The 503,932-nt window shown below is 39.2% G+C and overlaps 5 protein-coding genes and 3 long non-coding RNA genes across 11 annotated transcripts; 5 read left to right on the top strand and 3 right to left on the bottom strand.

The window, feature by feature from the left end:
* Positions 1-51,464: 51,464 nt before the first annotated feature.
* LOC309492219 lies at positions 51,465-95,199 on the bottom strand. Its single transcript, XR_014203474.1, has 2 exons — positions 94,728-95,199; positions 51,465-51,563 (listed from the first exon to the last, which is right to left on the bottom strand). It is a non-coding gene; the product is annotated as an uncharacterized lncRNA (long non-coding RNA).
* Positions 95,200-252,406: 157,207 nt separating this feature from the next.
* cdh15 (cadherin 15, type 1, M-cadherin (myotubule)) lies at positions 252,407-284,777 on the top strand. Its single transcript, XM_082160934.1, has 14 exons — positions 252,407-252,557; positions 264,699-264,830; positions 265,898-266,053; positions 267,335-267,479; positions 269,265-269,446; positions 270,096-270,224; positions 271,037-271,222; positions 273,712-273,950; positions 275,812-275,954; positions 276,034-276,267; positions 278,823-279,062; positions 279,623-279,768; positions 280,527-280,721; positions 281,630-284,777. Exons 1-14 carry the CDS (start codon positions 252,507-252,509, stop codon positions 281,828-281,830), a joined length of 2,379 nt encoding a protein of 792 aa, XP_082017060.1. The 5' UTR covers positions 252,407-252,506; the 3' UTR covers positions 281,831-284,777.
* Positions 284,778-285,483: 706 nt separating this feature from the next.
* spg7 (SPG7 matrix AAA peptidase subunit, paraplegin) lies at positions 285,484-308,396 on the bottom strand. Its single transcript, XM_082160935.1, has 17 exons — positions 307,891-308,396; positions 306,919-307,018; positions 306,687-306,770; positions 303,818-304,059; positions 303,580-303,719; positions 301,959-302,061; positions 301,749-301,874; positions 300,585-300,747; positions 299,174-299,347; positions 297,612-297,736; positions 295,761-295,863; positions 293,585-293,695; positions 293,379-293,494; positions 291,829-291,985; positions 288,608-288,768; positions 287,277-287,354; positions 285,484-286,171 (listed from the first exon to the last, which is right to left on the bottom strand). The coding sequence occupies exons 1-17, from the start codon at positions 308,062-308,064 to the stop codon at positions 285,956-285,958; spliced, it is 2,373 nt and encodes a 790-aa protein (XP_082017061.1). The 5' UTR covers positions 308,065-308,396; the 3' UTR covers positions 285,484-285,955.
* A 934-nt stretch (positions 308,397-309,330) lies between these two features.
* Positions 309,331-466,477, top strand: ankrd11 (ankyrin repeat domain 11). Of its 2 annotated transcripts, none has more exons than XM_082160878.1 (13): positions 309,331-309,740; positions 358,400-358,481; positions 432,406-432,551; positions 439,095-439,233; positions 449,768-449,941; positions 451,796-451,996; positions 452,510-452,652; positions 452,876-453,023; positions 453,117-460,132; positions 461,338-461,436; positions 461,786-461,929; positions 462,028-462,120; positions 462,741-466,477. In XM_082160878.1, exons 3-13 carry the CDS (start codon positions 432,465-432,467, stop codon positions 462,924-462,926), a joined length of 8,430 nt encoding a protein of 2,809 aa, XP_082017004.1. In that variant the 5' UTR covers positions 309,331-309,740; positions 358,400-358,481; positions 432,406-432,464; the 3' UTR covers positions 462,927-466,477. The 2 variants fall into 2 exon arrangements, with proteins under 2 accessions (XP_082017004.1, XP_082017005.1); XM_082160879.1 differs by having other exon boundaries at positions 453,120-460,132.
* LOC309492215 lies at positions 404,540-414,047 on the bottom strand. The gene is made up of 2 exons (XR_014203470.1): positions 412,217-414,047; positions 404,540-410,917 (listed from the first exon to the last, which is right to left on the bottom strand). It is a non-coding gene; the product is annotated as an uncharacterized lncRNA (long non-coding RNA).
* LOC309492225 lies at positions 439,240-442,402 on the top strand. Its single transcript, XR_014203482.1, has 2 exons — positions 439,240-440,773; positions 440,946-442,402. It is a non-coding gene; the product is annotated as an uncharacterized lncRNA (long non-coding RNA).
* Positions 466,478-467,309: 832 nt separating the features above from the next.
* Positions 467,310-487,171, top strand: slc22a31 (solute carrier family 22 member 31). 2 transcript variants are annotated; one of them, XM_082160967.1, is made up of 12 exons: positions 467,310-468,416; positions 471,304-471,407; positions 473,638-473,792; positions 476,842-477,010; positions 477,458-477,603; positions 479,118-479,226; positions 480,453-480,667; positions 483,202-483,313; positions 484,701-485,909; positions 485,955-486,322; positions 486,429-486,498; positions 486,892-487,171. In XM_082160967.1, exons 1-9 carry the CDS (start codon positions 468,027-468,029, stop codon positions 485,149-485,151), a joined length of 1,851 nt encoding a protein of 616 aa, XP_082017093.1. In that variant the 5' UTR covers positions 467,310-468,026; the 3' UTR covers positions 485,152-485,909; positions 485,955-486,322; positions 486,429-486,498; positions 486,892-487,171. The 2 variants fall into 2 exon arrangements, with proteins under 2 accessions (XP_082017093.1, XP_082017092.1); XM_082160966.1 differs by lacking the exon at positions 486,429-486,498 and having other exon boundaries at positions 484,701-486,322.
* A 2,913-nt stretch (positions 487,172-490,084) lies between these two features.
* Positions 490,085-500,988, top strand: ist1 (IST1 factor associated with ESCRT-III). 2 transcript variants are annotated; one of them, XM_082161023.1, is made up of 10 exons: positions 490,085-490,232; positions 490,964-491,061; positions 491,162-491,342; positions 494,722-494,809; positions 494,892-494,975; positions 495,454-495,564; positions 495,672-495,866; positions 496,834-496,944; positions 499,608-499,656; positions 499,743-500,988. In XM_082161023.1, the coding sequence occupies exons 2-10, from the start codon at positions 490,974-490,976 to the stop codon at positions 499,907-499,909; spliced, it is 1,074 nt and encodes a 357-aa protein (XP_082017149.1). In that variant the 5' UTR covers positions 490,085-490,232; positions 490,964-490,973; the 3' UTR covers positions 499,910-500,988. The 2 variants fall into 2 exon arrangements, with proteins under 2 accessions (XP_082017149.1, XP_082017150.1); XM_082161024.1 differs by lacking the exon at positions 499,608-499,656 and having other exon boundaries at positions 496,834-496,954.
* The last annotated feature ends 2,944 nt before the right edge of the window (positions 500,989-503,932 follow it).

Here is a 503,932-nt window from a genome sequence, read left to right on the forward strand (position 1 = left end):
AAAGTGAGTTGCCACAAACACTAACAGCTGAACTGCAACTTCAGATATGGGGTATTTTAATCAGTAGTAGACTACAAGTTAAACAAAAAGTTAAGCAAAGCAAAATGGTGCAGGCAATGACAGAGAAGGTATAGAGCCATGATGGAAGCTGGAATCAGAACGCTCCACATCTGGAGGACGGATACTGCAATCAGCTCCTCTGGCACATCAACAGACAACATGAGTATGGTTACTGACACACAAAAATCAGGGGACGTCACACACCCTACATGAGAGAAAGATGACAAGGTTAAAAAATACTGGTACAATACATTCAGTATGGCCTGTCTTGGTTAAAAGCCCACTCACCACGCCAAGGTGCAGGCCATGAGTGAGAACATATAACACGGGACAAACATACGAGACACTACAAAACGACAGGTACAAGACATGGAAAAAATAGAAAACATACAACACTGGAAAAGCAATATACAATGGTGAAAACTAAGGGATAGGAACAACCTTAAATATTAACATTTTGCCCAGCTGTAATGAAAACAGCAATCAGGCCAAAAAAAAATCACATGACAATCAATATAAATAAAAATGAGATTTAAAGCTATTTTTTTATAACATAACTTAAAATACTGTATTAATGTATTACTGTAACACTTCAATAACGCAATATATATGATATAAAACCAAACTAACCATGGATGTTAACTTTTTGAAGCTGGCAACTTAACATGAGAGAATACTTTTTTTTAAATATATACATTTTTTGTAAATATGTCATGAACTGATCCTTGAATTCCAGAAACTATCTACATAAATATTGACCAGGGAGGTTGCATATGTATTTCACATAATAAATGGCAAACAGATCAATATTCATGCGAACTCTTAAGAGATATTGAACAGTCCTTAATGTGACATGGGAAAGCCCACACAAACTATAAGTTTAATCAGCGGTATGTGTTGGTTAAGGAAGGCACTATGTATAAAGGCTCTATGTATAACTTACAACTGTGTCAATATTGCATGTTACTGTAGCATCGCAGCATGTGATTTGTAAGAGTTGGGCCCCGTTCATGCAGACTCCAACTGAAAATCATCCTGGTATTGGTGGGGTTCGCAGTAAGGTACATCTGACATTGAGGTTAATTTGAGACAACACATGTATGTACGTACTTCTTTTAAAGCAGACATTGAATGTTACTTAGTTCATGCAGGCTCCAAGTAACATTTACAATGTTTTGGAGACTCTGAAATATAGTAGCAGTGATCACTCAAAGAACCAAAGTGTGATTGTTTTCCACTCCGATTTGTGTGTTGAACGCTGCTACCCAAACCATAATCCTCACACACATTCACTGTCAGAGCAATGTCATCATGCACAACATCTTGAGCAACAAAGGCCTGTTCAGATGTGTCTTCCATCATCATGACATTGCTCTGATTGACAGCATAGCTGTTGGCACTACTCATATTGTCTACATATGCAACCTCCTCATTACTATTTACAGATGAAATAGGGATGCCACTTACCACCTCATCAATACTTACCAAGCGTGTTATTTTTGGCTGTTGTTCTTTGCCCTTGGAGAAAGAGAAAATGGTTGGCACAGCAGTGTCCTTCAGACATGTACTTCCCTAATAAAAATTACAGGAAGCATACAAAATATAACATTATTGGTCATATTGGCTGTAAATGGCTGTTATTCATAACAGAGATGTATGCGTTTATGTTTCATTATTCGGTCTAACACTAGTATGAATGTACAGATTACATTTAAAAATTATTATTGCTATTAAACAAATATGTAACTGTTCGCAATAACTGTCACAACGGAATCATTCTGTGTTCCGCTGTCTCGCTTGGAGAATCATTTTTCAAACACGAATTTCACAGAGATAATTTTTTTATTTTATCGTATTTGCATAAAAGGTAAGGCTGCACAATATATCGAAATATCGCAAATGTATATTTTGCGATATGCATACCACCACAGCTTGCAATAACTGGGGTCATGAAAAAAAGACAAAGAGAAAATAACTCGCAAAAAAAACATTTTGTAGCTTTAACAAGAATCAGTGTATATCTAATTCATACAGTGAAAACTAAGCAGTGTTTTATTTTTACATTTGATTATTCCATTTCTGTTGATAAATAAACCTAATGTAGGATAACCTAAAACTCTAAACCCAGTGGTTTACACTGATGTTAAAATAACACTTCTTAAGGCCTCATTATACTTCTGCGTCGGACCTACGCCGGAGCCTATACGCCGTAGGGAACGTGTTGGTTTTAATTTATACTTCTGCGTTGTTGTCCGCGTTGACGCGCACCTAGGGAGCATGTGAAACCCCGAGGGAGGGGTTCTGGCAGACCAATCACAGCGCTTGCGTCCGCGTAGAATTGACGCGTTGTTACATTTTTGGAGAGGTGCACGTCAGGGTACGCCGAAGGGTACGCGCGCTACACACAGCCTACGACGTAGCTACGGCGGCAGTTCGACGCAGAAGTATAAATAGGCCTTTATGCTACAGTAAAACACTGATGTTCACTTTCAGAAGTTGTAGGGATGTTTTCTTGTCAAAAAAAAGAATGTGAAACGCATGTAGGTTATATAATTTTAAAGATATTTTAAAGATCATTTAAATGTATTTTACACACTTTAAGCATTATCGTATCGCATATAGAATATCACATTATGTAATGAGTTATCGCATTTTTCTTCAATATCGTGCAGCCCTAAAAGCACTGAAATGTAAAGGTTGGCAAAAAGTGGTCATGTTGCTTGATTTTTGCATGGAAAATCCTAAATTTAACTGGTGTGTCACTAATTTCACCTTAACAGTGACCTAATCAAATATTTAGTAATGTAATGTAAATGAATGTATGATGGTCAATTTTTCGCCAATTTCAACCAATATGTTGCTTGACTCTTTGTAAGGTATGAAACGAGGTGTCTGTACCCTGGAGTCAGTAGTGAAGTGATGACTCTCGAAATGTTCACTGCACAGACGAGAATACTTGTTAGGAGTCCAATTCTGTCGTTTCACGTTGAGCATCCACTGGTCCAGATGTTCTGGATCACCTAGAGGAAAACTTTACACAAACAAATAGATAGTTACCTCCTTCACAGACTACTGTCAAGTAATAGAACTTAAATTACTACAGTGTCCAAAAGGTTGTAACGTTAATAAATGTATTTTAGCTTAAGAATTTGTGGCGGACATCACCGCTAGTGCTAGTCCTCATTCTGTTTCGTTGTACTGTCTATTGAGTAATTACAGGCTAATTTCCTACACATATCTTTGAGGACATGTCAAAAAATACTTCCAATATAGTCAGTGTTAGTAATGTTACGCTAAATTATGAAATGCAGGCGTAACATTATATGACAACGTCTAATCACAGTCTGTTGGATCTTGGAGTGTAATAAAGTTTTAAATGCAATTATAATTAATAAATAAATTATTCGAAATAAAATTAATAAATGAAATTATATTAGAATTTCACTCACCGGAAAAAATGTAGTCCAGGCTTCTTCTGGGACGATCTGTTAATACAATTAACCCCACAGCAAGTCATTATGACAGTGAAATAATCTCGACACGGCAGAAATGCTAAGATTAGTAGCTGGAATTTATTTATTTTTACGATAAATTACCTGAGGTAACGTGACGGCTAACAGACAGCAGACAAATGGCTAATGACCACAGCAGCGGGAATCCACCTGTCACTCAAATGTGGACACACCCTTAATTATGCAGAACTTTAAGGATTAATCAACTAAACGGATGAGTTATAAAAAAATTCACCCCCCTCACAGTTGTCATGAAGGGCAAACTTAGCTGTATAGACCAAAACCACATACTGACACCAGGCTGTAAAAAGTTTTTTTTCTGCTGTAAAATTTGGCATTTTAACATGGGGGAGATACAGATTTGACTCACTTTTGGCACCAGCCTCAAGCGGCCAGTCAACGAATTGCAGTTTAACTCACTTCCGTGTTGGTTTCAAGAGAGAGACGGGGAGGTTGCCGCTTGGTCTCAACGTCAACCAATAGTGCATGTAAGCTGTGCTTTGACCTGTAATTGCATCTATGGATATATAGACATACTTCCTTTCCTTACCTTTTTTCTTTTAGGCATATAAGGTTTTTCTTTGCCTACTCTCTGGGTTTCTTCTGTTTCTTGTTCTGGTTCTCATGACGGTATCTTATTTCCAAACATTTTTAGGTGAGGATCGATACCTGGAACCAGTCGTGAAGGAGGATCTTAATAGACTTAGAAGTTAGAGATGCACCGATTGATCGGCTGGTGACCGGAATTGGCCGATTTTCACGTGATCGGCCGTGTCTGACAAATGTCGATTTTATGCCGGTCAAATGCACTCGGGCGCCGCATGATTAACATCGCGCAACATCAGCATCACACGTGCACACGCAACACACATATAAGGAAACCTCGTGAATTACGTCCGTACAGACCGCAAGCGCGTATTTTTTTTCGGCGTGCATTCACAACTAGTGATGGGAAGTCCGGTTCTTTTCCGCGAACCGGTTCTTTCGGACAGTTCGTTTCAATGAACCGGTTCAAAAAACCGGTTCACCAGTTCTTTTACGTCATCACGTAATGACGTCAATTCTATCATCCCGGCGGATAAATATACATTCAATTAAAGGCATTTGTAATCATAACTTCAGTTAAATAATAGTGCTCATCGTCATAATCATCTTGGATAGGTTTCTTACATTTACGTTTTGAAAATTAACCCTGTAGTAGGCCTAAGGCGATGCGCAAACGCGGATGTTTTACATGTCTTAAAGTGAAAAAACTTCATCATTTTCATTTTATTTGTAATTAAATAAACTTACATTTCGCCGAATTCGGCCCCTCATTCAAGTCCTTGGTTCACCCGTGCTCATGTATCAGCACAGCGCATAGACAGTAACACAGCATCAGTTGGCCAAAAGAAAGTTCGGTTCAGAGACGGTGTTGTTATCACGCATGCGCAGTCTCTCCAGCTCGTCGGTTCTCCGTATCGAACGTGTCCGAAAGAAACAGTTCTCGGTTCTGTACTGGTGGTCCGAGAACCGCTGTACCTGTACGTTCGGTAGTGCGCGCATGCTCAGTATCAACTGCTCGTGCTCATCACTTAGTTCAGTGAACTGTTGGATTTACTGGAGTAACATATATGCCTACTTCGGGATATTCGATAACTGGTTCGACCAGTTCACTAAAAAGAACCGGTTCAAAAGAACGATTCGTTCACGAACCGGACATCACTACTTCACTGCTCGCGACGCTCCTGCTTGACGCTCACGCGCTGCTCCTGCTCCCGTTGTGAATAGTGATGTCCGGTTCGTGAACGAATCGTTCTTTTGAACCGGTTCTTTTTAGTGAACTGGTCGAACCAGTTATCGAATATCCCGAAGTAGGCATATATGTTACTCCAGTAAATCCAACAGTTCACTGAACTAAGTGATGAGCACGAGCAGTTGATACTGAGCATGCGCGCACTACCGAACGTACAGGTACAGCGGTTCTCGGACCACCAGTACAGAACCGAGAACTGTTTCTTTCGGACACGTTCGATACGGAGAACCGATGAGCTGATGAGCTGAGCATGCGTGCAATTTTTTCAGAGGGACGAAATGCATGCAAATCTGAAGTATTTTACTGAACATCAATAAGTCTAACAAAATAAAACATGTTAGAAACATTTTTATCACATAGGCTACTGCCTTTTCACTGTATTATTTTAAAGATTGGAAACACAATGAATGGATTGTAAAACTAAACATTTATTATTATACTAAAACATTATTTTCTGGAACAGATCATTTAATTTCTAAGAAAGTTGATATACATTTTTGACGTAAACTCTTGCCAAGGTTTTAAAGGGTGCAAAGTAAATGTTTATAATGTGTTAATCAAAACATAACGTATTAAACATAGATATGCATCAAGTTTTTTGTTTTGTCGACTGAATAAGGCTATAGCCTAGTAAGGTTTCAGTAGTTCTCAGCTCACACACAGGCGGTTCTCGAGTCAAGAACTGGTTGTTGCAGCAGTTCTCGCATCACCAGTACAGAACCGAGAACTGTTTCTTTCGGACACGTTCGATACGGAGAACCGACGAGCTGGAGAGACTGCGCATGCGTGATAACAACACCGTCTCTGAACCGAACTTTCTTTTGGCCAACTGATGCTGTGTTACTGTCTATGCGCTGTGCTGATACATGAGCACGGGTGAACCAAGGACTTGAATGAGGGGCCGAATTCGGCGAAATGTAAGTTTATTTAATTACAAATAAAATAAAAATGATGAAGTTTATTCACTTTAAGACATGTAAAACATCCGCGTTTGTGCATCGCCTTAGGCCTACTACAGGGTTAATTTTCAAAACGTAAATGTAAGAAACCTATCCAAGATGATTATGACGATGAGCACTATTATTTAACTGAAGTTATGATTACAAATGCCTTTATTTGAATGTATATTTATCCGCCGGGATGATAGAATTGACGTCATTACGTGATGACGTAAAAGAACTGGTGAACCGGTTTTTTGAACCGGTTCATTGAAACGAACTGTCCGAAAGAACCGGTTCGCGGAAAAGAACCGGACTTCCCATCACTACAGTGAAGCGCGTGTTTCGGCGCCGAGTCTATTTGCTGCACTGCTCACGCTCAATTAAAGGGAAAGCACACTTTTGATGGACAAAATATCCTAAATAGGGTTTCACAAAAAAAGTGCCCAAAATGCACAGAATTTGCGTCTTTTAACAAGAACTGGAGTAGGCTATGTCAGAAAAGAAAACGAAGACTAATATTTATAGAAAATGTACCCATTTAAACTTGTTTTATTATTCAGTTTGTACAAGTGATTGCAATAGGCCTGTGTGTGTGTGCTTTGAGAAATATCTTTATACTGCAAGGCTATATTTATTTTATTTTTTATTTATATATTATTTTATTGCCATTCCCTGTTTTCATACAGACTTTAGTTTGCTAAATACATGTATAAAAAAATTATTGGATATTGAATGTGAAAAGGAAATGGTTCTTCCATAACACTGCACTTTAGATGTGTGTGAATTACCCACACCTGGAGTCATTTATATAGTTCTATTTTATAGCGTTTATCTGTTCAAAAAAATATGTACTATGCAAATTGTAAAATGTTCTATTACAGAAAAGATATAAAATAAATATTTGTGTGTGCTGTAAAGTGGTTAGAAAAAATTTTATCGGAATCGGCTAAAATCGGTATCGGCAGGTCAAACTTAATGAAAAATCGGAAATCGGAATCGGCCCAGAAAATTGTAATCGGTGCATCTCTATTAGAAGTCTATTAATTTGACCTGCAAGGTGTTTTGGTTGATGAGCAGGTTTTCCAGCTTGATGTCGCTGTGGTGGACGCCCCTCTCACTGCATATTCTTGCAGCTGTATATATATATATATATATATATATATATAATTTGTTACATTTATATAGCGCTTTTTCTGAGACCTCAAAGCGCTTACATATACTTCCTTTCCTTACCTTTTTTCTTTTGGGCACATAAGGTTTTTTCTTTACCTACTCTCTGGGTTTCTTTTGTTTCTCGTTCTTCCTCTCATGACGGTATCTTATTTCCAAACATTTTTAGGTGAGGATCGATACCTGGAACCAGTCGTGGAGGAGGATCTTTTCCATATCAATCCGCTTGGCTGGATCACTTTCCATGCATGAATAGATCAGATCCCTGCATTCTGTGAAGAGGGGAGAGATGTCCGGTTATTATTGTAAGTGTTATACTTTGTGTAACTGATCACATTATTTTAAGCAGTAATAAAAGTTCCTGTATGACCCGTCCACATGCTCTCACCTTTGGAAATGTCTTCTGTGTAGGAGGGCTCACCAAACATCTGAGGGATGTACTCGCCAGGATACTTCCCAGACAGCATCTTATACATCAGTACGCCTAAAGAATACACTGTTGCAGGCTTGCCATGATACTTTCCATGCCTGACCCACTCAGGGGGAGCATAAACTCTTGTGCCTGGAAGAAAGAACAAGATTTGGTCCATTGAAATGAATTTGTATTTCCATAGCTTTTTGTCGATATATTCACCATAGATTTGTGGAATAATACGTACCACTGAATCTGGAATAAGAAGACTTCTTCAAGCGTTTGCTACAACCGAAGTCTATTAATTTGACCTGCAAGGTGTTTGGGTTGATGAGCAGGTTTTCCAGCTTGATGTCGCTGTGGTGGACGCCCCTCTCACTGCATATTCTTGCAGCAGTGACAACCTGACGCATCACAGCTCGTGCCGTCGGTTCCTTGAGTATGTCACCATTTTGCAGTAAAAACAGCCTCATATCTACACATGGCGTGGGCCGCTCTAAGACCAGTAGATATTCCTCTGGTGTCTCGTACCAGTCCAGCAGCTTTATTATTTGAGGAACACTGGGATTTTTGTTCACAAGAGCCATCATAGCGACCTCACTTGGAAGGGATTTGCCGAATAGACCCTACAGGAGAGATAATAGTTATACAAAAGTGAGATAATTAGGGGACATGGTTTAATTTAAATGAATTACTACAGAATTATGTCCTGCATTTGGGTAAGTATAGGTTTGAAGAGTTAAGTAATTGAAATACTGGAAATAGTTACTAAAGTTTCGGTCACTTTTACTGTCGACCGGCAAAAATTTTCAGGGCAAAATTGTGTCATTTTAATGGGAATTTTTGCGTGAGGGTAAAGTCACGCGAATGAACTGTGCTGACTAACAGAAAGCTGCTTGGTACGGAAGTTCATACGCTATTGACAATGGTCCTTTTGTGACTGCAAAATTTGGTTAAAATGTCCTATTATTAATGTGACTGTGTACTCTGAGAGTAATAAAACCAAGAGAGGAATTGCCTACTTACAATACGGACATTTTCCATGGCTTCTGTCTTCAGCACATGTTTGAGTGCCACCTGTTCTCCAAGGGAAAGAAAAAAGAAGATTTTTTTTGTAAGAATGTTTTACAATGAATTAACTATATGTGCAGAGGTCACATGATTCCAGTAATTAACCTTGATGTAACTTTTAATGAATTTAAATTCCAACTTCCAAGAGTGCAAAAAAACTACCTTTCGTGAATCAGACAAACGGATCCCGTCGTAGACGCATCCATATGATCCTCTACCCAGCATTTTCATAGTTTCATAGTCCTGCGAGACTTCCCCTGTTAAAAAAAAGAGGGACATACAAAATTTACAGTATAAACATTCAGATTAAAAATAGCTGTAGAATGGACACATTATTGTGGTGCCTCACACAACCAAAATCCATCCTCAGTTCACATTTTCATTTGGATAATAAAGACAATGTCCAGAAAAACATGTTAAAATGTAGGTACTTTTTGCACATTTTATGAGTCATGTTGGGGCTTGTTATATAAACTGACCTGTCTTTCCCTTTGAACTTATATGGATAATTTCATCCTCATTCTTCCAAGAAATGTCATCCGATGTCGAAGCGGAGTTGTTGCTCTCCTCAGTCATAGATGGCACAGGCAGAGAAGGATTGCTGTTGTGTGAGCTGATGTCCCTTTGCTCTTGCCTGGTAATGTCTTTATCATCATCCGGCACACTGGTGGGAGAAGACACACTGGTGGGAGAAGACACACTGGTGGGAGAAGACACACTGGTGGGAGAAGACACACTGGTGGGAGAAGACACACTGGTGGGAGAAGACACACTGGTGGGAGAAGACACACTGGTGGGAGAAGACACACAGCTGTGCTTGCTGTACACTGAGTTGTGTTCAGCTTCCCCATCAGAGCATCTCTCAGGCTGTTGGCTGCTCTGACTCTGTTGGGCTTTGGTGGAAGTTTTCTTGAATTTCCGAGACAAAACCCATCTAAGGAACTTCCCTTTCTGCTTCTTCTCTACTTTCTCTGGGACAGGCCTTGGTGACACAGATGCAGCAGCATCTTCCTTTACAATGTAACTGTGAGATTTGCACTGACCCATTGCTCCAGATGTCTCTCTGATGTTCTGTCACTAACTTATCACAAGTTCACTGAACGTAAATTGCACAGATCGAAATAGAAATACTAAAAATCATGAGATATAACACAGATCGATAGATATAAAACAATTAGAGCAATTTTTCACCACAGATGTAACAGAAATACTAGTCAGATCGCTTGTAGAAATCAACTGAACTGCTTGAAAACCAGAGAAGAGTTCTATGGGCGACTCTGCCTGTGACGTCACGAGTAGTGACGCGCGTCGGCCGGTTGCCAAGGGATTTTTTCGAATGTTTTTTTTCGAATGAAACTTGCAAAAATAACTGCTATTGTTTTGACAGAAAATGTATATCTTTATAAACTTAAATGTAAGGGATAATCCACGGCTTGCTGTGCAATAATTTCCCCGCCAAAATTAATCAAATGTGCCCATCTCAAACAAATATCAGTGATAATATTGTGGTCAATAAAACAAAATCAATTTGATTATAATTAACATGATAACGTACGTTCAAAACTAAAGTAGCCTAAATTCACCTTTATTTTTATGTATCTGTCAGTCTGAGACTTCGTTGCCATAACGCAATATGTCACTTGCGTGTGTCTTGCTTCGGACTTGACTGACGGATCTAAATAGTCTAACGGCAGGCTTAACCGTAGCTAAATGTATGCGTTTTAAAACGAAAATGCACTACTAGTGTAAACGTAGATGTTCTACAGTCTGCTCGGGAACCGATGCTCTCGATACAAATATGGTTCTTTCATTGAGTAGTCGACGGCAGGAAGAAATCAAACCAAACAATTTCTAAACTTTTTTTTTCAATGATCAAAGGTAGTGTGTCGATTCAATTAAAAATACACATATCACATATTTTAAAATATATCATACCGTAATTCATTGTTCATCATGTTTGTTCGACTTTCAGGAGATCTCTCCTGCCAGGCTGTTGTCGAAAATAAGATATTGTTCTTAAGTGACTTGCCTGGATACATAAAGGTTAATTAATTAATTGCAATTTATATGCTACAGTTTTTTGAGTCCAGGAACACATAAAGACTAAAAACTGAGCTAAAAACAGCGCGCGCTGTCAAAGCACGTTAAGACGCTGCTCCGCCAATCTCCAGCAGGGGGCGCTCAGTATTAGCGGCGATAGAAAACACCAGTCCGCATGGAGTGAGTGAGTGTAGCAAACAGACTCATGCATGCTTTCCTCACGTTTGATGTGTGCGTATAGTACCAACTTGATTTATGTACTTCAGCTCATGTTAACTGTTTGATGAAGTCAATTTATTATGTTGGTTGATATTCCTTGTTTAAGGAAGCTTTACATAGAAGTAGTGATTGATTTGTGTTCATGTATTCAAACGATGTTGCTTATTGTTCATGAAAGTGTTTCTGCTACATCTCATTGTATGCATCTGTTTAGTTAGCCTATTGAATTGTGTTTCTGTTATGTTATATATTGATTTATATTATTATATGCGTTGCTTTAGACCACACACCCATGAAAACACATGTAGGCCTACTCATTTGTGCTTATGTGCTGAACCTTTATTGAAGCTGTGTGGAATTAATGAGGAGAAAATAAAGAATCAAAGAACTTTCATGCTGCACTGTAAACAATTATGCACTGTTAACTTAGTTAAAATAAGTTCATATACTTAGGCTAATTGTTTGTGCTCTGTTGACATTACTAATTTAGCCAACTCCAAATGTTTTATTTGAATCCAATTTGTGTGTGAATAAAATCTGTTAAATAAACTTATTTCAAACTAACCACTGTACCTGAAAATATAAAACGATCTGTAATCATTACTTCTGTAATCCAAAAGGATGGGAAAATTGATAACACAATAGATGCACTACTTATTTGGGACACAAGCTGCAAGATTGTCACACTATCTCACAAACATAAAAACAAACATTTAACTTTAATATAAAGAACATTTTTCCTTGCCCTCCATCTATCCTTTCAATCCCATCTCTCCATGTATCCTAACTATCCACCCTTCTATACTGTCCTGTCTCGTCTTCTCACACGAAAGAACAAAACACTTGCTTCCTGTACTTATTCACCAGGATAAACTCCTGGCAAATGTTTTCCTTTCTGACTTTATCCAGTATTTCTTTGTGAATGTGACAGACTGATACACTGTTAACATTGTGCTTCTCAGCCAGGTCTTCATCCTCCTCGGAGCACCGAAGCTCCTCTCCTCTTCAGCAGAGGCAGGAACAACCACAAGAAGTCGTACAAGTGCTTCTACTTGGTTGAAAAGGCCACGAAGTTCAGGCAACTGATTCCTCAGAATAGTTGCGGCCTCTGAACTGGTTGGGTATGTGTTTTGGAGCTTAAACATGTTCAGCTGCACCTTCAGTGACCTTTGGTTTAAATTCAGGATACTGGTCCACCACAGCAGTGTTTTCAGACCAACCTGATCAAACCTCTCCTTCAGTATCCAGCACCTTGAAGCTGATGACGGTCCAGTGCTAATGTAAGTGCTTTTAAGTAGTGTTACACAGTTATAACGTTAGTCTATCTGTGTGGTAAAAAAAAAAAAATGTTGTCAGTTCTGTGATCGTGCTTTTGAATCGTTGTCAGAATTTTGCTAGCACAAGAAAATCCATGTTCCTAATGTTGTTTTTAAATGTAGGCTAGTATTCCTGATTGCCATGCCATGGTCCTACAACTACTCCCACCATTCAAAGAGAAGTTAGACGGTGTTATCCTTAAATCAGATAAGTAGAGATTATTCAACAAATCTCATTAATCTGTAATGTTTTATGTTTTGGTTCTTTTGATCATGGTTGTGCTGTCCTTTTTAAAAATTGTTTCAGGAATTTGCAACGCTGATGTCCTGCAATCTACATTTACCAGTGGAGTCCACACTTTATATTGCTTGGTATGTAAACATTGCAGGGCTCGCAAAATCGCCTGCCCGACGTCCCTGGGCTATATTGTTTTCCATTCGGGCTACCAAAATGCATAACCGGCCTGCCCGACGGGCTATCTGAAATACTGTTCGTTTCAGTCTTGTTATAATCAGATTCAGCGCGTTCTTCATCTTCAATCCGCAGTGGCTCCGAGCAGAGCGCACGTCAGAAACAGAGGACAGGGGGCCTGTACCATGAAGGTAGCTGAACAAACTCGGGGTTACAGGATTAGTTTTGAGTTGACAAAACCAAACCGATGCAATCAGGCTTTATTGGTACCATGATGCAGCTCATCAACTTTCTCTGTCAACTCAGGCTTTGATCCTTAAGCTATGATTACTCCACGCGCGCGTGCACATAAAAGAGTGACGTCGACACTGAACAACCAATCGCGGGTAGAGCGTGAGCGATATATTTTCCCGCAGAGGAGCAAGAGATAATCATTCAGAATTACGATGAATTTAAATATGTATTTCAAGCTCGAAACAATACGGTCTCTGCTGCCAAAGCAAGAGAAGACTGTTGGAGAAAGATTGCTGATTGTTAATGTGTAAGTTAAACAATTATACGTTCTATATTTATGTAAAATTATGTATGTATGTGTAGCCTATATGTGTAATATAGCCTATAGCCTATTTTTATAATATATAAAAAATTATACATGCACATTTTTTATATATTATAAAAATAGGCTATAGGCTATATTACACATAGGCTACACATACATATAGCCTACATCATTTTACATAAATATAGAACGTATTTGTACTACTAAGAAAGCTAGGGAATCCTATCATAAGATTAACAGAATAATAATAAAGATTTAAAATAATTCTTAACATGTATTAGGCTATATTGTATAGTACATTTGTGCAATTTGCTTTTTGAAAAAAATGAAATAAAATGTGTTCATGTGATGTCACCCTATCAATATATCTTACCGGCAATTTTATAAAAGCCCTCTTTTATGGACATGGCCGATAAATGTCCGGGGAACACTATTAATGAAACTATCCATGTACTCCTGCAGAGCGAGGACCACCTTACGAATGGTTCGACAAACCGTGTTTTCCCCTATAGCTTCTGTGCGTCACCCACCGTGCAGGAATGTACCACTTGCAACAACAAAAAAACGCAACGCAATATTTGCGGTACAGTAAGTGCATGAATTCGACGTGTTAAATTCTTTATGTGCGGCTCAAGAAGTTCGCAAAGATAAGACATTCCTTCCGCGGAAAATCTGTATCTTTCATAAGTAACTATCAGGAAAGGCCATGGGATTTTGTCTGGCTAAAAACTCTTTCTCTACGAAGTGCTCGTCAAACAATTTGCGCTGAGATGTCACAGGATTTGGAAGAAAAGGTGAAGTCATTGCAACAGACACTGGGAATAAGTTACGTCACCTATATGTTTCTTTGCTCTCAGCTGATTGGTCAAACTTCAGTCTGAGATCTTGAATCCAGAACATAACCTGCCCCGGAGCAGGTTAGCTGTGCAGCGTAAGATACCATGGCGACGAACACCGAATAAAGCCAAGCTACTTTCATAGTACCTAAAACCCAGGGTTGGCGGAAACTAAACTGAAACATAGCTGGCTAGCCACCTAAACCGGCTTCATGGTACAGGCCCAGGGTGTGTGTGTGTGTGTGTGTGTGTTCATCTGAGTCTCATTGGTCTGTCAATGTCAGAATATTTGAGATGACCAATCAAATCAAAGTAGGCGGGCTTTATATACACAGAAGCTTCTGAGCGCGAATTTGAGCAGAGCGACTCGCTTCAGTTTACGGTCAAGTGCGAGATAAGATGTAAGTAGCTAAACTAAACATTTCATATTTGACAGTTTTTTAGGTCATAAATGTGAAACGAATGACAAAAATGATCAGACAAACGAATATACTTTTGTCGAATTTCGCCATTTTGAACTGAAAATAGGCCTATGTAACGTGACTAATAATTAGTTTGCTGTCATTGTGAGGGGACATTAACAGAGCATTAACAAAGCCGTTTTCATGTTGGGCACAAGATTAATAATGAATGTGTACATGTTGAGAATTAATATACAATTTGTAGCCTTCAGTAAATTAAAAAAGTTCAGCTTTAGGAGGGGAAGAGACAGGGCAAGATGAGACTGAGAGAAAAAGAAAGAGTGATGGATAAGAAGTGAGAGCAGGTATTGACAAATAATCTACTGCCCACTGACGTTGTTTTAAAGCTATTTCTTATCCTTTTTTGGCCTTAAAATGTCTTGAAATGGACATATCAGAGAAATAAAAAAAATGAACCCCCTAATAACCTTAAATGCAGGACCTCTTTGATTATAAAGCCCTGTCTACGGCCCTGTATTAGGAATAAGATCAATAATGAATGTGTACCTAGCTTTCCTAGTAGCTTTCAGTAAATTAATGCGTCTGAGAAAATGATTCATAAATCAACCTATCAGATGACCCTATGCTTCACTGACAGACAAAAATGAAAAGCCTATATCAGTCAAAGCTCAGCTTTAGGAGGGGAAGACAAAGAGAATAGGAGTGTGACGCTGATGAGGAGAGAAAAATAATCAGCTGGCCACTTACATCCATGTTTTTTGGCCTTCAAAACATCTTAAAATGCACATATGTAGATCAGAGAAATCTAAATTTTCTCGGGGGTGCCCCCGAACCCCCCTGACTGAGTATGAGTGAGTATTAGACCCAGATTAGACCCTAAACTAAAGTGTTACTTTTTTTTAGTTTTTTTATCATACCCTCATTGGGGGCTGAGCCACAGACATGACTGATTCATGTTCCATACTTGTCACACACATTTCAGTTCAGTTAGAACCAGATGCATATTTGTTGATATTTTGTGTTTTGAAAAAGTTTTTGATTCATTGTTTTGACTCCTAACCAATTTTCTACATTGAAAATTGTTTTTTTATCTGGGCTAGTAAAATTCATTTCGGGCTACCAAAATCTGAAGAGTGCCTGCCCGAAGGGCTACCAGCGATTTTGAAATTTTGCGAGCCCTGCATTGGGTAGTTTTAACCTAAAATGAAAAGCCATCATTTACTCACCCCACTGCAAAATATGTTTTTCTTAATTAGTGTTTTTTTCTTGTTTCCAGTCCAGAAATCTAAAATTCTTACATGAAGAAGCATTTAATAGACAAGTAAAAATTGGCTTGTTTTCTGAAAGAATAAGTCAAAATTAAGTGAGTTTATGCTTAAAACAAGCAAAATAATATGCCAGTGCGTTTTAACGTTCTAACCCTAATCAATTTTAATGTTTAGGTGAAAAATGTTATTCATACAACTATGAATAGACAACTACATCGAACCACAGTGAAACCCACAATAGTTATTTTAATTATTAATATTATTATTTTTTATTACAGGTCAATCTCTAAGCGACCAGTGCTGGACATTACGTTTGGAAGGTCAAGGTGTGTGTGAAAGGATCACAGCCTAACTTCATCACTGGCCTGGCAGCGCTGTTTGCCTCCTCCTATGAGTTCAGCTTGCAGTACCAGGAAGAGGCAGTACCAGGAAGAGGCAGTACCAGGAAGAGGCAGCACCAGGAAGAGGCAGCACCAGGAAGAGGCAGTACCAGGAAGAGGCAGTACCAGGAAGAGGCAGCACCAGGAAGAGGCAGCACCAGGAAGAGGCAGTACCAGGAAGAGGCAGCACCAGGAAGAGGCAGTACCAGGAAGAGGCAGCACCAGGAAGAGGCAGCACCAGGAAGAGGCAGTACCAGGAAGAGGCAGTACCAGGAAGAGGCAGCACCAGGAAGAGGCAGTACCAGGAAGAGGCAGCACCAGGAAGAGGCAGCACCAGGAAGAGGGAGCACCAGGAAGAGGCAGCACCAGGAAGAGGCAGTACCAGGAAGAGGCAGTACCAGGAAGAGGCAGCACCAGGAAGAGGCAGCACCCGGAAGAGGCAGCACCAGGAAGAGGCAGCACCAGGAAGAGGCAATACCAGGAAGAGGCAGCACCAGGAAGAGGCAATACCAGGAAGAGGCAGCACCAGGAAGAGGCAGTATCAGGAAGAGGCAGCACCAGGAAGAGGCAGCACCAGGAAGAGGCAGCACCAGGAAGAGGCAGCACCAGGAAGAGGCAGCACCAGGAAGAGGCAGCACCAGGAAGAGGCAGTACCAGGAAGAGGCAGCACCAGGAAGAGGCAATACCAGGAAGAGGCAGTACCAGGAAGAGGCAGTACCAGGAAGAGGCAGCACCAGGAAGAGGCAGCACCAGGAAGAGGCAGCACCAGGAAGAGGCAGCAGCACCAGGAAGAGGCAGTACCAGGAAGAGGCAGCACCAGGAAGAGGCAGCACCAGGAAGAGGCAGCACCTTGAGTTTGTTCAGAGGTTAGTCATTGGCATATTTGCCATTCATATAAATATTAGACTGAATTGTGACTTGTCTTGACAGTATTTATTAAGCTGACTACTGGTATAAACAATATGGCCATGGTTTCCATACTGGGCTTACCTTAAGCCGGGTCTAGGCCTTAATAAAATTAGGGTATTTAAGCTGCTTTTATAAAAATGTCTAATAAAAAAATAAAAAAAACATTACTGGTGTGCATCTCGAGACAAAACAGTGGCAGTCACATATTTTAAGATATGTCAGTGCAAGTTGTTTTCAGTTAAATGATTAGTGAAAATTCTGTCATTAATTACTCTCCCTCATGTCGTTCCAAACCTGTAAGACCTTTGTTCATCTTCAGAACACAAATTAAGATATTTTTTATGAAATCTGAGAGGTTTCTGAACCACCCATAGACAGCAACGTCTTTGCAACTTTCAAGGTAGTCAAAACATCGTTTATATAATCCATGTAACTACAGTGGTGCAAATCTTAATATTATGAAGCGATGAGAATTCCTTTTGTGCACAAAAACAAAATAACGACATTATTCAACAATCTCTACTCTTTCACGTCATTCTCCTACGCTGTTGACGTAGTGTAAACAGTGTCAAGTCACCTTCATTTATATAGCGCTTTTAACAATATAGATTGTTTCAAAGCAGCTTTACAGTGATAATAGGAAAGTACAGTAACATAGATTGTTTAGGCTTTACAGCAGCTCTAGAATCAATTTATTAGATCCACTATTTTTGACCGTCAAAATGCCGGCGGACACAGCTTCAGTGAGTTGTTCAAAATCTTTCTTTTTAGTAAACTCTGTGTACACAAACAATGTTCTCCATGCTGGAGTTCATGTGTAGAGCCTCTGGTGATACTGAGAGCACAGTTTCATGTTGTGTCGAGCCTTCTTAGTGTTTTAAATATAGCGATTTTTGATGCTATCATAGTCGTGCCCCAAACACTCCCATTCACAAGGCAATTTGACCGAAAACGAAAATACGGTCAAACTTAAAAGTGACGTTTCCATCCTAATGATGCTTTTAAACGAAAGTTTGCCTCGGGTAGATTAACAAAAAGAGGTTGCATTTTGGCAAGAGTTATCCTTTAACGCTCTCTGGCCCACTCATCTGCACAAAACAGTGCCTGGTGGCTCGAGAACGCAAACCCTGTTATAGATTTCAAGGTGCAAGCCTTGAAAAAAAGCCAGTGCAGCGCTTCTGGGTTCTACGTCAGAACGTAGGCTTATTATTGGCCGACTCTGGTCGTGTGTGATGACCCAGGAGCTAGCCAATAGTGAGCCTGTGTTCTGATGTAGAACCCATAAGCGCTGCACTGTTTACACTACGTCAACAGTGTAGGAGAATGACATGGAAAAGAAGAGATTATTCAACAATGTCGTTATTTTGGGGTTATTTTGCGCACAAAAAGTAATCTAGTCACTTCATAATATTAAGGTTGAACCACTGTAGTTATATGTACTATTTACTGATGTTTTTACCACCTTTCTGGGCTTTGACAGTTGCAATGACATTGATGTCAATGGAGGGACAGAAACCTCTCAGATTTCATTAAAAATAGCTTCATTTGTGTCCCGAAGATGAACGAAAGTCTTGAGGGTGAGTAATAATGACAGAATTTTCATTTATTGGTGCAAACATGCATTTTAGTCTGGTGGTAAATGTCATGTTTAACATTATCATGTAGTCATGTATGCAATTCACATTGCAAGGCTTGCAATTAAGTTAAATTATTTCTGTCACAAAGGTTTGGGCTGGATTCTGGCAATGTGTGCTCTATATAAACTGAGTCTATGACTGCCTTTCCACTGATACTCTGATGGGACCTGGGGCCTGTTTCAGAAAGGAGGTTAAGTGAAAACTCTGAGTATGTTAACCCTGAAATGAGGGAAACTCTGAGTTTTCTGTTTCAGAATGGGAGGTATGTTAAACCTGAGAAAGCAGAGTAAGTCAAGCCTGTTTCTGAAAGAGAGGTAACTTATACTCAGAGTCAGTTACCATGGTGTAACTAAGTCCACTGAAGCAAGCGTATGTAGAACCCAAATGCAGTTTAATGATAATCAGACATAGAAACAAAAACCATGGCAAGGCATGGCGAAACCAATCTCAGGAACATGAACTTACTATGTGGTTACATCAGCAATACAAGACCCAGACACATGGCAAACATGAGGGCTTAAATACACACAAGACTAATGACTAGACAAGGGACACCTGTGAACAATGATCAAACAATCAGACAATAAACTCATGACAAGACACATGGCAGGATCACATGACTACAAGGAAGCAAACATGACAAGAACAAAACCATACCAAAACCGTGACACATGGTAACTTACTCTGTGAACCTAACCTGGTCGGGAGCAGGTTTTCTTCTGTAAACCCAGCGTTTCTATCGGTCTCCTCCCCTTTTTTAAAGGGGAAGCGGTGTTTAAACACCTCATTCATTCTTTCAGTAAATTTTTATTAATAAAATTAATATTTTATTAATAAATAAAATATTGCTATTTTTACTGCAGTTTTTTTCTATTTTTTTTTAATAAGATGAAGTCTATATAACTCCTTTACAACTGAAAATACAGTAGTAGATTAGAGTTACATAATGTAGTTCTGAACAAATTCTACAGAATTAAACTGTGGCATTTACTGGAAATCACTGAACTGTGGTAATCTTTGCACCAGAAGTGGATGGACCGTCCTCCTGCTGTTCTTCCACACTCTGGGGGCGGAGGGAGAGATAAGAATACCCGTTTATACTTAGATTTAAACTTAGATTATCCACATAAAAATTTGAAACAATCTGAATGGGTAGATTGTTTGATGTGTAGACACATAATATTAACATTACCTCTGTAGGCCTCTCTGTGGCAGCAGAAACTATTTATCCCCATCGTCCTGTGAAGATGAGCATTTGTTTGAGGACACTTTATAACACTATTTAATTTCTGGTGTATTGAGTAGCGACTTACAACTGCCTGGGGTTCTGTTGGGACAGGAGGCTCCAAAAGACAGATATAACCATCAGAATCTGTTGGGACCAACAAAAAACCCAACCTCAAAGTAAAATAAATGGAAATATCAAAAAATAGCCTAAAAAATAACACATATGTAAACCTCTTACATTTTATGAAGGCCCTTGGATCTTTGGGAGTGACTGGCTCTGAAGTCCCTCCTGGAATTCCCTCAGCCAAAAATACTGCTGCACTGCTAGACACTGGATGCTATTAGTCATTTAATTTGTCAAATGTATAGTCAGGTAGCCTACACCCATGATATGCTCAAGCCTTACCTGATTGAATTATGTTTTTATATTTAATTTTCAGCTGCTGCCATGGTCTTTTAATGCCTGCAGGATTGCTCCACATGAAAATTAAAATTAGGTTGAATAACTTAGGCCTACTGTTCTTCCAGTTTCACCTCTGATATTATAACAGTTGGGTAAGTTACTCTAAAATAGTTATCAATGTTATCTTGAACAGTGTAATTAGATTCATGTAATAATTACTATCTTTAGAAAGTTTTGGTCTACTTATTACTAATTACTAAATCCCATGTCAACCTCAACCACTTGAACAATACAAGGAGAGACAAGAAACTGCACTTTTAATGCTTTCAAATAAACAATATACAATTGCATGAACTATTCTTGATTTGACCAAAGTGTGTAGAGGGAGAAGGTTACATAAAAAATATACCTTTTAAAAATGTATGTTAAATCCACTATTGTTTTATACAGAATTGTTCTCTATAGTCTATGCAGTAGCCTATTTAATGTAATTACATCAGATTTTATTTTAAATTACAGAAGAATTAAGAGTTATCCCTTTAATTAAATCACAATATTTAGATTACTTGGTAATTAATTACACCCATCACTGTATAACAGTAATTCCTCTTTTTGTTTGGCGCTGTTGCCATGGTGACTCGTAATATCTGCGCTCCATTGATAATGGCTTTTTATAGTTGTGGTGCACGCGCTAAACTCAGAGTTGATTGAACTAACTTATTTCAGCTGTTCTGTAACCGAAAACTCAGAGTTTCCCATCTCAGGGTAAGTCAACTCAGAGTTCAAGTTTTGAACAGAGTTCATACCTTTCCTTTATAAGCAGAGTTCAACTCAGAGTTGGTTGAACCTCCTTATTGAAACAGGCCCCTGATGAGGGGATGATATTGTTAATGAGCTGGGTGATGACAAAAGTTGTAGAATAAAACTTTAAATCTGGCAACCCCACTTCCAAAAGTTTAGTTAGTTGACAGTGCGCTTGTAAACAGACACATTGAGTTGATGTATTTTAACCAGGGCAGAAGAAATATCAGTTATTGATCACAACATCAGTAGTGTTTTATCCATTAGTGTTTATAGTGGATAATTAGTTTTATCCAAACAAATTAGTCGTTAAAACCGATATCTGGTTTTTATTTACACATCTTTTGTGCTGTCTCTCTCTGTCAAAATATATAAACTCAGTCCATAATATTTCATTGTTTTTTTTCTCTTTTAGACGCTTTCTTGACATCAATCCTGAACGTGGATCAAAAACAAAGAAAGGACAAGTAACTTCAAAGAAACTGGCCAAGTTATGCAAAACAAGAACACCACTGTAAGCCTACAGGTTTCCTCACTTCTGCGAAAACTTGCAGACTTTGAATGGGATTTCGTTTGCACTTTTATGGACTTCAGAACAGAAACAGCACTTCACTGCCATTATAAAGCTTGGAAGAGCCAGGACATTTATTAAAATAACTCCGATTGTATTCGTCTGAAAGAAGAATGTCATATAGACCTAGGATGACTTGAGGGAGAGTAAATCATGTGCTAATTAAATTTTTTTGGGTGAACTATCACTTTAATTAAGCGCTTAGTGTTACCTGTTTGTTGTTAAAGTGTTAAAATTGCATTTTATGTTTTAAAAAATTCAGCCAACATGTTCACAGAAGGCAATTTTCTGATCTTTGCTTTTAACCAAATGTTGTTTTCTTTTTCCTAGTGTGACTACTCTTATGAAACCTTAACATATAATATTTTAATTATGTAATTATAAAAGCAGCATTCCCTGTAAAATACAATTTATTGCTGTAGACAAGTTTAATATTGTAAAAGTATGTGGTATATACTGTATTTGGTAATTACAGTGGAGTACTGTAAATGCTTTTTACTGTACTAGTGCTGTAAAAATACAGTATGTGAGGAAACTACACACTAGAAGCCTATTAGGCCATGGCATTGTTTCTTTTGTTGCTAAAAAAAAAAGACATGTTCAATAAAAATATAATTGGATCAGTGTAATGTTGCAGTTGTATGTGTGTATTTTACATGGCTCTATTGATTGAAAGATTTTTTGAGTTTCAGGAACTAAAAGTTAATTTGGGCCCATTAGAATATATAATTTAGTTGAATTGGTAATGGAGTAATGCTTACTTAACAAGCTGAGTTAAATAAATGGGTGGGGAATGATTGTTTAAACTAAGTATCTTCAGTTACTGTAACTCGGTTATAAGTACATTCAACTTAAATGTTCTATTCCATTCCATTATGGGCTTAAGTACATTGAACGTAGTCCACTTGTCTTATTCAACTAATGCTTCATTACTTAAAAAATTTAAGGCAACGAGTTACCTTGGTTTTTTTAAGTAGATTCTACTTATCCGGGTTTACAGTGTATAGTACCTTGTGTGTAAGCAAGTAAGGTGAGAAATAATGTGGTATAGTTAAAATCTATATGACTTGAGCTTTATTGTCCCTTGCATAATTTGAATAGTTTATTTCTTCTATTTTTGAGTTCCAAAGAGTTGCTGCTAAAAATGTACAGCAGGAGATTTTTGTCTCTGGACATCCATAATTCGTGTTTCATGGATATCTTCAAATCCATAAAGGGATAGCCTGGCCAAAGACAAAGTTTTCTTGCAACAGGTTAATAAATACATGGAAATGCATTTAAAATACAAATACAAAATACTGTGTGAACATTTTTATTTAAATACAAATACAGTATTTTATATTTTGAAAATACACAGAATACATGTGAAATTGGCCATCCAGTGCAGGTATAGGTCACAGTAGTCTCAGCCTCAGACGTCACGCCCACGGAACGTTGGCTAAACGTCTGATGCATATGGTACACTAAACTGGAAACACTTCAGGAATGTCGAAGTCGTCATCTGATTGGTTGAATTTTATCGGATTTCCGGGGGGCGCGAGTGTCGCGTTTATTTTCGGTCCGCCGGGAAACAAATGTCATGATGCCAAAACCCCTCGTGGAAGAAGAAAGCCGTTGTTTTTACAACTGAGACAATGAGCGCTTACCACGATCAACTAAACGCTGTATTTTCAAAAGTATGTGAAGTTCGCGGCTCCATTGATGCTGTAAACTTGCACAAGGTTCTTGAATGAATAATTTATTAGATGCCAGTGTTGTGCCAGTTCACAGCTTTTCTGAACTAGTTCAAGTTCAGTTCATACATGCTCAAAGTGAACAGTTCACGTTCAAAGTTCACAATTTTAATTCTGAACTAGTTCAAAGTTCAGTTCATTTTACTTTTTTCGTGAGATATTCAAATAAATACTTTTTTTCACACTACGAGCTAGAAATCACTATACGTTCTTTGAAGCTGCTCATTGTAGACATTTGCTCATGACACTGCAATTGTGGGTTTCTTACCAGGTGATGAAACTTGCAGCAGTACAGACAAGGTAGACCAGTTCTATACTTAGTGCAATGAAATCTACCAGCATTTAATTAAAAAAAGAATATATAATATGAAATATGTATATATTATTTTATATATATGATATTATATATACATATGTGTGTGTATGAAATGAGCAAAACTCTTGAATGAAGGTAATGAAGGCAAAAAACTTTATTTTTAAGGAAACTCTCGTCGTTGCCTGCTACGCGGCGTTGCTATGCCTACCCCGCTCTGCTGCAATTCATCACGGGTAACGTTGTGCGGAAGCCAGTATGCTATTCAACTATTCTCAGCCGGACACTACGTTGCCCGCAATGCATTGCGCACACAATGTCAAAACCATTTCTGTCTGGTGATACATGATTTAAGCGGCACCAGCGAGAATACAGGAGGGAGGAACTTTCTCTCGTTGCGTTTCAAAAGAGAAAACAGATGTCACTCAGTTTTCAATGGAAAACAAATTCCAACGTTCATTTACAGTGATGTCTGCCGTTCATGACACATAATGTGAACTAATTCACGTTCAAGTTCTTTATTAAAAAATGTGTTGCGTTCAGTTCAACGTTCACGAAAAAATGAGCGTGTTCAATGAACGCGTTCTTTTGAACTCGTTCACGCACAACACTGTTAGATGCACACCGGTCTGTTATTGTAGGGACATCAGCATTATATTGTCACGCCCCTAAATATGACGCGGTACAAAACAAACTGTGATTGGTTGTGTTACATGTCAGTCAAACGTCCTCTTGGGCGGTCCTTGGCCAAGAAATGCTGCGATAGAGTCCAGACCTTCTGCCGTCAGTCTGAAGGTCTGGCTACGCGAGACTAAGGTCACAGTGAATGAAGAAACTACATAGGCCTACTGACTTTTCATTCCTAACTCTGCCCTTTCTTTCTTTCCATTTTTTTCATTGATCACATCCATCCATCATCCCAGAAAATTGTCAATACTGATGGCCATTCGGGTGAAATACTTGATAGCTGTTAACATAAACTGCCAACATTAAGGCCCGTACACACCGGGAGGAATATCGGCGCGCGTTATTCGCCAGCGTTTTTTGTGTTCACACCCAAGCGATTTTCGCTGACAATGAGCCGAGTGAACATGCAAAATCATTCCCTGACATTAGATGGCGCTTAATGTAAAACAGAAATACAATACCACTCCATAACAGTCTATACTCTGCAATACCACTCCATAACAGTCTATACTCTGCAATACCACTCCATAACAGTTCTCTTTTATCAAGATTTTTGTAGTCGCTGTCGCGTTTGTCATATAGTTCTTTATGTTCCGACACCAACGAGACCAGCAGCTCTACATTCATCTTGCCTTGCCTCTTCCTCGTCTTATTTCTTCCCGGCAGTGTCTGTCTATGGGCAGTGTAGACGCTACTTGGCGTATATCTTCTTCGCTGTTACGTATGTGTGCTCGGCAAGACCGTTTTGTGTTTGAGCGCCCCCAAGTTGTGTTTTACTGTAACTTCAGAAGCTCCAGACACGTGAGCAAAAGCGCCAATCTCATTGGTCGGATAGTTTTTGACGCGGCGCGTCAAACCAAAAAAACGAACCCGAGGCGTTTAAAAAAAAATTACGCTTTTACGCGTGGCGTTTTTCGCGTCGGTGTGCACACTCACATTGGCGCCCTTTGTTTAGTCACGAGGCGTTAAACGTCGGCGAATATCGCGCGCGAAATTCGTCCCGGTGTGTACGGGCCTTAAAGTTGGCTAAATCTCAAAAACCCGTCAAGAACACCAGGGGCCCGTTCTTCGGACGTTGCTTAAAACATCCAAGACCAAATGAGACATCCAAGATGATATCATCGTGCTAATCATGATCCGGATAAGTGGGTTCTTCGAACACACCTGTTGTTTATGATTAGTATCGCTGGATTGAGTTATCTCAGAGCCCGTCTACGGAGAGCCTTGGCACTTCCTATTAGCCCCATTGTATCGATCTTGGTTGCAGTTCCATTACAATTCCACTGGAGGTGATCGCGGGCGAGTGCAGACTGAATGGGGTCTATGGGGCTAGACGGCTAAATTTGTCTCTTTCACCCGATTGCCGTTGAGAAATCTCAGATTTGATTGTAGGTTTTGCAAGTTCAACATGGGTTATAGGTCGAAAATTGAATGAACGAGTACTTATGTCCTTTCGATTTCTTACAGGTTGAGTTGTTGTTGCCCATAACACGCTAGCATTCTGCTAATGAACGATGCCGCTTGATGGCATCGTGGCATCCGAAGTGGGACCAGAAACAAACAAAACAAAAACTCTTCTAGCACGTGTATTTACCTGTGTCAGCTGTGTTGTGTTTACCTGTGTCAGCTGTGTTGTGTGTTTACCTGTGTCAGCTGTGTTGTGTATTTCCCTGTGTCAGCTGTGTTGTGTGTTTACCTGTGTCAGCTGTGTTGTGTGTTTACCTGTGTCAGCTGTGTTGTGTGTTTACCTGTGTCAGCTGTGTTGTGTGTTTACCTGTGTCAGCTGTGTTGTGTGTTTACCTGTGTCAGCTGTGTTGTCGATGCCTCGAGAGAAAAGAAAGTGCAGAGCGCGAAAGCACCAAAGTGAATGACGTCATTGACATTTTAAAATACTTTTTTAAAGCAAATAAGTGACTCTAAAAAATCTAACACCCAGCAATGTGTAATTTCTTTGCATATCCTTTTGAATACAACATTCAAATTACTAGACAAAAAATTATATCCTGAGAAAAGTGGAATTTGATGGGTATAGCGCCATAGACCTCCGCATGGACATAGACGTGTTACTGCAGCCAGTCCAGAAACCGGAAGTAACCAGAGAGTGCCAATTCTCTTCCTATTAGACATTCTCTGGTTATCTGAGATAATTGCGCGTTCTTGTGTTGGTTTAAAAGGGGATATGTATCAATAGTAGAAACAATGATCAGCAACGCTGCTATTGGCTGTTCAGCATGGCCAAAGAATGTGCCCAGTTTTTCTCCCAAGCAGAACAAGAGCTTTTAATGGAAGGTGGGACGGCCCGAGTGGTGGCCGCACAAGAGCGGTAATGTAGTTGTAACCACACACACACACACACGAATAATCTTTATTTAAACTTATTTTGTTATTCACATTCATTTCAGTATAATAATGGATCATAACCACACCAAACAAACAATATTAATCGCTTCTTTATTGGGTTTTCATGTTTACATTTACAGCACATTTTTATATACATAGTTACTGATTTGAAGTGCACACAAATTAGTTACGTTGTATATGTTACTTATATTTGTTTCTACTTTGAGTTTAAGTTTGCTGTCCGTGATGAACTTCAGGCATGGTCTGCTGCAGCCGCATCCTGGCGTGACGAGGATTAGAGTCCGGGCAGGAACAGAATTTAAGTATTATTGGTTACGCCCGGACCTACCATTTGCTGGGAATTGCCCGGGGGAGGAAGAAACGCTACTGTCTTCATAAGTTGATTTATTTAGTTGTATATTTACGATATTTGATTACATTTTTGCTTTATTTAAGGTTATATGTTGAATGTAAAGTTAAATTGTTTCCCCTCTTAATTTGTAATGGGCCCATCCTTTCCTTTATAAGCTGTTGCATTGTTCATTTGAGCAGGTCAGTTTTAGTTTGTTTCGTTGGTTTTTGTCTAACTGTTTTTGAGCTCATTTTCTGTCTGTTTGTTTTATTTTATTGTAAGAAATTTATGAGTTTGTAAAATATTTTTTTTTTCTTGGGTTCAAATAAAGACCCTTTTTTTTTTTTTTTTTTTAAAGCTTGTGTTCCTTGTTCTTGTCTTCTCGGTCCCTCACAGAAGGTTATGCCGAATTTGAGTCTTTAATTAAAATGACAGGGAACACCTCAAAGTCTGCAAAAGCCAGGAGAGAGGGCTGGCAAAAAGTAGCAGACAAATGAAATGCGCAAGTGCTGTCCATGGTCCATGTTTCTATCACTTTCTACAGTATGTAGTTTTGCATTTTAATAATTACTTTGTTCTTTTATGTCAGAGCCACCACGGGACCCACTAGAACATGGGGACAAGTAAAAGTGAAGTACAAGAATATTCTACTAAATCTTAGCCTTTAATTCTTATACTGTCTTTATTTTAAAAAGCCACTTTTTCCCCCTCTTTTTAAAAGCCACTGTTAAATAATGTGTTTGTCTGTTTATAACAACCACCAAGAAAAAGGCTGAAAAAATCAATAAAACAGGTGGTGGTCCTGCACCACCACAATATACCCCAGCAGAGGAGCTGGCCCTTGGGTTGAATGAAAACCGAACCATTGTGGAGATGGGCATCCCCGGGGGCAGCTCTTCCTCAGACCCAAAGCCAGGGACCAGTAGCAGCAACACCTTCATTACTGGTAGGCTAAATGAGCTTTCAATTCTCTTAGTACACTGTCAAATGATTTGTTGCTGCATTAAATGAAGTATAATCCAAATGGCTGGTACAGTCATTTCAACCGTTTGTGAAAGTGAAAACTTCTAAACTTTTAGTTAATATAAAATATGTTGCCATGAGTTCTTGATCACATAATATTTTTTACAGTGTAGTTAATTGTAATGACATTTTTTTTCCCTCTTTTGTGCAGTTTTACATAATACACCAACACTTTTACCTGTTCCCAAGCAAGTGGTGGCTGAAGCATATGCAGTAAGTTGTGTACTTTTTCTAACTTGCATAAAGGGAAGAAAGTGCAACACTTTGTAATGCCCATTTATTTCCATTGCACAGGACAGTGAAGAAACCCTCTCAGATGACTGTCCTTTGGAGGAAGAACCTGTAAGTGCATAAATAACTTTACACTCATTTGTATATACTTGTGTACCTATTCTTTCTGTCTGCAATATGAGTTGCAGGAGTCCACACCTAGAGAAAGGCTTGCAGAAGAGTCTGCACAAAAGAACTGATACAGAGGTGGACAGTGTTGTACTTTTACTTTTTACTTTTGTTGCATGAGGCATGTTTTGGCCCCTTTTTTTTTTTTTTTTACAAAATGACACAGGGTGACATCCATTCCCTATATAAACGGCATCTTCAACAAAAAATCAAGCATTTTGACCTGAAAAAACACAAATTAAGAGGAGAAATTGAACTCGACAACTTGAAAAAGAGAAAAATTGCACTAGAGATTGAGTTGCTTCAAAAGGACCTTCAGAGTAAGTGCTAATACACCATTTGACACATAGTAGTATCGCTGACTTTACATAACTATCTCTTATTGCAGGCAAAAGATGACTTGCTGGCTTTTCTTTATAAAGAATTGTTTAAATAAAACTCCAGGAACTAAGCATATTTGTCTTGTCTTTTATTACACATTCAAAAATGGTGCTCCACAATTCTGTCCCGTGCAGCTCTGCCACTAGGTTGGTCCAAGTGCACTGGCTGGAGGTCGTCGTCATCAGGCTGCACCCCCACCACAGGGCTCCTCTCCTTTCTGATAGTGGCAATGTTATGCAATATGGCACATGGAACAATTATGCAGTGCCGCTGCTAGCCATTTTGGTGCCCTAAGCATAATTCCTTTATGATGCCCCCCACCCCGAGAAAAAAAAAAAAACGTTTGTTTTTGCCAGTTTAACTTTTTATTACCAAACATATAACTCAATACCAATAACACAGCAGCATCACACTATAAAACTTAAGAACACTAAAAAGATAGTAAGTAAAATCTTCACAGCTTTGCTGACTTTGTAAACATATGTAGAATAGCCAACACACACACATTTGAAAGTGCAAACTTTTCTTCAGTAAACAGAATAGCAAAATAAAAAAAATATCAAAATAATCCAGACATGTTTTTCCCAAATTCAATGTCACTTTGAATAAATTACATTTATTAGACAAAATATTCAAACAAAGAATCTCATACCGGAAAAAATTATAAACATTTAAAACTGAAAGCATGGCAGCCAAGGAGTTCTCCCCCTTTATTCCTTATTTATCAACTATTTGATAAATCTAATATAATATAATATAAAAGCATAATAGAATGAGGTGCAATAATGCACACAATTAAACAGTATTGTTTGCTTTATATCATTCATAATGACATTTTATATTTTTTATATATTTAACAGGAATTGTTTGCCTACCATGTGCACTGCACTGACTGCTAACGTTAACTGTTACTGAGAAAGTATTAACCACCTTCACGTCAAAATAAACCATAAACTACTGCTCAATATCTAAAGAAAGATAGTAAAGAAAGTAACAGCTAGCTGGCGTCAGTTATTTGTAAAATAGGTAATGTTTAACAGTAAAATCTCAATTTAGCTTGCACCGAAGTTATAATAACATAGTTTGCTAACATTAACGTCAGCAAGTTCGAGGCGCGTTACGATTAGCAGCAGCACATGCAGCACATTTCCCTTATAAGAATGATTAAACATGGACTTACCTGCAAGTGATGCACGGGCATCATCTCGCAGTTTCTTCTTCTTTCTTTTCTCAGATCCTAACTCCTGCTGTCTTTTAGGGGCCATTTCCAAAAAAGTTGCCTATACTGTCTAAGGCGCCCGCGCGAACAACCGGCACGGACCATCCAACGCGGGGGGCGGTACTTTCTAGACTAGAGCAATTAAATGATCTTGTTCCCCCTTTTTTGTTACATATACATGGCTAAAATGTGCCTAATAATATTTCTATAGGCTAATGAAATAATATCGGCATTATACATTTTTTTTTTCGTTAGGCTATTTTTGGTGCCCCCCAGCACTTGGTGCCCTACGCACAGCGCGTGATGCGCGTGGTGGGAGCGGCGGCGCTGCAATTATGTCACAGTCAGGTGATACCCTCAGACTTTTCAGACACTGTGAAATCTTTCCTTTAGTTGCCCAAAGGTTATTTCAATGCGTGCCCTTGTCCTGGCTAGAGCTGCATTGTAACGGGTTTGTAGTCCAGGGTTTGGGTCAGGGAAGGCCGTCATAAAATACTGCCTGCAGGCATAGCCCCTGTCTCCAAGCAGGATCCCGTCAAAATCCCCTGTATAATGGAAAAATGCAGTTTTGTTAGGCTCAGCATAAGTGTGTGTAATACTGTGAGCTTGACATTTATATGTTCCCTTACCACGTTCAAATAATGTGCATAAATGTGACTCTCTGAAAATTCTTGAGTCATGCACTGATCCTGGCCATTTTGCTTCCACATTTGTGATATGGAACATAGTCACACACCATCTAAGAGATTTTAGTCAGTGTTGAAAAGGCCAGCTATGCATATATTGAGACATTAGCGCCCCCTTGTGACTTTAAGACGCATTAATCTGATGACTCAGTAATTTTCCTTTTAACGGGAAGCAGTTCGGAGAGCTCGTATAGAGACTTTGCTAGTGTCCCGCTGTTACTGTTGTTGTTGCAGAGTGCGTTCATATACAAAACCACTCATTCTACGTTACTCCAAACTACTCTGTCATACCCTCTACTACTTGTACTGCAATTGTTCACTCAACTCAATTCTACGACTGTAAATGTCTCTACAAGCCTCAATCCATTAAAGTGTACTTCGTCTCTGACCGGACGACTTATGTCTGCTCAATATCCACCAGAACCACACTAGTCTACCCAATAAATGGTCCTTCGAGCCGGAGTTGAGGAGCTGTCATAAGAATGATGCATCAGAGTGATCCCGATCCTAGACCTGACCTTCCTGAGCCCACCGTCAGACCCAGACGATCGGTGTGGCTCCCTAGTTACCTGTCAGACTTCGAGCTCACTGATCATCAACAGAGGATACAGTCGAGACAGAGAGTAGATTCTTCCTCTGAGATGAGTGATGATTCAGAATTGCGAGGAGCGGCTGCACCCAAACTCACCGCCACCTCCCGTGAGTATAGAGCAAGTATGCAGCCATGGCAGCCTTTGAAAGAGTGGAGTCCCAGTAGAGAGTACGAACAACAGCGAGCACATACTTCCCCCCTCCCTGAGCTGTCTTCAGAAGTCTTAGTAGAGTTCCAGCAGTTGCGGAAGGAGACAGAGGAGTTGCGACGTCATTCCCATGAGCAGATAAAGAAACTTGAGGAGAGGAATGAGGCCCTGGAAGCACAGTTGAGTCTACTTACAGTGAGTGATCGTTCCAGTCGCCATACACAGAGTACATCTTCCCCTGTTCCTCAACCCCGTGTCCATACCCCGCAGATCAATACTATTGTCAGGCCCATCCCTCTGCCTAGATCTAAGCTACCTCAGAGACCAATTGACAACCCAGCGGAGTCATTCAGACAAGATCGCCTGCATGACTTAGAACAGCGGCTTCAGCAGCTGGAGAGGACGTCACAGCCTAATTACGCCCGACCCACACAGCGTCAGTCTTTTCCACAGACATCTTACGACAGAGTTGATTATAACTCAGAGTTGAATGACAAACATAAAACAGGACAAACTAACAAAAACAGTGTAACAACTGGAGAGCTCAACACCGAGGCAGCCATCCGCGGCGCCATCTTGGATATTATAGCCGAAGTGGTTACAGCTCAAACAGATTACGTATTCCTCCCAGTCAAGAGATTACCTATAGGGGACCAGCTCCCACCATCCCGAACTTCGTTAAGCCAGATCCTAGAGAGTTTTCTCGGCTGCGCATTGCTCTGGAGAACATTCTGCCAGCGGACGCTACAGAGAGGTTTAAGTACCAGATTCTTGTCGATCACCTGAAGTTTGAGGAATCACTACTGATTGCAGACTCATATTGCAACTCATAACGAAGTTTCCCTTTCTCAGAGACTATGGAGGCGCTTAATCAACAGTATGGACAGCCCCACCAGTTAGCACTTCAGCGAATAGCCGAGCTTATGGACGGTCCGAATGTCAGTCACGGAGATGTGAGAGCCTTCCGGATGTTCGCATTGAAAGTTCACTAGTGAGTATCCTTCAGCAATTGGGGAATAAAGGCTATGTGGAGCTAGAGTGTGGTTCCCATGTATCAAGACTGTTGTGTAAGCTTCCACATGATCTGCAGACAAGTTTTCGACGGTCTGTCCATCCCCAGCAAGTTCCTATACCCACTTTGCTGGATTTATCAACATGGTTAGAGTTTGAGCTGCAAGTTCAAGAAGACAGCACGAGGTTCTATCCTCTAGCAAGTAAATCTGTAACCATTCACAAAAGGACACACCAGCGAGACACGAGACAGCCATTCAAGGCCACGAGTATCTTCCTTGGCACGGAGAAAGACAACAGGGACATTCCAGTTAAAGTTCTTGACCCTATGCCCAGAGACAGGAAGACATTCTGCCCGTATTGCGACGCTCAAGACCACTACCTGAATGGGTGTGTTAGTTTCCAGAAACTAAACAGAGATCAGAAAGTACAGTGGATACAATCACACAAGAGATGTTGGCGTTGTGGACGAGCACATCAAGCTGCACAATGTAACCTCAAGACACTCTGTAAGATTTGTAATCGCAGACACTTATACGTCCTTCACGAGGTTAATGATAGATCCTTTGCTGAGAAACCTAAGATCGGACCTTCAGAGAGCTGTTTGGTGAACACGACTGCAGAGACACTGTACCTAGATCGGCCCACTGACAGCCGGCGTGTCTTGTTGAAGATTTGTAAAGTACTATTAAGAAATGGCAACCACTGCTTAAAGACTTATGCCCTCTTGGATGACGGGTCTGAGCGCACAATCCTCCTTCATTCAGCAGCACAGCAGCTCGGATTGACTGGTCGACCAGAAGAGTTTGTACTGCGTACAGTCCGACAAGACCTCCACATGCTACGAGGTGCTTCAGTGACATTCACAGTGTCACCAGTGTCCCAACCTAAGGCCACATTCAGGATTCATCAAGCCTTTACAGCAGAGACACTGGGATTAGCTGAGCATACTTATCCAGTAGATGAGTTACAGCGTAAATACGGCCATTTACAAGGTCTACAGTTGCCACATGTTGAATCCGTCCAACCTCTCCTCCTTATAGGGTCGGATTACCCTCACCTCATCACCCCAGTAGAGCCAGTCCGTCTAGGCCCACCTAATGGTCCTGCTGCCATCAAGACCCGACTAGGTTGGACCTTGCAAGGTCCCACTCAAGAGATCAAGCATCGCCTTCACAGCCAGCAGTGCCTCTTCACAGCTACTTCAGGCTCATATACTGATCTGTTCAGACAAGTTGAGAAATTGTGGCAACTAGACGTGCTCCCTTACCGCAGTGAGAAACTCATTACCCGTTCGAAGCAAGATCAAGATGCTATTTCACTGCTCGAGTCCAAGACTACCAGAGTGTCAAGTCAAGTCAAGTCAAGTCAAGTTTATTTGTATAGCGCTTTTCACAATACAGATTGCATCAAAGCAGCTTCACAGTATTAAATTAAAATAATACAACAAAGTTTGTTTCAAGAGAAATTTATTGATTGATAAATGAGAGTGTCAGTAGATGGAGTAGCCAGATACGCCACACCCTTATTAAGAGTGAAAAATATGCCTCTCCTGCGAGCCTCCCCAGAAAACACTCTACCTTGCCTCCGAGGAATAGAGAGGCGATTAGCCAGGGATCCAGCACAAGCAGCAACCTACCAGGTGGAGATGAACAAGTTGAAGGAGGCTGGATATGCCCAAGTGATACCTCCTGACCAAGTGGACCAAGCAGAAGAATCTTGGTATATTCCCCACCATATGACTCAACATAATGGCAAGAACAGAGTCGTCTTCAATTGTTAATTCGCGCATGGAGGGAAGAATCTCAACCAATTGCTCCTCCCTGGTCCCACACTAGGCCCTTCCCTGATGTCTGTACTCCTGAGGTTCCGTCAACATACTGTCGCCTTGAGTAGTGACATTAGGGGCATGTTTCATCAGGTGCGACTACTACCTGAAGACCGCCCACTGTTAAGATTCCTCTGGAGGGACCTCAACCGAGACAAGTCCCCGCAAGTATATGAGTGGCAAGTTCTTCCCTTTGGGACGACGTGCAGCCCGTGCTGTGCGACCTTCGCGCTCCAGAAGCATGTCATCGACCATAGTCAGCCAGGTGAAGATATCCTAGAATGTATAGAGAAGTCTTTCTATGTAGACAACTTCCTTCAGAGTTTTAGTTCCCATGAAGAAGCCAAGTCACTGGCGTCCAAGTTGCGAGATCTCCTTGCCACAGGAGGATTTGATCTGAGACAATGGGCCAGCAACGTCCCTCAAGTACTTGAACATATCCCATCAGACTCCAAGTCAAGTAGCCTGGTGTTGTGGCTGACTCAAGTGCAACCAGATGCGCAAGAGTCTGCACTCGGACTACACTGGCACTGTACCTCCGACACGCTGTCATACAAGCATCGTCCCATTGAATGCTCTGCCCCTACTATGCGTCATATATACAAGGTATTAGCCAGTCAATATGACCCCCTAGGGTACATTGTCCCTTACACCACAAGAGCTAAAGTTCTGGTCCAGCGTCTGTGGGACAAGAAAAGGGAATGGGATGACCCTCAACTTCCAGACGAGCTGCTCCAAGCCTGGCGGTTATGGGAGCAAGAGTTACCAGACATTCAGCGCATCTCACTTCCCAGATGTTACTCCACGGTAGGGTTGGATAACCCACAGAGTATTCGAGACATACACATCTTTTGTGACGCTTCCGAGCGAGCCTATGGCTCAGTAGCCTACCTCCGAACATTCAGTCCTCAAGGGTATGTAGAGATAGCTTTTTTTGACTGCTCGATCCAGAGTTTCACCAAAGAAACAACAGTCCATACCTCGTCTCGAGCTGTGTGCCGCTCTGACAGGAGCCCAACTAGCCAGATTATTGAAGTCTGAACTCAGTGTCCCTATATGTCAAGTCACACTCTGGTCGGATTCCACTACGGTGCTGGCATGGATCCAGGCTGACTCATGTCGGTTTAAAGTCTTCATCGGCACGAGGGTAGCAGAGATCCAGGAGTTGACTGACCCCAAGGACTGGCGTTACGTCGATTCTAAGTCGAATCCTGCCGATGATATCCAGAGGGGTAAAATGTTAGCCGAGTTAGCTAAGCCGAGCCGATTGAGTCAAGGCCCATCATTCCTCCTCCTGGCCTCAGATCAGTGGCCTCAAAGTCCTCTGCTACAGCTCCCTACTGAAGATGCAGAGCTGAAATCAGGCACATTTTGTGGACTTACAGTTCCTGTCACCAACCCAGCCTTACCTGATTGCAACCAGTTCACATCCTATAAACAACTGCTCACAGCTGGTGCCAGAGTCTTACACGGGCAGGCTAACCCTTCAGAAGCACTAACAGCTGAAGATTATCGAGAAGCCGAACTAGCCCTCCTTCAACAGGCACAGAGTCAAAGTTTTCCAGTCGAGATGACTCATCTTAAGTCAGGTAAACCTCTACCAATGAGTAGTCGTCTCCTGTGCCTTGCGCCAGAATATGATAGCACAACACACCTCATCAGAGTTGGTGGTCGTCTCAGGCGAACAGAGCAACTAGATGAATCCGCTATCCACCCCATAGTTTTGGACCCTAAGCATCCCCTGAGCAGACTGATTATCCAGGACTTCGATGAAACTCTACACCATCCAGGAGCAGAGAGGGTGTTTGCAGAAGTGCGTCGTAAGTATTGGATATTGAAAGGTAGAGAAGCTATTCGGCAGCACCAGAGAACATGCTTGGATTGTAGACAGTTGAGAGGCCAGCCCAGCATTCCCCGGATGGCTGATCTACCTCCTGCGAGATTACGTTTGCTGCAACCGGCCTTTTACTCCACTGGAGTGGATTGTTTTGGCCCTTACCTCATCAAGATTGGGCGCAGACATGAGAAAAGGTGGGGGGTCATATTTAAATGTCTGACAACGCGAGCTGTATACCTTGACCTGCTCTACCAGATGGACACAGATTCATTCTTAATGGCCCTCCGAAGATTCATCTCCCGCAGAGGCAAGCCATTTGAGATCATATCAGACCATGGTACAAATTTCAGAGGTGGTGAGAGAGCATTACAAGAGGATTTCGCTGAGCTCCATCCTTCCTTGCAGGAGCAATTAGCCAGCCACCAGATCAGTTTCAAGTTTAACCCCCCTGGTGCTCCCCATTTCAGAGGTTGTTGGGAAAGAGAGATAAGATCCCTGAAGTCTGCCCTCTGTTCTACTATAGGGGGACAAATTGTGACGGAAGAAGTCTTACGTACCGTGCTCGTTGAGATTGAAGGCATTCTCAATTCAAAGCCACTTGGATATACATCCTCAGACGTAGCAGACCCTGACCCAGTTACTCCCAACATGCTGCTCATGGGGCGGCCTGACGCATCTTTACCCCAAGTAATATATCCCGAATCAGAGTTGCTGAGCAAACGGAGGTGGAGACACAGTCAGCTTCTAGCAGACCACTTCTGGAGACGCTTCCTCCGTAACTATCTTCCAGAATTCCAAGTCCGCCAGAAGTGGTGCAAAGAGGCAGAGAACCTGCAGCCTGGCACTGTTGTAATGATTGTTGATCATCAATTACCCCGAGCTCTATGGCCAGTTGGACAAGTGACAAAAGTCTTTCCAGGAGAAGATGGGAGAACCCGAGCTGCCGAAGTGGAAGTCAAAGGGAAAACCTATCTACGTCCCATCACCCGTCTCATCAGCCTCCCAGCTCTACTGGACAGAGTACCCCTTGGTACTATCCCTTACCTGGTATACCTTTTCTGATTTACACATTTACACCGCAAATGTGGGGGCGGCTGTTGAAAAGGCCAGCTATGCATATATTGAGACATTAGCGCCCCCTTGTGACTTTAAGACGCATTAATCTGATGACTCAGTAATTTTCCTTTTAACGGGAAGCAGTTCGGAGAGCTCGTATAGAGACTTTGCTAGTGTCCCGCTGTTACTGTTGTTGTTGCAGAGTGCGTTCATATACAAAACCACTCATACTACGTTACTCCAAACTACTCTGTCATACCCTCTACTACTTGTACTGCAATTGTTCACTCAACTCAATTCTACGACTGTAAATGTCTCTACAAGCCTCAATCCATTAAAGTGTACTTCGTCTCTGACCGGACGACTTATGTCTGCTCAATATCCACCAGCACCACACTAGTCTACCCAACAGTCAGTCAACTGCATTCTTTTTTCTTTAATGTCATATATATTACTAATCTGGAATATTATAAATTGTAATAGTAACTTACCTGCACATTTACACTGTGAACCCCCTTTCGGTTCACAAAATCCCCTTCATTGGGGCCTGGTGGGGCCTTGATGGGGATGTGTGTGCAGTCTATGGCACCAATCACGTTAGGGAAGCCTGAAGGACACATACTGTTAGTCATACTTTTTGGCATGGTCATGATTGCATGTCATTAACAATTATAAATGTACCTGCAATAGCAAAAAAAATTCTGCTTTACAACCTGGGGTCTTAAGTGGCTTGGAAATACCACAAAAAACCCTAAAAACTGCTTGAGTGCCAGGTAAACTTTGCGAACGGCACGACAGACAGCACTTTTCACCAAGTTCTCTGCATCTCCAATAGTGTAAAGGAAAGTGCCACTCGCAAAGAATCTCAGGGCAATGCACACAGTCTGTGCAGTTGTCAAAGCCCGACTCCTCCGTGTTGAACACTTAATGTGTGGTTCCAACAAATTAATGATGTAAATAACACCCTCACGAGAAAAACGTGCTGCGCTAAAGGATCCTGTCTATCCCGCAATACGCGATTAATTCGAAAAGCTCTGCGAATTATTCTTGCACCTTCGGTATCGAAATCTGGAACCGACCAACGTCATTTTTCGATACTCGATAGTATCGAGGCAATTCGGTCGGTACCCTAAAAAGTATCGAACTCGGTAACCAGCCCTACCAATCAGAGCAGCTTTTCTTACCCGCTCCGTGTTGTCGTCACTCACAGCTGTTTTGTGAGGAAAGGAAAAAACGCACATTAATCTTTTCTGGTTTCTTTTAGTATGTTGTTTGTATTTGTGGTTTGTGTCTGTGTGTTATATTAATGTATAATAATTCTTTATAATAAACTTCAAGATACCAAAAACTTAATTCATACTTAACAACAATAGAGTTCGGGATCGTCACGTCGCATTGTGGGAATCACGGTACGGAAGTAGATGTACTGTATAGTAGCGTATAGTAGGCAGTAGGTAACGTTGGTCATTTGGTCATTAATTTAGGTTATTTTTTGGAAAATGGTTCAGTATTGCTTTATTGTGAACTGCTGTAATCGGTCTCGTTATCGACAGGGCAAACGCCTCATAAATCATATTAGTTTTCCCCATTTTCCTACTTGGAAAAAACACAAGGAGACTTGGTGTCTGAAATCCCAAAGAGGCGTCGGATGGCTTGGGTCGCCGCTGGTCGTCAATATTATAGCCTACTACCGGACGAAAACAGTGGATTATTGCACGTATGATAAATTACTCCTGAAGTGTAACAAACCCGCATAGACAAGCTTCATAGCTCACAGAATCTGACAAGTGTGTGTGTGTGTGTGTGTGTGTGTGTCACCACTGATGCTTGTTAACGGTACCTTAGTGCGAACGATTGTTTTCTCCGCGTTTACTTTGTAGATCTGCAGATCTTGCACTCATCCATTTGTGAACTGCAGGTGAGTATGGCAAGCCGTTTTAGCTTAAATTGTACCCAGCGTTACTCGTCGTAATTGCATTTTTACTAGTAAGAATTCAATTAGAGAGCTCTACAATTCAATTCTTACTAGTAGCAATTACAATTAGAGAGCTCTACAATTCAATTATTACTAGTAGCAATTACAATTAGAGAGCTCTACAATTCAATTATTACTAGTAAGAATTACAATTACAGAGCTCTCTAATTCAGTTCTTACTAGTAACAATTCCAATTAGAGAGCTCAACAAATGATTTTTTACAAGTCATATGTCTCCATTGACTTCCATTCATTTTTAATTACGGAGCTCTACAATTGAATTGTTACTTGTAAGAATGTAATTGCAGAGCTCTTTAATTCAATTACAGAGCTCTGCAATTATACATATCTTTAATTCATATTTTTACTAGTAAAAATTCAATTAGAGAGCTCTGTAATTGCATTCTTACTAGTAAGAATTTAATTAGAGAGCTCTCTAATTGTAATTGTTAATAGTAATAATTGAATTAGAGAGCTCTCTAATTGTAATTCTTACTAGTAACAATTCAATTGTAGAGCTCTCTAATTGTAATTCTTACCAGTAACAATTCAATTGTAGAGCTCCGTAATTAAAAATGAATGGAAGTCAATGGAGACATACGACTAGTAAAAATTCATTTGTAGAGCTCTCTAATTGTAATTGTTACTAGTAAGAATTGAATTAGAGAGCTCTGTAATTGTAATTCTTACTAGTAATAATTGAATTAGAGAGCTCTATAATTGTAATTCTGTCACGTAACGGATGAATATGAGACGAGGATTCAAATGCAGAGGAATTTATTGATGACATGCAGACAGGGTAACAAACTCAAAAAAAACACAGAGCTCCAGGAACACGCAACAAGGACAGGTAACTCGGACAACGAACCAGCACAAGACTACAAAAACAAGGAGGCTAAATAGGGGAACAAACAAAGGAGGGTAACGAGACAGACAGGTGGGACAAATTAACCAATAATCAGATAACAAGATGGGAGGGGCTAGACAATAGACACGAGCACATGGCCCAAAACAACAAAACACCCATGTGCCAGCACAAGACAGGACAGGCATGTGACATTACCCCCTCCCTACGGAGCGGCTACCAGACGCTCCATAAGACCAGGGCGGGACGGGCGGGACAGACCAGGGCGGGACAGGGGGACAGACCAGGGCGGGAAAAGGGGAATGGACCGTTCAGAAGGCCAGGGAGGCACACAAAGTTCGGGAGTCCAGGGCGGAGCAGACAGTCCATCGGGCGGCCAGGGCGGAGACGACAGTCCATCGGGCGGCTAGGGCGGAGACGACAGTCCATCGGGCGGCCAGGGCGGAGACGACAGTCCATCGGGCGGCCAGGGCGGAGACGACAGTCCATCGGGCGGCCAGGGCGGAGACGACAGTCCATCGGGCGGCCAGGGCGGAGACTTTCCCTCGGGCGGCGAAGACCCCTCGGGCGGCCAGGGCGTTGAAGACCCCTCGGGCGGCCAGGGCGGTGAAGACCCCTCGGGCGGCCAGGGCGGTGAAGACCCCTCGGGCGGCCAGGGCGGTGAAGACCCCTCGGGCGGCCAGGGCGGTGGCACTGGAACTGGCACCACCGACTCAGGCACTGGAACTGGCACCACCGACCCAGGCACTGGAACTGGCACCACCGACCCAGGCACTGGAACTGGCACCACCGACTCAGGCACTGGAACTGGCACCACCGACTCAGGCACTGGAACTGGCACCACCGACTCAGGCACTGGAACTGGCACCACCGACTCAGGCACTGGAACTGGCACCACCGACTCAGGCACTGGAACTGGCACCACCGACTCAGGCACTGGAACTGGCACCACCGGCTCAGGCACTGGAACTGGCACCACCGGCTCAGGCACTGGAACTGGCACCACCGGCTCAGGCACTGGAACTGGCACCACCGGCTCAGGCACTGGAACTGGCACCACCGGCTCAGGAACAGGCACCACCGGCTCGGGCTCAGGAACAGGCACCACCGGCTCGGGCTCAGGAACAGGCACCACCGGCTCGGGCTCAGGAACAGGCACCACCGGCTCGGGCTCAGGAACAGGCACCACCGGCTCGGGCTCAGGAACAGGCACCACCGGCTCGGGCTCAGGAACAGGCACCACCGGCTCGGGCTCAGGAACTGGCACCACCGGCTCGGGCTCAGGAACTGGAACAGACACCTCAGGCTCAGGAACAGACACCACCAGTTCAGGAACAGATACCACCGGCCCAGGAACAGACACCACCGGCCCAGGCTCAGGAACAGACCCAGGCTCGACTGCGGCCATCTTGTCAGGGGACGCAGGCTCGGCGAACATGACGTGTACACTCTCGGCGGTGGCCATCTTGTCCGAAGACCCAGGCTCGGCAGGCGTGAGGTGAACAGGCTCGGCGGCGGCCATCTTGTCTGAAGACACAGGCTCGGCAAACGTGACGTGAACACTCTCGGCGGCGGCCATCTTGTCCGAAGACCCAGGCTCGGCAGGCGTGACGTGAACAGGCTCGGCGGCGGCCATCTTGTCTGAAGACACAGGCTCGGCAGGCATGACGTGAACAGTCTCTGGCTGGGCAGACGTGACGTGAACAGTCTCTGGCTGGGCAGACGTGACCTGAACAGTCTCTGGCTGGGCAGACGTGACCTGAACAGTCTCTGGCTGGGCAGACGTGACCTGAACAGTCTCTGGCTGGGCAGACGTGACCTGAACAGTCTCTGGCTGGGCAGACGTGACCTGAACAGTCTCTGGCTGGGCAGACGTGACCTGAACAGTCTCTGGCTGGGCAGATGTGACGTGGACAGTTCTGGGAAACTCTAGGATCTTGTATAGTTTTTCGAAGTAATCCAACAGAGTCTCAGCTGCTCTGTCTATCTCAGACTGCACAGGGACCTCCGAGACTGGGACCACTGGAACTGGGATCACCGGACTTGGGATCACCGGAACTGGGACCACCGGAACAGGGACCACCGGAACAGGGACCACCGGAACAGGGACCACCGGAACAGGGACCACCGGAACTGGCATGGAGGAAGTCTTCCTTCTCCTCCTCCGTTTCGGGACAACCAGAACTGGGACCACCGGACTCGGGGCCACTGGAACTGGGACCACCAGACTCGGGACCACCGGAACTGGGACCACCGGAACTGGAACCACCGGACTCGGGATCACCGGAACTGGGACCACCGGAACAGTCACGGAGGGGTTCTTCCTTCCTCTCCTCCGTTTCGGGACCAGCGGTGAAGGCTTGCCTTTCTGCTGACCGTCATCTGCCATGGTCCTCTCCTCCTCCATAGTCCTTTGAGCACATTTGGCGAAATATTCAAACAAGGAAATTGAAGATCCCTTATCCTCACCAGAAAAAATTTCACTCCGCTGAATCCACATATTTGGCTGGTTCGTTCTGTCACATAACGGATGAATATGAGACGAGGATTCAAATGCAGAGGAATTTATTGATGACATGCAGACAGGGTAACAAACTCAAAAAAAACACAGAGCTCCAGGAACACGCAACAAGGACAGGTAACTCGGACAACGAACCAGCACGAGGCTAAATAGGGGAACAAACAAAGGAGGGTAACGAGACAGACAGGTGGGACAAATTAACCAATAATCAGATAACAAGATGGGAGGGGCTAGACAATAGACACGAGCACATGGCCCAAAACAACAAAACACCCATGTGCCAGCACAAGACAGGACAGGCATGTGACAAATTCTTACTAGTAATAATTGAATTGGAGAGCTCTCTAATTGTAATTGCTACTAGTAAGAATTGAATTGTAGAGCTCTCTAATTGAATTCTTACTAGTAAAAATGCAATTACGACGAGTAACGCTGGGTACAATTTAAGCTAAAACGGCTTGCCATAGTGAGCCTTCAGTGACAAGTTATTAAATGTTGTTGCCCAGGGCACATGAAATTGTTAATCTGGCCCTGGATCGGAGGTGTAAGCGCTCACTCCACAGACCAAGTAGGAGAAAATATCAGGGAAACTGAGGCTTGGTAAGCTTTCATAATTATTACTCCATGCTTTGTTCATAGGGATTGATTCCGCCTATAATCACAAAAAATGTAAGTAGCGTTGTTTGGCTTCCTTAAGTTTGTCAGTATACGGTAGGGCTGGGACGGTTACCGCAATACCGCGGTCACGTGACGCCTACCGCGGGTCTGAGCTCATCACCGCAAAAAAATAAATAAAAATAAACACTGGCCTTCACATGTGTTCACGTTGTGTCTAATGACATGGATTCATTGATTATAATGACATGGATTGTGTCTAATAACATTGTGTCTTACGTCTCTCCGCGCCGCTTCGCTAAATATAGGTGCCTAGTCTAGGGGGTTGAGGTTTAAAGCGGTTTACTGCTATACCGCGGTAATTTCTTGCTTTTCAAACGCGGTAAGAAAAAATCCATACCATCCCAGCCCTAGTATACTTTTTTTTGTCACGGTCCATAACTCTTTCTTTCTCGGTGCCGGTGGAGACCGGCCGGCTATGCTATTACCTTATTCCAAACCGGCTTTTGCGTTGCCTCTAAAATGGCCGCTGTTACCCACAATGCACCTTTCCATAACATCTACGCCCGAACTCTATCTGACGAACTGACGACAAACTACAAACAAACTTAAAGGAACACTCCACTGTTTTTTCATATTAAACTGTTATTCCCTTAACTAAGACGAGTTGATACATACCTCTCTCGTCTCAGTGTGAGCACTCAATCGCTCTGGCGCACGGCGACACTTTGATAGCACTTAGCTTAGCCCAGTTCATTCATTAGGGACCAAACAGAGATGAAGTTAGAAGCGACCAAAACACCTCCACGTTTTCCCTATTTAAATACAGTTACACGAGTAGTTACACGACCAAGTATGGTGACACAAAATAAAACGAGTCCCAAGTGCTATTCCGCCATACATTATAGTTATCCTTTTTACCCGCTTAGAAAGGCGCCACGTTTTATTTTGTGTAGCGGCTTGTCAATAGAGGGCGCTGGGGCGCCGCCCCCCTCAAAAGTCCAGAAATATACATGTATACAAAAATGATATAAAAATGAAATAAAAATAAAAAATAAAATAGTTTACTCATACAATGTAAGTAGTAAGAGCCTCAGCATTTAATAAAAACTGGCTTTAATCGGTCAAATATTTTCTTTATGTTTTTCAATAAGTTTCATGCGGTTTCATGTGAGAGGGACGCCGGACAAATGGATGTCTATGGAGTCTTTAAATTTTCGGGCAGCATGTGACCTGAAGCTGGTCTCTAATTGGTTTCTTAAAGATTCTCCTCCGGACGCAGGTCGCTGCGTCCCTGGCGAATCAGAATTGGATACATGTTATTTTATCCAATCTGATTGGTTCTCGTCACCTGCCATTCAACTCAACGCTCTTTGCCACTACTGCGAGTGCAAGTGTGCGCGGGCGACACCGTCACTCCGACTACGTCAAAACATCGCTAGGCTGATCATTTTCGTAGAGAGAATGGCAGAAGTTAAACCAAATTCTGTCATTGATTTACAAATAAAAACCTTTCACAAGTCCTTTAAGAAATAAAGGATGTCCGACCGGACCAACCCGATTTACAGGCCAGTGACAGGACGAAGCTAACGCTAACGCTACACCCGGAGCTTCACCCGCGCTTGTTATGAGAAACGGAGGTGGCTTTATTTGCTTATTTGTTAACTTATGCTGTTCAATTCATTGCATTTTAATGTTCATGTCATGTATTTGTACTCAATATATAATCTAACTGTACATATCTGTTCTGTTACAGTTAGTAACTGAAGTGTAGATCACATTTGTACTAATTATATGAAAAAAAGATGATTGAAATAAATGATAAACTCTAAAATTTCTAATCATAATGTAACATTATTTGAAAAAAACTAAATTTCAGTACAAAAAAACAAACATTTTTATTGTTAGAACTGTGATTTCATAATATTTAGATATGAATCCAACTGGAAAATCTTGTGAAAAGATATCTTTCAGTTAGTCAAATAGCATATTGTGGAGCTCTATAGCCATCTAGTAGCTAAAATGATAATTTTTTACTTTTAAAAACTACATTTTACAAAATATGGGCAAAAAGTTTACACTAAACCATGTAAAATTATCCATGTTATCCCCATGAATGAAAGTTAGAAATATGGGTCTTTTATAAAGTGAATTTTACATAAAATGCTGTTTTTTGTAAAAAGCCTATTTAAAGAAATATTTATTTATTTAAAGAAATTTTAAATATATCATAAATCTTCCAAAAACTGCACAAATGTTGAGTAAAAACATTAATAAACAGTGTAAAATTACATTAAAAAAATAAAAAAAATAAAAAACTACTATTCTGTTACAAAATTAAATGTTATTGTCTGGGGACCCCAAAGATAACTAGTGTCGTCCCAAATGAAGATAATCAGAGGGTTAAATATGAAATGTGTCGTTATCTTTTAGTGTTGAGTGACGTAATATCCCTTTCAAGTGGACGCGTGGAAGCAACGTGAGATTGAATGCATTGAAAAGCCTTTTCAACCTCATAGTACCATTATTTCTGTGACACAATAGTTCAAATGATCATAGTACTGGGATAAAAGTGCAAAGTTCAAATATAAACACTGATGTCTACGATAGCGATCAAAATAGAGTAAATCAGCATATAGAGTAACGCATTTATCGATTACATTGTTTCGCCACTAAGGGGCTGTTTACACCTTACCCGAAAGTGTTTGTAGTTAGTTACTTTCCACCTCTGTTAAATTATTATGAATATTAAAAATGAAGTTCCTAAATGTAATTTATGGAAGCATTAAGCCATGGAAGGTCATGTGTACTAGTGACTTAACCCTTTGTTTTAATACTGTTTATTTACAGTGTATTTTATTCTGCTTACCTGACTTGTGCAGAACTCCTGTCCATTTTGGCTGTGGTGCCTCCATCAGCGACTGGTCTTTGTATGGAGCCACCGTGAGAGGCCATCATTTTGCTATAGATCTTGTCTCTCATCTCACAAACTTCACTATCAGGTACTTTATTATTTTTTTTATCTACAGATTAAAGAATCTTGCAGTTCAAAAACGCTTCTGCTACGTCATACATGGATGTGCTTTTGTTGGTTTCAACCATGTAAGCATTAAGGTGATAATTTAATTATGATCCAACACTAGCCTTGAGTACCTTACTGCTTTTATAAAACAGTTACTACACAATACATTTATTAAAGCCGAAAAATATGTATCTGTGCAACTTTCATGAAGTAAAATCACTAAAAGCCTTCCTTCCGCTGGAAATAATAGTCCCTGACCACAAACAGCAACAGAAGTTACATACATTATTTCAGCAAAAAACTATCTTTTATGAGTGAGTCAGTCAGTAAAGAAAACTTAAACATTGAAATAGGGCTGGGCGATATGGCTGAAAACTGTATCACAATATAAGGGTTTCATATCGGTCGATATCGATAATTATTGATATTTTTTTATGATCTATTTAAAATAAGGACCAGGAGACAAATATATTACATTGAAACATTTTTTTATTTTAAACTTAACCTTCCTCTGATTATAATCCCCTCAGTTATAAAGGCAGAAATGTCAACACAACCATGGAAAACACTCAAATAATTAATGTAAACATAAGTTTAAAATCACAATGAACACTTAACAATTATCTCTTAACATTAAGGTGCAAAATTAAAGAATACGTAAGAAATGCTTAAAGTGTAATAAAATAGTGCAAAGTGTTAAATATAAACATAGAGAAACCGACAACGGTCTTGCATAATTTGCAGACAACATTGGTCTGACTACTATGGAAGATTGTTTCCGCCACAGAATAAAACATTTTAAAAGATAATTGCGACTTTTTATCTCACAATTGCGAGTTTACATCTCGCAATTCTGACTTTATTTCTCAGAATTGCGAGATATAAAGTCAGAATTGCGTGAAATAAAGTCGCAATTGCGTGTTATAAAGTCAGAATTGCGAGATATAAAGTCAGAATTGTGTGAAATAAAGTCGCAGTTGCGTATTATAAAGTCAGAATTGCGAGATATAAAGTCGCAATTGCGTCTTAAGTCAGAATTCTGACTTTTTTTCTCGCAATTGCGGCTTTATATAAAGTCGCAATTGCGTCTTAAGTCAGAATTCTGACTTTTTTTCTCGCAATTGCGACTTTATATCACGCAATTGCGACTTTATATCACGCAATTCTGACTTTATAATACGCAATTGGGAGATATAAAGTCAGAATTGCGTGATATAAAGTCAGAATTGCGAGATATAAAGTCGCAATTGCGTGTTATAAAGTCAGACTTGTGAGATATAAACTATTCTGAGGTAAAAAAAAAAAAAAAAAAATCCATCTTTTTTTCCCCCTTAGAATTGGACTTTATATTTTCACAATTAGAAAAAAAGTCAGAATTCTGACTTAAGACGCAATTGCGACTTTATATCTCGCAATTCTGACTTTATAACACGCAATTGCGACTTTATTTCACGCAATTCTGACTTTATATCTCGCAATTCTGACTTTATATCTCGCAATTCTGAGAAATAAAGTCAGAATTGCGAGATGTAAACTCGCAATTGTGAGATAAAAAGTCGCAATTATCTTTTAAAATGTTTTATTCTGTGGCGGAAACAAGCTTCCATAGTAGTCAGACCAATGTTGTCTGCAAATTATGCAAGACCGTTGTCGGTTTCTCTATGTTTATATTTAACACTTTGCACTATTTTATTACACTTTAAGCATTTCTTACGTATTCTTTAATTTTGCACCTTAATGTTAAGAGATAATTGTTAAGTGTTCATTGTGATTTTAAACTTATGTTTACATTAATTATTTGAGTGTTTTCCATGGTTGTGTTGACATTTCTGCCTTTATAACTGAGGGGATTATAATCAGAGGAAGGTTAAGTTTAAAATAAAAAAATGTTTCAATGTAAAATTTTCTCACAAAAACGACTCTAGAAGCCTTAATAGCGTTTAAGTATATATTTATATTTAAATCTAGTTCCTACATTATTTTTCTATACCTTGACTCACTGGGTAGTCTAACCTGCAAGATGCCCTTTAAGAGGAAATCATTTGTGACTCGATTGGTCGTGGCGGAGGTGTTGCAACCATTTATAGAGATATTCTAAATGTTACTCAGAAAACGGGTTATAAGTTTATTTCATTTGAAGTACTTGTACTAAATGTTACGCTCTTAGATGTTAGAAAAACATCCCTATTATCTCTAGCTTTGGCTACCGTATATAGACCGCCAGGGCCTTACGCTGATTTCCTAAAAGAGTTTGCAGATTTTCTCTCAGACCTATTAGTCAATGTCGATAAAGCATTAATTGTTGGAGATTTTAACATACACGTAGATAATCCAAATGATGCGTTAGGAGCTGCGTTTACAGATTTATTAAATTCATTTGGGGTCAAGCAAAACGTCACCCGACCAACACATCGTCTTAATCATACACTCGATTTAATTATATCACATGGAACCGATCCAACCGATATAGATATCATTCCACAAAGTGATGAAGTCACTGATCACTACATGGTAACTTGCATATTACGTACTGCTGTAATATGTCATGCGGCGTCGCGTTATCAACCAGGCAGAACAATCCTCCCATCCACCATAGATAATTTCTCAAATTGCTTATCTAATCTGTCTCAGCTGCCGCCTGAACACAAACAAACAGATGAACTAGAAGAACTAACTAGCACTATGAGCACCATTCTCTCTAGAACATTGGATGTGGTTGCACCTATTAAATTAAAAAAGGTCAGAGAGAAAAATAAAGCACCATGGTACAACAATACTACGCATGTTCTAAAGAGAGAAACCCGTATTTTAGAGCGTAAATGGAAACAAACTAATTTAGAGGTCTTTAGAATCGCGTGGAAAGACAGTATGTCACGTTATAAAAAGGCCCTAAAAGCGGCCAGGGCTGAGCACCTCACCAACAATCCAAGGTTTTTATTTAACACCGTGGCTAAACTAACAAATAAACAGACGTCACCCGAACAAAATATCCCGTTACAGTTCAGTAGTAATGATTTCATGAACTTCTTCACTGAGAAAATAGAAAGCATCAGAACCACAATTGTAAACGTTCAATCTTCAATCGCGCCTTATAATTCAGCTTCAACTATCACCCCGCAAGAACAATTACAGTGCTTTACAACTATAGAACAAAAAGAGTTAAATAAACGTATCACTTCATCTAAAACAACAACATGTTTATTAGATCCTATACCAACTAAACTACTGAAAGAAGTGTTACCTGTAGTGGAAGAGCCTCTCCTCAATATTATTAACTCGTCTTTATCTCTAGGTCATGTTCCAAGAACAGTTAAACTGGCAGTTATAAAACCTCTCATTAAGAAACCACAATTAGATCATAATAATCTAGCAAATTATAGACCCATTTCAAATCTTCCATTTATGTCTAAAATATTAGAAAAAGTGGTGTCCGCTCAACTGGGCTCTTTCTTGCAACAAAATGATATCTATGAAAAGTTTCAGTCTGGATTCAGACCGCATCATAGCACTGAAACTGCGCTCGTTAAAATCACAAATGATTTACTTTTAGCTTCTGACCAAGGCTGTATCTCAATACTAGTTTTACTTGATCTTAGTGCTGCGTTCAATACTATAGATCATACATTACTCTTAGATCGACTACAAAATTATACTGGTGTTCAAGGACAAGCACTAGGCTGGTTCAAATCATACCTATCTGACCGCTACCATTTTGTCTATTTAAATGGAGAAAAATCGATCATAACTCCAGTAAACTATGGAGTGCCGCTGGGATCTGTATTAGGCCCTCTGTTATTTTCAATATATATGATGCCACTTGGAAATATTATAAGGAAACATGGAATTAGTTTCCATTGTTATGCTGATGACACTCAAATATATATTTCATCAAGGCCGGATGAAAACGCAAAATTTTCCAAATTGACAGAGTGTGTTAAAGATATAAAAGATTGGATGACGCGTAATTTTCTTTTATTAAATCCAGACAAGACAGAGGTAATACTTATCGGTTCAAAAAAACCGCCCACAAAACCTCGCACAATACAACTTTAACATCATAGGATGTCCTGTTACTTTATCCTCTACAGTAAAAGACCTGGGTGTTATACTCGATTGCAACCTGTCTTTTGAAAATCATATTTCATATGTTACAAAAACAGCCTTTTTCCACCTTAGAAACATTGCTAAGCTACGTAATATGCTATCAGTTTCTGATGCAGAAAAGTTAGTTCATGCATTCATGACCTCGAGACTGGATTACTGTAATACTTTATTAGCTGGTTGTCCTGCATCCTCAATAAACAAGCTATAGCAGGGAACGGCAACTGGCGGCCCGCGGGCCAAAACTGGCCCGCCAGCAATATTTTCTGGCCCGCCGGATTATTTTGGTAGTCCTAAATGCTGCACAAAACTCTTCCACTACTTGAGAAAAGCCGTAGTCGCGCGGCGATTTCACCGCCGCATACTGTGTGAAACGCCCATAGGGAATCATGCGGCGCGGGATTACAATTTAAAGTATAACTGTGCGTTCACACCGGACGCGAATAGCGCGTCAAATTCCGCGCCTGCCGCGTCTAGTTATACGCTTGACCACTTTGTGTCCATTCGCGCGTCAAAAGACGTTAGCGGTCAGAACTCTGGTGTACTTTGGACGGAGCGGGCGGTCTGACTGACAATAGCCCACTCGCACTCCCGACATCTTTTGACAGCGCGTATCCGCACTTAATTCTGACCGCCTGTACATCTAGCTCTGAGGAGCTGTTTGGTACTGAAACCATTGTCAGTCAACAACATTCTTTTTTTGCAAGGATGTTTGAAATAGTTCGGCAGAAAATAGCCTACTTCATTTCGTCAGTAGGGCAATATGATTTTCGTTTATGTTGCTTAGAAATTTGAGTGATAGGCTTTGTCCTATTTAATTTATGTTATTTATATTTCTTTTTTTTTTTTTTTGTGGCATTTTTTTTCTCTGCTGACAGTACAATGTTAAAATAGCCTACTATTTATATTGACACGAACACAATTTTTGTATAGCATTTATAATTATTATAGGCTACTTCATCTCCTTCTTTCCGTTAGAGACATTTGAATGTGAGATTATGGAAACGAGATCTAAATTTTGTGGACCCGTCAGGTCGGGAAATAAAGCGGGTGAACACCGAGTATATTTTAAGCGGTTGCTGAATAGAACCTTGTGGGAGCGGGATGAAAAAAAAAAAACAGTCCCGCGCAGACCTCCTTAAACCTTAGGTGTGTATGTGTGTGTCCCCGAATAAATAATAATAAAAAAAAAGGAATAAAGTTCAAAAGTCGGACTGTACGGAATGAGGCATGATTGCTATTCACACCTTTATTAAAATGGCTGTAATCTGTTACCACAATAGTACTTGATCTGTTTAAAATGATTTCCTTGATATATGCATAAGGTGTTAAATTAAAATTTAAAAATCAAAATTAAAATTAGTCTAATCCAGTAATTCATTTTTTCTATTTTTGATCTGAGCACAATCAGAAAACCCATCCTTATTCGTTTTTTTCATTTCAGTTCAGGAAATAAATAATGGAAAAACAAGTCGTTTTTCATCTTTTTATTTTTGGTTTTAATAAAAAAAAAAAAAAAAAAGATTGAATGAATGATCCACGGATGGTGACGGACACATCATATTCCACAATTATAGGCCTATATAAGAGAATTTAATTTGTATCCATAGGCCTACTCCGTGTAGCTGGCCCGCCATCTACTGGCTAAAAACAATATTGGCCCGCGGCCAAAGTTACTTGCCGACCCCTGAGCTATAGTTAGTCCAAAATGCCGCCGCTAGAGTTCTTACGAGATCAAGAAAATATGATCATATAACACCGATTTTATCATCACTGCATTGGTTACCTATAAAGTTCCGTATTAATTACAAGGTATTGCTACTGACTTATAAAGCCCTAAACGGCTTAGCTCCAGTCTATTTAACGGATCTTCTATCGCCCTATAATCCATCGCGCTCTTTAAGATCACTAAATTCAAGGCTTTTGGTCATACCTAGGATATCCAGAACCACCAGAGGAGGGAGAGCATTTTCACATTTGGCTCCAAAACTCTGGAATAGTCTTCCTGATACTGTTCGTTGCTCAGACTCGCTCTCCCAGTTTAAAACTAGATTAAAGTCGCATCTCTTCGGCCAGGCATTCATATAATCCTACAGTTCAAACTACAATCCGGCCTCTAGCTCATAAATGCCAGAGGAGAACTGGCCCCCGACTGAGCCTGGGTTCTCCCAAGGTTTTTTTTTCTCCATTAGGTCACCTGATGGAGTTTTAGGACACCATTAGGTCACTTGATGGAGTTTTTCGGTTCCTTGCCACTATTGCCTTTGGCTTGCTCAGTTGGGGATATTTGGGGGATATTTAATTTAATTTTATCAATCAATAAATTCCTCTTGAAACAAACTTTGTTGTATTATTTTAATTTAATACTGTGAAGCTGCTTTGATACAATCTGTATTGTGAAAAGCGCTATACAAATAAACTTGACTTGACTTGACTTGAAGTATATATTTATATTTAAATCTAGTTCCTACATTATTTTTCTATACCTTGACTCACTGGGTAGTCTAACCTGCAAGATGCCCTTTAAAGGAGAACTTGGTAACTTTTTTAACTTAATAAAACTGTCTAGAATTCATTTGGATGGTTAAACAACCTGTTCTGGTGATATTGGTGACTTTCCCCGCTCCCCCCAGCGTTCCCAGGCGGAAAACCAACCTTGCAACTTGGGGACTACCGTCCCGGCAAGATAGAAATTGGAAGTCTCGTGAGAAGCGAGAACGAGAACGAGAACGAGCGCGAAACACGAATTGCTTTACGGCAATTCGACATAAACACACACGCATGTATGATGTATTACCAGATGACCCACCTCGGTAGACATAGTTCCACACGATACAGTTGGCTTGCTCCGATCAAAACAAACGCACATGAGCAGCGGTAGAGAGGGGGAGGAGGCCGCCGCAAGTGAGTTTTTTACGACCGTGTTGTGAAATATACGCCCCCCCACAGCTGTAGGGGGAGCTCGTGGGGAAAACATGCGACAACAAAAGGAAAAATCAGCGAAGAAGTGACTAGAGTTCGCTAGAGTTGCCGAGTTCTCCTTTAAGAGCAAATCATTTGTGACTCTAATGAGAGCTGTCTCAGTACTATGGTACGGTCTAAATCCTGACTGAAAATCCTCGCAGATATCATTTCTTTCTAAAAAGGAACATAGTTGTGAAGATACTGCCTTTTCTAGTATCTTTGACAGAAAAGGTAGATTCGAGATCAGCCTGTAATTGACTAATTTTGTAGGATCAAGTTGTGTTTTTTTTAACAAGCGGTTTAATCATAGCCAGCTTAAAGGTTTTTGGTACGTATCCTAGAGACAAAGATTAATTAATGATAGTAAGAAGAGAATCTATGACCTCTGGAAGCATCTCTTTCATTAGCTTAGTCGGTATAGGGTCTAACATACATGTCGGTTTAGATGATTTAATGAGTTTAGCGAATTCTTCCTCTCCTATAGCAATAAATGAATCAAATTTTTCCTTAGGGAGACTAAAATGCACTCCCTGATGCGATACTGTAGTCGACGGTTGCATAATTATAATTTTGTCCCTGATATTATCAATCTTATAAGTGAAGAAGTACATGAAGTCATTACTGCTGTGTTACTTGGACATTTCTGGGCTTGAAGCTTTCTTTTTCGTTAGTTTAGCCACTGTATAAAAAAAAATACCTATGGTTTTGTTTATTTTCTTCTAATAGGATTGAAAAATAAGCAGATCTAGCAGCTTTTAAGGCCTCTCTGTATGCAATCGTGCTCTCTTTCCATGAAATGCTGAAATTTTCTTCCAGTTGCACTCCATTTTTCTGGCTGCTCTCTTAAGGGCTGTAGGGGTAAAATCTTTGCGCGGCAGGGGGAGCTGCCACTCGACCAGTCACGAATATATGCGCCGGCCACTCGACCAGTCACGGATATATGCGCCGGCCACTCGACCAGTCACGAATATATGCGCCGGCCACTCGACCAGTCACGGATATATGCGCCGGCCACTCGACCAGTCACGGATATATGCGCCGGCCACTCGAACTTACACAATATGTAAGGTTTAAAAAAACAAACAAATGCAGCGCGCGTCTCGTGGCTCTATTAGCATCGCGCCGGCCACTACCAGCCACACGATCTCTCACTGTTTACATCTATCAGACACTCCTATTGATACACAAAAGCACACATACAGTGCAATACAGATCTTATTTACCTATTTCTCATCTTATCTGTTTTTTTATTCGCTCTTTTTACCCGTATATGGGAGTGCGCGCTCGTGGTTCTATTAGCATCGCGCCGGCCACTACCAGTCACACAATCTCTCACTGTTTACATCTTTCAGACACTCCTAATGATACACGAGAGCACACAGACACGTAGTTGGAACTACGGTGGTAGTCTGTAAGGTGCTATATAAATAAATAAACGAACGAACGATTATGTTTTCAGCTGTGACCCAGAGGTGCCGGTGGAAGGCTGGTGCCAATCCGGTGAAAATTAACAAGGCAAAAAATGTTGTTAACAGTGTTATGGCTACATTTGTTCGTAGCTTAAATGGTGCCATGATTGAGCACCCTCACATTAGACATGACAGTCCTGGGCTATTTTTGAAAGATGGAGTTCATTTCACACCTAGGGGAAATGATATGTTTTTAAATACAATAGCTAACTGCCTTAAAGGCCACATCCAAATGCAGTGAACTGCTTACAGTGGGCAGTGTTACTGCTTTTGAATTTTGCCTTTAGGGCCATTTTGTTAGGCCTAAATATAGCCCTGACCATCATGGCTAATGTTGAGTTTTTTATGTTAATTTAGAAACACCTGTAGCCATAACACTGTTACCTCTGCTCTTCCTCATCCCTACATTACCCCCCCCACCCCCTTCCCCACCACCACCATCCCATGGTCTCTGCAGCGACTCTGCTTAATCCTGACTGAAGAATTAAATAAATTCAATTCAATCTTTCACAGTTGTATGAGCAGTTTTTATGGAATGCATTGACTTTTCATTTCATTGCTTTATGAAGTAAATTTAGAATGATGTTTTGATTATTGTTTTAGTGTTTATCAAAAGTGAGTTGCCACAAACACTAACAGCTGAACTGCAACTTCAGATATGGGGTATTTTAATCAGTAGTAGACTACAAGTTAAACAAAAAGTTAAGCAAAGCAAAATGGTGCAGGCAATGACAGAGAAGGTATAGAGCCATGATGGAAGCTGGAATCAGAACGCTCCACATCTGGAGGACGGATACTGCAATCAGCTCCTCTGGCACATCAACAGACAACATGAGTATGGTTACTGACACACAAAAATCAGGGGACGTCACACACCCTACATGAGAGAAAGATGACAAGGTTAAAAAATACTGGTACAATACATTCAGTATGGCCTGTCTTGGTTAAAAGCCCACTCACCACAACAAGGTGCAGGCCATGAGTGAGAACATATAACACGGGACAAACATACGAGACACTACAAAACGACAGGTACAAGACATGGAAAAAATAGAAAACATACAACACTGGAAAAGCAATATACAATGGTGAAAACTAAGGGATAGGAACAACCTTAAATATTAACATTTTGCCCAGCTGTAATGAAAACAGCAATCAGGCCAAAAATAAAAATGAGATTTAAAGCTATTTTTTTATAACATAACTTAAAATACTGTATTAATGTATTACTGTAACACTTCAATAACGCAATATATATGATATAAAACCAAACTAACCATGGATGTTAACTTTTTGAAGCTGGCAACTTAACATGAGAGAATACTTTTTTTAAAATATATACATTTTTTGTAAATATGTCATGAACTGATCCTTGAATTCCAGAAACTATCTACATAAATATTGACCAGGGAGGTTGCATATGTATTTCACATAATAAATGGCAAACAGATCAATATTCATGCGAACTCTTAAGAGATATTGAACAGTCCTTAATGTGACATGGGAAAGCCCACACAAACTATAAGTTTAATCAGCGGTATATGTGTTGGTTAAGGAAGGCTCTATGTATAAAGGCTCTATGTATAACTTACAACTGTGTCAATATTGCATGTTACTGTAGCATCGCAGCATGTGATTTGTAAGAGTTGGGCCCCGTTCATGCAGACTCCAACTGAAAATCATCCTGGTATTGGTGGGGTTCGCAGTAAGGTACATCTGACATTGAGGTTAATTTGAGACAACACATGTATGTACGTACTTCTTTTAAAGCAGACATTGAATGTTACTTAGTTCATGCAGGCTCCAAGTAACATTTACAATGTTTTGGAGACTCTAAAATATAGTAGCAGTGATCACTCAAAGAACCAAAGTGTGATTGTTTTCCACTCCGATTTGTGTGTTGAACGCTGCTACCCAAACCATAATCCTCACACACATTCACTGTCAGAGCAATGTCATCATGCACAACATCTTGAGCAACAAAGGCCTGTTCAGATGTGTCTTCCATCATCATGACATTGCTCTGATTGACAGCATAGCTGTTGGCACTACTCATATTGTCTACATATGCAACCTCCTCATTACTATTTACAGATGAAATAGGGATGCCACTTACCACCTCATCAATACTTACCAAGCGTGTTATTTTTGGCTGTTGTTCTTTGCCCTTGGAGAAAGAGAAAATGGTTGGCACAGCAGTGTCCTTCAGACATGTCCTTCCCTAATAAAAATTACAGGAAGCATACAAAATATAACATTATTGGTCATATTGGCTGTAAATGGCTGTTATTCATAACAGAGATGTATGCGTTTATGTTTCATTATTCGGTCTAACACTAGTATGAATGTACAGATTACATTTAAAAATTATTATTGCTATTAAACAAATATGTAACTGTTCGCAATAACTGTCACAACGGAATCATTCTGTGTTCCGCTGTCTCGCTTGGAGAATCATTTTTCAAACACGAATTTCACAGAGATAATTTTTTTATTTTATCGTATTTGCATAAAAGGTAAGGCTGCACAATATATCGAAATATCGCAAATGTATATTTTGCGATATGCATACCACCACAGCTTGCAATAACTGGGGTCATGAAAAAAAGACAAAGAGAAAATAACTCGCAAAAAAAACATTTTGTAGCTTTAACAAGAATCAGTGTATATCTAATTCATACAGTGAAAACTAAGCAGTGTTTTATTTTTACATTTGATTATTCCATTTCTGTTGATAAATAAACCTAATGTAGGATAACCTAAAACTCTAAACCCAGTGGTTTACACTGATGTTAAAATAACACTTCTTAAGGCCTCATTATACTTCTGCGTCGGACCTACGCCGGAGCCTATACGCCGTAGGGAACGTGTTGGTTTTAATTTATACTTCTGCGTTGTTGTCCGCGTTGACGCGCACCTAGGGAGCATGTGAAACCCCGAGGGAGGGGTTCTGGCAGACCAATCACAGCGCTTGCGTCCGCGTAGAATTGACGCGTTGTTACATTTTTGGAGAGGTGCACGTCAGGGTACGCCGAAGGGTACGCGCGCTACACACAGCCTACGACGTAGCTACGGCGGCAGTTCGACGCAGAAGTATAAATAGGCCTTTATGCTACAGTAAAACACTGATGTTCACTTTCAGAAGTTGTAGGGATGTTTTCTTGTCAAAAAAAAGAATGTGAAACGCATGTAGGTTATATAATTTTTAATATATTTTAAAGATAATTTAAATGTATTTTACACACTTTAAGCATTATCGTATCGCATATAGAATATCACATTATGTAATGAGTTATCGCATTTTTCTTCAATATCGTGCAGCCCTAAAAGCACTGAAATGTAAAGGTTGGCAAAAAGTGGTCATGTTGCTTGATTTTTGCATGGAAAATCCTAAATTGAACTGGTGTGTCACTAATTTCACCTTAACAGTGACCTAATCAAATATTTAGTAATGTAATGTAAATGAATGTATGATGGTCAATTTTTCGCCAATTTCAACCAATATGTTGCTTGACTCTTTGTAAGGTATGAAACGAGGTGTCTGTACCCTGGAGTCAGTAGTGAAGTGATGACTCTCGAAATGTTCACTGCACAGACGAGAATACTTGTTAGGAGTCCAATTCTGTCGTTTCACGTTGAGCATCCACTGGTCCAGATGTTCTGGATCACCTAGAGGAAAACTTTACACAAACAAATAGATAGTTACCTCCTTCACAGACTACTGTCAAGTAATAGAACTTAAATTACTACAGTGTCCAAAAGGTTGTAACGTTAATAAATGTATTTTAGCTTAAGAATTTGTGGCGGACATCACCGCTAGTGCTAGTCCTCATTCTGTTTCGTTGTACTGTCTATTGAGTAATTACAGGCTAATTTCCTACACATATCTTTGAGGACATGTCAAAAAATACTTCCAATATAGTCAGTGTTAGTAATGTTACGCTAAATTATGAAATGCAGGCGTAACATTATATGACAACGTCTAATCACAGTCTGTTGGATCTTGGAGTGTAATAATGTTTTAAATGCAATTATAAATAATAAATAAATTATTTGAAATAAAATTAATAAATGAAATTATATTAGAATTTCACTCACCGGAAAAAATGTAGTCCAGGCTTCTTCTGGGACGATCTGTTAATACAATTAACCCCACAGCAAGTCATTATGACAGTGAAATAATCTCGACACGGCAAACACGGCAGAAATGCTAAGATTAGTAGCTGGAATTTATTTATTTTTACGATAAATTAGCTGAGGTAACGTGACGGCTAACAGACAGCAGACAAATGGCTAATGACCACAGCAGCGGGAATCCACCTGTCACTCAAATGTGGACACACCCTTAATTATGCAGAACTTTAAGGATTAATCAACTAAACGGATGAGTTATAAAAAAATTCACCCCCCTCACAGTTGTCATGAAGGGCAAACTTAGCTGTATAGACCAAAACCACATACTGACACCAGGCTGTAAAAAGGTCTTTTTCTGCTGTAAAATTTGGCATTTTAACATGGGGGAGATACAGATTTGACTCACTTTTGGCACCAGCCTCAAGCGGCCAGTCAACGAATTGCAGTTTAACTCACTTCCGTGTTGGTTTCAAGAGAGAGACGGGGAGGTTGCCGCTTGGTCTCAACGTCAACCAATAGTGCATGTAAGCTGTGCTTTGACCTGTAATTGCATCTATGGATATATAGACATACTTCCTTTCCTTACCTTTTTTCTTTTAGGCATATAAGGTTTTTCTTTGCCTACTCTCTGGGTTTCTTCTGTTTCTTGTTCTGGTTCTCATGACGGTATCTTATTTCCAAACATTTTTAGGTGAGGATCGATACCTGGAACCAGTCGTGAAGGAGGATCTTAATAGACTTAGAAGTTAGAGATGCACCGATTGATCGGCTGGTGACCGGAATTGGCCGATTTTCACGTGATCGGCCGTGTCTGACAAATGTCGATTTTATGCCGGTCAAATGCACTCGGGCGCCGCATGATTAACATCGCGCAACATCAGCATCACACGTGCACACGCAACACACATATAAGGAAACCTCGTGAATTACGTCCGTACAGACCGCAAGCGCGTATTTTTTTTCGGTGTGCATTCACAACGGGGCTGCGTTCCAGTCCAAAATTGTCATGCCCTTCACTTGCTAACTTCCCTCCGTCTCGTTCACTCGGATGTACGTCATTGCGAGTGCCCACTACTGGCGGAAACTGCAATGGGCTGAACTGGAACGTCCTAAGCCCTTGATCACTTGTGCTGCGTTCCAGTCCACTTTTAGACATGTACTTGCGAACTTCCCTAAGCACTTCCCCTCGGGGGAATCCCTGCCGCCATTTTGAAGTGCGTTCCACTTCGTGAAGTGGACGAGGGAAGTTTAGATGGACAGACCCTCGTTCCCTCAATTTTGACCGAGGGAGCGAGTCTACTTCATATGTACACTTCAGGCACCTATATGTCCCACAATGCAGTACGATTGTGACGTCACCACAGATCTCGTTTTATCACCACCACAACAGACAACTCTATGATATATTATACATATATATATTTATTTAAAACAACCCAAACACACATATAAACATTTGGATGCTGCATTAAACAAATTCTTAAAGGGAAAAAAATGTAAATAATAAATCAACTACAGCTGATTCCAAGTGATCAAGGGCTTAGGACGTTCCAATTCAGCCCATTGCAGTTTCCGCCAGTAGTGGGCACTCGCAATGACGTACATCCGAGTGAACGAGACGGAGGGAAGTTAGCAAGTGAAGGGCATGACAACTTTGGACTGGAACGCAGCCTTGGAATCAGCTGTGTAGTTGATTTATTATTTACATTTGTTTTCCCTTTAAGAATTTGTTTAATGCAGCATCCAAATGTATATATGGTGTTTGGGTTGTTTTCAATAAAAACAAATTTAAATAATATATCATAGAGTTGTTTGTTGTGGTGGTGATTAGACAAGATCTGTGGTGATGTCACAATCGTACTGCATTGTGGGACATATAGGTGCCTGAAGTGTACATTTGAAGTAGACTCGCTCCCTCTGTCAAAATCGAGGGAACGAGGGTCTGTCCATATAAACTTCCCTCGTCCACTTCACGAAGTGGAACACACTTCAAAATGGCGGCGGGGATTCCCTCAAGGGGAAGTGCTTAGGGAAGTTCGCAAGTGCGTGTCTAAAAGTGGACTGGAACGCAGCACAAGTGATCAAGGGCTTAGGACGTTCCAGTTCAGCCCATTGCAGTTTCCGCCAGTAGTGGGCACTCGCAATGACGTACATCCGAGTGAACGAGACGGAGGGAAGTTAGCAAGTGAAGGGCATGACAACTTTGGACTGGAACGCAGCCTTGGAATCAGCTGTGTAGTTGATTTATTATTTAAATTTGTTTTCCCTTTAAGAATTTGTTTAATGCAGCATCCAAATGTATATATGGTGTTTGGGTTGTTTTCAATAAAAAAAAATAGTTCTATTTTATAGCGTTTATCTGTTCAAAAAAAATATGTACTATGCAAATTGTAAAATGTTCTATTACAGAAAAGATATAAAATAAATATTTGTGTGTGCTGTAAAGTGGTTAGAAAAAATTAAATCGGAATCGGCTAAAATCGGTATCGGCAGGTCAAACTTAATGAAAAATCGGAAATCGGAATCGGCCCAGAAAATTGTAATCGGTGCATCTCTATTAGAAGTCTATTAATTTGACCTGCAAGGTGTTTTGGTTGATGAGCAGGTTTTCCAGCTTGATGTCGCTGTGGTGGACGCCTCTCTCACTGCATATTCTTGCAGCTGTATATATATATATATATATAATTCGTTACATTTATATAGCGCTTTTTCTGAGACCTCAAAGCGCTTACATATACTTCCTTTCCTTACCTTTTTTCTTTTGGGCACATAAGGTTTTTTCTTTACCTACTCTCTGGGTTTCTTTTGTTTCTCGTTCTTCCTCTCATGACGGTATCTTATTTCCAAACATTTTTAGGTGAGGATCGATACCTGGAACCAGTCGTGGAGGAGGATCTTTTCCATATCAATCCGCTTGGCTGGATCACTTTCCATGCATGAATAGATCAGATCCCTGCATTCTGTGAAGAGGGGAGAGATGTCCGGTTATTATTGTAAGTGTTATACTTTGTGTAACTGATCACATTATTTTAAGCAGTAATAAAAGTTCCTGTATGACCCGTCCACATGCTCTCACCTTTGGAAATGTCTTCTGTGTAGGAGGGCTCACCAAACATCTGAGGGATGTACTCGCCAGGATACTTCCCAGACAGCATCTTATACATCAGTACGCCTAAAGAATACACTGTTGCAGGCTTGCCATGATACTTTCCATGCCTGACCCACTCAGGGGGAGCATAAACTCTTGTGCCTGGAAGAAAGAACAAGATTTGGTCCATTGCAATGAATTTGTATTTCCATAGCTTTTTGTCGATTTATTCACCATAGATTTGTGGAATAATACGTACCACTGAATCTGGAATAAGAAGACTTCTTCAAGCGTTTGCTACAACCGAAGTCTATTAATTTGACCTGCAAGGTGTTTGGGTTGATGAGCAGGTTTTCCAGCTTGATGTCGCTGTGGTGGACGCCCCTCTCACTGCATATTCTTGCAGCAGTGACAACCTGACGCATCACAGCTCGTGCCGTCGATTCCTTGAGTATGTCACCATTTTGCAGTAAAAACAGCCTCATATCTACACATGGCGTGGGCCGCTCTAAGACCAGTAGATATTCCTCTGGTGTCTCGTACCAGTCCAGCAGCTTTATTATTTGAGGAACACTGGGATTTTTGTTCACAAGAGCCATCATAGCGACCTCACTTGGAAGGGATTTGCCGAATAGACCCTACAGGAGAGATAATAGTTATACAAAAGTGAGATAATTAGGGGACATGGTTTAATTTAAATGAATTACTACAGAATTATGTCCTGCATTTGGGTAAGTATAGGTTTGAAGAGTTAAGTAATTGAAATACTGGAAATAGTTACTAAAGTTTCGGTCACTTTTACTGTCGACCGGCAAAAATTTTCAGGGCAAAATTTTGTCATTTTAATGGGAATTTTTGCGTGAGGGTAAAGTCACGCGAATGAACTGTGCTGACTAACAGAAAGCTGCTTGGTACGAAAGTTCATACGCTATTGACAATGGTCCTTTTGTGACTGCAAAATTTGGTTAAAATGTCCTATTATTAATGTGACTGTGTACTCTGAGAGTAATAAAACCAAGAGAGGAATTGCCTACTTACAATACGGACATTTTCCATGGCTTCTGTCTTCAGCACATGTTTGAGTGCCACCTGTTCTCCAAGGGAAAGAAAAAAGAAGATTTTTTTTTGTAAGAATGTTTTACAATTAATTAACTATATGTGCAGAGGTCACATGATTCCAGTAATTAACCTTGATGTAACTTTTAATGAATTTAAATTCCAACTTCCAAGAGTGCAAAAAAACTACCTTTCGTGAATCAGACAAACGGATCCCGTCGTAGACGCATCCATATGATCCTCTACCCAGCATTTTCATAGTTTCATAGTCCTGCGAGACTTCCCCTGTTAAAAAAAAGAGGGACATACAAAATTTACAGTATAAACATTCAGATTAAAAATAGCTGTAGAATGGACACATTATTGTGGTGCCTCACACAACCAAAATCCATCCTCAGTTCACATTTTCATTTGGATAATAAAGACAATGTCCAGAAAAACATGTTAAAATGTAGGTACTTTTTGCACATTTTATGAGTCATGTTGGGGCTTGTTATATAAACTGACCTGTCTTTCCCTTTGAACTTATATGGATAATTTCATCCTCATTCTTCCAAGAAATGTCATCCGATGTCGAAGCGGAGTTGTTGCTCTCCTCAGTCATAGATGGCACAGGCAGAGAAGGATTGCTGTTGTGTGAGCTGATGTCCCTTTGCTCTTGCCTGGTAATGTCTTTATCACCATCCGGCACACTGGTGGGAGAAGACACACTGGTGGGAGAAGACACACTGGTGGGAGAAGACACACAGCTGTGCTTGCTGTACACTGAGTTGTGTTCAGCTTCCCCATCAGAGCATCTCTCAGGCTGTTGGCTGCTCTGACTCTGTTGGGCTTTGGTGGAAGTTTTCTTGAATTTCCGAGACAAAACCCATCTAAGGAACTTCCCTTTCTGCTTCTTCTCTACTTTCTCTGGGACAGGCCTTGGTGACACAGATGCAGCAGCATCTTCCTTTACAATGTAACTGTGAGATTTGCACTGACCCATTGCTCCAGATGTCTCTCTGATGTTCTGTCACTAACTTATCACAAGTTCACTGAACGTAAATTGCACAAATCGAAATGAAATACTAAAAATCATGAGATATAACACAGATCGAGAGATATAAAACAATTAGAGCAATTTTTCACCACAGATGTAACAGAAATACTAGTCAGATCGCTTGTAGAAATCGACTGAACTGCTTGAAAACCAGAGAAGAGTTCTATGGGCGACTCTGCCTGTGACGTCACGAGTAGTGACGCGCGTCGGCCGGTTGCCAAGGGATTTTTTCAAATGTTTTTTTTCGAATGAAACTTGCAAAAATAACTGCTATTGTTTTGACAGAAAATGTATATCTTTATAAACTTATATGTAAGGGATAATCCACGGCTTGCTGTGCAATAATTTCCCCCCCAAAATTAATCAAATGTGCCCATCTCAAACAAATATCAGTGATAATATTGTGGTCAATAAAACAAAATCAATTTGATTATAATTAACATGATAACGTACGTTCAAAACTAAAGTAGCCTAAATTCACCTTTATTTTTATGTATCTGTCAGTCTGAGACTTCGTTGCCATAACGCAATATGTCACTTGCGTGTGTCTTGCTTCGGACTTGACTGACGGGTCTAAATAGTCTAACGGCAGGCTTAACCGTAGCTAAATGTATGCGTTTTAAAACGAACATGCACTACTAGTGTAAACGTAGATGTTCCACAGTCTGCTCGATACAAATATGGTTCTTTCATTGAGTAGTCGACGGCAGGAAGAAATCAAACCAAACAATTTCTAAACTTTTTTTTTCAATGATCAAAGGTAGTGTGTCGATTCAATTAAAAATACACATATCACATATTTTAAAATATATCATACCGTAATTCATTGTTCATCATGTTTGTTCGACTTTCAGGAGATCTCTCCTGCCAGGCTGTTGTCGAAAATAAGATATTGTTCTTAAGTGACTTGCCTGGATACATAAAGGTTAATTAATTAATTGCAATTTATATGCTACAGTTTTTTGAGTCCAGGAACACATAAAGACTAAAAACTGAGCTAAAAACAGAGCGCGCTGTCAAAGCACGTTAAGACGCTGCTCCGCCAATCTCCAGCAGGGGGCGCTCAGTATTAGCGGCGATAGAAAACACCAGTCCGCATGGAGTGAGTGAGTGAGTGTAGCAAACAGACTCATGCATGCTTTCCTCACGTTTGATGTGTGCGTATAGTACCAACTTGATTTATGTACTTCAGCTCATGTTAACTGTTTGATGAAGTCAATTTATTATGTTGGTTGATATTCCTTGTTTAAGGAAGCTTTACATAGAAGTAGTGATTGATTTGTGTTCATGTATTCAAACGATGTTGCTTATTGTTCATGAAAGTGTTTCTGCTACATCTCATTGTGTGCATCTGTTTAGTTAGCCTATTGAATTGTGTTTCTGTTATGTTATATATTGATTTATATTATTATATGCGTTGCTTTAGACCACACACACCCATGAAAACACATGTAGGCCTACTCATTTGTGCTTATGTGCTGAACCTTTATTGAAGCTGTGTGGAATTAATGAGGAGAAAATAAAGAATCAAAGAACTTTCATGCTGCACTGTAAACAATTATGCACTGTTAACTTAGTTAAAATAAGTTCATATACTTAGGCTAATTGTTTGTGCTCTGTTGACATTACTAATTTAGCCAACTCCAAATGTTTTATTTGAATCCAATTTATGTGTGAATAAAATCTGTTAAATAAACTTATTTCAAACTAACCGCTGTACCTGAAAATATAAAACGATCTGTAATCATTACTTCTGTAATCCAAAAGGATGGGAAAATTGATAACACAATAGATGCACTACTTATTTGGGACACAAGCTGCAAGATTGTCACACTATCTCACAAACATAAAAACAAACATTTAACTTTAATATAAAGAACATTTTTCCTTGCCCTCCATCTATCCTTTCAATCCCATCTCTCCATGTATCCTAACTATCCACCCTTCTATACTGTCCTGTCTCGTCTTCTCACACGAAAGAACAAAACACTTGCTTCCTGTACTTATTCACCAGGATAAACTCCTGGCAAATGTTTTCCTTTCTGACTTTATCCAGTATTTCTTTGTGAATGTGACAGACTGATACACTGTTAACATTGTGCTTCTCAGCCAGGTCTTCAACCTCCTCGGAGCACCGAAGCTCCTCTCCTCTTCAGCAGAGGCAGGAACAACCACAAGAAGTCGTACAAGTGCTTCTACTTGGTTGAAAAGGCCACGAAGTTCAGGCAACTGATTCCTCAGAATAGTTGCGGCCTCTGAACTGGTTGGGTATGTGTTTCGGAGCTTAAACATGTTCAGCTGCACCTTCAGTGACCTTTGGTTTAAATTCAGGATACTGGTCCACCACAGCAGTGTTTTCAGACCAACCTGATCAAACCTCTCCTTCAGTATCCAGCACCTTGAAGCTGATGACGGTCCAGTGCTAATGTAAGTGCTTTTAAGTAGTGTTACACAGTTATAATGTTAGTCTATCTGTGTGGTAAAAAAAAAAAAATGTGTCAGTTCTGTGATCGTGCTTTTGAATCGTTGTCAGAATTTTGCTAGCACAAGAAAATCCATGTTCCTAATGTTGTTTTTAAATGTAGGCTAGTATTCCTGATTGCCATGCCATGGTCCTACAACTACTCCCACCATTCAAAGAGAAGTTAGACGGTGTTATCCTTAAATCAGATAAGTAGAGATTATTCAACAAATCTCATTAATCTGTAATGTTTTATGTTTTGGTTCTGTTGATCATGGTTGTGCTGTCCTTTTTAAAAATTGTTTCAGGAATTTGCAACGCTGATGTCCTGCAATCTACATTTGCCAGTGGAGTCCACACTTTATATTGCTTGGTATGTAAACATTGGGTAGTTTTAACCTATGACCCGTAGGCTTATTATTGGCCGACTCTGGTCGTGTGTGATGACCCAGGAGCTAGCCAATAGTGAGCCTGTGTTCTGATGTAGAACCCATAAGCGCTGCACTGTTTACACTACGTCAACAGTGTAGGAGAATGACATGGAAAAGAAGAGATTATTCAACAATGTCGTTATTTTGGGGTTATTTTGCGCACAAAAAGTAATCTCGTCACTTCATAATATTAAGGTTGAACCACTGTCGTTATATGTACTATTTACTGATGTTTTTACCACCTTTCTGGGCTTTGACAGTTGCAATGACATTGATGTCAATGGAGGGACAGAAACCTCTCAGATTTCATTAAAAATATCTTAATTTGTGTCCCGAAGATGAACGAAAGTCTTGAGGGTGAGTAATAATGACAGAATTTTCATTTATTGGTGCAAACATGCATTTTAGTCTGGTGGTAAATGTCATGTTTAACATTATCATGTAGTCATGTATGCAATTCACATTGCAAGGCTTGCAATTAAGTTAAATTATTTCTGTCACAAAGGTTTGGGCTGGATTCTGGCAATGTGTGCTCTATATAAACTGAGTCTATGACTGCCTTTCCACTGATACTCTGATGGACCTGATGAGGGGATGATATTGTTAATGAGCTGGGTGATGAGTAGACAAAAGTTGTAGAATAAAACTTTAAATCTGGCAACCCCACTTCCAAAAGTTTAGTTAGTTGACAGTGCGCTTGTAAACAGACACATTGAGTTGATGTATTTTAACCAGGGCAGAAGAAATATCAGTTATTGATCACAACATCAGTAGTGTTTTATCCATTAGTGTTTATAGTGGATAATTAGTTTTATCCAAACAAATTAGTCGTTAAAACCGATATCTGGTTTTTATTTACACATCTTTTGTGCTGTCTCTCTCTGTCAAAATATATAAACTCAGTCCATAATATTTCATTGTTTTTTTTCTCTTTCTTTTCTGCCTTTTAGACGCTTTCTTGACATCAATCCTGAACGTGGATCAAAAACAAAGAAAGGACAAGTAACTTCAAAGAAAACTGGCCAAGTTATGCAAAACAAGACCACCACTGTAAGCCTACAGGTTTCCTCACTTCTGCGAAAACTTGCAGACTTTGAATGGGATTTCGTTTGCACTTTTATGGACTTCAAAACAGAAACAGCACTTCACTGCCATTATAAAGCTTGGAAGAGCCGGGACATTTATTAAAATAACTCAGATTGTATTCGTCTGAAAGAAGAATGTCATATAGACCTAGGATGACTTGAGGGAGAGTAAATCATGTGCTAATTGAAATTTTTTGGGTGAACTATCCCTTTAATTAAGCGCTTAGTGTTACCTGTTTGTTGTTAAAGTGTTAAAATTGCATTTTATGTTTAAAAAAATTCAGCCAACATGTTCACAGAAGGCAATTTTCTGATCTTTGCTTTTAACCAAAATAAATGTTTTAAAACCCAGAAAATGTTGTTTTCTTTTTCCTAGTGTGACTACTCTTATGAAACCTTAACATAATATTTTAATTATGTAATTATAAAAGCAGCATTCCCTGTAAAATACAATTTATTGCTGTAGACAAGTTTAATATTGTAAAAGTATGTGGTATATACTTATTTGGTAATTACAGTGGAGTACTGTAAATGCTTTTTACTGTACTAGTGCTGTAAAAATACAGTATGTGAGGAAACTACACACTAGAAGCCTATTAGGCCATGGCATTGTTTCTTTTGTTGCTAAAAAAAAGACATGTTCAATAAAAATATAATTGGATCAGTGTAATGTTGCAGTTGTATGTGTGTATTTTACATGGCTCTATTGATTGAAAGATATTTTGAGTTTCAGGAGCTAAAAGTTAAGTTGGGCCCATTAGAATATATAATTTAGTTTAATTGGTAATGGAGTAATGCTTACTTAACAAGCTGAGTTAAATAAATGGGTGGGGAATGATTGTTTAAACTAAGTATCTTCAGTTACTGTAACTCGGTTATAAGTACATTCAACTTAAATGTTCTATTCCATTCCATTATGGGCTTAAGTACATTGAACGTAGTCCACTTGTCTTATTCAACTAATGCTTCATTACTTAAAAAATTGAAGGCAACGAGTTACCTTGTTTTTTTTAAGTAGATTCTACTTCTCCGGGTTTACAGTGTATAGTACCTTGTGTGTAAGCAAGTAAGGTGAGAAATAATGTGGTATAGTTAAAATCTATATGGCTTGAGCTTTATTGTCCCTTGCATAATTTGAATAGTTTATTTCTTCTATTTTTGAGTTCCAAAGAGTTGCTGCTAAAAATGTACAGCAGGAGATTTTTGTCTCTGGACATCCATAATTCGTGTTTCATGGAAATCTTCAAATCCATAAAGGGATAGCCTGACCAAATGTAATGCCAAACCAGCAGAGGGAGCCCTCACCTGAGTACTGACTGTGTTCCACTCCCTCTGCTTCTTCTGTACTCATTTCCTGTTTTGACTGCTATTTAACCAGAGACCATTCTTGTACTCATTGCGAAGTATTGCCAGTTTACCTGCCTTACCGAGCGTTATTTCCTGTTTATCCGGTCTGTCTACTGTGTATGATTCTGCCTGGTTCTCTGTTTTTCGATTTATTGGATTATCCCCTTTGTTTTGGTTGCCTGATTGGACTGATGTTTTTGCTTGGACCTATTGCCTGCCTACTCACTCTTGCCTTTTGGAATTCCCCTTTGTATGTTGAAAGATCTGACTGCTACCTTGGTTTTGACCCTCTGCCTGCCTCATCGTATTTGTTTGTGGAAACTGTCTTTAATAAACTTCTGCACATGGATTCTCACTCAGCCTCAGCGTCCTCGTTACAGAATACTTCGCCTCCCATGAATCCAGTGGAAGTTTCGAACCTGCAAGCAGCATTCGCTTATCAAAGCAATATGTTAAAGGAATACCAGGAACAACTAACCAAGCTCCAATCAGTCAACGAACATCTAACGCACTACATCCAATCACTTCCACAACCCACGCCTAAAACGGTAAGCTTTGCCCTTCCTGAAAAGTTTGATGGTACTGCTGAACAATGTAAAGGCTTCGTTTGTCAAATCAGACTGTACTTTGATCATCAAGGGGATAAATTTGAGTCAGAGGAAAAGAAATGTGCGTTCTTAATGACGCAGCAGTTTGGGACTCTGATTCACGGTTCAGATATTCAGTGGATTATTTCATCCAGCAACTCCGTGAAGTGTTTGAATACCCCGCCGGAGGCAAAGATGTGTCAACACAAATCATTAACATCACACAAGGTAACCGCACCGCTGCTGAATACGCTATTGAATTCAGAACACTTGCTGCACAGAGTGGTTGGAATGATATCGCTTTAAAGGCCATGTTTCACCGTAGTCTCAACACTGAACTGCTAACTGAACTAGCTTGTAAAGGAGAGAATTCCTCCTTTTCTGAATTTGTCACTCTGGCCATTAAAATTGATAACCTCATGAGACAGGCTCCGAAACGCAAGGGCAACAGGGGAAATCAGAGCAATTCACAGATTCCAGTCACGATCGAGGCACGCCCTCACGACGAACCTATGCAACTCAACGTCTCCCGACTCTCTGAAAGGGAAAGGGAGAGGCGTCGACAACATCAGTTATGCTTTTACTGTGGTGAAGCAGGCCATCGCAGTCTAGGATGTCCACACAAATCCCAAGCTGTTCCCAGGGTAAATATTGAACATTTCTCCTTACTCAGTAACAAATCATTCACCTTACCTATTACTCTCAGGACTGACACATTGTCTCTTGAATTAACAGCGATGATTGACTCTGGAGCCGCTCTGAATCTGATTAATAAGGACATTGTCACAAAGTATAACATCCCCTTCAACCATGCACCCCACCTATCAAAATCAAGGCCATCGATGACACACTCATTGGAGAGGGGATCACTCATCAAACAAAAATTCTCACACTTAATGTCGGTTTGCTGCATCAAGAGTCTATCACACTGTATATTGTTGACTCTCCCAAATTTGAGATCATCCTGGGACATCCCTGGCTATCTATTCACGACCCTGACATTTCCTGGTATCATGGTGAGTTGACTCATTGGTCCACATTTTGTCTAGATCACTGCCTTCCCACTAAACCCCAACCATGTCTCACAACCAGTATTGAAAGTCCAGATACCCTCAAGACAGTGAACATCCCCGCCTATTACTACAATCTTTCTGAAGTCTTTAGCAAAACCAAGGCCGCACAGCTACCACCACACCGACCCTGGGACTGTGCTATCGATCTGCTTCCCAATGCCATGCCTCCCAAAAGCAAAGTTTACCCTCTCTCCCGAACCGAAAGTCAAGCAATGGAAGAGTATATTGAAGAGGCTCTGAACTCAGGTTTTATTCGTCCATCTACATCGCCAGCAGCTGCAGGATTCTTCTTTGTTGAAAAGAAGGATGGAGGACTAAGACCCTGCATCGATTATAGAGGACTAAATAATGTGACTGTCAAATTTCGTTATCCCCTTCCTTTAGTACCCTCTGCCCTAGAACAGCTGCGGGAAGCCACCATTTTCACTAAACTGGACTTAAGAAGTGCCTACAACTTAATTAGGATAAAAGAAGGTGATGAGTGGAAAACTGCTTTTCTGACCACCAGGGGGCACTTTGAGTACCAAGTTATGCCATATGGGATGGCCAACTCACCCGCCATCTTCCAATCATTCATCAATGAAATCTTCAAGGACCTTCTCAACCAGTTTGTGGTAGCCTATATTGATGACATTCTCATCTACTCCAAGTCTGAGGCAGAGCATATCAACCATGTTAAAATAGTCCTCTCTCGATTACTCGAAAATCAGCTCTACGTCAAAGCAGAAAAATGTGAATTCCATGTTAATCAAACCTCGTTTCTAGGCTACCACATAAGTCACCATGGAGTAAAGATGGATGATTTAAAGGTTCAAGCAGTCACCGAATGGCCCCAACCCACAACAGTCAAGGAATTACAAAGATTCTTGGGCTTCGCAAACTTCTACAGACGCTTCATCCGCAACTACAGCACCATAGCATCCCCCCTAACATCACTTCTAAAAGGTAAACCCACAAAACTCAGCTGGAATAAAGAAGCCACCAATGCCTTTATCACCCTGAAGGAAAGATTCACGTCTGCCCCCATTCTGAAACACCCAAACCCCAGTTTACCTTTTATAGTAGAAGTGGATGCCTCCGACTGTGGAATCGGGGCAGTACTCTCACAGAGACACGGTCAACCAGGCAAACTACATCCATGCGCATTCTTTTCAAGGAAACTAACCGCCGCTGAACGGAATTATGATGTGGGGAACAAGGAACTGCTATCCATGAAGGCAGCCATCGAGGAGTGGCGACATTGGTTGGAGGGGGCGGCCCACCCATTTCAAATCATCACAGATCACAAAAATTTGGAGTATATCAAAAGCGCAAAACGTCTTAACCCACGTCAAGCTCGTTGGGCTCTATTCTTCACTCGCTTCCAGTTTACAGTAACCTATCGGCCCGGCAGTAAGAACTGTAAAGCAGATGCCCTCTCCAGACGATACGACCTTCCCACAAAACCTCTCACCCCAGAACCCATCCTTCCTTACTCTGTCATCCTCGCTCCAGTTTTCTGGGACATCATGGAGGAATTACAAGAAGAACAACAACATGAACCACCACCTGCTCACTGCCCTCATGACAAACAGTACGTACCACTATGTCTACGTCAACGTATCATGCAATGGATCCACACTTCCATTAGTGCAGGCCACCCCGGTATTTCTCGCACTATTCGTCTGCTACAAAATTCATTTTGGTGGCCTGCAATGGCCAAAGAGGTCACCGCTTATGTAAAGTCTTGTCAAGTCTGTGCCCAGTCCAAAACCCCTAAAGAGTTACCCTCCGGTCTCCTACAACCACTACCCATCCCACAACGCCCATGATCCCACCTATCCATAGACTTTGTCACTGATCTACCTCCCTCCGACAATTGTACCACTATTCTAGTCATTATAGACCGTTTCTCAAAATCCTGTCGCCTAATCCCATTAAAGGGACTACCTACTGCCATGGAAACAGCCCAAGCCCTGTTCCACCATGTCTTCAGAGTATATGGTCTCCCAGAAGATATTGTCAGTGATCGGGGCACAAAATTCACTTCTCAGGTCTGGAGAGCTTTCTGCAAACAATTGGATATTAACGTTAGTCTCACGTCAGGATATCATCCTCAAGCCAACGGCCAAGTTGAACGCCTCAATCAAGAAATTGGCAGATACCTACGAACCTACTGCAGTCGAGAGCAACATCGATGGTCTGAGTTTCTACCTTGGGCAGAATATGCTCAGAACTCTCTCACACACACATCCACTGGCCTGACCCCCTTTCAGTATGTTCTGGGGTTCCAACCTCCCTTGTTCCCGTGGTCTGGCGAACCTTCCTCAGTCCCAGCGGTGAACGACTGGATTCAACGTAGCGAGAGGGTGTGGGACAGTGCACACGTCCGTCTCCAGCGGGCCGTGAGAACACAGGAGTTCCAGGCCAACAGACGACGTCGCCCACATCCTCCCTACCAACCAGGACAATGGGTCTGGCTCTCGACAAAGAACATCAAGTTACGGCTACCAAGCAGGAAGCTCAGTCCAAGGTATGTTGGCCCTTTTAAGATTCTTAAGAGAATTAATGAGGTCACTTACCAATTGGAGCTTCCTGATAACTACCGAATCTCTCCCTCCTTCCATGTCTCCCTCCTTAAACCGGTCCACCCGAATGCTGACCCTGGCCATGAGGCCCCAGAACCACCACCTCCATTGGACATTGATGGAACTCCTGCTTATCAAGTGAATGAGTTACTAGACTCACGATGAAGAGAGGGTCGGCTCCAATATCTGGTGGACTGGGAGGGCTATGGACCTGAGAGCTCGTGGGTAGCTGCCCGGGACATTTTGGATCCATCTCTCATCGAGGAATTTCATCGAGCCAGACCCGACCGACCAGCGCCACGACCACGGGGACGCCCACGACGAGCTCCAGGAGTCGCTCCTAGAGGAGGGGGTTCTGTAATGCCAAACCAGCAGAGGGAGCCCTCACCTGAGTACTGACTGTGTTCCACTCCCTCTGCTTCTTCTGCACTCATTTCCTGTTTTGACTGCTATTTAACCAGAGACCATTCTTGTACTCATTGCGAAGTATTGCCAGTTTACCTGCCTTACCGAGCGTTATTTCCTGTTTATCCGGCCTGTCTACTGTGTATGATTCTGCCTGGTTCTCTGTTTTTCGATTTACTGGATTATCCCCTTTGTTTTGGTTGCCTGATCGGACTGATGTTTTTGCTTGGACCTATTGCCTGCCTACTCACTCTTGCCTTTTGGAATTCCCCTTTGTATGTTGAAAGATCTGACTGCTACCTTGGTTTTGACCCTCTGCCTGCCTCATCGTATTTGTTTGTGGAAACTGTCTTTAATAAACTTCTGCACATGGATTCTCACTCAGCCTCAGCGTCCTCGTTACACCAAAGACAAAGTTTTCTTGCAACAGGTTAATAAATACATGGAAATGCATTTAAAATACAAATACAAAATACTGTGTGAACTTTTTTATTTAAATACAAATACAGTATTTTATATTTTGAAAATACACAGAATACATGTGAAATTGGCCATCCAGTGCAGGTATAGGTCACAGTAGTCTCAGCCTCAGACGTCACGCCCACGGAACGTTGGCTAAACGTCTGATGCATATGGTACACTTAACTGGAAACACTTCAGGAATGTCGAAGTCGTCATCTGATTGGTTGAATTTTATCGGATTTCCGGGAAACAAATGTCATGACGCCAAAACCCCTCATGGAAGAAGAAAGCCGTTGTTTTTACAACTGAGACAATGAGCGCTTACACGATCAACTAAACGCTGTATTTTCAAAAGTATGTGAAGTTCGCGGCTCCATTGATGCAGTAAACTTGCACAAGGTTCTTGAATAATTTATTAGATGCACGCCGGTCTGTTATTGTAGGGACATCAACATTATATTGTCACGCCCCTAAATATGACGCGGTATAAAACAAACTGTGATTGGTTGTGTTACATGTCAGTCAAACGTCCTCTTGGGCGGTCCTTGGCCAAGAAATGCTGCGATAGAGTCCAGACCTTCTGCCGTCAGTCTGAAGGTCTGGCTACGCGAGACTAAGGTCACAGTGAATGAAGAAACTACATAGGCCTACTGACTTTTCATTCCTAACCACATCTCTGCCCTTTCTTTCTTTCCATTTTTTTCATTGATCACATCCATCCATCATCCCAGAAAATTGTCAATACTGATGGCCATTCGGGTGAAATACTTGATAGCTGTTAACATAAACTGCCAACATAAAGTTGGCTAAATCTCAAAAACCCGTCAAGAACACCAGGGGCCCGTTCTTCGTACGTTGCTTAAAACATCCGAGATCAAATGAGACATCCAAGATGATATCATCGTGCTAATCATGATCCGGATAAAAACACACCTGTTGTTTATGATTAGTATCGCTGGCTTGAGTTATCTCAGAGCCCGTCTACGGAGAGCCTTGGCACTTCCTATTAGCCCCATTGTATCGATCTTGGTTGCAGTTCCATTACAATTCCACTGGAGGTGATCGCGGGCGAGTGCAGACTGAATGGGAGTCTATGGAGCTAGACGGCTAAATTTGTCTCTTTCACCCGATTGCCGTTGAGAAATCTCAGATTTGATTGTAGGTTTTGCAAGTTCAACATGGGTTATAGGTCGAAAATTGAATGAACGAGTACTTATGTCCTTTCGATTTCTTACAGGTTGAGTTGTTGTTGCCCATAACACGCTAGCATTCTGCTAATGAACGATGCCGCTTGATGGCATCGTGGCATCCGGAGCGGGACCAGAAACAAACAAAACAAAAACTCTTCTAGCACGTGTATTTACCTGTGTCAGCTGTGTTGTGTGTTTACCTGTGTCAGCTGTGTTGTGTGTTTACCTGTGTCAGCTGTGTTGTGTGTTTACCTGTGTCAGCTGTGTTGTGTGTTTACCTGTGTCAGCTGTGTTGTGTTTACCTGTGTCAGCTGTGTTGTGTGTTTACCTGTGTCAGCTGTGTTGTGTGTTTACCTGTGTCGGCTGTGTTGTCGATGCCTCGAGAGAAAAGAAAGTGCAGAGCGCGAAAGCACCAAAGTGACTGAAGGATTGCCGTAAAGCACTATCACTGTGTATGACGTCATTGACATTTTAAAAGACTTTTTAAAGCAAATAAGTGACTCTAAAAAATCTAACACCCAGCAATGTGTAATTTCTTTGCATCTCCTTTCGGATACAACATTCAAATTACTAGACAAAAAATTATATCCTGAGAAAAGTGGAATTTGATTGGTATAGCGCCATAGACCTCCATTCATTCTGCACTCGCCTGTGAGCGCCCCCGCATGGACAGAGACGTGTTACTGCAGCCAGTCCAGAAACCGGAAGTAACCAGAGAGTGCCAATTCTCTTCCTATTAGACATTCTCTGGTTATCTGAGATAATTGCGCGTTCTTGTGTTGGTTTAAAAGGGGATATGTATCAATAGTAGAAACAATGATCAGCAACGCTGCTATTGGCTGTTCAGCATGGCCAAAGAATGTGCCCAGTTTTTCTCCCAAGCAGAACAAGAGCTTTTAATGGAAGGTGGGACGGCCCGAGTGGTGGCCGCACAAGAGCGGTAATGTAGTTGTAACCACACACACACACACACACACACGAATAATCTTTATTTTGTTATTCACATTCATTTCAGTATAATGATGGATCATAACCACACCAAACAAACAATATTAATCGCTTCTTTATTGGGTTTTCATGTTTACATTTACAGCACATTTTTATATACATAGTTACTGATTTGAAGTGCACACAAATTAGTTACGTTATATGTATATGTTACTTATATTTGTTTCTACTTTGAGTTTAAGTTTACTGTCCGTGATGAACTTCAGGCATGGTCCGCTGCAGCCGCATCCTGGCGTGACAAGGATTAGAGTCCGGGCAGGAACAGAATTGAAGTATTATTGGTTACGCCCGGACCTACCATTTGCTGGGAATTGCCCGGGGGAGGAAGAAACGCTACTGTCTTCATAAGTTGATTTATTTAGTTGTATATTTACGATATTTGATTACATTTTTGCTTTATTTAAGGTTATATGTTGAATGTAAAGTTAAATTGTTTCCCCTCTTAATTTGTAATGGGCCCATCCTTTCCTTTATAAGCTGTTGCTTTGTTCATTTGAGCAGGTCAGTTTTAGTTTGTTTCGTTGGTTTTTGTCTAACTGTTTTTGAGCTCATTTTCTGTCTGTTTGTTTTATTTTATTGTAAGAAATGTATGAGTTTGTAAAATTAAATTTTTTTCTTGGGTTCAAATAAAGACCCCTTTTTTTTTTTGTGCAAAGCTTGTGTTCCTTGTTCTTGTCTTCTCGGTCCCTCACAGAAGGTTATGCCGAATTTGAGTCTTTAATTAAAATGACAGGGAACATCTCAAAGTCTGCAAAAGCCAGGAGAGAGGGCTGGCAAAAAGTAGCAGACAAATTAAATGCGTAAGTGCTGTCCATGGTCCATGTTTCTATCACTTTCTACAGTATGTAGTTTTGCATTTTAATAATTTCATATTTACTTTGTTCTTTTATGTCAGAGCCACCACGGGACCCACTAGAACATGGGGACAAGTAAAAGTGAATAACAAGAATATTCTACAAAATGTTAGCCTTTAATTCTTATACTGTCTTTATTTTAAAAAGCCACTTTTTTCCCCTCTTTTTAAAAGCCACTGTTAAATAATGTGTTTGTCTGTTTATAACAACCACCAAGAAAAAGGCTGAAAAAATCAATAAAACAGGTGGTGGTCCTGCACCACCACAATATACCCCAGCAGAGGAGCTGGCCCTTGGGTTGAATGAAAACCGAACCATTGTGGAGATGGGCATCCCCGGGGGCAGCTCTTCCTCAGACCCAAAGCCAGGGACCAGTAGCAGCAACACCTTCATTACTGGTAGGCTAAATGAGCTTTCAATTCTCTTAGTACACTGTCAAATGATTTGTTGCTGCATTAAATGAAGTATAATCCAAATGGCTGGTACAGTCATTTCAACCGTTTGTGAAAGTGAAAACTTCTAAACTTTTAGTTAATATAAAATATGTTGCCATGAGTTCTTGATCACATTATATTTTTTACAGTGTAGTTAATTGTAATGACATTTTTTTTTCCCCTCTTTTGTGCAGTTTTACATAATACACCAACACTTTTACCTGTTCCCAAGCAAGTGGTGGCTGAAGCATATGCAGTAAGTTGTGTACTTTTTCTAACTTGCATAAAGGGAAGAAAGTGCAACACTTTGTAATGCCCATTTATTTCCATTGCACAGGACAGTGAAGAAACCCTCTCAGATGACTGTCCTTTGGAGGAAGAACCTGTAAGTGCATAAATAACTTTACACTAATTTGTATATACTTGTGTACCTATTCTTTCTGTCTGCAATATGAGTTGCAGGAGTCCACACCTAGAGAAAGGCTTGCAGAAGAGTCTGCACAAAAGAACTGATACAGAGGTGGACAGTGTTGTACTTTTACTTTTTACTTTTGTAGCATGAGGCATGTTTTGGCCCGTTTTTTTTTTTTTTTTTACAAAATGACACAGGGTGACATCCATTCCCTATATAAACGGCATCTTCAACAAAAAATCAAGCATTTTGACCTGAAAAAACACAAATTAAGAGGAGAAATTGAACTCGACAACTTGAAAAAGAGAAAAATTGCACTAGAGATTGAGTTGCTTCAAAAGGACCTTCAGAGTAAGTGCTAATACACCATTTGACACGTAGTATCGCTGACTTTACATAACTATCTCTTATTGCAGGCAAAAGATGACTTGCTGGCTTTTCTTTATAAAGAATTGTTTAAATAAAACTCCAGGAACTAAGCATATTTGTCTTGTCTTTTATTACACATTCAAAAATGGTGTTCCACAATTCTGTCCCGTGCAGCTCTGCCACTAGGTTGGTCCAAGTGCACTGGCTGGAGGTCGTCATCATCAGGCTGCACCCCCACCACAGGGCTCCTCTCCTTTCTGATAGTGGCAATGTTATGCAATATGGCACATGGAACAATTATGTCACAGTCAGGTGATACCCTCAGACTTTTCAGACACTGTGAAATCTTTCCTTTAGTTGCCCAAAGGTTATTTCAATGCGTGCCCTTGTCCTGGCTAGAGCTGCATTGTAACGGGTTTGTGGTCCAGGGTTTGGGTCAGGGAAGGCCGTCATAAAATACTGCCTGCAGGCATAGCCCCTGTCTCCAAGCAGGATCCCGTCAAAATCCCCTGTATAATGGAAAAATGCAGTTTTGTTAGGCTCAGCATAAGTGTGTGTAATACTGTGAGCTTGACATTTATATGTTCCCTTACCACGTTCAAATAATGTGCATAAATGTGACTCTCTGAAAATTCTTGAGTCATGCACTGATCCTGGCCATTTTGCTTCCACATTTGTGATATGGAACATAGTCACACACCATCTAAGAGATTTTAGTCAGTGTTGAAAAGGCCAGCTATGCATATATTGAGACATTAGCGCCCCCTTGTGACTTTAAGACGCATTACTCTGATGACTCAGTAATTTTCCTTTTAACGGGAAGCAGTTCGGAGAGCTCGTATAGAGACTTTGCTAGTGTCCCGCTGTTACTGTTGTTGTTGCAGAGTGCGTTCATATACAAAACCACTCATATTACGTTACTCCAAACTACTCTGTCATACCCTCTACTACTTGTACTGCAATTGTTCACTCAACTCAATTCTACGACTGTAAATGTCTCTACAAGCCTCAATCCATTAAAGTGTACTTCGTCTCTGACCGGACGACTTATGTCTGCTCAATATCCACCAGCACCACACTAGTCTACCCAACAGTCAGTCAACTGCATTCTTTTTTCTTTAATGTCATATATATTACTAATCTGGAATATTATAAATTGTAATAGTAACTTACCTGCACATTTACACTGTGAACCCCCTTTCGGTTCACAAAATCCCCTTCATTGGGGCCTGGTGGGGCCTTGATGGGGATGTGTGTGCAGTCTATGGCACCAATCACGTTAGGGAAGCCTGAAGGACACATACTGTTAGTCATACTTTTTGGCATGGTCATGATTGCATGTCATTAACAATTATAAATGTACCTGCAATAGCAAAAAAAATTCTGCTTTACAACCTGGGGTCTTAAGTGGCTTGGAAATACCACAAAAAACCCTAAAAACTGCTTGAGTGCCAGGTAAACTTTGCGAACGGCACGACAGACAGCACTTTTCACCAAGTTCTCTGCATCTCCAATAGTGTAAAGGAAAGTGCCACTCGCAAAGAATCTCAGGGCAATGCACACAGTCTGTGCAGTTGTCAAAGCCCGACTCCTCCGTGTTGAACACTTAATGTGTGGTTCCAACAAATTAATGATGTAAATAACACCCTCACGAGAAAAACGATATCTCTCAATAATTACACTGTCGCGCTGCGCTAAAGGATCCTGTCTATCCCGCAATACGCGATTAATTCGAAAAGCTCTGCAAATTATTCTTGCACCTTCGGTATCGAAATCTGGAACCGACCAACGTCATTTTTCGATACTCGATAGTAAATTAATATACTATATTAATATACTAAAATAAATGATAGCAACACAAACAGAAACAAAACATGAACTAAAAATCAGGCCTGTCCTCTCTCGATACTCGATAGTATCGAGGCAATTCGGTCGGTACCCTAAAAAGTATCGAACTCGGTAACCAGCCCTACCAATCAGAGCAGCTTTTCTTACCCGCTCCGTGTTGTCGTCACTCACAGCTGTTTTGTGAGGAAAGGAAAAAACGCACATTAATCTTTTCTGGTTTCTTTTAGTATGTTGTTTGTATTTGTGGTTTGTGTCTGTGTGTTATATTAATGTATAATAATTCTTTATAATAAACTTCAAGATACCAAAAACTTAATTCATACTTAACAACAATAGAGTTCGGGATCGTCACGTCGCATTGTGGGAATCACGGTACGGAAGTAGATGTACTGTATAGTAGCGTATAGTAGGCAGTAACGTTGGTCATTTGGTCATTAATTTAGGTTATTTTTTGGAAAATGGTTCAGTATTGCTTTATTGTGAACTGCTGTAATCGGTCTCATTATCGACAGGGCAAACGCCTCATAAATCATATTAGTTTTCCCCATTTTCCTACTTGGAAAAAACACAAGGAGACTTGGTGTCTGAAATCCCAAAGAGGCGTCGGATGGCTTGGGTCGCCGCTGGTCGTCAATATTATAGCCTACTACCGGACGAAAACAGTGGATTATTGCACGTATGATAAATTACTCCTGAAGTGTAACAAACCCGCATAGACAAGCTTCATAGCTCACAGAATCTGACAAGTGTGTGTGTGTGTGTGTGTGTGTGTGTCACCACTGATGCTTGTTAACGGTACCTTAGTGCGAACGATTGTTTTCTCCGCGTTTACTTTGTAGATCTGCAGATCTTGCACTCATCCATTTGTGAACTGCAGGTGAGTATGGCAAGCCGTTTTAGCTTAAATTGTACCCAGCGTTACTCGTCGTAATTGCATTTTTACTAGCAGTGCCGCTGCTAGCCATTTTGGTGCCCTAAGCATAATTCCTTTATGATGCCCCCCACCCCGACCCTGAAAAAAAAAAAAGTTTGTTTTTGCCAGTTTAACTTTTTATTACCAAACATAGAACTCAATACCAATAATAACACAATAGCAGCATCACAGTAGAAAACTTAAGAACACTAAACAGAGAAAGTAAAATCTTCACAGCTTTGCTGACTTTGTAAACATATGTAGAATAGCCAACACACACACATTTGAAAGTGCAAACTTTTCTTCAGTAAACAGAATAGCAAAATAAAAAAAAATTCAAAATAATCCAGACATGTTTTTCCCAAATGCAATGTCACTTTGAATAAATTACATTTATTAGACAAAATATTCAAACAAAGAATCTTATACCGGAAAAAAATTATAAACATTTAAAACTGAAAGCATGGCAGCCAAGGAGTTCTCCCCCTTTATTCCTTATTTATCAACTATTTGATAAATCCAATATAATATAATATAAAAGCATAATAGATTGAGGTGCAAAATGCACACAATTCAACAGTAATCTTTGCTTTATATCATTCATAATGACATTTTATATTTTTATATATATATTTAAGAGGAATTGTTAGCCTACCATGTGCACAGCACTGACTGCTAACGTTTACTGTTACTGAGAAAGTATTAACCACCGTCACGTCAAAATAAACCATAAACTACTGCTCAATATCTAAAGAAAGAAAGTAACAGCTAGCTGGCGTCAGTTATTTGTAAAATAGGTAATGTTTAACAGTAAAATCTCAATTTAGCTTGCACCGAAGTTATAAGTTATAATAATAACATAGTTTGCTAACATTAACGTCAGCAAGTTCGAGGCGCATTACGATTAGCAGCAGCACATGCAGCACATTTCCCGTATTTAAGAATGATTAAACATGGACTTACCTGCAAGTGATGCACGGGCATCATCTCGCAGTTTCTTTTTCTTTCTTTTCTCAGATCCTGACTCCTGCTGTCTTTTCGGGGCCATTTCCAAAAAAGTTGCCTACTGTCTGTCTGTCAAACTTCGTCAGGCGCCCGCGCGAACAACCGGCACGGACCATCCAACGGGGGGCGAGGGGGCGGTACTTTTTTTATACTAGAGCAATTAAATTATCTTGTTCCCCCTTTTTTGTTACGTGCGTTGCCAAAGTTTATGCCTAATAATATTTCTATACTGAAATAATATCGGCATTATAATTATTTATTTTTTTTATTAATTTTTGGTGCCCCCTCAGCACTTGGTGCCCTACGCACTGCGCGTGATGCGCGTGGTGGGAGCGGCGGCGCTGTTTACTAGTAAGAATTCAATTAGAGAGCTCTACAATTCAATTCTTACTAGTAGCAATTACAATTAGAGAGCTCTACAATTCAATTATTACTAGTAGCAATTACAATTAGAGAGCTCTACAATTCAATTATTACTAGTAAGAATTACAATTACAGAGCTCTCTAATTCAGTTCTTACTAGTAACAATTCCAATTAGAGAGCTCAACAAATGAATTTTTACAAGTCATATGTCTCCATTGACTTCCATTCATTTTTAATTACGGAGCTCTACAATTGAATTGTTACTTGTAAGAATGTAATTGCAGAGCTCTTTAATTCAATTACAGAGCTCTGCAATTATACATATCTTTAATTCATATTTTTACTAGTAAAAATTCAATTAGAGAGCTCTGTAATTGCATTCTTACTAGTAAGAATTTAATTAGAGAGCTCTCTAATTGTAATTGTTAATAGTAATAATTGAATTAGAGAGCTCTCTAATTGTAATTCTTACTAGTAACAATTCAATTGTAGAGCTCCGTAATTAAAAATGAATGGAAGTCAATGGAGACATACGACTAGTAAAAATTCATTTGTAGAGCTCTCTAATTGGAATTGTTACTAGTAATAATTGAATTAGAGAGCTCTATAATTGTAATTCTTACTAGTAATAATTGAATTGGAGAGCTCTCTAATTGTAATTGCTACTAGTAAGAATTGAATTGTAGAGCTCTCTAATTGAATTCTTACTAGTAAAAATGCAATTACGACGAGTAACGCTGGGTACAATTTAAGCTAAAACGGCTTGCCATAGTGAGCCTCCAGTGACAAGTTTTTAAATGTTGTTGCCCAGGGCACATGAAATTGTTAATCTGGCCCTGGATCCGAGGTGTAAGCGCTCACTCCACAGACCAAGTAGGAGAAAATATCAGGGAAACTGAGGCTTGGTAAGCTTTCATAATTATTACTCCATGCTTTGTTCATAGGGATTGATTCCGCCTATAATCACAAAAAATGTAAGTAGCGTTGTTTGGCTTCCTTAAGTTTGTCAGTATACAGTAGGGCGGGACGGTTACCGCAATACCGCGGTCACGTGACGCCTACCGCGGGTCTGAGCTCATCACCGCAAAAAAATAAATACAAATAAACACTGGCCTTCACATGTGTTCACGTTGTGTCTAATGACATGGATTCATTGATTATAATGACATGGATTGTGTCTAATAACATTGTGTCTTACGTCTCTCCGCGCCGCTTCGCTAAATATAGGTGCCTATAGTCTAGGGGGTTGAGGTTTAAAGCGGTTTACTGCTATACCGCGGTAATTTCTTGCTTTTCAACCGCGGTAAGAAAAAATCCATACCATCCCAGCCCTAGTATACTTTTTTTTGTCACGGTCCATAACTCTTTCTTTCTCGGTGCCGGTGGAGACCGGCCGGCTATGCTATTACCTTATTCCAAACCGGCTTTTGCGTTGCCTCTAAAATGGCCGCTGTTACCCACAATGCACCTTTCCATAACATCTACGCCCGAACTCTATCTGACGAACTGACGACAAACTACAAACAAACTTAAAGGAACACTCCACTGTTTTTTCATATTAAACTGTTATTCCCTTAACTAAGACGAGTTGATACATACCTCTCTCGTCTCAGTGTGAGCACTCAATCGCTCTGGCGCACGGCGACACTTTGATAGCACTTAGCTTAGCCCAGTTCATTCATTAGGGACCAAACAGAGATGAAGTTAGAAGCGACCAAAACACCTCCACGTTTTCCCTATTTAAATACAGTTACACGAGTAGTTACACGACCAAGTATGGTGACACAAAATAAAACGAGTCCCAAGTGCTATTCCGCCATACATTATAGTTATCCTTTTTACCCGCTTAGAAAGGCGCCACGTTTTATTTTGTGTAGCGGCTTGTCAATAGAGGGCGCTGGGGCGCCGCCCCCATCAAAAGTCCAGAAATATACATGTATACAAAAATGATATAAAAATGAAATAAAAATAAAAAATAAAATAGTTTACTCATACAATGTAAGTAGTAAGAGCCTCAGCATTTAATAAAAACTGGCTTTAATCGATCAAATATTTTCTTTATGTTTTTCAATAAGTTTCATGCAGTTTCATGTGAGAGGGACGCCGGACAAATGGATGTCTATGGAGTCTTTAAATTCTCGGGCAGAATGTGACCTGAAGCTGGTCTCTGATTGGTTTCTTAAAGATTCTCCTCCGGACGCAGGTCGCTGCGTCCCTGGCGAATCAGAATTGGATACATGTTATTTTATCCAATCTGATTGGTTCTCGTCACCTGCCATTCAACTCAACGCTCTTTGCCACTACTGCGAGTGCGAGTGTGCGCGGGCGACACCGTCACTCCGACTACGTCAAAACATCGCTAGGCTGATCATTTTCGTAGAGAGAATGGCAGAAGTTAAACCAAATTCTGTCATTGATTTACAAATAAAAACCTTTCACAAGTCCTTTAAGAAATAAAGGATGTCCGACCGGACCAACCCGATTTACAGGCCAGTGACAGGACGAAGCTAACGCTACACCCGGAGCTTCACCCGCGCTTGTTATGAGAAACGGAGGTGGCTTTATTTGCTTATTTGTTAACTTATGCTGTTCAATTCATTGCATTTTAATGTTCATGTCATGTATTTGTACTCAATATATAATCTAACTGTACATATCTGTTCTGTTACAGTTAGTAACTGAAGTGTAGATCACATTTGTACTAATTATATGAAAAAAAGATGATTGAAATAAATGATAAACTCTAAAATTTCAACTTTTATCCTTTTCAGGTTTGATTCTAATCATAATGTAACATTATTTGAAAAAAACTAAATTTCAGTACAAAAAAACAAACATTTTTATTGTTAGAATTGTGATTTCATAATATTTAGATATGAATCCAACTGGAAAATCTTGTGAAAAGATATCTTTCAGTTAGTCAAATAGCATATAGTGGAGCTCTATAGCCATCTAGTAGCTAAAATGATATTTTTTTACTTTTAAAACTACATTTTACAAAATATGGGCAAAAAGTTTACACTAAACCATGTAAAATTATCCATGTTATGCCCATGAATGAAAGTTAGAAATATGGGTCTTTTATAAAGTGAATTTTACATAAAATGCTGTTTTTTGTAAAAAGCCTATTTAAATAAATATTTATTTATTTAAAGAAATTTAAAATATATCATAAATCTTCCAAAAACTGCACAAATGTTGAGTAAAAACATTAATAAACAGTGTAAAATTACATAAAAAAAAACAAACTACTATTCTGTTACAAAATTAAATGTTATTGTCTGGGGACCCCAAAGATAACTAGTGTCGTCCCAAATGAAGATAATCAGAGGGTTAAATATGAAATGTGTCGTTATGTTTTAGTGTTGAGTGACGTAATATCCCTTTCAAGTGGACGCGTGGAAGCGACGTGAGATTGAATGCATTGAAAAGCCTTTTCAACCTCATAGTACCATTATTTCTGTGACACAATAGTTCAAATGATCATAGTACTGGGATAAAAGTGCAAAGTTCAAATATAAACACTGATGTCTACGATAGCGATCAAAATAGAGTAAATCAGCATATCAGCATATAGAGTAACGCATTTATCGATTACATTGTTTCGCCACTAAGGGGCTGTTTACACCTTACCCGAAAGTGTTTGTAGTTAGTTACTTTCCACCTCTGTTAAATTATTATGAATATTAAAAATGAAGTTCCTAAATGTAATTTATGGAAGCATTAAGCCATGGAAGGTCATGTGTACTAGTGACTTAACCCTTTGTTTTAATACTGTTTATTTACAGTGTATTTTATTCTGCTTACCTGACTCGTGCAGAACTCCTGTCCATTTTGGCTGTGGTGCCTCCATCAGCGACTGGTCTTTGTATGGAGCCACCGTGAGAGGCCATCATTTTGCTATAGATCTTGTCTCTCATCCCACAAACTTCACTATCAGGTACTTTATTATTTTTTTAATCTACAGATTAAAGAATCTTGCAGTTCAAAAACGCTTCTGCTACGTCATACATGGATGTGCTTTTGTTGGTTTCAACCATGTAAGCATTAAGGTGATAATTTAATTATGATCCAACACTAGCCTTGAGTACCTTACTGCTTTTATAAAACAGTTACTACACAATACATTTATTAAAGCCGAAAAATATGTATCTGTGCAACTTTCATGAAGTAAAATCACTAAAAGCCTTCCTTCCGCTGGAAATAATAGTCCCTGACCACAAACAGCAACAGAAGTTACATACATTATTTCAGCAAAAAACTATCTTTTATGAGTGAGTCAGTCAGTAAAGAAAACTTAAACATTGAAATAGGGCTGGGCGATATGGCTGAAAACTGTATCACAATATAAGGGTTTCATATCGGTCGATATCGATAATTATTGATATTTTTTTATGACCTATTTAAAATAAGGACCAGGAGACAAATATATTACATTGAAACATTTTTTTATTTTAAACTTAACCTTCCTCTGATTATAATCCCCTCAGTTATAAAGGCAGAAATGTCAACACAACCATGGAAAACACTCAAATAATTAATGTAAACATAAGTTTAAAATCACAATGAACACTTCAATTATCTCTTAACATTAAGGTGCAAAATTAAAGAATACGTAAGAAATGCTTAAAGTGTAATAAAATAGTGCAAAGTGTTAAATATAAACATAGAGAAACCGACAACGGTCTTGCATAATTTGCAGACGACATTGGTCTGACTACTATGGAAGCTTGTTTCCGCCACAGAATAAAACATTTTAAAAGATAATTGCGACTTTTTATCTCACAATTGCGAGATATAAAGTCAGAATTGCGTGAAATAAAGTCGCAATTGCGTGTTATAAAGTCAGAATTGCGAGATATAAAGTCAGAATTGTGTGAAATAAAGTCGCAGTTGCGTGTTATAATGTTAGAATTGCGTGATATAAAGTCAGAATTGCGAGATATAAAGTCGCAATTGCGTCTTAAGTCAGAATTCGGACTTTTTTTCTCGCAATTGCGACTTTATATCACGCAATTGCGACTTTATATCACGCAATTCTGACTTTGTAATACGCAATTGGGAGATATAAAGTCAGAATTGCATGATATAAAGTCGCAATTGCGTGTTATAAAGTCAGACTTGTGAGATATAAACTATTCTGAGGTAAAATAGTTGAGGCTATTGAGGCTATTCTTTTTTTCCCCCTTAGAATTGGACTTTATATTTTCACAATTAGAAAAAAATTCAGAATTCTGACTTAAGACGCAATTGCGACTTTATATCTCGCAATTCTGACTTTATAACACGCAATTGCGACTTTATTTCACGCAATTCTGACTTTATATCTCGCAATTCTGACTTTATATCTCGCAATTCTGAGAAATAAAGTCAGAATTGCGAGATGTAAACTCGCAATTGTGAGATAAAAAGTCGCAATTATCTTTTAAAATGTTTTATTCTGTGGCGGAAACAAGCTTCCATAGTAGTCAGACCAATGTCGTCTGCAAATTATGCAAGACCGTTGTCGGTTTCTCTATGTTTATATTTAACACTTTGCACTATTTTATTACACTTTAAGCATTTCTTACGTATTCTTTAATTTTGCACCTTAATGTTAAGAGATAATTGTTAAGTGTTCATTGTGATTTTAAACTTATGTTTACATTAATTATTTGAGTGTTTTCCATGGTTGTGTTGACATTTCTGCCTTTATAACTGAGGGGATTATAATCAGAGGAAGGTTAAGTTTAAAATAAAAAAATGTTTCAATGTAAAATTTTCTCACAAAAACGACTCTAGAAGCCTTAATAGCGTTTAAGTATATATTTATATTTAAATCTAGTTCCTACATTATTTTTCTATACCTTGACTCACTGGGTAGTCTAACCTGCAAGATGCCCTTTAAGAGGAAATCATTTGTGACTCGATTGGTCGTGGCGGAGGTGTTGCAACCATTTATAGAGATATTCTAAATGTTACTCAGAAAACGGGTTATAAGTTTATTTCATTTGAAGTACTTGTACTAAATGTTACGCTCTTAGATGTTAGAAAAACATCCCTATTATCTCTAGCTTTGGCTACCGTATATAGACCGCCAGGGCCTTACGCTGATTTCCTAAAAGAGTTTGCAGATTTTCTCTCAGACCTATTAGTCAATGTCGATAAAGCATTAATTGTTGGAGATTTTAACATACACGTAGATAATCCAAATGATGCGTTAGGAGCTGCGTTTACAGATTTATTAAATTCATTTGGGGTCAAGCAAAACGTCACCCGACCAACACATCGTCTTAATCATACACTCGATTTAATTATATCACATGGAACCGATCCAACCGATATAGATATCATTCCACAAAGTGATGAAGTCACTGATCACTACATGGTAACTTGCATATTACGTACTGCTGTAATATGTCATGCGGCGTCGCGTTATCAACCAGGCAGAACAATCCTCCCATCCACCATAGATAATTTCTCAAATTGCTTATCTAATCTGTCTCAGCTGCCGCCTGAACACAAACAAACAGATGAACTAGAAGAACTAACTAGCACTATGAGCACCATTCTCTCTAGAACATTGGATGTGGTTGCACCTATTAAATTAAAAAAGGTCAGAGAGAAAAATAAAGCACCATGGTACAACAATACTACGCATGTTCTAAAGAGAGAAACCCGTATTTTAGAGCGTAAATGGAAACAAACTAATTTAGAGGTCTTTAGAATCGCGTGGAAAGACAGTATGTCACGTTATAAAAAGGCCCTAAAAGCGGCCAGGGCTGAGCACCTCACCAACAATCCAAGGTTTTTATTTAACACCGTGGCTAAACTAACAAATAAACAGACGTCACCCGAACAAAATATCCCGTTACAGTTCAGTAGTAATGATTTCATGAACTTCTTCACTGAGAAAATAGAAAGCATCAGAACCACAATTGTAAACGTTCAATCTTCAATCGCGCCTTATAATTCAGCTTCAACTATCACCCCGCAAGAACAATTACAGTGCTTTACAACTATAGAACAAAAAGAGTTAAATAAACGTATCACTTCATCTAAAACAACAACATGTTTATTAGATCCTATACCAACTAAACTACTGAAAGAAGTGTTACCTGTAGTGGAAGAGCCTCTCCTCAATATTATTAACTCGTCTTTATCTCTAGGTCATGTTCCAAGAACATTTAAACTGGCAGTTATAAAACCTCTCATTAAGAAACCACAATTAGATCATAATAATCTAGCAAATTATAGACCCATTTCAAATCTTCCATTTATGTCTAAAATATTAGAAAAAGTGGTGTCCGCTCAACTGGGCTCTTTCTTGCAACAAAATGATATCTATGAAAAGTTTCAGTCTGGATTCAGACCGCATCATAGCACTGAAACTGCGCTCGTTAAAATCACAAATGATTTACTTTTAGCTTCTGACCAAGGCTGTATCTCAATACTAGTTTTACTTGATCTTAGTGCTGCGTTCAATACTATAGATCATACATTACTCTTAGATCGACTACAAAATTATACTGGTGTTCAAGGACAAGCACTAGGCTGGTTCAAATCATACCTATCTGACCGCTACCATTTTGTCTATTTAAATGGAGAAAAATCGATCATAACTCCAGTAAACTATGGAGTGCCGCTGGGATCTGTATTAGGCCCTCTGTTATTTTCAATATATATGATGCCACTTGGAAATATTATAAGGAAACATGGAATTAGTTTCCATTGTTATGCTGATGACACTCAAATATATATTTCATCAAGGCCGGATGAAAACGCAAAATTTTCCAAATTGACAGAGTGTGTTAAAGATATAAAAGATTGGATGAGGCGTAATTTTCTTTTATTAAATCCAGACAAGACAGAGGTAATACTTATCGGTTCAAAAAAACCGCCCACAAAACCTCGCACAATACAACTTTAACATCATAGGATGTCCTGTTACTTTATCCTCTACAGTAAAAGACCTGGGCCCGTATTCATAAAGATTCTAAGAATCCTCTCAGAAAACTCTTAATTTAGCTTAAAAAACTTTTACGTAGGAGTCTTAGCTTAAGAGCAATTCGGGACCGATCTGAGAGGAACTCTGAGTAAGGAAAAGACAAAAGGTGTGTTCGACATCGGCTGCGGCTGGATGTAACCGATCGGCGAGAGTAGCCGCGTGCAGGCGGGGAGGAGCTGCAAACGGAGACGTGAAGTCGGACACTTTCTGGTTCCCGTAGTGACCGCTCACGTGGTGTTCGCGTACTTTACCACAGCTGCAGTGAAATAAATGTAATATTGGCCAAATAATACACAGATGTTTCAGAGACATTTTCATTCAATATGCCTACTTTATGTACTGCTTCATACAGCGTCTGTTTGAACAAGAATAAAGTTCAACATAATTGCTACTATTAATGAAGTGGAGTCTATACGTTTTTTAATCAGTTTTATTTTGATAAACATGACACAATATAACATACGACATGAAAAGAGTGTTTACTGTTATAAAAAACTGATTTGTGAGCTTTAGAGTAACTAAAGGTGTTCGAATAAACACGAAACACACGTGATCGTTGTCATGCGGTGAATCCGGCCAATCGTGGGACAGCTGTGTCGTCATCAGCCCTCCTGCAGCCCAGTGCAGCCGCTCTTGAGAAGCTGCGCTGGCTGAGTTCTCCGGCTACTCTCGAAATGCTCTCGCGGTACTTTGATGGCATATGTCACAGTCACGTGGCGTCGGCGCTGTATCAAGTCGGACACAATTTCTAACCGGCATGCACTGCTTCAAGTCAGCCGCCGATCGGTCTGCGCAGAGCTGTATGAAGTCGAACAAGCCTAAAAACTTTCATCTTAGTAAGGAGGCGGGGCTGACCCCGTTGCTATGTATGACACAATCTTTTGAAGACTGTGATTGGTTGGTTGTCCAAGAAGAAAAAAAAAAAGTGATTTTAAGTATAGGGTCTATAGGCCTTCACTTTGAAATTACATGCGTCATTTTTCTTATTTGACCGTTCACACACACACACACACACACATTATATATGTGTATATAAATCCTTTTTATTTTTATTTACCATGGTATGGTAATAATGTATCATGCATGCTGTTAATTTCCTATAAGGTATTTGCTTGGCTTAGAATGATAAAAATTGTTCCACTCTTTCCAATTATTTTCCACTGATTGCTGGCATGTCTATTTAAGTGGCGGTTTTAATGTTGGTTTGAATGTTGGTTTTAATGTATCAAACATGGAATTTTCCCAGTTGTCAAATATCGTAATGTAGTGATTACTTTCATTTCTGGCGCTGTGGCATTTCTGCGCTGTATCGGAGATATTAGCGTGTCTCTAATAAGATCAGTCACAAACATGATCCCTGCACGATCTAATCTATAGCGTCTTATTAACTCACTCTTATTCATTGTGTGCAACACATTTCTTCTCCCTCTTCGTCTTTCTGCCATTTTCTCCTCTGCTAAAGAAACTCTTAAGCCTCTTAAAAGTCCTCGTCCGTGCTCCTAACAATTTTGACCTTAAGACCTCTTTTAAGGGTTAAGATGCTTTCTGAATTACTTTTTTCTTTACTAGGATTTTTTCTTTAACTTTAAGAGTAAACGCCCACATTTCTAAGAATTTTCTTAGAATTGTGTCACTAGGAGCTACTCTTTGCATTAAGATTCTTTATGAATACGGGCCCAGGGCCCGTATTCATAAAGATTCTAAGAATCCTCTAAGAAAACTCTTAATTTAGCTTAAAAACTTTTACGTAGGAGTCTTAGCTTAAAAGCGATTCGGGACCGATCTGAGAGCAACTCTGAGTAAGGAAAAGACAAAAACTTTCATCTTAGTAAGGAGGCGGGGTTGACCCCGTTGCTATGTATGACACAATCTTTTGAAGACTGTGATTGGTTGGTTGTCCAAGAAGAAAAAAAAAAAAAAGTGATTTTAAGTATAGGGTCTATTCTAAGCCTTCACTTTGAAATTACATGCGTAATTTTTCCTATTTGACCGTTCTCACACACACACACACACACATTTTTATATGTGTATATAAATCCTTTTTTTTTTTTTTTTTACCATGCTGTTAATTTCCTATAAGGTATTTGCTTGGCTTAGAATGATAAAAATTGTTCCACTCTTTCCAATTACACTGATTGCTGGCATGTCTATTTAAGTGGTGGTTTGAATGTTGGTTTTAATGTATCAAACATGGAATTTTCCCAGTTGCCAAATATCGTAATGTAGTGATTACTTTCATTTCTGGCGCTGTGCTGTATCAGAGATGTTAGCGTGTCTCCAATAAGATCAGTCACAAACATGATCCCTGCACGATCTAATCTATAGCGTCTTATTAACTCACTGTTATTCATTGTCTGCAACACATTTCTTCTCCCTCTTCGTCTTTCTGCCATTTTCTCCTCTGCTAAAGAAACTCTTAAGCCTCTTAAAAGTCCTCGTCCGTGCTCCTAACAATTTTGAGCTTAAGACCTCTTTTAAGGGTTAAGATGCTTTCTGAATTACTTTTTTCTTTACTAGGATTTTTTCTTTAATTTTAAGAGTAAACGCCCACATTTCTAAGAATTTTCTTAGAATTTTGTCACTAGGAGCTACTCTTTGCGTTAAGATTCTTTATGAATACGGGCCCTGGGTGTTATACTCGATTGCAACCTGTCTTTTGAAAATCATATTTCATATGTTACAAAAACAGCCTTTTTCCACCTTAGAAACATTGCTAAGCTACGTAATATGCTATCAGTTTCTGATGCAGAAAAGTTAGTTCATGCATTCATGACCTCGAGACTGGATTACTGTAATACTTTATTAGCTGGTTGTCCTGCATCCTCAATAAACAAGCTATAGCAGGGAACGGCAACTGGCGGCCCGCGGGCCAAAACTGGCCCGCCAGCAATATTTTCTGGCCCGCCGGATTATTTTGGTAGTCCTAAATGCTGCACAAAACTCTTCCACTACTTGAGAAAAGCCGTAGTCGCGCGGCGATTTCACCGCCGCATACTGTGTGAAACGCCCATAGGGAATCATGCGGCGCGGGATTACAATTTAAAGTATAACTGTGCGTTCACACCGGACGCGAATAGCGCGTCAAATTCGCGCCTGCCGCGTCTAGTTATACGCTTGACCACTTTGTGTCCATTCGCGCGTCAAAAGACGTTAGCGGTCAGAACTCTGGTGTACTTTGGACGGAGCGGGCGGTCTGACTGACAATAGCCCACTCGCACTCCCGACATCTTTTGACAGCGCGTATCCGCACTTAATTCTGACCGCCTGTACATCTAGCTCTGAGGAGCTGTTTGGTACTGAAACCATTGTCAGTCAACAACATTCTTTTTTTGCAAGGATGTTTGAAATAGTTCGGCAGAAAATAGCCTACTTCATTTCGTCAGTAGGGCAATATGATTTTCGTTTATGTTGCTTAGAAATTTGAGTGATAGGCTTTGTCCTATTTAATTTATGTTATTTATATTTCTTTTTTTTTTTTTTTGTGGCATTTTTTTTCTCTGCTGACAGTACAATGTTAAAATAGCCTACTATTTATATTGACACGAACACAATTTTTGTATAGCATTTATAATTATTATAGGCTACTTCATCTCCTTCTTTCCGTTAGAGACATTTGAATGTGAGATTATGGAAACAAGATCTAAATTTTGTGGACCCGTCAGGTCGGGAAATAAAGCGGGTGAACACCGAGTATATTTTAAGCGGTTGCTGAATAGAACCTTGTGGGAGCGGGATGAAAAAAAAAAAACAGTCCCGCGCAGACCTCCTTAAACCTTAGGTGTGTATGTGTGTGTCCCCGAATAAATAATAATAAAAAAAAAGGAATAAAGTTCAAAAGTCGGACTGTACGGAATGAGGCATGATTGCTATTCACACCTTTATTAAAATGGCTGTAATCTGTTACCACAATAGTACTTGATCTGTTTAAAATGATTTCCTTGATATATGCATAAGGTGTTAAATTAAAATTTTAAAATCAAAATTAAAATTAGTCTAATCCAGTAATTCATTTTTTCTATTTTTGATCTGAGCACAATCAGAAAACCCATCCTTATTCGTTTTTTTCATTTCAGTTCAGGAAATAAATAATGGAAAAACAAGTCGTTTTTCATCTTTTTATTTTTGGTTTTAATTTAAAAAAAAAAAAAAAAGATTGAATGAATGATCCACGGATGGTGACGGACACATCATATTCCACAATTATAGGCCTATATAAGAGTATTTAATTTGTATCCATAGGCCTACTCCGTGTAGCTGGCCCGCCATCTACTGGCTAAAAACAATATTGGCCCGCGGCCAAAGTTACTTGCCGACCCCTGAGCTATAGTTAGTCCAAAATGCCGCCGCTAGAGTTCTTACGAGATCAAGAAAATATGATCATATAACACCGATTTTATCATCACTGCATTGGTTACCTATAAAGTTCCGTATTAATTACAAGGTATTGCTACTGACTTATAAAGCCCTAAACGGCTTAGCTCCAGTCTATTTAACGGATCTTCTATCGCCCTATAATCCATCGCGCTCTTTAAGATCACTAAATTCAAGGCTTTTGGTCATACCTAGGATATCCAGAACCACCAGAGGAGGGAGAGCATTCTCACATTTGGCTCCAAAACTCTGGAATAGTCTTCCTGATACTGTTCGTTGCTCAGACTCGCTCTCCCAGTTTAAAACTAGATTAAAGTCGCATCTCTTCGGCCAGGCATTCATATAATCCTACAGTTCAAACTACAATCCGGCCTCTAGCTCATAAATGCCAGAGGAGAACTGGCCCCCGACTGAGCCTGGGTTCTCCCAAGGTTTTTTTTTCTCCATTAGGTCACCTGATGGAGTTTTAGGACACCATTAGGTCACTTGATGGAGTTTTTCGGTTCCTTGCCACTGTTGCCTTTGGCTTGCTCAGTTGGGGATATTTTGGGGATATTTAATTTAATTTTATCAATCAATAAATTCCTCTTGAAACAAACTTTGTTGTATTATTTTAATTTAATACTGTGAAGCTGCTTTGATACAATCTGTATTGTGAAAAGCGCTATACAAATAAACTTGACTTGACTTGACTTGAAGTATATATTTATATTTAAATCTAGTTCCTACATTATTTTTCTATACCTTGACTCACTGGGTAGTCTAACCTGCAAGATGCCCTTTAAAGGAGAACTTGGTAACTTTTTTAACTTAATAAAACTGTCTAGAATTCATTTGGATGGTTAAACAACCTGTTCTGGTGATATTGGTGACTTTCCCCGCTCCCCCCAGCGTTCCCAGGCGGAAAACCAACCTTGCAACTTGGGGACTACCGTCCCGGCAAGATAGAAATTGGAAGTCTCGTGAGAAGCGAGAACGAGAACGAGAACGAGCGCGAAACACGAATTGCTTTACGGCAATTCGACATAAACACACACGCATGTATGATGTATTACCAGATGACCCACCTCGGTAGACATAGCTCCACACGATACAGTTGGCTTGCTCCGATCAAAACAAACGCACATGAGCAGCGGTAGAGAGGGGAGGAGGCCGCCGCAAGTGAGTTTTTTACGACCGTGTTGTGAAATATACGCCCCCCCACAGCTGTAGGGGGAGCTCGTGGGGAAAACATGCGACAACAAAAGGAAAAATCAGCGAAGAAGTGACTAGAGTTCGCTAGAGTTGCCGAGTTCTCCTTTAAGAGCAAATCATTTGTGACTCTAATGAGAGCTGTCTCAGTACTATGGTACGGTCTAAATCCTGACTGAAAATCCTCGCAGATATCATTTCTTTCTAAAAAGGAACATAGTTGTGAAGATACTGCCTTTTCTAGTATCTTTGACAGAAAAGGTAGATTCGAGATCAGCCTGTAATTGACTAATTTTGTAGGATCAAGTTGTGTTTTTTTTAACAAGCGGTTTAATCATAGCCAGCTTAAAGGTTTTTGGTACGTATCCTAGAGACAAAGATTAATTAATGATAGTAAGAAGAGAATCTATGACCTCTGGAAGCATCTCTTTCATTAGCTTAGTCGGTATAGGGCAGGGCTCCAGACTAACCTTTTGCCTTGGTTGCACTGGTGCGCCTAACTTTTTTATTTAGGTGCACCAGCACAAAATTTGGGTGCACTGAACATTTTTCTCGGCTCGCGTCACCTTTAACGCCACAATTTCAAGCTCACCTTTTTATCACGCTCTATATACATTCATATTATGTAAATGATTTTAAACAAGAATAAGGTGTAGGTAGGTAAATAAAAATCCCAAAAAAAAAAAAATTTTTTTAAGTGCTTCACTGAGCTGCCAAACTAACTATTTTGAGTCTCTAGCTCAGGCGCGGTATAGGCTCTACCTCCGTCTCTGAGTCGGATGCCATCTCCGACGAAAGACCAGGGCTTGGCATCTTACCAGGGACTGGGGAGAATGGTGGCTGAAGTAGCTTCATGTCTGGGCTGTTGTCGGAGCATTGACCGGGGAGTAAAGGGTTTTAACGGTATTCCTACTCTTACCGATACTGCTTATCGATCCGGTACTTTAACTGTATTCTTATCGGTTCTTTTTGTTTTTATATATATATATATATATATATACATATATATATATATATATATACATATATATATATATATATATATAATATATATATATATATATATATTAGTCTAAAAAGAAATCTAATAAAGTAATCAAATGTAAAATAACACTGCATAATTTTTCATAAATAGATTAATGCTTAATAAAGCTGAAGTTATTCTTTCAAGAGCTTTGTAGTGATTTTTCTCTTGTTGTTTGATTCGCAGTAATGGCGCAATCGTCCGCATGTTTATTAGACTGCGGCCCCTTTAAGACCGAGTGCAGATCTGCTACTGATCTGATGCACCATATTCTCCCAACTATTTCCATAACTACGTCCATTTAAGAAATAAACTGTTTTTAGTGAATCTCCAAGCCGGTCATTTTGACATACTTTTGTGTACATTTGATCGTTTAGACACGCACATTAAACCCAAAGTAGGCTATAATTTGCTTGTCTCGGTTTCGGTTTCGGAGCGCGTGCCGCCTTGCGAACAACATCTCTTGCGCAGATTTTGTGCTTTTAATAGCTCTTTTCATTATTTAACGCGTCTCGCAAGTTAGCAACAGTAGCTAGACTGCATTTTACAACAATCACCGATCGTGCTGATTCTGTCGTTAGGTTTGAGTTTTAGGGAGAAATGACAGTGTAATGCTGCGAAGGGAAGAAGTTGCACTAGATAGAATGCGGCTATAGTTTTTAATGGTTTTACCTCAATATATTATTTTTTATAATCTTTGGAAGCCGAAATCTAAAATAAAATCAGACTAATATCACAGACCTTAAGTGTAACCAGGCTACGTTTGAATGTTTAATTCTGTCCTCCGTCATCACTCATTAAGCGTGAGAGAAGAGTGTGAGTTCCCATGAGTGTGTGAGTTCCGTCAAAGGAGAACAAACACTTAGTTCGTGGAGAGGCAGCGGATGCGAGGACGTTAGGTGCACCGGTGCGACCTAGGAAAAATTGTAGTCGCACCCTTACAAAATTTGGTCGCATGTGCGACCAAATTAGTCGCACTCTAGAGCCCTGTAGGGTCTAACATACATGTCGGTTTAGATGATTTAATGAGTTTAGCGAATTCTTCCTCTCCTATAGCAATAAATGAATCAAATTTTTCCTTAGGGAGACTAAAATGCACTCCCTGATGCGATACTGTAGTCGACGGTTGCATAATTATAATTTTGTCCCTGATATTATCAATCTTATAAGTGAAGAAGTACATGAAGTCATTACTGCTGTGTTACTTGGACATTTCTGGGCTTGAAGCTTTCTTTTTCGTTAGTTTAACCACTGTATAAAAAAAAATACCTATGGTTTTGTTTATTTTCTTCTAATAGGATTGAAAAATAAGCAGATCTAGCAGCTTTTAAGGCCTCTCTGTATGCAATCGTGCTCTCTTTCCATGAAATGCTGAAATTTTCTTCCAGTTGCACTCCATTTTTCTGGCTGCTCTCTTAAGGGCTGTAGTGGTAAAATCTTTGCGCGGCAGGGGGAGCTGCCACTCGACCAGTCACGAATATATGCGCCGGCCACTCGACCAGTCACGGATATATGCGCCGGCCACTCGAACTTACACAATATGTAAGGTTTAAAAAAACAAACAAATGCAGCGCGCGTCTCGTGGCTCTATTAGCATCGCGCCGGCCACTACCAGCCACACGATCTCTCACTGTTTACATCTATCAGACACTCCTATTGATACACAAAAGCACACATACAGTGCAATACAGATCTTATTTACCTATTTCTCATCTTATCTGTTTTTTTATTCGCTCTTTTTACCCGTATATGGGAGTGCGCGCTCGTGGTTCTATTAGCATCGCGCCGGCCACTACCAGTCACACAATCTCTCACTGTTTACATCTTTCAGACACTCCTAATGATACACGAGAGCACACGGACACGTAGTTGGAACTACGGTGGTAGTCTGTAAGGTGCTATATAAATAAATAAACGAACGAACGAACGAACGATTATGTTTTCAGCTGTGACCCAGAGGTGCCGGTGGAAGGCTGGTGCCAATCCGGTGAAAATTAACAAGGCAAAAAATGTTGTTAACAGTGTTATCGCTACATTTGTTCGTAGCTTAAATGGTGCCATGATTGAGCACCCTCACATTAGACATGACAGTCCTGGGCTATTTTTGAAAGATGGAGTTCATTTCACACCTAGGGGAAATGATATGTTTTTAAATACAATAGCTAACTGCCTTAAAGGCCACATCCAAATGCAGTGAACTGCTTACAGTGGGCAGTGTTACTGCTTTTGAATTTTGCCTTTAGGGACATTTTGTTAGGCCTAAATATAGCCCTGACCATCATGGCTAATGTTGAGTTTTTTATGTTAATTTAGAAACACCTGTAGCCATAACACTGTTACCTCTGCTCTTCCTCATCAAATCAGGGGACGTCACACACCCTACATGAGAGAAAGATGACAAGGTTAAAAAATACTGGTACAATACATTCAGTATGGCCTGTCTTGGTTAAAAGCCCACTCACCACGCCAAGGTGCAGGCCATGAGTGAGAACATATAACACGGGACAAACATACGAGACACTACAAAACGACAGGTACAAGACATGGAAAAAATAGAAAACATACAACACTGGAAAAGCAATATACAATGGTGAAAACTAAGGGATAGGAACAACCTTAAATATTAACATTTTGCCCAGCTGTAATGAAAACAGCAATCAGGCCAAAAAAAAATCACATGACAATCAATATAAATAAAAATGAGATTTAAAGCTATTTTTTTATAACATAACTTAAAATACTGTATTAATGTATTACTGTAACACTTCAATAACGCAATATATATGATATAAAACCAAACTAACCATGGATGTTAACTTTTTGAAGCTGGCAACTTAACATGAGAGAATACTTTTTTTTAAATATATACATTTTTTGTAAATATGTCATGAACTGATCCTTGAATTCCAGAAACTATCTACATAAATATTGACCAGGGAGGTTGCATATGTATTTCACATAATAAATGGCAAACAGATCAATATTCATGCGAACTCTAAGAGATATTGAACAGTCCTTAATGTGACATGGGAAAGCCCACACAAACTATAAGTTTAATCAGCGGTATATGTGTTGGTTAAGGAAGGCACTATGTATAAAGGCTCTATGTATAACTTACAACTGTGTCAATATTGCATGTTACTGTAGCATCGCAGCATGTGATTTGTAAGAGTTGGGCCCCGTTCATGCAGACTCCAACTGAAAATCATCCTGGTATTGGTGGGGTTCGCAGTAAGGTACATCTGACATTGAGGTTAATTTGAGACAACACATGTATGTACGTACTTCTTTTAAAGCAGACATTGAATGTTACTTAGTTCATGCAGGCTCCAAGTAACATTTACATTGTTTTGGAGACTCTGAAATATAGTAGCAGTGATCACTCAAAGAACCAAAGTGTGATTGTTTTCCACTCCGATTTGTGTGTTGAACGCTGCTACCCAAACCATAATCCTCACACACATTCACTGTCAGAGCAATGTCATCATGCACAACATCTTGAGCAACAAAGGCCTGTTCAGATGTGTCTTCCATCATCATGACATTGCTCTGATTGACAGCATAGCTGTTGGCACTACTCATATTGTCTACATATGCAACCTCCTCATTACTATTTACAGATGAAATAGGGATGCCACTTACCACCTCATCAATACTTACCAAGCGTGTTATTTTTGGCTGTTGTTCTTTGCCCTTGGAGAAAGAGAAAATGGTTGGCACAGCAGTGTCCTTCAGACATGTCCTTCCCTAATAAAAATTACAGGAAGCATACAAAATATAACATTATTGGTCATATTGGCTGTAAATGGCTGTTATTCATAACAGAGATGTATGCGTTTATGTTTCATTATTCGGTCTAACACTAGTATGAATGTACAGATTACATTTAAAAATTATTATTGCTATTAAACAAATATGTAACTGTTCGCAATAACTGTCACAACGGAATCATTCTGTGTTCCGCTGTCTCGCTTGGAGAATCATTTTTCAAACACGAATTTCACAGAGATAATTTTTTTTTTTATCGTATTTGCATAAAAGGTAAGGCTGCACAATATATCGAAATTATCGAAATATCGCAAATGTATATTTTGCGATATGCATACCACCACAGCTTGCAATAACTGGGGTCATGAAAAAAAGACAAAGAGAAAATAACTCGCAAAAAAAAATTTTGTAGCTTTAACAAGAATCAGTGTATATCTAATTCATACAGTGAAAACTAAGCAGTGTTTTATTTTTACATTTGATTATTCCATTTCTGTTGATAAATAAACCTAATGTAGGATAACCTAAAACTCTAAACCCAGTGGTTTACACTGATGTTAAAATAACACTTCTTAAGGCCTCATTATACTTCTGCGTCGGACCTACGCCGGAGCCTATACGCCGTAGGGAACGTGTTGGTTTTAATTTATACTTCTGCGTTGTTGTCCGCGTTGACGCGCACCTAGGGAGCATGTGAAACCCCGAGGGAGGGGTTCTGGCAGACCAATCACAGCGCTTGCGTCCGCGTAGAATTGACGCGTTGTTACATTTTTGGAGAGGTGCACGTCAGGGTACGCCGAAGGGTACGCGCGCTACACACAGCCTACGACGTAGCTACGGCGGCAGTTCGACGCAGAAGTATAAATAGGCCTTTATGCTACAGTAAAACACTGATGTTCACTTTCAGAAGTTGTAGGGATGTTTTCTTGTCAAAAAAAAGAATGTGAAACGCATGTAGGTTATATAATTTTAAAGATATTTTAAAGATCATTTAAATGTATTTTACACACTTTAAGCATTATCGTATCGCATATAGAATATCACATTATGTAATGAGTTATCGCATTTTTCTTCAATATCGTGCAGCCCTAAAAGCACTGAAATGTCAACATGACATCATGACTTTGCGTAAACATACACGCCACTTTCAAGTCAAGTGGCGTGTTATTTATACGCATTTTGAGCTATCCGCGTGTATGTCCACGCCGAAACGAACCGTCATCTTCCGCGTGTATGTCTACGCCGTTAAACGTCAGAGTGATTCCGCGTGTATGTGTACGCCGTTAAACGTCAGAGTGATTCCGCGTGTATGTGTACGCCGTTAAATGTCCGAGCGAAACTGAGCAAAATGTATATCTACATCTGGGGAGCAATATTTTTTTTCCTAGGATGGTAGGGGAACACTCATAAATGGTATTAACCCCAGTGACGGGTAGGTTTAGGGACGCGGTTGGGGTAGGTCATATATATTTATATATACAGTAATGTAACGTTAAGTCACCGGCGTTGATAAACACGCTGAAAATCAATTATGCGTGTTGATAACACGGCAAAAATGGAAATACGAATTGGCGTGTCATACATACGCCATTTCATGAGATCAGTCTGGAAATGTAAAGGTTGGCAAAAAGTGGTCATGTTGCTTGATTTTTGCATCAAAAATCCTAAATTTAACTGGTGTGTCACTAATTTCACCTTAACAGTGACCTAATCAAATATTTAGTAATGTAAATGAATGTATGATGGTCAATTTTTCGCCAATTTCAACCAATATGTTGCTTGACTCTTTGTAAGGTATGAAACGAGGTGTCTGTACCCTGGAGTCAGTAGTGAAGTGATGACTCTCGAAATGTTCACTGCACAGACGAGAATACTTGTTAGGAGTCCAATTCTGTCGTTTCACGTTGAGCATCCACTGGTCCAGATGTTCTGGATCACCTAGAGGAAAACTTTACACAAACAAATAGATAGTTACCTCCTTCACAGACTACTGTCAAGTAATAGAACTTAAATTACTACAGTGTCCAAAAGGTTGTAACGTTAATAAATGTATTTTAGCTTAAGAATTTGTGGCGGACATCACCGCTAGTGCTAGTCCTCATTCTGTTTCGTTGTACTGTCTATTGAGTAATTACAGGCTAATTTCCTACACATATCTTTGAGGACATGTCAAAAAATACTTCCAATATAGTCAGTGTTAGTAATGTTACGCTAAATTATGAAATGCAGGCGTAACATTATATGACAACGTCTAATCACAGTCTGTTGGATCTTGGAGTGTAATAAAGTTTTAAATGCAATTATAAATAATAAATAAATTATTCGAAATAAAATTAATAAATGAAATTATATTAGAATTTCACTCACCGGAAAAAATGTAGTCCAGGCTTCTTCTGGGACGATCTGTTAATACAATTAACCCCACAGCAAGTCATTATGACAGTGAAATAATCTCGACACGGCAAACACGGCAGAAATGCTAAGATTAGTAGCTGGAATTTATTTATTTTTACGATAAATTACCTGAGGTAACGTGACGGCTAACAGACAGCAGACAAATGGCTAATGACCACAGCAGCGGGAATCCACCTGTCACTCAAATGTGGACACACCCTTAATTATGCAGAACTTTAAGGATTAATCAACTAAACGGATGAGTTATAAAAAAATTCACCCCCCTCACAGTTGTCATGAAGGGCAAACTTAGCTGTATAGACCAAAACCACATACTGACACCAGGCTGTAAAAACGTTTTTTTCTGCTGTAAAATTTGGCATTTTAACATGGGGGAGATACAGATTTGACTCACTTTTGGCACCAGCCTCAAGCGGCCAGTCAACGAATTGCAGTTTAACTCACTTCCGTGTTGGTTTCAAGAGAGAGACGGGGAGGTTGCCGCTTGGTCTCAACGTCAACCAATAGTGCATGTAAGCTGTGCTTTGACCTGTAATTGCATCTATGGATATATAGACATACTTCCTTTCCTTACCTTTTTTCTTTTAGGCATATAAGGTTTTTCTTTGCCTACTCTCTGGGTTTCTTCTGTTTCTTGTTCTGGTTCTCATGACGGTATCTTATTTCCAAACATTTTTAGGTGAGGATCGATACCTGGAACCAGTCGTGAAGGAGGATCTTAATAGACTTAGAAGTTAGAGATGCACCGATTGATCGGCTGGTGACCGGAATTGGCCGATTTTCACGTGATCGGCCGTGTCTGACAAATGTCGATTTTATGCCGGTCAAATGCACTCGGGCGCCGCATGATTAACATCGCGCAACATCAGCATCACACGTGCACACGCAACACACATATAAGGAAACCTCGTGAATTACGTCCGTACAGACCGCAAGCGCGTATTTTTTTTCGGTGTGCATTCACAACGGGGCTGCGTTCCAGTCCAAAATTGTCATGCCCTTCACTTGCTAACTTCCCTCCGTCTCGTTCACTCGGATGTACGTCATTGCGAGTGCCCACTACTGGCGGAAACTGCAATGGGCTGAACTGGAACGTCCTAAGCCCTTGATCACTTGTGCTGCGTTCCAGTCCAAAATTGTCATGCCCTTCACTTGCTAACTTCCCTCCGTCTCGTTCACTCGGATGTACGTCATAGCCCTTGATCACTTGTGCTGCGTTCCAGTCCACTTTTAGACATGCACTTGCGAACTTCCCTAAGCACTTCCCCTCGGGGGAATCCCTGCCGCCATTTTGAAGTGCGTTCCACTTCGTGAAGTGGACGAGGGAAGTTTAGATGGACAGACCCTCGTTCCCTCAATTTTGACCGAGGGAGCGAGTCTACTTCATATGTACACTTCAGGCACCTATATGTCCCACAATGCAGTACAATTGTGACGTCACCACAGATCTCGTTTTATCACCACCACAACAGACAACTCTATGATATATTATATATATATATATTTATTTAAAACAACCCAAACACACATATAAACATTTGGATGCTGCATTAAACAAATTCTTAAAGGGAAAAAAATGTAAATAATAAATCAACTACAGCTGATTCCAAGTGATCAAGGGCTTAGGACGTTCCAGTTCAGCCCATTGCAGTTTCCGCCAGTAGTGGGCACTCGCAATGACGTACATCCGAGTGAACGAGACGGAGGGAAGTTAGCAAGTGAAGGGCATGACAACTTTGGACTGGAACGCAGCCTTGGAATCAGCTGTGTAGTTGATTTATTATTTACATTTGTTTTCCCTTTAAGAATTTGTTTAATGCAGCATCCAAATGTATATATGGTGTTTGGGTTGTTTTCAATAAAAACAAATTTAAATAATATATCATAGAGTTGTTTGTTGTGGTGGTGATTAGACAAGGTCTGTGGTGATGTCACAATCGTACTGCATTGTGGGACATATAGGTGCCTGAAGTGTACATATGAAGTAGACTCGCTCCCTCTGTCAAAATCGAGGGAACGAGGGTCTGTCCATATAAACTTCCCTCGTCCACTTCACGAAGTGGAACGCACTTCAAAATGGCGGCGGGGATTCCCTCAAGGGGAAGTGCTTAGGGAAGTTCGCAAGTGCGTGTCTAAAAGTGGACTGGAACGCAGCACGGGAGCAGGAGCAGCGCGTGAGCGTCAAGCAGGAGCGTCGCGAGCAGTGGAGCGCGTGTTTCGGCAGAAAAGATATAAAATAAATATTTGTGTGTGCTGTAAAGTGGTTAGAAAAAATTAAATCGGAATCGGCTAAAATCGGTATCGGCAGGTCAAACTTAATGAAAAATCGGAATCGGCCCAGAAAATTGTAATCGGTGCATCTCTATTAGAAGTCTATTAATTTGACCTGCAAGGTGTTTTGGTTGATGAGCAGGTTTTCCAGCTTGATGTCGCTGTGGTGGACGCCCCTCTCACTGCATATTCTTGCAGCTGTATATATATATATATATATAATTTGTTACATTTATATAGCGCTTTTTCTGAGACCTCAAAGCGCTTACATATACTTCCTTTCCTTACCTTTTTTCTTTTGGGCACATAAGGTTTTTTCTTTACCTACTCTCTGGGTTTCTTTTGTTTCTCGTTCTTCCTCTCATGACGGTATCTTATTTCCAAACATTTTTAGGTGAGGATCGATACCTGGAACCAGTCGTGGAGGAGGATCTTTTCCATATCAATCCGCTTGGCTGGATCACTTTCCATGCATGAATAGATCAGATCTCTGCATTCTGTGAAGAGGGGAGAGATGTCCGGTTATTATTGTAAGTGTTATACTTTGTGTAACTGATCACATTATTTTAAGCAGTAATAAAAGTTCCTGTATGACCCGTCCACATGCTCTCACCTTTGGAAATGTCTTCTGTGTAGGAGGGCTCACCAAACATCTGAGGGATGTACTCGCCAGGATACTTCCCAGACAGCATCTTATACATCAGTACGCCTAAAGAATACACTGTTGCAGGCTTGCCATGATACTTTCCATGCCTGACCCACTCAGGGGGAGCATAAACTCTTGTGCCTGGAAGAAAGAACAAGATTTGGTCCATTGCAATGAATTTGTATTTCCATAGCTTTTTGTCGATTTATTCACCATAGATTTGTGGAATAATACGTACCACTGAATCTGGAATAAGAAGACTTCTTCAAGCGTTTGCTACAACCGAAGTCTATTAATTTGACCTGCAAGGTGTTTGGGTTGATGAGCAGGTTTTCCAGCTTGATGTCGCTGTGGTGGACGCCCCTCTCACTGCATATTCTTGCAGCAGTGACAACCTGACGCATCACAGCTCGTGCCGTCGATTCCTTGAGGATGTCACCATTTTGCAGTAAAAACAGCCTCATATCTACACATGGCGTGGGCCGCTCTAAGACCAGTAGATATTCCTCTGGTGTCTCGTACCAGTCCAGCAGCTTTATTATTTGAGGAACACTGGGATTTTTGTTCACAAGAGCCATCATAGCGACCTCACTTGGAAGGGATTTGCCGAATAGACCCTACAGGAGAGATAATAGTTATACAAAAGTGAGATAATTAGGGGACATGGTTTAATTGAAATGAATTACTACAGAATTATGTCCTGCATTTGGGTAAGTATAGGTTTGAAGAGTTAAGTAATTGAAATACTGGAAATAGTTACTAAAGTTTCGGTCACTTTTACTGTCGACCGGCAAAAAATTTCAGGGCAAAATTGTGTCATTTTAATGGGAATTTTTGCGTGAGGGTAAAGTCACGCGAATGAACTGTGCTGACTAACAGAAAGCTGCTTGGTACGAAAGTTCATACGCTATTGACAATGGTCCTTTTGTGACTGCAAAATTTTGTTCAAATGTCCTATTATTAATGTGACTGTGTACTCTGAGAGTAATAAAACCAAGAGAGGAATTGCCTACTTACAATACGGACATTTTCCATGGCTTCTGTCTTCAGCACATGTTTGAGTGCCACCTGTTCTCCAAGGGAAAGAAAAAAGAAGATTTTTTTTTGTAAGAATGTTTTACAATGAATTAACTATATGTGCAGAGGTCACATGATTCCAGTAATTAACCTTGATGTAACTTTTAATGAATTTAAATTCCAACTTCCAAGAGTGCAAAAAAAACTACCTTTCGTGAATCAGACAAACGGATCCCGTCGTAGACGCATCCATATGATCCTCTACCCAGCATTTTCATAGTTTCATAGTCCTGCGAGACTTCCCCTGTTAAAAAAAAAGAGGGACATACAAAATTTACAGTATAAACATTCAGATTAAAAATAGCTGTAGAATGGACACATTATTGTGGTGCCTCACACAACCAAAATCCATCCTCAGTTCACATTTTCATTTGGATAATAAAGACAATGTCCAGAAAAACATGTTAAAATGTAGGTACTTTTTGCACATTTTATGAGTCATGTTGGGGATTGTTATATAAACTGACCTGTCTTTCCCTTTGAACTTATATGGATCATTTCATCCTCATTCTTCCAAGAAATGTCATCCGATGTCGAAGCGGAGTTGTTGCTCTCCTCAGTCATAGATGGCACAGGCAGAGAAGGATTGCTGTTGTGTGAGCTGATGTCCCTTTGCTCTTGCCTGGTAATGTCTTTATCATCATCCGGCACACTGGTGGGAGAAGACACACTGGTGGGAGAAGACACACTGGTGGGAGAAGACACACTGGTGGGAGAAGACACACTGGTGGGAGAAGACACACAGCTGTGCTTGCTGTACACTGAGTTGTGTTCAGCTTCCCCATCAGAGCATCTCTCAGGCTGTTGGCTGCTCTGACTCTGTTGGGCTTTGGTGGAAGTTTTCTTGAATTTCCGAGACAAAACCCATCTAAGGAACTTCCCTTTCTGCTTCTTCTCTACTTTCTCTGGGACAGGCCTTGGTGACACAGATGCAGCAGCATCTTCCTTTACAATGTAACTGTGAGATTTGCACTGACCCATTGCTCCAGATGTCTCTCTGATGTTCTGTCACTAACTTATCACAAGTTCACTGAACGTAAATTGCACAGATCGAAATAGAAATACTAAAAATCATGAGATATAACACAGATCGATAGATATAAAACAATTAGAGCAATTTTTCACCACAGATGTAACAGAAATACTAGTCAGATCGCTTGTACTACCAGACCAGAAATCAACTGAACTGCTTGAAAACCAGAGAAGAGTTCTATGGGCGACTCTGCCTGTGACGTCACGAGTAGTGACGCGTCGGCCGGTTGCCAAGGGATTTTTTCGAATGTTTTTTTTCGAATGAAACTTGCAAAAATAACTGCTATTGTTTTGACAGAAAATGTATATCTTTATAAACTTGTATGTAAGGGATAATCCACGGCTTGCTGTGCATTAATTTCCCCCCCCAAAATTAATCAAATGTGCCCATCTCAAACAAATATCAGTGATAATATTGTGGTCAATAAAACAAAATCAATTTGATTATAATTAACATGATAACGTACGTTCAAAACTAAAGTAGCCTAAATTCACCTTTATTTTTATGTATCTGTCAGTCTGAGACTTCGTTGCCATAACGCAATATGTCACTTGCGTGTGTCTTGCTTCGGACTTGACTGACGGGTCTAAATAGTCTAACGGCAGGCTTAACCGTAGCTAAATGTATGCGTTTTAAAACGAAAATGCACTACTAGTGTAAACGTAGATGTTCCACAGTCTGCTCGGGAACCGATGCTCTCGATACAAATATGGTTCTTTCATTGAGTAGTCGACGGCAGGAAGAAATCAAACCAAACAATTTCTAAACTTTTTTTTTCAATGATCAAAGGTAGTGTGTCGATTCAATTAAAAATACACATATCACATATTTTAAAATATATCATACCGTAATTCATTGTTCATCATGTTTGTTCGACTTTCAGGAGATCTCTCCTGCCAGGCTGTTGTCGAAAATAAGATATTGTTCTTAAGTGACTTGCCTGGATACATAAAGGTTAATTAATTAATTGCAATTTATATGCTACAGTTTTTTGAGTCCAGGAACACATAAAGACTAAAAACTGAGCTAAAAACAGCGCGCGCTGTCAAAGCACGTTAAGACGCTGCTCCGCCAATCTCCAGCAGGGGGCGCTCAGTATTAGCGGCGATAGAAAACACCAGTCCGCATGGAGTGAGTGAGTGAGTGTAGCAAACAGACTCATGCATGCTTTCCTCACGTTTGATGTGTGCGTATAGTACCAACTTGATTTATGTACTTCAGCTCATGTTAACTGTTTGATGAAGTCAATTTATTATGTTGGTTGATATTCCTTGTTTAAGGAAGCTTTACATAGAAGTAGTGATTGATTTGTGTTCATGTATTCAAACGATGTTGCTTATTGTTCATGAAAGTGTTTCTGCTACATCTCATTGTATGCATCTGTTTAGTTAACCTATTGAATTGTGTTTCTGTTATGTTATATATTGATTTATATTATTATATGCGTTGCTTTAGACCACACACCCATGAAAACACATGTAGGCCTACTCATTTGTGCTTATGTGCTGAACCTTTATTGAAGCTGTGTGGAATTAATGAGGAGAAAATAAAGAATCAAATAACTTTCATGCTGCACTGTAAACAATTATGCACTGTTAACTTAGTTAAAATAAGTTCATATACTTAGGCTAATTGTTTGTGCTCTGTTGACATTACTAATTTAGCCAACTCCAAATGTTTTATTTGAATCCAATTTGTGTGTGAATAAAATCTGTTAAATAAACGTATTTCAAACTAACCGCTGTACCTGAAAATATAAAACGATCTGTAATCATTACTTCTGTAATCCAAAAGGATGGGAAAATTGATAACACAATAGATGCACTACTTATTTGGGACACAAGCTGCAAGATTGTCACACTATCTCACAAACATAAAAACAAACATTTAACTTTAATATAAAGAACATTTTTCCTTGCCCTCCATCTATCCTTTCAATCCCATCTCTCCATGTATCCTAACTATCCACCCTTCTATACTGTCCTGTCTCGTCTTCTCACACGAAAGAACAAAACACTTGCTTCCTGTACTTATTCACCAGGATAAACTCCTGGCAAATGTTTTCCTTTCTGACTTTATCCAGTATTTCTTTGTGAATGTGACAGACTGATACACTGTTAACATTGTGCTTCTCAGCCAGGTCTTCATCCTCCTCGGAGCACCGAAGCTCCTCTCCTCTTCAGCAGAGGCAGGAACAACCACAAGAAGTCGTACAAGTGCTTCTACTTGGTTGAAAAGGCCACGAAGTTCAGGCAACTGATTCCTCAGAATAGTTGCGGCCTCTGAACTGGTTGGGTATGTGTTTTGGAGCTTAAACATGTTCAGCTGCACCTTCAGTGACCTTTGGTTTAAATTCAGGATACTGGTCCACCACAGCAGTGTTTTCAGACCAACCTGATCAAACCTCTCCTTCAGTATCCAGCACCTTGAAGCTGATGACGGTCCAGTGCTAATGTAAGTGCTTTTAAGTAGTGTTACACAGTTATAACGTTAGTCTATCTGTGTGGTAAAAAAAAATAAATGTTGTCAGTTCTGTGATCGTGCTTTTGAATCGTTGTCAGAATTTTGCTAGCACAAGAAAATCCATGTTCCTAATGTTGTTTTTAAATGTAGGCTAGTATTCCTGATTGCCATGCCATGGTCCTACAACTACTCCCACCATTCAAAGAGAAGTTAGACGGTGTTATCCTTAAATCAGATAAGTAGAGATTATTCAACAAATCTCATTAATCTGTAATGTTTTATGTTTTGGTTCTGTTGATCATGGTTGTGCTGTCCTTTTTAAAAATTGTTTCAGGAATTTGCAACGCTGATGTCCTGCAATCTACATTTACCAGTGGAGTCCACACTTTATATTGCTTGGTATGTAAACATTGCAGGGCTCGCAAAATCGCCTGCCCGACGTCCCGGGGCTATATTGTTTTCCATTCGGGCTACCAAAATGCATAACCGGCCTGCCCGACGGGCTATCTGAAATACTGTTCGTTTCAGTCTTGTTATAATCAGATTCAGCGCGTTCTTCATCTTCAATCCGCAGTGGCTCCGAGCAGAGCGCACGTCAGAAACAGAGGACAGGGGGCCTGTACCATGAAGGTAGCTGAACAAACTCGGGGTTACAGGATTAGTTTTGAGTTGACAAAACCAAACCGATGCAATCAGGCTTTATTGGTACCATGATGCAGCTCATCAACTTTCTCTGTCAACTCAGGCTTTGATCCTTAAGCTATGATTACTCCACGCGCGCGTGCACATAAAAGAGTGACGTCGACACTGAACAACCAATCGCGGGTAGAGCGTGAGCGATATATTTTCCCGCAGAGGAGCAAGAGATAATCATTCAGAATTACGATGAATTTAAATATGTATTTCAAGCTCGAAACAATACGGTCTCTGCTGCCAAAGCAAGAGAAGACTGTTGGAGAAAGATTGCTGATTGTTAATGTGTAAGTTAAACAATTATACGTTCTATATTTATGTAAAATTATGTATGTATGTGTAGCCTATATGTGTAATATAGCCTATAGCCTATTTTTATAATATATAAAAAATTATACATGCACATTTTTTATATATTATAAAAATAGGCTATAGGCTATATTACACATAGGCTACACATACATATAGCCTACATCATTTTACATAAATATAGAACGTATTTGTACTACTAAGAAAGCTAGGGAATCCTATCATAAGATTAACAGAATAATAATAAAGATTTAAAATAATTCTTAACATGTATTAGGCTATATTGTATAGTACATTTGTGCAATTTGCTTTTTGAAAAAAATGCAATAAAATGTGTTCATGTGATGTCACCCTATCAATATATCTTACCGGCAATTTTATAAAAGCCCTCTTTTATGGACATGGCCGATAAATGTCCGGGGAACACTATTAATGAAACTATCCATGTACTCCTGCAGAGCGAGGACCACCTTACGAATGGTTCGACAAACCGTGTTTTCCCCTATAGCTTCTGTGCGTCACCCACCGTGCAGGAATGTACCACTTGCAACAACAAAAAAACGCAACGCAATATTTGCGGTACAGTAAGTGCATGAATTCGACGTGTTAAATTCTTTATGTGCGGCTCAAGAAGTTCGCAAAGATAAGACATTCCTTCCGCGGAAAATCTGTATCTTTCATAAGTAACTATCAGGAAAGGCCATGGGATTTTGTCTGGCTAAAAACTCTTTCTCTACGAAGTGCTCGTCAAACAATTTGCGCTGAGATGTCACAGGATTTGGAAGAAAAGGTGAAGTCATTGCAACAGACACTGGGAATAAGTTACGTCACCTATATGTTTCTTTGCTCTCAGCTGATTGGTCAAACTTCAGTCTGAGATCTTGAATCCAGAACATAACCTGCCCCGGAGCAGGTTAGCTGTGCAGCGTAAGATACCATGGCGACGAACACCGAATAAAGCCAAGCTACTTTCATAGTACCTAAAACCCAGGGTTGGCGGAAACTAAACTGAAACATAGCTGGCTAGCCACCTAAACCGGCTTCATGGTACAGGCCCAGGTGTGTGTGTGTGTGTGTGTGTGTGTGTGTGTGTGTGTGTGTGTGTGTGTGTGTGTGTGTGTGTGTGTGTTCATCTGAGTCTCATTGGTCTGTCAATGTCAGAATATTTGAGATGACCAATCAAATCAAAGTAGGCGGGCTTTATATACACAGAAGCTTCTGAGCGTGAATTTGAGCAGAGCGACTCGCTTCAGTTTACGGTCAAGTGCGAGATAAGATGTAAGTAGCTAAACTAAACATTTCATATTTGACAGTTTTTTAGGTCATAAATGTGAAACGAATGACAAAAATGATCAGACAAACGAATATACTTTTGTCGAATTTCGCCATTTTGAACTGAAAATAGGCCTATGTAACGTGACTAATAATTAGTTTGCTGTCATTGTGAGGGGACATTAACAGAGCATTAACAAAGCCGTTTTCATGTTGGGCACAAGATTAATAATGAATGTGTACATGTTGAGAATTAATATACAATTTGTAGCCTTCAGTAAATTAAAAAAGTTCAGCTTTAGGAGGGGAAGAGACAGGGCAAGATGAGACTGAGAGAAAAAGAAAGAGTGATGGATAAGAAGTGAGAGCAGGTATTGACAAATAATCTACTGCCCACTGACGTTGTTTTAAAGCTATTTCTTATCCTTTTTTGGCCTTAAAATGTCTTGAAATGGACATATCAGAGAAATAAAAAAAATGAACCCCCTAATAACCTTAAATGCAGGACCTCTTTGATTATAAAGCCCTGTCTACGGCCCTGTATTAGGAATAAGATCAATAATGAATGTGTACCTAGCTTTCCTAGTAGCTTTCAGTAAATTAATGCGTCTGAGAAAATGATTCATAAATCAACCTATCAGATGACCCTATGCTTCACTGACAGACAAAAATGAAAAGCCTATATCAGTCAAAGCTCAGCTTTAGGAGGGGAAGACAAAGAGAATAGGAGTGTGACGCTGATGAGGAGAGAAAAATAATCAGCTGGCCACTTACATCCATTTTTTTTGGCCTTCAAAACATCTTAAAATGCACATATGTAGATCAGAGAAATCTAAATTTTCTCGGGGGTGCCCCCGAACCCCCCTGACTGAGTATGAGTGAGTATTAGACCCAGATTAGACCCTAAACTAAAGTGTTACTTTTTTTTAGTTTTTTTATCATACCCTCATTGGGGGCTGAGCCACAGACATGACTGATTCATGTTCCATACTTGTCACACACATTTCAGTTCAGTTAGAACCAGATGCATATTTGTTGATATTTTGTGTTTTGAAAAAGTTTTTGATTCATTGTTTTGACTCCTAACCAATTTTCTACATTGAAAATTGTTTTTTTATCTGGGCTAGTAAAATTCATTTCGGGCTACCAAAATCTGAAGAGTGCCTGCCCGAAGGGCTACCAGCGATTTTGAAATTTTGCGAGCCCTGCATTGGGTAGTTTTAACCTAAAATGAAAAGCCATCATTTACTCACCCCACTGCAAAATATGTTTTTCTTAATTAGTGTTTTTTTCTTGTTTCCAGTCCAGAAATCTAAAATTCTTACATGAAGAAGCATTTAATAGACAAGTAAAAATTGGCTTGTTTTCTGAAAGAATAAGTCAAAATTAAGTGAGTTTATGCTTAAAACAAGCAAAATAATATGCCAGTGCGTTTTAACGTTCTAACCCTAATCAATTTTAATGTTTAGGTGAAAAATGTTATTCATACAACTATGAATAGACAACTACATCGAACCACAGTGAAACCCACAATAGTTATTTTAATTATTAATATTATTATTTTTTATTACAGGTCAATCTCTAAGCGACCAGTGCTGGACATTACGTTTGGAAGGTCAAGGTGTGTGTGAAAGGATCACAGCCTAACTTCATCACTGGCCTGGCAGCGCTGTTTGCCTCCTCCTATGAGTTCAGCTTGCAGTACCAGGAAGAGGCAGTACCAGGAAGAGGCAGTACCAGGAAGAGGCAGCACCAGGAAGAGGCAGCACCAGGAAGAGGCAGTACCAGGAAGAGGCAGTACCAGGAAGAGGCAGCACCAGGAAGAGGCAGCACCAGGAAGAGGCAGTACCAGGAAGAGGCAGCACCAGGAAGAGGCAGCACCAGGAAGAGGCAGTACCAGGAAGAGGCAGCACCAGGAAGAGGCAGCACCAGGAAGAGGCAGTACCAGGAAGAGGCAGTACCAGGAAGAGGCAGCACCAGGAAGAGGCAGTACCAGGAAGAGGCAGCACCAGGAAGAGGCAGCACCAGGAAGAGGCAGCACCAGGAAGAGGGAGCACCAGGAAGAGGCAGCACCAGGAAGAGGCAGTACCAGGAAGAGGCAGTACCAGGAAGAGGCAGCACCAGGAAGAGGCAGCACCCGGAAGAGGCAGCACCAGGAAGAGGCAGCACCAGGAAGAGGCAATACCAGGAAGAGGCAGCACCAGGAAGAGGCAATACCAGGAAGAGGCAGCACCAGGAAGAGGCAGCATCAGGAAGAGGCAGCACCAGGAAGAGGCAGCACCAGGAAGAGGCAGCACCAGGAAGAGGCAGCACCAGGAAGAGGCAGCACCAGGAAGAGGCACCAGGAAGAGGCAGCACCAGGAAGAGGCAGTACCAGGAAGAGGCAGCACCAGGAAGAGGCAATACCAGGAAGAGGCAGTACCAGGAAGAGGCAGTACCAGGAAGAGGCAGCACCAGGAAGAGGCAGCACCAGGAAGAGGCAGCACCAGGAAGAGGCAGCAGCACCAGGAAGAGGCAGCACCAGGAAGAGGCAGCACCAGGAAGAGGCAGCACCTTGAGTTTGTTCAGAGGTTAGTCATTGGCATATTTGCCATTCATATAAATATTAGACTGAATTGTGACTTGTCTTGACAGTATTTATTAAGCTGACTACTGGTATAAACAATATGGCCATGGTTTCCATACTGGGCTTACCTTAAGCCGGGTCTAGGCCTTAATAAAATTAGGGTATTTAAGCTGCTTTTATAAAAATGTCTAATAAAAAAATAAAAAAAACATTATTGGTGTGCATCTCGAGACAAAACAGTGGCAGTCACATATTTTAAGATATGTCAGTGCAAGTTGTTTTCAGTTAAATGATTAGTGAAAATTCTGTCATTAATTACTCTCCCTCATGTCGTTCCAAACCTGTAAGACCTTTGTTCATCTTCAGAACACAAATTAAGATATTTTTTATGAAATCTGAGAGGTTTCTGAACCACCCATAGACAGCAACGTCTTTGCAACTTTCAAGGTAGTCAAAACATCGTTTATATAATCCATGTAACTACAGTGGTGCAAATCTTAATATTATGAAGCGATGAGAATTCCTTTTGTGCACAAAAACAAAATAACGACATTATTCAACAATCTCTACTCTTTCACGTCATTCTCCTACGCTGTTGACGTAGTGTAAACAGTGTCAAGTCACCTTCATTTATATAGCGCTTTTAACAATATAGATTGTTTCAAAGCAGCTTTACAGTGATAATAGGAAAGTACAGTAACATAGATTGTTTAGGCTTTACAGCAGCTCTAGAATCAATTTATTAGATCCACTATTTTTGACCGTCAAAATGCCGGCGGACACAGCTTCAGTGAGTTGTTCAAAATCTTTCTTTTTAGTAAACTCTGTGTACACAAACAATGTTCTCCATGCTGGAGTTCATGTGTAGAGCCCCTGGTGATACTGAGAGCACAGTTTCATGTTGTGTCGAGCCTTCTTAGTGTTTTAAATATAGCGATTTTTGATGCTATCATAGTCGTGCCCCAAACACTCCCATTCAAAAGGCAATTTGACCGAAAACGAAAATACGGTCAAACTTAAAAGTGACGTTTCCATCCTAATGATGCTTTTAAACGAAAGTTTGCCTCGGGTAGATTAACAAAAAGAGGTTGCATTTTGGCAAGAGTTATCCTTTAACGCTCTCTGGCCCACTCATCTGCACAAAACAGTGCCTGGTGGCTCGAGAACGCAAACCCTGTTATAGATTTCAAGGTGCAAGCCTTGAAAAAAAGCCAGTGCAGCGCTTCTGGGTTCTACGTCAGAACGTAGGCTTATTATTGGCCGACTCTGGTCATGTGTGATGACCCAGGAGCTAGCCAATAGTGAGCCTGTGTTCTGATGTAGAACCCATAAGCGCTGCACTGTTTACACTACGTCAACAGTGTAGGAGAATGACATGGAAAAGAAGAGATTATTCAACAATGTCGTTATTTTGGGGTTATTTTGCGCACAAAAAGTAATCTCGTCACTTCATAATATTAAGGTTGAACCAACGTAGTTATATGTACTATTTACTGATGTTTTTACCACCTTTCTGGGCTTTGACAGTTGCAATGACATTGATGTCAATGGAGGGACAGAAACCTCTCAGATTTCATTAAAAATAGCTTCATTTGTGTCCCGAAGATGAACGAAAGTCTTGAGGGTGAGTAATAATGACAGAATTTTCATTTATTGGTGCAAACATGCATTTTAGTCTGGTGGTAAATGTCATGTTTAACATTATCATGTAGTCATGTATGCAATTCACATTGCAAGGCTTGCAATTAAGTTAAATTATTTCTGTCACAAAGGTTTGGGCTGGATTCTGGCAATGTGTGCTCTATATAAACTGAGTCTATGACTGCCTTTCCACTGATACTCTGATGGGACCTGGGGCCTGTTTCAGAAAGGAGGTTAAGTGAAAACTCTGAGTATGTTAACCCTGAAATGAGGGAAACTCTGAGTTTTCTGTTTCAGAATGGGAGGTATGTTAAACCTGAGAAAGCAGAGTAAGTCAAGCCTGTTTCTGAAAGAGAGGTAACTTATACTCAGAGTCAGTTACCATGGTGTAACTAAGTCCACTGAAGCAAGCGTATGTAGAACCCAAATGCAGTTTAATGATAATCAGACATAGAAACAAAAACCATGGCAAGGCATGGCGAAACCAATCTCAGGAACATGAACTTACTATGTGGTTACATCAGCAATACAAGACCCAGACACATGGCAAACATGAGGGCTTAAATACACACAAGACTAATGACTAGACAAGGGACACCTGTGAACAATGATCAAACAATCAGACAATAAACTCATGACAAGACACATGGCAGGATCACATGACTACAAGGAAGCAAACATGACAAGAACAAAACCATACCAAAACCGTGACACATGGTAACTTACTCTGTGAACCTAACCTGGTCGGGAGCAGGTTTTCTTCTGTAAACCCAGCGTTTCTATCGGTCTCCTCCCCTTTTTTAAAGGGGAAGCGGTGTTTAAACACCTCATTCATTCTTTCAGTAAATTTTTATTAATAAAATTAATATTTTATTAATAAATAAAATATTGCTATTTTTACTGCAGTTTTTTTCTATTTTTTTTTAATAAGATGAAGTCTATATAACTCCTTTACAACTGAAAATACAGTAGTAGATTAGAGTTACATAATGTAGTTCTGAACAAATTCTACAGAATTAAACTGTGGCATTTACTGGAAATCACTGAACTGTGGTAATCTTTGCACCAGAAGTGGATGGACCGTCCTCCTGCTGTTCTTCCACACTCTGGGGGCGGAGGGAGAGATAAGAATACCCGTTTATACTTAGATTTAAACTTAGATTATCCACATAAAAATTTGAAACAATCTGAATGGGTAGATTGTTTGATGTGTAGACACATAATATTAACATTACCTCTGTAGGCCTCTCTGTGGCAGCAGAAACTATTTATCCCCATCGTCCTGTGAAGATGAGCATTTGTTTGAGGACACTTTATAACACTATTTAATTTCTGGTGTATTGAGTAGCGACTTACAACTGCCTGGGGTTCTGTTGGGACAGGAGGCTCCAAAAGACAGATATAACCATCAGAATCTGTTGGGACCAACAAAAAACCCAACCTCAAAGTAAAATAAATGGAAATATCAAAAAATAGCCTAAAAAATAACACATATGTAAACCTCTTACATTTTATGAAGGCCCTTGGATCTTTGGGAGTGACTGGCTCTGAAGTCCCTCCTGGAATTCCCTCAGCCAAAAATGCTGCTGCACTGCTAGACACTGGATGCTATTAGTCATTTAATTTGTCAAATGTATAGTCAGGTAGCCTACACCCATGATATGCTCAAGCCTTACCTGATTGAATTATGTTTTTATATTTAATTTTCAGCTGCTGCCATGGTCTTTTAATGCCTGCAGGATTGCTCCACATGAAAATTAAAATTAGGTTGAATAACTTAGGCCTACTGTTCTTCCAGTTTCACCTCTGATATTATAACAGTTGGGTAAGTTACTCTAAAATAGTTATCAATGTTATCTTGAACAGTGTAATTAGATTCATGTAATAATTACTATCTTTAGAAAGTTTTGGTCTACTTATTACTAATTACTAAATCCCATGTCAACCTCAACCACTTGAACAATACAAGGAGAGACAAGAAACTGCACTTTTAATGCTTTCAAATAAACAATATACAATTGCATGAACTATTCTTGATTTGACCAAAGTGTGTAGAGGGAGAAGGTTACATAAAAAATATACCTTTTAAAAATGTATGTTAAATCCACTATTGTTTTATACAGAATTGTTCTCTATAGTCTATGCAGTAGCCTATTTAATGTAATTACATCAGATTTTATTTTAAATTACAGAAGAATTAAGAGTTATCCCTTTAATTAAATCACAATATTTAGATTACTTGGTAATTAATTACACCCATCACTGTATAACAGTAATTCCTCTTTTTGTTTGGCGCTGTTGCCATGGTGACTCGTAATATCTGCGCTCCATTGATAATGGCTTTTTATAGTTGTGGTGCACGCGCTAAACTCAGAGTTGATTGAACTAACTTATTTCTGCTGTTCTGTAACCGAAAACTCAGAGTTTCCCATCTCAGGGTAAGTCAACTCAGAGTTCAAGTTTTGAACAGAGTTCATACCTTTCCTTTATAAGCAGAGTTCAACTCAGAGTTGGTTGAACCTCCTTATTGAAACAGGCCCCTGATGAGGGGATGATATTGTTAATGAGCTGGGTGATGACAAAAGTTGTAGAATAAAACTTTAAATCTGGCAACCCCACTTCCAAAAGTTTAGTTAGTTGACAGTGCGCTTGTAAACAGACACATTGAGTTGATGTATTTTAACCAGGGCAGAAGAAATATCAGTTATTGATCACAACATCAGTAGTGTTTTATCCATTAGTGTTTATAGTGGATAATTAGTTTTATCCAAACAAATTAGTCGTTAAAACCGATATCTGGTTTTTATTTACACATCTTTTGTGCTGTCTCTCTCTGTCAAAATATATAAACTCAGTCCATAATATTTCATTGTTTTTTTTCTCTTTTAGACGCTTTCTTGACATCAATCCTGAACGTGGATCAAAAACAAAGAAAGGACAAGTAACTTCAAAGAAACTGGCCAAGTTGTGCAAAACAAGAACACCACTGTAAGCCTAGAGGTTTCCTCACTTCTGCGAAAACTTGCAGACTTTGAATGGGATTTCGTTTGCACTTTTATGGACTTCAGAACAGAAACAGCACTTCACTGCCATTATAAAGCTTGGAAGAGCCAGGACATTTATTAAAATAACTCCGATTGTATTCGTCTGAAAGAAGAATGTCATATAGACCTAGGATGACTTGAGGGAGAGTAAATCATGTGCTAATTAAAATTTTTTGGGTGAACTATCACTTTAATTAAGCGCTTAGTGTTACCTGTTTGTTGTTAAAGTGTTAAAATTGCATTTTATGTTTTAAAAAATTCAGCCAACATGTTCACAGAAGGCAATTTTCTGATCTTTGCTTTTAACCAAATGTTGTTTTCTTTTTCCTAGTGTGACTACTCTTATGAAACCTTAACATATAATATTTTAATTATGTAATTATAAAAGCAGCATTCCCTGTAAAATACAATTTATTGCTGTAGACAAGTTTAATATTGTAAAAGTATGTGGTATATACTGTATTTGGTAATTACAGTGGAGTACTGTAAATGCTTTTTACTGTACTAGTGCTGTAAAAATACAGTATGTGAGGAAACTACACACTAGAAGCCTATTAGGCCATGGCATTGTTTCTTTTGTTGCTAAAAAAAAAAGACATGTTCAATAAAAATATAATTGGATCAGTGTAATGTTGCAGTTGTATGTGTGTATTTTACATGGCTCTATTGATTGAAAGATTTTTTGAGTTTCAGGAACTAAAAGTTAAGTTGGGCCCATTAGAATATAATTTAGTTGAATTGGTAATGGAGTAATGCTTACTTAACAAGCTGAGTTAAATAAATGGGTGGGGAATGATTGTTTAAACTAAGTATCTTCAGTTACTGTAACTCGGTTATAAGTACATTCAACTTAAATGTTCTATTCCATTCCATTATGGGCTTAAGTACATTGAACGTAGTCCACTTGTCTTATTCAACTAATGCTTCATTACTTAAAAAATTTAAGGCAACGAGTTACCTTGGTTTTTTTAAGTAGATTCTACTTATCCGGGTTTACAGTGTATAGTACCTTGTGTGTAAGCAAGTAAGGTGAGAAATAATGTGGTATAGTTAAAATCTATATGACTTGAGCTTTATTGTCCCTTGCATAATTTGAATAGTTTATTTCTTCTATTTTTGAGTTCCAAAGAGTTGCTGCTAAAAATGTACAGCAGGAGATTTTTGTCTCTGGACATCCATAATTCGTGTTTCATGGAAATCTTCAAATCCATAAAGGGATAGCCTGGCCAAAGACAAAGTTTTCTTGCAACAGGTTAATAAATACATGGAAATGCATTTAAAATACAAATACAAAATACTGTGTGAACATTTTTATTTAAATACAAATACAGTATTTTATATTTTGAAAATACACAGAATACATGTGAAATTGGCCATCCAGTGCAGGTATAGGTCACAGTAGTCTCAGCCTCAGACGTCACGCCCACGGAACGTTGGCTAAACGTCTGATGCATATGGTACACTAAACTGGAAACACTTCAGGAATGTCGAAGTCGTCATCTGATTGGTTGAATTTTATCGGATTTCCGGGGGGCGCGAGTGTCGCGTTTATTTTCGGTCCGCCGGGAAACAAATGTCATGATGCCAAAACCCCTCGTGGAAGAAGAAAGCCGTTGTTTTTACAACTGAGACAATGAGCGCTTACCACGATCAACTAAACGCTGTATTTTCAAAAGTATGTGAAGTTCGCGGTTCCATTGATGCTGTAAACTTGCACAAGGTTCTTGAATGAATAATTTATTAGATGCACACCGGTCTGTTATTGTAGGGACATCAGCATTATATTGTCACGCCCCTAAATATGACGCGGTACAAAACAAACTGTGATTGGTTGTGTTACATGTCAGTCAAACGTCCTCTTGGGCGGTCCTTGGCCAAGAAATGCTGCGATAGAGTCCAGACCTTCTGCCGTCAGTCTGAAGGTCTGGCTACGCGAGACTAAGGTCACAGTGAATGAAGAAACTACATAGGCCTACTGACTTTTCATTCCTAACTCTGCCCTTTCTTTCTTTCCATTTTTTTCATTGATCACATCCATCCATCATCCCAGAAAATTGTCAATACTGATGGCCATTCGGGTGAAATACTTGATAGCTGTTAACATAAACTGCCAACATTAAGGCCCGTACACACCGGGACGAATATCGGCGCGCGTTATTCGCCAGCGTTTTTTGTGTTCACACCCAAGCGATTTTCGCTGACAATGAGCCGAGTGAACATGCAAATTCATTCCCTGACATTAGATGGCGCTTAATGTAAAACAGAAATACAATACCACTCCATAACAGTCTATACTCTGCAATACCACTCCATAACAGTCTATACTCTGCAATACCACTCCATAACAGTTCTCTTTTATCAAGATTTTTGTAGTCGCTGTCGCGTTTGTCATATAGTTCTTTATGTTCCGACACCAACGAGACCAGCAGCTCTACATTCATCTTGCCTTGCCTCTTCCTCGTCTTATTTCTTCCCGGCAGTGTCTGTCTATGGGCAGTGTAGACGCTACTTGGCGTATATCTTCTTCGCTGTTACGTATGTGTGCTCGGCAAGACCGTTTTGTGTTTGAGCGCCCCCAAGTTGTGTTTTACTGTAACTTCAGAAGCTCCAGACACGTGAGCAAAAGCGCCAATCTCATTGGTCGGATAGTTTTTGACGCGGCGCGTCAAACCAAAAAAACGAACCCGAGGCGTTTAAAAAAAAATTACGCTTTTACGCGTGGCGTTTTTCGCGTCGGTGTGCACACTCACATTGGCGCCCTTTGTTTAGTCACGAGGCGTTAAACGTCGGCGAATATCGCGCGCGAAATTCGTCCCGGTGTGTACGGGCCTTAAAGTACGGGCCAAAAACCCGTCAAGAACACCAGGGGCCCGTTCTTCGGACGTTGCTTAAAACATCCAAGACCAAATGAGACATCCAAGATGATATCATCGTGCTAATCATGATCCGGATAAGTGGGTTCTTCGAACACACCTGTTGTTTATGATTAGTATCGCTGGATTGAGTTATCTCAGAGCCCGTCTACGGAGAGCCTTGGCACTTCCTATTAGCCCCATTGTATCGATCTTGGTTGCAGTTCCATTACAATTCCACTGGAGGTGATCGCGGGCGAGTGCAGACTGAATGGGGTCTATGGGGCTAGACGGCTAAATTTGTCTCTTTCACCCGATTGCCGTTGAGAAATCTCAGATTCGATTGTAGGTTTTGCAAGTTCAACATGGGTTATAGGTCGAAAATTGAATGAACGAGTACTTATGTCCTTTCGATTTCTTACAGGTTGAGTTGTTGTTGCCCATAACACGCTAGCATTCTGCTAATGAACGATGCCGCTTGATGGCATCGTGGCATCCGAAGCGGGACCAGAAACAAACAAAACAAAAACTCTTCTAGCACGTGTATTTACCTGTGTCAGCTGTGTTGTGTGTTTACCTGTGTCGGCTGTGTTGTGTTTACCTGTGTCAGCTGTGTTGTGTGTTTACCTGTGTCAGCTGTGTTGTGTGTTTTCCTGTGTCAGCTGTGTTGTGTGTTTACCTGTGTCAGCTGTGTTGTGTGTTTACCTGTGTCAGCTGTGTTGTGTGTTTTCCTGTGTCAGCTGTGTTGTGTGTTTACCTGTGTCAGCTGTGTTGTCGATGCCTCGAGAGAAAAGAAAGTGCAGAGCGCGAAAGCACCAAAGTGACTGAAGGATTGCCGTAAAGCACTATCACTGTGTATGACGTCATTGACATTTTAAAATACTTTTTTAAAGCAAATAAGTGACTCTAAAAAATCTAACACCCAGCAATGTGTAATTTCTTTGCATATCCTTTTGAATACAACATTCAAATTACTAGACAAAAAATTATATCCTGAGAAAAGTGGAATTTGATTGGTATAGCGCCATAGACCTCCATTCATTCTGCACTCGCCTGTGAGCGCCCCCGCATGGACAGAGACGTGTTACTGCAGCCAGTCCAGAAACCGGAAGTAACCAGAGAGTGCCAATTCTCTTCCTATTAGACATTCTCTGGTTATCTGAGATAATTGCGCGTTCTTGTGTTGGTTTAAAAGGGGATATGTATCAATAGTAGAAACAATGATCAGCAACGCTGCTATTGGCTGTTCAGCATGGCCAAAGAATGTGCCCAGTTTTTCTCCCAAGCAGAACAAGAGCTTTTAATGGAAGGTGGGACGGCCCGAGTGGTGGCCGCACAAGAGCGGTAATGTAGTTGTAACCACACACACAAACACACGAATAATCTTTATTTAAACTTATTTTGTTATTCACATTCATTTCAGTATAATAATGGATCATAACCACACCAAACAAACAATATTAATCGCTTCTTTATTGGGTTTTCATGTTTACATTTACAGCACATTTTTATATACATAGTTACTGATTTGAAGTGCACACAAATTAGTTACGTTGTATATGTTACTTATATTTGTTTCTACTTTGAGTTTAAGTTTACTGTCCGTGATGAACTTCAGGCATGGTCCGCTGCAGCCGCATCCTGGCGTGACAAGGATTAGAGTCCGGGCAGGAACAGAATTTAAGTATTATTGGTTACGCCCGGACCTACCATTTGCTGGGAATTGCCCGGGGGAGGAAGAAACGCTACTGTCTTCATAAGTTGATTTATTTAGTTGTATATTTACGATATTTGATTACATTTTTGCTTTATTTAAGGTTATATGTTGAATGTAAAGTTAAATTGTTTCCCCTCTTAATTTGTAATGGGCCCATCCTTTCCTTTATAAGCTGTTGCATTGTTCATTTGAGCAGGTCAGTTTTAGTTTGTTTCGTTGGTTTTTGTCTAACTGTTTTTGAGCTCATTTTCTGTCTGTTTGTTTTATTTTATTGTAAGAAATTTATGAGTTTGTAAAATATTTTTTTTTTCTTGGGTTCAAATAAAGACCCTTTTTTTTTTTTTTTTTGCAAAGCTTGTGTTCCTTGTTCTTGTCTTCTCGGTCCCTCACAGAAGGTTATGCCGAATTTGAGTCTTTAATTAAAATGACAGGGAACACCTCAAAGTCTGCAAAAGCCAGGAGAGAGGGCTGGCAAAAAGTAGCAGACAAATGAAATGCGTAAGTGCTGTCCATGGTCCATGTTTCTATCACTTTCTACAGTATGTAGTTTTGCATTTTAATAATTACTTTGTTCTTTTATGTCAGAGCCACCACGGGACCCACTAGAACATGGGGACAAGTAAAAGTGAAGTACAAGAATATTCTACTAAATCTTAGCCTTTAATTCTTATACTGTCTTTATTTTAAAAAGCCACTTTTTCCCCCTCTTTTTAAAAGCCACTGTTAAATAATGTGTTTGTCTGTTTATAACAACCACCAAGAAAAAGGCTGAAAAAATCAATAAAACAGGTGGTGGTCCTGCACCACCACAATATACCCCAGCAGAGGAGCTGGCCCTTGGGTTGAATGAAAACCGAACCATTGTGGAGATGGGCATCCCCGGGGGCAGCTCTTCCTCAGACCCAAAGCCAGGGACCAGTAGCAGCAACACCTTCATTACTGGTAGGCTAAATGAGCTTTCAATTCTCTTAGTACACTGTCAAATGATTTGTTGCTGCATTAAATTAAGTATAATCCAAATGGCTGGTACAGTCATTTCAACCGTTTGTGAAAGTGAAAACTTCTAAACTTTTAGTTAATATAAAATATGTTGCCATGAGTTCTTGATCACATAATATTTTTTACAGTGTAGTTAATTGTAATGACATTTTTTTTCCCCTCTTTTGTGCAGTTTTACATAATACACCAACACTTTTACCTGTTCCCAAGCAAGTGGTGGCTGAAGCATATGCAGTAAGTTGTGTACTTTTTCTAACTTGCATAAAGGGAAGAAAGTGCAACACTTTGTAATGCCCATTTATTTCCATTGCACAGGACAGTGAAGAAACCCTCTCAGATGACTGTCCTTTGGAGGAAGAACCTGTAAGTGCATAAATAACTTTACACTAATTTGTATATACTTGTGTACCTATTCTTTCTGTCTGCAATATGAGTCCACACCTAGAGAAAGGCTTGCAGAAGAGTCTGCACAAAAGAACTGATACAGAGGTGGACAGTGTTGTACTTTTACTTTTTACTTTTGTTGCATGAGGCATGTTTTGGCCCCTTTTTTTTCTTTTTTTTTACAAAATGACACAGGGTGACATCCATTCCCTATATAAACGGCATCTTCAACAAAAAATCAAGCATTTTGACCTGAAAAAACACAAATTAAGAGGAGAAATTGAACTCGACAACTTGAAAAAGAGAAAAATTGCACTAGAGATTGAGTTGCTTCAAAAGGACCTTCAGAGTAAGTGCTAATACACCATTTGACACATAGTAGTATCGCTGACTTTACATAACTATCTCTTATTGCAGGCAAAAGATGACTTGCTGGCTTTTCTTTATAAAGAATTGTTTAAATAAAACTCCAGGAACTAAGCATATTTGTCTTGTCTTTTATTACACATTCAAAAATGGTGCTCCACAATTCTGTCCCGTGCAGCTCTGCCACTAGGTTGGTCCAAGTGCACTGGCTGGAGGTCGTCGTCATCAGGCTGCACCCCCACCACAGGGCTCCTCTCCTTTCTGATAGTGGCAATGTTATGCAATATGGCACATGGAACAATTATGCAGTGCCGCTGCTAGCCATTTTGGTGCCCTAAGCATAATTCCTTTATGATGCCCCCCACCCCGAAAAAAAAAAAAAAACGTTTGTTTTTGCCAGTTTAACTTTTTATTACCAAACATATAACTCAATACCAATAACACAGCAGCATCACACTATAAAACTTAAGAACACTAAAAAGATAGTAAGTAAAATCTTCACAGCTTTGCTGACTTTGTAAACATATGTAGAATAGCCAACACACACACATTTGAAAGTGCAAACTTTTCTTCAGTAAACAGAATAGCAAAATAAAAAAAATATCAAAATAATCCAGACATGTTTTTCCCAAATTCAATGTCACTTTGAATAAATTACATTTATTAGACAAAATATTCAAACAAAGAATCTCATACCGGAAAAAATTATAAACATTTAAAACTGAAAGCATGGCAGCCAAGGAGTTCTCCCCCTTTATTCCTTATTTATCAACTATTTGATAAATCTAATATAATATAATATAAAAGCATAATAGAATGAGGTGCAATAATGCACACAATTAAACAGTATTGTTTGCTTTATATCATTCATAATGACATTTTATATTTTTTATATATTTAACAGGAATTGTTTGCCTACCATGTGCACAGCACTGACTGCTAACGTTAACTGTTACTGAGAAAGTATTAACCACCTTCACGTCAAAATAAACCATAAACTACTGCTCAATATCTAAAGAAAGATAGTAAAGAAAGTAACAGCTAGCTGGCGTCAGTTATTTGTAAAATAGGTAATGTTTAACAGTAAAATCTCAATTTAGCTTGCACCGAAGTTATAATAACATAGTTTGCTAACATTAACGTCAGCAAGTTCGAGGCGCGTTACGATTAGCAGCAGCACATGCAGCACATTTCCCTTATAAGAATGATTAAACATGGACTTACCTGCAAGTGATGCACGGGCATCATCTCGCAGTTTCTTCTTCTTTCTTTTCTCAGATCCTAACTCCTGCTGTCTTTTAGGGGCCATTTCCAAAAAAGTTGCCTATACTGTCTAAGGCGCCCGCGCGAACAACCGGCACGGACCATCCAACGCGGGGGGCGGTACTTTCTAGACTAGAGCAATTAAATGATCTTGTTCCCCTTTTTTGTTACATATACATGGCTAAAATGTGCCTAATAATATTTCTATAGGCTAATGAAATAATATCGGCATTATACATTTTTTTTTTCGTTAGGCTATTTTTGGTGCCCCCCAGCACTTGGTGCCCTACGCACAGCGCGTGATGCGCGTGGTGGGAGCGGCGGCGCTGCAATTATGTCACAGTCAGGTGATACCCTCAGACTTTTCAGACACTGTGAAATCTTTCCTTTAGTTGCCCAAAGGTTATTTCAATGCGTGCCCTTGTCCTGGCTAGAGCTGCATTGTAACGGGTTTGTAGTCCAGGGTTTGGGTCAGGGAAGGCCGTCATAAAATACTGCCTGCAGGCATAGCCCCTGTCTCCAAGCAGGATCCCGTCAAAATCCCCTGTATAATGGAAAAATGCAGTTTTGTTAGGCTCAGCATAAGTGTGTGTAATACTGTGAGCTTGACATTTATATGTTCCCTTACCACGTTCAAATAATGTGCATAAATGTGACTCTCTGAAAATTCTTGAGTCATGCACTGATCCTGGCCATTTTGCTTCCACATTTGTGATATGGAACATAGTCACACACCATCTAAGAGATTTTAGTCAGTGTTGAAAAGGCCAGCTATGCATATATTGAGACATTAGCGCCCCCTTGTGACTTTAAGACGCATTAATCTGATGACTCAGTAATTTTCCTTTTAACGGGAAGCAGTTCGGAGAGCTCGTATAGAGACTTTGCTAGTGTCCCGCTGTTACTGTTGTTGTTGCAGAGTGCGTTCATATACAAAACCACTCATTCTACGTTACTCCAAACTACTCTGTCATACCCTCTACTACTTGTACTGCAATTGTTCACTCAACTCAATTCTACGACTGTAAATGTCTCTACAAGCCTCAATCCATTAAAGTGTACTTCGTCTCTGACCGGACGACTTATGTCTGCTCAATATCCACCAGAACCACACTAGTCTACCCAATAAATGGTCCTTCGAGCCGGAGTTGAGGAGCTGTCATAAGAATGATGCATCAGAGTGATCCCGATCCTAGACCTGACCTTCCTGAGCCCACCGTCAGACCCAGACGATCGGTGTGGCTCCCTAGTTACCTGTCAGACTTCGAGCTCACTGATCATCAACAGAGGATACAGTCGAGACAGAGAGTAGATTCTTCCTCTGAGATGAGTGATGATTCAGAATTGCGAGGAGCGGCTGCACCCAAACTCACCGCCACCTCCCGTGAGTATAGAGCAAGTATGCAGCCATGGCAGCCTTTGAAAGAGTGGAGTCCCAGTAGAGAGTACGAACAACAGCGAGCACATACTTCCCCCCTCCCTGAGCTGTCTTCAGAAGTCTTAGTAGAGTTCCAGCAGTTGCGGAAGGAGACAGAGGAGTTGCGACGTCATTCCCATGAGCAGATAAAGAAACTTGAGGAGAGGAATGAGGCCCTGGAAGCACAGTTGAGTCTACTTACAGTGAGTGATCGTTCCAGTCGCCATACACAGAGTACATCTTCCCCTGTTCCTCAACCCCGTGTCCATACCCCGCAGATCAATACTATTGTCAGGCCCATCCCTCTGCCTAGATCTAAGCTACCTCAGAGACCAATTGACAACCCAGCGGAGTCATTCAGACAAGATCGCCTGCATGACTTAGAACAGCGGCTTCAGCAGCTGGAGAGGACGTCACAGCCTAATTACACCCGACCCACACAGCGTCAGTCTTTTCCACAGACATCTTACGACAGAGTTGATTATAGCCGAAGTGGTTACAGCTCAAACAGATTACGTATTCCTCCCAGTCAAGAGATTACCTATAGGGGACCAGCTCCCACCATCCCGAACTTCGTTAAGCCAGATCCTAGAGAGTTTTCTCGGCTGCGCATTGCTCTGGAGAACATTCTGCCAGCGGACGCTACAGAGAGGTTTAAGTACCAGATTCTTGTCGATCACCTGAAGTTTGAGGAATCACTACTGATTGCAGACTCATATTGCAACTCATTATTCCCTTTCTCAGAGACTATGGAGGCGCTTAATCAACAGTATGGACAGCCCCACCAGTTAGCACTTCAGCGAATAGCCGAGCTTATGGACGGTCCGAATGTCAGTCACGGAGATGTGAGAGCCTTCCGGATGTTCGCATTGAAAGTTCACTAGTGAGTATCCTTCAGCAATTGGGGAATAAAGGCTATGTGGAGCTAGAGTGTGGTTCCCATGTATCAAGACTGTTGTGTAAGCTTCCACATGATCTGCAGACAAGTTTTCGACGGTCTGTCCATCCCCAGCAAGTTCCTATACCCACTTTGCTGGATTTATCAACATGGTTAGAGTTTGAGCTGCAAGTTCAAGAAGACAGCACGAGGTTCTATCCTCTAGCAAGTAAATCTGTAACCATTCACAAAAGGACACACCAGCGAGACACGAGACAGCCATTCAAGGCCACGAGTATCTTCCTTGGCACGGAGAAAGACAACAGGGACATTCCAGTTAAAGTTATTGACCCTATGCCCAGAGACAGGAAGACATTCTGCCCGTATTGCGACGCTCAAGACCACTACCTGAATGGGTGTGTTAGTTTCCAGAAACTAAACAGAGATCAGAAAGTACAGTGGATACAATCACACAAGAGATGTTGGCGTTGTGGACGAGCACATCAAGCTGCACAATGTAACCTCAAGACACTCTGTAAGATTTGTAATCGCAGACACTTATACGTCCTTCACGAGGTTAATGATAGATCCTTTGCTGAGAAACCTAAGATCGGACCTTCAGAGAGCTGTTTGGTGAACACGACTGCAGAGACACTGTACCTAGATCGGCCCACTGACAGCCGGCGTGTCTTGTTGAAGATTTGTAAAGTACTATTAAGAAATGGCAACCACTGCTTAAAGACTTATGCCCTCTTGGATGACGGGTCTGAGCGCACAATCCTCCTTCATTCAGCAGCACAGCAGCTCGGATTGACTGGTCGACCAGAAGAGCTTGTACTGCGTACAGTCCGACAAGACCTCCACATGCTACGAGGTGCTTCAGTGACATTCACAGTGTCACCAGTGTCCCAACCTAAGGCCACATTCAGGATTCATCAAGCCTTTACAGCAGAGACACTGGGATTAGCTGAGCATACTTATCCAGTAGATGAGTTACAGCGTAAATACGGCCATTTACAAGGTCTACAGTTGCCACATGTTGAATCCGTCCAACCTCTCCTCCTTATAGGGTCGGATTACCCTCACCTCATCACCCCAGTAGAGCCAGTCCGTCTAGGCCCACCTAATGGTCCTGCTGCCATCAAGACCCGACTAGGTTGGACCTTGCAAGGTCCCACTCAAGAGATCAAGCATCGCCTTCACAGCCAGCAGTGCCTCTTCACAGCTACTTCAGGCTCATATACTGATCTGTTCAGACAAGTTGAGAAATTGTGGCAACTAGACGTGCTCCCTTACCGCAGTGAGAAACTCATTACCCGTTCGAAGCAAGATCAAGATGCTATTTCACTGCTCGAGTCCAAGACTACCAGAGTGTCAAGTCAAGTCAAGTCAAGTCAAGTTTATTTGTATAGCGCTTTTCACAATACAGATTGCATCAAAGCAGCTTCACAGTATTAAATTAAAATAATACAACAAAGTTTGTTTCAAGAGGAATTTATTGATTGATAAATGAGAGTGTCAGTAGATGGAGTAGCCAGATACGCCACACCCTTATTAAGAGTGAAAAATATGCCTCTCCTGCGAGCCTCCCCAGAAAACACTCTACCTTGCCTCCGAGGAATAGAGAGGCGATTAGCCAGGGATCCAGCACAAGCAGCAACCTACCAGGTGGAGATGAACAAGTTGAAGGAGGCTGGATATGCCCAAGTGATACCTCCTGACCAAGTGGACCAAGCAGAAGAATCTTGGTATATTCCCCACCATATGACTCAACATAATGGCAAGAACAGAGTCGTCTTCAATTGTTCATTCGCGCATGGAGGGAAGAATCTCAACCAATTGCTCCTCCCTGGTCCCACACTAGGCCCTTCCCTGATGTCTGTACTCCTGAGGTTCCGTCAACATACTGTCGCCTTGAGTAGTGACATTAGGGGCATGTTTCATCAGGTGCGACTACTACCTGAAGACCGCCCACTGTTAAGATTCCTCTGGAGGGACCTCAACCGAGACAAGTCCCCGCAAGTATATGAGTGGCAAGTTCTTCCCTTTGGGACGACGTGCAGCCCGTGCTGTGCGACCTTCGCGCTCCAGAAGCATGTCATCGACCATAGTCAGCCAGGTGAAGATATCCTAGAATGTATAGAGAAGTCTTTCTATGTAGACAACTTCCTTCAGAGTTTTAGTTCCCATGAAGAAGCCAAGGCACTGGCGTCCAAGTTGCGAGATCTCCTTGCCACAGGAGGATTTGATCTGAGACAATGGGCCAGCAACGTCCCTCAAGTACTTGAACATATCCCATCAGACTCCAAGTCAAGTAGCCTGGTGTTGTGGCTGACTCAAGTGCAACCAGATGCGCAAGAGTCTGCACTCGGACTACACTGGCACTGTACCTCCGACACGCTGTCATACAAGCATCGTCCCATTGAATGCTCTGCCCCTACTATGCGTCATATATACAAGGTATTAGCCAGTCAATATGACCCCCTAGGGTACATTGTCCCTTACACCACAAGAGCTAAAGTTCTGGTCCAGCGTCTGTGGGACAAGAAAAGGGAATGGGATGACCCTCAACTTCCAGACGAGCTGCTCCAAGCCTGGCGGTTATGGGAGCAAGAGTTACCAGACATTCAGCGCATCTCACTTCCCAGATGTTACTCCACGGTAGGGTTGGATAACCCACAGAGTATTCGAGACATACACATCTTTTGTGACGCTTCCGAGCGAGCCTATGGCTCAGTAGCCTACCTCCGAACATTCAGTCCTCAAGGGTATGTAGAGATAGCTTTTTTGACTGCTCGATCCAGAGTTTCACCAAAGAAACAACAGTCCATACCTCGTCTCGAGCTGTGTGCCGCTCTGACAGGAGCCCAACTAGCCAGATTATTGAAGTCTGAACTCAGTGTCCCTATATGTCAAGTCACACTCTGGTCGGATTCCACTACGGTGCTGGCATGGATCCAGGCTGACTCATGTCGGTTTAAAGTCTTCATCGGCACGAGGGTAGCAGAGATCCAGGAGTTGACTGACCCCAAGGACTGGCGTTACGTCGATTCTAAGTCGAATCCTGCCGATGATATCCAGAGGGGTAAAATGTTAGCCGAGTTAGCTAAGCCGAGCCGATTGAGTCAAGGCCCATCATTCCTCCTCCTGGCCTCAGATCAGTGGCCTCAAAGTCCTCTGCTACAGCTCCCTACTGAAGATGCAGAGCTGAAATCAGGCACATTTTGTGGACTTACAGTTCCTGTCACCAACCCAGCCTTACCTGATTGCAACCAGTTCACATCCTATAAACAACTGCTCACAGCTGGTGCCAGAGTCTTACACGGGCAGGCTAACCCTTCAGAAGCACTAACAGCTGAAGATTATCGAGAAGCCGAACTAGCCCTCCTTCAACAGGCACAAAGTCAAAGTTTTCCAGTCGAGATGACTCATCTTAAGTCAGGTAAACCTCTACCAATGAGTAGTCGTCTCCTGTGCCTTGCGCCAGAATATGATAGCACAACACACCTCATCAGAGTTGGTGGTCGTCTCAGGCGAACAGAGCAACTAGATGAATCCGCTATCCACCCCATAGTTTTGGACCCTAAGCATCCCCTGAGCAGACTGATTATCCAGGACTTCGATGAAACTCTACACCATCCAGGAGCAGAGAGGGTGTTTGCAGAAGTGCGTCGTAAGTATTGGATATTGAAAGGTAGAGAAGCTATTCGGCAGCACCAGAGAACATGCTTGGATTGTAGACAGTTGAGAGGCCAGCCCAGCATTCCCCGGATGGCTGATCTACCTCCTGCGAGATTACGTTTGCTGCAACCGGCCTTTTACTCCACTGGAGTGGATTGTTTTGGCCCTTACCTCATCAAGATTGGGCGCAGACATGAGAAAAGGTGGGGGGTCATATTTAAATGTCTGACAACGCGAGCTGTATACCTTGACCTGCTCTACCAGATGGACACAGATTCATTCTTAATGGCCCTCCGAAGATTCATCTCCCGCTGAGGCAAGCCATTTGAGATCATATCAGACCATGGTACAAATTTCAGAGGTGGTGAGAGAGCATTACAAGAGGATTTCGCTGAGCTCCATCCTTCCTTGCAGGAGCAATTAGCCAGCCACCAGATCAGTTTCAAGTTTAACCCCCCTGGTGCTCCCCATTTCAGAGGTTGTTGGGAAAGAGAGATAAGATCCCTGAAGTCTGCCCTCTGTTCTACTATAGGGGGACAAATTGTGACGGAAGAAGTCTTACGTACCGTGCTCGTTGAGATTGAAGGCATTCTCAATTCAAAGCCACTCGGATATACATCCTCAGACGTAGCAGACCCTGACCCAGTTACTCCCAACATGCTGCTCATGGGGCGGCCTGACGCATCTTTACCCCAAGTAATATATCCCGAATCAGAGTTGCTGAGCAAACGGAGGTGGAGACACAGTCAGCTTCTAGCAGACCACTTCTGGAGACGCTTCCTCCGTAACTATCTTCCAGAATTCCAAGTCCGCCAGAAGTGGTGCAAAGAGGCAGAGAACCTGCAGCCTGGCACTGTTGTAATGATTGTTGATCATCAATTACCCCGAGCTCTATGGCCAGTTGGACAAGTGACAAAAGTCTTTCCAGGAGAAGATGGGAGAACCCGAGCTGCCGAAGTGGAAGTCAAAGGGAAAACCTATCTACGTCCCATCACCCGTCTCATCAGCCTCCCAGCTCTACTGGACTGAGTACCCCTTGGTACTATCCCTTACCTGGTATACCTTTTCTGATTTACACATTTACACCGCAAATGTGGGGGCGGCTGTTGAAAAGGCCAGCTATGCATATATTGAGACATTAGCGCCCCCTTGTGACTTTAAGACGCATTAATCTGATGACTCAGTAATTTTCCTTTTAACGGGAAGCAGTTCGGAGAGCTCGTATAGAGACTTTGCTAGTGTCCCGCTGTTACTGTTGTTGTTGCAGAGTGCGTTCATATACAAAACCACTCATACTACGTTACTCCAAACTACTCTGTCATACCCTCTACTACTTGTACTGCAATTGTTCACTCAACTCAATTCTACGACTGTAAATGTCTCTACAAGCCTCAATCCATTAAAGTGTACTTCGTCTCTGACCGGACGACTTATGTCTGCTCAATATCCACCAGCACCACACTAGTCTACCCAACAGTCAGTCAACTGCATTCTTTTTTCTTTAATGTCATATATATTACTAATCTGGAATATTATAAATTGTAATAGTAACTTACCTGCACATTTACACTGTGAACCCCCTTTCGGTTCACAAAATCCCCTTCATTGGGGCCTGGTGGGGCCTTGATGGGGATGTGTGTGCAGTCTATGGCACCAATCACGTTAGGGAAGCCTGAAGGACACATACTGTTAGTCATACTTTTTGGCATGGTCATGATTGCATGTCATTAACAATTATAAATGTACCTGCAATAGCAAAAAAAATTCTGCTTTACAACCTGGGGTCTTAAGTGGCTTGGAAATACCACAAAAAACCCTAAAAACTGCTTGAGTGCCAGGTAAACTTTGCGAACGGCACGACAGACAGCACTTTTCACCAAGTTCTCTGCATCTCCAATAGTGTAAAGGAAAGTGCCACTCGCAAAGAATCTCAGGGCAATGCACACAGTCTGTGCAGTTGTCAAAGCCCGACTCCTCCGTGTTGAACACTTAATGTGTGGTTCCAACAAATTAATGATGTAAATAACACCCTCACGAGAAAAACGATATCTCTCAATAATTACACTGTCGCGCTGCGCTAAAGGATCCTGTCTATCCCGCAATACGCGATTAATTCGAAAAGCTCTGCAAATTATTCTTGCACCTTCGGTATCGAAATCTGGAACCGACCCACGTCATTTTTCGATACTCGATAGTATCGAGGCAATTCGGTCGGTACCCTAAAAAGTATCGAACTCGGTAACCAGCCCTACCAATCAGAGCAGCTTTTCTTACCCGCTCCGTGTTGTCGTCACTCACAGCTGTTTTGTGAGGAAAGGAAAAAACGCACATTAATCTTTTCTGGTTTCTTTTAGTATGTTGTTTGTATTTGTGGTTTGTGTCTGTGTGTTATATTAATGTATAATAATTCTTTATAATAAACTTCAAGATACCAAAAACTTAATTCATACTTAACAACAATAGAGTTCGGGATCGTCACGTCGCATTGTGGGAATACGGTACGGAAGTAGATGTACTGTATAGTAGCGTATAGTAGGCAGTAGGTAACGTTGGTCATTTGGTCATTCATTTAGGTTATTTTTTGGAAAATGGTTCAGTATTGCTTTATTGTGAACTGCTGTAATCGGTCTCGTTATCGACAGGGCAAACGCCTCATAAATCATATTAGTTTTCCCCATTTTCCTACTTGGAAAAAACACAAGGAGACTTGGTGTCTGAAATCCCAAAGAGGCGTCGGATGGCTTGGGTCGCCGCTGGTCGTCAATATTATAGCCTACTACCGGACGAAAACAGTGGATTATTGCACGTATGATAAATTACTCCTGAAGTGTAACAAACCCGCATAGACAAGCTTCATAGCTCACAGAATCTGACAAGTGTGTGTGTGTGTGTGTGTGTGTGTGTCACCACTGATGCTTGTTAACGGTACCTTAGTGCGAACGATTGTTTTCTCCGCGTTTACTTTGTAGATCTGCAGATCTTGCACTCATCCATTTGTGAACTGCAGGTGAGTATGGCAAGCCGTTTTAGCTTAAATTGTACCCAGCGTTACTCGTCGTAATTGCATTTTTACTAGTAAGAATTCAATTAGAGAGCTCTACAATTCAATTCTTACTAGTAGCAATTACAATTAGAGAGCTCTACAATTCAATTATTACTAGTAGCAATTACAATTAGAGAGCTCTACAATTCAATTATTACTAGTAAGAATTACAATTACAGAGCTCTCTAATTCAGTTCTTACCAGTAACAATTCCAATTAGAGAGCTCAACAAATTAATTTTTACAAGTCATATGTCTCCATTGACTTCCATTCATTTTTAATTACGGAGCTCTACAATTGAATTGTTACTTGTAAGAATGTAATTGCAGAGCTCTTTAATTCAATTACAGAGCTCTGCAATTATACATATCTTTAGTTCATATTTTTACTAGTAAAAATTCAATTAGAGAGCTCTCTAATTGTAATTCTTACTAGTAACAATTCAATTGTAGAGCTCCGTAATTAAAAATGAATGGAAGTCAATGGAGACATACGACTAGTAAAAATTCATTTGTAGAGCTCTCTAATTGTAATTGTTACTAGTAAGAATTGAATTAGAGAGCTCTGTAATTGTAATTCTTACTAGTAATAATTGAATTAGAGAGCTCTATAATTGTAATTCTTACTAGTAATAATTGAATTGGAGAGCTCTCTAATTGTAATTGCTACTAGTAAGAATTGAATTGTAGAGCTCTCTAATTGAATTCTTACTAGTAAAAATGCAATTACGACGAGTAACGCTGGGTACAATTTAAGCTAAAACGGCTTGCCATAGTGAGCCTCCAGTGACAAGTTTTTAAATGTTGTTGCCCAGGGCACATAAAATTGTTAATCTGGCCCTGGATCGGAGGTGTAAGCGCTCACTCCACAGACCAAGTAGGAGAAAATATCAGGGAAACTGAGGCTTGGTAAGCTTTCATAATTATTACTCCATGCTTTGTTCATAGGGATTGATTCCGCCTATAATCACAAAAAATGTAAGTAGCGTTGTTTGGCTTCCTTAAGTTTGTCAGTATACGGTAGGGCTGGGACGGTTACCGCAATACCGCGGTCACGTGACGCCTACCGCGGGTCTGAGCTCATCACCGCAAAAAAATAAATAAAAATAAACACTGGCCTTCACATGTGTTCACGTTGTGTCTAATGACATGGATTCATTGATTATAATGACATGGATTGTGTCTAATAACATTGTGTCTTACGTCTCTCCGCGCCGCTTCGCTAAATATAGGTGCCTATAGTCTAGGGGGTTGAGGTTTAAAGCGGTTTACTGCTATACCGCGGTAATTTCTTGCTTTTCAACCGCGGTAAGAAAAAATCCATACCATCCCAGCCCTAGTATACTTTTTTTTGTCACGGTCCATAACTCTTTCTTTCTCGGTGCCGGTGGAGACCGGCCGGCTATGCTATTACCTTATTCCAAACCGGCTTTTGCGTTGCCTCTAAAATGGCCGCTGTTACCCACAATGCACCTTTCCATAACATCTACGCCCGAACTCTATCTGACGAACTGACGACAAACTACAAACAAACTTAAAGGAACACTCCACTGTTTTTTCATATTAAACTGTTATTCCCTTAACTAAGACGAGTTGATACATACCTCTCTCGTCTCAGTGTGAGCACTCAATCGCTCTGGCGCACGGCGACACTTTGATAGCACTTAGCTTAGCCCAGTTCATTCATTAGGGACCAAACAGAGATGAAGTTAGAAGCGACCAAAACACCTCCACGGTTTCCCTATTTAAATACAGTTACACGAGTAGTTACACGACCAAGTATGGTGACACAAAATAAAACGAGTCCCAAGTGCTATTCCGCCATACATTATAGTTATCCTTTTTACCCGCTTAGAAAGGCGCCACGTTTTATTTTGTGTAGCGGCTTGTCAATAGAGGGCGCTGGGGCGCCGCCCCCATCAAAAGTCCAGAAATATACATGTATACAAAAATGATATAAAAATGAAATAAAAATAAAAAATAAAATAGTTTACTCATACAATGTAAGTAGTAAGAGCCTCAGCATTTAATAAAAACTGGCTTTAATCGGTCAAATATTTTCTTTATGTTTTTCAATAAGTTTCATGCGGTTTCATGTGAGAGGGACGCCGGACAAATGGATGTCTATGGAGTCTTTAAATTTTCGGGCAGCATGTGACCTGAAGCTGGTCTCTGATTGGTTTCTTAAAGATTCTCCTCCGGACGCAGGTCGCTGCGTCCCTGGCGAATCAGAATTGGATACATGTTATTTTATCCAATCTGATTGGTTCTCGTCACCTGCCATTCAACTCAACGCTCTTTGCCACTACTGCGAGTGCAAGTGCGCGGGCGACACCGTCTCTCCGACTACGTCAAAACATCGCTAGGCTGATCATTTTCGTAGAGAGAATGGCAGAAGTTAAACCAAATTCTGTCATTGATTTACAAATAAAAACCTTTCACAAGTCCTTTAAGAAATAAAGGATGTCCGACCGGACCAACCCGATTTACAGGCCAGTGACAGGACGAAGCTAACGCTACACCCGGAGCTTCACCCGCGCTTGTTATGAGAAACGGAGGTGGCTTTATTTGCTTATTTGTTAACTTATGCTGTTCAATTCATTGCATTTTAATGTTCATGTCATGTATTTGTACTCAATATATAATCTAACTGTACATATCTGTTCTGTTACAGTTAGTAACTGAAGTGTAGATCACATTTGTACTAATTATATGAAAAAAAGATGATTGAAATAAATGATAAACTCTAAAATTTCAACTTTTATCCTTTTCAGGTTTGATTCTAATCATAATGTAACATTATTTGAAAAAAACTAAATTTCAGTACAAAAAAACAAACATTTTTATTGTTAGAATTGTGATTTCATAATATTTAGATATGAATCCAACTGGAAAATCTTGTGAAAAGATATATTTCAGTTAGTCAAATAGCATATTGTGGAGCTCTATAGCCATCTAGTAGCTAAAATGATAATTTTTTACTTTTAAAACTACATTTTACAAAATATGGGCAAAAAGTTTACACTAAACCATGTAAAATTATCCATGTTATCCCCATGATTGAAAGTTAGAAATATGGGTCTTTTATAAAGTGAATTTTACATAAAATGCTGTTTTTTGTAAAAAGCCTATTTAAATAAATATTTATTTATTTAAAGAAATTTAAAATATATCATAAATCTTCCAAAAACTGCACAAATGTTGAGTAAAAACATTAATAAACAGTGTAAAATTACATTTTAAAAAAAAATAAAAAAAATAAAACTACTATTCTGTTACAAAATTAAATGTTATTGTCTGGGGACCCCAAAGATAACTAGTGTCGTCCCAAATGAAGATAATCAGAGGGTTAAATATGAAATGTGTCGTTATCTTTTAGTGTTGAGTGGCGTAATATCCCTTTCAAGTGGACGCGTGGAAGCGACGTGAGATTGAATGCATTGAAAAGCCTTTTCAACCTCATAGTACCATTATTTCTGTGACACAATAGTTCAAATGATCATAGTACTGGGATAAAAGTGCAAAGTTCAAATATAAACACTGATGTCTACGATAGCGATCAAAATAGAGTAAATCAGCATATAGAGTAACGCATTTATCGATTACATTGTTTCGCCACTAAGTGTAACGACAAACTGATAGGAAACAAGTGCGAGTGCACAATGTATTTATTGGGTAACAAATACTCAAGGTTAATGACAGACAACGTATTCTTCTTGATGCGATCGCCAGGAACACAGCAAACAGGAGAGCGTGACACAGGGGCTGAGACAGGCGATCCACAGTGAGAATGCAGGTGAAGAATCCGTGGTGAGATCGGCGGTGAATAATCCAGTCCAGTCCAGTGCAGTGCAGTGCAGTGCAGGCGAAACACGAGGGAATAAACAGGAGCAGGCACGCAGACAGGGATTCATCAAACAACGATCTGACAAACATAAGACGAAAGACAGGGCATTAAATAGACTGTGATAATTACAATCAGCTGCCGCTGATCAGGATGATCAGTGACAACGCCCACATGAAACAATGAATGAACTGAGACACACCCACACACTCACACACACACATGAACACACAGACTAGAATGAGACAGCGGATCTACCAACCGTGACAGTACCCTCCCCCCTAGGAACGCCTCCTGGCGTTCCCAGACGACCCTACCTGTCGATTGAAATCATCGATGAGGGAGTGATCCAGGATGTCTCGAGCAGGTACCCAACTCCTCTCCTCCGGACCGTAACCCTCCCAGTCCACCAAGTACTGGAACCCGCGTCCCCTCCGTCTCGAGTCCAGGATACGATGTACCGAATACGTAGGTTCCCCATCTACGAGTCGCGGCGGGGGAGGAACCGGGGCAGGCGGATTAAGATGAGAATGAAACACGGGTTTTATTTTGGACACATGAAAGGCGGGATGAATTCTCCTGTACGCTGGAGGAAGGTTGAGGCGGACTGTCACCGGACTAATAATCTTGGTGATAGTGAACGGGCCGATGAATTTAGGGGCAAGCTTATTAGACACGGAGCGGAGAGGAATGTTCTTAGTAGAAAGCCACACTTTTTGACCAGCGACGTATACGGGTGGCCTAGACCGGTGGCGATCGGCTTTAGCCTTGGTGCGCGCCCCCACTTGGAGCAGAGTCTCACGGGCTCTAGTCCATGTGCGGTGACACCTCTGGACGAAGGCGTGAGCGGAGGGGACCGCGACTTCGGGTTCCAGACTCGGAAAGATAGGTGGCTGGTATCCTAAGCTACACTTAAACGGAGAGAGGCCCGTGGATGACACTGGCAACGAGTTATGTGCGTACTCAACCATAGAGAGTTGATGACTCCAGGACGAAGGATTCTTATAGACCAAACATCGCAACATTCTCTCCAGGTCTTGGTTGGCTCGCTCAGATTGACCATTGCTCTGGGGATGATAACCCGAAGACAGACTGACTGTGGCCCCTAATAATCTACAAAACTCTTTCCAGAATTTGGACACAAACTGGGAACCTCTGTCAGAAACCACGTCCATCGGGAGGCCATGTAACCGAAAGACGTGATCAATGACCGTGACCGCTGTCTCCTTGGCTGAGGGTAGTTTGGGCAAGGGGATGAAATGTGCCGCCTTCGAGAACCGGTCCACTACGGTTAAAACAACCGTCATGCCATTAGAGGGCGGGAGGGCGGTGACAAAATCTAGCGCTATATGGGACCAGGGTCTAGAAGGGACAGACAGCGGTCGAAGTAACCCATCAGGAGGTCGGTTAGACGTCTTAGCGGTGGCACAAACTGAGCAAGCCAAAACAAAATCGTGAATGTCGCGAGCCATTAATGGCCACCAGAATCGTTGCTTAATTAAGTAGCTAGTGCGACTTACTCCTGGATGACAAGCCACGTTGGAGCAATGACCCCATCGAATAACGTCGGACCGTGACCCCTCCGGCACAAACAAACGATTCGGTGGGCAACCGGGCGGAGGCGTTACCCCTTCTAAGGCCGTCTTGACCTTCGACTCGACCTCCCATACGAGTGTGGAGATAACTACTTTCTCGGGTAAAATACACTCGGGAGTAACCGGGCGTTCGGATGGATCAAAAATACGAGATAATGAATCGGGTTTGATGTTCTTGGAACCCGGGCGGTACGAGAGAGTAAAGTCAAAACGTCCGAAAAAAAGTGCCCACCGAGCCTGTCTGGAGTTGAGTCTTTTGGCAGATCTAATATATTCAAGGTTCTTGTGATCGGTCCAAACGATAAAAGGTACCCCCGACCCTTCTAACCAATGACGCCACTCCTCCAACGCTAACTTGACGGCCAACAACTCTCTGTTACCAATGTCATAGTTTCGTTCGGCAGGTGATAAACGATGGGAGAAAAACGCGCAAGGATGCATCTTGTCATCTGAGGACGCGCGCTGAGATAGAACTGCTCCTACCCCCACCTCTGACGCGTCGACCTCCACCACGAACTGACGTGTGGAATCAGGGGCGACAAGGATGGGAGCCAAAACGAAGCGACTCTTGAGGTTGGAGAACACAGCCTCAGCTGTGTCCGACCACCTGAACGTCGTTCTGGGGGAGGTCAAGGCAGTCAGAGGTGCGGCTAGCTGGCTGAAATTGCGAATGAACCGCCGATAGAAATTGGCGAACCCCAGAAACCGCTGTAGGGCCTTACGGGAATCTGGACTTGGCCAATCCATCACAGCCTTAACCTTGTCAGGATCCATGCGCATTCCCTCAGAAGAGACGATGTATCCTAAAAAAGAGACAGACTGTGCGTGAAATTCGCATTTCTCCGCCTTGACAAAAAGCCCATTCTCTAGCAGCCTCTGAAGCACTCGTCTGACGTGCTGAACGTGTTCCTGGAGAGACGAAGAAAAAAATCAATATGTCATCCAGGTAGACATATATGAACTGATCAACCATGTCTCTCAACACGTCATTGACGAGTGCCTGAAAAACCGCTGGGGAGTTGGAAAGCCCAAAAGGCATAACCAAATATTCAAAGTGCCCCCTGGGGGTATTGAAAGCGGTTTTCCATTCATCCCCCTTCCTGATGCGAACCAAATGATAGGCATTACGTAAATCCAGTTTTGTGAAAATGGATGCTCCCTGCAACCTCTCGAAAGCTGAAGACATCAACGGCAAAGGGTAGGTGTTCTTTACCGTGATGTTGTTCAGCTCCCGGTAATCAATACAAGGTCGCAGAGAACCATCCTTCTTACCCACAAAAAAGAATCCCGCCCCCGCGGGAGAAGAGGAAGGTCGGATGAATCCGGCTGCTAAAGAATCAGAAATATATTTCTCCATGGCCTCCCTCTCTGGTACAGAAAGAGAGTAAAGTTTGCCTTTAGACGGAGACTTACCTGGCACTAGATCTATTGCACAGTCATAGGGACGATGCGGAGGGAGAGAAGCAGCCCGAGACTTACTGAACACTTCCTTCAGGTCCAGATACTCCGCAGGCACGTTTGATACATCCGCCGCCTTCTCCTGTAACACAGAAACAGACACAGACGGACAGGCAGAAACAAGACAGGACTCGTGACAGGACACGCTCCACATGGAAATAGTGTTGGAGCCCCAGTCCACACGAGGATTGTGTTTGACGAGCCAAGGGTGACCCAACACCACTGGGGCGACAGGGGAGTCCATAAGGAGGAAGGGGATAGTCTCAACGTGGTTGCCAGAGGTGATGAGGGTTATGGGACCAGTGGAGAGGGAGATGTTGGGGAGCTGTTGACCATTGAGAGCACTGACCGAGATCTGATGAGGAAGAGACGAGATGGGAAGGTGAAGTTTGTGTGCTAAGTGAATGTCCATGAAGTTTCCCTCGGCCCCGGAGTCCACAAGTGCCTGGCAGGTGTGCGTGCTGTTGGCCCATCTCAGCCTTACCGGAAGGAGAGTGGATGATGAGGACTTCCCGGCGGAGATCCCACCCGATAGTAGCCTCAACCTTACTATCGGGCTTGCTCTTTTACCGGGCACGAGTGTAGGAAGTGTCCACGGCCGCCGCAGTAAAGGCAGAGTCCTTGGGACCTCCGCCTCTCTCTCTCCTCCCGGGAAAGCCGGGCTCTCCCTACCTGCATGGGCTCGGGATCGTTGGTGGGTCCAACCGTGCTCTGCTCCAGGCTGTCCCTCGGCCCAACGCCGCCGTGGATGCGGATGGGATGAAGGTGTTGGTCCCGCTGGTTGATGCGAGCATCCACCCGCAGAGCCAGGTCGATGAGCCCGTTGAGCTGAGGAGGCAGGTCCAGCAGGTAGATCTCGCGTTGCACACGGTCGGACAGCCCATGCAGGAACATATCCCACTGTGCCTCCTCGTTCCACTTGCACTCCGCCGCCAGGGTCCGAAACTCAATCGAGTAATCCGCCACCGAGGAGCTTCCCTGCTTCAGGTCGGCTAGTTTTCTGGCCGCCTCCCGGCCGGCCACCGCACGGTCAAAGACCCTCTTCATCTCCGCGGAGAGTGCGTGGAACGAGGCGCAGCATTGGTCTTGGTTCTCCCACACCGCTGTTCCCCACAACGCCGCTCTCCCCTTCAGCAATGTGAGGACGAAGGCCACCTTGGACTTCTCGGTCTCGAACGTCTTTGGCTGTAGAGCAAAATGCATAGAACACTTTGTGAGAAATGCTCTGCAAAAGTTCGGCTCACCAGCATAGCTCTCAGGAACAGGTAGGCGTGGTTCTGGACGATCTCTGACGTCTGGCACGACGGGGGGAACAGGCGGTGTGGGCGGCACAGTGGGAGGGCTCAGCAGTTGGATTTGCTGAGTGAGCCCGGACACCTGTGTCACGAGCGCTTGAACCGCGCGTCCGGTGTTAGAGATACTCTCCTGCTGCTGATCCATCCTGGCGATACTGTGGTCCACAAAATCCTTGAAGGACTCCGCGCTCGCTGCTTCCATGTTGGGTCAGATCGTTCTGTAACGACAAACTGATAGGAAACAAGTGCGAGTGCACAATGTATTTATTGGGTAACAAATACTCAAGGTTAATGACAGACAACGTATTCTTCTTGATGCGATCGCCAGGAACACAGCAAACAGGAGAGCGTGACACAGGGGCTGAGACAGGCGATCCACAGTGAGAATGCAGGTGAAGAATCCGTGGTGAGATCGGCGGTGAATAATCCAGTCCAGTCCAGTGCAGTGCAGTGCAGTGCAGTGCAGGCGAAACACGAGGGAATAAACAGGAGCAGGCACACAGACAGGGATTCATCAAACAACGATCTGACAAACATAAGACGAAAGACAGGGCATTAAATAGACTGTGATAATTACAATCAGCTGCCGCTGATCAGGATGATCAGTGACAACGCCCACATGAAACAATGAATGAACTGAGACACACCCACACACTCACACACACACATGAACACACAGACTAGAATGAGACAGCGGATCTACCAACCGTGACACTAAGGGGCTGTTTACACCTTACCCGAAAGTGTTTGTAGTTAGTTACTTTCCACCTCTGTTAAATTATTATGAATATTAAAAATGAAGTTCCTAAATGTAATTTATGGAAGCATTAAGCCATGGAAGGTCATGTGTACTAGTGACTTAACCCTTTGTTTTAATACTGTTTATTTACAGTGTATTTTATTCTGCTTACCTGACTCGTGCAGAACTCCTGTCCATTTTGGCTGTGGTGCCTCCATCAGCGACTGGTCTTTGTATGGAGCCACCGTGAGAGGCCATCATTTTGCTATAGATCTTGTCTCTCATCTCACAAACTTCACTATCAGGTACTTTATTATTTTTTTAATCGACAGATTAAAGAATCTTGCAGTTCAAAAACGCTTCTGCTACGTCATACATGGATGTGCTTTTGTTGGTTTCAACCATGTAAGCATTAAGGTGATAATTTAATTATGATCCAACACTAGCCTTGAGTACCTTACTGCTTTTATAAAACAGTTACTACACAATACATTTATTAAAGCCGAAAAATATGTATCTGTGCAACTTTCATGAAGTAAAATCACTAAAAGCCTTCCTTCCGCTGGAAATAATAGTCCCTGACCACAAACAGCAACAGAAGTTACATACATTATTTCAGCAAAAAACTATCTTTTATGAGTGAGTCAGTCAGTAAAGAAAACTTAAACATTGAAATAGGGCTGGGCGATATGGCTGAAAACTGTATCACAATATAAGGGTTTCATATCGGTCGATATCGATAATTATTGATATTTTTTTATGATCTATTTAAAATAAGGACCAGGAGACAAATATATTACATTGAAACATTTTTTTATTTTAAACTTAACCTTCCTCTGATTATAATCCCCTCAGTTATAAAGGCAGAAATGTCAACACAACCATGGAAAACACTCAAATAATTAATGTAAACATAAGTTTAAAATCACAATGAACACTTAACAATTATCTCTTAACATTAAGGTGCAAAATTAAAGAATGCGTAAGAAATGCTTAAAGTGTAATAAAATAGTGCAAAGTGTTAAATATAAACATAGAGAAACCGACAACGGTCTTGCATAATTTGCAGACGACATTGGTCTGACTACTATGGAAGCTTGTTTCCGCCACAGAATAAAACATTTTAAAAGATAATTGCGACTTTTTATCTCACAATTGCGAGTTTACATCTCGCAATTCTGACTTTATTTCTCAGAATTGCGAGATATAAAGTCAGAATTGCGTGAAATAAAGTCGCAATTGCGTGTTATAAAGTCAGAATTGCGAGTTATAGTCAGAATTGTGTGAAATAAAGTCGCAGTTGCGTGTTATAAAGTCAGAATTGCGAGATATAAAGTCGCAATTGCGTCTTAAGTCAAAATTCTGACTTTTTTTCTCGCAATTGCGACTTTATATCACGCAATTGCGACTTTATATCACGCAATTCTGACTTTATAATACGCAATTGGGAGATATAAAGTCAGAATTGCATGATATAAAGTCGCAATTGAGTGTTATAAAGTCAGACTTGTGAGACATAAACTATACTATTCTGAGGTAAAAAAAAAAAAAAAAATCTTTTTCCCCCTTAGAATTGGACTTTATATCTCACAATTGTGAGTTTATATCTCACAATTCTGAGAAAATATGTCAGAATTGCGAGATATAAACTCGCAATTATATGTTATAAAGTCAGAATTGCGTGATATAAAGTCGCAATTGCGAGAAAAAAAGTCAGAATTCTGACTTTATAACACGCAATTGCGACTTTATTACACGCAATTCTGACTTTATATCTCGCAATTCTGACTTTATAACACGCAATTGCGACTTTATTTCACGCAATTCTGACTTTATATCTCGCAATTCTGACTTTATAACACGCAATTGCGACTTTATTTCACGCAATTCTGACTTTATATCTCGCAATTCTGAGAAATAGTCAGAATTGCGAGATATAAACTCGTAATTATGTGTTATAAAGTCAGAATTGCGTGATATAAAGTCGCAATTGCGAGAAAAAAAGTCAGAATTCTGACTTTATAACGCGCAATTGTGACTTTATATCACGCAATTCTGACTTTATATCTCGCAATTCTGACTTTATAACACGCAATTGCGACTTTATTTCACGCAATTCTGACTTTATATCTTGCAATTCTGAGAAATAGTCAGAATTGCGAGATGTAAACTCGCAATTGTGAGATAAAAAGTCGCAATTATCTTTTAAAATGTTTTATTATGTGGCGGAAACAAGCTTCCATACACGGGTTTCTTGTATACAAACAATACCGGATGCGCGCGCATCCAGGAGGCAAAAAAACGCTATCTGTTATGCCGAGTTCTGTAATAAAAGAATAAAAGAACATTGTAATTAACGTAGATTTCGCATTGTTTGTAATTTTTTGTTGACTCAATAATAAACTGCAATTTCAGAGTTGGATCTGTTTGTTTGTGTTTCATATTAATATAACATTATGTAAAAAGTCCAACTGTTTACGAATCAAAATCCGGACATACTGTGATGCATGTATGAATTATCATGTTAGACTAAGTTAGTAATGTAATAATCAATGTTAGCAGTGCAGCATCTATAGAGCCCGAATTTGCTTTTATATAAGTTAACCTTGTTTACGTTACTTTACGACCTGCAACATTTCATGACTGCACACATATAACGTATTACTGTAAATCAAAGATTTGACGATGGATTATGTGCTGTCATGAGCACATACTAGAGTTTAACTGCTCAACCAGTTATGAACAGTGAAAAAAATACATGTTTATTTTTTCAAACAGCTATTTAGATCGCAAATTTGACATTTAGTATACCAAGTGTGTAGTATACTACAAGAAAACATTCAAATAAATGCTGTTCTTTTGAATTTTCTATTCATCAAAGAATCCTAAATAAAATATGTCACAAAAATAAGAAGCAGCATAACTGTTTTCAACATTGATAATTATCAGAAATGTTTCTTGAGCATCAAATCATCATATTAGAATGATTTGTGAAGGATCATGTGACACTGAAGACTGGAGTAATGATGCTGAAAATTCAGCTTTAATAAATTACACGTTTTCTTTTTGAATGCATTTTAAAATGTATGTTCCAATAATATTTCATAATATTCCTGTTTTACAGAATTTTTGAGCACAAGAGACTGCTTTCAAAAACATAAAAATCTTACCAACCCCAAACTTTTGAACAGTAGTGTATACATGGATTTCGAATAAAATACTTATATATATCAGGCCATACAATTGCTGGCCACTTGTCATCCACAATCCAAAGATAGTCATGTATTGCGTAGGGATCCGGCAAGATCTCACCATTGCTGAGAGTAAGTTTTTTTATATTATCGCCACGTACATGTGTGAAGTCATGAAATGTTGCAGGTCGTAAAGTAACGTAAACAAGGTTAACTTATATAAAAGCAAATTCGGGCTCTATAGATGCTGCACTGCTAACATTGGCTGTTACATTACTAACATGATAATTAGCATTTTGACTTAGCGACAACACCACCATGCTACTAGCCTACCCTAAACCCTTTAACGTTACTCTGGTACGAGGGCCGCTGGTCTTTTCTGCCTCCTGGTTGCGTGCGCATGCAGTGATGACGTCGCCGAGAAATCCATGTATAGACTACGGTCAGACTTCTGAAATCCAAAAAACTGCCATACTGACTTCCTGTTTTATGAACAATCGCTGCGGCACTCACTTTCCACTTATCACTACACGGCGGTTGTTAAGGTCCTTTCACACTGGACCTGATTTTGACGCACGTATAATTCGCCCGATGGTTTTATTTTTTGATCAGCTGTTTGTGTAATGAGTGCTTCCACACCGAACGCAAATGTGCTGCGGCGAATAAACGACTTTTATTTTTTTCGCTTCAATGTCTTTTTATTATTATTATTATAAATTTTTTTTACTTTTGCGGCGAGAGAAAAGGCTTCAGCCAATCACATACTACAAGGACAACGATTGTGTGGCGTAGCATTGCCAATAGGGTTGGGCATCGTTTTGATTTGAACGATTCTGATTCCGATTCTTCTTTTCGATTTCGGTTCTTTTCGATTCTCGATTCCGATTCTTTGAAGGGTGGAGTCAAAACCTGTCACGGCCTCATTTCACAGAGGAAATTATTTTGATTCAATAATGAGTTTTAGTTTCGGGAGCTGCAGCCCATGTGGGAGAAACTTAGGAATGCCTCTGCACCAGACCAAAAAACAGATTTATATATGCAGACTTTGCACCCTGGTCTGGACTCTCTGTACATGTATAAACTAACTCAATGCATTAAAGCTCACTTTAAACATTCTCTATTCATATGAAAATACCCCTAATCGCATTGGTCCACGTGAGATGATTGACAGCTGTACAGTGAATGAGAGAGCGCTGATATCATAAACTGATGTAAATCAGGAAGAGCAGAGACAGAGCTTGATGTGTTCGCTGTTTGAGCTCTTCAGATCGCATAATGCAGTGGAAAATGAATAGAAATGTTTTCTGTATGACGAAATATTTTACAAACATGTGGTGATAAATCATTATTTCTCCAAATATGTGCACCATTGGACTATATTGCATGTATGTGAACACAAATAAACCGGAGAAGACGTGAATGACTGCTTTATGATAAATTATGAGAGATGATTTCTATTCAAAATAACAAACGTTACAGATTAATTATTTTGCACTCCTGGCAACGTTACTAATGTTGGTCGCGCAGGGTTGCCCGAGGAGGACGAGACTGTGGACCGCGCTGCATGTCAAACACGCTACACTCCTTGTTAATTTTGTACACCATGCAGGCGTAGGTGTTTAGTCATATTTGTAGTGCATCCGCCCATGCAAGAAATAAGTTTGTCACATGTGTTGCACTCAAGCGGCAACCTCCCCGTCTCTCTCTTGAAACCAACACGGAAGTGAGTTAAACTGCAATTCATTGACTGGCCGCTTGGGCTGGCTGCAGAAGTGAGTCAAATCTGTATCTCCCCCATGTTAAAATTACCAACTTTACAGCAGAAAAAAACATGTTTACAGCCTGGATCTCTATGTGGCTTTGGTCTATACAGCTAATTTTGCCATTTTCCTATTTATGTGTTGTGATCTGTATAGTGAGAATATAGTTCCCAGTATTTATACGATTAAAAATGGTCTCCGTCTCATATAGCCTTGTTATTTGTACACGCTGTGACTATACAGATCACAACACATAAATAGGAAAATGTTTGCATTATTTTGTCACTTAATGGGATTAGTATGCTACCTTATCCATTTACATCCAGTCTTTGTGCTAAGCTAGGCTAGCGGTGGGTGCGTCAAATAACACTTACAGAACGCACAGAAATGAAAAAGGTATGTATGGACTTATCTAACTCTGGGGGATACTGTGAATAAGCTAAAGTCCCAAAAAGTCGGAGTGTTCCTTTAAGGTTGATTAGCTTATGTTAGCTACTTACATGTTCCAAACAAATTTCAGATTAAATTGCTACATTGTCAAACACACAGCCCCCATCATATATCAATATCACCTACGCCTACATCTTCAGGTGTCGCCGCCATTCCGTCCACTGTGCAGTGTTAACTGAATGACTGAACTCCGTCAGATACTTTGACTCCGTGCTTCCTGTAATGAGAGCTGTCAATCAAGGTACAGGGATGTCCCTGTGGGTGTGATTACGATGAAAGTGACCAATCATAAGAGGGTCAGTGCCCTCCTTGGTTTCCGCCCCCAAATTGTCAAAAGTCATGTAGACTCGAGGGAGCAGAAATCAGCTGAGCGAGCAGAAATCCACTGCGCGAGCAAAACAGCACTCCGCGAGCAGAAGCCCGCTGTACAAGCAGAGTTAACCTATGAGAGTATGCCAGGCGCTCGCTTGCAGCTACCTGTACACCTCTCGGTTGTTGAATTTGTGCGCGAGTACTTTTATCATGCCAGCTGAAGGTTCATTTTTGCGCGTGTGAAATAACATATTGGGCCCTATCTTGCACCCAGCGCAAGTGACTTTGTACACCAACGCATGTATCATTCCTATTTTGCACCCGCGCAAAGCGGACTTTTCCCTCCACAGAAGCACGTCGGTTAACTAAGAAATACACTTGCGCTCCCGGGGGCGGTTCAGCGCAAAGAGGAGGCGTGTTCCGGCGCAAACGTTCCTTCTTGCTATTTTGCAGGTTTAGAAAACAATTGCGCCACTAACCAGGAAAAAATAGTTTAAAGTCAGTGGCGCGTTGCGCATGTTATTCATAGGCTATTTTAAGGGCGCATGCTTGGCCATAATCAATGTAGCGTGTGCACAACGCGCACTTTGATTCTCTCATCTACACAGAAGCAGCAGTTTTCATTTTTGCAAATCATACATTATTACGATAGATAGATAGATAGATAGATAGATAGATAGATAGATAGATAGATAGATAGATAAACAATTTATTATAAAAGCATACATCTAGCTTACACATTTACCCAAATTAACCGAAGTTAATTTGGGTGGGTTTCTCCATTTCAATGTAACTTCTCTCTTTTACGGCCGTGACGAGAGCGTTGCTCTCCTCGGCTGTGAACCGCTCCTGGCGCGCGCCTGGCAAATCCGCCGTTACAATAGCAATCCGCTATGGAAAAAGCGCATCTGCTCTTAAAGGGAATGTGAGATGACGCTCTGATTGGTTTATTTCACGTTACGCCCAAACCACACCTATGAATAATGAAGCTACTTCAGACCAACCCATTTTAGATTTGCGCCTGGCGCAAGAGTCATTTATCCCGCCGGGAAAATAGCAACAGCGCCGAGACCCGCCCACAAAGTTACTTGCGCTTTGCGCTTTGACACTTGCGTTTCAGATCGTTAAAATAGGGCCCAATGTGCTCGTGAGCATGTCTTACACGCTCATAACTTTTGACATAAAAATAACGCCATAGATCCGCCATGTTTTTTTATTTTGAAAATGTCTTATTTTACCCAGAATGCATTGCAGTGTAGTCCTACTTAAGATAGTCAGAGTCTTAAGTGCTTTGTGCAACGGTCTGATTTAGATGTCTATCTGAAGTCTGACTATCTACTATATCTAAGCCATAGTCAAAGTCTATCTTTGTGAAACCGGCCCCAGATTGTCATGTTTTATCTTTAAGACTATGAGCCAAATTACTGGAGAGAAGAGCAGCACCATCCTAGGAGGGATGAATACCATCTCTTTTCAACAGGTCAGGTCTGCCCCAAAAACTTTTCCAATTGTCTATGAATTCTATATTATTTTGCGGACACCACTTCGACAGCGAGCCATTGAGTGAACACAATCTACTAACTATCTCATCACTCCTGCGAACAGGAAGGGGGCCAGAGCAAATTACAGTGCCTGACATCGTACTGGAAAGTTCACACACCTCTTTAATATTAATTTTGGTGATCTCCGACTGGCGGAGTCAAACATAATTTGTGCCGACGTGAATAATAATCTTAGAGAATTTACGATTAGCATTAGCGAGCAGCACTTTTAAAATGTTGTTAACAGTGTTATGGCTACATTTGTTCGTAGCTTAAATGGTGCCATGATTGAGCACCCTCACATTAGACATGACAGTCCTGGGCTATTTTTGAAAGATGGAGTTCATTTCACACCTAGGGGAAATGGTATGTTTTTTAAATACAATAGCTAACTGCCTTAAAGGCCACATCCAAATGCAGTGAACTGCTTACAGTGGGCAGTGTTACTGCTTTTGAATTTTGCCTTTAGGGCCATTTTGTTAGGCCTAAATATAGCCCTGACCATCATGGCTAATGTTGAGTTTTTTATGTTAATTTAGAAACACCTGTAGCCATAACACTGTTACCTCTGCTCTTCCTCATCCCTACATTACCGCAATACCGCAATACTGCAATCAGCTCCTCTGGCACATCAACAGACAACATGAGTATGGTTACTGACACACAAAAATCAGGGGACGTCACACACCCTACATGAGAGAAAGATGACAAGGTTAAAAAATACTGGTACAATACATTCAGTATGGCCTGTCTTGGTTAAAAGCCCACTCACCACGCCAAGGTGCAGGCCATGAGTGAGAACATATAACACGGGACAAACATACGAGACACTCCAAACGACAGGTACAAGACATGGAAAAAATAGAAAACATACAACACTGGAAAAGCAATATACAATGGTGAAAACTAAGGGATAGGAACAACCTTAAATATTAACATTTTGCCCAGCTGTAATGAAAACAGCAATCAGGCCAAAAAAAAATCACATGACAATCAATATAAATAAAAATGAGATTTAAAGCTATTTTTTTATAACATAACTTAAAATACTGTATTAATGTATTACTGTAACACTTCAATAACGCAATATATATGATATAAAACCAAACTAACCATGGATGTTAACTTTTTGAAGTTGGCAACTTAACATGAGAGAATACTTTTTTTAAAATATATACATTTTTTGTAAATATGTCATGAACTGATCCTTGAATTCCAGAAACTATCTACATAAATATTGACCAGGGAGGTTGCATATGTATTTCACATAATAAATGGCAAACAGATCAATATTCATGCGAACTCTTAAGAGATATTGAACAGTCCTTAATGTGACATGGGAAAGCCCACACAAACTATAAGTTTAATCAGCGGTATATGTGTTGGTTAAGGAAGGCACTATGTATAAAGGCTCTATGTATAACTTACAACTGTGTCAATATTGCATGTTACTGTAGCATCGCAGCATGTGATTTGTAAGAGTTGGGCCCCGTTCATGCAGACTCCAACTGAAAATCATCCTGGTATTGGTGGGGTTCGCAGTAAGGTACATCTGACATTGAGGTTAATTTGAGACAACACATGTATGTACGTACTTCTTTTAAAGCAGACATTGAATGTTACTTAGTTCATGCAGGCTCCAAGTAACATTTACAATGTTTTGGAGACTCTGAAATATAGTAGCAGTGATCACTCAAAGAACCAAAGTGTGATTGTTTTCCACTCTGATTTGTGTGTTGAACGCTGCTACCCAAACCATAATCCTCACACACATTCACTGTCAGAGCAATGTCATCATGCACAACATCTTGAGCAACAAAGGCCTGTTCAGATGTGTCTTCCATCATCATGACATTGCTCTGATTGACAGCATAGCTGTTGGCACTACTCATATTGTCTACATATGCAACCTCCTCATTACTATTTACAGATGAAATAGGGATGCCACTTACCACCTCATCAATACTTACCAAGCGTGTTATTTTTGGCTGTTGTTCTTTGCCCTTGGAGAAAGAGAAAATGGTTGGCACAGCAGTGTCCTTCAGACATGTCCTTCCCTAATAAAAATTACAGGAAGCATACAAAATATAACATTATTGGTCATATTGGCTGTAAATGGCTGTTATTCATAACAGAGATGTATGCGTTTATGTTTCATTATTCGGTCTAACACTAGTATGAATGTACAGATTACATTTAAAAATTATTATTGCTATTAAACAAATATGTAACTGTTCGCAATAACTGTCACAACGGAATCATTCTGTGTTCCGCTGTCTCGCTTGGAGAATCATTTTTCAAACACGAATTTCACAGAGATAATTTTTTTATTTTATCGTATTTGCATAAAAGGTAAGGCTGCACAATATATCGAAATATCGCAAATGTATATTTCGCGATATGCATACCACCACAGCTTGCAATAACTGGGGTCATGAAAAAAAGACAAAGAGAAAATAACTCGCAAAAAAAACATTTAGTAGCTTTAACAAGAATCAGTGTATATCTAATTCATACAGTGAAAACTAAGCAGTGTTTTATTTTTACATTTGATTATTCCATTTCTGTTGATAAATAAACCTAATGTAGGATAACCTAAAACTCTAAACCCAGTGGTTTACACTGATGTTAAAATAACACTTCTTAAGGCCTCATTATACTTCTGCGTCGGACCTACGCCGGAGCCTATACGCCGTAGGGAACGTGTTGGTTTTAATTTATACTTCTGCGTTGTTGTCCGCGTTGACGCGCACCTAGGGAGCATGTGAAACCCCGAGGGAGGGGTTCTGGCAGACCAATCACAGCGCTTGCGTCCGCGTAGAATTGACGCGTTGTTACATTTTTGGAGAGGTGCACGTCAGGGTACGCCGAAGGGTACGCGCGCTACACACAGCCTACGACGTAGCTACGGCGGCAGTTCGACGCAGAAGTATAAATAGGCCTTTATGCTACAGTAAAACACTGATGTTCACTTTCAGAAGTTGTAGGGATGTTTTCTTGTCAAAAAAAAGAATGTGAAACGCATGTAGGTTATATCATTTTAAATATATTTTAAAGATAATTTAAATGTATTTTACACACTTTAAGCATTATCGTATCGCATATAGAATATCACATTATGTAATGAGTTATCGCATTTTTCTTCAATATCGTGCAGCCCTAAAAGCACTGAAATGTAAAGGTTGGCAAAAAGTGGTCATGTTGCTTGATTTTTGCATCGAAAATCCTAAATTGAACTGGTGTGTCACTAATTTCACCTTAACAGTGACCTAATCAAATATTTAGTAATGTAATGTAAATTAATGTATGATGGTCAATTTTTCGCCAATTTCAACCAATATGTTGCTTGACTCTTTGTAAGGTATGAAACGAGGTGTCTGTACCCTGGAGTCAGTAGTGAAGTGATGACTCTCGAAATGTTCACTGCACAGACGAGAATACTTGTTAGGAGTCCAATTCTGTCGTTTCACGTTGAGCATCCACTGGTCCAGATGTTCTGGATCACCTAGAGGAAAACTTTACACAAACAAATAGATAGTTACCTCCTTCACAGACTACTGTCAAGTAATAGAACTTAAATTACTACAGTGTCCAAAAGGTTGTAACGTTAATAAATGTATTTTAGCTTAAGAATTTGTGGCGGACATCACCGCTAGTGCTAGTCCTCATTCTGTTTCGTTGTACTGTCTATTGAGTAATTACAGGCTAATTTCCTACACATATCTTTGAGGACATGTCAAAAAATACTTCCAATATAGTCAGTGTTAGTAATGTTACGCTAAATTATGAAATGCAGGCGTAACATTATATGACAACGTCTAATCACAGTCTGTTGGATCTTGGAGTGTAATAAAGTTTTAAATGCAATTATAAATAATAAATAAATTATTCGAAATAAAATTAATAAATGAAATTATATTAGAATTTCACTCACCGGAAAAAATGTAGTCCAGGCTTCTTCTGGGACGATCTGTTAATACAATTAACCCCACAGCAAGTCATTATGACAGTGAAATAATCTCGACACGGCAAACACGGCAGAAATGCTAAGATTAGTAGCTGGAATTTATTTATTTTTACGATAAATTACCTGAGGTAACGTGACGGCTAACAGACAGCAGACAAATGGCTAATGACCACAGCAGCGGGAATCCACCTGTCACTCAAATGTGGACACACCCTTAATTATGCAGAACTTTAAGGATTAATCAACTAAACGGATGAGTTATAAAAAAATTCACCCCCCTCACAGTTGTCATGAAGGGCAAACTTAGCTGTATAGACCAAAACCACATACTGACACCAGGCTGTAAAAACGTTTTTTTCTGCTGTAAAATTTGGCATTTTAACATGGGGGAGATACAGATTTGACTCACTTTTGGCACCAGCCTCAAGCGGCCAGTCAACGAATTGCAGTTTAACTCACTTCCGTGTTGGTTTCAAGAGAGAGACGGGGAGGTTGCCGCTTGGTCTCAACGTCAACCAATAGTGCATGTAAGCTGTGCTTTGACCTGTAATTGCATCTATGGATATATAGACATACTTCCTTTCCTTACCTTTTTTCTTTTAGGCATATAAGGTTTTTCTTTGCCTACTCTCTGGGTTTCTTCTGTTTCTTGTTCTGGTTCTCATGACGGTATCTTATTTCCAAACATTTTTAGGTGAGGATCGATACCTGGAACCAGTCGTGAAGGAGGATCTTAATAGACTTAGAAGTTAGAGATGCACCGATTGATCGGCTGGTGACCGGAATTGGCCGATTTTCACGTGATCGGCCGTGTCTGACAAATGTCGATTTTATGCCGGTCAAATGCACTCGGGCGCCGCATGATTAACATCGCGCAACATCAGCATCACACGTGCACACGCAACACACATATAAGGAAACCTCGTGAATTACGTCCGTACAGACCGCAAGCGCGTATTTTTTTTCGGTGTGCATTCACAACGGGGCTGCGTTCCAGTCCAAAATTGTCATGCCCTTCACTTGCTAACTTCCCTCCGTCTCGTTCACTCGGATGTACGTCATTGCGAGTGCCCACTACTGGCGGAAACTGCAATGGGCTGAACTGGAACGTCCTAAGCCCTTGATCACTTGTGCTGCGTTCCAGTCCACTTTTAGACATGTACTTGCGAACTTCCCTAAGCACTTCCCCTCGGGGGAATCCCTGCCGCCATTTTGAAGTGCGTTCCACTTCGTGAAGTGGACGAGGGAAGTTTAGATGGACAGACCCTCGTTCCCTCAATTTTGACCGAGGGAGCGAGTCTACTTCATATGTACACTTCAGGCACCTATATGTCCCACAATGCAGTACGATTGTGACGTCACCACAGATCTCGTTTTATCACCACCACAACAGACAACTCTATGATATATTATATATATATATATTTATTTAAAACAACCCAAACACACATATAAACATTTGGATGCTGCATTAAACAAATTCTTAAAGGGAAAAAAATGTAAATAATAAATCAACTACAGCTGATTCCAAGTGATCAAGGGCTTAGGACGTTCCAATTCAGCCCATTGCAGTTTCCGCCAGTAGTGGGCACTCGCAATGACGTACATCCGAGTGAACGAGACGGAGGGAAGTTAGCAAGTGAAGGGCATGACAACTTTGGACTGGAACGCAGCCTTGGAATCAGCTGTGTAGTTGATTTATTATTTACATTTGTTTTCCCTTTAAGAATTTGTTTAATGCAGCATCCAAATGTATATATGGTGTTTGGGTTGTTTTCAATAAAAACAAATTTAAATAATATATCATAGAGTTGTTTGTTGTGGTGGTGATTAGACAAGGTCTGTGGTGATGTCACAATCGTACTGCATTGTGGGACATATAGGTGCCTGAAGTGTACATTTGAAGTAGACTCGCTCCCTCTGTCAAAATTGAGGGAACGAGGGTCTGTCCATATAAACTTCCCTCGTCCACTTCACGAAGTGGAACACACTTCAAAATGGCGGCGGGGATTCCCTCAAGGGGAAGTGCTTAGGGAAGTTCGCAAGTGCGTGTCTAAAAGTGGACTGGAACGCAGCACAAGTGATCAAGGGCTTAGGACGTTCCAGTTCAGCCCATTGCAGTTTCCGCCAGTAGTGGGCACTCGCAATGACGTACATCCGAGTGAACGAGACGGAGGGAAGTTAGCAAGTGAAGGGCATGACAACTTTGGACTGGAACGCAGCCTTGGAATCAGCTGTGTAGTTGATTTATTATTTAAATTTGTTTTCCCTTTAAGAATTTGTTTAATGCAGCATCCAAATGTATATATGGTGTTTGGGTTGTTTTCAATAAAAAAAAATAGTTCTATTTTATAGCGTTTATCTGTTCAAAAAAAATATGTACTATGCAAATTGTAAAATGTTCTATTACAGAAAAGATATAAAATAAATATTTGTGTGTGCTGTAAAGTGGTTAGAAAAAATTAAATCGGAATCGGCTAAAATCGGTATCGGCAGGTCAAACTTAATGAAAAATCGGAAATCGGAATCGGCCCAGAAAATTGTAATCGGTGCATCTCTATTAGAAGTCTATTAATTTGACCTGCAAGGTGTTTTGGTTGATGAGCAGGTTTTCCAGCTTGATGTCGCTGTGGTGGACGCCCCTCTCACTGCATATTCTTGCAGCTGTATATATATATATATATATATATATATATATAATTCGTTACATTTATATAGCGCTTTTTCTGAGACCTCAAAGCGCTTACATATACTTCCTTTCCTTACCTTTTTTCTTTTGGGCACATAAGGTTTTTTCTTTACCTACTCTCTGGGTTTCTTTTGTTTCTCGTTCTTCCTCTCATGACGGTATCTTATTTCCAAACATTTTTAGGTGAGGATCGATACCTGGAACCAGTCGTGGAGGAGGATCTTTTCCATATCAATCCGCTTGGCTGGATCACTTTCCATGCATGAATAGATCAGATCCCTGCATTCTGTGAAGAGGGGAGAGATGTCCGGTTATTATTGTAAGTGTTATACTTTGTGTAACTGATCACATTATTTTAAGCAGTAATAAAAGTTCCTGTATGACCCGTCCACATGCTCTCACCTTTGGAAATGTCTTCTGTGTAGGAGGGCTCACCAAACATCTGAGGGATGTACTCGCCAGGATACTTCCCAGACAGCATCTTATACATCAGTACGCCTAAAGAATACACTGTTGCAGGCTTGCCATGATACTTTCCATGCCTGACCCACTCAGGGGGAGCATAAACTCTTGTGCCTGGAAGAAAGAACAAGATTTGGTCCATTGCAATGAATTTGTATTTCCATAGCTTTTTGTCGATTTATTCACCATAGATTTGTGGAATAATACGTACCACTGAATCTGGAATAAGAAGACTTCTTCAAGCGTTTGCTACAACCGAAGTCTATTAATTTGACCTGCAAGGTGTTTGGGTTGATGAGCAGGTTTTCCAGCTTGATGTCGCTGTGGTGGACGCCCCTCTCACTGCATATTCTTGCAGCAGTGACAACCTGACGCATCACAGCTCGTGCCGTCGATTCCCTGAGTATGTCACCATTTTGCAGTAAAAACAGCCTCATATCTACACATGGCGTGGGCCGCTCTAAGACCAGTAGATATTCCTCTGGTGTCTCGTACCAGTCCAGCAGCTTTATTATTTGAGGAACACTGGGATTTTTGTTCACAAGAGCCATCATAGCGACCTCACTTGGAAGGGATTTGCCGAATAGACCCTACAGGAGAGATAATAGTTATACAAAAGTGAGATAATTAGGGGACATGGTTTAATTTAAATGAATTACTACAGAATTATGTCCTGCATTTGGGTAAGTATAGGTTTGAAGAGTTAAGTAATTGAAATACTGGAAATAGTTACTAAAGTTTCGGTCACTTTTACTGTCGACCGGCAAAAATTTTCAGGGCAAAATTGTGTCATTTTTATGGGAATTTTTGCGTGAGGGTAAAGTCACGCGAATGAACTGTGCTGACTAACAGAAAGCTGCTTGGTACGGAAGTTCATACGCCATTGACAATGGTCCTTTTGTGACTGCAAAATTTGGTTAAAATGTCCTATTATTAATGTGACTGTGTACTCTGAGAGTAATAAAACCAAGAGAGGAATTGCCTACTTACAATACGGACATTTTCCATGGCTTCTGTCTTCAGCACATGTTTGAGTGCCACCTGTTCTCCAAGGGAAAGAAAAAAGAAGATTTTTTTTGTAAGAATGTTTTACAATGAATTAACTATATGTGCAGAGGTCACATGATTCCAGTAATTAACCTTGATGTAACTTTTAATGAATTTAAATTCCAACTTCCAAGAGTGCAAAAAAACTACCTTTCGTGAATCAGACAAACGGATCCCGTCGTAGACGCATCCATATGATCCTCTACCCAGCATTTTCATAGTTTCATAGTCCTGCGAGACTTCCCCTGTTAAAAAAAAGAGGGACATACAAAATTTACAGTATAAACATTCAGATTAAAAATAGCTGTAGAATGGACACATTATTGTGGTGCCTCACACAACCAAAATCCATCCTCAGTTCACATTTTCATTTGGATAATAAAGACAATGTCCAGAAAAACATGTTAAAATGTAGGTACTTTTTGCACATTTTATGAGTCATGTTGGGGCTTGTTATATAAACTGACCTGTCTTTCCCTTTGAACTTATATGGATCATTTCATCCTCATTCTTCCAAGAAATGTCATCCGATGTCGAAGCGGAGTTGTTGCTCTCCTCAGTCATAGATGGCACAGGCAGAGAAGGATTGCTGTTGTGTGAGCTGATGTCCCTTTGCTCTTGCCTGGTAATGTCTTTATCATCATCCGGCACACTGGTGGGAGAAGACACACTGGTGGGAGAAGACACACTGGTGGGAGAAGACACACTGGTGGGAGAAGACACACTGGTGGGAGAAGACACACAGCTGTGCTTGCTGTACACTGAGTTGTGTTCAGCTTCCCCATCAGAGCATCTCTCAGGCTGTTGGCTGCTCTGACTCTGTTGGGCTTTGGTGGAAGTTTTCTTGAATTTCCGAGACAAAACCCATCTAAGGAACTTCCCTTTCTGCTTCTTCTCTACTTTCTCTGGGACAGGCCTTGGTGACACAGATGCAGCAGCATCTTCCTTTACAATGTAACTGTGAGATTTGCACTGACCCATTGCTCCAGATGTCTCTCTGATGTTCTGTCACTAACTTATCACAAGTTCACTGAACGTAAATTGCACAGATCGAAATAGAAATACTAAAAATCATGAGATATAACACAGATCGATAGATATAAAACAATTAGAGCAATTTTTCACCACAGATGTAACAGAAATACTAGTCAGATCGCTTGTAGAAATCAACTGAACTGCTTGAAAACCAGAGAAGAGTTCTATGGGCGACTCTCCTGTGACGTCACGAGTAGTGACGCGCGTCGGCCGGTTGCCAAGGGATTTTTTCGAATGTTTTTTTTCGAATGAAACTTGCAAAAATAACTGCTATTGTTTTGACAGAAAATGTATATCTTTATAAACTTAAATGTAAGGGATAATCCACGGCTTGCTGTGCAATAATTTCCCCGCCAAAATTAATCAAATGTGCCCATCTCAAACAAATATCAGTGATAATATTGTGGTCAATAAAACAAAATCAATTTGATTATAATTAACATGATAACGTACGTTCAAAACTAAAGTAGCCTAAATTCACCTTTATTTTTATGTATCTGTCAGTCTGAGACTTCGTTGCCATAACGCCATATGTCACTTGCGTGTGTCTTGCTTCGGACTTGACTGACGGGTCTAAATAGTCTAACGGCAGGCTTAACCGTAGCTAAATGTATGCGTTTTAAAACGAAAATGCACTACTAGTGTAAACGTAGATGTTCTACAGTCTGCTCGGGAACCGATGCTCTCGATACAAATATGGTTCTTTCATTGAGTAGTCGACGGCAGGAAGAAATCAAACCAAACAATTTCTAAACTTTTTTTTTCAATGATCAAAGGTAGTGTGTCGATTCAATTAAAAATACACATATCACATATTTTAAAATATATCATACCGTAATTCATTGTTCATCATGTTTGTTCGACTTTCAGGAGATCTCTCCTGCCAGGCTGTTGTCGAAAATAAGATATTGTTCTTAAGTGACTTGCCTGGATACATAAAGGTTAATTAATTAATTGCAATTTATATGCTACAGTTTTTTGAGTCCAGGAACACATAAAGACTAAAAACTGAGCTAAAAACAGAGCGCTCTGTCAAAGCACGTTAAGACGCTGCTCCGCCAATCTCCAGCAGGGGGCGCTCAGTATTAGCGGCGATAGAAAACACCAGTCCGCATGGAGTGAGTGAGTGAGTGTAGCAAACAGACTCATGCATGCTTTCCTCACGTTTGATGTGTGCGTATAGTACCAACTTGATTTATGTACTTCAGCTCATGTTAACTGTTTGATGAAGTCAATTTATTATGTTGGTTGATATTCCTTGTTTAAGGAAGCTTTACATAGAAGTAGTGATTGATTTGTGTTCATGTATTCAAACGATGTTGCTTATTGTTCATGAAAGTGTTTCTGCTACATCTCATTGTGTGCATCTGTTTAGTTAGCCTATTGAATTGTGTTTCTGTTATGTTATATATTGATTTATATTATTATATGCGTTGCTTTAGACCACACACCCATGAAAACACATGTAGGCCTACTCATTTGTGCTTATGTGCTGAACCTTTATTGAAGCTGTGTGGAATTAATGAGGAGAAAATAAAGAATCAAAGAACTTTCATGCTGCACTGTAAACAATTATGCACTGTTAACTTAGTTAAAATAAGTTCATATACTTAGGCTAATTGTTTGTGCTCTGTTTACATTACTAATTTAGCCAACTCCAAATGTTTTATTTGAATCCAATTTGTGTGTGAATAAAATCTGTTAAATAAACTTATTTCAAACTAACCGCTGTACCTGAAAATATAAAACGATCTGTAATCATTACTTCTGTAATCCAAAAGGATGGGAAAATTGATAACACAATAGATGCACTACTTATTTGGGACACAAGCTGCAAGATTGTCACACTATCTCACAAACATAAAAACAAACATTTAACTTTAATATAAAGAACATTTTTCCTTGCCCCCTCCATCTATCCTTTCAATCCCATCTCTCCATGTATCCTAACTATCCACCCTTCTATACTGTCCTGTCTCGTCTTCTCACACGAAAGAACAAAACACTTGCTTCCTGTACTTATTCACCAGGATAAACTCCTGGCAAATGTTTTCCTTTCTGACTTTATCCAGTATTTCTTTGTGAATGTGACAGACTGATACACTGTTAACATTGTGCTTCTCAGCCAGGTCTTCAACCTCCTCGGAGCACCGAAGCTCCTCTCCTCTTCAGCAGAGGCAGGAACAACCACAAGAAGTCGTACAAGTGCTTCTACTTGGTTGAAAAGGCCACGAAGTTCAGGCAACTGATTCCTCAGAATAGTTGCGGCCTCTGAACTGGTTGGGTATGTGTTTTGGAGCTTAAACATGTTCAGCTGCACCTTCAGTGACCTTTGGTTTAAATTCAGGATACTGGTCCACCACAGCAGTGTTTTCAGACCAACCTGATCAAACCTCTCCTTCAGTATCCAGCACCTTGAAGCTGATGACGGTCCAGTGCTAATGTAAGTGCTTTTAAGTAGTGTTACACAGTTATAACGTTAGTCTATCTGTGTGGTAAAAAAAAAAAAATGTTGTCAGTTCTGTGATCGTGCTTTTGAATCGTTGTCAGAATTTTGCTAGCACAAGAAAATCCATGTTCCTAATGTTGTTTTTAAATGTAGGCTATGTAAGAAAAAATGATGTGGACGTCGAAGATCTCAAAAATGAAGTTTATTACAGCAAAGTAGTAACAAAGTACAGGCAGCACTTCGGATTCAGCGGAGTCATACAGAATGAATCTCATCCTCTCAGCTCAAACATTTATCCTCTATTCCGTTTGTCTTCCCCCTCTACATGTAAATGAAGCTCTGTTTTTAAGTGTAATTTAAGAATAACAGATTCGTCTTCCCTCTCAACATGAGGCTGAAACTCTGTCTTAAATGTAAATTGAGGATCTTTCCTCTGTGCCCACATCTTTGATGTTCTGTGAAATCAGAACAGCAAAAGGTTAAGGTGATAAGATCTAGCTGTAGTGGTCACATCTTTGATCTTCTGTTAAAATAGAACAGGTTAAATGTTAAGGTGACAAGCTATTTGAAGTCCCTGTAATCAAGATGGTTATTGGTTGCCCTCTGTGATACTATTTACATATTACTGAGATTGGATGTAATTGTCTCTATATGATAATTAAGCTCTTTTAAGTGAAGGAACATTTTGATATATATATATATATTGGAGTGGAAGTTGTTGGGAACAGACCATAATTTCTTATAGACCCCCCTTTGATGCTCTTGGCCCAAAGTAGCATCACAACCACTCTCTTTCCGTAGATAACACCTCCCGAACCTGGTGGGCAGGTGCCCCAGTGGCGGCGTAGCCCTGTCTTAGGTTGTTCCCATCTATGGCCATCAGAGAATCTTACCCGTCTTCGGGATCTACGCCTCCTGCACACTGAGTTATGGCTCTACTTCACTTGAGCAAAGTTATCATAGTTTGTGATAATGAAATGTATTTTTTTTTTATTAATTTTTTTTTATACGAGGTAACCAAGAACCATCATATCCACTTGGAACATTCAATATTGATCATGGAATTATCTATAATCTTACGTTTCAGCATGGAACACATACAGCATAACATAATGCACTGACCGATAATAAGAAAGATACATACACATACAGCCGTTTTAAAGGTTACATTCCAAATTAAACTAGAATAGGCCATATCTCCATCATGCATTTGTTTTGCAAAAATCTTGTCTTTCTTCAAGGCCTTGTTGGGCTCTCACAGTGGTGTTCACATCAGTGATGTTAGCATATTGATTAGTTTTGATAACTCAAATAATCAACAATCAATAGACAATATAGTGTGTGTGTGTGTGTGTGTGTGTGTGTGTGTGTGTGTGTGTGTGTGTGTGTGTGTGTGTGTGTGTCATTTTGTGTCCATTTTCTCAGTGTGGACATCCTTTATCCACTTGTTTTCCCTCTATGTTGAAAAACTGCTGTCCATAGTCTCTGAAATGGTTTGTTTCTGAAATCTCCTCTTGTTTCACTTCTCATTGTCCATTTTTTTTTTTTCACTTGGAGCGCAAGTCCTTCTAGAAGAAGCAGTCACTGGTGTTGTTCAAGTCTGTGCCTCTTCATCAGTTCCTTCCATCCCATGGTGGGTCTCAGGGTTTCTAGGTCTTTTAGGCCTGGAGTTCTGGATCTTGCAGGTCTGGAAATCTCTATTCTTTTCTTTTTCTTGAGAAAATCCCCCTGGCTCCACTTCCTTCTCGTCCTTCAAACGACCAGATCACCTTTCTCCAGGAGGTTACAAATTTCAGGCAAACATCTCGATGCTTATATCTGAAACTATAATCAAAAGAAGAGGTTGCCCCCCCTTTCCCCCACAAGCATCTTTTCACATTCAAACATCAAAGTCACAGAAGTTTCATCTCAAAACATGTTAAAAATTATTTCTAAACATAATGTATTTAAAACATTTATTATACATTACAACTACATATCAATGCTAATAAAACATGTTTCATAAATCATAAAGAATCACCCCCCTTTTGATAGTAAACCTTTTTCTACAATGTGTTACTATCATAAAACTAATTCTAATTTGCATCAGCATTTGCTTGTGACTGAGCTACAGTCATGTTGCTGGTGCAGTGATATGTTTGACAAGGTGTGAATGACTTCTTTATTTCCTTCCAACAGTGCCAACTGGGTTTCTAAATTGCCTATTTTCTTAAGCAAACCACTATAGCCCATCTTTCTTTTGTGTGAAAAGTGACACTGTCTTGCCTTGTGTCCCATCTTTCCACAAGCAAAACAAACAACTTCCTGATCTTCCTTTCTTTTCTCCAAACAGTGCCTTGCAATGTGACCATCCTTTCCACATGCATGACAGACAAAGCTTTGAAGAGGTCTCTCACTGTCTTGACAATGTCTAGCAATGTGACCAGCTTTTCCACATGCATAGCAAAGAATAACACCTTCTGAATTTATTCTTGCAAATCTCCTTGGTCTATGATGGAAACCATTAGACAATGTAGAACATTCTCTCTCGCCAAAGGCAGCAACTGGATGTCTAGATTTGGCAGCTTTCATTTGACTATTTGCATTAGCATTATTGTTGTAAAACTGTGTCATTTTAGCAATAATGTCATTATATTCAGAGAGTGGTGTAACTAGCATTGTCACAGCAGACCGGGTGAGTGGGTCACATTTGTTAATCAAGGCAGACTTGAAAGTGACATCATTCTTAGTAATATCAGGATTGCCACTGAAAGTCTTAAATGTCTCCAATAATCGTTCTGAAAATGCTGCTGGGTGTTCCCCTTTTCTCATTTGCATCTCAGATATCCTATCCCAATTAACTGACATCACACCTAGGACATCCAGCAGTGCCTGTTTCCTCTCTGACTTAGTAGCAGTTCTGTTCTTCACTTTCTGAGTTAATGCTCCAGACAAAGTGTCAGGCAAACACATTCTTAGCAAAACGCACGCATCACCATCTGTTAAATTGTAAACTTCAGCATATTCCTCCAAGTTTTTTAGAAAATCTAATGGATCTTGTTTGGCAGGAACAAATTTCCCAATATTCTTGATCACAGCATCTAGTTCAGTTGGATTAAATCCTCGGACTATGGTAGAAGTCATTGGTTCTTCCCTTCCTTCTCTAGCAGGCGTAGTCGTAGTAGCATGGACTGGTGCCATCGGAAATCTAACTCTACAGTCAGAGTATTGGCTACTGAATGACTGATAATCTTTTTCCCAACCCTCAGCACTGTCTTCCTGCAAATCTGGCATTTCTGGAACTGGGTTACACAACGTGACACCTAACAATGTCTTACCAGGGTTTTTCTCAGTTGTGCCATTCTTTATCATAAACTGACAAGTCGCCTTCGCTTCCTCCAAATTTTTAGACAATGTTTCCACAGATGATTTAAGCATACTATTGTTAGTTCTAAGAAGTGAAATCTCATTCTGCATCTTGATCTTTTCTTCTTTCCATATCGTTTCACTTGCCAGGTAATTTTTTGTAGAAATTACCCCAACACTGAGTCGCTCATTTTCAGCCTCTAACTCATCTACTCTCCTCCTAGTTACTTTGTATGAAGCAAAAAGTGCTTGAAGCGCATTAGCAATTTTCCCATTTTTGTTCTTAGGCATTTTGAGATCATTTTCAAACTTAGAGATAGCCCACTTGTACGGTTTATCAACAATATTCTCTATTCCGTCAAACATTCCCTGAGAACCGTGTTTAGCGATGTATTTAACAATAATTTCTTCCATTTTCAAAAGTCTTATCAAGCTTTAAAATATCTCGTGATCTAATAGTTATTCACAAAGTCTGATTTAAATGACTACACGTTATCTAGTTCCTTTAAGATATCTGTTAGTCTAATTATTCACAGCTCCAGTACTTCGGACACAAATGATCAAAATAGCCACACTACCTGAGGCTTCTAAACTTAACCACAGCCACAATCCATTGGTCCTTAAATTTCGTTACGCAAAACAGTTAAGAAATGCAACACTGTCACAGTACGTCGGACAAATCCACACTATGTCTGGTTTTATGTTATATTCTTAAAACAACTTGGCCACAGTACGTCAGGCTTAAACAATATAAAAAAAATTAACACTGTCACAGTACGTCGGACACAACCACACTACGTCGGGTTTTTATGTTATTTTCTTAAAACAGTTTGCTTATCAGTACTTCGGGTTCAAACTATATGCCACAGTACGTCGGGCAAAGCCACACTGCTTCGGGTTCTTTGTTTTAAACTTCACAAAGTTACGGCACATCAGACTCACTAGTCTAGCCTATGCTATAACACACAATAGTTGTGAAATAATTCTGTGACCACACTGCGTCGGGTCTATTCAATTACTTTAGAATTTCCTCAGAATTATTAAAACTTCACAATCGGTTTCAAGTACATTAGAAACATACACATTTGTTTCAGTTACTTTAGAAACAACCAATCTGAAATAACTCTGTCACCACACTACTTCGGGTTTATTCAATTACTTTAGAATCTTAACAGAATTATAAGAGACCAACACCAAATTTCAGTTACTTTAGAAACTTTACACTTAAGCACTTTGTTTCAATTACTTTAGAAACAACAATTCCAATACAAGTCTGTCACCACACTGCTTCGGGCTTATTCAGTTACGTTAGAATCTTTAACAAAAATTTACGGAATAGGCTTAAAACTCCTCCTGCTAATACTGAATAAACCAAATTCGATCTCTTCTGTCCTTAATTTTTCTTTTCTAGATTTTTTTTTAAACCGAGGAATTCCTTGACAAAAACAGCATAAATGAAAGAAAACAGCTTTTTCTTACCTTTTCCCTTTTTTGTTGGAAATCCGTCGATTCCTGGGTCTGGCTCGCCAATGTAAGAAAAAATGATGTGGACGTCGAAGATCTCAAAAATTAAGTTTATTACAGCAAAGTAGTAACAAAGTACAGGCAGCACTTCGGATTCAGCGGAGTCATACAGAATGAATCTCATCCTCTCAGCTCAAACATTTATCCTCTATTCCGTTTGTCTTCCCCCTCTACATGTAAATGAAGCTCTGTTTTTAAGTGTAATTTAAGAATAACAGATTCGTCTTCCCTCTCAACATGAGGCTGAAACTCTGTCTTAAATGTAAATTGAGGATCTTTCCTCTGTGCCCACATCTTTGATGTTCTGTGAAATCAGAACAGCAAAAGGTTAAGGTGATAAGATCTATCTGTAGTGGTCACATCTTTGATCTTCTGTTAAAATAGAACAGGTTAAATGTTAAGGTGACAAGCTATTTGAAGTCCCTGTAATCAAGATGGTTATTGGTTGCCCTCTGTGATACTATTTACATATTACTGAGATTGGATGTAATTGTCTCTATATGATAATTAAGCTCTTTTAAGTGAAGGAACATTTTGATATATATATATATATTGGAGTGGAAGTTGTTGGGAACAGACCATAATTTCTTATAGCTAGTATTCCTGATTGCCATGCCATGGTCCTACAACTACTCCCACCATTCAAAGAGAAGTTAGACGGTGTTATCCTTAAATCAGATAAGTAGAGATTATTCAACAAATCTCATTAATCTGTAATGTTTTATGTTTTGGTTCTGTTGATCATGGTTGTGCTGTCCTTTTTAAAAATTGTTTCAGGAATTTGCAACGCTGATGTCCTGCAATCTACATTTACCAGTGGAGTCCACACTTTATATTGCTTGGTATGTAAACATTGGGTAGTTTTAACCTAAAATGAAAAGCCATCATTTACTCACCCCACTGCAAAATATGTTTTTCTTAATTAGTGTTTTTTTCTTGTTTCCAGTCCAGAAATCTAAAATTCTTACATGAAGAAGCATTTAATAGACAAGTAAAAATTGGCTTGTTTTCTGAAAGAATAAGTCAAAATTAAGTGAGTTTATGCTTAAAACAAGCAAAATAATATGCCAGTGCGTTTTAACGTTCTAACCCTAATCAATTTTAATGTTTAGGTGAAAAATGTTATTCATACAACTATGAATAGACAACTACATCGAACCACAGTGAAACCCACAATAGTTATTTTAATTATTAATATTATTATTTTTTATTACAGGTCAATCTCTAAGCGACCAGTGCTGGACATTACGTTTGGAAGGTCAAGGTGTGTGTGAAAGGATCACAGCCTAACTTCATCACTGGCCTGGCAGCGCTGTTTGCCTCCTCCTATGAGTTCAGCTTGCAGTACCAGGAAGAGGCAGTACCAGGAAGAGGCAGCACCAGGAAGAGGCAGCACCAGGAAGAGGCAGTACCAGGAAGAGGCAGTACCAGGAAGAGGCAGCACCAGGAAGAGGCAGCACCAGGAAGAGGCAGCACCAGGAAGAGGCAGTACCAGGAAGAGGCAGCACCAGGAAGAGGCAGCACCAGGAAGAGGCAGTACCAGGAAGAGGCAGCACCAGGAAGAGGCAGCACCAGGAAGAGGCAGCACCAGGAAGAGGCAGCACCAGGAAGAGGCAGTACCAGGAAGAGGCAGCACCAGGAAGAGGCAGCACCAGGAAGAGGCAGCACCAGGAAGAGGCAGTACCAGGAAGAGGCAGCACCAGGAAGAGGCAGCACCAGGAAGAGGCAGGAAGAGGCAGCACCAGGAAGAGGCAGTACCAGGAAGAGGCAGCACCAGGAAGAGGCAGCACCAGGAAGAGGCAGTACCAGGAAGAGGCAGCACCAGGAAGAGGCAGCACCAGGAAGAGGCAGTACCAGGAAGAGGCAGCACCAGGAAGAGGCAGTACCAGGAAGAGGCAGGTCATGTGTGATGACCCAGGAGCTAGCCAATAGTGAGCCTACGCTCTGATGTAGAGCCCATAAGCGCTGCACTGTTTTACACTACGTCAACAGTGTAGGAGAATGACATGGAAAAGAAGAGATTATTCAACAATGTTGTTATTTTGGGGTTATTTTGCGCACAAAAAGTAATCTCGTCACTTCATAATATTAAGGTTGAACCAACGTAGTTATATGTACTATTTACTGATGTTTTTACCACCTTTCTGGGCTTTGACAGTTGCAATGACATTGATGTCAATGGAGGGACAGAAACCTCTCAGATTTCATTAAAAATATCTTAATTTGTGTCCCGAAGATGAACGAAAGTCTTGAGGGTGAGTAATAATGACAGAATTTTCATTTTTGTGTGCAAACATGCATTTTAGTCTGGTGGTAAATGTCATGTTTAACATTATTGTGTAGTCATGTATGCAATTCACATTGCGAGGCTTGCAATTAAGGTTAAATTATTTCTGTCACAAAGGTTTGGGCTGGATTCTGGCAATGTGTGCTCTATATAAACTGAGTCTATGACTGCCTTTCCACTGATACTCTGATGGACCTGATGAGGGGATGATATTGTTAATGAGCTGGGTGATGAGTAGACAAAAGTTGTAGAATAAAACTTTAAATCTGGCAACCCCACTTCCAAAAGTTTAGTTAGTTGACAGTGCGCTTGTAAACGGACACATTGAGTTGATGTATTTTAACCAGGGCAGAAGAAATATCAGTTATTGATCACAACATCAGTAGTGTTTTATCCATTAGTGTTTATAGTGGATAATTAGTTTTATCCAAACAAATTAGTCGTTAAAACCGATATCTGGTTTTTATTTACACATCTTTTGTGCTGTTTCTCTCTGTCAAAATATATAAACTCAGTCCATAATATTTCATTGTTTTTTTTCTCTTTCTTTTCTGCCTTTTAGACGCTTTCTTGACATCAATCCTGAACGTGGATCAAAAACAAAGAAAGGACAATTAACTTCAAAGAAAACTGGCCAAGTTGTGCAAAAACAAGAACACCACTGTAAGCCTACAGGTTTCCTCACTTCTGCGAAAACTTGCAGACTTTGAATGGGATTTCGTTTGCACTTTTATGGACTTCAAAACAGAAACAGCACTTCACTGCCATTATAAAGCTTGGAAGAGCCAGGACATTTATTAAAATAACTCAGATTGTATTCGTCTGAAAGAAGAATGTCATATAGACCTAGGATGACTTGAGGGTGAGTAAATCATGTGCTAATTAAAATTTTTTGGGTGAACTATCCCTTTAATTAAGCGCTTAGTGTTACCTGTTTGTTGTTAAAGTGTTAAAATTGCATTTTATGTTTTAAAAAATTCAGCCAACATGTTCACAGAAGGCAATTTTCTGATCTTTGCTTTTAACCAAAATAAATGTTTTAAAACCCAGAAAATGTTGTTTTCTTTTTCCTAGTGTGACTACTCTTATGAAACCTTAACGTATAATATTTTAATTATGTAATTATAAAAGCAGCATTCCCTGTAAAATACAATTTATTGCTGTAGACAAGTTTAATATTGTAAAAGTATGTGGTATATACTGTATTTGGTAATTACAGTGGAGTACTGTAAATGCTTTTTACTGTACTAGTGCTGTAAAAATACAGTATGTGAGGAAACTACACACTAGAAGCCTATTAGGCCATGGCATTGTTTCTTTTGTTGCTAAAAAAAAAAAGACATGTTCAATAAAAATATAATTGGATCAGTGTAATGTTGCAGTTGTATGTGTGTATTTTACATGGCTCTATTGATTGAAAGATATTTTGAGTTTCAGGAACTAAAAGTTAAGTTGGGCCCATTAGAATATATAATTTAGTTGAATTGGTAATGGAGTAATGCTTACTTAACAAGCTGAGTTAAATAAATGGGTGGGGAATGATTGTTTAAACTAAGTATCTTCAGTTATTGTAACTCGGTTATAAGTACATTCAACTTAAATGTTCTATTCCATTCCATTATGGGCTTAAGTACATTGAACGTAGTCCACTTGTCTTATTCAACTAATGCTTCATTACTTAAAAAATTGAAGGCAACGAGTTACCTTGGTTTTTTTAAGTAGATTCTACTTATCCGGGTTAACAGTGTATAGAACCTTGTGTGTAAGCAAGTAAGGTGAGAAATAATGTGGTATAGTTAAAATCTATATGGCTTGAGCTTTATTGTCCCTTGCATAATTTGAATGGTTTATTTCTTCTATTTTTGAGTTCCAAAGAGTTGCTGCTAAAAATGTACAGCAGGAGATTTTTGTCTCTGGACATCCATAATTCGTGTTTCATGGAAATCTTCAAATCCATAAAGGGATAGCCTGGCCAAAGACAAAGTTTTCTTGCAACAGGTTAATAAATACATGGAAATGCATTTAAAATACAAATACAAAATACTGTGTGAACATTTTTATTTAAATACAAATACAGTATTTTATATTTTGAAAATACACAGAATACATGTGAAATTGGCCATCCAGTGCAGGTATAGGTCACAGTGAATGAAGAAACTACATAGGCCTACTGACTTTTCATTCCTAACCACATCTCTGCCCTTTCTTTCTTTCCATTTTTTTCATTGATCACATCCATCCATCATCCCAGAAAATTGTCAATACTGATGGCCATTCGGGTGAAATACTTGATAGCTGTTAACATAAACTGCCAACATAAAGTTGGCTAAATCTCAAAAACCCGTCAAGAACACCAGGGGCCCGTTCTTCGTACGTTGCTTAAAACATCCGAGATCATCGTGCTAATCATGATCCGGATAAGTGGGTTCTTCGAACACACCTGTTGTTTATGATTAGTATCGCTGGATTGAGTTATCTCAGAGCCCGTCTACGGAGAGCCTTGGCACTTCCTATTAGCCCCATTGTATCGATCTTGGTTGCAGTTCCATTACAATTTCACTGGAGGTGATCGCGGGTGAGTGCAGACTGAATGGGAGTCTATGGGGCTAGACGGCTAAATGTGTCTCTTTCACCCGATTGCCGTTGAGAAATCTCAGATTTTATTGTAGGTTTTGCAAGTTCAACATGGGTTATAGGTCGAAAATTGAATGAACGAGTACTTATGTCCTTTCGATTTCTTACAGGTTGAGTTGTTGTTGCCCATAACACGCTAGCATTCTGCTAATGAACGATGCCGCTTGATGGCATCGTGGCATCCGAAGCGGGACCAGAAACAAACAAAACAAAAACTCTTCTAGCACGTGTGTTTACCTGTGTCAGCTGTGTTGTGTGTTTACCTGTGTCAGCTGTATTGTGTAGTTACCTGTGTCAGCTGTGTTGTGTGTTTACCTGTGTCAGCTGTGTTGTGTGTTTACCCGTGTCAGCTGTGTTGTGTGTTTACCTGTGTCAGCTGTGTTGTGTTTCCCTGTGTCAGCTGTGTTGTGTGGTTACCTGTGTCAGCTGTGTTGTGTGGTTACCCGTGTCAGCTGTGTTGTGTGGTTACCCGTGTCAGCTGTGTTGTGTGGTTACCCGTGTCAGCTGTGTTGTGTGTTTACCTGTGTCAGCTGTGTTGTGTGTTTACCTGTGTCAGCTGTGTTGTGTAGTTACCTATGTCAGCTGTGTTGTGTATTTACCTGTGTCAGCTGTGTTGTGTGTTTACCTGTGTCAGCTGTGTTGTGTGTTTACCTGTGTCAGCTGTGTTGTGTAGTTACCTATGTCAGCTGTGTTGTGTGTTTACCTGTGTCAGCTGTGTTGTGTGTTTACCTGTGTCAGCTGTGTTGTGTATTTACCTGTGTCAGCTGTGTTGTGTAGTTACCCGTGTCAGCTGTGTTGTGTGTTTACCTGTGTCAGCTGTGTTGTCGATGCCTCGAGAGAAAAGAAAGTGCAGAGCGCGAAAGCACCAAAGTGACTGAAGGATTGCTGTAAAGCACTATCACTGTGTATGACGTCATTGACATTTTAAAAGACTTTTTAAAGCAAATAAGTGACTGTAAAAAATCTAACACCCAGCAATGTGTAATTTCTTTGCATCTCCTTTCAGATACAACATTCAAATTACTAGACAAAAAATTATATCCTGAGAAAAGTGGAATTTGATTGGTATAGCGCCATAGACCTCCATTCATTCTGCACTCGTCCTGTGAGCGCCCCCGCATGGACAGAGACGTGTTACTGCAGCCAGTCCAGAAACCGGAAGTAACCAGAGAGTGCCAATTCTCTTCCTATTAGACATTCTCTGGTTATCTGAGATAATTGCGCGTTCTTGTGTTGGTTTAAAAGGGGATATGTATCAATAGTAGAAACAATGATCAGCAACGCTGCTATTGGCTGTTCAGCATGGCCAAAGAATGTGCCCAGTTTTTCTCCCAAGCAGAACAAGAGCTTTTAATGGAAGGTGGGACGGCCCGAGTGGTGGCCGCACAAGAGCGGTAATGTGGTTGTAACCACACACACACACACACACACACACACACACACACACACACACACACACACACACACACACACACGAATAATCTTTATTTAAACTTATTTTGTTATTCACATTCATTTCAGTATAATAATGGATCATAACCACACCAAACAAACAATATTAATCGCTTCTTTATTGGGTTTTCATGTTTACATTTACAGCACATTTTTATATACATAGTTACTGTGAGCACTTAACCTTATATAAAAAAAAAAAAAAATTCCTTTCCCTTTGAAACATCACTTATCAGGCTTATGCTACTCTGAATAATACCTGAACTTCGTATTTTGAGCACTTCCTGCGTTGTTGTTGCTTTTGCCTCTTTATGATGACTCGCTGAATTTAGTCCTAATTTGTAAGTCGCTTTGGATAAAGGCGTCTGCTAAATGACTAAATGTAAATGTACTGATTTGAAGTGCACACAAATTAGTTACGTTGTATATGTTACTTATATTTGTTTCTACTTTGAGTTTAAGTTTACTGTCCGTGATGAACTTCAGGCATGGTCCGCTGCAGCCGCATCCTGGCGTGACAAGGATTAGAGTCCGGGCAGGAACAGAATTGAAGTATTATTGGTTACGCCCGGACCTACCATTTGCTGGGAATTGCCCGGGGGAGGAAGAAACGTTACTGTCTTCATAAGTTGATTTATTTAGTTGTATATTTACGATATTTGATTACATTTTGCCTTCCTTATCTTTATTTACTATATGATTTGTTTTATTTGTTTTTGATTTATTTAAGGTTATATGTTGAATGTAAAGTTAAATTGTTTCCCCTCTTAATTTGTAATGGGCCCATCCTTTCCTTTATAAGCTGTTGCTTTGTTCATTTGAGCAGGTCAGTTTTAGTTTGTTTTGTTGGTTTTTGTCTAACTGTTTTTGAGCTCATTTTCTGTCTGTTTGTTTTATTTTATTGTAAGAAATTTATGAGTTTGTAAAATAAAAAAAAATTCTTCCCCGGGGGCAGCTCTTCCTCAGACCCAAAGCCAGGGACCAGTAGCAGCAACACCTTCATTACTGGTAGGCTAAATGAGCTTTCAATTCTCTTAGTACACTGTCAAATGATTTGTTGCTGCATTAAATGAAGTATAATCCAAATGGCTGGTACAGTCATTTCAACCGTTTGTGAAAGTGAAAACTTCTAAACTTTTAGTTAATATAAAATATGTTGCCATGAGTTCTTGATCACATTATATTTTTTACAGTGTAGTTAATTGTAATGACAATTTTTTTTTTCCCTCTTTTGTGCAGTTTTACATAATACACCAACACTTTTACCTGTTCCCAAGCAAGTGGTGGCTGAAGCATATGCAGTAAGTTGTGTACTTTTTCTAACTTGCATAAAGGGAAGAAAGTGCAACACTTTGTAATGCCCATTTATTTCCATTGCACAGGACAGTGAAGAAACCCTCTCAGATGACTGTCCTTTGGAGGAAGAACCTGTAAGTGCATAAATAACTTTACACTCATTTGTATATACTTGTGTACCTATTCTTTCTGTCTGCAATATGAGTTGCAGGAGTCCACACCTAGAGAAAGGCTTGCAGAAGAGTCTGCACAAAAGAACTGATACAGAGGTGGACAGTGTTGTACTTTTACTTTTTACTTTTGTAGCATGAGGCATGTTTTGGCCCCTTTTTTTTTTTTTTTTACAAAATGACACAGGGTGACATCCATTCCCTATATAAACGGCATCTTCAACAAAAAATCAAGCATTTTGACCTGAAAAAACACAAATTAAGAGGAGAAATTGAACTCGACAACTTGAAAAAGAGAAAAATTGCACTAGAGATTGAGTTGCTTCAAAAGGACCTTCAGAGTAAGTGCTAATACACCATTTGACACATAGTAGTATCGCTGACTTTACATAACTATCTCTTATTGCAGGCAAAAGATGACTTGCTGGCTTTTCTTTATAAAGAATTGTTTAAATAAAACTCCAGGAACGAAGCATATTTGTCTTGTCTTTTATTACACATTCAAAAATGGTGCTCCACAATTCTGTCCCGTGCAGCTCTGCCACTAGGTTGGTCCAAGTGCACTGGCTGGAGGTCGTCATCATCATCAGGCTGCACCCCCACCACAGGGCTCCTCTCCTTTCTCATAGTGGCAATGTTATGCAATATGGCACATGGAACAATTATGTCACAGTCAGGTGATACCCTCAGACTTTTCAGACACTGTGAAATCTTTCCTTTAGTTGCCCAAAGGTCATTTCAATGCGTGCCCTTGTCCTGGCTAGAGCTGCATTGTAACGGGTTTGTAGTCCAGGGTTTGGGTCAGGGAAGGCCGTCATAAAATACTGCCTGCAGGCATAGCCCCTGTCTCCAAGCAGGATCCCGTCAAAATCCCCTGTATAATGGAAAAATGCAGTTTTGTTAGGCTCAGCATAAGTGTGTGTAATACTGTGAGCTTGACATTTATATGTTCCCTTACCACGTTCAAATAATGTGCATAAATGTGACTCTCTGAAAATTCTTGAGTCATGCACTGATCCTGGCCATTTTGCTTCCACATTTGTGATATGGAACATAGTCACACACCATCTAAGAGATTTTAGTCAGTCAACTGCATACTTTTTGATTCCATTCCTTTTTTTTTTTAATGTCATATATATATTACTAATCTGGAATATTATAAATTGTAATAGTAACTTACCTGCACATTTACACTGTGAACCCCCTTTCGGTTCACAAAATCCCCTTCATTGGGGCCTGGTGGGGCCTTGATGGGGATGTGTGTGCAGTCTATGGCACCAATCACGTTAGGGAAGCCTGAAGGACACATACTGTTAGTCATACTTTTTGGCATGGTCATGATTGCATGTCATTAACAATTATAAATGTACCTGCAATAGCAAAAAAATTATCTGCTTTACAACCTGGGGTCTTAAGTGGCTTGGAAATACCACAAAAAACCCTAAAAACTGCTTGAGTGCCAGGTAAACTTTGCGAACGGCACGACAGACAGCACTTTTCACTAAGTTCTCTGCATCTCCAATAGAGTAAAGGAAAGTGCCACTCGCAAAGAATCTCAGGGCAATGCACACAGTCTGTGCAGTTGTCAAAGCCCGACTCCTCCGTGTTTTACATTTACGCATTAGGCAGACGCTTTTATCCAAAGCGACTTACGGTGCACTTATTACAGGGACAATCCCCTGGAGCAACGTGGAGTAAAGTGTCTTGCTCACGAACCTGTGTCGCCTGTCGCGGTGTGAGAAGGCAGAATCACGACACATCCCTTCCAACTCCCAGAGTTATCCTTCCCGTCCAGATCCAATGCTACCACATCTTTACATTACTATTGGGCAGTTCCAGCGTAATGGACGTGACATTTGCAGTCAAAACTTGAAATATAAATTATCAGAAAATGTGTTTAATACTAATATATTGAAACATCTTAATTAAGGGAGTATGGATGTATAAACAGGAGTTCAGACGTTAGAAAAATATCAGTATACACATGCGTTTTATATTTAAAATGATGTGCAGTTGGCTGCAACAACAGCCGAAAGAGGAACCCCGAACTGGTATTTTATTCTATACCAAAAGAAAAGGATAGAAGAGAGAATCATTTATTTAAAAGACTTTAAAAGATATTGTCTTCGTCACATGCGCTTTAGATGTTATTTTGTGTAAGTAACGTTAGCTCTACAGACGATGCATAATCTCAGCCTTAAAAAGCATATTAAAGGACTAGTTCTTCCAAAAATGATTCATTCTGCCATCATTTACTCACCTTCATGTGCAAATCCTCAAGTTGACTTTCCATGGAAGACAAAGGGACATTTTTGAATATGTAGCCTAATGGAGACTCTTCTTGTCGATGTAATGAAAGTGAATGAGTAACGTTAGCCTACTGGGGGCTGTCACGCAAAAAATATTAATAATAAAAGACAAAAAAACATCACAAAAGTATCATAAAAGTGATCTAATACGACTCGTCCGTTATATAAATATCGTTATTTATTCATATGATAGCTTTATGTGACGAACAAACTGCAATTTAAGTCGTTATATTATAATCACTGATGAGCTTTACCTCTTGATAGCTTTTAATCGCAGCCGAATCGTGAGTGGATCATTGAAAAAGATTTGACTCGAAAGATTAATTCATTTCGATATAATCAGATGGTACCGTATTTGCTTTCGATTGAATTTTTTTCGTTGGTGGACAGACTTTATATAGATAGTTATATTTCTCATGTCTGTGAGGCTTGTCTATACACTGTTTTTCAGTTAATTTGAGACGCGCTCCAATTCACAGAGATCATGAACACGATTCCCTGTTCAATTTTCTTTTCTTTTACAAAAGCACAACGTTTTCTTGTTGTTGTGAGTTTACACAAATAAAAGTAGTTGCCTGGCCTGTCCTGCTCTCTTGGCTGCATAGCAGGCTCATAATTAACTTATATGGCTGAGGTCCGTCATACGAGTAAACATTTACAATTTCCTCAGCGTCCGAACTGTCATTTTGATCCATTGCTTTCCTATCGTTTACTTTGACCGCACTCCCTCCTGTTACGTCACTTCCGGCGGTTTTCAGATGCGGAAGTAAAATTTTCTCACAAAAACGACTCTAGAAGCCTTAATAGCGTTTAAGTATATATTTATATTTAAATCTAGTTCCTACATTATTTTTCTATACCTTGACTCACTGGGTAGTCTAACCTGCAAGATGCCCTTTAAGAGCAAATCATTTGTGACTCTAATGAGAGCTGTCTCAGTACTATGGTACGGTCTAAATCCTGACTGAAAATCCTCGCAGATATCATTTCTTTCTAAAAAGGAACATAGTTGTGAAGATACTGCCTTTTCTAGTATCTTTGACAGAAAAGGTAGATTCGAGATCAGCCTGTAATTGACTAATTTTGTAGGATCAAGTTGTGTTTTTTTTAACAAGCGGTTTAATCATAGCCAGCTTAAAGGTTTTTGGTACGTATCCTAGAGACAAAGATTAATTAATGATAGTAAGAAGAGAATCTATGACCTCTGGAAGCATCTCTTTCATTAGCTTAGTCGGTATATAGGGTCTAACATACATGTTGTCGGTTTAGATTTAATGAGTTTAGCGAATTCTTCCTCTCCTATAGCAATAAATGAATCAAATTTTTCCTTAGGGAGACTAAAATGCACTCCCTGATGCGATACTGTAGTCGACGGTTGCATAATTATAATTTTGTCCCTGATATTATCAATCTTATAAGTGAAGAAGTACATGAAGTCATTACTGCTGTGTTACTTGGACATTTCTGGGCTTGAAGCTTTCTTTTTCGTTAGTTTAGCCACTGTTTAAAAAAAATACCTATGGTTTTGTTTATTTTCTTCTAATAGGATTGAAAAATAAGCAGATCTAGCAGCTTTTAAGGCCTCTCTGTATGCAATCGTGCTCTCTTTCCATGAAATGCGGAAAAAAACACGTTCTGTTTTCTTCCAGTTGCACTCCATTTTTCTGGCTGCTCTCTTAAGGGCTGTAGGGGTAAAATCTTTGCGCGGCAGGGGGAGCTGCCACTCGACCAGTCACGGATATATGCGCCGGCCACTCGACCAGTCACGGATATATGCGCCGGCCACTCGAACTTACACAATACGTAAGGTTTAAAAAAACAAACAAATGCAGCGCCCGTCTCGTGGCTCTATTAGCATCGCGCCGGCACTACCAGCCACACAATCTCTCACTGTTTACATCTTTCAGACACTCCTAATGATACACGAGAGCACACAGACAGTGCAATACAGAGCTTATTTACCCATTTCTCATCTTATCTTGTTTTTTATTTGCTCTTTATATCCGTATATGGGAGTGCGCGCTCGTGGTTCTATTAGCATCGCGCCGGCCACTACCAGTCACACAATCTCTCACTGTTTACATCTATCAGACACTCCTAATGATACACAAGAGCACACAGACAGTGCAATACAGATCTTATTTACCTATTTCTCATCTAAATCTTATTTTTATTCGCTCTTTTTACCCGTATGAGAGCGCGCGTTTAGTTTAATAGGCTAGGCTACTTCTATATCAGCCTCTGCTGAACCACGGATTGATTGCAAAGTTAAAAACAGTTTTACTGCTGCTGTTCAAGTAATAACGTTAACTTTACATCGCGATGCTGAGCTACAGTGAAATGATAGAAAAGACAGATGCATTATCTGTGTTAGTCAATTCGCCTCATTCGCGTGAACTGGACGCGCCCGCGCCGCGCTAAACTCCTCGCGCCGCAGGACCTCTAGACGCTTCTTTACATTGAAATTTAAATCACTCGCGCCAGACACTCAAGAGTGAGTGGGTAATCAAAAAACCTTTGCTTTAGCCTCAATTGAGTGAAACACCGTGTGTAACTTCGGCCATTCTCAGTGGTGTGACTCATGACTGGGACACTAACTCTGCTTGTCATCATAGAAACATATAATCAGATTGTGATGTTTATTCCCGCTTCAGTAATATGCTGAATAAGATGCCTTCCTTTCGAAACACGAAACACTGCCCAGGGCTGCGTTTCCCAAAAGCATCGTAAGCCTAAGTTGATCGTAAAAACGATCGTACGACTGATCTTAATATTACGGTCTGTTTCCCAAAAGCATCGTAGCTTAAGTAGCACTTGAAAATCTTCGTAGATCTACGAGTGCTCTGGAGTAATCGTACATCCCCAAGTTCATCGTAAGAAGACAAATTTATGAGGACACCTGCAGGACAACCGGCAGATTACACCTTTAACTTTATTCAAATGCAATGTGATTATAATATAAGGTTTTGATTGTAGGCTACTTTATTGTACACTTTATTACTCTTTTTTTGTTGTTGGTTAAATTAATGTATAAATTAAATAATTAAAAAGGTCAGAAAACAAAACAAAAAAATTGAAGTAATTTGATCTAATAATTTTAATCAAAATTAAATGAATGATCCCCAAGTGCATCGTAAGAAGACAGATTTATGAGGTCACCTGCAGGACAACCGGCAGATTACACTTTTATCTAGATTTAACAGATTACGCTGCAAAGTGAGTACAAATATAAGGTTTTGATTGTACTTTTTTATTGTACACTTTATTGTACTTGTTTTTTGTTTAAATGAATGTATAAATTGAATAAGAAAAAAGGGAAGAAAAAAATACACATCTAAATTAAATGAATGAACAAAAAAAAAATCATAAAAGAACGAAGTAATGTGGGAAATATGCTTCAAAGACTGGGCAAAATATGGATGAATAAAAAATAAATAATCTGTCAATGACTTGCTGACGTGCACGAAAACCAGCCATGTATTGGGCATTTCTTGCAGACCACCTTCCCTGATCTTTGAACACACGCAGTTAGTTTGCAATGTCCACCCAGATGTTTTGTTTTTCCTTATGGTGTCCTTTAAATCTGTTAAAAATAACATCTTTGTTTCGCTCTATCTCCTCTAAAATAGGCCTACATTAATTTCATCTTTTTTGAAAGGTATCTTTTCTTGTTTGTTTTTTTGTTCATACATTTTGTCAGTAGGCTATCTCCGCCTGAATGTAGACTTTAGGCTTGTCTTGATTGCTAATCCACAGATGACGATTATTAGGTTAAACCTAATAAGGCTAAACGTTCAGAATACGATTCCATATAAGGTTATATTTCAGCACTTCGCGAATGGACAGCGACTCTTAAGTAGGACGTAAAACGCGTTCTCGCGCGTTCACGTTAAGTGCATTTTTGGGAAACGCTCGTGGAATTGCTGCGAGCGTTCGTAACCTTGCACGTAGAGAGCGCTCTTAAGAGCTAAGATACATCGTTATCGGGAAACCCGGCCCAGAGTGGTACAGAGAGGCTGCGGCAGCTATATCTAAGTAGCGCATTTTTAAATAAAATTGACTTTAATCAAACCACGGATCCGTGATAAGTTTTGTGATCCGTCTCGCCACTAGTGTAGTAGCACTGATCACTTTGAGGGGGGGATAAATTTATCCCCACCGCCCGGGGATAAACATAATTAAGCAGAGGCAGGGATACATTGACCAGAAAGGGGGAAATCCCACGCATCCCCCCCCAATCGCACCCTGTTTATATATATTTATTGTGCATGTGAGGAACGTAGCCTACCAATGCAAGTGATCGCACAGAAACCATGCCACGATTTTATTGCTATAGGCTATATGTCTTCTATATGCTTCTTATTTATTAAATCAAGGGAATTGTTTGGTCAAACATTGACTAAAATTAATATACAATTACACAAAATTAATCAGACTTTAAAAAAAGACTTTATACAAAACTTAATGGAGTGGTCAAAATCATTCTTCAGAATGTCAATCTGAGTATCAGGCAGCTGCAACAGTCAGAGATCGTGTGGCTGGCACGGCACAGGTCAAAAGAGTGAATAAAAAACAAGATAAGGTGAGAAATAAGATCTGTATTGCACTGTCTGTGTGCTCTCGTGTATCAATAGGAGTGTCTGATAGATGTAAACAGTGAGAGATCGTGTGGCTGGTAGTGGCCGGTAGTGGCCGGCGCGTTTCTAATAGAGCCACGAGCGCGCGCTCCCATACGGGCAAAAAGAGCAAATAATAAAAAAGTTAAGATGAGAAATAAGTAAATAAGATCTGTATTGTACTGTCCGTGTGCTCTCGTGTATCAATAGGAGTGTCTGATAGATGTAAACAGTGAGAGATCGTGTGGCTGGTAGTGGCCGGCGCGATGCTAATAGAGCCACGAGACGCGCGCTGCATTTGTTTGTTTTTTTAAACCTTACATATTGTGTAAGTTCGAGTGGCCGGCGCATATATCCGTGACTGGTCGAGTGGCCGGCGCATATATCCGTGACTGGTCGAGTGGCCGGCGCATATATCCGTGACTGGTGCCAATCCGGTGAAAATTAACAAGGCAAAAAATGTTGTTAACAGTGTTATGGCTACATTTGTTCGTAGCTTAAATGGTGCCATGATTGAGCACCCTCACATTAGACATGACAGTCCTGGGCTATTTTTGAAAGATGGAGTTCATTTCACACCTAGGGGAAATGATATGTTTTTAAATACAATAGCTAACTGCCTTAAAGGCCACATCCAAATGCAGTGAACTGCTTACAGTGGGCAGTGTTACTGCTTTTGAATTTTGCCTTTAGGGCCATTTTGTTAGGCCTAAATATAGCCCTGACCATCATGGCTAATGTTGAGTTTTTTATGTTAATTTAGAAACACCTGTAGCCATAACACTGTTACCTCTGCTCTTCCTCATCCCTACATTACCCCCCCCCCCCCCCCTTCCCCACCACCACCATCCCATGGTCTCTGCAGCGACTCTGCTTAATCCTGACTGAAGAATTAAATAAATTCAATTCAATTCAATCTTTCACAGTTGTATGAGCAGTTTTTATGGAATGCATTGACTTTTCATTTCATTGCTTTATGAAGTAAATTTAGAATAATGTTTTGATTATTGTTTTAATGTTTATCAAAAGTGAGTTGCCACAAACACTAACAGCTGAACTGCAACTTCAGATATGGGGTATTTTAATCAGTAGTAGACTACAAGTTAAACAAAAAGTTAAGCAAAGCAAAATGGTGCAGGCAATGACAAAGAAGGTATAGAGCCATGATGGAAGCTGGAATCAGAACGCTCCACATCTGGAGGACGGATACTGCAATCAGCTCCTCTGGCACATAAACAGACAACATGAGTATGGTTACTGACACACAAAAATCAGGGGACGTCACACACCCTACATGAGAGAAAGATGACAAGGTTAAAAAATACTGGTACAATACATTCAGTATGGCCTGTCTTGGTTAAAAGCCCACTCACCACGCCAAGGTGCAGGCCATGAGTGAGAACATATAACACGGGACAAACATACGAGACACTACAAAACGACAGGTACAAGACATGGAAAAAATAGAAAACATACAACACTGGAAAAGCAATATACAATGGTGAAAACTAAGGGATAGGAACAACCTTAAATATTAACATTTTGCCCAGCTGTAATGAAAACAGCAATCAGGCCAAAAAAAAATCACATGACAATCAATATAAATAAAAATGAGATTTAAAGCTATTTTTTTATAACATAACTTAAAATACTGTATTAATGTATTACTGTAACACTTCAATAACGCAATATATATGATATAAAACCAAACTAACCATGGATGTTAACTTTTTGAAGCTGGCAACTTAACATGAGAGAATACTTTTTTTTAAATATATACATTTTTTGTAAATATGTCATGAACTGATCCTTGAATTCCAGAAACTATCTACATAAATATTGACCAGGGAGGTTGCATATGTATTTCACATAATAAATGGCAAACAGATCAATATTCATGCGAACTCTAAGAGATATTGAACAGTCCTTAATGTGACATGGGAAAGCCCACACAAACTATAAGTTTAATCAGCGGTATATGTGTTGGTTAAGGAAGGCACTATGTATAAAGGCTCTATGTATAACTTACAACTGTGTCAATATTGCATGTTACTGTAGCATCGCAGCATGTGATTTGTAAGAGTTGGGCCCCGTTCATGCAGACTCCAACTGAAAATCATCCTGGTATTGGTGGGGTTCGCAGTAAGGTACATCTGACATTGAGGTTAATTTGAGACAACACATGTATGTACGTACTTCTTTTAAAGCAGACATTGAATGTTACTTAGTTCATGCAGGCTCCAAGTAACATTTACAATGTTTTGGAGACTCTGAAATATAGTAGCAGTGATCACTCAAAGAACCAAAGTGTGATTGTTTTCCACTCCGATTTGTGTGTTGAACGCTGCTACCCAAACCATAATCCTCACACACATTCACTGTCAGAGCAATGTCATCATGCACAACATCTTGAGCAACAAAGGCCTGTTCAGATGTGTCTTCCATCATCATGACATTGCTCTGATTGACAGCATAGCTGTTGGCACTACTCATATTGTCTACATATGCAACCTCCTCATTACTATTTACAGATGAAATAGGGATGCCACTTACCACCTCATCAATACTTACCAAGCGTGTTATTTTTGGCTGTTGTTCTTTGCCCTTGGAGAAAGAGAAAATGGTTGGCACAGCAGTGTCCTTCAGACATGTCCTTCCCTAATAAAAATTACAGGAAGCATACAAAATATAACATTATTGGCTGTAAATGGCTGTTATTCATAACACAGATGTATGCGTTTATGTTTCATTATTCGGTCTAACACTAGTATGAATGTACAGATTACATTTAAAAATTATTATTGCTATTAAACAAATATGTAACTGTTCGCAATAACTGTCACAACGGAATCATTCTGTGTTCCGCTGTCTCGCTTGGAGAATCATTTTTCAAACACGAATTTCACAGAGATAATTTTTTTATTTTATCGTATTTGCATAAAAGGTAAGGCTGCACAATATATCGAAATATCGCAAATGTATATTTTGCGATATGCATACCACCACAGCTTGCAATAACTGGGGTCATGAAAAAAAGACAAAGAGAAAATAACTCGCAAAAATTTTTTTTGTAGCTTTAACAAGAATCAGTGTATATCTAATTCATACAGTGAAAACTAAGCAGTGTTTTATTTTTACATTTGATTATTCCATTTCTGTTGATAAATAAACCTAATGTAGGATAACCTAAAACTCTAAACCCAGTGGTTTACACTGATGTTAAAATAACACTTCTTAAGGCCTCATTATACTTCTGCGTCGGACCTACGCCGGAGCCTATACGCCGTAGGGAACGTGTTGGTTTTAATTTATACTTCTGCGTTGACGCGCACCTAGGGAGCATGTGAAACCCCGAGGGAGGGGTTCTGGCAGACCAATCACAGCGCTTGCGTCCGCGTAGAATTGACGCGTTGTTACATTTTTGGAGAGGTGCACGTCAGGGTACGCCGAAGGGTACGCGCGCTACACACAGCCTACGACGTAGCTACGGCGGCAGTTCGACGCAGAAGTATAAATAGGCCTTTATGCTACAGTAAAACACTGATGTTCACTTTCAGAAGTTGTAGGGATGTTTTCTTGTCAAAAAAAAGAATGTGAAACGCATGTAGGTTATATAATTTTAAAGATATTTTAAAGATAATTTAAATGTATTTTACACACTTTAAGCATTATCGTATCGCATATAGAATATCACATTATGTAATGAGTTATCGCATTTTTCTTCAATATCGTGCAGCCCTAAAAGCACTGAAATGTAAAGGTTGGCAAAAAGTGGTCATGTTGCTTGATTTTTGCATCGAAAATCCTAAATTGAACTGGTGTGTCACTAATTTCACCTTAACAGTGACCTAATCAAATATTTAGTAATGTAATGTAAATGAATGTATGATGGTCAATTTTTCGCCAATTTCAACCAATATGTTGCTTGACTCTTTGTAAGGTATGAAACGAGGTGTCTGTACCCTGGAGTCAGTAGTGAAGTGATGACTCTCGAAATGTTCACTGCACAGACGAGAATACTTGTTAGGAGTCCAATTCTGTCGTTTCACGTTGAGCATCCACTGGTCCAGATGTTCTGGATCACCTAGAGGAAAACTTTACACAAACAAATAGATAGTTACCTCCTTCACAGACTACTGTCAAGTAATAGAACTTAAATTACTACAGTGTCCAAAAGGTTGTAACGTTAATAAATGTATTTTAGCTTAAGAATTTGTGGCGGACATCACCGCTAGTGCTAGTCCTCATTCTGTTTCGTTGTACTGTCTATTGAGTAATTACAGGCTAATTTCCTACACATATCTTTGAGGACATGTCAAAAAATACTTCCAATATAGTCAGTGTTAGTAATGTTACGCTAAATTATGAAATGCAGGCGTAACATTATATGACAACGTCTAATCACAGTCTGTTGGATCTTGGAGTGTAATAAAGTTTTAAATGCAATTATAAATAATAAATAAATTATTCGAAATAAAATTAATAAATGAAATTATATTAGAATTTCACTCACCGGAAAAAATGTAGTCCAGGCTTCTTCTGGGACGATCTGTTAATACAATTAACCCCACAGCAAGTCATTATGACAGTGAAATAATCTCGACACGGCAAACACGGCAGAAATGCTAAGATTAGTAGCTGGAATTTATTTATTTTTACGATAAATTACCTGAGGTAACGTGACGGCTAACAGACAGCAGACAAATGGCTAATGACCACAGCAGCGGGAATCCACCTGTCACTCAAATGTGGACACACCCTTAATTATGCAGAACTTTAAGGATTAATCAACTAAACGGATGAGTTATAAAAAAATTCACCCCCCTCACAGTTGTCATGAAGGGCAAACTTAGCTGTATAGACCAAAACCACATACTGACACCAGGCTGTAAAAAGGTTTTTTTCTGCTGTAAAATTTGGCATTTTAACATGGGGGAGATACAGATTTGACTCACTTTTGGCACCAGCCTCAAGCGGCCAGTCAACGAATTGCAGTTTAACTCACTTCCGTGTTGGTTTCAAGAGAGAGACGGGGAGGTTGCCGCTTGGTCTCAACGTCAACCAATAGTGCATGTAAGCTGTGCTTTGACCTGTAATTGCATCTATGGATATATAGACATACTTCCTTTCCTTACCTTTTTTCTTTTAGGCATATAAGGTTTTTCTTTGCCTACTCTCTGGGTTTCTTCTGTTTCTTGTTCTGGTTCTCATGATGGTATCTTATTTCCAAACATTTTTAGGTGAGGATCGATACCTGGAACCAGTCGTGAAGGAGGATCTTAATAGACTTAGAAGTTAGAGATGCACCGATTGATCGGCTGGTGACCGGAATTGGCCGATTTTCACGTGATCGGCCGTGTCTGACAAATGTCGATTTTATGCCGGTCAAATGCACTCGGGCGCCGCATGATTAACATCGCGCAACATCAGCATCACACGTGCACACGCAACACACATATAAGGAAACCTCGTGAATTACGTCCGTACAGACCGCAAGCGCGTATTTTTTTTCGTTGTGCATTCACAACGGGGCTGCGTTCCAGTCCAAAATTGTCATGCCCTTCACTTGCTAACTTCCCTCCGTCTCGTTCACTCGGATGTACGTCATAGCCCTTGATCACTTGTGCTGCGTTCCAGTCCACTTTTAGACATGCACTTGCGAACTTCCCTAAGCACTTCCCCTCGGGGGAATCCCTGCCGCCATTTTGAAGTGCGTTCCACTTCGTGAAGTGGACGAGGGAAGTTTAGATGGACAGACCCTCGTTCCCTCAATTTTGACCGAGGGAGCGAGTCTACTTCATATGTACACTTCAGGCACCTATATGTCCCACAATGCAGTACGATTGTGACGTCACCACAGATCTCGTTTTATCACCACCACAACAGACAACTCTATGATATATTATATATATATATATTTATTTAAAACAACCCAAACACACATATAAACATTTGGATGCTGCATTAAACAAATTCTTAAAGGGAAAAAAATGTAAATAATAAATCAACTACAGCTGATTCCAAGTGATCAAGGGCTTAGGACGTTCCAATTCAGCCCATTGCAGTTTCCGCCAGTAGTGGGCACTCGCAATGACGTACATCCGAGTGAACGAGACGGAGGGAAGTTAGCAAGTGAAGGGCATGACAACTTTGGACTGGAACGCAGCCTTGGAATCAGCTGTGTAGTTGATTTATTATTTACATTTGTTTTCCCTTTAAGAATTTGTTTAATGCAGCATCCAAATGCATATATGGTGTTTGGGTTGTTTTAAATAAAATTTTTTTTAAATAATATATCATAGAGTTGTTTGTTGTGGTGGTGATTAGACAAGGTCTGTGGTGACGTCACAATCGTACTGCATTGTGGGACATATAGGTGCCTGAAGTGTACATTTGAAGTAGACTCGCTCCCTCTGTCAAAATCGAGGGAACGAGGGTCTGTCCATATAAACTTCCCTCGTCCACTTCACGAAGTGGAACGCACTTCAAAATGGCGGCGGGGATTCCCTCAAGGGGAAGTGCTTAGGGAAGTTCACAAGTGCGTGTCTAAAAGTGGACTGGAACGCAGCACGGGAGCAGGAGCAGCGCGTGAGCGTCAAGCAGGAGCGTCGCGAGCAGTGGAGCGCGTGTTTCGGCAGAAAAGATATAAAATAAATATTTGTGTGTGCTGTAAAGTGGTTAGAAAAAATTAAATCGGAATCGGCTAAAATCGGTATCGGCAGGTCAAACTTAATGAAAAATCGGAAATCGGAATCGGCCCAGAAAATTGTAATCGGTGCATCTCTATTAGAAGTCTATTAATTTGACCTGCAAGGTGTTTTGGTTGATGAGCAGGTTTTCCAGCTTGATGTCGCTGTGGTGGACGCCCCTCTCACTGCATATTCTTGCAGCTGTATATATATATATATATATATATAATTCGTTACATTTATATAGCGCTTTTTCTGAGACCTCAAAGCGCTTACATATACTTCCTTTCCTTACCTTTTTTCTTTTGGGCACATAAGGTTTTTTCTTTACCTACTCTCTGGGTTTCTTTTGTTTCTCGTTCTTCCTCTCATGACGGTATCTTATTTCCAAACATTTTTAGGTGAGGATCGATACCTGGAACCAGTCGTGGAGGAGGATCTTTTCCATATCAATCCGCTTGGCTGGATCACTTTCCATGCATGAATAGATCAGATCCCTGCATTCTGTGAAGAGGGGAGTGATGTCCGGTTATTATTGTAAGTGTTATACTTTGTGTAACTGATCACATTATTTTAAGCAGTAATAAAAGTTCCTGTATGACCCGTCCACATGCTCTCACCTTTGGAAATGTCTTCTGTGTAGGAGGGCTCACCAAACATCTGAGGGATGTACTCGCCAGGATACTTCCCAGACAGCATCTTATACATCAGTACGCCTAAAGAATACACTGTTGCAGGCTTGCCATGATACTTTCCATGCCTGACCCACTCAGGGGGAGCATAAACTCTTGTGCCTGGAAGAAAGAACAAGATTTGGTCCATTGCAATGAATTTGTATTTCCATAGCTTTTTGTCGATTTATTCACCATAGATTTGTGGAATAATACGTACCACTGAATCTGGAATAAGAAGACTTCTTCAAGCGTTTGCTACAACCGAAGTCTATTAATTTGACCTGCAAGGTGTTTGGGTTGATGAGCAGGTTTTCCAGCTTGATGTCGCTGTGGTGGACGCCCCTCTCACTGCATATTCTTGCAGCAGTGACAACCTGACGCATCACAGCTCGTGCCGTCGATTCCCTGAGTATTTCACCATTTTGCAGTAAAAACAGCCTCATATCTACACATGGCGTGGGCCGCTCTAAGACCAGTAGATATTCCTCTGGTGTCTCGTACCAGTCCAGCAGCTTTATTATTTGAGGAACACTGGGATTTTTGTTCACAAGAGCCATCATAGCGACCTCACTTGGAAGGGATTTGCCGAATAGACCCTACAGGAGAGATAATAGTTATACAAAAGTGAGATAATTAGGGGACATGGTTTAATTTAAATGAATTACTACAGAATTATGTCCTGCATTTGGGTAAGTATAGGTTTGAAGAGTTAAGTAATTGAAATACTGGAAATAGTTACTAAAGTTTCGGTCACTTTTACTGTCGACCGGCAAAAATTTTCAGGGCAAAATTTTGTCATTTTAATGGGAATTTTTGCGTGAGGGTAAAGTCACGCGAATGAACTGTGCTGACTAACAGAAAGCTGCTTGGTACGAAAGTTCATACGCTATTGACAATGGTCCTTTTGTGACTGCAAAATTTGGTTAAAATGTCCTATTATTAATGTGACTGTGTACTCTGAGAGTAATAAAACCAAGAGAGGAATTGCCTACTTACAATACGGACATTTTCCATGGCTTCTGTCTTCAGCACATGTTTGAGTGCCACCTGTTCTCCAAGGGAAAGAAAAAATGAGATTTTTTTTGTAAGAATGTTTTACAATGAATTAACTATATGTGCAGAGGTCACATGATTCCAGTAATTAACCTTGATGTAACTTTTAATGAATTTAAATTCCAACTTCCAAGAGTGCAAAAAAACTACCTTTCGTGAATCAGACAAACGGATCCCGTCGTAGACGCATCCATATGATCCTCTACCCAGCATTTTCATAGTTTCATAGTCCTGCGAGACTTCCCCTGTTAAAAAAAAGAGAGACATACAAAATTTACAGTATAAACATTCAGATTAAAAATAGCTGTAGAATGGACACATTATTGTGGTGCCTCACACAACCAAAATCCATCCTCAGTTCACATTTTCATTTGGATAATAAAGACAATGTCCAGAAAAACATGTTAAAATGTAGGTACTTTTTGCACATTTTATGAGTCATGTTGGGGCTTGTTATATAAACTGACCTGTCTTTCCCTTTGAACTTATATGGATAATTTCATCCTCATTCTTCCAAGAAATGTCATCCGATGTCGAAGCGGAGTTGATGTTCTCCTCAGTCATAGATGGCACAGGCAGAGAAGGATTGCTGTTGTGTGAGCTGATGTCCCTTTGCTCTTGCCTGGTAATGTCTTTATCATCATCCGGCACACTGGTGGGAGAAGACACACTGGTGGGAGAAGACACACTGGTGGGAGAAGACACACTGGTGGGAGAAGACACACTGGTGGGAGAAGACACACTGGTGGGAGAAGACACACAGCTGTGCTTGCTGTACACTGAGTTGTGTTCAGCTTCCCCATCAGAGCATCTCTCAGGCTGTTGGCTGCTCTGACTCTGTTGGGCTTTGGTGGAAGTTTTCTTGAATTTCCGAGACAAAACCCATCTAAGGAACTTCCCTTTCTGCTTCTTCTCTACTTTCTCTGGGACAGGCCTTGGTGACATAGATGCAGCAGCATCTTCCTTTACAATGTAACTGTGAGATTTGCACTGACCCATTGCTCCAGATGTCTCTCTGATGTTCTGTCACTAACTTATCACAAGTTCACTGAACGTAAATTGCACAGATCGAAATGAAATACTAAAAATCATGAGATATAACACAGATCGAGAGATATAAAACAATTAGAGCAATTTTTCACCACAGATGTAACAGAAATACTAGTCAGATCGCTTGTACTACCAGACCAGAAATCAACTGAACTGCTTGAAAACCAGAGAAGAGTTCTATGGGCGACTCTGCCTGTGACGTCACGAGTAGTGACGCGCGTCGGCCGGTTGCCAAGGGATTTTTTCGAATGTTTTTTTTCGAATGAAACTTGCAAAAATAACTGCTATTGTTTTGACAGAAAATGTATATCTTTATAAACTTATATGTAAGGGATAATCCACGGCTTGCTGTGCATTAATTACCCCCCCAAAATTAATCAAATGTGCCCATCTCAAACAAATATCAGTGATAATATTGTGGTCAATAAAACAAAATCAATTTGATTATAATTAACATGATAACGTACGTTCAAAACTAAAGTAGCCTAAATTCACCTTTATTTTTATGTATCTGTCAGTCTGAGACTTCGTTGCCATAACGCAATATGTCACTTGCGTGTGTCTTGCTTCGGACTTGACTGACGGATCTAAATAGTCTAACGGCAGGCTTAACCGTAGCTAAATGTATGCGTTTTAAAACGAAAATGCACTACTAGTGTAAACGTAGATGTTCCACAGTCTCTCGATACAAATATGGTTCTTTCATTGAGTAGTCGACGGCAGGAAGAAATCAAACCAAACAATTTCTAAACTTTTTTTTTCAATGATCAAAGGTAGTGTGTCGATTCAATTAAAAATACACATATCACATATTTTAAAATATATCATACCGTAATTCATTGTTCATCATGTTTGTTCGACTTTCAGGAGATCTCTCCTGCCAGGCTGTTGTCGAAAATAAGATATTGTTCTTAAGTGACTTGCCTGGATACATAAAGGTTTAATTAATTAATTGCAATTTATATGCTACAGTTTTTTGAGTCCAGGAACACATAAAGACTAAAAACTGAGCTAAAAACAGAGCGCGCTGTCAAAGCACGTTAAGACGCTGCTCCGCCAATCTCCAGCAGGGGGCGCTCAGTATTAGCGGCGATAGAAAACACCAGTCCGCATGGAGTGAGTGAGTGAGTGTAGCAAACAGACTCATGCATGCTTTCCTCACGTGTGATGTGTGCGTATAGTACCAACTTGATTTATGTACTTCAGCTCATGTTAACTGTTTGATGAAGTCAATTTATTATGTTGGTTGATATTCCTTGTTTAAGGAAGCTTTACATAGAAGTAGTGATTGATTTGTGTTCATGTATTCAAACGATGTTGCTTATTGTTCATGAAAGTGTTTCTGCTACATCTCATTGTGTGCATCTGTTTAGTTAGCCTATTGAATTGTGTTTCTGTTATGTTATATATTGATTTATATTATTATATGCGTTGCTTTAGACCACACACCCATGAAAACACATGTAGGCCTACTCATTTGTGCTTATGTGCTGAACCTTTATTGAAGCTGTGTGGAATTAATGAGGAGAAAATAAAGAATCAAAGAACTTTCATGCTGCACTGTAAACAATTATGCACTGTTAACTTAGTTAAAATAAGTTCATATACTTAGGCTAATTGTTTGTGCTCTGTTGACATTACTAATTTAGCCAACTCCAAATGTTTTATTTGAATCCAATTTGTGTGTGAATAAAATCTGTTAAATAAACTTATTTCAAACTAACCGCTGTACCTGAAAATATAAAACGATCTGTAATCATTACTTCTGTAATCCAAAAGGATGGGAAAATTGATAACACAATAGATGCACTACTTATTTGGGACACAAGCTGCAAGATTGTCACACTATCTCACAAACATAAAAACAAACATTTAACTTTAATATAAAGAACATTTTTCCTTGCCCTCCATCTATCCTTGCAATCCCATCTCTCCATGTATCCTAACTATCCACCCTTCTATACTGTCCTGTCTCGTCTTCTCACACGAAAGAACAAAACACTTGCTTCCTGTACTTATTCACCAGGATAAACTCCTGGCAAATGTTTTCCTTTCTGACTTTATCCAGTATTTCTTTGTGAATGTGACAGACTGATACACTGTTAACATTGTGCTTCTCAGCCAGGTCTTCAACCTCCTCGGAGCACCGAAGCTCCTCTCCTCTTCAGCAGAGGCAGGAACAACCACAAGAAGTCGTACAAGTGCTTCTACTTGGTTGAAAAGGCCGCGAAGTTCAGGCAACTGATTCCTCAGAATAGTTGCGGCCTCTGAACTGGTTGGGTATGTGTTTTGGAGCTTAAACATGTTCAGCTGCACCTTCAGTGACCTTTGGTTTAAATTCAGGATACTGGTCCACCACAGCAGTGTTTTCAGACCAACCTGATCAAACCTCTCCTTCAGTATCCAGCACCTTGAAACTGATGACGGTCCAGTGCTAATGTAAGTGCTTTTAAGTAGTGTTACACAGTTATAATGTTAGTCCATCTGTGTGGTAAAAAAAAGAAAATGTTGTCAGTTCTGTGATCGTGCTTTTGAATCGTTGTCAGAATTTTGCTAGCACAAGAAAATCCATGTTCCTAATGTTGTTTTTAAATGTAGGCTAGTATTCCTGATTGCCATGCCATGGTCCTACAACTACTCCCACCATTCAAAGAGAAGTTAGACGGTGTTATCCTTAAATCAGATAAGTAGAGATTATTCAACAAATCTCATTAACCTGTAATGTTTTATGTTTTGGTTCTGTTGATCATGGTTGTGCTGTCCTTTTTAAAAATTGTTTCAGGAATTTGCAACGCTGATGTCCTGCAATCTACATTTGCCAGTGGAGTCCACACTTTATATTGCTTTATGTAAACATTGGGTAGTTTTAACCTATGACCTATGTTTTTCTTAATTAGTGTTTTTTTCTTGTTTCCAGTCCAGATATCTAAAATTCTTACATGAAGAAGCATTTAGTAGACAAGTAAAAATGGGTCTTTACAGAGATTACAGGTCAATCTCTAAGCGACCAGTGCTGGACATTACGTTTGGAAGGTCAAGGTGTGTGTGAAAGGATCACAGCCTAACTTCATCACTGGCCTGGCAGCGCTGATTGCCTCCTCCTATGAGTTCAGCTTGCAGTTCCAGGAAGAGGCAGTACCAGTAAGAGGCAGTACCAGGAAGAGGCAGCACCAGGAAGAGGCAGCACCAGGAAGAGGCAGTACCAGGAAGAGGCAGCACCAGGAAGAGGCAGCACCAGGAAGAGGCAGTACCAGGAAGAGGCAGTACAGTACCAGGAAGAGGCAGTACCAGGAAGAGGCAGCACCAGGAAGAGGCAGTACCAGGAAGAGGCAGCACCAGGAAGAGGCAGTACCAGGAAGAGGCAGCACCAGGAAGAGGCAGTACCAGGAAGAGGCAGTACCAGGAAGAGGCAGCACCAGGAAGAGGCAGCACCAGGAAGAGGCAGCACCAGGAAGAGGCAGCACCAGGAAGAGGCAGTACCAGGAAGAGGCAGCACCAGTAAGAGGCAGCACCAGGAAGAGGCAGCACCAGGAAGAGGCAGTACCAGGAAGAGGCTGTACCAGGAAGAGGCAGTACCAGGAAGAGGCAGTACCAGGAAGAGGCAGCACCAGGAAGAGGCAGTACCAGGAAGAGGCAGTACCAGGAAGAGGGAGTACCAGGAAGAGGCAGCACCTTGAGTTTGTTCAGAGGTTAGTCATCAGCATATTTGCCATTCATATAAATATTAGACTGAATTGTGACTTGTCTTGACAGTATTTATTAAGCTGACTACTGGTATAAACAATATGGCCATGGTTTCCATACTGGGCTTAGCTTAAGCCAGGTCTAGGCCTTAATAAAATTAGGGTATTTAAGCAGCTTTTATAAAAATGTCTAATAATAAAAAAAAACATTACTGGTGTGCATCTCGAGACAAAACAGTGGCAGTCACATATTTTAAGATATGTCAGTGCAAGTTGTTTTCAGTTAAAGGATTAGTGAAAATTCTGTCATTAATTACTCTCCCTCATGTCGTTCCAAACCTGTAAGACCTTTGTTCATCTTCAGAACACAAATGAAGATATTTTTGATGAAATCTGAGAGGTTTCTGAACCACCCATAGACAGCAACGTCTTTGCAACTTTCAAGGTAGTCAAAACATCGTTTATATAATCCATGTAACTACAGTGGTGCAATCTTAATATTATGAAGCGATGAGAATTCCTTTTGTGCACAAAAACAAAATAATGACATTATTCAACAATCTCAACTCTTTCACGTCATTCTCCTACGCTGTTGACGTAGTGTAAACAGTGTCAAGTCACCTTCATTTATATAGCGCTTTTAACAATATAGATTGTTTCAAAGCAGCTTTACAGTGATAATAGGAAAGTACAGTAACATAGATTGTTTAGGCTTTACAGCAGCTCTAGAATCAATTTATTAGATCCACTATTTTTGACCGTCAAAATGCCGGCGGACACAGCTTTAGTGAGTTGTTCAAAATCTTTCTTTTTAGTAAACTCTGTGTACACAAACAATGTTCAATGTGAGAGCAAAGTTTCATGTTGTTTCGAGCCTTCTTAGTGTTTTAAAAATTGCGATTTTTGATGCTATCATAGTCGTGCCCCAAGCACTCCCATTCACAAGGCAATTTGACCGAAAACGAAAATACGGTCAAACTTAAAAGTGACGTTTCCATCCTAATGATGCTTTTAAACGAAAGTTTGCCTCGGGTAGATTAACCCTAACCCTAACAAAAAGAGGTTGCATTTTGGCAAGAGTTATCCTTTAACGCTCTCCGGCCCACTCATCTGCACAAAACAGTGCCTGGTGGCTCGAGAACGCAAACCCTGTTATAGATTTCAAGGTGCAAGCCTTGGAAAAAAAGCCAGTGCAGCGCTTCTGGGTTCTACGTCAGAACGTAGGCTTATTATTGGCCGACTCTGGTCATGTGTGATGACCCAGGAGCTAGCCAATAGTGAGCCTGCGTTCTGATGTAGAACCCATAAGCGCTGCACTGTTTACACTACGTCAACCGTGTAGGAGAAAGACATGGAAAAGAAGAGATTATTCAACAATGTCGTTATTTTGGGGTTATTTTGCGCACAAAAAGTAATCTCGTCACTTCATTATATTAAGGTTGAACCACTGTCGTTATATGTACTATTTACTGATGTTTTTACTACCTTTCTGGGCTTTGACAGTTGCAATGACATTGATGTCAATGGAGGGACAGAAACCTCTCAGATTTCATTAAAAATATCTTCATTTGTGTCCCGAAGATGAACGAAAGTCTTGAGGGTGAGTAATAATGACAGAATTTTCATTTTTGGGTGCAAACATGCATTTTAGTCTGGTGGTAAATGTCATGTTTAACATTATCATGTAGTCATGTATGCAATTCACATTGCAAGGCTTGCAATTAAGTTAAATTATTTCTGTCACAAAGGTTTGGGCTGGATTCTGGCAATGTGTGCTCTATATAAACTGAGAGTCTATGACTGCCTTTCCACTGATACTCTGATGGGACCTGATGAGGGGATGATATTGTTAATGAGCTGGGTGATGAGTAGACAAAAGTTGTAGAATAAAACTTTAAATCTGGCAACCCCACTTCCAAAAGTTTAGTTAGTTGACAGTGCGCTTGTAAACGGACACATTGAGTTGATGTATTTTAACCAGGGCAGAAGAAATATCAGTTATTGATCACAACATCAGTAGTGTTTTATCCATTAGTGTTTATAGTGGATAATTAGTTTTATCCAAACAAATTAGTCGTTAAAACCGATATCTGGTTTTTATTTACACATCTTTTGTGCTGTCTCTCTCTGTCAAAATATATAAACTCAGTCCATAATATTTCATTGTTTTTTTTCTCTTTTAGACGCTTTCTTGACATCAATCCTGAACGTGGATCAAAAACAAAGAAAGGACAAGTAACTTCAAAGAAACTGGCCAAGTTGTGCAAAACAAGAACACCACTGTAAGCCTACAGGTTTCCTCGCTTCTGCGAAAACTTGCAGACTTTGAATGGGATTTCGTTTGCACTTTTATGGACTTCAGAACAGAAACAGCACTTCACTGCCATTATAAAGCTTGGAAGAGCCAGGACATTTATTAAAATAACTCCGATTGTATTCGTCTGAAAGAAGAATGTCATATAGACCTAGGATGACTTGAGGGTGAGTAAATCATGTGCTAATTAAAATTTTTTGGGTGAACTATCCCTTTAATTAAGCGCTTAGTGTTACCTGTATGTTGTTAAAGTGTTAAAATTGCATTTTATGTTTTAAAAAAAATCAGCCAACATGTTCACAGAAGGCAATTTTCTGATCTTTGCTTTTAACCAAAATAAATGTTTTAAAACCCAGAAAATGTTGTTTTCTTTTTCCTAGTGTGACTACTCTTATGAAACCTTAACGTATAATATTTTAATTATGTAATTATAAAAGCAGCATTCCCTGTAAAATACAATTTATTGCTGTAGACAAGTTTAATATTGTAAAAGTATGTGGTATATACTGTATTTGGTAATTACAGTGGAGTACTGTAAATGCTTTTTACTGTACTAGTGCTGTAAAAATACAGTATGTGAGGAAACTACACACTAGAAGCCTATTAGGCCATGGCATTGTTTCTTTTGTTGCTAAAAAAAAAAGACATGTTCAATAAAAATATAATTGGATCAGTGTAATGTTGCAGTTGTATGTGTGTATTTTACATGGCTCTATTGATTGAAAGATATTTTGAGTTTCAGGAACTAAAAGTTAAGTTGGGCCCGTTAGAATATATAATTTAGTTGAATTGGTAATGGAGTAATGCTTACTTAACAAGCTGAGTTAAATAAATGGGTGGGGAATGATTGTTTAAACTAAGTATCTTCAGTTACTGTAACTCGGTTATAAGTACATTCAACTTAAATGTTCTATTCCATTCCATTATGGGCTTAAGTACATTGAACGTAGTCCACTTGTCTTATTCAACTAATGCTTCATTACTTAAAAAATTTAAGACAACGAGTTACCTTGGTTTTTTTAAGTAGATTCTACTTATCCGGGTTTACAGTGTATAGTACCTTGTGTGTAAGCAAGTAAGGTGAGAAATAATGTGGTATAGTTAAAATCTATATGACTTGAGCTTTATTGTCCCTTGCATAATTTGAATAGTTTATTTCTTCTATTTTTGAGTTCCAAAGAGTTGCTGCTAAAAATGTACAGCAGGAGATTTTTGTCTCTGGACATCCATAATTCGTGTTTCATGGAAATCTTCAAATCCATAAAGGGATAGCCTGGCCAAAGACAAAGTTTTCTTGCAACAGGTTAATAAATACATGGAAATGCATTTAAAATACAAATACAAAATACTGTGTGAACATTTTTATTTAAATACAAATACAGTATTTTATATTTTGAAAATACACAGAATACATGTGAAATTGGCCATCCAGTGCAGGTATAGGTCACAGTAGTCTCAGCCTCAGACGTCACGCCCACGGAACGTTGGCTAAACGTCTGATGCATATGGTACACTAAACTGGAAACACTTCAGGAATGTCGAAGTCGTCATCTGATTGGTTGAATTTTATCGGATTTCCGGGGGGCGCGAGTGTCGCGTTTATTTTCGGTCCGCCGGGAAACAAATGTCATGATGCCAAAACCCCTCGTGGAAGAAGAAAGCCGTTGTTTTTACAACTGAGACAATGAGTGCTTACCACGATCAACTAAACGCTGTATTTTCAAAAGTATGTGAAGTTCGCGGCTCCATTGATACAGTAAACTTGCACAAGGTTCTTGAATGAATAATTTATTAGATGCACGCCGGTCTGTTATTGTAGGGACATCAACATTATATTGTCACGCCCCTAAATATGACGCGGTACAAAACAAACTGTGATTGGTTGTGTTACTTGTCAGTCAAACGTCCTCTTGGGCGGTCCTTGGCCAAGAAATGCTGCGATAGAGTCCAGACCTTCTGCCGTCAGTCTGAAGGTCTGGCTACGCGAGACTAAGGTCACAGTGAATGAAGAAACTACATAGGCCTACTGACTTTTCATTCCTAACTCTGCCCTTTCTTTCTTTCCATTTTTTTCATTGATCACATCCATCCATCATCCCAGAAAATTGTCAATACTGATGGCCATTCGGGTGAAATACTTGATAGCTGTTAACATAAACTGCCAACATTAAGGCCCGTACACACCGGGACGAATATCGGCGCGCGTTATTCGCCAGCGTTTTTCAACGCGTTTTTTGTGTTGGATGAGCCGAGTGAACATGCAAATTCATTCCCTGACATTAGATGGCGCTTAATGTAAAACAGAAATACAATACCACTCCATAACAGTCTATACTCTGCAATACCACTCCATAACAGTCTATACTCTGCAATACCACTCCATAACAGTTCTCTTTTATCAAGATTTTTGTAGTCGCTGTCGCGTTTGTCATATAGTTCTTTATGTTCCGACACCAACGAGACCAGCAGCTCTACATTCATCTTGCCTTGCCTCTTCCTCGTCTTATTTCTTCCCGGCAGTGTCTGTCTATGGGCAGTGTAGACGCTACTTGGCGTATATCTTCTTCGCTGTTACGTATGTGTGCTTGGCAAGACCGTTTTGTGTTTGAGCGCCCCCAAGTTGTGTTTTACTGTAACTTCAGAAGCTCCAGACACGTGAGCAAAAGCGCCAATCTCATTGGTCGGATAGTTTTTGACGCGGCGCGTCAAACCAAAAAAACGAACCCGAGGCGTTTAAAAAAAAATTACGCTTTTACGCGTGCCGTTTTTCGCGTCGGTGTGCACACTCACATTGGCGCCCTTTGTTTAGTCACGAGGCGTTAAACGTCGGCGAATATCGCGCGCGAAATTCGTCCCGGTGTGTACGGGCCTTAAAGTTGGCTAAATCTCAAAAACCCGTCAAGAACACCAGGGGCCCGTTCTTCGGACGTTGCTTAAAACATCCAAGACCAAATGAGACATCCAAGATGATATCATCGTGCTAATCATGATCCGGATAAGTGGGTTCTTCGAACACACCTGTTGTTTATGATTAGTATCGCTGGATTGAGTTATCTCAGAGCCCGTCTACGGAGAGCCTTGGCACTTCCTATTAGCCCCATTGTATCGATCTTGGTTGCAGTTCCATTACAATTCCACTGGAGGTGATCGCGGGCGAGTGCAGACTGAATGGGGTCTATGGGGCTAGACGGCTAAATTTGTCTCTTTCACCCGATTGCCGTTGAGAAATCTCAGATTTGATTGTAGGTTTTGCAAGTTCAACATGGGTTATAGGTCGAAAATTGAATGAACGAGTACTTATGTCCTTTCGATTTCTTACAGGTTGAGTTGTTGTTGCCCATAACACGCTAGCATTCTGCTAATGAACGATGCCGCTTGATGGCATCGTGGCATCCGAAGCGGGACCAGAAACAAACAAAACAAAAACTCTTCCAGCACGTGTGTTTACCTGTGTCAGCTGTGTTGTGTGTTTACCTGTGTCAGCTGTGTTGTGTGTTTACCTGTGTCAGCTGTGTTGTGTGTTTACCTGTGTCAGCTGTGTTGTGTGTTTACCTGTGTCAGCTGTGTTGTCGATGCCTCGAGAGAAAAGAAAGTGCAGAGCGCGAAAGCACCAAAGTGACTGAAGGATTGCCGTAAAGCACTATCACTGTGTATGACGTCATTGACATTTTAAAATACTTTTTTAAAGCAAATAAGTGACTCTAAAAAATCTAACACCCAGCAATGTGTAATTTCTTTGCATCTGCTTTTGAATACAACATTCAAATTACTAGACAAAAAATTATATCCTGAGAAAAGTGGAATTTGATGGGTATAGCGCAATAGACCTCCGCATGGACAGAGACGTGTTACTGCAGCCAGTCCAGAAACCGGAAGTAACCAGAGAGTGCCAATTCTCTTCCTATTAGACATTCTCTGGTTATCTGAGATAATTGCGCGTTCTTGTGTTGGTTTAAAAGGGGATATGTATCAATAGTAGAAACAATGATCAGCAACGCTGCTATTGGCTGTTCAGCATGGCCAAAGAATGTGCCCAGTTTTTCTCCCAAGCAGAACAAGAGCTTTTAATGGAAGGTGGGTGGGCCGGCCCGACTGGTGGCCGCACAAGAGCGGTAATGTGGTTGTAACCACACACACACACACACGAATAATCTTTATTTAAACTTATTTTGTTATTCACATTCATTTCAGTATAATAATGGATCATAACCACACCAAACAAACAATATTAATCGCTTCTTTATTGGGTTTTCATGTTTACATTTACAGCACATTTTTATATACATAGTTACTGATTTGAAGTGCACACAAATTAGTTACGTTGTATATGTTACTTATATTTGTTTCTACTTTGAGTTTAAGTTTACTGTCCGTGATGAACTTCAGGCATGGTCTGCTGCAGCCGCATCCTGGCGTGACAAGGATTAGAGTCCGGGCAGGAACATTATTTAAGTATTATTGGTTACGCCCGGACCTACCATTTGCTGGGAATTGCCCGGGGGAGGAAGAAACGCTACTGTCTTCATAAGTTGATTTATTTAGTTGTATATTTACGATATTTGATTACATTTTTGCTTTATTTAAGGTTATATGTTGAATGTAAAGTTAAATTGTTTCCCCTCTTAATTTGTAATGGGCCCATCCTTTCCTGTATAAGCTGTTGCTTTGTTCATTTGAGCAGGTCAGTTTTAGTTTATTTTGTTGGTTTTTGTCTAACTGTTTTTGAGCTCATTTTCTGTCTGTTTGTTTTATTTTATTGTCAGAAATGTATGAGTTTGTAAAATAATTTTTTTTTCTTGGGTTCAAATAAAGACCCTTTTTTTTTTTTTTGTGCAAAGCTTGTGTTCCTTGTTCTTGTCTTCTCGGTCCCTCACAGAAGGTTATGCCGAATTTGAGTCTTTAATTAAAATGACAGGGAACACCTCAAAGTCTGCAAAAGCCAGGAGAGAGGGCTGGCAAAAAGTAGCAGACAAATTAAATGCGTAAGTGCTGTCCATGGTCCATGTTTCTATCACTTTCTACAGTATGTAGTTTTGCATTTTAATAATTTCATATTTACTTTGTTCTTTTATGTCAGAGCCACCACGGGACCCACTAGAACATGGGGACAAGTAAAAGTGAAGTACAAGAATATTCTACAAAATGTTAGCCTTTAATTCTTATACTGTCTTTATTTTAAAAAGCCACTTTTTTCCCCTCTTTTTAAAAGCCACTGTTAAATAATGTGTTTGTCTGTTTATAACAACCACCAAGAAAAAGGCTGAAAAAATCAATAAAACAGGTGGTGGTCCTGCACCACCACAATATACCCCAGCAGAGGAGCTGGCCCTTGGGTTGAATGAAAACCGAACCATTGTGGAGATGGGCATCCCCGGGGGCAGCTCTTCCTCAGACCCAAAGCCAGGGACCAGTAGCAGCAACACCTTCATTACTGGTAGGCTAAATGAGCTTTCAATTCTCTTAGTACACTGTCAAATTATTTGTTGCTGCATTAAATGAAGTATAATCCAAATGGCTGGTACAGTCATTTCAACCGTTTGTGAAAGTGAAAACTTCTAAACTTTTAGTTAATATAAAATATGTTGCCATGAGTTCTTGATCACATTATATTTTTTACAGTGTAGTTAATTGTAATGACATTTTTTTTTCTCCTCTTTTGTGCAGTTTTACATAATACACCAACACTTTTACCTGTTCCTAAGCAAGTGGTGGCTGAAGCATATGCAGTAAGTTGTGTACTTTTTCTAACTTGCATAAAGGGAAGAAAGTGCAACACTTTGTAATGCCCATTTATTTCCATTGCACAGGACAGTGAAGAAATCCTCTCAGATGACTGTCCTTTGGAGGAAGAACCTGTAAGTGCATAAATAACTTTACACTAATTTGTATATACTTGTGTACCTATTCTTTCTGTCTGCAATATGAGTTGCAGGAGTCCACACCTAGAGAAAGGCTTGCAGAAGAGTCTGCACAAAAGAACTGATACAGAGGTGGACAGTGTTGTACTTTTACTTTTTACTTTTGTTGCATGAGGCATGTTTTGGCCCCTTTTTTTTTTTTTTTTTTTTTAATGACACAGGGTGACATCCATTCCCTATATAAACGGCATCTTCAACAAAAAATCAAGCATTTTGACCTGAAAAAACACAAATTAAGAGGAGAAATTGAACTCGACAACTTGAAAAAGAGAAAAATTGCACTAGAGATTGAGTTGCTTCAAAAGGACCTTCAGAGTAAGTGCTAATACACCATTTGACACATAGTAGTATCGCTGACTTTACATAACTATCTCTTATTGCAGGCAAAAGATGACTTGCTGGCTTTTCTTTATAAAGAATTGTTTAAATAAAACTCCAGGAACTAAGCATATTTGTCTTGTCTTTTATTACACATTCAAAAATGGTGCTCCACAATTCTGTCCCGTGCAGCTCTGCCACTAGGCTGGTCCAAGTGCACTGGCTGGAGGTCGTCGTCATCAGGCTGCACCCCCACCACAGGGCTCCTCTCCTTTCTGATAGTGGCAATGTTATGCAATATGGCACATGGAACAATTATGTCACAGTCAGGTGATACCCTCAGACTTTTCAGACACTGTGAAATCTTTCCTTTAGTTGCCCAAAGGTTATTTCCAAAGCTTGTCCTGGCTAGAGCTGCATTGTAACGGGTTTGTAGTCCAGGGTTTGGGTCAGGGAAGGCCGTCATAAAATACTGCCTGCAGGCATAGCCCCTGTCTCCAAGCAGGATCCCGTCAAAATCCCCTGTATAATGGAAAAATGCAGTTTTGTTAGGCTCAGCATAAGTGTGTGTAATACTGTGAGCTTGACATTTATATGTTCCCTTACCACGTTCAAATAATGTGCATAAATGTGACTCTCTGAAAATTCTTGAGTCATGCACTGATCCTGGCCATTTTGCTTCCACATTTGTGATATGGAACATAGTCACACACCATCTAAGAGATTTTAGTCAGTGTTGAAAAGGCCAGCTATGCATATATTGAGACATTAGTGCCCCCTTGTGACTTTAAGACGCATTACTCTGATGACTCAGTAATTTTCTTTTAACGGGAAGCAGTTCGGAGAGCTCGTATAGAGACTTTGCTAGTGTCCCGCTGTTACTGTTGTTGTTGCAGAGTGCGTTCATATACAAAACCACTCATACTACGTTACTCCAAACTACTCTGTCATACCCTCTACTACTTGTACTGCAATTGTTCACTCAACTCAATTCTACGACTGTAAATGTCTCTACAAGCCTCAATCCATTAAAGTGTACTTCGTCTCTGACCGGACGACTTATGTCTGCTCAATATCCACCAGCACCACACTAGTCTACCCAACAAATGGTCCTTCGAGCCGGAGTTGAGGAGCTGTCATAAGAATGATGCATCAGAGTGATCCCGATCCTAGACCTGACCTTCCTGAGCCCACCGTCAGACCCAGACGATCGGTGCGGCTCCCTAGTTACCTGTCAGACTTCGAGCTCACTGATCATCAACAGAGGATACAGTCGAGACAGAGAGTAGATTCTTCCTCTGAGATGAGTGATGATTCAGAATTGCGAGGAGCGGCTGCACCCAAACTCACCGCCACCTCCCGTGAGTATAGAGCAAGTATGCAGCCATGGCAGCCTTTGAAAGAGTGGAGTCCCAGTAGAGAGTACGAACAACAGCGAGCACATACTTCCCCCCTCCCTGAGCTGTCTTCAGAAGTCTTAGTAGAGTTCCAGCAGTTGCGGAAGGAGACAGAGGAGTTGCGACGTCATTCCCATGAGCAGATAAAGAAACTTGAGGAGAGGAATGAGGCCATGGAAGCACAGTTGAGTCTACTTACAGTGAGTGATCGTTCCAGTCGCCATACACAGAGTACATCTTCCCCTGTTCCTCAACCCCGTGTCCATACCCCGCAGATCAATACTATTGTCAGGCCCATCCCTCTGCCTAGATCTAAGCTACCTCAGAGACCAATTGACAACCCAGCGGAGTCATTCAGACAAGATCACCTGCATGACTTAGAACAGCGGCTTCAGCAGCTGGAGAGGACGTCACAGCCTAATTACGCCCGACCCACACAGCGTCAGTCTTTTCCACAGACATCTTACGACAGAGTTGATTATAGCCGAAGTGGTTACAGCTCAAACAGATTACGTATTCCTCCCAGTCAAGAGATTACCTATAGGGGACCAGCTCCCACCATCCCGAACTTCGTTAAGCCAGATCCTAGAGAGTTTTCTCGGCTGCGCATTGCTCTGGAGAACATTCTGCCAGCGGACGCTACAGAGAGGTTTAAGTACCAGATTCTTGTCGATCACCTGAAGTTTGAGGAATCACTACTGATTGCAGACTCATATTGCAACTCATTATTCCCTTTCTCAGAGACTATGGAGGCGCTTAATCAACAGTATGGACAGCCCCACCAGTTAGCACTTCAGCGAATAGCCGAGCTTATGGACGGTCCGAATGTCAGTCACGGAGATGTGAGAGCCTTCCGGATGTTCGCATTGAAAGTTCACTAGTGAGTATCCTTCAGCAATTGGGGAATAAAGGCTATGTGGAGCTAGAGTGTGGTTCCCATGTATCAAGACTGTTGTGTAAGCTTCCACATGATCTGCAGACAAGTTTTCGACGGTCTGTCCATCCCAGCAAGTTCCTATACCCACTTTGCTGGATTTATCAACATGGTTAGAGTTTGAGCTGCAAGTTCAAGAAGACAGCACGAGGTTCTATCCTCTAGCAAGTAAATCTGTAACCATTCACAAAAGGACACACCAGCGAGACACGAGACAGCCATTCAAGGCCACGAGTATCTTCCTTGGCACGGAGAAAGACAACAGGGACATTCCAGTTAAAGTTCTTGACCCTATGCCCAGAGACAGGAAGACATTCTGCCCGTATTGCGACGCTCAAGACCACTACCTGAATGGGTGTGTTAGTTTCCAGAAACTAAACAGAGATCAGAAAGTACAGTGGATACAATCACACAAGAGATGTTGGCGTTGTGGACGAGCACATCAAGCTGCACAATGTAACCTCAAAACACTCTGTAAGATTTGTAATCGCAGACACTTATACGTCCTTCACGAGGTTAATGATAGATCCTTTGCTGAGAAACCTAAGATCGGACCTTCAGAGAGCTGTTTGGTGAACACGACTGCAGAGACACTGTACCTAGATCGGCCCACTGACAGCCGGCGTGTCTTGTTGAAGATTTGTAAAGTACTATTAAGAAATGGCAACCACTGCTTAAAGACTTATGCCCTCTTGGATGACGGGTCTGAGCGCACAATCCTCCTTCATTCAGCAGCACAGCAGCTCGGATTGACTGGTCGACCAGAAGAGCTTGTACTGCGTACAGTCCGACAAGACCTCCACATGCTACGAGGTGCTTCAGTGACATTCACAGTGTCACCAGCGTCCCAACCTAAGGCCACATTCAGGATTCATCAAGCCTTTACAGCAGAGACGCTGGGATTAGCTGAGCATACTTATCCAGTAGGTGAGTTACAGCGTAAATACGGCCATTTACAAGGTCTACAGTTGCCACATGTTGAATCCGTCCAACCTCTCCTCCTTATAGGGTCGGATTACCCTCACCTCATCACCCCAGTAGAGCCAGTCCGTCTAGGCCCACCTAATGGTCCTGCTGCCATCAAGACCCGACTAGGTTGGACCTTGCAAGGTCCCACTCAAGAGATCAAGCATCGCCTTCACAGCCAGCAGTGCCTCTTCACAGCTACTTCAGGCTCATATACTGATCTGTTCAGACAAGTTGAGAAATTGTGGCAACTAGACGTGCTCCCTTACCGCAGTGAGAAACTCATTACCCGTTCGAAGCAAGATCAAGATGCTATTTCACTGCTCGAGTCCAAGACTACCAGAGTGTCAAGTCAAGTCAAGTCAAGTTTATTTGTATAGCGCTTTTCACAATACAGATTGCATCAAAGCAGCTTCACAGTATTAAATTAAAATAATACAACAAAGTTTGTTTCAAGAGGAATTTATTGATTGATAAATGAGAGTGTCAGTAGATGGAGTAGCCAGATACGCCACACCCTTATTAAGAGTGAAAAATATGCCTCTCCTGCGAGCCTCCCCAGAAAACACTCTACCTTGCCTCCGAGGAATAGAGAGGCGATTAGCCAGGGATCCAGCACAAGCAGCAACCTACCAGGTGGAGATGAACAAGTTGAAGGAGGCTGGATATGCCCAAGTGATACCTCCTGACCAAGTGGACCAAGCAGAAGAATCTTGGTATATTCCCCACCATATGACTCAACATAATGGCAAGAACAGAGTCGTCTTCAATTGTTCATTCGCGCATGGAGGGAAGAATCTCAACCAATTGCTCCTCCCTGCTAAACTTTGCGAACGGCACGACAGACAGCACTTTTCACCAAGTTCTCTGCATCTCCAATAGTGTAAAGGAAAGTGCCACTCGCAAAGAATCTCAGGGCAATGCACACAGTCTGTGCAGTTGTCAAAGCCCGACTCCTCCGTGTTGAACACTTAATGTGTGGTTCCAACAAATTAATGATGTAAATAACACCCTCACGAGAAAAACGATATCTCTCAATAATTACACTGTCGCGCTGCGCTAAAGGATCCTGTCTATCCCGCAATACGCGATTAATTCGAAAAGCTCTGCGAATTATTCTTGCACCTTCGGTATCGAAATCTGGAACCGACCAACGTCATTTTTCGATACTCGATAGTATCGAGGCAATTCGGTCGGTACCCTAAAAAGTATCGAACTCGGTAACCAGCCCTACCAATCAGAGCAGCTTTTCTTACCCGCTCCGTGTTGTCGTCACTCACAGCTGTTTTGTGAGGAAAGGTCTTTAATCTTTTCTGGTTTCTTTTAGTATGTTGTTTGTATTTGTGGTTTGTGTCTGTGTGTTATATTAATGTATAATAATTCTTTATAATAAACTTCAAGATACCAAAAACTTAATTCATACTTAACAACAATAGAGTTCGGGATCGTCACGTCGCATTGTGGGAATCACGGTACGGAAGTAGATGTACTGTATAGTAGCGTATAGTAGGCAGTAGGTAACGTTGGTCATTTGGTCATTAATTTAGGTTATTTTTTGGAAAATGGTTCAGTATTGCTTTATTGTGAACTGCTGTAATCGGTCTCGTTATCGACAGGGCAAACGCCTCATAAATCATATTAGTTTTCCCCATTTTCCTACTTGGAAAAAACACAAGGAGACTTGGTGTCTGAAATCCCAAAGAGGCGTCGGATGGCTTGGGTCGCCGCTGGTCGTCAATATTATAGCCTACTACCGGACGAAAACAGTGGATTATTGCACGTATGATAAATTACTCCTGAAGTGTAACAAACCCGCATAGACAAGCTTCATAGCTCACAGAATCTGACAAATGTGTGTGTGTGTGTGTGTCACCACTGATGCTTGTTAACGGTACCTTAGTGCGAACGATTGTTTTCTCCGCGTTTACTTTGTAGATCTGCAGATCTTGCACTCATCCATTTGTGAACTGCAGGTGAGTATGGCAAGCCGTTTTAGCTTAAATTGTACCCAGCGTTACTCGTCGTAATTGCATTTTTACTAGTAAGAATTCAATTAGAGAGCTCTACAATTCAATTCTTACTAGTAGCAATTACAATTAGAGAGCTCTACAATTCAATTATTTCTAGTAGCAATTACAATTAGAGAGCTCTACAATTCAATTATTACTAGTAAGAATTACAATTACAGAGCTCTCTAATTCAGTTCTTACTAGTAACAATTCCAATTAGAGAGCTCAACAAATGAATTTTTACAAGTCATATGTCTCCATTGACTTCCATTCATTTTTAATTACGGAGCTCTACATTTGAATTGTTACTTGTAAGAATGTAATTGCAGAGCTCTTTAATTCAATTACAGAGCTCTGCAATTATACATATCTTTAATTCATATTTTTACTAGTAAAAATTCAATTAGAGAGCTCTGTAATTGCATTCTTACAAGTAAGAATTTAATTAGAGAGCTCTCTAATTGTAATTGTTAATAGTAATAATTGAATTAGAGAGCTCTCTAATTGTAATTCTTACTAGTAACAATTCAATTGTAGAGCTCTCTAATTGTAATTCTTACTAGTAACAATTCAATTGTAGAGCTCCGTAATTAAAAATGAATGGAAGTCAATGGAGACATACGACTAGTAAAAATTCATTTGTAGAGCTCTCTAATTGTAATTGTTACTAGTAAGAATTGAATTAGAGAGCTCTGTAATTGTAATTCTTACTAGTAATAATTGAATTAGAGAGCTCTATAATTGTAATTCTTACTAGTAATAATTGAATTGGAGAGCTCTCTAATTGTAATTGCTACTAGTAAGAATTGAATTGTAGAGCTCTCTAATTGAATTCTTACTAGTAAAAATGCAATTACGACGAGTAACGCTGGGTACAATTTAAGCTAAAACGGCTTGCCATAGTGAGCCTCCAGTGACAAGTTTTTAAATGTTGTTGCCCAGGGCACATGAAATTGTTAATCTGGCATTGGATCGGAGGTGTAAGCGCTCACTCCACAGAAGTAGGAGAAAATATCAGGGAAACTGAGGCTTGGTAAGCTTTCATAATTATTACTCCATACTTTGTTCATAGGGATTGATTCCGCCTATAATCACAAAAAATGTAAGTAGCGTTGTTTGGCTTCCTTAAGTTTGTCAGTATACAGTAGGGCGGGACGGTTACCGCAATACCGCGGTCACGTGACGCCTACCGCGGGTCTGAGCTCATCACCGCAAAAAAATAAATAAAAATAAACACTGGCCTTCACATGTGTTCACGTTGTGTCTAATGACATGGATTCATTGATTATAATGACATGGATTGTGTCTAATAACATTGTGTCTTACGTCTCTCCGCGCCGCTTCGCTAAATATAGGTGCCTATAGTCTAGGGGGTTGAGGTTTAAAGCGGTTTACTGCTATACCGCGGTAATTTCTTGCTTTTCAACCGCGGTAAGAAAAAATCCATCCCAGCCCTAGTATACTTTTTTTTGTCACGGTCCATAACTCTTTCTTTCTCGGTGCCGGTGGAGACCGGCCGGCTATGCTATTACCTTATTCCAAACCGGCTTTTGCGTTGCCTCTAAAATGGCCGCTGTTACCCACAATGCACCTTTCCATAACATCTACGCCCGAACTCTATCTGACGAACTGACGACAAACTACAAACAAACTTAAAGGAACACTCCACTGTTTTTTCATATTAAACTGTTATTCCCTTAACTAAGACGAGTTGATACATACCTCTCTCGTCTCAGTGTGAGCACTCAATCGCTCTGGCGCACGGCGACACTTTGATAGCACTTAGCTTAGCCCAGTTCATTCATTAGGGACCAAACAGAGATGAAGTTAGAAGCGACCAAAACACCTCCACGTTTTCCCTATTTAAATACAGTTACACGAGTAGTTACACGACCAAGTATGGTGACACAAAATAAAACGAGTCCCAAGTGCTATTCCGCCATACATTATAGTTATCCTTTTTACCCGCTTAGAAAAGCGCCACGTTTTATTTTGTGTAGCGGCTTGTCAATAGAGGGCGCTGGGGCGCCGCCCCCATCAAAAGTCCAGAAATATACATGTATACAAAAATGATATAAAAATGAAATAAAAAAAATAAATAAAATAGTTTTCTCATACAATGTAAGTAGTAAGAGCCTCAGCATTTAATAAAAACTGGCTTTAATCGGTCAAATATTTTCTTTATGTTTTTCAATAAGTTTCATGCGGTTTCATGTGAGAGGGACGCCGGACAAATGGATGTCTATGGAGTCTTTAAATTTTCGGGCAGCATGTGACCTGAAGCTGGTCTCTAATTGGTTTCTTAAAGATTCTCCTCCGGACGCAGGTCGCTGCGTCCCTGGCGAATCAGAATTGGATACATGTTATTATATCCAATCTGATTGGTTCTCGTCACCTGCCATTCAACTCAACGCTCTTTGCCACTACTGCGAGTGCGAGTGCGCGGGCGACACCGTCACTCCGACTACGTCAAAACATCGCTAGGCTGATCATTTTCGTAGAGAGAATGGCAGAAGTTAAACCAAATTCTGTCATTGATTTACAAATAAAAACCTTTCACAAGTCCTTTAAGAAATAAAGGATGTCCGACCGGACCAACCCGATTTACAGGCCAGTGACAGGACGAAGCTAACGCTACAACCGGAGCTTCACCCGCGCTTGTTATGAGAAACGGAGGAGGCTTTATTTGCTTATTTGTTAACTTATGCTGTTCAATTCATTGCATTTTAATGTTCATGTCATGTATTTGTACTCAATATATAATCTAACTGTACATATCTGTTCTGTTACAGTTAGTAACTGAAGTGTAGATCACATTTGTACTAATTATATGAAAAAAAGATGATTGAAATAAATGATAAACTCTAAAATTTCAACTTTTATCCTTTTCAGGTTTGATTCTAATCATAATGTAACATTAGTTGAAAAAAACTAAATTTCAGTACAAAAAAACAAACATTTTTATTGTTAGAACTGTGATTTCTTAATATTTAGGTATGAATCCAACTGGAAAATCTTGTGAAAAGATATCTTTCAGTTAGTCAAATAGCATATAGTGGAGCTCTATAGCCATCTAGTAGCTAAAATGATAATTTTTTACTTTTAAAACTACATTTTACAAAATATGGGCAAAAAGTTTACACTAAACCATGTAAAATTATCCATGTTATCCCCATGAATGAAAGTTAGAAATATGGGTCTTTTATAAAGTGAATTTTACATAAAATGCTGTTTTTTGTAAAAAGCCTATTTAAATAAATATTTATTTATTTAAAGAAATTAAAAATATATCATAAATCTTCCAAAAACTGCACAAATGTTGAGTAAAAACATTAATAAACAGTGTAAAATAAATAAAAAATAAAAAAATAAAAAAAACTACTATTCTGTTACAAAATTAAATGTTATTGTCTGGGGACCCCAAAGATAACTAGTGCCGTCCCACATGAAGATAATCAGAGGGTTAAATATGAAATGTGTCGTTATCTTTTAGTGTTGAGTGACGTAATATCCCTTTCAAGTGGACGCGTGGAAGCGACGTGAGATTGAATGCATTGAAAAGCCTTTTCAACCTCATAGTACCATTATTTCTGTGACACAATAGTTCAAATGATCATAGTACTGGGATAAAAGTGCAAAGTTCAAATATAAACACTGATGTCTACGATAGCGATCAAAATAGAGTAAATCAGCATATCAGCATATAGAGTAACGCATTTATCGATTACATTGTTTCGCCACTAAGGGGCTGTTTACACCTTACCCGAAAGTGTTTGTAGTTAGTTACTTTCCACCTCTGTTAAATTATTATGAATATTAAAAATGAAGTTCCTAAATGTAATTTATGGAAGCATTAAGCCATGGAAGGTCATGTGTACTAGTGACTTAACCCTTTGTTTTAATACTGTTTATTTACAGTGTATTTTATTCTGCTTACCTGACTCGTACAGAACTCCTGTCCATTTTGGCTGTGGTGCCTCCATCAGCGACTGGTCTTTGTATGGAGCCACCGTGAGAGGCCATCATTTTGCTATAGATCTTGTCTCTCATCCCACAAACTTCACTATCAGGTACTTTATTATTTTTTTAATCTACAGATTAAAGAATCTTGCAGTTCAAAAACGCTTCTGCTACGTCATACATGGATGTGCTTTTGTTGGTTTCAACCATGTAAGCATTAAGGTGATAATTTAATTATGATCCAACACTAGCCTTGAGTACCTTACTGCTTTTATAAAACAGTTACTACACAATACATTTATTAAAGCCGAAAAATATGTATCTGTGCAACTTTCATGAAGTAAAATCACTAAAAGCCTTCCTTCCGCTGGAAATAATAGTCCCTGACCACAAACAGCAACAGAAGTTACATACATTATTTCAGCAAAAAACTATCTTTTATGAGTGAGTCAGTCAGTAAAGAAAACTTAAACATTGAAATAGGGCTGGGCGATATGGCTGAAAACTGTATCACAATATAAGGGTTTCATATCGGTCCATATCGATAATTATTGATATTTTTTTATGACCTATTTAAAATAAGGACCAGGAGACAAATATATTACATTGAAACATTTTTTTATTTTAAACTTAACCTTCCTCTGATTATAATCCCCTCAGTTATAAAGGCAGAAATGTCAACACAACCATGGAAAACACTCAAATAATTAATGTAAACATAAGTTTAAAATCACAATGAACACTTCAATTATCTCTTAACATTAAGGTGCAAAATTAAAGAATACGTAAGAAATGCTTAAAGTGTAATAAAATAGTGCAAAGTGTTAAATATAAACATAGAGAAACCGACAACGGTCTTGCATAATTTGCAGACGACATTGGTCTGACTACTATGGAAGCTTGTTTCCGCCACAGAAAAAAACATTTTAAAAGATAATTGCGACTTTTTATCTCACAATTGCGAGTTTACATCTCGCAATTCTGACTTTATTTCTCAGAATTGCGAGATATAAAGTCAGAATTGCATGATATAAAGTCGCAATTGCGTGTTATAAAGTCAGACTTGTGAGATATAAACTATTCTGAGGTAAAAAAAAAAAAAAAAATCCGTCTTTTTTTCCCCCTTAGAATTGGACTTTATATTTTCACAATTAGAAAAAAAGTCAGAATTCTGACTTAAGACGCAATTGCGACTTTATATCTCGCAATTCTGACTTTATAACACGCAATTGCGACTTTATTTCACACAATTCTGACTTTATATCTCGCAATTCTGACTTTATATCTCGCAATTCTGAGAAATAAAGTCAGAATTGCGAGATGTAAACTCGCAATTGTGAGATAAAAAGTCGCAATTATCTTTTAAAATGTTTTATTCTGTGGCGGAAACAAGCTTCCATAGTAGTCAGACCAATGTCGTCTGCAAATTATGCAAGACCGTTGTCGGTTTCTCTATGTTTATATTTAACACTTTGCACTATTTTATTACACTTTAAGCATTTCTTACGTATTCTTTAATTTTGCACCTTAAAGGGGTGGTTTACTGCTTTTTTTCTTTGCATGATTGTGTTTATGGGGTGCAATATAACATGTCTTCTGGGTTTTTTTTTTTTTTAAAGTCTTATTTTTCATAAATTTCACCTTTATTGTAAGCCGCTTTCTCCTCTGTCATTTGAACGACCGGTTGACTTCCTGATTCTATGAAACCACTCCCTCAGAAACAGGCAATGGGCTCAGATTGGTTAGTTGGGCCGGTGTGTTGTAATTGGCTAAACTGCGTAGTGCATGTTGTCCGGAAACTTCACGCCCATTACCTTTATGGGCGAAAGTTGCATGTGCTCCGGTCAAATGTAAATAATGGTGTCAATACTGCCGTATCAGTTTGAGCCAGAATCAGACCCAGAAAGCGGCAATGAAGAGAGTCAAGCAACCTCCCCAAACACGGCTCTTACAAAACATTTCTGAATGGTACATTTTTTATTATTATTATTCTATTCTAATCTACTATTATTATATAAGAATTTCGATACGCTGTTACTTGAAAATGCTACTGCTGCTTGTTAGCTTTTGAGATACGGTTTTCTCCTGATTAAACATTTAATATAACTGAATAAATGACTGAGTAATACCGTTTTTTAAAGTTATTGTTTTAACTTCAGCAGCTGAAGTTGGCTGTTGCGATTACATATCATTTTTTGAACTTTATACACGTTTGTCTTATACACACAAAATAGCATCGAACTAACTGGCTATAAACAAACAGCGTTGGCATTGGTTTACGTTCCTGATCAAATCGATCGTCATAAAATATACATGGAAAATACATTTACAAAATTAGTACATAATTACAAATTCAGGTTCAAAATGTTTGTACGCATTTGTACGTGTAAGTGGCTACTAAAGCCAGCGCTGGCATTTGTTTACGTCCTTGATAAAACTAAAACATTACCTCTGAAATTATACATGCAAACATTATTAAGTCTTACTTACAGGTTGTGGCCCAACAACTGCTGCCTCTGGTTTTAAAGTTGGAACTGCTTCATGTTTTAGTAACAGTTTCTTGTTGAATCCGGCATTGAATTCGTGGAGATTCTGGAAGCTGTCTTCCGTAAAATGCGCAGCACAGAGAGCTATTACGATTGAAATTTTCAGGAACATAATCAAACATAAATTTTAGCCATTGTTGACGAACTACAGCGTCCGTATGAAGCCCGAACACAGAAGACCTGGCAGCTGGGTGAAAATAACACACTTTCGACGGCATGGCTACAGCTCTCCACTATAACTCTTCCCCTTCGACAAAGCCGCAGAAATATGGCCATGCCCCCTTTTTTGCATGGGTTAGTTACGTATAAAACCCGGGAAGTATCTCGTTGTAGTCCCATTCGAGTCGTTTTTGTAGGCATTAAACTTCCTGATTTTTAAAAGACGATATCTCTGCTTACGTTGAACTTTCAGCGCAGCAACTTTGCAGATAATGTTCATGCACCAACAGCAACATTACACACCATTTAAAATGAAAAAAGTGAAATCACAATCAACCACCCCTTAATGTTAAGAGATAATTGTTAAGTGTTCATTGTGATTTTAAACTTATGTTTACATTAATTATTTGAGTGTTTTCCATGGTTGTGTTGACATTTCTGCCTTTATAACTGAGGGGATTATAATCAGAGGAAGGTTAAGTTTAAAATAAAAAAATGTTTCAATGTAAAATTTTCTCACAAAAACGACTCTAGAAGCCTTAATAGCGTATAAGTATATATTTATATTTAAATCTAGTTCCTACATTATTTTTCTATACCTTGACTCACTGGGTAGTCTAACCTGCAAGATGCCCTTTAAGAGGAAATCATTTGTGACTCGATTGGTCGTGGCGGAGGTGTTGCAACCATTTATAGAGATATTCTAAATGTTACTCAGAAAACGGGTTATAAGTTTATTTCATTTGAAGTACTTGTACTAAATGTTATGCTCTTAGATGTTAGAAAAACATCCCTATTATCTCTAGCTTTGGCTACCGTATATAGACCGCCAGGGCCTTACGCTGATTTCCTAAAAGAGTTTGCAGATTTTCTCTCAGACCTATTAGTCAATGTCGATAAAGCATTAATTGTTGGAGATTTTAAGATACACGTAGATAATCCAAATGATGCGTTAGGAGCTGCGTTTACAGATTTATTAAATTCATTTGGGGTCAAGCAAAACGTCACCGGACCAACACATCGTCTTAATCATACACTCGATTTAATTATATCACATGGAACCGATCCAACCGATATAGATATCATTCCACAAAGTGATGAAGTCACTGATCACTACATGGTAACTTGCATATTACGTACTGCTGTAATATGTCATGCGGCGTCGCGTTATCAACCAGGCAGAACAATCCTCCCATCCACCATAGATAATTTCTCAAATTGCTTATCTAATCTGTCTCAGCTGCTGCCTGAACCCAAACAAACAGATGAACTAGAAGAACTAACTAGCACTATGAGCACCATTCTCTCTAGAACATTGGATGTGGTTGCACCTATTAAATTAAAAAAGGTCAGAGAGAAAAATAAAGCACCATGGTACAACAATACTACGCATGTTCTAAAGAGAGAAACCCATATTTTAGAGCGTAAATGGAAACAAACTAATTTAGAGGTCTTTAGAATCGCGTGGAAAGACAGTATGTCACGTTATAAAAAGGCCCTAAAAGCGGCCAGGGCTGAGCACCTCACCAACAATCCAAGGTTTTTATTTAACACCGTGGCTAGACTAACAAATAAACAGACGTCACCCGAACAAAATATCCCGTTACAGTTCAGTAGTAATGATTTCATGAACTTCTTCACTGAGAAAATAGAAAGCATCAGAACCACAATTGTAAACGTTCAATCTTCAATCGCGCCTTATAATTCAGCTTCAACTATCACCCCGCAAGAACAATTACAGTGTTTTACAACTATAGAACAAAAAGAGTTAAATAAACGTATCACTTCATCTAAAACAACAACATGTTTATTAGATCCTATACCAACTAAACTACTGAAAGAAGTGTTACCTGTAGTGGAAGAGCCTCTCCTCAATATTATTAACTCGTCTTTATCTTTAGGTCATGTTCCAAGAACATTTAAACTGGCAGTTATAAAACCTCTCATTAAGAAACCACAATTAGATCATAATAATCTAGCAAATTATAGACCCATTTCAAATCTTCCATTTATGTCTAAAATATTAGAAAAAGTGGTGTCCGCTCAACTGGGCTCTTTCTTGCAACAAAATGATATCTATGAAAAGTTTCAGTCTGGATTCAGACCGCATCATAGCACTGAAACTGCGCTCGATAAAATCACAAATGATTTACTTTTAGCTTCTGACCAAGGCTGTATCTCAATACTAGTTTTACTTGATCTTAGTGCTGCGTTTGATACTATAGATCACACAATACTCTTAGATCGACTACAAAATTATACTGGTGTTCAAGGACAAGCACTAGGCTGGTTCAAATCATACCTATCTGACCGCTACCATTTTGTCTATTTAAATGGAGAAAAATCGATCATAACTCCAGTAAACTATGGAGTGCCGCAGGGATCTGTATTAGGCCCTCTGTTATTTTCAGTATATATGATGCCACTTGGAAATATTATAAGGAAACATGGAATTAGTTTCCATTGTTATGCTGATGACACTCAAATATATATTTCATCACGGCCGGATGAAAACGCTAAATTTTCCAAATTGACAGAGTGTGTTAAAGATATAAAAGATTGGATGACGCGTAATTTTCTTTTATTAAATCCAGACAAGACAGAGGTAATACTTATCGGTTCAAAAAAACCGCCCACAAAACCTCGCACAATACAACTTTAACATCATAGGATGTCCTGTTACTTTATCCTCTACAGTAAAAGACCTGGGTGTTATACTCGATTGCAACCTGTCTTTTGAAAATCATATTTCATATGTTACAAAAACAGCCTTTTTCCACCTTAGAAACATTGCTAAGCTACGTAATATGCTATCAGTTTCTGATGCAGAAAAGTTAGTTCATGCATTCATGACCTCGAGACTGGATTACTGTAATACTTTATTAGCTGGTTGTCCTGCATCCTCAATAAACAAGCTACAGTTAGTCCAAAATGCCGCCGCTAGAGTTCTTACGAGATCAAGAAAATATGATCATATAACACCGATTTTATCATCACTGCATTGGTTACCTATAAAGTTCCGTATTAATTACAAGGTATTGCTACTGACTTATAAAGCCCTAAACGGCTTAGCTCCAGTCTATTTAACGGATCTTCTATCGCCCTATAATCCATCGCGCTCTTTAAGATCACTAAATTCAAGGCTTTTGGTCATACCTAGGATATCCAGAACCACCAAAGGAGGGAGAGCATTTTCACATTTGGCTCCAAAACTCTGGAATAGTCTTCCTGATACTGTTCGTTGCTCAGACTCGCTCTCCCAGTTTAAAACTAGATTAAAGTCGCATCTCTTCAGCCAGGCATTCATATAATCCTACAGTTCAAACTACAATCCGGCCTCTAGCTCATAAATGCCAGAGGAGAACTGGCCCCCGACTGAGCCTGGGTTCTCCCAAGGTTTTTTTTTCTCCATTAGGTCACCTGATGGAGTTTTAGGACACCATTAGGTCACTTGATGAAGTTTTTCGGTTCCTTGCCACTGTTGCCTTTGGCTTGCTCAGTTGGGGATATTTTGGGGATATTTAATTTAATTTTATCAATCAATAAATTCCTCTTGAAACAAACTTTGTTGTATTATTTTAATTTAATACTGTGAAGCTGCTTTGATACAATCTGTATTGTGAAAAGCGCTATACAAATAAACTTGACTTGACTTGACTTGAAGTATATATTTATATTTAAATCTAGTTCCTACATTATTTTTCTATACCTTGACTCACTGGGTAGTCTAACCTGCAAGATGCCCTTTAAGAGCAAATCATTTGTGACTCTAATGAGAGCTGTCTCAGTACTATGGTACGGTCTAAATCCTGACTGAAAATCCTCGCAGATATCATTTCTTTCTAAAAAGGAACATAGTTGTGAAGATACTGCCTTTTCTAGTATCTTTGACAGAAAAGGTAGATTCGAGATCAGCCTGTAATTTACTAATTTTGTAGGATCAAGTTGTGTTTTTTTTAACAAGCGGTTTAATCATAGCCAGCTTAAAGGTTTTTGGTACGTATCCTAGAGACAAAGATTAATTAATGATAGTAAGAAGAGAATCTATGACCTCTGGAAGCATCTCTTTCATTAGCTTAGTCGGTATAGGGTCTAACATACATGTCGGTTTAGATGATTTAATGAGTTTAGCGAATTCTTCCTCTCCTATAGCAATAAATGAATCAAATTTTTCCTTAGGGAGACTAAAATGCACTCCCTGATGCGATACTGTAGTCGACGGTTGCATAATTATAATTTTGTCCCTGATATTATCAATCTTATAAGTGAAGAAGTACATGAAGTCATTACTGCTGTGTTACTTGGACATTTCTGGGCTTGAAGCTTTCTTTTTCGTTAGTTTAACCACTGTTTAAAAAAAAATACCTATGGTTTTGTTTATTTTCTTCTAATAGGATTGAAAAATAAGCAGATCTAGCAGCTTTTAAGGCCTCTCTGTATGCAATCGTGCTCTCTTTCCATGAAATGCTGAAATTTTCTTCCAGTTGCACTCCATTTTTCTGGCTGCTCTCTTAAGGGCTGTAGGGGTCAAATCTTTGCGCGGCAGGGGGAGCTGCCACTCGACCAGTCACGAATATATGCGCCGGCCACTCGACCAGTCACGGATATATGCGCCGGCCACTCGACCAGTCACGGATATATGCGCCGGCCACTCGACCAGTCACGGATATATGCGCCGGCCACTCGACCAGTCACGGATATATGCGCCGGCCACTCGACCAGTCACGGATATATGCGCCGGCCACTCGAACTTACACAATATGTAAGGTTTAAAAAAACAAACAAATGCAGCGCGCGTCTCGTGGCTCTATTAGCATCGCGCCGGCCACTACCAGCCACACGATCTCTCACTGTTTACATCTATCAGACACTCCTATTGATACACGAGAGCACACAGACAGTGCAATACAGATCTTATTTACCTATTTCTCATCTTATCTGTTTTTTTATTCGCTCTTTTTACCCGTATATGGGAGTGCGCGCTCGTGGTTCTATTAGCATCGCGCCGGCCACTACCAGTCACACAATCTCTCACTGTTTACATCTTTCAGACACTCCTAATGATACACGAGAGCACACGGACACGTAGTTGGAACTACGGTGGTAGTCTGTAAGGTGCTATATAAATAAATAAACGAACGAACGAACGAACGATTATGTTTTCAGCTGTGACCCAGAGGTGCCGGTGGAAGGCTGGTGCCAATCCGGTGAAAATTAACAAGGCAAAAAATGTTGTTAACAGTGTTATGGCTACATTTGTTCGTAGCTTAAATGGTGCCATGATTGAGCACCCTCACATTAGACATGACAGTCCTGGGCTATTTTTGAAAGATGGAGTTCATTTCACACCTAGGGGAAATGTTATGTTTTTAAATACAATAGCTAACTGCCTTAAAGGCCACATCCAAATGCAGTGAACTGCTTACAGTGGGCAGTGTTACTGCTTTTGAATTTTGCCTTTAGGGCCATTTTGTTAGGCCTAAATATAGCCCTGACCATCATGGCTAATGTTGAGTTTTTTATGTTAATTTAGAAACACCTGTAGCCATAACACTGTTACCTCTGCTCTTCCTCATCCCTACATTACCCCCCCCACCCCCTTCCCCACCACCACCATCCCATGGTCTCTGCAGCGACTCTGCTTAATCCTGACTGAAGAATTAAATAAATTCAATTCAATTCAATCTTTCACAGTTGTATGAGCAGTTTTTATGGAATGCATTGACTTTTCATTTCATTGCTTTATGAAGTAAATTTAGAATAATGTTTTGATTATTGTTTTAGTGTTTATCAAAAGTGAGTTGCCACAAACACTAACAGCTGAACTGCAACTTCAGATATGGGGTATTTTAATCAGTAGTAGACTACAAGTTAAACAAAAAGTTAAGCAAAGCAAAATGGTGCAGGCAATGACAGAGAAGGTATAGAGCCATGATGGAAGCTGGAATCAGAACGCTCCACATCTGGAGGACGGATACTGCAATCAGCTCCTCTGGCACATCAACAGACAACATGAGTATGGTTACTGACACACAAAAATCAGGGGACGTCACACACCCTACATGAGAGAAAGATGACAAGGTTAAAAAATACTGGTACAATACATTCAGTATGGCCTGTCTTGGTTAAAAGCCCACTCACCACAACAAGGTGCAGGCCATGAGTGAGAACATATAACACGGGACAAACATACGAGACACTACAAAACGACAGGTACAAGACATGGAAAAAATAGAAAACATACAACACTGGAAAAGCAATATACAATGGTGAAAACTAAGGGATAGGAACAACCTTAAATATTAACATTTTGCCCAGCTATAATGAAAACAGCAATCAGGCCCAAAAAAAATCACATGACAATCAATATAAATAAAAATGAGATTTAAAGCTATTTTTTTATAACATAACTTAAAATACTGTATTAATGTATTACTGTAACACTTCAATAACGCAATATATATGATATAAAACCAAACTAACCATGGATGTTAACTTTTTGAAGCTGGCAACTTAACATGAGAGAATACTTTTTTTAAAATATATACATTTTTTGTAAATATGTCATGAACTGATCCTTGAATTCCAGAAACTATCTACATAAATATTGACCAGGGAGGTTGCATATGTATTTCACATAATAAATGGCAAACAGATCAATATCACCTTAGGCCCCGTTCATATGAACTCTAAGAGATATTGAACAGTCCTTAATGTGACATGGGAAAGCCCACACAAACTATAAGTTTAATCAGCGGTATGTGTTGGTTAAGGAAGGCACTATGTATAAAGGCTCTATGTATAACTTACAACTGTGTCAATATTGCATGTTACTGTAGCATCGCAGCATGTGATTTGTAAGAGTTGGGCCCCGTTCATGCAGACTCCAACTGAAAATCATCCTGGTATTAGTAGCAGTGATCACTCAAAGAACCAAAGTGTGATTGTTTTCCACTCCGATTTGTGTGTTGAACGCTGCTACCCAAACCATAATCCTCACACACATTCACTGTCAGAGCAATGTCATCATGCACAACATCTTGAGCAACAAAGGCCTGTTCAGATGTGTCTTCCATCATCATGACATTGCTCTGATTGACAGCATAGCTGTTGGCACTACTCATATTGTCTACATATGCAACCTCCTCATTACTATTTACAGATGAAATAGGGATGCCACTTACCACCTCATCAATACTTACCAAGCGTGTTATTTTTGGCTGTTGTTCTTTGCCCTTGGAGAAAGAGAAAATGGTTGGCACAGCAGTGTCCTTCAGACATGTCCTTCCCTAATAAAAATTACAGGAAGCATACAAAATATAACATTATTGGTCATATTGGCTGTAAATGGCTGTTATTCATCACACAGATGTATGCGTTTATGTTTCATTATTCGGTCTAACACTAGTATGAATGTACAGATTACATTTAAAAATTATTATTGCTATTAAACAAATATGTAACTGTTCGCAATAACTGTCACAACGGAATCATTCTGTGTTCCGCTGTCTCGCTTGGAGAATCATTTTTCAAACACGAATTTCACAGAGATAATTTTTTTCTTTTATCGTATTTGCATAAAAGGTAAGGCTGCACAATATATCGAAATATCGCAAATGTATATTTCGCGATATGCATACCACCACAGCTTGCAATAACTGGGGTCATGAAAAAAAGACAAAGAGAAAATAACTCGCAAAAATTTTTTTTGTAGCTTTAACAAGAATCAGTGTATATCTAATTCATACAGTGAAAACTAAGCAGTGTTTTATTTTTACATTTGATTATTCCATTTCTGTTGATAAATAAACCTAATGTAGGATAACCTAAAACTCTAAACCCAGTGGTTTACACTGATGTTAAAATAACACTTCTTAAGGCCTCATTATACTTCTGCGTCGGACCTACGCCGGAGCCTATACGCCGTAGGGAACGTGTTGGTTTTAATTTATACTTCTGCGTTGTTGTCCGCGTTGACGCGCACCTAGGGAGCATGTGAAACCCCGAGGGAGGGGTTCTGGCAGACCAATCACAGCGCTTGCGTCCGCGTAGAATTGACGCGTTGTTACATTTTTGGAGAGGTGCACGTCAGGGTACGCCGAAGGGTACGCGCGCTACACACAGCCTACGACGTAGCTACGGCGGCAGTTCGACGCAGAAGTATAAATAGGCCTTTATGCTACAGTAAAACACTGATGTTCACTTTCAGAAGTTGTAGGGATGTTTTCTTGTCAAAAAAAAGAATGTGAAACGCATGTAGGTTATATAATTTTAAATATATTTTAAAGATAATTTAAATGTATTTTACACACTTTAAGCATTATCGTATCGCATATAGAATATCACATTATGTAATGAGTTATCGCATTTTTCTTCAATATCGTGCAGCCCTAAAAGCACTGAAATGTAAAGGTTGGCAAAAAGTGGTCATGTTGCTTGATTTTTGCATGGAAAATCCTAAATTGAACTGGTGTGTCACTAATTTCACCTTAACAGTGACCTAATCAAATATTTAGTAATGTAATGTAAATGAATGTATGATGGTCAATTTTTCGCCAATTTCAACCAATATGTTGCTTGACTCTTTGTAAGGTATGAAACGAGGTGTCTGTACCCTGGAGTCAGTAGTGAAGTGATGACTCTCGAAATGTTCACTGCACAGACGAGAATACTTGTTAGGAGTCCAATTCTGTCGTTTCACGTTGAGCATCCACTGGTCCAGATGTTCTGGATCACCTAGAGGAAAACTTTACACAAACAAATAGATAGTTACCTCCTTCACAGACTACTGTCAAGTAATAGAACTTAAATTACTACAGTGTCCAAAAGGTTGTAACGTTAATAAATGTATTTTAGCTTAAGAATTTGTGGCGGACATCACCGCTAGTGCTAGTCCTCATTCTGTTTCGTTGTACTGTCTATTGAGTAATTACAGGCTAATTTCCTACACATATCTTTGAGGACATGTCAAAAAATACTTCCAATATAGTCAGTGTTAGTAATGTTACGCTAAATTATGAAATGCAGGCGTAACATTATATGACAACGTCTAATCACAGTCTGTTGGATCTTGGAGTGTAATAAAGTTTTAAATGCAATTATAAATAATAAATAAATTATTCGAAATAAAATTAATAAATGAAATTATATTAGAATTTCACTCACCGGAAAAAATGTAGTCCAGGCTTCTTCTGGGACGATCTGTTAATACAATTAACCCCACAGCAAGTCATTATGACAGTGAAATAATCTCGGCAGAAATGCTAAGATTAGTAGCTGGAATTTATTTATTTTTACGATAAATTACCTGAGGTAACGTGACGGCTAACAGACAGCCGACAAATGGCTAATGACCACAGCAGCGGGAATCCACCTGTCACTCAAATGTGGACACACCCTTAATTATGCAGAACTTTAAGGATTAATCAACTAAACGGATGAGTTATAAAAAAATTCACCCCCCTCACAGTTGTCATGAAGGGCAAACTTAGCTGTATAGACCAAAACCACATACTGACACCAGGCTGTAAAAACGTTTTTTTCTGGTGTAAAATTTGGCATTTTAACATGGGGGAGATACAGATTTGACTCACTTTTGGCACCAGCCTCAAGCGGCCAGTCAACGAATTGCAGTTTAACTCACTTCCGTGTTGGTTTCAAGAGAGAGACGGGGAGGTTGCCGCTTGGTCTCAACGTCAACCAATAGTGCATGTAAGCTGTGCTTTGACCTGTAATTGCATCTATGGATATATAGACATACTTCCTTTCCTTACCTTTTTTCTTTTAGGCATATAAGGTTTTTCTTTGCCTACTCTCTGGGTTTCTTCTGTTTCTTGTTCTGGTTCTCATGACGGTATCTTATTTCCAAACATTTTTAGGTGAGGATCGATACCTGGAACCAGTCGTGAAGGAGGATCTTAATAGACTTAGAAGTTAGAGATGCACCGATTGATCGGCTGGTGACCGGAATTGGCCGATTTTCACGTGATCGGCCGTGTCTGACAAATGTCGATTTTATGCCGGTCAAATGCACTCGGGCGCCGCATGATTAACATCGCGCAACATCAGCATCACACGTGCACACGCAACACACATATAAGGAAACCTCGTGAATTACGTCCGTACAGACCGCAAGCGCGTATTTTTTTTCGTTGTGCATTCACAACGGGGCTGCGTTCCAGTCCAAAATTGTCATGCCCTTCACTTGCTAACTTCCCTCCGTCTCGTTCACTCGGATGTACGTCATAGCCCTTGATCACTTGTGCTGCGTTCCAGTCCACTTTTAGACATGCACTTGCGAACTTCCCTAAGCACTTCCCCTCGGGGGAATCCCTGCCGCCATTTTGAAGTGCGTTCCACTTCGTGAAGTGGACGAGGGAAGTTTAGATGGACAGACCCTCGTTCCCTCAATTTTGACCGAGGGAGCGAGTCTACTTCATATGTACACTTCAGGCACCTATATGTCCCACAATGCAGTACGATTGTGACGTCACCACAGATCTCGTTTTATCACCACCACAACAGACAACTCTATGATATATTATATATATATATATTTATTTAAAACAACCCAAACACACATATAAACATTTGGATGCTGCATTAAACAAATTCTTAAAGGGAAAAAAATGTAAATAATAAATCAACTACAGCTGATTCCAAGTGATCAAGGGCTTAGGACGTTCCAATTCAGCCCATTGCAGTTTCCGCCAGTAGTGGGCACTCGCAATGACGTACATCCGAGTGAACGAGACGGAGGGAAGTTAGCAAGTGAAGGGCATGACAACTTTGGACTGGAACGCAGCCTTGGAATCAGCTGTGTAGTTGATTTATTATTTACATTTGTTTTCCCTTTAAGAATTTGTTTAATGCAGCATCCAAATGTATATATGGTGTTTGGGTTGTTTTCAATAAAAACAAATTTAAATAATATATCATAGAGTTGTTTGTTGTGGTGGTGATTAGACAAGGTCTGTGGTGATGTCACAATCGTACTGCATTGTGGGACATATAGGTGCCTGAAGTGTACATATGAAGTAGACTCGCTCCCTCGGTCAAAATCGAGGGAACGAGGGTCTGTCCATATAAACTTCCCTCGTCCACTTCACGAAGTGGAACGCACTTCAAAATGGCGGCGGGGATTCCCTCAAGGGGAAGTGCTTAGGGAAGTTCGCAAGTGCGTGTCTAAAAGTGGACTGGAACGCAGCACGGGAGCAGGAGCAGCGCGTGAGCGTCAAGCAGGAGCGTCGCGAGCAGTGGAGCGCGTGTTTCGGCAGAAAAGATATAAAATAAATATTTGTGTGTGCTGTAAAGTGGTTAGAAAAAATTAAATCGGAATCAGCTAAAATCGGTATCGGCAGGTCAAACTTAATGAAAAATCGGAATCGGCCCAGAAAATTGTAATCGGTGCATCTCTATTAGAAGTCTATTAATTTGACCTGCAAGGTGTTTTGGTTGATGAGCAGGTTTTCCAGCTTGATGTCGCTGTGGTGGACGCCCCTCTCACTGCATATTCTTGCAGCTGTATATATATATATATATATATATATATATAATTTGTTACATTTATATAGCGCTTTTTCTGAGACCTCAAAGCGCTTACATATACTTCCTTTCCTTACCTTTTTTCTTTTGGGCACATAAGGTTTTTTCTTTACCTACTCTCTGGGTTTCTTTTGTTTCTCGTTCTTCCTCTCATGACGGTATCTTATTTCCAAACATTTTTAGGTGAGGATCGATACCTGGAACCAGTCGTGGAGGAGGATCTTTTCCATATCAATCCGCTTGGCTGGATCACTTTCCATGCATGAATAGATCAGATCCCTGCATTCTGTGAAGAGGGGAGAGATGTCCGGTTATTATTGTAAGTGTTATACTTTGTGTAACTGATCACATTATTTTAAGCAGTAATAAAAGTTCCTGTATGACCCGTCCACATGCTCTCACCTTTGGAAATGTCTTCTGTGTAGGAGGGCTCACCAAACATCTGAGGGATGTACTCGCCAGGATACTTCCCAGACAGCATCTTATACATCAGTACGCCTAAAGAATACACTGTTGCAGGCTTGCCATGATACTTTCCATGCCTGACCCACTCAGGGGGAGCATAAACTCTTGTGCCTGGAAGAAAGAACAAGATTTGGTCCATTGCAATGAATTTGTATTTCCATAGCTTTTTGTCGATTTATTCACCATAGATTTGTGGAATAATACGTACCACTGAATCTGGAATAAGAAGACTTCTTCAAGCGTTTGCTACAACCGAAGTCTATTAATTTGACCTGCAAGGTGTTTGGGTTGATGAGCAGGTTTTCCAGCTTGATGTCGCTGTGGTGGACGCCCCTCTCACTGCATATTCTTGCAGCAGTGACAACCTGACGCATCACAGCTCGTGCCGTCGGTTCCTTGAGTATGTCACCATTTTGCAGTAAAAACAGCCTCATATCTACACATGGCGTGGGCCGCTCTAAGACCAGTAGATATTCCTCTGGTGTCTCGTACCAGTCCAGCAGCTTTATTATTTGAGGAACACTGGGATTTTTGTTCACAAGAGCCATCATAGCGACCTCACTTGGAAGGGATTTGCCGAATAGACCCTACAGGAGAGATAATAGTTATACAAAAGTGAGATAATTAGGGGACATGGTTTAATTTAAATGAATTACTACAGAATTATGTCCTGCATTTGGGTAAGTATAGGTTTGAAGAGTTAAGTAATTGAAATACTGGAAATAGTTACTAAAGTTTCGGTCACTTTTACTGTCGACCGGCAAAAATTTTCAGGGCAAAATTTTGTCATTTTAATGGGAATTTTTGCGTGAGGGTAAAGTCACGCGAATGAACTGTGCTGACTAACAGAAGCTGCTTGGTACGAAAGTTCATACGCCATTGACAATGGTCCTTTTGTGACTGCAAAATTTGGTTAAAATGTCCTATTATTAATGTGACTGTGTACTCTGAGAGTAATAAAACCAAGAGAGGAATTGCCTACTTACAATACGGACATTTTCCATGGCTTCTGTCTTCAGCACATGTTTGAGTGCCACCTGTTCTCCAAGGGAAAGAAAAAAGAAGATTTTTTTTTGTAAGAATGTTTTACAATGAATTAACTATATGTGCAGAGGTCACATGATTCCAGTAATTAACCTTGATGTAACTTTTAATGAATTTAAATTCCAACTTCCAAGAGTGCAAAAAAACTACCTTTCGTGAATCAGACAAACGGATCCCGTCGTAGACGCATCCATATGATCCTCTACCCAGCATTTTCATAGTTTCATAGTCCTGCGAGACTTCCCCTGTTAAAAAAAAGAGGGACATACAAAATTTACAGTATAAACATTCAGATTAAAAATAGCTGTAGAATGGACACATTATTGTGGTGCCTCACACAACCAAAATCCATCCTCAGTTCACATTTTCATTTGGATAATAAAGACAATGTCCAGAAAAACATGTTAAAATGTAGGTACTTTTTGCACATTTTATGAGTCATGTTGGGGCTTGTTATATAAACTGACCTGTCTTTCCCTTTGAACTTATATGGATAATTTCATCCTCATTCTTCCAAGAAATGTCATCCGATGTCGAAGCGGAGTTGTTGCTCTCCTCAGTCATAGATGGCACAGGCAGAGAAGGATTGCTGTTGTGTGAGCTGATGTCCCTTTGCTCTTGCCTGGTAATGTCTTTATCACCATCCGGCACACTGGTGGGAGAAGACACACTGGTGGGAGAAGACACACTGGTGGGAGAAGACACACAGCTGTGCTTGCTGTACACTGAGTTGTGTTCAGCTTCCCCATCAGAGCATCTCTCAGGCTGTTGGCTGCTCTGACTCTGTTGGGCTTTGGTGGAAGTTTTCTTGAATTTCCGAGACAAAACCCATCTAAGGAACTTCCCTTTCTGCTTCTTCTCTACTTTCTCTGGGACAGGCCTTGGTGACATAGATGCAGCAGCATCTTCCTTTACAATGTAACTGTGAGATTTGCACTGACCCATTGCTCCAGATGTCTCTCTGATGTTCTGTCACTAACTTATCACAAGTTCACTGAACGTAAATTGCACAGATCGAAATAGAAATACTAAAAATCATGAGATATAACACAGATCGAGAGATATAAAACAATTAGAGCAATTTTTCACCACAGATGTAACAGAAATACTAGTCAGATCGCTTGTAGAAATCAACTGAACTGCTTGAAAACCAGAGAAGAGTTCTATGGGCGACTCTGCCTGTGACGTCACGAGTAGTGACGCGCGTCGGCCGGTTGCCAAGGGATTTTTTCGAATGTTTTTTTTCGAATGAAACTTGCAAAAATAACTGCTATTGTTTTGACAGAAAATGTATATCTTTATAAACTTATATGTAAGGGATAATCCACGGCTTGCTGTGCATTAATTACCCCCCCAAAATTAATCAAATGTGCCCATCTCAAACAAATATCAGTGATAATATTGTGGTCAATAAAAGAAAATCAATTTGATTATAATTAACATGATAACGTACGTTCAAAACTAAAGTAGCCTAAATTCACCTTTATTTTTATGTATCTGTCAGTCTGAGACTTCGTTGCCATAACGCAATATGTCACTTGCGTGTGTCTTGCTTCGGACTTGACTGACGGGTCTAAATAGTCTAACGGCAGGCTTAACCGTAGCTAAATGTATGCGTTTTAAAACGAAAATGCACTACTAGTGTAAACGTAGATGTTCCACAGTCTGCTCGGGAACCGATGCTCTCGATACAAATATGGTTCTTTCATTGAGTAGTCGACGGCAGGAAGAAATCAAACCAAACAATTTCTAAACTTTTTTTTTCAATGATCAAAGGTAGTGTGTCGATTCAATTAAAAATACACATATCACATATTTTAAAATATATCATACCGTAATTCATTGTTCATCATGTTTGTTCGACTTTCAGGAGATCTCTCCTGCCAGGCTGTTGTCGAAAATAAGATATTGTTCTTAAGTGACTTGCCTGGATACATAAAGGTTAATTAATTAATTGCAATTTATATGCTACAGTTTTTTGAGTCCAGGAACACATAAAGACTAAAAACTGAGCTAAAAACAGAGCGCGCTGTCAAAGCACGTTAAGACGCTGCTCCGCCAATCTCCAGCAGGGGGCGCTCAGTATTAGCGGCGATAGAAAACACCAGTCCGCATGGAGTGAGTGAGTGTAGCAAACAGACTCATGCATGCTTTCCTCACGTGTGATGTTTGCGTATAGTACCAACTTGATTTATGTACTTCAGCTCATGTTAACTGTTTGATGAAGTCAATTTATTATGTTGGTTGATATTCCTTGTTTAAGGAAGCTTTACATAGAAGTAGTGATTGATTTGTGTTCATGTATTCAAACGATGTTGCTTATTGTTCATGAAAGTGTTTCTGCTACATCTCATTGTATGCATCTGTTTAGTTAGCTTATTGAATTGTGTTTCTGTTATGTTATATATTGATTTATATTATTATATGCGTTGCTTTAGACCACACACCCATGAAAACACATGTAGGCCTACTCATTTGTGCTTATGTGCTGAACCTTTATTGAAGCTGTGTGGAATTAATGAGGAGAAAATAAAGAATCAAAGAACTTTCATGCTGCACTGTAAACAATTATGCACTGTTAACTTAGTTAAAATAAGTTCATATACTTAGGCTAATTGTTTGTGCTCTGTTGACATTACTAATTTAGCCAACTCCAAATGTTTTATTTGAATCCAATTTGTGTGTGAATAAAATCTGTTAAATAAACTTATTTCAAACTAACCGCTGTACCTGAAAATATAAAACGATCTGTAATCATTACTTCTGTAATCCAAAAGGATGGGAAAATTGATAACACAATAGATGCACTACTTATTTGGGACACAAGCTGCAAGATTGTCACACTATCTCACAAACATAAAAACAAACATTTAACTTTAATATAAAGAACATTTTTCCTTGCCCTCCATCTATCCTTTCAATCCCATCTCTCCATGTATCCTAACTATCCACCCTTCTATACTAGTGTCCTGTCTCGTCTTCTCACACGAAAGAACAAAACACTTGCTTCCTGTACTTATTCACCAGGATAAACTCCTGGCAAATGTTTTCCTTTCTGACTTTATCCAGTATTTCTTTGTGAATGTGACAGACTGATCCACTGTTAACATTGTGCTTCTCAGCCAGGTCTTCATCCTCCTCGGAGCACCGAAGCTCCTCTCCTCTTCAGCAGAGGCAGGAACAACCACAAGAAGTCGTACAAGTGCTTCTACTTGGTTGAAAAGGCCACGAAGTTCAGGCAACTGATTCCTCAGAATAGTTGCGGCCTCTGAACTGGTTGGGTATGTGTTTTGGAGCTTAAACATGTTCAGCTGCACCTTCAGTGACCTTTGGTTTAAATTCAGGATACTGGTCCACCACAGCAGTGTTTTCAGACCAACCTGATCAAACCTCTCCTTCAGTATCCAGCACCTTGAAGCTGATGACGGTCCAGTGCTAATGTAAGTGCTTTTAAGTAGTGTTACACAGTTATAACGTTAGTCTATCTGTGTGGTAAAAAAAAAAAAATGTTGTCAGTTCTGTGATCGTGCTTTTGAATCGTTGTCAGAATTTTGCTAGCACAAGAAAATCCATGTTCCTAATGTTGTTTTTAAATGTAGGCTAGTATTCCTGATTGCCATGCCATGGTCCTACAACTACTCCCACCACTTTTATGGACTTCAGAACAGAAACAGCACTTCACTGCCATTATAAAGCTTGGAAGAGCCAGGACATTTATTAAAATAACTCCGATTGTATTCGTCTCTGAAAGAAGAATGTCATATAGACCTAGGATGACTTGAGGGTGAGTAAATCATGTGCTAATTAAAAAATTTTGGGTGAACTATCCCTTTAATTAAGCGCTTAGTGTTACCTGTTTGTTGTTAAAGTGTTAAAATTGCATTTTATGTTTTAAAAAATTCAGCCAACATGTTCACAGAAGGCAATTTTCTGATCTTTGCTTTTAACCAAAATAAATGTTTTAAAACCCAGAAAATGTTGTTTTCTTTTTCCTAGTGTGACTACTCTTATGAAACCTTAACGTATAATATTTTAATTATGTAATTATAAAAGCAGCATTCCCTGTAAAATACAATTTATTGATGTAGACAAGTTTAATATTGTAAAAGTATGTGGTATATACTTATTTGGTAATTACAGTGGAGTACTGTAAATGCTTTTTACTGTACTAGTGCTGTAAAAATACAGTATGTGAGGAAACTACACACTAGAAGCCTATTAGGCCATGGCATTGTTTCTTTTGTTGCTAAAAAAAAAAAGACATGTTCAATAAAAATATAATTGGATCAGTGTAATGTTGCAGTTGTATGTGTGTATTTTACATGGCTCTATTGATTGAAAGATATTTTGAGTTTCAGGAGCTAAAAGTTAAGTTGGGCCCGTTAGAATATATAATTTAGTTTAATTGGTAATGGAGTAATGCTTACTTAACAAGCTGAGTTAAATAAATGGGTGGGGAATGATTGTTTAAACTAAGTATCTTCAGTTACTGTAACTCGGTTATAAGTACATTCAACTTAAATGTTCTATTCCATTCCATTATGGGCTTAAGTACATTGAACGTAGTCCACTTGTCTTATTCAACTAATGCTTCATTACTTAAAAAATTGAAGGCAACGAGTTACCTTGTTTTTTTAAGTAGATTCTACTTATCCGGGTTTACAGTGTAAAGAGTGGTTTAAATAAAATAATTGGAGAATCTCAAACTGGTTTTATGGCAAAGCGTCATATTAGTTCAAATATTAGGCTTATATTGGACCTATTAGATTATAACCAATTTGTTAATTCAGATGCACTCATTTTATTCCTTGACTTTTACAAGGCATTTGACACAATTGATCACCAATTTTTATTACAAAGTTTACATGCATTTGGTTTTGGAAATAAATTCATTCAGACTGTTAAAATGTTTTACAAAGGCATTAAAAGTTCCGTTATATTACAGAACAATACTTCTAGAAGATTCTCCATCAACAGAGGAGTGAGGCAGGGTTGCCCAATTTCTACATTTTTGTTTTTAATTGTTGTGGAACTATTAGCGATTAGTATAATTAAAAATCCAAATTTACATGGTATAACATTATTTAATAGAGAAATAAAAATATCACAATTGGCTGATGATACAACTTTATTTCTAAAAGATAAGACTCAAATTAAGAATGCAATCGAATTAGTTCAAACTTTTTCTGATGCTTCGGGTCTCCAGTTAAATATTACAAAGTGTGAAATTCTCCCAGTGCATGATTCTTCTGAACATTCAATGTGTAACATTCCAGTGAAAGAATATGTTAAATATTTAGGAATTTATATATCTAAAAATTTGACAGTTAGACAGCATCTCAATTTCAATAACAAGATTAAAAAACCAAAAATGATTTTTGACAATTGGTTAAGAAGGGATTTATCTATTTTAGGCAGAATCTTATTAACGAAAGTAGAAGGTTTATCCAGATTCACTTTTCCTGGGCTGTCTTTATTTGTTCAAGATTCTACTAGTAAAGAAATTAATAGATTATTAGGTGATTTTTGCTGCAATAAGCACCACCATCTTAAAAAAACTTTATTGGTTGGAAAGAAATCTGAAGGAGGTTTTGAAATGCTGGATTATGTAGACATGAACAATACTTTTAAGATTAATTGCACTCAAAAAAATAATCTGTTGAACGAACTTAATTAAATTAAGGAAAGGTTTTCCACGAAATTGAATTACATTTTTCCAACAAAATCGAACTAGTTTGAAATAATTTGTTGTAATCTTGTTTGATGAATTTAAATTAATTTAGTCAATCCTGCTAGATAAAGTTTTGTCAGGTTAACTACATTTAGTTTTTGTCCTGCCTTAAATCACCAACATTATAATTTTAGTTAATTTGACTCTATGGTCACTTCTAATGATGGACACTACTAGTGTTCAATTGAATTAAAACCATTTTTTACATAGTAATATAATATTACTTGAGCAGGTCTGCGAGTGAGGTTTACACAGTGTATACTGAGTGCCCACAGCCCGAACACAAAGTTTAAAGCACATATGGCGCAATATTGAGCCCACAGACTAAACACAGTCGCCACTCTTCTGCATAATGGTAACCACAAAATTAAAAAACATTACAGAAAGTACTCTAAGTTTCTAACATAACTGAACATTAAACACTAACATTAACTAACAACATCTTTCCATTTACTGAAAAACACATAAAATAACACTTTTTCCCTAAATTGACCCTCTTAATGCAGTCCCTTGCAAAGCATGCTGGGAACTACAGATCCACTGCCCAGTTAGATGTCAACAACAATGATTCATGTAGTTTTCACACAAATGAATTAAGTTGTGACAATATTAAACAATCGTGTTACTTTTGCTTATTTTAATTAATTATTTTAACAAGAGGCCAAAATTCATTTTTTGAGTGACATTAAGACGAACGAAAAATATTCATGTTGACTCAATAAAAAAAAATTTGTTTTTTTAAATTACATTGATTACATTTAATGAAATTAAGCTGGAATCATTTCTACGAAGGATTGTGTCGTATATGCTCATTTTAATTAATGAAATTGAACAAAGAGCTAAAATCATTTTTTTGAGTGTGGATCAAAAGGTGTGTTATTGATACTGATTCAATTTGGTCTTTTATTCCACATAATATTTTTAAGAGGGTCGGTGGTCTTAAATTTCTTTTAACTTGCAATTTTGTACCATCTAAATTACCTATGAAACTGTCTAAATTCCATGAGCAAGCACTCTTGGCCTGGAAATTGTGCTTTGTGCATAATTTTTCTCCTCACAGAATGAAAATAAGGAACAATGAATTGATTACAGTTAAAGGCAAGAGTTTATTTTTTGAGAAATGGTTGGATCACGGGTTAATGTATTTAAGTGATTTATTTGATTCATCTTTGAAAATTCACTCTTATGATTCTTTTTTGTCCAAATTCAATTTTCCTATATAATTTAAAGAATTTTCTGTAGTAATTAAAGCTATTCCCTCTGGGCTTATTAATTTAATGTGCAGCCACCTGACTTATTATAAAGTTGAAAATAAAGATTACAATCTCCTTATAAATGGTAAATATATTTTTGATAAAAAATGTACTAACAAAGATATTGTTACGGTAGCCAGCCCTTCTGGATTATCCTTGCTCAAGTTTCAGCGCCCCCTTTTGTATGTTTATGGACTCGCGTACTTGCTTCCTAGTATGCATTGTTGACTGCTGATTGACTATCACCTGTTCTGATTTAACTCTGATCAGTTAACCTATATCTGGCTTGTTAACCTGGTGTCCCTTTGCAAAGTATTGATTCACTGTTGCACGCATGTCTGAGCGTTCCTGGTTTTCCTTGCCTACCTGTGTCTTGACTCTTGCCTTGCTGAATCTCACTGATTGTCTGCAGCCTGCCTAGTGACCCTCTGCCTGTTTCTGGAGTCCGTTTGCCTGCAGCCCGCCCTTGATCTCCAGCCTGGTTCTCGACATGCCTTTGTTTTACCCTGAATTAGTGATGGCCAAATGAAGCGTTTCGAAGCATTATTGCTTTCTGATACAATTGTGTCGAAAATGGTTCATTACTCGAAGCTTCATTCATATAGAAATTGCAGCACCATCTCCTGGTGAAGTAAATGTAATGCAACAAAGCTGACAACCATAAAATGCAAATAGGCTTATATGTTAACGCCCCGTTTATTACGTGTTTACCGAGGCGATCAAAGCTGAAACAGTGTTAGTGCTGTGAAACTCATTTATGTAACTTAGGTGAATTTTACAGATACTGATGAATTTCATGTGTTCACCTTGATAATAAAACATTAAGCATGATGTGTGTGTAATTATTTCTTTAGACAAGGACAGAAGATCAGACCAGCTTAAAAAAAAGTTGGAAACCATCACAGAAATACTAATGGTTTCTATTAAAAAAACAATAGGAACCATTGGCTTTTACCATTTAAACCACTACAGAATTCTTTTTTGTAGTGTGTTTGGGACATATTCCATTAGGATTTAATGCCCCCACCAATAGAACCAAACACATATCAGTAGAGACCCACAGAGACCACTATAATTCCCATTACAACCAATAAAATTCTCACGAAAACCATTAAATCCAATAGAATTTCGGTAATGGTTTCTATATATATATATATATATTTTTTTTTTTTTTTTTTTTTTTAGCAGGGCAGTATCAAGTGTGAAAGCTTTATCTTGTTTAGCTGTGGGAAGCAGAACTCTTAACTTGTTAACTGGTGGGACTGATATTTTTGTATGTTGAAAAGGATGTGTGTAACTGGTTGTACTTGTATAACGTAGCAGAGGGTTTTTGAAGTTTCTGTCTTTGATGCATATTTTTATGCAACAATGTTCATATGTTCTCTAATTAATAATAAAAAAATGTGGCAGAGGGTGTGCTTTGGGTACATGCAGAAGGCTTAGACAAAGTGTTCATTAAATGGTATGGTTTTTATTCAGAAATATAATTTTCTTTGTCTTTGGTGAAAGGTGAAATCTTTTTTTTTTTTAAACAATTTCACCAGCTTTAGAGACACCGACTACTGCAACCCACAGTGTTGCCATGGTTTGGCTTCACTTTTATAAGAAATACAGCCGCCAGGTTTCAAACCTGTCAACACTGGATTGGGCTGTCAAAGGTGGTTCACTACAGGAGTGAACCAGTGTGTTTGCTTCAGAAGTCATTTTCACGTGACTAGTGACGTAATGATACAAGCTCCGAAGCAGTGGTTCATTGCAAGGACCGTTCGAGTTTGAAGCAAGCTTCGGAGCGTCGGTGTCAGACGTAACATCACTACCCTGAATCTGTTGATGCTGAGTCCTTTATTTAATAAATTGTTGCATTTGGATCTGCCTCTGTCATCTCAATCATAACAGATATAAGACAAGTATTTAACGAACAAAAGAGAGTTACTCCAAGAGGGAAATTTTACTGGAATTCCATTTTAAGAGATGTTAATTGGAGAAAAGCATGGCTGCTCCCTTACAAATTTTGTATTTCTAACAAAGTAAGAAAAATTCACCTGAAGATCTTATACAAAATATATCCAACTAATATGTGGCTTTCTAATTTTATGGATATTGGGAAAGAATGTTCCTTTTGTAACAACTGTGAGGAGTCTTTAAATCATCTGTTTGTTGATTGCCAGAGTGTAAAGTCTTTTTGGAAAGATTGTTTTTTTTCTTTTTCAGTTAAAATTAATCTAACGATAACACTGAATGTGAAAGAAATTATTTGCTACTTTGAGAATGATAATAAAAATATTCACAATTTTGTAAATTTTATCATCCTGAATGGCAAATTTTTCATTCATAAATGTAGATTGTCAAAATCTCCTCCTTTATACAAGGTTTCCTCTAACGAACTCACTCTGTTAATGAAGTCTCTTAAAATTGTAAAAAATTCAAAAGCTATGTCTATTGTAAGATATTATGAATCTGTATTTGGCGTCTTGTGAATGTCTCTTTTATTTTATTTTATTTTATTTTATTATTTTATTTTTATTTAATCATCTTTGGAGTTTGTTATCCATGCCTGTTTTTTTTTTTTTTGTAATGTTATTTACATGTTCTAAAAAAAAAAAGAAAAAAAAGAAAAGAAAAAGAAAAGCTAAATTCGAATTTCTTTCTTAAATATTAGCAAAATTCGAATTATATTCGAATTCTAAAGGCAATACTTAACGTTAGTGGAAAAAAGTACTGCATTGTCTCCTATGTCCACAAGAGCGCGCAACTGAGCGCAACAGGCAAATATAAACCAAATAATACCCTATATAACAATACCCTAAATAACGTCAGTATTCCACCACGTGTCAGTCATATAAGCAAATGCATAGCAGACCTATCCACCTAGGGGGAAAACTAAACAGTGAGCAATTTATTGATGCTAACATGTCAGCAACTAAAACTTACCAGTAACTTCTGAGGGCAGCATCTTCAACTCTTCGACTCCGCTTCCACTTCGACTTGAAAAGCTTGGCTCTGATTGGTCAAATTGAATGTAGCTGAACTGAAAAAGACGTGCTGACCCACTTTGTGTCAAAAATAGACTGGCACAGACAAGTAACATTAATGTAATACAAATCTTACCTAGAATCACAATATAACGAGGTTCCAAAAAATGTCACACGCCATGCAAACTTGAAGCTGAGTAAAAATAAAAACAACATTACGTTTTCTATTTTCTATTAAAGGTACAATATGTAAGAATTTTGCATTAAAATATCCCAAAATCTCAAGGCCAGTGTTATATATTTTGTTAAAGCCACACCGCGGAACTTTTGCGGGCGCTAGGGGCGCTAGACTGTAACTTTCACGTCTAGCGCCCCTAGAGGCCACAAGCGCCGCAGCACTGTCGCAAAAGTCTGCTCCATGAGTATATCAGAGCCTATGGTCACGTGATGGCCGTAAAGCGATACGTTCTCCAGGTCACATGACCTGGCCAACGACGGTCCGTCTTCTCCAAACTTACATAGGCGGTATTTCAAGAGGGCAGCCCCGCTCGGAGCATTAATAGTGTCAAACGCTGTATATTGGCCTGAGGAATCATTTAAAATAACTTGTATGCGTCAACTCTTTAGGTCACAAAGTCCACGGTGTGGCTTTAAGTTGATTACTTACAATATCCCAAATGTTTCCAACTATTTTTAAATCGTGAGAAAATTGTGATTTTAACCAAGGAAGCGGGGCGTTAGAACAGAGGGGAGCTGGGAGTCGCCAGTCAATTGCGTCATATCCGCGTTACCCTCGGTTTCCGCTCGTACTGCGTGGAGTCCTGGACAAATGCGGAAGTTGTAGTTGTAGCGTCTATCAAGCAACAAACGTTAGCTTGTTTCTTGCAGTCGTTATGGAACACAATTATTCTTTACCGATTGCAGCTGGTTCTGTCGACAAAGCATGCTTAATTTTATATTTTCCACATGTAGCATTCGGTAATAGTTATGTTTATTTAAGGAAAGTATTATTGCTTTAAGATTGTGTTTAACGTTAGCTTATTGACATTGTTTATCTGGTGTTTATGGCAATGTAAATAAATGTGTTATACAAAGATTAATCAGTATTTTGGCAAATGATGTGGGTATGTTCGAATGTACTTTTACAACAATTCGCTTTCTCTGCGTCCAATTTTCTCTCCAGTCTTTCTCTCGTTACAGCGCGGCTCATAAGCGGTCTCTCCACGCCAATAATACTGCAATAAGACACAGGTGTTCGTCATGTGCACTTGACCTTGCGTCCCGCTCGTCTCCCGTTACAGACCGCGCTGAACCACGCCCCCCTCGCCACAAAAAGCATGTCATTAAACGCAACATTTATAAAAATAGAACTTTACCTCATCCATGAACATGATTTTTCGATTCCCGTCTGACTGATTTACATCCAATGTGGAGTTTAAAACAACAGTTCCCATCATTCCACGCTCCTTCACATCGTCATCAAGCTACGCCGTTGTTGTTGTTTGGAATGTAGCGCCCTCTAGCGGCAAAAAATCTTTCATATTGTACCTTTAAATAAACCAATCACAGCTGTTCAACGGCTCTGAAACCAATCAGGACTAGTCACGTGTGTTATGCGTATTGTTTGAATTTAAACAAGTAGGCTACAAACTTTGGAAAATGTATCTATGATACATTTCAAATAATATGATGTACAATTAGTAAATTATTAGCATCATGATGCCTGATGAAGGTCGTGAGACCGAAACGTTGCTAATAAAAATTCGATACTCATTTGCAAGTACTGATAGTGTGCGGGAGTTCCTTGTTTTTTGTAAATAATATCAGAGAATGTCTAATAAGGGGAGAACTTCCACTCTCAGCAAACTTCCGGCTTCTGAACTGGTTGCAGTTCCACTCTGGCTCCACATGAGGGCGCTCACAGGACGAGTGCAGAATGAATGGAGGTCTATGGAGCTATACCCCTCAAAATCCACTTTTCTCAGGATATAATTTTTTGTCTAGTAATTTGAATGTTGTATTCGAAAGGAGATGCAAAGAAATTACACATTGCTGGGTGTTAGATTTTTTAGAGTCACTTATTTGCTTTAAAAAGTCTTTTAAAATGTCAATGACGTCATACACATCGTACGACCCAAGCGTGCCGCACAAGCCCTGAAAAGTGAAGCCAAAACGTCTCGATCGCCCCCCGGTGACTGGTCCTAGTATAGGTCATAAGCCCCGCCTCCCCGTGTTATTCAACGGGACGTGAGACAAACTAAACAATTAAATTACACTTCAAATATCTTTTTTCCAAAGGTGGTTTCTTTCATTTGCTGTCGTATTTATCACGCTGATGTAAGTTCAAGTGTCTGTTTCAAAAATAAGTTGGTTTTTAGTTAGTTACGTGATGCGGTGGTGTAACGTCATGATTGACAGCTGTGATTGACAGGTTCTCTGAGCGAAGTAGTCACTGAAGCACCAACGGACATTTTTTCGGGATCTTCGGAGGACTGAGGAGATTGTGTTTACTTTATTTTAACAAGCCTCTTGTCGTACTGCAATCAATTTTTAAAAAAGTGTGCAGAATCCACTCTCCCTGAGTGCATTCTGCGAGAGTGAGGGCGGAGCGTTGATTTTGCGGCTTTACTTCCTGCTCACTACTGCGCAGGTCTGGTCCCAAAATCGCTACTGCGCAGACTCAAGTTCCAATATGTCAGCGCCATATCGGGACTCTGGTGGCTTCAGTTCTCATCAATGGAAGAGAGCGAAGGGGCGTCGTCCATCTTTTTTTACAGTCTATGGTACGACCAGAGATACTGCTTCACGGCAATCCTTCAGTCACTTTGGTGCTTTCGCGCTCTGCACTTTCTTTTCTCTCGAGGCATCGACAACACAGCTGACACAGGTAAACACACAACACAGCTGACACAGGTAAACACACAACACAGCTGACACAGGTAAACACACAACACAGCTGACACAGGTAAACACACAACACAGCTGACACAGGTAAATACACAACACAGCTGACACAGGTAAACACACAACACAGCTGACACAGGTAAACACACAACACAGCTGACACAGGTAAACACACAACACAGCTGACACAGGTAAATACACAACACAGCTGACACAGGTAAACACACAACACAGCTGACACAGGTAAACACACAACACAGCTGACACAGGTAAACACACAACACAGCTGACACAGGTAAACACACAACACAGCTGACACAGGTATGGAAGTAAAATAATGTCAAATGTTTTTGAAATAAAAAGCCTGTTGAATTGCACTACTTGAAAAAAAATAGGCATTGCATTAAGCATGCTTGCATTTTAATGCATTGTATTTTTAGGGCTTGCATTTTTATGGGCTGAAATTCAACATGGTTGAATATTTAAGCTGTGAATATTTCAATTAAAAACATTTCAAACACCTTTTCATTATTAAAAATTAAATAATCCATATTCACCTTTCATATTTCACTTCCAAAATATTCAAACTGTTTAAAAATACAACCAATAATATTCAACAGGCAATTTTCGGTCCATTTTATTTCGCTTTGCAAATTCGCTTCCACAAATTCAGTGGTTCAAATTCGACAGTAAATTCAACATTGACGTCCAGGAACTGCAGGAAAAGCAGATGGAGCATATCCTCGGCAATCTACTGCTTTTCCTGCAGTTCCTGGACATCAATGTTGAATTTACTGTCGAATTTGAACCACTGAATTTGTGGAAGCGAATTTGCAAAGCGAAATAAAATGGACCGAAAATTGCCTGTTGAATATTATTGGTTGTATTTTTAAACAGTTTGAATATTTTGGAAGTGAAATATGAAAGGTGAATATGGATTATTGAATTTTTAATAATGAAAAGGTGTTTGAAATGTTTTTAATATAAATATTCAGATTAAATATTCAACCATGTTGAATTTCAGCCCATAAAAATGCAAGCCGTAAAAATCCAATGCATTAAAATGCAAGCATGGTTAATGCAATGCCTATTTTTTTTTCAAGTAGTGCAATTCAACAGGCTTTTTATTTCAAAAACATTTGACATTATTTTACTTTTATACACAGGTAACTACACAACACAGCTGACACAGGTAAACACACAACACAGCTGACACAGGTAAACACACAACACAGCTGACACAGGTAAACACACAACACAGCTGACACAGGTAAATACACAACACAGCTGACACAGGTAAATACACAAAACAGCTGACACAGGTAAACACACAACACAGCTGACACAGGTAAACACACAACACAGCTGACACAGGTAAACACACAACACAGCTGACACAGGTAAAACAGGTAAATACACAACACAGCTGACACAGGTAAACACACAAAACAGCTGACACAGGTAAACACACAACACAGCTGACACAGGTAAACACACAACACAGCTGACACAACACAGCTGACACAGGTAACTACACAACACAGCTGACACAGGTAACTACACAACACAGCTGACACAGGTAAACACACAACACAGCTGACACAGGTAAACACACTACACAGCTGACACAGGTAAACACACAACACAGCTGACACAGGTAAATACACAACACAGCCGACACAGGTAAACACACAACACAGGTAAACACACAACACAGCCGACACAGGTAAACACACAACACAGCTGACACAGGTAACTACACAACACAGCTGACACAGGTAACTACACAACACAGCTGACACAGGTAAACACACAACACAGCTGACACAGGTAAACACACTACACAGCTGACACAGGTAAACACACAACACAGCTGACACAGGTAAATACACAACACAGCCGACACAGGTAAACACACAACACAGGTAAACACACAACACAGCTGACACAGGTAAACACACAACACAACCGACACAGGTAAACACACAACACAGCCGACACAGGTAAATACACAACACAGGTAAATACACAACACAGCTGACACAGGTAAACACACAACACAGCTGACACAGGTAAATACACAACACAGCCGACACAGGTAAACACACAACACAGGTAAACACACAACACAGCTGACACAGGTAAATACACAACACAGCCGACACAGGTAAACACACAACACAACCGACACAGGTAAACACAAAACACAGCCGACACAGGTAAACACACAACACAGCCGACACAGGTAAATACACAACACAGCCGTCACAGGTAAATACACAACACAGCTGACACAGGTAAACACACAACACAGCTGACACAGGTAAATACACAACACAGCTGACACAGGTAAATACACAACACAGCTGACACAGGTAAACACACGTGCTAGAAGAGTTTTTGTTTTGTTTGTTTCTGGTCCCGCTTCGGATGCCACGATGCCATCAAGCGGTATCTCTGGTCGTAATCAGTCCTTCACTGACCAATCAGCGTTCATTAGCAGAATGCTAGCGTGTTATGGGCAACAACAACTCAACCTGTAAGAAATCGAAAGGACATAAGTACTCGTTCATTAAACTTTCGACCTATAACCCATGTTGAACTTGCAAAACCTACAATCAAATCTGAGATTTCTCAACGGCAATCGGGTGAAAGAGACAAATTTAGCCGTCTAGCCCCATAGACTCCCATTCATTTTGCACTCATGGGCGATCGCCCCCAGTGGAACTCTGGTGGAACTACAACCAAAATTCGGTACAATAGGACTTAATAGGGAGTAGGCAGGCTCTCCGTAATCGGGCTCTGATAATATGATGTTGAAATTCTTGTGTGGGAATTTCAGTAGTACCTCTTATCATGTAATGAACAACAGCCTTTTAGCCTTTTATAAGTAGCCTAGAAACAAGTAAAAGTGAACAACAATCATTTGAAGTATGCTTATTGCAATGCTTAATAATAGTGTATGTTGATGAACAAATGTTTATAATACATTATAAGTTGGTACATTGTAAATGTAAAATAATTTTTTTTTTTCAAAATAGTAAAATGATAAATACATAAATATTTAAAATATATTGCAATATAGGCCACAATAAGTGTTTATAAAACTGCATATATTTAAAAACACTAAAAGCTTAATAATTTTACTATGTTCTTACACAAAGTACACATAAAATATATTTTAAGTAAGTGTAACATTAGTATGTTTTCTTTAAATACACTAAAACTTCACTAAAAATATGCTTGTGTTTAGCAGATTTCTTAAAAGTATAATTAAAATCAGATCAAAAGCACATCCAAAGCAATATGTTGCTCAAATTGGGTGCTCGACAAGAAAGTTAATAAAAAAGGAAATAAAGTCGGCACACCATGGCTCCAAAAATGTGAAAAATGTAATAATAGACTCACACACAGGTGGCAGCGTTTCGAGCACGTAGGCTCTTCGTCAGATGCGTAAATTATATTATATGAATTATAAGTATATTAAAAGTATAATTAAGCATATATTTATTACCAATGTACTTCTAGAAATGTATTAAATTGCATATAATGTATTTTTTATGCACTTCTAATAAGCATGTTGGGAGTACAAAAGTAGGCTATTATAAACATACTACTTGAATTTCAAGTATATTTTTAATACATTTAATACCAAGTCTTTTTCAACTACACAGCCGGCTTTTACAGTTCTATACTGTATTTTGATATTGTGCATGCCACCTGGGCATTAGACAATAGATACATCATGCTTATTTAAAGGAACCGTATGTAAGATTGTGGCCAAAACTGGTACTGCAATCACTTTCAAATGACAGTAGAGCGGTGTATCCCCTCCCCCTCCCCCCTGACTCGAGGTTGCCAGTTAGGCTGCAGGATCCAGCAGGAACGTCGGCTGCTATAAGGAGCTTCCAATGGCAAGTGACGAGTCCTACACAGTACGGTTTTTTTCGGACTTTGTCACGACGTATTTTGGATTCATAACGAGGTCTTTTAGGTTTCGTAACGTTAGACATTTTTTATCCGACACGTTTGTAGCTGCAGCTGTGGTAACTAGAGCAGAGCTGGCAACCCGGATGCAGAAACACTTCTGACTTCGTGATTGGTAGATAGGTGGAGGGTGGAGCATCAGGCCAAAACACAACATGACAACATCAACATCAGTTGAGGGCTGCAACTTCACTTTTTAAATGACAATATCCTGGCCGGATTACTGTTGTCAGTGATATAAGTATTTGAAATGAACATGATTTCTTAATGTCTAGTGACATATCAGGGCCATTTTATGATTAATTGAAATACATTTCTTACATACGGTTCCTTTAAATGATGTATACAGTTGTACATAATAATGTTCCATTTGAACTAAGATTACAATTTTAACACATAATGAAAATGTGCATGAGTTTCAGATGAATTTACAGGTTTCAATATTCATACTACGTTTACATATGACTCAGTAAAGCCCTGACGTTAGGTTCTATTCATTTAATGAATCATAATGCGATCGTATTATCCAACGCACAATTATTATGTTTGAGACATCAACCACTGGTCGATGACCATAATGTTTGTATAAACTGTAGGTAACAACTGGTAAAATGTACATCTAGGTCATAAAAACCGTAATATTTTCTTCTCAGCCATGTCAACAATTATCCGTGAGCGAAATCTCCTCCCATCCGGTGTCTGATTGGCCTTTCGCAAGGATTCCTGGGTAGTTAAAGTGCGTGGAGCCTGCATCTATGCGGAAGACCGCTTCAAGGATACAAAGGGGGCGCTGCTGAGCACACTTCAGAGCGTTAAAATGCTGAATGGGACCAGGGGGGCAGGGTTTCATATTATTTTGAAGTTTCCCCGGGCGCCGCCATTGGCTAGCGGACCATCACCTGCTGTTAGCATCCCATTGACTCCCATTCATTTTGGCGTCACTTTGACAGCGAATAACTTTACATCTGAGGCGTTTAACGACTCCATTTGTCCATTATTTATTTCTAACGAAACACGAAAATGTATAAAAGGCTCCATTACCTTGTATCTTACGTTATGGCCCCGTAGAAGCAGTTTTTGTAAAAATAGGCTAACGATTGCGTCATAACACGCGACTCTCTGTCGCACAGTAGAGAGATTACCGTATGGACAGGAGGAGAAGCTCGCGCCCAATCGGGGAGACGTGGAGGCAAAATGACAAAGTAATTAATCAGAATACTTAGCAAAAGTTTCTCCTGCTTCTAGCTCATGGACACCTCCTACTCACACTCTCCGTCTCTGCAAGTTTCGGAAGGGAATGATTCAGATTTCTCTTGGTACAGCTACTAGTAGATAGACGGGTTGCTCACGTCACATCTACGTCGTCAAGCTCAGTTTGAGTCTGCGCAGTACGCTCGACCATCAGGAAGTTAGTGCTTCTAATTGACTTCACTTGTCTCCGTTGAATCCAATGGGGTCGCTGTGTCCAGTTTATATACTGTCTATGAATGGGACGGCCCACGGACTCGTAGACTCTGCGAGCACGCGCAATTTAAGTCCACGAGACCGAAAGTCCGAATGAAGTGCGCCGTTTGGGACAGGGCTAATGATGGGAAATCAGTAACTATAACCATATATATAGATATACTGTACCTGAAGAGGGCGCTGTTACAGGCAGTGTAAGAAACAAAAGATCTGAGTGTGTGTGTGTGTTTGTGTGTGTGTGTGTGTGTGTGTGTGTGTGTGTGTGTGTGTGTGTGTGTGTGTGTGTGTGTGTGTGTGTGTGTGTGTGTGTGTGTGTGTGTGTGTGTGTGTGTGTGTGTGTGTGTGTGTGTGTGTGCACATATGATATGGCATATTGGGAAAAAAAATCGAATACCTTAAAGAAGCAGGAATTTGAGCTTGTCTCTCAGACGACAAGAACGACAATCATATTCCTAAATATATTCAGCATTGCAAAATAATGGACATTTGTGGACAGTCCATAATAGGGAAACATTATTGGTAAGAAAAGCTCTCTCTCTCTCTCTCTCTCTCTCTCTCTCTCTCTCTCTCTCTCTCTCTCTCTCTCTCTCTCTCTCTCTCTCTCTCTCTCTCTCTCTCTCTCTCTCTCTCTCTCTCACACACACAGTGCTGAAGTGAAGGGTTGTTTGTGTGGATGAAGGAACAGACCAGCTCCTGCCAGCTGCTGCCCAGTGTGACAGAGACAGGTGCACATTCATCACATAACACACACACACACACACACACACACACACACACACACACACACACGCATTCACACACACACACACACACACACACACACACACACACACACACACACACACACACACACACACACACAATGGAACGGAAGTGAATCAGTCAAAAACTAACTTTAGCTGGACAAAATAATTCTAGAGCTGCTGTAAAGCCAAGACAATATGTTACTTTAATTTCCTATCATCACTGTAAAGCTGCTTTGAAACAATTCACATAATTCCTTTATTGGACTTCCGAACTTTCCCCAAATCCTACAGACTTTCATTGAGGGGGTCAACACTATTGTACAATAACTCTTACAGAGTATTTAAGCTGTCTATCACTAGCAAAGCTTAGCAACTAGCCTAGGACAGCATGCTACAACATGCAAGCAATGTGTTAAAACCTGATAGCAACATGCTAAAACATGCTAGCAACTTGTTGAAACAGACTAACAACATGCTAATTAATGCGAGCAATGTGTTGAAAATTTTGGCAACATGCTAATGCATGTTAGAATTGTGTTAAAACATGCTATCAACATGCTAATTCATATTAGCAATGTGTTAAAACATGATAGCAAAATGCTAAAACATGCTAGCAACTTGTTGAAACAGACTAACAACATGCTAATTAATGCAAGTAATGTGTTGAAAATTTTGGCAACATGCTAATGCATGTTAGAATTGTGTTAAAACATGCTATCAACATGCTAATTCATATTAGCAATGTGTTAAAACATGCTAGCAATGTGCTAAAGCATGCTAGGATAATGTTAGCAATGTGTTTAAAAATGCTAGCAAAATGCTAAGACATATTAGCAATGTTTTAAAACTTACTAGCAACATACTTAGTCACGCTAGCAAATCTGCCAAAACATGCTAATTTATGCTAGCAATGTTTTACAACATACTAGCAATGCTAATACATGTTAGAATTTTGTTAAAACATATTAGCAAACATGCTAGCAATGTGTTAAAAACATGATAACAACGTTAAAGCATGTTAAGATAATTCTAGCAATATGCTAAAACATGATCGCAACATGCTTAAACATGCTAGCAACTTGTTAAAACATACTGGCAACATGCTATTTCACAGTAACAATGTTAAAACATACTAGCAACATGCTAATTCATGTTAACAATATGCTAAAAATGCTTGCAACATGCTAGGATTGTGATAAAACATGCTAACTTCATGCTAATTCATGCTAGCAATGTGGTAAAAAAATAAAAAGCTAGAAAAATGTTACAACATGCTAGGATCATGCATTTTACTTTCTCTGAGTAAAATCTTTAAACTGTAAGCTTTTGAAGTTATTCTAAACTTTCAGACCTGGCTTTGTCAAGCCAACATCAAAGTTTGTCCTGAAACTTTACTTTTCTGGTTCTTTTCATTGGAGGTGTATTCTTCTCATTGACTGGGTCATGTATTTTCTGGGGTGTGTGTTCATGCCATGGGAGAGTGTTGTGGGGGCTGGGCATGGGATCGCAGCCTCTTCACACACACATGTGCTGTCACTCAAGTCTGAGACACGAGGACTGAGAGACACAGAGTCTCACTGCAAACTTGGCTTCAGTCTTCACACACTGTTGCATCTCTAGTGCATTAGCGTTTGTCAGTGGTTTATTGGGTCAGAAGCCGATGATGAGGGCCGTGGCGGTACTGAGTGCAATACTGACCGTAGTGTGTCAGGTGAGTCGAGCTTTACTTCACTTATTAACGCAATGCTGAGGACTTTAAGTGTTATCCATTTCAGTTTTCAGTTGTACAGTGAAATTATAGCTCAATGCTAATATAATATTAAATAATCTGAGAGTTTGCAACCTTCTTTATAAGTAATGGGGGGTGATTACTTATGACAGTTTAAATAGTTTTGCTTTTTAAACTACTATGTAATATAATATTATGATATATATTATCGTTTGCTATAGGTTTTTGATATTATCTTTAATAATTACGGCACGAGCTGCTCAGCGCGATCAAATGTTAGAAGCTACTGTAATCAGATTATCATGGTTTGACATGGATCAGTTGTGGATTGCATTATTGTGCTTGCAACGCTTGATTTGCGTTAGTTTATCTTGTTGAAGTGGTTACAGTTTTGACCTTGCTTGGGTCACATCTGCTAAAATCATCTTTAGTGGTGTGTATGGTGTTTAATAATTGATTGTTAAGTTAGTCTTCAACTGGTTGAACTGGTTCTAGCCGTCAGATGTATTATCCAGTTGGTGGAAATGAATGATCTAAACACGTGTCAATTCTGACTAATTGAATGATGACAGATAATGAATAATAATAAGAAAAATACTGCTGGTTTGAAGCTTGTTTGATGTTACCGTTTCAAGGTCAAGTTACTAGATTAGATTACTAGTGTAATCATGAACACAACGAATGAGAATGCAAACAAAGCCGAATATTTGCCACAATCAATGATCTGAACTGTTTGGATTTGCTATGAGACACAGATTCTGAAATGAGAGATTTGTTCTGGAGTTGCTCTCGAGGCCGGACTTTTCATCATGCGATACATAAACAGCAATTCAAAATGAATTGAGCAATTCAAGAACAATTGCATTAAGTTGCTTTGGCTCTTTGATTTAAACCGACCCGTTTTCCCCAAAACATTAGCTATTATCATAGACTTAATTTAATTTTGCTCTTTCATAACATAGGATCAATTCATTTAAGGATCAACATTTCTTTAGGATAAATATAAATAGACAGTCCATGAAGAGCATAGGTCTATAAAATGAATGTGGATAGCATATCTCAGATTATTCAGTCCTTCGTCTATATTGAAATATCTGACTTTTCAAATCTTGCCCCTTTAAAAGCCCCTATATACTTCAAGTGAAGTCGAAGAACAAGGCGGCGTCATTCCGAACAAAATCAGGCCGAAATGAAGTTAATTTGGAGTTTGTTTCAGGAGTTCGAAACAGCTTGATAAAGCGAACTTTGCAGAAATGTTCACTCCGGCTGGTAAACGCCTCTGAACTCCTATTGGTCAGTGGTGATGATGTAATAGGTGGGTGTGGCTCTGAGGCTCCGCCTTCTTTGAGGTGTAAATCTTCTTCCGGTTCATTTCTTCTGTTCAGTCCATCGAGGTCAGACGCCAGTAAAACACATGAACACACTGGAGAGACGCTTTATAGTAGAAACTGAAGCTGTAATTCTGATTGAAAGTTTTTTCAATTTTTTTTTCATTTTGAATACTGTAAAGCTGCTGCTTCAAATCGATCTATTGTATAAAGTACTTTATATAAATCAATGTGACGTGACTTTACTGGAGAGCTGCTGCAAACAAAACACTCAGCTTGGTATTTATCTGACAAAATTATTTGACAAAAAAGGCAAAGAACAGCTACAGGTTTTATTTTACTGTAAAAAAAAAAAAAAAAAAAAAAAAGGGTCACAGGATACACATATACATATACAGATACACACAGGATACGCATATACACATATTGCATATGTCCGTAATTTCTTTGTATGACAGTCTTGCTAAAAATGATGTCAGCACAATTTGGTAGGTTTCATTGCCTAAATAAAACAATTGGTAACGCTTTAGTTTAGGCTCCAATTCTCACTATTAACTAGATGCTTATCAGCATGCATATTACTAGGATATTAGCTGTTTATTAGTACTTATAAAGCACATATTAATGCCTTATTCTGGACGACCATATTCTACATCCCTTAATCTTAAACTTAACTCCCTTACTAACTATCAATAATCAATTAGGAGTTAATTGAGGCCAAAGTCATAGTTAATAGTTAGTTAATAGAAATATATTCTAAAGTTTGACCAACCAATATGCAATATGCTCACAAAATCTGTAACAAATTTTTTATAATATTTAAATAAAGGGTAAAGATGTCATTTTTTATTTGTGCTGTTTTCTCACCGCTGTCATTTTTGCTGTGTTTATTGTGCATATTTACAAATTCATCTAAACACTGTATATTGGAGCCTTAAGACATTGTTAAGATCTCTTATATCTCTCTCAGGGTTAGTACCTAAGTTATTACCCAGTTATTGTAGTTACTATCATAAGTACAGTACAGGTATGTACATGGGGAACAGGACTGTAAAATAACGTGCAACCTTTTTTTCTTCTATTGGTGTAATTCTGTGAGAAACAATTCTGTGCACAACTGATGTAACAATTAAAGGGGTGGTTGATTATGATTTGACTTTTCTAACTTTAGTTAGTGTGTAATGTTGCTTTTTGATCATAAACAACATCTGCAAAGTTACGACGCTCAAAGTTCAAAGCAAAGGGAGATATTTGCTTTTACAGAAATCACTTTTTAAGAACTACAACAAACGGCTGGTAGAGACTACACCACATTCCTCCCGGGTTAGTGACATCACCAACCCTAGAATTTACATAAACCCGCCCCCGGAACACGATTTATAGATTATCATGACAGAATATGCTAATAACTAGAAGATATCTACACATAAGCTTCATAAATTCATCAACTAACCATTCAGAAATGTCCTGTTCTACATGTTGTCACTTCTTCTCGAGTCTCTCCATCTTTGTCCGACTCCAGTTTGAACATAAAAGGCTAAAAGTTTTTGACATTTTCAGTGCGTGTGTGTGTGAGGTAAAAGGACAGCAGCTCTTGAAGCTCCGCCCCCTGTGCCAGGAGCAGCAGCTCATTTGCATTTAAAGGGATACACACAAAACGGTGCGTTTTTGCTCACCCTCAAAAAGTGACAATTTTAACTTACTATATAAAAATATCTGTGGGGTATTTTGAGCTAAAACTTCACATACACACTCTGGCGACATCAGAGACTTATTCAACATCTTGTGAAAAGAGCATTATACCACTCCTTTAAGAGAGAGTGTGCAATACATGAAAATGATCACCGTTGGCCTTCGAAGTTTCCTCCACATCCTTGCCTGATGAATTGATAGTTTTCTTCTAATTCTGTTCTTCTTCGGTCGTCTGGCTCTTGAGACTCTGATAATGTTATTTAATTTGCTAAAAGTTTCTCAGGGAGTTAATCTCGGAGAGGCTTATGTCTCACTGAGAGCATTGAGCTTCACACATGCCTCTTCGAGGTCTTGCTAATGCGCAGCTGTTCCCAGATGCAGACTCAACCCTATTTGTCTGACATGGTGATCTTGTCGGTGGAAATAGGAGGTCAACGTTCCCAGGCCACGCAATGAGCAGAAACTGTTCATAAAGCAGCTGGTGAGAGTCAGTCATCCTGGAAATGTGTGTTTCTCCCAGTCCCACACATTCTGATACAATCCTAGATCAGGACACCGAGACGGGACGGCGTTCGCTGACGGTTATTACAGGGATTTCCGGTTTGAATTAGACATGACATGATGACAGCATTCTGGTTTGTAAGGGTTCAATGCCTCACATGTTCCTGGATGACATCGGGATACTGTAAAATAAACCAGAAACACTCACTAAAATCAAATAATTGAAAGAAAGAAAGAAAGAAAGAAACATACTGGACCTATTGAGGAATGAAATGACAGAACGTGTCCACCTGTGTGACCTCTGACCTCTCATCCAACCGGAGACACACAGCATCACACATGCAGAGATAAACTAGATGCCATTTTACCTCATCATACTGATTTATGAATTATGAGGTCAGTATATACAAGCTTGCCTTAACCCACAAATAATATCATATCCATATTCTCTCAATTAAGCGCGTTTAATACTGTACAGGAATCAATTATTTCAAATATATAAAGTTAATATCAATTACATTTTTGCAATTTATTACATAATGCACTTTAATATGTTGTTTAGTCTTTATGTACAGTACTGGCCAAAAGTTTGTTTTTATGACCCTAAAAGCTTGATTAAATTTTCAAAATATGAGGAAAATATTTCAAAAATATTTTAAATGTGAAGGAAAAACAAAAGAAGTCAAAAAATATTTTTAAAAAGTACAGCTACAGGTTTTATTTTACTGTGCAAAAAAAACAGAAAAGAAAAAAAAGCGTTACTTCTCTCTCTCTCTCTTTCTTTCTTTCTTTTTTGTTGTTGTTGCATATGTTCATCATTAATTTGTATGGCAGCCTGGCCAAAAACAATATCGGCACAATTTCATTGCGTTATTTTCAAAAATAAAAGAATTGTCACACTTTAGTTTAGTCTCCAAATCTCACTTGTTGCTTATTAGCATGAATATTACTGGAATATTAGCTGTTTATTAGTACTTATAACACACATATTAATGTGTTATTCTTCATGACATCCCTTAATCCTAAACTTAACAACTACCTCAATAACTAACTATTAATAAGAAATTAGGAGTTTATTGAGGCAAAAGTTATGGTTAATAGTGAGAATTGGACCCTATAATCTAAATGTGATGGAAAAAATCACAACTATGCAATATGATTACAAAATCTGTACCATATTTTGAATAATATTTAAATAAAGATGTAATTTTCCCTACAGGCCGGACAACACTTTCAGCCACTACTGTATAACTAAATAAAACACACACACACACACACACACACACACACACACACACACACACACACACACACACACACACACACACACACACACACACACACACTGTAAAAAGTGATCAGTTCCAATTAAGCATGAAGTTTACAGACACACACACACACACACACACACACACACTCACACACACACACACACACACACACTAAAACTAGTCCAGAACTCTGTATGTGTTCCACCTAATGTGTTCCACACTCGCTCCTGTTTCTTCTCCTCTTCAGAAATGTAGTGTATCTGATTGTGTTAGTCACGCCGAGGCTCGGACCAGCTGACCCTGCCGTGTGTGTGTGTGTGGAGCTTTAGGAATGTCTTACTCTGGTAAAAGTTGAGCTAAACTGGGTTAGATGTGACACAGAGAGCAACAACTGTGAACTGGAATGTTTTTTCCCCAAAGCACTAACAGACACAAAGGTTGCATGTTTCTTGGACGTTCATGAAACTGTCCTGAAATAAAGCGCATGTTTTTTGTTGGAGAGTTGAATGTGAGGTTGCCAGAAAGCCTGTGATCGACACCTGTTGTCTCTGTGGTTCAGACTGTAGGGTATTTTCAGATCAGTGCTTCCCCTGAGCAAATGTTTTCACATACGGCTCTGGAGACACACTGGAGGATCAGATTTCTCTCAGATTTGAAGTTACACTTTGTTTCGATGCTCCACTTTAGACATTCTGCTAACTATAAGTAACTTTCATGTCAACTAGCAGTCATTAGTAGATGGACCATCACAATAAATTTGGTTTTTGAAGTCCCCCTGTGGTGAAAATCCAGCTTTTAATGTAGTTTATATGTCTATGTGGTGTTTTTAATATGCTTTAAGACAAACCATGTGTAAATTCATAAGTCGACAGCATTGCTGAGTATTTCCTCCTTAAAACTGCAGTGAACCAAAGTCTTTGAAATCGCTGGTGTTTCTGACGTCACAAACTACCTTGTAACCAATCAGATCAACGTGTGATCGTCAACCAGTGGATCTCTGAGCTGAGTGAGTGAGTGGAGGCGGGGCTCATTTGCATATTCATAGAACCACGTATACTAAATGAGGGAAGCGTGTCGAGTTACATTCAAAATGTCTTAAGGCATGAAGAATTTTTTCAAGAAAATAAAAACCTTTTAAATATGTCATTTTGGTGATCAATTTTATGGGATAAAATGACTGACTTCAGGGGGACTTTAAAATCCTTATGAGAAACAAAAGCGGAAGAATTTGAGTTCATATTACATTTTTATTTGCAGACTGGAAAATCTGAAACATTGAGAGATGTGAGATCACTGGGTCTTTTTCTGAGGAAGGCAAAAGTCTCCATTTAATTTAATCTCACTTTTTCTCTCTGTATGCGGACCGTCCAGGGAGTTAGTGATGCCGAGTATAAAAAGCTCATATTAAACACCAACTTAATAAAAGAACCGAGGATGTACAGACACTCATGCATGTCCTAAATGAGGTGAAGAAGTGCATTAGCAGACACTCATAAAAGCTCTATGGGTAAATGATAAGAGAAGTAGCCGAATGTGCAGCTCTGTTAAAGACATCAGGAGACCTCCAGTAAATCCCACCCAGAACACAACACAACACACTCATTTCAGTCTCAAATATCCAACCCCACACGAGTATTCTGTTAAACGGTATTATATCAGTATTAGGGCTGTCTTGTGATGATTATTATTATTTTTTAAATCGAATTAATCCCATGATTACTTAACTGAATTAATCGCACATCAATCTTGGCTCGATGTGCAATTCATTCAGAAAGATCATTTAAAATAATTGTATTGTAAATAATTTATTGTGTTAGATGAGAAAAGCTTTAGAAAGAAATATTTTGATTCAACATAGAATGTATTACACATCGGGCCCTATTTTAACGATCTAAGCGCATGGTCTGAAGCATACTGCGCAAGTTCACTTAGGGCGTGTCCGAATCCACTTTTGCTAGTTTCGACAGGAAAAATGGTCGGCGCTCCCGGTGCATGGTCTAAAAGGGTCATCTCTATTCTCTTAATGAGTAATGGATGTGTTTTGTCTCTATTCTCTTAATGAGTAATGGGTGTGTTTTGGGATTTACAGGCGTTAAACCAATCCGAGTCTCATCTCCCATTTTCCCTTTAAATGCCAGTTGCGCTCGCGCCATGGCAGATTCGCTATTTACATGACGGAATTTGATAGTGGAAAGACCGAACGCGTCTCCAGAGCGCAAACGGATCTGCTCGTGCGTGAGGTTAAAGCTGTGAGTGTGTGTGTGTGTGTGTGTGTGTGTGTGTGTGTGTGGTAAAAGTGCGCAAGCAGAACCTCTACAGGACAAGCCGGATTCCACCATATCTTTATGTACACAATAATAATCTTTTACATTGTAATCCTTTTAACTTTAATATTTGGCATGTTTGTGTGCTGCTGTGCGTCCCTGTGTGTTTAATAAGCAGAGTGTGTGTTTAATAAGCAGAGTGTACGCGCGTTGTGGACCCGCCTTTAGGCGCACATTACTAACGTGCTCATTAAAACAAATTTTTTTTTAAAAAGTGCGCCATTGACTTTAGACCAGGTTTCAGTCGGTCAATGGCTCAGTCTATTTCTGTTGCCTCAAAATAGCAACGTGCCAACAATGCGCCAGAACACACACTCGTTCTCAGACCAGCAGCCCATTGGCACACAAATCGTGCTTGGTGCTAGGGCCCATATACTTTTAAGGCTGTAATATGGCCATAAAAATAAAAATCCAGAAGCTGTTTAATGCAGCTCACAGGTGACATGAATATGAATAAAAAATGTAATAATACTCTATATCAAGCTAAAACTGCCAGTAGGTGATGACAAGTCTGGGTCTTAATGAGCGAGTCATTGAATTATTCATTCAACTAATTCATTCAAATGGCTGATTCATTCTGGAACTTGACAAGTGACCTTTTTTATGGTCACTGAATCGATGACTCATTCGATTAATTAAAAAACGCGGATTCATTCAGTAACAAAATTCATTCATGCTGTCGTGATGAAGCCTTGATTCCTGCTCCAGCTGCATTATAACACTCGTATAGTGTTTGTGTGTGTCTCGACAGTTACAAATAAAGCCACAATAAGCTCATGGAGCGAATTTGTCAATCATCTTGATGGATGACGCAGAGGAAACGCTGACCAATAAGAGGACAGTTGTACTCACATGTGACTTGCGTGAACACATTTCGGTATGCTTTGAAAGGTTGCCTTGTGAAAGCGAACCGAACCAAGAAGAAACTGCAACATTGTAACAAATTAAGTCCCTGTTTCAGAACAAAACAAACGATCTATAGATGTGAAAACGCCCTAAGACTTCTCATAGGTACATCAGTCTAATCTGATTCAGAAAAGTAACACTGATTACCAGTCTTGCCACATGCAGTTGGCCTTGGAATACCAGAGTAAACACTTTAGACTGAGTGTAATGTAGTACTACACTCGCAGAACAGAGAATCCGGGCGGCTCTAAGATTAGTGTCTCTAACAGGGTCTGAGCATTCCTGTAATGTCCAGCATTCTGCATCAGGAAACACTTCCACCGAAGCACGAGGACTATCTCAGCCACTGCTGCTATTTAGGATTCTTATATGGTGATGAATTATTATTGCATTCTTAAAGGGGTGGTTGATTATGATTTGACTTTTCTAGCTTTAGTTAGTGTGTAATGTTGCTGTTTGATCATAAACAACATCTGCAAAGTTACGACGCTCAAAGTTCAAAGCAAAGGGAGATATTTGCTTTTACAGAAATCACTTTTTAAGAACTACAACAAACGGCTGGTAGAGACTACACCACATTCCTCCCGGGTTAGTGACATCACAAACACTAAAATTTACATAAACCCCACCCCCTGAACACGATTTATAGATTATCAAGACAGAATATGCTAATCGGTGACTAGAAGATAGTTAACTCCACATAAATTCATCAGCTAACCATTCAGAAATGTCCTGTTGCTTTATTATGTTGTCACTTCTTCTTGAGTCTCTCCATCTTTGACTCCATTGACATCATCTGACTCCGGTTTAAACATAAAGGGTTAAAAGTTTTTGACATTTTCAGTGCATGTGTGTTTGAAGTAAAAGGACATGAGCTCTTGAAGCTCCGCCCCCTGTGCCGGGTGCAGCAGCTCATTTGCATTTAAAGGGACACACAAAAACGGTGTGTTTTTGCTCACCCTCAAAAAGTGACAATTTTAACATGCTATATAAAAATATCTGTGGGGTAAAACTTCACACACACACTCTGGGGACATCAGAGACTTATTTTACATCTTGTGAAAAGGGCATTATACCACCCCTTTAAGTGGGTCGCTTTCTAAATGCCTGTTCACATCAAGGAAGATGAATATAGCGATAAAAATATAGTTCTAAAAATCATTCTAAATATAAAAGAATAGACGAGTATACAACACAATCATAACGATAACGGCACAGAGAAACGATATTGTTGGAGTCACTCTAGAATTTTTTTTTTCCAGCTGATGAACGCTAAAACATGAATATGAATGAAAAATGAAATGATACTCTGTATGAAACTAAAACTGCCAGTAGGTAGCGGCAAGTCTCTGTCTTAATGAGTGAGTCATTGAATCATTCACTCAACCAATTCATTCAAACGGCTGATTCATTCAGGAGCGAGGCAAGTCTTTATGAATGAGTCACTGAATCGATGACTCACTTGATTCGTTCAGTCATGAAACACGGCTGTGTGTCGCTCAGAGACGCACATCAGTTCTGCTGTGGCTTTGTTTAGAAAGACATTGAGCAAAAACAGACAATATTGTGTCTAAAATGTAATGCAATGTTAACTTCTGGTTTATTGAACTGTTGTATAAAATAAAATAAAAAATGTTTATCACATACAAAAAAATAGCACTCTAGCACTCTGGTGATATTGCTCAACTAAATCATATGATATAAATATAAGACAAAACCCTGTATGGGGCTTTTTATTACCCTCATATCTTGAATTTAGTGGCATTTTAACCGCATTCTAATAGGCTTCATCATGCAGTCAGTCGTTGCCCTGCATCATGTTCGTCACTTTACTGAATGTAATGGAAGATGACGTACAGGTCTGGGCGGAGTCACGGTGCGATAAAAGCATTAATAATTTTAACTCATTATTTTTTCCATAATTAATCGCACCAAATGAATGTATTAAATCGACAGCCCTAGTCAATATATATAGACTAATAGAAAATAATGATATCGTTGGAATCGCTTTCAGAACGATTTTCTTCCAGCTGATGAACGATAAAAACATTGACAGCCAATCAGAATCATTACTCGTGTGGACGCTAATATAGTTATCATTATAGTTATTGTTTTTGGTTGTGAACGGGCCTTTAGACTTTTTGTCCCCAAGTTTGTCTTTATTGAGTACTTTATTTTAGAATTGCAACATAATACATGGTTTAAAAAAAAGAAGGTTGCCGCTAAAAGTTAAAAGCTTTAAATCATGTGAAACCAAATACCTTTGTGAAAAAGAAAGTACACTTTAGAATACTTTTAAAAAGAGTACTTAATAATATATTAATACTTATTACAGAAATGATATACTTGCATGCAAACTGAATGTAATGTTTTCTGACAATTGATCACGTTAACTGCAGTTAAATGAAAATCTATTATAGTTTTAATGTATAATAAATGCAATTAGTTGAACTTAAAGGTATAGCAGAGGATCTTTCCAAATTTTAGATAAGACCCGCCCTCTCCACTTTTTGAAAAGTTTGATTGATTCACCAGAATGATTGACAATTAGGAGGACCAATAGTATAGGTTACCCACCAGGAAGTAAAACATCCTCCGCTATACCTTTAAGTGTGTTTTTTTGACCCACCTAAGCAGGACTTAAGTACATCTTTATCATAATATAAATATAATTACTTATATTGTCTTTGAAATGTGGTTCAAGTGTACAGCCGGTAAACTAAAATATACTTTAATGTAATTTCTAGTGAAACTTGTACATCTTGTATTTAAATATATTTGTAATTAAATCTCAAGTACACTACAAGTCCTTGTAGTTTCATAAATCAGTCTTGGTCCACGGTGAGAATGTTTCATTGTGTCGGTGTGTGTGAGAACTCTGTCACCACGGGTGGAATTTTGTCACTAAAGCACGTTTAGCAGCTGACCTCTGACCTCTGACCTCTGTCAGGTGCAGTAAACTAAAACGTGTTTCAGAGCGACAGCCGACAGACCATGAGTGGAGAAAACTGAGCCTGTTTCCCCACTGAACAGCTGCATGAGTGTGTGTGTGTGTGTGTGTGTGTGTGTGTGTGTGTGTGTGTGTGTGTGTGTGTGTGTGTGTGTGTGTGTGAGAGATCAAAATTACAAAATTCAATACAAGTTCTTGACACATTTCTTTTACACATTTTCACATTCTGTAAGTTTAAATTGAAACATAACAATAATTTAAATAAAAAGAAACAAAAAAAAGAAGCTTAAAAATAAAGGGTCTCACAAACGTATGTTAAATTCATTTAGGAGAGATACTAAATAAATTAAATACATTTTTTCTAAATAAATTTTAAAGGCTGTTTTAAAATGAGCAAAATTGGGTTTTGAGTTTCTCCGTTTAGTTTGATGAATATAACATTTTCCTGTCGTCGTACTTCTGTGGGGCATATTTGGCGTGTGTGTGTGAGACGCCCTCTGGTGTTCAGATGGAGCATCATTTACTGCCGATCACAGAGCCGTGCTTCACTGACAAGCTGCGCATAAAATAATCGCAGCCTTTGCCAAATCGCGTGCGGTTTCATTTCGATTAATCGTGCAGCCCTATAGGCGCGTAGTGTTTCTTTACAAAGTGACATCGCCATCTACTGGCCTGACAGCAGAATACAATGTTTTTAGTTGTTTTTATGGATTCGTTTGAACAGGTATCGTTTTGACAACGCTGTCGTCTGAACGTGAAAACTTTTCTGTTTCCGTTGTCGTGTGACAACCTTTGAAATCCGTTTTGAGGTCCCAAATATGCTGTTGTCAGGTAAATGAATGGTCAAAACGCACCAGTTTTCTGTGTTTATCTGAATATCCTCTCTGAGCCCCTCTATAGCAGACAGCAAGCCAAATCCGTTTACCACTTACGCTAAGATTAAACGTGTGTTAAAACGTTAAAACGTGTGTTACAACTAGTTTTCCATGTTTAGTTGAAAATGGTGTTGCGTTAACAGCCCCTTAAAGCTGCTGTAGACTGTGTGTGTGTGTGTGTGTGTGTGTGTGTGTGTGTGTGTGTGTGTGTGTGTGTGTGTGTGTGTGTCGCTGAAGAGCCTCCAGAGTCTGATCACTGTGTGTGTTTTGTAACAGGTGAAGTCGAGCGATCTGAACCCATGGAGACTCAGGAGCGCTGGTCCACTGGTCAGGGTGAAGAGAGACTGGGTCATCCCACCCATCCGAGTCTCAGAGAACGGCAAACAGCTCCCTGAAGACCTGGTCCAGGTAAACCAGCAACCCGCATTAGTTCCTCACTGTAGACCTGGAAAACACACTTCACAAGTTAATAATTGTAAACTAATTGATATTGAAGCTTGTTTTCGCCACAGAATAAAAAATACAAATTATCTCACAATTCTGGCTTTTTTTCTCACAATTGCGAGTTGACAATTGAATTGCGTGATATAAAGTCAGAATTGCGAGATGTAAAGTCAGAATTGGTTGATCTAAAGACAAAATTGAGTGATGTAAAGTCAGAATTGCGTGATATAATGACAAAATTGAGTGATGTAAAGTCAGAATTGCGTGTTATAAAGTCAGAATTGCAAGAAAAAAACTCTCAACTCTCAATATAAAATCACGAAATTGTGACTTTATATCACGCAATTCTGACTTTACATCACGAAATTGTGACTTTATATCACGCAATTTTGTCTTTATATCACTCAATTCTGACTTTATATCACGCAATTTTGTCTTTATATCACTCAATTCTGACTTTAGATCACGCAATTTTGTCTTTATATCACGCAATTCTGACTTTAGATCACGCAATTTTGTCTTTATATCACGCAATTCTGACTTTATATCAATCAGTTGTGAGATTAAAAGTCGCAATTATCTTTAAAAATATTTTATTCTGTGGCGGAAACAAGCTTCCATAAATTGGATGTCAATGTCTTTTTGAAAATATAACTATCCAGTGATGTAGTTTGTACTTTTATGAGAGTATTATATTCATATTATAATGGCTAAGAACAATGGGGTTTTCAAATAAATAAAAATCTGAATTAGATTGACAGCATCAACAGACACACTACATACAACAAAACGTTGGAACACAGTATAATCTATATACCTGAATTGATATAGATGCTATTAAATGTAGTTCTTAAATGCACCACAGGGCATGTTGCTCCATTTTAAACCTCAATTCACGTAAACCGTCCAAACAAACCGACTGGTTACACACACATGGTAGTCTAAATACCTCAATACCTAAATACCTGTAAGTCTCAACAGACAGACTGTGTACCATATGGCTTTAACATGTTCCATGTCCACTCCTGCAGATTAAATCAGACAAGGTTTTCACCGGAGAGGTGATATACAAGCTGGAGGGACCCGGGGTTGACCAGGACCCCAAAGGCCTCTTCGAAATTGATGATAAAACAGGATGGATCAAGAGCAAAATGCCACTGGACAGGGAAAAACACAAGAGTTTTAAGGTAAACATGTTTGATTTATGTAAACATTAGGGATGCACGATATATCGGCCACCATATCGGTATCGGCCGATATATGTTTATTTTTTCAATGTTATCGTTATCGGCCCGATAAGAAGATTTGGCTGATATATAAAAGCTCATTAATAATTGATTATTTACTTCAGCTGAGACGCTTCAGATGTGCACTGTTCACCATGATGGTTTTTATTTGTTTGAAATATGATTGAAATCACTTCAAAAAAGGAAAATACAGTAAAATCTGTCATATCGGCTGCATACAATTATCATGAGAACATTATGATTGTGTGTTTGGGACATGGCTTTAATGGTGAAACTTTTGTTTATGTAATCAGACTCTCAAAAATTATATAAAATTTGGATTTTAGATTTATCGGACAATATATCGGTTATCGGCTTTCAAATATAAAGAATTATCGGTTATCGGTATCGGCCAAAATCTTTATATGGGTGCATCCCTAGAAAACATTTTCATCTAAAAGTCAAATTTGTATTGCCTGTGTGTGAACAGCTTGTATCGAAACTTAAAAAACTAGACCATCCCTGACTTGGGACGTTTTTCCTGGGAAAATCCAAAGGATGTGACGTTTACGCACGTTATGTTCAGGATAATGCGCAAAGAGCTGTTCTGTACTGTAATGTCCATGTGTCATGCAAAGAAAAGGGATTCACTCCAACTACAATCTCACACAGTCAGATCTTTATCGTCTATAGTCTCAGATATACTTTATAATCAAACTATCATAACAGTGTAATATTAACGACCTCATCTGTCGACATGATGAATCTCAGAGCTCCACATCTCTATGATCAGATGCTTTCTGAACTGCTGATTTCTCACCGCTGTTTATTTTGTTATTGAGAGGAAAGCAAATATTTACATATTCATCTATTCATCTAAACGTCGCTCGGGATGTTTGCTACCAGTCTAGCACTGCAAAGGTATTTCCAACTTCTTTTTACTTCAGAGGAAAGAAGGAAAATAACTCCGCTGTGAGTATACGAGGGCTTTGAATCACGTACGTAATGCGAGTGTGAGAAATAACCTGCAGTTCACCTAACAGCCACCGGTGTCGCTAATAACAAGGGTTTCTGAATTCTACATTGAGCCCCTTTCTTTCTATTACATTGTTCATAATCCTGATACAGTTTTTTTCCCAGATTTAAATGAGATTACAGATTTACAGTGTGGTCTCAGACATACTTGATGAATCATGTGATATCTCTGAATAACTCTGTGTAATATATGTGTAATATCCTCAGCTCAAAGCCTTTGCTCTCTCACCAAGCGGAGAGCGACTGGAAAGTCCCACAACCATTGAGATCTACGTTCTCGATCAGAACGACCACAGGCCTGAATTCACCCAGAAGGAGTTCATTGACACCATCCCCGAGTTCTCTGGTCCAGGTAACGTGTACAATAAATATTTGAACAAATATTTTATGTGGAAAAAAACCCTCAATGCAATGAATAGTTCACACAAAAATTGACCTTAAACCATGTAGGATTTTTATTGTCAAATCAAGTTATTTAGCACAATGCCTAGGCTGTTCATTTCCATGTTCCACGTTCATGTTAAAAATGATACAAATCTTGTTCACACTTCAACATACTTAAAAAAAAAGAGTATTTATGACGGAAATAATATGCTTTGAACGAATATACTTCATTGCAGTGTTCAGACACTTAACTTAAATGAATTAAGGTTTACATTCAAATTCAATGCAGTTAGTTGAGCATAAGAGTGTTTTTGACTCACTTAAGTTTTACTTAAGTACTTCTTTATTAGTAATTTCATAATTACTTATATTGTGTCTTAAATAAGGTTTCCACAATTATAAAAACAATGATTTAAAATGTACTTTAAAGTTGACATTATTACAAAGTGCACTTTAAAAGTGAACTTAAGTGTGTTAAGAAACAGTCAGGAAACAAACTCTCTTTAAGTGCTTTATTTTGCTAATACATTTGCTAGCAGGGCCATAACCATTCAGAAAAATTACATTTACATTTACGCATTTGGCAGACGCTTTTATTCAAAGCGACTTACATTGCATTTCAAGGTACACATTTACATTCTTATCAGGTCTTGCTTTCCCTGGGAATCGAACCCATGACTTTGGTGTTGCAAGCGCCAACGCTCTACTGTGTGAGCTATAATGCTATAATGCTACAATGTACAAACAGCTCGCCAATGTCACAACACAACTAAACAACTAAAGTGTTGATCTGTTCCTACAAAACTATGGACTATGACACACAAGTCATATATATATATAATATATAATATAATTTTATAGTACTTGTTTGCCCTTTTTTTGGAGCTTGGCAGTCATGGTGACTATTCACTTTCATTGTATGAAAAAAGAAATGTCTGGACAGTCTGTTAAATATTTTTACTTTTGTATTCTATGGAAGAAAAATGTGACGATGATTATTAGAGGATGACATGAATTAGATGCATGAATGGAAGTATCATGGTGCGTGTCGGTCAAAAATGACAGATTTTTTTTATTTTTAATAAAATGATTGTACAATGTTGTAGTTCGATAATATTTTTTATTTAATATTTTGTGTTTTAGGGTATTTTATGGTACTAAATTATATTTATGCAGTAGTTATAATCCATTTATTCACTTTTTGAGCATAGCCATGAAAATGAAATTTCCAAATTGAACTTTCATAAATCTTGATTGCTTTGAAGCAACAGACTGAAGTTTGGTCTCTTTTTAAAGACAACTCATGGCGAATTATTGCTGAAGTGAAAAAAGTTTATAAAAGTGAACGAAAAAAAGTCATAAAATGTTACATTTATTGTTATGAAAAATGCACAAAAATAAAAATTTTCATTTTTATATGTAATATATTTTCCAAAAAGATGTTGTACACTAAAACTGTGAGAAAATCAAAGTTGTGTTCCAAATTTGAGCTTGATATCTCAAAAAATGAGCTTTCAGTCAGATTGTGTTCGGCTGCAGTACCAAACGCGTACACTAGATGAAGTTCGTCTCACATTCATTTTCAATGCACTCATTGTTTACCACAAACAATACAAGTGTGACTATTTTTTTCCAGGACCATTTAACCTTTTCCAATCATGTCCATTATTTTTGTTCACACAGCAACTTCTAAAACAAAACGTAAAAACTTTTGGTCAAAAATGACTCTTGTTGTGTGTTTGTGTGTGATCAGGAACGTCAGTGATGCAGGTTACAGCCGTAGATCTGGATGATCCACTGACGGATAACGCCGCTCTGAGCTTCTCCATCACTGCGCAAGAGAGTATCCCTCCTCACAGCGTTAACAAGACCATGTTCGGCATTAACAACAAAACTGGAGTCATCTACATACGAGATGTGGGACTAGACAGAGATGTGGGGTTACTTCTGTCTCTTATGAACAGCATTAGGGGTGTAATGATGCCCTCATGTCACGATTCGATACATATCACGATACTGAACTCACGATACGATATTATTGCGTTACTCCAAGACATATGATAAAAGGTTAACATATGATTAAAATGCTAAATTTGGTATTACATTGTGTGTGTAAATGAATAGGCTTGGACTTGGTGCTGAAACCCAAAGCACAGGACAATAGAGACACCAGAATAACAATATTCATGATTCTGAAGCTGAAAACACAGAATTATTGTAGATGAATATGTTTGCACTCTTTCACTGACTAGATATATTTAAAATAATGTCGGCCACTTTTTACTGGTATCAAGACATTTGGCATTATCAGAAAACACAAATATTCCCTCATTGCATTATTATACATTATATTCAACATTATATATAGCAGTTTATTGTAGTTCTGACACGAAAACTCTGAAAACTTGAATTTTTTCCTCACACAGTAATTTTCATTTTGGGTGAACTATCCACGATACATATTGTTGCATGTTAGTATTGCGATATATTGTGACATGATATATTGTTCCACCCCTAAACAGCTCAGAATGATTTGAAAGTCTGAAGGAAAGCAGCGTGAACATGAACCCTGTTGTGTTGTCAGGTGGTGCAGTCCTTCAGGCTTCTTCTTCAGGTCGCTGATATGTCAGGAATGGGTCTAGCCTCCACTGGTCGAGCCATCATTCACATCTCTGACATTAACAACCACGCTCCCAGATTCCAGCCCAGCGTGGTACGAGACCGACTGAAAACATGCACAGTCTGTGATGTTCAATTACAGAAACATCCTCACTTTAGAATCCTATCTTAATGTTTGGTAACCCTGGCCATTTCAGTAAGGACCTCATTTGTGCCCCTGGCCCACAAAACCAGTCTCGAGTCGCACGGGTATATTTGTGGCAATAGCCAACAATACATTGTATGGCTCAAAATTATCAATTTGTCTTTTATGGCAAAAATCATTAGGATATTAAGTAATGATCAAGTTCCATGAAGATATTTTGTAAATGTCCTACCGTAAATATATAAAACATTTATTTGTGTGAGTGAATGCAGCACAATCGCCAACATAAATGAACAACTTTAAAGGAGATTTTCTCAATGTTTTGATTTTTTTGCACCCTCAGATTCCAGATTTACAAATAGTCATATCTCGGCCAAATATTGTCCTATCCTAACAAACCATACATCAATAAAACACTTATTTATTCAGCTTTCAGATGATGTATACGTCTCAATTTCAAAAAATTGACCCATGTGACTGGTTTTGTGGTCCAGGGTCACATTTAGGACAAAAGCTATTACAAAATGACATTTCCTAAGTGCATAATCTTATCTTAACTACATATAGGAAAAGGGTATTACAGAAGCATCCTAACTCCACACAAAAATCCTAAAAAGTGTATTAACTTTAGGACAATTCTTTTCTTTTCTGTTTTTTTTATAAAAAATGTTTTCTTCAATTTTTATAAAACATTTTTTGCACAGTCTGTGATGTTCATCCGATCTGTTTTCTGAGCTGTTGTTCCAATTTTGTGACTGCAGTACAACATGAATGCAATGGAGAACAAGCTTCTGGCGGAGGTGGGCCGGGTCAACGCCACAGATAAAGACCAGAGAGGGGGAGAGAACTGGAGGATTAAGTACACCATCAGAAAGGGAAATCCTTTAGGAAACTTTGCCATCCGCACAGACCCAGTCTCCAACCAAGGCATCATTTCTGTGGTTAAGGTGAGATTACTGACACCAGTGAAGACTGTGGTTCATCATACACACTTAAAAATACAGGTTTTTCACAGCAAAAGAACCATTTTGGGTTCCCCTAAAGAACCTTTCAGTGATCAGTTCTTAAAGTCCCTCTGTGGTGGAAATCCAGCTTTTAATGTTGTTTATACAGTGGTGTAGTCTAGTTTTTTTGTAGTGAGTATACTGTGATAGAAAACAAAAAAAAAGAAGAAGAAAAAAAGATTTTTAAACCGTTACATTTGAACATTTTCGTGCTGAGAAACTGCTGGTAAAAGACAAAAAATATATAATTTTTTATAATAATTTTACATATCTTTCTTATTCCTTCCTTATAACTCAGGAAGGAAATAAAGTACATTTGAAGTTCCCCTACATGTGAGCTGCATCTGGATCATATTTTGTGGTGATTGCATAAAGTAATTAGCCTGGGAAAACCCAGACAACTTCCGGCAAATTTAGATTTACTCTGCAAGTAGTCTGGCAAAGAGCTCATTCAAGCCCATTTCTAATCCGTCGAAATCACGGCTCCAATCAGAAACGTTGAGGCGGGCTTTACACGATGACGATCGCTCTGATTGGTTTTAGGTCTATCCAATTGCGCCCAGAGGCATTTGAGCGACGTCCGTTGGTGAAGCGCACTCAACTTTTAAATGCATTATTATTAGGGATGGGCGATACCACTTATTTTGTTTTCGATACGATACCGATACTTTCAAGGCCAGTACCGCCGATATCGATACCAATATGATACCTCTAAACTGAACTTTAAAATTTTAAAATTTCTTAAATGATTGAATTACTAAGATTAAAATGGGTAATGACACCCACTTAACATTATATTTGAAAGGCATTTTAACATTCAATTCGCCTTAATTGGAATGTATTAGATTATAATTTTATTTACACATGGTTAAAATGTTTACTTCTACAAATATCTACAAAATATTATAGGCCTGTAATGTTAATTGTCATAAGGGTCTGCCAGTGACAGGCTGTTGCACCCATAAAATGCAAACTTTTTATTCTGACAGTGAATGATTTCTATTAAAATTAGTTACAGAATAGAACATCAGTATGAACTTTTAACATTCAATTTAAAACAATTTAATTGCACAAACTATGTAGGCTACAATTTGTTTATTGTGAAATAGCTCAAACATATGTTTTTCTGTCTTCTGTTAAGCATTGTTCTGGGAAACGCAGCCCTGTTTGAATGCATTGTCGGCAGTGTGTGAACGCTCTCTGTGATCAATTGGTTCTGACTTGCAGTATTTGTGTGTATTCAGTTCAGATAAGCAGGAAAGTGGTTCTACTACACAATTATTCACTAACATAGGTTATTCATCCAATTCAATGCATATTGTAATTAGATTTCTTGTCAAATAAACAAAATCACTGGTAAAAAAAACACACTGTAGTATTGATATTTTTATTTGAGTATCGATACTTTCGATACTCAACGTCTGTATCGATATATCGGTACTTTGTATCGATACGCCCATCCCTAATTATTATATTCAAATGGCAAACACATGAGGACAGTCTCCATGAAAGACCCACTGGCAGATGAACGTGCTGCTACATTTCTCTCCGAAATGGTAGGAAATTAAATTATATTTAATAGAGGATTTTAACTGTGACAAGATGATTGACAGGGCAGTTTACGTGACAGGATGCACGCGACAGATCCGTTCGATAAAGATGACGAAGTAGTATGTCCCAAAGCTTGCCTACTTTTTTGCTACACATTCAAAAGTAAATACCTTTTCTCCTCAAAAAGAGTACATACTTTTATGGCGTAGTGTAACTTTGGGACGCAGCATATGGCTTTACATGATGATGATCGCTCTGATTGGTCTATCCAATTGTGCCCAGAGGCATTTGAGCGACGTCCGTTGGTGACGCCCCTTTGGAAATGAGTTATTAATGAAGCTTTGCCAGACCATAACTCAGTTACTACTGAGAATGGTCTGGTTTTAACTAGGCTATAAAGTAATCAAAAGTTACAGCATTTGGAACCAATGTAGTCCTTGACGCCCCCTAATGGGCATTTTTTTAATTGTTCCTCTGTGAGGAATATCTTGTGATCGATGCAATGAATTATGTTGATTTTGGACTAATTTCAATCGAGATCATCCACTGTAAGTAATGATGTGCGATTTTCTACGATCTGTGCATGTTTCATGAAGTTACAAGTGAAAATGCCACGTGAAAGCTACATTTGTTTTTAGTAAGCGCCTGTGGAGTTTTGTGTGACGTAACTCCATCAGGAATATTCTCGTGAATGGATTTTTTTTTTTTTAAATGCATCCTAAATGTTATCTTGCCATTTATAAGGTCAGGAATCAACATTAAAGGTTTGAGGTTCTATATGAGTATTTATCCCTCTTTTTCCATCCGCTTCAGTGTGTGAATGTGTTTGTATTTATTATTTGCACATACATTTCAAATACAGTGTCTCTGCTCTCTTGCAGCCGCTGGATTATGAATCTCAGGCGGAGTATCAGCTGGTTATAACAGCAGAGAATGAAGTCAGGCTTGAAGCCCCATACGAACAAACACACAGCGCCACCATCACCGTCAGAGTGATGAATGAAAACGAGGCCCCGATCTTCTACAAAAACCCCATTAAAGTCACTGTCCCGGAGTCTGTTGTTCCCGGTACTGTGCTGGCCTCGGATATCGCTCATGATCCAGATAATGCCAAGCTGAGGTGAGGCTCACTTCAATCACACCATTACCTGATGAAGCCGTGTAGATGTTCCTGGATATAGTTCTGGAACAATATTCTTAAGCAATCATATCCCTAAGCTTGACCTTAACCTAAAACTGTAGTAAAAAGAGTAATACAAAATGTACTTCTAAATCTGATTTATAACAAGTTATGAACTCAGGAGCAGTTGCTCTTTGCGTAACCCTTGTGAAAATGAAGTGTGCTTAAAGGAGCCATATGTAAGATTGTGGCCAAAACTGGTACTGCAATCACTTTCAAATTACTGTAGAGCGGTGTATCCCCTCCCCCTCCCCCCTGACTCAAGGTTGCCAGATAGGCTGCAGGATCCAGCAGGAACGTAGGCTGCTACGTAGCTGTGGTAACTAGAGCAGAGCTGGCAACCCGGATGCCGAAACACTACTGACTTCGTGATTGGTATATAGCCGGAGGGTGGAGCTTCAGGCCAAAACACAAGATGACAACATCAACATCAGTTGAGGGCTGCAACTTCACTTTTTAAATGACAATATCCTGGCCGGACTACTGTTGTCAGTGATATAATTATTTGAAATGAACATGATTTCTTAATGTCTAGTGACATATCAGGGCCATTTTATGATTAATTGAAATACATTTCTTACATACAGCTCCTTTAACTTTATTGAATGTGCTTCAGATCTGAAAGTATATGTCTAACAAAACTATACTTGCAGAAAATACAGTATAAGTAATATTTGTCTGAAACATGCTAGCAAAGCGATAATATATACTAGGAACTGCACAGCAACACTCTAGCAACCATCCAGAACAAACTAGCAAACACATAGCAACACCCTAGCAACCACCCAGATTACCCTCGCAACTGCATAGCAACACCCTAGCAACCACAAAGCAACAACCCCAAGTACTCTAGCAATCGCATAGCAACACCCCAGCAACCACCCAGAATACCCTCAAAACCGCATAGCAACACCCTAGCAACCATCCAGAGTACCTTAGTAACTGAAGAGCAACACTCTAGCAACCAAGTCAAGTCACCTTTATTTATATAGCGCTTTATACAATACATATTGTTTCATAGCAGCTTTACAGTGATAACAGGAAAATTATGCATTTCGGCTGTTGTTCATTTGAAGTCAGTTCACCACAACCACCCGAGTACCTTAGCAACCTTAGTACATAGCAACACTCTAGCAACTAACCTAGTAGTACCCTAGCAGTTGCATAACAACCACCCAGAATACCCTCGAAACCGCATAGCACTCTGGCAACCACCCAGAGTACCCTAGTAACTGAAGAGCAACACCCTAGCAACCACCTTGAGTACCTTAGCAACCACATGGCAACATCCTAGCAACCACCCAGAATGCCCTTGAAACCAGTTTGCAACACCCTAGCAACCCCCAAGTACCCTAGCAACCACATAGCAACACCCTAGCAACCACCCATAATTCTCTAGAAACCGCATAGCAAATGATTTGTCTGACAAATCTCTCTAAAAACTATACCATATTTAAAAAAAATAAACATTTAAAAAGCAATACAATTATGAAATTGCATATAAAGATGTACTGAAGTCCTACTGAAGTGGGACAAAAAGCACTCTTAAATTCACTTAATTGCTGTAATATAAATTTAATTGAATTCATTTTCATTTAACGGTAAATAACATGCAGATAATTGTCTAAAAACATTACATTCAGTTTGCACTTGCGTATATATTCTTTTAAAGTATATTATTTTCGTAATAAATACTCTGTGCTAAAATGCACTTCTTTTTCACAAGGAAAGGCTTGCATGCATTAAGCCTAATCTACTGTAAGTCCTAAACTTAGAATAAATTTCTTTTTTTTTTTTTCAGGTTTGAAATCCTTCAGGATCCTGAGGGCAGGTTGGCTATTGACCGTGCGACTGGGCAGATCACAACCAGAACAACCTTCGATATCAAATCTCCTCACGTCAGGAACAACATTTACTCTGCCGTCGTGAAGGTCACGGATCAGGGTGAGCACCTCGGACCCCAAGACAGAGACAGCGGACTTTGTTTGAATTCAAATGTTGATGATGGTTTCTCGGTTTCCAGACGCCGATGGCATCTCTGCGACAGCAACTCTGGAGGTCAGTCTGTGGGAGACCAATGATTACCCACCAGTGCTGAAACCCTCGAGTGGGACGGTGTGCAGCAACTGGGACAGGAATAAACTGGGCCTGATGATCAGTGCAGTGGACGAGGACATGTCTCCTCAAGCCGACCCCTTCACCTTTCACATTCCTGACCAAAACGTAGCTGCCAACTGGACCATCATAACTCTCAATGGTAAAACTTAAAACATCATTTATATGTACTTGTACTAGGGCTGTAACGGTACACAGAAGTCACGGTTCGGTATGTGCCTCGGTTTTGGGGTCACGGTTTAATACGAGTTCGGTACATTTACATTCCTGATTGCTTAAAAAAAATAATAAGGAATTGTTGATTTGTTACTCTAATTGATATATTGACCAAGGCTGCACAGTATAATACAAAAGGCTGTTTTCAAACTTGTTGGTTTGATTAACGTTGTGTGTAGCCTACGTTCCCAGCGAGCAATTTTGTGTTTAAAACACGTATAATATCTGTCCAATCACAGCCCAGACGTCTAGGCTAAAGCAAGGCAGAATTTCACTGCAAAAAATGCTTTTCTTACTTAGTATTTTTGTCTGGTTTCCAGTCCAAATATCTAAAAATTCTTAAATCAAGATGCATTTACTAGATAAGTAAAATTAGATAAGATATTATGAAGTGAGTTTTTGCTTAAAACAAGCAAAACTATCTGTCCATGGGGTCAGAAAAATTATCTTGTTTCTGTTTTAAGATTATTTTTCTTACCCCATGGACAGATAATTTTGCTTGTTTTAAGCAAAAACTCACTTCATTTTGATTTATTTCCCCAGAAAACAAGACATAATATCTTATGGCATTTTACTACTTTAGTAAATGCATCTTGATTAAATAATTTTTGGGATATTTGGACTGGAAACAAGACAAAAATAGAAAATACTAAGTAAGAAAAGCATTTTTTTTGCAGTGTTGGGCTGTCAGTGAAAATGTAATAAACGTCTAAACCATAACCCAAGAATAGACTATAATAGTCATCAATTAGATAACAAAGAAATTAAACGAGTGAAGAAATGAAACCAAACACCTTGTATTCACTGTTGACTTTGCTTACATGATGGAATATCACACATCTCGCAAGTTATTTTGGCGAAAACGACATGTAACCAAATTTAAGGTTATTTTGTCTAGAAGTGTGTTACTCATAGCCGGAGTATATCGGGTCTATAGTTCACCGAGACGGTCAAATGACGGATATTGCTTGCTGGCTTTCCACTTTATTTGCGCGTAAGAGTTCATTACCACGCGAGTTCATTACCAATGGCGAACGCACAAAGTTCAATATTAGGTTTTTCAAGAAATCACGGAAAGATGAGCGAGGAGAAATAAAGTGGACCTCGAGGGCCAGAGTTTGAGGTAGCAAACCCCGGCTTCTATCCTGTAGAGTTCAGCTCCGACCATAATGAAGTTAATCAAGGTGTTCAGTGGGGGTGGGGGAGATCAATTCACATAAACATTATAAATTAAGGTCATACTTGACAACCGCAGTTCATATCAATATCTTAACAAATAGAACATAGCCTTAAATATTGTTTAGTTTAGTTAGTCGAGCACACGTTTTCTTGTGATCTTTCCGTGTAGGCCTACTTTAGTTTTTACATTTAAGAAGCTCGTTCAACATGCAGCCGGTTTTCTGTGGTAACGGACAAATACCCGCCGATAACAGAGAATGAACATGTCCTGTATCTGAGGCTAAAGTAATAAATATTGAGAATGCAGTGGCCGGTATTATATATCTCTGACTCCAAACGATCGGCCACTGATCACATATCCAGATGATAGTCACTTCCTTTCATAGATGAATGTATGAATGAATGAATGAATATGTCTGTCGACTTGATGCTCAATCGTGTTAACGATGCGAAAGACACGTGTAAGCTCACGCCGTGAATATGAACGCTGATTAAATTAACGCAGTTGTGTCTATAATTTAAACTAAATAACTCCCGCTCTATTGGGACTAACAGTAGCCGCTGTTCATTTCTCTGCTGTTCAATTCTCGATTTTTAATCAAATTTCAATGCGATGAAATTAGATAGATTTGATCATAGATTTGAATCATAAATTCATAGATTTGATTTTAGATTTGATCATAGATTTTAAATCTACGCATATATGGAATTGAAATTTGATTCAAAATCGAGAATCGAACAGCAGGGAAATGAACAGAGAAATGAATCGAGAATCGATTTGACTCGAATCGCGACCCCCAGAATCTATTTGAATCGAATCATGGGATCCCAAAAGATTCCCACCCCTAGTGTTCAGGATTCAGTTCACAGGAAGGGATCTACCCCTGCTTTCCCAGACATCAACATATTGTCGGCCCAGATCCGGTACACATGTATTCCACACGGCCCGGATGTGGCCCGGATGTGGGCCGACACTGTGTTGATGTCTGTGCCCGGATGTGGCCCGGATGTGGGCCCACACTGTGTTGATGTCTGTGCCCGGATGTGGCCCGGATGTGGGCCCACACTGTGTTGATGTCTGTGCCCGGATGTGGCCCGGATGTGGGCCGACACTGTGTTGATGTCTGTGCCCGGATGTGGCCCGGATGTGGGCCCACACTGTGTTGATGTCTGTGCCCGGATGTGGCCCGGATGTTGGCCGACACTGTGTTGATGTCTGGGTTAGAGATGGAGCTCACAGTGTTTCCTCTGATTTCTAAACCCCTTGTTTTTTCTTCTGTCTCTTCACATGTACGTCCCCAGAGACCCATGCAGTTCTCCAGCCACTGATAGACATAGAGAGGGGCGAGTTCTCTATTCCTGTGGTCGTATCGGACTCGGGCTCCCCTTCGCTTTCCTCTAATGCTCTGGTCAACGTTACCGTGTGTCCCTGTGACAGTTTCGGGGACTGCAAGAGCTTCACCGCAGCCATCTTTGGAACCAAAATGGGAATAAGCTTCATTGCCCTTATGATTATTATAGGAAGCGTTGCTTTTCTCGTGTGTAAGTTTCATTTAATTATGGGACATTTAATTTAATATTCTACAATATTATTGATCTGCATTGACACCATTATATGAGAACTGAACTGAGCTGGACGATGGCATCATGGTTTTCGTCAGAGCGGCTATATCTATATCTATAGTTATATAATAACTTTTAATATATATATGAATAACTTTTTTTACAACAAAAATTAAACAGCACTGAACTTACTTAAGCTGGACTATGATGCTATTTTCTTCTAGACACAAACTTTTTTTGCATTATTTTCCTGTTATCTCTGTAAAGCTGCTTTGAAACAAATAATCTGTATTTTAAACAGCGCTATAGAAATAAAGGTGACTTGACTTGACTAAGTAAAAGCTGTATTTATGTGCATATGCCTAAATACCCAGACAGCAACAAAGTTTCGGCCCAGATCCGGTACACATGTGGATTCCACACGGCCCGTATGTGGGCCGACTCTATGTTACTGTCTGGGTCCCAACAAACCATTCCCCTGATAAGCTGTAGTATATACTTGAAATGTGCTTTAATAAAACCTGATTGTGTGTTTTCAGGTCTTCTCCTTCTCGCTGTGGCGGTGAGAGGTTGCACGAGGCAGAACATGGGAAAACGAGGAAGTTTGCTGGTCGGAGCGTCTGACGATGACATCCGAGACAACGTCTTTCATTATGACGAGCAGGGAGGCGGTGAAGAGGATGAGGTGAGGACACAATTTTGCGCAAGTGAATACTTATTATCTGATATGATATATTATGTAAAGGCCATACAATAGAGTGGATAAAGAGTAGCACACGAACATACTATAATTTCTGCAGTTTATGTTTACATTTGTCAGAATGTTCGTTACACAGCGGAGGACACCAAAGACATTTTTATTTTATTATTATTTTTTTTACAATCGCTTGGACACATTTCTCAATACTTAGGTCACTTTGAGCACAAAAGCAGTCTATGTGGGATAAAATAAGATCATTTTTCACTGCTCTGGCACAAAATACATTAGACTTCCACATTTTAAATAATTCCACATTATTTAAAAAAATGCAGTCATAATCTATTATTACCCGTCACTTTAATTTTCTTATTTTAATGATAAGCCAATTATTAGGCTCTGTTTTTTTTCACATTTTCATTTTTATTCACGAATGTACAGGACAAGCATATATGCTAGATAATGCATTTCTTTATTTATGAAGAGACTGTGTGTCACCTTTCAGGTTTCATCATGAATGTCCAATCAATCGCTATAAACTCTGTGCTTTCTTACTTTTGATATCTGTTATCTCTTTTGATGAAGGTCTCAGCTTTCAAATTCTGTCCAATGCTTGAAGAATCCTGGTGTTTTCATTGTTCTCGGGCATCAAAGTTTAACTAACTTGTGTGTTTGTTGTATTTATTTGTGTTTTGAAGTGAAATGGGGAATGTCCTGAAATACCTAAAGCTGTTTCCGTCCAATAGGATGCATTTAATATCGATTTTCTGAGGAACCCAAGTGACACGGTCCCTGTCCCAGCCTCATTTTTCCCACAAGACTGTGGCCTTCCCAGAGGAAAACAACCTCTAAGAAAAGACGCACCCCATAACCTGCCGTCTCCTACATATCCACGCAAAACCCCCGGAGACCCAACCGACATCGAGGATTTCATCAATGTTGTAAGCGACTTTTCTTTATAATAAGAAATAAGGGTCCCGCTTTATATTAAGTGACTTTAACTACTATGTACTCGCATTTAAACTAATCATCCTCTGTTACGGTGTAATTATACATTTAAGTACCGAGTAAAATTAATGAACTACATTTACTTACAATAGTGTTCAGGGTTAATTGCATGTAATTATGTACGATTTGTATTCGCTACTGCAGTAACAACATTTAACGTGTAACAAGGACACTGTAAAATAAAGTGTTACCCTTTTTTTTTAATGCAAATACATAGTTAAAGAAATCCTAATATAAAGTGAAATAAGATTCAGTCTGAAATATTTGTGGGTAATTCACAGGAAAACTCTTTAAAAGTTTAAATCAAGAAATACCAATTTTCTTCAAGTACCACCATAACAATTGTGAGACACCGCAAACATATTCCAGTATCTTCAATAGTTCTTCTACTTTAATCCACAGTCCTAAATATGAGGCAATATGTGTGGAGTGTTATTAGTTATTCATCATTACTAAGGGTTATTTTAACTCTGTGAACGCAAGTTTGAAATTTAGTGTTAGTGAAATTTTATTTCTAAATCAGGATATTCTGATATGACAAAAATAAATAAATAAAATGACTCAAAAGTATTTAAAAAAAAAAACTTTTTATGACCCATAAAGATGCAATGAAGATGAATGCACACATGCAAATTTAAACAGATGATAAAGACCTAATACTACATGTTCCAGTAGTAGATGTAGCAGTGTGTGTGTGTGTGTGTGTGTCAGTGTTTTTCTGATATTCTGATGAAAAACAACATTTTAAAACAGTTTTATTATAATTGATTTGTAATAAACAATGAAAATCGAAGCACTTTCTTGGATAACAATTTCCGTGTGTTGTGCTTGACCCGAGCAGGGTCTGGACGCCGCCGACACCGACCCGAACGTCCCGCCGTACGACACCGCGCTGATCTACGACTACGAGGGCGACGGCTCGGTCTCAGGAAGCCTCAGCTCCATCGCCTCCATGGGCTCAGATGAAGACCAGGACTACGACTACCTCAACGACTGGGGGCCACGCTTTAAAAAACTGGCTCACATGTACGACCCACGTTAGACGCCACACGGATCCTGTTGTTCAAGACGCCCAGATACTCTCCTTCTAAACCTCATGCCCCATCTTCTATATGAGAGAGTGCTCATGATGCATGTAAGGGGAGGTTTACAGAATTGATAAATGGACTATATATTCCCCAGTGATAGGATTTTTTTAAAGGAGTGTGTCAGAAGAGAGAATGTCCCCTTCCGTTGTGGATCAGTGAAGTATTTCAGCATGCTGATGTGACAGGTGAACGCACCAACTGGAGAGAGGAGCCGTGTGTAAGTGCAAACTGATTAGACATGGTGCAAACAGGGATGCCTTGTTCATACAACGTTTGTCAAGTTCTTGAGGGATTATTTTAGCTGATGACCAATACTGAGGTTTGCGGAGCATGTGGGGCAAATGGAAAGAATGAAGCACCCGAAAATGATACGCTTATTCACTCATAACTGGCATTCTAAACCCTTATGACTGACTTTCATTCATGCAACACAATAGGAGGTTTTCCTTTATATATTTTGTTGAATTTCAGGCTGCTCTTTTGTATATGCTCTTTTTTTTTTTTATGTACACATGCATACATGCTTCTTAGGGGTGGGCGATATGAACAAAATCTTAAATCACCATTTCCAATATCACCAAAAAACTAATATTAGCCTAAGTAAAAGAAAAACTCAAGCGTACTGAAGTCAAGTAAACTGATCAAACAAGAACAAACCCATAGTGTCGGCCCACATCTGGATTCCACACGGCCCAGATGTGGGCCGACACTATGTCTGGGAAGAAACTAATAACTAGCATATAGGAAAACAAACTACAATTGAACAAAGACACAAATGAAATAGACCTACCTGAAAAACTTCAAGCACTAGAAATAAGACATACTACATAAATTGTATAAAGTAATCAAATATATATATAAAAACAATGCATAATCTTCACTTTGTGTAAATTAAATATACATTTATTCTTATTAAAGTTACTAAAGTGATTCAGTGAAGAGCAGTAAAGAGATGACGGACTGCAGAAGGTTTATTAGGCTTCTGTCACTTTAAGATCGAATGCACGGATCTAATATACTGTTACACACACGCTTTTTTCTCAACTGTTACGCTCACCCAAGACATACATCACTGTGTTTACGAGGATACTTACAAAGATGGACATTTTGACATAAGTATGTGCATTTAACAGTTCAAGCCCAATTAGACGTCTTTGTTTGAATATGTGAAAGTGCCAATGAGATCTTTTAAATCTTGTGTAATTTAAATAAAGCATGTTTGAGTCAATACATGTGATAAACTGTATTGATTCTTCAGGAATGTCTTTTTAAGATTGATTGACTGATAAAATGACTTTTTAAACGTGATCACTTTGTTTTTAACCATTCTTTTTTTATATATGACTAGTGTATTATGTAATATATTTGCTTGTAATACAATTTTTTGCTTGCCTGCAATTTACCTGCAAAAGTATCCCAAGACATTTAAAGAGCCTTAATATTAGTAATACTTATTTTCATATGCAGCGTAACACAGTTTGCCAAATTAATGATGCTTCAAATGTAAATATTTTTGTTTTCCCCTTCAGGAACAAAAGTTTGACATAATTACACAATACCTATTATTATTCTTCTTCTTTTGTTTCTCAATTTTGATTTACATGGTTTTGTTTTTAATATTTATTTCATAAGAAAATGTAAAATGCTGTCATTATCTTTACAGTTATGAATAAAAGATTGGAACGATACCTGTCTGTATTTTTAATAGGGATGCACGATATAACGGCCACCATATCGGTATCGGCCAATATATGTTCATTTTTTATGTTTTCATTATCGGCCCGATAAGAAAATTTGACCGATATATTAAAGCTGATAAATAATGGATTATTTCCTTCATATGAGACACTTCAAACCCATCATGTTGAACAGTGCGCATCTGAATTGCTTAAAATATGATTGAAATCACTTCAAAAAAAAGGAAAATACAGTTCAGTGCAACATGTGCAGCGCAGATCTGTCATATAAGCTACTAGAATTATAATGAGAACATCATAATTGTGTTTTTCTGATATGGATTTAATGTTGAGACTTCTGTTTTTGTATTCAGGCTCTCAAAAATAATATAAAAATTTGGATTTAGATTTATCAGCCAATATATCGGTTATCGGCTTTCAAATATAAAGAATTATCGGTTATCGGTATCGGTCAAAGTGTTCATCTCGGACGCACCGATATAACATTTCTCAGCCGGTAATTCAGAATGACATCAGCCGATGCCGATAGTTTGGTTTTTCTTATGGATAAAAAAAAACCTCACTCAAACAATGCTGCAAACTATACAGAAACCCTCTCATTTGGTACATTACTATAATATTAGAGGTTAAAATTAACAACAGCTATTATATTCAACTGCTATTTATTTCCAGATATATTATATTTACACTCAAATAAGAGCTGAAATGTTAGTATAAAACACAGTTACACATATACGGTAGTTTTCATAAGCACTTGTCTTCATGGCAAATTTATTCAAACATACCTATACAATTAACAGTAAATAAGCTCCTCTCTAGCACTGTTAACTTTCCTGAGGTAAATGCAACAATAAGTGATATTGTTCACAAACTCTTGTATTGACGTCTTTCCACGGTTGAAACACTGAGTGATTATAAGACATGATACGGATTTCGGTAAGTTGTGGTACTGTATCTTTCAACATAACTTCTGATATTCATGCATGTTTTTCTTGATATAATTTGTATTAAAGTGGAGGAATAGACTCGTGCTGCTGCATGAACTGAGGCGCTACAGGGATCTGTCACATTTAAGAGCGTTGAAGTTCGAGTTGTTTGAAGTTCGTGATAAAATGAGATGGTCCTCACAGCAGAACACGAAATCCAGGGGGAGGAGTTGTATCCAGATCCAACTCCTCCCACCTTACATATACCTAAACCTACCCAACTCCACCCCTGATCCCTAAACCCACCCCTAAACCTATCCAACTCCACCCCGATCCCTAAACCCGCCCCTAAACCTATCCAACTCCACCCCCTGATCCCTAAACCCACCCCTAAACCTATCCAACTCCACCCCGATCCCTAAACCCACCCCTAAACCTATCCAACTCCACCCCCTGATCCCTAAACCCACCCCTAAACCTATCCAAAACCTATCCAGGATATAATCGGCCCTGATCATCGGCTGTTTTTAAACAATCGGACGATGGCTGATAGCGATATTAATTGCTTTTATCGCCCGATACCAATTGTTGGCCGATACATCGGTGCATCTTTAGTGCATCCCTAAGTTTTAATGGAGAAAAGAGACAGTGATTTAGTTTGCAGTGGTTGTTTTGGCAATTTATATTTAAAAAAGGTGAAACAATAATAGGAAACCCTTTATTTTAGTGTCCTTGTTACACATTGCATGTAGTTACTACAGTAATAACTATAAATCATGCATAATTACATGTAACTAAACCCAAACCCTAGAGTAAGTACATGTAGTTAATCAATATTACTCAGTACTTAAATGTATAATTACACTGAAACAATGACACTTTAAAATAAAGTGTCACTTCATAACAATAAATGTTTTAGTCATCTACCAAAAGCATTATTTAAGATTAATCACGTTGCTCAGTAAAAACTCTTGGGACATTGCACACAAATATAATAATTTATTACATATGGTGCAGAATATCCAGACATCACAGGATGACTTCAGACACACTGCTGGCAATGCTTATCCGGTCCAACAAAACCAGCCTGAGCTGGTCCGGAAAGACGCTCAACTACTGTTTTAAAAACAGATTTCGTGCAATTCTCAAAGGAGGTTTCTACTACTCTTTAAAACAGTCTTGCTCTTAAATGCTTGATTGATGCTTATAAGTTGCCTTTGTTTCTTAATCAAATGTCCTAAAGACATTTAAAATATAATTACAGGCCAAAATGAACAGGTCATCGACGAACACGTTGCCATTATTGTTCAGTCAGTCAGATCAGGTCTAACTGGAACATCAAGAGCGAGAACCACAGAAACATTTGGGTTTTTGTCTTCCCTTAAAGCAGAATTTGACAGATCCTGTGTGATTGCACTCGCGCTCACGCTGGGCTCACGCTGGGCTCACGCTGGGCTCACGCTGGGCTCAGGTTGATGTCGTCGTCCTGCGTGTCTTTGCGGGGTCTCTGGGGTCTGCGGGGCTCGTCTTCTCCAGTGTCCTGCTTGTCTCGCTCGGCCTCCACCCAGCTTTGAGGAGCAATCATCTTTTTGGGTCCAAACGGAGAAGGTCCCAGCAAAGCCTCGATGTCTTCATAGTTGACCACTTCCCTCTCAAGCAGGGCATTAGCCAGCTGGAAAACACAATCACAGCAAACAAGAACAATAACTGAAGAAAGACTAAATGTTTAATTTGACTTTTTATTTTTGTAAAATCAAATTCCAGGACTTTCAAGGACTTTTTAAGCACTACTTTTTATATTTCAAGGACTACAATCAAAGATCTCATTTATCAAACAAAATCTTTCTTTATTATCGTTTAACTTCTACAAAAGGTTAATAGATAAATAAAAATAAACTAAAAAATTATTAATTTATTTGTACCAAAATGGTACAAATGAAGTGCAGCAGATGCAACGACTGCAGTAACGTTAACCATTGAAAGGATACTATGACAAAGATATCCATTTCCTTATTCAAACTGATTTTTTCTCCCATGAATATATGATGAATTCAAGGATAAGACTTGAAGAATAAAAGATGTAAACACTTTTTTTAAATAGACTGCAGCAATTACCATACGCAAAATTGATGCATAATGAAAATACTTCCTTAAAATTGAACTGCACTAACTCTGTCCTAACCACACGAGATGCAATAATATTCCAGCGACAAGCAATTTGTCTGTCCACACCAGACGCGACTACAAGCGCCAAAATCAATTAAGCTTAACAGCCAATCAGAATAGTGTGTGGGCGGAGTCTCTCTTCAAGCGCACTGCAGTCACAACCAAATCAGTCAAACATAACAGCCAATCAGAATAGTGTGTGGGCGGAGTCCCTCTTCAAGCGCACTGCAGTCACAACCAAATCAGTCAAACATAACAGCCAATCAGAAGAGTGTGTGGGCGGAGTCTCTCTTCAAGCGCACTGCAGTCACAACCAAATCAGTCAAACATAACAGCCAATCAGAAGAGTGTGTGGGCGGAGTCTCTCTTCAAGCGCACTGCACTCACAACCAAATCAATAAAGGTGATTAACCAATAAAGGTAAAAAAACAACAACTCTGATTAACGTGGAAAAGAGGCATTTTATCGCGTGTCGTGGCGTTGTGTCGCGTCTGGCTCGAGACAGTGTTAAGAAGATTCTTAAAAAAATCTTAGAATTTATCTTAATTTCTTAACTTCTTTTTGGGGGAAAATGATCTTGCTATGCTAACAAGGATGTGAGCATGTCTTACCAAAATAAGTTTGTCTCTGTTGTCCAGAAGCAATTTCTCTGTGCGCCTGTAGGCCTGTGCTATTAGCAGCTTAGCTTCCTGAACATGGGAGAAAGGAATAGAAATAAATAACCACACACACATATTCAAGATAAATGAGATTTAACACCCACGTAAGCCTCTGTAACATTCAATTCACTTTTTTTTTTGTATAGCGCTTTTCAAAATACACATCATTTCAAAGCAGCTTTACAGAAAATGCACGAGTCAACATTACAATGTACAGTGATCTGTTATCAGAGGTAACTGTCTAAGTTATGCATTTCAGAAATGTACGTATACAAAATCACAGTTAGCTAAACATGTATTAATTTAAACAATGTAATAATTTAAGGCAGAAACAATGAGCTCATTGAAGTAATGAATACTTGTTTGTTAACAAATGATTACGACATTTAGAAACATGTAGCATTGGTGCATGTTGATGTTGCATTGGCTGAACGATTTATCGCAATTTCCATGTAATCACACTTAAATCGATTTGGCTTATCGTGATTCTGAAATCGCAAAGGCTGTGATTATTTGTTATGTGCAGCTTGTCAGTGATGTACGGCTCTGTAAATGCTGTGAGTTTGAGTCACTTATAACGTGCATTTGAAAAAGCAACACGTGTCAAACATCTTTAATGCAAAAAAGTTTGTTTCCAGAAGAAAATAGCATCACAGTCCAGCTTAAGTAAGTTCATTGAGGTTTCATTTTTGTTTTAAAGAAGTTATTAATTTAGTTCATATATATATATATATATATATATATATATATATATATATATATATATATATATATATATATATATATATATAAAACCGTGATGTCATAGTCCAGCTCAGTTCTTGTATAACAGTGTCAATGCAGGCACATCAATATTATTATTATTTTTTTAATCAATTAAATTAAATGTTCAATTTAATGTCCCCAATTAAGCAAGCCAAGCCAACAAAGGTGGAAAAAGGCGACAGTGGCAAGGAACCAAAACTCCATCAGTGGCAGAATGGAGAAAAAAACCTTGGGAGAAACCAGACTCAGTCGCTCAGTTCTCCTCTGGCCAATGAACGAACAGTGTATGATTATGATTCAGGCAGAATTATAGGTCAGAATTCAGATTGGTTTGGAACAATCAGAATATTAACCAACCGCGCATCTCTAGCGTGTGTGTGAGACGCCCTCTGGTGTTCAGATGGAGCATCATTTACTGCTGATCACAGAGCCGTGCTTCACTGACAAGCTGCACATAAAATAATCCCAGCCTTTTCCAAATCACGTGCATTAATATTAATGTATGTTCTTGTACTCACATGGTCCATCTGCTGTTGGAGGCCTTGGCTGAATGGTCTCCGTCCAATTCCTCCCTGATCATCTTCAGGGAAGGACATCTGGCCCACGCTGGCAACCATGCCGTACTGCTTCACCATGGAGTAGGCCACCCGCGTTACCTTGCGCAGGTCATCCTGAGCACCTACGAGGAGTTTATACGTTATCTGGCGTCTGGGACTACCTATAAATATCTATGAAGTCAAGTCTGTGTCTGCACAAGACAATGTGCAATTGACATTACAACAGTGGTTACTTAACCACGCCCACCGCTAAAACAAAAAGATGTACCAGGTGATTTTGGAATAAATACGTTAAATTAGAGCTGCACAATTAATCATTAAACGATTGTGATCTTCATACAAACACCCACGTGATTTTATTCCTAACTAACAGTGATTCTTCTGACTATTAAACCTTTGACAAGTACGTTCACAGCGAACATTCAGATCTGTGTTCTGAGCCAGAGAGAGCCGTTATCATGATATGAAACAACTTCACAAACAGTCTTTTCAACCACACAGTATCATTATTTCTGTGTTACAATCATTCAGATCATCACAGATGTACTGGGATTAAAGTTTATAGTTCAGATACAAACACTGATGTCTACGGTAGCGATCAAAATAGAGGAAATCACCTTTTTGAAGGAAACTTGACCCTCCAAATAAAGATTGTATATATTACAGCGTTACACCAGTAGGTGGCGACAAGTAACGTTCAAAAAATTTATTTGACATTGAATAATTCAAGAGATTCGCTCAAATATGCATTAGGGGTGTCCCCGACTATGGATTTTCATAATCGAATCAGAATCGTCAAGTCTTGCCTATAGTCGACTAATAGTCGAATCATGTGTATGGGGGCGGGGCTTTAACATTTCAAAGCCGCGATGTACAGAAAATCACTCAAAGATATAGAAGAAAATGTATAAAAACATTTTGGATCAATAAAACTAAGAAATAACATTAATAACTCCAGAAAGGCCACAATGCAGACAGGATTTACATTTCCCATGCAAATCAAATAAAATCGGCTAAATTACCTGTGCGAGCAGGCTCTAAGTAGGCTACAGCACAACATCGATGCATCATGCGCCGAAAAAATAAACAATTAATTTACTAAATTAAATTAGAACAGAATATACCTTTCCAATAAATAAAAATACAAACAAAATAAATCAGAATAAGTCGCAAGATGAGGAGCAAATGTGTGCAAAATGCCTAAAGTGCAGGGGAACATATATTCAAAACACAAGCCACAAATAGTTAGATTATATAACCCTGACAGATCAATAAATAAAATTAAAATAAAGAAATGATTAAAATAACGATAGTAGAATTTTCAACTTTGTCTTTTTAACTGCAGAAACAACAATAAATGCTAAACTGGAGTGGCAGTCTTTTTAGCTAAAAATTTTCACAGCATCCAAAAATCTAATTAGAACCGGCTGAAAAGTTTTGAAATAACTTGTAGGCCTACCCTACCTGATCGAGAGAACAAATCCAGTCTTTCACTCTGTCTGTGTCCGTTGGAGTCTTTTCAAATTGTGCGCGCGGATAAAATACATTCTAAAACACTTAACGTGAGAAACGTTTAACGACTTAATCTCCTAAAATAGTTAAATTAAAATATGAAAACGCATTGCGTTCATATTCTGGGTTCATCTGCTTATCTGCACATAGTATGGTTTCTTAATAAAGTGTGTACTGTGTACATTAAGCCACGTTAAAGTGCCTTTTAAGCGTTTTAAAAGCTTTTTTCACGTTAAGCATTTTAGAATGTCCCGTGGAAAACCAACTTGTTAACGTTGGCCGGCAGAAGTGCGATCATGGTTTTCCTGATGCTAAATCCAGCCTTGGAGAATATCCTTTCTGATGGTGTACATCCACACTTTAGATTTTCTTATCCCAGACATTGTTAAAGATTTAAATCCTTGCCGCCAAGACGCTCCTCTGTGACTGTCGGTCACGGATTGAAAGTGAAACTTAAATCTGTCACGGGGGGTTTGGATTTATTCACGCACGTTAAAAAATATTTATTAAAAGCTTCTTTCTTTGCACATTTTTATATACAGCATTATCATAATAGGCTGAATATTAACGTATTGACAGAAAACCGGTAGTTCTATGTGAAATCAGACATCGAGCGCCCTCATATAGCCAAAGTGGCATGATCCTGGTTTCATAACACCTCTGCGACGATTCGACCGTGAGATCGGTAGTCGAATCAGGCTCCTCCAATCGAAGCATCAAATCTTCGACCATTCGGGGTCACCCCTAATATGCATATTAATCCAGAAATGAAACAAGTTAAGTCTTTATGAGTGAGTCATTGAATCATTCACTCAACTCAATTAAAAAAATTTTTTCAAATGAATTAAATTAGCAATTACTATTGTCATCCTCTTAATTGCATGCTATTTTGTTTAGCTGACTTTTCAGAATTGTGGGAGAATCACGATTAAAATTGTGATTGAATTTATCCAGAATTGTGCAGCTCTACTTCAAATGCAGTTTATGATAGTTTGACATCACGCATATATCAGGTTGTTATTTGAAACTCTAAATATAAAGGTAGAAGACAAGAAAGTAGTTAAATTACAAGGGCAAATCTACCCAAGTGTTAAGAAGTCGTCATAAACACTGACATTAACATGCAGAAAGAATGTGTACGGACACTTTGCAGATGCAAACAGGTAAATAATGTGATTCTTTTGTGTATTTTTCTTAAAATAAAGTTAACAATGTCACATTATTTATTACTTTCCAGAGCACCATGTGCACCAGATTATGGCAAGTTTGATCAAACGCTTGCATTTTACGAAATTACAGACAGACATAATGAACAAAGCCTTTAACTAGCCACTCTGGATATCTGTATCCAAAGGACGTGCCCTAATGCCTTTTAACCATAGACGAAGGAATAGGCAAAAAGGAGGTTTGTCTGTGTCTGACAGTTCAAATGGCTGATAGCAACAGGGCTTCTTAGTGCAGCGATTTGATTGGCTATTTGGGCTATCAATAATTCTTCTGTCATTCCTAGCAAATAAATATTTCCTACAAGTAAAACTGTTTTTTTCCTCCAGAGGGCCCCCCTGAGCACCAATCAAATCTGCTAATACGATTTCTTAGGTACGTATTTATAATTCTCGCATTGATGGTGCGTTATGAGATTATATAAGTGTGTAGAATAGATGACATACCTGTGGTGACCTTATTGAAGGTGATGGCCTCAGAGGCTCGTCCACCCAAAGCCATGCACATTCTCTCAAACAGCTGCTCTTTAGTGAACAAATACTGATCCCTCGGCAGGATCTGAGCGAAGCCCAAAGCGGCGTTCGTCCTGGGAGCGATTGAAACCTGGAGGACAAGGCCACAGATCTAAACACCAGCTCACCACAATGCAAATATATAATATAATGCACTGCCCGGCCAAAAAAAGAAGAAGAAAAAAAGTTAAAAAAGAAGACGACGCTGTTTGGATTTAAATAGGCAAATGCATAAGAGTTTATGATTAGATCATTATTGCCGTGATTATTATGTTTCTATCATGTTGTATGTTTGGCAGCAGTTCTTGACTGAAAAGAACTTGAACAAAGATTGATGCACCTCTTGATGGAGATAAATGTTGTTGTGATGTTATTTCCATCAGTTTTTGTTCAAGATCTTGTATTGCCAATGCAAGAGTCCAGCACTCTGTAAAGTCTCCTCCAGAACATCCCAAAGACTCTCAATGAATTTAAGGAGCCGATTCATGTGTGGAAATGACTCTTCATGCTCCTCACCACCATTCTCTCACAGTTTGAGCCTGACGAATCTTGACATTATCATCCTGGAATAAGGTCGTGATGTTCTTCATACATGGTTGTTTAAGAAATGAAAAGCTACACACTCCATCAATCAGGGCTTGAAGAACTGCTGCCAAACATATAGAAATGTAATAATCACTGCAATAATGAACCAATCATAGACTCTTAAAGTCCCCCTGTGGTGAAAATCAAGTTTTTAAATGTTGTCTATATGTCTATGTGGTGTTTTTAATATGCTTTAAGACAAACCATGTGTAAGTTCATAAGTCGACAGCATTGCTGAGTATTTTCTCCTTAAAACTGCAGTGAACCAAAGACAGTCTCAAACACACGCTTTGAAATCGCTGGTGTTTCTGACGTCACAAACTACCTTGTAACCAATCAGATCAACGTGTGATCGTCAACCAGTGGATCTCTGAGCTGAGTGAGTGAGTGGAGGCGGGGCTCATTTGCATATTCATAGATCCGCGTATACTAAATGAGGCAAAGGTGTCGGGTTACATTCAAGATATTTGAAGGCATGAAGAAAAAAAATTTTCAAGGAAATAACTTTTAAATATGTAATTTTAGAGTTTTAAGGGATACAATTATTGACTACAGGGGGACTTTTTAAAGATTTGCCTTTTTAAATCCAAACTGCAACTTTTTTTTTGCCCAGGCAGTATATAATGTATAATATACCTAATAATATAATATAGGCACAAAAGAATGTAATATATATTCATGTCTTAATGCCACACTGTCTTTGTCATTCTTAATTCAAAATAAATGGTTAATTTATTACTAAAAATCCTGATAATCCCAGGTTGTTATGGTCACGCAGGTTTGTTTACGTATCAAACTCGTAGCCAAGAGAAATAAAGTGAACCGAACATGTCCCCTCCCGGCCACCATACACACAAGTTTCATGGACCACGTTTATAGTAGTGTTTGACAGCATTTACCTTCATGACAGCTTCGGTGTGTTCTAGCAGCCATCCGACTAAAGCATGACCAGACTCATGGAAGGCCACCACCCTCTGCTCTTCTTTAGACAAGATTTTATTCTTCTTCACACTCCCTGCATGTCACAAACAACATTAAACAGATGCTGACTGTGCAGAAACCTCTGAGGTAATATCACAGCACAGTGTGTTTAGGAGCTGAATACCTGCGATGACTCTTTCCACAGCATATTCAAAGTTAAAGGTGTCGATGGACTTGAAACCCTCTCTGGCAGCGTGAAGAGCGGCTTCATTGCAGATGTTGGCGATATCGGCCCCTGGAAAATACGTGGCAGATGTGGTGTCAGGTAGTGTTCATTTTGTCAGCTATTTTTATTTATTTATTTAGTCAGTCTTAGTCCTATGTAAGCTTGTTTCCGCCACAGAATAAAACAATTTAAAAGATAATTGTGACTTTATTTCTCAGAATTGTGAGTTTATATCTCGCAATTCTGACTTTATCACGCAATATACGCAATTCTGATAAAAAGTCCGAATTGCGAGATGTAAACTCACAATTGTGAGATTAAAAAAAAAAAAAAAAAAAAAAAAAAAAAATCACAATTACCTTTTTTATTTTTTATTCTGTGGCGGAAACAAGCTTCCATATAGTCCTGTCAAATGTACTTTTTAGTTTATCAGATTTAGTTAATGTCATTTTTGTTCAGTCAAGTTTTAGTCGACTAAATGTCTGGTCATTTTAGTGTAGATTTAGTCAGTGAAAACTTTGTCATGCTGCATGATGTTTAAATTGATAATCATGATTATTTTGCTCAATTATAATCGCAAAGAATTGTTGTCATTGTTGTCACGAGAATGTCAACTCACATGCATGGTTTATTTTATCTCATCTAGTTTCCCGATTTATTATAGGCTATTTATCATATAAATGAACACTCATTATGAAAAAAAACGTCTCAAAAATTAAAACGGTGAAATTTCTAATAGTAATTCCAATACTAAAACAACAGCATAAAAGACTGTATTGCCACACAGATGTTGTGTAAGTGAATTTATTCAGCATCAACAAATCGCAAATATAGCTGAGATTCATGTTTGGATTTATTACAGTTCATCACTGCGAAGGTTTGACGGCAGATTTAGTCGCAGTAAACAACGCGAGTGGATCGTGAAGAAACACAGACTGACATTGACTGACTTAATGAAGATCGCTGAACTCCAGCTTACTTGTTTGTCAGTGTTTTTACATCATCAGCGGCGCTTCAGCAGTGTAGAGAGAGCGTGTGCGCATGGTTTCCAGATTGCAAAGATTCATTAAAACCTGGCAGAAAATGGATCCTTTTAAGAGAAAAGATCTGATTGGGGGATTTAAGCTCGTGAGATCTGGCAACCACAAGAATGTCTACGATCTATTTTTCGCCTACGATATTGCATGTTATTACACGGCTCTGTGGAATACTTGATTCTGACTGGTCAATCGCTCCATCCTGCAGTATATTATTCCCAGATAACAACCGCTGAGAACAGAAACACAGGCTCATCCGGGTCACTGAAGTCAGCAGCGCTATACGCTCACTAGGAACAGTTTTTTCTTCGTGGAAGTTTTGCTTTTGGTGGGCTAATAAAATATTAAAACTCAGTTGAATCAATATTTTGTGTACAGTTATTTAATTATGCCATCCAGTTTCGTGGACTCGCTCTCTCTTGTTTCATACAAACGCAGATGTTGCCATTTTGTGACTATTGTTTTGTACACTGTTGGATTATAAGATACAAACAGGTACGATATTAAATCTGAATAATAATCTGAAATCAATATCTCTTATCTCCATAATTATCTCTGTGTTGAAATGCTGTGTAATAAGTGATATGACTGTATACCGTATCTCTTAAATCTCCATTTAGTTTGAACTTGCCGCTGAAACCGCTCTCTCCGCGGAAGCTTTGCGTTTAAAGACCTGATAAAATATTTCAACTCAGATCAATATTTTGTGTCTAATTATTTACTTATGTGTCAAGTAGCCGTGTAATAAGCGTGATGATGTACATCCAGCTAGTTGTTATCTCAGAGTAACCCCCTTCAGGTGTGTGTTGTGTGTGAGTGTGTGTGTGTGTGTGTGTTCTCAGCATAAACCCCTTCAGGCTGATGAAGACCTGATCCTGATCACCCTGTCGGGGTTTATTCTGAGATAACAACCGGCTGGATGTACATTATCCCTTACATAATATAGTCACAGTTATCGTTTAATGACATTGGTGTCGTCTCGTCATCGTCTCGTCTTAGTCATGAAAAAAAGGTTGTTGAAAATTTTTTCATTAACGAAATTAACATTAACTTAATGCCAGGAGATTATACAGTCACATGGTCAAAACATCACTGACCACTGAAGCCGGGGGTAAACTCAGCCAGACGCAGCGAGTAGAAGCCCGCCGGCTGCGTCAGCTTCAGGATCTTCAGGTGTTGCTCAAAGATTTCCTTCCTCTCCTAGAACACAATCAGCAAGAGTAAGTATTGAATATTTGATGACGGGTTTTTTCAATTATTGAGAATTAACCCACTCCTGAGATGGTAATATGGCTAATATGGAAGTGGAGTGGTCATTCATTTTCAATAACTCAACAGACAAATATTCCACGTATACTACGATTTCCACCACACACACACTACCATGCAAAAGTTTTTTTTTTTTTTTTAAAGAAGTCTTTTATTCTCACTAAAGCTGCATTTATTTGATCAAAAATACAGTTTGTTTGTTTGTTTTTAATGCTTCTGTGGATGTTTCCATGGTGAGAAATTCATGGTAAACCTGTTTCAGGTTTTTACAATTTATTTTTGGTTAAAAACTCTAAAACTATATATGGTTTAACTTTGTTTAAAATTTCTTCAAAAGAGTTAACGGAGTAAAAAAAATTAAAAAAATCAAACCAACACAATCTAAAAAAACATGCTTCAATGATGAAGAGATTTGACAGAAAGAACATGTTAAGTGGATCTTCTATTATTAAAAACTTGGAAAGGGGAAAAAACAATCTGGTCCCATCGGTTTGAGGAGTTTGTTCTCTTCTTCTCACCAAGGCTGCATTTATTTGATCAAAAATACAGTAAAAATTGTGAAACAATTTAAAACACTGTTCTCTATGTGAATATCTAGTAAAGTGTCATTTATTCCTGTGATCAAAGCTGAATTTTCAGCATCAATACTCCAGTCTTCAGTGTCACATGATCTTTCCGAAATCATTCTAATATGATGATTTGATTCTCAGATTTGATGCTCAGATTTGATCAAATATTATTGGGTAACACTTTACATTAAGGTTTCATTTGTTAACATTTGGTAATGTATGAACAAAAAATTTGCAAAACATTTGTTACTGTATTTGTTCATCTTTGTTAATGTTAGTAAAACATTTCAGCTGTTCATTTTTGGTTCATGCTAGTGTTTTAACTAATGCTAAAAAATACAACTTTTGATTTTAATAATGTATTAGTAAATGTTGAAATGTACTAACTAAGATTAATAAATGCTGTAGAATTATTGTTCATTATTAGTTAATGTTAATGAATGTAGTAACTAATGTTAACTAATAAAACCTTATTTCAATAATAGGTGACACTTTACAAAAGTTTCTTATTATCAATGTTTAAAACAGTTGTGCTACTTAATATTTTTGTGATGCACTTTCTCAGGATTATGTGAAAAATAGAAAGTGCAGTGTCCAGCATTTATTTAAAATAGAAATCTTTTGTAAAATGGTTTCCACAAAAATATTAAGAAGCAAAAACTACAATAATCATAAATGTTTCTTGAGCATCAAATCATCATATTAGAATGATTTGAGAAGGATCATGTGACACTGAAGACTGGAGTAATGATGCTGAACATTCAGCTTTGATCACAGGAATGAATTACACTTCACTATATATTCACATAGAAAACAGCTGATTTTGAATTGTAAAAATATTTCACAATTTTTACTGTATTTTTGATCAAATAAATGCAGCCTTGGTGAGCAGAAGAGACTTCTTTCAACAACAACAAAAAATATTAGTGTACATTTGTTTATCTCAGGACATTTATCAGGATTTGCAGCCCAATTCACCATTACCAGATTAACAGTGTCCAGAAAGAGCGCAGAGAAGTGATTTACAAATGTAATGCAAATCTTCATAGTCAAATCACCAATCAGAATCAAGAGTTCTGAGGCTGCTGCGTAACTTTGACCCTTCGTTACCTGAAGAGTTGGCAGGTCGATAAATATGTGCCGATCGAGCCTGCCTGGTCTCATGAGAGCGTTGTCCAGAACATCTGCACGATTAGTGGAAGCCAGGACAATCACATGATCTGTGGTTCCCATTCCTAGATGAGAGAGATGGAAAATGTGTTGATCATCACAGATTAAAGGTCACGTGTTCACTCAACTCGTTCAAATTCTTACTATGGATGTGCGTCACAAATAATTTAATTAAAACGGAAATTTTTTAACTTATGGAAGAAAGTAAAAGAACAGCATTTATTTGATCACATTTTTAAAAATCAATTTAATGAATCCTTGCTGGATAAAAGCAAAACTTTATTTACCCCAAACTTTTGATTGGTAGTGTATCATGGTTTGAACAAAAATCTGAAGCATTACAACCGTTTTCAACATTGATAATAATCATAAATGTTTCTTGAGTTTCATATTAGAATGATTTGTGAAGGATCATGTGACCCAGAAGACTGGAGTAATGATGCTGAACATACAGCTTTGATCACAGGAATAAATTACATTTTACAATATAATAAAATATAAAACAGTTATTATAAATTGCAACAACAATTTTACAACATTAGTGTTTTGGCTAGATATTTGATCAAATAAACGCAGTCTTGGTGAGCAGAAGAGACGTCTTTCAAAAACAAGTAAATCAAACTTGACTCATAGTGTGGGTCATATACATGCAATGTGCTCGACTTGCACTATGATCCTGTACATTAAGCGTTCACTTGATCAACAGCTCCAAATATGGATACATTTATTAAAATCAACTGAACATAAAGGCAGTGCAGGACCATTATATACAAACTCAATAGCCTATTATAAACAGAATTCCTCAAGTAAAAGTGAAGTCTACACATGTGGGAGGAAACAACATGCAAGATCTGAGGTAAAATGATTTTAGTTTGTGTCTCGAAATAATTTATTACTTCTAATATGTACGGTAATTGAACAAAGCCTTTGTAAAAAAATATGAAGCAAAACAAATAATAGTGTAAAGGTAACACACTTTACAATAAGGTTCATTAGTTAACATTAGTTAATAATGAACTGCACTTATACAGCATTAATTAATCGTTGTTAATGTTAATTTCAACATTTACTAATACTTTATTAAAATCTTGTTAACATTAGTTAATGCACTGTTGAACTAACATGAACAAACAATGAACAGCTGTAACTAACATTAACAAAGATGAACAAATACAGTAACAAATGTATTGCTCATGGTTAGTTCATGTTGGTTTATATATTAACTAATGAACCTTATTGTAAAGTGTTACCAATGTAAACGACTAGTATTTTCAAAGTGGACAAACAGCAGCGTCATCGCTCAGTCGACTAGTCTTAAATCTACACATGTGGGAGAAAACGACATGCAAGGTCTGAGGTAAAATTATTTGATCTTTTTGCTCCAAATGTGTTTCGAAATAATTTATTACTTCTATAAATGCACAGTAACTGAACAAAGCCTTTGTAAAAAAATAAATAAAAATAAAAATAAGCAAAACAAATAATGTAAACAAACGTCTTACCGTCCATCTCCACAAGCAGCTGATTGAGGGTTTGCTCTTCCTCTGTGTTTGAGAATCCAGACATGTTCGTGGAGCGTTTCTTCCCCACGGCGTCGATCTCATCGATGTAGACGATGCATGGAGCTCGAGCTCGAGCCTCTTTAAACAGACTTCGCACTCTTGCGGCACCAAGGCCTGGGTGGGGAAAGATCGCTCAGATGTAAATATTAATGGCAATGGCATTCGAATAATAATCTCTTATTTAGAGCTGGGCGGTATGACCAAAAATCCATATCACGGTATTTTTCTAAACTATACCGTTTTCACGGTATGACGGTATTTATTCATTTTTCCAATCATGCCTGGGTGTTGTTGACCACATTTTCTACTGATTGAGAGAGGAAATACTGCAGTAGATTGACTTAGAATGCCCTATTTTACAGTTATGAGTGAATATTGTAGAAAAAAATCCACACTAGTATTATTAATGCAGGTTTGCAAGGTTGTTTACTGAGAACTGCCAGCAGGAGGCGCTGTAGGGGCGGCAAAAACAGCAGTTTCCACGGTAACGGCTCATAAACGAAGCTTATTCAGGAAAGATAAAGAAAGATTCAATTGAAATAAAATCATAACTTTTCTAAAGACCGTCAGTTCACTTCAGATATAAAAACATCCGCGCCGCGTTTTGACTTTGAAACGTGCAGTGCTCATGTTTATTCAACGATATCAATGCCAGCCACAAATAGATTTTCCAAAAGGCTGTGTTGTGAATGTATGGGAAACACCGTAATATAATTTGACAGCTATCAATTATAGTTTAACCTATCCATTCTTCACTGTCACGCTCAGTAACACACACAGCTGAGCCTCACCACAGTGCAACAGTGAAAAGACGCTCTCAAACAGTGTCGCGCTGCGTTCCCAACGTTGTTAAAGCGACATACACCGCCGGTATTGTGGTATATTAAAAATTCATATCACAGGATTCCCACACCTTGGTTAACTTCAAATTCAAGGACCTTTCAAGGACTTTCCGGGTCCAATACCCTCAAATTCAAGTTGTGTCGAACAACAAATGTTGAGGTACCTTCGTAGTTTCGTGCGCACGTGAACGTCATGGCAACGTACAACACAAAGTACCTCACGCGGGAAACGTAACGTGTAAATGCGCGTAACTAACGAAAATCCAGCAAGTGCTAGTATGCATAGGCCGCGAAGTAACACATTAGCGGACCGGAGGGAATAATATGGATTTTTTCCCCATAAAACTTCTTGCACAAAATAAATTCAAGCACTTTTTTTTTTTTTTTCAGATTCACAAGCTTTCAAGGATTTCAAGGACCCGTGGGAACCCTGAACATAACAAAAATAAACACGTGTGTTCGATATGAACCGGTATTCCGCCCAGCACTACTCTAGCGGTCTTATTTACCTCCAATCACCTCCACAAACTCTGACCCTGCCATGGCAAGGAAGGGCACCTGAGCTTCTGTCGCCACTGCTTTAGCAAGCAGGGTTTTCCCACAGCCAGGAGGTCCCAGGAGCAGAGAGCCTTTCGGCACCTTGGCCCCAAGCTGAAGGTATCGGTCTGGATTCTTCAAAAGAAAACAATTAGTGTTAGTTTTCTTCATACGCGCAACTCTATGGCAGCCCACGGAAACGTTTGCGGGAAAGTTATGAAATTTGGCACACAGATAGAGGACAGTCTGAAATGTTACCATAGCAAATTCGGAGTCTCTAACTCAAACCCTCTGGCGCCACCTACTGTCCAATTTTGCACTCACATTTATGCTAATAACTTTTGAACCATAGGGGCTAGAAACAAAAATATTTTTTGATTCTGTCGATTAGATTGCACCATATGACGAAATTTTCCCCTCATGAAATTTATGAAGAAAACCTTTTTTTCAACACTTCCTAGACCGTTGCTTCGATTTTCATGAAAATTGTATTACTTCATGTTCAGACCATGCAAAGATACAGAATTCAAGTTGATTCGTGAAACCGTGCTTGAAAAACCAGTTCAACAAAGAGCACGCCAAATTGGACGTGAAGCCATATTTCCACAGTTATTCTGACCAAAATAATAGAATGAGAAGGAAGAGATGTGATGAGAAGGAAGAGATGTGATGAGAAGGAAGAGATGTGATGAGAAGGAAGAGATGTGATGAGAAAAAAAGAGGCAAAGAGATGAAATGAGAATGAAGAGAAAAGTTAGAAAAATCGAGCTGACAAAAGAGACAAAAGGAGAAGAAATGCAATAAATATAGAAGAAATAGAAAGAAATAAAAGGAGAAGAGAAATGAGACAAGAAGACAAAAGAGGAAATTAAATAAAAAGAGATGAGAAGAAACAAGCAACTGAAAGAAATAAAGAAGAGAGTATTTGGACTCACTGGCTTATGAGCCTATACAGGAGATAAAAGTATTGTTTTTATGTGCGTCTCTTTTTCTTTGTAATATGGACCATTATTCAAGTGTCTGAAATAAATGAAATAATAAAAAAAATAAAAATAAAAAAAAAGAGACAAAGTGAGAAGAGATGAAATGAAAGGAAGAAGATGAGAGGAGACAAGAAAATAATTTTCGTATTCTACCTTTAGATAGTCCACAAACTCCTTGACTTCCATCTTGGCCTCATGCATACCCGCAACATCTTTGAAGCTTATCCCTTTCCCAGATTTCCCATCGACAATAGTGAATTTAGCCATTTTCAACTGATTCTGGTGGAACAGACAGAAGTTTTGACATCACAGAACATTTCATAGTAGTCTCAAACTAAAACAAATGAAGAAGTTGTGACTTACAAATGCACTAAAGCCGCCATCTCGCCCACCCATTCCTGCCAGTCGGAAGATGTACCAGAGGATTGCCACCCCAATGGCAGCCATGCCAAGTGCATAAAGGGCACTGTGGAGGAAAAGAAACTGATCTAGAGGTATTCTGTCATGATAACAATCGATTTTAAAGTGCCCCAATGATGCTACTATTTTGTTTTGGAGTCTCCTATGATAGATTTACATGTATCTAAGGTCAAAAAACACTTTAATTTTCTCATAATATACATTGCGCATCACCTCTTTTCTCATAGTGCCTGAAACGGCTCGATCAAGGATTCAGTCTCTCTAAACCCCGCCTTTCCAAAAGCCAACTCTGCTCTGATTGGTCAGATGGCTCAGTCTGTTGTGATTGATCTACTCTGCTCTGATTGGTCAGATGGCTCAGTCTGTTGTGATTGGTCTACTCTGCTCTGATTGGTCAGATGGCTCAGTCTGTTGTGATTGATCTACTCTGCTCTGATGGGTCAGATGGCTCAGTCTGTTGTGATTGATCTACTCTGCTCTGATTGGTCAGATGGCTCAGTCTGTTGTGATTGGTCTACTCTGCTCTGATTGGTCAGATGGCTCAGTCTGCTGTGATTGATCTACTCTGCTCTGATTGGTCAGATGGCTCAGTCTGTTGTGATTGGTCTACTCTGCTCTGATTGGTCAGATGGCTCAGTCTGCTGTGATTGATCTACTCTGCTCTGATTGGTCAGATGGCTCAGTCTGTTGTGATTGATCTACTCTGCTCTGATTGGTCAGATGGCTCAGTCTGTTGTGATTGGTCTACTCTGCTCTGATTGGTCAGATGGCTCAGTTTGTTGTGATTTACCTACTCTGCTCTGATTGGTCAGATGGCTCAGTCTGTTGTGATTGGTCTACTCTGCTCTGATTGGTCAGATGGCTCAGTCTGTTGTGATTGACCTACTCTGCTCTGATTGGTCAGATGGCTCAGTCTGTTGTGATTGGTCTACTCTGCTCTGATTGGTCAGATGGCTCAGGTTGTTGTTATTGGTGTACTCTGCTCTGATTGGTCTACTCTGCTCTGATTGGTCAGATGGCTCAGTCTGTTGTGATTGGTCTACTCTGCTCTGATTGGTCAGATGGCTCAGTCTGTTGTGATTGATCTACTCTGCTCTGATTGGTCAGACGGCCCAGTCTGTTGTGATTGATCTACTCTGCTCTGATTGGTCAGATGGTTCTGCTTTGGCAGCAGAAAACAGAGTCTTCTCACTACGTGAACAACACAAACCAAACTCTTCCAGTCTTAGCTACAACTACAGTGTTTAAGTGCGGGGCAAAGTAGACCATGTTCGCGGACAGCCAATGAAAACCACAGGCTGACATTATGCAAATGAGTTACAAACCTACATAGGTCTGCACAGGAAGTGAGACTGGAATTACTGACGACTCGTTTCTGCATTTCAGAATCGATTTGTCGTGCATTTTGATCTTTAAAACTTTGCAGACGTTTTACATTCACAAACAGCTCTAATACACACTGCATGAAATGTAATATTTGAAAAAGCATAATGGGGCTTTTTTTTTTTTTTTTTTTTTTAGCTAGCGAGGTTTGCCTTCTCTGTGTAAAGTCCAAATTACTCACTTCCCAAAGAAGCCTGTGCGCTTGTAGTTCACTGGAATTCTGTCTTTGGCATCTATACTCAGTTCTTCTTCTGCTGCTCTGAGCTTCTCCTCAAACTTGTCAATATTTGCCACCTGCATTCGGTACATCAGGGCCAGTCTCTACAACAGACAACAGGACAATAATGAAACTGGATTTGATAGCACCATAATGATAACCATTATTTTAAAATCATTAAATCTGATGTGAAATGACGTACAGGTCTTCCGAAGATGACTGCACCGGGGTGAAGGTAGATCTCGACGATGTCGCTCTCTGGTACCACCTGTACTCGCGACACCTCTCCTTTGGCCAGCATTTCATTTACAAAATCATTCCAGGATATGTTTCCGCCACTGGTATTGATGGAGTTGAGCAAGCTCATGATGACAGCGATAATAAAAAGTGTGCGCAGTCGCTCCCTATACATCTGATCCTCCTGCTCTCGTCTCTTTTTCTCTTCTAGGGAAAAGCAAAAAAAAAAAAGCAAAGTATGCATGACTAATTTGCCATGAAAGTATCTGGCTGTCTAAATTATTTGAGTTGGTCAACAAATTGCATAATCGACTGCTGTCCCAGTTAACCTGATGTGATATTTCAAAGAAATTGGACAAATAAACACAATAGAACAATAAAAACAAACGAAATAGTGCTTTGAAATAGTGTTTTTCAGGTGCATCTAGCCTAGTATTCAAATAAAACACCATTTTATTAGGCAGCTGTCACTTTAAAGGAACACTCCACCGTTTTTTTAAATAGGGCTTATTCACCTTCTTTCCCACATTTAGATAGGTGGGCAAATGCATTTTTGTCTCAGTGCATGCATTGTTTTAGTTTGACAGGGTCGGCGTGAGCTTAGCATAATGAATGGAATCCTTTGTTGCCAGCTAGCATGTCCTGAATAAAAGTGATATAAAAAATATAAAAAAACCTACCTAATTACTTCTTGTGGCCTGCGTATTCACAACAAGTACAAATAGCGATGCAGATTAACACTAGGCGATTTCCTAGGCAGATATTGACTTATATATTAAGGACTATATTAGGGGGAAGCACAGGCGAAGCACTGCTACTTGGGCGTGATATCTCTGCGCCCAAGTAGCAGTGCTTCGCCTGTGCTTCCTCCTAATATAGTCCCAAGTCAAAATCTGTATAGGAAATCGCCTAGTGTTAATCTGCATCGCTATTTGTACTCGTTGTGAATACGCAGGCCACAAGAAGTAATTAGGTGGGGTTTTTTTATTTTTATATCACTTTTACTCAGGACATGCTAGCTGGCAACAAAGGATTCCATTCATTATGCTAAGCTAAGCTAGCGCCAACCCTGTCAAACTAAAACAATGCATGCACTGAGACAAAAATGCATTTGCCCACCTATCTAAATGTAGGAAAGAAGGTGAATAAGCCCTATTTCAAAAACCGGTGGAGTGTTCCTTTAAGACCTAAAGCACAGATCTAATTAACACACCACTTTTCTTTCCCAACTGTTTACATTTACTTAATAACCGATTGTTAACATGAATACTCAGCAAGATGGGCATTTTGACACGCAAGAACACGTAAGCACTGAATTCAGTTCTCTTGTGCAGTTTATTGTGCTTTTAATAACTTCTCAAGCACATTAAGCTTTTTATTTTCACATTAATTTCTTTATAAATCTAACGTGTCAGTAACTTTAAGCAGTCCTGCGCTGCGTGGATACATTTAAATCCATCCATTCTGATTGGATACAGTCAGACAACATTCACGAAAATAGTTCTAAACGAAGCTGTCATTGAATGAATCGTTTGAGTAAATGATTCAATAACCCATTTATAAAGACAGACATTTGCTTCATTTCACAAACATGCATTCATTACTTTAATGAGCTCATTGTATCTGCCTTAAATTAACACATTTTTAGCTAACTGTTGTTTGTATACATTTCTCAGACAGTCACCTCTGAAAACAGATCACTCTAAATGATAATGTAGACATGCATTTTCTGTACAGCTGCTTTGAAATATGTATTGTGTATTTGTATTTGAAATATGTATTGTGAAAAGCGCTATACAAATAAATGTGAATTGAATTTCTGAATGAATCAGCTGTTTGAAACAAATCGCTTGAATGAATGATTCAGAGACTCACTCATGAACACAGGAACTTGCGAATTGCGATTGTCTTTTCTTCTCTATTGTGATGCGTAACGGCTTCTCGAACAAGAACAAATGTAGGACGGGACTTAATTTCGTCATTGGGAATTGATGGTTGTCATTTGCTATTGCTGGATCTTATGCGAGTGACAGGTTGCCCCGCCCTCGCACCAGTAAACACGTCTTTATAGAGCTGGTAAGTCCCGCCCCTTCCGCTAACCCCACTGGACCTCTAGGTTGAAAAATCGTCAATGCAAGTGAATGTGAGAAAATAAATATTTTCTGGTCCCGTTTTAATTTTGCCATGAATGTGAACATATGTTGTCTGTGAATTTTTAATATAATTTTTCGTGTGAAGAATGCTACAATTTAGCGGGTAGAAGTTTGATACGGTTAGACTTTGTGTGAGAGCACTTTGTGGACTACAACTCTTCGTTGCTTTCGATGCGGAATCAGACGGGAATCTGAAGAAAGAACAGCCCATTTGGTTTGAATGATGACATTTGGGTACAAAACACACAGGCATCTCGATCTGTCTCCATAGATTATCGCAGCATTAGCACCGTGATTTGACAAGTGGAGGGAAAATGTGTTATGGGGTGACGTCACATAGGCGACATGTAGTCTTTCTCGTTATGTCTTTTCCACAACTGCTAGTCAAAGAATCATACAATATACTGTGAAACTCGTAACATGAAAAATTATATAAAAATAAAAAAATCACAGACAACATATGTTCACATTCATGGCACAATTCAAACGGGACCAGAAAATAATTATTTTCTCACATTCACTTGCATTGACGATTTTTCAACCTAGAGGTCCAGTGGGGTTAGCGGAAGGGGCGGGACTTACCAGCTCTATACCCTTTGTATACCCGTTTTGGGATCCTGATTACTTCTACGAGGTATATTTTGTAATGTAAACTATTGATTCAAAAATTTAAAAAAATACCTTCATCCTCCTCTGGGGTCTTCCCTTTACCACCCTCTTTCTTTTCATGTCTTCTGTTGGATGTGCTGAAATAATGAGTAGCTCCTGAAAGATGTGAAACACATTCCCATTATGCAAAGCACCAGGAAAACTTAGAACATGCATCAGAACAAGCTTTAAGATTCATAAGAAGTCAAGAGCTCTGCATCACTACTTTGTCTGGTGAAAACATTCAAATAAACCAACTACTTACCTAAAAGTTTCCACAGTTTCATAGGATTTGTGACCAATTTGTGGCGACTATGGAATTCAAGTCCAATAAGCCTTGGGATTATAGGCTTTGCCAAAATGTTCTGTTGAAATGATGGAAACTTGGTTAATCATCCAAGTAACGTCAAGGGCATGCATAATCATGGACAAATAAACTGGCCAATATACAGGCCTTTTGATATTACCAGGTATTATTATAATCAACCTGCAAGTTTCCTTATGGCCAAAATCTAACAGACTAGACTCAAATTGACTTAAAGGGATAGATGCTATGAAGTTCAGTGATGTTAAAAGGATAGTTCATAAAGAGATTGTAAAACTAATCCAAACTAATCCATATGAATTGAGCGGTTTAGTCCAAATTTTCTGAAGAGACACGATCGCTTTATGTGATGAACAGATTTAATTTAGGCTTTTTTACCACATAAACATTCATCAACTCACACATTAGTTGTGGTAAACAGAAGCTCAAGCATGTTCACTCGACTTATGAGAACCAATGAGGTTCATTCTCGTGTAAGCATGTTTTAAGATTCCACAAGATGTTTGTTCTCGCGTCAAGCAGGCTCAGTTGTGTTTCTGTTCGCTGATCAATGTTTAAATGTGAAATAAAAGCCATTAAATCTGTTCATCATATAAAGCAATCGAGTCTCTTCAGAAAAATTTGGAATGAACCGCTCAATTCATGTGGATTTAGTTTTACTAGGAACTTTTAAAAATGTCAAAGTGGTAGTTGCGCAGACTGTCAATGGAGGGACAGAAAGCACTCAGATTTCATAAAAAATATATTTGTGTTCTGAAGATGAACGAAAGTCTTACGGGTAAGGAACGACATCAGGGTGAGTAATTAATGACAGCATTTTAATTTTTGGGTGAACTATCCCTTTAACGTCACTGAACTTCATATTAACATAAATAGTTTTCATAATGCTTGATCGACGTTTAAAAAACCCACCTGAATGCGTCCTGATTTCAGACCTCTCGTGTTTGCAGTCACTAAAGACGAGTGTGAAGTCACATTGCTCTCCAGGAGTTTTCTGCTGGTTTGAAAACAACTGAAACGATTCGACATCGACCAAATTCGTTTGTCGTAACATTTGCTTCCACGCAGCAAAAGCAGCGCTGCCATAGTAAAATCTGGTTTATCGCGTCGCTTGGATCAAAGACATACTATACCAGAACTAATGCCAGTGTTTAATGTGACCTCTTTAAGAGCTGCAATATCACACAACTGCCATGATTCTGCTGGGCTTATCCAACACAGCCAAATATAGCCGCTGTTAAATAACAACCGCGTCTTCTACACGGATATTTCGGAAATATACAGAGCAAATAAAACGTTTTTAGTAAAATAAAAAAGCTGTCTTAAATGATACAATCACAAGGACATTATAAATCCGTGAACTCTATTGGTGTTTACCGCACAGGCTCGGGAAACATGTCTGTTGAACTTTCACCTTCGGAATCAGCCAATCAGGAAAGGAAACCGCTCGAGAACGGGCTGACGGGAAATGTCGTTCTACTCGCAGTTGAATAACCAGTAAAACTACAAACGGTTGTAGTTGGGGCATGCGCTAAACAAAAAAAATAAACAAACAGACACATTGTAATCTGAGGTTTAAAATTAAGTTAAAATGTAGTTCATGTGCGAATAAAAATAAGCAAATGATTTTTAAATATATATATATATATATAGGCCTTTTTTTCCTGGTTTGTCGTCATGTTTCTTTTGATGTTGTGGTAAGATTTCACATCTGGCAGTCTTGTTTGGGCCTGTGTGATTTCAGATGACTTAGTGTTGGGATATGAAGTGGGGGTGCAGAAGATTTGAGTATAATTATGACAAGAACTATCTCAGAAAATGAATTCTATGTTCTTTACAGCAGAGGGAGCCATTGCGTTATTCTGCTCTGCAAGAAATCGGTGTCACAAGCTTGTGACGTCAAAGCGAAATTAAAACAAAAACACATCTAAGACACATTTACCCAACAACAGTCAATGAAAACAACACGTGCTGTAGCTGATGTGCTCGCAATCCGTCATCGGCAAGTAGTTTATAATACTACAAAACGCACGATTTAGATAGCAGTAAACAGTTGTTTCAGATTCTAAACTAAGACTGGATAAGAACGAATAATTAGCTCTGTTCACTCGTATCTTAAAAACCTAACTCAGTCAACTTTACAACATATTCCCACACAGGTTCTCCATTTTCCTCTCACCCAAATGGAGCTCGCAAAAACATGCCACTGTCTACGCCATTATGGCTCGAGATCGCCAAAGAAAACAACGTGGAGGCTTCCCTCGGAAGAGCCACAATGGCGCCAGTTTCGCCGTTGCAACGGGGACCAAACAGTGACCGCCCATACGCGTCAACCAATCACAGCTCGCGTCTCCGAAGCTCGCGTTCGCTCTTCGTCAGCGCGAGTCGAAACGGTTCGGAAGGAGTCGGACGTTGAGGATTAACTTGAAGCGGAATTTTATTTTTACACCTCAAAATCAAGCCAAATCAGCAAACATACCGTTACTGAGACTTTTTTTTCAAAGGAACGGATGGAGAGTTTATAACCATTTCTCTGACCATTTCATCGGAGCCCTGAGAGGTTTTAATCATCGCATTTTTGAGGAGGTAATCAGTGATTAGCTTTAGCACGCTGGCGCGAGCGCGGACTGAGATGAGCGTCGCGCGCCTCGGATGTTCCCGCATCGGAGATTGCTGAAGTGGAAGGCCTCAAATGGGAAAAACAAGCATCGGGAAGGAATACCAAGTATAATTTTGTAGATGTAGCTCACGTTTTAAAGAAGGTAAGCATTTTTAAATAGCTATGTTTTCGGCTAAAAGCCATTTCGTGTCGGAAAACCGTTTGTACGTCCTCTCAGGCGTCGACTTTCACGGTTAGCCCGCTAACGGATTTAGCCCCGTTGCTAACGGGAGTTTGTTTCCCTCCCCCACCCTGAAGTCGAGGAAATGTTTGCGTATTGCTAAATCTATATCTAATTTGTCAGACTGTGCAAATGTATTCGTTCCTGCGCCTTGTGCAGGTCTAAAATGATGAAGGTTTGTAGTAACTGAAGGCGAGCGTGTGAAGCTGGAGAAATGAAAATAATCCTCGTCATGTTGTCGTTTTCTCTCTGGGAATCGGATACGGTCAGACAGGCTCTGCAGAAATCAGCCACTGGGATGGGCAGATTAATATATGTATGTTTCAAGGGCACATATACGAGGGAATATTATTGCCTATGTGCTGATATGGTTGCAGGGATTATGGAGATACGGTCTGTAATAAAAAATTTGCTTCGGGTTACCAGTGCACCATTCTGACTATAAATATTAGATCACTGCAACACTCAGTTGTGATGATTAGATGTGTTTTTTATGGTATTGACCATATATTGTTGGTGATATGTTTTCAGTTTTGGTTTGGTTTTCAATTCCCTTGTGTTTAAGGGAGGAATTTGACTCTGTCAAGTAAAAAAAAACACCTACTTTTGTAGAATAATAATAGCATTCACGCAAGATCAGTGAAGGCAGATGCAGTGCAACAATCATACTATTTTACTAGGGATGCACGATATATCGGCCAACATATCAGTATATGTTAATTTTTTAATGTTATTGTTATCGGCTCAACAAAAAAATGTGGCCGATATATTAAAGTTGATGATAAATGGATTATTTCCTTCAGCTGAGACACTTCACTTCAATATTCGCCACAAATTGCTTGAAATAGGATTGGAATCACTTTGAAAATGAAAATACAGTAAAGTGCAAGTCTGTCGTATCGGCTACATAAATTTATAATGAGAACATCCTTATAATTGTGTGCTTGGGATATGGATTTTAATGGTGAGACTTTTGTTTTAGTAATCAGGCTCTAGAAATGTATATAAACGATTTATCGGCCAATATATCGGTTATCGGCTTTCAAATATAAAGAATTATCGGTATTGGCTACAATTTTCACATCAATGCATCCCAATGTGTTACCACAGAAAATGCTTTTTCATTGCAAACTTGTTTTATGTAGCTGATCATATTCAATGTTTCTAGCTTTTGCTTCAGGACTTCACTATCTCTTCTATGTGATGTGAGGAAGCCAAGGCTCTGAAAACACATTTCAGGAAAACTGCATGTGGATGTGACTCGTGGACGTGCTTGTTTAGACATTATGTGGTGTGATTGTTTACTTCAGCGAGGAGTTGCACCGAAGCAGAGCCTTGCAATACTTCTTTAAAGGCTGATCTGAAGGATAGAGAGAGAATCTGTGTAAGTTTGTGATGAAGTAAACAGAGCTGGTGTTGGTGCAGTGGAAGAACACTGCGGCGTTGGGGCGTTAGCACACACACACACACACACACTCTCTCTCTCTCTCTCTCTCTCTCTCTTCACATACTCTGCTGCCACTTTACATCCCTCCCTTCCTCACGTTTGTTTAATTCTTCTGAGCTCAACTTTTATGCAGAGTCTTCTTACGCAACCGTGAAACTCTGTTGACTTATGGCACTTGTAGACTGTTTACCAGAAGGTGGTTTAAAAGCACTAATCGGGATTTAGCTGAGGATCCGTGGGTGTTTGTCTGAGGTTGTCGGGCCTGTTTGTCTACCCTTGTGTTATGAGAGTCCTGCTCATTGTTTGGCAGAGAGGGGAAATTGACTTTTGTCTGGGGTGTGGGGTCAGGAATGCTGTTTCAGAAAGCTTTTTCTTTGCATTTATGATGGCAGTCTTACTCAACCGTAATTATTTGCTCTGTCTTTCTCAATGCAGCCTTTTGAGAGCGAATTCTGTGCCGTTGACTCATGGAACATGGTCATCTCCGGTAGTTGCAGATTAAATGCTATTTAATGTATGATGGTGGTGTTATAAAGGTCAGCATATATGGTGTCAAAGCTTTTTTCTGGGTTTGAAACAAATCCATGCTCCGTCACCATGAGAATTGACATATTTCGGTCTGCAGAGACGTGCATTTTTTGACCTAGCGTTCCTCATTGGCGGGCTTTTTTCAGCTTTACTGTTTGCAAACATGAACAGCTCTTTAAAGGTAGGATAGGCAATTTCTGAGAGGCTGGCAATAGCAAGTTAGCTTTTATAAGCATGCGATCCCACTCTCCCTTCATACAAAGCCACGCCGCCTCAAACACATCAACGCACACAGAAGAGTCTGCAAAGTGTCCTGAGAGACGAGAGATGTCTCAAACCACATAACATTACAATAATAATGATCGTAAACAATTTAAAGGTCTGTAATTTGTACCACTTTGACTGCTGCAGATTCATTTCGCCGTTGATAGTGTTGACATAGAAACGTATTGCAAGGATTGGATTTTTGTAGGGCTGGGTAAAAAATATCTTTCTTGATTTTAATCAATTCTCATTTTTACGAACCGATATCGATTCAGTTAGCAGGTCTCAAGAACTGCGACTAAATATTAATTTGCGAGTGATATTCTAGCTGAGATCGCCATTGTCGTCAATATAAATTTACATGTTATGGTTAAAAATTGCATGCCTTTTTCACCTGCACGTTCTGTGATGAGTAGCCCTTCACATCTTTTATGTGGACGTAATAAAATGAGACGACGCGCAGCAAACTTGCATTGGAAAAAAACCTCACTGAGTTTGAGCGAGCGACAAAATACGCACAGGGACATCGAGGATCAGCTTTCCACGTCAGACACGCATGTCAAACCGAAAAATATCTGGCTTTTTCAAAGCCCTCGTCTCTATTGAGCTACAACGCTGATGGCTGAGCCAGAAAGAGAGAAAACGACGGAGACGTCAATGAATGAACATGCAAATACTGTAAAAGTGCAGGAAGGCAGCGTCTATTTCATGGGTAAACCCCTACAGATAAACATGTCAGCTGTGTGGACGCGAACTAATCATTAACAAGTCACGTTTTTAATTGATACTGATATGGATTCTTATTCTCAATGTCTTTTAATCTTTGCTGTTTTCTGTTAGTGTGCCTGAACGTCTCATTATTTGTAGTGAAGCATCCATAATCGCAGTAAGATTTGTACTTAGGCTAACTGTCACCTTTAATATGTTACTTTTAATGTGTTTAGTTGTAGTAAACAATTAACAAACTTTCAGCTTTCAAATTCTGTCAATTTTATCACGAAATACAAGCACACAATAACTGTGAATCGAATCGTGAAATTGATCAATACCCAGCCCTAAGTTTTTGGTCCTGAGACTTCCACAGAAGATGTACATGTTTTAATATTTTGACCACTTCTATTATTGATTGCCATCAGGATGTGAAGAGAGTTTCAACCAGTATAACAAGAAGTGTTTATAAAACAAATGGCTTTTTCTACCTTTAAGGACAAGTTAAGAATGATCCATTAATGTTTTGTAAATGCACGGCTTTTCACGGTTACAAGCTCGAAATAAGAGGGAATGCAACAAGTGTTTTTCCAGGCCTGGAAAAAAATCTCAAATCAAATTTCTGTAATTTATATTTTGAAAAGTATGTCTGCAAAATATCTCTCAGGACGCTATCTTACTGAGGACTGACAAAATCCCGATACATATTACGATACAGAGGTACTGTTACGTATCACAATATAGGTCATTATTGACTTTGAATTTTCTCCTTATCATAATTTAGTGTAACATTTGTTTATTGAATATTGTGTACAGTGCTGGTGCTATGTGTAGTTTTCATTTGAACATTGGGTACAATATTTTGCATAGTTTACTTGCAAATTGTCTAAGGCTAGAAATTGAAGTGTACCCTCTGTAATGAATTCAAAGAAATAGGGATGCGTTTTTTGATTTTTTATAGATATACAGACAAATTTACTGATTCTGATACAGGTTGCTGATTTCCCCCCTTTTATTTGTTGTTTATTTTCTCTATAACTGGACAAACTGGCCTTAAACATTAGAGGAAACTTGAGGAAACCACTGCATTCCGATCCAAACAAAGATGCTTCACACATGTAATATGAGCAGTTGTTTTTGATTTAAATTAGATTGTATGATTTCAAGATTTAAAGCAAGAGCACAATGGACAAAACCTGCACAAAACTAAAACAGCAGACGGATTGAATGAAAAGGCTTTTATTGGTAAGGAACGGTTCCAGTTATGTTTCCACTTGAGCCTCGTACAGTACGGCACGATTACAAACCGTTCTTGGCCTGGATTTCTCAGCACGGATGGAGTGAAACGGTTGAGAGAAGAGAACGGCTTTGCCCGACAGTGGAAAAGGGGCTTTTGTAATATATCCACATAAATGGCATGCAATGCAGTCCAGAATAGAGATCAGCCAAAATAAAATGAAAATCTGATTCATAGCAGGTTGACTGGTGCATCTCTACTTAGAAATGTTCACATTGCTGGTGCAAATTAATGTATCTCTACAATTATGAAAACTGATAATAGACAAGAAGCTTCTCCCGAAAAGCTTAAAACAATATTCAATATCTCCAGCTCATGTGTTCCAGTTAAAACAAGAAAGAAATCCTGTACTATCACAAACCCAGACATTTAATGTGGGACAGAGAATTGTTGATGTTTGTGGACAATTGTAGATGTTTAGATGTATATCTTAGTTCACCTCAACAGTTTGCTGGACAGATTTAGGATCAGCAAATGGCACAAGCATCCACGGGAATGAACACCGGCTTGCTGCATCACACTTTTATTGGAGCAGAATATCGCACTGAAGATCTCTGAATGCTGCTTTCTCAGTGGAGTGTTTGTGTGTGTGTTTTTGCATAGTTGCCAAGTTGGGAATGTTCTGGGCAGAATATTACTGTATTTTCTTAGTGTAAAACTCTGATTGGGAAATTAATATCTGGAAAAACCTGTTATCTGGCATCCTCAATTGTTTACTTCTGGGTTAAGTTGAACCAAGATGTAGCCAATTCTATTATTAATCTATTCAGTTATATTCTGTTCATTTCAGAAACTTGCTAAAAGTTTAATTTAGTTTAATTTGTGAGACACGTTAGTCTTAGTGCGTAACTTACATTTCACAGGTATATTCTTCATCTGTAAATGTGAAGAAAATCATGCAAATATTTCCATTTTGCTGTCAGTATTGGATGAGGATTATGCAAGCGAGTCTCTGCTAAACTTCAGGGAACGTGTGTATGTGCGCCAAAGACCCAGAGCGCAATAGAATATGAGTGAAATAATTCAACTTTTGCTAAAATAGTTGGATATAAAATGTGCCATATGTACAATTTCAAGTGTATTTTTATGATAACTGTAAAGTTTTTCTGTTTTTTGAGGTAGCACTTTATATTTCTATGGCGTCTCTGTCGAAGAGTAATTAGCTGGTGATGTGGATCTTCTTATTGTAGAGTTAAAGAAAGTTATCATGAGCATTGTAATGTTTGAAGCATAACAAATGTCAGTAGACCAGGAAGATTTTGAAATCTTCCTTCACATCAGTTCGTTAATAAATCAGTTCATTCATAAATCCGTAAGATCTTACCTTCATGCTGTGGAAATACAAACCGGAAGACTGAACGCAACGAGCGCGGCGCTGAAAAGGGGCGTGGCTACATGAGGTCTATGATTACATTAACTACATAATGTACTTGATTACATTTGTTTTCACAGCTTTCAATATGAACATTGTTTGTAGGACAACACACAAAAAAGTAAAAAATACAGAGATATAGGCCTATACTGTATATCGGCATTCTGCCAAAAAAATACATAGATGATTTTTTGGCCATATCGCCCAGCCTTAATTCAGATTACCACTACTGCACTTGTACTGCTGAAACAGCTGTATCAATACTCAAATAAGCAGGGGATAGGCCTATGTGATGATATATCGTCCCATTGATGTATTGAACAGCCTTAGTGTTACTGAAAAAAATAGTAAACTAAGAAATATAATTATTTAATCTATTATTGCCACAAATGGAAACCTGATCAGGGCTCGCAAAATTTCAAAATCGCTGGTAGCCCTTCGGGCAGGCACTCTTCAGATTTTGGTAGCCCGAAATGAATTTTACTAGCCCAGATAAAAAGACAATTTTTCAATGTAGAAAATTGGTTAGGAGTCAAAACAATGAATGAAAAACTTTTTTCAAAACACAAAATATCAACAAATATGCATCTGGTTCTAACTGAACTGAAATGTGTGTGACAAGTATGGAACATGAATCAGTCATGTCTGTGGCTCAGCCCCCAATGAGGGTATAAAAAAAAAAAAGGTAACACTTTAGTTTAGGGTCTAATACTCACTCATACTCAGTCAGGGGGGTTCGAGAAAATTTTGATTTCTCTGATCTACATTATGTGCATTTTAAGATGTTTTGAAGGCCCAAAAAAATGGATAACAATAGCTTTAAAACCATGTAAGTGGGCAGCTGATTATTTTTCTCTCCTCATCAGCATCACACTACTATTCTCTTTGTCTTCCCCTCCTAAAGCTGAGCTTTGACTGATATAGGCTTTTCATTTTTGTCTGTCAGTGAAGTAAACATAGGGTCATCTGATAGGTTGATTTATTAATCATTTTCTCAGACGCATTAATTTACTGAAAGCTATAGGAAAGCTAGGTAGCCTAAGTTTATTAAATTCATTCACAGTATGTACACATTCATTATTGATCTTATTCCTAATACAGGGCCGTAGACAGGGCTTTATAATCAAAGAGGTCCTGCATTTAAGGTTATTAGGGGGTTCAACTTTTTTATTTCTCTGATATGTCCATTTCAAGACATTTTAAGGCCAAAAAAGGATAAGAAATAGCTTAAAACAACGTCAGTGGGCAGTAGATTATTTGTCAATACCTGCTCTCACTTCTTATCCATCACTCTTTCTTTTTCTCTCAGTCTCCTCATCTTGCCCTGTCTCTTCCCCTCCTAAAGCTGAACTTTTTTAATTCACTGAAGGCTACAAATGGTATATTAATTCTCAACATGTACACATTCATTATTATTCTTGTGCCCAACATGAAAACGGCTTTGTTAATGCTCTGTTAATGTCCCCTCACAATGACAGCAAACTAATTATTAGTCACTTTACATAGGCCTATTTTCAGTTCAAAATGGCGAAATTCGACAAAAGTATATTCGTTTGTCTGATAATTTTTGTCATTCGTTTCACATTTATGACCTAAAAAAACTGTCAAATATGAAATGTTTAGTTTAGCTACTTACATCTTATCTCGCACTTGACCGTAAACTGAAGCGAGTCGCTCTGCTCAAATTCGCGCTCAGAAGCTTCTGTGTATATAAAGCCCGCCTACTTTGATTTGATTGGTCATCTCAAATATTCTGACATTGACAGACCAATGAGATGAACACACACACACACACACACACACACCCTGTCCTCTGTTTCTGACGTGCGCTCTTGCTTGGAGCCACTGCGGATTGAAGATGAAGAACGCGCTGAATCTGATTATAACAAGACTTAAGCGAACAGTATTTCAGATAGCCCGTCGGGCAGGCCGGTTATACATTTTGGTAGCCCGAATGGAAAACAATATAGCCCCGGGACGTCGGGCAGGCGATTTTGCGAGCCCTGCTGATTGACCTGAAAGAGTCTAGTAATGACTCATGATTGGTTGATGTTGAACTCTTAATGCTGGCATATTTCACCAATAAATGTATGCATTCAGCAGACGCTTTTATCCAAAGCGACTTACAAAAGAACAAAAGCAATTCATCAAGGAGCCGATATTCGTAATATACAAAGCCAGGTTTATTTGACAAATAAGTTAGGAAGCAAGCTAGATGAGGAGAAATGCAGAGAAGAGGGAATAGCGCTGCATCAACTAATCGACAATGAAAAATAAACTTCAATGTTGTGCATGGAAAACCTCATCCAGTCACATAATTTAATAGATTATTTCTATGCAAAAAAAAAACTGAAAAAGAGTGAAGGTCAAAGAGGAAGCTTCTGTGGGAAAACTGCACAATCCAAGTGGCCCAAAACATGAGAATGTACATATTAATTGCTTAAACTCTCTGTCAGGTGCTTTGTGTATTGCTAAATGGGTTTCAGACATGGTTTAAGCATAACTTATGTTTGACAGTTACATCCTTATCTGTAAATGTTACAAACTCTGTATGGCTCATCTTGACAGCATGCGAATCCTCACAGACTTCACTGAACGACTTCGCCGGCACTCGCATGCACATCGAACAGATGGAGTGCAATAGAAAAGAACTGTTGAATCAGACAAGAAGAAAAGAATAGAAAAGAAGCCCAGTTACTGTTGAATGCCAAAATGTTTTTGTTAATTTTTATTGTTGGAGCCCTACTCGCCTAACTTTTAAATCAGAATGAATGTTGATTTAAAGGCCCACTGAAGTGCCTTGGAACGCGCAGCTTTGTTTGATGCGTTGACGTAATCTCCACTGAAACAGGAAGCTAAGGCGGGATGTATTGAATGGCCACGCCCCCTTTTCAATTAGCCAATAGCGTTTAGTTTACCTGACAGACTGACAGCACCATGGAAGCGAATCCGAGTGCTGATGATACGTTGGATTCAATGGTAGAGGATTCATTCATTTCTTTCTTAACCAACGTACAGTTGGAAAACGGAATAAAACTTGAGCGTTTGAGCGACCGAACACACACCTTCAACTAGGGCTGGGCGATAAAACGGTATCGGTATTTATCGACGGTACACCATTGTCGGTAACGATATGAAAAATGTTCGATATGGCGCTCAATATTTTCATTCAAATGCACGCGCGACCACCACAACGTTGCCCAACATCAAATGGCAAGCGCAATGAAAGCGGAACGAAACTGCGTTATTTTGTGTGTCACGGACCGTTTATCAGTTTGGACCATCAATGTCAGTGAGTGCAGCGCGAGCCGATCTTGTTACTACACAGCTCTAAGAGATCCGGTAAAGAAAGCATTTGAATTCGCCACTTAAGTAATAACATCACTGCAAGATCTAGTGAGAAACATTCACACTTCTCCGTTATTAACGGATCAAACAGCGCTGACGTGGAAACCAGGAGAAACATTGTGTGCCATGAATGAACTAGTTATAGGCTTTAAGTCCACAGATCAGCAACATTCATTGTATAGGCTATGGCTTTACTGTAGTAACACTCACTGTAACCATGGAAGTTTGACAGGAATAGTAAAATGCTTTCAAGTACGTCACACATCTTTTTCCAGCACTTTAAAACTCAAATATTATCATATTTAAATGTTATTTGTAATGTGATGACCAAAACATTATTTGTTCATCCTTCAAATACATTACCCCCATTTATAAAACTAAAAGTTTCAAGATGTAGGGAAAACTCTTTTTAAACTTATTTAAAATAATTTCTCTTTTAATAATGATATATTTTTTAAATCAAGGAAATTTCTTTGGCATTTCTTTCTTTTTGTTGTATCGAAAAATTTACCTAACCGTGACACCACTGTGTCGTATCGATCCGTGAATTTTGTGAACCGTTACACCCCTACTTATTACAGATGTTGACCTACCTCAAAGTTTCAAGACCTACCTTGATTCTTCTACGTTTGCACTTTTACATTGCACACATTTTGTAACATTTTAAGTTCAAGAGTTTCTTTAACGCTTACTTTTTTATCTTAATATAAGACATAAAGAAGATATTTTTGTTTACATTTAATTTTTGACTGCTAAAACTAATATCATTTGTTGTTTGCCTTAATAATGTGGGTAAATTTTTTTTTAAAAAGCAGTGGTTTAAATTCAAACTTTTGTACTTGTCTTAAAAAAAAAAGGTTATAAAAAAAGTCAATAATTATCGATACCGAACGATATGAAACATTATATCGTGATAATTTTTTTAGCTATATCGCACAGCCCTACCTTCAACCCATATTGCTCCGTCACGTGTCAGCGGTCGCTCTGGCCAGGTTGTATTTATAGCATAGGGGGCGGAGCTTTAGATTCTAGAGAGCATTTGATTGGACAGAGAAGATGTGATGAGAAGCTGAAGGGAATTTTGTCATTGTTTTGGAACACACCAGCTTATTCATAACCACAATAAAGATAGCCCAAAAATGAAAATTAGCCCATGATTTACTCGCCTTCAAGTCATCCTAGGTGTAGGCTATATGACTTAATGCCAATCTGTATGTTCGTTTGTCCGGAAGCTAGTTATTTGACTTTATAAAGTTTTAAATGTGAATATTTTTCTTACACAAACGCATCACTTCGCTTCAGAAGGCCTTTATTAAACCCCCAGAGCCGTGTGAGTTTGTTTATGATGGATAGATGCACTTTTATCATGGATAGATGCACTTTTATGATGGATAGATGCACTTTTATGATGGATAGATGCACTTTTATGATGGATAGATGCGCTTTTATGATGGATAGATGCACTTTTATGATGGATAGATGCACTTTTATCATGGATAGATGCACTTTTATCATGGATAGATGCACTTTTATGATGGATAGATGCGCTTTTATGATGGATAGATGCACTTTTATGATGGATAGATGCACTTTTATCATGGATAGATGCACTTTTATGATGGATAGATGCGCTTTTATGATGGATAGATGCACTTTTATGATGGATAGATGCACTTTTATGATGGATAGATGCACTTTTATCATGGATAGATGCGCTTTTATGATGGATAGATGCGCTTTTATGATGGATAGATGCACTTTTATGATGGATAGATGCACTTTTATGATGGATAGATGCACTTTTATGATGGATAGATGCACTTTTATGATGGATAGATGCACTTTTATGATGGATAGATGCACTTTTATGATGGATAGATGCACTTTTATCATGGATGGATGCACTTTTATCATGGATAGATGCACTTATGATGGATAGATGCACTTATGATTAGGGGTGCACCGATCCGACTTTTTCAGTCCCGATACCGATACCGATGCCTGGGATTTGTGTATCTGTCGATACCCGATACCGATCCGATACTATTGTTGAATTAATAATAAACTGTATACCTTCCACCTTATACCTTCCTTGAAGAGACTAAAGGCACCAGACTTTACTAACTAAACATAACTAAGACAAAATAAAAGATGTATGTAATGTTGAATTCTTATTTAGGCCTATTTAAAAAACAATTGTGCATTCAAATCTAAAATATAATGTAATCAAACTCTTAAATTAAAATAAATAAAATGTAGCCACAAGAAACAAAACAGTGCATTGGTTGAACATACAATAGTAATCAAACAGTAACCAAACATTGTAAACATGTAAAAAATATAAAGTGCAAAGTCCTGCAAACAGGAATTTAAAATGCAACATAGCAGCTGAACCTGAGAATAAACAAATAAAAAGTTGGTCGAACAACAACAACTTGATCACACATAATAATAACCAAACATTGAACATGTAGTGCAGTGTCACACCACCATCACAAACATGACCTGTGAATGCTCACTTAATCAGCAATGGCAAATTTAAATGTCAGTTTTAATGATCAATATGTTTCATATTTTAAAAAATGAAAACAAAAAGAAGCAGGGTTGTTTTATATTTCGTGTTGTTATAAATATATGCAGTAAAGATGATCAATGTACGTGTTTGCCTGAACCACATTTATGTGGCCATTAATATGTTTAAGATTTTTTTAAATGAAAAGAGGCAGAGTGGTGTTTTATAACATATTTCGTTTTATTGTTGGCTAATACATACATAAAGAGATGACCGGAGTAGCCAGAGCGAGCTGAGTGACGCGATCAAGAACGCTGCTGTTCCATTTGCAGAATAACCGGACTTGCCGCCTCTCGTCCTCGGGAGTTCGTTCTCCTGAGTCAAACTTGTCAAGTCCGAACTACCAAGGACGCAAGTCCGAAGTTTGCGTACTTGGTATTGAGAAACGGCCTCTGGCTCGCTCCATGTTGCTTCTAGCATGCGACACACGTGAAGCTAACGAATGACGTAGGTTCTGCTGCGACGACAAAAAAAAAAAAAAAAAAAAAAAAAACCTGGATCGGCCCGTGGATCTGTTATTTTTTCCGATCCCCGATCCAGCTATTTTGTCAGTATCGCGGCCGATATCCGATCCTAATATCGGATCGGTGCACCCCTACTTATGATGGATAGATGCGCTTTTATGGACTTCAAAACAGAAACAGTGATTCACTGCCATTATAAAGCTTGGAAGAGCCAGGACATTTTTTAATATAACTCCGATTGTATTCGTCTGAAAGAAGAATGTCATATACACCTAGGATGACTTGAGGGTGAGTAAATCATGGGCTAATTTTCATTTTTGGGTGATCTATCCCTTTAAGGCTAACATATTCATACTAAAAGAAGCTAAAAAACTTGTATTTTGATTTCAGGGGGCCTTTAAACTAATCTCCCCACAGTTGGAAAGGCTGGTGCTCGACAGGAGTGGTTCGAGCCGCTGCTCACATGACATTATTGTGTGCTGGTTTCCTTTGGCCTTCCCCTTCCTCATTGCAGAGTGTCAGTCTCTGTAAACAGGAACGCTCACTCTCCTCTCTCACGTTTCACTTCTCTCTTGCGGTGTAAATGTTTTATAGACCCCTCTATACTCCTTGCAGCCAGATGCCATATAAACCTCTTTGAATCTCTCTCTCTGTGCTTTATTGGCATGAGAATTGTTTCAATGTATTGCCAAAGCATTTCAAATTTTTACAGTGAATCATCATATATGTGCATAATTGTTTTTAATCTGGGTTTCTCCCTCCTTTCTGCTTCAAGGTCTTGATTGTGGCTTTTTTTTTTTTTTTGGTTTAGATTCCAGTATTCCCATAATACTTTTGTCTTTTATGAGTTTAATAAAGGAACTGTCTCGTCTTCTCTCCAAACACACACATCTTTAAAGAACGCCAAATATAGGCAAATCCACGGACAACTAACAGGCATTAGGACGAGCGTAAAGAGGGCGCTTGAGACGCGCACAAGTCAGCAATATTCCTGATGATTTATTGGCGTGAAGTTTCGTGCACAATGACAAACAGTAGTGCAACATTCTCGAAAAACAATAAGCAGAGTGGACTGCCATAACATCACTGAAATACATCACTGCAGGATTCAACATGGCTGTGTTTACCATCAGAAATGTCAAGCAAATTTCGCCTACGTAGGCGATTGTAGACCGTAGCCTGAATCTGTATCTGTATGCTTGAGACGGTCTGAATACCGGCAGAATTCACATTTATGTAGTAAAAAGAGACACATTATGCATAAGTATAATTTGCTGTCGTGTGTGTCAGAGCCTGCAGTTGCTGTGTGACACGCGTTCGCTGTGGGCGTATCGTGACGAGCTGAACGCGCTCCGAGAGAAGGCCGTTAAAATCGAGTCCCTATTTTTGTTTTCGACACTTGTGTTGGTTGGTCCGATCGATTGTGCAATCGATTTTCGAACGTAAAGTGACAGCCCTAGCTGCTAGTAGGAGACAATCTCTTTTTTCAACTAATAAATGTTGAAGTTGTGTTTTATTGGTTAATTTTATGAAGTTAGGGCAAAGTATTTCAAATTTTGTAAAAGATTTCTCTCTAATGTCCTTATAGTTGGGGCATCTCTCTCTCTCTCTCTCTCTCTCTCTCTCTCTCTCTCTCCCTCTCCTTCTCTCTCTCTCTCTCTCTCCCTATCCTTCTCTCTCTCTCTCCCTCTCCTTCTCTCTCTCTCTCTCTCTCTCTCTCTCTCTCTCTCTCTCTCTCTCTCTCTCTCTCTCTCTCTCTCCCTCTCCTTCTCTCTCTCCCTCTCTCCCTCTCTCTCTCTCCCTCTCTCCCTCTCTCTCTCTCTCTCTCTCTCTCTCTCTCTCTCTCTCTCTCTCTCTCTCTCTCTCTCTCTCTCCTTCTCTCTCTCCTTCTCTCTCTCTCTCTCTCTCCTTCTCTCTCCTTCTCTCTCTCTCTCTCTCTCTCTCTCTCTCTCTCTCTCTCTCTCTCTCTCTCTCTCTCTCTCTCTCTCTTCTCCCTCTGGAAAAGCACAGATGCACGCAGTGCTGCATGGCATCCACCCACAAACACCTGGGACGGGGCACTTTATGTCGGGGTTTGACTGTTTCTCAGCCTGACGCCTCTTCTCTTGGGCACAGGTTGTGCTTCCACTGCAGTGCGTTTGATAACATTTCTCCCCAACTCTCATACATCAAAGGAGACACTTCTTTCTCCCCTGCTCTCTTCTTTGCCGCATTTCTTCTCTCTGTATATTATCGCTCTGTGGTTTCTTTTGATCTTTCAGTATCAGCTCTTATTGAACCGAGGCTTATCTCTTAAACCTGTGTATAGGCGTGATAGTATGCTCTCAGTCTGCAGTGCTGGCTTCAATATACAACAAAATATTTCCTTTCCTGTAAATGTTAAAAGTAGTAAAAGTGATGTATTTCATATTAAAAGGGCACATTTAAGTTTACAATTGATGTCATAGTTTTTTTTAATAAAATTTCCATGATAAAATATATGTATTTTTCTTTACGGTATTTTCATAGTACAATTTTCATAATTGCTAAAGGTAGGCGTGTTTGTGAAGGGAAAACTTCCAATAATTTTACATTCATAAACAATTATTTCCAGAAAAAAATAACAAACAACAGAGTTGAGGGCACCTTTATGCATTTTTTTAAAAACATATAACCATATAACAACAAACTCACAGAAATCTTATCATTAGAGACTATTAACAACTATCATGAACAAATCAAATACTGGAATGTGTGTAACCAAACAGTTGATGGGCCCAATTTACTTTCATAGTATGGAAAAAATACGATTGAAATCATTGAGGCTCATCAACTGTTTGATTACCCATATTCTTCAAAATATCATCTTTCTGTTCAGCAGAAGAAAGAAGTTCATACAGGTTTGGAACAACTTTGTAATTTTTTTCAATTTTTTCCCCTTTAACCTAATTTATACTTATGTTTTATTCACTTGAAATAGGTAAAACATGCTTTGTATCTTAGGGGTGAATCAGTTACCAGTTTGATCATGAACCATGATAAAATTCCCAGAGGTTTGTATTACCATTTCATGTAATACAAATCGCTGTAATTTTTCAAATTGCTGTAATCAGATACGGTTTTAATTAAAATAATTATCATATAAACCATATTTGATTACAGCGATTTGAAAAACACATGGTAAATAAATGGGTGACTGTCCAGCATTACGCAACGTTAGCAACCGTCTCAGGCGGGCGCAGAATGCAGCGAAAGTTTCAGTTTGAGTGCGAACATGGGGGAAAGCTGTGAGAGGTTTTACAAGAGTGCTAGGAGGAAATTATATGAATGTATGAAAGAATTATATGAATATATCTCTGAAAGGGACTAACTCTGTCTTCAGAACAGTTTCAATGACATTTTCTTTTCATCTTTCGTCCGTATAATGCGTAATAAAGTAGTGTTTATAAGCGCAGTGCTGGTTTGTTTGTTTCTGCTTTTCCATAAGCGCCATCTACTGTCAGGGAGTGGATTTTCAGATTTTCATTCAGCCTGTATGCCGTTTTTGTCAGACCAAAAATCAGACCAAATTTGTTGCAGTGTTGTATATTTTAACCAGTTGATGGAAAATAAACGGTTGATGGAAAATAACCGGTTGATGGAAAAATAACCGGTTGATGGGAAAATAACCGGTTGATGGAAAATAACCGGTTGATGGAAAATAACCGGTTGATGGAAAATAACCGGTTGATGGAAAATAAGCTAAGGTGTCTAGAATTATTTGTGGATCAGATGAAATAGGTATGATCATTTATCATCCCTTGAAATGTAAGGTTTATCATTTTATAAAACTTTTCAAAGCTTTATTTTAACATGTTGTACCTATTAGTAGATAAACTATTGATAGACTAGAGGCGATATTAGAAAATAGTGTTTAGTTTTATTGATAAAACAATCTTTTCTCACCCGTCTGATATTGATATAGAGCCATTTCTCATGGCTATGAGCGTGATATTGCTCATATAAATATTCAAGTATATGATGCAGCTTTCATTCTTCAGGTCAATCATATATTCATTAGAGGAAAAAATCAGTTTGAATAAGAACAGCGATATCTTTGTCATCGTATCCTTTTAATGGTTAAAGTGACCACACTTTATTTGTACCTTTTTACTTTTATTTATTTTTATTTATCCATTTACCTTTTTGATAAGTGAGATCTCTGATTGTAGTCCTTGAAAACCAAAGTAGTGCCTAAAGTCCTGGAATTTAATTTAACAGGATCTGTACGAACCCTGTAATATTATTACAGTGATCTAAATGCTCACAATCATATGACATTTTCATACCGTTTCATCTTTCAAGAATTTCACTGTTTTTCACTGTTTCAAGAATTTCAGTTTATAGCCTGTTGATCAAGTGAAATTCAGCTGTTTATGCATGCTGATGCTGAGTGTGTGGCAGATGTGAGGAGGGTCGGGAACACGGGAAGAGATTGGGCAGCATGAGAGCAGTTTTGATTGGATGTGCTGAAGGCTGAGTAATACACAATCCGTATATGCGGCACAGGCCATGTTAGCTTAATGTTCACCAACACATATTTGTCTTACCTGTTATATGTGACCCAGGACCACAAAACCAGTCATAAGGGTCACTTTTTTAAAATTAAAGCTGCCGTCAGCAAGTCTGGCAGATTGGGTCGATTAGCCAAAATGTTTAATGTTTACAACTCTCATGCCCCTCCCCACTACCAGCGAGCACCCTCCCATCGAGGTCGTGCTCGTCAGTGTGTCACTGTGCGTGTGTACCTGATTTTCTGTGAACGCGTCCGTCTCTTCAGCATCTATCAACACCATGGACTCGGAGGTAGGCTGCCCTGGCTAATCTATCCATAGATAGCAATAACCGAGGAATTGGAAGCTTGTTAGTAGATTTTCTCTCCGCCATCACGCTTCATGCAATCTCCAGGCGAACTTCAGGTGTGGCGTGTGCATGTGATATTAACGTGCGCGAGTGAGGGGGGATCTGTGGCGTGTGCACGACCTGTGATTGACAGTCAGATCTCACACCCCCCTGCGCTGATTGGACCAGATGAAGCGGGAGCGCTGGATTTTTGCAAAACAAATAACACGCTCCAGGTGGAGTTAGAAGCTCGGGTTTTTTTCTAAAACCACCTTATTTATGTTGTTCTGTCGGATTATAGTGTCGATTACACTGAATATGATCAAAAAAATGTTGCCGACGGCAGCTTTAAGATGTATAGACCTATATAATTTGAAAACTGAATAAATAAGCTTTCCATTGATGTATGGTTTGTTAGGATAGGACAATATTTGGCAACAATTAAAAAATCTGGAATCTGAGGGTGCAAACAAATCAAACTATTGAGAAAATCGCCTTTAAAGTTGTCAAAATGAAGTCCTCAATTTTGCTGCATCCACTCACAAATTTTTTTTTGGGATATATGTACGGTAGGAAATTTACAAAATATGTTCATGGAACACGATCTTTACTTTTTAAATTTTTTTGCAAAAAAGAAAAATCGATTGAATTTTGACCCATACAATGTATTGTTGGCTATTGCTACAAATACACCCGTGCGGCTTATGACTGGTTTTGTGATACAGAGTCACATATCACATAGTAACATATTGATCCTGATATTTTTTTTTTTAAATGGTTGTATCTGTTGACAATATCCTGCCTCAATTGCATTTTGTGTTTCCGGATTCAGCCACGACCTTAATGTCCTGCTGCGCCACCTCTCGAACACATCACAGGACAGCGAATTTCATTGACGAGCGCTGCTTTCAGGATCACATTTGCTCAGGTTTACACGGGGCCGTTCTCTAAACTGAAGAGCACTTCCTACGGCCTGCCGCTCGGCTCTTGTGATGTTTGGGGGTGGGAAAGCGTGGCACGGCTGAATCTCAATGACTGGGCCCTTTAGCACCACTGTCCTTTTGATGGGGCAGCTGCAGCCATTCAATCGGCCTATTTACATTGAAATGTGGGGACAGGAAGGGGAGGGGAGGGGAGGGGGGGTCTGAGGCCTGTGCGTGACTGAAAAGCATACCTAACCAAAGACCAAAGAGAGGAGGTCCACTGCAGGGCTCTGACACCTCTTTGTTTTCGGCTGCCCTGGTGCCCATCGCACAAAGGCTTTAAGCACCCCTACTTTGACCATTGCGCTCATTTCCACTACTCAGCTTTTTACATTTCTTTCACACTGAGTGTCTGTCTGTCTGTCTGTCTGTCGGCACCTTTGAAATGGTCATTAAAAGTAAAAATTTCTATTAAAGAAATTTAGGCTGCACGATTATGACAAAAATCATAATTGTCGATTAATCACTTGAATTAAAGTGATCATTAATTACGATTATTACAATTTACATTGGTGTTTTGAACAGCTTTATACCATTGTTTGAAGCGACTGCATGCCATATTAATATACGAATATAAACAAGCTGAAAACACTCTTACTCCTTTTCTATAGCATTTTTTTTTTCATCTTTGGACGATTATGTAATTGTGGCATCCGTAATTGAATTCATGATTAGAAAAACGATTAATTGTGCAGCCCTAGTAGTTGTTTATGCGTGTTCATCCAAACCTTTATGCCTTTTTTTTTTTAAACTATAACTCAAAAGAATTTTGAAGAATATTTATGCATCCATGAATGTCAAGCTCAAAAAAGACAAAATGACACAAATGACTCAAAAATAGTCTAAACAGTGCTGTATTACGGGTCTTTTAAAGCTATACGATGTTGTGTGAGGAACAGATTAAAATAGTAATTTTTCAGTATAAATCTTTCTCTCTGACAAAGCTATGAAACGTGATGCATCACACCGGGTTTAATACCATTGATGGCAAAGCTCAATTGCTGCTTTTGTGTCGTAATGTGATGAACTGCATAGAAAATGCAGGTAGGAGAATGGATTCGAGTGTTGCAGCAGAAGGCATATATCAGTCTATATCGATCTTAATTTTGGCCTTTTCCTCACAGAAAGCTTTCATATGGCTTCACAAGTCATGGAATATAGTGCATGTGTAATGAGGTCTATTTATGTTTCCTCTATGGTGTTTTTCAGTCCCTTTTTGGATCTTTGCGTCCGTTGTCACTATAAACTGCATGAAGATTCTTATATTCTCATTTAAAAAAATTCACGTTCATTCCATTATGAATTCCAAATATTTAAATAATGGTAAATTATACAGTGTGTCTTATTTGGAGTGAAAAATGTTTAATAATCTGTATTTATCAACCCCAAATGAGGTGATTGTTTCAATTCTATGTAGCATGTGAATGAAGTCTTTATAAAAAAAATTAAAAAAAATTTTTTTGGTTTAAGTTCTAAGTAGGCTAAGTGAGTGTTTTTCCACGGCTCTCTGAGTGGACAGGTTTGGTAAGGTTGTCTTTCTAAACCCTGAGGGCTTTTCTCTTTCCCCTTTTGTGCTGGGTTGCTGAAGTCAATCGCAGATTGTTTTGAACCCAAATACTTGTGACTTCCTGGTGCAACAGCACACAAAACCAGTTTGTGGTTGCATGGGAGTGTTTTTCAATAGCAGCACACACTGCTGTGCCCATCTGGCATCGTAACAGCCTTTGGGTGAGCTTCAGATTTAAACACCCCGTCTCAGCCTGATGCTGCTATTTACACTGCGTTTTACATTTAAAGGAATAGTTCACCCCGGGAATTAACTGTGAAGAAAATGTGATGGTGTTTTCCTTTTGCCATGAAATACAGAAGCAGCCATATAGTAGAATGTCAAGGATGTTCTTTTCATATTGCAAAATTGTCAAGATCCAAAAAGTGCCAAAGCATCTTAAGACACAATCACACCAGGTTTGTCGTCATTGGTCAATCTTGTTTGAATTGGCAATGTCGTTCATTGTCAGTGTCGAATTTACCCAGAATTGTGAATGAGAGTTGAGAGCTTTTAGCGTTCAAGTTTTTTGGATTTTGCTTGCACAAAGCTATCGAATTGCTTTAAAAGATTTTAATGAATGGGAAAAATATTAAGCTCTGTTTGAACTGCTTAACCCTCTGAATGCATACTATACCCCTTCAGGGTTTCACACAGTATTTTGGGGTCCATGCCCCCCCCTCTGGGTGAAAATTGTGTACATTTTAAAGTTAAATGTGTCAATCTGGTGCACTTTGAAAGTTCAAAACTAAAAGCTCTAACCAATGTTCAGATGCAAATTGAACAAAGAAAAAAAGTTGAATTGACTTTACGTTCAAATTGGTGTTTTAGGAAGCCAAATAATTTAGAATATAATAGTAATAATTTTATATTATTCCTGTGACAGTAAAAATGAATGCACTGTAAAGTTTTATAAGTATATCTTACTTTAGGGAAATTACAACACTTGTCCTAATTTTCTGCACTTGCAAGAGATACTCTTCAGCTTTCATTTTGGCGGAAAACCACAGTTTCTGTGAAAACCGGTTTACAAACGAGTCTTATTACAAATCCAGTGAAATGCTGAGATTATCTTCCCACAATAATGTTAGAAATAATGCAAATGTGAATATAATGCGTAACTGGTTTCATGCTATATGTTGCCAAATGCACGCTAAACTCACAGCGCATACAGAGATAGAGTTCACTGCATTCATTCACTGTAAAACACCAGATCACGAGCTGATCGCGTGAGCAAAGTCCGCACTTCACTTTGAATCACGCAGCGCAAACAGACTACATGCTATTTAATTAAATCACTGTCTTTTGCGATTTGATAAGGGCACAAAGCCATCCCGCGCTTTTGCTTTTAGTTCGCTTGACTTGTTTTGCCAAAGCAATGGCGCACAACACAACATTAAAGACCTGTTATGTTATTATGAGAAGTTTAATTATGTTTTCGGGTCCATTATGAAACTCTGGCGGGACAGATTATTTAATGTATGTGAAACGCTGCCTTTTGTTATGTTTTTAATAGTGATGTAGCCTAGATGTTATTTGCATGTTGTAGTGATTTTTCAGAAAGGCGATTGAATGAGTTGGTGAAAGCTAATTCTAATTCTCCCCGTTTCCATCTACTAAGTGCTGATTACAGAAGCTTTTGAAGTGTCGTAGCTGCTGGGAGAAGCAGATTTTTGTCAGCAAGCCCTATAGTGTGTGTGTGTGTGTGTACCGCTACCACTGTCGAATGCACTGCCCATAATAGAATCCACGTGTTTTTCCAGTGCCAAACTCCCACATCGCTCTGTAGCTTTTAATAGAAGCACACTTGTCTTCTGTGTGTGAAGCAGAGATTATTTTCATCGTGCATAGGCTTTCATTTTAGCTCACCAACTGCTTTTGTGGTTTTCAGTGGAGTTGCAAAAGATTCTTTAATGTAAAAATCAGTTATTTATGTACTGACATTTACTAAATTGCAATTTGCATGGCGCACCACAGGACTTAACCCAGTTTGCACGGTTCACTGATAAGGACAGAATAATTATAATTTGGGAGCTTCCCCAGTACTTTCCATCCATGTCTCTATACGGCTTTAATTTGTTGCACTTTTACCTGACAGTTTGAGTTGCTTGACTAAAATCGAAAGCTATTTAAAGCAACAACCGTTTCGTGATGAATATTTTACATTATGAATAATTCAGTTGTGCGTAGGGGAATATTTTTGTTGGGTAGAGTGGTTTCTCTGCAGGGTTCGGACCAGAACGGCTCGTGTTCATGTGCTTTCTCTAGTCCGGCACAGCAGGGTTCATCTCTGTCGTTATCAGTGGCACGTTAATATCATTTTCACAGAGGTCACGCAGAGTTTCATGTTACCAAGATTGCAGTAGTTAATACCAACACCATTGAAATTCATAATTCTCAAATGCAATTTTTGTACCATGCTGTTAAATGTGCTAATAATTAGGGTTGTCACAATATATCGTGTCAAAATATATCGCAATGCAACACTGTATAGTGGATAGTTCACCAAAAATTCACGTTTTCAGAGTTTTAGTGTCAGTACTACATTAAACTACGATATATAATGTTGAATATAATGTATAATAAAGCAATGGGGGAATATTTGTGGGTCCTAATGTCTGATGTTACCAGTATAAAGTGTCCTACATTATATTAAATATATCTAGTCAGTGACAGTTTAACCATATTCATCTAAAATAATTCTGTATTTTCAGCTTCAGAATCATGAATATTGTTATTCTGGTGTCTCTATTGTCCTGTGCTTTGGGTTTCCAGCACAAGTCCAAGCCTATTCATTTACACACACAATGTAATACCAAATTTAGCATTTTAATCAACAGGTAATTTTTTTGTTAACTTTTATCATATGTCTTAGAGTATCGCAATAATATCGTATCGTGAGTTCAGTATCGAATCGTGACACAAGGGTATCGTTACACCCCTACTAATAATGTAATATTATAAACATTTACAATGTATTTTGCAAGTAATTATTCAACAAGTCTGTAAAAAGTACAAAAGTTAGAGCTGGTACTGTTTTTTCTTTTTCTTTTTTCTTTCATGTGTTTTGCTTAATATTAGGAACATAATAGACATCAGCAGGTATTTTAGACTGAATTTACACGTTTACTTTAAGATTTTTGCGATGCCGGCTCAACATCGTGATGGACGATGTCATCGTCTATTGGCCCAACCCTAGTGCCGTGCTGGCTATAACATGTACTAAGTTCATTAGTATATTTGAGGCAGCACTTTGACTTTTATGCGCTGCTGGCTATTACACACATCCGATCGCCCACTGATTAAACTTGTCAATACATTTAAGGAATTGTACAGGAATACTCAACTCGTTACTGATAGCTGGGAATGGAAGATCCTGTAGTCAGAAAACATGGACAGAATGATCCCTTCTGGTGGAAAACGGACAAATAAACATCTACACAATATCGACTTCTGTCTTTTAGAAAAATCTTTTCTTAGTGAGGATGTGGGTTTTGAAATTATCTTTGTCTCTCATGCACCTTGAAAGCTGCCAGATTTGCCAAGTTTTTTTTGTTTTTTGTTGCCAAGTTCTGTTTTTCAGCAAACGTGACTGTGTAGTTCTGCCTCTTTCATATGTAGAAAATATTTGGCCAACTTCATTTCATCAGGAGACATGTCCATTTCAATGGAGAAAAAAAATCCAACTACATTCTCTCATGCCACTATGTTCTGTCTTTCTTTAAAGCTCTCTGTCGAATTGAACATGTTCTCATTTGAATTTTAGTGGCTGTATGAGTTGATGTGCCCCAGGGTCACATTGATGATTACATATGCATGAATTCAGGAGAAATTACTCTTTCCTCTGCAGGGTGGAATTGTCAGCCAGTGCGATGACCGCTCTGAGAAGTGTACGACTTTATATTTAATTTGGATTTTTCTGTCTAGGACATTTTTAGTCTTCCAGAACGCTCTAGCATAATACAACCTTGCTGATTCTGTTTGTTTTGTGAGAGACAATAATGAAATGTGAACAGTGTAAATAATGAAACTTGCCATAATGATTTTCACATGCGTAATGTTCATTTACATTTCATGATGGCATCCCTTTTTGACCTCCTTTTTTTTGTCTTGGGTCCCTTACCAATACAAACGGATGCCTGCTAGCTCAGTGCTTTTTTGTGTGTGTGTGTGTGTGTGTGTTGCCTGTAGAAGGTTTGGTGAAAATCATTATGAAGAAGTCTGCATGTGTTAACAGCCCACTCAAACATGGCTTATTTATGTCCATGAGGAGCGCTTTGGATTGGTCTGTGTAGAACAGGGATCCTTGTCTGTTTATCCCCACTCAGTCTATTATTTTTGGATCAAGATTGAACGATTGAGCCATCAATTCGCGTTATTTAATGGACTGTTTGGGTGCATGTAAAGCACAGCTACTGAGAAACTAGCATTACAAATGATTTAGTCAGGCAGAAATGTATTAGTGGTCCATACAGGGCTCTAGAGTGCGACCAATTTGGTCGCACATGCGACCAAATTTTGTAAGGGTGCGACTAAAATTTTTCCTAGGTCGCACCGGTGCACCTAACGTCCTCGCATCCGCTGCCTCTCCACGAACTAAGTGTTTGTTCTCCTTTGACGGAACTCACACACTCATGGGAACTCACACTCTTCTCTCACGCTTAATGAGTGATGACGGAGGACAGAATTAAACATTCAAACGTAGCCTGGTTACACTTAAGGTCTGTGATATTAGTCTGATTTTATTTTAGATTTCGGCTTCCAAAGATTATAAAAAATAATATATTGAGGTAAAACCATTAAAAACTATAGCCGCATTCTATCTAGCGCAACTTCTTCCCTTCGCAGCATTACACTGTCATTTCTCCCTAAAACTCAAACCTAACGACAGAATCAGCACGATCGGTGATTGTTGTAAAATGCAGTCTAGCTACTGTTGCTAACTTGCGAGACGCGTTAAATAATTAAAAGAGCTATTAAAAGCACAAAATCTGCGCAAGAGATGTTGTTCGCAAGGCGGCACGCGCTCCGAAACCGAGACAAGCAAATTATAGCCTACTTTGGGTTTAATGTGCGTGTCTAAACGATCAAATGTACACAAAAGTATGTCAAAATGACCGGCTTGGAGATTCAATAAAAACAGTTTATGTCTTAAATGGACGTAGTTATGGAAATAGTTGGGAGAATATGGTGCATCAGATCAATAGCAGATCTGCACTCGGTCTTAAAGGGGCCGCAGTCTAATAAACATGCGGACGATTGCGCCATTACTGCGAATCAAACAACAAGAGAAAAATCACTACAAAGCTCTTGAAAGAATAACTTCAGCTTTATTAAGCATTAATCTATTTATGAAAAATTATGCAGTGTTATTTTACATTTGATTACTTGATTAGATTTCTTTTTAGACTAATATATATATATATATGTGTGTGTGTGTGTGTGTGTGTGTGTGTGTGTGTGTGTGTGTGTGTATATATATATATATATATATATATATATATTAGGGCTGGGATAAACGATTATTTTTTAAACGATTAACCTAGCGATTATTTTTTCGATGCATCGATTAATCTAACGATTAATTTTTTCAGACCGATTCGATTTCGATTCGATTATCGATTATCTCCCCATTAATTGACTACTAACAATTTATACATGTTGATTTACATATCTGAATGAAAAAACATGAATTCCTTAACATTGCAATATGTTTATTGCTCTTAAAATGACAAAATAAAAGACTATACAAGTGCAAAGTAATGCATTCTTAGTCAGTGATAGCATTCAATAAAACCTTAAAGCCTTGAAAACACATAGCTTACTGAAACAAGCTTACTGAACACATAGGGCCTAGCTTACTGAAAAAAAGTTCTTTCAGATGAAAATAACAACAACTTGATGACTAGCATTCAATAAAAAAATAAAAAAGGTCACCCAAAATACTTGTTTAGAGCAACTGAAAGAATACAGTAACCAATGTAAACTTGAGGGCTTTAAGCTAATACAGAGAGTGCTTTTCCAACAAAAAAAATAAATAAAAATTAACAGTGGGAGCCAGCAGCCTGTCATGGAGAAAAAAAAAATCTCCGAATGCTCCACGTGAAACTTTGGTGTTCCGCCCTGTTTCTATCGTGTCTAATGATTTTGGTTAATATGCACGAGGGAGAGAGAGAGCAAGACAGCGCTCGTGTAGTTTGAAGACTGTGAGTGCGCGAGCGCGCGTGAAACTTTGGTGTTTCGCCCTTTTTCTATCGTGTTTAATGATTTTGATTAATATGCACGAGGGAGAGAGAGAGCAAGCAGCGCTCGTGTTGTTTGAAGACTGTGAGTGCGCGCGCGCGGCCGGGGCTCTCTCTCGAACGCGCCCCAGCAGTCATTCTATTCTACATCACTCACCGATCAAATAAGGATTTGACAGCCGCCAAAAAAAAGATCAATGCAGAAAAACCCCTGGATTGGTTATATAACGTTGGACAGAATGTTGATCCGGCCATCGCGTATATTCAGCGCACATAAGGTAAACGTTTTGCAAACGTTTTTTGGAGAAATAAAAACAGGTCGACGAATCGATGCGCATATTTTGCGTCGACGTATTTTTTGCGTCGACGTCATCGATGACCTCGACGCGTTGTCCCAGCCCTAATATATATATATATAAAAACAAAAAGAACCGATAAGAATACAGTTAAAGTACCGGATCGATAAGCAGTATCGGTAAGAGTAGGAATACCGTTAAAACCCTTTACTCCCCGGTCAATGCTCCGACAACAGCCCAGACATGAAGCTACTTCAGCCACCATTCTCCCCAGTCCCTGGTAAGATGCCAAGCCCTGGTCCTTCGTCGGAGATGGCATCCGACTCAGAGACGGAGGTAGAGCCTATACCGCGCCTGAGCTAGAGACTCAAAATAGTTAGTTTGGCAGCTCAGTGAAGCACTTTAATTTTTTTATTTTTTTTTATTTTTTTTATTTACCTACACCTTATTCTTGTTTAAAATCATTTACATAATATGAATGTATATAGAGCGTGATAAAAAGGCGAGCCGAGAAAAATTTTCAGTGCACCCAAATTTTGTGCTGGTGCACCTAAATAAAAAGTAAAAAAAAGAAAAGTGGTAAATCTCCTAAACCAACTTGTCTTGCTTATGTGAGCTCATTGTTACAAGCATGTGTGTGTTAGCCGTTAGAGGTAGGATAGGCGACGAACATATTTGTGGTCCTGAGACTTCCACAGAAGATAGATGCATGTTTTAACACTTAGATCACTTCTTGTTATTGATTGCGTTCAGGTTTTAAAGAGTTTCAACCAGTATAACAAAACTTCCTACCTTTAAGCCATGGCTTTCAAAAACCTTTTATGCTGCATCGAACAAGGAGCAAAAGTAAAATATTTTGATCTTAGTATTTTTTACCATAATTGATCTCCATTGCTTTAGTACTGTGCAATCAAGACCCAACAAGCCTTTTTGTTTGGCTCAAGGTCAAACCTTAGTGTTGATGCAAGTCTTTGAAATAACAGATTCAGTCAAGCCACAACCAACATCACCGTCTAGAGAGAAGCTGTCACTCCTTTCAGACTTTGGTACACACACACACACACACACACACACACACACACACACACAACCTCCTTTCCACTGCCAGACTCATTTTCCCCTGCGTTAACTCGAGCGTAATTCTGCCCAGCCTTAATTCATGCATATCCACCTCTCCCGAGGAGACAGGTTTCCGATGAAGAGAAAATGAGAAACTGGGGTGAAAGTGTAGTTTGGTGGTGGGTGGTGCAGTGCATGCCTGATGGGAAGGGATTGGATGTGACATAAGGGCCATGCAGAAGACGGGGTCCACACGCTCCTGACACCTTTCGTTTGCCCCGCTCATCGACTTCCATTACCTTGAGGCTCTGACCCGAGTTCTGCGTCACAATCTGCAATAGGACCAGAAACTCCCCTCTGACCCAATTACTGTGAGCCTTCACTCGGCTCCGTTGATGGAGGAAAGCTGACGTGAGAAGATTGTCTGAAGAAGCTCCTGTTATTTACAAGCTGTGAATGCGAGCAAGGTTAAATGTGGAATAGTTCCCTGGGTTTCTACTTGTAGTGTGTTTACTTTTGACCTAATGTGCCACCCTTACTGTCAAGCATTGCTCTCCAGGGCTCGCAAAATTTCAAAATCGCTGGTAGCCCTTCGGGCAGGCACTCTTCAGATTTTGGTAGCCCGAAATGAATTTTACTAGCCCAGATAAAAAAACAATTTTCAATGTAGAAAATTGGTTAGGAGTCAAAACAATGAATCAAAAACTTTTTCAAAACACAAAATATCAACAAATATGCATCTGGTTCTAACTGAACTGAAATGTGTGTGACAAGTATGGAACATGAATCAGTCATGTCTGTGGCTCAGCCCCCAATGAGGGTATGATAAAAAAACTAAAAAAAAGTAACACTTTAGTTTAGGGTCTAATCTGGGTCTAATACTCACTCATACTCAGTCAGGGGGGTTCGGGGGCACCCCCGAGAAAATTTAGATTTCTCTGATCTACATATGTGCATTTTAAGATGTTTTGAAGGCCAAAAAAAATGGATGTAAGTGGCCAGCTGATTATTTTTCTCTCCTCATCAGCGTCACACTCCTATTCTCTTTGTCTTCCCCTCCTAAAGCTGAGCTTTGACTGATATAGGCTTTTCATTTTTGTCTGTCAGTGAAGCATAGGGTCATCTGATAGGTTGATTTATGAATCATTTTCTCAGACGCATTAATTTACTGAAAGCTACTAGGAAAGCTAGGTACACATTCATTATTGATCTTATTCCTAATACAGGGCCGTAGACAGGGCTTTATAATCAAAGAGGTCCTGCATTTAAGGTTATTAGGGGGTTCATTTTTTTTATTTCTCTGATATGTCCATTTCAAGACATTTTAAGGCCAAAAAAGGATAAGAAATAGCTTTAAAACAACGTCAGTGGGCAGTAGATTATTTGTCAATACCTGCTCTCACTTCTTATCCATCACTCTTTCTTTTTCTCTCAGTCTCATCTTGCCCTGTCTCTTCCCCTCCTAAAGCTGAACTTTTTTAATTTACTGAAGGCTACAAATTGTATATTAATTCTCAACATGTACACATTCATTATTAATCTTGTGCCCAACATGAAAACGGCTTTGTTAATGCTCTGTTAATGTCCCCTCACAATGACAGCAAACTAATTATTAGTCACGTTACATAGGCCTATTTTCAGTTCAAAATGGCGAAATTCGACAAAAGTATATTCGTTTGTCTGATCATTTTTGTCATTCGTTTCACATTTATGACCTAAAAAACTGTCAAATATGAAATGTTTAGTTTAGCTACTTACATCTTATCTCGCACTTGACCGTAAACTGAAGCGAGTCGCTCTGCTCAAATTCGCGCTCAGAAGCTTCTGTGTATATAAAGCCCGCCTACTTTGATTTGATTGGTCATCTCAAATATTCTGACATTGACAGACCAATGAGACTCAGATGAACACACACACACACACACACACACACACACACACACACACACACACACACACACACACACACACACACACACACACACACACACACACACACACACACACACACACACACCCTGGGCCTGTACCATGAAGCCGGTTTAGGTGGCTAGCCAGCTATGTTTCAGTTTAGTTTCCGCCAACCCTGGGTTTTAGGTACTATGAAAGTAGCTTGGCTTTATTCGGTGTTCGTCGCCATGGTATCTTACGCTGCACAGCTAACCTGCTCCGGGGCAGGTTATGTTCTGGATTCAAGATCTCAGACTGAAGTTTGACCAATCAGCTGAGAGCAAAGAAACATATAGGTGACGTAACTTATTCCCAGTGTCTGTTGCAATGACTTCACCTTTTCTTCCAAATCCTGTGACATCTCAGCGCAAATTGTTTGACGAGCACTTCGTAGAGAAAGAGTTTTTAGCCAGACAAAATCCCATGGCCTTTCCTGATAGTTACTTATGAAAGATACAGATTTTCCGCGGAAGGAATGTCTTATCTTTGCGAACTTCTTGAGCCGCACATAAAGAATTTAACACGTCGAATTCATGCACTTACTGTACCGCAAATATTGCGTTGCGTTTTTTTGTTGTTGCAAGTGGTACATTCCTGCACGGTGGGTGACGCACAGAAGCTATAGGGGAAAACACGGTTTGTCGAACCATTTGTAAGGTGGTCCTCGCTCTGCAGGAGTACATGGATAGTTTCATTAATAGTGTTCCCCGGACATTTATCGGCCATGTCCATAAAAGAGGGCTTTTATAAAATTGCCGGTAAGATATATTGATAGGGTGACATCACATGAACACATTTTATTTCATTTTTTTCAAAAAGCAAATTGCACAAATGTACTATACAATATAGCCTAATACATGTTAAGAATTATTTTTAATCTTTATTATTATTCTGTTAATCTTATGATAGGATTCCCTAGCTTTCTTAGTAGTACAAATACGTTCTATATTTATGTAAAATGATGTAGGCTATATGTATGTGTAGCCTATGTGTAATATAGCCTATAGCCTATTTTTATAATATATAAAAAATGTGCATGTATAATTTTTTATATATTATAAAAATAGGCTATAGGCTATATTACACATATAGGCTACACATACATACATAATTTTACATAAATATAGAACGTATAATTGTTTAACTTACACATTAACAATCAGCAATCTTTCTCCAACAGTCTTCTCTTGCTTTGGCAGCAGAGACCGTATTGTTTCGAGCTTGAAATACATATTTAAATTCATCGTAATTCTGAATGATTATCTCTTGCTCCTCTGCGGGAAAATATAACGCTCTCGCTCTACCCGCGATTGGTTGTTCAGTGTCGACGTCACTCTTTTATGTGCACGCGCGCGTGGAGTAATCATAGCTTAAGGATCAAAGCCTGAGTTGACAGAGAAAGTTGATGAGCTGCATCATGGTACCAATAAAGCCTGATTACATCGATTTGGTTTTGTCAACTCAAAACTAATCCTGTAACCCCGAGTTTGTTCAGCTACCTTCATGGTACAGGCCCCCTGTCCTCTGTTTCTGACGTGCGCTCTGCTCGGAGCCACTGCGGATTGAAGATGAAGAACGCGCTGAATCTGATTATAACAAGACTGAAACGAACAGTATTTCAGATAGCCCGTCGGGCAGGCCGGTTATGCATTTTGGTAGCCCGAATGGAAAACAATATAGCCCCGGGACGTCGGGCAGGCGATTTTGCGAGCCCTGCTCTCTGGCTATGCTGACGCTAGTGGTGCAACGCATCACAAAACTCACGGTACGGTTCGGATCATTTACGGTTTTTGAACCGGGTGTAACTTTTCTTTTCTTACTTAAAGTTCTTCGGTATCAAAACTACTAGCCTTACTAATGTAGTTCCAACGTTATTAAAAACAAGTGAACAGTCTTGAAGAATAAGAACAAATACACAAATTTTACAAGCAGAGATGAATACTAAATAACAAAGTTACTAAGTCTAACAGGTACAGAAATTAATAACACTATTTCTTCACTGTAGAAATTAAATATAGGCTAGTTTTATCTTTGTTAAAGCTGTATTTTGTTGTTTTTTTAACATTAAGGACACCGACAACAGTAGGAATATTAGGCTACTGTCACTTTAAGACCGAATGCACGGACCGGATATACTGACAAACATCCGGTTTCTTTCTCAACTGTTCACTCATGACATACCCGAGAGAATACTTGCCGGGACTGGTGTTTAGACATCATTTGGTGTGGATGTGTCCGATTAAAACAGTTTTTTTTACTGGTCAATTTTGAGATTTTGGGATATTTGTCTTCAATAACATGTCTTCTTTCAGACTGTGGTGAAAAAAAGTCAGAAATACACATTTCGGTCTTTATTTTACTACACTCTGTCTGTTTGCGTCTGTAGATTTCGCATAAATTCAACAAAAGTTGTCGTTGTAAATCATCCTGCCGATCCGCGATCTCTGTCTGCTCTCTGTCATCACAGGCACCGCTGGAAAGCTCTCTCTTCACTGTACAATCCTGTCGGATCCAAATATGGTCATTTCCTTTTTATCAGCAACCAATCGTGAAAGTAAAAGGGTTGAATGCGCAATCTCATTGGCTGATGATAAATCTTTAAAGCCCGTTTTCTCAAAGTGACTTTTCTCTCATACTCCAAGTCCGAAATCTCCACTTCAGTAGCACCTCTATACACCAAACTTTCCAGTCTTGTACCTAGTTATATTATGAAGACATTTACAGAGGGATTTGTAAATATATTATACCTAGCCTGATTTATAGCCTATAACATTTTATTCCAAAAAACATGGCGAAAATAATTTTAAGGCTATTGACAGTATATTCTGATTTACAGGATAACAAAAGTTTCCCCCATCTAATATGTGAACACAATGAAAAAAATAATTTTTAACCTGGCTTTATCCAATACTCAGATTTCGTTTTTTTAAATATATACAAATTAGCGCATATTTAATTAGATATGGCCTAATTTGCATATTTAAACATTAAATTACAGAAAACTTGTAATACATTTTTTTTCATCTTAATGTAGGTAATCAACTGGGAAAGTTTCATGGTGATATCTACTAGTTAATAATTTTACCCTATTCACCTGTAGTGTCTCGCCTTAAGGGCAAGGAAATGCGAAATGTTTTCTCTCTCTCTCTCTCTCTCTCTCTCTCTCTCTCTCTCTCTCTCTCTCTCTCTCTCTCTCTCTCTCTCTCTCTCTCTCTCTCTCTCTCTCTCTCTCTCTCTCTCTCTCTCTCTCTCTCTGCACACAGATAACGCGTGAAAATTGGCAAGACAAAACGGGTCCAAATTATAAACTTTCACTCTATGATGGTTAAATTTAGCAGTTAATCCACGAATCACATGCGTGCCGAACCGTGGGGCCTGATCCGTACGGATCAACAGAACTGCGATCCGTTGCACCCCTAGCTGCCACTGAATCTTGTCTTGTCAGTGGTTGTCTGGTCTGCATGCTATGCCCGTGTTGTTGCACCACTCCATGCCTCTACAGTCCCATTCGTCCCTGAATCTTAAGTGTATTAGGCAGGAGCTTCAGAGTCTGGGGAGTTTCATAAACCCCATCCCACTCTCTGCCATTTAACATAATGTGTGCTCACGCCTTCAGATCTCCTTCGTCTCTTTGCATATTTTGGAAGCGGTTTTCAGGGATTTCTTTAGCCGTTTCGGTTATTGTTCTGAACGAGCATCCTTGCATCTGTTGCTTATGTAACATGCATGAATTGAGTCGAGTGCTTTGCAGAGGCAGCGTTGTTTAATAGTCAGCTCCTAGTGAGATCAAGGCCAGTGTTTTAAAACACTACTTCCTCTACGAGTTGGGGAATTCTAGCATATGATCATGACCTGTAATGGCAGATGTGCTTTATAATGTTTGGTTTTGGGGAATTTAGCAGAGTAATATTGGGAATTTTGTCATGGCTAAAGGCTGTTGTTATTAGTCATATCCAGGTGTCTCGTGAAGGCTAAAATGCTAATTTAATGATTGCCCTAACCTAGCAAGTGACTATCCAGTCATTAGATAAAATGTCTTATTTCTGTGTCATAATGGTACATTTATTTTTTGCACACCTTTTGAATTTTGTTAGCTCTATATGAAGACTTCAGATGCAAAAGCCTCTAAGTCCGTCTAACGCTTTTCTTTAATATTAACATTTTTATCAGGCTCCTATGTATAGGTTTCTACCCAAGTACCGACATTTCTGAATGGATTTAGTGAGTTTGAGGTGAACGTATACTATGTGCGGTGAACATTCACTCAATATTATCTCATTTTAGACAGAGGCTTTTGTATCAGAGGTTTTTATATATAAAGTGCATTCATTTTTAAAGTTGCTTATGTTTTAAAACATGTAATATTTCAATATCTTTGTGCCTTATCAACATTAGAATTGGCTGAATTTGGTTCTGGAAAGTAGCTGGTGATTGCCTTTCATGACCATACATAAAATGTATATTTTTATGGCATTACCTCACTTTAATTGTGTTATTACCTTGAGTGGAGATATGAGCTCTGCTTGATTCATTGCTTTGCACCACCACTTTCTAAGACCACTGCAATAGAATGAATAGAGTAATAACCCTGCAAACACAATGGCGATCTAGCGTTCAGACCTTGAATTGCTTCTGCACAGGAAGAATGTACAGTCATTGTGTACAATTGCCATGGCGACAGTTAAGTAGAGCCTGAACCAGGACCGTCGTAAGGATATGCTGTTGAAATGTCGGCTGTATATGAGCTTGCTTTTCATAAACGCTTGACTATTAAATCAGTGCCACAGAAAGCATCGAAGATAAATCACGAGATAATGCTTGTTATCAGGTTTAGATTTCTAGGAATGTGGTAGTTTTTTTTCCTCTGGTCCAGAGAAACGGTTGCCTTGACAACAGGATCGTGTTTGAGCCAAGCATGCAGAAACTGTGTCAGGAATGGTGCGGATTCTCAATTCGCTGAGCCGCCTCTTCTGCAGTTTTGTCTTCTCACGCATTTCAATATTTCATCCATGCACTCTTCATGGATCATTATAAGTGATTCTTTGCCTCTTCAGTTTTGTCATATCTCTTCTGGTAGATTGGCACGTTTGCAGCAGTGTAGGCTGAAGCTGAGCTGTACGTGTGTGTGTGTGTGCCAGATGGACTAATCTGATCATGTTGGGCCGTTCCCTTCCCCCCCTCCCTGAGCTTGACCATATATCTGTCTTACGCCACACTAACTCTCCTGTGTTTGTGTGCGGCTATTCGTGTTTATTTGGCTGGTGGGTTAGAGTTGAATGATGTATTAAATATATACATGCGTGTGTGTGTGTGTATATATATAGACACAAAATAATTGCACACTAGGGATGCGCTAATATGAACATTTTGGCCGTTAACAGATCATTTTTAATATTTGAAAGCCTATAACCGATATATTGGCCAATAAATCTAAATAGTTGAATGATTCCAACATTTCTGTAGTAGATACAAGTGAAATTCTACCAATTTAAGTTCTATTAGACTACATTTACACTGCAGGGTCAATATATTTACTTTGTTTTCCTGGACTAAATTTTTTTGGTTGTCCGATTGGGCACGTGGTTCTGATATTTATTTGCTTTTCCAAGTTTTCCTCTGTCCCCACAGTTGTTTGTGTCATTTTTGACCATTCACTGCATCCGAAATACTTATCTGCTATATAGTATTTAAAAAACAGTAGGCGAAATGTCCCCGGATGACCTACTACTTCCGGCGAGAGTCTGAAGTTAGCATACGATGGACACTCTGAGGATTTATGAATGGCAGTGAAGCGACACAGCTAACGCTATGAGGTCACATGATGTAAACATAGCAGATGTAGTATGTCATTCATGTGTTACATTCATACTATATTGAACATAGTTTTTGTGAAGTTGTGACGCAAGTTCAAATTCCAATGTTGGACCTTCTCACACGATTTCAGATGCAGTTATTCTTTTTCTTCCGGCCCGTAATGGACCTTTTCAGTGCCGTGACAGACACGAAAGCGAGGCTGAGGGATACTTACCGTGTTTTCAGTGGCATCTGCTGTGAAAAGCTGCATAAAGCTCCGAGATCACTTAAAATTTTCCACAGCTCATGTTGTCTGGAGTTTTTTTTGTCTACTTTTGTTTGCTGATTTATCAGCAGAATAAAAAAAAAAAAACCCATTAAATTACAGTACAACCCACTGAAGAGATGCATGTCCATCCCTCACAGCCTCACTTTCATTCCCGTTAAAAATCAAAGATGGCGGCTGGATCTTAAAAGGAAATCCCATTGCTGTCTTGTTTCTGCACACGTTACCAGGCAGTCTTAAGGAAAATGTATTCACAACAACCAGTTAAGTAACAGTAATCTAAACACATGTAACCAAGGGTGGGTGATATGATCCAAATCTCACACGACACACATGAGATTTAATGATAATGATATTATTCAGAAGTTAATCAGTTGAGAACAATGACTGATTTTCTTTGTTGTTGTTTGATTACTATTAAGAACATACAACAGCAAGTATATGAAGCTGCTGCCACTTTAAGATCGAATGCATGGATCCAATGTAATGATGCAAATTTAACAACCCACCCAAAATGTTTACATTCACGTATGATATAACCGACTGTGCTTGTGTATCATTTTGTGTGCATTTGACAGTTCAAGGACAATAAGTCACAAAAGAGAACTTGATTTGCACTGTGTGACAGGAAGCTTTCTTTGACAGAAATCGTATGTCAGAATATCATGGAGTTATCTTATTTTTGTACTTGAACCATTTAAAATCGCTTGAACGAGTTGAACTGGCAAGACTAATAAACACATGATACATTTTTGTGAATACTAGCCAGAGATGCTCACAAGTCTCTGAGCTAGAGTCCAAGTCAAGTCTCAAGTCTCTGAACTAGAGTCCAAGTCAAGTGTCTGAACTAGAGTCCTAGTCAATTCTTTGAACTAGAGTCCTAGTCAATTCTTTGAACTAGAGTCCTAGTCAAGTCTCAAGTCTCTGAGCTAGAGTCCAAGTCAAGTCTCAAGTCTCTGAGCAAGAAAATATTGCAAAATTTATAAGCAATAACTAACTTTTTTCACTTACAGTGCACATCCATGTAAAGTGCACTGCCTATGCAACTAATCATAGCTTATAAACTACTCCTAAGTCAACACATCCCAGACTCTCAAACCAGTGTAACCTTATAACTAATTGAAACTGTAATGTTACATGATCAACAATAATCCTGTAACCTGTTTGCAGACAACGTTAATAATTAACGTGATGGCAGCCAGCGGCACGTAAATGATTACGTTAAACGACCACCACAAGTTTGGCAATTAAACAAACGCTCATTTATATTTCATAAGGAAGACAGTCGGAGTTAACCTCCCGTAACGTTGGGTCGTCGGCTAAAGCAAGAAGCAAGCTAACGGTAGATGGTCAATGCTGAGCTAAACATGTTTACGTTTTACTTTTCAGATGCCTGATAAAATTAGATGTGGTTGAGCCAGAATCTTTTATCTTGATACCGCATATTTTGCATTGAGCGCTTCTTTTGTTTGGGCTGTCTTGTTTGAAGTTTTTAAACCCAAAGCTTACGATGAATGGCACAGCAGCGGCCGGTGCAGTCGACATGTTTGTCGTCCTCTGGCCGCGCGCAGCAGATACGTACGTCACGTGTCACGTAGGCAGGTTATAGGTAATGGAGGGAGGGGAATAACAGCGAGCTCATCGGACGTTTCCTAAAAACAAACATTGTTCACGAGTCCCGCAGCTCGAGTCCGAGTCGAGTCTGAATACTTTCGAGGACGAGTCTCAAGTCAAGTCTGAAGTCACTCTCGACTTAAGATCTTCCCCATCTCTGATACTAGCACTACTAACCTGATCAGTGACCATTCCATCAAAAAAAGAGAAAAAAAGGTCCTAAACGTCTTTCATGCCCTGCATTCACTCAAAGTGACTATTTGCATTAATAACTGTCCAAACTGTCCATTTTGACCAAAAATTGAATTACATTCTCCATGCATACGCCACACGAGTGTTCAAAAGTAGCTGCCTCAAGCCAAATCACAACCGCTTAACATCCCATAGTCCAGGGGTGCCCAGTCCAATCGACTGTCCTGCACAGGTCATCTCCAACCCTAATCAAACACACCTGCCTTTACTTTTCAAGTGATCCTAAAGACCTTAATTAGTTGCTTCAGGTGTGTATGATTAGGGTTGGAGATGAACTGTGCAGGACAGTCGATCGGCAGGAGCAGGATTGGGCACCCCTGCCATAGTCTATAGTGGTACACCTAATGGTTCTGTGCCGGTGGATGGGAGATGGAGTGGATCCTACAGAAGCCAACCTGATCAATAATGTAGATGTCATTGAGGAGGAGCGGAGATCAGTTTTGCTACTTTATTGTGGCTCTTCACAGTCTCTGGCTCTTCCTCTTGCTGCTCAGGAGAGTGTCGGGTTCCTCTACTGTGCTTGGGACAGATAGGATGGCTGAACTTAATTTGCCTTGCTAAGTTATTGCAATAAACTGCTGTTGCTGATACTTGATGCCAGACTTTGCTTGCGTCATTATGAACTATGTCGGCTTTCACACACAGATTCGAGACGCTAGAGAAACCTCACGCTAGGGGTGTGATGATGAGGTCTCTCGATATTAAAAGGTGACGATGTTTCTCGTAGAGGTGAAAAGCTCTCGTGATATCGGAGTTGAGTTTGTGGCAAACCCTTTAGAGTGCGTGCATTTATATTGCTCTGTCTTTTACTGCTTATGATAATGAAATAAATATGCACTGTTTTCATTTACATCCGGTAACAAACTCCATCTCTGCAATTGCTTATAACGTTCATCTGGGAATGTGCCATTTCTCCAGATTTGTAATGGAAATCATTTTTTAAACCTACGACAACACAGGAAAATACATCAATATGTTTCTAAATATGCAGATCGTCTTCAAAATGAAAGTTGAACCCCTCGCTCTGAGTTTGCATGTTTTGATGTCCACAATGTTCTTGTTCAAGAAATTACAGTGGCTGTAGCATTTCTGTTGTAAAGAAGTGGCCACATATTAAGTGGATATTTTAATTAAATGTTGTTTGGCCAATATTAAACAAGGATTTTATCATTCTGTAAAAGTGTAATTATTATTGCCTTATTGTTATTATATATGTATTTTAAGTTTTTTTTTAAAGACTATTGTTCACTTAGGTCTATTTTTATTGCCACAAAAAATATTCGATTACTCGATTACCAAAATAATCGTTAGTCACAGTTCTAGATTAGTTAAAACATTTCAAAATGCGCCTGCATTGCTTTTGCATTTTGTCTCATTCAGACGAACAAGACTATTTTTCAAGTCATATCAGGCCTATTTCATCATTGAATACTTGAAGGTGTCCCAGACGTCATTGATTGGGTAAAATGTGTACAGGCAATTCTACTAAATGCAATTAGCATATTTTTCAGAGATGTCAAAGTTGTTTTGGGGTCAGTTTGACTCCCGACATTATACAATCAAATCAAACCAACATTTATTCAGACACATTCAATGTTTCTCACATTATCACAGATTATTGTAGCCTGGAAATCCAGACCTAAATCTGAAAGATTAATGGTCTGGCGTCGACTAATGAAAATCGGCCAGCTCGAGGGGCGGCACCAGGCATGCATTTGAAAATCTCACAGCACGCAATTGGATAACACTACGACCAATCACAACAATAAACCCCATACGCTTAGTTACCAGCGGAGCTAACTGGTAGATTATACTCTTGCCGTATCCGGTCAGCAAAACAGCAAAAACACCCTTCTTGCAAAGGAACGATTCGAGCGGCGTCTTCTTGTTCCTCTTTTAGATAAAAAGCCAAGTCTAACTCGTTCATTGTAGCGGCCAAAACCGTTTCAAACAACTGGTATTCATCCATAGCCATCTTGCAATGTTTACTAATGACTTAATTACTAATGACATCTCGCCTCTGGCCCGCCTATATCAGATAACCCGATGTGATTGGTGCAGCTCAGATCGAGGGGCATATTTAATGAGCATCATTACTCGACACCAGAGTAACTCGCTGAGCAAATTCAACTTGTGCTCTCGTGAGAACTCTGGATTACCAGGGTAAGTTTATTCGCTATAGTTTAGGAAATGGTAATAAAATATGACACGAACTCAGAGTTATCAAATCAGTTGATATTTCACTGGTATTGTCCATCCTTCTGTTAGACTGTCTCACACATGAATTGTTGAATATCTGTCAGATGTTAAATTTAACTATACAATTAGATAATACCAGTTTAGCTCAACCAATCACCAAGCAATGCTTCATTTTGTTCAGTCTGTGTAAAAAGCGCATTAGCAATTAAAGAAAAAACAGTAAAAGTCAGGTCAAAGTGTCTGAATAATTTTTGGTCCCTTTTTTTTAATACATTTTACTGGGAGTCACTGTATGAAGAAATTTTGGGTATAATATGTATTTATTTACTTTATTTTGCTCTCCTCACTTACATAAGTGAACTATAGTGTCCTGCACCCACTAGAAAAAAAAAAACCATCAAAAAAGATATCTGGTGTCTGAATAATTCTTGGTTTGCCTGTATATTCAGCTCCCGGTTTCCCGATGTGCAAACCCAGCTTGTGTCTCTTCACATCTTCAGTGTGTCCACTACTGTCCACAGATTCCCCAGTGATTATGTGTGCGTTCTGCTTTGTCTTCAGCATTCAGACAGGGCATCATGGCCGCAGTCAGACATGTAGTGAGATAAGAGAGGCAGTGTTATCTGACAAGAGAGGCACTTTGTGGCAAAGGGCGGGGGGGAAGGGAGCTCCCGCGGCCTGATTTCCCACATAAATGGAGCTGACTGAATTGTGGAAATAATGGCTCTTCCTGTAATCCGATGCCCTGGGGAACGGCACAGAGAGAATGGGCCACAAACAGGAGAGAGGTGGGATAAAGGATGGCTGTGCCCTCAGGCTTGCATTAAAGCATTCGTCTCCTCCTTAATCCCACAATGCCCATTGCCCCATATAGGTCTACATGCTCACAAAAGCCACAGGCATGGTCCAACAACAACAACCTGGACCAAAACAACCTTTTTCCCCCATCCACCAATGCAGCTGCACATATAAAACCACTCCCTTCTTATCTAGTTCTCTGCCTGTGTGTAGTTTCAGTTGTTGATATGGGTGTAACAATATATCGAGTCGCAATATATTGCAATACAAAAATGCAACTATGTATTGTGGATAGTGACAAATATGTATCGTGGATAGTTAACCCAAAATAAAAATTACTGTGTGAGGGGGAAAAAAAATCCAGTTTTCAGAGTTTTAGTGTCAGTACTACAATAAACTACTATATATAATGTTGGATATAATGTATAATAAAGCAATGGGGGAATATTTGTGTGTCCTGATAATGCCAAATGTCTTGTTACCAGTATAAAGTGCCTACATTATTTTAAATAAATCTAGTCAGAGAAAGTGCAAGCATATTTTTCTAAAATAATCCTGTATTTTCATCTTCAGAATCATGAATATTGTTATTCTGGTGTCTCTATTGTCCTGTGCTTTGGGTTTCCAGCACAAGTCCAAGCCTATTCATTTACACACACAATGTAATACCAAATTTAGCATTTTAATCAACAGTAAATTTTTGGTTAACCTTTTATCATATGTCTTGGAGTATCGCAATAATATCGTACCGCGAGTTCTTGTATCGTGATATGTATCGAATCGTGACATGAGGGCATCGCTACACCCCTGGTTGTTTATAATCCTTGCATGCAAGCACTTGCGGTTGAAGTGCTTTAAATGTAATGTGATGTGGGGACAATTTTCGTCCTTTTCTCAAGAGACATTTCATCTCCAAAAGCACATCAAACATGCATTGTGGCTTTGAGTGCAGGAAATGCGTTCTCTGTAGAGCTGCTGTGACTGCATGTGGGAATGGTTTTGGTGATCTTGAGCTTGATTGCTGTCGAAAGCATGTTGGCAGGCATGTTTTCGTGTGTTTATCTGGTCAGATGTGTGCTTTGAGGCCTTCTGGCAGCCATTTCCATCAGATCTACCAATGGACTAGACCACCTCAGATTTAACAGTGGTTTCTTTCACATTTTTTCCCCCTCTGTGGGTGAATGTCACGTGCCAGGGTCATATTTCTGTCTGCTTAACTGAATAAATGACGCTAACTAACCGCATGTATTATCTTATTACTGCCATATGTACATTTGACACATTCATCTCTGGCTGATTACAGAATGCTTCCTACATGCTAACTTTTAAACGAGCACTTTCTGTAAAGATGCTTTGAAACAATATATATTGTTAAAAAAGGTCTATACAAATAAACTTGGAATTCAATTGAATATACAGGATTGAGGTTGTTTTTTGCAGGAACTGTTGAGTGCTCGGGTTAAGAAGTAGGAGCGTAACGATACATCGTTATATCGAGATATAAACATCTGACAATGTATCGTTGATGTAAACCACTCGCCGCGATACAGAGTTAGTTTTATCCAAGGCTCAGCTTTACTGTATTTATAAAGTATAATTCACCCAAACATTTAAATTCTGTCATCATATACTCACCCTCATATCGTTTCAAACCTATATGATTTTCATTCATCTTCCGAACACAAATGAAGATATTTTTATGAAATCGGAGCGATTTCTGTCCCTCCATTTTAAAGTCAAAACTTAAAATTCATGTCATAAAGGCATCGTAAAAATAATAAATCGAGTGGTCTGATCCCAAATCCAAGTCTTCTGAAGAGACACGATGGCTTTATATGATGAACTGATTTACAACGCGCATATTGTATTAAACACGGACATTCAAATGCTTGTGTGACGTGTGAAAACGACATGAGAGGGAGAAAATGAAGAGAGAATTTTCATTTTTGGATAAACTAACCATTTATAGTTTGGGAATAGTCATTTTGACAGTCTCTCTTGCGATAGAACTGTGATTGGTCGTCTGAAGAGCAGATACGCGCTGGAGCTGCACTTCTCAAAGTGAAAGCAGAGTAACTCACCATATCGCCGTTTTAGTTTTGGTAGTATGATGATTCAAAGCGTTTAAGATTATTATTAGTTTTTTTTAATCATGTAAGTGCATTAATCTGCACGGGTGGCGCGTCTAAAAGAGATTTAATGAATGCCGGCATTGAAACCGTGAGTGTACTGCGTTAGAACAAAACGAAAGTTTACAGAGTTTCAGTGACATTATATTAAACTACTATATTTAAAGTTGAATATAATGTATAATAATGCAGATGGGGCAATATTTGTGGGTCCTGAAAATGCCAAATGTCTGATTTTACCAGTATTTTTTTTTTTACTTACATTATTTATAGGCTATGCATAGTATTTAATATCTGTATTTTCAGGTTCAGAATCATGAATATTTTTATACTGTCCAACTTTTTAATGTTAAACTATCCAAATTCTAATTTCATGTTAAAACACCTAGGCTAGTCAATGGTTAAATTATATACAGAAGGTTCAATTAAATCCTGAAATATTGTAAATTCTTTATGAACTTGTATGTACAACAAAGTTATTGGAAATTTTTAATGGTTTGGAAATAAATGTTATTTGAATTTCAGTTTTGAATTTCAGTTTCAGTTTTGAATTTTGTTCAAAATATTGTGATTGGTATTGTGAGCTGAGTGTATCGTTACACCCCTACTAAGAAGTGATGCTTGGGAATATCATCTGAACCCAGTTTTATTGAATGAAATGGTCTGCAATTTATTTGTAATAGTCAATTTTGCCCTTAACTGATCAGAGTACTTCAAGCACAAGCTATTGCTGGTTAGTTTGTTTTGTTGAGGACTTCAGTTTCTTATTAGGATACTAATGGTTGTTTGAATGAATGTGCTAGACTCTTTCCATGCGGCTTGAGTCAAATTTACTTTGATTTTGAAATAAAGCAACAATATAGGCCTATTACAGGGCTCCAATATATTCTACTCTTATTAAAGGAATGTTTTCTTTGTTTTTCACGAGACCTTGTGACTTCCTACTTTTTTCCATATATTAGGGAGTGGAAATGGCTAATAAGTCATTAAGTGCTCCTCTGCCGCCATCTACTGGTTATAATGGAAATTTCATGTCTTTTTTTAAAAATAAGTGTTTGTTTGCCACAAAGTTTTAGTTTTCCTTCATCTTTAAACTTTTAGTTTTACAAATAACATTAAATTTGGATCATACATAGAGCTTTAAAGTGCTGGAAAAAGTGTGAATCACTTGAAAAGTGTTTGAATTTCACTCTTAAAAGGTTGTACGAAGAAAAACAAAAAACTTTGACTATTTCTGCCACAATACCATGGTTACAGTTAGCATTGCTATGTTAAATCCACGTTGAATGTTGGTTATTTTTGGATTGAAAGTCCTTTAGGCTATAACTTGTTCGTTCATGGCACAATGTTTCTCCTGGTGCAGTTTGATCTGATATCTGTGGTTTACAACAGAATTCTGTGCTGAATTTGAATGCTTGCCACTAGATCTCTCAGCGCTGTGTAGTAACGGCGTCGCGTGATCAAAGATGGGCCCGCAAGTAAACCTATTCTAAGTTCGCGTTGCACTGTCTTGTATTTCTCCAAGCTCATAAACTGAGTAGCGCGGCTTCGTTTCGTTTGCCATTTGATGTTTCTAAAATGCAACAGAAATGGCAGCTCTTATCAGTTGGGCAACATGGTGGTAACACCAGTGCGACCTCTAACACAATTTAGTCGCACCAGCAGGGAAGCCTTGTGCTATGAAACTTACTTTACCTCCAAACTGGGCCCAGTCCAAAAAGATTAAATGAATCTTCTGCTGGTTCCTGCTTGTGTGGCTTCTGCCGTTCTACAAAAGATCCCAATGTTACAAGCAAATGGATAAAGTTTTATTTTTACCAAGGTAACTTTTTTTTTTATGCCATATTTCAGTTTTATGAACAGTTGTAATCACAGAGTAATTCAGGCTTTACTAAGAAACTGTGATTCTAAGGGTTTGAGCCTTTAAAAAAAGCCAAATTATGAAGGTTTTTGTAAACATTGTAAGTGGACTACAGGGAAAATGAAAATAAAACGATGTTCATTAAACACTGCTTAAACATCTGAAGGCAAAATGCTGTTAGTTTTACAAATCATATAAATTAAAATGTCTTTTTAGTGTGGACTTGATTTTACCCATCATACATCGATTGACCGTTCAGTTCCAGAGTGGAGCCAGACTGAGTGAGAGTTTGCTGAAACATTGCAGAAGTAGCGGTTCTGGGTTTTGTCTTGAGCCCATTTACTTTTAGTGCACATTACTAGCCTTGTGGTTAACAATTAATAAATGCGAGTTGATCCACAGAAAACAAACAAAGTCAGCCACTACTTCTGGTTCATCCTAATAAAAAAATCTTTATTTTGATGATTGATTGTGAACATCTTTGTAATAACATTCACATATGGAAATGTTCAAGAGGACCATTTTTTATTTAATTTAGCCTTTAAATTAGTCCCTGTTCTGTCTCTTTTCTGTTAACAATGTTGAGCTGCATATTTTTAACCTGTATGTGTTAAACCAGTTGATTTTAACAGGGTCTGCTTGTTTTGCCTGTTTTTTTGGTTGTTCATCATAGCCCGATGGTCAGGATGTGGCAAGCTTGGTTGGTCCGTCCTCTGCAGGAAAGTTTCTTTCCTTTGTGAAAGCATTGTGAAATCATCCTCTTTCGTCCGCACACATAAACAGCCCATTTGACTGGTGATTTTTTTATTTTTTTATTTTATTTTTTTAAGGGCTTTAAAAGCTCTCCTTAGGCCTCGAGTTTCCTTTTAGGGTCAACAAAGCAAGACTCTGAGCAGGACAGGAGAGAACTAGAGAGACTGATTCACCAAATAAACCCAGTAAACTGGTCTGGGAGACTTAATCTTCCGTACCAGCTGTTCTCACACTGGTTTTGACACACACTGGTTCTCACACTGGTTTTGACACACACTGGTTCTCACACTGGTTGCGACATATCTTGTTTTTACTAAATGACTTGTTCATGATGGTGGGTTTAACCATGGCCAGTTGATGTGTGTTTGAGCAGGCGGCGCAAGCTACTCTTGTTCTCTGTACTCAGAGGATTTTCTTGGTAAGATTACGGTCTCATTTTGAAGCCCCATTAAGAGCGAGTTCTCTCCACTCAGGATTAATCCAATCTGGCACATTCCTGTTGGGAGAATCCTGTCTGGTCCTCCCAGACACCCCATCTGAGTGAGGACTGCCCTTAATGTGGACTCTCCTGTCCTCATAAGCCCCTTTCACACAGCGCGTTGATCCTGGGAAATTGCCTTAAAATTGCGAGAGTGCCTTCTGTGTGAACGCGAACACGTCCCGGGATTGATGCCGGGATCGATCCCGCGATGGGGACCTAGTAACATTGCCGGGTTGTAACATCACTCTGTGATGAACAAAATAAGCAAACTTAAGACGCTGCTGAGACATTACGTCACATCGATGGCACGTGTCTTTACGGGATGTGTGTGAACGCACTCACTGATTCCGGAAAATCACTGGCAGTGTGAATCAAACGATCCCGGGACACATTAGCCTATCCGTGCATTTTCCGGAATCTCCGTGTAAAAGGGGCTAAAGTGACTGGACCCAGTGCTCTATTATAGTCAGCTGATCAAATTTTGTATCTTTTGCATAAGATGATAACTTGTTGCCCAATGTTTTTGGTACAATCATGGATACCTCTAATTTGTGAGAGCTTGTGTGCTGTTTATCTAAGGGTGTATTCACACCGGTCTTGTTGGGTTCGAGTGAATCAAACTCAAGTCCCCCCCCCCGTGCAGATCTTTTGGGCCAGTGTGAATACAGCAATCGCACTCGGTGCGGACCGAACAACCATAACGAGACCCGGCTGAAGAGGTGCTCTCGGTACGTTTCGAATTTCTGTCCAATGAATGGATGACCTTAGCACATGTTTTTATTTTAATTATTTATTTACAAATTTTGGTTCACTTGCAAAAATGGCAGTGTGAAAACGAACCACACCAAACAATTGTATTTGGTCCGAACCAAAGCAATTGAACTAGCCGACTTTCCTGGTGTTAATACACCCTTAGTGATCTAACTTGCTATTTTTGCCTGGAAGTCAGTGTTTTTTAAAGTTTTTTTTTTTTACATCTGTGATTAACAAGCTCAAGATATTTGTGTTTTATTCTGTGATGTGACATCAGTGAGTGTGTCATCAGTGAGTCTGATGTGACATCAGTCACATCATGAGGGTGATTGTGAACAGAAAAAATCATCTACTCACTAGTCCGCTTTTACAGTCTCATTGTGTTTATAATTAATCATGTTCTTGCTAATTATTCCAACTCGGACTTTCCGAGAGAAGGTTTTTTTTTTTTTTTTTTTTTTAAGACTCAAGTTGTCGGAAGCAATAGTGATGGTCATGCAACCGTGGTGTGGTTCGTTTATAGCCTACATTTAGCTTTGTACTTCTGTGTTTAGACTTTAAATTAATAAATGTTGTTCATTTGTGAAGATTATATTGAACAAAAAAAACATGAAAGAATCTTTTGTTGGTCAAAGAACTTATTTTCTGCAATAATCCAAAAGCCAATCAAATTATCCTATTGGGTTTGTGTTGAGGGAACCAGGGTGATGCTAACTTCTGAGTTATATCAGACCAATAGGAGAAGTGGTAAAAGAAACGCCACCGATATACCAGTAAGCTCAACTATATTTTGTGCATCACTGTTAAATTCTCAAAAGGGCCATTTATTTTGACTGAGCTTTAGATTTTTCATCATCTTTTGTGTTTGTCTCATAATATTAAGCTTTCCAGTCCGTTATGGGATACAGCTGACTGATAATGGTACAGTAGACATTGCTGTCAAGCCTTGAATACCACTCTCTTGTTGCAGCTGTCAGCATGTAACTTGTGGGATTGGGTGACAGCATCGTAGCAATGTGTCCCTTGTATCCCAGCACACCAACTGGCCCCGAAATCATGATAAACCAATTCCCCATAAATGCTCTGGACCTCTGACGCCAAAACACAAGGGTGAAACCTGTTCTTTTCCTTGAGTTCTGGAATAAATACAGTAAAATAGGGGTGTAACGAAACCCTCATGTCACAATTCGATACATATCACGATACTGAACTCGCGGTACGATATTATTGCGATACTCGAGATATGATAAAAGGTTAACAGAAATGTACTGTTGATTAAAATGCTAAATTTGGTATTACATTGTGTGTGTAAATGGATATATTGTGTGTGTAAATGGTTGGACTTGGTGCTGGAAACCCAAAGCACAGGACAATAGAGACACCAGAATAACAATATTCATGATTCTGAAGCTGAAAATACTTATTTCAGACGAATATGTTTGCACTCTTTCACTGACTAGATATATTTAATATAATGTAGGACACTTTATATTGGTAACAAGACATTTGACATTATCAGGACCCACAAATATTCCCCCATTGCATTATTATACATTATATTCAACATAGGGCTGTGCAATTAATTGAATTTTGATTTTGATTTTGGCTCCCAACGATCACCAAAATAGTACAATCGAGTAAAAACAATTATTTTGCCATGTTCTGTTTTGCAAGAACACTCTTATTTTGTCTTTTGTTCTGAATGACACGCGCCCGTGCCCCTCCGCCCCTCCCGAAGCCATAAACTCTCTCAGCTTGAATGTTTAAACTGATAAGACTTAAAGAAGTAAAAATTATCAACTTTAGTTACGATGCAATGCTGGCCCGATTGTGCAAGTGACAATTCCATCATGTCCCGACTCCTAAACACGAGAGTATAGGCTAGTTTCGACACTTGCTTTGTCCTGTCCAACCCATTTTGAGAGACGGAGAGAGAGAAGACGCAGCACCGATGAACACTCACGCGGTTTGGGAAATTGCGTCTTTGCGAAAGTTTTAAAATGATAGATTTGATTTTATAATCTGTGTGGATTAATTTAGGCTACTCATACAATCTACTTGCTAAAGTGAATCAATGTTTGTGGGGGAATGTCCCGCATTGTAAGTGGTAGACCTGTGGGAAAATTTAAATTCTCTGAAGTATTATCTGTTATATTATTTATTTTAATAGTTCAAAAAGTACAATAAATGTTCAAATTTAAATTTTGTAAGAATTGTTGAAAGGTGTATTTTTAATAAATGCAACACGTTCCCAAAGTCATGTGAAATAATCGTGTTACATAATCGTGATTTCAATACCGACCAAAATAATCGTGATTATTTTTTTTCCATAATCGAGAAGCCCTAATTCAACACACATATACATATACATGTGGTATATATATATATATATATATATATATATATATATATATATATATATATAATAGTTTAATGTAGTACTGACACTAAAACTTTGAAAACTGGAATTCTTTCTCACACAGTAAGACATTTTTTTCTTTTTTGGAGAAAAAAGAAAAGAATTTTGGGTGAATTTTTGGGTGAACAAAAAATGGAAAGAACTATCCACTATGCATATTGTTGCATTTTTGTATTGCGATATATTGAGGCACGATATTTTGTTACACCCCCTACAGTGAAATGAATCTGCATTTGAAAAAATAACTCCTGTTAAGTGAAACATCAGTATTCCGGAGACTAATCCATCTTTCATTTTGCTTTCGCAGGATTCCTTGGACTTCACAGCCACATCTTCAGCATTTTTAGCTGGATTTTAACCTTTCCCATCCGAAGACGGCCATGGAATCGGTAAATCCCATCTTTCTTTCTAGCTGCGGCTTATAATGATGGTTTGACTGTTACTGGCCAGTTCCTCGTTTTCGGTGCTACAGTTGGTTATGAGTAAACACAACTGATGCTGAAATATCTGTGTCTCAATGCCAGTGACTTTGTCTGCATTGGGATGTTTATTCTGAATTATCTTGAGATATTGTTTTTAGCTAGTTTGGGAATACTGACTATTGGCTTTGAACTCTTGGGTTTTCCTTTGGTTAAATAGTGTGTATGTTTGAACATGCAGGTTTTATATGTGAATGTGTGTTTGTTGGCGCCGATGCTAGTACCGACAGGCAGGTGTACGGCTCAGCTCTGGAATGTGTGTGTTAAGAGCAGGGCTTATTGCATGCCTGGGCCCTGCCTGCCACCGCTTTTGTTAAAGGTTTTTGTTTTTGAGTGTGGATTTGCCTTCTCTCTGTGATGTGTGTGTAGAGGCTGTTGTTTAACTGGGTCACTGCTTGCACTGCTTCCCTCTCCAGCACACAGGTCATGTGACCATGCTTCTTCATCAGTAAGCAGTGCCAACCCATGAGTCTGTAGAGTCTGTCTTTACTTTCCACCATGAAAGCTAACATAGCACAGACAATATTCTGTTGTGTTCTAAGAAATGCTTGAGAAATGAGTTAAATCACCAACAAAATCAATGCTTTCATCACTTACTCACCATTTAAACCAAGACCTTCCTCTGTAGAACAACAAAATTAGTTTTAGCAAATGCGACAGATAAGCATCATATGACCTGTGCGTTATGTTCCAGCCTTAAGACAGTATTATATAACTTTGTTGCAATTTTAGTGATATAATCGCACAGCAAATCAATCATCACTTGTGCAATGAGATCAGCAATGACAACAGTCTAGAGAAGTTTTTGTCTTCTTTGCTCCACATGACTTGAGTCGGACAGGAGAGAATATGTTGTCTTTATGCATGTGACGGTATCAAAGTTTCATGTTGCGATAATTTCCAAATCTTTTATCACGGTATGTGGTATTATTACAGTATTGTTAACTAATGAATTAACCAATGTTAACTAATGGAGCTTTACTGCAAAGTGTTACCGGACAATAATAAAGAATCAGAACATTTTCAAGGGCCTTTTAATCTAGCATGTTGTAGTCCAGATTAAAATGTAAAAAATGATGAATTATGAATAAATAGCCTATTTAGTCATCAAGTATTTGGCGTTGTGATAAACACCACTGTGATTACAAAAATATGAATGGCTGTTAAACATTTAAATGGTTCAGAAGCAGAAAGTAAGTGTTCAATAAGCGATTGAATGTCTCTCGTCAGAGACTGAATGCGGTGTTGCACATTTTAACCAGTTGATGGAAAGTATTCTTGAAATGCATTCCAATTTTTTTTTTATAATTCATAATAAATAATTATTCACTGTTTTAAAGTGCCCACAATAACAATACCATCCACGTTCATTATCGTGATATATTGTATTACCGTATATCGGCACGTGTCTAGTTGTCCGTGTTTGTCTTCTGGCCGTCGCTGATGATTGACAGGACCGCTAGGTTTAAGGGAATGCACCCTTTGATGGAAATGAGTAGAGCGGTAGTGTCAAACATGAGTGTCAAAGTAAAGTAAAAAACTTTTAAAATGTTGTATTGATACATAATATCGATAGTTATTGATGCATCGTTACACCCCATTATTTACAGATGATCACAGCTCTCACTTTCAAAATGCAACCAGTGGTATTTGACACTGCCATATCTGAATATGAAAACTGCAGTGGAGGGGAAGAGCGTTAGTGAATAACTTGTGTATCTCTGCTTGGATGGTTTCATATTGCTTAAAAATATTCTGCTTATCTCTTTTTATGTTCCACCTAAACGCATTCAGATTTTCGAGCGAATTTTTGTTTTCTCCCTTGATCCTTGAAGTTTTGTACGTAGCATGAGACTGCCACAGAAGTGAATGCCTGTTCTGCTTGGCATACAGGCTGACAGATATAAACTGCAGCTAAGATCCGTTTTTACCCTCGGAAACACTGATAAAGTCCTCCATTTTCTGTGTCCCTGTGGAGCTCAGAGTTCTTCTGGTGTTTACCTCAGAAATCAGGCCAGATCTGCTTACCGTCAGTAGAAACCAAGAAGACTGATCACAAAGCTCATTATGCCGGCAGCTCGCTCTGTGTGTGTGTGTGTGTGTGTGTGTGTGTGTGTGTGTGTGTCCCCAAACCCCTTCCACTTCTCATGTGATGCCAGTCACATGGTTTCCAGGCACCCAGAGCAGTAACTCAGAATCAGATTTTATTTTTAACCCCTCTAAATCCACCGCCATGCTTATGGTAAGCACAGGCTCTTGCTTCGGCCCTCTCCACCTCCATTTCCCCTTGAACCCTGTGCACCACGTACCAAAGACCTGATCATATTTGCAGCGTTATCTGCTGACTGCAACAGGGGCAGCATTTGGCACCGCGACAGATGAAAGCTGCTCATTACAAGCACGTTTTCCTTGTCCTCGCCTCTTTCTAGAGCAGCTCCGTCCCTCAGTGAGATTAGTCTGCAATATTCCGGTGGGGGAAACGCAGCCTTGCCAGTCAAATTACATAACTCTCATAGCCAGGCTTGAGACAACTATAGAGGCTTTGTTCCCAGGTTCCTCCACCTCCTCCTTTCCCCTCTTGGCGGCCCACATGTTAATGTGGTATTGAAAGAGTCTGTGTGCCTCGAACAGGCTCAGCTCTGTGGTTAGAGAGCAGAAAACTTGCATCATTAACGTACACATGCTCGTATGCGAGCACAGAGATTAAAGGAGCAATCGGGCTCTTCCTGTGAAACACAATTTGGGTTTTGCGACTTGGACAGAAGCAATATGGGGCCTTCTCTGCATTTTGAGCAATGCAGTGTCACTTCTCTTAGTGTTTGAGTCGGTAACACTGTACTGTACTTCACAGTGTCTTTGTTACATATGTTACATGTACTTACCATAGTAATAACAGTAAATTATGCACAATTACATGCAACTAACCCTCAACCAAATCCTAATCCTAACTCTATAGTAAGTACATGCAGTTGCTACATACACTGTAACAAAGACACCTTAAGATAAAGTGTAACCGTTGAGTCTTGCGCTGGTCCGCACTGGTGCTATTATGAGTCAATATCGAGCAGAAATGAGAAGTCTCACTGCAGAAGCGGCTCTGTAACACATGCGATGCAGGATGAGGCTGATTTGAATCTGAGTTGGCTGCTGTGTTTCGCTGTATTGACACATTAAAGATGGGTATTCTATGACTGCAATTTGCATACTGATGAGGAAGCAGCTTTGTTTTGCTTTGAACACATTTCAACATTGCCAGGGTTTGTACTAGTGAGGCAAGAATAAAGGTGCGATCACGTTTACCATTGCTCGGATGGTGAAATCCAATAATTCCAATAGGAGTTTCTTCTGAGGGCAAACTAATTTTCAGGTTGGTCGCGTGAGTTTGCTGTGCTGACCCACAGAATGCTGCTTGTTTTGAAAGTGAAGATAAGCGAGAAGTGCGTCATACATCTCAACGTTATTGACAATAGAACTTTACATTTTTACACGAACATTTGTTGCAAATGTGACTGCACCTTTAGGCTGGAAAAGAAAGCTAATTATATTTACTATGTAGTTTGACAGTGTTGGTAGTATTAGGAATTGAATCTCAAAATGAATTCATTGTGTTTGAGTTTGCACGTAAGCATTTGCATCTAGCTGAATTGCATAGCCTTCATTTTTTTATTCCTCTTCTGTTGCACAAGGGGGTTTTGAGCAGTATTAGCATGCAGAAACATGCATGGATGCTCTAGTCACTAATCCACCGGAAATCGTATACCATCTGGGTACTGTTGGCATACTGTGTTCAGCGTGATTTGGGATGCACTGTAGGTCCTGGCAGTCATTGCTCGGGTTTCTCATTGGTTGCATTGCATTGCATTTAATTTAATTTAATTCAGTCTCTCCAAGTCAATGCTGTAATATACTCAGGTTAGGCCAGACAGGCTGAGAACGTGTTCAGAGCACAAGTTCAGAGGAAGTGCTGTAGGTTGCTTGTGGTTGTGGGTGTGGTCCTCTTCCTCCAGATTGCATGTAGCACTTGTGTGCAAGGAAGTGCAGCTTTAAACTCTTCGCTTGTCTCATCATTCATCTTCCTTCTCTTTTGGCGATGGAACGGACGTGTCCATTTAGTAAATGAAGAGACGCTCGTATCTAGAGGGATGTGCTGCCAAGACTATAGAGCTGGCGTTTGTCCTTCTGCTTATGTCCCACGCTGAGAGAGATCATAAAATCTCTGAGACTCATGATTATGGGTGTCTCATGGCCATCGGGAAGTTGAGACGAGGAACAAATCATACGAGTACTGTGGTGGGATAGTGAAGGGTGTGATTTTTGGTATGTCAAATCATCGTGCACAAAATGTTGCTCGACCAATGTTGTCCTTGGTCTAATTTTAGTACACAAATCAAAACTAGATTGCATTTCGCCATCCTTTTTTTATTTTTATTTTTTTATGCAACCACCTGGTTTGTTGATACTCTGTGACTTAATCATATAGTTTTCTTTCCACAAGATGTCTTGTTTTTGTGGTGCAGGCCGAAAAAGAAAGCAAATTTTTAGGTGTTTCCCCCAGGCCTAATTGAGTCGCTACAGGTCTCGAGCTTCAGACCGGGATGCCGTGCTATGCATCAAATAAACACTAAGCCCACTTGACAGACAAGAGGCCCAATGAACTACAAAACCCAATGGAACAAATTAGATTTTTATGTTCTAATCTAAGCCAAAGAGCCCTCCCATGGTGCCTCGGGGCAGTCATGATTTTAGCATGCTGGTTCAGCGGCATGGCTCTCCGGCACGGTGATTAAAGAACACGGAGAACTGCGGAGATGTTGCATTGTTTTCCATAGACGCCCTTTCAACTCAATCTGCGAGCAGTAATTGGTTTCTTTGTAAATGTAATGTTTTATCTTTACTGTGACAGTACAATGTAGGAAGTCCGTGTCCCTTTTCTTATATAGGAAGTCTATGAAATGCACAAAGCTGGCCGTAGAGTAGAGGCTTTAAGTTTAAACGAAGAGTTCCCATCCAGCATTTATCATGGCAAATCAGTTTCTCATGTCAGATAATGTTACATGTTCTCTGTATTAGTGTTGTCACGACACTGGGATTTTAAACTTCGATACGATACCATTTTTGATACCACGGGGAAAACTGCCATACAGATATTTTATCTCATAAGTTCTTGATAATTTGGGTAATTTTGCTGCAATAGATTAGCTTGCACAGGGAGGCTTTGTTTGAGGCTACATAAAAAAAAAAAAGACAAGTAAACAGTCAGTAATAAAAATAGAACAAATAATTGCAAATGATAGCACAAAGAAATTCAATTAGAATAAAGAGATAAATGAAATAAACATGGCTTTAAGTTTTTCAGGTGGGTCTAACAGTAGGCTAGTGTTCAGGTAAGAAACACTTCAGTAATTAAATGTAACAACACTGGGTAGTCTTCATTGTAAAAACATAATACAGATCAATGCTTACAATTAAAGTTTACAAGAGCAGCAAGTGATTCTTTTTGTTTTGTTGATTAGCATGACAGACAGAAGCAGGTTTATTAGGCTGCTGTCACTTTAAGAGCTTATGCACAGATCCAATATTCTGTTACACAACATGCATGTCTTTCTCAACTATATACTTTCCCAAACTGACTGTTATTACCTGAATACTCGCCAAGATGGCTATTTTGACACCATGTTGTGTGTATTTGACCGTTTAAGCACAATACACCACAAAAACACACACAATTTGGTACTTGCGAGCTGTTTGAGATGCAGATTTATGTGCGCGCCACTTATAAATCAGTGGTGTGAGCGTGAAACCCGCTTGAATGTGTAAAATTATGTGCAATACAAGCACCATTCAACCTATAAGACTATAAGACGAGTGAGTGAGAGGAGGGCGTGTGTGTCAAATTGTAGATCGAGTGAGAAGTGAGCAGCTAGAGGTGTTGTGTATCGACACTGCAGAAAAGGAGTATTGAAGCCGTTTCAGATATTTCAGTATCGATATACATACAGAACAGGCCAAAAGTTTGGACACATTACTATTTTTAATGTTTTTGAAAGAAGTTTCTTCTGCTCATCAAGCCTGCATTTATTTGATCAAAAATACAGAAAAAAAATGTAATATTGTGATATATTATTAGAATTTAAAATAATTGTTTTCAATTTATTATACTTTAAATTATCATTTATTTCTGTGATGCAAAGCTGAATTTTCAGGATCATTACTCCAGTCTATCACATGATCCTTTAGAAATCATTCTAATATGATGATTCATTATCAAAGTTGGAAACAGTTCTGCTGCCTAATATATTTTCATAACCTGTGATACTTTTTTAGGATACTTTGATGAATAAAAGAAAAAGAAAAAAAGAAGCAGCAAATGTTTTAAAAATAGAAATCTTTTGTAACAGCAATATACACTACTGGTCAGTAATTTGGGGTCAGTCATTTTTATCTTTCTTTTTTTTAAATCAATACTTTTATTCAGCAAGGATGTGTTAAATTGATCAAAAGTGATAGTAAAGATGATTTATATTATTAGAAAATATTTTTTTATTTTGAATAAATGCAGTTCTTTTTAACCTTTTATTCATCAAATATATTAGGCAGCAGAACTGTGTCCAACACTCATAATAAATCAGAATATTAGAATGATTTCTAAAGGATCATGTGATAGACTGGAGTAATGATCCTGAAAATGCAGCTTTGCATCACAGGAATAAATTATAATTTAAAGTATTATAAAACGAAAACCAATTATTTAAAATTTTAATAATACATCACAATATAATTTTTTTTTCTCTGTATTTTTGATCAAATAAATGCAGGCTTGATGAGCAGAAGAAACTTCTTTCAAAAACATTAAAAATAGTAATGTGTCCAAACTTTTGGCCTGTTCTGTATATCGAAATATCAATATTTTTGACAACACTACTCTCTATAAGTTTATAAAGACTCACACATCTGAAATGTCACAATTGTAGAATCGTTAATTCCTGAAAAAGAAAAGAACTAGCATAAATCTGAGCTTGTATGTATGCACTCCTGCTCTCCGCACCCCCTCCTCTTCATTCCTCAGTGACGTTTTGGTTTTCCCCCTGCTTCCGTGCATTTCTCCTCCTCCTCTACACGAGTATCACTCTCACTGGCTGAATCACCACGACTGGGATTTGGGATTGACAGTAGAATTCACTACGTTTACAACATGAGTGTCAACATAAAATCAATCACAATAGGCCTCAATGTACTGTTCTGGTATTATTGTGAATAATTCATCCATGCATGTTATTCCGAAGAATTCTTGTTGTTGTTGTAATCTTTCATAAAAATCTAATAACTTGCTCACCTGAGTGCTTCAAGTTTCTCATGATGAAGTTGAAGAGAAAGCATTAGTTCCCAACTCAGATCTTACTTGTATTTAATGTGAGTGTTTTTTTTAGTTTTTTTTTTTTATTATTTCTTACACCGTATTTGAGAGCTTTAATCGCAGAGCACGTATTTTGAGGAGCTGCTCCGTGAGATGAGAACTTGTTCGCCAGCATCTGACCATAATGACCTTGTTTTCTCATTGTTTATGTTAGACAGGCTCTGGTTTCAGGAAATAGTGCTGTTAACATTTTGTTCAGATATCTGAACTCCTGTGAAAGGGCTGAGACTGTGTTCAATAGGCCTGCAACATGAAAGCCCAGCACCAGGGCATCGAACCCATCCCGGCCTCAGTGACCCTACCATCAATCCCTCATCTGCTCTCAAGACTGTCCTTGTCTACAACCCTTCAGTGTTGCATGCATGCTGTTTTCTTCTCTCATTAGAGGTGCTGACCTTTGCTCACTGTGATAATTTCATGTGAAAACAAGGAATCGGGTGAGAGAAGCTGCTTGTGACTTCAAATGTCCAGTGTCCTGTTGTGTAAATAGTCATATGTTGCTTTAATCAGCATGTGGCATGTTCTGTCAAAGCTTATGGTCTGAACTGTGCTCGCTAACTGGCGTTAGCCTTGAGCATACTCAGCATTATATGAATTAGGGCTGCACGATTTGGGGAAAATGTCATATTGCGATAATTGAGGTCAATATTGCGATTGCGATATAATAAACAAATGGTTTCGTGAGTCAACTTGCTTGGTTCTCAAGGAAAATAAATGCACACACAGATTAGTGATAATCAGCCTAAAGAAAAAAGTTCTTTAGTCAAGAGCAGTGAGTGTTTTTCTCTGTTCCCTTTGTTCTTTGATTAACTTTAGGACAGATTTTTTTTATTTTATTGCATTTTAACAAGAACAAAACATAATTTACATACAAGAGTACATATAACCATACATGTCTGGGGTAAAGAAAAATAAAATATATAGAAAAAAAAAATAAAAAAAAAATAACTTTAGCGACGGATATAATTAGTGGCTACTGTGTAGGGCTGGGCGATATGGCTGAAAACTGTATCACGATATAAGTGTTTCATATCGGTCGATATCGATAATTATTGAATTTTTTTATAACATATTTAAAATAAGGACCAGTCCAGGAGACAAATATATTACATTTAAAGATTTTTTATTTTAAACTTAACCTACCTCTGATTATAATCCCATCAGTTAAAAAGGCAGAAATGTCAACACGACCATGGAAAACTCAAAAGTCTAAAATCACAATGAACACTTAACAATTATCTCTTAACATTAAGGTGCAAAATTAAAGAATACGTAAGAAATGCTTTATAAAGGGGTGGGCGATATGGCAAAAATATAATATTACGATTTCTTTCTATAAATTATATAAATCTATTTCTTTCTATTTTCTATAAATTATACATTGATACTTATTAAAGCTATTAATAAAGTTATTAGTCAAGAGCAGTGAGTGATTTTCTCTTTACATTTTGTTGTTTTATTAACATTAAAGGGATAGTTCTCCTAAAAATTCTAATTTTCATAATTTACTCTCTCACGTTGTTTTAAACTCGAATAAGTTTCTTTCTTCTGTTGAAAATAAAAGTTATTTGGAAGAATGTGGGTAACCAAACAGTTGATGTACCCCAGTGACTTCCATAGTATATTTTTCTCCTATGGAAGTCAATGGGGACCAGCTACTGTTTGGATACCCACATTCTTCAAAATATTAATATTAGAAAATATTAGAAGGCAATTAATACAGGTTTGGAACAACATTAGAGTGCGTAAATAATGAGATAATTTTTATTTTTGGGTGAACTATCCCTTTAAGGACAAGCGGCAGCGTGTTTACTATTACTACTGTCTCTTTAAGAGCTGCGCGCGACGCGTCTATTATACACGCATTTGACAAGCAGATTTTCTCTCAATTTTCTCAAGTTTGCTTTCACTTTAGACATATCCGACTAGTTTATGTAAACCTTGTGTGTATAACAGTATTAGCAAAATAAGACTCGAAAGATAACTTAGTATTCAGGCGCTGGTAGACAGGCTTTTAGTGCATGTGAGCTTCACATGTATGCGCTGAGAAACGCACACGCTAGAACAGCGCATAAGCACGCGAATAACAGAGAAACTGACGACGGTCTTGCATAATCTGCAGACGACATTGGTCTGACTACGGTCAGACTTTAAGTCAGGCGAGCTGACTTTTTCTGTTTTATCTAGTTACTAGAGAGTGAGTGCCTTTGTTCATGCAATCAAACTTGCTTTGCTGGTTTCTTCCAACGAAAAAAATAAATAAATAATTATCGAACGTTTTATCGAACGCATTTTTTATTGATATTGATTACGTGTCTATCGCGATACATATCGTTATCGTTTTATCGCCCAGCCCTACTACTGTGTACTGTCCCTTTAAGACCAGCCGCTGCTGTCAGAGACGCAGATCTCACACGCGCCTCATTCTTTCACGACGAGTCATCACAACTCTTCATGTTCATCATAAGACTACTCTTATGTTATGAAGACACTCGACAAAAAGACATTTTGGCATAATTGTGTGTTATTGTTCGTTCAAGCTCGAAAGAGAACTGTATTCTGTCATGCTGTATTGTGCGCACGCACGATATTAGCGCGAGTCTTTCTGTGTGTCACAGTCAGGACATTCACAGGCAGCGCGTTCATTTCGGCATACATGTGTGTTGTTCGTTCTACCGCGAAAGAGAACTTGATACTGGCGCGCGTCTATCTGTGTGTGTGTGTGTGTGTCAGGACATTCACAGGCAGCTCCTTCTTTTATGTCTTATCGCGCATGAATGGTTTAAAAGCATTTGCATTAAGTGCGTTAACGGCGCTAATTTGTTTATTTAATATAAAATCGCAGCATTTTGCGTCATATAATCGCGTAGGCTTGACATCGCGATACGATTAATCGTGCAGCACTAATATGAATGCAAACACTTTTAGCTGTATAAGCTTTATTTCAAATTATTGCTTTTTGATATTACACCACAGTTCATAAACCAACACTAGCTTGCACACTTATCATTGCCATAAAGGACGCCGTAGCTGATGCTATCATAACATGCATTCTTTCATTTTAAGTGTGTTGATCAAGCATTTGATCTGTTTTGTAACTTGTACAGTAAAATTTAATAATAAAAATAGTACAAATTATCAGAAATAAAATGTAAGGTTTATCACGCAATATCATTAAACCTCTGTTGTTGAATTTCCATTTTGACTAACAATTTAGTTAGTCTTCTATATGTAAAGTTTTATGCATTCCTTATGCACTGTTTGTGATCTTGCCTTTGTATTAAATCACATTGTAGTTAGATAGAATATATATATATATATATTGCACACCTTAGTGTCTACACTACGAAAGCAATCCGGTCTAATGCGTTTTTGACTACCTCTGGAAGTACTTGAACGTGGACAAGCTCAAAACGTTTTAGATCCCGTTCACGTATGATCCGATCGAGCAGAGCGTATCTTAACACCAGAGGTAAACGGGGCTAAAGGGACAGCAGCCTAATAAACCTGCTACTGTTAGACTTAAAGCACGGTTTACTTCATTTGTGTATTTATTTGTGCTAACATTTGTATTGTTAATTTGTTCTTATTTTATTGCATTCAATTTTGAATCCAAGCTTTCTTGTGCTGTGTGAAAGCTATTGAATCAAAATGACATTTGTAAAAGCATAAATGCATTGAGTGAGGTGAGATTATTGTAATATATGTAGCCTAATTAATCAATCTTTATATGGGAATAAATGCCTAAATTAAAATCTATTCTTTATAAAGTGATTGTGTCGAAGTGTTAAAATATCGATTGCCTAGAATTTCAATAAATGGAAAAAAATCATGAGAATATTAAAGATATCTGTATGGCTGTTTTTCCCGTGGAATTGAAAATGGCATTGAATATTGATCATTTTTCAAGGTCTCGTATCGAAGTTGTAATTTCCAGTATCGCGACAACACTAGTTCCTACAGTAGTTGTGTTGTGGTGGATAACATGAGCTCCCTGTCCGCACTACTAATCGTAATCACCGCCTCAACTTTGTGACGTTTGTCAGTGGCCACTGTCTTCTCAAATTGCCAATTCCCGTTGAAAATGATTCCCTTCCGGATGCTTTGTCACTGCGAGTCGTTCACACGACCTGCACTGTCCTGCACTGCAGCAGAGAAAGGGTTGGAAGAAGTCAAGGAAGCGTTTATTGAGGAAACCCTGTTGTTCATCTAATCTACTTTTTGTTTGGTCTCTGTATAGAGTAAAGTTTTCTTTATAGAAAGGAGGAGTTGTATTGTTCTGTTGAATGTTTTAAAGCCGCCCTTATCTGACAGCATTCTTAAAGCCAGGTGGACATGTTTGTGTGCATGTGCATAACCTCACTTAAGTCTCGCTGAAAGAACCGTGCTGGCTCATGTTTTGACTCGAGGGAAGGTTCGAGTTCCTCCGGATCCAGGTGTTCTTCATATCACAGGGCTCTCAGTGACAGCAGCCGTGTGTGTGTGTGTGTGTGTGTGTCCCTTCCCAGCGTCTGGCTGTGAATCCTGCCAACTGAACGAACAGAACCAGCACAGAATGGGCCTGGACTTGTGGAGAGGAATTTATCTTTGGAATTGCAATTGTGGCATTCAGTGCTTTCCTTTTCCTGGCTGGCAGAGAAATGTGTTCCTGCAGTGCTTGTACTGGGTACGGCTCGGAGATTCATGTTCAATACTCACACTAAATGTGCAATAATTGTGTCAGCAATATACAGGGTTCGGACAAAGTGCTTGAATTTGACTTTTTGAAATTGAAGTCTTGGAAAACCCTTGAAAACGGCCATATTTATGGAAAGGAACTTGAAAGTGCTTGAGCTACTGATAGACTATAGGCGATATTAGAAAATAGTGTTTAGTTTTATTGATAAAACAATCTTTTCTCGCCCGTCTGATATTGATATAGAGCAATTTCTCATGGCTATGAGCGTGATATTGCTCAATTAAACATTCAAGTATATGATACAGCTTTCATTCTTCAGGTCAATCATATATTCATAAGAGAAAAAATCAGTTTGAATAAGAAAAGCGATATCTTTGTCATCGTATCCTTTTAATGGTTAAAGTGACCACGCTTTATTTGTACCTTTTTTAAATTTTTTACATTTATTTATTTATCCATTTACCTTTTTGGTAAGTGAGGTCTCTGATTGTAGTCCTTGAAAACCAAAGTAGTGCTTAAAGTCCTTGAAAGTCCTGGAATTTCATTTTACAGGATCTGTACGAACCCTGAATATTAAAAAATATTCATATAAATATTAAAATATTTATATAAAATCGCAATTTAGAGCAAAAACATCAATATAGAAATATATTGAATTTCATGAAAAGGGCTGATTTTTTTTCTTTCTCTAAAGTAACATTAAAAATTTAAATGAACATTTTGAATCTACTTCGCCACAATGGTTGTCTGGTTAAAATAGAATCACATTTTAAAGCAATTTCGAGAAAAAACAATATAGAAATATATCGAATTTCATGAAAAGGGCTGATTTTTTATTTATTTTTCTAAAGCAATCATAGAGTTTTGTTTCAGAACTTGAGAACTTGCCGGGCGTTCTGGGCATCTGTGGGTAATCAGCTGCTCAGAGATGGAAAGCAGTCACAGTTCGACTCTGTGTCCATTCTCTCTGCTGGAGCCGATCAGGGGCCGTCAGCACAACAGACGAGCCAACAGATGGACCTCCTCAGACTTAACCCTTCCCACGCCACACACTCCCCATCTGTCCAGCCCAGCTCACTCCACCATCGCACTCAGACTCCCTGCTTTCCTCTCTTCTAGCCTGTCCGAAGTTTACGTGAACTGTCGGGGTCTCGGATGCAAACGGACATATGGCCGCCGCTGAAAGAGGAAATCCAAAATGCTCCCCTTGTCTGCTTGTTCTCTCTCCCCTTTTCCCTTCATGCCACGAAAGCATCAATAGAGGCTTGTTTTGTGCCATGTTTTTGTGTGCGCAGACGTGCCACACCCTGGGATATCGGTTGGCAGGCATCCATCTCGGTCAGATGACTTGTCTGTGTGTAACACTGTTTACATGGAGAGGTTGAGCGGCATTGTGTCGTATTCCAGTCGGCCTCAAAAAGGTTTCTTGTACTAGCCGACTCGTTTTATTGAGATGGTTATTGTAGCCATTGATGAATTGTGAACGCAGGTGTACTGTTTGCTTATCGTTGTCGTTACACCAGGGTCATTTTTTAAAATTGTCGTTCAGTTGGTGCGCGGATGGTCCAAACCTTCTCCTAATCAATCACCGATTGAGCAATGAGCTTCACACTGACATTCTTTTGTGCTCACTTTTATTGTTTAACCTTTCACCAGTGCTAAGGTGTTCAGCAAGCGCATAGTTTTCTCTTATTGTTGAGATCACTTATCAGTTGCTGTGAGGAAATGTCGTCATCATCATCATAGCAGTGGACTCCTCCATCGTCGTTCATTTTCAATGACTGTTGGCCATTTGAGATTATGCAAATGCTGTGATGCAATATGGTAGTGCAGACCACAAAGATCATGTCATTTACCACCTAAGTCAATTGAAAACTGCAATTAAGTTTGAATGCCTACTAGCATGAATACAACCATTTGGAGAAACATTTATAATGTCGTGGTAATCTGTACTTTTATTTAGCTGAAGAAGAGCACAGAATTGATCTGTGCAAGGGGTGAAAGTTAATGTTATGCGATAAATCTTTATTTTTAAAAGCCGGTAGCCGATAAAATTTAAACCCAAATTTTGAATATAATTTTTGAGAGCCTGATTGCAAAAACAAAAATCTCACCATTTTAAATACATGCCTCACACACAATTATGATGTTCTTATTATAATTTTATGTAGCTGATATGACAGACTTGCGCTGCACAAGTTGCACTTTACTGTATTTTCCTTTTTTTTAAGTGATTCCATCATTCCACTCATATTTCAAGCAATTCAAAACCATTATTTTGAACAGTGAAGTGTCTCAGCTGAAGGAAATAATCCATAATTTATCGGCGTTAAAAATATCGGCCAAATTTTCTTATTGGGTCGATAACGTTAACATTAAAAACGAACATATTTCGGCCGATACCGATACGGTGGCCGATATATCTTGCATCCCTACTTGGTGTTTTGAATCAATAAGTGTCAGTGCTTGTGGGATGTCCCACATCTCTGACTGAGAGAAGCAGAGAGCCTGAAAATAAAAAAGAGCTAAATTAGATGGGTGTCAAGAAGGAGACTGGTCTCAGCTCTTTTCAAGCTTTCGTCTTTGTGCGCTGCTGGGCTGTGAATGGGAGCTCTGTGTGTTATAGGCCCAGCGCCCTGACCTCTGTCCTGAAAGGAGATCCTGGGGTCGGCTAATGTCACATTGCTCGCCCCTCCTGCTCTGTTCGCCGCTCTGCTGGGAATCCACAGTATTACTTTTGTGCGGCTCTAGTTGTAATTTCATTCAACCACCCTTTCGGGCCTTTTCCGTGACCTCTCGCCCGGGTCCTCTGACTTCTCAATGATAGACGGAGGAGTTTTACACCCTTCCTAAATCCCATTGTATTGTTCGCTGGACAGAGGGAGAAACTGCCTTGGGTCTTTTCAGCCACAGATGTGAGTAACGGCTGTTGCTTGGCCTCAGAAATGCACCCAGGACCGAATCAACAGTTGCCAATCGGGTACAAGATGAACACTCACCAAGCAAATGCAAGTAAAAATCACTTGCCAGTTGACCGGGTAACTTTCATCCTCCTAGGAAAGTACGTACATCTGATACTTTGTAAGTGAATCAAATCTGAGATGCACAGTGTACTAAAGAAATGATCCGTGACCATTGCATGTATTGAAACCTTCTTTTACCCCGTTGAACCTGATGTTGTTTAGCTAAAGAAACCAAACAGGGTTTCCCCTTCCTTTTTCATTTCTGTAGCCCAACTACATGATGACACACTCATGTCTCTAGGTCAATGAAAAGTATAAGAAACAACATTTAGATCGGGTCTTGCTGGTTTGGTGACAGATGGAGTTCTGACAAACTGGCTGACAAGTCCAAGGGTCACTGACTGGTGAAACTGTTTGCGATAGACTAATATTGAAAGCTTTCCTTTTACATGGTTTACTCTGCAGATTAATTTGTCTGGCGTTCTTCAGCAGAGTCTGCCAGACCCCTGCAGTGTCGGACTTGGAAGGGGTTTACTACCCTTGTCAACAGCTCTTGTTTGACTTGGACTTAGAGCCAGGAGCAGTCAGGAACAAACCCAACCAAAGAGACCCATTAAGTGGTTTGCTGTTTTTTTCACTACTTTATGTGCTGTGTTGCCGGTCATACTACGGCATCAGTGGAAGACTAAATCAAATTTAGCTCATTTTTTAAATGTATAGATTAAGGGATGCACGATATATTGGCCACCATAACGGTATTGGCCGATACATGTTCATTTTTAATGGACCAACCACCGGCTGTGTGTAATGCATTGTGAAATAAAATGACAATAAACGAGGCTCAAACATCCATTTCTTAACAGACATGCGTGTTTATTTGAGCACTTCCATCAATGAAACATCACACTAAAGCCTGTAAAGCATTGAAATAAATATTAGTAAAAAATATGAACTTAAATAATATAATAAAGTTAAATATAAAAAAAAAACATTCATTTTATATTTCCACACATAGACGCGTGACACAGCCTACCGCTCTGCACTTTGAGAGGGATGTGAGACACGAGCAGAAAGACCATCTCTTTTCTAATATCTTCGTTTTTTTTTACTTGTTGTAAAATGTCTGAAGAGGGAATTTTATGTTCCACAAGGGCAAGACATTTAAGCCAGAGAAAGCAAAACTATAATCACCCGCGTGTGTGAAATGCGCTTTACAAATAAACTTTACCAAGTCTAATAACAAGCACAAACTGTGTTTAAAAAGACTTTGACGTTTAAGTAAAAAAGGTAGGCTATCTGTCCTACAGCGTTTCTCTACTTTACCACAGTAAAGAAAGCATGAATATAATAGGCCTACTTAAAAGCGAACTAAAGGAAGAAACGCCTTTGTAATCCCCTGCGAAAATGGGTGAGACGTGAGGGAAGATTTGGGAAAAGAAACAAGAGATTCCATGTCCAGGGGAATAATAACTAATGGAATATTGTTAAATTCGCTGATAATCAGGTGACCGGATGGCGAACCAGAATACAAAGCTGACAAAGCTTAAATTGATGTGCTCACGCACAACTCTCTCATTCTTCACGAATCCAAACATTTCCATGGCTGCGATGTAACATTTAATTGCTAACCTATTGTTTATTTTGTAAACAAAGCTTCACTCCTGTCATAATATTCATGTAAAACAGCATTCACATACAAAAACCTGTGTTTTGGCGGTGCGCCGGTGCGGTTGTCAAGTTTACCGGCACAGCCCTAATTTTTTATGTTATCGTTATCGTCCTGATAAGAAAATGTGGCCGATTAATAATGTGTTTCCCTCAGCTGAGACACATCAGATGTGCACTGTTCAACATGATGGTTTTGAATTGCTTGAAATATGATTGGAATCACTTCTAAAAAGGAAATTACAGTAAAGTGCAACATGTGCAGCGCAAGTCTGTCATATAGACTACATAAAATTATCATGAGAACATTATAATTGTGTGCTTGGGACATGGATTTTAATGGTAAGAGTTTTGTTATTATAATAAGGCTCTCAAAAATTATATAAAAAGTTGGATTTCAATTTTTCGGCAATACATCGGTTATCAAATATAAAGAACTATCGGTATCGGCCAAAATGTTCATATCGGTGCATCCGTAGTATAGATTCATCTGTATTACTAGTCAATTATACCCTGAAATATTCTTCATGGATAAAGAAATGGTTTGTTGCTTTTATGTTCTTGCTCCCAACCTTCTCTGGCCTAAGAGCGACGTGTTGTTCCTGTCATTTCCTCGTGGACTGGGTTCTGGGTTCTGAGAGCGAGAGCACGTCTGCTCCAGGGCTCTGTGAGTCACAGTGCCCAGTCGCTTATAGACTATTCCTGAACTGAAGATCATCGTATCTCTTTCATTACCTCTCTTCCTCTCTCCCTCCCTTTCCTTTACTCTTCGTTTCCTGTGTAATTACACTTGCTGTATGCCATGTTTATTTCACTTTCTTTTCAAACCACTCTTTAAATGTTTACAATACATGTGACGTCATTCTTATTCTATACGTATTTGCACATTGAATATACATATCATATTTTTTTTTTTAGGGCCGAGTGTTTGTGAGATGCTATTTCACGTCTTGAGACGTTTTTTTTTTTTTTTTTTTGCTTTTTACTAAAAATGTTATGCTTTTTGTAAAAAGTGATCTTAAAGTCCAAAAAAGTATATGGAGGTTGCCTTTTATTTTTGGTGCCATAGCTCATGCCATCTCTCTCTCTCTCTCTCTCTCTCTCTCTCTCTCTCTCTCTCTCTCTCTCTCTCTCTCTCTCTCTCTCTCTCTCTGTGTCCCTAGGGTGGGCGCATTATCTCTCTGACTGTAAGAACTCCATTATTTACTGAGCACTGAGCCCGTCCTAATATAATGTTCCATTAGATTGCATCAGCCAGATTTATTACTGGGCTTTCTCTCTCTCTCTCTCTCTCTCTCTCTCTCTCTCTCTCTCTCTCTCTCTCTCTCTCTCTCTCTCTCTCTCTCTCTCTCTCTCTCTCTCTCTCTCTCTCCTTCCATTCTGTCTTTCCATGTCTCTGGCGTGCGGGAATAAGGTCTTGAGTGGGATTTGGAAGGAGTCTGGAGTTTAAAAAAATGCAAATCCAATGATATGTTAGCAAGCATGTTAAGAGTCCATGCGTGAGACCCATGACTAATTAGAGACTTCTGCCATGTCAGCATGCGTATGTACCATCATCCTATGTTCCAGGTAGACTGGGAAACATGTTTACGGCTGTCGATTTGCACAAGTCACTTCACTTTCATAGAGAGCACTGAAGACCAAGCGAGCCACTGTTCCACAGCTAATCACAGTGAAGGCCTGTTCACACCAAGAATGATAAATGTATTGGCGTCCAAACCAACGGATGATATCATTGTTAATTAGAAACATGCACTGCAAGTCTGCGGCTTTAAAAGTCGTGTGGTTTCTCATTGGCTTTCAATGTTTTTAACATTCATCAGCTGGAAATAATAGTTTTGAAAGATCATTTTAAGGATATCGTTTCTCTGTCGTTATCATTATAGTTCATTATAGTATGCATGTCTCTATAAAATGATCTTTACACTGTACCTGTCTAAGCAACCTCAATTTAATTTAACTATTAAAGATAAATTGTACTTTGCCTTGCTCTGCATGTAAAGCATAATGTACAGTCAGCTGGTCATCATAGTGAAATTAACCCAGACAAGGTAATCTGCGTCCTAACTTGAATCGGAGGATCTTGTATCACCTTGACGGGGTTTATTTCGAGATAATGACCTGCTGACTGCACATTTTCCTGCCTATTACGTAGCCACTTACTAAATGCACAAAATACAGATGAACAAGTGCTGTGGTCGTGCCAGAGGAGACAGTGCCAATGACTTAATCATAAATATTAGGCCATTAGTAGTGTTAATTGTGCTGAGAAAGCATTACTTGTTACATTACTCTCTATGTCCCTCGCTCTTTTTTTTTTTCTCGTATCCTTCATTGCGAATTCTCCTTGTACCTCCTTCCCTAAACCTGAAGTTCCTCTTTCTTTCAGTCTTTCTTCCCCTGTCATCTCCTCGCTGCTCTTATGACTGTATCAGCTAAAGTGAAATGCTAGTGTAATCTGGGCGCCTCTGCCTTTGCCAGAGCCACAATGCTGATCAGGCTGAAAGTGCCTGTCGATTGAAAGACATGAGCTTGCATCATGAATATTTCCAGCCAGCGGGAAACGCATCTTGCATATTGAGAAAGCAACCGTCCTCCAAACCGCACGCATCCATCAGATCATCTTCCATCATCTGATGGGTTAAAAATGCTGCTTGCTCTTCTGGAGAATCAGGGGAATTGAGAAGGGAGGCTTGAATATTCCACAGGCTGGATGTGATGTGAATGGGGGGGGGGAGATCAATAATATTATGAGCATGAAAGGGCATGATGGAAAGAGAGACGAGGCTGTCTGATGTAGAGAGTGAGTAGGACAGTAGTGAATGGAGTTCAGGGCTCTTTTGGAGGCTTAAAAACAGAAAAACCAAATGCTCTTCATTTCTGTACAACACAGACACCTTTCGCCAGCATTTACTGTGATCACTAGGGCTGCAACCATACCACTTTTTTTATTCTGAATCCGATACTGAACCAATACCAGGACTGTTGATTAGTTTAGCATATCTTTGTGCTGAACTTATGATCAATCTTTTTTGTAATGTAAAGTAAACCAGATGTCAGAGCCAATAGAGACTCGCATTGCGTTTTCAATGAATCTTTCATTCCAGTGTGTGTTTCGCTTTAAAACGCGAGCTCGGTCGTATTCTGAGCCCTCCCTCATCGCGCTGTGTGAAATGCTGTCCGAGAGGTGGCTTTCTGTGCGCGCGCTTCGGGTGTGTGTCGGTGCGACAACTACAAGTTATTTTCTGCAGCTTATTGCACTTAATAACGCCTTCGCCTTTTAACATTACAAGTCACACGATGTTCATTCATGTTTATTTAATTCTGTAACTAGTAGTAAAGAGGGAGAGATGATCAGTTCACATCCGCGCTGCTGCTTCTCTTGAACTGAAGCTCTACAGCGAGAGTTTTTTTTTCGTAATAAAATGAACAGAATTTGAAATCTGAGACTTTGTTTCATAACAGAAGCAAGCACAAAGCTTATTGCGATTTATTGGATGGGAAACGCTTCAACGTTCCCTTCATTCATCAACTGAAAACAGGATAGACTCTTGATCTTGATTTAAGAATCGTTATTGGTTCATAAATATGAATCAATTAAAATAGAGAAATCGTTTTTTTTTATGTTTTATACCCAGCCCTGGTTTATATATGAAAATATCTCTATTCATACTCATGTCTATGTTAATATTTTAGGCAGATTCTGTATTTATGTAGCAAAATATGTAATGTGATATTCTGCTTTAAGCTTCACATGTGCAGTCTGCTATGAAGCAACACTCTTGGTTATGGTTGAACACTTGAAATCATCCTACTAGCTGTTTTGAAAATATAAAGTTTTTTTTTTTTCATCCATATGCGACGGGGCTGGACACTTGCAGTTGCCTTGACAACAGCCTGTTGGATTTTCATGGGAGGGCAGAGAAGTAAGCATCCGCACACTACGTAATAGGAATGAGATGAACCCGATCTAGTGTTCACCTTCCTCCACAAACACACCTGCTATAGTGTCCCAACACTTCTGAGCTTCTCCACGACTAAATGAAAACACAGCGGGAATAGTGTGGAATTGCACAAGTATTGAACAAAGATATGATTGAAATAAACAGTGTTTTAAGATTTTCAGGTATTCAGGAAATGAAACTGCAATCAAATGTAAAGTAACACTGCACTTTATAAATAAAATATGCATTACAAATATTGTAATACTCATGCTTGTCATGTTGAAATGCTCACAAAGGAATCGATAAGAGGAATCGAAATTTTAATTTTATAACAAGTATTTGATTGGATTGAAAAAAATCTCCATGTTTTCGATGCTGGTGTGGTGGTAACGCGTTCATGTAAGGGTAGCGCTGCATATAAAGCACCCAAAAGCTGTCACAAAGAACCGGCAAAAATGATGATTATGAATATGTCAGATATAGCAGGAGACATTTTAATTGTTTATTAATAAACAAGTGTTTTCTGTGTCAGTGTCGGCTGCAAAGATGAACTTGATGATGCTGACTCGCGATCTTCGCAGTAGTGAACGCGCCAGAGAGAAATGCACATTTCGGATTACACAAGCAGCGGTCTGTTTTCTTTCGTTTTGAATTGTTCTGTTTAAAAGTAGACATTTCAAGCTTTCTATAGATATATGTCTCAGGTCTGTGAAGCAAGTAAGGCTACCTTATACGCTGACTTTCGGTTCATTTATGAGACGAGCTCCTGTTCACGCGCCGGCGCCTCCGTGTCATGATTATCTATTGTCTGCTATATTTACATCTTATTTATTAAATCCATGCAATTGGTTGATGAAACATTGATTAAAATTAAGATACTATTAATACAAAACGAAATTCACTTTAAAGAAAGGCTTTGTGCTTTCTGTTTGAGGTCTCTGTGAAAGTTTTAAAGCAGTCTTTTAGTGCCGCTTTCAGAGCACTCACGTCCGTAACGGATTGCCCAATTTTAAAGAATTTATCCTCAACTAGTTTTGCGGTGTAGTAGGTCTACGTATTTTATAATGTTAACTTCAAATAATAGTAATGTAAAGATGTGGTAGCATTGGACCTGGACGGGAAGGATAACTCTGGGAGTTGGAAGGGGTGTGTCACGATTCTGCCTTCTCACGCCGCATCACAGGTTTGTGGATCTGAGTGCCGCGATTTCGGTTTCATATCGCATATCGTTACAGCCCTAATAATTACGTGTACATAATTGTAATGCCATCTCTTTTGTTGTCGTTGTGAATGCTTTTGGCAATACAAATGTAAAACTACTTGTCATGCCAGTTAGACATGTGCCGGTATTCGGTAATGCAATAAATCGCGGTAATGAATATGCACGATATTGATATCGCGGGCACTTCAAAATACCGTGAAAAATAATAGATCTGAATTTGGATTTTTAGAATGCGCGTTAGCTTATTTTCCATCAACCGCTTAAACAAACACTGCGTATATGCTGCGCGATTCGAGCGCCAAACACGTGCGCATGCACTCTGATGTAAACAATCCTCCACATGCTTAAGCATGCGCGCGCAGTGCGCAGTCTAGTCTAATGTAAACAATCCAAGCATGATGGAGAAGCAGCATGGCGGAAAGAGGAACGCCGCCGACGATTTATCCATATACAGTCTATGGATTTATCCCACTTCTAAAAGCAGGGCTGCCAACTCGACGCATTCAGCGAGAGACGCGCGCCTTTCTCACGCAGAGAAAAATCGCGGAGCAAAGAGGACACGGAGACCGACAGACAAGACAGAGCAGGATACTTTTGATATGAAACAAATTCTCATCTCTCAGATTCTGTCCATTTTATTACGAAATTCAGACATTAAATACTGTATTGTCGCTTGTAAATGTGACGTGACATGACAGATCACTGTAGTGCCTCAGTTCCAGTAAACATTTACCTCAGGAAAGCCATTTAACGACCAGCACGTTAGTTGACCAAAACAAATAGTATTTTGCTGAATATGTGCACTTTATTATATTTTATCACTTGTGTCATCATAACATAATGGTTATTTTAATGAAAACCACATTATATTTGATTTAATTCGTTATTTTTTAACCTGTAATAATACCAGCTGATAGGGCTCTCTGTATGGTTAGGCTACTTACAGCATTATGTGAGATTTATAATTTTTTTCATGAGGAAAAAAATAACATGTGGGCTATCTACTGTAACCTTCCTAATATTTATCCAAAATGAGTCAATATTGAATCAAGATTGAAATCACTTAAGTTTTGAATTGAAATCATGAAAATTGTGTTAAGCAATAATACAAACCAGCCTTCCAGTCATTGTACCATGTAAACATTGTAACATGTTGTCACTAAACTTAATAAAATTCTGTTTAGTTACCAAATGTTTTGACAATCACAATTACACCTATTGTGATGCAAGTTTTTTTATTCTGCATCCCCCCCAATCCATCCATTTATCTTGTGCAATTAAAATATTGTGATAATACCGTATACCGTGATAAAAGCTCAATCAATTAATCGCAGCATGAAAATGTGATACCGGCACATGCCTAATGCCAGTAAAGCAACCTAAAACTGAAACTGAAAATCTTTCAAAAACATTCCTGGTTGTCTGGAATACTTCTTAGGGGAATTTCGGGGATTGATGCATTTGGATAGACACTGCATCCTTTCATATAGCCCATCTCTACTGGCCTTTCACTGACACCATGATCAGTGTGTTGGAAGGCTGAAGTTGTACACTGGAGCGCTGTGGCCAGGGGAAATAAAAAGCCACGTCTGTCTGGTCTATATTAGATTTCCAGCTCCACAGATGCGTCCAGTTGAGATTTTCCAGTGCCGTGACCTTTAGTGCGACCCCAGCCGCTTCATGCCACGTCACGGGAGCTCATGGACTAACACAGCAGTGCTGTTCAGTGAGTTTTCAAGGAGTCTTCTACACTAAATATACACACAATGATCAATCCATTTTTAATATGCCAGTAATAGTAGGTGTCAACCTGTGAAAATTCTGTACGAACCCAAAAACTAACAATGTTGCATTATAAAATGGAGCAGTCCCTTCTTCCCCATCACACTTTCCTCTGGCACAGCTTTCGGACTTTCCATCACCAACTGCTGAGTTTATGCCCAGTGCTTTTTGCAAGTTGCATTTGGCCAGTTCTCTAGACTTGCGAATGCTGTCGACTGGAGTGTTTTCCAGGAGGTCAAAGAACAACCATTTCTAAACCTTTCACCAGATGTTTGGTAACAACAGTAAGGTTCAGTAGTTAACATTAGTTAATGTATTAACTAACAATGAGCATTACATTTGTTACAGTATTTGTAAATCTTTAATAAAAATCTAGTTGTTAATTGTTTGTTCATGTTAGTTCACAGTGCATTAACTAATGTTAACAAATACAACCTTTGATTGTAATAACGTATTAATAAATGTTTAATATTAACTAAGATTAATAAATGCTGTAGAACTATTGTTCATGTTAACTAACGTAGTTAACTAATGAACCTTATTGTAACATGTTACCAGATGTTTCGCTTAGATCTGCAGAGCTCTTTCTCTCTGGCTGTGTGCCGATGCTGAGCGTGGCAATCTTTGGCCTCAGGTTCCGCCTCCTCCGCACCGTCTCAGGCTTCGCCGCCTCTGCACCGTCTCAGGCTCCGCCTCCTCCGCTCCGTCTCAGGCTCCGCCTCCTCCTCACCATCTCAGGCTCCGCCTCCGCACCGTCTCAGGCTCCGCCTCCTCACAGTCTCAAGCTCCGCGTCCTCTGCACAGTCTCAGGCTCCACCTCCTCCGCACCGTCTCAGGCTCCGCCTCCTCACCGTCTCAAGCTCCGCCTCCTCCGCACCGACACGCTTTGACTTCAGAGGCAAGGTGATTGTGAATAAATTGCTGCACGAGCCAGGATGTTATTCTGTTTTCAAATGCCAGTTGTATTTTTGTGCTTCCCACTTCCCTTCTTTTTAAAACTCTCCTGCTCCACCCCTCCTCTTCTTGGTTGTGCAGTCAAAGCCTTGCAGTGCAGAGCCGTCATCCGTGCTGAGCTGCGTTCCTGTGGCTGATGAAATTGCGTGAGAGCACTGAGATCGGGAGCATTGCAGTGGCTCGCCAGTTTATGGAGGTTGCCTTTTATTTATGGTGCCATAACTCATGCCATCTCAATCTCTCTCTCTCTCTCTCTCTCTCTCTCTCTCTCTCTCTCTCTCTCTCTCTCTCTCTCTCTCTCTCTCCCTCTCCCTCCCCCCCCCTCTCTCTCTCTCTCTCTCTCTCTCTCTCCCTCTCCCTCCCCCCCCCCTCTCTCCCCCTCTCTCTCTCTCTCTCTCTCTCTCTCTCTCTCTCTCTCTCTCCCGCTCTCGCTCTCTCTCTCTCGCTCTCTCTCTCTCTCTCCCCCTCCCTCCCTCTTTCAACTCACTGAATCTCTTCCCCTCCCCTTCATCTATCAGAGAGGGATGAGGCATCTGAGGGAAAGAGAACAGTAAGGAGCGGGAGGAGGGAGTCGGGCCTCGAGTTGTGAGGCTCAACGGGGGGTGAAAAGCTAAATATAGAGACGCTTTGGAGGAGTGATGTCATGGTCTGGCAGAGAAGTGGAAATCGGCTTGAATCTCCAGGACAGAATTTAGTGTGTGTGTGTGTGGACGCAGGAGGCGGCAAAACCACAGAGGTTAAAAGATGTCTAGTCAGCCCGAATCAATACAGATGCTATGGAAAAATAGACAGAATTTGCAAGCCAACCTTTTGAGTTGAATGTGTAAATGTGAGGGTTTTTTTGTTCTTTTTTTTCTTTTTTTTGGTAACACTTTACAATAAGGTTTCATTAGGTAATGTATTAACTAACATGAACTAACAATGAACAAAACATTTGTTACAGTATTTATTCATCTTTGTTAATGTTAGTTAATACAAAATAAAGTTGTTCATTGTTTGTTCTTGTTAGTTCACAGTGCATTAACTAATGTTAACAAATTCAATTTTGATTTTAAGAATGTATAAGAAAATGTTGAAATTAATATTAATGCTGTAGAAGTATTGTTCTTTCCTTATTCATGTTGACTAATGTTAACTAATGAAACCTTATTGTAAAGCAGAATATCACATTACATATATATATTTTTTTTTTTATGGTCATAAGTTGCAAACGAATTTAGCTAATTTTCTCACATCCAAGAGCCTCCATGAATTAGAGCATCAATAATAAATGCCCAACATGAATCAACACCTGATCCCAGAGCACCAGTTTCCTAACCATTGCAGGATTGCAGCGTTGCATGTTGGGACAAGCTGAGAATCTAGGTGTGTTTTGGTCTGGATTTTACATAATGCTGCTTCTTTTTGCTGTATGCTGTAATATCAGACATTTTGCATGTTTTTTTCACTGTCTTTTCTGAGAAATGTATGAGGAATAAGGAGAGCTGGCAGAAATGTTGTTGACTCCAGACTGATGCAATAACAGGCCGGACGGCTGCTCTGGGTCAAGGACAGGTGCTGTAATCCAGCGCCGGGGCTAAAGCTCACTGCGTACACTCCTATACACACTTTGGATTACTTTGACCTGACAGCTCTTGCTTAGACCGATTACTAGGCATGCACAGAATCTAAGCCCCACGCAAAATTTGAACAACAGTCATTCACAAACACTTCCCTTGTTTCATGCGTCTTCATCACCAAGTCATCAAGTCAAGTCACCTTCATTTATATAGCACTTTTAACAATATAGATTGTTTCAAAGCAGCTTTACAGTGATGATAGGACATTAAAGTAACAGAGATTGTTTAGGCTTTACAGCAGCTCTAGAATAAAGTTATTGTGCAGCTAAAGTTAATTTACTATCTTTGGAAGGGTGGCCCAATGTAAGCTGGTAGGGCTGCACAATATATAGAAATATCGTGATATGCGTATCGCAACGGCTTGCAATAACTGGGGTCATGAACAAAAGACGAAGAGAAAATCATTCACTCTTGGCTGAATAACTTTTGTAGCTTTAATAAGAATCAGGATATATTTAATTCATACAGTGAAAACTAAGCAGTGTTTTATTATTACATTTGATTATTCAGTTTGTGTTGTTAAATAACCCTAATGTAGGATAACCTAAACCCCGAGGTTTACACTGATGTTAAAGTAACACTTCTTACGCTACAGTAAAAGCTGGAGGGATGTTTTCTTGTCACAAAAAGAATGTGAAACATGTATGTAGGTTGTATTTAAAATACATTTTAAAGATAATTTAAGTTTATTTCTTGTATCGAATATCGCATTATTTAATGAGTTTTCGCATATCACATTTTTCTTCAATATCGTGCAGCCCTATAAGCTGGATATTTGAGTCCTTTAGGAGTTTTAGAAGTTTTATTTGCACTTGTGCACATTTAAACATGACATCTTAATAGTTCAATTCACATTTATTTGTATAGCGCATTTCACAATACACGTCGTTTCAAAGCAGCTTTACAGAAAATGCACGAGTCAACATTACAATTTAGAGTGATCTGTTATCAGAGGAACTGTCTAAGTTATGTATTTCATAAATGTACGTATACAAAATCACAGTCAGCTAAAAATGTATTAATTTAAACAATGTAATAATTTAAGGCAGAAACAATGAGCTCATTACTGAATACTTGTTTGTTAACAAATGATAATGACATTTAGAAACGTAGCATTGGTGCACATAGTGTGAGGTCTGACTTTGGGGACATCAAGCATCAGTGGTTTTTGCAATTTTTTGTTGTTTTTCTGACTGACATTCGAAAACTTAACTTAAATGTGTGTCCATTCTTCACACCAAGCTATCGTGCGGCTTCAGGTGACTTGAAATGTACGAGTCATATGGACTTATTTCATGGTAGGAGCCATCTTCTCTATTAAGTGGGTCTGCTCAGATATTTGAACTTGCATAGCAAGTGTGTTTTGCTGGTTTTATACGAGTGTGTGCACAGTGCCCTGGCACCTATGTGGACGGAGACAGCAGGTAGGCGACAAGGTAGTGGGTGGTTGCAGGTGTTGGGCAATGCTGAGGGGATCGGGGCCGAGAGCAAAGGACAGGGAGTGTCAGAGACGTGGAGAGCATCTGTTGCTGGAGCAGGTGTGAGGTCTGTCCTGCCCGATCTGGTTCATGAGCAATCAGTGGAGAGTTCTCCCCTGCGACTCCACCATCCTCTACTTTAGTCCTTTTGTGTGTTTAATGCTGTGTTTCTGTCAGGACCACTATCGTCACATACGATTGACAATTAGCATATAGTTTGGATTGACGGTATGGTTCTGTTCTGGGCGAGAACTTCCCTGCGCATCCATGAGGCCTCACAGGGATAAGAGCAGCAATAACAACCCTTAGGGTAAGCAGAAAAGAACCAACATTAATGTCAATTATATGTCAATATTTGAATGTACAACATAATTCGAGAATTTAGTCTGATTCAAAGGGGAATCAGAATGGCAAATCCTGACTGACGACAGGAGGAGCTGGGGAGGGAGGAGGGTAATGAGCTCCTGAGAAACGAGATAGCTGCTGATAATACTGAAGGAGCTTATATGTATACAGTGATAGGCGTCATATTCCTATAGGTAGACGTGGATCAGCTGATGCGAGCTTGACTAGCGTGACCTGCCAGAACTGACGCTACGCTTGATATATAGCATTCCTGAAGATTTATTTAAGAGAGACCAGGCTCTGGACCGTTAAATCCAGTTTTTACAAAAGTTGATACACTTACTCATCAACCACAAGCTTATTTAAAGCTTTGGCAAGTGTTTGGCTGCTGGAAACGTTCTGTTCTTACTGTTTTTGTTTGTGAGGTAGTGACGGCAAGTGTGCATGTTTGGAGGAAGGAAATGAAGCATGAGAGAGGGTAAATGGTAACATTTGGTTTTTGAAGAAAAGGGGACATTGCAGTGAATGTTGTGAGACTGCTTGTGATTTTATTGAAGCTTTGCTTATAGGACAGTTTTACTTGCTCTTATTGTGCCACGGGTGAGGTATGATGGCCTTCTCTAAAGCACAAGATGCAATCTTCTCAATTTCTATTGTTACCTCTTGATTAGTGCATGTCTTCAGTGCACACCATTTCAAAGAAAGAACTATCTCAGACTTCGCATTCAGATCTGGTCACATTCTGGTGTGGAACGCTCACTTTTCTCAAGCTAATGCATTCCTGATTAATAAAATGAATTATTTTAAAGAGTTGTTGATTGTGATTTCAGGTTTTAAATCTGTTCAGAGGTTAGTAGATTAGATCTGGTGGTCTTTGTTGTGATTGGTAGCCCTGTTACGATAGTGTTCAAGATATTTTCAAAGGCTGTGGTGATTTGAGCGAGAGCCGGGGGTTGTAAAGGTGTGAGGTCGTGTTGTTTTATGACATGTGAACACATTGCTCTCTCATCTCCTGACAGACCTCTGATGTCTCAACTACATCCCACTCTCAAAGTCTCTTTCGTGTTCCTATTGAGCACATGTCTTATTGGTTTAACTCTCTGAAATCAACAGACAATTGATGCTCATGGTGTAAACAGCCTGTGTTGAAACTTAGTCATCCAGTTGTTTTTAAAGTTGCGATGAAACCAAAGTTGCATCAGATGTTTTTTCCGTATTGTGACGTGTGATTGTGAAAAAATGTAGGGAAGGGACTTGTTTTTGTGTGTCGGTAGTTGATTGGATTGGATTGAGATGTGAGCATTGCTTTTCAAATGTGGAGGTTGATGAACGTTAGCCTTGCAGGGGTGAATTTAAGCAGACTAAAGTCATGCATACATCACCAGAGATACGTTTGTAATTTTCTCTATTTTGATTAAACATCATCGGGTATATATGCATTGACAAATTGGTCACAACAAGATCTATAACATGCATCTAGAAAATAGAAAGGGTGAATTTTCATTTCATGCTGACCTTTAATGATGTTGGCTTCAAGAGGGGGGAAAAATCCTGTTATCTAATGGTTTTAGACCAGAGAAGAATCTCCATGGTAATTGATGTCATTCTTCACCAGCTAATTGTCCTTTGCCCTTCCTGTACCTCAGGAAGTAGATGTCCAGCTGCTAAATACATCATAATTCTGATTTAGTCCATTCCTCTTATTCAATTTAAAGCTTTAACTGTGAAAAGAAAAGCATGTAAATAGTATTTCAAGGTTCCTTGAAACGAACCTGCACCCGATCTGCCGTTTCGTCCCTCACATGCTCCCCTGCAGTGTAGCGTGAGTAGGTTGCCTAGCAACATGCCTGAATATCCGCAGGTTTTGAGATCTTCAAATTGTCTGAAAATAAAGAATGAATGTGAGTGAGGGTTGGGTGCACAACAGAATAGATGCATGCACAATATATCAGTGATCATGTCTGTAATAATGCTGTAATTTGGAGAACAAACCCATCCCATGTCTTTTGTTGATGTCAGAGGTTGGAGTCCAAATTAACCATCCCATTTAATAAGCTATAATGATACTCATCCTGTTTGTTTTCCAGATTTTTTTTTCAATGAAATTCTACAGTAATTGAGTTTTATTGAAGGGGTAGGGTTAGGTTTAGCATTGGGGATGAGTTCTGTAGCTGTTATTACCATACAGTAGTATGATAACATACAATCTGTATTTGGTCTGTCTCACTATGGCTGTTTTTTTAGGGATGCACGATATATCGGCCACCGTATGTTCATTTTTTTATGCTATCGTTATCGGCCCGATAAGAAAATGTGGCCGATATATTAAAGCTGATAAATAATGGATTATTTTCTTCATCTGAGACACTTCAGATGTGCTCTGTTCAACATGATGGTTTTGAATAGCTTAACATGTGATTGGAATCACTTTAAAAAAGCACAAAAAAAAAGCTAAATACAGTTCAGTCCAACATGTGCAGTGCAAGTCTGTCATAGAGACTACATGAAATTATAATGAGAACATTATAATTGTGTGCGTGGGATATGGATTTTAATAGTTAGACTTTTGTTTTTGTAATCAGGCTCTCAAAAATTATATAAAAATCTGGATTTATATTTATCAGCCAATATATCGGTTATCGGCTTTCAGATATAAAGAATTATCGGTTCTCGATATCGGCCAAAATTAGCATATCGGTGCATCCCTACTGTTCAAACATTTCATGCATAAAACAAAACAAATGTAGGTCTACTTAAAGGGATACTTCAGGATTTAGCATTAAGCTTTGTATTAGTAGAAAACCTGTAGTATTTTCGAATTACCGTGCTTTCCACCCTCATGTCCCCCTGAGACGAGAGATTTATGTATTTTTTGTCTGGAAAAAATCCTCCGATGACGCAAAAATCGTCATTTTGCGTCATCTGAGGATTTTCTGTCCAGAGGCTAAAGACTACAGCCAGTAGAAGGCGTTGTTCCGCATGCTTTCAACCCGCCCATAGAGGGTGGGATCTCACTCACAGAATGTACACATAGTGTCAGCTTTGGAAGCTAAGCTAGCAGGCTCTTGTTCTGTGGAGAAAACTGAGTAGTAGGAGAAAGCTGAATAGTAGGGGTTACCATCCTCCTTTTCCCGGACTTGTCCGGCGGGCGAGATCGTTCAAAATGTCCGGGATTCAGCTTTTGCTTTCTGCAGTCGCCATTCATTGTTTACATGCACACCTTTTGTTTCAATCTAGCTGAATTCATTCCGATTGGTGAGTCTGAATGTAGTGTTTACATGAACGCTAAACAAGTGATCGGTTGATGTGCGTTTTACCATTGCTAAGAAAATTAGCAGCTATTTTTCCTTTAACTTATAGGGCTTTTTTTTTATTAGGACTGAAAGACTCTTCTTGGTAAACCTGACTTGCCGTTTATGCATTTACAAAATTGTCAGTTTTCTTATTCAGCAAATATCTTAATAATTCTGCATATATTTGCGCTCTATGTGGTTCTGCAGTTAGTGATAATATTACTGTAAGATTTTGTTTATATTTCTGCGATAAACAATTCTCGTACTGCATTGTCACTACCTGATGTGAATCCCCATTGGTTTATAGCGTTTACTGCTCAGTGACACCAGTCTGAGATTATTTATGTTCCATGTCGACATGAAGGAATGACCTTTCACTGAAATCTAGTAATTTACAGCACAGAGAGAGACGGAGGCCACTCCCATGCTCTGGATCCGGGCACAGCTGTAGAGGTAGAAACCGGCCTGGCCATGGAGACCACACTCAATGAGAAACGGCTAAAAAGAGAGAAAGAAGAAGCAGTAGCAGCGGCGGTGGTGACGGTAGCAGGAATGAAAAGCCTTTGTGTGCTTAATAACAGCGCTGGCGCTCAGCCAAGGACTCGGGGAGTGTGGGATTAGCCTGAACAATCAGGACTGCAGGATCAAAACAAGGAGGCAGGAATGACGAGGTCACTGAGCTGCCATCTGCGCTGCCGCAGTGAGGAGGAGGGGAACGAGGGAGGAGGAGAGCGAGGGAGGACTGGCGGCACAGGATCTACAGGCAGCGACGATACTGACACGCTCAATACTCTAAAACACCAACTGCAGCTTTTAATGTGCGTGAGTTCTGCACGTGTCCAAACAGCTTCTCAATGCCTTTCATCAGGAGTTAAAGGATGGACTTTTGGTAGATAACTGGGGATGCACCGATATGAACATTTTGCCCGATAACCGATAATTCTTTATATTTGAATGTCGATTACCGATATATTGGCCGATAAATCTAAATACAAATTTTTTAATGTATTTTTTTGAGAGCCTGATTACAAAAAAAAACAAGTGTCACCAGTAAAAGCCATGTCCCAATCACACAATTATAATGTTCTCATGATACTTTTATGCATACTTTATATTTTTAAAGGATGCATTGAGAACTAATAATTAGTGTGCCATTAATCGCATCCAAAATTTTCCAAAGTTTGTTTACGTAATATGTGTGTACTGTTTATAATTATTTTGTATATATAAAAACACACACATGCATATAGATATAGATGTATAAATAAATAAAAAATTCTTAAATATATACATGCATGTGTGTGTGTTTATTTATACAAAATAATTATACACAGCGCAAACACAAATATACTATACGTAAACAAACTTTAATTTGAATGCGATTAATCGCGATTAATCGTTACCCAGCATTACTAATCATTTATTATTCCATGAAACGGCCAAAATCCCTGGTTTAGATACTCTACAAAATGTTCTGTTGTACTCTGCCTTTCATATTTTCTTGCCTGTTGAGAAAATGTACAGATTTGAGGTCCATGTAAAGGTCACGATTTATAAGTATGAAAGTACTTTCTTACCACGTGTGCGAGAGACGTGCACTAGGCCTCAAACAGACACGCTCATCTACGCAGCGTTGCAGTCGCCTTTGTGTGTGTTTGCTATAGAGAGGCTCTTTTATCACATAGCTGAAAAGCTCTTTGAAATCAGTGGCCTTCAACGCTGACATGCGCAGAAGACGTCCCACTCCTTTCCTATCGTTCTCTCACATTTCTTTCAAATTTTTTTTTCTTTTTTTTTTCTCTGCACACTTTTCCGTTGTCAATTATAAAAAGGGACTGTGCATTTCTCTCTCCTTAAATGAACTTCCTGTCTTTTCTTGAGCCTGGCATTTTGTTTCTTTGTGCAGTCTAATGTTTTGTATCAATTCTTTGGACATAAAGTATGCATTTTAGCAAATACTCAATGCAGTGAGCAGTGGAATAACTAGTCCATGTGCTGCGTTTGCTTCAAGTTGTGAAATATTACCCACTGCAAACAGGCCTTTTCATCTTTCTCCCAACCAATGTGGGCTGTTATGAATCTGCAGTGCAACCGTAGATTGTTTGGAAGGATCATTTTTTTTCTATTAATGCACACCTGCATCTTTATTAAGCCACATCTTTGTGCGTGGTGTTCTTGCTTTGCTGCACTGTTTCATTTGTGAAATATGCTCTGGCACAGAGATCAGAAATGGTCCACGCCGTTTACGATGTTCTTGAAGGTGATGCACACACTTGTAGTTACAAACCCCTAAAATTAGTATTATGCTAAGGCACGTTTTGTGTCCAGCGCTGTTAGGACCTCCTGAATTACCCACAATAATACAGCTTGATAAATCATTCCAAATTAAAGTCTTGATAAAGCAGTGACCAATTTTGTGACGTGCATCTGAGTGTAATGGATTATTAAAAAAGAAAAACTATAGGATTGGGACTAGGGATGGGCATTTTTATCAACTTCTCATTTCGGTCATTGATAGGTCTCAAAAAACGAGTACTCGGGGGACGGGGCGTGACATGTTTCACTGGAAGATTAAGTTATCACATTTTGATTTGATTATGAGATCAAATCTTGACACTAAATCACATCTTTAACATGCATTCACAAAATAGAAATTTTTTCTAGACCAGGGGGAGCCACAGTCATGCAAAGCCCCAACCCTGCTCAACACGCATACATACCTATAGTCTAATTAGTAATAGTAATTACGGTTGATTCCCTAATCATTTTCACCCCTGCCCTAGACTTGCACTAAAGAAGTGACCTCATGTCTAGGGACCAGAACATCAGGATATTGTGCTAGTTTTGCATCCCTTTCAATCAGTTTTCAAAAAATGTTGTTTCTTGGTTGTTCTTGTCCGGCTTTAAAAATGTAGGTTAGTGAATTACAAGTCGGCTTCAAACTGTTTGAAAAGTTTCTGAATGTTGCAGTCATAGATCAGTGTTATTGAACTGTTGTTCTCCATGTGACATTTTTCATCGGGCCTATTTGATCCCCAGCCTTGATTAAAAATGCGTCCCAGTGTATGTGCGCTGCAGATGGGCTGAGGTTGCTGGGTGATGTAATGTGTAACACAATATGCTTGGCTTTGTATGGACGGTTCTGTGCATTAGGGCTCTATATCCCTGCCTGCTGTATTTATCATCAATAATGCACAACGTCTCACTGCAACACACACACATAAGCGCCATTCTCTCTGTCCATTCACTGTGGGCCGCTTCAGCAATCATCCATACTATATATTGAATTTCATATCCAGAATGGCCCACCGCTCCCTGCTGTAATCAGCCTGATACGAATCATGTTGAATGTAGTCTGGTCTTGTAGGTTGAATGAGGACTCAGTTGGTCATATAGTAAGTGGGGGCAGTGCTGATTGAGCGTAATGAGTCTTGTTGAGTCCCTCCGGGATGTAGCCTCGCAGACAGAGATGAAGTAGATGGTCTGCTGTTGTTTGTTGTTTGCTTTAAGAGCAGCTCTGATTGAAAGCAGACATCCCGAGTCTTTGCCATAACACAAGCTCAGAAAACACAGGCCAGAATTACCCTCACCTCTGATGCTGACACTCGCTGATAAGGGTGATTGTTGTTCAGGATGTGGATTGATGCCTTAGTGGACTCGTTGGGGATTTAGTTTGTGCAATTAGCATGGATTGTTACAAAGTTTACAAATAATCAATGGGATGAATCAAATAATAGGTTTTTCGAAAGCTTTCCCATGTGCAACTGCATTCTGTGTGGTTTATTTAGATCAGAAATGCCCAAACGAGCAATGCCATACAACAAAATGCTAATTTTAATGTAATATATTGGTTGCTACTTGATTGCTTTCTGGTCCAAATCGAAGAAAAGCACACACACGATTCACATATTGAACAAGTAGTAGCACACCTCTAAACAACCTGCACAATTTATTATTCATATCTGTGTCACAAACAGTTCGGGACGAGAGTTTATTACTTTTAATACTTTGAATTTTGACTTGTTTAGGAATTTTGTTGTTGTTGAAATTTTACCTTTCGTCATTATCAAACAGTTAAATCTTTCCAAGTACTATTTTAAGATCAAAATCTCAAGCAAATCTCAATGAATTTCTTTTTCATGGTGTAGAATTTCCATAATCTAATGTTGTTTTTAGTGTTTATTTAATTAGACAAATTATATTGTAGAATTTTAACATTTATTAAATATTTATTACATTTATTAACATTCCCATATTTATTTAGGGATGCACGATATATCGGTTTATTGACCGATATCGGTTTATTTTTATGTTATCGGTTAATTTGTTATCGTTATCGGCCCAATAAGAAAATTTGGCAGATATATTAAAGCCGATAAATAATTGTTTATTTCCTTCAGCTGAGATGGTTTTGAATTGTTTGAAATATGATTTGAAATCACTTCAAAAAAGGAAAATACAGTAAAATGCAACATGAGCAGCACAAGTCTGTCATATCGACTACATAAAATTATAACGAGAACATCATAATTGTGTGTTTGGGACATTGCTTTTAATGGTGAGACTTTTGTTTTTGTATCAGGCTCTCAAAAATGATATAAAAATTTGGATTTTAGATTTATCGGCCAATATATCGGTTATCGGCTTTCAAAAAAAAAAAAATTCTTGGTTATCGGTATCGGCCAAAATGTTCATATCGGTGCATCCTTACTATTTATCTAACATGAAAACACTTGTGGGTATAGGACCAAATTTTAATATCTGTACACGTCTAGTTTTTAGTATTTTAAAATATCACTAAAATATAAAACCCTTTTGTGTGTGCATGTGTGGTTTGTAACGATAGTTTTACAGAGAAGTAGAAATGTATCTTCCTTGTTTAAAGGGAATTGCCCCTAATTTTAATAGACATTAGGCATTAGTATGAAGATGAACATAAGACAATCACGTCTAAAAATAACACCAAAAACAATCTGGACAGAACGGAGAGTGATGTGAATAGAGCTAATTACTCGGGTCTATAGCACACCTGAGGCCAAGCGGGTTGTAAGCAGGTTTGTCTGAAGCCCATCGACGCTGCTCTGTGGAGAGTTGTTGCTCATGCTGGGTTTATTTAGTGCTCACCTCTCGCCTGATCAATGTTCTGCTTTTCTGTTTTCCATTCTTTCTGCTCCCACAAATAAAAGCGTGAACCATTAAGAACACTTTCCTTTTCACACACTTCCCTTTGGTCTAACTAACGCTCCATCGTGCCATTGGCTGAGGGTCTGTGGTGCAGTGAGACATTTGAAAACTTGTTTTTTGTATCAATTTTTGTCTGTTTTAATCATAGACTGTAATAAAAATATAGACGTAGTGTCCGTGACGTCACCCGTGGGTTTTAGCCCAAAGTGGGCGGAGCCGGCCGGCCGTCGCCATCTTGGCTGCGAGTCAATCCCGGATAACCGAAAATGAGCAAAAAGGCGGATTAGCTGAGGTGACGTGACGCTAACAGACAGCAGGCTAGAAGTGACATCATCGCAATCCACCTGTCACTCAAGTGGCCACGCCCTTAATTATGCGGAACTTTAAGGCTTTGTAGCTTTGTAGTCTGTCTCTAGTGGCCAGGCGATGAACTGCAGTTTAAGTCACTTCCGTGTGGGTTTCAAGAAAGAGACCGAAAGGTTTCCGCTTGGTTTGAATCTAACTGAGAAAAAGATATTGAATAGAAACTGTGTCTTTTCCTCTTTGGTTTCTGCCTGAAATTGCGTTCTCTGTTCTCCCTTTATGAGCTGCTGCTCTCGTCTTATGTGTAGTATGTGAAAACAGCTTCATTGTATTGGAAAGGAAAAAGGGTGGGGGTGATTAGGAAACCAGATCCAGGCCTCTGCTTCAAAGGGAGCTGAAGACCTCTGCAGAGCCTATTGATTAAAGGAGGAATGTATTTGCCCTCGCGCTGCATGAGAAACACTTCGGGACGGCCAGCCTTGAAGGTGCATTAGACCGAAAGCTAGCCTCACGTTAATGAACACAGAACGGTGCTTCAGATACCAACTCAAATGTTTTAAGCATTTTAAACAAGGCACTACGTTGTGTTTGAATAGCATCTATGTTGTAAATGGAAAGGCTTTTTTTTTATTGTTGCAATTTTATACTTTAAATGTCCCATAATTGCTAAACAATTGATTTGAAAAATTTGAATATATATTTAACATCTTTTCAAAAGAATCTCATGTAAAATCATGACTATCTAATAGGGGTGTAACAATATATCGTGCCACAATATATCGCAATACAAAAATGCAACTATGTATTGTGTATAATTCACCAAAAATGAAAATTACTGTGCGTGAAAAAAGTTTACAGAGATTTAGTGTCAGAACTACATTAAACTGCTATATATAATGTTGAATATAATGCATAATAATGCAATGGGGGAATATTTGTGGGTCCTGATAATGCCAAATGTCTTGTTACCAGTATAAAGTGGCCGACATTATATTAAATATATCTAGTCAGTGAAAGAGTGCAAGCATATTCGTCTACAATAACTCTGTATTTTCATCTTCAGAATCATGAATATTGTTATTCTGGTGTCTCTATTGTCCTGTGCTTTGGGTTTCCAGCACCAAGTCCAAGACTATTCATTTACACACACGATGTAATACCAAATTTAGCATTTTAACCACCAGTGCATTTGTGTTAACCTTTTGTCTTGAGTATCGCAATAATATCGTATCGTGAGTTTAATATCGTGATATGTATCGAATCGTGACATGAGGGCATCGCTACACCCCTTATATTAAATATTGTGTTAAAAAAGAGTGCCGTATCTGGTGTGCCGTGTCTCATGCAGTGTGTTTGGAGTGTGTGCTGCACAGTTTGGCTTCTGCATTGGGTCAGCCCATGCATAATGCACTCATAGAGTCGTTCGCTGCCTTGCTTTTACGTGCTCACGGTTTGTGCGTGCGTTTACCAGCTTGTATTCAATCACCAGATATTTATTCTCTGATTATTCTCTGATTTGATTTTGCTGTGCGTGAGTAGAGTAGATGACCCTGTCATTTAAGGCAAGGCAAGTTTATTTATATAGCACATTTCATACACTATGGCAATTCAAAGTGCTTAATTACATAGCACAAAATAAAAGCAAGGAAAATTAAAAAAGTTTATTCCAAATGCTTTACATAGAAAGGAATTAAAATATCACACTATGGCCGTTCAAAGTGCCTAGCATAGAACATAAGCACAAAATAAAAGCAAGGGAAATTAAAACCGTTATAAAAGGAATTAAAAGAGATAAATGATACAGTTATGAAATGAATTAGAGTAGTAAAAAGATGATGCATAGAATAAACTCTTATTTTGCATATAGTTTTACTTATTCGGCACGCCTAAGTATTCCATTGCACGTCTCCGATGGACCCGATTTTTCCCTAAACTCGCTCTAGGACTGACCTCGGGTTCACTGCCCCATCGGTCCAAACCCCATTGGTTCAGAAGCTCTAGGACTGTAAGAAGACTCTGTAATGGCCACTTCTCCTCTTCCTTCGCCTCTCAGACTGCAGTGTTGTTCACTAGTTCTGTCTCGCTCTCCTCTTGCTTGTGTTTTCTCCTTGCTGAGAACGGTACAGAATCTGACTTGGGTAAATAATTAAATATGCAGGAGCCTCAGCCTCTCTTCCAAACACTGCCTATGTAGGTCACCATGACTCGCTTATTTTACGCTTCACAAACCCACAGATTTCTGCACTCAGCGGCTCCTCAGATTTAAGAGGGGGGAAAAACAGAGCATGTTCATATGATGTTTTCATTAATTGCTTGTGTTGATAGTTTGCCATATTTAATATGGTGTGATTCTTGGTGCTTTTTTAATATATTGCACATCACACGCATCTGTAAAGCTTTTTGGCGCTGATTTCACACCAAACCTCGTCCACATGCATTAAACATGACGTGCCTTTAATTAGCTTTATGATGAGTGGAGTTGCATGGAAGATATGATTTTCGCAGATTTGGACAGATAAGAGCAATTTCATCTGGCCCTTTTAAACCAAAATCGAATAAAATATAAAAACCCGATTTCCGATCAGTCGCACATGAATAGTTTTAAAGATATATGCATGTACATTAAAATAACATCATCTTTAATGTTTATGGTATTTTCTGGCAGGATAAGTAATATATAGAACTTGTTTAGATGAGCGTGTCTACGGCACTAATTAAGCATGCACATATATGATTCCTGTGATTATTTGCAGAAATTGATTCCAATATTGAATATTATAATACATATAATCCTCTATTACGAAATTGCACTATATTATATTTAAAAGGTTAACCATGCATCATCTGGCTCGGAGTGATTAGAATAAATGCTTGGAAATAAAGCATTACATGTCTTTAAAATCAAAGCATGATTTCTCTGAATACGTTGTGAAGTGTGTATATTATTCCCTGTTGTCTTTTAACCAACATCCGCTTCAGACTCCTGGAGATCTTGGAGATCCGGGAAACGGTTAAAAACGCCACAGGTCAGCTCAAATGATATGGTGTTTTACTACTGTAGCATGCCAGTTTGCATATGAAATGTTTTTTGTATTATTGAGCTAATTATCCATTTAACCAACGTTTAAGATGCTATCTTTCCTGTTTAACATTTACAGTTACTGTATGAATAATAATATATAACGCAACATAATTACATAACCACAGTGAACTATACATGACTAATTAAGTTGCATGCACATGCCTTACAAAGCATTCATCTGTATTTAGATTTCAGAATAATCATTTTGACATTTGTAATACAAATGGTGAATTGCCTCGTCCGTCAGCTGATCTGATATATATGTAACGAAGATGATCATAACTTTTAACAAGCAGAAGAAATTCCTGACTTTAAACAAATAACCATTTAAATGTTTAAGACATTTGCGTTGTAAGAATGTATAGGGAGACTTCAGATAAAAAAAACACTGATTTGTTCGGTGATGTTTGCTCATTAAAATCAGATGATTTCATATTAATTCAATAGAATGTGAGGGAATCGCAATATGGCTTCACTTTTTAGGACGTCATGAGCAATCCAGTCATTTAGATCAGTGGCTTGGACCAACACTGTTGTAAATGGACTTGGTTTTTAGTGTCATTCACTTATATCTTTACATGTGTATCTTTTGAGCCAGACCTCGTTGGCCATGTTCCCGACAGACTAGATGTGGAGAACACTAATGTCTTGGACTTCCTACAAGAACATCTTTTACCACTTGTTTGGCACTATGGTGCTCCTCAGATGTTTGCAATTAAATGCTGTGCTGATCAACACCAAAATCTTCTCCAAAACACCATTAACAAACTAACAGCATGATGTTCCTCATGAGGAATGTCGTTACAACTTTGTGTTGCCCTTAGATGCCCCAAAGCTATGACTTTTAAAGACTAAATCGTGTCTGCTAAGTACATTTCTCTATGGTAATAGTTTAACAACAGCTTCGCATATTGGCAGTTTTTGAACTGCTTAAAAAATATGTTCATAATGAGATCTTGTGTAAAGCCAGGACTGATACTGATAGCTAATGATAGTTTATGCACAATATGTCAGTACCATATCAATTTTGGCCAATATTAGATTTTTCTTTAAGAAAATAGATGAATGAATAAAACTTACTGATGATATTGTTTTAATCGTGCATTTGACCATTTTATTTTATTTTTTACAAGGTACAACAATATCTGCATCTGACGATTTTCTGTTTGGCTGTTAATGACTTATTTATATTATATATTAAATATTATATATTTTGTGTTGTAAACGGGACTTTTATTTTGACAGCATGCCAAATCTTTAAATATCTAATACACATTTAATTTCACACACCTTCCAGACTTAAAGGTATAGCGGAGGATCTTTCCAAATTTTAGATAAGACCCGCCCTCTCCACTTTTTGAAAAGTTTGATTGATTCACCAGAATGATTGACAATTAGGAGGACCAATAGTTTAGACTACCCACCAGGAAGTAAAACATCCTCCGCTATACCTTTAATCGAATTCAGTTGTGTGAACTTCTAAAACATGAACACTGCGTGTGACGGTCAGTCCGTGTGAATTAAATGTGGACAGAAGATTTCAGCTTAACTGGAGACTCACAATAGACAAACTTTAAACTCTTGATTTCAAACTATGCTTTTCTATATCCAGTTGCGCACTGTCATATTCATGTCATTTTCACCATGTGCTGTATGTAAAATTAGTGTTATTTTTTTCTTTATGATTCCATGAACTTGATAAATGTTGCAGATGTTTTACTATCCATAACCAAATGCGTTTCAACTTGCGTTTGCAAAATTCATAATTAAATGAGTATGAAGCGATTTGTACAATTAGCCATTTTTTTATTTGTGAATGCAAGTGTTTTATGTTGTGTAAGTGTAGCATAATTTGCGCATGCAACAAAGACGATGTGCATTTGTGGACATCAATGACACGTGCATCGTCTTTTCTGAGTCAACCTCATTTGATTCATATGGATTTTGAGACTTTCTTTTCACAATTTTCAAGCATTTCACAACCCACACACACACACAACTACAAATAAATGAAGAAGACATTTATTTCTGCTCTATTTGTACAAATTGCCACACATTCATTCAATTCAGAATTTGATACACGCCAGTTGAAAGGCCTTTAGTTGTGGATAGTAAATTATACCTGCAACATTTATCAAGTTCATAGATCGTGTTATCTCATGACCTCTCTAGTTAATTTTTCTCGCTGACTAACATGTTTATGGTCACTGGATATGGTCTTTCTGAGGTAAATGTGACGTTACATGACATTGTTTACAAGCTGATTTACTGACGTCTTTCCACGGTTGAAACACTGAGCATGTGACCATGTCACATGATATGGACTTCGATAAGTTGTACTCTACCTTTTAACACACTTTCAGATGCTCATTCATGTTTATTTTGTGCGGTAACTGGTGTTATTAAGGCGGAAGAGAAGATCATGTGCTTTATGTGTTTGAATTTGGTAAGAAAAAGGAGGTAATTTGGAGGTAAAGGAGGTAAAAAGTTTCATATCAATAGTTACAAAGCACAAAGATTATTGCGATTTATTGGATGGGATGCTCTACAATGTTACATTCATCAAATGAAAACAAGATGACTAATCAATTCTTGGGATTTAAGAATCGATATCAGTTCATAAAAATGAACTAATGTCTAAAATGATCTAATTCCAATCAGCCTAATAAGACCTTGATACCAATGAGGTCACGGATGCATCAAACATTTTACATTGTTCACTGCTTTGTTACAGGACTGTTTAAAATGCCGTGTGTTTGATTCCAAACTCGTCTTATTTGCGACACAGTTTCTGAGGGCTGATTGGTTCTAGTGTGGGAAGCGAGCTCAGTTCTTTCTCCACACACATGACTGAGGATCTACATATGAAAGAGACCTTCTGCTCATGAACAGAGACGCTCTGACTCTGCCATTGTCCCCTAAAACTCGACGGGCCCCTCAATGCCCGTCCTCTGTTATGCAATCCTGTGCTCTGTGTATCGGGAATGCATGTTGCGTGCCTGTTTTCAAGAGCTAAGCTGGTGAAAGAGGCCGGTCTGGGGGAAAGAGGAGTGGGCGACCGCTGTCGGATGCTGGAATTAGGGAGACGGTTAAAGAAACGGCAAACTGTGACCTACTTTGGAGAGTGTTTACAAGCATGTCAGTGCGTGTGTGAGAGAGAGTCGTCGTGTTTGACAGTGTGAGGGATTTTGACGAGTCACTTTAGCTCACGGCCACGGGGCGATTAGACGACAGACGCTTGTACGCCAGATACACTTTCACCACAAACACCCCAACATTATACAACCTCTCTCCGGGATGGAAAGGATCCATGTGGATGTAAGGTTATCGTGAAACTGAACTGGAGTTAACACACACACACCTATCTTCGGGAACACTTTACCATAAGCTTCATTAGTTAGGGTTCATATGTTAACAAATACAACCTTTGATTTTAAAAATGAATTAGTAAATGTTGAAATTATGTGCATACAACTTCATATAGTTCATTCTTAGTTCATGTTAACTACCTTAGTTAGCATGAACTAAGAATGAACAATACATCTTCAGCATTTATTAATCTTAATTTCAACACGTACTAATATGTTAATAAAATCAAAGGTTGTATTTGTTAATATTTAGTTAATGCACTGTGAACTAACATGAACAGCTGTATTTTTATTAAGTAATATGAACAAGGATTAATAAATACTGTAACAAATGTATTGTTCATTGTTAGTGTAAATAATGTAAAGTAATGAAACCTTACTGTAAAGTGTTACCCTTTCTTAACTCTCAGTGTATTCATGAGTGGTTTCCATGTCCCTGCTGTTCCTTCTGGAAGACCAAGGGTTTTCTTTACACCACCCGGCCTTTCGCAAGTACACCAACGCGTGCAATCTGGCCTGGTAAAGACACGGTTCGGCTGTCCCTCTGGCTCCTCCATTATTCTGTCGTCAGGCGTACCTGATGGTGATGCCGAGCTGTCCATCTAATCGATATCAGATAGCATGCATTTGACACCAGCTTTTCCTAGCGTTCACTGAACCAGTCAGAAACGTTGGAAACCGGTATCTGGTTAGGGCTGTCAAATAAAAAGTCCAATTTCGAATATTCGTCGAATAAAAAATAAAATAAATCTGCACATTCGAATGCAAAAACCGTGCATTTAAATTTTTGTGTGTGTAGAGAAGCGCGAGACGTAATGACGTGACTGACGCGGTTTGTTTTTGTTAGCTTATCCAGTATAGCGCCGCGTTGTTACTTTGAAAAAATGGCGGGAAAAGGCTTCCTGCTGATGAAAAACCCCCTTAGTTGGTGGCAATAATCGTGCAACGACACACTTGACCAAACCTGCACATCAGTCAGAGCTGAGCGTGTGTTTTCATCAGCTGGAAACAAGCGCTCAGCACTCGCTGAAGATCAAGTTGAGCATCTGGTGTTTTTGACGAACAATATGTAGATGTAGTGAGTAGAAGTGAGTGTTTCTGAATGTCAGTTTGTGTTCAACGTTGTAGTAACGTTACATTACGCTTGGCGTGTTTTCTCAGGTTACTGATGCACTTACACAGTGTTACGAGCTATTTTTCCTTTGCATGCACATTAAGGAAATTATATTTTATTTAAGAACAATTGTTTCAAAAGTCAATGCACTTTAACATTTAAATGTCAATAAAAGATGCGATGCTTGATTTGGTTTATATTTGCTTATTCCGCATCCTCTTGTGGGCACAGGAGACAATACAGTACTTCTTCCCTCTATCATTACGTATTGCCTTCAGAATTCAAATATTTCCAATATTAAAGAAAGAAATTCGAATTTTGCTTTTCAGCCATTTTGACAGCCCTTGCACACATGCTACTAAACACAACTCTCCCTCCCTCTTATTTGGCTTTCGCGCTCCCTCCTCGTCTAGAAATGTTTTATAGCTGTAAGTTTTTCCACTAAGTGTGGCTGTTTGCAGTGGGCCGTCTGAAGGAAATTCCAGACCGAGCGGGAGAACGCTGGGCCGTGGAAGCTCTGCTGCGTAAGGCTTTTTCTGCCTGGCATGAAGTGTGGTCTCGCAGCCAACAGGGGAAATGCGTATGGATTAGAGAGCTGGTCAGTGAGCCCTGAACACAGAGGCTTATTTGAGCTGGTCTCGGCTTAAGCGACGAGACCGACCTTATTTGCCTAAGGCCTTGTTCACACTTACACGCTTTTGTTTGGAAACGCATCTTTTTCTCTCCGTTTTGGCCTTCCGTCCACATTGAGATGGTGTTTTTACCAATGACAACTAAGCTTTTTTTTAAAACGCTCTCTAAACGCCGTTGTGGACTGTAAAACCGGAGGTATTTAAAAAAACGATGACGTAAGTTTAGTCATGTGACGCATATTGTACCAATAGATATTCATGTTTATAGTGGTATTGTGGCTGTTATGTGCTTTTCACTTTCACACAGTTGTTACTTCACACACTCTTCATATCACAGTCCTGCAAAGATGACAGAATTCACTCACTTTTGCTGTCCTGCGGCGAAACATGAAAGTTTTAGACCAAACATGTAATAGTGAGTGAGTGCGACCTGACGCATCAGTGAATGCTGAGATATTTTGCTAAAAAAAAATGTATCCTGTCAGAATAATTGCGCGATAACTTTATTATTATTTATTTTTCCATCTGTTTCATCTCACTGAGCTTTTGTGAGGATTTACACATGTCCGGTGAATTTGGCGTTTTCCAAAAGTTTCTCATCCACAACTCCTGAAAACGCTAGTGTGTGACGTAGAGCGCTCTTAAACGAAAACGCCGTGTTCACATGTATCCGCATTAATGTAGACTAGAGATGCGCAGTTGCTCGGTCTGATGTCTGAAGGAGTCGAGTGGCTTTGATTTGAAGACTGAGCTCTTATTCTACCAGGTTTGGTGTTGAAACACAAACAACCACACGAGTCTTCTCTGCAACTGATGCATGTTTTTTTTTTTGCTCTGCGTCTGTTGTTTTTGAAACACACATTGTTGCCGAGGTTCAAAGGCTCAGCTAACAGGTCGAATCTTGTCCTATTTCGGTTAAATGTCAGTGTTTGTGTTCAGGTGAATAGTTTGTGTTATGCAAACCTGCTGCGTTTGATTTACTTTAGTAGGACGCCGTGATATCTGCAGAAAACCCGTATTGCATCGCTGAAAATGGAATTACCTGTATGAATGAAATCAAAACCAATCCTGCACACATCTTGAATTCAAACATATGAATTCATACTGCAATGTCTCATTTGCTGTGTTGAAGCATTTTATTTGATGATAATGTTAACGTTTTAAAGATTTGAAGATATGGTTAATTTCAAATATGAATCTGTATGAGGTTGCAGTTGCTACTGGTTCTCTAGTCCAGACTATTCATGTTTGTTTAAGGAATATTAGCCTATTGCTAATCTCTTTAAGTTTATATGGTGTGTATAGAGTCAAAATGACACTTCATCTTCATCTATCAAGCCTTAAAAAAAAGAAAGAAAGTGAGCTTTGGCTTTGCATCTTTAACTTGCATGACACTACCACTGACTAGTTTCCCAGGATGCCCAATATCTTATCGATTTCAGCTCTCAGTGGCATTTTTTTTACCATCAGTCTGAATGGGATGAGACTATATGCAGATGATATCAGATGAAAACCCTTTTGTCTTTGGCAGGTTTCTGAAGTACCGTTATCCTTCTGTTCAACACATAAAAATGTAGAAATTCACTGCAAATTCAAAACCATATGCATTTATAATATCAGCCATAACAAAGACAATGAAACCAAAACAAAAAATCTGGATATGCCTTAGTTTTCCCATTCATTTTTCCCATAAAAAAAAAATAAAAAAACAGTATTAGTTTGAGTTATATAGTCAAATACAGTTATGCATATAAATATTTTAGCAGTTGAGAGCATTTATGTAAACTGCTTCAGTTTTTTCACCCAAAATTCTGCTGTTTAACACAATTATTTAAAATACAAGTTGATATAATGCCAGCTGAATGCTCCAACATTAATGCATTAGCAGCCTCGTAGCTCACAGTGTTTGCTCTATATATCCCTTGCTATAACATCGAATGTGACATTCTCAACATTAACACACGGTAATGGACGCTTTGGTGCGTAAAGGTCAAAGGTCATTACATTGATGCCTGGGAAAAAAAAAATAAACACTTGAATTATGAATCAGCGTTCACATAATAAGCAGATTGTTTTAGCGTTACTTGCGTATAACCTGACACGGATCGACAGCTTAACGCCACAACACACAAACACAAGACGTTCTTGGCTTCAGTCAGATCCAAACAGCAGATCCACATCTAGTGTCCAGCTCCTCATGTCACATCACAGGGGCTAATGGGGTTGAATCATTGTGGAAACTCTTGCTGTAAATTAAAGAGGGTGACGAAGTCTTCGTGGAGCCTCTTGGAAGAGAGACCCAGTACAGGGCTTTTATAGCAGCCATCACTCGTCCTCGTTTAGTGATGTTTACGCTACGCTCTGCACCGCACTGCACTCTGGGAAATGTGCTGATAAAAACAAACACCCATCTGAACATGTCACCTGAGCCTTTGCCATAATTCATCTTGACAACTGCTGTGTTTCTCAGAGTATGTTTACTGCAATTCATAAACTATTTGCAAAGTTAGCATGCATCCAGTGCTTAACATGAACAAGCAACCGATTTAATTGTTGTCCTAACCATCAATCACTCTCACTAGCCCCGCCCACAGTGGAATCTGATTGGTTCAAAATACCCCTCCTCATGTATATTTAACATCGACTATTTTCTTTTCACTCATCATTTCCACCTTTATTGATAGCAGAGCAACTATGACCGTAATGAACAGCTCAGCTTAATATGTTTGTTATATTTTGGAAACTTGGTCAATCATAGTGACTGCTTGTATCATCCCCGAATGCTGCACGGTTTTAGGCCCGATGTTCATGGGGGAGGAGTTATAAACCTGAATATCAGTATTTTAATAGATATATTTACAAGTATATCGAACAGAAACGAAGCACACACATTTGCTTGACCAGCAGCAACATTGCAAAGTTATTTATTTACCTCCAACTCTCTTTGCAGAACACACAATCCCTGCTCTCGTCTCCCCCCGATCATGTCCTCCATAACCTTGTTTCTTTTTCTCCTTTTCAGCGCACATGCCAATCTGGATCATCTATCATTTTTAATAACAATTTCAGTCTCGCGTGAGATCTCATACACACGTGATCTTGTGTGATTTCCTCATCACTGCTCGTGTGTGTTTTGGTTGTGAAACCTAGTTTGAGTTGTGTGTGATTCTTCCTCTTGAAAAGTCATGCAATGTGAAGCCCTGTTGCCGATCCAGAGAAAAAAATGTGAACGCAGCAGCAACTGATTGCTAACCCAGATAGAACAGTGTGTTAATCGTGCAGTGTGAACTCGGCATACCCTGAGCTTCTCAGTTTCTTTGTCTTCTTTACCACCCCCTTTTTTTTACCTTTAGGAATAGTATTACAAATGTTTTTTGGGGTTTAAACCCCTCCAGATCTCCAGCCAGGAATACATTAATTAAATATACCGGTGTTACGAATTCATCCCTGTTACTAGAAGGCACAAGTCCAAAACCATTAATTGGTGCAGCTCTACTTTGCCTAATGAGAATATTGATTATCACCACGAGCAGCTGGCCGTCTGTTGACACACAGGAGACACACACACACACACACACACACACACACACACACACACACACACACACACACACACACACACACACACACACACACACACACACACACACACACACACACACACATAGCGCTCCTTTCTCAGCAGCGTATCACTGCAATCAGACTACAGAATAGGGTGGGTATTGACACAAATTTCACAATTCGATATGATTTCGATTCACAAGCTTGCAATTCGATTTCGATTCGATATTGATTATGTTGGATATCAGACACAATACATGCCACATTTTCTCAAGAAAAACAAATCTCTTAACTAATGCTGTGGACTATGGGAGTCAGTTGTAGCCTATAGGCTTCATTAGCCTACTATAATGAAGGTAAAACATTAACTGATTTGTGTACAAACACTTTAATTACACTTTTATTTATTTTAATAATAATAAAGTTATATGAAATATAAACATTTAAATGGTGGCTGCCAGATTTATTCAAACATGCATTAAATATTGAAGAGCATTAAAATTATAATGAATGTAATATGGTGCATATATTTAGCAAAATGCTCCTTTAGAGTTAATTTTTCTCTCTGACTAATGAGTTTATGGTCACTGGATCTGCTTTTTTCTGAGGTAAATGTGACGTTACATGACTTTTACTGACGTCTTTCCACGGTTGAAACACTGATTGAGCGATTCCATGTCACATGATACGGACTTCGATAAGTTGTACTCTACCTTTTAACACACTTTCAGATGCTCATTCATGTTTATTTCGCGCTGTAACTGGTGTTATTAAGCCGGAAGAGAAGATCATGTGCTTCTCTTGAGCTGAGCCAGAGCGATCTCACGCCACAGCGACAACACGGCATTTATGTGTTTGAATTTCATAAGAAAATGGATGTAATTTGAAATCTGAGACTTTGTTTCATATCAATAGTAACAAAGCACAAAGATTATTGCGATTTATTGGATGGGATGCGCTACAATGTTCCAATCATTCATCAACGTAAAACAGGATGACTATCCTAATCGATTCTTGGGATTTAGCCTAAGAATCGATATCGGTTCGTAAAAATGAGACTCGATTAAAATCGAGAAATCAATATTTCTTTACCCAGCCCTACTAGAGACGCTCATCAGTGTTATGCAATACTAGATTACTGCATATTGCACAGTACTTGTTTTATACTGTTGTGTAAAACAAGTAGGCCTATGTTGAAACAGTGTGTTTCTTTTCTACACTGTCACACGAGCACATGAGTTTAAGCAGTGCTATATAAAACAAACCATTAATTCATTTAATATTGATTTTTCTTGTATAAATGTAGCATTCTGTGCAATACTAGGTATTCCATGCAGTCAGAAAATGTGTATTATGTGTACACTATCCATACATAGTACTGCAAAAATAGTGCATTTATTTATAGATCAGGGTTTGTACAAGGTGCTTGAAGTGCTTGAATTTTTTGAAGAGGAACTTGGAAAGTGCTTGAATTATTTAAAAAAATTCCATTATTATAATTTTTTTTTTTATGGAAATAAAAACAAAACAATCTTTTTACACAAAATTGACGCTGCAGTCCGTCTGAGATATAGATCTATGAGCATGATATTAAGTTTATGATAAGTATAGTAAATAAATCAGTTTGAATAAGGAAGTATAAGGATAGTATCCCATGCCTGACAGCGCTGGTCAATGGATTGATCTCTATGAAGTGAACCATCAGATACCATATACATGTATGTATATGTATGTGTGTGTAATTTGAGTAAAAAATAAAATACTAATAAAGATATTGTTTGATAAGTGCTGATTGTAGTCTTTGAAATCCAAAAAAGTAGTCCTTGAAAGTCCTGGAATTTCCTATTAAGAATCCGTGCGCATGTATGGAGTAGTATGTCATTCCGAACATACTCTTTGATGGGTTATGATTGGACTGAGTGGTATAAGCTTGTAGCATTGATGTCGTTCTTTAGCTCACACACGTGCAGATGCTCCTCATCTCTGTGGTGAAGTATGATCAGACCGAGACCACGCTGCTAACTGTGAGCCTCTTCTATCCCCCTCCCTGATATTTAATTCATGCCACTTCTCCGGTCCAGTTTCCACTCCAGAGCCCGTCTGCTCCGTACACACACCGACACACACACACACACACGCCTGTGTGCATGTGCAGTCATTCCTGCCGCTCTGTCCCCGCGCCACAGAGACTCCATCAGGAGTGCACTGGAATAAAGGGTGTGTTTGCTGTGTTTCGTCTGCGTTCGAGGATCAGGTTTCACCCACCAATCCTCACTGTTTATACACACTTTTTAGGGATCCTCCGGCAACTGCTCCGTTAGCCAATGGCCATGAAGTCTGTCTGGACCCAGGCATTAATTAATCATGAGTTTTGTTCTGGTATAAGGGTTGTTCTGCTTTAGTTTAGTTTGTCCGTATGCAGCTAGCTGAGTCGGTCTTAAGGAAACTTGAGGTCTTAAGGTCATGTTTACCAGACATCAAATATATAACCAAAAGTTATAATAAAAACTGTTGTCACAGTCAATTCAAAGACACAGTTTACGCTGTTAAATTAAGTCCACAACGCATAAAACGCAGGGGGAATTGCTGAATCATGAAGTCATGAAAATTTAATTTACTCTATCATGGCAAAATTTAGATGAATCAATCAAAAGTAAGGCTGTACACTACATTAAATCGTGATTATGGACCAGTATTTGTGAATATTAAACCACACAAAAAGACGGTTTCATTTACTACACACTTTTAATCAGGTGTTTTCAGCATCTGCCGTCTCGCTCATATGAAGTCACTTCACCAGTATTTCACCATTTCATAGGGCCCTTTAATGCAATATACAATATTTTTATGCAGTCCTGTTTAGTTCCAGCAATACTAGTAATTTATTGTTACAACTAATCAAAAGCGACACTTTGAAGGGGTTAAGTTTAGAAATGATGACGTTCTCAGAGGCTTTTAACATGCTGACAGTCCAGCTGTTACTGTTAGCACTTACTAAATAGTTAACTTATCCAGTCTGTTCCTCGTGAAGCCATGTGACTGCTGGCTCAAGTGCATCGCAACGCAGTCATAGAACCTTTCATTTTGTGTGTGTGTGTGTGTGTGTGTGTCATTCACACACAAAATGAAAGGTTCTATGACTGCGTTGCGATGCACTTGAGCCAACAGTCACATGGCTTCACGAGGAACAGACTGGATAAGTTAACTATTTAGTAAGTGTGCCAACAGTAACAGCTGGACTCTGTATGTATGTATGTATGTGTGTGTGTGTATGTATGTGTGTGTATATACACGAGTGATTGGTTGTTTGGGAGTCCTTGTGTTGAAGACTGACCGTGTAGCCATGTGACTGTTAGCATTGCAGCGCAGTCATAGAACCTTTCATTTCAGAAGTGCTGCATTCTTAGAGAGAGAGAGAGAGAGAGTGTGTGTGTGTGTGTGTGTGTGTGTGTGTGTGTGTGTGAGATTTGTTTGGTAGTCCCTGTGTTGAAGTCTGACCGTGGAGCCTGCGGCCCAGCCTCGGGGTACGGATGACAGGCGCTCTCGACACTCCTGTGCCCTGCTGTTATCCACTGCCTTTCACTTCAACAACTCTCACCTGAACATCTTTGGTTTACATGCATTTTTCCCATCAAGAGATGTAACTATCATGGTTGAGATTTTCTAAATCTTTACACAGTTTGTTTAGAAACTGTATTTTGCTTTGATTATGTGAACATGCATGCGTGTGCCAATCATTTTGAGACTAAAATTCCTCCCACACAAATTAAGTAAAGTTATACTACAGGGCCGTTGAATGCTTGAATCTGATTGGTTGACGAACGTTCTAAGGTGTGCATTATTTTCAGGGAAACGCACGGCTAAAGTAGTTCCCGGCAGGTCTCGACCGCATTACAGCTCCATATCACTTCGCGTAGTCAACTGTAATAACGGAAAATAGGATACAATTCATAACAAGAAAAAGCATTTCGCCCCGTGCGCTTGATCTGCAATTTTCAATGTCTAGCTTCACAATCAATAGAAACATGCAGTTTAATTTGAATAAATAAACTATAAAGTCCTATCTATAATCAATAGAAAATTAAACTGAATATAGGCTAAATAAATGGATAGTCCTGCAGCACGGATTTTTATTGCAGATAATTGAACAAATAAATAATTATTGATAGGCTTACTTGTTAAAAGGGCTTTGGGTTTCATTTATTTGGCTAGTCTACTGTCATCTGTCAATAATAGAAAAAAAAGAATTAACGAATTAATTAAAACGAATTGAATTAATTAATAAATAATAATATTGACGCACGTGCTTTTCGGTCTTATTATTGCAACATCTCTCTCTAATAACTGCATAAAGCCGGGAACACACTTTAAGGCCGGTTATGAATGTAATTTGATACTTATGACTGATCATGTCCAAACGCGTGTTCAGCGCGTTCAGTCTGTGTTTAAAATCTGCTGCAGTCGATGAAAACAGTCAGAGAATGTGTCAGCTAGTCGTGTGTCCCCAGCATTAGTCTGCTATCAGCGGCTCAAACCTCCGTTACTAACTCTACCTAACCCTAACCCTAACTCTAACCCTAACTCAGCATTAGTCTGCTATCAGCGGCTCAAACCTCCGTTACTAACTCTACCTAACCCTAACCCTAACTCTAACCCTAACTCAGCATTAGTCTGCTATCAGCGGCTCAAACCTCCGTTACTAACTCTACCTAACCCTAACTCTAACCCTAACTCAGCATTAGTCTGCTATCAGCGGCTCAAACCTCCGTTACTAACTCTACCTAACCCTAACCCTAACTCTACCTAACCCTAACTCTGAAATGACGTTTTGGAATTAGCAACGGAGGCATGGGATTAGATGTGTAAGAAATTAGTCCTACATACAAGAGCGTTTTAATGACAAAAACTTTACAAACGTCTTGAAATACATAATCTGAACTATGTTTCGAGGTGTGGTAACTGTAGTATAAGCGGAATAACTGACGACAGGCTGTTGAATTATTAGAAAAATAATGCACACCCGAGGTGGTAATGCGGTTACGACGCGAAGCGGCTTACTAAATATAAACTAATAAATGCATCTGTTTTATCCCATAAACACATAAAGATTGTGAATCACATTAATGCAGTAGCGTACCAGCTAACCAAGGGCGTCAGTGGAGGTGGACAGCAGTTCTGGGTTTGGATTATACAGGCATTCGCTTGTCTTTTGGTTCAGTTTTTAATGGCTCTACATTTGAGCTGAATATTTGGCTACATTCAGAAGTGGCCCAAATCATCTTTTTTTTTGTTTTTGTGCTCGTTCATGTTACTCAGATCTGTTTTTTCATAACTATTTGAACAGCATGAGTGCATGCATATATGGTCCTAATTCAGATACAGGTCTGATGTTTTGTAATGCAACCTCTAAACAGCCATATCCAAAATTATGCGACTTGTCACTAAAATTGCAATTTTACACACCTGTAGTGATTTGGTCACTTGGTTAATGTGGAAGACGGCAGCGAAGGTAGTCAGAGGAGGAACAGTGAGAGATTATATCTCATAAGTGTTACGATAGCTCTAAACCAGTGAAACTATACGAGAGAAACTTATCCTCGTCTTCATCATCCTCATCGCCTGTGCATGGATCCACTAGCTTCCGCAGCACGTCGCCTTATAAATGAATGCATAAACGCTGACTTCAGTGGCCTCCTTATTTACTCATGAATGACAGTGTTGTGTGCTATATTTCTATTGTTCTTTTGCACATGCGGGTCATTTCAGGACTGTGACCACATCAAGTCAAGTATATTTGCAAGCGCTTTTCACAATACAGATTGTATCAAAGCAGCTTCACAGTATTAAATTAAAATAATACAACAAGGTTTGTTTCTAGTGGAATTTATTGATTGATAAAATTAAATTAAATATCAAGTCACCTTCATTCATATAGGCTAGCGCTTTATACAATTCCAGTTGTTTCAATGCAGCTTTACAGTGATAAACAGGAAAATAATGATCAATAATGCAATCAGAATTCAATTCTGCTTTAATAATCATGTTTAATTTATATAGCGCCTTTCCCAAGCTCAAGGACGCTTTAAAGCAGCTTAAAAAAAATTCAGGTCAGTGTTGATTTAGTTCAATATCTGTGTTAGGGCTGTCACTTTTTATTCGATATTCGATTATGCATTCGAACGTGACGTGAAATATCCAAAATCGAACTATAAATAAACTATCCGGTTTTTAAGTGCAATGTTTTGCGCATTTTTTACAGTCTATGATTAGACCGTTTGCTTTTTATTTTATTGTTTGCCATCTCATCCAGTAGCGGCCGCTCTAAACGTACTGTAGCGTAGGCACATGACCAAATCAAGCCAATAATAGCCAATAACCAGCTTGTTTTGAAAATGGAAGATAACGACAAGACTAAAGAGACTGCGCTGTAATTCCTGCCTATTACACACACACACACACACACACACACACACACACACACACACACACACACACACGACCCACAGAAAAGTCAGTATCGAGTTCTCTTTCGGGCTTGAACAAACCATAACACACACATTATGCCAAATGTCCGTTTTGTCGAGTGTCCTTATAAGAGCAATCTTAAATTATTTAAATAAAGTCTTAAATGAACGTAGAGATTTGTGAGAAAATGCGACGCGTGTCAGATGGCGTCTCTGTCAGCAGCGGCTGCTCTTAAAGTGTCATTAATGTTAATCAAAGAACAAAGGTAAGAGAGTAAATTACTCACTCAGACCCGGCGCCAGGAGGATTATTATACCGGTAGCCTAATCATGAATGCACTCCGCTATCTGTTAACACATCTCCGGCGAACGGCTTTTTCACGCAAAAGAAAAACTCTTCATGAAGCGCAGTGAAATGGCGTTTCCTGATGGATCGAGGTTGTTCGTTAACTTAATTTTACATTTTACTCGTAGATATTCGAATACATTGCTTGATATTTGATATCCGTTTGATATCCGTTTTTCTCAAAAGTGACAGCCCTAATCTGTGTAAAGTTCATTAATTATGACGTTATTATGAGTTCATCTATAAAGCAGCTCTGCAGAAAACAGATTTCATAATCCAGTTCAGTTCTCATCCAATAGTCAGTCTAAATGATGTAAACAGCCAAAGAAATTAATATGAACAATAAATCAGAATTGAACGCTACGGCTTGCAGTATGAGCGTGTCCTTTGACCTTCATACTTGATGTTTCTTCATTTGAATGAGATTGGCATTAGTTCATTTGTGTGCTATGGTTATTTGTCCTCTTGAATTGTTGCAATAACACCAATATTTGGACGTGTAGACTGATTTCTGAGAGCCTGAGTGCAGCACACTGAATGAAAGGTGAAGAAGCATGCGGCGTCCCACCCGCCCTCGCCCTCGCTCACGAGTTACGAGTTACTGTGACATGATTTGGCTTGGCATGGCCTATGGCACTGCTTGGCTGCTCTGGCAAGGCTTGCATTGCTTTTTTGCCACTGTAGTGTTATGCTCTTGGGCACACAGAAGTGTGTTGCTGGAAAAGCATGCAGTGCCTGTCTCTAAGTGTGTTATGCATGGAAACAGCACGTGATTTCTCAGCTGTGTTGTAATGCATACATGCTCTTATGTGCTGAACACATTCACAGCTCAGATTTACTGCAGTTTGTCACCTTTGACAGCATGCATCATTTTTGTTCTGATGTAGAAAATCTACAAAAGTTAACATTCTAGGTCTGTTTCAGTCGAATTCAATCATTGTGGGAATTGAAGGTTGTTCGTTCATGTATATAAGCTCCAAAAATGGAAGACAATAGTCAAAATTTCAATCAATTGGCCCTTACAGTATAAATGCAGCCTTATCACTCTCTATTATTAATATTTATCAAACTACAATACTAACCAAAAGGGAAAAATGCTCAGTCCTTTTTTATTACTGACCGTTTAATTCAAAAGCAATGCTTTTTGTCTGAGAAATACTGTGGTGTGTGCAATAGTTTCATTTAAAGTGCAAATATTCCTTTTTTTTTTACCCTACAGTATTCAGTTGTATATTATTTTTCACTTTAATATTGAAGTTTCAGTCACACTTCAGATTAGGGTTCAGTTCTTACTATTAACTGTGACTTTTGCCTCAATATACTCCTAATTACTGCTTATTAATAGTGAGTAAGATACAGTAGTTGTTAAGTTTAGGATTGAGGGATGTAGAATATGTGCATGTAGAATAAGGCATTAATATGTGCTTTCTAAGTACTAATTACTAATAAACAGCTAATATCCTAGTAAAATGCATTGCTAATAAGCAATTAGTTAATAGTGAGAATTGGAGCCTAAACTTCAGTGTTACCAAAATCTGTTTGGAGAATTGTGAACTTGACTGGTATTGGTTTCGACTGAAACTTTGGGATTGTCTCAACCTAAATGGACAATACATTTTCTCAATTCACTTAACACATTGGCAGGTGTGGCACAAAGTTAATTTTAGACCCTGAGTTTATATGCAGGGACTGGAAGCAAGTGACAAATGGCTTCATTAACTTGAGCGGTGTGTAGCTGCCTTGTACAGGTCTCTCTATGTGTGAATCTTCTCTCAGGACTAATCCTTCCTGTCAATATGAGGATCCAGGTTATGCTTATAATATATTATAAGGATCCTGCTCCGTCCTCTTCATGTTATCCCTCCATCTGCTCTCTCACTGGAGGAAAGTAAGAGTATTCACATTTTTCATCATGATCTTTACATTGCTGACCGCTGTCTGTGACCCTTCCAGCTCTGCTATGGTGAGATCATCTTCACTGTTTGATTAGCAAATTTGGGTTGAAAACAACTCAATTTGGGTTGTTTTCAACCCATAGACTAGGCAAATATAGGACAGAGCACATGTTGGGTTAATTTTATCCATCATACTGGGTTGATAAATTTTTACTTTAGTACTAGCTTTCTTTAATTATTTTACTTCATAGATGAATTAATGTAGATTAACTCAAAACGTAAAAAAAAAAAAAAAATACTCCACACAACCACTGGTTTGCATAATTCCTTAATTTTTTATCATATTTTACAGTATAGCGTATGTTTTAAATGCATATTGCCTACATTTAAGCTCGTTTAACAAATATTAGAAGTAAAAATTAAACATTTAGAAGTAATTCAAGTGTAATGGACCAGTCTCTGTTGTCCCGGTTCCACGGTAGCGGCGCTGGATCTCGTGCCGGAACGTTTAGCAGGAAAACTTCTAACTTCAGACGCCGCTCTGCGTTTCACTCGTAGCCGAAATATGCTGTGACTCCATAACCTGTACATAAACAATCAGTGTTCAGTTCTGAGAACATAATTCAACTTTAAGTTTTTTTTATTTTTTTTTTAATACATTATGCAAGGGATCAGGCGTTTCCATCGCACCTCTGTATGTTGTTTTGCTTAAATGATATAAAGAAAAATAACGAATTTATAGATACAAAAAATGTACAGAAACCTGTATTTTACTGAAGGCGCACCAATTTGACGGAGCTGGACTTCTCTCTCCTGAAGAGGTCGCAAAAAGCCTGCAATAAATAACTCAATCCCTGGGTTGTTACATCTGACCCAGGATCTGGGTAACACGGAAACTACCCAAAACACTGGGATTGTTACATCTGACCCAGGATCTGGGTAACACGGAAACTACCCAAAACACTGGGATTGTTACATCTGACCCAGCATCTGAGTAACACGGAAACTACCCAAAACACTGGGATTGTTACATCTGACCCAGCATCTGAGTAACACGGAAACTACCCAAAACACTAGGATTGTTACATCTGACCCAGGATCTGGGTAACACGGAAACCACCCAAAACACTGGGATGTTACATCTGACCCAGCATCTGAGTAACACGGAAACTACCCAAAACACTGGGATTGTTACATCTGCCCCAGGATTTGTGGGTAACACAAAAACTACCAAAAAAATTGGGTTGTTTACCCAAAAAAATGACCAAAAAAGCCTAACCCAGATTAAGGTAGAACAAAATAACCCAAGTTTTTTTTTTAGAGTGTGAGGAAAATAACGTCTGAAAAAGCTCCCCACCCCCACCATGTAACACAGATCCATCAATTTGCAAGCTTCTCTCATTGGATAAGAGCTCTCATACACGCAGCACTCGTTTGAAAGCATTTAGACAGCCGTTGTAAACATGCTTACCGTTTGTTGTTTTGGTTTTGCAGCCAGGCATAAGTGATGAAAACCATTCACATTTTGCAAGAAGTCTCAAAGGGAAAGTGGTTTGGCTGACCGTAACTGTGGACTGTGTGTTTAGGTTTTTTTTTTTTTGGTGTTTTTTTCTCTCTGAGATTCAGGCCTCCCTGATTATCATCTAGTTTTTCCACAACATGGCGGCTGTAGATTCACTGTAGGATTAACCTACAACCAGGCATATAAAAATCAGTTGCTAATGTGCACGACGCTTACATAAGCCGCCACAGGCGTTTGCCTTGAAAATCAGTGGGGAGGAATGTTATTATTCTAACAATCAGCTCTCGTTTTGTGATGTTTCCTTGATTTATCAACACATCACAACAGCCCTGCATACAAATGCACTGAAATATGACAATGTCCCCAATGGGGTTGTCACAATACCTCAGTCATTTCTTATGACACCATTGAGCGTCGCAATACGAAGGCTTTATTTTGATTACCCAAAATGCACTAACATCAAATTGAGCTGGAAAGATGGGAAAACTGAAAGGTTAAGTCATCGTTGTTGTTCATTAAAAATGTTTTATTGCATATTTTTATTTAAACCTTGGTTTCAGCAAAGAATAGTTCTTTGTTCATGTGATTTCTTCAATAATACCATTTGCACTGCCAGTGTTTTGAGGATTCGTTGTCGCAACAATATTGTAGCTTTAGGACTCAATACGCAAGTAGTCCCATGATGCATTTAAGACACGTGATACCAGGTGTAATCTGCATGTTGTGAATACCAGATGTGAGCAGAATTGAGATTGGAAACTTGTCTGTGCAAAAGGTTAAGAATGGTTCAAAAATTATTTCAGACACCAAATGTAATTTTTTATATTTTTTCACTAGTCTTTGCAGGACACTATAGTTCATTAATGTAAGTGAGGAGAGCATAATAAAGTAAACTCTGACATATTATACCCAAATATTCTTCATACAGTGACTACCAGTAATATGTACACAAATCTGGGACCAAAAATTCCTTTGACATGAACATGTTTTGCTGAAGTGTTTTTTCTTTCATTGCTAATGCTCTTTTTACGCCACAGACTGAACAAAATGAAGCATTGCTTGGTAATTTGTTTGCCTAAATTGGTGTTCTCTAATTGTGTAGTTAAATTTAACAGCTGACAGATATTCAACATAATTCATGTGTGAGACAGTCTAACAGAAGGATGGACAAAACCAGTGAAATCAGTTCTTCTCATATTTTATTACTATTTTCTAAACTATAGCGAATAAACCATGATAATGTGAGATGTTGAAGGTGTCTGAATACATTTTGGTTTGACTATGTCCACACATGTTCATTAGCGCTCCGGTCCTCCTCCTCCCCGCTTCTCTCTCGCTTCGCTCAGAAACACGTGCCCCTGCTCATGCGTTGCTAGGCAACAAGACGTGTGCATATCGCGTATGTATGCGTGTCAGCTATGATCTTTTCCCAGTTCTCTGGTTGTCTCTGAGATAGTCGGATCTATTTCTGCATGTGAAACAGAGGAGGGAGGAGTATAAGCGATGGAGAGAGAGGTAAAGACATGTCTCTAGTTGGAGAATAACATATCCGGATAGAGGGAGAGTGTTGAGTCAGAGTCTGTGTACACTTCTGACATCGCCGTCAGAAATGAGTTGCCTCAATCGGTGGCCCGCATTGAATCTGTGCACTTTTGTCACATTTTCCATGTTGATTGTCTGTGGAATTCTTTGAAATGCATTTAATGACCAAAATTGTAGTTTTTTTGCGGATTTCCAGTCCGTTTCCATGAGAGCATCTCCTCCTCCAATCCCACCGACTTTTAATAGCAATAAAGTGGTGCAGGTTTGACACCAGAACCCTGGAGACCAATTCCTTTGAGAATATCCTATTGGGTTTTTATAATTGGGTTTTTCGATTTATGTGTTCAATAAAGCCTATGTGGTAAACATAACTTGACGTAACGTTAATTACACACACCCTTTGTGAATTTTGAAGCAGTTATTGTTAGGGATGCAGAGATATGAAAATTTTGTCCGATAACCAATAATTCTTTATATTTGAAAGCCGATAATCGATATATTGGCCATTAAATTTACATTTTTATATAATTTGAGAGCCTGATTTCAAAAACAAAAGTCTCACTATTAAAAGCCACGTCCCAAGCACACAATTATAATGATCTCATTATAACTTTATGTAGCTGCACATGTTGCACCTAACTGGATTTTCCTTTTTAAAAGTGATTCTAATCATATTTCAAGCAATTCCATAATTCCTTATTTATCAGCTTTAATATATCGGCTAAATTTCATATCGGGCCGATAACATTAAAAATGAACATATATCCGCCGATACCGATAACATTGAAAATGAACATATATCCGCCGATACCGATAACATTGAAAATGAACATATATCCGCCGATACCGATAACATTGAAAATGAACATATATCTGCCGATACCGATAACGTTGAAAATGAACATATCATAACTTGTAAACATAACTTGACTATACTTTGACGTTTTTTCTACAATGTAGACGGCACACACTCACACCCCAAACTGCCTTATCTAGTTACTTACGTGCGTTTTCAAACACGATATATCGGCCACTATATCGGCAATCGGCATCGGCCGATATATGTTAATTTTCAATGTTATCGGTATCGGTCGATGTCGATATGGTGGCCGATATATCGTGTTTGAAAACGTACGTAATTAACTAGATAAGACAGTTTGGGGTGTAAGTGTGTATTGTACACATAAATCGAAAAACCCAATTATAAAAACATTTGAGAAAAAACTACGTCAAATACATCCGGAAACTAAGATCTTAACGACAAACTGTCAAGTTAAAAGTTCGGTTTAACTTTAGGAAATTGACAAAAATATATCACTACTGTACACTAAACTGTACTTAGTAGTATTAATAATAATATTTCTAAGGAATATCATACAACCAAGATATTGTTTCATCCTTGTTTAAAATGTATCCAGTTCTGTTGTGCGGCATCTTATTTGTAAAGTAAAAATGTTGTAAATTAATTGTTATAGCCTATTTTCATTTGTTTACATTTTAAAAGGTTGATTTAAAATGTTAATGTTTATATAAAATTGCATTAAATCATAAAAAAAAAACTGATTTCATGGGGCCCTAAATTAAAAAGTATTTAATTGTGAATATTTAAAGTTTTCATTGATTCTTAAGGTCTAACAAATACGTGGAAAGCATTTCCTTCCCCATTAATGGTAAATTAATCGTGATAAATATCAAATATCTTATGATATGGGACAAAATATTGTGATAATATTTTTGGCCATATCGCCGAGCCCTACATTAAATAAGGTAATATTAATCAGTGCTGAAGTTACTATTATTGCTAAAAGAAAACATGATCAGATTAGCCTGTGGAAACTCAACCTTTTATTTATAATATGATTCAAAATGCAATTAAAAGCATGAGGCTTTTTTACAGGCGGTGCTTCCATTTGGGCTTCTTCATCAGCAACTACACGTTCCCAGAATACCACTGCTATTCCTTCACCACTATAGCACTTTCGTCTATTTTAATTTATTTATTTATTTAGTGAAAACAGCACGACAGACGCATACATACTATACAGCCTCCTCACGTCACTGTGGAATAATAAAGGGAAACTGCAGGAAGAAAAGCGTGGCCTGCCGCCTCTCTTCTCCTCTTGTTTGTCTTCTTTCCTCTCGGCACAAAAGCCTCTAATCAAATGAATTGGTGTGGGTCAGGGTTTGCTCCGCCATCCCATCCCACCGTTGCCTGGAAACGGCAGTGGGCCCGGCTGCCCTCAGCGCTGCTTTATTTGCACACCAAACAGGGCTCGGCGTGGCGGCCGCTCTTATATGAAATGTAAATAGGCTGTTACAGCACCAGAGCTCAGAGCGAACGCGCCACGCCTCGGAGATCCGTTCATTAAACTGCTCTCAGCAACACCTGGGAACCATCAAGGCCCTCGTTATACCCCACCATAGACTGTATAAAAAAAAGATGGACGACGCATCTTCTATCTCTTCCATTGTAGAAAAGTGAAGCTGATTTGGGACCTGATTCTGCGCAGTAGTGAACGTGAAGTGGAGCTGTGATATCAAGGTCCCGCCCACACTCACACTCACACTCTCGCAGAAACGGTTAGTACAGTTTACTGCAGAATAACTCATGCCGGTGTGAAATAAATAGTTATTAAAATGTAGAAATTGAAGTTGAAGCTCCAATCTCCCCCCAAAAAGTCAGTTGGTGCCTCAGTGATACTTCGTTTAGAGAAGCTGTCAATCACAGCTGTCAATCATGACGTCACATTCCCGAAAACATCTTTGGAAAAAATGTATTTGCAGTGTAATTTGGTTGTTTAGTTTCCCTCGCGTCCCATTAGACTACATGGGGAGGTGGGGTTTATGAGCTATACTGGGACCAGCCACCGGGGGGCGATCGAGACTCTGGGTTTATGAGCTATACTGGGACCAGCCACCGGGGGCAATTGAGACACTTTGGCTTCACTTTTCAGGACTTGTGCAACATGCTTGTACCTGACACATGTCCGTGTTCCCGATGCAACTACACTGGTGCAAAAAGATGCATGTGCTCGTCGAGTTTGGTGTAGTCGAGCTTAAGGTGCTGTCAAAATCCACCCATTCAAATAGCGCTGTCACATAATAATTCAAATTGAATATTCGTGGAATTTTTGTTTAAAAAAAACCCCTCCACCTTCAAATGCAAAAACCGTGTCGCGTGTCAAGAGGCGCGCGAGACATGACGATGGTGTAACTGATGCAGTTTGTTTTGTTAGCTTATCCAGTATACATCAGGTGTGGCTGCGTTGTTCATTTGAAAAATGGCGGGAAAAGGCTTCCTGCTGACGAAAACCCTCTCAGTTGGTGACAATAATCGCGCAACGACACACTTGACCAAACCTGCACATCAGTCAGAGCGGAGCGTGTGTTTTCATCAGCTGCAAACAAGCGCTCAGCACTCGCTGAAGTGTTTTTGACGAACAATATATAGATGTAGTGAGTAGAAGTGAGTGTTTCTGAATGTCAGTTTGTGTTCATGTAGTAACGTTACATTACGCTTGCCGTGTTTTCTCAGGTTACTGATGCACTTACACAGTTTTAATGCGCTATTTTTCCTTTGCATCCACATTAAAGAAATTATATTTGATTTAAGAACAATTTCAATAAAAGATGCGATGCTTGATTTGGTTTATATTTGCTTATTGCACTCGATTGCGCCCTCTTGTGGACACAGGAGACAATACAGTACTTTTTTGTACTGTAAAAAGTTACTTAACCTGTTAACCCTCACCAGTGCGTCGGCGCACTGAAGCGTTTTTTTATTTATTTAGTTCAAAGTTACTATCAGATTAAATGTTATACTTTGACAAACTATACATCATTAAAAAGATATAAGACTCAAGTTTCAGTATTTGACCACTATTGTATTCTGAGAAACTTATAGTGACAGTTATGTCTTAATTTGTGTCAGGAGTTATGAAATGAAAAAATGCATCGATCCCTTTAATATGAATTATGACCGTCAGCTGGTCCATTCAGAAAAAAAAACTCCGTGCTGTTGTCATGACAGTGCTATACAAAACAACGTTCCTCAGGACTTTTAGCTCAAAAATGTGCAGACTTGGAGAAATATTGATATATTCTCATAGATTCACATCATATTTCTATAGACAGGAATAATATTTATTGAATTTATACCCAAATGCGTCGATGTAATCATTATGAGCGCTTCTTACTGAGATGTGCTGTGTTTTCAATTCATACCTATAGCCTGAGGGCGCTATATGCACAAAAATACTCCATATATGGAACATGAAGAAGAGACATAATCATGTGACCTTCAAGGACGTCACTGATAGCAGCTACACACAAAGCTAACACAGAGATCGCTGTAATATGCAGATACAGACATTTTGAAAACAATAAACATAATTGCAATGATATGTGATTTGCCTGTGTTCTTCAAGCAATGCCAGGTATTTTTATAATATATTATATTTATAATGTATTGCTAATCGATATAGACTTTATCATTGTACATAATTCTATAAATATATTTTCTGTCTGATTTTTTTTTTATCTGAAGCCAAATTAGATCACAGAAGATTATTTAAAACACTCCACTTGCGTTATAAAGTACGTTTGTAGCACAAACATGGTTTTAATCTCATAAATGGTTGTGTATTGATGGTGTGCTAAGCTAACATGCTAGCTAGGCCCAAAATAAAGTAATTTGACATGATCTTGAAAAACATTTAACTAAATACAGAGTTTTAGACTTATCATTTTCAGATTTTAAATATAACATGGTCACACATATGGCTTTAGCTGCAGTGCATTTCTAGATTGCTCCAGGGCCCACTTCAATTTTATTTTCATGAATATGTTTAATAAAAACAAATTTCTAATAACTTTACAAAACTTTGAAGCTATTTAAAAAATGTTTTTTCATTATGACAATAATTAATTCTACATTTACAATAAACTACCAGGTGTCAGCTTTCAAATGAGATCATACTTGTGCTTTTAGTGCAAAGGGTTCATGAACTGTATCTGTTTCAGTTTGGGTATGTCATTTCTGGGGATTTTTCAAAAGTGGCGTTGCAGCTTAACAGGTTAAGTGACTTAAAATCAGCCATTTTGACAGTCCTAATTCCCATAGGAATCCTCTCGATCGGGAGAAGAAACTCACTATGCAGATTAGGTTTGTTCAAATTGGTAATGCGAACCAACAGAAAGCTGATTGTTTTGAAAATGTCTTCTGTTAGCAGTGATGCATCTCAATGCTATTGACTGAACCTTTTTCCACGTGAAATTTCACTGACCCAGAGCTCGTGTTAACCAAACATTTTCCATCAGTGATGGATTTTTTTTTTAGCAGTGACGGAAAAATCTGAAAGCCGTCTGTCATTTTGACAGATTACACTGTAATTCTCACCCCGTCCACATGGTGGCGAGTTCGCTCTTGCTGACTATCAAGTTGATGGTCAACGAATGGCTTTTCTGAGTTACGTGACATTGTTTACAAGCTGTTTTATTGAGGTCTTTCTGTGGTTGAAACACTGATTGAGCGATTACATGAGACATGATACGGATCTTTCTATACGTTTCTAAAAATTTTTTCATGTTCATTCATGTTTATTTCGCTCTGTAAAGTAGTAAAGAGGAAGGAATTTATCACGTTAACTTCACTTGTTTGAATTTTGTGGGGAAAAAAGACAAAATATCAGAAGTAACAAAGCACAAAGCTTATTGCGATTTATTGGACATTCATGATGAAGTGACACACAGTCTCTGTTCAGCTTTCTCTTCATAAATAAATAAATGCAGAATCTAGCCTATACGCATTTCCTGTAAGTTCGTGAATAAAAATGAAAATGTGAACAAAAACAGCCTATTAAATCCCCTTATTATCATAAAAATTATGGGTAATTATAGATTATGACGGAACTTTATGACCCTGTCTGTCAAAATGATGGACAATCCTGATGTCTAATGTGACCTTTACAGCTGATTGGTCTGTTGTTTGTGAATATTTCTGAGATGAGGACGACCTCGAGCAGTTGTGATGTCACTGTAGACACCAGGAAAGAGGCCAGAGCTCATGTGATGCGCACACAAACACACACACACACACTCATTTCCACGCTGACTCGATGCAGTGCGGCTCTTTTCCGCTGACAGACAGATGCACTAAACACCAGTGAACGTGATGACATCGCCCTACGTTACCATGGTGCAGAACTGGGGCATTGTGGGCCCTTTTATCTCAGCAGGAGGAACCGTTTCCAAAGCAGCTCATAATACTCATACTGTGCAGCAGCGATTGTGTGAGGAATGAGGAAGAGCTGGACCGAGGCAACACGCTGCGATGGCCCCTGTGTGACCGCAGAGGGAGGATCACTATTGATCGATGCATGAAGAAATATTAGTTTGAGCTGAGAGTTCAGGTGCAGAGGCATTTCTTCTCAGTGTCTCTCCAAACATGCTGACAGGAAATGGCTGATTATGATTATATGTGCTGACTTAAACTATAATGTGGCCAGTGGTCGAGCGATACTGGTTTTTTTAATGGCCAATGCCGATATAAAGCCTATATTTCATTTATATATATATACTTTTTTTTTAAATTAATCTTTAAAATTACCATATCTTAAAAACATTTTTTTATATATATATATTAATAAATATTTCTCATTTATATCTCATTTTTTTAATTAATAAAAATGTATATCTCAATTTTAAAGACCATATCTATGCATCAGAAATTGTCTGACTGTCTTTATAAGATTAAGACAAAATTCCCAAAATTATCACTGTAATGTCACTAATAATTCGATGCATGAGACGTGATCTCAGACGTGAGAATACTGACTTGTTTGAGCATAAAAACATGCAGTGTACCTGCTTTGCATTAAGTCTTTTCTGGCAGCTCCTGTAGATCTGGCGATACTGCATTTGTGCGAGCATGTGTCATGCAGCAAACATATGTACTTCAAGCCCTTATGTATGATGCATTATAAAGGTATTCATAATGTACAAATAATGCATAAAATCTTTTCATAAATAATTGTATCCAAAGTTAAAATGCATTATAATATTTGCAGATTCAGAAATTTGGTTATTTATCATGTTTTAATGTATTATACTTTCTAAAGCTGTGTTCAATGATTAGATAAGTTTTATAATATGTTATTACAGTTATTCATGAGACTATACAATGCATTATAAGGTGCATAATTAATGCATTAAAAATACTTTTATAATGCATCTCATAAAATGTAACAATTAATAAGAAGTAATACAGAAAATTGCTTAAATTAAGCATTTATTGAACAACACAAGCCTCTCCAATCAGTGCACTTGTATAAAAAAATATATATATATATGTATACGTTATTAAATACACATACAGGTCATCAAAAATCTAATCAAATAAACTTTTAGATGATTGCGCCCGCCTATTAATAGGCCTAATTTGCAGGACAATCGGCCGATCGACCTCTAAAAAATACTTTTATAATGCATTATACATAAAGGCTTTAAGGAAAGTGTGATAGTGTTTTATAGTCTTATTTTTCTCTGACAGAACAGCCATGTTATGTTGGTTTGTTTTCCTATCTGAATCTGTGTAGTTTGCACATGTGCTTGTGACGGGCCGGTGGAAGCAGGAGATTAGAGGGAGCTTTGTGTTCCCGGCGGAGCAAAGGCAGGACTGCCCCGTCAGCAGGCTCGCTGTCTAACCACTGACCCGGGGTCAGCCTCAGCAAACCGAGAGGGCCAACATTCCTCCCAGACTAATCCCATGACCCAGAGCCAGCCATCCACTAACAAGGCCTATCTATCAGCCCATCATCTATAGCTGGAAAAATGCAGCGGTTGAGTCTGTATGTGGAGCCTGCGATCTCTCCAATAAAGACTAGCGTTGTTGTGATATGAAAATTTCGATACCATGTTTCATATCACATTGCACCTGGTTAGGACATGTCAACTTTTTGTGCTCTATATATAGGGACCTGTGAAATCTGTTTTATTTTTTTTTTGGACTGGTTAAATTCTAGTAATCAAAAAGCATGTCTAATTAATTGAAATCATTAAATGTATACAATTTCACAACAATCTATCAAAGGTTTAACAAAAATTTACTATGAAATACGTTTTATTTTTTTCTCATTGTTTTTTATTTTATTAAATTTTTTACCGTTTTAAGTTTTCTGGACACTATTTTAATGGTTTAATTAATTTCATTTCTAAGAAATTGTCAAACTTTTTTTGTCAAACAAAATTATAAAAAATTTTGTAATAATAATAATTAGTTTTTATTAATGTTAGTATTATTACACTGAGATATAGCTAAATTCTACTCTACAACAGTAGTATATTTCTGTCATACTTTCCCCAAGTTAAACTGAGCTTTTATTTTGAAGGGCTGCCATGAAGACTTTTGAGTTTTTATGAAATGACGATAGTTTTTCTCAAATGAAGCGGTAAAATGCTGCTGAAGTGACTCTCAGAGCGGCTCTGGAGATGAAGTTCATGCATTCATGTCCTCATATAGGCTGAAAACGCCGTGAGCGTCACGCATAAGTGAAACGGTGCATCTGCGCCATTCGTTCACACAGAGACAGGATTTTTTGCTCTCAGACACCAATCTATAGTGCAATTTAATTTAAGTGTAGTGACCTGCTTTTTATTTATTCACCAAAAATGTTGCAAATTCCATTTTTATGAGTGTTTTTTGCATCACGGAAATCATAGGGCTCTATATATATATATACAGTCTTGAAACTTGAGGTCTGCTTTGGTGAAAGTTCTTGAACAATCAGCCAGGATTCAGACGAATGCGAGACCGCTGCAGGGAATATGTCCAAACTTGCACACACACTGTGTGTTCTCGCTGCTGTTGTGTGTGTTTGTGCAAAAGGAAACGGATGCAGGGAGAAGTCAGTATTAGGCCTTGTGTCGTCTGCTCCAGCTACAGTAGAGTACAGTGCTAAAAGTAGACCTCATATGTGATGAATTACAGCTGGCTGCAGGCAACAACAACAAAAAAAAACCCCACTTTGTCTGACACAAGCACCCACACTGATGGCAGATGCGCAGCAGCTTTTGATTGGGCTGGAAAGCAGAGGAAATGAGCCGTGTTTCTGGAATGGATGTTGTTGTGTTTCTTCTCTGGGTGCCGTTCCTCTGTGTGTTTCTTTTCCTGCAGAAACGCTTGCAGAACACACACACACACGTTCACAAGCAGGGTGCACAAAAACGCACATTCCTTAAGCAGACGCATTATACTTCATGTACGGACTGTTTTTGAAGATTTCCATCAGCCTGTTGAACTGTGAATCTCACAGCTGAGCTAACATATAAAAGCAGTTGAATGGCCTGTGGTGGTTTTGATCATTGTTTGGACATGTTTTGTTCTAGAACACATGCACATGTTTGTGTGCCTCTTCCACACCACATTTGTTTATCCCCGTTTGAGCCTGACCTTTCGACCACTTCGAGGTGTGGGAGACAACAGAAGAGCAGTATTGTGTGTATGCGCGCGTGGTACGTTAGCTGGAGATATAAATAGCTTGTCTTTGAATAGAGAGATGGCTGTGGTGAGTGCCAGTTTTCCAGGCAATGGGCAGTCACACAAAACTAAAACATACATTATGGAAGGAGAATTATAGTGCACAACTGCCCTCACGACACGCATACACAAATATTTGTTGATCCCAGCATCATTACCCATACACATTAGACTGACGCATGCGCACAAAATAAAAGCTACAATATGTAATTTTTTTTTCGCCGCTAGGGGTCGCTAACCTCTTACAATAACAAAGCATCGGTTGATGACGCATAAGTGGAATTATGGAACTTGTCGTCATGCCGATGGATCTAATAATGTTTATGGATGAGTGAATACACTGATGTTTTTAACATGACTGTGGTGTGAAGCAGGTCGCGATTGCTAATGAGAGACAGATCTCAGCGCCACACGCGAGTCCCGCAGATATGAAGGAATGAGGACATTTCATTCTACCGAACTAATTTACCAAGTGTTGAATTAACATTCACACAGGGCAGTTTATTAGATGAATGAAACTTGTGAGGGAACACAGCGCTGTTTCACTTGCTCTACACGATCACACTAAACTGCATTTGAGTGTGTTGAAAGTTGTTTTTCTGTGTTAGTTTGTTGGCTGTATGAGACTAGCGGTAAGCTAGATCAACATTAGCATAACTTACTGATCATATTCTTACATTTCATCATGTTGAGCTATATTACATTGATTAGTTTTATGTACATTTTCTCACCTGTACATTTTGCACTCTGTCAAGTCGAAGTTAGCCGCGGACGCTAGCTCTCGGCATCTTAAAAACACCAATATTGATCCTCGTTTTAGTTCTCCTTTTGTCCCAAAGTCTGCTTGCCATGGTCCATAATGAACGAAACAACAATAGCGTGAGCGCGCCACTAGACGTAACGCAGTTGTCCACGTCTGTCGCTGGTTACTATGGCAGTACGAGCGTAAACCAGGGATAACGCGGATATTACGTCATTGGCAGGCAACAAGTGAACAGGGATGAGCCATTATTTAAAATTGGAATTTCTCTGAAATTGAAAATCTTTGGGAACTTTTGGGATATTGTAAGTACACATCTGCAGGAAATATATCACACTGTGCACATGATTTTTGGATATTTTATTACAAAAATCTTACATATTGTAGCTTTAAGTCAAAATGCCCGTCTCGGCGAGTATCCTCGTGAACACAGTCAGTTATGTGTTATAAACACAGTCAGTTATGTTATAAACACAGTCAGTTATGTGTTATAAACACAGTCAGTTATGTGTTATAAACACAGTCAGTTATGTGTTATAAACACAGTCAGTTATGTGTTGTAAACAATTGAGAAAGAAAACGGATGCGTATCATTATATTGGATCTGTGCATTCGTCTTAAAGGGACAGCAGCCTAATAAACCCGCTGCTGTTTGTCACCAGTGGTGATCAAACAATAAAAGAGTACCTTTAAAAAAAGATAAATTGTATTCATTTATAATATTATATTTCATTTAGACAGTGGAGACTGTTATTTTACATTTGATTATTAAATTACTGTACCTGATTACAGTTAGATTTTCCTGAAAACGCAAAGCACTGCTTATTTCAATGCAATTATCCATGTTTGTAATTTTCTATGCAGATTCACTCTACAAAACCACCCCAGTTGTTCTTTGAATGATTAATTATTTTCAATTAGAGCTGTTCAAATCATCTGGTGACATTGTTTTACAACAAAATATCACAATGTTACGTTTTTTTTACACATCTTGGTTAAACTCCTCCAGATCTCCGTCGAGGGTGATTTAAGTCACTCTCGTCATGTGCACTTTCACAACATTTGGGCATGATTGTAGTTCACGTGACGTTTCTTGCAAATTGAATGTGTATTATAGAGATTGTTTGTTTCATCATTGTTATAGAGAACGTTCAGTATAGAAATTGCTCCCAAATGAGTAGAAAAAGATGACTGTGCTCCATTATAGACATTAAACCAATGCATTTGTTCAAAATACCATATTGTCAAAGCCTTGATGCAAAAACTTTGCATCGATATGGGTTGTCTTTGCACTATTTGGAATGCTATAACGAATTGATTTCTCCCTTGTAATCTCGTGCAGCAGCCGTCTCCTCCCTGCAGTGCTAATGAATTGCAGTGCTCTTGCGCTTTAGTGTTTTATATCTTTATCTTATCGGTTTGCCGGGAGCTCTGATCTGTGTGTACGTGACTGTGTCCGGTTTGCTGTTTTGTTTATAAGCTTCTGAATCACCATGCTTGATTTATGGACTGTAAACAAGAGGAAAGAAACAGTATTTTTATTAAATTTTTCCAGAAATGTTCTGAATTATATTTGGGGGTGTATGGAAATGCATTCAAAATCTTAGCTGGTGTTTTTAATTGTTTTCTTGTTTCACTGGATCAAATGCATTCTGGGGAACGATCCAGATTCTGGAAAAGTGTTGGTGTTGCATTTAAAACGTATATTGAATGTGTCGTTTATCCTTATGGGGAAAAAAAGATTTATGTAGATTAACAGTTTTCTACAACTGACTGCAGATCAGTGTCATCAGATGAACTGGTCTACATTATCCTCACGATGGAAGACATAAATCATGCCATTTGTTGGCAGTAGGGCTGTCAAGTATACAACATCTTGACTAATTGTGGCGTTGACTGATTTTATATAAATTGGAATGTTACAAAAAGTAAGTTTTTTTTTTTAATGATGAAACATTTTAAATGTGGGATTTCCTTCATAAAGCTTTAGTCTATTCATTTAAATCTTTCATTCAGAAGGGTTTTTTGAGCACAGAGTAATAAAATTTTGTTAGAAAATATTACCTTATTGAAAATAGATGTATACAATAGTCATATTTATGCCTGTAATTATTATTATAATACATTTTTCTAGTGATTTTAACACATTTTTTGGTACGTCTTTTTCACATCTTTGAGTTTCTGTGTGTAATTAACAATGGTTATTTTAATATGCCCCACATTCAAAATCTGGGAGATGCTGTCATCTCCTCTGCCATAGCGAGTCATTAGATTTATATGGTAATTTATAAATGCCAGAAATGTTTATTATACAAATGAGAGGTGAAAATAAAATGCAACCAAATGCCCATGATGATGGTAATCTGAAGTGTGCTTTAATCAGGTGATTTTGTAATAATAGTGACACAGTTTCTGATGACTGTTGAGTTTTTACTACTGTTTACATCCATCTAATAGCTCTGTGTAGAACATTAACAGATGTAATTCCGTTCTTCCAAAACTGTTATTGTGCTTTTGAGATCTGTATCCTAAATTATATTTGTTTTTGAAGATATATTGCATTAAATGGCTTTGCAAATAAGCAATAAATGCAGGGGAAAAATTTAGAACATTGTGTGTTGAGTTAAAGGTGCAGTGTGTGATTTTTACCGCCATCTAGTGGTGAGATGTGAAGTGCAACCAACAGAAGTTACGGTGGCCGACAGGAAGTGATGTCGTCGTCTGAAACAGCAGAGAGTAGCCAGTTAAACAATGAGGTTACTTTACCAAGATAAATTAAGAAATTATGTTTACTTTAATATTCAGTAAAACTATGTTATTGTTACTTGTTCATGATTATGTCAGTGTTTTATTCGCTGACTTTAGCTCGCTTCTTATCATGAAGAACAACATAGTGAGGAAACGCGTTTGTCCGTTCAGGGCCACCGTAGACACATGTGGATGTAAGCAGGACCCGTGGTGTGTGTAGAGAGAAATGCTCATTGTAAGCTAATAAAAACATATTATTATACGCTTCATTATGTAAGCTCTTTATACACCACTGAAAACATAGTTATGTATATGATACTGCATTTCTGTCAACAGATCCTCCTGAATATTACACAATGCACCTTTAAAGGAGCTTGACAGTAAAGTGCTAATGCGTGCTTCTCTTCTCTCTGTCTCACAGACGGTCGATGACGATGCGATGGAAGCGTGAATGAGGTTTGGCGTGGCAATAGCTGAACGATGCCCAAGGGTGGGGGTGCTAAAACCCCCCAGCTGGAGGACTTCCCACTCAACACCGACATGGTGGAAAAGCAGGGTGGGAAGAAGGTGAGGAAAATTGCTTTTATATCCACACACACACACTTTCTCTCTCTGTCTGCTGGTATAACCTCCTATAACCTCTCTAAGCTGATAAGTAGCAACCCATTGAATAAGGTTTATCCTAAGTCATGTCGTAAGAGCTACATATTCACATTGCTGTGTGATATTGGCAAATATCTATATCTCAATATTTTCTGGGATTTTCTCGATAACGTTATTGTGTTGTGTGTGTGTTTATTGTGTTGGTATCTTGGCAGGTTTAGGACTGCTGTGGAAATCTGAATCCTAAAGTTTTTAATATTCTTTATTAGGGTTGGGTATCGTTTCGTTTTCAGCGATTCCGATTCTGCTTATCGAATCCGGTTCTTATCGATTCTTGTTTCCGATTCCAATATTTTTTGGAGGGAGAAAAAAGGGCAAATAATTGAAGAATAAATATTTCTACCTTTTATTCTTGCCAATTTTAAGCAATAACCAATAAAATGGCTAAAGTGAAAGGAGTCTCTTCATATAAAGGTGTTGATTACATTATTACTCCAGCAGTAAGTGGCAAAAATCGACTTTTTTTTTTTATTGAATTATTTATTGAAGAAGACTCGAGAGATTCGTTCGAAAACTGTGAATCATTCATTCATTAAACAAGTATTTATGAGACACTGAATTAATTAGTGTTTGAATTAATTATTCAAACTAGTTTTTTTTTGTTTTTTTTAATAGACTATTATACTAAACATGTTATTCTGAGTAGTTGTCTGATGTATGTAATCGTGATCTCCATTTTAAACTAAACAAAAATTATTTTAAGCCACATAGATTCCTGAATTAGAGACCGTTCACATATCGTGTCTAAAAATCCATGGAAAAGCACAGCCGTCTCCTTCTTTCCACAAGCGCTTGCGCTCCCGTGGCGTCTGTCGTTGCTAGGCAACCAACCATTTACTAGGCTACTAGATATATTTATGGAGATGAGAAATAAAAACCCGCCCTGTTCAGCTATGATCAGCTGTTCAGCCGAGCTTTTGATGTTACAGAAAGGTCGGTTGTTTTTTGTCACTTGACCTGCGCACCGCTTGCGCCATTCTGAAAAGTTGAGATGTTTTCATCTCGCCGAGGCATAGGCACGCCTGCAAAAACCAGCGCCACGCACCGCATGCTCGTCGCGCCCACGGCCCATGTCACTTCTATTATGAACATGCTTGCCGCGCGCCTACATTTGAAATAACAGATAGTCAGGAATCGATAAGAGGAATCGTAATGCGTGCGTCTTATCGAATACCCGGTTTTTTGAAATTTGTTACCGGTTCTAAAATGGAACCGGTTCTCGATACCCAACCCTATTCTTTATGGTCTGTGTTGTGGTCAGAAATTATCTTTTTCAATCGATTTCAATTGATTTTTTGTTTTACCTCGTATTGGCATTTTTACCTTTATAAAACCACCTAATTAAATTGATGCATCATCTTGTGTCTCAAATTCTTACATTTAATCAATAAATTAAATTAGAATAATAAGACACAAATAGGGCTGTTACCAATCAAATGAAATCAGTATCAACAAAATTCATCTTTGTAATGCGGAGGAAACACAGAATCTGCATCTGAAGTGGCATTTACACACAGTTTAATGCAGATCAGAGGGACATGAATGCGTTTAACCTGCTGTTACACATGCATAAATAATGTTTGATGTTTTAATCATAAAACATTGAATACTGATATAAAGATACTTTAAATGTGAAACTAAAATTAATAAATTAAGTCAATGCTAATGAGTGAGTCATTGAATCATTCATTCAAACGATTTGTGCATTCAGTAATGAAACCGCGTGTGTTGCTCAGAGATGCAAATCAGTCCTGTGCTTTTGTTCTGAACTATTTTCATTGGCCAAATAGAGCAAAAACAGGCAATGTTGTGTCTGAAATGTAAGTAGCTTAATATTAACTTCTTGTTTATTGAAATGTTGTATAAAACCAATATCACATTTGTTATTGTGCTGATATTTGGAGAAAAAACGGCACTCTTCGTGTGATTGATTAACTGTATTAAATGATGTATAAAAGACATACAGAGGTATTTTCGCCCCCTTATCTTGAATATTGAGGGCATTATTTATGCATTTAATAGACTAAATCACGCTGTGTACGCGTGCGCTCTCTAGATGTGTTTTTGTGAGAGACTTGCTCGATAATGTCAGATTGCACATCGTTAAAATTATATTATTGTAGACGATAGCATTTGACTTTGTTTTTCATAAATTCTGACGTCATTTGTGTAAATGATGCTGTTTCTCTGCATACTTTAGTGTGTCCCGAGTCTGCCTGATTTCATAACTCGACAGCTATAATATAACGGACCGCCTTTTACCCTCACATAGGCAAAACTGTGAGAATATGGCAATCCTTAGTTAAGAGGTTTAACCATCTTGAGGTTGTTCAGCATGGAGATTAATGAGATTCATTGGCGTCCATCCCAGGATTCATTAATGCAGACAAAACACAAAGACCAACATGAAAACAGCACTCGGTATACAAAAAAAAGGAATTAATAAGTGTGGTAGAAGGTTGTTTTCCACTGCATTTTGAAGGAAATTCAGCATGGCATTGTGTAAATACAATTGAGGCGCTTTTTCTTTTCATGAGTGTTTTTGAGTCCGAGGGTCAGTGTTTTGGTGCAAGACGAGCCAGAGTTGGTGAAGAGTTTAAGGCCCAGATGGTGTGTGTGTGTGTGTGTGTGTATGTACATCATTCTGTGTAGTATTGCATCAGACTCTGCGAAGGGGAGGGAACGAGCGCGTGAGCGAGGAAGAGGGAAAGCATTGCTAGGAAACCAGTAAGTAAACAGGGCTGATCACACAGATGGTTTTAGAGAAAAGCAGTTAAACTGTTTTTTTTGCTTGATTTAGCTTTAGTTTCTCTTCGTGCTGCAACTCTGCTCTCATCCTTTTCTCTCACTGTCTTAGGCTCACTGTGAGGGTGAGGGGGCAGTGTGTGTGAGATTTATGAAGACAGAAATTTGTATAATGACATGGGTATTACAACGGGATTTATGAGGACATTTCATGAGTCCTCGTATTTAAAATGGCTTTCAAAACATCCTAAACGGTGTTTTATTAAAAATAAAAAAATGCATAAAGTTGTTTGTGTGGGGTGTTGGGGGGGGGGGGGGGGGGGGGATTGTGTGAGAGTGATGGGTAGGTTTAGAGGTAGGGTTAGTGTGTGTGTGTGTGTGTGTGATGGGTAGGTTTAGGGTGTGTGTGTGATGGGTAGGTTTAGAGGTAGGGTTAGTGTGTGTGTTAGGGTTAGTGGTGTGTGTAATGGGTAGGTTTAGAAGTAGGGTTAGTGTGTGTGTGATGGGTAGGTTTAGAGGTAGGGTTAGTGTGTGTGATGGGTAGGTTTAGAGGTAGGGTTAGTGTGTGTGTGATGGGTAGGTTTAGAGGTAGGGTTAGTGTGTGTGTTAGGGTTAGAGGTGTGTGTAATGGGTAGGTTTAGAGGTAGGGTTAGTGTGTGTGTGTGATGGGTAGGTTTAGAGGTAGGGTTAGTGTGTGTGTTAGGGTTAGAGGTGTGTGTGTGTGATGGGTAGGTTTAGAGGTAGGGTTAGTGTGTTTGTTAGGGTTAGTGGTGTGTGTAATGGGTAGGTTTAGAAGTAGGGTTAGTGTGTGTGTGATGGGTAGGTTTAGAGGTAGGGTTAGTGTGTGTGATGGGTAGGTTTAGATGTAGGGTTAGTGTGTGTGTGATGGGTAGGTTTAGATGTAGGGTTAGTGTGTTAGGGTTAGAGGTGTGTGTGTGATGGGTAGGTTTAGAGGTAGGGTTAGTGTGTGTGTAGGGTTAGGGGAACAGAATATACAGTCTGTACAGTATAAAACCATTATGCCTATGGAATGTCCTCTCAAGTATAGCAAAACAAACGTGTGTGTGCACGTGGATGACATCATAGTCTCATGACAGTGGGGTGTGTGGGCTGGGCGGAGACGCTCTCGCAGCAGAAGCGGCTCGACGCTGCGTTCAGCTTTAGCTTTATCACTGCACTAAGAGCTCTTTAATTAGCCTTCATTAGCACTGCCAGTAGCAGACAGAGACCCAGCTGCTCCAGTCCCACTTCCTCTCAACAATCACACACATTTACAGATTATTTGTACAACCACATGTGGTCTTATGAAGAGAACTGGTTAAAATCTTCATTTCTTTTCCATTGCGTGCATTCATTATTTTAAAAAAAAATTATAATACTTTCAGTTACAAAGTTCAGGTACTCTCAACTAGTGTTTGGTATCGTTCCAACAAGGTAAAAAAAAAAAAAAATGTAGTTCTCATTCACATTTATTCTGAGTCTTATTGCAAAACATTTCATTATAGCTGAATACCATGAACAAAAATGAACAGGCTAAAGATTGCTTTCACAAGGAGCTTTTGCCTGTGGTTTAAAAATACCATCGAAAAAACCACTAGCCTAACTAATATAAGTTCCTGTAGCACTTTATTTTGTTATGCGTTATTACATGTACTTACTATAGTAATAACAGTAAATTATGCATAATTACAAGTAACTAACCCTAAACCGTAACTATAGTAAGTACATGTAGTTAATTAATATTATTCAGTACTTAAAGGTAGGGTAGGTAATCATTTTTCTAAAAAAAAAACATTCCAAATTTGTTTAAACTGTCTTTATATACCAATACATAATTAAAATGTAAGTACTCTGAAAAAGAAAATTTAAAAATCGAGTGACTGTAGACCTTTTAATCTGCAATAAACACAGCTCATTATTTCCATTCACTCCACCCCCTCCCTTCTGAGCTCCTTCCAAAGCCACGCCCCCAAAACACATGAACGCGCGACGCCAAACGCTCAGGCTGGAACAAGACGCATTTATTACCTGAGACGAGTGGAGAGGAAGGAGCGCAGTACATACAGTGACATCATGTCAGAATCACATGTAATAAAATACCTAACTTTATCACTATGAATATAAACAAATAAGATTTCTTTTAGTACTCACTATCAAGCTAGCATATCGATAATGGTAAAGTTTCATTCGGTAACAAGCTATATTTATAAGGCAAAACTAAAAACAGGTTGCATTGATACACGTTTTTCCATTACCATCAGTTACACTGTGATGAAGATGAATTTCGTGTAAGATTCATAACATATACGGTGTTTTGCATGTAAGAGTTTCCATGATGAAAACATTGTTGACTCTAATGAAGACTAACGTACACTCCGAGTCCGGAGACAAGTACCGCATCGTCGGTTCGAGGACAGGTCCGGGGTTGAGGGCGAAGCAGAGGAGGTCGTTCAAGAGTGCGGGCAGGGTCCGAGGAAGTAGTTTTTGCCTTGTTTGCCTTCGCTGACTGCATATGCAGGTGCTTTGAGCTGAATATTTCCGGGAACGGTGACATGTGATGAGTGCACGCAGGGCAGCGCGCGCAGTGGGGCTCGGGCACGAGACATGAAGGCATCTGATTGGTTCTTTACATTCGCACCGAATGGCAGTGATTGGTCAGAGTTTTTACTGTCCTGCAGCTGCTACAGAGGTCTGATTTTTTTCATTCCTTTTTCTAAACACATAATGTATTGACTACAATCAGGATGGAAGGACCATTTCACCCAGTATAAAAAAAAGTGTTTCTGAACAGGATTACCTACCCTACCTTTAAGGACAACTGTCATCTTAAAATAAAGTGTAACCTAAATTTTGGAACTGGTTCTAAAATGAAACCAGTTCTCGATACCCAGCCCTTCTCTCAACTCCATTTAATACATTTTACCATGTTAAATCCATTCAATGCTTGTTACCCCCCACCCATCAGCATGGAAAATTGGCCTAGCTGTAAAGTACTAAGAAACCACAGGCAGAATGAAGCTACCCTGTACGTGTCGTGTCTCTTAAGTATGGCTGATGTGCATGTTTGTAGTCTAGGAGTTTTTGCAGAATGTGCTGTATTTGAGATCTGAATATCGAATGGCTTTAATGGTGGGCTTTTGGCAGGACTGTGTGTGTGTGTGTGTGTGTGTGTGCAGCTTTGAAGATGGTGGGGGTTTCTGATGGCTTCCAGTTGTTGATGTGAAAGGTCTGGAACTGTTTCAAACCCCTCCTCAAATTTCTTACCTCGTGTTCACTAAGTATTTATCACACAGAATATCTCCTGTGTTGCTTCAAGTCACATTAGGAAAGCTTTTATAGACATACACGTATGGTTCCCTTATCTCAGCACTTTTAACGGTGAAATTTATCATATATATATATATATATATATATATATATAAAATCATAATCTGTTTAAATTGTAAAATGTGTTACAGAAATATGTCCTACAGCATCTTGAACATACTTTTTTTCCCCGTTATATAAGTGTATATAAACAAAATAATTATACACAGTACACACACATATATAACTTTTATTATTTTGGATGCGATTAATCATTACCCAGCTCTAATAAAAGCAGTTGTATCTTCTACATTTCTTCTTTTTGACCGTAATATTTGAGCACTTACTCATTTGCTGTTTCCTATTAAACTTACACTATTTCCCATGTTCCCCTAGGATAAAGACAAAGGCTCGTCAAACAAGACTCCTAAATTGGACCGCAGCGATGGTGTGAAAGAGATGAAAGAGAAAGCTCCTAAGAGGAAGCTGCCCTTCACCGTCGGAGCCAATGGAGATCAGAAAGATTCTGACTCTGGTAAGGGGGCGGGGCCAGTTTGTTGCAAAGAACTATGGGTAACAGGAAGTGTGTGTGTGTGTGTGTGGGCTACTGTTGTTGTTTTTCCTCAATACTGTGTGCTGGAATGACAGAAGTGCTGATGAAGAAACCATTAGTCCAGTAATTGGAAATGTATTGGATATGACATGCTGAGAAGGGTGAGATTTCATACTCTGTTTATGGGGATTTGTTGATCATAATACTGTAGTATTTACTCTGATCCAAACTGAATGTGGAATTTTGCACATTAATGCTGCATTTTTTTTTTAAACGTGATTGCAGGGTAAAATTATTTTTTTTATTAGTTTTGCTTTTCCATTCGTTCTATTGTGTGTTGTTTAACTTGTTTGGTAAGACAGTGTTTTGACTGTATTTTTGGGTTCTGTGGTTGTTTGAGTCTCTAAGCTTTTAGCGAGCTGTTGGCAGAACACCCCACCCCCCCTTTGAGACGTGGCTGTGAGGCGTGAAGCCTTGCCCATTTTCTCTCTCATCACACAATGCCTGAAGTGCTCATTGTAATGCTAATAGGGGGTGTTGTCACGTCCGTTCTTTGATTGGCCTGTCTCAGTGTTTCTCTCTCTTTCTCTGACCGTTTCCAACACTTATTTAGCCGTAAACACTGGAGTGTGGCTTTTGCATTTGTTTCATCTATTAATACCCCTTCACATATTGCGTTCAGTTTTCATCAGAGACTCAAATCCTCACTTTTAGGCCATGCAAACCTCTGTTGTTGTTTTTTTTGTGCATGTTTTTATGCTGCATCATTGTCTGTTCCTGATGGAATACGTCCAGCTCTTGGCTTTGTTCCTCGTGCACGTTCACCGGGACTTTCTGATGTAGTTGAGCCGGTCTCTCCATGGTCTCCTCCCCCAGTTGGACGGGTTCCAGTACAGGACTAGTTAGACCTTTGTTCTGTTACCGCAGTGAGCTCATACAAACACCCTTTCGGCTGCTCCTGAAAGTTGGACGCACATGTAACGTTTTAATGGGTGCTTTTTAATAATGAAGTGTTAGCAGCAGTTGCTACGAAAGCCATTATAAACTCAGTCCTGGCTGGAATGACATGGAAAGGAAGATGTTGCTGATGGAGACGGGGTTTTGTTTTTCTAAGCTTCTGTGAGCTAGAGTTGGTTCCTCAAAGAAAACAAACCTAAGAATAGCACGAGAACAGCTGATATGGGAAGGAAATTGGATGCACTGATTTTGAAATGTTTTAGTCACTAATTATTTAACATGATTGATAACTGATATGATTATAAATCTATACTGTTTTTGTAGGTTATAAAACAACCAAACTTGATGTTTAATTTGCACTGTGAAAACTTAAATATAAATAAACATTTTAATGGTTTATAAGAGTTTTTTAAAAAACATTGCATAGAGAAAAGATACACTGTTGATATGGGAAGGAAATTGGTTGCACTGATTTTAGAAATCTTGGCCATTGCTTAAAGGAATAGTTTACTTAAAAAATGAAAATGCTGTCATCATTTACTCACCCTCAAGTTGTTTCAAACATGTTTGAGTTTCTTTCTTCTGCTGAACACAAAGGAAGATATTTTGAAGAATGTCGGTATTCAAACAGTTGATGGACCCCATTGACTTCCATAGTAGGGGAAAAAATACCATAGAAGTCAATGGGGCCCAAAACATCTTCCTTTGTGTTCAGCAGAAGAAAGAAACTCAAACAGGTTTGTTTAGGGTGAGTAGGCTAAAGGATGACAGAGTTTTAGTTTTTAAGTGAACTAATTATTTAATATGATTGTAAACTGATTTGATTATAAATCTATATTGTTTTTGTAGTTTATAAAACAGCCAAACTTAGTGCTTAATTTGCACTGCGTAAACTTAAATATAAAATAAACATTTTAATGGTTTTCTGGGTTCGTACAGAATTTGAAATTTAAGTCCTCGAAAACCCTTGAAAATAGTGATATTTCTGAAAAGGTACTTGAAAAGTGCATGCTTAAATTATTGAAAGACAATATATGTGAAATTAGTGTTTAATTTGATTGATAAAACAATCTTTTCACACAAAAGCAACGGTGCAACCCGTCTTATATTGATATAGAGCCATTTCTCATGGCTATAAGCGTGATATTGCTCATAAATATTCAAGTATATGATACAGCTTTCATTCTTCAGGTCAATCATATATTCATGGGAGAAAATATCAGTTTGAATAAGGAATAAGCGATATCTTTGTCATAGTATCCTTTCAATGGTTAAAGTTACCAGTCATTGCATGTGCTGCACTTTATTCACACCATTTTGTTTTATTAGTTTATTTTTATTGATCTGTTTACCTTTTTCAGAATTTGAGAGATAATAAAGATATTGTTTGATGAGTGAGATCTCTGATTGTAGTCCTTGAACACCAAAAAAGTAGTGCTTGAAAAGTCCTGGAATTTAATTTCACAGTGTTATAAACCCGGGGTTCGTACAGACCGTTTTTTACCTGCTGCTTTAATTCAACAACCTGGCATAGAGAAAAGATGCACTGTTTGTATCTGTTCTGTTTCTGGCAGGGCTAGTGAATAGTTATGGCGCGACCGAGATCATTATTGTATTGAAGTCGATGTAAAACGCAGCCATCTTCACTCGTCACCCTTTCTGTCCTCCATTTTCTGGACGATTCCATTTAAAAATACATAATTTATCCAGCTGATATTTTTACCATCTCTCTCCGTCTCTCTCTCGCGGGCTCTCGGTGTGCGTTCTGCATTGAGGGAGACCGTCTCTGCCACTTAATCCATAGAGCTGGAGAAACCCACAAGGCCCAAGAGCACTCAGAATACTTCTCTCATCTCACGGTCTTCTTGCCTCCATCTTCTTGTGTTTGCTCATTACCGCTCCTGTGCTTTCTCAGGCCGCAGACATCTTTGCTGCATTATGTATTAGACGCAGAACTTGGCATGGAAGTCGAATGCAGTGCATCTGCATGATGCATTTAGCCTGCAAATAACGATGCATTTCCATTTTACAGAGACCGAAAGGCTTGTGAGGTGCTTTCTGCACTCGGGCTGGGTATCGATTCAGATGTTGCAATTCGATTCGATTTTCATTCTCGATTGAATTTCGATTCTAAATACGATTTTCGATTCGACTCAATGAATATAGATTTAATACAAATCCTTTTTCTTTTCTTTTTTTTAAGAACAGTGAACATAAGTTTACAAGTGGTTAATTAATAAAAAGAAATTTAGAGCCATAAACCTTGTATATTAAACTCTTTTTTGCTGCATTATGTATTAGACGCATTTGCACGATGCATTTAGCTTGCAAATAACGATGCATTTCCTGAGGATAGGACCGAAAGGCTTATGAGGTGCTTTTTTTGGGATGTGCACGGCATGATGTGGTATCTTTGGGCAGACGGTGGACGAGAGCATGTTGTGGATGTAAGGGTGAAGGGAGTGGGTTGGCTGATAAGAGACAGTAATATTTTCTGCCCACGCCTTGCTAACGCTGGCAGGCATGTGCGCTGGTACACTTGCACACGCGATTGGTCTCTGGCCAACATGCGCACACACTCGCGTTTAAAACGAGAAGAGATTCGCTGCTGTCTAGCAGATCGGACCAGTGATGTTCTCTGGCCTTCGTACGGCCAAGCCATTGATCGTTACTCATGTTCCTGCAGGGATGAATGTTTTTTATAGTATTTCATTTAATGTCATGCAGAGCTCTTATGAAATACTCACCAGTCAAGTCAACTTCATTTATATAGCGCTTATACAGTGATAATAGGAAATTTAAGTAAAAGAGATTGTTTTGGCTTTACAGCAGCTCTGGAATAAAGTTATTGTCCAGCTAAAGTTAGTTTTGGATTGATTCACTTCCATTGCAAAGATCATTAGTTATTAACTTAGGGGCCGCTTACACGACACTGTTTTAACTGAAAACAGAAAACTTTGAATGCGTTCTGGCCGTTCATTTGCACAACAAACAGTGTTTGGAGCTCGAGAACACAGACTTTGAAACAGGCTCCAAGGTGCAAGTTTTGAGATATTTCCATCTCCGCGTAAACTTCAAAAACGTGAATCTGTGAAAACGGTTGATGGCGTGCACATGCATATTAAGTGTTTAGTCTAGGTATGCGCGTTTGAATATATGTGTGCGCAGGCGCGTAGTCTTTACAAATTGACATCGCCAAATTACTTGTCTGGCCGGTATAACACAGAATCTTTGGTCGTTTACTAGGGTTGGGCGATGTCCCCTAAATTGGCAGTTGACGATGTTTACAGTAAAACATCGCGATGGACGATGATATCGTCGGTGGGGGGGGGGGGGGGTGGGGGGTGCTACGGAATCGCGCTGACCATCACGAAGAGAGAGAGAGAGTAGCTACTTCTACTGTGTTTACGCCACGGGAATACTCGGCTTGGCATTTTGAAATATTTATGTTTATTTGGCCGTTTAGGCTCGCAACCGAAGACAAAGACTATGCTTGTCCGTGTTGCGCTCGGAGCGCGCGCACAGCATCCTGTCAGTACAATTCAGGTCTCTTTCGCGACTTATCGCGCTTTTAATATTTCTTTTCAATATAAAGCACATCCTGCTCTTTTCTTTCTCATTCATTCATGTTTTATTATTAATAACTTTAAACAGAATCGTCAACTGAAATCTGCGCGGATTATCAACAATACGACACATTTATAGGACATAAAGGGTCTCTGCGGCAAAAGTGAAAGTAACGTTACCAGCGGCCAGCGGGTGAGATGTTTCGAAATGTCTCTTTGAACAGTAAAGCACCCGTTTCAATAAAAGGATATATTAAAGTTTATATAGCCTACTTTTACATTTTCGCTGCTGTTCTAAAATGATTTTCGCCATCACCTTAAACAAGCAGCAGCTGCTTGAATCCCAGTGCAGGAGCTGTAACTGTTAGGTTACCACAGAAACGTAAGTGGTTAGTTGATTGCTGTGGTGACTCGTGACACTGGCGAACAGCACTGAACACGCACGTCTTAATTTTTTTATCGTTCGTTGGTAAAGGGTGAGAGACCTTGCGAGCCACATGATTTTTGCCTAAGAGCCAGGTGTGGCTCGCGAGCCAGGTTCCCAACCACTGGTGTACACACGAACACGAACTGCCGTGAGACTGGGCTGGTCTCACAGGGTGGGGGCGTGGCATCACGATGGTGGCTCACCATCGTGATGTCGGTCAGCCATCACGATGGACGATGATATCGTCCATCGGCACAACCCTATCGTTTACGCGGATCCATGCACAGAAATCACTATATACGGTGAAATCACTATTGTTCACTATATATATCAGATCAGCCGGTGCCTGAATTGTGTCTGTTTTGCCTGTGTTTGATTACCACGTCTCCTAGCTTTCTGAAGAGGTGAAGCATGCGTTCACACTGTCTCTGTGCTTGAGAAGCTCAAATAGAGAAGTCTAATACATTAACAATCCCTGAGCAAAAGCATCAAGTGCTCCGAGCAAGAGTTCGTTCATCATTGTGGCTGATGAAACCGATCCCGCCACTCTTTTTAACCCCCTTGTTTCGGCCTTTTCTCAAGGCCGCGGAAGCATGGCGGTGGGCTTGTGTTTTGCTGCGAAACAATAAGTCATAAATCGTCTCAGACCCACATCTCATTCAATCCATTTCCACGCCCTTCATGATGTATCCCATTTTCAATATTTTCTTTCTTAATTAACAGATTAAAATAAAACAAAACAAACCAATAATATCATAAAATTGAACCCCCCCCCCCCCCCCCCCCCCCAAAAAAAACTCCCCCATAATGTCCTTTCATCCGCTGTGCATAAAGTATTGAGACAACATCCTGCGGGCACTTCCTGTCTCTTCTGCCTTCATTTCCTGTTTCCACTGGGCAGAGAGTTCTGCCTTACGGTTTTGGTGATTGACACTGGAGGCATTGTGTAAAGTTGGGTTCTTACTAAGGCAAGCATCACTTGTTAATATTGCTATTTTGCACAAACCCTTAACCATGAGTTTTAAAATTCAGTGCATAACTCGTTTTGTGCTCATGAATATCTATAGCGTTAGAGAGGTGTGGTTTTACTTGCGCTTTTCTGAGCAATTTGAGTGAGCTCATTAGATTTGCTAGTAATAAACCACCCAGAAAATGCAATGCTTAATGTTTGATTTATATTTACACATTCACCATTGAAAATTCCCCTTGTTTGTTGTGCTGTCGTCCCTGTAACCCTCAGTCCCTGACCTAGATTTCCTCCAGTCTCAGAGGACACACACACTACATTACACCAAGAAATGCTTGTAGCAGGTTTGCATTTGCTGCTTATAGTCAATCAAACTGAGAACAATGGCCTGAACCATCTTTACTCATCAGATGAGCTCATTCTGAACATTTCATGGTCTGTTAGTGGCTTTTTCAGGTGTACAGGTTTGATCAAAAAATGAGTTTGATCAACGACATTAGACCTCGTACCTAACCCGCTCTTCTGGTTTGGGTTGTTTTTGAAAAACTAGTTATACCACCTCCATAACTATAAGGTTATATAAATAGGTTAAGCAACATTAAATTGAAAGTTTCGTGTTTCATGTGAACTCCTCGTATATCTGCCTCCTCTCAGAAACAGGGCCTGAATTTCACAAAACTTTCCTGCAAGTTCTGCGATGATAATGCGGAAATTCCCACGAACATCCACTCATTGTAGCCCAAGTGGATTGAATGAGTAAATTAATCCACACAGATAAACAGATTAAATCAATCATTTTAATAATATTTCTGTCAGACTGCAATTTTGCAAACAGTGAAGGTGATCCCCCCCCCCCCCCCCCCCCCCAGTTTGTGAAAAGTACTGTAATACGATTACTGACTCAAGAAGTTGCCGTCTAAAGTAAGTCTGTTCAATATAGAGATTTATTTCTTAAATTCATTTTTAAATTATTTATTTCTAATTTATTCAATATTAATTCAAATAAATATATATATATTGGCTTTTTATCTGCCAATCTGGCATCGGCCATCAAAAAACAATATCAGTCGACCACTAATACGAAGCTTTTGCGCATGTTTAGAGTGAATGTTTACAGGAAAGGCAGTAGTTAAATGTTTTTTTTATTATGCTAGACGGGTATTTGCTATGAAGTCAGATTTTTTAAATGGCCTCAACCACTTACCGATATCCATAATATCCATAAAAAATAATCTTGATACCATACCACAAACTATTGAAAAAATCTTAAATTCTCCTTATAGCTATTTCAATAATATGAAATGTTTAAGTACTACACTTGCTCGTAGACGTGGTGGTTTGCAGGAGTCAAGCTGTGTTGAAAATTGCTGCATTTGACTGTGCATATATCCACTGTTTTACAATAGCTTTCAATGTGCTCCTTTAGACGTATTATAATCACCATTTAGTCTTTTTAACTTGAGGGTTGCACTGATTAGACTTATTCATTTATGCATCTTATTTTTTTTTTATTTCAAGTTTTCCCTTTTTGAACTGTTTCTACATTATTAAAAAATAGGCAATGTGCAAAACATTCTGCAGCCACAAATTCACTTTTATGTGTGATAAATGGGGACAGAAAGCTTTTGTAATATTGTACCAGTGCCTCAGTTGAGTGTATTTTAGAAGACTAAAAGTGCAAGCACTGTGTTTTTCTGTTCCCTTCATCCACACGTTATATACATGTTTAGACTGCTTCTGCTGTTCATGCTCTTCGAGGGTTGAATCACAGGAATGTGACTGAGAAAGTGTGTGTGTGTGTGTGTTTAAGAGGTTGGGCTACATTACATGTAAGTGTTTACAGGTGTTAGCGAATATTCATCTACTCTAGACATGAAGAATAATTTCTGGAAAGATCTGTGTCTGGCTTCCCTTCCCTATAATATATGCTGGTGGCCTCGAGCAAATGTTGAGAACAAGCTTGTATATCTTCCATAGATTATGCAAGAGCAGAGATCTAGATGACAGGATTGTTGTACCTCATTGGGTTTTTATTGGTGTTAATGGCACATGAATGCTTGTGACATTTGGGCATGTTTGCACAGTTTGAGGTCATACAGTGGAAACTGGCAAACCTGAAGATGCCTCTCCTACTGTAAGTCGATAGCACAGGTGAGACTTCATTGTGAGGCAGATATGTTGACACTGACATACTGAGAATAATTGATGGGTATTTCTGTGAAGAGCAGCTGCTTTTGTCCAAACGTTAAACATGACCTTGCCTCAGCCACATTGAAATGTGAACACCGGCCATTTTGTAATCGGTGACAGGCTGCCAAGTCATAGCCTTAAAGAAACACACACACACACACTAGAGTGCCACCAGCAGCTGGGAATTCACCCAAGGTTTCTCTTGACCTTCAGGCTACTAAGGATGGCATGGACGGGAAATGCACTTAATCCATATTAACTTGTGCTAGCTTACTTCAGGGATTGTACAAGGTGCTTAAAGGAGTAGTTCACTTTAAAATGAAAATTGCCCTATTATTTACTCACCCTCAAGTCATCCTAGGTGTATATGACTTTCTTCTTTCAGACGAATACAATCGAAGTTATATTAAAAAATATCCTGGCTCTTCCAAGCTTTATAATCGCAGTGAATTGCAACCAACAGTTTGAAGTTCAAAAAAAGTGCATCTATCCATGATAAAAGTGCATCTATCCATGATAAAAGTGCATCTATCCATGATAAAAGTGCATCTATCCATCATAAAAGTGCATCTATCCATCATAAAAGTGCATCTATCCATCATAAAAGTGCATCTATTCATCATAAAAGTGCATCTATCCATCATAAAAGCGCATCTATCCATCATAAATGTGCATCTATCCATCATAAAAGTGCTCCACACTGCTCTGGGGGTTTAATAAAGGCCTTCTGAAGCAAATCAATGAGTTTAAGAAAAATATTCATATTTGAAACTTTATAAAGTAAAATAACTAGCTTCCGGCCAAACGAACATACAGATTCGACTTAAAGGTGCAGTGTGTGATTTTTGAACCATCTAGTGGTGAGATTTGCGAATTGCAACCGGTCAATAACTCGCGGCCTTTCCTTCAAATTGCAAACTCGAATGAGAAGCTACGGTGGCCGACGTAGGATCGGAAGATGTCGTCGTCTGAGTCAGCAGAGAGTAGCAAGTCAAGCAATGAGGTTTCTCTATATTATATTTTATATTAAATTATATTTACTTAATTATTCAGTAAAACCACATGTTATTGCAATTGTTATTTTTACTTGTTTATCATTGTGTTAGTCTTTTATTCACTGACTTTACCATAGCTTGTTTCCATGCTAGTTAGTATAAGATAAGAGCATCAAAGCAGCTAACTTAGGTAAGGGGAAATAGCTAACGTTACGATGTCCGAGGCGTCGTTCAGACAGCATGTTTTTCTCCACGTTTGCTGCATCAGGGACAACCTGAGTATTCTGCTGCGTCTTTTTCTGCTGCTTCTCATTCAAGTTAGTGACGAAACGCGCTCTGTAGCGCTGTCTGTTCGCTGTCGGCTACGGTAGAAACATGACGTCACAGTATGTCGACCTTCATAGAAGGGGGTGGCCGCGGTTATGTAGATATAAATGACTCATTCTAAGGTAATAAAAACATAACGGTTCATTAAGTGAGGTCTTTATACACCACTGAAAACATAGTTATGGATCTTATATTGCATTTCTGTCAATAGATCCTCAGAAATATCACACATTGCACCTTTAAGTGTAAAGCACAACTTCTGCGAGTAATGCTACGCATTATTGCTGATATTTACACTACTTCTGACGTCACAAGTTACGTAAGTTGCGCTTTATGCGTAAGTAGACTGTGTACTGGAAGCTAGAATTTTACTCTGTAACATGTTAAACATTAATATTTTCTTGGCTTCAGAAGGCCTTTATTAACGCCCTGGAGGCTGTGGAGCACTTTTATAATGTAACTCCGATTGTATTCGTCTGAAAGAAGAAAGTCATATACACCTAGGATGGCTTGAGGGTGAGTAAATCATGGGCTAATAATTTTTATTTTAAAGTGAACTACTCCTTTAAAGTGCTTGAATTTGACTTTTTGAAATTAGTGTTTAATTTTTTCTATGAAACAATATTTTCATTTTAAAATTAATGTTGACTACGCTTGACAACGAATGTGATATTGCTCATATAAATAAATATCCAAGTATATGATGCATCTTTCATTCATCAGGTCCATCATATATTCCTGGGAGAAAGAAATCAGTTTGAATAAGGAATAAGCGATATCTTTGTCATAGTTTCCTTTCACTGGTTAATGTTGCCGCAGTCATTGCATGTACTGCACTTTATTCATACCATTTTGCTTTATTACTATATTTTTATTTATCGGTTTACCTTTTCTAGAATTTGAAACCATAATAAAGATATTGTTTTGATAAGTGAGATCTCTGATTGTAGTCCTTGAAAACCAAAAAAAGTAGTGCTTGAAAAGTCCTGGAATTTCATTTTACAGGATCTGTACGAACCGGTTACAAAAACCAAATGTACAAGGCTGGTTTTGAGACTTAACATGCCCCCTGTTTTCTCCTCAACAGAAAAGCAAGGTCCAGAGCGGAAGCGCATTAAAAAAGAGCCCACTAACACCAGGAAGTCGGGCCTGGCGTTCGGGGTGGGCATGCCGGGGATCCGGGCCGGGTACCCCCTGTCCGAGCGGCAGCAGGTGGCTCTCCTCATGCAGATGACGGCCGAGGAGTCCGTCAACAGTCCAGGTGCGCGTTTATCATGAGCGCCACGTCTTCAGTAGCTTCCACTGTCCCTGCTGCACTCTCATGCTATGCTTCATTTACACACACACACACACCAAAGCACTTAATTAGAATTCAATTAAACAAGATAACCCTCATCAATTCCCATTACTTCGGCGAAATGAACCTCTGCAATCTTAATCCACTGTTGTTCATCAGCCCTTCAGGACTGTTGATAGAGCATCAAGGGACTTGGTTGTGCTGTTCCGATATGAACTGTTCAGGTTTCCAGATTTGATTGGCTCATGTGGTTTTGCAGCTTGAGATAAGTGAAACGCATTGGATTTGTGTTGCGTTTACTTCAAAGGTTTATTTCTGTTTGTTTTCTAAGCTTGACCAATGATATTGCATGCTTAAAGGTTAATTCTTATCTCTGGTATGCATGTCTCAGTAGCAATTTACAATAAGTTTTATTAGTTAACATTAACTAAGAATGAACAATACTTCTACAGCATTTATTCATCTTAGTTAATATTAATTTCAACGTTTATTAATACGTTATTACAATCAAATGTTGTATTTGTTAACATTAGTTAATGCACTGTGAACTAACATGAACGAACAATGAACAGCTGGATTTTTATTAACTAACATTAACAAAGATTAATAAATACTATAACAAATGTATTGCTCATTGTTAGTTAGTACATTAACTAATATTAACTAATGAACCTTATTGTAACCATGTCTCTATTAGTTTTACTGAAGTTGCTCACCAGATTTATTTTTCCAAAACAAAAGACTACAGGAAATTCCTAACCCCACCCATACAGAGCACTTTTTCATGCCAGCTATTGTGTTAGTTTGTTCTGAATATGTCTGAAAATAGTAATTTAGTGCAGCTGATTTGGCATGTCTGTCTTGTGATTGCTAATACATTTCCTTGTTTACGTGGTAGTTTGTTGATTCAATGTGCTTTAATTGTGTTGCTGACAATGTCGTCCAAATCCAAGGGGTGAAATTCAGTTAAAATTGTGTAATTTAGTGAAAGATCTGACAGCTAGAAGGCGCAAATTGGCACAGGCAGAAGTTGTCTCCATGTTTGTTGTATAAGACTGCCACCTAGAGGTCAGAGCAAATAGTACTCATTACTACAATAATACACAAGTTGCTCTTGCTCAGTGTTTAATTGTAAGTCAGTGGTTCTCAACCTTTTTGACTCCAAGGCGCCCCATTGTCCAAGATAATATTTGAAGGGCAAGTTCATATAGTTCCTCTTGTACTTCAGCTGTAATGATGACAAAGCTACTTTTTTATCTACAGAAACTGACTATGAGTAGATTAAAATCAAACAAGATTAATTTAGTGATTCCTGAAGTTTCAAGAACTGAAATTTTTTCAGGATCCACACTGTTTTTGACCACCGAATTGACAAGTTGTTCATGATTACCGAATAATGATTAAAATACTTTTTGTTTGCAATGAACACAATTATATTTATTATAGATTATGTGACTGTTTTATTTTATTTATTTTGGTATGTGTTATTTTAGTTCTAAAAAACTGTTTTTTCCCTGACTTTAAAAAGCAATGTTTTTAATAAAAAAATTACAGTTGTTGTGGGGGACAAATTAAAAAGAGAATGATGTTGGAGACAGCCTTGTGGACAGCTCTGAGAAATACGGTGCTTGAGTCCTAACTTGAGGTCCTTTGCCGATTCTGTTCCCATTTTCCTCTCCTCCCTCCTCTTTTCCTGTCCTATCCAATGTTTTAAACTAGTTTTTTCTTATTTAAAATGATTTTTAATCATCTTGTTGGCCCCCTTTAAAAACCACTTCTGTAAGTAATTTTGCTGTTGATACCTATGTTTTCATCCAGACACAACACCAAAGCATCAGTCACAGTCAAGTCTGGGTCAGAAGGGAACACCAAACTCGGCCTCAAAAACCAAAGACAAAGTTAACAAGCGAAACGAGAGGGGCGAGACGCGGTTGCACCGGGCTGCCATACGCGGGGAAGCACGCCGTGTAAAGGAGCTCATCAACGAGGGGGCCGACGTGAATGTAAAAGACTTTGCAGGTACGAGCAGACATATCCCCTTCGTGTCCGGCAAGCTTCAACAATAGAGGTTTTTAAGTCTCAGTTGAAAACATATCTTTTTAACCTAGCTTTTAGTTAAGATATACCTTATTTTTGTAGTTTTCTTCTCTCTATACTGATCTCATTATACACTTGTGTGAGGGTTTATGTCTAATAGTGTGTAGTCATGCCTTCATTTGCTAGGCTTGGTATATGTTTTTATATATGTTTGTTTTAATTATAACTGTGACGCACTTGGGCAACAACGTTACTATTAAATGTGCTATATAAATAAATAAAAGTTGAAGACATTAGATATCACCTGACTTCCACTTTAGTCCTTTAACATGCTGTTGAAATTGCATAGAATATTAGGTGATCACTGTTTTGATCCCGTTGAAATGCTCATGCAATTCTTTTCATGATGTATATGAGCAGGCACTTAATAATGAAATGCTTTTTTATTAATAATGAAATGCTTTTTTATTAATAATGGAATGCTTTTTGTTTTAGGCTGGACCGCACTGCATGAGGCGTGTAATAGAGGGTATTATGATGTGGCCAAGCAGCTGCTGGCAGCCGGGGCCGAGGTTAACACCAAGGGCCTGGATGACGACACGCCTCTACATGATGCATCCAACAATGGCCATCTTAAAGTAAGTACCTCCGAACAGACGTTCCACAAATATGTGTGTGTGTGTTAGGTCTGTCAAATTAAAATTCTAATTTCAAAAATTCATCGAGAATTCACGCTCGAGACGTGATGATTAGCTAATCCAGTATACAGCGCTGCGTGTTTTCTTAAGCTGGAAACATTGTACACAAAAAGTTTGGTATCTTGATATACTTTGTAACAAACCCCCTATTCTGGTTTTGTAGGTTGTGAAGCTGCTGTTACGGTATGGAGGGGATCCTTGTCAAAGCAACAGAAGAGGAGAGACTCCATTAAAAGTGGCAAATTCGCAAACAATGCTTAATCTGTTGCTGGGAAAAGGCACTTACACATCCAGTGAGGAGAGTTCCTCAGGTGTGTACCATGCAGTTCTTGTGCGAATATATTCCAGAAAGTGCAGGAAATGTGTACCATATGCTAATATTACGATTTTTTTGTGCATCTCAGCAGATTCTTCTGAAGAGGAAGATGCCCCATCATTTGCCCCATCCAGCTCTGTTGATGGCAATAATACAGACTCGGAGTTTGAGAAGGGCTTAAAATTAAAAGGGAAGGGCATGGACCCACCCAAATCTATCTCCACTCCGGTCAAGGATGAGTACGAGTTTGACGAGGATGATGAGGAGGAGCGTGTCCCACCTGTGGACGACAAGCATCTGCTCAAGAAAGAGTTTCGCAAGGATCCCGTCATCAAGACAAACAACTTTATCTCCATACCCAAGATGGAGGTTAAAACCTATTCCAAAAGCAACACGCTAACACCAAAGAAGGCTGTGCGCAGGATCCTGTCGGACAGCAACAGCTCGGATGAAGACGACAGGACTTTGTGTTTTACACCCACGACCACACCAAGGCAACCTGCACCTCAGACCAACGCAAAGAGCCGGGAATCGACGTCACTGAGCTCCAAGCAGCAAAAAGAGAAAAGTAAAGTCAAGAAGAAGAGGAAGAAGGAGACAAAAAATAATGTTAGTAAGGAGGTGCGCTTTGGTAAAGTGAACGACAAGTTCTGCACCTCAGACTCTGAGATTGGGGACTTGGAGAGCGAGGATGATAAAGGATCCATGCAGAGTGCAAATTGTGTAAAGGACTCTTCTACGTTGAGCCTTAAAGATCCTTCTGTCTTTAGCTCTCTGTCAGTTTCTTCTTCATCCTCATCGCATGGGAGTCTGAGCTCACAGAAACACACGCAGTCTCTGGCAGAGCAGCACCCAAAGCAGTGGAGGACAGATGGCTGGAAGACTGTGTCCTCTCCACCATGGTCAGATGTCAGCTCCCTCTCGGACTCGGTCAGAACAAGGCTCTCTAGCGAATCGGACTACTTGTCTGCCGACTCCAGCGTTGAGTCTGTGAAACAGGTGAAAAAGAAAGTGCAAGATAACAGAAAGAAAAACAACACGCATGCCAGTGCGGTAGACAAAAAGAACTCTGAGTTTTACAAGAACTCAAACACAGATGGAGCCATTTCTAAAACAGACAAAGATGGAAAGGTGTTGAAGAAACACAAAGTGAAACACAAACACAAAAGTAAGGAAAAGGATAAGGCTCCAAGTGTTGTGTTGAGTCAAGACATGAATGAAAAGTTTGTCAAGAGCTTTTCTTTTGACTTTGATGATACACGGCAGAAATCGCTAATTGTTGACACGGAGTCGCCTTCTGAAAATAGGGTCAAACTTTCAAAACATGAGAAAGATCATTTTAAGAAGGAGGACCGATTGTCTAAAGGTAAATCTGAAGACAAGGACTGGCCAGGTAAAGAAACTCAAAGGGTGGTCAAAGAAGAGAGGTCAAAGAAGACAAAGGAGTCAAACAAGGAAAAGGTGAACAAAGAGGAGAGGGACAAACCTTTAAAGACTGAGAAGGAGAGAATTATAAAAGACAAAGCAAAGGAGGAGAAGCAGAAAGCCCATAAAGATGATAAAAAGAAAAAGTCTAAGGATAAATCTCTTAAAATTGACAAAAAGAATGAACAAAAAGAAGAAAAACATTTTAAATCTGAGAAAAGCATAAAAGAAGAGAAGGAAAAGTCTAAGAGGGATAAAACTATCAAGGAGGAACCCGATTATGAAGACTATGACTTAAAAAATCACTTACTAGAGGAAACCAAAATGAGTGCATCAGATGATCCCCATGATCGGTGGCAGTCAGACATGTCTTCTGACAGTTCGCTTTATGGAGATGACAGCTGGGACGCCCCTGTAAAAGAATACAAATCAAATAATGCGGTCAAGTTAATTGTAGAAACAGTGAAGGAGGAAAGCAGGGACCGAAGAAAGGAAAATAAAGTCAAAGATAAAAAGCCAGATCATGGAGATAAGCGTCCTGAAAAGGAAACTGCATCAAAGAAGAAAGACAAGGAATCCTCTGAAAAGAATACTGAAAAGAAAAAAGACTGGACAGATAAGCAAAAGTTCAATTCGGGTCAGTCATTGGAAAAGGAGAAGAAACGAAAAGAATCAGCAGAGAGTGTCAAAGAGAAAAAGGAGAAGGATTCTGTGGAGGGCAGCAGAGACCGAAAAGATTCCTATGAGTTTACTAAGGAAAGGAAAGACTCCAAAACAAAACAAGATTCTCTGAGAGATGACTATGGGAGTGAGGCCTTCTTTAAAGACAAACCAGAGAATGAAACCACTTGTAAGGCTGACCCCAGAGAGAGGAACCACTCTGGAAAGGAAAGGGAGAAGAAAATGGATGGTGTGGAAAAGAAAGAGAAGTCCAAAGGAGAAAAACACAAGGACAAGCCTAAGGACAGAAATTTGGACCAGGAAAAGGAGAAACCTGAGAAAAACTCAATTGATAGATCAATGAAAGAGAAAGATCTAGAACGGACCCCCAAAGACAAGCGGGATGGGGCTAAAGAAAAGCATAAAGATTCTCATGTCAAGGACAAAGAAAGGAAGATGTCATCTGAACAGATTAAAGATAAGAAAGAAAAGACATCCCAGGACAAACATGCTGACAGAGAAAAAGATTTCCTGGAGTTTAAGAAAGAGGAGAGAAAACCTGAAAAGGCGAGAGAGAAGACATGGTACACTATTGCAGATATTTTTACAGATGAGAGCGAAGATGATGATGACAACTATAATGGGGGCGTTGCAAAATTAAGTGACTCTCTCGGACTATCAGATTCTCACAGGAAAGATTCCACACCAGACATAGATGAAATTGATAATTTCCAAACAGATAAACATAAGAAATACTCTGAGGGGAAAACACATTCCACAGAAAAACAAAAGGAAAAGGAACATAAAGATAAGAAAAAGGAGAAGGCATCATTTGATGCTGGAAAAGAGAGAAAAGCCTCCATGGAAAAACACAAAGATAAAAAGGACAAAGATTCAATTGACACAAAACACAAGGAACGTAAGGACAGAGCATCTGTGGATTCAAATCAAGACAAGAAAAGCAAGCAGAAACTTCTTGACAAGAAAGATGCCAGTGAAGAAAAGAGCAAAAACAAATACAAAGACAAGGTAGAGCACTTAAAAGAAAGAAAACTCTCAAAGGGGAGTGGCGAAAATGAGAAATCGTTGTTGGAGAAACTTGAGGAAGAGGCAATGAATGATTACAAAGATGATTCCAATGATAGAAATAGTGAAATTTCATCAGACAGTTTCACAGACAGAGGTCATGAACCCGTTCTAAGCAGCTTCTATGATTCCTCCAACATCAGTATACCTGACATGTCCGAGGAGAGAAGAGAGTCTATATCCATCTCTAATCCACAGGATAAGTTCAGAGAGAAAGAGAGGCATAGACATTCCTCATCCTCATCATCCAAAAAGAGTCATGACAAAGAAAAGGAGAAAGTCAAGAAAGAAAAGGGGGATAAAAAAGACAAGTCGGAGGAGATCAGAGAATCATATGGCCGCAGAGAAAGCTTGCCCTTTGACAAAGAACCCATGCCTTTGGAGGCTGACCCTTACACTTTTCCATATGGTTCCAAAGTTGATGGTGAGGATGACTTGGAAAAGACTCTGGAGTTTGAGAAGGAGATGTCCAAAAAAGACAAGACAAATAGTGTAATTAACAGTGAGAAAATAAAAGACAAAAAGAAGAAAGAGAAGCACAAGGAAAAAGTGAAAGAGGAAAAGCATAAATACTCAGATGGATTTGGGTCCTTCAGACACTCAAAAGAAGAACAAAAATCTGGAATGAAGGAAAACGCTCAAGTCACGAGTCTTAAAGAGAAATCTAAAGAAGACTGTTCTAAATTTGATGGGAAAAATAAGGAGAGGAATAAAGATATCATGGACAAAGACCGAACAGATCTCAAAGCCAAGGTCAAAGATGAGAATGACAAATTCAGCCAGGCAAAAGAGACAACTCGAAAGGACAACCGCCCTCGTGAAAAGCTTTTGGTTGATGGTGATCTCAGACTAACAAGTTTTGGCAAAATGCTTAGTTTAAAAGATCAAGAGATTGAGGAGCGCCATAAGAAACACAAAGAAAGAATGAAACAGATGGAAAAACTGAGGCATCGGTCAGGTGATCCAAAACTTAAAGATAAAACTAAATCGAATGAAGAACTTAAGAAGAACCGCAGTGAACTTTCCAAGAAATCTGGTTCAGTGGAAAGTTCTTTGAAAGAAAAAAAGTTCAAAGATATTGGCCTTCCAACCCAAATGATGTCACCTGATAGAAAGCCGATGCCTATGGACAGTCAGAACTCAAAAGACTGGCTTGCTGGCCATCAAATAAAGGAAAATCTTCCTGCATCTCCTAGACCTGACCAGAACAGACCAACAGGCGTCCCCACCCCAACATCTGTGATCTCATGTCCAAGCTATGAGGAAGTCATGCAAACTCCACGCACTCCGTCCTGCAGTGCAGAGGACTATCCTGATATCATATTTGATGGTCTTGACTGTCAGAATTCCTCGGCCACCACTATGTCCATGAACGCCTGCTCCCCTTCCTTCTTCGATAGATATTCCAACTCATCGAATACCTTCCAGGAGGGAACATGCATAACACCAGCAAAGAACTTGCAATTACCCCTTGTGAGTCGTTCTGTCACCTCTGATGTCAGAAGACCACTCGAGAGTGAGTTCAAAGTAGAGGCAGAAAAGTTTTTGCAACAGCAACATATACCAGAAGGCACAGCATTCGAGTCTTCAGCCTCGCATATTACAGAGGACAAGATGGCAGCTGACAGACTTAATTGCCTTTCCCCAACATACTTTTCACCCCCTATTGAGATGATGTCTCCCAGGCCTGACCTATCACAACATGATAGAGTTCCTGATGAAGCACCTTCTGTAAATTCCCTCAACGATGGCATTGAACACTCGGGGAGTGTTTATAACAACTATCTCATGAAGCCCTCAACTCCAGTCCATAGACCTGAACCCCAGGAGCCTTGTTTGGATATAGCGGCTCCCCCAACTCCGGCTCCTGCTGCCCTTCCTCCCATGGATATTGATGATCTCTCAGAGCCACAACAAAGTGGACCGGTTTTAATGCCAGCTCACCCTGTCAGTGTGAGTGACTACTTGCCTCCTGTTGTTGAAGAGCAAGAAGAGGAGGAGGAGGAAGATGATGATTTTGTTGAGGATGACACAGAAGTTCACCACGCTGAAGACGAGTCCAGAAACGATCCCACATACTCACTCGGGATTGAGGAATCTGACAAAAAGGCTTGGCTTGAATGTCCAGATAGAAGAGATCCTGATGAAATTCCTATAACACCAACCCATCCACAAGACAACTACATGGAAAACTCATGTGATCAGCCCTTAGCCTGGAATTCAGAAGTACTCATGAAATCACCTAATGAGAGTTACCGAGAGGTCGAGGCTGCCGTGTCAAAGATAAGCAGTCCATATTCACACTCCGATTGTGATTTGCAGCATATCCCGAGTGTTATGCCTGTGACACCACCTCACTCTACTTATTCCAGAGTATACTGTCCATCACAAATATCTGACTCTCATTACGAGGTCCACAAAGACACAGTGGAAGACATTACATCACCGGAAAGACCTGAAACAGAGGCACTGGAGTCAGAATCACCTCGACTAGAAACTTTCTTCACAGATTGCAAACCAGATCCCGAGGAAGTGCAGATGGACCTAGAGCCCCCATGTATGATGAAAGACAATATCCAAGAGTCTCCCACCTATGTTGCGGAGAACTGCATCTCTGTAGCCCCACCAGTCAACCAAGAACCTGTTGTTTCATGGGTAGATCCATTCCCTAGTGCAGCTGATGAAATGGATGACATGGGTCCTTTCTCTATACCAGAGCTTCCTTTCCAGGAGAAGGAGATGCAGGAGCCTGATATAACAACCCCAGAGATTGCAGAGAGTAAGCTTCCACCTTCTCAGACAAGACCTCCAGTTATTGAGACAAGCGAAGATGTTGATATAATGGATGTTGACTTGACGAGTCTGTCCAAAGCATCTTGTTCTCCTGCAATTGTGCCTCCTACCGAATCTGGTCAGGATTTGGTTCCTCCAGTCAGTGAGGATGGATATAGACCGCTGTGTGAGTTGGAGCCAGAACCTCAGAACATCCCAGATGTTCCTCCCATGAAAGAAACAATCCCAGAGGAGAGGGAAGCATTTGAAGAAGTGGATGAAAAGCTAAATTTGTTTTCTACTGACAGTGAAAAGGACAATGAATACAGGCAAAAAGAAACAATCCCGGATACAATGATGCCATCTGTTATGGTACAATATTTGGAGCTACCAGCCACCACAAAATCACATATATTAGGACAAAATCCTGTGGTCGTTTTGGGTCCCTCATGTAGCCCTCATCCTGTTCAGGTTCAATCTGTCTCGATGCCTAGTAGCACACAAGTATCAGAGGCCCTTGAGACAACCGCCAAGTTGTCTGTGACTATACCAGTGTCTGAGGCACCCAAGAAAATTGAGGAAATACCTCAGAGGATGACCCGGAAAAAGGCTCAGATGCTGGCCAATCAGAACAAGCAGAGCTCATCAAGCATCACCTCTTCAGTATCCTCCTTACCAATCACAACAAGTGTGACCACTTCTTGTGTCACAGTAGAAAAGGAGAAAGAGCCCATCACCTCAACCACAGCTCAGACATCCACTCCTTCTGTACCTCCACTAATCACCAAATCAAAAGGCAGGCCTGTCGAGGACGATGACAACCAGTCCCAACATCCACGCAAGAGAAAGTTTCCTAAATCTGGCCAGCAACAGGTGCAGGTTCAGCTTGTGAACACCGCAATGAAGCAGACTCGGGAGATGATCCAACAGACTCTGGCAGTCATTGTGAATGCCATCAAGTTGGATGAGATAGAGCCATACCACAGTGACCGTTCCAACCCCTATTTCGAGTACCTTCAGATCCGCAAGAAAATCGAGGAAAAGAGGAAGATTTTGTGTTACATAACTCCTCAAGCTCCCCAGTGTTACGCAGAGTATGTGACGTACACAGGCTCTTATCTACTCGATGGCAAGCCTCTGAGCAAGCTTCATATTCCAGTGGTAAGAATTTTGTTTTTGTGTTCTATGCATAAATACTCTTAACACCTAACCATAAGCAGCATAATTATACTGACAAGAGACAAGACGTTGATGATGTTGATATGGTGGTATTATTATTATTATATATAATATTAGGGGTGCAAAGGATCAGGCTCCACGGTTCGGCATGCATGTGATTCGCGGATTAACTGCTAAATTTAACCATCATAGAGTGAAAGTTTATAATTTGGATGGGTTTTCTCTTGCCAATTTACACATTCAAACAAATTTAAGTGCAGAAGAGGTGACAATCGGGACTCACGCATTCTGTGCACACGCAGAGAGAGAGAGAGAGAGATGCACATTTCAGAGAGCATTTGAACACCTCATTTATTTGTTTCCTTGCACTTAAATGGACACACACACACACAATGTGTGCAAGGAAACAAATAAATGAGGTGTTCAAATGCTCTCTGAAATGTGCATCTGATACTTGTGTGCTATATTTGTTTCCAATGGACACACACACACAAAATTATGTCAAAATACCCATCTAAATAAGGCAAGTATCCTCTCGGTTATGTCATGAGTTGAGAAAGAAACCAGATGTTTGTCAGTATATCCGGTCCGTGCATTCGGTCTTAAAGTGACGGGAGCCTAATATTCCTGCTGTTGTCGTTGTCATTAATGTAAAAAAAAAAAAAAAATACAGCTTTAACAAAGATAAAACTATATTTAATTTCTACAGTGAACAAATAGTGTTGTTTTATTTTAGGCTTAATTATCAATTTCTGTACCTGAACACTACTGTTAGACTTTGTAACTTTTAGTATTCATCTCTGCTTATAATTTGTTCTTATTTTATTACTGACTGTTCACTTGTTTTTTAATAATGTTTGACCTTTATCAGTTAGCCTAGTAGTTTTTGATGTAGTATCAAAGAACTTCAGCTGAGCTTTAAGTAATAAATGAAAAGCAAAGTCACACCACAGTTTATTTTATAAATTTTTTTGCTGATCCGAATTTTTTTTTCGATCCGTGGCTCAAAAAACGTAAATGATCCGAACTGTGATTTTTGTGATCGGTTGCACCACTATTTAATATATTATATGGAGCAAGATTTTGGACATCATGCATTGGTTAAAACACAGTATATCTCCATTAATGCATTCCCATTGTTGAGATATAGAGATGTACTTTCTAAACTCTTTTCCCTACTATCCTAGATTGCTCCACCTCCATCTTTGTCGGAGCCCCTGAAGGAGTTATTCAGACAGCAAGAGGCGGTTCGGGGAAAACTAAGACTGCAGCACAGCATCGAGAGGGTAAACTCTTACTCTTTGCCTTTAGTCTTTCTTTATTTTCTCTTCTTGGCTTCTCTCCTCAATGCATCACTGAGCTCACTTCAAAAGTCCACCCGGTTAGCATGTAATGATCACACGGCACAAATCCTTTGATTCATCAAAGGCTTTGTGTAATAGAACAGCAAGTTATCTGCAATATACATGTCAACTAAGCAAGCATTTCATCTCATTTTCTTCTGATGTTCTTACCGTGATCATTTCAAAAGACTGTTTACTAGCTTTGTCCCTTGATTACTAGATGAATGCCCAAAGGGTATCAATGGATCAGTTGGATCTCTAGTCTTACTCTGATTTTATGCTCCCCTTACAGGAGAAGCTTATTGTATCTTGTGAGCAGGAGGTGCTGCGTGTTCATTGCAGAGCAGCGAGAACAATCGCAAATCAGGCCGTTCCTTTTAGTGCGTGCACAATGCTGCTGGATTCAGAAGTCTACAACATGCCATCAGAAAGCCAGGTGAGTCCTCATTTGAGCTATTATTAACACGTTAACGATGTTACAATGCCTACGAAAATGTACATTATATTACGTTTCTAACTAATGTTGATCTCCAGGGGGACGAAAACAAGTCTGTGAGAGATCGCTTCAATGCTCGGCAGTTTATCTCCTGGATTCAAGATGTGGATGATAAGTACGACCGCATGAAGGTGAGGAGGAGTTTTTTATATATACAGTACAGGTCAAAAGTTTGGAAACATTACTATTTTTAATGTTTTTGAAAGAAGTTTCTTCTGCTCATCAAGCCTGCATTTATTTGATCAAAAATACAGATTTTTATTTTATTTTATATTGTGATATATTATTACAATTTAAAATAATTGGTTTTCAATTTATTATACTTTAAATTATAATTTATTTCTGTGATGCAAAGCTGAATTTTCAGCATCATATATTTTGAAACCAAGTTATTGTTTGTAAATTTCGATTGTAGATTGTAAAAATCGACTAATTAAAATATAAACTAATGTTTTAAAAATTTGTTATTTGGCAAGTGACCATGGTATAAGCGGGTTAATGCCCTTCGAGGAGGCAACCGTTCACGCCTCGCCGTCGTCCATTAATACCTGACAATGGACACCTCGTCGGGCATTAACCCTTACTTAGTGCATGTTAACCAATGAGCCTAATTGTAAAGTGTTACCAAAAAATCAATGTATGAATGTTCAGTGGAACATTTTTACCTCTTCAAGTCATTTTAACCCTTAAATGTGCAAGCATATGTGTATATTTATCCCAAAGTCTAACCGTGAGCATCTTCTCCCGACAGACGTGTTTGCTAATGCGTCAGCAACACGAGGCCGCGGCTCTGAACGCAGTGCAAAGGATGGAGTGGCAACTCAAGGTACAGGAGCTGGACCCCGCGGGACACAAGTCTCTGTGCGTGAACGAGGTTCCCTCCTTCTACGTGCCGATGGTCGACGTCAACGACGACTTCGTACTGTTGCCTGCGTGACAACGACACACACTCAGACTCTGAGAGTTCGGTCTAACATTAACCATCTTATCAAAGAGACATCAAACAAAAGTTCGGTAAGGGCTAGCCGGTTTGAGGAGATTCTTTGAGGAAGAGAGAAATATATATTATATAGAGAAAAAAAAGGTAAAACTCATCCTTTTTCCTGCCCGAGGAGGAACCGTTCGTCTTTTACAACGGGGAGAGGGAAAACACACAACTTGCACTTTTGTCCTCAAGTTTTTTATGCTTTTGTTTGGGATTTGAAAAAGCAAAACTGCTTTGAAACCTCCCGTCGTGGGTTATCTGGGCGAACATAAGGGACAGGTTTTTTTTTATCTGTCCCAGCCCATACTGAGTTACAACAAACAAACAAAAGAGCTTGAGACGGGTTCATCCACTATTGTGCAAGAGGACAGACGGCACTGGTGGACACCGGGACAGATGTGCAGGCACACACAAAAGACACATAAAGAGTGCGACGGGAGTGCTAGCATAGCTTCTCCTTGTTTGGACCCGAGTCTATAATGCTAAAGTGGTGGAAAGAACGACTTTCCTGCGGTTCAGGCCCATGTTCAGGACAGCTCGGCGCCGAGCAATGAGGAGAAACTGCGTTCGGTTTGTGGAGACGACAGTGCATTTCGTCCCAAATGCTGGATTAAACGCATGGGCTGATGGTCCCGAAGCCACGCCTGGTTTCTAAACGAGTGCATAAGGAAAAAAAAAAAGACTAATAATGTAAGAGCAAATGTTGCTGTCACAAATCACGAGAGACGAGGACTTACAAGGTTTTTTTTTTTTTTTTTTGGTTTATGTCTTTCTTTTACTCGGGCATTTCATTGTTCCCTTTCTGAGGAAGTGACTTGAAAAACACTACAGAGCCAACATTAGTTTAATGGAAAAAAAAATTGAAAATGGCAAAAAATAGCAAAAAACGTGTAAAAAAAAAAAAAAAAAAAAAAAAGGTATTCCGTAAATGATGTACAGTTTTTTATAATCATTAACCGATGTATTCTCGCTGCCTTCTAGATAATTTATTTTGCCACACATTACTGCACAGTTGTAAATAACTTATGTACTGTAACATCACTCAGTTAAGTGTAAAAAAAAAATAAATGAATAAAAGTTATCATTGTATGTACAGTTCACTTTCAGGCAGCACTCCCCTCCCCCACACATCACCTCCCTTCCCATAATCCCATGGGCCAAAAGTTGAACACATCGTCAGTATTTTCATGCAATAGTCCTCAAGGTTTCTGTCCAAAGTAAATCTAGATCATCATCATCATCTTCATCTTCATCTCCACTTCTCTCCTGATTGCTCTGTCAGGGCCACGATCATAGTTTTCAGATGTAGCAGAGTGATTATGGATTTATTTAAAGAATAGTAGAGGTATATTATTCATCGTTTTATTACACAAGTATATATCTTAATAAAAAAAAATAAAAAAAAAGTATAAACCAAGAAAATGCCTTTATACAGTTTAACGTCTTTTTTTTTTCTTTTTTTTATTTTTTTTTATCTAAAGCTGCACAAGTCATAGCTAGGATAGTGATTTGGAGATGAATACACAAACCACCCCATGAACTGTATAGTACGTATTTGAATTTATTATTCCACATTGTAATCATGGGAGTTTTCGTGTCATGCCTCTGCTCACGTTATCCGTACGACTCCGGTTCCTGATCTCTCTCCCGCTGCACTATTACACCCCCGTTCTTAAAGCGTTCGGGGAATCGCTCAGACATCACCTCTCCTTAGTTTCCAGCATTCCAGCTTTTCTCTCCTTCACTGCTTTAAATATTCTGTTTAGATGCTGAATCAACTCCGCAGTTCTTTTCTCCCGAAGCGATTGAGTTTTTAACTCGTGACTCTTTAAAGGTCACTTTTATTGCCTGACCGTGATGTGGACTTTTACAGGTCATTATGAGACACACACACACACACACTTCCGTTCTTGGACTCACTGTTTGTATACATGGGCTCGCTGACTGTTTTAAAAAAATATATATTTAACATCCTTGTTAATCACGGTATTTTATTTATTTAAACAATTTTTTTTAATGCACCAATGTCAATTATTCTCTGATTTTATTTTGTCCGTTACCATCTTTACAGTACATGTTAGAAATCATCAATCAACCTAGAGGGGAATAGTGCAAGAGTTTTTTTTTTTTTTTTTTTTTTATAAATAAAAAAGTTTTAATTATTAGATTTTTTTTTTTTTGGGGGGAGGGAGGGGGAGGGGGCTTGAAATGTGTTTTGATATCTTACCCTTTCTCATTACCTGCCTGTACTTCAGTGTGAGGTTGTGTGACGTTTGCTTAACCATCCAGGCTATAGTGTTTTAATTTCTTTTTCTTTCGATCTTTCTTTCTTTCTTTCTCTCTTTTGTTTTCATGTGTGGTTGTGAGTCTGTGAAGATCCCACATGACGCAGTTGTGTATTGTGTGCATTGAGTCTGGGTGCAACAGGTGTCACTGTTTCCGCAGTTTTGTGTGTGCATTGCACAACAGAATCTCTACAAACTCAACAGCTTCTCATTCAGATTTCAGTGCTTTCTTTTTGTGTTGCAATGAAACGCCATTGATTTCAGATCAAGTGCTTTTGATGTTATTCGGTGCATTTTTTTCGCCCCACAAATGAAATGACTTGTTAATCCAATGGTTTCTGTATCATCACTAAGCCCCTGTTTACAAGATATGTGTCCTCTGACCTTTGGGTTCCCACAACTGATTCAGTTTTAAAAGGCTTGGAATTGTGATGCGATACAAAAATACCACCTGATTTCCACTAATTCAGCCACGAGTTTCATCTGAGACTCGCTTCTATCGTACACATGCTTGGCCTGACCTCTGTCTGCAACACATTACCTCTAATAATTACACGGATTACTGATTAATTCCATATGTAGATACGATAGATTAGGTGTGGAGCCACAATTTCAAGCCTGGTTTTAAAACATGTTTTCACAACACATCTCCTCTAACACATGTTGAACTCTATATATAAATAGTGAGAAATAACCTATTTATTATCTTTCTGACACCTGTGGTATGTTTGAGTTGAAGGTCTCCGCTGTGTAAATTTTCCTCTTGTAATGCGTGAGCGAGACGTTGTACATAGCTGTAAATAATATTCCAGGACGTTTTGCACCCTCCTCTTTGTACTAGTCCAAAACTTGCGTAGAATGTGAGATTCTAACAGCAACGAGACGTGTCGCACTCGCTGCCGGTGATGTAACAATGTATCTTTTTTTATTTGTACAATGTAGTTGAATTGTGTACATATTGTTGGAGCAGCTATGGGGGAGGGGAAGGGGGTTTGTTGATGCTATTTCAGTGCTGTCAGAGATCCAGTACTTTCACCTCTTTAGCTGTGTTGATATCCTGCGATTCAAAAAGCGAGAAACTAAAAAATAAAATAATAAAAAAAAATTAACGGAGAGGAAAAATTCTAAATTGTTATTTTCTACACTTGCATGTACAGAGAGCGCGAGAACTGCTGTTGTTCCTCAGAGATTATGTTCGTAAATAAATTTTTGAAATGACTTGGCTTCTGTTTTTTTTTTTTTTTTTTTTTTTGAGAGCTGCAATACCACACATCTGCCGCAAGAGGGAGCCAAAGTGATATAAAGTATTTTTTTTAGAAGTGGAATGTCAATCATTTGTTAACATTTGCATGGCAAAAATAACCTCAATAAATGTCATATTTCACTCGACACATCATAGCTTTAACCCACAAACTAAAATATTTGATTAGCACATTCTGGTCCAACTCCACAAAGGGTGTCAATTTCTACTGAATATTTCTCATGTTTTGGACATTCCTTAATCTTGACTATTAAAAAAATACATATTTCTATGTTGTCTGTTGTTGTCAAGTGCATATGTGCCTATAAAGAAATGGTTAATTTAACACTAACCAGGTTATCATGCACACAATTAGAACCTGGGTTTCACTGACACTAAGATATATATAGATATATATATTTTTTATTTTTTTTATTTTTTTTTTATCATGAAATATGAAAACTCAATTAAATGTATTAATCAAACCAAAAATTAATAAATACAACTAGTTGAGTAAATAATGACTTGTTTTAGAAATACAATGTGTACTGTATACTTATACGGAGTCATTGTGGGTTTGTCATGTTTGTGCAACAGTTACAGCTGTAAAAATATGATACTTCTAATTTTAGTTTGAAGGACAGGATTATTAAACAAAGCGAAACACACATAGAATAAAACTGCACCGACTGCACATGAGTTTACTGGAACTCATGTCACGAGCTGGTTCGGCTTTGAATAGATAGTGACTATCCTTTACATTATTTGTAACTACATGAACTGTATGATTTGAAATATAGGCTGGACTTCTGATTCTTTTGAGTCGATACTTGATTCGGTCAAAATCTATTTATATCACTCAATCTAAACGGACCATAGCGATAAATATATAGATATTCGCAATAATAAATATGAAAGAATAGCAAAAGACACACCACAATTATAACGAAAACTGCACAAAGAAACAATATCATTGGAATCACTTCCATAACGATTTTTTTAACCTGATAAAAACAAATGACAGCCAATCAGAATCCACCAGACATCGAAGAGCTAATTTAAAGTGACAGGTGATTTAAAACTGCGTAGAATAAACAGAATATCCTAATATCGCTAATAATATAGTTATCGTTGTAATTATATTTATAGTTTTCGTGATCTGTACTGTTTGAAAACACAAACACACAAAAAGCTAAGCTTATTAATAATGATTAGTATGTATTGATAACAATAATCAAGTTGTGAACAAATGAACATTTACCGACAACTTGAACAACTTTCGAGATTAAAATGAAACGATAAGGAACTCTTTTGAGCGAAAAAGAAGAAGAAAAGAATCAGTGAATCGGATCTATGACAAGGGTCTTCCCAATGAACCGATTGGCTCAAATGAATCCATTCCATTCCCTGTGCTACGTCACTATCAGTGTGAGTGTGTGTGTGTTTGTGGACAGCCGTTCATTTCCCATCGCTACAGGCTGAGATGTCTGTGAGAAACAGCATTTTCCCTCGATAAGGACTCTAGTTATGGAGTTTGAAACTAAAATCTACCCTCAGATCGGTGGATATGGGCGATACAACCGGATCGTAACGCTTTTCAGTTGGTTCCCGAACTTTGCAGTCTCGTTGAATCTCTTCAGCGATGTTTTCTTCACGCTGATCCCCGAGTCTTACCACTGCAAACCCGATCTGGCGTTATTCCCAGCGCCTTCCGTGCTCGGGAACCTCTCCAGGCAAGCGTTCCTTAATCTCACCGTCCCGTGGCTGAAGGGCTCCGGGTTCAGTCACTGCGAACTCTACAAGTACCCGCTGAATACAAGCAACTTCACGGGGAGCGCGCCGCGGGACACGGTGCCCTGCACTATAGGATGGGAGTTCGCCAAACCCGCGGGACTACAAAACAACTTAGTGACCGAGGTTAGTATGCGAACCGAACCGTTAATATCCGAACAACCGAATCATCAGAATGCGAACCGAGTGAGTTCACTCAAGTTATGACGCTACGGGTCTAAACGCGTTAACATGCGTTTTAAAACATCGTCTCGAATTAGGCTACTTTATTTAAGAAGGTTAATATTATGATTATTAATTTATAGATGTTTAATTATTATGCGAACCGAACTGAATTGAACCGAACACGGCGAGTTCACTCTAGTTATGACGCGACGGGTCTGAACGCAATAATATACTTTTTAAGAAGTCGACCCGAATAAGTCTACTTTATTAAAGAAGGTTAATGTTATGATTATTAATTTATGGATGTTTAATTATTTAATTAGTTTGCGAAACCAACCGTCAGTATGCGAACCGAACTGTATTCGAACTGAACACGGAGCTAAGATGCGTTTTAAACTGTCGATCCGAATCAGTTTACTTTATTGAAGAAGGTTAATGTTATGATTATTAATTTATAGATGTTTAATTATTAATTATTATGCGAACCGAACACGGAGTTCACTCGAGTGTACGCGACGGGTCTAAACGTAGCCTACTTTGCATAATATGCGTATTTTTAACACTAGATATGAATTTGGCTTCTTTATTTATGAAGGTTAATGTTTTAATTGTTATGATTATTAATTTATCTGTTTTTTAAATGAGAAAAAGTATGCAAAAGTCTTGATTTGTAAGTAAATAAATAAACTTAGTAGTTTTGTTTGTTTGGTTTTATAAAAATGTAGAAAGTTTTCTGTTATTGTTTATAGTATAACTAGCTGCCTGTAGACAACAATAGAAGTCTCTGCAATGTCCCATTTAGATGGCTGTGATTCCAGATCCCTCCTAAAGTTAAATAATGGTCATATGTAATATGCATACTAGTCAGGCTAGATTAGTATTGACCATAATTGACCATCATGGTTCAGATATAAAACATGTAAAATCTGCTGATATACATAACAGTCTGCAATACATGTCTGAAAATACAGGTTTGTTCTTGTTGTTGACTAACCAAATGGTTTATGGTTTTAAGATTATAGGTTATGAAGTCATATTTAATCTATGAGACCCTGAAGTCATAATTTGAAGCTCAGGGAACAGTGGACTTCCTGTTTAACAGGAAGTAAAGAGCTTTTTTCATGAGGCCTTGACTCGCAATATGTTTCCTTCTCCACGATGGAAAATAAAAGCTTTTACGTGTCATGAAATCTGTATGGATTAGTTTGCAGGAAGATCCTCCTGGAAGCAGAACAAGCCAGAGAAAAGTATGTAAAAACTGGAGTAGCATGGCTTCACATTAGCTGTAATGTAATAATAAAAGTTGATTATATAATAAAAAAGTCGCTGCCACACATAGTCAGCCTTCCTTAGATTCAGTGGGTGTTTGGATTGGCAAGAAAGTTGCGAGTTTTAAAATGTTTCATTGATTTTAACACATTCGAGTGACATTATTAGAATAGTGAGTGTCAGTGATGTTTAATTTTTACCTTTTTTCAGATTACATTTAAGTTCCCTACTGTAATCTCCAACTCAAAGTACGTCTTCTGATGGTTTTAGCTATTTTAAATGGTTGAAACTGGTGGTTTATAGTCATTAGCTGGTCCAATTGGATGGTTGATCAGCTAATTTTGGCTTGGTAGAGCGAACACAAACCAGCTTCCATTTTCCACAGGGGTGTCACAATATATCGCAATGCAAAATGCAACAATATGTATTGTGTATAGTGACAAATATGTATTGTGGATAGTTCACCCACAATTAAAACTACTGTGTGAGTAAAAATTCCAGTTTTCATAGTTTTAGTGTCAGTACTACATTAAACTACTATATATAATGTTGGATATAATGTATAATAATGCAATGGGGGAATATTTGTGGGTCCTGATAATGCCAAATGTCTGATGTTACCAGTATAAAGTGACAAATAAAATGCATCAAATAATTACTTAAGATAGACAACATTTCTCAACAAAAACATTTATTGAACACTTGACCAGTCTGCACTTGTACAGTTAAATTAAAAGTCTACAAATACAATCACACTTTACACTGTTTGGCCAGCATTTTAACTGTGTTTAATCCAGCTACTAGCTAACGGTATGCTAAAGTTACGTGCAGCGAAGCGATGTTTCTGTTATTCTCACGTCTGTTTTCAGAGCATCCAAGAGAAGCACAGGCATAACAGTAGCACAGAAACCCGCGTTGATATTCGGTCCGGTAGATAACGGTCGTTAAGGCATCAGTGCCGTATTAGCACCGGGTTCGTCTGTAGCTACCCAAGCCTAGCAACGACGACGCTAGCAAAGCAAAGCCAGTCCTTCACTAGCCTATAGTGTGTTGTTCTCTTTTTTTATTACTTATTTCAGACTTTAATCCTTACAGTTTTCTCCAAGGAACTTAGCTCCTTCCTTAAGCCCTGGACGAGGTCTGCTCACTCGCTGGAAGATGACTCTAGGGGGCGATATTCTTTTCCCCAGGATGGTAGGGGAAGACTCATGAATATTCATTAGGGAAGTCATCCCTGATTGGTCTGATGACCTAACCCCGCCCCTAAACCTACCCGTCACTGGGGTTAAGACCAATCAGGGATAACTTCCCTAATGAATATTCATGAGTCTTCCCGTTCCATCCTGGGGAAAAAAATTCGCCTCTAGGGGCAGCGTGCGTCGAACACGTGTTCCACAACAACAACAACACTAGGCTGCCCACAGATGCGCCTGCCTAATAATCAGCTTGATATACTTGGATATTTGCCGATTATGTAAAAAAAAAAATCGGCCGATTAATCGGTCGACCTCTAGCCATCATTACCTGATTTTTCCAGCTGATTGTTTGAAAGCGTGTCTCTTTCTCCTCGTGCTGACAGTGGAACCTAGTGTGTGCCGATTACTGGAAGATCCCGCTCCAGCACGTGTGCTTCATGACCGGCTGGACCCTCGGGTACATCTTACTCGGCTCCATCTGCGACTGGTGAGTCCTCCTACATTATTATTCGTCTTTTTATACTTGTTGTTTTCTAAATGTGATCAAAGTATTACTACTTAAAATGTTTCAGCTTCATTGCAATAGATGTAAAACTTCAAACCCAAGTGGCTTGTGCAAATAAATGATGCTTTTAGAAAGTGTTTGCACTTTCTTCTGTGAACTAGTGTGGTTATTAGTGGATGACAAGCAGAAAATGAGTCAGACATGTCCTAGAGCTGCTCGATTAATCGTTAAAAGATCGCGATCTCGATTCAAACACCCATGTGATCTTATTCCTAAATGACAGCGAATACAGTTGTCATGATATGAAACCGCTTCACACACAGTACTTTCATATCATTATTTATGTCTTACAATCATTCATATTATCACAGAACAACTGGAATAAAAGTGTATAGTTCAGATATAAACACTGATGTCCACAGTAGCGATCAAAATAGAGGAAATCACCTTTTGAAAGTAACTTAACACTTCAAATAACGATTGTATAAATGACATCATTACACCAGTAGGTGGCGACAAGTGACGTTAAAAATGTATTTGTCATTGAATCATTCGTTCAAGAGATTTGTTCAAAAACGCTGATTCATCCAGTAAACAAGTGATGTATCCATGAGTGAGTCATTGAATCACTCATTAAGCCAATTATTTTTAAGATATTCATTCTAATTATGAAACATTTTTAAATACCGTGATCTCTATTACGTCCAGCTCTGATATGTGCGCATGTCGTATCATTTACAACCTAATAAACCTCTCTAATGTTTTACTGGAAAAGTGTGCTTGTCATGTTTCTTTAAAAGTCCACTTGGTTTGATATTTTATCTAATTAAATGACTTAAACAGATCGTCCACCTAAAAAATAAAAATTCTATAATCAATCACTCGCCCGTATGTCATAGCAAATGTTCTTCAAAACAGAAGTGAAGATATTTCTATTATTACCACAGAGATTTCTGTGCCTCCATGGAAAGTCCAAAACTATGCTTTTGATTTTCTTCGAAAAGTTCATATAGCCATGTTAAAAGTAATGCATATGATTAATGCGCGGTTTAATCCGGAAGGAACACGATCGCTTAGTTTATATGATGAACAGATTTAGGTTTTAATTCACGTATAAACGCAGAGCTCCTTCAATGGAGGGATGGAAATCTCTCAGGTTTGTGTTTCAAAGATATGAAAGTCTCATGGGTTTGGATGCCGTCGATCTCAGAAAGGGTAGAGCCGTATTTCATTTCTGACGGGAACCAAAACGAGGCTGTGAGGGGAACAACTGCATTTAATGGATCGTTCTGTCGTCTAACAACTATCCGACTGTTCTGCTGATGAAACGTCTTTCCCAAGAAAGCTTTCGGTAGATATTAGGGATGCACCGATCTGAAAAACTTTACCGATAACCGATAATTCTTTATATTTGAAAACCGATATATTGGCCGATAAATCTAAATCCAAATTTTTATATAATTTTTTAGAGCCTGACTACAAAAACTAAAGTCTCACCATTAAATCCATATCTCAAACACACAATTATTATAATGATGTTCTCATGATAACTTTATGTAGCCGATATAAAAGCACATGCACATGTTGCACTTTACTGCATTTTCCTTTTTTAAAGTGATTTCAATCATATTTCAATCATATTTCAAGCGATTCATGTTGAACGCTGTGAATCTGAAGTGTCTCAGCTGAAGGAATTAGTACATTATTTATCGGCTTTAATATATCGGCCAGATTTTCTTATCGGGCCGATAACCATAACATTAAAAATGAACATATATCGGCCGATACCGTTGTTGTGGACGATGTATCGTGCATCCCTAGTAGATAACTTGTGTGAGTTGTGAAAATGATGATCTAGGCTGTAAAAATCCCTCTCAGCCTCGCTTAATCAGTGTGTCGTCTCTCCTGGTTAAAGTCTGTGAGGCCGAGGAATCCATGACAGAATTTTAATTTTTGGTCAAAATATTATTTTGTATAAAATTAATAATAAAAAATTATTATTATTATTATTAATCTGTCAAAAGAACAAATGATTGTCTGTGTGTTTGTGTGTCTCAGGTTGGGTTGTCATTTGAATAAATGTATGTTTTTATGTTAAATTAACATGTTAACACATGCAATTAAGTGGGACTTAAGTGTGTGTGTGTGTGTGTGTGTGTGTGTGTGTGTGTGTGTGTGTGTGTGTGTGTGTGTGTGTGTGTGTGTGTCTCAGGTTGGGCCGTCGCTGTGCGCTGCTGCTGTCAGTGGTTTTCTCTGGACTGCTGGGAATCATGGCTTGTCTTACTAACAGTCCTTCTGCGTTCCCGTTTCTCCGGCTCTGCCAGGGCTCGATGTTAGCCGGAGTGTTTCTGTCGTCTTACATTGCACGCAAGTACACTCTATCACATGACCTCTTTTCAAATCTGCAGCTGATAATGATAAACTCTGTGAGACTCTGAAACACTCAAGGCTGTTTGCTGTACACGAGTGCTTTTGGAAAGTGCTTGTTCACTCCAGGTCAATATTTTAATAAGATTTGGTTATGCAAAAATGTCATTTTAAGTGTCTGTCTCTTCCAACAATCATCTACACAACAGGAAGTGCTATTGTCCCTTTAACTGTTCCTAAAGTCTTAGATTACGTGTCACAATAGAACTACTCGAAATTGTCCATCTGGCTTTAATTTCCATAAAATACAAGTAAAAATAATTTCAAGGACGTGATATTACATATTCGGGTCTTTAGGACCCGGATCTATATCTAACACAACACTACAGTGTGTGTGTTTAAGGGTTAAACACACACACTACCACCCAAAGTCTGGATATATTTGAATAAACGTATGGTTTTTTCATAGGGCTCTAAAAAATTAGCATGTTTACACATGCAGTGAACTTTTTCAGTTGAACGTGTTTAGACTAACCTGACAGTGTTTACAAGGTTACATTTATGGCCATAAACAACTAAAACAATAACTTTCTGTGCATTTTGACAGGGAAAAATCTGAACCGGTCTGACGGGGACAATGGGAAAGAAATGAGCCCTCATATAATGAAGGGCAGGGAAATGTGACATTTATTATAATGAGTTTATGTAAAGATTGTTTTAAGTTCACTTAAGTTAAAAGTTGTTATATTTTTAAAGGCTTATAAAGTTTAAAATTGATAGCTTTCAATTATACTGTAATGCAGAATGGCTATAATTAATGGATAAAATGTTTCATAGAGATTAGTATTTTCATAAAAAGATTGTACATTAAACAAATATTTAAAATATATTTTTTCTACATTCATTTGGAGACTAAATTTGAAATTGTTACAATATAGAAATATATCAACTTGAGTGTTTGGTGTGATTAATACTGACAGCATTAGTTTTAATCTTAAAGTTTTTGAAATGAAAATAGCCAAATATAAATAGGAGCGTGCGTGCGTGTGTGTGTGTGTGTGTGTGCAGATGTTCTTGATCAATGGGAGACTCTTGATAAGGAGTGTTGTTCGTGTGTGTCTGTGTGTGTGTGAGCAGATGTTCTTGATCAATAGGAGACTCTTGATAAGGAGTGTTGTTCGTGTGTGTCTGTGTGTGTGTGAGCAGATGTTCTTGATCAATAGGAGACTCTTGATAAGGAGTGTTGTTCTGGATCCGTGACGGAACAGCATTCCACTTCTATCACACGAACACACTGATCATCAGTGTGTGTTTAATCGGCTGAGGAAAGTTCAGTCTGTTTCTGTGCGTGTGTGTGTGTGTGTGTGCGTGTGCGTGTGCGTGTGCGTGTGTGTGTGTGTGTGTGTGTGTGTGTGTGTGTGTGTGTGTGTGTGTGTGTGCGCGCGAGTGTGAGGATCTGATCTCAGTTCTTTCCATCGTAAAGAGTCCGTGTTCTTGTCCTGCACTTCCTCTGATTGTTATTGGAGAGTGTGTGTCAGCCAGAACACGCAAACGTTTCGTGAGCTCTCGCAGAAAACTGTGTGTGTAAACACAGGCACGTACACACTCGACGTTTCTTTCTTCTATACGACCCCAGTCAGATGCCTAGACACATTCTTCATTTCTGTTGTCCACATTTACAATAACAGTGTTGAAAGAGGTTTTGTAGCTTCCCGTTTATTTAGTTTAATAAAGAAAAATGTGAAATTCTTTTCTGCTTGACAAGACTTCATTTATTTGATCAGAAATACAGTAAAATACAAATACAGTTTGTTTTTTGTGTGAAATATATAGTCAAATGTTCAAAGTTGAATTTCCAGCATCATTACTCCAGTGTTCAGTGTCACATGTGACACCAGATAATTATAAAATGCCTTAAAAATACTTAATTGTATTTTTTGTACACTTTAAATAGTGTTATGGATTAGAAGTGCACATTATTAACAGCACATGTGACCAACTGTTAAATATGTGTATGTTTTCAGAAGAAAACATTTCACAAGAAACATTTATGATTATTTAGTTTTTACTGCTTAATTTAATGTGGAAATTGTGATACGCTATCTTTCAAAAGTTTGGGATGAGTACGATTTTAAATATATATATATATATATATGAGTGTGTGTGTATGAAGTTTTAGCTCAAAATACCCCACAGATATTTTTATATAGCATGTTAAAATTGTCACTTTTTGAGGGTGAGAAAAAACACACCGTTTTGTGTGTCCCTTTAAATGCAAATGAGCTGCTGCACCCGGCACAGGGGGCGGAGCTTCAAGAGCTTGCTTGTGAGTGTGTGTGTGTCCCTTTAAATGCAAATGAGCTGCTGCTCCCGGCACAGGGGGCGGAGCTTCAAGAGCTTGCTTGTGAGTGTGTGTCCCTTTAAATGCAAATGAGCTGCTGCTCCCGGCACAGTGGGCAGAGCTTCAACAAGCTTGTGTCCTGAATTTTTCAAAAACTTTTAGCCTATTATGTTCAAACTGGAGTCAGACAAAGATGGAGAGACTCGAGAAGAAGTGACAACATGTGAAAGCAACAGGACATTTCTGAAGGGTTAGTTGATGAATTTATGAAGCTGATGTGTAGTTATCGTCTAGTCATTGATTAGCATATTCTGTCTTGATAATCTATAAATCGGGGGTGGGGTTTATGCAAATTCTAGGGTTGGTGATGTCACTAACCCGGGAGGAATGTTGTGTAGTCTCTACCAGCCGTTTGTTGTAGTTCTTAAAAAGCGATTTCTGTAAAAGCAAATATCTCCCTTTGCTTTGAACTTTGAGCGTCGTAACTTTGCAGATGTTGTTTATGCTCTACAGCAACATTACACACTAACTACAGTTAGAAAAGTCAAATCATAATCAACCACCACTTTAATTAATTTGGTTATGAGTACAGTGAGCTTGAAGAGACTCCACCCACACACTCTTTTGATTGGCTGTGATTCGTGATTGATTTGTTTCGTGTCTGTGGACACACTGTCACTACTGTCTCTCTCTCGTTTAATCCTGCAGGACTGGAATGGTGTGACCCGTCTCACAGACTCATGGTGTCGATGGTCGGCGGCTTCTTCGCGGTGTTTGCCGAGCTGCTGTTGCCGGGGCTTGCAGTGCTGTGCCGTGATTGGCCCGTTCTTCAGGCCGTCACCACACTTCCCCTGCTGTTACTGCTCTCCTATTGGTGGTGAGCCGTGTGTGTGTGTGTGTGTGTGTGTGTGTGTGTGTGTGTGTGTGTGTGTGTGTGTGTGTGTGTCATACATCGTTTTCTTTAAAGGGATAGTTCACTTTGAAATTAAATTTTGGTATGTTTTAGCTTACCTCAAGGGCATCCAAGATGTAGGTGTCTTTTTTTCCGCAGTAGTTTCAATTTTGATATTTTTAGGTCAAACCGTTCTTGTCTGTCAGTCAGTCATATAATGCAGGTCGATGGTCACCGCCTCAAAGAGCATGCAAAACCGTAGCCAAGGCGACATCTAGTGTATATATCTATACAAACAATTTGCTCTTCAAACAACAGTGATCTGAGAGCGCGGGCGGGTATAGATATATTTTCTAAAGTTTGCGTTGAGTAAGCACCACTAATAATGTGGTGTGTGTGTGTGTGTGTGTGTGTGTGTGTTGCGCACACAAGCTGTGCTTCAGTGTTCCCAGAATCTCCTCGTTGGCTCTTGGCCACGTCTCAGATTCCTCAAGCTAAGAAGTGTCTCCAGTCTTTTTCCGCACGGAACGGGGTGTGTGTTAGTGACGAGCTCTTCCCTGCTGAAACACTGCTGTCAGGTGAGAACCTCGGCCTCACACACTTCCAAGACCAACACTCTCGTCTCTAGGAATGAACGGAAGTCAAAATATTTGGCCGAACCGAATATAATAAAACAGTCCGAATATTTCCCATTTATTTTAACAATTTTCACCATTGCATAAATTAAACAGTCTTTGTTTAATGTGCTTTTTATTATTTTGTCTTGCTTTTAAAAGAAAAAAGCAGTTACAAAACTACTATTTAAAAATATTTATTTAACATTGAACATATAAAACTATTTTTTTTAACACGGATTTATTTTATTTTTATCATTCCAGCAGACATTATACCAACATAGCACAATAAAACTTAAAATAAAGAAATTGTTAAACTAAAAATATTTTTATTTGGCCATCTTTGAGCCATTTGATCACGTCATCAAAAAACATCATCGTTCTGTAAAATTGATTCAGTCTTTTCACTTATTCGGCCGAACATCTTAAGTGTTTGTTTTTTTTGTGCTATTTTCGGCTGAATAATTTCATTTGCCGAACATTCGGCGCATCCCTGATAGTCTCATGTTGTGGGCTTTAAACATGGCACATGTCTTGTATATCTGTATATGTGTAGCTGGAGACCCGATACACACACTTGACCACTTGTCTATTTGCATAATGTATTCCCTGTATTTACTGGTAACATCAGACATTTGGCATTATCAGGACCCACAAATATTCCCTCATTGCATTATTATACATTATATTCAACATTATATATAGTAGTTTATTGTAGTTCTGACACTAAATCTCTGTAAACTGGAATTTTTACTCGCACAGTAATTTTTATTTTGGGTGAACTATCCACGATACATACTGTTGCATTTTTGTGTTGCGATATATTGTGACAGGATATATTGTTCCACCTCTAGTGTTTGAGGGTGTGTTTGAGACGTCCCAGTGATGATCAGAGATATTGAATGGCTCCGCTAATGAAACGCTCTGTAATCCATCAGCTCCGCTGTTATGGTGTGATTATACTTTGACAGGATATAATGAAGAACAGCCTCTATCTCTTAAAGAGGAGAGTTGGTCTCATGATGAGACGGCTCTTTGGTTCCAATGCAGTAATACTGGAATCTGAATCACATTACGACAAATCAAGACCCGTCCCGATAGTGAATGGACCCATTTAGGGTGTTTAAATTGAGGAATCCAGTCCGTCCCTCCCGGAGATTTTCATTGGAATGTGATGTTCAGAAATCTACCATCTCTCTCTCTCTCTCTCTCTCTCTCTCTCTCTCTCTCTCTCTCTCTCTCTCTCTCTATCTCTCTCTCTCTCTATCTATCTCTCTCACCTCTCTCTCTCTCTCTCTCACCTCTCTCTCTCACCTCTCTATCTCTCTCTATCTCTCTCTATCTCTCTCTCACCTCTCTCTCTCGCTCTCTCTCTCACCTCTCTATCTCTATCTCTCTCTATCTCTATCACTCTCGCTCTCTCTATCTCTCTCTCTCTCTCTCTCTCTCTCTCTCTCTCTCTCTCTCTCTCTCTGTAGAGATAGATGAGATGTTCCCTGAAGACGTCCAGCCGGAGTATCATCATGTAATAGAGTTACGTCACACCAGAGTCATCTGGAAGAACTGCCTCATATTGTCCTTCACTCTGTAAGTTACACCTGAAACTGTCAATATCATACTTCTGTTACACATATTAAAAAAGTGCTGTGGACAATCCAGTTGAGAAAGGGATTGTGGGTGATATTAGCCAACAAAGCAACCTTTCAAAAACTTTTCTGATCATAGTACATCATCCAAGCACGTTTGGCGTAGTATTTTCAGCATCCTATGATCCTCTAATTTTGCATTATGTACAAATACTCGACACGATCCGGCCGAGGAATAAGAGTCTGATCTAGACAAACCATCCGCCATTTTCTGAAAAAAAAAAAATATACAAATGCTTGTCTTCCACTAGCTGTGATGTGCCACACATTACGTAATCTCGTTTAAAGGTCACGCGTGTTCTGGTTCAGACATGTAGAGTAGGGCGAAAAATCGTCCGGCATTGTTGTTTTACCTTCATTTAATTGTTTTGTAAATGGCGTTTGACTTAATCTTTGCACGTTCGCTTTGTAAACACTGGGTCGGTTCTTACGCCTACGTCACGCTTGACCTTTCAACGTGATTACATAATGTGTGTCGCATCACAGCTAGTGCAAGACGAGCATTTGTGGTTAAAAAGTATATAAATGTTTATTTTTTTAGAAAATGAAGCGTTGGTTTGTCTAGATAAGACTCTTATTCCTCGGCTGGATCGTGTCGAGACTTTGAAGCTGCACTGAAACTCACATTTGGACCTTCAACCCGTTTGGACCCCATTGAAGTCACTATATGGAGAACAATCCTGGAATGTTTTCCTCAAAAACCTTCATTTCTTTTCCACTGAAGAAAGAAAGACATGAAGATCTTGGATGACGTGGGGGAGAGTAGATTATCACAATAAATACTGTAACAAATGTATTGCTCATTGATAGTTATTGCATTAACCAGCATTAAAGGGGTCATCGGATGCCCATTTTCCACAAGCTGGTATGACACATTAAGTGTTTAAAATATGCTAATATGGGAAATATGCTAATACAGGACAGTCTGTCAGGGGTCGTGGGCGGAGCATGAGCAATATGACATCATAATGCTCAGAAAATCCAAACGGCTTGATTATTGAGAGTGTTTATATTTTTGAGGATAAAAAGGAGTGAATGTATGTTTTTCATTGTATGGTGGTTGTGTCCACACACTGCAAACACCGTATAACAGTGCATTTAGCATCCGATGACTCCTTTAACTCCTGGAATCTGGTTTTAAAGTGTTCCCGTTCCCTGTCCCGTCAGCTTCATCGGCACTGGGATCCAGTACTGCTTCACACGTAACCTGCACGTCTACTCCACACACTTCTACTTCAGTTACGCCCTGCGTGTGCTGACCGGCGCGCTGGCCTGTGTGTTCCTGTGTGTGTGTGTGGACCGCTTCGGCCGCAGGGGGATCTTACTGCTGTCAGCCATCGTCACGGGCCTGTCCTCACTGCTGCTGCTCGCTCTCACACAGTGTAAGAGACACACACACACACACACACACACACACACACACACACACACACACACACACATCATCACAGGCCTGTCCTCACTGCTGCTGCTCGCTCTCACACAGTGTAAGAGACACACACACACACACACACACACACATCATCACAGGCCTGTCCTCACTGCTGCTGCTCGCTCTCACACAGTGTAAGAGACACACACACACACACACACACACACACACACACACACACACATCATCATCACGGGCCTGTCCTCACTGCTGCTGCTCGGTCTCACACAGTGTAAGTGACACACACACACACACACACACACACACACACATCATCACGGGCCTGTCCTCACTGCTGCTGCTCGCTCTCACACAGTGTAAGAGACACACACACACACGTAATTTTCTTTTATTAAATCCAGACAAGACAGAGGTAATACTTATCGGTTCAAAAAACCGCCCACAAAACCTCGCACAATACAACTTTAACATCATAGGATGTCCTGTTACTTTATCCTCTACAGTAAAAGATCTGGGTGTTATACTCGATTGCAACCTGTCTTTTGAAAATCATATTTCATATGTTACAAAAACAGCATTTTTCCACCTTAGAAACATTGCTAAGCTACGTAATATGCTATCAGTTTCTGATGGAGAAAAGTTAGTTCATGCATTCATGACCTCGAGACTGGATTACTGTAATGCTTTATTAGCTGGTTGTCCTGCATCCTCAATAAACAAGCTACAGTTAGTCCAAAATGCCGCCGCTAGAGTTCTTACTAGATCAAGAAAATATGATCATATAACACCGATTTTATCATCACTGCATTGGTTACCTATAAAGTTCCGTATTAATTATAAGGTATTGCTACTGACTTATAAAGCCCTAAACGGCTTAGCTCCAGTCTATTTAACGGATCTTCTATCGCCCTATAATCCATCGCGCTCTTTAAGATCACTAAATTCAAGGCTTTTGGTCATACCTAGGATATCCAGAACCACCAGAGGAGGGAGAGCATTCTCACATTTGGCTCCAAAACTCTGGAATAGTCTTCCTGATACTGTTCGTTGCTCAGACTCGCTCTCCCAGTTTAAAACTAGATTAAAGTCGCATCTCTTCAGCCAGGCATTCATATAATCCTACAGTTCAAACTACAATCCGGCCTCTAGCTCATAAATGCCAGAGGAGAACTGGCCCCCGACTGAGCCTGGGTTCTCCCAAGGTTTTTTTTTCTCCATTAGGTCACCTGATGGAGTTTTAGGACACCATTAGGTCACTTGATGGAGTTTTAGGACACCATTAGGTCACTTGATGAAGTTTTTCGGTTCCTTGCCACTGTTGCCTTTGGCTTGCTCAGTTGGGGATATTTTGGGGATATTTAATTTAATTTTATCAATCAATAAATTCCTCTTGAAACAAACTTTGTTGTATTATTTTAATTTAATACTGTGAAGCTGCTTTGATACAATCTGTATTGTGAAAAGCGCTATACAAATAAACTTGACTTGACTTGACTTGACTTGACACACACACACACATCATCATCATCACGGGCCTGTCCTCACTGCTGCTGCTCACTCTCACACAGTGTAAGAGACACACACACACACACACATCATCATCATCACGGGCCTGTCCTCACTGCTGCTGCTCGCTCTCACACAGTGTAAGAGACACACACACACACACACACACACACACACACACACACACCATCATCATCACGGGCCTGTCCTCACTGCTGCTGCTCGCTCTCACACAGTGTAAGAGACACACACACACACACACACACACACACACATCATCATCATCACGGGCCTGTCCTCACTGCTGCTGCTCGCTCTCACACAGTGTAAGAGACACACACACACACACACACACACACACACACACACACACACACACACACCATCATCATCACGGGCCTGTCCTCACTGCTGCTGCTCGCTCTCACACAGTGTAAGTGACACACACGCGTGCGTGTGTGTGTACTTGTACAACTATCTTTATGAGGACCAGTTTGAGTTTGACCAGTGGAGTGAGGACAAAGAGAGTAAAGTGAGGACATTTTGGTCGGTCCTCACTCTCTGAGAGCCTTTAAAGGCCTGTTTGAGGGTCAAGACTTGGTTTTAGGGATAAGGTTATAATGAGGTTAAGGGTCGGTTTAGGGTCAGGGGTCGGGTTAGGCACTTAGTTGTGATGGGTAAGGTTAGGGTAAGCGGCTAGAGATTGCATTGTGTCAATGAATTTCCTCATAAAGATAGATGTACAAGAATGTGTGTGTGTGTGTGTGTGTGTGTCTGTCTTTCTCTCTTTGTCTCCATCTCTCTCATTTAATTGTTTTAAACAATAAGCGTTTTTGTGTTTACGTCATGCAAAAATGGTAATTTACATTACAAGAAAGCAGAAAGTTGATGAAGGTGCATGTAATAGTCTAGAAGCAGTATTTGGTAATTCTGTGAAATCTAGAATCTTAATAGATTTGAATTATCACAAAGCAATGAATGACCTCATGAAGTGGTGTTGTGTGAAATCTCTCTCAGATCTGCAGGGAGGGCTGGTTCTGGTTCTGTCAGTCGTGGGTCTTCTCTCGTCTCAGGCTTTAGCCATGCTCAGCGTGTTCTTCGGCAGTGAAGTCATGCCCACCGTTGTGCGGTAATCTCCAGCTTTCATTCACAACTGTGATTTCTGTGGTCAGTTCCGAAAGACTAACATTTCAGCAAATGCAAGTGAATAAAGCAGATAAAGAAATATAGAAATTCATGTTTCGAATGCATACTTTGTGATTTTAATCCCATCTGAATCTGCCGTATCTGTGGGGGTTTTTTCTCCACAACCTCAGTAAAAACTCTTTTTTTTTTTTATAACTCAATTGTCCGAATCCCTTCTTAATAGTGTTGTCAAAAGCACCAAGTCGGTACTGAAATTTAGAAAAAGTGTTGTTGAACGGATTCTTCAACACCTCTGATTGGCCATTGCGTTTACACGCTCAACATATGTCTCTGATTTGTGTCACCGAGCGCTTGCATAGACACACACGGGAGCGTTTGAAAGTGGCGTCTATCCGCGGATCCCTAATATATTCGCTGATAGACGCCACTTTCAAACGCTCCCGTGTGTGTCTATGCAAGCGCTCGATGAAGAGCGTCAAAGACAACATGTTTTTTAAGTGTTGATCATTGTAGCCAATCACAGACACACTTAATGTTGAGCGCATGAACGCAGTGGCCAATCAGAGGTGTTTAAGAATCCGTTCAACAGCGCTCAAAATGCTGTTATCGTCACATTTTTTAAATTTCAGTACCGACTTGGTTTGACACCACTACTGAATGTGAATGTCTGCGGTTGCTGATGTTGTATTATCCTAACGCTTCTCCTCGTGTGTTTTTTGACCTACGTGAGCTTCCGTTTGCACACCAATCTTCCACATGCTTTCATTTCAATATGGTTGATATATCAAAAGATCAAGGCAAATTTGATTTACCCATGACCCCTAGGGATGCACCGATATGAACATTTTGGCCGATACCGATAACCGATAATTCTTTATATCTGAAAGCCGATAACCGATATATTGGCCGATAAATCTAAATCCAAATTTTTATATAATTTTTGAGAGTCTGAATACAAAAACTAAAGTCTAACCATTAAAAGCCACGTCCCAAACACACAATTATAATGTTCTCATGATAACTTTATGTAGCCGATATATGACAGATTTTACTGTATTTTCCTTTTTTGAAGTGATTCCAATCATATTTCAAGCTATTCAGAACCATCATGTTGAACAGTGCACATCTGAAGTGTCTCAGCTGAAGGAAATAATCCATTATTTATCAGCTTTAATATATCGGGCAAATTTTCTTATCAGGCCGATAACGATAACATTATAAATGAACATATATCGGCCGATACCGATATGGTGGCCGATATATCGCGCATCCCTAATGACCCCTTTAAAATGAAAGTTGATAAGCCTAGTGTACATCAGTTGTTTGAGTGTTGTAAACTTGAGTGTGTGTGTGTGTGTGTGTGTCCTCAGCGGTGGCACGTTGGGTCTGATCATGGCTGCGGGGTGTGTAGGAATGGCTGCGTCGTCTCTGATGGAGCTGCAGAATAACGGAGGATATTTCCTTCATCACGTGGTGTTCTCCTCCTTCGCTGTGCTCTCGGTGCTGTGTATAATGCTTCTGCCCGAGAGCAAACACAAACCCCTGCCGGACTCGCTGAAGGACGGAGAGCGTCAGCGGCGTCCTCCTCTCTTCCTCTCGCGTGTGAGCCGGGAGAACCCGCCGCTACTGCGCACGCAGACGCTCAGCGCCGACTTCAACCGCGAGAGCTACTCTCGTCTCGTCAGCGCAACCAGGAAGATCCTCGCTAAAGACGCCATGCCTCTCAAGATCTCCAGCTCCACACACACACTCTCACAAGCTCAAGCTCCTCTACTGGCCTGTAACGGCACTGCACCCGACGCCCATGAGGACGAGTCCTAGCATTACACTGAAAATCACACACTCACACATATACACAAACCCACACATATATACACACCCACAAACACACATATACACATATACACACATACACACACACACACACACACACACACACACACACACACACAAGCTCCTCTACTGGACAATAACGGCACTGCACCGAACGCCCATGAGGACGAGTCCTAGCATTATACTGAAACACACACATATATACACACACACACAGACACACACAAGCTCCTCTACTGGACAATAACGGCACTGCACCGAACGCCCATGAGTCCTAGAAACTGAAACACACACCCACCCACAAACACACATACACATATACACACACACACACACATACAGGTCCTCATCTCATAGCATGGACAATTTGTTCACCGTGTCTTTTCCCAGGGAAGACGTCTTCTTGGTGCTTAAACTTTTGAGAATCCAAGTATTTGAACATTGAAGTGTTCATTTTTTGTACATGTATTTTGTACGCCTATGCACAGATGTTGCTGGGAGACTCTGGTCATAGTTTATACGCTCAAACATCATGTCTTCCTCCTCGTTTGAATGAAGTTTAAGCTTTAGGAACGTTCCCACTCATAGTCACTTGAGAGCCGTCGCCTGTCCACTTACAGGAGCGTCCCGAGCCTCTCATTAGTGCAGTCCTGTGACCGAAGTCTGCTGAAACACACACTGACTGTCAGTGCTGAAACACACACTGCAGTGGTTCACTGAGGAGTGCTGAAACACACACTGCAGTGGTTCACTGAGGAGTGCTGAAACACACACTGCAGTGGTTCACTGAGGAGTGCTGAAACACACACTGCAGTGGTTCACTGAGGAGTGCTGAAACACACACTGCAGTGGTTCACTGAGGAGTGCTGAAACACACACTGACTGTCAGTGCTGAAACACACACTGCAGTGGTTCACTGAGGAGTGCTGAAACACACACTGCAGTGGTTCACTGAGGAGTGCTGAAACACACACTGACTGTCAGTGCTGAAACACACACTGACTGTCAGTGCTGAAACACACACTGCAGTGGTTCACTGAGGAGTGCTGAAACACACACTGACTGTCAGTGCTGAAACACACACTGCAGTGGTTCACTGAGGAGTGCTGAAACACACACTGCAGTGGTTCACTGAGGAGTGCTGAAACACACACTGACTGTCAGTGCTGAAACACACTGCAGTGGTTCACTGAGGAGTGCTGAAACACACACTGACTGTCAGTGCTGAAACACACACTGACTGTCAGTGCTGAAACACACTGCAGTGGTTCACTGAGGAGTGCTGAAACACACACTGCAGTGGTTCACTGAGGAGTGCTGAAACACACACTGACTGTCAGTGCTGAAACACACACTGCAGTGGTTCACTGAGGAGTGCTGAAACACACACTGACTGTCAGTGCTGAAACACACACTGACTGTCAGTGCTGAAACACACACTGACTGTCAGTGCTGAAACACACACTGCAGTGGTTCACTGAGGAGTGCTGAAACACACACTGACTGTCAGTGCTGAAACACACACTGCAGTGGTTCACTGAGGAGTGCTGGAACACACACTGACTGCAGTGGTTCACTGAGGAGTGCTGAAACACACACTGACTGTCAGTGCTGAAACACACACTGCAGTGGTTCACTGAGGAGTGCTGAAACACACACTGACTGTCAGTGCTGAAACACACACTGCAGTGGTTCACTGAGGAGTGCTGGAACACACACTGACTGCAGTGGTTCACTGAGGAGTGCTGAATATTAGCTCTCAATGATGTCAGAATCACTAGGAAAACGTTTAGAATGTCGGAGTGTGAAAGTGTTTGATGATGTCATTTTGTGGAACAGTTGCTCATCTCATTTGTTCTTTTTGTCGTTTTGTAGTTCCTGTCTTTCTCAATGTCATGTTGTTTTTGTTGTTTCTCAGAACAAACTGGTTTGTCACTTTTTTTTTCTTATAATTATTTCTGTTACTTGTGTGATATGGAAATAAACTGTTTATTGTACCAATCTGAAATCGCACTCCTTGTACTTTTTAGATCCTGAATTGTCGCTCAGAGCCATTGGCCAGAAATGTTGTCGACAGCCAGTGATGAATGATTGATAATTTTTTGTTGCCAAAAAAGTAGGAAAGTCTAAGGAAAAGGCGTAAAAATAAGTCAATAATAAAACATAAGTAAATTAAAATGGAATAAAATAAATAGAAAAAAATACAACAAACTGAATAAAATACAACAGGAAATTGATTTAAAAAATGTTATTAAATTGTTTTTTTTTTTGGTTTTTTTATACATCACTACAACAGCACGGAGTAGAAAGAATGTAACATAATAGAAAATAAATATTTTCCAAATACCATTTTGCTAACATTTATATGAGAACACCTGAACTTGTATTATTTTTAAGTTCATTCATTGAAGCCGTTCGAAGGAATCGATTCACTCGCGTCCCAAATCGCGTCTAATCCACTCATGACTCTAATATAGTCCACATGAAGGACTGAATGAAAACGGGAGAGCGAATTTGGAAAAAAATTGCCCCGTTTGTGTTTGCGGTTTAATAATAATGAAATAGGCTGATATACAGTGGGTGTCCTTGCTTTGTGTCACGTCACGTGCAAATTTCTCCTTTTTCGCCGAGATTCGGGAATTAATTCGTTGCAATAAGTAACCCTTACAGTACATCGGGTGTACACTCGATATAGCGTTGGATTGTGCGAAGTATGCCCTAACTTTTTGGTCAGCCGAATCCCTTGACTTAAAATGTATAAGTTAATTTAATGACGCTTTCGCACGTTCATGGTTCTCTGATGTCAGTTAATGGTAACCGCCCTAGATCGCGCTCGACCAGTCGAAACAGGCCGCCTCCCCCGTGGGGACCCCGGCCGAGGATAGCGGTGAAACCCGAGCCCAGAGACTCCAAGAAGGCCGGGTACTCTGCACTGCCGTTTGGCCCGTAGGCACACACGACAGTGAGAGACCTATCCCCGACCCGTAGGCGCAGGGAAACAACCCTCTCGTTCACCGGGGTAAACTCCAACACATGGCGGCTGAGCTGGGGGGCTATAAGCAAACCCACACCAGCCCGCCGCCTCTCACCATGGGCAACTCCAGAGTGGTGAAGAGTCCATCCTCTCTCAAGGAGTGTGGTTCCAGAGCCTAAGCCGTGCGTAGAGGTGATCCCGACTATCTCTAGTCTGAACCTCTTAACCTCACGCACAATCTCAGGCTCCTTCCCCGCCAGCGAGGTGACGTTCCACGTCCCTAGAGCTAGTTTCCGTGTCCAGGGATCGGGTTGTCGAGGCCTCTGCCTTCGACTGCCGCCCAATCCTCTCAGCACCGGCCCCTTACGGTCCCTCCTGCAGGTGGTGAGCCCACGGGAAGGCGGCCCCACGTCGCTCCTTCGGGCTGAGCCCGGCCGGACCCCGTGGGGAAAGGCCCGGCCACCAGGCGCTCGCATACGAGCCCCAACCCCGGGCCTGGCTCCAGGGTGGGGCCCCGGCTGCGCCATACCGGGCGACGTCACGGTCCTCGATTTAACGTCACTCATAAGGGTTTTTTGAACCACTCTTAGTCTGACCCGTCGCCTAGGACCTGTTTGCCTTGGGAGACCCTACCAGGGGCATATAGCCCCGGACAACATAGCTCCTAGGGTCATTCGGGTACTCAAACCCCTCCACCACGTTAAGGTGGCAGTTCAAGGAGGAGGATGCTTTTTGTGATTATTATATTGCTTTATTGCTAATAGAAATAAATATTCCTTTTAATGGTGTTTACACTTGTTCCCTCTTGACAAGAACCAAGCTACAATACAAATATGTTGTCAATTATTCATTTGAAACATTCAAACTCTCAAGCTTTTATTTTTGTGGAATATTGGTAAAATGCTGTAAACTTTAATTCAATCACAGCCTTTGATTTGATTATCTTAATTTGATCATATATATTGCTATTTCAGTTTTATTTCAGTTATTTGTGCAGCCTAAACATCCCCTATAGGAAGGACAAGCGTTTCGGAGAATGGATGGATGGAAATGAAAAGGCTCAAAAAAGATACCGCTAAAATTTGAATTTTAGAATAAATCTCTATCCACTTTCAGTTCCTTTAAAGGGATAGTTCACCCAAAAATGAAAATTCTGTCATCATTTACTCATCATACATTTCAAGTTGTTTCAAACCTGTTCTGCTGAACACAAAAGAAGATATTTTGAAAAATGTCTGTAACCAAACAGTTAATGGACCCCATTGACTTCCATAGTATTTTTTTTTCCCACTATGGAAGGCCTGAAAAAACCAACAAAAAACATGATATTTCACAGCCGATCATATTACAGTAACAGGATGAACAGTTAGGTAGGAACCATCATGTCATGGTACATTAAAATCTTTGCAGGAACAACAGATAAACAGTATTTATCATATTTCACCATTCACTTTTCTCCTTTACAACCCAACAGTGTTTTCAATATACAGTCAGGGGCCGGTTTCACAAAGATATTTTAGAGCGGTCTATAGTGTTAGACAAGTCTAAAATTGGCGCTTACTCGATCCGCCATGTTTTTTGTTTTGAAAAGTGTCTTTTGAAACCGGCCCCATGTCTGTCATTTGGATTAGTGACTAGCAAGGGCAAAAATATATTTTTTTATTGCAAGTTAACAAAACATAGTAGCTTATACAAGATAAAAGACCAATGACATATATACACATACAGAAGAGAGAAAGACAAACAGAACACACACAAAAAACAGCGAAATATAAATATATCGATATAGTGATGTATGCAGGTACATTGGTAAGGTTTAAGCAATGGGATATTTTAGTGATAGTGATTTCGCAGGCGTTTCTTGCCAGCCTGATATTCTACCTTGTCATGCAATATCATAAACATGACATCATTAAAGACATGTGATTTGTCCACCCTAGTGACGGGGGTTTCCCATCACAAGCGCTGCCGACCACGTGACGTGTAGCGTCATCAATGAAGTCACGTCCAATGCGGAAGTGAATGATAATCGAGCAGTCGCCCAACGATTGTAACGAAACAGACTTACTGTCCGCGTCTGAAGAGGAATCTACAGGTAAATGTGGCGTTTGTTATATCTTAGTTACCGTTTTTATTGGCCATTTATGATGATTTGTTAATGTCTGTAGGTTTTGTTTACTGAATTAGCTCTTTTAGCCGCTAATCGAGTTTCTTCCTGGTTTGAACAATGAGATTACAAACGGTTTAAAATATTATTTATGCGTTCTAGATGCATCAAATCGATCCATAATAATATTAACAAGTGACTGGTAGTCAGATAGACTGTTTTTTAACACTTGTTTTGGCCAATTGTCATGACTCATATAGTAGTTAGCATAACGTTACCTAAGGGAATCTAAGTGACAAATTAGCCAATGTTTTTTAAACAGATAAGCGTGTAAGTTAACCAACTAAAAAAAGTGCTAGATTATTAACATATTTTTTTACATGTACTTTGGTACTTTTTGTAGTGCTTGTAAATACCGTAATCATTCAATACAAAAGTAAGTTATATGAAACCGAACCACGTTGTTTTGATCGGATACCATAGTATTGCTAATGCTATTTTTTACCTGGGTAACATAGGGGACTACTTTTATCTAACAGTAAATAGCTGAACTGTGCTGTTGTCATGTTATGACCGTGACGTCATGGCGAGGCAGTGACGTCACTCGCCAAACAGGCTCCTGTATCTCCAACATCTGTAGCTTCAATAACATGTGGGATACTTTAAGACCTTCAGTCTGAGTCCTTTCTGTCCTTTTAACCTGATATTTGTTTCCACAGAAGCCCCATCATGCTTGGTGGAGGGTTCAAATCCGAGAGGCTCCGTGTCAATCTCAGGCTTGTCATAAACCGCCTCAAACTTCTTGAGAAGAAGAAAAGTAAGTTTGGTTGTCTAATACAAGTTGCACATATTTGTGACGTGTTTTGGATTGGGCTAAGTTCATCTAATTGCTTTTGAATCTGTTTGCTCTGAATTAGCCGAATTAGCCCAGAAGGCTCGCAAGGAAATTGCAGACTACTTGTCAGCGGGCAAAGATGAGCGTGCGAGAATCCGGGTGGAGCACATCATCAGGGAGGATTATTTGGTGGAGGCCATGGAGATCCTGGAGTTATACTGTGATTTGCTGCTCACCCGATTTGGCCTAATACAGTCCATGAAGTGAGTAACCTTTTTTCTTTTCTTATTAAATGTGACTTTATGCTCTTGAGTAGGTACATATTTTGAATAAGTAGGCCTAATTACTTTCATGATTCTCCCACGAATCTGAATAGACAACTAAACACAATAACATGTAATTTACTAGGAGGTTCTGACAAAATGCTTATTGCTGCTACCCTGGTAAACCAGAGTTCTCGCGAGAGCACAAGTTGAATTTGCTCAGCGAGTTACTCTGGTATCGAGCAATGGAGCTCATTAAATATGCCCCTCTATCTGAGCTGCACCAATCACATCGGGTTATCTGATATAGGACGGCCAGAGGCGAGATGACGACAGCGCTGTGACGTCGAAGTCATCAGTAAACATTGCAAGATGGCTCTGGATGAACACCAGTTGTTTGAAACGGCTTTGGCCGCTACAATGAACGAGTTAGACTTGGCTTTTTCCCAAAAGAGGAACAGAAGACGGCGCTCGAATCGTTCCTTTGCAAGAAGGGTGTTTTTGCTGTTTTGCTGACCGGAAGAGTCTAATCTACCAGTTAGCTCCGCTGGTAACTAAGCGTATGGGGTTTATTGTTGTGATTGGTCGTAGTGTTATCCAATTGCGTGCAGTAGGGCTGGGGTAAACGATTATTAATTAAACGATTAGTCGGGCGATTATTTTATCGATTAGTCGACTAATCTAACGACTAATTGGAATTATTTATCCTGTCTGTTATTCGCATATCTCTGTCGAGCCGTTACTCCGATGGATTTCAAACTCGACAGCTGTCTGGGCACGAGTAAGTGCAGTGCCAAGTTTGACGTTGTTTGGATGAGAAATGCAAAAGATATGTTAAATATATTGGTAAAAGAAGCACTTAGAAGGTTGTGGTTTAAAAATAAACATTCTGACATAAACACACTGTCAGCTACAATGTTTACTTCTGAATAATATAGTATAAATGTGATAAATCCTTTTTTTTTCATGCAATTAATCCATTGAATCAATATAAAAGTTAATTTTCACATTGAAACTGTTGAAAATACACAACAAAGTAAGTTGATCCACATATGACAGCCTCTGAACTCGGTCAATACTAATCTGGACTAAACATAGGCTACATTCAATCAGCCATCGCTGGAAATACCTTCTGAACGACGGCGACCTTCTTTTTTGACGGCGATCAGCTGTAAAATGGCTTAGGTCCTGCTCGGTTTTCGTTGACTTTGAGTACAAGAATTGAAAGTTTTTTAAAAGATCCCCTGGGGTTAACGTGTCAGCATTCGACAGAAGTTTGACGCTGTCGTGTGAGAACAAGCATCAGTCGGCATTTCTCTTCCTCCCGCGTGCCTCATCTTCTTAATCTCCTCACGTAAATGATTAGATTTCGATGGCTTACGTTTCTTCCCTACGGCAGAATCCACCACAGGTTCATCAATGTATTATTTTTTTTGTTTGTTTGTTGATCAAAAAGTGCAAAGTAGATAAGGAAAACTAGGATGCCGGGTGTCAGAGCGCCACCGTTACTGTTTACAATGCGTGGAATGGTGCGCTGTGATTGGTTGAGCGGATTTGTGGCATTCTGCAGAGAAAGGAGACGTGTGTGTGTGGCGAGCTGTACCTCCGGGAATGGTGCAAAAAAATAAATAGATAATAAATAAAGAAGCGTCGACGCAAAAAATATGACGTCGACGTAATTTTGGCGTCGACGTCATCGACGCACCGCTACAGCTCTAGCGTGCAGTGAGATTTTCAAATGCATGCTTGGTGCCGCCCCTCGAGCTGGTTGATTTTCATTGACCGACACCAGACCATTAATCTTTTAGATTTAGGTCTGGATTTCCAGGCTGTATTGCTGCTGCAGTCTACCTAAAAAATATTTCATTCATTTGAATATTTAAAAAAAAAATTGGGTTAAGTGAATGATTCAATGATCACTCACTTTTTTCATTGCTGGATGAATCAGTGTTTTTGAACAAATCTCATTAAATGTATCAAATTTAATGATAAATACATGATAAAAAAAAGTCACTTGTCGCCACCTACTGGTGTAACAATGTAATTGATACAATCTTTATTTAAATGTTTCAAATATAAAAGTATAATTATATAAATGTGAATTGCTGCAGTCTATTAAAACGTAAATAATTTGAGTTATTTAAAAAAAAAACAGGTTGAATGAATGATTCAATGACTTAACTTGTTCCATTACTTTTGTTTGTTGACCTGTTGTATAATAATCAATGACATGTTTGCAATCGTGTGGATATTTGGGAACAATTGCATTCTTGCCCGTATAATATATGATCAACATTAAATACTAGAACTCGAACAGGGTATGTTTTTGTATGGAAGAGATTTTGAGTCTTAAATCGATCACTCTGTGTCTATATTTGTTGGTGCTAGTAAGTGCTAAACCCCTACTTTTACAAAGGTACATTGTCAAGAACGGCAGTAATGTAGCTAGATTTGCTTAGACAGTATATCTACACGCAACCTATCATGTGCTTGTGTGGATGCAGTCAGTTTTGACACCAAAAGATGAGGTAATTTGATTGGATGTCATGTATTTATGGCATTTTGCCAGTTAGAAATACATATTCGGTTTTAATTTTTATTTTAAGGTGTGGTAGAATTAAATGAAAGGCAAAACTCAGTATTTTGTTTGCGTACCCCCTCTGTCACCTCACGCACCCCAGTTTGGGAACCAATGCATTACTAGATGAATCTGCATTTTTGAACGAATCGAAATGAATGAATGAATTGATCATTTTTCAAATTGAAAAATTTGAATGTTTTAATCAGGTTGAGTGAATGATTCAATGACTCACTCATGAATACATCACTTGTTTCATTACTGGATAAATCAGCGTTTTTGAACAAATCTCTGAAAAAAACATTAAGTCACTTGTCGCCACCTACTGGTGTAACGCTGTAATTTATAAAAATTGTTATGTGAAGTGTCAAGTTACTTTCAAAAGGTGATTTCCTCTATTTTGATCGCTAGACGTCAGTGTTTATATCTGAACTATAAACTTTTATCCCAGTTGTTCTGTGATAATATGAATATTTAAAAGACAGAAATAATGATACTGTGTGATTGAAAACTGTTTGTGAAGCTGTTTCATATCATGATAATGGCTCCCTCTGGATCAGAACACAGAGCTGAATGTTCGCTGTGATCGTTCTTGTCAAAGTTGTAATAGTCAGAAGAATCGCTGTAATTTAGGAGTAAGATCACGTGGGTGTTTGAATCGAGATTGCGATCTTTTAAAGATTAATCGTGCAGCTCTACTAGCCTCTTTTGTCACATACTGTTTTCCGCCGGCTGTATCGAAGGGAAGTGTGTGATTTCGGATGCTCCATGTTTCTTCAACTTCACCATCCTCTCTTTAAGGGAACTGGACCCTGGTCTACAAGAAGCCGTTTCCACACTCATCTGGGCGGCTCCTCGACTGCAATCAGAAGTGGCGGAACTGAAGATTGTGGGTAGAAATTGTGTCTGTCTTAAATCTGTTTCTGGAGATCGAGTATGGATCATTCATGTCTTTTTTCCCTTTTTCACAGGTTTCAGATCAGCTGTGTGCCAAATACAGCAAAGAGTATGGAAAGCTATGTAGGACAAACCAGATTGGAACAGTTAATGATAGGGTATGATGAAGCATGTTTGAATAGAGGTGGTGGGCATTCTATGAATATGCAAATGAGCCCCGCCTCCACTCACTCGTTGACGATCACACGTTGATCTGATTGGTTAAAAGGTAGTTTGTGACGTCAGAAACACCAGCGATTTCAAAGCATGTTTTTGAGACTGTCTTTGGTTCACTGCAGTTTTAAGGAGAAAATACTCAGCAATGCTGTCGACTTATGAACTTACACATGGTTTGTCTTAAAGCAGATTAAAAACACCACATAGACACATAAACAACATTAAAAACTTGAACATTTGTTCAAATTCTAGCCTTAAGCAGTCAGAGATACGACTTTTACTTGGTAGACGGAAAATTTCCTAATCTTAAATTGATAGGGAAGCCAAGCCATATACCGAACATCATAGATATTTAAGGGGTGGGCTATACAGATCTACTTTTCAGCTGTTGTATCTTCACATTGGGCTATCTTTCTGTAGCTCATGCACAAATTGAGCGTGGAGGCCCCTCCCAAGATTTTGGTGGAGCGCTACCTCATTGAGATCGCCAAAAACTACAACGTTCCCTATGAACCGGATGCCATGGTTCGGGTAGGAATCAATTTCCTCTTCCTTTCCAACTTCCTCTTCCTTTCCAACTAGATAATCTCTATAAAGCAGCACTTGTTTCAAACGTTCTGCATGTGTAACATTCACAGCCAGAGGTTTGCCCGGGGGAAGAGGCCGATCTGATCGATGTGAACAGTGACTTCAGAAAGCCAGGAGGAGGAGCTGGTGGAGGAGGAGGAGGAGGAGGAGGAGGGTTTACTGCTCCTGCTGTTGGCATGCCTATGCCCATGCCCATGCCAATGCCGATGCCCACAGCTTTCAACTACCCAGCGGCCAAAGGAGCTGTAAGACAAACATCTAACTTTCTAATTTCACGTCACCATAGAGCTGCATGATTCAGGATTAAAGTAGATATCACGATTCTCACACCATTCTGAATAGACAACTAAACAAAAGAACGTGTTAATTTACTAGAGGTTCTGACAAAATGTCAATTACTGCAGTCTATTAAAAAACATTACATTTTTCAATCAGGTTGAGTGAATAATTCAACGACTCACTCGTCAACACTTCACTTGTTTCATTACTGGACGAATCAGCGTTTTTGAACGAATCTCTTGAATTAATAATTCAATGACAAATAAATGTTTTAAGTCACGTGGCGCCACCTACTGGTGTAATGTTATAATTGATACCGTCTTTATTTGAAGTGTCAAGTTCATTTCAAAAAGGTGATTTACTCTATTTTGATCACCGTGTTTATATCCGAACTATAAACTTTTATCCCAGTTCTTCTGTGATAATATGAATGATTGTAAGACATTTACATTTAGTCATTTAGCAGATGCCTTTATCCAAAGCGAGTCATCATGAAAAGGCAAACTACGCAAGAAGTGCTCAAAATACAAAGTTTCAGGCATTGCTTAGAGTAGCATAAGCCAGACAAGGGAGGGATTCAAGGAAAAGGAAAGATAGTGCTCACGGAAGAGATGAGTTTTCAGCTGTCTTTTGCATGTTGTCAGGAAATCTGCTAAGACTGAATCTGTGTGATTGAAAAGACTGTTTGTGAAGCTGTTTAATATCTATACATGACAACTGCTCTCTCTGGCTCAGAACACAGATCTGAATGTTCGCTGTTATTGTTTAGGTTTAACAGACATAGTGAATCATTGTCGTTTACGAATAAGATCCCGTATGTGTTTGAATCAAGATCGCGATCTTTTAATGATTAATCGAGCAGCTCTACTATCAATCTAAAAAATAAAGTCTGTTAAGATGAAAAAATCAGATTCACATCATCTCCCCCTTCAGGAGGCTTTTAACGGTCCCGTTGGCACCTATGATGGCTTTAGCAACTTCCAGGCTCCAGCGAGAGGAGGGCTGCCTCCACAACTGCCCAGCTGCCCTCCCACCTATGAGTCTGTAAGTTCAAGTGATCGCACCCCTTCAGACAGACGGAGACGACCTGTTCACCTCGAAGGGAAGAGCAGTTTATTACAGTTCACATCATGTCTAAGTCCCGCTCTGTTGTCAGTCCGGTTGCACCAGCTGGACCTAAAAAGGTTGTGTGTAAGCTCTACGCTGGGCTACATCTAGCGTTCCAGTAAACATTTACACCTGTTGCACCGAGTAAAACTACGACCAGGTGTAGACGATGCACGTCCACACCAAGCGTGTCGCACAAGTCCTGAAAAGTGAAGCCGAAGCATCTCGATTACCCCCCGGTGGCTGGTCGCAGTATAGCTCATAAACCCCGCCTCCCCATGAAGTCTAATGGGACGTGAGGGAAACTAAACAACCAAATTACACTTCAAAAAATGTTTTTACAATGATGTTTTTTGTCATTTTTATCAAGCTGATGTAAGTTGAAGTGATCGTTTTGGCGGCTTTTGAGCTTATTGGGACTTTGGCGGCTTCACTTTTCACCAATGGAAGAGAGTGAAGGTGCGTCCTCCATCTTTTTTTACAGTCTGTGGTCCACACCAACACATTCGGTTATATTCAAGACGCCTTTCACAACGGTTGCAAACTTTGATAAAAATAAAGAACTGGGTCCAGTTGCATAAACTGCTAAGACTAGTCTTACATTCCAGCGACAAATAATTTGTCTGTCCACACTAGACGTGACGCGACTGCGAGATGCGTCAAAATCAATCAAAACCCACAGCCAATCAGAACAGCGTGTGGGCGGAGTCTCGCAGCACCAGAGAGTAATCTTGACGGCACTCGCAAGAAAATGGATAAGTAGTTGCATAATCAAATTAACAAATATTACATTTAAACATTATTAAAATACATAGGCTGAGTTACTAAAACAATCTTTGTCAAAGAACACACTTGTTTGTTCACAGTTTGAACGTTCTTGTTTCCATTTGTTTAATTTCAAGATCTGAGGTGAATTATCCACTGTTGCTTTTACAGCTATAAAGCTTGAGCACTAAATGATGATCAGAGTCACATTACACGCTTTTAACATTAAATAAAGCACATAAACAGTTCCTGAGATTATCATCGCCACACTTTGTGTTTGTTGTTCCAGCGCGACGTCGCAGAAAAATAGAAACCGTTTCTAAATCGTCGCGTGTCGCCGTCGCGGCTGGTTAGGACACACACTCTCATTAACATGGAGAAGAGGCATTTTATCGCGCGTCGCGTGTAGTTAGGACACGGTGTGAGATGGTGTAACAGGCATTGATTCTACTCATTTTCCGTCCAGCCTAGTCTTACAACCGGTCTGTATGTCCAGCTGGATCAACCGGCCTCTGGTCTCACACAGGCATGTGCTCCAAAACCCTGACTTCTGATCTCTCCAGCGCAAGTCTTTGGCTTTTTTTGCTATTTTCTGGGGAAATGCTTTTTAAGTATTTAAGTAGCCATACATATATGCTGTATGTGAGTCATAAACACAAAAAATATACTAAAAAGCTGAATCTCATTCTCACATTGGCTGCAAAGAACAGCTCATATGTCAACTCAAAATGAAAAGAAAAAACATTTGTATTTTGCTTAAAGAAAATGAAGCCTATTGTTATAATTGAGGGGAAATATGTAATGAAAATGTCACTTAACATGTTTTATTGCCTTTATACAAAACAACAATGATTTTTTCTTCTGATTTTGCTGTTTGAGACCTTGACCTTGAAGCATTTACCTCAGAAACTCCTCCAGTGTGCTTGAGATGTTTACAGGAAACCTTTCCATTAACAACCGGACTGACAAACAGGGGCCTCATTTATAAAGTGCATTTGATCATAACTTGGATTTCATCCTACGTCATAAGTGAGCAATTTATAAATCGGGAATTATAAAGGCAAAAATGTGCTATAAATACGACTGAAGAGCATGCGTACTAATTTTTTTGCTCTCATATATACTATGGATGCACCAATATGAACATTTTGGCCGATACTGATTAATTCTTTATATTTGAAAGCCGATAACTATGGAAGCTTGTTTCCGCCACATAATAAAAAAATTAAAAAGGTAATTGCGACTTTTTAAATTTTTTGAAAATTGAATTGTGTGATATAAAGTCTAAATTGTGTTATAAAGTCAGAACTGTGAGATAAAAACTCGCAATTCTGACTTTATAACTCGCATTTGGGACTTTATATCACATGATTCTGAGAAATAAAGTGAGAATTGCGAAATTTAAACTAAATTTTGAGATAAAGAGTTGCAATTATCTTTTAAAAAATTTTATTCTGTGGCGGAAACAAGCTTACATAGATAACCGATATATTGGTTGATCTAAATCCAAGTTTTATATAATTTGAGAACCTGATTACAAAAACAAAAGTCTCATCATTAAAAGCATGCATTTAGGACATTATTGTGCATATGGATGTTTTACAAATAAGTTAACATAACATCTTGCAAATTGCAGTATGTTGATATTCAGGATCCTTGTATTTGTCTTTCTAAATGAGGTGTCCATGTTCACTCCAGGGTTCAGTTCACTACGGGTCTGTTGGATTGTTTTACACTAATAATGCCACATTAATACTGACTCCTCACAGTTATGAGTATAGCAGTACTGATAATTTGCAATATTTGTTGTTAACCGGTTTCATGTGTTTTTTAAGATCGATGATTTGTCAGTCAAACCCTTTGATTCTTCCCAGGTCATCCCAGGTATGTGCTCTATCCGAATATGATTTATTTATTTTTTTGCTCTCATTCTGATAATCTTGTTTCTGAAAGCTGTGTTTTGTCTCTAGGCCCGTCCCCGTCTGGTCAGGTCTATGACAACTCGAACCTTCCCGAACTCCCGTCTGTTCCCAACACACTCCCAGCCTCGTCCTTCGGAGCGAACGCCAACACATCGGAAGACATCGACTTCGACGACCTGTCACGACGCTTCGAGGAGCTCAAGAAGAAGACCTAAGCGCATCTGGGAGTCAGAAGATCGTCCTCACACGAATAATTCAATGTTTTCACACTCTCAGATCTTCTGGTGGAGGTTTAATATAATATTTCTTACCTAACACAATGAAGGATGGGATTCAGTATACAAACGGACTACTAGCCTACCTTTTTATGAGCACTTTGCTGACAGCTAAACTTAATCATCTAGATTCTATAGTGTAAATCACTGCATCATTTAGATGAGAAACGCATCGATGACACGTCATGTCTGTTAGCTTCCCCCTATTTAGCAAAGAGCGTCTAACTTTTCTCCCCAGTAAATCTCTATGACTCCTCTTGGTAAAAGCAGGAATAACCTGTTGCCATTATTTACACCGAGTTGTGTAACTCTTTTGAATGGCTGTGAACCTGCATAAGCCTGTGATATCATGGGTTGTTAGTGCATATCAGTGGTTTCACGAAGTGACTCAGCGTTTTTGTTATTGAGGAGGCCGTGATGTTCGAGACCTCGAATTTGACCCTCGCGTTTAATAATCATCTCTTTGTCCTAAAGTTTCTGGTGATGTAGTTTAATGCTGTTTATTTGTGGCTGATTTGAGAAGTGACACCTGTCAGCCTTCTTCGTTTGACTCAAAAGCAAATGTTTTTTTTATTTGTTCTTCAGTCGATAACGCTCCTGTTTGCTAGTCTTGTCCGTGTTTTCTAGACTGAGTTTGCCTTAGTTTCCGTCTCTTAAACTGTGGCCTTGCCGTTCCACACCTTTCTCTGGGACACGTGACTATCTGACAGCTTGTACAATGAACAGCGCATTTAAATAAGTCATTTACATGCTCGTTATTCTCTCTGGTGGGGGTTTCATCATATATTATTGACTTATTTATAAGAATTGACTACATCTGTGTCAATGTCTTAGGTTTGGATTGTATAGTGGTTTTATATCTGTGTGACTTCTTTTTCCCTTGACTTTACAACACTAATTTGCCCCCCCCCCCCCCCCTTCAAATCATCTAAATACAAATCTGGCAATGTTTAGTTTTGCTGATTTTAATTTGCATTGAAAACATGCCCTGTAATAAAGTATATTTGCTCATAACCTTACGACTTCTCACCTAGATTCACTGAATGAGTAATACGATTTAACAAAACAAAAAATCACTACGGACTTTACTAAACTGCTGTAACAAGTTTTTCCATTAATGAATACCATATGAGTTTATAAGCTTGTGATGAAGTTTATATGATGTGAAGAAGCTGTTTTTATACTCTTTAACACCACTAGAGGGTGAAGTTATACAACTTTATAACAGGTTTTCCTCGATTGCTTTGGTTCAATTGAGATGTTTTTCTCAAAACTTATTTTCTTGTTTACATAAATTTTTATTCATTCAAGCAAATTGCACGCGTGCAAAAAGAATTTTCTCAATACTAAATACACGAGGCTTGCTGATCAAAACTGACAAGTTGATTCTCAGTGAAATTGACAGCTTTTAATGTGTGAGCCGTTGCGTGCAAAATTATCCTTTTCATTTTCATTTTCAAAATGAATGTTTATTACATAAATACCCATGACATGAAAGGTTTCCTATTTACATGTAACATTGCTACAAAAATAAATGCAAATGTGCATATTCTATTCTATATTCTACTATAGTTTTGGTGGCATTTGCCGATTTATTGACACAAAAACTGGTTTTGAAGCTCGAATTCCAAGTTTTGGGTGAGTTACTGTGTTTTTGAGTTGTGAGGCCTCATATATAAAACGTGCGTACGCATAGATATGATATTACTAGATCAAATGTAGGAAGGTTTCTACGCAATATTTTGTAAATGAGACCCAGAGTTTAGAGAATGTCAGAATGAGAGAGAACCTACCAATTTAGCATAAAATTATGAAAAGCTCTTACAAATACACATGTGAACCACTTGCATAAATAAAGACCTCTTAAAATACATGTGTAATGCAGAATTGTACAACATTCTGACAAATCCATGCTTTTTTATGAGTGTTGATTTGTTGACTGCGAATACCCTTTCATGCCCTCTTGTGAAACCTTGGTTTGTTTGGACAAATTTGTTGTATACTCAATTAAAATAACTTTTAGATATTACATTGCAAGGTAATTATGTGAATTATACAGTGAGTTCATAGCTTTATTGGTAACACTTTACAATAAGGTTCATTAGTTAACATTATTTAATGTATTAACTGAGCAATACATTTGTTACAGTATTTATTAATCTTTGTTAATGTTAGTTCATAAAAATCCAGCTGTTCATGTTAGTTCACAGTGCATTAACTTATGTAGCAAACACAACCTTTGATTGTAAATTAAAAAGAATGAACAATACTTCTACAGCATTTAATAATCTAATATTAATTTCAACATTTACTAATACGTTATTAATAACGTATTAGTACATGTTGAAATTATACTAAGATTATTAAATGCTGTAGAAGTGTTGTTCATTCTTAGTTCGTGTTAACTAAGGTAGTTAATTAATTAACCTTATTGTAAAGTGTGTGACACGGTCAGAGATCAGGCGAGGCTTTCGTACACTAGATAGTGAGCGGTTTAGTCCATAGATATCATATAATAAAGGCTAGATGTCTTACGGCGGAGTCACTTCTGGCATCACCGGCGACCATCTTACCACAGGGAAGCTGTGAATTAAGGTGAGTGATCAGCACGCACACAAATCCTCTTATCTCGCTGAAATCTTGACGGATTTACAAACGGTTCGGTTTCTTACAAACGTTATTAACGTGGCTATAATTCCTTCATATGGAAGTCCATTGTTATAATTATTCATATGTATGCAGTGTCATAACTACGAGTCTGACGTTTATGACAAACCAAACCGTTTGAAAATCGGTAGAAAATTGAGCAAGTTATGGTTATTTAAAAGTACATGCACCATGTTACGAGTGAGCGAGCACCCTGTGGTAAGATGGCCGCCGTGTGCGGATGTCGACTTCCATTGGCCAGCAGCGCGCAAGAGACATCTAGCCTTTATTATATGATATCTATGGTTTAGACAGCTTCATCTCCCCTGCTCAGGTTTGGAGGGGAGAACGAGACACGGGACACAGAGACACTAGGCTTTCTAGTACAAATTTGCGCAAAACTTTTTTCAAATTTTTTCTAAATGTCGATAAAAAACAATAGCGAAATGACAGCGTTTCCATTAACTGATGTTATGCGACTAAAACGTATTTCTCTCTCTCTCTCTCTCTTGCGATAAATCATTTCAAAATCATGGTAACGGATGTTAGTTGGTTTACGTGTATCTCAGCCAACGCACTAGCCATCAATGGAGACGTAGATGTATTTTCCAAGCATTAATGGCAAGGAAAGACCCTTATACTTGTGTTGTGACTTGTTAGCGGCTCATATGAGGTGTTTCTGGGTGTTTCTCCCTCATTTCTGCTTCAAGATCTTGATTGAGGCATTTCTTTGTTGTTTAGAATCCAGTATTGCTGTAATTTTTTTTGTTTTTTATGAATTTAATAAATAACTTATCTCGTCTTCTGTCCAAACATACCGCGTCATCTACGTCAGGTGACCTGTAAATGCGCAAAAACTGTTTATAAGTCCAAGTCCATTTCAGTTTTGTGAAATATTTCTTTTTCGAATTGCCTGGAAAAAAACACCTCATGCGAGCGTAAAAAACTTTTTTTGCGGTAAATGGGAGTTTTTGCGAAATTGACGTGTTTCCATTGGGCGTATTTTCAACTCGCAATTTTGAAATTTGAAGGGTAATGGAAACACGGCTAGTGTCTGCTAGCGTCCCTTCAGGAGCTCAGTTCACCTCTGTGAAGAATAAACACACAGTCAGGGTAACATCTGTGTGTGCCTGCTAACACATCTGTCCTGAAGCACATCTGAGGCATTGACACACACCTTCCTAATAACAGTGTGCTGAAGTGAAGGTGGAGAAGAACCGTCAGCCAACACTCCTGTTATTCACAAACAGGGCTTGCATTGCCAGTACCTGCTAATTGTTATTTGTTGATAAGTCATTTACAGTTGCATCACATTTC

The sequence above is a fragment of the Leuciscus leuciscus genome, assembly GCF_965113295.1.
Source record: "Leuciscus leuciscus genome assembly, chromosome: 2".
In the NCBI taxonomy this organism is placed as follows: Eukaryota; Metazoa; Chordata; class Actinopteri; order Cypriniformes; family Leuciscidae; genus Leuciscus; species Leuciscus leuciscus.

Coding starts and splice junctions, on each gene's coding strand:
- cdh15 (XM_082160934.1), top strand. CDS start 252,507: ATGATGAGGGCCGTGGCGGTACTGAGTGCAATACTGACCGTAGTGTGT. Junction 266,054..267,334: donor AAAAACACAAGAGTTTTAAG/GTAAACATGTTT, acceptor TAATATCCTCAG/CTCAAAGCCTTTGCTCTCTC. Junction 269,447..270,095: donor ATGTGGGACTAGACAGAGAT/GTGGGGTTACTT, acceptor TTGTGTTGTCAG/GTGGTGCAGTCCTTCAGGCT.
- spg7 (XM_082160935.1), bottom strand. CDS start 308,064: ATGGCAGCGCTGCTTTTGCTGCGTGGAAGCAAATGTTACGACAAACGA. Junction 306,771..306,918: donor GAAACTGTGGAAACTTTTAG/GTAAGTAGTTGG, acceptor CACATCTTTCAG/GAGCTACTCATTATTTCAGC. Junction 297,737..299,173: donor GCTGCTTGTGGAGATGGACG/GTAAGACGTTTG, acceptor TCTCTCATCTAG/GAATGGGAACCACAGATCAT.
- ankrd11 (XM_082160878.1), top strand. CDS start 432,465: ATGCCCAAGGGTGGGGGTGCTAAAACCCCCCAGCTGGAGGACTTCCCA. Junction 432,552..439,094: donor AAAAGCAGGGTGGGAAGAAG/GTGAGGAAAATT, acceptor ATGTTCCCCTAG/GATAAAGACAAAGGCTCGTC. Junction 439,234..449,767: donor TCAGAAAGATTCTGACTCTG/GTAAGGGGGCGG, acceptor TCTCCTCAACAG/AAAAGCAAGGTCCAGAGCGG.
- slc22a31 (XM_082160966.1), top strand. CDS start 468,027: ATGGAGTTTGAAACTAAAATCTACCCTCAGATCGGTGGATATGGGCGA. Junction 471,408..473,637: donor CTCGGCTCCATCTGCGACTG/GTGAGTCCTCCT, acceptor TGTGTGTCTCAG/GTTGGGCCGTCGCTGTGCGC. Junction 477,604..479,117: donor TGCTGAAACACTGCTGTCAG/GTGAGAACCTCG, acceptor CTCTCTCTGTAG/AGATAGATGAGATGTTCCCT.
- ist1 (XM_082161023.1), top strand. CDS start 490,974: ATGCTTGGTGGAGGGTTCAAATCCGAGAGGCTCCGTGTCAATCTCAGG. Junction 491,062..491,161: donor ACTTCTTGAGAAGAAGAAAA/GTAAGTTTGGTT, acceptor GCTCTGAATTAG/CCGAATTAGCCCAGAAGGCT. Junction 494,810..494,891: donor AAGTGGCGGAACTGAAGATT/GTGGGTAGAAAT, acceptor CCTTTTTCACAG/GTTTCAGATCAGCTGTGTGC.